Genomic DNA, 572982 nt, shown 5'->3' with positions numbered 1-572982 from the left:
TCTCAAATACAGCATTCTTCAACCTGTGTGGTAACTGGGTTATTGATGAGATGCTTTTGAGATGGTGAGTTTGGTCAGAATTGAAGTTTTCTATCCTGAACAGTAGGTAAAATGTTTAGTACATTTTGTTACTATTTAGGAGACTCCCATTGTACTGATTCCAAGTAAGTAAAGGCAAAGTGTGGCCTGGGATTGTATGTTACGTTCAGAGGCACTAAGTAGATATGTTTGATTTCAGGTGTGAAACTGTACCTAGAAATACATTTTTATAATGTCAGATAACCTGTTCTTCATTTTGTAGACACATGTTCATTTTCACAAGGGTGTTAGGTTTTAATCTGCTCATTTTTCAGTGACGGGCTCAGAAAAATAGTGTATATCAAAGGAAAACAATTACCTGCTAGTTTAACCGTAGGGACACTTTGAGAGACAGGGAATGTGGCTGAAAACCTTGTAAAACTGGAGCAGGAGAATGAATTTTAAAAGACTGTGTAGGTGTTTGCGATAACGGTAACTTTGTCTTAAGACAGCAGTTTAGTAAATTATTAAGATGCTTATTGTAGAAGCAATGAAATGAAGATAGGCAATGTTGAAATGGGCTAAACTTTCCACTGTGTCCCACAGTTTTGACATTGGAATTCCTAATTGGGTGTCATGGATCCTAGGGAAATCTTTGCAAATGTATATAAGAAGATTTTTTGTTTAATATGCATTTTACTTGGGCAGGGGGGAGTTCATAGATTTCATCTTCTCAAAGTGGTTCATGACTAAAAAAGGGGGCAGGAAGGTAGGAACCACAGCTTTCCAAAATTGAATAATCCCGGATTCTTGGGAATTTTTTCCATAAGATTTTTCTGTGGTATATTTCTGAAAATGTACTGTGGCTCTTAACAAGTGGCTGTTGGAGGACACTGGAACACCAAATTTCTCTCCAAGTTTCTTTATATTTTTTCAGATGAAATTTCATCAGTCTTTAGAAAAATGCTTACTCTTGGGTTTATAAATGTTCTCATGTTAATTTAGATTCATCAGCAGAGTCAAAGTTCAGTTCAACAAATTTCAACCTAAGATTGATCAGAATAGAATAACTTAGAATGACCATTAGAAATAGTAAAAAGTAGAATTAATCATTAAAGATCCTAATCCTTTGATTTCAGCAGCATTGAAGTTCTCTTGTTGCTCCACGTTTGTGGTTCAGACCAGAACAGACTGAACAGACCAATAAATAAAACTTTGGTTTAAAAAATATATTTTATAAATAAAATTGTGTGTATGTTTAAATAACTACCTATTAAGTCTTCCAAGACTTAGAATTTAGCTCATGATGATAGTGATAAATAAGTGCAGATGATGGAAGAATACCAGTTTCAATTATGGTAACTGTATTTCCTTAGGATTTTTTAAAAGAATTGTAAGATCCTTCCCAGATTCCCTATTTTTTCTGAAATAATTTTCCTGATATAATTTTGTATTTGAAGTTAGTTGAACATAAGATTATCGTCAAACTTGACATAATTTTTAAGCTACTGCTACATTTTAGCAAAGACCCATGTAATTACCTTATGAAGTAGTTAGGATATCTTTGAAGAAAATGGTGCTACATCACTCCACAGTGTTATGTAAAATGAATGCAGCTGCTTTTCCTTTCTAGATAGCTGTTTGTGTAGTTCATATTAATTTTTCCTGCCTTTTATTTGGATTGTCTTATTTCTTAGTTGTACACATGAGCCTCATTATTTGTCTGGAATAAGTAATGAAATAAACTTGCTTTGATAAATAGATGTTGATGATTGATGTTATTTGGGAGTAGCTTGAATGAGCCAGACGTCTTTACTTACTTATTTTTCAAACAGCCAGTTTGGTCATTTACCACTCAGACTGTTTTTTTGGCATATGATGGTATCCACTACCTGAGTATGAAAGCAAAACTCATACTCAGTTTGCCTCACAAGAATGATGTATTAAACATTAGCAAGCAATAGCACAATAGCATCTGCCTCAAGTATTCAGGGCAAAATTCTGTCACCCTTGTGGTCAACATCAGGTGACCAGAGACCTTCTGATGGCTAGACAGAGGTCCCTTTAAGCAGTCATGCCTGTGGTACATACCATCTACAGAAGTACAAGTACAGAGCTTGTTCCATTCTTGTTAGTGAACAGTGACTTCTCAGCCAGTCCACATATCTTGAATACTAGTATTGAACTAGTGAATAAGAGCCTGTGTCTACATCAAGATTATTAGCAAGCCACTCATAGCACCAATGAGACACATTTGACATGTATTAAGCTAATTAGCAAAGCTGCCTACATTGATGGAGCTATGGATAAAAGAAGGGACCTAGTACGCAATTATGAAGCATGGTCTTCCTGATTGGATTGCCCAGGGACCATCTCAAGTGTGGCTTTCTGATTGGGGCAACTCACCACTACTATGATATAACAATTATCACACTGTGCTGAAATATTTTAAAGTAAATTAACATCATAACAGGTTCTTTGTGGATCCGAATGCATTAAATTATTAAAGGCAAAATAGAATTCATAGCTTTCAAAGCACATGTTCTAAAACTATCTTGCAGACCATGTGATCCAACCAAAAGTCCTTAAAAAGACATACTTTCAAGCCCTTCCTTAACAATCTGATTATTGGCATTTTGAGCCTAGTGGCTGCATAAAGCCTTCCATGATAACTTGGCCAGAGTGAATCATTTTACCTTTCTAACATGTTACTTGTACCTTTTAACATTTCAGTTCTAATTTTTGTAATGTTCAGTTTACCTATTTACCCCTGACGAGGTTGTAAGTTTATCCTAGAATCTATGAGTGGGTGCCCAGAAAATGCTGAAGAGGGAAATGCATGAGTCTTGTTTGGTTGGTTGGTTGATTTTTTTTTTTTGTAATTTGAATAAGATTACCTAGAAGAGAGGCCTGACGAAAAAACTAAGACACAGAGGCGTACAAAACTTAGTGAAAATCATTACATGTTTTTCAAGCTTTTTCAACTCCTAGTGGAATACATTTAAATTGCAAATCAGCACATTTATACACACAAACGTGTATAATTTATATATGTATATACACATAATTAAAACAAGTGTCACAAAACAGTGTTTTCCCTTACTGTAATACAGGTTAATACTTTTTATTTCTTTTTAAATGTTAGTTGTGATTTCACTAAGGTGATTTCACAGCCTCCTGAGTCATAACCTACAGTTTGAAAATACACTACATTAGTTGTGTCCCCAAAAGTTCATCTCAAACTTGGATCATCTTTCTTTATTCAGTCTGTCTGTTCTAGAATGTAAACGGGTACAGTAAGTACTACTGGAAAGGACAGTAGTATGAAGCACGTGGGAGTAGATGAAATTTAGATACTCCTTTCTCCTAAGGAAAAATGTTACCCAGAAAACTTAATATCTTTGCATTAACCAATAATTTTTTAAAATGTAAAAACCAAAAATCAACAAAGAGCAGGAACTGGGACATTTGGGTGGTATTTATTTTAGTATGGGTCAGTTGACCTCAGCTGGCCAAGGGATGTTATCAATCCCTGGAGGGTGAACTGGGGGTGAATGACAGACATATCTTATTAACCAAGAGTCACTCATGTGAGACCATAAAGTAGTCAGTCAGAAAATTCTGTTGTACACAACTCTCATGTAATACCCCAGCATGGTCGAGGAACTCAGGGATATTAGAAAACTGAGGTCTAATAATAAAAGTATTACTATCTCCTGAGAAATTCTAGACCATAATTATAAAACACTTACTAAGCATTTCAATGTACCTTTTAAAACATTATGGCACTTAATCCTTACACTGATCCTATGAGGTAGCACATAGTTTTACAAATGAGGAAATTAAGGCTTAGAGAGATTTTGTGACCAGCTTAAAATTGCATAACTTAACTGGCAGACGCAGGAAGTATGACTCAAAGCCTAGAGCTCAGTCACGTCTCCCATTTATGAAAGAAGTTAGATGGAGGTGTGGATCAAATCCCTGCCACCCTGCATTCTTCTGTGCGGTCTGGAACTTTGGAGGTGAACCTGGCCAGCAGCAACAATGGTCATTTGTGCCAGGCTGCAGGGGGCACTGTGGCTTCCTGCAGAGAGCCCAAGGCTAAGAGTCAGGAAAGCCCAGTTAGAGCCCTGCTCAGCCACTTAACATTGGTGGAATTTTGACTCTCACCGCCCCCCCACCCAGCTGTGCTTTGTTTTCTTCCATCTGAAACACTTGGTCTTCAAATCTTACAAGAAAGCAGTGATGTGAAAGTACGCATATTCCAAAAGATTAGCAGGGTTCTACAGCTAAGATGGATAGAAAGTTAACAGCTATATAACATTCCTTAGCCCTCAGTCTAGGTTGGAGCAGGAAGAAAAGTCATTCAAGAAAAATAGTGCAAGAAAAGAAAAAGAAAAAAATGAAGGTTTACCTGATAAGCTTGATCATAATGAAAGAATATTAACATTTCTTTCAGAGTTTGAGAATAGCCAAGTAAATGTTTTAAAATAACACATTAATTTCAGGGAAATCAAAAAGCTAAATAAAAAAGGAAATATAGCTACAGTGGGTCAGCTGTGAATATTCACATAGTCGTAATAATGTAAGTAGAGAATACTGAACTAGCCCCAAATTGTAACTATACTGAGAAGGTGGGAATGGAGAGAGGGAGGACAGGGTAAAATGAAATCCTCATCTTCAGGGGAGGTAAATAGAAAAATCTCTAAAACAGAAAAGTCTAGAATAGTGTAAACATGTTATTTAGAAATAATAGGAGAAAAGTAAATTGTAACTAAGAGTAAATAATAGAAAAGTCTTAAAATGAAAATAATTGCCTCTAGGGAGCAGAAATCGGGAATGGGGGAAGGAAAGGAGGAGAGGACATTTTTCTTTTTTAAAGGAAGACTTGTAGAACATTTCGACTTTTAAACTAGTGTATCCACTATCTATACAGAAAGAGTGTTGTAGACTTTCGAACAGATAGCCCTCAGGTACATCTCTTAATGCTTGTAGGACTTTTGGAAAGTCGCTTAACCTCTTTGGGTTCCAGGTAACTAATCTGTAAAATGGGAATAGCAGTACCTATGTCATAGGAGAAATACAGAAAAGTGGTTAAGAGGCTTCATAGTCAGACTGCCTAGGTTCAGATTCCAACTCTTACTATGAGAAATTGTAGAAAGTACTTCATTTTTCTGCTAAAAAAAAAAAGTGATTATAGTAACAGAACCTATCTCAAAGAGCTGCTAAATGGATTAAAAGAGATAATCCAGAAATTCCTGGCACATAATGGAGTTCAATAAATAACTCTGAGGCATTAGGAGGTTTACACAAAGTACATGGCACTTGATCCATACTGGGCAGCCCCTTCTCCTAAAAACATGGGAAGAATCAAGGAAGAAGGCCAAAGTCTGTCTCCCCAGTCCGACTGAAGTAATAGATCGCCACCTTCCTTGTAATGATGTGGAGATAGTGTTTCTTGCCCTGCCACCAAGTCCCTCTCCAAACATACTTCTCAGAACAGTTGTTTTATTTGGAGAGACTCACTTAATTCTTAAAAAGGGTTTCACGGGCCGGCCCAGTGGCTCAGGAGGTTAGAGCTCCACGCTCCTAACTCCGAAGGCTGCCGGTTCGATTCCACATGGGCCAGTGGGCTCTCAGCCACAAGGTTGCCAGTTCAATTCCTCGAATCCCGCAAGGGATGGTGGGCTGTGCCCCCTGCAACTAGCAACGGCAACTGGACTTGGAGCTGAGCTGCGCCCTCCACAACTAAGATTGAAAGGACAACAACTTGACTTGGAAAAAAGGCCTGGAAGTACACACTGTTCCCCAATAAAGTCCTGTTCCCCTTCCCCAATAAAATTTTTTTTGGGGGGGAAAAAAAGGGTTTCACTGGCTTGTTCTTCAGCCTACTTAAAGGTTACAAGGTTAGGCTGAGATAAGGAAGCCTTTTGAGGCTGTCCCATCCCGCCCAGGACTCCCAGAATGCCTAGCAGAGCAAGTGCACCACCAGTATGCATCCTCTGTAAAACTCCACACATGGAGGAACAGCCACAGGAATGATCTAAAGCCACACCCATTCCCAGATCACCTATACCTCATTACTCCCACTTCTCCCGGGAGTGAGACAAGACTGTCTAACCCAGATCCCAAGTCACTTCCTGCCAGGGCTTCACAACAATTCAAAGAACTTCTAAGTGCAGGTTCTTTCCAAATAGATTGGTTTCTTGAAACTCACAAGAAGTCAAACACCAGAAAAGAGGGGATTTCTGAAAGCCACCCACTAGGATGGCAACTGGTACTTGGTAGTTTCAAATATTAAGAAAAAAAAAATCAGCGTTGATTAGGCAGTATCTAATCTCCCTGAGCACAGGAAATGAAGGCGATTGAGCCTGATTTGCAGGAGGCCCTGAGGTTGCACAAAGCAGCCACTCCTCCAACAAGGCCCACTCACAGCCTGCAGAGACAGCCGCTTTGCCTGCCTCCAGCTGAGCACACCAGAGGGAAAGCACCATTAAATTCCCTGTGAGCTCTGAGCCAGTTAGCTGCACCAAGGTCACCAGGTAAAGGGGATGGCGGGGAAGGAAGGGAAGGATGGAAAAAAGGATGAGATCAGTCTGACAAGTCTAAGTTGATGGGGCCAGTGGGAGACAGTATCCATGAGGTCATTCGTTCCATAAATGTTTATCAAGGCCCTAACATTCACCAGGCATTGAGGTAGGTACCCAGGACACAAACAAGAATTAGGTTTGTCTCTACACTGAGGACCCCTCAGACTGGTGGGAAGTTGGCTGACATCTTGGTTACCCCTGCCTTGGTCAGGGATGGTGTTGGGGAAGAATAACCTCAGGGTTGAATGTTGTAGGGAAATTAGGATGTTTCCCGACAGACAAACGGTTGGGAGATGCAGGCGGGTGGAGAGCAATGCACAGGAAAATGCATATGCAAAGGATAGAGGTTCTGAAAATTAGAAGTAGGGGCGTGTGGAAGGGATATTGGCAGCATTTAGGGAAAAGGTGTAAGAAGCTGGAATTGTAGGCAGAGTCACACTACCTGTGGATGGGAAAGGAAGGGGCAGAGGCAGGAAGACAGGTTCTTGTTAGGGTACAGCTAAGAAACGGGGAGAGAGAAAAACAAGGTGGAAGAGAGGGGACATGTTTCGACAGGTTTCTGAGGTAGAATGGATGGAATCTGCTGACAAACTGGGTTAAGGAAAGAGTAGAGGATATTTCGCACTTTCCTTGGGTTGGAAGACACAGTGTATTGTCAACAATCACCTCTATAAATCTAGGGGGATGGTTGGGTCAGAGGGTTATGAATTCAGGTTTGGTAGTGTTCAATTTGGATTGCCTCAAGTTCATCCACGTGCAGATGTGCAGTAAACAGTGGGAAATAATGTCCTGGAGCTCAGGAGAGAGGCCTTGGCTGGAAATCCAGATGTCACGGTGTGGCAGTGTTGTCTATATAGATATTTGTTAGCGGGGGAGTGGGGAGGAGATTAGCCTCATGAGACAGGTTCTCCTACTAGAGAAGCAGGGAGGAGTCAGCTAGAAGAAGGAAGTGAGCATGCACAGCCCTGTCCCTGGGGGCGTATCCCCTCTCGGTCTGTCCCGCCCTGGGCTGAGGGGCTCCTCTGGGACCGAAGTGGGTTGGTCTGTAGAGTGAGCCACTTGCAGCAGTCGCAAAGCTATGGTCTCCGACCAACTTTATCAGTAATAAAGCAAATGTTTTGATCTCCACCTGTCTCCTCCAAACTCACAAGGGAGAAAGTGTTAGTTACTGAAACCACTGCCAAACTCCCAACAATATTCATGTATGTTTGGTTTGCTGTACTGTTCCCTCCTTTGTCTTCCAAGCAGGTAGTCTTCCAAGCAGGCCTGTAGTAATTCCTTTCCTAAGATGATTTTGCAGGTGAGAAAGCAATCGCTGATTGTGCTTGGTGCTCGTGGGGTGGGGCTTTGAGAGCTGCAAAAGGAGAGAGAAGAGATTTGACCCTGGGACTGGATAAAGGGGAAATATCAGCAGGTCCCCCAAGGACTGGGGTCTGGATGCCACTCTGTGTCAACTCTCAGGGGAGGTGATAAGTCCTCAAAGAGGATGATGGATCAGGGTAGTTAGAAAGGCTGGACCCCAGGCCCAGGAGCACTCACTTTGCCAAAGAGTCCTTTGCTCCAAGAAACAAGGCCATTGGACCTGAAGGGACCATGTGGCCAGACCAGGGAGTGTCTCGGTAATTATCAGCCAGAACCAAAGACCAATGGTTTTGCCTAGAGGGGCCTCCCAGGAGGAGCTGATGTTGGCACAGCCCTGAATAGAAGGCGGGACATTCAACAATTCCTGAGATTAATTTCTTGTCAGCTCAGTAGAATGGGGACTCCATGTCAGATTAAAGTTGATGTAAACAAAGTTAAGAAGTGTGTTATTTCCTTCACTTGAGAGGTGGAAGACTAAGTAATTCATGGCTCCAACGATAGTTATCAGAACATTAGAGGTGCTGGGAGTGAATGTGGGAATTCAGAGGGAGTGAAGCTGAAGAGTATGGGCAAAGTCTACACAATCTCAGATTTAGGGGTAGGTTAAAAAAGAAGGGGCTGAAAAAGTGAAATCAGCAAGGCGAGAGACGCTAAAGAGGAGAATTAACAACATCAAATACAGCAGAGGTCAATTAAGACAAGGATTGAAAGGTAGCCATGCAAGTTGGCATTTAGGATGACCTTAGCAGAGCAGTGCTGTGGAGGTGGAAGTGAATGCAAGGAATAAAGGTCACATTCTCAAGAAGAGCAGCAGGGGAAGGAGGGAGAGATCAGGGCTCATAGATCAAGGTGGAAGGAAGGTTTATTTTTAACTTGGGAGATTTCTGAACGTACCTCAAGGTTGCGGGGAAGAAGTCAATGGAACAATGGTAGATACTTTCTAGCGCTAGATCCAGAGGACAGGAACATTTGCACATGTTGAAGAGCTAGCCTCGACAGGGAGCAGGAATATAGGAAGGAGAGAAGTGCTGGGAGGCAGCTTCTAAGTTGGCCCCCAATGATCTCTGCCTCTGGTATTCATGCCTTGTGTAATCCCCTTCCCATAAGTGGGGGCTGGACGTATTGACTCACTTCTAATGAGTAGAATGCCGTAGAAGTAATGGTATGCCACTCTGACATTTGGTTATAAAAAGACTGTGGCTTCCATCCTGGACACTCTTGTCTTTGCTCTCTCTTGGCTCAGTCCCTCTGGGGGAAGTCGCTGCCATGTTGTAATGCAGCCTTATCCAAAGGGCCACAAGAGTGACCTTAGGAGTGCACCCTTCAGCCTCAGTCCAGCCTTGGGACAACTGCTGCCCCAGCCAAAAGCTTGATTGCAATCTTATGAGAGACTTTAAAGGAGATGCACCCAACTAAACCACAGCCAGAGTCCACAAACTGTAAGATAATAAATGTGTGTTATTTTAAGCCACTAAAATTTGAATGCAGATAACTAATAAGAAGGAGATAAGTTTGCATGCATGGAGGGTAAACATTGAGGGAGAATGTACCCCAAAGCTTTCCATGTTTTGTACTGAGAATAAGCTGAAAAGAGAAACAAAGGTTTGGCATGGCCATAGCGGAAGACCGGAAATTTATGGACCGGTACTCTTAAAGGCCCAACCGAGATTGGTGACAACGAAGTCGAAGCTACTGCAATACGCAGTTAAGGAATTGTTGTCCAGCCAGCTCAACATCCTGAAATAGAAGAGAAAGAGTTTGTGGAAGTGACCAGGATTGGGAGTTTGTAAGACGATGCAGTAGAAAGCCAAGGAGGCAAATCAGTTGAAGATGCTTGTAAGACATAGGCTATAGTGATGGAACCACAGGAAGGGGACACGAGGTGGTTAGAAGCTCACGGTTGCATGGGCAGAAAAATGGCAGTCTTAATGAAACTATGAGCTGATGTGATGGGTTTAAGAGTGAGAGGAACCGAAAGGCCCCAGGCCTATGTTCAGAGGGGAGCTGTTCTGGGTAACCAAACAACTCACGGGGTGTGCCTATGGGTGTGGTTTTCTAAAATGGCATGCCCTCTGCCAACTCCTCCAGTCTGACTCAAGCCAGTCTGAGCTCCCTCTATCCCATCACCACTAATACCATGCTTCAGCCACAGAGGACTCCAATGGTTCTATTTTTGTCACGTCTGCCTGGGTTACCCTCCTTTCCATCCCCATCTTTCCCTAACATATTCCTTTCATCTTTCCCAAACACATTCCTTTTCAACTCTCCAGCTCCAGCTCATGTTCTGCTTCCTTAGTGAGGTCCTCACAAATGTCTCCAGCCTGAATTAATGTCTCCCCACGCCCAGCCAGGTACTGCACCTGTTACAGTCCTGTTGTTTAACATATGTTATCATTAGGTTGACGGGGTTTTCTGTTTTCTCCATTGGAAGGTACACCCGTGGAGGATAGAAAGTGTGAGCTGGGTTAGGGCGGCCGGTTAGCTCAGTTGGTTAGAGCGCAGTGCTCTTAACACCAGGGTCACCAGTTCAATTTCCACTTAGGCCACTGTGAACTGCACCCTCCACAACTAGATTGAAACAACTACTTGACTTGGAGCTGATGGGTCCTGGAAAAACTCACTTAAGATAGTTAAAAAAAAAAAAATGTATGAGCCAGGATCTTTAGGTAGTTGATGTTCCCAGGAGTCAGTGCTCTGTACTGAACTGGATAAAATAGTTAAATAGTAAGACTGAAGAAGTGAAGCGGACAGTAAGTCTGCCTGAGGAACTCTGAGACGGAAAGGCAGTGGGAGAGCTAGAATCCACTGAGCACTTTGCCCACAGTACATCTGCCAACATTCACTACAATTGCGCAAGGTAGATCTTGCAGAGTTTGGAAAACTAAGTCTCTAAGGTTTAGACACTTGGCCATGGCTTGTGTCTTTACTCCTCCCCAGGGTCTCAACCAGTCTCAAGACTAAATTCCATGAATATGCTCATCACTCCCAGATTTCATCTCCAGCCCAGACTGTTCTCTTGCTGAATCTAGACAGAACTCCCACCTGCCTACGTGGCACCTCTAATACACCTCCCAAGCTTCATGTAGGCAAAAACAAAACCCAAATTGTGCTGCTCCCACAGTTGTCTTCATCCTAGCAAATGGCAACTCCACTCTACAGTTAGGACTAAAAACCTTTGACTCTTCTCTTTCAAACACCCACACCGGGTCATTCTACTGGCACCTCCTGCTGGCTCTGCATGAAAGGGTGTCTACATTCAACCACCTGCACCCCTGCTTCCAGCACCTGCTGGGAGCCACCAGCACCCCTCACCTGGATTATCACAGGAAGCTCTTTATCATCTCCCCGCTTCCACAGCTGCCCCCCCACCCCCCCCACCCCCGCCAATTCTCCTCACTGCAGCAGAGAGGGTCTCTTCAAACGTAAATCTAATCCTTTCCTTCTTCTGCTTAAAACCTCCTAGGAGTGCTCCACCCCAGAATAAAAGCACAAATCCTGATGATGACATACCGGGCCCAGCATAATTCAGTCTCCTGTCAGTCACTGCTCTGATTTTTAAAATAGCTTTTTCAGATGTAATTCATAGAGCCTACACTTTACCTACTTAGAGTGTACAATTGCGTGGCTTTCAGCATCTCCCCGGAGTTGTGCAGTCATCACCTCAACGAACGTCAGAACACGGTCATCATTTCAAACGGAGATCCTGCACTGCCCAGCCACCGCCTTCTCCACCCCTCCTCCCGCTTCCTCCCCCACCCACAGCCACATGTCACACCTTGGCCTCCTGGTGCCCCCTGAACACTCCCAGCACTCCCCCTTCTCAGGGCCTATGCACGGCAGTTCCCTCCACCTAACACCCACTCTCCCCAGATCTCTGCACAGCCACACCTTCCCTCTTCATATGTCTGCTCAGATGCCACCTTCCCAGGGAAGCCTTCCCTGACCTCCTCCCAAAATAGCTCTCCCACCATTTCCTTACCCCTGCAGCCTGCGTGATCTTTTCCATGTCATTAGTCATTACATATTATCTATATCATATATATCATAATTATATATGATATATATTAAATATGTCTATTTATTTTTTGTCAGTGATCCCCTGCCCCCCATAGACTATAAGCTCCAAAGGCCGGCATGTTATCATTTTTGTACCCTCAATGCCTTGAACAGCACCTGAGATATATGCTATAAATATTGTCAAGTGAATGGCAGAAATAGGTTTGAACGTGAGTCTGTCAGACTCCAAAACCTATACCCTTAGCCATTACACTCTCAGATCTTAGAGAACAGGAAGAATTTGAACAGGTGGTAAAAGGCAGAAAGGTCTAAAGCGCGTGCTCAGTGTGGTAGATGCTCAGGAATGCTGCCCCGATCTCCCCTCAGGACGGGGTGCTCATTACCCAGCTGCTGGGAGTGTTAGCCAGTGGCGCACAGCTGCCTCTGCAGGGCTTGCCCTGCCCTAAGGAGAGCCGCCTCACCCAAGGACACTGGCCCTTTGTGGAACAGCCTGTGTCCAGTGGTCAGGGGGTATAAAGCCTGCTCGGGCTCCCATTTTAAAGGGTCATCCTAGCTCCAGAGTCCCTCGAAGCCTTTGTTGTGACAGCATCTGAAGTCCAAGTTTCCCCTCTGTCCAACCTGCTTCCTTCCCACCCCCCACAGGTGTTGTTCTTGAGAGCGCACCCCAATTTACCTTGTCCACACAAATCTCTCCTGCAGAGCCACGTACCTGGGGAGCTCAACCTGATGCTCAGAATAAATCATCCAACGGCTTTCCAGAAATGTCGAAGGATCTTTGGGAAATTGGGCACAGAATAAGCTGGGCCTCTGAAAGCCATGCCAACAACCTGATGAACCAACCCAGCCTGTGCTGGAATGAGCCTGTCTCATCATATCCCTTTTAACTAAATGGGAAGGAGGAGAACGTGGTGTGTATGGCCCGTGATCACCTCCATGGCTCTGCAGCATCCTTCACGGGAAAGCAGCTCCATTTCTTGACCAAGCAGACCTGAGCTTGGGCTCCCTGTCTGTGCTGTGACCTCACCAGCTGAGCGAAATGTACAGTGACTCATGAGTCATCAGCTCAATCAGAATTTCCTCTTAGCTATGTACCACGCCCCCACCCCAAGGACAGTGGTTATCACCACCTCCCCCTTCTGGAGCATGGCTGCTGAGTGGGAGGGACGAGGGAGGGCGAAAGCAAGTCAATCACGAAATGACAACCCCAAGGGGGCAGCAATATCCCTGCCTGAAGTCTAGAGAGGAACAGACAAGAATTATTCAAATTACACTTGCCTGTCAGCCTTTTAGTTAAATAGGAAAATAGTATGGGAACAGCTTGAGGGCAGGTATCACTGATAAGTAATATTAAAGGCCAAGCTCAGAAGAGACTGTGTGCCAAGCTCTGTTTTGAGCACTTTACGTGTATTCACTAGTTTATGAGGTAGGTACCATTATTATCACCCCACTCCACCCCCTACCCCCGTTTTGCAGACGAGGAGACTGAGGCACAGAAAGCTTAAGAAAGGGTGTAAAACTTATGACAAGCACACAGGAGAAGTGGTTTTGGCTCCTGTACTATACCGTCAGTGTGTGTAACTCAGGATTGAAGTCAGTGCCTTGGGCTTAGTGGGGTACGCCGCCCCGGTGACGCTTCTCACACTGACCACAATCCTCTGAGGTGCAAGTGTAGGTGAACTGCCCACCAGAAACCTGGGTTACAGAGAACACGGGTTAAGAAGATCTCCAGAGGTTTCTCTCAAAGCCCCCCCGCTTCTTCCTGCCTGGTGTCCAGGGGCTGCGTGCAGCTCCCCCTGGCTTGGTTCGTGGTGTCTGCTTTCTCCTTGATGCATTCATTCTTTCCAGATTTTTTACTTTCTTTCCATTTGCTCACAAGGGAAGGTCTGCTGGGGCGGAAACATCACGCATGAGTTAAAGGGTGCTGAGGCGCCGAGGAAGCCATGAGTGTGGTGGCTGTATTGTGGTTCCTGAGCTTCCTCCACGCAAGATCTGATCTTACACGAGGCCCAGCATGGCCAGTGGAGACATTCATCACTTCCTCCCTCAACAAAAGGTGCTAATAAAAGAAACTTTTCCTCTCATGGGCCAGTCAGCTGCTGTGTTGATTAGAGGAAGAGCTCTATAGACTCAGGTGATTTCTTGTTCTTTCAGAGTATGATTATATCCTTGTACCTACAAGCCGCAGCACCTCCCAACACACGCACACAGGCACTTAGCTGTGTTTTCCTCTGGGTATCTCTGGGTAGTGTTTACTCTCAAGTTACCCTTCTTGACCAAAAGACAAGGTGATCCTTAGGTTCCAGATTTTGGAGATATGAGAACATCTAAGTTTAGCTCGACCAATATTCTTAAGCTGTTTTCATTATCACCCCACTAAGGAGACATGTCAGATATTTTTTCCTAATTGCCCTTCTCCCCATGACATTACTGTATGTCAGCATATGTCAGGCTAAAGTATTAAACAAGCTATTAAACAATGTAATAGCTAAACTATTTTTCATACACCTAATATTACCTGTTGAGAACACACGGGCTAAAATCAGCAACTGAGCTCCTTGGCCTGGCACTTCCTTCCTTTTGGGTGGTGATTGTTGCTACCCTGCATTTCTTGCTCATGGATGTATATAAACTCCTATCTACCTCATGCAGTCAGCATGAAACAATTTCATACCTAAGTAATTACCCAACAGAAATGAGTACCTATATCGACCAAAACACGTAGAACAAGGATGCTTATAGTAGCTTCATTCATAATAGCCCCAAACTGGAAACAATCTAAGTGATTTTCAATAAGAGAATAGATCAATAGATTAGAATGAATTCATACAATGGAATATCACCAGCAACAAAAAGGAACGAACTACTGCTACACATGACAACATGGATAAATTGCAAAACCATAATGTGAGTGAAAGAAAACAGACACAAAACAGCATATACTGAATGATTCCATATCTATGAAGTTCAAGAACAGGCAAAACTAGTCCATGGTGATAGAATAATAGTTACCTCTGGGAAGACTTAGGGAACTTTTCTTCTCTATCCCGACCTGAGTGATTGTTATACAGGTGTACTCAGGTTAAAAATGTGTGTAGTTGGGGCCGGCCCGGTGGCTCAGGCGGTTAGAGCTCCATGCTCCTAACTCCGAAGGCTGCCGGTTCGATTCCCACATGGGCCTCCCACATGGGCTCTCAACCACAAGGTTGCCGGTTCAATTCCTTGAGTCCCGCAAGGGATGGTGGGCAGTGCCCCCTGCAACTAAGATTGAACACGACACCTTGAGCTGAGCTGCCGCTGAGCTCCCGGATGGCTCAGTTGGTTGGAATGCATCCTCTCAACCATAAGGTTGCCGGTTCGACTCCCACAAGGGATGGTGGGCTGTGCCCCTGCAACTAGCAACAGCAACGGGACCTGGAGCCGAGCTGCGCTGCGCCCTCCACAACTAAGACTGAAAGGATAACAACTTGACTTGGAAAAAAGGCCTGGAAGTACACACTGTTCCCCAATAAAGTCCTGTACCCCTTCCCCAATAAAAAAAAAAAATGTGTGTACTTACATAAAAATTCTAACTCTACCCTTAAAATTTGTACACTTACATTACATCTTAAATTTTAAACAGGTCCTTGAAAACTATTTTAAAAAATTCAGCCAGGGGTGCCTGGTTAAGATGCAGATTTGAGGGTTGCATCCAGAGACCTACTCCAGGTAATTCTGATGCAGGTTGTCCTGGAACTACACTCTAAAACACATTGGTCAGGAGTTTCAGCAGAAGGTATTTACTGGCTCCACTAGCTTCTTGATACATATTCTCATTCCTTAAACCTAAAGAATTTGGAGTGAAGGGAACAAATGTAGCAAAAGTTTCCTGAAAAGCTGTGAGGAATGCAAGAGAAATAGACCTGGGTGTCCTATCAGCTTAAATTGAATCAATGTGCAGACAAACTGGACCCGGGAATGATGTAGGCTGTGATGTAGGAGGCCAGGAAAAACAGGCAAAGAAAGGGACCCTTAGGCTGAACAGTTTTTCATTGCTGCATTGAGTAGTCTGGTTCCAGCACAGCCTAAGTCCCTGGGTAGTGGAAGGCAGAGAATCATATTTGGACCCCAATTCTATCTTCTCCTGTTGTGAGCTGTGTGACTTTGGGTAAATTACTTAGCTCTGATCTTCTGTTCCTTCTCTGTAAAATGGGACTAATAGAATTTACTTCATGTGGTTGTGTAAGGATGAAAAGAGAGCGAATGTAAGGACATTGTACCAAATGTAGAGGAGAAAGAAATATTTTTCCTCCTATCCTCTTAGGTTCTCTAAATGGGACGCTGTAAATTAGACTAACAAAAGACAGATTAACAAGAGAAAAACAGAAGTTTATTAACATGTGCATTGTGCAAACACACGGGAGCACCCAGTGATGATAACTCAAAGGCGTGGGTAGAACTTGGGCTTCTACAGCATCTTAACAAAAGAACAATACACTTTTAGAGAAGTGAAAAGGAAAAGGACTTCGAGTTTCTGGGGCAGCGAATTGTGGGAAGGCAAATATATGGAAGAACTGATGGAAGACAAAGGCTTATTAGTAAAGTTTGTCATGTAGGTACCATCTCTGGGCACATAAGGGTCCAGAGTTGTCTCCAGTGACTAACTTCTGACCTTCCTGGTAGAAAGGGGGTGGAGAAATTCCTTTAGGAATTTCTCTACTGCTTTTAGGCAAACAGGTAGAAACAGAGAGCTTTTCTTGTATCTGCTTCTTCTCAATTTCTCTCAGCTCAAAATAATCCTTATTCCAGAGTGGCATATTTTGGGGTGACGTATTCTGCTACCATTCATTCATACGTCTGGCATGCAGAAGGAGCTTGTTACATGTGGCTTTCTCCAATCTTTCCTGAAATTTAAGTTCCCGTTTGCAGTAACTCCCACCGCTTATTCACATTAAATATTTATTGGGCACCTGTTTTGTGCCACATATTGTGCCAGGGGCCGGGCTGGAGGGATAAATGAGATGTAGACACTCCCAGTAGATGGGGTGGGTAAAAGAACTTGGGAAGACAGGTACTGGGGATACCCTTCACAGTGCAGGCATTCCCCCAGTCTCCGGGACCTGGCGACAGCTTCTCAGAGTTCCCCCAAACTGAGTTTAGCAGAATAAACAGAAGTTGCCAGAAAGGCAAGTCATAAGGGACGAACAGAGACCTGGGGCGAGGAGGGGATCTAGCTGTGTATACTTTCTGGGTTCTCCTTCATGGGGCACATTAATTCAAAAGTCGCATCTAGTGAGAGATTGTGTGTGTCAGGCCCCGGGTCAGAGACCGTGAGAAATACGAGGGTGACTAAGACAGCCCATGTTCTCAGGAGACCTGTCATCTGAATCAAATCTTCCCCAACCACTAGGGTGGTAGAAAGCAGGGGACTGGAATTCCACACATAATTTCTATCTGTCCTATGGTGCTAACCAAGTGCTAGTTCTCAGAAGGGAGGCACAAGGTCTTGGGTGCCTTCACTATTTGGGTAACTTCTCTAGGGCTATGAGAGTTGGTTCATGCCCACAGCAGTTGGTAATAATAGTCTCTGACCACAGCAGTGTCAGCAAACTGCTGACCAGCCAAGTCCAACCCCCTCTTATCACCCTCAATTACATCATTTATGAGGTTCTGCTTCTTGAAAGTCAACTGTCAGGAAACATTCATGAGTGACAGAAATCACATTCCATCTCAGGTGAATCAGCAGGCATCTTTTTCCAGTTACCTCAGGCAGGATCTAAAGGCCACCATGTCAATTATGTATTATGTTGGGGATAATGCACTCCTGTGTATAATGTGCACCCACGTTTTTAATTCAAATTTTTATTTGTTTATATTTGGGTATTTGTTTTTTGTAGTATAGAGGAATTTTAGCATTTATGTTTTTAACATTATGGTACAAGAAATTTTATGTAACAAATAATTACAAAACACAAGAACAGATACAAGGTACCAGAAATTTTAAGTACCGGTGACAAATTTGCAATATTTACATATCATAGAAGACCAAGAACTGTTCGTCATTGCAAGTTTGCAGTTAAGTTCAACAAAACCAATTATCTTATTTTGCATATGGATATCGTTGTTGATTTCTAGAGTTACACTTTTAACTCATAAGCATAAATAAAATAATTAAAAACATTTATATAGATACAGAATTAGTGCTACCCACATATAATGCGCATCCTTATTTTTCCCGCACAAATTTGGGCAAAAATGTGAGCAATTATACACGGCAAAATACGGTACCTTTTAAGAAAATTTGGGATTCTCTGTAAAAGTGGGTAACTTCTCTAGGGCTATGAGAGTTGGTTCATGCTCAGTGGCATGCTAGTAAGTGTTTAAAATTGGTGCTCCAATTTAAAAAAAAAAAAAAGCCCTGATCTGTTTGCCAATTTCTCTGGCGTAAATACTCCCACCACAACCAGTTTCCAGCTGCCAGTGTGATGCACTGACTGTAGAGCTGGGAGACATGTGCATAGTCAGCTCTTGCAAATGGAAAGGTACCTGCTCAAACACCGCACTGAGTCAGGCTCTACTCCGGAGCCCGAAAGATGACTTATCCGAATGATCTCTGTTACCTCAGCATTGAATAACCGCATACTCTTAAAAGCCCAAAAGCATTGTTGGAAACAGCTTGGGTACTCGAGTGAGCTGTACTCAGCGAGGGATTCAGGCCTCAGGAACAGGGACTCTATTCTTCTCTGGACCAGGATACCTTCCACATCAGGTCCCATCCTTTCTCTGCCTGGTCACCTCCTACCCATCCTTTTATTCTCAGCTTGAGTCACTGCTTCAAGGAAGTCTTCCCAACACCCCTCTGGCCAGATGCAGCCCCAAGGACCCTTGGGTTTGCTGCAGGATGCTCTTTGGTGAAGAAAAATGCATGTCTTCCTCAGAGCACACAGTTTGGTCGGCAGCACTGGGAGTGAATCTCAGCGCTTAGTTTGGCATCTTGTGCAGTGCACAAACTGCAGAACTGTTCTTAGCAGCCCTTTTGGCTCAGCTTTCTCAGGAACGGAGAAAGAACTAGGAACAGAGAGTCCCAGGCAGAGGAAACAGCAGTGCAAAATCTCTGAGGTAGGACTGAGCTCAGACATTGAGAAATAGGAGGTCAGGGTGGCTGGAATTCATTGAAGGCAGGAAGGAATGGAAGGGGTGGCAGGAGAGAAGGAAGTCTGAGAGGGCAGCAGGGACCAGAAATGGAAGGGTTTTGAGTTAAGTGAAGAGCTTATATTTTAAGTATTTGTTGAATTGAATGGAAGTCATAAAATTGGATAAAACAAGGTCTTTCATTCTTATTGTCGTTATTTATTGACAATGAATAGAGAACAGACCCTGAGAGAATGTATCAAGTTCATCCCCTTATATACAAGTTTGGGAACCAGGTCCACTCCCAGGGCCGGCAGTACTTGAGCCAAATTAAACTGTGAACCCTTCTTCCTCCACCTTTCCCCTCCAGGTAAAATCAAGTTATAATAAGCATCAAGGATGGCCTTAAAGGGATGGACATTTGTTACGTTTATCTATCCCCTTTCCCTTCTTTTGGGATTGTGCCTTTCCCTACTCCAATCACGCGACTTGAATGGCGGCTGCTATGTTCTTATAGACCTTGCTCTCGGCCACAGTCCTGAGGTAGAAACTTGACCCTAAGTTGTGCGGATGAAAAAAAAGAGGTTCTATGGAAAGTAACCTCACAGGATGATCTGGTCATAAATTCCTAACGGGGCAGGTCATGGTGGGTAGTCACACCCCAGACATATAACTTCTTTAGTAAAAAGGTCTATCTTTGCCTTAAGCAAGCCCTGTCCATTGTTTCTGTGCATCTAGTTAACACACCTTTGAAAATGCCTGTTTCCTTCTAAGAGGTAACTACCCTCAAGAGAGAACATAATCTTGTTCCAGTCTTTCTTCTGTCCCCTTCTTAAATTCAAATGCCTAAAAAGAAACTGCAAAACCATTATTCTCCAGAGCATTTGAGATCTTACTCCCCAGTATATGTTGTCAGTTTGGCTCAAGTAAATTTATAAAAATTCTCTACAGGTTTGGACTTTTTTTACACTGACAGTTGAAGCTAAGCCAGTCAGACATCCCTAGGATTTTAAAAACATGAACTAGAGAGGCCTGAGTAACTTCTTCTGGTTCATTCATTTAGTCAACATTATTCTTTTCAGGGATGAAGACTTGTTACAAAATTGCTTAGGTATAAAAGACACAATAGTAATAAAAGGACAGGACATAGTCATCCATGGAGCTTACAACCTTGTAGGAGGGACAGATACGAGTCCCTCCCACTAGACCGTAAAATTCCAATGGGGATGTTACTACAATGGAGAGGCTGGTGGTGCTTTGAGAACCTGTGATGGGGGAATTGAGGGGATAGCTTCCCTGAGGAGATGATGACTGAGCTGAGAGCCAGGCATTGGAAATGGCATATGAGACAAATAAGTGGCCGAAGAAGCATTGTGAGTATAGGGAGACAGGGCAGTGTGAGAGAGAAGAGAAGGGTAGTGTGGGGTCTGGTACCAGATGAGGAAAGAGGTGTAGGAAGAGGTCATTATATCTGTTAGGAATTGTGTTTGGTTCTAGTTATAGAGATATGAAATAGGAGTTATTCTATCTTAATTTATCTATCTTAATTTCAATAAGATTGAAATGGATCATTTCTCACCTAAAAGTTATCTATAGATAAAAAGTAGGCATCTTTATCCCAGGCTCCTTCCATCATTTCTCTGCCATTTTTGTGCTATTTTCCATCCTCAAAATGACCACTGTAGCACTATCACATCCGTATTCCAGGGAGAAGAAAGAGGAAGGCATAATGGTAAAAACAGCAAAATTTCCAGCTGACTCAGCCTTTTGTAAAGGACTTTTCCCTAGAAGCTCCACTTAATTCTGCATAAATCTCATTGACCATCCCTGTCTATAAGGAAAGCTGGAAAATGTAGTCTTTTCATCTGGGTACACATTGTCACTTCCAACAACATGGGGATTCAGTTAGCAAGAAAAAAGGGGCAAGTTTCAGATGCCTTTGACACACCCAAGAGTAGATGCTAGCTAGGCATTTGGATATACAGGCTTAGAGCTTGGAGAAAGGTCTGTGTTGGAGAATAAATTTGTGGATCCTCTAAGTAGAGATGGTAACTGAAGCTTGGGCATGAATGAGATCTCTGAGGGAAGGAGTAAGAGGACCTACTATAGAACCTTGAGGAACTCCGACATTTTATGAACAGTAGGGGGCTTAGCCTACCAAAGAGACAAAGAGAGGGATGGAAACAGAAACATAAGGCAGTGCCACCACTATTGTGGGGAGACCCCCTAACTGCAGGGAGAGAGAAGAAAGCTCCTTGCAGAGAGAAGGAATGTGGGATAGGGAGGAGAGATTAGGGAGAAATGATTTCACTGGTTCCCTCATAGCTGATATCCTGCCCTTCCTGCGATTGAGCTGTTGAGATTTCCAATAAACCCTCTCTTTTGTCTAAGTCATTTTGAGTCTGTCCCTTGATAGTTTATTAATATAGGCAAATTGAAGCCTACGGGGTGTGAAAAATAACTCCATCTACTGCATCATATGAAAAGAGGGAGGAGCTGCTGATTGTAAATGAGCCTCAGGTGTTTTCAGCAGCTTTGCTGGGCCCACTTTGGGGTGAGTCCTAAATGTGAGTTTTCAACGTCAGATCTTGCATCTCCCTAATGTGTGGCTCATAAAAGGCTCCATTAGTCTGAATGAATAAATATTTATGAGATGAGAACTACAGTGTTATGCTTATTCTACTAGTCTTGAAACCATTGGCTAGGTCAGAGTTGAGTTCATTATTCAGAGTTCATTATATCAGAGTTGAGTTATTCACTTGGTCAGATTTGGATTTGTTACTCACTTCTCTTCTTCTCCTCCACTCAGTTACTTTCTTAATGGCCCCAAGGCAGAAGCACCACATCATACATCATCTTCTAATTATTGTGACAAATAGACCTGGTGGCAACAGAGAATCAAACAACGATAAAAGCTCATTGCTAATGGTTGTGTTTCTGACCACAATATGTACCTAAGGGTAGAGACAGTCTATGTTCCAATAAAAAAAAGTGTAAATCATTATATAAATGACATTCCTGAATTTTCAAGGTGATGAATCAATTAAATATCTATATAATAATTCAATAGACAGAAGTTGTTAACCAAGCTCTCTATCCACATGCATGACAAGAGCAAAATCAGATCTGGCCAAATGAAAGAAGGAGTTTAAAGCAGCAGGGAAAGGGCAAATAAATCTATTGTCCTTTTTTTTTGGTGGGGGTTGGGGAATGGTTTGCGTAGAGAGGACTAATTGATAAACCATATCCAATTTCCACACAACTTTGAATTCCCTACATACTGGTATAAACAACGATATGTAACACACATCCTTTGAACTTTGGCAACTAACTAAACCAACAAGTTCACATTCACATTGGCCATCACTGAGCCAAACATGTTTCTCCAAAGTTCCTTCTACAATCCAATCTAATTATATACACAGAAACCATCGACTTTACCAGTGTTGGAAATAAACATGGAAAATAACTTTTCACCTCCATTTCACCATAGGAGGTCATAGAGATGGGCATTTTAACTCAAACCAGTCTCAGCAGCTAAAAATATTAATATTGGGGGGGATGGCTGAAAAAAAATTAAAAAATAAAATAAATAAAATAAAATAAAAAAATAAAAATATTAATATTACCTATCTCTGTCTGCTCTCTTAAGAAGAAACTAGGCAAATGGGATGAAACAGGAAAAGTGAGCATTTGATTCAGGAAGGGTGATGTACAGTACTTTTCAAACTGAAATATTTTTATTCTAGGAAGAATTAGTTATGAGCAAATGCTAGATTTCTCATTGGTTCAAGGTTTAATCTTACTATGGGTAATTGTCCATGAGAGCTTCTCTGGTCTTGAGAAGTCTTATCACCATGCACCATGCTTGGGTGAAATGTCCACATATTTCTCCTTTTTGAAGTCTTCGATTACAAAATATTGGCATTAAATCCTTTTTGACTTCCTTCTTAAGGGATATGAAGGTGTTGTTTGTTCTAGATTGGGTCACTGCATTAAACAAAACTCATCTACCTCTGAATAACCCAACTTACTCCTTGAGTCAACTTGAGTAATTTTCATTTATGTCATTAGTAATTGGAGGGGGGAATAACCTTCTAATATGCAACTTTCAAGAACCTAAGTCATTCCCTGATAGAAAATTAAGTTTAGTGATTCATACCAACTCTTCTCTGCCACAAAGATGCCTCTGATTATATGACTGGGTTGTCCCTACACACTACCTCCTTGTTCCCCTGGGGGGCACAGTTGGGCCTCTACCCCAGAATGTCTCCCTCCATCCCACTCTACCAGTTCGGGTGCTCAGAACTGGTTGTTGCTTCCCCTGTTTAAATAAAAATTCTCCTCAGAAGAGCAGTACACTGACCTTAATCTGATTTACAACGGGAGCATATGGGGGAAGGCAGGCTTTCTTTGGTTAATCTTTCCACTCAGACTTCCCACTAAATATAAAATCACTGCCTCAATCAACTCTTTTCTCCTGGCACCTCCAAACCTTTGCTTGGAACGAGCTTGGGAAATTATCTCAGATGCAGGATGGGAGACAGTATTATGTCAGTTAAGGGCACACTTACTAGCTGGGTGACCCTGGGCAAGTGAAGCTCTCAGTGCTCAGATCTCATATCGGCAAGATGGGGATAATAATGGCTCCCAATTTATGTACCTAAGGTATTAGCTACGACAATGATGATGATCTGTCTCTATTCTTGTCCTCTTCACTGATCCAGTGAAAATGAACTTTCAGTTCCCTAAAACTCTCTCCTCTCTGCCCCTTGACACGAGCCTTTTAGCATGCTCTTCTCTCTTGTTGGGACAACCCTTCCCTCCAACTTCACCTCTCCACCCCCACCTAACAGGTTTTGCCTTAGATATTCCTTTCTCCTGAAACTGTCTTTGACCAGCCACCACCAAGTCTGGGGTGAGTGTCTGAATAAATATTCCAACCACACCCACATTTCTGTTATCCAGAACCCATCACGTTGAATTTTAAAGTGCCAGGTTAGACTGTATTCCCTCAGGATAGACATTGTTGTCTGTCTTGTCCAAAGTCCTAGCACAAAGGTTTGATAAATATTTTTGTGTGTGTTTTTTTTAATACACACACACACACACACACACGCAGAGGTATCTCAGTTTTTGAACATCTCGGTTGACAAACATTTCGGTTTACAAACGCAGTAAATTTTATGGATCTATGGTATCATTAGATAGTAAAATTCATGCTAAATTTGCAGTTTTAGGGGTTGATTTTAAAGGTCTGGAATGGATTAATCCATTTTGCATTACTTTCTATGGGGAAACCATGCCTTGGTTTTCGAAAGTTGCATAACTCGAACAGTCTTCCAGAACAGATTTAATTTTTTTTTCAAATAAATTGTATTGGGGAATATTGGGAAACAATATGTTTCTCCAGGGCCCATCAGCTCCAAGTCATTGTCCTTCAACCTAATTGTGGAGGGAGCAGCTCAACTTGAAGTCCAGTCGCCGTGTTCAATCTTAGTTGTAGGGGGCGCAGCCCATCATCCCATGCGGGAATCGAACTGGCAACCCTGTTGTTCAGAGCTCACGCTCTAGCCAACTGGGCCATCTGGCCGTCCCTTGATAAATATCTGTTGAATGACAGGGAAACAAAATATGCCACTCTTCCAAAATGTGTCTCTGTGGCAAGAGGATTATTTTATTTTTAAGAAACAGAAGACTCAGGAAGAACCTTCAACTGTCCTCCTTACTGACTAAAATAATTTAGATAAAGGACCTGCTCCAGGAAGGGAGCTATCACCATAGACAACTATAGTATAAGATGAACTACATATGATGGGGAAAACTTGGCAGGGCCTAGAGATCAGTGTCCACTCTGTGTCCCATTGTCCCTGCATGCCCCAGCAAACATTTGTTTACCAAACATTTGCTTTTCCATCTTCATGTGAATTGCTTTCTTCCCCTTTGAAGTCTCAAACCACTATCCCCTCCTCCTTAGCTTAAGATGGCATATAAGCCTCAACTGCCCACCTTGCCCTTGGGCCCGTATTCTTAGGGAAGCCCCATATGTACATACATAATTAAATGTGGTTATTTTCTCCTGTTAATCTGTCTCACGTCAATTTAATTCTTATATCGATCATCGCAATCTAGAAGGATAGAGGAAAATTTTTTTCCTCCCCAATGAGTGGCCCCAATGTGGGGCAAATTTAACTGGCTGCATGCTGCTCACTCGGGCAGCTGTAACGGAGAGATCCTGGGACATCTGACAAACACTGGCAGGAAGTCAGGTTCTTACCATGTCAGTGTCCTGGATCTCTACCTGCAGAGTCTGTTGGAAGTGAGAGTGGTAATTCTTAGACCAGCCAGAAGAACTGAGAAGGGTAAAGGGAAATTTCTTCTGCCCTAAAAGAATTAAGGAATGAACCAATAGATAAATAGATGGATGAATGTTAGACAAAAGCTTACTAATACCAACTTGTGGAAATTCCTACAGTCCTGTCAGTGGAGAAGGTATGAAAATGGAATTACCCAGAGAAGGGATCCTTGCCTCAAATACAGATTTAGTGCTCAGATGTACTTGCCTTTTAAAGATTGATGGCATTTGATGACAACAGCTCAAAAATTAAGTTATTGTTTCATTTAACTTTATCTCTACATAAGTAATAGTAAAATACTATCAGGATAGCAATACCAAGAAGTTGCTATTAGGTATATACTTTTTTAATTTTAGCAGAGGACAAACAGGAAGGAAAAACAGGAATCGAATCCCCTAGCATGTAGTCATGTGTTTCTGTTTCTCAGAGCCTTAATTACAGTGAAGAGGTAAGTGACATTTAGATATGAAGCTAGTGACTTTGAATCTCAGTCTCTGGTGAAACAGGGTATTTCCATTTGGTAATCACTGCTCTAAAAACGGCAATTGTCTGTCGTCATTCTGCTGAACAGAACTCCAGCCCAAAGGAATTTCCCTGGGAGCCCTGCTTCAGCCATCCTCCTCGCCCCTAGGAAGTGTTTGTTTTTGCCCAGTTCTGAATGTGAGGTCACCCCAACACCCTTGCTCTTCAGGGGACTGTTCCAGGCACTGAGAAACAAAAGGGTAACAGGCGGACATGGTGCTTATCCAGGAGGGAGCAGAGGGGACTCAAGAACACAGCCAGGGAAGGGAGCAAGGCTTTGCTCTTGGAATGGGTGACTGGAGAGGTCTTACTTTAGGGGAGGCCAATGAGTACATGAGGGAGAAGACCAAACTGAGACCCTCTTTCTTTTAACCAGTTGACAGTGAAGCAAAGGAGGCAGGTGAACCAGGAGTGTGTTGGTGAAGCCAGGTGGACCACCTGCATTTGTAGGGGAAGAAGGCAGTAAGGAGAGGAGTGGAGCTAACTATATGAGAGGGAGGGAATAGTTAATGAAGTGCAATGGGAGACAGGAGGAAACCAAGCTCAAGATGAAGAAAACAGGGTTGAAAGAACTTTTCTTCCTCCAACACCTGGGGATCAAGACCAAGACAGATTTTCAGAGAAGAGAGAAGTATCGGGGATTCATACTGGAAATGGGCAATCCTGGGACCCAATGCCTGCTTTGTGACTTGGTTATTGATACTCGTTTTGTGGATGAAGCGTACATACTCCACCAGCCCACTGCCTGTGGCTGCTGCATAAGATAGCTATGATTATTCTGTTACTCATCTCAGGAAAGCAAGAGTCATGGACATCTGCAGAAGGGAAATAGGGAGAGAATGGTTTGGGGCCTTGAGGGAAGTGAGCCACCATGTGTATCTGTCCAGTGACAGATACACAATCAGAAGGTGACTAGAAGGAAAGCCAAGAAGTAGTGAAGGACAAGCTGAGGTCAGAGAGCAGGAATTTGGGGCAATCTATTGGTAACTCTGGGACTTGAACTACTGTTTCCCCTAAAGTAAGACCCAGGTAGACAATCAGCTCTAATGCTTCTTTTGGAGCAAAAATTAATGTAAGACCCGGTCTTATTTTACTATAAGATCGGCTCTTATATAATATAATATCCGGTCTTATATAACATAAGAACGAGTCTTATATTAATTTTTGCTCCAAAAGATGCATTAGAGCTGATTGTCCAGCTAGGTCTTAAATTCAGGGAAACACTGTACTAGGGCAAAGCAGGCTGGGAGTGGATCAACATTTTCAAAGTGTGGACATTTTCATCAACATTGCATTGATATTCCCGTTGTTGACGGAAGTGGCTGATTATTTTAGTTTTAGGGAAGCTGGTCTTTTGATCAGGATTTGTACAACAGAGTATCACTCTGTGCCTGGATTCTCCTGTAGTGTTTTAAGTGACCTGAAATAAAAAGAGTATCCAAGAACTGGGTTTCTCAGCATTATTAACACTTGGGGCCAGATAATTCTTTGATGAGGAAAAGGGTGGTGTTACCTGAGAGCGGGCCCTTCTTGGAGCCATCCGGGGGTCAAATCCCAGCGGTGTCTGGGATTGGCTCTCACACCAGGGGTCGAACCTGGTGGAGTCTTGGCTAGGTTCCCACACTGGGGGTCGAACCGGGCCTCCTGGAGGAAAACTGGGAAACCCAGCCACTACATTGCCAGACGGTAGGCCTTCCTTGATGCGGTGTCCAGGTTCTTGGCCACTCGAGCAACGAATTGAACGAGACACAGAAATAAAGCGGTGAAAGAGAAATTTATTAGAAGAGATAGTATACTCCCAAAGAATTAGGAATGGGCCAGAGCACAAAGAAAAGCAGCTTGAGAGGCTGTGGCTCAAAGGCTCAAAGGCCCTGACTGGCCAGGACTTGGGAGTTTTTATCATTTTTAATCTCTAGAATGGACTGTTCTTCTCCGGGTGTGGGACCACTTGATTGACATCTGTGATTGACAAGAGGCTATTACCTCATCTTTTTAGACTATGCATGTTCCTTCCCAGAATTCAGTCTGTTACAATGATATCAATAAACTTCCGGGCGTATGTATGATATTATAATGATGGTATGAGGCCCAAGTCAAATGAAGGTCGTTGTGGCCTTTACTGCGCAGGTGTGATTGGTCTAATCTAGTTGGGTATTTTGTACCCATTTGTTTCCTCATAATGGTAGATAATTACAATGAAAAGGAAGTTTTGGGCAGAGAGGGGAGGTCTTTTGGGCAGTAATGCAGAGACCCAATGTCTATCTCTAACTGCCTGCCTTGTTTTCCCCTTGAGAGACAAGATCCCCATAAAATCTCTATGGGAAGTTGAGGGGCAGAAGGTTTTTTCTTCTGTATCTGCTTCCTGCTGGGCAGGGGCTTAGAGCTGTCCCTACCTATTGGGGGGATTCACGGAACTCTCGCCCTATCTCGTCTTAGATGAGAGAAGAAGGGGTCTTGAGATCCTCCTGGAAGACCCCGTTGGCTTCTTTGGTTGGGACTGGTAATCTTGCTGGGATATCATCTGTATCCCCAAGGTCGCTGAATGAGGAAAAATAGATTTTAATTAAAAATTTAAAAGTGTTGGCTTAAAGAGCAGCTTCAATGATTACAATCAACAAGTATAAATTACAAATTTTAGGGTAATTATCTAAAGCAAGGGGTAGGAGACTTCTATAATTCAGGTTAAAAACAATCTATTGTTTATGATTAAGAAACTGATTTGTAAAATAACTAAGAAGCAGGGATGGTAGGAGCTAAGAAACTGGGGGAAAGGAAACTTAAGGAAAAGGAAACTTAAAATCCCTATAGGAAAAAAAACTTAAAAGTTTTTCAGTGCGGGGGGGCTACTCGCTTGGCCCATATCAGTGGGACTCTCCAGTACATTGTAGTATATTTAGCAACATCCCTGGCCTCTACTAACTAGATTCCAGTGGCTGCCCTCCCCACCCTAACCCACCTATGACAACCGAAAATGTCTGCAGACATTGCCAAATGTCTCTTGCGGGTGGGGGGAATTGCCTGTCATTGAGAATCACTATCCTAGGACAATAATAATCCTTGAAGTAAAACATCCTGGTACTTACACCTGGTACTAGGTGATCTAGTTCCCCTCCTAGTTCTCCAGGGACCTTCTTCCTCATTATCAAATCCTCTAGTTGTTGCATCCCCTTACCTGGCAAGGCAGAGCTAAATGATTGCAAAAAAAGGAAATCTGAAAAGCAAGAGCTACAGAAGGAGCGAGGAATTTCATCAGAAGTTCCAGTTTTATAGAACCTGAAACTTCTACATTTGGGAAGCCCATTTATGAACATTAATGCAAAATTGCTAGGGTCCCTCATGGGGTTTTGGAAGAGGCTGGAGCTAAGTGAAGTGCCCTGAATCTCAGACTTCATTAGTTTCACCATGAACCTGCTTCTGCACATTATACAAACCTGATTCTTTGCTCAATTTTTTTCTCTTCCCTGAACATTTTCCCCCCCAGAATACCATGTCAGATAACTCCATATATGACATCCAATGTGTTTTTCTCTTGTAAACAAATACTTAAGACACTGTCCCTTTAGCTTCTTTAGTTTCTTAAGTGATTGAAGATGAAACCATATTGCTTTCTCTCAAAGAAGTGTAAAGTTGATCTGAGAATATGTAAAAGAAGCCATCTAGATCTTAATTTCCTAGGCTGTATGGAAAATGAAATTGTTGTACTTATTAAAATAGCCTTTCTTCAAATTCTTGTGACTTACTAAAAATGACCATTACCATTTCCAGTTGGTTCCATTTTGGTTTTGGTCAGAGTTTCTTCTGAACTGAGTTTCACTCACAACTTTGGTGACATTTATCCTCCACTTCCTTTTTTTTTCTGATGCCCTCTGGGACTGAGGCTAAGGGATGTGCTACCCTTGTTGGCACAAGTTTCTCTCTTTGGCTAGAACTGGCTGAGACCCCCGATAATGTCAATAAGTCACCTTTTCCTTTTCAAAGCACTCTCATATTTACTCTCATTAATGTTACGTGTAAGAATCTCTTACGAGGGCAACACAGACCAAGCTTACTTGGGAATCCAACAATAAATAAGGCCTTCTCCTCACTCCAAAGAGGCTTACTCCCTAGTAGGAAGGACACACATAAATCTGTATAAATAATGATAATAATAATAATAATTGGAGTATATGCTATGTTCCTATACTGTTCAAGCACTTTACAAACGTTAATTCACAAAATATTGGGCAATTCCTGATATATGTTATAATGACAAATAGCAAATCATGTGATCTGAGGCCACATTAATTACAGCTGTGGTGGAGAGCTGCCAAGAACGCTTCATGGCGCAGGAGAGATTTGCATCAAGCCTTTGAAATCAATATGCTTTCTACAGGCAGAGATGGTCCGAGGCATCAGATGCTTATTTCTTATTAACCCCTTATCTTCTCACGCAACACTTAAGGCTGCTTACAATAAAAAACACAGCCTCCAGATAATTGGTAGCCACAAAGTTCACCTTGAGGAGGAGAAGGGATTGCTATATGAGAGAATCTAGACTAGTTCTTAGAATTGAGGTAAAATCTAAGCGTCCTGGCAATTTAGGTATAATGAGTTTCGTAACTTCAACTTCTCTTTAAAACAGACACACATTCTAAACTCTAAGAAAAGTGCATCTTTAACCGAGGGGGTGGTGAACAGCAGTAGAAATTGTTTTCCAGATACAGAAAGGTCTTTCATGCACCCGTTTCTTATGCTTAAATTACTGCCTTGTGATGGCATTTCTGTGGGGAGCTGAGAAGCTGCGGACTAAGAAGGCACCTTTGTGGTGTTCTAAATCAAAAGGGGTCCATGGGAGAGAGTCTAGAGCAGTGTTTTCCAAACTTTCCTGTGCATCCCAATGACCTGGGAATTCTCATTCATTTGGCCCGGGTTGAGGCCTGAGGGTCTGCATTTCTAACAATCCTGAAGCAAGGGCTTCAGCAGCAGTTCTCAAAAGTGAGCAGGCATGAGAAGCACACACGGATGCCTGATACAGAAGTTCTGATACAGAAGTTCTGGGCTGGGGCCCAACAGTTTGCATTTCTTTCTTTTTAAAACTACTTTATGGAGGTATGACTGACATAAAAAAATAGTTGTAGATATTTAATATATACAGCTTGATGAGTTTGAAGATAAGTATCTGTGGACCCATCACCACAATCTATGTCATAAACATACCCACCACCTCCAAAAGTTTCCTCCTGCCCTCTTTATTATAATTTTTTTTTTTTTTGTAAGAGGAGTTTGCATTTCTAACAAGTTCCCAGGTGATACTCACACCACTGACACACCCACCCCCCACTACATTTTAAGAACCACTAGCTAAGAACATTTCTCATAAGAGTGAGTGGACCCTCCTGGACTTTGCAGGAAAGTAGGGAGGAGGGGTTAGAGAATTCAAATGAAACCACCAAGATGGGTCTTCCAAGCAGGTGTATTTGTGAGCTTAAACGAAAAGGGATCCAAAGGCTTTAGATAATGAAGATAAGGACAGCTACTAGTTTTGTTGATATGGTAGTTTCTCTGTGCACCGAATACACTGTCTCCCTCAGCATCCGGCATGGGCAGCAGACTTGGTATTTGATGTTTAGCAGAGGAGCTGGCCCTCGGGCTTTGTTCGTGCCAGGAGGTAGTGTCCCATCTTCTGTGCATTGCTGTGGTCTGCGGAGGTACCTGCATGCAAGGCCACGCCGGCCCTCAGGAAACACCTTTAGATCTGGACAAGTGAGGAGAGGCCTGAGTTCTGCTTCACAGGGCTTGCAGGAAACAACCAAAAGAATTTGGGGGCAGGTGTTAACAATTGTCGGTCTCAACCACAAAAGTACCTGAATATAGAACAGAGTTTATCAACGCTGGCACACATCAGAAGCACCTGGATGCCCGGGACCCATCTGGAGAGGGACGTTTTTAAAAGTTCCCCAGCCAGGGTTGAGAACTACTGGTATAGGTTAGATGGGAGGTGGAGTGGGGCAAAAACCAAAGTTATCAAACAAAACACCTATTCCCAGAATGGATCTCCTGTGGGTTTGCCAAACTGGCCAAACTGGTTTCTGTACTATTCTTTAGAGCAGTGGTTCTCCAATTTCAGGACATCAAAATCACCTGGAGGGTTTGTAAAAACAGACTGCTGGCCCCACCCGTTTCTAATTTAGCAAGTCTGGGGTGGGCCTGAGAATTTGCATTTTTAACTAGGTCCCCTGTGACGATGATTCTACTAGTTCCAGGACTTCAGTTGTTTCACTACTAAGACCTTAACTACATATCGAGAAGGATGCCTGTATTTCATATTTTCTACTTTGTCTCAGCCGTTTTTTGTTGTTGTTGTTGTTGTTGTTCTTTTTACTGGAGAAAAAAAAATTCAAACAAAAATGGAAGCATTGAAATCACCCTTAATCTGTAAAGAGAAACCACTATAAGCAGCAGCTTTTCATGTACACAGTCGATATGTATGTATACAGATTTTTTCAGAAATTATGACGGTCATATGAAGAACATTTCGCATCTAGAAAAATATTTATGCATTCTATGTATCAATGTCCCTTATATCAAAATATACACTAAATTTTGTTTTGAGTTTAGAGCTACAATAGTTTATTTCTTTTGATAATACCTTGAATCTTTTTAATAAAAATAGGTTTAGAAAAGTACTGAAATAAAAGTTAAAGACGTGATAGCCTGGTTAAAATGCTATTTACGTTGAATTCTAGAGGTATTTTGGTAAAGCCTCTGAAGCAACGTTATAAGGGTAGGATTTCTATCAACCTACAAAGCTTGAACCATAAATGTTTTCTGTTTACAAACTCAGAGTAATGATCAAGAGATACTCAAGGTTTGTGTTGTTTATAACCCTTTTCTCAATTGAGTCAAGTGGAGAAAAGCAAAGATTAAGAGTGGAGTGCACTTAGAATTTGCTCGTCCCTCACATGTGGGACAAGAGTTAGATAACCTCCTGGCAGGTGATGACACAGCCATTGAATGTGGTTGTATCGCTTCTGGGATAAAATATTATATATCAAAAAGACAGAAAAGAATTAAAATAACAACTTAGGACACCATAGTAAAATGGAAAAATACAAATGAACAGGCAAAATCTCTACAATGGGACAAATAAAAATCATGAAAAGCTGCAGCAACTGCTAAGAATAGTGAACTTGAAATTAAATTCAGGAATCACTTCTTAAGGGTGAGTGGCCACAGGCAGTCCCTGAAGGCTGATGTTCTCTTGGTGGGTCTAACGTCACTGCCTCGGGCAAGGAGCCCAAACCTCACCCTCAAAGGTGAGTCCTCCTAGGCCCTTCTTGCTGTCGGCCACCTGCACACAGGATCCTCCAGCTGTCTTTCCCCCGACAGTCCCGTCCTCCCCACCACTCAGGCACACCGGTCAGCACCCAGACATACAGCCACAGGTCTTCACTCTGGCAGGGACCGTACTAACAAAGGTGGAGAGTGGTGTCCTCCTCCCTGATGCACTCCTGAAAATGCCCCTGCCAGGCTCCCCCCCCTCACTCACTGGGAATCTGATGTAATTGGTCTGAGATGGGAACTGGCAGCAGTTTGGGTTTTGAAGTGAAGTAAAATAGACAAAAAAGTGCACAGGTCATAAGGGTGCAGCTCAGTAAAGTATCCAAATTGTGTGTATTTTTTATTTGTATAACCATCATTGCAGTAAACGCACGCACACAGGGTACACACACATGAACAGTACCAGCAACCCAGAAGCCTTCTTGCTCTCCCTGTATCTACCCATTCCCTTCTCCCCAAAGGTAACTCCCGTCTGGGCTTCTAACACCATAGAGATTTAAGATTTTCATGATTTCCTGATTTCTCATGTTTCGAGGAAAACCTTTTATGTCGGGTTCCTTTTGTTGAACATTATATTTGTGAGATTCATCCATGTGATTGGAGCCATAGTTTGCAAACTTTCAATACTGTTCAGTACCCCATTATATGGGTACACCACAATTCATTAATCTATTCTCCTGTTGATGGGCATTTGAGTTGTTTATGGTTTGAACCATTGCAAATAATACTGCCACAAACATTCTTGTATACGCCTTGGTGCACGTGTGCACACATTTCTCTTGAGTATAAACCTAGGAGTGGTATTGCTGGATCACAGGGAGGTGTTGATTCAACTTCAACAGATGCTACCAAACTGCTTTCCAAAGTGGTCGCACCAATTTACACTCCCGTTAGCAACAGTGGTGAATTTTAGTTGCTGGACATGCTAGCAGGAGAGCAGTATTTGAAAAGCGCCCTTTTGGGCATCAGGTTGAGAACGACTGGTGCTATCACATTGATACAGGCCAATGAGTATTCCCCCCTTTCACTAAAAACTTTAAGTTTTCTTTCCTATAGAGATTTTAAGTTTCGTTTTCCTTAAAATTTCCTTTTTCCCAATTTTTTAGCTCCTATCCCCGTTTCTTAATTATTTTATAAATCAGTTTCTTAATCATAATTACCCTAAAACTTGTGATTTAGACTTGTTGATTGTAATCATTGAAGCCTAATGTTCTTTCCAACCTGTTATGGGCCCAGCGCCTGGACAATTAATACCACCTGAATGACCGGATGAATGGCCAGGGGCTCCATAAGAGCTAATGGATTTTCCATCACGTAGCCACCCAGCATCAATAGCTTTGAGCTCTGCTCTTTAAGACAACACTTTTAAATTTACTGATTAAAATTTATTTTTCTTCATTCAGGGGCCTTGGCAATACAGATGATACCCCAGCAAGATTACCAGTCCCAACCAAAGAAGCCAACGGGGTCTTCCAGGAGGATCTCAAGACCCCTTCCTCTCATCTAAGATCAGATAGGGCGAAAGTTCCGTGAATCCCCCCAATAGGTAGGGACAGCTCTAAGCCCCTGCCCAGCAGGAAGCAGATACAGAAGAAAAGACCTCCTGTCCCTCAACTTCCCATAGAGATTTTATGGGGATCTTGTCTCTCAAGGGGAAAACAAGGCAGGCAGTTAGAGATAGACATTGGGTCTCTGCATTACTGCCCAAAAGACCTCCCCTCTCTGCCCAAAACTTCCTTTTCATTGTAATTATCTACCCCTATGAGGAAACAAATGAGTACAAAATAACCAACTAGATTAGATCAGTCACTCACACTTGTGCAGTAAAGTCCACAATGACCTTCATTTCATCTGGGCCTCATTATATCATTATTATAATATCATACATACGCCCGGAAGTTCATTAATATCATTATAACAGACTGAATTCTGGGAAGGAACGTGCGCAGTCTAAAAAGATGAGGTAATAACCTCTTGTCAATCACAGGTGTCAACTAAGTGGTCCCACGCCCAGAAAGGAACAGCCCATTCTAGAGAAAAAAAGGGGATTAAAAACTCCAAGTCCTTGCCAGTCAGGGCCTTTTGAGCCCCTTCTTTGGCTCGGCCTGCTCCAAAGTCTTTGGAGTGTACTTTTTCTCCTAATAATGACGCCCTGGCCCGTGCCCTTGGCCCTTTGGGCCTTTGAGTAGCAGCCCGCTCCTAACCCTTTGGAGTGCACTTTCTCTTCTAATAATGGCCCTTGAGCCACTGCCTTCTGCTTGGGCCTGCTTCTACCTCTTTAAAGTGTACTTTTTCTTCTAATAAACTGCTCTTTCACCACTTTATTTTTGTGTCTCGTTCAAGTCTTTGCTTGAGGGGCCAAGAACCTGGACACCGCGCCCAGGGGGGCCCACCCTCCGGCAACTGAGCGGCTAGGATTTCCAGGTTTGCACGAGGCCCAGGTTTGACTCCGGGTCTGGGAATCGAGCCTGGACACCGCTGGGGTTGACCCCCGGTGTGGAAACCAAGCCTGGCCGTCGCTCCGAGAAGGGCTCGCTCTCCAGTAACAGTATGTTTTACACTTTGGAAATGGCATATGATCTCACATATGGCTGGAATACCAGTGGCCTGGGGGATACAGTGTGATATTTTCATAACCCCACAAGAAACAGACAGGACAGATATTTTTATTCCCATTTTGCTAATGAGGACACTAAGACTCAAATTTCATTGACTTACCAGAAGTAACAGAGCCATACAGTGACAGTCGGACTAAACCCCAGGACTTGATTTCCATCCCATGTCTGTCCCAACATACAACACAACATTATTCATCAGACGTACAATGTATAGAGATTTGGGGCAACCAGATGCCAAGGCCACTTTATTGCTCCTGTCCCAAGGTATAAGAAAGAAAAGACAGCAGAAAGAAAAGACTCTGGCTTTGCCCATGACCGAAGTCTCTGGTCATGGTTGTGAGAAGCACTCTTCCTTCAGGCAGGGGTGGAAGAATTGCCGGTGCCTCCTAGAGGAATATTGGCCTGAGCTTCCTTCAGACAGAAGGCTCTGACTCAGCTTTTCTCTATCCTTGCTGGGTGATCTTGGACCAAGGACTCAATCTGTCTGAGTCTCAATTTCCTCATTGGTAAAATAGGAACAATACAGGTTTCCCCCACTATTCGAAAGTAGAGCCTTCCTATTAACCGTTTCCTAAGCCAAAAGGGTGTAAAAGGAAGAAACAATTACCATTAATTTACATGGAAACATTTTTGAGCACTTCCAGACCCCAAATTCAACGCACGCCCAATGTCTTTATTTAGTTCAGCACAATCAAAACGCTTAATTACATCCAGTTTTACACTAAGTGTAACACCCTTACGAGCTCTCTTCAACTTTCCTGTCACCTTAGGACACATCTTGCTAATGATGCACAAAATAAATCAAGATAAAGCACAGATGCTCACAGACGCAGGTTAAAGATGTAGCAGCTTGATGCTGAGATGCTGCGTGTGGTTCTCGGGGAAGGAACTTGGCAGTGCCAGTCTTGCTCTCGGGGTGAGCCTTTTTTCGTAAAAGTGAAAATCCTCTTTGGATTTCTTTTGGCTAGTGAAAACCAGTACAGTACTACTGTAGACCTTTCGTAAAAGCGAAATGGCAGAACACGAACTTTAGAAAAGCAGAGGATATTTATAAGATAGATCTCCATATGTATTAAAGAGTGAACAGCGTATATTAAAAACCTAACATATATAAGCATTCAATCCAATGTAGATATTCTTAATATTATGAGATAGAGCCCATTAGCCTTAAATCTTCAGTTTTTCCCTCTCTGCTGAATCTTTTCCATCAATATACAAATGTGGTTATTTCTCCTATCTTTAAAAAAACTCCCTCAACCCTACTTCTACCTCTAGCTTGAGCCCCATTTTTCTCTTCCATTTGAAATTAATGGCCTTCAAAGCATTGTTTGTACTCACTGACTGCAATTCTTCTTCATTTTTTCTTGAACCTTTCCAACAAGACTTTCATCCCCACCACTCCACTGACACAACTCTTTTCAAAGTCACCAATGACTTTGGTTTTGGAGGATTCTCAGTCTCACTTCACTTGCTCTATCAGCAGCAAGGAGCAGGGTTAATGCCTCCCTCCTCCCTGATGTTTCCTCACTTGCCTTCCAGGACAGGCACCACACTCCTATTCTCCTCCCGTCTCATTGGCTGGCCCTTCTGTCTGTTGGCTTGTTTTCCCTACTCCCCCCAGTTATAAACACAAGACTGCTCCAGGACTCATGTCTTGGAGGTCTCTTTTCCATGTACTGTAATTTCCTCAAAAATCTCAGCATCTCTTGGCTTTAAATGTCACCTATTCATTGATAACTCCCAAAAGTTTATCTTCAGCCCCACCCCTGCCCTGAATTCCAAATTCATAGATCTGATTGCCTGCCTGGCCTCTCCACTTGGATGTCCAATAGGAATCTAGAACGTAAACTGCCACAACTGAATTCCTGATCTTCTCCCCAACCTGCCCCCCTGAACGCTTCCCTTTCAGTTCATAGCAACTCCCTTTTTCTAGTTGCTCAAGTCAAAAACCTTGATGTTGTATGTGACAGCTTTCTTTCTCACACCCCACAACGAATCCATTAGCAAATCTTTTCGACTCTCCAGAATCTCACCATCTCTACTACTACTGCCCTAGTCTAAGATATCTTCTTCTTTTCCTTGGATTATTTCAGTAGCCTCCTAACTGGTTCCACCCTTGTCCTTTAGAGCTTATTTTCAATACAGCAAATCAGATCATGTCACTCCCTGGCTTAAAGCATACAGTGACTTCCCATCTTGTTCAGAGTCAACCAAAGTGCTTCGAAAGGCCCTCCGCGATTCCCCCACCCATGCACCCACAGCTCTGTGACCTCATCTTCTACCCTTTCCCGTGCCAATCCTGTTCTTGATTCACACTGGCCTACTTGTTGATCCCTAAACTTGCCTGGCATGGTTCTGCCTCCTGCCTTTGCACTTGCTCTTGTCCATGCCAAGAATGCTTTTACCTCAGACACCCTCTTGTCCATGCCAAGGATGCTTTTACCTCAGACACCCTGTGCCTCTTCCCCACCTCCTTCAGGTCTTTAAATGTCACCTTCTCAGTGAGGGCTTCCCTGACCATCTACTTTATATTTTTTCTCCCTAGCACTTTTCACCACCAAACACAACACATACACACACACACACACACACACACACACACACACACACACACACACACTACTATTGTTATTTCTCTTGTTTATTGCTTGTTTTCTCCAGTAGAATATATAGCGCACAAGGGCAGAGTTTTTGTCATTTCAGTTCACTCTAATTTCCCAGTACCTGGAATGGTGCTTCCTTATAATACAAGCTCAGTACATATTGGTTTAATGAATGAATTAGTCCCTACTCACAAATGAAAAAAACAAACAGCATTGGTAAAAAAGATCCTGGGTGCGGGGCAGCCAGATGGCTCAGCTAGTTAGAGCGTGAGTTCTCAACAACAAGGCTGCGCCCCCTGCAACTAAAGATTGAAAACAGCGACTGGACTTGGAGCTGAGCTGCGCCCTCCACAACTAGACTGAAGGACAACAACTAGGAACTGATGGGCCCTGGGAGAAACACACTGTTCCCCAATATTCTCTAATAACATTTAAGAAAGAAAGAAGAGAGAGAGAGAGAGAGAGAGAGAGAGAGAGAGAGAGAGAGAGAGAGAGAAAGAAAGAAAAAAAAATCCTGGGGGAAATCCCCACATGTTCTTTGGCATGAGAGAAATACAACTTATTTGAAGGGTGAAATGTTTGGGCTTTCTCTTTTATTTCGAAAGGTTCTATTTAACAAATGCCTGCCCCAGTAATCCCCTTGTAATCTTTAATATGGCTTGATGAGAACGAGAACACAAAAAAGAATGCAGAGTGGGAGCCTGGGGAGTGGTGAGAAAAGGGGGAGGAGAGGAAAAGAAATGAAGGGTACAGGGCTTCATGAAATGCACGACCCACAGGAACTGGACTTGCCTTGGGTCTTTTCTGCCTCAACTAGGTCCTGAAGCAGGTTTCCCACCTGCATTTCTGCTCTCTGGCCCCTCCCAAGTTCATCACTCCTCCTAACCAAAGAATCCTTCTGGCTGGTTGCATTACTAATGAAGCTTCTTTTAGGTTGTATCACAGCCTCCCATTTAAAATTTCCAACATACAATTGTGTGTGTTAAGAAAGAATACAGAACTATTTAGAGCCAGTATAAACTTCTCCCATTAGAGGTGAGAGAGGATAGAAGGGATGCTGACCGCCCAATGCCTGACAGGGAGGGGTCCATTTGCTTCCCTTAATTGCACACCTCAGTGCAACTGAGAAGGGCCAACCACAGTTCTCCAGCAGTAGCAGCAGGCAAAGGCAGATGAGGCGAACCACTCACCTGGCATGATTTAAGGGGCACCCAACACTGTGGCACTACTCACGGGCCACAGCATCTGCCCTGCTCTGATTAGAACAGCTCTTCCTGGGGTTAAGGTGCTGTGTCTCCAAGGTTGCCTATCAAAGCCCAGATGTCTTGTGGAAGGCAATGGCCAATCCAAGACAGTCACACTTGCCAGGGCAAGAGTACAAATGGAAGCCTACAAAATACATGTTTAAATGTTTAAAAGGTATAAATCAAGCCGACAAACTGATAAAGTTGTTCTATTCTCCTATGCTGAAAACAACCTGGAAGGCTGGATTCAAATTTAGAATTCTCAGACTCTGGGCTTCTCTACCAGATGCGGTGCCATTGAGGGTCAGCCCCTGGCTCCCAGCCCATGTCCAGCCTCTGTTCCCCTCCCACCACACCCTATGGGCCTCTGCACATGCATGTGTCACCCCAATCTGCATTTCCAATCTCTGTTCACCTCCCCAAACAGCTACCCTTTGGCCACCTTTGGCTTTGGGTACACACACTAGGACCCATCGTGGGAATAGGCCTGAAGATCAGCTGGGGCTCTTTGGGGTCCCGGGTTCCCAGAATGTGAAGGAGAGCTGGGGCTCTGGGATGGGACAAGAGGACACATCCCCTTGGCCTTAAAGACTCCTCACTCCACAAAGAGAGGCATGGCAGGTGCAGCCTTCTAATGTGCAGGTCTAAGGGCAGTGCTCCCCAGTTCTAGGGAGTGAAGCAGAGGATAGAAAAGTACTGAGAGAGGGAGAAAGGAGGAATATGCGGGCAGCATGAGATGCTGCCTGGGCAGAGCGGCTCAGTGAAGAGTCCCTGGGTAGCCAGGGGGCCAGCCCAAGGACCCGGGTGGGAGGGTGGGTAGGGGGAGGACAGTCAGGAAAGAAGACATGCAAAAGCAGGTGAGTGGAAAGTGAAAAGGCCCCCAAAACAAACCTACTTTATAATTAACCTTGGGTTTATTTCTGTAAGTATGATGTACTTTTTATTGAACTATTAATGTTACTCCCAGTTCATGGCACATTATCATTATTATTGTATCATTGGGTGGTAAAATAAATACATATTCATGTATTTATTTCCTTTCCTTCCCATTCCTCCTCCCCAATCCCCACTGGCAACCATTCTAATACATTAAAGAGTATTTTGTATGTGGTTCCTCTCTCTTCGTTTCTGGGTGTAATAGCCCCGTATCTCCACCAAGCCGGAATCAGGCAATCATTCTTCTGCATCGCCCTGTTCTGTGTCTTTGAAGTGACCATGTGTCCCCGATATCCAGTATAAGACCTAGTTATCTCCCTCCTAAGCCCCAGAAGAGGAACAGAAACACATTAAAACTGGCACAAGACTCTGTACCCCTAGAAAGGACTTTTGTAAAGATCACTTTACCTTGGACCCCGTACAAAGGCAAAGCTAAAATCTCATTAGAACAGTTATTTTCATCTAGAAGTTAAGTCCTTGTTATCTTATTTCGAAACTTATGACATCTCAGTGTAATATTTTGTCTCCTACAGAAGAGTTTGGCATAAATGTTATATGCTAGATAGAATAATGTTTCCATACTAATTTATTCTCAGGAAACAGTCTGTTTTAAGTTTCTGGCTACCACATGTATAGTAATTTTGATTACCATACTTTCTCTTGCATATTTCAGTTATCTCCTCTATCTAATCATTTCCTAATAAATCTTTATATTGTCATTTCACTTACCTTTGAACACCAAAAATGGGTAGATTTTCATTAACTTAAAATTTTTGATTAATCGATTCCTAATTTTAGCATCCAAAGTTTAGACTTTTAAAATCTGTTTGAAAGGATTGGTGCATGTGTGTGCGTGTGTCTGTGAGTTTTTTTTAAAAAAATATGTATCTAAATTGTCCAGAGCCCAATTTAAACTTTTAGCATCAATCCTAATACTTTTCCGTCAATAGCAGATTTAATTCTTAATATAAACTAAGTGTAACTCTGTAGTAATGTTTTTATTTATGGAATTGATTCATATTACAGGAAAACACAGTAAGAAGAAAAACAAATATTGAGAGTCCTATGAGATCCTTAGAAAAATTGCCAAACACTGTCTTCCAAGTCCACTTATTTTGGTTTTCCAGATACAAAGGCATATGATAAATGGTTTAGAAAACTGAAAGAAAGAGTGTGGTACTGGCAGGGGGAAGTTTATCATTAATGGTGGTAATAGTTCTATGGTATCAGAGTTGGAAATTATTTCATTAAAAAAGTAAGATACTGTAAATTAAGGGTTAAGTCCATGGTTATAAAAACTGTATGAAGACCAGCTCTCAGAGAATTTGAGCTCTGAGACTAGTGATGGACAGTAAGGAGAGACCAACTGGTCCAGGGAGACACTTTCCTATCCTGAGAATCAGAGGCTGGTCTGTTACCTTTGTAGGTCCCCTCACCATTACAGCATGGGTCTCTAGGGAACTCGGGTTGTCACTAGGGGAGGGTTAGGACCATCCTGGTGATCTTACTGTATCAGGATTTAAGTACATGGTCAATTGGTGCTAAAATAATTTTTGACAGGGACTGTCAGAAATACAGGCAAACTCAGTGAGGAAGAGCTTTTGTTGTTTCTTTTTTAAAAAATTAAATTTAATGGGGTGACAATGGTTAATAAAATTACATAGGTTTCAAGTGTACAATTCTGTAATACATCATCTATATCTCACATTGTGTGCTCACCACCCAGAGTCAGTTCTCCTTCCATCGCCATATATTTGACCCCCTTTACTCTCTTATACCATCCCCCCTACCCCTCCCCTTCTGGTAACCACTAAACTGTTGTGTCTATGAATTTTTGTTTCTTTATTTGTTTGTCTTGTTCCTTTGTTGCTTTCAGTTTTATATCCCATATGAGTGAAGTCATATAGTTCTCGACTTTTTCTATCTGACTTATTTCGCTTAGCATAATAATCTCAAGATCCATCCATGTTGTTGCAAATGGCAGTATTTCACCTTTTCTTATGGCTGAGTAGTATTCCATTGTGTATACTTGTATATATCTTCTTTATCCAATCATTTATCAAAGGACAGTTTGGTTGTTTCCACGTCTTGGCCACTGTAAATAAAGCTGCAACATTGGAGTACATGTATCTTTACAGATTAATGTTTTCAGATTTTGGGGGTATATACCCAGGAAAGGGATTGCTGGGTCATATGATAATTCTATTCTTAATGTTTTTTTTTTTAAGATTTTTTTTTTTGCTCTTAAAAGCTTTTTTTTAAATTTATTTTAAGATTATTATTATTTTTTTTTATTATTGGGGAAGGAGAACAGGACTTTATTGGGGAACAGTGTGTACTTCCAGGACTTTTTTTCAAGTCAAATTGTTGTCCTTTCTATCTGAGTTGTGGAGGGTGCCATTCAGCTTCAAGTTGTTGTCCTTTCAGTCTTAGTGGTGGAGGGCGCAGCTCAGCTCCAGGTCCAGTTGCCATTTCTAGTTGCAGGCGACACAGCCAACCATCCCTTGCGGGAGTCGAACTGGCAACCTTGTGGTTGAGAGGATGTGCTCCAACCAACTGAGCCATCCGGGAGGCAGCTCAACTCAAGGTGCCATGTTCAATCTTAGTTGCAGGGGGCGCTGCCCACCATCCCTTGTGGGGGTCCAGGAATCGAACTGGCAACCTTGTGGTTGAGAGCCCACTGGCCCATGTGGGAATCGAACCAGCAGCCTTCGGAGTTAGGAGCTCGGAGCTCTAACCACCTGAGCCACTGGACCAGCCCATCTATACTTAATTTTTTAAGGAACCTCCACACTGCCTTCCATAGCAGCTGCACCAATGTACATTCCCACCAACAGTGTATGAAGGTTCTTTTTCTCCACAGCCTCTCCAACACTTTTTATTATTTGTCTTGCTGATGATAGCCTTCGTTGTTTCTGCCCTTAGTGGGGTTTGGAGCTATCTCTGAACTTGAAGCCAGAGACTTTAGCTTCTAGTCCCGGCTTTGCAGGTGAATATATGACCTACAATCCTTCACCCCCTCTTGGGTACCAGCATCCTCCTGTCCAGGGCTGCTGTTAGCTCACATTGCATCTTTCTGCAAATTAGGAAAAGTTCTCCAGACAGACAGACAGAGCCCTGCATCCAAGGCACCGTCCGGGCTTAGAGAATGGCACCCAGGCTACTGGCCCCTGCCACCTCTACAATCACATGCAGCTGTTCTTGCCCATCAATTTTCAAACAAACTTTGTCCCCCTTAAAACATTCTTCTCTGGACACCCTCCAGGGATTACCCCAAAGCTTCGTTGCCCTTTTTACCTTTCAGTAAGGTCACCAGTGGGTTCCAAGTGCTAAATCTAATAAACAGTTTTTGTTCCTCATTTTACTGTTACCTCAAGAAACGGACCCTGTTGATCACTCCTTACAATGCTATTCCCCTGGCCCCTGTGGCACGGCCCGTGGCAGGGCCGCCTCCTCCTCCCTTTGGCCTCTCAGTTTCTTCAACTGGGGCTTCCTCCTTGAAACCACATTTAAATGTGAGTCCTCCTCAAGCCTCAGTCCTGAGCTTCCCCTCTTCCCATTTTAGACTCTTTCATTGGTGCCAATCACCTCAAATCCTATTCCCACAGTCAGGGAAAACCTTACTCCATCCTCACATACACCCCAGTTAGAAGTGGTACTGGATGGAGCACCTCTCCTGGCTGTCTCTCCACAATTTACCACTCTTCTCCAAAGACCTATAAATAAGCTAATTGGGAAGGTTGGGAAAAGACTGCACCAGCTCTAGTGACAACACAGCTGGGTCTGCAATCTCCCCAGCAGACCAGGAAGCCTGGCAGCTGGGGTTGGGGAGGTTCAACTAAGGGAGAACGTGTGAGGAAGCCCAATAATAGATGCAGATTCCAAGTTGCATTTTCCAATTCAACTTTATCAGCAATAAAGTTGACATATTGACCCCCAGCACTGGCCTAATCCTACTTCTCAGTTGGTTCTGAATTCAGAGGGAGGTTTGATTTGTTTTCTCCACACCCCCAAACTCCGTACATGGCCCACAAACCAGGAAAGCTTAAGGAACAGGCACAAAGATAGGGCTTTGGAGATTTAATATCTATCCTGAGAGAAGGATGCTTCAGGTGTGGCTTGGATAGGAGGGGTCAGTACTTTAGTAAACAGGGCTTCCAGGTCCTTGATTGCTTGAAGACACAGCACTTTAATAAGATGGGTGTCACAGGGCATCGAAAAAACCCAGACCTTTGCAATCTCTGTGTACGCAGACGGTGCAGGCTGTTGCAACTTACAGATCTAAGCAGGTGTGCCTGACATAGGGATTAGCTGAGTCTTTCGGTCACTGAAAAACATGTAGAGCTTCAGTGAACAAATTCTCTAGGTGTTAGTGGTTGGGAACATTTCTTGCTGCTCCTACCATGTTTCTCAGGCAGGACCAACCCAAAGGAAGCTAAGTTTCACATGAAACTTCTTGCAAAGGGAGCTAAGCTCCACCTGGGTGAGAGCTGTGGTTCTCAAACTCAAACATTCAGAAGAGTCACCTAGTGAGCTTGCTCTAATGGTTTCCTGGGCTCCCACCGCCAGGTTTAGTAGGTATGGGCTAAGGCCTAGGAATGTGCGTTTCTCACAAGTTCTCCGGTGCTGCTGCTGCTGCTGCTGCTGCTGGTCTGAGGACCACGTGAGAAGCACTGGGTTAGAAGATGTTAGTTGTGCGGTTCTAGCGTTAAGCGCATTAAATCAACTGCCTCACACTCTCTTCCTCTTTATATTATGTTGAACTAAATCCAGTTTCAGAGCCAAGGAGAGAGCTGTGGTGGAATTTTAACCTCCTGACTCCTATGACTTACCTACAGACTCCTAGAATCACCCTCAAATCCCACCACATGGATCAAAGTCCTCTCTAGATTTGTTATTTACGCCTGGCCATGGCTTTGATCAGAGACTCATATCTGGAGGTTGTGGGGACAGAGCCCCAGAAAGAGCAGTTTCCAGGCTCTCAGCCTCACATAGAAAGGTGCTGGCTCGGGTAGTAGATGGTCATCAGCTGTGACTAGTTGGCCATCGGCTGTTACCGGTTAGCCATTAGCCATTGCTATAACTTCTGCGGCTGAGGTAGCAAGGTGGTGGTGTAGTGGCGTGGCGTGGCGTGGTGGAGTGTGGATTACGGATTGCAGAGAGGCGGATTGCACCTAGCAAGTGAGGTTGGTTGGCAGAGACAAGTGAAAGGCGGGTTGCAGATCGTGTGGCTCCTGCCTCCTGTGTCTCCAACGCAGCTGCCAGTGAGACTATAGTGGTATGACTCCCGTATCTATGGCTCTGTGGGTGTTCCTTTTTGGCCTCACCATATCCTGCGTTCCTATGTGGGGAGTGGGACTAGAGACCCCGCATGCCACCCCCGCATGACAGAGGTTCAGCCACAGAGGGTGGTGGATTTTCATCAATGAACAACTAGAGGAAAGGGGACCCTTATTTTATAGGTGGCAGGCCATCTTTTGGGGCATTAATGAAAATATTGTAAACCGAAGGCTAGAAAGGAATAGTAAAAGGCCTGTGCCAGGAACATACTATGTAGGAGGAGGAGCTGGATTGGTTTAGAAACTCACAAAGGTTTTTTTGTCCTTGGTCAAACTCTTGTCAGGCTCTTCTGAACTCTCTTCTCAACTACGCCCTGACGTTTGTGCTTCCATGTTCATCTCTGTGTTTGTCAGTTTTGGCAAGAACCCTGCTAAGTTAGTATAGCCAGAATCCCCGTCCTCGATATCTGATCACCCTTGCCATCTGATCGGGTTCCTCATCCCCCATCACGTCCCCCCCCCCCCCCCCCCAGTAATGACTGCGTACAACTGGCCTGCCTTTCCCAAGAACCCTGTTAGGGTGGTTTAGCCAGAATCCCCCCTCACCCCTGATGCTTCAGTAATTTTCCATCCACTGACTCCCGGCCTGCTCCTTGGTTACAAGTTCCCATTTCTCCTGGATGTATTCGGAGTAGAGCCCAATCTCTTGCCTCTACTGCAAAACCCCATTGCAATAGTCCCTATGCTTACCACAGTGGTCCTGAATAAAGTCTGCCTTACTGTTCTTTAACAAGAGCCATGAATAATTTTTCTTTAACAAAACTTTGATCTTGAAGTCAGAATGAGAGCAGTTGGAGAGAGACAAAGATAAGTAAAAGAGTCAGGCTGATATTGAAAGGGGGTGGTCAGCAGGAGAAGCCTGGGGTTCAGTCTGAGACGCACCTTGGTGGTTTGTAGCCAGTGTCCAGCCTGATTAGCCAGCACTGGGCCTGACCACTACTGCCAGGTAGAGAGAAGGAGTCCATTAAGAGACAGATTTTGAGTGTAGGGCCAGGTTAGTCCAATATGACAGGCAAAAGGAGAATATGCTTGGGCCTGACTGCCCTCAAGGAAGAAACCCTCTTTGTTTGTTTTGGTTATTACTAGACCAGAAAGGGTAACTGGGATCCAAAGAACTCTCATGGAGATGAGATTTCAGAGAACAGACTGGAATAATCTGCACCCTGCCACCGCCAACCAGGGAGTACAGTTCCAGGAAGCTCTTGAGTGCCCTCTTCAAAGGTCAGATAAGGAGTCAACAATAAGTTTAATTGGGGAATCACCCTAAAGACTGTGACAGTTATACCAGGTAATCACGCAACTGTGGCCAGATTTGAGGGAGGAGGTCTGGGAAGATGAACATCGAATGTGAGTTTCAAGGTGGCTCGATGATTATAGGAGAGAATGCAGGCATAGCATGTGCTTTGAGGGAACATACCCAGGAAACTTTTGGGGGAGGACTTTCAAGGAAGGCACAGAAAAATATAATTAGCTACAGGCAATCTAGGCAGGACAGTGGTAGACAGAGTCCAGGCCTGGGTTAGATATTGGTCTAGTAGGACAACAGCATCCATGAAGAATCACCCACCCAGGAAGACAGATAAAGGAGGACAAGATCTGTCAACAGTAATGTTTCTGGCAGACTCAAAATTTCCTAACTTCATATTGCTCACTGTGGTGAACCCTCCAAGACAGAATCTAAGGAGAGAAAACAAATATCTTGACTCGAAAGCAAAGGGAAACAAAGAATAAAACACTAATCGGTATAGCAAATGGTGCTGGCTGATGTGATAAGGAAATAAGAAGCAAGTTGCAGTGTTAAAAACGTGGTGGAGTCTTCCTGAAAAGAGGAGTGGCACAACAGAGGCAAACAGATGATCAGAGACACGTCCCATTTTAACGAGAAAGACAGGACATGAGGAAAGTCTCTGTTGCCTTTGACACAGCTTGAATACCCAAGAGAAAGCAGTGCTCTGTGGACTAGCACACGGCAGAGGTGGTTGTCCTTACCCACCCCAGGGAAGAGCCTCAGAAACAGCACCTCAAATATGTACTGAGGACCTTCCACGTGCCAGGTACTCTTGTAGGGCGTACAGCAGTGAACAAAGGCCTTTGCCCTCATGGAACGTATATTCAATAGCAGCTTCAACTGAGGAATCCACTATGAGAGATGCTCTAGATTAAACAAGTGAGAAAACTGCTTTAGGAGGCCGGCATTACAGGCTGAAGAAATTCCAGGCAAGAAGCAATGGTTCTTATGGGGACTCAGAAAAGCTTATAAATATTCAGGGATTTTCAGCCACAACTTCGGTTGCTTGGAATCTTCCACAGTGGGAATATTTCCACCAAGAAAATTGGCAAATTCTATGTCAGGGAGCTACTTTTCCCTCAGAAAGCCAGCACACCATTGCAATGACTGCTCACGAGAGGAAATGTGGGTATGTCCTTGTTTTGAGAGGGGAAATAGAAAAGAAGGGGTCTTAAATATACAGAATGGGGAAGAAAGGAGCCTCCAGTAAATCCTGGAGCACCACTAAAACTTTCTAAATTTTGCAAGAGGCTCAGAAGTTTTCAATTTCCAGATATGATATGGTAAACCTAGGCCATCATTAACATCTTGAAAGACTTTTCCCAACACCGTGTAAGGTTCACATGTGAATAACTAAGAAAACTGACATATAGACTGAGAGGTATTCAGACAAGGCTGATATCGACAAGATTTTCTCTTTCATGTTTTCTCAGTCTTCCTTCCTTCCCTCAGATACTGCCAGGCCTCTACCAGGGTCTTTAGCTGGTGCCAATACTACGGTATGTGTATGTCTCGGATTCCAAGAACTTTATTTTGATTGAAGTAGACATTCGTCATGAATTTTGGCTGCTCGTCACCTGAACCTCTTCTCCCTTCTTAAATGTCTTGGTGGGAGACAGAGTCTATCTCCTTTTATAGAAGCAGAAAATGCACTTACTTTCCCAGCTTCCCTCACAGCCATATAACAAGGGTGCAGCCATGCGACCAAGGCTCAGTGAGACACACTCACCCTGGACTGTGAATTGGGAGTCAGAGATGCACAAATGCAGGCCCAGCAGAGAATTCCTCATGACAATGGATCCACAGCTAAGCTGCTGACCACACTGCCTTCAGGGGACCAGGATATAAGTCATATTTACTCAAAGCCATGTTTTCCAATCTTCCCTGCAATTCCCCAACTGCCCAAAGAATTATCAATAAATTCCTTCTCTGCTTAAATCAGGCCAAGTTGGTTTCTATAGCTCATAACCTAGAATCAGGACTGACACAACTGGTCTAAATGCCCTAGGGGCCAGCAGATTTGCTCACGTTTTCTAAGTTTCTTGGGGTGGAGCTGGTGCTGGGTAATCTTCTCGGTCCTGTTAACGCTTTGGACTCTAAAAGCGGAACATACAAGACATTGTGATAACCGCTGAGGTCCCAACTCTTCCCAGGTACTGAGCGAGGTCCCTGGGCTGAGGCTGAACAAGACGAGAATTTGTGTCGGAAACTGTGGGCTTTAATGTCTGTGGTCTTTACCTTACCAGAGCAAGGAGATTTAGTTTGGGAGCTTTTATTCCTCCTTGGGAATGCAATACTGTATTTAGTAACATCTAATGTATACCAAGAAAATAGGAGAAACTGCCAACTTTGATACGCTTGTCACTTAAAATGTTTATCTTATACTTAACAAGCTCTTTTAGACTTAGAGATAGATTTTTATCATACGTTGTTCTTGTGCACACATAAAAAGGAAAATATGAGCAAAATAGTGAGCAAATATGATTCATATTATTTGGATTCTGTACATAAAGAGCTTCTAAGAATAAGTTCTTTATGTTCAGAATCCAAATATATGAATCATGTTTGTTTTCAAAGTTAGAAAAGAGCTTTTATTGAATATCACTTTACTTTTTTCCTTTAAGGGATACTTCACACAAGTCTATAACATATTCTGAATACAGATTTTTTTAATACAAGAACTCCATTTTGGACAGTATTCTAAAAGGTGTTTTTTTTTAAAGCTTTTTATTTTGAAATAATTTTGGACTCACAGTAAGTTAGAAAAATAGTACAGAATTCCCACATATCCATTATCCAACTTCCCTCAGTGTTCTGAATCATTTTTTTAAAAAAAAAATTGACGTATCACTCACATACCATAAAACTCATCCTTTTAAAATATACAGTATATTCATCAAGTTGTGCAACCATCACAACTACCTATTCCAGAACATTTTCATTACCCCAAAAAGAAACCCTGTATCCACTAGCAATCACTCCCCATTCCACTTCTGTCACTCTCCCAGCCGCTGCAATCATGAATCTACCTTCTGTTTCTATGGCTGAAACCACTAAACTCAGAGTGGCCGTGTGATCCCAGGTGGTGTTACCCTCCGTGTTTTCTTCCAAAGTGCTGACACCCATTCGGCTACTTTTGATGCACCTGGCAGGCAATGACACCTCCATTCTAACGGAAGCCTGGCTGATGAGACTGTAATACGATTTCCAGTTTTAAAGAGGTTGAAGTATGAAAAAAATATTCACATCTTAAAACCAACGAAATACTGTAGTGGAAGGTTATTTGAGACATTTCCATTTTATTAGCGTTGCATCATTGTCAAACATCATATTGTCACATGTTTACACTGTCATTTGATCCCTTGCATATCCTCTCGTGAACCAGCTGGACAATACAGATGAGCCAACATGAGATGGGAAAGAGGACAGTGATGAGTTGTCACCCTAGGTGCTGTGGACATGGATACTTTAAAGAACTGTTCTCCCATTTTAGAGCCTTCTTGGAGTAAAGGCTGAACTACTCATCAGTGGTTACAGGAGGGACTCCAGGCAGAAGCAGGGGGTTGTCGGGAATGGGGTGCAGAGGTTAGCCTCATAGAGGTGGGACAGCAGGCTTCTAATCCTCACCTCAGGGAAGTTCACTGCCGGACAGTAGAGTGGCCTCTTTTCCTCTCTCGGGTCCTTAACAACCGTGTGCTGGTCATTATCTGATTGTTCCTTCCCTACCCTTTTCTGCCCTGCTCTGTGCCTGGGGAAGGCAGACTGCTACAGACTGCGTTCTCTGGCCATTATAGTCCCCTGGCTTCCTGTGGATTTGGTCCACGGGGGTAGGGACTTCAGAAGGTGAGAAGAGCAAGTAGGCAGGATATTTATCTTCCTCCCCCCAACAAACTACCCCCACCTCTGGGGCAGTGAGGCCCTCAGTTTTGGCACTGGCTCCTTCCCACTGCCACATTTCTACTGGGCAACCTCTGCCTGGGCTATAGCTCTCACTGAGTTCTGGTAAGAGCTGCCCCCATCCCTATTAGAATTTCCCTGTATGTAATTCCTGGATGCTTGTACACTCCTTGTTGGTACCCTTAACCTTGAGCACATCTCTGCAAATAATCCCTTTGCCATACTCCCTTTCCATTACTTCTTTGAGTACACTATTTGTTTCCTGCTGAAACACTCAGTCCTTCCCGCAGGAGGAGTGACTTAGGGATACCGTGAGGGCCTCTCTCAGCTCTCTTTCTTTCTGGATCTGGACCCCCTGAGGCAGCTACCCAGTCCTCTCTCCTGCATGAGATAATCTTATTGGGCCAGGCTCAGTTTTTGCAATAGGGAGGTCTGCAGTTGGGGGCCAACAGGTCAAATTCAGGGGGAAGGTATTAAAAAGTCCAGTTTTGTCTACAGGTCAAAGCTGTATTCTACAATCCAGTTTAACCAGTAACAAAGTTGAGATTTGGATCTCTAAGATTTATTTGTGAGTTGGTTCTGAACCCAGAAGGTAAGGGGCATTACTCATTGGTTTCCTTAAATCCCAACAACCACTCTCAAATTCACATCTTTAGTTTCAGAACCACGTAGACAGCGGTCTTATCATTCTTCAAGCTGCTCAGATAGAACATTAGCCATCTCAAACCTCTTCCAATGTGTTCTATTTCACTCCACTGTACCATTCTACCCAGTTGCTCATGTCAGAAACCGGAAAGTCATTCTGGATACCCTCTTCACCCTTATATACCAAGGGTGCCCAAAAAATGTATACACATTTTAAGAAAGGAAAAAACTGTCTTACGCTGATTGTAACCACTAAATTATTCTGATGGTAAGCACTTTGAACACCTCTTGTAATTGCAGAAGCCGAATGTGACCTGTATTCGTCTTTTGTTATTGGTATATACTGAGTATTACAATTTTAATATAGTAATAGCCTACTGCTGACCAGAAGCCTTAATAACATCAAGTCGATTAACACATATTTTGTATCTTATGTGTATTATATACTGTATTCTTACGATAAAGGAAGCTAGAGAAAATGTTTAGAAAATCATCAGGAAGAGAAAATACAATTACAGTATTTATTGGGAAAAAATCCACGTGTCAGTGGACCGTGCCGTTCCAACCCGCGTTGCTCAAGGGTCAACTGTACATTTCTACATTTGCTACTTTTCTACATTTGCTTTGGTTGATCTTTTTATTCGCTCTTTCCATATTTTACAACAAGCACAAAAGCATTAATACCAGAAGTGTGCACCGCAGAAAGTTTAGATTTCTCTGACATCCCTTTCCCATCATGAAATTTACCCCACTGGCTACATGTCCTGTGGAGATGAAAAATGTCCTGGACTTTGTCTCCCAGAAAAGTTACATCACTGAATGTCCTGGGGTCAGGAAACTGTTATCCAGTGCACAGGGATACTAACTCTCCCAGCGTGTAGCTTTCTGAATTGTGACATGTCAGGAATCAACCCAAATATCTGTCATAGATTGTTGGTAATATAAATCTCTGAGATAGGAAGAAAAAGTTGTAAAACGAAAATTACTTATACAAATTGCCCTGGAGAAATACGGCATCATCTTTAAATATTTTATATTAACTACAGTGAAGTTCTTTCAGAATTACGATTTTTAAAATATCTTACTTGGCCGCACCAACTAATGGTTTGCTTCTACTGTTGGTAATAGGTCCTCTGGAAACCACCGCTCCGCCGTGCTCCTCATAGTAATTAGCTATAATGACTTCTAATGGGCTCTTGGGTTCTTTCCTTACTAATTAAAGAGCCATAGCATTTAAATCACCTCATCTATTGTTCTAGTTGTCTATTGCTGCATAACAAACTATCCCAAAGCTCCCTGGCTTAAGGCAACAATCCATTTATTATTATCTCTTGGAGTTTCTGTGGGTCAGGAATTCAGGAAGAGTTCCACTGGGTGGTTCTGCCTTAGGAGCTCTCAGTCAGCTGCAGTTGCAGTCAGTCTGTGGCAGGAGCTGGGAGAGTGGGCATTGGGACAGCTTGGGGTGGCTGCACATCTCTCCTTCTCCATGTCAGGCGGCCTCTCCATGTGGTCTGTTTCCATGGGTTAGCTTGTGCTTCCTTACAGCATGGTGGTCTCAGGGTGGTAATCCTTCTTACACAGTGGCTCATGGCTCTAACGCAGCATCCAGCAAACCAGGTACAATACGACCACCTTTTAAGACCAGGCCTGGAAAGTCATAATGTCACTTCTGCCATACTTGACTGGTCCACCAGTCACTAAGGTTTGGCCCAGATTCAAAGAGAGGGGCCACAGAAGTCACCTCTTCATGGGAGGAGGGTCAAAGAATTTGCAGAAAAGTTTTAAAACCGCTGTTATCTATGCAGAAGACATTCTTTGGTTGACGTAATTATTACTTTGGTGAGAGACATTATTTCTCTCTTCCTTTTACTTCCTTGCATTTTATTCCCTTTCCTGATCCCCTTAAACTGTTTACAAATTAAAGATTTCAGCTCTAAATATTTTGCTCAGTACTTATGTGTTCTGTAGATAGATTAATTCTTGCGCCAGGCCCAAATATTTCCGGCTGTTCTGTTCTACTCTGCCTACTTCCTGTTTGGTTGACTTATTTCCTGTATTCTTGTTAAAGGGCTTCTTGAAAGTTGTATACTTCCATTTTGGCCTAGGTACTGTGTTCTATTTCTGAATCTGCCAGTGGTCTTGAGCAACTGTAGAGTAACTGTAAGTATAATACAGGAAGTGAAAATTAAAATACTATGTCTTAATATTAATAGAATTAAATGCCCACTTTATGGAAATGCATATTTTAGTGGAGACCACTTTTCAGGAGCTCAGACCTCAGAGAGTTAGTTCACCTTCTCAGTGGTGAACTAGTCTGGGCCATTGGTTGGACAATTGAGGAGCCAGCCCCAAAGATCTTATTTCCAAGTGATTACAAGCCTAATTAGAATTCTCTCTTTTAGGGACAGTTCTGTATCTCTTAAATTGTTTTGGGCTGCTAGCAACAGGAACCTCAACTCAACTGGCTTAAACTGTAAGGGAATATTTATTATTGCATATAACAAGGAGTCTGAGATGGGATGGTTCCAACTCAGCAACTAACCCAAAAACTCAGATTCCTTCTAAATCTTTCTGCTCTAATATTTTCATCATGTTGACTTTATTTTTAACTCATGGTCCTAAAATGGTTTTTATAGTTCTATTGTCACGTGCAGATACAGCAAAGTCCGATGAATTCCTCAGTGTCTCTTTTTAAGAATGAAAAAAAAAAAAATGTATTCCAGAATCTCCCCAGCAAATTTCCCCTCCTGTTACATTGGTCGGAGTTGTATCATTTGCCCATTCCTAAACCACTCTCTGGCTCAAAAATGGGATTGCTATGATTGACTTAAAGATACAACTGGCATTTGTAGCAGGAGAACTACCTTAACAAAATCAACATTCTATCAAAAAGGGGAAAGGAGAGAAAGAATAATAGACAGGGGGACTTTTAATATCTGGATTTACTGTGATACAAAGGGAGAAATTCCCTTCCCCTGGAGTTCCTAGATCATTAAATGGCATCACAATTAATATTGTTGCTCAAAGCAGAAACCTGGCAGTATTCTTTACTCGATTCCCCAAAGACACTGCTTTAATTTAAGTACTTATCCTCTCCCTCCCATTATTACAATTATTTTCCCTACCAGTTGCCTGCCTCCAGTCTTGTGCTTCCCCCAATCCATTTTCCACATTGTTGAAAGGGTAAGATTTCTCTCATGGATTGATTATCAGGGGTTCTCAATGGAGCTCAACTGCTAAAAATGGAGTTAGATGCCACTTTCACTGTCCACTTCCTCCAACATGTGAAACCGGCTTTGTGGCTGCCAAAGTATGAAAGAGTTCTGGTGGAAGGGGGTTCAAGAGACAGATGTGAAAGTAAGGACAGTAGAAGAGACAGGATGGCATCTGTTGCTACCATCAGCGTGAGGATGGTTTGGAGTCACAGTAGAAAAAGGGGTTAGATCCAAAAGATAAAGGAACTGTATTCATGATAGATTCTGTGAAATGTTGGGCAGAGCAGTCCTTTTTGAAGCCTAGGTGACAAAGCGTGGTATACTGTTTGACAAAGGGGAGGTCTTCCAGGCTCAGGAGAGCAGGAGAGAAGATTCCATGATCTATTATATTCTGTCCTTCCTATTTCAATACTAACTATATGCTTACACTGGGATGGCAGATCTATGTCCCCACTAGACTGTATAGTCCTTGATGCTGGGACATAATTTCTCCTGTTTGTCTAGTGCCTAGCACAGTGCTTGCATGTGGTAAGTACTTAATCACCAACTAATTTCAACATTTATTAAGCTTAACTTTCTATTTTGTATACAGAGGGTGCCAAACATATATATATATATACATATATATATATATATATATATATATATATGTATATATATATATATATATATGCATTTTAATAAAGGAAAAAACTGTATTAAAATTGAAATACTCAATATATACTGATAACAGAAGATGAATAACAGAAGTCATGTGTATACATTTTTTTGGCATCCCCAGTATATAGCACCCAACAACCACTTAGAGAAGTGATGTGACTAAGATCATATCAAAAGTCTAAGGCAAAAAATGTATTAAACATATATCCAGTAATATGGAAGTATAATTTTATGATTTATAACATTGACCTATCACTTTTAATTAGCACTAAATAAAAATGAATGTGCATATGTTTACTATGAAAATGAGAAAGTTCCTCTGGATATTCAAAATTAGGTTTAACATATTTTGAACTTCATTAGAGTTTTTGATAGTTTGCTGTAAATGTTAGATGAAATACTTAGATTATTAAATAAAAGTTAGCCTGTCCTCAATCTCAGTTGTTAGTTAACAAAACAGGCTTTCCTTTCTTACGCAGTAATATTGAAAGCCCAATCTTTTGCTCATAATTTCCTATTTTCCCAACTTTCTCCCTCCATGGTCACACAAAATCTGTTTTTAACCTCATTAAGGTTACTACTAAACCTTGGAACTATTCCCAGTGTCCTAGGACATTCATTCACTAGCTAACTTCCTTCCTTAAAGAACTTAGTATAAAAACTATGTAGCAACACAGGAAAATGTGAATAGTATAGTACCAAGTGAAAAAAAAAACAGGCTACCAAATTTTATGTATGTATTCATGCTTATAGCTATATAAAATATGCAGTTCAAATTATGTGAGGATATACTCCAAACCATCATTGTTGGATATTTTTTGCACTGCGTTGGGAGTGATGTCATTTAATTGACTCTCATTTTCTCTGCTTTAATTTTTTTACCATGATCAAGTAATAGCAGAAGAAACAAATCAAAGCCTGCATATGAAAAAGCTCTGGAAGGGAATACATACCCATACACACTCACACATGCACATAGGTGACATCTGTATTAGTGAGGTAGAATTATAGGGCACTTTTCTTCTTTTCTCCAATCTTCTGTAATGTTTTATATGTATATTTTTGATGTGATTTTAAAATAAAAATTTTAGTAAAAAATTAAGGACTTTGAATATTGTTAAAGAACTTGTTAACTGTTTGACTTAGCTTGCTTTTGATATGAAATTCATGATTTTGGTATTTGTTTGAACATAATTATATTATCTCTCTCTGCAAGCATAGTTACTTACCTCTTTGGGGGGGAGGGTGTTACACCTTGTGCCTTTTTTTTTTTTTTTGTAGTAGTATTGTTTAATGCCCAATGGTGATATATTGTCACTCATATCAATACTGGAGTGCTTCAGTGAATAACAATTTCTATTTCATTAGATACTTAGTGAGCATGTACAATACTCAGGACAGTGTACTAACCACCATAGGGAATAAACAATGAACATGAACAAGACAGTCAATGTCTTTAAAAAAGTTCAAAGACTGGTCTTTACTTTTTCCATAGAGATGTTGAATTGAGGAGTTTTCAGAAATGAGCCTAAAAGATACAGAGCCTGTGAATACTAAGCACTCTAGATGTTAGCATTTTTATTTGTAAGATTTTGGCTGCTAGTTAGCTAACAAGTTTTTTTATATTGCTTTATGTCTTAGATCAAATTTAGAAATGCAGTGTGGTATAGGGAAAAAATATCCAAACTAAGAATTCAGAGGTCTAGTTTTAAGTCTGAGCTCAGAAACTACTTGTATGAATGGAGGCAAAGTACTTCAATTTTCTGTGCCTCCATTTTTCATGTGCAAAATGAGAATGAACTAAATTATCTATAGGGTACCTTCTGATCTTTATTACCAGTTCTGAAAAATCCTAATTCTAAATCTGTACTAGTAATTATTGGATCTCATGATTGTGAAACATCAGCTATTACTATTACAGAAACCAAGTTAGTATACTGTCATGCTTCCAAACTATACTTGCAAAACTAGCATATATGTATGTATATAATGTAGGATCTATACAATATAAACAAAAAGATTAAAAAGAGGCATTTTAAAAATGAGTGTTTGATGACTGCTTTGAGTTTTCAGGTACTAAGATTTCATTTATCTTGGTGTTCACAAACCTAATGTTTCAGTTCCTTGAATGAAAACAGGTGAGTGGGGCAGGTTTCTTCACAGCTACAGTTCTTACATTAGGGACTGCCCCTTTCCCCTCAAGTTTGCTTTAAAAACCGTGATATATGGACGGGTGTTGGATAGGAGAGAGAATAGAAAAAACTGATGCTGGCAGGATCTTGGTCTGTTGCCACACTCCAAACTATTTATGAATTTTTGAAGTTAATCTATATATTTCCATTTTCCTGACAGCAATTCCTGTTGTATCAGCAGTTTTGCAGATTGGAAAACTGGGACTTTTCTTTGCCTCGTCATTCTCCTTAATTCCCAATATCCAGTTGGTCACCAAGGCCTATTGTAATCTCTCTTGAATTGCTTTCCTTCTTCTTCATTTTTACTTCATTTCCATGTTCAATGTCCTGGTCTGTTTCAGGCTCACATCTGTTTCACTGCAGTAACCTCTTAAATGGAGGTTTTCTATGCTCCCAGTTGCCTGAAACATTTGCCTCCATCACCGCACTCTCTAGTTTAAAATTTGCAATATAAAACTAAACTACGTACTCTTCCCAGTATTCTAACCCCTCCATTACCAGATTTTAACCTTATTTCTCTATATTTCCTAATATATACTCCAATTAGTTAATATAATGTTAGCTGCTGTTAACGAAGAGACCCAAACGCAGTAGTTCAAAAAAGAGAGAAATTCATTTTTTTATTAGGTTTGTGCAAAAGTAATTGCAGTGTTTGCAATTATTTTTAACCTTTTAGACCACAATTACTTTTGCACCAACCTAATAATTCACTGTCTGAGTTCCAAGCTGCTCCATGCAATCATGTCTTTTTTCTCAATCATAACCTCTAGGACACTGCCCTCAATAATTGAGTTGAATGTGTCTCACAGCACATCTTTTTAGCCCGAGGTAAGGCAAAAAAGGAGCAGGCTCACAATCTGAAAGTCTCTGCCTAGGAATGGTAGGCACATATCTTTACTCAAGGGAAGCTGGGAGATACAGTGCAGCTAAGCAACTATTTATCAAACTACAACTACATAGGAAAAGAAGGGAAGTCAGCTAGTACTGTCTGCCCACCGCACATCCTCTGCTTCAATTGTCCAGGTCTCTCCAACACTCAGTTTTTCTTTCTTTCTCTCCACTTAACCAAATGACCACCCCCCCCCACCCCCACCCCCCGCCACCTGCCAAGTATTACCTCCTTCTGTGAGTCATGCAGCCATTTTCAAAGAATGCTTCAGTGTGCTGCAGAAAGTGGAAATGGTTCCAGGACTCTTTGAAACTGATTTAGAGATCCTAATCCTTCTTTATGAGTTGTCTTCCTCATTACTTTTGTCTATTATAACCTCTTAAATTCATGGAAGTAGATTTTAGAGGTCTCAAACGACAGTCATATAGTAGGTAAGTACAGGCATACCTCATTTTAGTGTGGTTCGACTTTTTGCACTTCGCAGATATTGCATTTTTTTACAAATTGAAGGCGAGACACTCTACCCTCTACCAGCAAAACTATTACAACTCACTAAAGGTCCAGATAATCATTAGCATTTTTCAGCAATAAAATATTTTTTACCTAAGATATGTACATGGTTTTTGGGTTTTTGTTTAAGACATAATGCCATTTTACTCTTAACAGACCACAGTACAGGGTAAACACGACTTTAATGTGTACTGGGAAACCAAAAAATTGGTGTTACTCTCTTTATTGCAATATTGGCTTTATTGCAGTGGTCTGGAACCAAACCTGTAAACAGGAGAGTGGCAGTGGGGGGCAGGGGGCGGGGTTGCAGACAAAATCCACTCCTGATGGTTGAGTCCAGCTACATATTGTAACTATTTATCCTGACTTGCAGATGCAGTACTAGGCTGGTATCTCAGTAAAGCTTAATTTCCTATAAAATAACCTGTGACCTAATCTGATGTAAAATATCAGCATTAACTCTGTAAGGGAGGGAAGGGGACATAGATAAAAGATGAATCAAAGAGAAGCAATTTGGCAGTGCTCATCTAGAATTCTCTGAGGGAGAGACACAGAGAATGTAATGAACAGGATGATTCTGGCTATTAGAGAAGCATAAAAATAACTGCTTATGCATGCTGAAGTATTTAGGGAGAAATGTACCAATGTCTGCAATTTATTTTGAAATACATTTAAAAAATAAGATAAATGGATGGATAGAGGGATAAAAAAATGGCTAGACAGGTGATAAGGCAAGTGTACTAAATTATTAATGGTAGAATCTAGTTTATGGGTATATAGATGTTCCCTGCAAAATTCTTTCAACTTTGTTGCATGATAGAAAAGTTTTGTAATAAAAAAAGGGGGCGGAATACCTGCTAACATTTTTTAATGCTTTCCATGTATCAGACACTTTACATTAATGATCCCATTTAGTCCTCACGACAAGCCTGTGAGGTATGTACTGTTATTATCCCCATTTTACAGATGAGCAAACAAGCACAGAGAGGTTAAATGACTTGTCCAATATCTCATGTTTAAAAGGTGGCTGAGCTAAGATTCAAATCCAGGTCTGTGTTGTTTGCAAAGCCAGATCCCTTTGTTAAGGCACAGAGAAAATTCAATAGACTTTCACAGACTCCATTAAGTATTATTCGAGATTCTCTCACTTGCTTTGCCTGACTCCTTATCACAAAGAAGTCTTCCTAGTTCTTCCAAAACAACCTGCACCTGGGAAAGGAGTGCCCTAGGTCTAATGGATGAACTACATACTTTACTCCCAAGAAAAACTTCTGATCAGACTCCAGAAATGTGCTTGCTTTTCAACTGGGAGTGAAAACAGATCTCAACTAAGTGTCGTGTCAGGTTTTCATATTAATCACTACGTTAAGCCTCCCTCAGTTCTGATGTTCACCTAGAAGGGTAGGATGCCATTTCCTGTCTGATCTGTTGTTCATTTGGACCCCTCGGCAGGCTACCATTAACCTGGGGCTCCCCCTGTTCCCTTCAGGTATTTTCCCTAACCTTACCTAACAATAATCATTGTTTTTCTGGCTCTCCTCTATTACCACTGGGGTTTTAAAATCTACTTCTGTGTTAAACAGTTATTAGAGTAACAAGAATATACTCAACAGTATTACAATTTTTAACTACTAATGGAATTTTTACTTTTTTTGGTGTCAAAAAGTAACAGCAATAAAATTTATTGCCAATTTGTATGACCTTAAAATATAAATATACCAAATAAATATCTCTAAATATAAAAGTTCTAATGGGGTAAATTGGTCCCCTGCTGTGGATTCTTTAGTGGAACATGGTTGAGTATCACCACTCTAATCTAGAGCAAAGCTTGTCAAAGTGAGTTCTGAGGGACAGAACTCTTGGGGTAGTCAATAAAAAATGTGGATTCCAGGGCCCCTCCCCACCTACTGAATCAGAATTTCTGGGAGTGTGACCAAGTAGTGTGCATTCCAAACAAGCTCCCCAAGTGATTCTTCACCAAAATTTAAGAACCACTGTTCCAAATCATTGGGGTTATTTTGGCAGTCTGTGATGAAATAGTTGGTGGTCACAATGATTTGGGGGCATCACTGGCATTTACTGCAGGGGTAGTTAGGGATGCTAGGTGTCCTGCAAGGGATAGGTCAGCATAGCCAAGAGTTGTCCCCCATACTCATGACTTTCCAATGTCTCACTAGATATTCACCTTCATGTAGATGAAAAGTCTATTATAACAATATAAGCCTAAAACACTACTCTATTTTACATATAAACACAAAATATTTTTGGATGGTTTTAATGTACATCAAATTGCCCAGGAATGGAACTGCTATGTTAATCAAGGGCAGGCTGTTTTACTAGAAAACTTTAAAAGTTGGAAAATCACAACTCTCACAGCTCACCAATATACCACATCAGTAGCAGGCTGCACTTGGAGCACTTACATCCAGTGATTCTGAGTATAGGGGCAAACACTGGAAAACATTGTCTTTTCATATAGTCATGTCCAAGTGTGTAAGGAAAAACTCAGCTCTCGTCCTGTTTCTCCCTCACTCCTACACTACTACCAAAGTCACAACACTTCCGATACCAGATATGTCGGTTTTTTTCCCATACCAAGCAATTCTCAGTGACACCAGCTGGGTGTCTTACAATTTAACTCAGTTCTGACACCATCTACCTGGAGATAGCATCATTTCCCACAAGTGAAGGGCTCAGTCCCACGAGACTGCCTCCCCCCACTTCAGATGCCAGTCACAAGTGGCAGATGCCAGATTACTGACAACTTCTGTCCAACTTAGCGACAGAGACTCCTATGACCTCCCTCCCCTTGGATTTGAATATTTGCTAGAACAGCTCCCAGAACTCAGGGAAACACTTATGTGGACCAGTTTATTATATAATAAAGGATACAAAAGGACAGCCAGATGAAGACATACATAGGCCAAGGTATGTGGGGAGGGGTGTGGGGCTTCCATACCCTCTCCAGGGATTACACTCTGTCCTCATCTCTGTGTTCACCAACCTGGAAGCTCTTCAAACCCCCTAAAATTGGATTTTTATGGAGGCTGCATCACATAGGCACGATGAATTATCTACTCCATTTTCAGCCTCTCTCCCCTCTCTGGAGATGGGAATGGGGATGAAAATTCCAAGTTTCCAATCATGGTTTTGTCTTTCTGGTGACCAACCCCCATCCAGGAACCATTCAGAAGCCCACCCAGAGTTGCCACATTAGAACAAAAGACACTGCTATCACCCAGGAAATTCCAAGGGATTTAGAAGCTCTGTGCCAGAAACCAGGGGCAGAGACCAATATATATATATTTTCTATTATTCACACCAAGCATTTACATACCGTATTCCCCGAAAATAAGACCTAGATCGACAATCAGCTCTAACGCGTCTTTTGAAGCAAAAATTAATTTTTCTAAAGATGCATTAGACCTGATTGTCGGTCTGGGTCTTATTTTCGGGGGAACAGGGTATTGAAGTCAGTATTTTTTATAGATGGTTTCTTCTTATTTCTCTGTGATATTGCTATTAGTACATTATTTTTATCTGTTTGAAAATATACATGTAAGGTAGATTATGTCTATGAATTTCACTTCAGGATTGTAAAGGGGATGTTAGAAATGTAAGTTATAAAACAGTGGACACTGATCTGATAAGGCAGAGAACCACTGCTCTTGATACTATAGAACATGGCTTAAACATATGAAATCTTTTTTTTTAAATAATGCAGTGATGAAGTTACATCCTTCAAAAAACAAACAAATCTGCTTAGTAAATGGATGTGTTCAGTGTCTATGACACTAGAAGAATAAGAAAGAGTGTGAGATAAAAAGAGAAATCGCTAAGAGATTTTTTGTCGTTGTTGAAAGAATTTAAAAGACATCTGTCATCAAAATGAATAGATGTAGTTATAACAAAGTTTCAGAATAAAATCAATCATTGTGGTCGCCTATAGGCCCCGAAAAGCTATCCAAATGCAAGGTGTATAATACCCCACACACTAAAGACCAGACATGGTGGTACGACATTCAATAAGTCAACCAGACCCAAGGAACCAAGTTACTTATCTCTAGTCAGGATAATTCATTCAGCAAATATTGAACATCTTGCTATGGGCCAGCCACTAGAAAGAGTCCGTTTTCTAGGATTTTATAGTTTAGTAAGGGAGTCAGACACATGACCAGTGGAATTCAGTGGTAAACTGGGTAATAGATAATACGCTGGCTTTTATGTTGCACAGATATTGGAGGTCACTGAGAGGATGTGACCACTGGTTGACCCTTGAGCCAGGTAATCAGAAGCTCCTTACCCATTCCCCTGTCCTTGGAATGTATAACTGGCCCACCATTTCCACAGCAGGAGCCATTTCAAGGACACGGCCTTGAGAAAGTAAGGTGTTGTTGAGACCATCTGGACTGTGGATGTGACTAAACCCTGTTAAGGCCTCTATATTGACTTTTAAGATTCTGACAGGCGGGTGCAGAGATCTACTTGTCTTATAGCTGCCAAGACAAGCCTTGTAAGTTCTCTTGCTTATTAAACCTGCCACCTACCAATCTGGAGTGGTCTGCCTTTCTTCAGTCTCTCTTTGTCCTAGGTGTACAGGGGACAGTTTTGAATTTCACCCAGGGAACTCTGAAGTTGCTAACCAGCAATAGTGAAGGAACAGTCGATCTGGCCAGGGGCATCCATAAAGCCTTCCTGTAAGCTGAGTCTTAAAGGATGAGTAGGAATGAACCAAGTGAAGTGTGTTAGGCAGTGGGGAGGAGGGAGGTGGTGAGTAGGGTCTCAAGGTAAGGCTGTGGAGATTGTGTGGCCCTCATGGAGAAAGTTATTCATAAATCTTTTAAAGTATTTTTTTTTAAATTGAGGTCTGACAAGTTTGTGAACTTGTTGCAACGACGTTGCTATCCTTTTTTGATATCAGAGGGATTATTCATTATGAATTTGCACCAACTGTACAAACAGTTAACCAAGTTTACTATTTGGAAGTGCTGAAAAGGCTGCGTGAAAGTTCGACGACCTGAACTTTTTGCCAACAATTCATGGCTCTTGCATCACGACAATGCACCAGCTCACACGGCACTGTCTGTGAGGAAGTTTTTAGCCAGTAAACAAATACCTGTATTGGAAAACCCTCCCTACTCACCTGATCTGGCCCCCAATGACTTCTTTCTTTACCCAAAGATAAAGGAAATATTGAAAGGAAGACATTTTGATGATATTCAGGACATCAAGGGTAATGACGACAGCTCTGATGGCCATTCCAGAAAAAGAGTTCCAAGATTGCTTTTAAGGGTGCACTTAGGTGCTAGTGTGGGTGCAGAGCTTCCCAAGGGGAGTACTTCGAAGGTGACATAGTGATATTCAGCAATGAGGCATGTAGCACTTTTTCTAGGATGAGTTCGTGAACTTAATCACCCAACCTCATATGAAGTGAAGACGTGGAGTGCAGAAGATAAGGCTGAAGAAACAGGCAGAGGCCAGATTATGGAGGAACTTGTCAGCCACGTCCAAGAGTTTGGATCTAAGGCTAATGGATGGTTTTAAAGCACAAGAATGGTATAGTCATTCATACAGAGAACTCAATCAGCAAAGGGTTTAAATAGGTTTGAATGGCTTTCGAAGGGGACAAAAGTGTAGACAGGCATAATAAGAGACCATTCCCGTAGTTAAGGTGAAAGATGATGAAGATTTGAACAAGGACAGTGGCAATCAAGATGGAAAAGAAATGGATTCATATTTGATTATAAAATCAGTAGGACTTGGTGGCTGGATGTTGTGGGGTTGGTGGGAGTTGGTGAGAGAGAGAGTCAACGATGGCTCCCGATTTTCTAACCTGTATATCAGTGGATGGTGGCATAAGGAATATGGGAGTAAGAGTAAACTTGGAAAGAGATGTTGAGTAGGTTGAGTTTGGGATGCCTATGAGTCTCCCCTTGGAGGTGTTCAGCAGACAATTAGATATGTAGGTCTAAAGCCCAGGGAAAGATTCAGGCTGGATATATGGTCCTGGGACCATGGGTAAAATCATGAGAATGGATGAGATTATCCAACGAGTGTGTGTGGGTTGAGAGGTATTATGCATCTCTCCCTCATCCCATGTTTCCCCGAAAATAAGACCTAACCAGAAAATAAGCCCTAGCATGATTTTTCAGGATGACATCCGCTGAACATAAGCCCTAATGCATCTCTTGGAGCAAAAATTAATATAAGACTCGGTCTTATTTTCGGGGAAACACAGCATTCCCATTCAGACTTCAATTTTCCTAGTTCTTTGTCTTCTTTTTCATACTATTACGCATCGATAACCCTTGGGTTAAAAACCATATAAGAAATACTGTTTACTGGTCTGAATTACATTTATGACCACAAATTTCAAATGGACATTCAGTACAGCCAGATATACCTTATAAAATTCCACTCTCAAGACCACATTTTCAGCTTCTCCTCTTCCTCGAATCTCCTATTCCCTCGTTGCCTTTCACTCTCGGTTGAACTTGACCTCATACTTCACTATAAAAAAAAAAAAGGCAGTTTGACTACCTCATTTTCATACCATCAAGTACCATGTTCTCTGCATCTGCTCTGTCTTCCTTCTTGTTACCACAGAAGTGTCTCCATTCCAATCTACTGCCAACCCTATACCTGTGCTCTAGATTTCATCCTTTCTTCCTTACTCATCAACCCCTTCCTTTCTTTTATCATCCATTTCTCCTTCACTACTGAGTCAGTCTCACTGTTATACAAATATGCCTTAATATCACCCTCTACAAACAAAATAAACTTCAGTTCCAGAGCTTGCTAGTGCTGATAATCATTTTCTTCTCTTCTCCAGAGCACACAGCTAAATTACGTTTCTCAAATTATATTTCTCAGTCCCCTTGGGGAGGCCACATGGAAAGTAGACTGCAACCAGAAGTAACGTATTTCACTTTCAGGCCTGGCCCATAAAAATCTCTCATTCTCTCTTTCCTTTTCTAACGTGACTTTGAAGGCCACATTTTGGTGCTACAAGATTGAAGTCACCTCGGTCCCTGGGTTACTCCTGGAAGAGAAAGTCACTCAACTCACACTGGACTGTGACTCAAATGATAAACTTTAATTATGTTAACTGGTTGAGACTGTAGTTGTCAGTGATAGCCCTTAGCCTAAAATAACGCCACATCGCCTTCCAGCTAATGCCCCATTTCTATTTCCTTTAACACTCTTTGAAGAGTTGTCTATACTCATCGTTTCCATCATTCTCTTCTCAACTTCCTCCCATTCAGCCCTCATCCCCACCATTCCACTGACATGGCTCTTATCAAGGTCATTAACGACCTTCATCTTGCCAAAGCCAAGGTCATTTCTTTTTTTCCTTTTTTTAATTTTTATTGGGGAATATTGGGGAACTGTGTTTTTCTAGGACCCATCAGCTCCAAGTCATGCTGCTGTTTTCACTCTAGTTGTGGAGGGCACAGCTCACTGGCCCATGTGGGAACTGAACCAGTGACTTGAAGTTATGAGCACTGCGCTCTAACCCAGAGCCAACCTACCGCCCCAAGGTCATTTCTTTATTGTCATCTTTTTCATTCTCTCAGCATCATTTAACACAGCTGACTTCCATTCCTTTTGAACCTTCTGGGACACTAGTCTATTGGTTTTTCTACTTCACTGGCAGCTCTTTCTTTTCTACTAGTTCTCGACTTGGAGGGTCAAGGGCTCTTTTTAATTTTTTCTCTATCTGCACCATTTCTTTAGGTAGTACTATCGTAAATGAAATGCTACTGACTCCCCAATCTTTATTTCTAGCCCTGATTCCCCTTAGCTTGAGTTCTGCATATTCAACTGTCTACTTCAGGATGTCTAATAAGCATCTGTAATGTAAGGTATCCAAAACACAACTCCTGATTTTCCTTCTCAAATGTTTTTCTTCACCAGCCTTCCTTTTTACCTGGTTGCTCAGACCAAAAATGTGAGTTTCCCTGATTCCTTTTCTCCCCTCCCATCTACCAAGGCCATCTGGTTCTGTTACCAAAATATCTTACTAAATCTAACCTCGTTTCACCATCTCCTCCGCAAAAACACTAGTTGAAACCACTTTTACTTCTCAGACTACTGCAACAACCTCTTAACTGCTTTGCCTTCATTCACCCTTGCCCCTAGTTAGTGTATACTAACAGTTTAACACATCACTCAGAGTAAACATCTCAAAATGTAATGTCAATCACACACTTAAAACTCTTCATAGCTTTCTGTGTGCAACTGGAATAAAATCTATCCTCCTTACCAAGTGAGATTTCTTTTTTGTCTTTGCAATCTCTTCAGTGCATCACAGTATGGTTTAATGCTTATTCAATCCTTTCATTCTTTTCTACTTTTCTGCATTTTGTGGAAAGGATATTTTGGGGTTCGTAGGAAATTTTTGTGTTTTTTTCTTTCCTCTCCCCACTGTGTCCTCCAACTTCAGCACTTGTATAGCAGGCTCACGTTCCCCACTCTTCGTCATTTCATACTGCAAGGGGTAGTGGGAAGAGCGTGGAGCTTTGGAGTGAGACTCTGGGTTTAAACTGTGCTTTTCTTTTTACCAGTATTCTGAAGTATGAACTTAATTTCTCTGAAGTACTACTTCTCTGAACCACGATTACCTCATCTATAAAATGAGGGTACTATGTCATAAATGAGGTAAATCAACTGATACATACAAGGTTCTTAGCACATAAAGGAAACACAGTAATACTCGATTCCTTTAACATACTAAACAGTTCGTTCCTTCCCCCGCCTCATGGGTATTTCTATCAAATCCCACGATAGAGTCGACCCCACTAATCTTGAGCAGTGCATTAAATGAGACAACGAACTCGCAGTGCGGACCTTAGGAGTTTAAAAAGTTAGTAGGTAAAATCCGTAAAGTTAACTGAGTCCTCGCAATTTAGATGTAAAGAGGGAAAATCAGACTGCGGGGGTCCCCGTATGCAAATGCATGCATTACACACGAATACTGGCGACAGCCACTTCCGCACTTCCCCTCTAGGGCACTCCGCGACAGTAGCGCTGCATCGCCCGCCTGTGCGGAGGCGGAGATTTGCATGTGCGAAATAGGGAAGAGGGGGAACCACCCATCGAAAATCCCGGGCCTTAGTACCGCCCCGCCCCCCTGCTCCAGCCAGGGAGGGCTGGCCCCACTTCGCCGGCCGGCCCGCCCCAAGTACTCCCCGGCAGCCGGCCCTCTCGACGTCACCGCACCCTCCTACCCGCTTCTGAACTTTAAACCACGCGCCGAAGAACAGCCCGGAGGAGGGGGATTTCTAAGGAGCTGGCGGCTTTCGCACGCTCGGGGCCGTCACTTCTCGGCTCCCCGTGTTCCCTGCATACCCGAAGATCCCGCGCCCCAGCTCCCCCGACGGGGTCCCGAGCCCACTGCTGCACCCGGGGTGGTAGCGGGGGCGGGGTACGGGCGGGGCGGAGCGCGGGCCGTCGTGTGCGGTTGCGCGCTAGCCGCCCCGCCCCTCCGCCCTCCCGCCCCCAGAGAGGGCGGCGGTGAGGAGCCTACGTCAGCTGCGGGAAATCCCCCTCCCGCTAAGGCGCGGGTCTCTCTGGCCCTGAGGTGCTGGGCTCTCGCTGCGCTCCGCCCCCCTACCCTTGGCTCCAGCACCCTGGACGGGCGAGGCCGGGGACAGCAGGGGCGCGAGAATTAAGGGGGTGGGAAGGTGTGAGCCGCAAACCAAAGCAGGGCGGAAAGGAGGAGGAGGCCCCGACGGTGGTCAGTGGGACAGGGGGTCCCGCCGGCAGAGGACTGACTGGCGGGCTGACTGACAGCGGCGGCCTCCGGTCCAGAGGCTCGGAGTGGAGCGGAGCGGCGCGGTGAACGGAGTCATGGCTTCGGGTGAGTGTCCTGGGCGCCACCGGCGGTGCCCGAGCTGGGGGGAACCTGGGGCTCGTCCCGGGGCTTTGCCGCTCAGTTTTGATTGTGGCGCGTTCTCTCTAAAATTGCCCGGTCTGGCAAATTGTCAACCTTGTAACAAGTAAGGTGGTTCGGGGGTTTGCCTGCGAAATCAAAGTCACGCTCTGTAATTTGATGCCATTATAGTAGCCGGAACCTTAGAAATTCCCAACGACTCTGTTTTAGGACTAGGGAAGTAATGAGAATCTAAATGGAGGACTAGGAGTTCGCGTATTTAAAAATTGGTTTACATCGAAATGGTGGTTTTATGTTTTACAACAGGAATGAGGAACCTTCAGACCTCTGAAAAGCTCTGAGTTTTTTAGTTTAATTTCATCAAGTACCAAGAGGTGATCGCTGTTGTGCTGACAGTTGTACAAAACGTGTGGCTTTAAAAGTCACCGGTGGTGTTTTAACAGGTCTTAAGTGGAAATGTTGCTTCAACACGGTGGATAGATTTTACTGCACAGTGCGCACGTTCTAACTTACGGAGCAGAAGTCATGTTGCTTTGGTTTTGTTTTTTTCCTCCTTTGTTGGAAAGAAGGGGGAAAGAGGAATTTTAGAATACTTGTGCTTCAAAATATGGGTAGGGAGTAAAAGAATTTCCTATCACTTGTGTAAATGTTTATTTTCAGTTAATAAATGCGTGAATCTCTTGCTTTGAGGGGAAACGAATTTACCAAGAAAGAGTTCAGAGGAAAGGGGGTGAGTCTCATACCGGTCCGGAATATACAACTATGGTTTAGGTCAGCCTGTGACCGAAGGGAAGTAAGTGAAGAATCCTTTACAGGATTCTGGCCGGGTTCCGAGGGCGCTTTCCCGGCAGAGGGAGCAGCGTGAGCGGTCACGGAGGCTTACAAGTTACTCCTGAACGCTGTACTGACAAGTTGAAGAGGGGGGGCCTTGTTTATGCTTGACCCGCATCCTCCCAACTCCCTGGTACAGTGACCCTCAGCAGAAGGTTGATGTCTAGCAGAGAAGAGGAAGTAGAAAGCTTAGAGGACTTTTTAAAGGGGTTGAACAGAAAAATGTCATAGCTACTGCTGTAGGCTAAAAAGGAAATTGGGGTAGTTCACACGACATTTGATTTCAGTTTGTCTGTGGTTTTCATGTGAGCATACAAGTGGAGTTTAAAATATTTCAACTTTCTCTTAACCCACTTCAGTGACCCCCAAACTTTCAGATAATTCAAAGGCCGTTTAGATTAAAACTGCAAAGATGACTTAAAATATTTGATTAATTTATTGGTTATCAGAAAGAAATTTTGTATAAAAATAGTAAAGAATAGCGAGTATTATAAATAAAAGAAAAAGGTCAGCCTGCTGGCAATTTAAGCGAACTTTGTTAATACATGGCATGAATGTAATACTCCCAATTCTTTCAAAAGAGAGAAAAGAAGTAACCATGTTTACATAGGTATTGTAAGACCTACATCATTTAAAACTGTGATACAATTGAAAATTATTTAATGACACTATATTTTTGTGATGTTATGAGGACCCTCAATTGAACGGGGGGGGGGGAATAAGGAATGGAAAGTTGTAATCATAACATGTTATTTAAATTATAATTCAATTGTTTGAAAACTGCTAAGCAAATTTTTAAAAAGAAGTCGGGGTGTACTTTCCTTAATTAATTTTAAAGACCTTAGAGGAAGAGTGACTAAATTATCAATTCCTATCCTGTTTTGAAACAGTAATTTAACCAAAAGAATCACAGGGGAAAAAAGTGCTAAATTAGTTTATCATTATCTAGTTTAGATTCTGTTTGTAGTAAGGTAGTATTAAAACTCAAAAAGTATTTTTATTGATTACAAAGATTTTAAGACCATTTCTACATTTCTCCCCGGATGTCATATGTAAATATGTGTGTGTAGTTGAATATATGATCTGCATAACGTAAAAAGTAACATCATAATCTCATAAGCAAATTTATAAGAACCATGAGTAACTGGTACTTTGATACATATTTCTAAATTTTGTTCAGGTAAGCTGTCAGATTATTCAGGATTTCCCAGTTTAGGTTCTATTAAGCTGTCTTTATTGCTTTTTTAAAATTACACCTTGGTTTCAGTCTTTTGACATGATGAATTAAAATAGGCATTGTGAAGAAAAATGTACCCAGACCCATCTAGGGTATGCATAGCATAGTTAGGCAATCATTACTCTTGTACATTTTAAGTAAAATTAGCTCTTTTATATCAGAATTTAAAGCTTCTCATTGTTCCAGTAGAAAGTGTAAAATGTTCTTGTGTGCCCCTGGCTCTATTTACTAATAAATAGTACTGTCTTTGGTAAAATACGTTTTAACATTTAGATAATTTTTATTCCTAGTTTTCTTTAGTATAGTTCTGCTTTGTCACGGAGTAGGAAGTACACTAAGAAATTGTTTTTGTAAACCGCACACTACTTACCAACTCTTTGTCTGCTGTATGAATTTCAAGAGAACTGTTTCCCTTGAGTAAGGGGGGAAAATATGAATGTAAGTATGTTGCAACTTCAATCTTTAATGATAGAGCTGGAAGCTGGAATTGATAACTAAAGCAAATGACTTCTTTTTTTTTTAATGTAGAAGACTACACATGTAAACATAAAGGCTGTTTTGGAAATGCAGTACATGAAAATATAGAGATAACAGTGGTATAAAGGAATGGTGATACATGATAGAGTGAAGGGAGTGAGTGAATGAAATGACTAGTGAGGAATCAGATGATTCATAGTTGGGAACACCTGGGGTGTGTGTAGGCTCTCAAATACAATTTAAGGGACTCAGCATTTCCTTTTGTTCCATCTTTCTCTCATCTGTGCTCTCTGCAAGTGATTGTGTTTATAGGCACATGACCCAAATAGTTGCATGAGATGTACTAAAAGAAATTGTTTAATTCATATTTAAATGGGCGTCCTGTAATATTTATTTTTAAATCTGGCAATCTTAATTAAAACATGATTTCGCCCTGCCATCTATTTTTAATTTAGTTAAATACCTGAAAAATCTAGGACAGATTTTAAATATTTCTCTACTTTTTCACCCTGGAAGTTAAAATTTTTCAGCACTTTTTTATACCCCACAGCAATGGAATCTTTAGCAGTAGAATTTCTATTGCCAAAATCTTCTACGTCTTTTATTTACTACCTTGTGATGTATGTATGTGACTATATACATGAGTCAAATACTCATCTGAAAATTCCCTTATTTGATTCTTAAGACCCAATTGAGAGTCAGTCTGATATATTGGAATAAACCTGGACTTTAGCCCATGATGGACCTGGGTTGGCTTTTATTCTAGTTCTGCCATTCGGTGATATAAAAATGGGACTAACTACTGCAGTGTCTTTTGAGGAACAAATGATATAATGCATGCCTGTAAATGTTAGTTTTCTCTTGTAGTGGAACACTTTTGGGACTCAAACATCTAGGAAACAGGAACTACTAGAGACACATACTATTTAAGTATCCTGATGATTCTAGAACTTTATGAAACCTTAAAACCTATATTAATAGACTAGATCAGATGCTAGATAGAAAATATGTCTTTCAAGGATACATAAGAAAAGAATGCCCATTACTTTTAAACAATGTGAAATGGTTTTGTGTAGATTTCAAATAGTGGAATAGAATTTGAAGGTGATACTTAGACACTGTATTTTTTCTCCTTTGTCCATTTAAATGATAGTAAGCATTCTGAAAAAAAAAGTAAATCAAAAAATAGTTTAGTAGATAAACCATGTGTCCTTTTGCTAACTTGATTGATGTAAATTATCCTCCATTTGATTTCTTTTGCACCTTCTATGTTAGTCTTTTTCTGTCCTTGTGGGAATAAGCTTAAATTTTCTTTGTCCCTTCGTTAATTACATGCAATTCTAGCTATGTACAAAGTGATAACTAAATTTTTATCATAATTAAGAAAAAATGGAAAACCTCATCTGTGTCTTAAGGTAAAGAAGACATCACCATGATTCAGTTGGGTTCCTAGGTTTAAGGAAAGGAGAATAGATTTTATTTTCTTTTTTTCTCCAAAGTGAGTTGAGGTGATATTTGGAAAAGTATATATTAGCTGCATTTGCTCCTTTGGGTCTTAGGCAGTCTGTTATCTAGTTCTGTGAGGGAGATGCAGTCTCTAGTCAGTTATTCTCAACTGTGGTATTGACACATTGGCCTGTTAAAATCATTTGTGTGCTGTATTTTAAGAATTGTTTTTTATAATATTAAAAATATTAATTTTGCAAGCAATTTACTTTTTAAATAAATCAGGGTGGTTGAACGTTAGCCCTATAATAATTGTTTTCCCCCCTTGCTTGCATTTGGATAAGCTCTTTACAGTGGGAGAGAAAAAGGAGTTACAAGTAGTCAATTTCTCTGCCTAACTCTAACTCTATTCATACTTACATGTGAATTTTTGGATTGCTTCTCTAGATATGTGCGTCATTGTTTCCACTTTTTTATGTTTTAGGACAATGGTTCTTAATCAGGAGTGTATTAGAATGCATGGAAGGCTTTTTCAGAAACATGTCTGGGCTTTAGATAAAAGATCTCTGTTTCTATGCAGTAGATCGCAGGTGGCATCAGGCAGTGTATGTTTTGAAAAAGCTACCTAGGTGATTTTGATAGACAACCGCAGAATGAACTGTGTTCCAGGAATTTCATTGGATCTAAGTATTTACTTGCCTATACCAAGATGCATATCTTCTTAAACTAAGTTGCATTTATTTTAGGTTATTTGCTGTATCCGTTATTGTGACCGATACAGCAAATTACCCCCAGCTGCTTTTACACTTGTTCTTTGAATTTGACACTGTGGGATCCCAGCTGTCATATTTGCTAATGTCATTCATAATTTTTTTACTTACAATTTCATGTAATTTTGAACTTTAGTATTATCATCTGTAAAGTGGGATAATAATTCCTGTTCTGTTTTTTTTTTTAAGATTAAAGTTCAGAGGATCAAATGAGAAATGATAAAATGCTTTAAAACAGTGTTATACTCTAACATTTTTTTTTACTGTATAATTAATACTGGTTCCCAATTCTAGCTAGAAGATTTTAGTTTATAATGTGTGTATTTCTGACAATTGATCCATTTTTAACTTTTATTACCATGTAATTTCTTATTTTATCTTAAAAACTCATACTTTATTAGATAGGCTCTGTTTTAAAATAGCACCTTTTTCGTGTAAATGCAAATAAAAACAAGTATATCTTGCAAACATTAGCTATATTTCAAATGTTGTTCTGGTCTGTATTGGCTTTTTACAGTACTGTTCAAAAGGTAGGGGTCAATCCAGCTTTGCGTAGTATTAAAAGTATAGTAATTAAGTTGTTCAGAACCAGTTTTGAAGACTTTGCAATGCTTTTCAACACTGTAGTGATTTAAGACAGTCTTAGTTAAGATTACTCATTTTCCCTACAAGTCCCTGATTTATATTTTACCTTCTTCCACTCCATAGATGACTATATTTCAGCACTTTTTATCTTCAGGAAGAATTGTACTTCAAAACAGAGCACTAAGGAAGGAAGTAACTGTACATTGTACTGATACCTGATATAAATGATTTATTGCTGGGAAGTTTTTGAGAAACATAAATACAGATAAAGGAATCAGAATATGAATGGGTATGAGGAATATGAAGATGTAGCAATTCTAGTACCTACAATGCATTATTTTTTTCCATAGTGGAATCTGATTAATCATGAATGTAGTTCTTCATTGTTTGCATCTTAAACAAGTAAAACAATCTTTAGATTTTTAGTCATTTGTTCAGTAGATATTTACTGAATATGTGTGTGCAAGGCACTGATGAGTAAGACACAATTTCTGTCTTCAAGTTGCTTGAAGAAATAAAACAGGTAGCTTTTTTTTAAGAATATTGAATTTTCCCTAAATTATAGTGCCATAAACAAAATAAGTGCCATAAACAAAATACGATAGTAGTTTAGAGGAGGGGGAGATTATTTCCAGCTGGGGGAATGTAGAATATTACAATAAACTCTGTTACTTGGTTGTTAGTAAGATTTTTTACCAATAAAGAGCTCCTACAATAGAAAGAATAGATTTCAAAAGTTTTAAAAGTACTTGATGTTATATGACAATTATTTACATTTTTATAATTTAAAAATCTTTTAAAATGTTTTATTTAATCTTTCAACAACTGTTTTTCTGTTCTTTTGTCTAAAGACTTTCTTCATAGACACACTTTCTAGTTTAAGGAAGTGTTGTGTAACCAATGAAATTATTTGAATTCTCACTATGAGCCTAGCACTTTTATTCACACTCACTCCTCCCTCAAAAGTTAGCCACTTACCATTAATGATGTCATTCTATATCAACTTCCCACCAAGACACCTTTAAATAAGTAGTGCACAGGGATCTATTTGACCTTTAGTTCAACCACATAAATGATTTAAGATATCACTAAAAAAATACTGTGGAGTGTTTTGAACTACTAAGAAGAAAATGTACTTTCTTTTAAATATTCCTACAAGGATAGATAAGCATGTGACATATTTGAAACTGAAATGTGAATTTGAATTATTTGAAATATACAAGGATATATAAGGATGTGAATTTGTGAAATACTCATCTGTATGCCTTAGGTTTTTCAGTAAAATTGAAATGAGTTTTATGAACTTGATTAAAGTCATTTTTTTCTGGTCTTTGTCTTTTGAATAAATAAGTAGTAGATTGAATCACAAGGAGTCTGAACAAAACAGAATAAAATTAAAGGTAACAGTAATTCTTTACTCTTTCCTCAGTAACCCAAAATAGAAACTATGGAGCCATCAATGATTCTTTCTCTTAACCCTAACATTCAGTCATTCACCAAGTACTGTCAATTTTATCTTTTAAGTAGTTATTCATACCATATTTCAAAATAACCCTCATCATTACTCACATTATTGTAACAGCATCTAAAACTGATCACCTTACTTCCTCTTTTCAATCTGTCCATTGCCACCAGAATTCTTACTCTAAAATTCCAATCTGGTCTTGTGATTGATTCTTCTGCATATGGCCATTCCTTGATTCTCTGTCACTCATAGAATATCCAAATTCTCAAATGTTCTCTGGCTCTTGGCTCTCTTTCTAAGGGTGGAAATGTACGATTCTTAAACTCTTCTCTTCCACTGGGGCTATAGCTTCTGTATTGCCACACCTTTGAACACTGTTCCCTTTCCCTAGAATGCCTACTGTCTTCCTTCTCCTTCTTCCCTCCCCACCCTTTTGCTTCATTAACTCTTTTTTTCTTTGATTTATATTTAGGCATTCCTGATTCTTTTGCTTTTATTATCATTTTATGCAGAATTTTGTTGGCATAAACAAAACTTTGTTCGTCTCTTTTATACTCTAATAATTTGTATTGTTTGCCTCACTGTTCTGTAGAATTCTTGACAGTAGCAGTTGTGATACCATCATGGTATCACTATAAATCATTGTTTTCCAGAAAGCTTCTGAAATAATAGATACCATTTATTATTTGTCACATGCGTGATACTTGGTAAGAATACATTACTTATAATCCATTGTACAGCCCAATGAGGTAGTACTGTTATTATTATCCCCGTTTTACAGAATGACAGATTTAGTAACATTTCAAAGGTTTTCATCGTTAAGATTTGGCTGCATAGGATTCAAAAGCCCTCTTCCCTATACTGTACTAAGACCCACTGTGTTACCCATTCTGAAGATTTGCTTGCATTCATTCTATCAGAGGATAAGCCTATAGTCAAAAAAATGGATATCTGATTGTGGCAGTTTAGAAATCACTAAACTGATTGAGGGAGCTTTTTTTTTTCTCTCAAAGAAAGTTCTCTTCATATCCCTAAAATAAAGACAGATTCCTGAGTACCCTATTTGTAAACACACTTGCGTGTCTTTATTGAACTTTTGTTTCCATGATTTGGATAAGAGGGAGTAAAGGTGTGTATGTTTTAGACAGCTTTATTGACATATAATAATGTACAGCAAATTGCATGTGTTAAAGTATGCAATTTGATAAGTTTTGACATATATACAACCTTGAAATCATCACCACAATCAAGATAATTAACATATCCCTCATCCCCTAGAGTTTCCCCATCCATTTCACATTTTCTTAGGCAACCAGTGACCTGCTTTCTTTCATTATAGATTAGTGTTCACATTCTAGAGTTTTATATATATGGAATCATACAGTATGTGCTCTTTCGGTCTGGCTTTTTTCACCCAGCATAATTATTTTGAGATTCATTCATGCTGTGTGTATCAGTAGTTCATTCTAAAGGTGCATATTTTGAATTGTATTTGTTATAGAAAGTAAATAATTATTTTCTTTCCCTCTGGTGTGTCTTCTACTTTAGAAAAGGCTTAGATGGGACTGACTGAAAAGTTTGTTGAGCCGAAAGTCCCTTCTGGAACTTATTTTGATATAAATCCGTTAACATTCCAATGGAGATACAAACATTTTACATACCCTTCTGTAAGGATTTAAATGCACTTCCATTTTCAATGAGTAGTCTTTCAGTAAACTTTTAAGAGTCTAATGTAAAATCAGCAGTTAAACTCACTTTTGGAGAATAATATTGTACTTCTGAAGATTTTCTTCTAGACCCTCCTGGGGGAGTCTTGGGGAGACCTTTCCCTTGGTCTCTCCCATAAGTGGGTATCTCTAAAGTGGCTCTCAGAACTTCACATTGGCATTAGCTATAGATATTGAGTGATACAGTGCTAACCAATAAATATGATTTGAATGACTTGTGTTAACATGGTATAAGAGCTCAGTATAGGGAAAAAAACATGTCTTTACCACCCAATCTTGGGTAATTACATTTCAACCTTGCCATTTAATATTGGGAGGGGAAATCTTTTAGTCTGTTTTGAAAAAATAATAAAATGCTTAAAATCCATTATTATTGCTATCCAAATCTCACTTGCCCCTTTTTTATAATTTCAGGTGGGTATAACCCCTACATAGAGATAATTGAGCAACCCAGGCAGAGGGGAATGCGTTTTAGATACAAATGTGAAGGGCGCTCCGCAGGCAGCATTCCCGGAGAGCACAGCACAGACAACAACCGCACGTACCCATCTATCCAGGTAACACACCTTTCTCCTCTGTGTCTCACTCTAATTTGCTTCATATTTTAGGTGCAGCAATCACATTAAAGGCCAAGTTTTTTTCACAGTCATCTCCATGGGCTTTTCTTCTTAACCGATCTGTACTAGATAGATGTCTAGGGACATTTCTTAAAGATAGTGTGGATTCTTCATCCCTGAACATAGTTATACATGAATTGTATGTTAATCTAAGTAGCGATTCACAGGGCTTCGTGTCCATTGGCAGCCTTGCGTGGTGATTCCTCTTATGGAACACAGAGCTAATGAAGAAAAAGACTTTCTCTCCTTAAAGAAGTGAGCAAAATTGTTCTGTAGATTAAAAACGTGGATCTGAGAACTCAATTAGAATTCTTCTACTTACAATCACTTGGCTAATCTCGGGGCTACGGGAAAGGAGAAGGAACATTTTTGCCTCCTTTTCTCTTTACTTTTATTGCCTATCCCTGATACCCTCGATTGCATTGGCTGATTTGAAATATAGTTACTTTTTAAAAATAGTTTTTTCATATTAGTGTAAGTTTTGAAAGTAGTTTTTCATCCAAAATGACGTTGGTAATATACTACATATTTATAAAATGTACTATATGGATATTTTATATTTACATAATATATTTCATTTGATTTTTAATGATTTTTTTATCCTCTAAATGCCAATTAAAAACCTTCGTGGCAGAATGGATTTTGAAAAGTGTTATTTAATCTTTCATCAACAGATCTTAATTCATGGGTTTATAACTAGATTATTTACAAAGTTTATTGAACTAAAGGGAGTTGAAACAAAATGCTAAATTACAGAATAAGGCAATAAATTATAGAATAAGGTAATGGCAAATTATTGAATCCCAGGTTCCTAATTTTTATCACATTTTAGGGTAGAATATGGAATTGAGTTATCTAAGTCCTGTTATTTAAATGTTAAAATGAGAGACATGCTAATAAAAGGTAAATGAGAAAACACTACTCTTCTAATCTTTTAAGAGCAATGTTTAACTCTTCTCCGTAATTCAGCTTATTCTGTCCGTTCTCAAATATTTCTAAGATCTGTAGCCTTACTATTCCAGTAGGTCCTCAGCACTATACAGCTTGAGTTCTACATCAGCCTATCTTACAGTTTTAAGTGCTTACCCTCTCTTTCATTCAGAAAGGCAATAAATACTTCCTGGTTACTGTTCAAATTAAGTTTAAATTCAAAATTACAGATTCTAGTGCCCTCTTACCTGTAAAGCTACCCCGTCTTACTTAACTACCTTGCTCCCTTGTCCTACGCTGGTTTTTATATTCCCTACTTTGTGCTTGCAAATTAGCTTCCAAACTAAACCTTAGTTCCTCTTTGTGCTCAGAATGTCCTTCCTTTCCCATGCTTAAACTCTTCTCTTTGTTCTCAGTGTTGTAGATATACTTACTGCGGGAAAACCTAATATTGTGAAAGTCAACTTGATTTATTGCCTATTATACAGTGAACTCTAGGGATATGCTTACTGATTAACAAGTATTTTTGTGAAATGAAATGTCACATATTAAGTAAAATAAGTGTATGTATTGGTGTCTTGTCATTTCCAGTGTAGCTTAAATATACACTTTGAAAGGATGTTTATGGTATGACAGTGAATCTAAGAGCATGGCATTCAGTGACTTAACATCTAAGTATTTCCTCATGCTCTGTGATAACTTTTTGGTATAATTCTTCTTGTTTTTAAAAGGAAAATAAGCAGAATCAGATGATATGACCAATTGTAATTGGGGCAGAAAATAACATGCCAAGGAACTGAGAGGTAAATTCTTTCCTACTGGTATTCTTTGGAAAGTTTCATCCAAACTCCAGTTGCCAGACAATTAGAATTTATTTACCCAGTGCTTGCTAACTAATTATATAAATTGAACTCTCACTTAGTAGATCAGTTCTTAATAAACAATATTTATGCATCATCTATTTAATTCCCTCCTTTTTCAGATTATGAACTATTATGGAAAAGGAAAAGTGAGAATTACATTAGTAACAAAGAACGACCCATATAAACCTCATCCTCATGATTTGGTAGGAAAAGACTGCAGAGACGGCTTCTATGAAGCAGAATTTGGACAAGAACGCAGGCCTTTATTGTAAGTATACAGTCACAGACATCTTCAGGAATAGGATAAACATAGGATGTTCTGTTTCCTAACTGTGTACATCTGTTATTTTTTAGAATAAACTTAATTTCTCATTCTACTTCTCTTTACTGTAAGTGTACATTTAAATTTTCTTACCATTTGCATTAGAAGTACCCTTTTCTTCTGTACTAGTAGACATAGCTTATGGTATCAGGAATGCTTTTTTATGTTACCTAAAGTAAACATAAATTATTTTATGCTGTGATTTTCTTTTGAACAATTTATGAAAGTTGTTTTTAATGATGTTTACTCTATCTTTTCATTAATAGTTAACTTCAAAATTGCCAGAGTTGTAAGAAAATAAACTGGAAAACTGGAATTATTATTTAGAAAAAGGCAGGTTATAAAATAACATACAATAGTTATAAAATTTTAAAAAGTATGTAACATTTGCTGTTGGTGAGACTTCCAGCGGATGAGTCCATTCATCAAGTTGGTGAGAGAGTAGATTAATAAAATCTTTCTGGTAGGCATTTTACAACTACATAGCAAAAGTCTGAAAAATATGAATGTCTCTTGAACCAGCAATTTTACTTCTAGGAATTTATCCTCAGAAAACAATTGTTTAAGCATGTTAAGATGCTTAGCTATGACGATATTCATTGCAGCTCTGTTTGTAATGGCAAAAAGTTAGAAGCAATCCAAACAACAAACAAAGGGGATTAATTAAATGGACTGGTACATCCATGCAGTGTATTCCTATGCAGCCTTAAATATAACATTGCAGATATGTCTTTATAGAAAGATATTTGTAATATATTCAATAAATAAAATGTATTTAAAACAAAAACAAAAAGTAATCTTTTTGTTTCAAATAAAATATGTACAGACACATGGTAGTACATACACTAAGGTCTTAATAGTAGTTGTCTCTAGGTGGGTGGAATTGTGGGGTTTCATGTTTTTCTTTTAACTTGGGTTTATAATTATTTTTTTTTTGTAATGAACGTACTGCATTTGGGGGAAAATGAAATAAATTACAACAAGAAAAAATAGTATCCTCCTTAGATATTAGTAGTAACCATTTAGAAAATATACTTTAAAATATTCCTCTTACAATAAGAACATAAAACATAAAATATCTAGTAATAAAAGCCCATCAAGAAGTATTTCTATTTCCTCTTTGCATTACTTGACCTCCCAACAGCATTTTACACTGTAGACCACTCCTTTCTTGAAGCATTCTGATTCCTTGATTTCTATAAGAACAAACTCTCCTGTTTTCCTACTTTCTGGCTGTTCCTTCTCAATCTTAGTTGCAGGCAGTTAAATTTTTGGACTACCTTAATCATGTTCCACAATGTCCCAATAGTGCCCTGTGTGGCTGTCCTGCCTCTCCCTGCAATCCAGGATTCCATTAAAGATAGCACATGCTTATTTAATCTTCTTTAATTTAGAATAGTTTCACAGCCTTTTTTGGTCTTTCATAACATTAACATTTTTGAAGAGTCTAGGCTATTTGTTTTCAATATGGATTAGTCTGGGTGACTGCTCTTGATTATATCCATGTTACCATGAATAGCATGATGATATTTTCATGTTAACATGAAACATTTTGGACAAGAAATCTGCGAGGACAATACTGTATTGTTCTCAGAGTATCCCTCTAGGAGCCATGTGATACTAGTTTTTTCCATTGGTGATACTAATTGGCATTCTTTATAAAGAAAAATTTTCCCTCTTTACCCTCCCCTATTAACAAAAATACCACTATAGATCCATTCTTATATTCAGTATTCACATTATTATTTTGATTTTCGAATTGACCCAAATTTGACCAGTGCTGGCAGGCCTCTTCAGACTGTTTCCTGTGTCCTTTTGACATGCCCCCATTTTTCTTTGAGCACTTATTTACTTTCTGACACAACAAAGTGTTCAAGACTTGTACTTTTCTTGCTCTAGCACTGAAATCAAAAATCTTTTCTAAGGATACCTATTTTCTTTCAGTGGGGATTATACTTAGTCTGATTGCCTTTTTGACCTATTCTTTGAAATATTTCAGAAAAACCTCAAATAGAATATGCCCTAAACCATGATCATGGTCATACCTCTTTCTTCTCATACTTCGTCTTCCAATATTCGTATCTTAGTGGTTGCTATAAAAGCCCCAAACACAGGTGTCATCCTTGACACCCCTCTTTTTGTACCTCTTTCTCCCCAGTATGTCTTCCACTTTAGCCAAAGTGCTCTTTTTAAAAATGTAATTATTTATTCATTGATCTTTTCAAATACAAATCTGATTGTCACATCCCCACTTAATACATTTTAATGGCTTCATGTGACTCTTGGAATAAGGACAACAATTCCTTATAAAGCCCACATGATCCACTTGTATTTTTAGCCATCTGTTATTCTGTGTTCTCCTTGAACTCTATACTCTAGTCACAAAAGCCTTCCTTTAGTTTCCTATGCTCACTGTGCTCTTCTGTAGGGACCTTTCTTCTGCCTGAAGTCTCTTTACTCTCCTCTTCCCATAGTTCATTTTCGTTCATAGTAAGTATCACTTCCTACAAGAAGCCTGTCTGCCCTCCCTGAATTGATCAACTCTCTCCCATCATAGGGCTCCCATGACATCATGAATATCTCCTTTATAAAAATTGTCATGGCTTCAGTTTAGCATTTGTGTGTGTGTGTGTGTGTGTGTGTGTGTGATTACTTAATGTGTCTATTTGCTTCATTAGACAAAAAGTTAGCAAATTCTTTCTGTAAAGGGCCAGATAGTAAATATTTTTGGCCTTTCAGACCATATGGTCTCTGTTGCAACGTTTCAGCTCTGCTGTTACAGCCTGAAAGCACCCGTAGAGAGACATAAAAAAATCAGTTTATTGTGTTCCAATAAAAGTTTACTTAAAAAAACAGATGATGGGCCAGATTTGGTCCATGGACTATAGTTGGCCAATCCCTGCACTAGACTGTGAGCTCCATGAGAGGAAGGATTATATATCCCCATTATTTTCCAGAATTTTTGGTATATGGTAGGAACACCAAAACTTATTATGACAATGAATGAATGAATAATTTGATTTAGGTAATCTTTTGATCCATGGTTTCTTCAAGTCAGAATTTCAAAAATCCCTACTACAGCTAATATTCTATGAATAGCAGTCAAAGATGATATCACAGATGAAACAAAATCAGGTATTGTATAAATATATTAAAATGGAGGATTCTTTAAAATCTTTTGTCAAAGGAAACATGAGAACCAAGCTAATAATCTTTCAAAGAAGTGGAATACTTTTAAGGAAGAGGATTGTGGTTTCAGAGTTTCAAGAAAGGATCTTAAATTCAAGATTTTATTTTTTAATTATTGGGGGTAGAGGAAGGAAATGTCAAAGATATTTTAGGTGCTAATAAAATCACCAGTGTGGCGAATGTGAAGAGTGAGAACATATGACAGCATGAGCATGGAGAGGGGCACACAAGGCAGGCAGCCTGCTGTTACAAAGTGCCATGTGAAATTTGAACAAATAGTAATGTTATTATAATCAGTTTTGCTTCCTTATTCACACCCACCCAACTTTATGATGTCATGGTTTTTCCATGTGGGAACAAGTATGACTAGTGGTGGTAGGGGAGTTCCCCCAACCCTCATCTGTACTACACATGCAAATTAGTAATATTTGTAGCTATTGAGAAGTTTTCCATAAATGACATTTTGAAACTTTTGTTAAATATTATTGTTAGTATCAACCATCTTTCTAATTAAAAAAACACATTTCAGTGCTTTATTATGATGAATGATTATTATGACTTCATATTATAGGGCATAAAACATATTCCACTGCTACTAGCAGTGAGGTCAGGGCTCAGAAATTAGATGTCTGTGGAATGGAGTGGGTCAAGTATAAGAGGCCTAGCAGGCACTGTACAAAACTGGAGAGCCTTGCGTAAATGGGGCCACAGGTTCTCAGCTCCAACCAGATGTTTCTGTGCCAGCCTACTGTTGCCAGACCTTTAAATGTTCAAGAAGCCAGAAATCCAGACGTTTATATGCTAATAATTACCTGATTTTTAAATGTTGGTAGTCTATGGTCATTTTTTAAAAATGTAGACAAACCTGTGGGCTTCAGTTCAGCCTGTGGGCATCTTTTTACAACTTTAGCTTTACATTATCAAATATACATATTTTATTGATTTGATAATGAATTTGCTTGGGAGGTGAATTTTAGCTTTTTGGTGTCACTTTCCTATTACTCTTCGTCTACTTTGGTATATTTGACATAGGCATATTAGTAGGGTGTAGTTATAAAATACTCTATGTAAAAATTATATAGTATATATTATTTTTCTTATAACAGTTTTCTTAGAAATATAAACACACTTTTTTTTTTTTTACCCTCACATCTCTATCACAGCAATTGGAAATGTATTTCACGCTTTACTATTTCCATCTGACAGTATGGTGGCTTTTCAATGTTGGATATACAAGTATACTTGATACTTGTAGTATTCTTTAATAAAATCTCATTTATGTGCCCTTGTGTTTAACTATAACGCGGTTTGAAAGTTCTGTATTTTCTTTCTAGTTTTCAAAACTTGGGTATTCGCTGTGTAAAGAAAAAAGAAGTAAAAGAAGCTATTATTTCAAGAATAAGGGCAGGAATCAATCCTTTCAAAGGTAAATATGTTTGATATAATCATTTCTATTATTTGGATATTGACTTATTTGTGTGTTTTCTATTTGTATTTTAAACCTATGTTTTAAAAGCTACCGTAAGTTCTATGTTCACTTTTCTACTTGTTGACTTACACCTGTATCTGAGGAATGAAGTACCTGTATATTTAAAATATGAAAAAAACGAATATGAAAAAAAATTCTCATGCAGACAAGGCTTTCCTGTATCAGTGGAGAATGTTATTCTTTTCAATAAGGAAAGCTCCTCAGAAACGTTGTGATTGTCTTTGAATGTGGCCTTCCTTTTGCCACTCCAGCATACAGTGTATACTCACTCCCCTTTCTGAATGTTGAAAAGGCACTGTGGATGTAAGGTATTGGACTTCATTTAACTCAAGGGCATATTCAACAGAAAAACTTGAATTAATCCGTGGAAAAACTATAGAAATAGTAGAAGCTGTATAAAATATTTTCATGTCGTATTTGTGTATATGAATAGATATTTACTGGTTAGTGGATTTCGTTGGGGATGGCACTATCTCGTGTGGTACCTGGCAGTTACAAGCACTGTATATAGTTTTAACAGATAAATGCTAGCATCCTACACTCCTTGTAAAGTCTTCCACAACTACTGAAATACGCATAATACAGGAATTGAACAACAATAAAATTTTTGAAGAATAGATTTCTTTGTCGTATTTAAGATATTCTTATTTTGGAGGTTTGTATTTTTCCTGGGTGTATACAAATAACTTAAGGGATATGATGATAATTTAAGGAATATGCTTATAGACAATACTGTATTTTTATGAACTGTAAAGTCTATATCTCTTTTCTCTAGGTCTCTGTTTTTCATATTTTTTAGTTTAATGAGAAAAGTAAAAGTTCCCTTCTTCCCCTTAAGTGTTTTTTTAAAAATTATTATTAGTTTCAAGTGTACAAAAAAACATAGTGATTAGACATTTATATACCTCACAAAGAAGACTATTACCCATCTGACACTGTACATAGTTATTAGAATATTATTGACTGTGTTCCCTGTGCTGTACATTATATCCCCGTGACTATTTTTTTAAATTATAGTTGACATTCAACTTCCCTTTCAGTCTTATCTCGCCAGAGAAGACTACTGTAAAGTTTGATGTATATTTTCCTAGAATTTTCTTAATACATGTGTAACCATTTATACACATATTTTTTGTACAAATGGAATCATGCTAATTTCCTATTCAACTGCTGCTTTTTTTTTTTCACTCAGGACTATATCTTAAACATCTTTCCATGTTAATACTTAGTATTCTATTGTTTGGGCAGACCATAATCTGTTTATCTAGTTATCTATTAATGAACAATTAGGGTATTTTCATTTTATTTAAAAAAAGCTCCATTGAATATATACTTTGAACTCTTGTGTGATTATTTCCTTAGGATACATTTTCAGGAATTTCTAGGTCAAGAGTATGCTCATTTAAAATTTTGATTCACTGCTAAAGTAAAAGACCAAACATTTAAATTAAAAAGGCCATCTAAATCTAGATGCAGTGTAAAATGGGGATAATGTAGTATGAAACAAGGGGATTATAAATAATAGCTATCATTAAGTACTTTTTGTATGTCAAGGAGTAAATGTTAAGTGTTTCGTGTACACTATTTTATTTATCATTAACAACACTGCTTCACAGAAGAGCAAACCAAAGCTTTGGTTTACATGCATTTCCCAAGTTGTGTAGCAAGTGCAGCGGCAGAGCTAGAACTCCAATCCAGATCTCCTGACTCTAGTAGAAGAGGCATTAAAAAAGGAATATGCAGAAATCAAGAGGAAAATGTCTTTGTGGGGGGGGAGTGTTTATTTTACCACTCCAGGACCAGGCATGATGTTAATAACAATCACTCATATAGCACTTAGAATATTTCTTAGAACATACTACGTGCTTTACATATTTTACTCCATTTAATTTTTATAGCAACCTATTAGGTAGGTACTATTATTATCTCCATTTTATAAATAAGGAAATAAAAACATAGAAGAAAATTTAAGTAGTTTGCTGAAGGTCTTACAGCTGGTAAGTGGTGGCGCTAGGATGTGAACACTGCCTGGGTCCCAGGCTCATGGTCTTATCTCTCCTACGCTGTTAGATGAATACAGATTTGGGGAAGGAACAATCCTGCCAATTGATCCCTCACAGTATTTGTGTTTTTTGTTGTTGTTTAGTTGTTTGTTTATTTAACACCCATTCCTTCCCCTAGCCTTTTTGCGATCTCTCTAGTTTAGGAACTTATCTTATAATTTGAGTTGTAGTTTTTCCACCCACTAGAATAATCTTGGAACAGTGCTTTCACATATTGTGCTTAAAAAGTTGCAATGACTCTTTAAGTAGTTGAAAGACTACTTATGGCCCTGAATTCAAAGTCGTCCACATGTACCGTGTTTCCCTGAAAATAAGACCTGGCTGGACCATCAGCTCTAATGCATTTTTTGGAGCAAAAATTAACATAAGACCCAGACTTGTAAGACAGGGTCCTGTCTTATGTTATAGTAAAATAAGTCCGGGTCTCATCTATTGGGTCATTTAATTATATATTATGTAATGTAATACCCAGTCTTATATTAATTTTTGCTTCAAAAGACACATTAGAGCTGATGGTCTGGCTAGGTCTCTTATTTTCAGGGAAACACGGTAGCTCCAGCAGATTTTTCATACCTTGTTTTCCACTACTCCTCTTCATGAACCCTTCACTATTCCAGAAAAACTGTTTTGTTCACCTCCCTGACCATTTCTCAGTCCAACTTCTTCAGTTTTCTCAGTATCACTGTAGGACTGTAAGCTTGCATCATTTTCAGCCTGGACCATTATTGATAGCGTCTACACTTGTGTCCCTGCTTCTGTTCTTGATCTCCCTCCAAGCAGCTTATACACGCTGCATCCAAAAAGATCCTTCTAAAACCAGTATGAATCATTGCAGAACTCTGCTTATCACTCTTCAGTGGCTCCAAACAATCTTCAGCAATGGTTCTCAGTTCGAATGTGCATAGGAATCCCATATTACTTGTTTAAAAAGTGGATTCCAGGCTACAATCCCACCAATCTGATAGGTCTGGGGGCCTGCAACTCTACATTTTAACAAGCACCTAAGTCCGTGTTTCTTATTTTACTGTGACTCAGAGAGGGAAATAAATTTATATCTCTGCCCAATACATAACATGTGCACACAAAGATAAAAACCAATACTCTTACTATGTGTAGTATATCCTCTATTCCATTCCTTTCCATTTCATTTCTTTTTTTCCCTCAAGAAAATGCTTATCCAACCTACTAAATTAATTTTATGACCAATGGTCCCAAATTACAATTTGAAGATTTCTGCCATACATGATTCTAATGCAGGTGATCCGTGGATTATACTTTAAGATACTCTGATCTACTTTCTAAATTCAATTTCTCAAGCATGGCATTCAAAGCCCTTCATAATCTGATCCTTTTTTTCCATTCCAGCTTCATCTCCATCTTTCATCCTCTGCCTCAACTTCTTATCCCTCCTTCCCCGAACACTGAGTGCACACATGCACGCTCTATTTTTGCCATTCTGAACTATTTGCCATGTTAGAAGAGCCATATTCTTTCTTGCCACTGTGTCTTTATACATGCATTTCCCTTGCATGAAGTGCCCTGATCTACTTGGTGAATTCTTCTGCTCAAGCTTCAACTTTAAGTTTAAGGGTCACTTCTTGCAAGCTTTCCTTGACCTTCCCAAACAGAGTGAAATATTCTCTGTTTTCCAAAGATATTGTACACATTTCTAATATGGTTTGTTCTAACTTTGTTTACATGTTTCTCCTTCACTAAATCATGAGACTCTGGAGGGCGGGAACTGTCTTATATGCATCTCTGGCACCTAGCCTGTGTCTGGCACATGGTAGACGCTTAATTAAAATTTTTTGAAAGAATAAATGAACACGTGAATGAACATACCTTGTTTGTACTTGTCTACCAAAAATAGTCAAGTTGTTTTCCTTACCTGACATGTCCTGAAAGCCTTTTTAGTTCTCTCAGCCCAGGGTAATATCTTCCTCATTGTACCATCACTCAGCAATTAATCATGAAAAGCTTTGTGACGTCTGTTGGATCATTTAATTCTTCAGCAGTTGTCTTCTAAGATGAGTTTCACGCTCATTGTGGACAGGGTCTATGTGGAACTTGCTTACATTGCACGTTGGCACCTAAACAATGTATTTGTATTACTGTTACATTAAATAGCTGTCTTCACAGTTAAGTGCCTTGAGGTAATGAGTTTCCTACTTATATGTAGTAGGTTACTCATTTTAACTACTTCTGCATTCCTTCATTCAACAGATTTTTACCTTGTTAGTCCTAGTTTGTTCTAGGTACTTGGGATAAGTCAGTGAACAAAACAGAAAGAAATTCCTGCCTTTGAAGAGCTTATATTCCAGTGGAGAGAGACCAACAATTAACACATTTACTAAATAAATATATTATGTGATTTATTAATTAAAATGCTAAGGAAGGGAACAAAACAGCAATGTAAGGAGCTGGGAAATCTATACCTAGGGAGACAAATTACACATTTAAATAGGATGGTTGGAGTAGGCCTCATTCTCTATTCTGGTGCAGTTTTCATAATATAAATATTAAGTATTTTATTGTTTTATTCTAGAATATTGGAATAAAACCTAAAATGTGCTTTTTTAATACTAAACAATACAGTCAAATTTCACCCCCCTGAAAAAACTCAAGACACTAAAATCTAATTAAAATGACCTGAACTCAACTGTAGAATTATCCTTTCTTTGGTAGTTTATATTATTTTCAGGAGATACTAGTTCAAATTATACCACTTATATCGGAATTTGTCAAAGCTGAACTGATATTTTTTGTAGACGTATAACTTAACATAGGAAAATTCTACTGGTCAAGAATCACAAGAAAATAACTGACTTTGTTTTTGTGTTACACATTTATGGTATACAGAAACAGTGGAATTGGAAATGTTTAGCAGAATAGGATCTACAAATTCTAGTCTATAGACTGATGCTATCTCATTGTGACAGTATGTTCTCTAAAGATCAAATATCATGTGAGAATACAATACTATTAAAAATTATTCTTACTCTGCATAGGATTATTTTGAGTACTGCATTATCTAGTATGTTTTAAGGCCTGTCCTTATCTTTTTGCCATTAGTTCTTTAAAACAGGAGTTATCTATTGCAAATGGGATATATAGCAATCAAGTAGTGTTAAACTTGAGGCTTCATGTGAAATATTGTTCAAATTTTCTAATATGTGCTAAAGTCTAAATTGGGTGAGGACTTTAAAGCCTCCATTACCAAATTTTATCAGTGTCCATTTCACTGGAACAAAAATATGCCAGTTAGATTTCACAGAGGACTCTTACTGCAAAATTTAATTTAATTCTCATTTTCTAGCTATGTAATTAATGACATACAAGGAATTCTAGTATTCCGTGATTAAAATCCATAGGATTTTGACCAAAAATTTGCAATTCCATTTTCTTAGGCATTTTACGATTTTTCCATGTACAGAGGACATTGAGTTGTTACGAGAGCACAAAGACTGTTTTGCAGTTGAGTTTGGAGGAATTATTTTTTAATGGTAGTCTAAAAGGGAATACCGTTTAAAAAGACACATAGTATCTGGCATAGATTCTTATCTCTGAAGTCTGGTTTAATACAAGAAAGTAAGATATAAGAGCCTTTGTCACAACGTAAAACCTAAAGTTTAACAAGCAAGAAGGAAAAAAAGGTTTTTGTGCTTCATTATCCTTTCTTCATTGCAGTCATGTTAGTTTTCCATGTCTTCTTTGATTACCCTAGGCAGAACTTGGGGCATTCTTTTTATGTCTTCATACTCCTTGACCATTATCCCATTATAAGACTTTTCATGTTACATTATATAATTTTAATTTATGTCCCTGTTTCTCACCCAGACACTAATCTCACTAAGGGCAAACACTGTATCTGTATCTGTATCTGTATCTGTATCTGGCATTTATTTTAGTTTGTATCCCAGAATAGAAGCTCAATAAATATGTTGAAAGAAATAACTTAATGATAGACTGCTGTGACCATTTACCTTTGCCTGGCACATGGACACTTAAATGTTAGCTTGTATTATATATATGTATATATGGGATAATCTATATCTTTTAAGTAACAAATTAAATAAATTATAACTAAACTATATATTTTTTTCTTAAATGAGGCATAGCTCTTAAAATGGTTACTCTGTATACTGTGTATTTTTGTCCTGTTGCTTACTTTTATTTCAGTAATATTTAACTAAATTTTAGAATTGTCACAGCATTAGAATTTTAGAAATGTCACATTTCTAGAGCTAGTAGATGTTATAATTGATTTTAAAAATTCAATCCCTACTTTCAAAAGAAAATACATTGTGATAATACCTTTTTGATAAAAATGAAGTTCTTATTACACATACACACTGCTCTGAGGACTAAGGAGTAATATTTATTTCTAAAGATATATTAAGGAGAACAATTTTTACCTTGAGTCCTTTTGATCAAGTATAAAAGGAAATTGAGTCCTTTTGATCAAGTCTAAAGGGAAATTTTAAACTAGTTTCAGAGGAATTTGATTGGTCTTATTCTTCCTCTTGCTAGATTTTCGCATATGTTAAAACTGAGTGCCATTTTTCACACTGCAGAATAAAATACCACATTTTGCATTATAAAATGATATGTATATATTAAAAAGCCTACAGTGGGCATTATCCTCAGTGGAGGAAACATCAGAAGCATTCGCTTTGAAATTTGGAGTGAGAAAAGGACGTGCACTCTCGCCACTTGTACTCAGGCGTTGTAGTGGAGATTGTAGCTAGTGCAGTGTGATCTGATTGAAGATGAAACAAAGCTGTGATTATGGGCAGCTGGTATTTACAGTGAACACTCAAAAGGATATACAAATAGATTATTTAAATAATAAACTTAAAATGGTGAACAATGTAAAATTAATATACAAAAATCAGTTTTGTTTCTATACATCGGCAGGAAAGGAAATATTGTTAGAAAATATGAACTACATAGCAACACATGAAAGAAACAATTATCAAGATTTCTTTAGGGAAAATTATAGAATTGTATTATGAGGTATAGAGAACACCTAACTTGATGAAGAGGTATATCATGTTCTCTAATGTCAATATTATAAAGATGGCATTTCCCCCACCCCCAATTGATAAAGCGATTCAATGCAATTCCAGACAAACTCCCAACAAGATTTTTCATTAAATATATGATAAGATGATTCCCAACAGGAAAAGGAAGACACTTTATAGAGGAGGAATAGTGATGAGAAACTAACCTTGTTAAATATTGGGGTTTATTATGAAGAAACTATTAATTAAGGCAGAGTGGTACTGGGGTAACAATAGACAGATTGACTGGTGGAGTAGAATTAAGAACCCAAGACAGATCTAAGAAAATATGACACATTAGTATATGATAGAGGCAGCATGTCAGATCAAGAGAAAGGGAGGAAATACTTGATATATGAAACTGAAAAAAAATGGTTATTTATTTATGTTGGGTTTCCTACCTCTCACCATATACAAAAATCAGCTGATAATGGATTAAAGACTTTAAATCAACACTTGAAAAACTCTTGGTAGAAAATATTAGTAAATAGATTTTATTCCTTGGAGTATAGAGAGAGAAGACACAAAAAGTTTTTTATAAAACAGTTGATAAATTTGATGATGTTCTTTTTTTATTAAATTTATTGGGGTGGCATTGGTTAGTAAAATTATACAGGTTTCAAGTGAATATTCTTAATTTCAGTTTATTGTATTTTTCAGTTCTAGAATTTGATTCCTTTTCAATGGTTTCAGTTTCTTTAATAACCTTGCAATCTTGTCTTTTAACTCCTTGAATACATTAAGTATAATGATTTTAAGTCAAGTTTCTGAAAACTTCAGTATTTGGATACTTTGTGGTCTATTTCTATAGTCTGTTTTTTCTTTTCTTTCCTTTTTTCTTTTCAATTCACCTCATTTTGTCTCTTCGTATGCCTGTTTATTTAAAATAGACCAGTCATGTATAATACCAGTCATCATATTTGAAAAATTGTAAAGATTTTTGGCTTAGGGTGTTATCTCCCTTCAGAAATTTTCCTTGCTGTAGGTGGCTATTCATACTAGCACTCCCAGATTATTTAAAATCAGTGAATGATTTAGGTTATTTGAAACTAGCCTTTCATCCCTGTGAGGTCTAGTATCTTTCCAGTTCACCCTTACTCCTAGGGTACAGCTCTGAGGCCCCAGCGAAAGTATTGGGCATTTATTAGGTTCTCCATCCTTGGCAGACCCATCTATTTTTCCCCTACAGTCTTATTGAGAGTTCATCTCAACTTCTCATCCTCTTAGCCACACCTCTTACAAAATGGTAGACTATATCTGGAAAAAAGAGGCTGCTTTTTTTGAATTTACCTCTCTGGATTTTTGTGATACTGTGATTTATAATAAGAAATACTGTGTATTTGATCTTCATCCCCATTCCTGGCACAGAGCTCCTGCAATCCTTGGAATTTGCTAAGTGATAGGAGTAAAAAAAGGTGAAAAGAGTGTCCTTTGTTTTCATAACAAGTCCCTTTCAACCCCATAGGTAAGTTTATGTTAATGAGATGACTTTTGGAAAACGCCTAAGAATGAGGGGGTAGGGAGCTCTGGTTGCCAGAGGAGCTAACCACTTATTAGAGTTGGAACTTTCAACCGCATCCACTTAACTCTGGAAAGGGAGGGACTAGAGGTTGAGTTAATCACCAGTAGTCGATAATTTAATCAATCATGCCTACGAAATGAAGCCTCCATAAAAATCCTCACTGAAGGGGTTCAAGAGCTTCTGGGTTGGTGAACCTGCAGAGGTGCTGGGAGGGTGGCATTCCCAAAGAGGGCATGAAAGCTCATTGCCACTTCTACATACCTTCCTTTTTCATCTTTTCTATCTGGCTGTTCCTGCGGTGTTTCCTTTTATAATAAACTGATAATCCAGTATGTAAATTGTTTTCCTGAGTTCTTTAAGCCATTCTAGCAAATTATCAAACCCAAGGAGTGGGTCACGGAACCCCCAATTTGTAGCCAGTCAGAAGCACAGGTGATAACCTGGACTTGTGATTGGTGTCTTAAGGGTGTGGGGGGAAGAGCAGTTTTGTGGGCTTGAGCCCTTACTTGTGGGGACAGCTAACTCCAGGTGGTTAGTGTCAGAATTGAGTTAAATTGTAGGACATACAGTTGGTGTCCTGAGAATTTGGAGAATTGCTATGTATGAAAAAACACATATACATCAGAAGTGTTGATGACTAGTGAGTAGAGAGAAACAGGAATGTTTTTCTTACAGTTTCTTTCTTCCATATCTTGGCCCCATGATTCTTCATCATCTTCTTAGCTCTCTGATGCCTTTACAGGATTTTTGTTTTATATTTTGTGCACCTGTTTTAGTTCTCATGGTAGAGTTGGTCCCAATTACATATGTCACCTGCCATTACCAAAAGTAGAACCTCCCTTTGTTGATTTTTACTTTACTATTTTCTACAGCAACTTATGGAAATGTCTAAATGATTGGTTGTTCAATAGGCCTTTAATTCTTCAGTCACTCACTAACTAAGGAACTACAGAGGGTACCAAAAAAAATCTATCCACATTTTAAGAAAGGAGAAAACTGTATTAACATTGAAATAACATATGCTAATAACAAAAGATGAATACAAGTCATGTGTATACATTTTTTTGTCCACCTGGTATTTAATAAATGTTTATTATATGTAAACCACTATGTTCCATGCTTAGTTGAGAGGCAACATGCATCACACACTCAGTCTGCCTTCATGGAACTTAACCATAATAGATTAGAAGAGGCACACAGAGAGGATAATCATGTAAGATTTTTTAAAAACTTTAAATGTCAATATATCAATTTAACAAACTCATTGTATTATTTCTTAAAGAATGGGGTTTTATATATTTTTTTAGAACTGTAAAATTTTCCTGCTGTAGGGTTTGTCTTTGCATGTAAAATTTCTTACGGAAACTAGCTACATTATATCATGTAGTATCCTCTTGGTATTTTATCTCTAAATATTGATCTAAATTTGAGTAGATATTCCTTTTGTCATTTTTATACAAAACATATGTAAAATTTTCTAATAACGTTCAATTTTTAAGAGTATAGACTCTAGATTCCATGACTTGAGTTTGAATTCCTACTCTACTAATTCTTAGCTGTGAAACTTTGGAAAAGTAATTTCATCTCTTTAAAATCAGTTCCTCATGTGTAAAATGGGGATGATAGTCATACTTGTACAGGTTTAGGAGATAGTTCTTAACACAATAACTAGATTAATACATGCTTGTTGCATTAATGAATGAATGCCTATTCTCTATTGTATATAACCTGCAACCGTCTTTGTAAAAATTTAGTATTAATGTCAATTTGGGATTGTTCTCTAAATTCTAGATGACTGGGGTAGTTACATCCTGACCATGGCCATAACTTAGTGAATACTGTTAGATAACGACTACATGACATACTAATGATAACAGGTATTTTTGAGATTGTGTACCATTCTATTTTTGTCAGTGCAGATTTGGGTGCTACTCAGGGTTATTGGACAAATTGGGCAGGGAGGAGGACCTAGCAGGATTTTAGTTCTATGTGACTATTCTACATTCTTTTTTTTTTTTTAAATGTACCATTCAGTCCCTGAAGCACAACTGCTTGATACTGAAGATTGCGACCTTAATGTGGTAAGATTATGTTTCCAAGTTTTCCTCCATGATGAACATGGTAATTTGACAACTACTCTACCTCCTGTGGTTTCTAACCCGATTTATGACAACCGTAAGTACTTTATTTTCTTGTATTTGTAGACTTAGCTTTTTTTTACATAGTTTAATTTTTAAAAGTATTTTGGTAATTAGAAAAACAGTATGTTTATTATAGGTAAAAGTCAACATTCCTGAAATAAATAACAAGGGTTATTTTCCTATAGTAAATCTCCTCAAACCTCATTCTCCAAAGATAATCACTGTCCTAGGGTACATATTTCACCAGTTTCTTCTTCATGTATATACAAATAAATCATCATCATACACACATATTTTTTTGGCAACTTTAAAAAAAATCATCACTGACCTTCTTTTAAACTTACTTTTTTTCCTTTTAGCAATATATCTTGAATCTCTTTCCCTTTCAGGCACCTTATTCTTTTTCAGTAGCTGCATATTTCCTTATATGGCTATATCATAATTTTATTAAATCATTCCCCTATTACAAGACATTTGGTTTGTTTCCTTCTCAATTTTTTGCTTTTTGCTCTAACAAATTATACTGTAATAATGTATGTACATGTAGATCTCTAGCATAAATTTGCAGAAGTAGAAACGTTGGCAAGTACTAGATCAAAGGATACAGATATTTATAGTTTTAAAAGAGTATGAAATTGCCCTCAGTGTGTATTTGTGTGTATTCTTATATATGGTCACCAGTGGTATATGACTATACCTGTTTTGCATGTAGAAGGATAGTGGGACATAGGGCTATAAAGGTAGATCAGAGTATTCTTATCATGGAGAGCTTTGAATGCCAGGGAGAGTTATTGGAATAATATTGGCCAGATAATAGGAAACATAAAAATTGCATTGCCATAGTGGTCATAATTTAAGAAGATAATCTGTGGGTGTCTGATTAGCTCAGTTGGTTAGAGCGTGGTGCTGATAACACCAAGGTTGCCAGTTCTATCCCCACATAGACCACTGTGGTCTGCGCTCTCCCCACCGCCAAAAAAAAACACATTAATCTGATCATAGTGTGTAGGATCGGTTGGAAGAATCAGAATTTAGAAGCACAAAGATTTCACTAGAGGACATGTCATTGCCTAGAAAAGAAGTCACAAGGCTCTATACCAGGTTGGGCAATGCAGTTAGAAAGGAAAGGGACAGATGTGGATGATTAATGTATTAGGTTGGTGCAAACATAATTGTGGTTTTTGTAATAATTGTAATTGTTTTTAACCTTTTAAACTGCAATTTATTTTGCACCAACCTAATACTTAGTGTCCTTAATTTACTTATACAGTAAAGCTTTTATTTAGTCTATAAATTGTTTTCCTAAAATTCTTTCCATCAAAAATGAATAAAATATATTATTAAGGTAGCAACCCATTTAAAAAAATCCTTCATATTTAGGTGCTCCTAATACTGCAGAGTTAAGGATTTGTCGTGTAAACAAGAACTGTGGAAGTGTTAGAGGAGGAGATGAAATATTTCTACTCTGTGACAAAGTTCAGAAAGGTATTTATTTATTTTTGTTTGTTTCATTGAATTCAGAATATATTTTAGATTAATAGATACATTTTACTTTGTTTTTCCATTGATATTTCTTTGCTTTCATATTCACTAGATGACATAGAAGTTCGGTTTGTGTTGAATGATTGGGAAGCAAAAGGTATCTTTTCACAAGCTGATGTACACCGTCAAGTAGCCATTGTTTTCAAGACTCCACCATATTGCAAAGCTATAACGGAACCAGTAACAGTAAAAATGCAGTTGCGGAGACCTTCTGACCAGGAAGTTAGTGAATCTATGGATTTTAGATACCTGCCAGATGAAAAAGGTGCGACTTCTTTGTGGTTGTGTTTTATATATTTCTTAAAGTTAGTCCTGCTAATAATGTTTTCTTGTAAGATAGGTGGGAATATAATTATGTTTTCTTCATAATTTACGTTTCTTTGCCTGAAAGTTTTCATTTGATTTTTGAATGACCTTTATGCTCTGCATCTCTTTCTTAGGTAAGAAATCTGGAATAATTTCAAAGTGTCTATTTATCAAAATCTGTTTTATATTTGAGGGGTTTTTTAGTCCTTACTGTGTCCTATTTATAGATGGCAAACTTGCCAGTTAAAGAGTGGTCTCCATTTTGGTCCTTTTCTGCCCTAATGCATTAGTTGACATTGTTGATTTATAGGTGTTATAAGAAAACAAGATGAATATGAAACTATTGTTAACTAAGACAAATATCCTTTCGTACGGACCTAAGTTATACTCTGCAACACTTAATTAAATCCATATTATATATTTATTGAAAGCATTTTATATATAGGAATAAAACGCCTATTTATTTATTGAAGGAGATAAAGCATGATGATTCACATGCTTTCCTGGTTTCTTTCTAACCAGATACTTATGGCAATAAAGCAAAGAAACAAAAAACAACTCTACTTTTCCAGAAACTGTGGCAGGATTGTGGTAAGAATATTTTGAATTGATTTGTATTCAAATATATTTTGGGTTTTTTGCTTTATTCAGTTTTTCAAATTTTAACTGATAATGTTATTATTCAAATTACATTTAATAATGGAAAAACTTTATCACAGCAGTTAATTTTCCTGAAAGACCTAGACCCCTAGGATCAACTGGAGAAGGAAGATATATCAAAAAAGGTATTTTATTCCCCATAGACTATTCCTTGTGACCAGAAAGACCAGTGCTTTGCACGATATATTGGAATTCCATTCTTAGGAATAAAACTATTACTTTGATATTTTACATTCTTACAAATGTTTTCATGCTTTGAATGTTGAATGAATTTATCTTGGTTCCTGAAGTTCCTGTTAGAAACTGTGTTTTGGGAATTTATTGTTTGAGAAATTACATTTGTTTATATGGTGATAATTTTACTAATTATTGTATGTCGTTGAAGAAATGGTTTAGATCTGGCCAGTATGTCTTTATAAATACCGTTTTACTGGAACACAGTCATGCTCATTTGATTACATATTGCCTATGGCTGCTTTTTTTGCACCACAGCGGCAGAGTTGAATAGTTCCAGCTAGGGCTGGATGGCCCACAGAGCCTAAAATATTTACTATCTGGCCCGATATATTAAAAAAAAAGTTGCCAACTTCTGGTTTAGATCCATCAACCAGGGTTAATTAAAAGTCTTTTTCCTCTTACATTCTTATGCCAGTTCTTTTTGCTGGTAGTGTACAGCAGTCACGTAATGTGTAAATAAACATAGAATCTTTAATTTCTTTCCAACTGGAAATTTGTAGTACCCTAGTGTCATATCTTAATATATCTTAGAAAGTTATGTGGATTTTACAATCATCCCTAATGAAGTGTTTCCTCCATCCCTCCAGTTTTTCGTAAAGTGGGGAATATGAAATGATTTGGGGCCATTTAGAGCCCCATTAACTGAAATTCTGGTATCTGTCTTTCACTCTCCAAAAATACCTTTATAGACCTCAGAAGCTAGATTTTCATATTTAACTGGAGTGAAATTATTTGTGCCAAAATAATTTACTGAAATTATTTTATAGGTATTTGTAAAACAGGTATCACAGAATTCAGTTTGGGCTCATGTAAACATCTCAGTGCTATTTAACATTTTAATTTGAAATGTCACATCAGTTTCCTTGAAAATGTTCTTTATTAGTGTGTTTATGCAATTTTTTAAAATAGTACTTTCAATAATTTTGTTCATTTCAGTTTTGTGAAAATACATTTTCTCCTCCACAGAGTCAAACTTGTTTTCTCATGGTGCAGTTTTGACAGAAATGCCCAGGCCTTCAGGAGTTTCAACTCAAGCAGAATCCTACTATTCCTCATCTGTGTCCATCTCAAGTACATTGTCTCCTCATGCTTCAGCCGTACCCTCCATGGTGCCTCAGCCTTCTTCAAGCTGGTCCTCAGTGGCCCACCCCACCTCATGCTCAGTCAACACAAATCCACTGAGTAGTTTCTCAACAGGGACACTTTCCTCTAATTCACAGGGTATCCCACCATTCCTGGAAATGCCTGTTGTGAGTGATTTAAATGCTTCTAATGCTTGCATTTATAACAGTACTAATGACATAAGCAGAATGGAAGCATCATCCATGTCATCAGCTGACTTATATGGTATTTCTGATGCCAACATGCTGCCTAATTGCCCTGTGAATATGATAACGCCCAGTAATGATGGCATGAGGGAGACTGATAATCCGAGACTTGTGAGCATGACTCTTGAAAACCCCTCATGTAATTCAGTGTTAGACCCAAGGGACTTGAGGCAGCTCCATCAGATGTCCTCTTCCAGTTTGTCAGCAGGCGCCAGTTCCGGTACTACTGCTTTCGTTTCACAATCAGATGCATTTGAGGGATCTGACTTCAATTGTGCAGATAACAGCATGATAAATGAGTCAGGACCCTCAAACGGTACTAATCCAAACACTCACGGTTTTGTACAAAGTAGTCAGTATACAGGTATTGGCACTATGCAGAATGAGCAATTGAATGACTCATTTGCATATGAATTTTTTCAGGTTAACATGTAAGATTTCAGTGGTGGTTCAAAATTTAAATCCGTTTAAATATTTGGAGCTATTTTGATATTACCTATATGGATGCAACATTTTATATTTCTTCATCCAAGGCTGTACAAAACACGTGTTTTTTTTATTTTTGTTTTTGAGAAACGATTGTCTGAAAACTTTGAGTATGTAGGGGATTTCTCTCACAGACAGTCATAGTCTTGGCTGTGGAGCTTCTCATTTAGTTGGCAGAGAATTTGTCAAGACATAATAAAAGATAAATGCTTAGTGCTGAAGCTGCCACTGAAAGAGAGTAATGAACTCATTTCCCAACTTTAGGAAGAGTTGGAAAAAGTTTAGTATTCACAGAAGCCTTTTTGCTTCAAGTGTAGATAAATCCACACAAACTGACTTTGTAGGCCATGATGCCCTGTGGAATGCTATGTGTACTGCGGTTTATTTAAACTAGTACATATTTCAGTGTAGGTTAAATCATTATTTGAGTCTAATCTGTGACATATTAAATATTGAAAAAAAATTATTTTTCCCATTTAAAAAAAACGCACACAATTTTGGGTATGTAGAATACAAAATTGGAAACTCAGAAAAGGAAAATTCTGAAATAGAAATTTAAAAGGGCTTTACTGTTTCTTCTTTTGAAACGTGTGACCTGATACTGGATATGGTGTGAATTCCATCTTTAGAGTCGCACCACATTTTCCCAGAACAGAGTGATGAGAACATTACAGCAAAGCTCTAGTTTTTCCAAAAATGCTTTTTTATATTTCTTTTGTAATGCATTCTTAGTTAATGAATTAAGAGATATTTGCTTTTAAGCAAATTTAAGGTAAACCCTGTAATGGCTATGCCATTGGAAAAATTAATTCCTTATTATTTTTGAGGCGCATGGGCCAAGGTGACCCCTAAGGGGCTTTCTGAGGCTTCTTGGAGTTTCTTAGATTTATATGTAAATCAAAATTTCATTAAAATGATAAGTTAGGTAGAAGTATGCTTTCAAGGTATGGGAGGTTCTCTACATTTCGAACTATTTAAATCCATATCTTTAAAATTGCTTATGATTTTAGGTTTGTATTCATGTTTTTAAGAGGAAAAAGTTTGTTTGGACCGCTCCTCTTTCTTATGTGTCCTCATTCACTGTGATCTCATCCAATTTCATGCTGTCCGCTCTGAAGTTTTACCCCTATTTTAGACCTGTCCCCTGCACTCCAGATTTGGAGTTTACACACGTGTATAAAACTGCTGATTTGACATCTCTACCTAAAAACCTAATTAAAGGTCAGACTCGGTATATATCATTGATTTTTCCCTAACATACTTATTTCTCTTTCATTCTTTCCCCAACTCAGTAAATGGCAATGCCATGCCTCTAGTTGCTCAGGTCTAAAACTGTGGAGTCATCCTTGATTCTTTTCTTTCTTTTATGTCCCATATCCAAATCTATCAGCAAACGTGGTAGGCCCTACCTTCAGAATATAATGGCCACCTCTTTTGACCTCTGCTGTTAATATACTATTCCAAGCCACCATCATCTCTTGGCTGGATTGAAGCTATAGGCTCCAAAACGCGCTTTATATCGTGCTGTTCTCCCTGAAGTAGCCAGAGTGATTTTTAAGACAAGTCAAATCCTATCATTCATCTGCTCAAAACAATCCAGTGGCTCCCCATCTCACTCAGAGTAAAGACCAAAGTCTTTGGTGGATGAGGAGAGGTCCTCATCTACTGCCATTTTCCCCTCTCCATTCACTCTGGACTCAGTGCTCCTCTTCAAAAACACCAAGTACACTTCTGCCTAAGAGTCTTTGTACTTGGTATTCTCTCTGCCTGGAATGTGTTTCTCTGATATAAGCATAGCTCACTCCTTCCATCCTTCCATCCCTCGGTCTCGATCAGCTGTTACCTGATCAACGCCTTCCTTGACTATATATACATTTATATATATCAGCACTTCGTGTCCCCCTCCTTAATATTTGTCCATAGTACTTATCTAAGCATTCCTTTGTTTACTATTTGTTTTCCTATACTGGAATATAAGCTTCATGAGGGCAGAAATACTTGTGTTTCATTCATTGAATCCCCAATTTGTAGAAAAGTGTCTGCCTCATATTAGGCACTTAGTAAGTATTTACCGAACATTCAAAGTACTATGGATACAACTTTTTTTTTTGAAAGAAACAATAGCTTTAATTATTGGATGTTTATGATTTTTATAGTTCTGTTTAATGTAACATTGGGTTTATATCAGAGTCATATACATTCAAGTCCCAAGGATTAATAATGGTAATCCAAAATATTTGAGAGCAAAGTAATCCCAGTGGCAAAATGATGGTAGAATTTGGGTAAAATCTTACTTGTTATGGGATACTCATGATGCTGACTAGCTTATTAAAGACCTAGTTTACTTTTAACTATAGAACCTAACATAAATGTTGAACATATTCCTAGCTAGAAACATGTCATTTCAATTATATAGCATCCAACCAAACCATACATTTACTGGAACAATTAAAACTAGTCAACTTGGTCAAAATAGGGAATGAGTGAAGGTTACATAAATAAAAATTCTGAGTTGAATGATACTGGGAAATGGGAAGGAGATCAAGATAAGACTTGGGGTCAGGATATTTAGGAAACAAAAGAAAAAGATTGAAGATACCTAACAAAGTACCATTAATATGTCAGAAATTATTATTTCAAAAGGACACATTTCTGTTACACAATTTTAAAAATCATAAGCACATAACGTAGTGTAGTAGCACTTACCAGGGAGAAAGAAAAACCTGAAGGCGTCATTTCTTGTTCAAAATAGGAACCCAACGTATTTCCAGATAGCAGTTGATAGGTGGTCCATTTTTTTAAAAATGCAAAATCCTATAATTTTGTATAAATTAGCATTGATCAGCTTAAACACTGTTAGAAAATCTAAATGGGTATTTTTAAATAAGCAGTTGACTTGCAATTTTTTTCTGTGTAAGCCAAATGAAGTTACTGCTACATCTGTGTCAAGAGTATTTCTAATGGATTTTTTGTTTTTCAGGTGCTATTTACTGATCATAGAATATATTTTATAATTAAAAAAATATTGACAACCTGCTTCTCCTCTATCTCTAAGTGTGTTTACACTTTCACTTGTTCTTATAACACCGCACCCTTAGTTTTTGAGGAAAAGGTGACACTATGCCTTTCTAAACTCTACTTATTCACTGGATCCTTCCCCTCCTTTCTCTCCCATCCTGGTTCTGTATCAGCTTTTAGTGTCTTTTTTTTTTTTTTTTTTTATAAACGTGGTAAATGTATTCTTTAGCTTAAAAAGAAAGGGAAAAAAACCTCTTCTTTTACCCTAGTACTCCATCCCTTCACATCCAGACTTACAAAATGCTTTCAGTCTCCATTTCCTCACTTCCCAGTCGTCTACCCTCTCTCTCTTTACCTCCCACTATTTTCTTATGATACTCTGGGAAAAGTGACCAGAGACACCCTCTCTTGTCCAATCTAGTATCTTTTTAATCAGTCCTCACCCTGCTTAACCTATCTGTAACCTTCTGTCCCATTGACCACTCCCTCCTTAGATGCTCCTCCAAGGTTTCTGTGGTAGAGAAGGTTCCTCTCTGAAGTTGCCTACCCGTCCCCCCAACCCCAGCGCTCAGTTGGTGCTATTTTTCCCCTGGGTAAGTGCCCACAGCGTCAGTGTTTTGTCACGCTGTCTGAATGCCCTTATAAGTAGATTCTCCTTTTGTATACTCTTTCTGTATACTCTGATGGCATTACCATTTACCCTGCCACGCAGTATTTAAAAGAAACCTCACATTCACTTAGTCGTCAAGTCCTTTTGAGTCTGCCTCCTAAAAATCTCTTGCATTAGTCCCTCCTTTTCTCCTGCTGCACTCTTAGTATAGGCCTTCATTCTTTTTTCCCCCAGTAAGAATCTCTTTTCCTTATGCTTCAGTTAAAAAGAACATCCCATCCGCTCATATAGCCTTTTGTGTAGTTAGTATTCCTTGGAAACACTTTCTCAGGCCCCTGTGCCTCCATGCCTTCAGCCTGCTATCCACTCTGCCTCTGCTCTTCTACAACCACACACATAGCTTTTCAGACTGGGCTTCTCCTCCATGAAACTTGGTCCTGCCTCCCTAGTTCAGATGTAGCACTGTACATGTCCCTATTGCAGAATTCTACTTACTAAATTATAGTCATTTGTTTGTCTCATTTATCTTTGGGACTCCATCACTTAGCGCAATCCCTGACATAGTTGGTGCTGATTAAATGGTAGCTATTATTAGAGACTCAAGGGTGAAATTGACATAGAAATGGTTATTAAAATGTGGACAGGGATTTGGTTCTTAAAGGGAAAGATACTTAACCTGGCAGGAAAAGGAGTGATGCTTAGATTTTCAAGCTCATGAAATACTTTACCCTCTGCCTCCTGTAGTGTCAACTGTATTAGGTAGAAATTTTACAGTTATTGGGATTGTTTCGTATGCCTGACCTTGTTTCTTCTCTCTACTGTATGTAGCAGGTTTAATCTCAATTCTCTCTCTGTGTATTTCCTTGGCACCTTACCCTTGCACAGACACTGAAGTATTCATGGAATCAAATCACGTATCGCATTTTTTAAACGTCTAGTGTGCAAAGTACCAAGTTAGGTGCTAGAAATGATATAGAGGAGAATAAGACAAAACTCTTTTTCTCAAAGATGTCAGTCTTTTTCTTTTGATAGATACCATATACAGTAATGTGCATAAAGTGGACTAATTTTAACTGGACAGCTTGATGAATTTTTACAAACATAAACAATCATTTCTAGCACCCCAGGAATTTCCTTCATGCCCATTGCCAATCTACCTGATTCTCAAAAACCCCTGTTCTGATTTCTGTCATCAGAATTCGCTATTTTAATAGTCTTTTAAATTGGTGACTAGGCTTCTCTCCTGAAAACTTTAATGAACAGAAACAGCTGGGTTCTCTTTCTAACCTATTACTTCAGAAAAATACCATTATCACCCCAGTAAACTTTAATTAAAAAAAGAAATGAAAGACTTGGAATTGGTGATCGAGGCTGCCTAATAGCACCAAATAAATTGTTATATCATAAATTGATTTGTAGAGGGATTAAAGAAATTACCATGGGATATTAAATAGTATGAAGAAATGGTAAGGATAGGGAATTTTCAGTCAGAACATTTGGATTTGAATCTTTAGCTCGGCCACTTAGAAGTTGTGTGATATTTAACAACTCACACCGTCTGTGGGCCTATCTCTTCAGATATAAAATGCAGATGATACCTAGCCTACCTACCTCACAAGGTATGTTGTATTAAATAAATCATGCATAAGAAGAAACACTGTAAATTGTATAGTGCTAATCAAATATGGTTAATAAACCAACATCTGTATATGTCCTGCAGCCCCGATTAATCTCTAAAACATCCCTTCCAGTTGTCTAATATATAACAGAGTGAAAAAAAAAATCACTATGGATTATATTCTTTAGTAAGAACCCTAAGATGGGTTTCTCTGTAGAGTGGCCAGCTATTGCCCACATCTGGAGGACCTTCATTTGGCCTTATTCTATCCAGAACCATTTCTAATTGTATAGCAAAGATAGGTCAACTAATGACTCCCAGTTCTGAAATTCTATGACTCTTACTTTCCTAGCCAAAGTTGATTATGAATCAGGAGTAACATGACTGTCTTCTTAAAAGGGGGTCACATCATAGCTAGTGAAGTGGCCGCTGTAAGAATTCTTATCTGTTTTGTTTTCAAAGGTTGAGTATGAAAGGGGTGTGATTAGGATATTTTTTATCACATATACTAGAAAATGTCATGCTATTTAATGTTATAAGCCCAGGGGTGGGTAGCTCACCACATCAGAGATAAATGTATGGGTTGTCTGTATCCAGTTTTAGGCCTTTGTTTATATAAGACTTAGTCAAATTAATATTTTAACTAATGCATCTTAGCAGAATTTACTTAAGTCACAAACTTAACATTAGTGGATAAGATTGAATCTCAAAAGTAATTAGGTCTGTAATTTTTTTCGTGCAAACCAAAGCATAGATCCCAGCCAAAAAAAGACCCATCATGGGGTGGCTGGTTAGCTCAGTTGGTTAGAGCGCGATGCTCATAACACCAGGGTTGCCGGTTCGATCCCCGCATGGGCCAGTGTCAGCTGTACCCTCCACAACTAGATTGAAACAACTACTTGACTTGGAGCTGATGGGTCCTGGAAAAACACAGTTAAATAAAAGTTAAAAAAAATAAAAGACCCATGTCTCCACTACCCTCATTAATAAACAAAATGTAGATATAATTTATAAACAATTACCTTTTTCGAAAGACTTCAGGAAAAAAATACCACCTGTTAGTAGTTACCTATATAAAGGGAGTAGAATTTATCATATTCTAATATTCTTATCACCTGCTTCCACAACTTCAATTTACTATTGGACTTTCAAAAATTTAAAGAATTACAAAAAAATCAATTAAACCCCTCTGTGTGAACAGTAATACACAGTAGTACAAAGCGTTGGTGCTTCAACAAAGTGAGTCTTCAGTGTCTGTGCAAGTGGACTGAGTTTAAGTGTATAGTTTGATGAATTTTTACATACATAAACAGGTAAATAAAAATATAAATTTTGGTAAAAATACCAAACACTCCTCTTGCCTATTTTTCTCCTTAAACTTTATTATCTAATCAAAACATGATAGCTTTGCATAAAATATAGTAAGAATTAGATAAGGTTGGAGTATTTTGGGATCCATTTGTGGAATTCAGTCTCAGGAGACTTCACTGATGACACACTCGATTGTATTGGATAATTAGCCGAAAATGTTGGTCACTGGTGCATAGTTCAGGGAGCTTTAAGATGAGATGGGAAAGGAAAACAAAAAGTTTTTGGGTAATGGACATAACTTAAATGCATGGTTCAGACTAGATGAACACTTTAGAAATGATTTAAAAGAATGTACTTAAAAATGCTGTTAACTGATGAATCCCGATCCCCACAGAATGGCACGATTGTATTTTTTTGAGTCTTCTAAGTATATTATGCGCTTCTTAGTGACTAACGAATTTGGAAGCACTGAATAGATTTTTAAAGTTCTCAGGTACTGTTCAATTATTTAAGAGCTAAGTGTGACATAAGGATGCAATAATTTTTAAAATGTAAAAATTCCCTTCATTGTACAAACTATTGCCTTTGTAATGTCTTTGTATACAATGATTTTTTTTCTTGTTAATAAATGGAGAAAATTCTAAAACCCTTACTAAAATTTTGGTGCTATTTGATTTTAAAAATATCAACCAGATTTTCTGTGTATTTATAGCATCTACCTTACAGGGAAAAATAGTTTTGTTTGTTAGAAAGATTAGGCATTTTAATGGAACGCTATAGCTGAATATACTTGCATATGTAACTGTCCTTTGAAATGATAGCTAATTTTGTAGAATATTGAAATTCCTTTTTAAAAGATTTTAATTTTCTGCCTCCGTGGCTCATTTACTGCCTGTTTCTCTCCCTTTGTGAATAACTGAGGACAAAAGTCATTTGCTTATTCTGAGCAAGGTACAGGTAGGTCTTGCCCCGGGGGTTGAAGGTGGTGGCCCAGTGTAGGACTACAGTGTGTGGAGCCTAAGGAGAACATTGAGGGTGGTGGGGAAGGAAGTCTCGGTGATCTGGAATAAAGATGTGAGGATGGGAGATGTATGAGGAGGTCTGATCTGTTAATAAATATGTTAAGCCTAATGAGAGCCAGATTTCTGTGTCAGAGGAAGAAATTACACATGTGGAAAGGGAGAGAAAACTAGAAGAAGGTTGGAATTGGAAGTACTGGTATAACTCAGAGTTTTCAATATATGTGAAGAAATATATAGAGGTAAGCCTGTGCGTACACGCATGCCATGGGAGGGCTTGGGAGCAGCAGTGCCACAATAGCAGTGAGCATACTTCATGCTCAGATCTTGGTTTCTAAATCTCATTTTCCACCTAAAGGAACTAGTTCCTTAGAGAAATAGCCCAGTCCAGGGCTGGTGCAGATGAAATACAAGATGAGCCTGGAGTGTCTTTTTGTATTAGAAAGTAAGAACAATCTCCCAGAATGATGGGGACATATTCTGGGAGGGGGACAAGAGGATACAGGAGTCAGCTTGAAGGGGCACCCACTGGCAAATCAACATTTAGAAATCAAACATCAGTAACCAAGTATAACCCATTGAATAAAATAGGAAGCCATGAATCCACAAGAAGGAAAGTTCTACCTAATATAGAACCTAGTTCTACCTAATGCCAACCAATAAATGTAAAAGAATGACGGAATTAGAAAATTCGTAGTTGAGAATCATTGTGGTAATAATTGATTCCGGTGAAAATCTTCCATGAATGCTAATACTAGTAAGTGAAAGTTGGATGGTCTTGCTACAATATACTTATTAATCAAAGGGAAAAAAGAATAAGTATTAAAGTGGAGAAGCTTGGCAGGTACTACTTTCATTAACCAATCAAAGCCAATCATCGGTAATAGCACAAATCAAAATTGTGTGACACTTATAAGATGCAAGAAGATAGTATCTCTTCTGTTGTGTTCAAACTGAATCTAATAATGAAACATGAGGCAAACTCAAATTGAGGAACAATCTACAAAATAACTGGCCTGAAATCTTCAAAGTAATGAAAATCAAGGAAAGACGAATTGTTTCAGATTGGTGGAGACTAAAGAGACAACTAAATGCAAAATGGGATCCCTTGACTCTGAAGGACATTGTTGGGACAACTGGTGAAACTTGGGTCTGTGGATTAGATAATAGTAATATCAGTGTTAATTTCCTGATTTTGATAGTTATGCGGTAGTGAATGAAGTAGAACGATATTCTTGTTTGTAGGAATTACACACTAATGTATTCGGGTGATGGGGCATCATTGGCTCAGTGATTCAGGGAAACGGTTCTTCGTACTTCTCTTGCAACTTTCCTGTGACTTTGAAATTATTTCAAAGTGAAAAAAATTAAAAAATATAAAAGTAATACTTTTTCATAATAAAAAAGGGTACCATTTTTAAAAATCAGAAAAGCTTACATCAAAGTTCATTCTCTTATGTGGACTTAAAAATCAAACAATAAAGCTCCAAAAGAAAATATCTTCCTAAGTAAGATATTTTTCTCTTTGGAAATGGAAATTTAACTTCGAAATTTACTTCACATAATTTACAAATGTAGCTAGTTATCATCTTACTTTGGAAATTTTTCACTTTACCAACTTTATTTTTTTTTTTTTTTACTTTTCCAGGTATTCAGAGTTGATGTTTTTCCTAAACTAAACCACAGACAAAGAGATGCTATGAAGTACAAAAGGCCCTTTCTCTAAGTGTTATTTAAAAGACTTAATTTAAACAAAGCTATTAGAGGAGATCTCAAAACTAATTGTAAAATATTTTTATATAAGTAAAAGTGCAACTATAGTACTCATATTACTTAATTCCAGTTCTGTATAAACAAAAACCTACATTAACTTTTTTTTTTTTGAACAGGACTTTATTGGGGAACAGTGTGTACTTCCAGAACTTTTTGTCCAAGTCAAGTTGTTGTCCTTTCAGTCTTAGTTGTGGAGGGCACAGCTCAGCTCCAGGTCCAGTTGCCGTTGCTAGTTGCAGGGGGCGCAGCCCACCATCCCTTGTGGGAGTCGAGGAATCGAACAGGCAACCTTTGTGGTTGAGAGGATGCGCTCCAACCAACTGAGCCATTCGGGAGCTCAGCTCAAGGTGCTGTGTTCAATCTTAGTTGCAGGGGGCGCTGCCCACCATCCCTTGCGGGACTTGAGGAATTGAACCAGCAACCTTGTGGTTGAGAGCCCACTGGCCCATGTGGGAATTGAACCGGCAGCCTTCGGAGTTAGGAGCATGGAGCTCTAACCACCTGAGCCACCGGGCCGGCCCCTACATTAATTTTTAACAACCTGTGTCTCATAATTATATGAACATTTGGAGTAAGTATTTACAGCTAATGTTTATTCTTTGTTTTAAATTTTGCATAATCTCAGGAATAGAAATTTAATAGAAGTCATCTAATTTAAGTTGGCTAAGGTGGTTCTAGTTCTCCCATTTTGCAGATCCACTGAATTCAAAGCTGAGCCCAAAAGAAACATGCAAAAGACTATCTTCCCAAATTATTTAAATCTCTTTTGTAGCAAAATTGCCACAGAAACTGAGAAACATTCACACAAAAAAAAGTTCTTATATTTTTATCAAGTTTATTTCTATTATCCCTTCCTCATTTTCTGGCATTGAAAAAAATATTTCAATGAAAAATTATTATTCACATAATGAAATTTCATGTCAAACCATTTTCCTGATTTCTGAAGTGAATAATACATCTTAGTACCTCTGAGCTATGTCTAATGTAGAGATGGGAGACTGAGTAATCCAATTGTATCCAAGTCATATGTGTTTTAAACTGAGCTCACATAGTTCAATCAGGGTGATGGAAATTACACTGAAGCCTGAAATTTTAATGAGACTCCTTTCTGAAAGTTTTTTTTTTTAATGACTTCATAGTACCAACTAATGATTAACGTATTGACAAGTGAGATCATATGAAATAGAGTTGGGCTATTCTTTTTGGTAAGCTCTTTGATTTGGCATCTAAATTCCAAAAATCAATTCTCAGGGTTATGTACGTTTAAACGAGCCTCCTTCACACAATAGGTGCTCAATAATAAGGTTTATTAGGAAGGACCCTAAAGACCAGGAAACTTCAGTTCTAGTCTTAGATATGGAAGTAACTATTTTAGATAAAACATTTAGCTTCTATTCTTTGGTTTTAATATTTATAAAATGGAGATGACAAATCTCCTATCTCCCTGATGAGGATGTTGGAAGTTATATAATTTTATTGAAGCACGCTGGAATAACGTCAGCTTACCTTTGTTTGGCAATCTCAATTTTTCAAAATCTTATCCCTGGCATTGAAGGTATTGAAGGCACTTGTGTCTCCTTATTTAAAAGATTTATGAAAGTCTCTTACCATGTTATCCTCAATTCCTAAGGTTTTACTTTCCTTCCCCAGGAAATTTATTGACAATTTTAGATTGTCAAAATAGTGACTTGAAGTCATTAATATTTGTAACAAATCACACCAAAAAGTACTTCTATTGGTAATAGCTTGCTAGAAGCTTACAGGGAAAAAATATTAATGGTGTCAGATTTGCATTTGATATCTTATTATAAGATACTACACTGCATAAATATAGGTATAACTTTTATCAAGATCATTTAAAAATTGTAGAACATGATTTTAAAGGTGGTATTTCTTTTGTGGAGGGAAATTTTGCTGAAAGAAATTATAGCTTCTCAGATTAGCAGAGAATATATCCTGTTTGTTCACCTCTCTAAATGAAAGAATTAAGAGAGAATGGTTTCATTATTCATAGTTTGGCTTGTGGGGGTTGGAGAGGGAATAAGAAAAATCATAAGACATCCTTAGAACAATTTAACAAAATATACATAGACTGTATACAGAGCCTGAGATAGTACAAAAAAATTTAAAAATAAATAGATCAACATGATCCAAATAGTTTCCAAGACACTCTTATGGTGAGTCAACAGCCATATTACAGTGTATGCAAAATGGACGTCCACATCGTGCCATGAAAACCCTCGTCTCTGTTTCCAAATTTGAAAGCTAGTCATCCAGAGCAGGGGGCCAGTCGACATCTACAGACTAGAAGGAAGAAAACAAGTCATTAATACATTACTGTTCTAGGAAGCATTGCTGGTAACGCTGTATAAATTTAATAGTTTCAATATACAATAACAGAAGAAACTGCATTAAAAAAGAGCCATTAAACACAACAATTTAATACTAAAACCAAATCTAGGACTTCAGATTCTTGGGCCTGAGGTCTGTGGCTGAACTCACTGAGTATTTGGTTAGTCAACTGGTTATTAATTGTGCCTTTTGATTGATAAAAACCTAGAGAACATTTAAAATTTTTTTGTTATTTATGCGTAAAGTAGCAAACATTCGGGTGGCAACACCAACTTGCCCTCAGATGTCTAAGCAACTTTTATTCTAATCATTTTCATCTTTCCATATATCTACATTTTTACCCTGGCTTTTCTAAAACAAAACCTTGACCTTCAAATCATAATGAAATTATAATACTACACTATTTTGTGCCACATTCCAGTCCTTAGAAGTATGAAATTGTACTTCATCTTAACTACCCTAAAGGGCCTAATTTAAGAGAAAGTTTAAGAAAAAACAATCCACAATACCTGTGCGTTTTTTGAGACTTAAAATTTAAAACCTGAACTGATTTGCTAAAAATTATTTTTAAATTAATCTGTCATTTCACATACCAGATTCAGAAAAAATTTATTAGAAAAGCCCAAATAACTATTGCATATGTACATGTATGTGTATCTTTCATAGATTCCAAAAAAATATTTTGGTTCTGTTTCAGAATGTAGCCATCCACCAAACACCCACACATAAGTTAGGTGGTTTCTCAAGCCTGAAAACTAATCATTACTGACCACAGTCTTGTATGCATTGAGGGCAGGGGAGGATAAGCATATCGTAGTGTGAAAAAGCTCCACAGCTGTTTCCGTTGGACAATCAGGGCTGAGAAACACTAGCCTGTGACACTCCTAAGCTGTTCTAAGAATTAAGGTGAAGAAGATGAATGCAATTAGGATTTCAACAGAAGGCTGTTTTCATCAAAATGATAGTCTCACTGAGGAGGCTCCCTGCAGCCTTGAAGGTGCTATAGTATCCTTGGCTGAGCTGTATAAAATCTAATCTGAAAGCACTTGGAACTGAGTAAGGTAATAACTCTCCAGTGATCATCAGATTACCATAGCAGTTTTCACAGTAGGCAACTACACCCACTTCTTTTTATAACGGATACTATTCCCTAGTGCACAATGCTAGCCTCCAAAATTTTGGTGGTTTTTTGGGGGCTGGGGAAGGACTCTATTCCTAATCGGATATTTGTCAAGAAGCACAATTTGTGATTCAATACCTACTGATGCTCAAATGAGGAAAATATTTATGGAGAATTGCCTGAAAGTTCCATTCTATCCATCCTTACTTAAGATTTTAACCTTGTTTCAGTTCAGATTATAAGAGTGGAAAATTTGGACCACATCATAGGGGTTCCTTATAGAACTGTTTTTATTAATAACCATTGGCTCATCCCATTTTCAACCCCTGTCCTGAATATATATTTTGGACTAGACTACCTTAAATTCTTTGTAAGACAAAATTGGTATGGGAATGAACTATAGAGTCCAAAGGACATATGAAGGGCATTTACAACTTCAGTTCCTTGCTTGGTTTAAGAGTTTAGATCTCATGCCATATGTAAGGAACAATTAATAAATTAGCTGTATATTTGCAAAGATGATAAATGAGACCTGCATTTTTTTTTTGAAGAAAAATTCCAAGATAGTCCCTCCCTGCAATATTAATGCTACTATGAGATTTTAACCATTTTCAAATACCTCTTAAGGTGAGTAATACTGCTTGACTTACAGCCCAAAGAGCATAACTTTGAATTCACAGTGCAGATGGGCATTTCCACAATAAAATGGTTTACCTCAACATCCAGCTCCAGAATGTCTGCAGTCACATTCATCAGAGAGCCAATGTTCGGCTTGGTTCTCCCAAAGTCTCCATGTACAAACTCTTTAATGTAGCTGGAGTTTGTTTAAGGAAAAAATGAGATAGCCATGCAGTACCAACTGTTTGGTCAGATTTGATAGGTGAAAGAGGAATACGAAAGCAGAAATGTTACAAAAGAGAGGTTATTTCTGAGCTGTGACTTGTGATGTGTGTCTTAGAAAATAAGCTACAGCAAACGTTCCTATCAGCCTGGCAGCCAACATGACGACCTAGGACCTGTGTTTACATCAAACTTCCCAAGAGTCATGACTTTCTTTTTTTCCTTGGCTCATCTCCAAGTTTGGGGATGGATTTTCAAAATTAGCTGTACTTCAATGCTATATGTATTAAACAAACAAACAAAAAAACCAACCCAGCTATTTCTTCTTTGCACAACTTCCATTTTGACATCTTTCTGGTCCCATTTTTCAATAATGGCAGCCAGCATCTGCCAGATGGTAGGTTTCCACAGGCTTACACAGAGTGACCTCAGTGATAGCTTTCCTTGTAATACGACCTGGTGACACAATGGCAATAGGATGGGAGGGATAGTGAGACTATTAATTTAGTCTTGATAAAAGCACTTCAGAAAGATTATCAAAGGACCTAAGTTCTAGTTGTTTTGCAAAAGAATTGTTAATTGTCTCTCTTTTTAAAGGGACAACTTTGTGTTTCCCTCATAGGGCTTCAAATTTTGAAACCAATGACTAATCCTAATATTCATTATTAATAAGATTACATTAACATTCTTTATACAGAACTCTACTACAACCTTGACAATATTTATCTGAAAGATATGTTTTCACCAGCATTCAGTAAAAACTCATTCAGCATTATGTTGTGGTCTATAAACCAGCACTTAATATAAAAATTTAAAGTAATTTGAATAGGAAAAATAAATTTGTTCTCAGATACATAAAAATTAATACCATATTATGCTGATATTGTATCCCCACTTTCTGAAAGTTTATTCATACTACTTTCACTAAATGTGTTGATTCAAGCATAAAACATGTAATTATCTAGTAACTGTCCTCTTTGCTAAATTCATAATTATTCAACAATTGTCATTATTTTTCTCTCAATTTCTTTAGAGATGCTACTTCTGAGTAGCAATGATAAGGGGAAATGACCAAAAAGTCCCAGAATAACCAGTGAAAAGGTCCAGAATGGTTCTTATTCATAGCCAGAGGGATGAGGTATAAGTCAAATGAATTAGTTCAGTGTACTGAGCAATATATGTGAAAAGTTTACATACTTCTGTGTATTACTACATGGTATCTAAAGCTTTACCAGTCTGTCTTGGCTGACGCCTTAAGTTACATGTACATGGCTTGTTCTAAAGATATTTTAATGATTGAAATGACATTAGCTTTGCCAAAAGACCATTACATTTCTCTGATCGCATTTCTCCCTAGCATACCAAAACTAAAGCTGAGATTAGGTAAAAAGGATTGGAAAAAAAAAAATTTGTGCTTTCTTTGAAATCCCATCCACATTTCATCATAATAGGCAGATATGCTCCAAACAGGAAAGATACAAAGATCTGTCCACTGCAGTTTAAATAGACCATCTCTTGTTCTACATGGTAAAAATTTAGGAGATTTTGAGAGTCGGTAACCTATACGTATTTTCAGGGGTGGGGGTGGAGGGGAAGAAAGGAAAGGAGGTTGATGGAGAAGAAGAGGCAGACTAATTACAGCAATATAATGAGAATGCTACTTGGTGATTAAAACGACATTTTTTTCCCCTTATAGCCATAAATACATCATTAGTTTTATACTGGTTAGAAGGCATTTTGTCACTTCATGCTTTTGGATCACAAAATAATATAAAACCAAGAAACAAACAAAAACTAGGAACACCTTTGAAAAGTAAATTAAAGCTAAGGCAGACCCTGTTATATTTTCACCAGCAATTCAGATCTGATAAAACAACCATGCAAGGCAGGGTAGGTTATGAACAAGTGATCAGCCTTGGACTATTCTCTTGTTCTGGGCCAGTGATCAAATAAAGTGAAGATCAATATGTAAAGTAGGGCCACTCCCATCTACTATCAGTGTTTAATCATCTGAGGCAAATACTCAGAAATGCTGAAAGGACCCAGAGGTGGTCATGAACATGTGACTGGCAAAATGTGTAAAGACAGCAATGAATCAGTCAAAAGTGCTTCCTGAGTACTTACTACCATGTTTCTCCGAAAATAAGACCTAGCTGGACGATCAGCTCTAATGCGTCTTTTGGAGCAAAAATTAATATAAGACCCGGTATTATGTTATATAGTATAGTATAGTATAGCATAGCATAGTATAGTATAGTATAGCATAGCATAGTACATAAGACCGGGTCTTATATTATAGTAAAATAGACTGGGTCTTATATTAATTTTTGCTCCAAAAGATGCATTAGAGCTGATTGTTGGGCTAGGTCCTATTTTCAGGGAAACACGGTATGTGCTCAGCATGGTGTGAGCACACACTAAATATTTCAAAGTTCTCATCGAACTGGCTGCTGCTTCATAGTTTCAAATGTCATTTTGAAAAATGCAAATTTAATGGGAAAAAAAAAACGCAAACCATAAAAAACAAAAAACACCAACCTTCTCCAACTTAATCTTTTCCCTACCCTCCCAGATCAAGCTGAACCTATTTTCTAGGGCAGCATTCAGTCTTCCAATAGGGTGCAGGTCAGCTTATGACCGTGCAGAAGGGGAAAGGATACGTTCCGGCTTGAGTCTTCAGATCGAGGCGGAAATGATGCTCATCCACATAGCATGTTTCCATGGAGTGAATGATACGCGTTCTCATAGCCAGCGGCCTCCGGTGAAGGACCCGGAGAGGTGTTTTCTGGTTGATTTGTAAGTCCTAGCGGAGGATATGATACACACCATGAATCAGCTGTGTGGCCCACTGAAGTTTGTCTCAGAACCTCCTTTGTCACCCATGGCTCACCACAGATGTCTTCAGAGGACCCCAGCTATCACCTTCAGGGAAGAAACTAATACTATAACGAATTGTATCCACTAAGGTTTGCACTCTGTGGGACTTCTCATAACCTGGTCCATGATTACTCATTTTCTGGGCCCCAGAACTACAAAAATAGGCTTTGAAGTAAATGATCCCCAAGGTCTCTTTTGCTTTAATAGTTAACAAATTGATTAGGACGCTGGAGTTCTATCCTGCCCTTTAACAGCTCATCTAGAAGACATGTTCTTACCTTCCTCCCTCTCTCCCAACCCAACAGAGTGACCTAATAGTGGGGATTTCAGGCAGAGGTGAGAAATGGCTGTTTGTAGAAGGTGGGACCTCGGCTCCACTTGGGTGTATGGGCAGTGTGCGTGTGTTAGGGAGAACCATATACCTACTCATTTGTTTTGTTGTTGTTGTTGTCGTCGTTGTTATACTAAAGGATACTCTGGGAAATTAACAGTTGCATCACAGTTTTAGGGTGGTGTTCCAACATAATATTTACAAGTAAGTGCGTACAATAAACCGGGACCTCTCTGTTAGCTCAATTCAAGTTACTTGAGAATACTACAGCATGTCTTTTTCCAGTGCAGATTTATAGGGACACAGGCTTATTTTTCTCACAATTAGAGATCTCCTTTTATGTCACAAGATATAAATTAAGAAATAGAAGTTAGTATTATAAAAGGCCAACTAATACCAAGTTTTAAAAATAGATGTTGGGTATAACCAGAAATGTAGGCATAAGAACTGTGAATCCTCTGCAGTTTCTTGTTGGAACAGCTCCTTCCTAATTTACCTGATCAGTGAATGCCTGAAGCCATACTAAGAACAAAGATTTCTGTCTAGTCTCCCCTCTATCAAGTTCTCCACCAAGAGAGAAAGAACAAGTTCCGACAAAGACTACCCTTGAAATAGTGTGACTGCTTTTATCAAAGCAGTGAGTCAATGGCCCCTCCTAACTCGTGGGTTTTATGATTCTATAATTGTTTGATTTTACAGGCACTTTGTTCTGATGAGATAAGCTGTCTCCCTAAAGTTTGACATTTCTCTGGCCAAAAAGACCAAAAGAAGGACAAGGCTGAACTATTAAGGAATCTCTAAAGATGTGGCCTCCATTTTAGAATACAGAAACAGCGGGCCTTTGAATGGGGGACTATGTAGGAGTGTGTGTCTCCCGTTTTACCTCCAGTCACTCCCAGGACTTTGACCCGCGAGCCTGTCCATGGAAGTACTAACTAAGCTGGTAGACCCACCACTACCAATATAATGCTCAGATCAACACATGCTCATGTGTGGTTTTCTGTCTGCTTGTTTTCAGCAGACAGAAGGAAACCACTTCATCTACTTGAACATTTCATTTTGCTGTCCCATACTGCTGAATTTCCAGAAATACATACAAACACATACAAATGATTGTTTTTTTCCTTAGAAGTTTTTTCCTTACAAAAGAGGAGACTTTTCAGAATGGGGCAGTAACTCAGTTTTTATATTTTTTATACCAGTAGTAATATCTGAAAACTGTTTTATCCTTAACACTTAATAAAATATTAGAAGTCAAGTAGTCTCAGTAGTCCACTTGGGCTATGGATCATTAAAATAGACCCTTTCACAACTTAGGCTGTACCTATAAAAATCATCTTTCAGCATTATTTCTGAATTAGTTCTACAGCTATCCCCAAACTTGAATATATTTTTTAAATGAATTTACTTTCCCCACAGCATTCTGAATGACTTGTACACATGGATGGAATAGAGGTTTAGAAATTTCTTTTGTAATCTTAGAGATAGCTACAGTATAATTATAGTATAACTATCTATAGTACAACTGTCATAGTCTATAGTATAACTACCGTGTTTCCCTGAAAATAAGACCTAGCCGGACAATCAGCTTTAATGCGTCTTTTGGAGCAAAAATTAATATAAGACCCAGTATTTATTATTTATATTTTATGTTATATTATAAGACCCTGTCTTACATTACAGTATAATAAGACTGGGTATTATATTATATTACATTATATTATATTATAAGACCGGGTCTCATATTATTGTAAAATAAGCCCAGGTCTTATATTAATTTTTGCTCCAAAAGATGCATTAGAGCTGATTGTTCAGCTAGGTCTTATTTGCGGGGAAACACAGTATACCATACAGTATAACTATACTATGACTATCATCCTAAGGGCCCTATATAATAGGCCCAAAGACAAGCAGCCTTAGATACAGAATCACAGAATCTGAGAATTGGTGGGCCCCTGGGAATGATGTAGTTCATCCCTCATTTTACAAATGAACTTTGATAAGCAGGTAAATTACTTGTATGTTTTCACCAAAACACTCACAATACTATGAACATTATTCTGCACTTCACTATTTTTCTCATAATGTCATAGGTGTTCCTACAAGTCACACATGTAGACCGACCTCTGTCTTTTTTCCTAACAAATTTAGGCGTATATACACACCACAACATAAATTAAATGGGATCACATGTTGTTTTCATTTTTTTAAATAGATGTACATTCCAATTTGTTCTATCATTTTCTTATTAAAGGATATTCACTTTGATTCCAGTTTTGTTTTGTTGATTTTTCCACTTTGAACAAAGTCAATAAACATTCTTGTGCACTGGAGTTTTATCTCTTCAGGAAAGATGGCCAGTAGTGGAAGTGCTGGGTAGAAGATGAGTATATTTAAAATTTTTACAGTCATTGCCACATTGGTTTCCAAAAAGGCTGAAACACTTTACACTTCTACTGAATGGATGCAACTGGCCTTCTCCTCTATTCCAACCAATAGGTGTTATTAGTGTCAGAGGAATAAAGTGATGGTCTTACTGTTACTTCAGTCTGGAGGTGGAACATCTTTTCAAATGATTCTTGTCCATCTGAAGTTGCTGTTTTTTCAGCTGCTTGTTCATATCTTTTGTCCATTTTTCTCTATTGGGTGTTTATATTTTTCATAAGTATAAATCCTGTTTATGGTATCTTTTGCCATACAATTTGTTTTCTACAGTCATATATATGTGTACACACAAACACACGCTTATATATGCGTTTAAATCACAATGTATCATCCTGTATGTACGCTTATAGCTTGTTCTTTTCCCCTTAGTATTTATCAGGAACATTTTCCTTTCTCGATAAATATTCATCTACTACATAATTTATAACAGCTGGCTAGTAATAGTCCATCATATAGATAAGCCATAAGATTAAACCTATCCCCTCTAGTAGGTCATTTAGATTATTACAAAATATTGCCCATTTAAACAATGTTGTAATAACTGTATATGAACATCTTTGTGCCCATTTATGCTCATTCCTTGCATTTGAAAGTAAATTATCTTTACAGGAAGAGGTCGGGAGTAGATGGGAAGAAATATGCAAATGAACAGGCAGACCCTCTACAGCGACACGCTCATGTGAAGGAAAACCTAGCATGTGCCAAAGTACTTCTCCACACGTATTATTTTTATTTATTTATAACATGTTTTATTTATGGACTTAATCTTAGCATCAAATCTATTAGATAAGTCCTATTTTATATTTCTTTTGTACAGATGGTCAAATACAATAGTAGTATTTCTGAGTGTATTCTATGTGCTAGATACTGTTCCAAGTACTTTATATAACTCAATGCATTTAATACTTCTAATTTTATAGATGAAGAAATTGAAGCATAAAGAGGCTACATAACTTGTCCAAAGTCACACAGTTAAGAAACACAGATCCAGGATTTACACCCAGGCAATCTGTCCTCAGAGGCAGGCCCTTTAACCACTAGCACACTGTCCTCCCAGACGGGTTAGATGAATTGCCCACTCATTCAACTAGTAAATGGCAGAGCCAGGATTTCAAACCAGGTCTCACTGTCCCCTGTACCCATGTTCTCTGACTTGCTGGTAATAAACTAGAAGACAAAGGAATATTTTATAGGTGGTAGAAAAATAAAATAAAAAGAATTAGGGCACTTAACTACCTTTATGTCATTTAGGAATTCAATGTCTTTCTTCTGTATTGTTTTATTTGTCCATATTAGGGCACTATAGGTCTTGGTCTTTTCTTCTTCACCTTCTTTCATATGTCCTATTGCCTCTCTAAACAAAAACAATAAAAGAAAGTTTGTCTGAATACATAAAACATACACAAGAGTTGCCCTACACTTCCCTTTCTTTAAAAATAGCTTTATGTAATTTACATACAATTCCCCTGTTCTAACTGTACAATTCAGTGATTTTTAGTATGTTTATGAAGTGGTACAGCTATCACCACTATCTAATTTTAGAATACTTTCATCACACCAAAAAAAAGAAACTACGTACATCTTTGCAGTCACTTCCCAGCCTCCATTCCCCCCAGCCCTTGGCAACCACTAATAGACTTTCTATCTCTACAGATTTCCCTACTCTGAACACTTCATATAAAATGGAATCATACAATATGTGGTGTTTGGTGTCTTGGCTTCTTTCATGTCATAATGGTTTCAAGATTTATTGATGTTGTAGCATGTATCACTGCTTCATTCCTTTTTATTACTAAATAATATTCCACTGTGGATATAACACAATTTGTTTATCCATGGACATTTGGGTTGTTTCTACTATTTTTGCTACTATGAATAACACTACCATGAACATTCATGTAGATTTTTTGTGTGGATGTAAATTTTCATTTCTCTTGGGTATATATCTAGAAGTAGAATCACTGGGTCAAATGTTAACCTTTTGAGAAACTGCCAAACTTTTTTCCAAAGTGGCCACACTTACAATCCCACAGTAATGTATGAGGGTTCCAATTTCTCCACATCCTTGCCAACACTTGTTATTTTCCATCGTTTTTTATTATAGCCATCCTAGTGAATGTGAAGAGGGATCTTGTGGTTTTGATTTGCATTTCCCTAATGACTAATGACATTAAGCATTTTTTAAGGTATTCATTGGTGAGTGGGGAGAAATGCCCACTCAATCATCTCCCTATTATTAATTGGGTTGTTTACTTATTACTGAGTTGTAAGAGTTCTTTATATATTATGGACACAATTCCCTTATCAGATATATGATCTACAATCAAAACTTCACTCTTGAAATTATCTCCAGTGAGCTACCCTTACCTTGTGACAAGCTGTAAGTCGCGGACTCGGATTTTGTTAGATGAGTTATTAATTTTCTGTAGTAGCAGAAAAAGAAAAACAATTAGCAACTCTAGTTCAGTTACAGAGTTGCAGAAACATGACGATTTCCATGTCATGAAGTGGTTTACCTGCTGAAGTTCCTTAATTTCTTGTGAAGTGAAATGTACTCTATGAGGATTCACCAGCTCAATTGCAAAGGGCCTTCCTGGCAGCACACACCCCGTCATGAAACAGAAACGTGTTGATGGAGTTAACATTTGGGCTAATGCAAGAGGGTTAGGAGGTGTGAAAAAACGAGTTGAGCTCTAGAGGACTGAAAGTTTAGTGACATGACTACATCTGGGGGAGGGAAGAATGTGTGAAAAGAATCAAGGGGCTTTTGGGGGGCTGCTAAACCCCAGTACAGGCAATATGTGAAAATGACTGCTTTCCCAAAGGCTCATAAACAAGTCTGTGTTAATTAAAAAATAAAATCCAAACAACTGCTAATTAACTTGGTTACACTAGTGTAACATTGCCACATGCAGCGATGCCCAGGAATACCAAGTTGAAATCCATCCTCCTAGCCTAATCCACTCGTGAAAGAGAAAAGCTGTGATTCAATGAGAGGAAATATAAATCTCAAACAGCTCAGGATTAACTCTCATTTTCCTTGTAACGCAACGATGTAAAATGAGAGACGTGAAGGCTAAAAGAGCAGAATCACTTTCTAAATGAGGATGTGCATTTTAAAAACTGTAGTGGCCCTGCTGAAATGTTATTAAATGGAACAATTAATATTCAAGCTTTTGGAAAAAATGAGGCACCTCCTTGTTAATACACATAAAATTCCCTTATAGTCTACAGGTATGCAAAAAAGATAGCCTCTGAAGAATGATTCCTGTTAAAACATAATCATATAATTTATAGAGGTAGCTCCATAATCCACGAAGCTTCCTCACTTGGAAAAGCTCTGGGCTCTGCCCATTTTGGTTTTGACTAAGGTACTACAGTAAATCTGATGTCTGAAAGTTAGTTCTAGTCAAGTGATGCTGTTGCAATCTTACCATTTCCTAATGTTCTCACATCTACATCTTCTCTTCCAGAAGATGAAAAATTAAAACCTTAGAAAAGCAGACAAAGAAAAAACAAATCAGAGACATAATAGTCCTAAGACTTTTGTTCCCACCCTTTGGTAGAAACCAGTTTGTCTTAACAATTTATAGGAGTATCCCAAAGGATAGTCATCATCCCACCTCTAATTCCCATCTCTCCTGAAAATAGCAACGATAATAATAAACACCACGTATTGAGCACTTATTTTATACTTGGCACTGAGCTAAAAATTTTTGCATACATTATTTCATTTAATTCTCATTATAACCTTATAAGGTAGGTGTTAAATAAAAGAACACCAAGCTTCTGAAAGGTTAACTACTTTCCCCAAGGTCACATGACTAAATGGCAGAGCTAGGTGCTTCTGATGTCAAAGCCAGATCTTAACGACCATCCCATGCCACCATCCCACGGGACAGCAAAAGACAGAGCACTGTTTGGAGGAAGGCCCCATCACCACCCTGGCTATAAGCTCATGGTGAAAAACCTATCATCTACTTTCTTCTTGTCCCTTAAAACAAAACAAAAACATTTATTTGAGAATTCAACGCTATGATATGAAAGGAAGAGGAGAGGGTAAAAGGTTTGACTCTAAAAGCAAATTCATTATATAAGCAAACCTAAGCTGGAACTATGACAAAACTAGTGTTCATTCTAGGACAGATATGTCATCACAGACTAAAAGCTGCAAATATTGGAATGGGAAATGGTTAAAAAAAAAAAAAGTGGGAGTGGGTGGAGGCATTTCGTGACAATTTTCTTAGATACAGAACTGACTGATGATTTCACCATCATCACCATAGCAACATTGCCATGAGCAGACATTATTCCAAATGCTTCACATATGTTAACACTATAAGGTTGTTGTAGGTACCATCATTACCTCCATTTTACTTATAAGGAAGGAGAGACAGAGACAGGGTAAGTAACTCGTCTAAGATCACATCATGGGTAAGTGGTATGGTCAGGATCTGAGCCAGGCAGTCTGGCTCCATCCAGAGTTCCCTAACCACTGGTCTAGACTACCCCACAAAGACAGCCCTAAATGCTCAGACTCACCGACAGAGAAAGTAAGACCAGTTGCCGTGGACCAAGGATTGGCAAAGGCTGGGATGTTTGGTGAAGTCTGGTCAGTCATTAGAGTGGTAAAGTTTAAGGTCTCTGAATACAGAGGTATAGAAGGCTAGAACTCAGGCTCACACCCTGACTTATTCATTCAGGAACAAATGTCTACAGGATGTGTGTGCAAGGCCCTGTGCTACTTGATACTGGGAAGACAAAGGCAAATACGATGCACACTGTCCTTATCACAGAGCTTACTGTTTATGGAGGGATATGGACCATTAATATAGTGACAGGGCTAGGACAGGAAGAGCACAGAAACATTCCTACACTTAGAGCACGACTGCAATATGAGCTGTGAGGTTTGTAATTCCTCAATCGTCCAGCCACTTTGGAAAACACAAGACGAGGAAGAACAAGACTGCTGGGAAGAACAGATGGGAAAGGTGGAAGGAGGGTGAATACCATTTTGACAGCCATTTTTCTCCCAGGAAAGATTCTATATGCAAAGTTTCCATGCAAAGTTTCCTTTAGAAAAAGGAAGGCTAAACAGCTTTAAAAGTCCTATGAAAACTATACTGAAGATTAGCCCTCCTTTTTAGGATGTTTAGCTGTGGAGCCAGTAGGATTTCATCCTTCCTTCACGTTTAAGAAATCCCATCAGCAAGTCAAGGCCAACACTTGTTGGAAACACAGGCTCTGAGCTATTGTGTGTCACACACTGCCATGGTGATGTGGGCTCCTCTCTGCCCTCCAGGGCCCAAATCTGTGGGTCTCACAGAAAGAAGCAATGCTAGGTAAGGCCTAGATATCCATGGTAGGTCTAGAATTCGAGTTGCTGGTTAGGCTCATAAGTCTGGGGAACCTGTGCTGTGTTATATCTGAGGACGGGTCAAGTGGGCAGCCATGAGAGGCTCAAGGTCAGGCTCTTTTCCAGCTGGAAAATCTAGGCCAGGCAAGAACTCCATTGCCAAGCTGCTAACAAATCCACACAATATTAGTAGCTTCCAGGCAGAGTCAACAGACTTAAGAGTAGCACTAACAAGGGATGGAGAGTTCAAAATGGCATCTGGGAAGCTGAAAAAGTCTGAGTCCGTAGGGCTATGGCTTGTCTTATATTTGCCTACCTCCATCTCTAAACCAGCTATAATTCCAGGAAACCAGGGTGTTCACAATGACTGAACCATAACCTGCGAGACGTGGGACACAGAGGGCCTCAGTGGGACTCAGCGAGACGTGGGACTCAGCAGGACACAGAGAAGCTGTACCAGTGACTGCTCAGTCAGATTAGAAACCTCACATTCATTAGTGAGCCCATAGAACTTCCCACAAATACCAGCCCATCAACGAGAAAGAGGTGCAGAAAGCTAGGCTCTTGAGAAGTCCAGAGAAATATTACAGTCAATCCAGACAAAGGGAAAAGGGTGTTTACTCTACCTTTTAGAAAAATGTTTCACATTTGGACCCGACATTGAGAAATACTTTGGGGGACAAACTTTAAAATTTTATTTGTATGCAATTATTAATAATACCTGACAAAAACAGGAAAAGGAGCCACTGCCTTAACTATTAGGAAAGACATGTTTAAAACTTAGGTGAGTTTTCTAAATCCTGTGAATTCTTTGAGTCTTCTGATCAAAGGAACAGGTATTTCAAAAACAAATACAAAGCCAAGGGTAAGACTGATCAGGAACTATATAAGTGGTTCAGCTAGTCTGCAGTGGCCCTCACACCCAGGGGCAGACAGACAATGGGACTGAAAGATGGACAGAGAGCAGATGATGAAGACCGTAGAATATCCAGTTAAGTAGCTTGGACTTGATCCTGTAACTAGTCATTGCCAATTTTCAGCAGGGAGCTGACATGACAAATACTTATTTAACGAGTGAAGTAATAAATGTATCAGGGGAAAATTTCTTAGACACATTGACTTTGAGAGTGTTTCAAAGTTTATTACTCATTAACTAGGGAATTAGCAAGTACATAATATGATGTGCCAGTTTGAAGTGACTGAGAAACAAATTTGCATTTCCCATCTAGGGGAAGGAACCTTTATATAAGTAGCTAAGCTGCTTCATGCAATACTGGTTTATTTTCATAGAGCTGTAAACCTTGGAGGCATAATAGTCAGAACCATCTTCCCAGAGTTGTCAGATGTGAACCACAGAAATAACAAGTAATGTATCTGAGAAGCACAAGTTTACCCAATTAATGCTATTAATCAGACATTTCAAACAGCGAGGGTTTATCCCCTGAAAAGGAGCATAAGAGCACAGGGACCCAGAGCAGCTCTCAGGAAATTTCCTCAACATATCACTATAGATGCTAAACACAGTTTTATTTACTTTCAGTGTGGAGACAAATTTTCCCCCTCAAATGGAAAATGACAACAACCTACCTTTAGGAAAATTACAAGGAGAAAACATACAGCTGTTTCAGAGCCCCCAGCAGCCCTACTCATAATGGGGTCTTCCTTGGGACCCAAATAATCAGAACTGAAAGTTTCTTGAATCCTCTTAAAGAAAGGGAGTACGGTGGCCCCAAAGAGAGTTTGAAAGAGACTTTCCGGTGCCAAAGCTTTACTTTGACTTCTTCGTAACTTAGATAAGTCTCATAAGATAACCAGTGTGTAAATATTACACTAAGTAGGTAAAAGGTCATGGCAATAACCCAGAGTCTTTACTGCTAAGATTTTGGAAAATATTAGGTTGCTAGGTGTGGGGACAGAGTCCCAGAGAGCAGTTTCCAGGCTCTCGGCCTACGTGGAAATGTGCTGGCTCGGGAAGTGGATGGCCATCTGCTGTCACCGGTTAGCCATTAGCCACCTAATATCACTGCAGTGGCTACGCTAGGGGGTGGGTTGGTTGGCAGAGAAGCGGACGGCAGATTGCAGACTGTGTGACTCCTGCTTCCTGTGTCTCCAACCCACCCACCAGCGAGAATATAGTGGTATGAACCCCCTATCCACAGCTCAGTCGTTGTTCCCTTTTGGCCTCACCATATCCTGCGTTCTTATGCGGGAGTGGAGGGAGCAGAGACCCTGCATGATACTAGGTAACTTTCTTCTTCATTCAGTAAGCAATTCTTAAAGACCCTTGAAAAGAGGGCCAACCTACCCGCGAGGCAACAAACTACAGGAGGGATGTGGTTTGAAGTGCTTCTCTTTCTTCTTGACAAGCCAGAAAGCTGGAAGGACCAGCCATAGCTCATCTCAGTCATCTGCTTCCTATTCCTAAAGCTGGCTTGTCTTCAGGCTTTGCAGAGAGAAAGATGGATGTCTAGTTGGTCCCTCGAAAAAGGTGTTCTAATTATGCTGGTAGACCCACTTTAAGAGTGATTTACTTACTGCCTACAGTTTTTCCTGACGTTCAACATGATTTCCTGAGATTGAAATCTTAGCCCCTTTCCTCTAGTAGAATCCTAAATCGTTATGCTGCCTTTGACCTGACAGGCCTATGGAGACAAAGAAAACATCCACCTGACAGGCTGTGGCTCATCCCACAAACCTGGGCTCATTCGTATTAAGTCGGTGCAAAAGTAATTGCGGTTTAAAATGTTAAAAACTGCAAACACCGCAATTACTTTTGCCTAGGAAAGGGTATTAAAAACACAACACTACTTCCATTAAGTCTTGGTAAATGGTAGCTGTTGGTCTATTTTCTCTACGCTTCAATTTTATCCCAGGATAATTTAGTGGTTATGATGGAAGCCAGGCATTTGCCAATGATTATTCTTGAACCAGTACTAAATGTGGAAGTTGTACTTTAATTTTCTCATATTCCCCAAAAGAGTGGAGGCTGAAGTGTCCCAAGGTCAGAGGTTAAGTTCATTCATTTAAAGTGGTTTCAACTGTTTTGAAGTTGCCCAGGAAAGATCAATCACCTTGAAAGAGGAAAGAAATCCTTGGGCAACTTGGTTCAAATCCAGCCCAGTCAGAGATGCTCAAGACATGGTAATTCCTATTCATGGAGAGCTGCCAGGCAAGGGGCCCAGACTTGGTGGTGATTTACAAAATACAGAAATCTTTCCCGCCACCTCTAAGAAATCTATTCATGAATGACAATATATTTAAAATACGAATATTGTAACACTTACTCTCTGCTTTGAATTCTGTCAAAAGATGATCAGAAATTAATTCTCCCACTGAAGATTCCAGCTTCCTTTCTCCATCAATTATCCAAGGAGTTTGTGGTAGATTCCTGGAGTATTTATTATATCTCCCTGTAAAAGAAATACAAGGTAGTCTGGATGGCATGATGTGATTAGCACAGTGGGGTAAAAAGAAAAACAACGACTATTTATTGAATGCTAATATCCTAGGTCCTATGATATGAAACAAGGCTTAGGCTTCAAATAACTTACAATCTAATTTGGGGAGCCAGCACATACACATAGGTAACTAAATGAAAATATTTAAGGTAACAATAGAAGAGATGGCTAAAGAAATGATATGAATCATTAAATGAATTCTAAGGGAATGCTCAATGTATTAATCTGATTGGCTGACTGAACAAGTTATAATATTACAGAACACACCACAGATCGTTTAGAAAAAACCAGCAACGACTGCTTTTACACCTGATTAATAATACTTTCAATATAATTGTCATTGGTGATAGTAGATGTCAAAGAATTCAAATACAGAAAATTTTGAAGTCTTTGTAATAATAATAAAAAAAAACCCTAACAGAATATGAACTCATTGCTTTATGAATAAAGCTACCCTAGGCACGTGGCTTTTACTCATTACCTCAGGGCAGGGTATTATAGTCAAGACTTAAGATCAATTTCATTTCAGCTATCACTATAAAATAGCTGTAGCTTTCAAAACAGACTGTCTGCTAGATTACCTCTTGGAAAAGTCAATGTAACAATTTTTTTTTCAGGCAGAAGCCAAGTGTTTAGTCATTTTGCAGATAATAAAACTATTTTTTCAAGTTGGCTTTCCTATTATTAAAAAAAAAAAAAATCCTCTCCACAGCTATGTTTCTCCTGACCAATTTTGGGTCTCTACATCTACCCATATTTCCACTTGGCCATTTCTGATGAAAACTTTTGAAACCTGGGAAGTGTTATTTCCCTTCGGCACGGCATTTCAAATAACAGATCTCCTGAACAACCCTAAGAACGCTTATAGAACCTAAAATGAACGTGGCTATCGGTTCTAGTTCTCAAAAGAGTTAAGTAATCAGAACCTAATAACAACAGTAAGAAGGAAACTAAGGAGGAATCAGGTGAGTTTTTCAGAAAGGAGAATAAGTTGACAGTGTAAGTATATTCTAGACTAAATATTTTACCAGCCACAAAAACAGCACCATGAGCACATTCAATTTCAAGAACAGTGCATACAGCCTTTGGTGAGTTTGGAGGACAAGGAAACTGCCTGCAAAACAAAATAAATTTTACAGCTACCATTTTCCAGACATAATATTGAACCGCATAACTACAATGATCAGCATTATCCAAGACACACACACAGCCTGAGTCTCTTAAGGACTAAGTCCCTCCCTAACTTGGAAGTTTCGGAACCATAGGGATTTTTAGGCCTCTAGAGTACCACTTTTAAGACATGAGAATGCACTAAGTAAATCAGTGCTCTGCTACTACCTTCCATATTCAGGAGACCTCAGGTTCCCAGATGTTAATTTCCAACAGCCTTGAGGTTTGGGAGAAAAACCCATGTATACAAAGTGGAAGCCTCTCAAGGTTTTTTGGCCATTTTGCTATCCTTAAACACCTGCTGCTAGCTTACAAAACTCCTCAATCATTTGGGTAAAGCTGGTGTGTAGTGAGATTAGTCACATAAGTCCCACCTGTAGGGAGGTTACGCTCCCTTTTTCTCATTCTTTTTCTTCTCGTTCCAACTATTATCTTGGGAATCAAACCTCACAGCCAGAAAAAGTGGAATGTGGCAGACTCTGCCCTTTCAGTTAAGAAACTTCAATGGAGGACAGACAGGAAAGATCAATGTATGGCTTTATTTTCTGTCCACCATCTGGAAACTTCCAGAGGCATGGACCGGAGTCTTCCTGTAAGTGACTAGATGTGGACTCAATCCAAAATGGTTGGCTTGAAAATTTCACAAAGTTTCCCAAGATGTCTCAACAAAGAAATCATTTAGGAACTCAGGAACTATTGCTTGTAGAGCGTAACTGTTTTTACTTTCTAAAATTTAATAAAAATATTTCCATCCTGAGACTTATTTTTAGTCAGTAAAATATATGAAACCTTCCTCATAACTTCATTGTTTGAAATTTATTCAAGGACATTCTAGAAGGATAACTATGATAATATTTTATTAAATAAAACAAACACATTGAGAATTAAAATGTAAAGCTTATTGTATTTCAGCCTATTATAACAAGTGAGGAAACTCCTGAGCTTTTTTCTCCCTTTTTTTTTTTTGAGGTAGATAGTACTATGAAATGCAAGATTAGGGACATAATGGGACTAGCACTGGACTGGAGAGTCACGAAAACTGGCTCTAACTTCACTACTTTCTGTTACCCAGTAGAAATCTTAAGCAAGTCAACTCCCTATTTGAACCTCAATATCCTCTTCTAAAAGATAAAGAAACTGGACTTGATTCATAAATTCAAATATTAATTTGACAAACATTTGTTGAACACCACTGCATGCCAGGTACTGAGCCAGGGATTGGGGGTATAACGATGACTAAGCACAGTCCTGGGCCCTGAAATACATCCAGTTTTGTCTTAGAGATAATCCAGATTATTGCTAACATTTCCTGTATTCTAAAATTTCATGATTCTTCCTTGTTTTTATATTTCTACTTACTTGCGGAAATCCTCTTCTTTTATCTTATTCAAAGCTTTCATAACTGCCATTCTAGTGAATACTGACTACATAGGGTAAAATGAAAAGAAAAGACATTTTATCATCTAGACAAGAAAACATCCGAGGTGAAACACAGAACATGGTTGGAGAAATTATATCATCTTAAACTACACTTAAAAGGGAAAAATATTTAATGCTTCAAAAAATAAATAAAACGTAAGAATTCACACTGTCAGTTCTGCAGTTGGTACACCCCTACAACCTTTCTCTTCAGTCTGGTCTATGTCCATAATACCAGGTAGACCTAGCAGAACATGTCTTCTTCATTTCACTGTCCCACTATCCTCAAAATGTGGCAATCTTCAAATACAAAAATGATGATATTGCAGGAAATATGCTTTGAATATTTTTTCCCAGACCACAAAAGGAATTTACATTTATCCATCTAGCTTTTTTTCCCTATACCCCATCACGGGCCACAATATATAATTTAGGAGTTGGCTGCCAGGGTAAGGGGTAAAACAGAGCCAACCCGCCTGCCCTGGCATGTAGTAGTAACTCAGCACCACTCACCAGCCACAGAGAAAATAAATCCACTATACTGCATAGAAGGGCATCTACAACAAATGTCCCACCTTGGGGTTTTTAAAATAAGTTAAACCGCATGGTAGACATACTAGAACTAATTGGTGCACATATACATGGCTTACTATGATAAATCACAATTATTTCTTCTGTTATAAAAAATTATACTTGACTGAAAAGGGGCACAATGCAGGCATTTCAACAGTTCATCAAGGTATCACAGGGTTAGAACTGAAAATTAAGGGCCTATTTGTTAAGATATGAAATATAAGGCCTGAAAGAATCTGGAAAGGTCATTCAATTTACTCCCAGCTATAAGGCAGGAAAACTACAATTAAGACTATACAATAGTTACTGGTCAAATGATGTAGTCTCTATGATACTTTGACAAAAATTCCCTTATCCTATTATTTAATGCTGATACTTGTATATTTCTCAAAGATAACAAAAATGAAACTAGATCATCAATACTTGTATAAATATGGCTTACAGGTCGTTAGGGCAGAACTTCCCAGCTGGTATGACAAAGCAGTGAGCTATATACAGTTGTGCCAAGATCCCTTTATTTCACAAGGGCCGAGGGGCAGGGCCTGGGACAGTGGGAAGCCCCAGGCCTATTCTTCCAACTTAGGGCAACTTCAACTGTTAGCCTCAGGGTGCTGAACAAATGTGATAATGTTCTAGGTGTACCATGATGTGAGAAAAGGAGGGAAGCACAGCTTTAGGCTTGGTCTTCAATTCTAATTATTTCTGCACAGGACATTCAGCAAATGTCACAACCTCCCACCCTCACCCATTCTAAAAGGCCCAGCAATTAGCCAAAGCAAGAGGAGAGACCAAATGAAGTATCTTTGACAATAAACTTACATTCTTTTTAACAAGCAGAACAGCAAAATGGATGTCAGGAAAAGTAGGAATGCCTGAGTCTCTGTACAAAACCAACTAAGCAACTGGGGTGTGAAAGTTTGCTAATATTGTGCCATCCCATTTTATCCCAGCATAATAGAAACTAAAAGTACATGCCAACTAACTTGTTCATTAACATAAAGACTAGCTCACATCAGTAAAGGGGAGTTTGAATAAAACACCCTTTCGCAAATGTAGTTTGAAATAGGCTTTATGAATTCAGGACTGTCCTACATAACTTAATTTACTTTGGATTATATTTTAAAACACCAATTGCTAGAAAATGGATATTAGACAAAAGTTTGGAATACTGCTGATACTTACCATTTGGATCTTCCCAGATGATGTAATTTTGGGAATTAAAATCTAAAAGTTTAATTTCTACAAAGGGTAACAGAAATATCATTGATGAACTGGTTCTAAATTCAACAATATCAGAACAACCCAGACAGTGACACAAACACACACACAAGAATGTTTGTATGTTACTGTGACTTTCTAGCCAGAGGCAAAGGTGTTGATAGTTGGAAAAAAACAAAAAAAATGTAGCAAATGGAAAGATTTAAAGACTGACTGCTAGTACAATAGATTGCCACATTTCTAATGCATATACCTTCTTTTGTTGTTGTTAATGTGAATATTCAGCTCAGACAAAACTCACTAAAAAATAAGAAGCAGGAATCCTTACCTGTTTGTTTTTGGCTGGCTTGAAACAATCTGGACATACTGCACGTCTAAGTAAAATTTAAGTTAATATAAAAGGTTAATAAGTTTATTTTGGGGTGGATATAATTCAAATATATTTTATACAACATCGCTGCCGAACTCAGGAGGATAGCAGGATCAGACAAAATAAATCACTATATGAGCTGCATTGGGTTGTCTAGACCCTTATGTTAGAGAGCACATTTTAAACCTACTAAGACATGACAAGTTCTGATATACTCATTAGAAAGAGGAGCAATACTATTTTCATGAAAACCAAAAAGCATTAACAATGTTACACAATTGACACTGTTGTTTATGGGGCAACTTACAGGAAGTGGCAATCCTCAACTGTTTCTGGGTGAGCAAAGACCACACTCACTTCAAACAAGCTCTAAAAATTATAAAGACAGTTTAAAAATGAGCAAAAGGAAACCAACATCTAACAACTTATGAATGGAAATAGAAATTAACTCTCAAAGATTGGCTCAGAAAGAGTGACAACGAAAACTAGAAATACTATATTTTCAAATCAACTTGTTCACAGAGCAGCTGTAAAGGAAAATAGTCTTTTTTTTTTTAATTTCAAAAGTTCAATCACTAGTGAGGCTACCAAAAAACAAGTTTAAAAGAAATTTTAAAATACATTTGTATGATTTTTGATTTTAGGCGTAAAGATGAATGAGAATTCATGGAATTGGAGATAGATAACTGAAAGAAATAAAGAACTACTCTATTCAATACTATGACTAGAATTATCAGTAAAGCAAAAAACATTTATTCCACTTGCTTAAAAACTCTGTATGAGGCTTTTTTTTTAACTTTTATTTATTTAAGTGTGTTTTTCCAGGACCCATCAGCTCCAAGTCAAGTAGCTGTTTCAATCTAGTTGTGGAGGGCGCAGTTCACAGTGGCCCATGTGGGGATCGAACGGACAACCTTGTTTTTAAGAGCAATGCGCTCTAACCAACTGAGCTAACCGGCTACCCTAAGGCTTTTCCTTAAGTGCTCAAACTTCTTAATGGATTTGAGTTTTAAAAGAGAGCTCTTAATTTTTGTTTTATTATAAAAGTGATACATACAAACTATAAAATAATCAAATACAGGATGGGTTTTCAATTCCACTCTACTGAAGTACAATTAGTAACAGTTTGGCATGTTTCTTTCAAGTCATTTTTATGAATATAAACATAAATGTACAGTACATGCTTCTTAGGATATTAAACATACTTTTGGATAATTGCTTTATTCAATTAGTTTTATGTCATGGACATCTTTTCGAAGACTGTTGGACATGTAAGTTATAGTAAGTTTTTCTCTTATTAAAAAATGTTATAATGAACATCCTGTATACAAAAAAGCAAAATTTCATACTCTGTGTACATTAACTTCCACAGAGAATATACAAAATTCTACATTGAGAAAAAATAGAAATGTCATACCAGACAACAATTTCATCTTTTTTATTGAGTTCTGTATTTATGGATTGCATTGGATCATCAGCAAGCCTACTAGCTACTCTAGAATCATAATAGTGAATAGTTATTTTTTTTCTCTATTCTAATCTACAAAGTAAAATTAAAATTACAACATATTCTTTTTACTCAAGAAAACTTCACTCCTCCTGAATCATCTTTTGTTTTCTATTTTCTGTTCTGTTTAAACATGTGAAAAATCATTTGTGCTTCAAAACTAAAATTTGAGGTAAAAATATTTTGCATCAATGACTTCTCTAATTTCCAAAGTACTTTCATTACCTCATTTCCTCTTCATACTATCTGTGGTGGTTTTATTTTCTATTCTCTCAGTATTCAGTTTAAAGGGCAGAGTATATTCTTACTAACTGAGAGAAACAGAGCTGTATAATTCAAAATAGTGACAATTTTGTTTAACTATTTAGCTTCGAAAGATGGTTTTGTGATTTTTACTTGAATAGGGATGTGTCTGATATTCAGATAATTTCCTTCAAGAAAAATGATGAGATGAGCTAGGAATAGGTCCTGTTTCCACATCCAGAAACTTGTTGAGCTCTTCCCTACAAATTCAATCCATTCTAGAGACTGAGGCAAGGTCTGCTCAAGAATAGGTAAGTGTTCTGGCTTCAAAGGCAATCGCTGCCTAAAACTAAACAGAGGGACTGGAGAGACTCTCAACAGAGGTGTCAGAGACTGAGTCCCTGATCACTATAGTTGAGTAGCTTCTGTCTGCATATTTGAAAACAAGATAAGCCACAGATAACCAAATTTAAATAGTCTAGAGTTGACTCTACAGTTGCTCAGTTATTTATGTATTGCTCTGTATCAGTAAATCTCTCTCTCCAATTAAAATATATATTTAAGGCATAGTTCATTTCTAACCTTTTAAGGTCAATTAGGGTACACTGCACCTGTTACACTTTAACCTCAACTTAAGACTAGAAATTAATATTTTAAAAGCTTAAAAATCCTTCATTGGATTATTTAAAGAGAAGATTCTTTTGGCTAACCAAAACTCTGCCATATAATGAAGTAAAACCAGAGAACAAAATTAACAGTGTTGATGACCCAATACCTTTCCATCAATGGGAACACCCAGTTCTTCTGAAAACAGGGGGTGAGTTATCCACTTGTAGGCTTCTTTTAGCTGAATTATATCATTTCTTCCCAGTGACAGACTCTGCTTTCTGAATAACATAAAAATTAATTCACTGACATGAAAAACTTCACTTTTTCTACCAAAGGCAAGAGCTTATGCAATTATTAAAAAATACTTAATGAGTGCCTACTATTTTATACATTAGATAGAAAGCAGAGAACAAGGCAGACAAAAATTCAACAGCTCATGGACCTTACATTCTAATAGAATCAAGAAACTGCTTTTTTAAATGGCATATAAGACAGTTTTTAAAGCTTCAAAGACAGAAGCATACTAATGAGTTTTTCTGAGCTAGAATTGCCAGATTCCAGAACTAGAATTGCCAGATTCCAGAGCTAGAATTTTCTGAGCTAGAATTGCCAGAACTCATACATCAGAAAACAGAAAGGTAGAATAGAGAGGATTGTTTATTACTCAGAAACTACAAAACTGCATATTACAATAATCTCATCCAAACTAAAAATGTTTGCATCTACTTTCTTCCGGATAATGGGGCTTACTTTGGGGGAATTGATGTAAAAGCTCTACTTTACTGCTGAAGAAGAAATATTAAATCCTAAAGTATCAATGTTCTGAAATGCTCAACTTAATATAAATATATGAATAAAAATCTGACATTCCCCCCAAATTTACTCATGAGCCAATAAATAGGTTTGGGGAAGTCCCAATTATGATTTCTAGTTTTTAGTTTGTAACCTAAAATTGTGATAGAAAGGAACTGAGATAAGAGGAAAGAAAAACATGGTATGATATTATGAAAACTGCTCTACTCTACTGAGAACACTGCAATATCACTAATAAACTAACAAGCCCACATCATTCAAATAATTAAAACTTCAAATCATCTTACGGCTGGCTATTCACAGGGCTACTTTTAACTAAAAAGATATAAAGGGCCAGCTTGTGAATCATTTCTTTAAATGTCTAATTTTCACTGATAGAAATGACTTATAGTCAATATCCATTATAATTTAATTCTTCAAGACTAAAAGACACGACTAATTGCAGGTAGACAACAAAAAAATAATTTAGCTAATGGCTAAATTTAATTGAACTTAAAAAAAAGATATATCAAAACCACCGTTCCTCTAAAACTGCAAATTAAAAAAGAGTTGATCTAATGCATTCTGTATCCAGCTGAGAATATAATTGGTTACACGGAATGCTTTCATATGCTTTGGGATTGTGGTTTAATAATGAAATACCCTATATCTGACAAATAATGAGATAAGCCCTATATCTGACAAATAATCAAATTATTTCTCTACATTCAAGAATTTATTCAAACACTAAGTGTCTGAGCTTCATAAACTGTTCCTAATTCTATAAATACCAGAAACATTTTAGGTATTTTAAAAGACTATCTTGATATTGCATCAATAGTTTAATGATATATGTATAAAATAGCATCATAGTTGAAAAGCAAATAATTACTGAGTAAGAATACACTTTAAAGGATAAAACGTTGAAACAGAAAACATAAGAATGAAACACTGTTTAAAAATTGTTTAGACTCTAGATAACAGAGGATTGCAGCAAAAGTGAATCCTAAAAATGGGTTAAAACATTATTGATCGCATATTTAAAGAAACAGGTATTTTAAATCCTTCATAGTCTTAGAAGTATATTTAGAGCTTTTCAGTCCAGTTAAAAAACAACTACAGGTATTTTTTCTTTGCAGATTGAAGAGCTAGAGGAAAGGGTTAACAGACATCTTGGAAACCTTAACCTTAACCTTATATATAAGGTAAAAATACAATATTTAAAATGCCAGATTTTCAATCCTACAAGTACAATGTGGCTAATAAGTTTCCTAATATAATTTAGGGTAAGTGTTTTCACAGAGATCCTTAGCATATATGCCTGATGGTCCTTTAGAAGAATTAGCAGCCATTGAGGTAAATGCAGTTCCAATTTAGTACTTAGTAACTGCATTTCCCTCTTTCCTCTGTCAGGTAACTACTGCTGAGGATGTCAATTACAATCACTTTTGCTATAGATACAAGGTGACAACCATCTAGGACAAAGATGAACCAAAATATCCAACACAATTAATTTTTTCTAAATACCTTGAATCAATTCTTTAATGGCAATTCTTCCACAATCTTTTAAACATAGAATGAACCAGGGACACTAAGGAAGAAGGTTAGTGTTCTATATTTTTTTCTGTGCCAGTAGCTCTATATTGAATAGGATACCTTTGGGGAAAACTAGGCTTATTTTAAAATCCTTTAGTAACGAATAACAACAACTCACAAGCAAGGTGGATGGAAACTGAAAACATTTAGAAAATAGCATGTCCTGACTACACTAAAAAATTTCTCAAACATAGGATAACATTTTATTATGACAGAATCACAAGCATTTGAGACTAATTTAACATAACCTAGGACCCAAACCCTTTGATAAATATGTGATAATACCCTTTTAAAAATAAAGATGTGAATATAAAAAATAAAAAAAGCCAAACCAATTACTGTTTTTCATAAATCACTTAACCACGCATGAGATTCTAATACAGAAATCTACATTTCTCTCTGGAGTTTTCTCTCTAGAGTGCACAGGAACGTCCAATAGTCACATGGCACTTTTTATATTGGTATAAAACTTTTAGTTTCAAAATCCAAAAAGCTCCAGAAAATTGAAGATATTTTTCTTAACACAGTTGGCAATGAAACCCTGACTTAAATGTGTGAGGCTGTTTAGAGACTTTATCAAACTTCGTGTGAATATTCACATGTTTCACTGTGGAAATATTAATGTGTTTGATTATATTGTTCCACTCCAGGTCCTGGAGGGGAAAGGTATGTTATATATGGTATTTAACACCATTTTACATTTCCAAAATCTAAAAGATTCTAAATTCCAAAACAAACACGTTTGGCCCTGAAGGGTTTCAGATTAAGGACTGTGGACCTATGTTTTCTATGTCTTATCTATGTATAAACTCACTGCTGTTCTGCTTTCACTATTTTATTTTGTATCTTTTATAGCATAACGAATTTCAAAATTTGGTTTCTAAGATCAGTATAAAATTTCTTCTTTTAAAATAACTTGCCAAACTACATTATATAAGTGACTAATAAATATAAAGTATGCATTTATATTCAGGTTAAATCCACAAAAAAAGTGAATCCACTTTTATAGACTACTAATATGCTATGTAAATAAAACAAATAAGGTTGACATCTAAATTTATACAATAAAAATTTTTTTGTGCCAAGTTCTCTAGTAGCTAGTGAACTCACTCTAAAAAAAAGAGATAGTAGCAGTCAAAGTACTTTAAGAATCAGGTAGCTTATATTTAAATGGTAGTAAAAATTCCCTACCTAAATTACTTACCCCATTTCCTGTTTTACCAGCAACCATGCAGCATGCTGTAGGTAATTTAGTCACACCCAGAAAGAAAAGGGAAAAAATGTTTATTGAAATTAAGTTCCAATATCATTACTAAAGTGCTTAACTAATTTGCTAATCAAACTCCCTTTTTGGGAGAAAAGTTAGTGTTCAGAAATGTGGCAGTGACCTCAACCTCATTTAAAATCAGAAATGAGGTAAGATGCCACTTTCAATGCTGGCTTGCTGTGGCTTAGGAATTCAGCAGGGGTATCCCCCACCTCCCTACAGATTTCTATTTCTCATTAATGAGGTACAAGTTTTTTTTTTTTTTTAACATGGGTAGCTTACATTTATTCTTAAAATATCCTACTATTTCATAGGGAAAGGCCCAAAGTGACTGAGTACATAGAACTGAAGTCTCAATTTTTCTTTTTGTTTTTTGTTTTGTTTTTGTTTTTAATTTTATTGGGGAATATTGAGGGACAATGTGTGTTTCTCTAGGGCCCATCAGCTCCAAGTCGTCCTTCAATCTAGTTGTGGAGGGCACAGCTCACTGGCCCACATGGGAATCAAACCGGCAACCCTATTGTTCAGAGCTTGCGCTGTAACCAACTGAGCCATTTGATCGCTCCATCTTTGTTTTTGTTCTTTGAATAGGGCTAACGCGTTTTTACTCTATCTAATTAATGATATACACAATGTGTTTAGGAGTAAAATGTACTAATGTCTTCAACTCACTTTGGAATACAACAAAAACTAAGATGGGTGGGTAGATAAATTGATGGCTAGATATATAATAAAGCAAATACAGAAAAAAGTAAATTGTAGAATCTAGGTGGGTATATGGGTGTTAACTGTACCATTCTTTCAACTTTACTATATGTTTGAAAATTCTCACAATAAAATGTTAGGGAGAATGTTCTGGGAAGGATTAATAGAAAATTGAAAAAAATGCTAAAATGAAAAAATATCATTCACAATCACAGTCGTTATGAGGATTAAATGAAATTCACATAAAATGCATTGACTAATAAGTGTGTGACACTAAGATGTCTCAGTTTGTCGTTAGACCCCCACAGCTTTCACTTTAAAGAAAGGTAATGACATGTCCTGCCTCAGTAATGGCATTTTTTGAAGATGACAGAAGCATCCATGTGTAAGTCAATAAAATACATGTAGTCTCTGCTTCTACATGTCACAAAAATGGCCAGTTATCACTCACATCCATCTCAAGACTCATCTCAAGTAGCTCTATCTACTTATCTATCTATCTATCTATCTATCTATCTATCTATCTATCTATCTATCTATCATCTACACACACACAGGGCATAGTGGTTCATAGGTGGACCCTGTCCTTTTAAACTTCAAATGACCAGTAGTGCACTAGATACTTCTGTAGACTTAGGAGGTCTGACAATTAAGTTCGCGAACTCATTCTAGAAAAAGTGCTACATACCTCATTGCTGAATATCACTACGGTCACCTTCGAAGTACTCCCCTTGGAAAGCTATGCACCCACGTCAGTGCCTAGTCCACCCTTTAAAGCAATTTTGGAACTCTTTTCTGGAATGGCCATCAGAGCTGTCATCATATTACCCTTGATGCCCTGAATGTCATCAAAATGTCTTCCTTTCAATATTTCCTTTATCTTCGGGTAAAGAAAGAAATCATTGGGGGCCAGATCAGGTGAGTAGGGAGGGTGTTCCAATACAGTTATCTGTTTACTGGCTAAAAACTCCCTTACAGACAGTGCCATGTGAGCTGGTGCGTTGTCGTGATGCAAGACTCATGAATTGTTGGCAAAAAGTTCAGTTCGTTTTCATCTAACTTTTTCACGCAGCCTTTTCAGCACTTCCAAATAGTAAACCTGGTTAACTGTTTGTCCAGTTGGTACAAATTCATAATGAATAATCCCTCTGATGTCAAAAAAGGTTAGCAACATCGTTTTGACTCTTGATTTGGACTGACGGAACTTTTTTGGTCCTGGAGAACTGGCTGACTTCCATTGTGCACTTTGACGCTTTGTTTCAGGGTCGTATTGGTACACCCATGTTTCATCACCAGTGATAACATGGCCCAAAACATCATCTTGCCTCTCCGAAAGGTTTTGGCAAACTTGGACTCTCCTTTGCTTTTGTTCATCGATGAGCTCCTTCAGGACCAGTTTTGCACACACCTTTCTCAAGATTTTCAGTTAAGATTTTCCTAACTGTTTCTCTATCGATGTTTACTTGGTCTGCTATGCTTCTCACAGTTAGCCGACGATTTTGACGCACAATTCAATGAATTTTTGCAATGTTTTCATCAGTTCTGCTCATTACTGGCTGCCCTAACCTCTCTTCTTCAGTGACACGTTCTCTCCCATCAGAAAAATGTTTAATCCATTTGTACACTGCCGTTTTCTTCATGGCATTATCCCCATAAACTTTGACTAACATGCCCCTGATTTCACTTCCACTCTTTCCAAGTTTAACAAGACATTTACTGTTTGTTCGTTGCTCTAATTCAAGCTCAGACATTCTTGTGTCGGCACACAAAAACATGCAACAACAATAATGAACGCCACTCAGAAAGACACTGCTACACATCGACACGAACACAGCTGTGAGACCAAGGTTATGAAACCTTACTGAGCTGTTTGTACAATGCTGCCAATGTAGGCGCATGGTGGCAAGTTCGCGAACTTAATTGTCAGACCTCATTTGATCATTCAGAAACATGAGGTGCACTACTTCCTTCAGACATGAGCCAAACAGAATAAATTAATCACTAGCTAGGTAAGAACTAGAACTGTTCCCAATGCCTAAATGTCTCCTCAGTACCTTCTGATTTTTTAGTTTGTTTCCTTTGTTAGTTCAACTTAGTACCATTGATAGTACTACAGACCCCTTCCATCTTTCCTTCCATTTACTCAAGCCTTCTTTGAAAGTGTATGAGCTTGGTATAATATTAGGTTGTACAAAAGTAATTGCGGTTTTTGCAATTATTTTTAAACTTTTAAACTGCAATTACTTTTGCACCAACCTAATACACAATCTACTAGCAGTCAGAAGACCTAGCTTTGGGCTTTACTAAATTTCTGGCACTCAATTTCCTAATGTGTAAAATGAGAGTTAGAACAGAGGACGGTAGTTCAAGCTTTTCTGGATGGCTAAAGGCCATTTTTTAATGGACATAGTTAGCATACTATTTTGTAATAGAGGCTATTCAGATTTATAGGACTTGGAGATCACAGAAAAAATGAATAATGATCTCCTCAAGCTGAAACCTTGTAGTCAAAGTTTCCATACTTTTGGCTTCCATACTTTAAGAGATCAATAAATACTTGTTTTGTCATCTACAAGAGGATATTAATACTCCTCTTGCAGGAACATTGTAAAGATTTAATGAAATTGTGTATGTAAGGAACCAAGTAAGACTCCTGGCATGTACTTAATAAATGCTCCTATTGTTGTTTAAAAATTAAACCTTATCTCAAGGCAACTCATAAATAATAAAATTATTATCCCTTAAAATATATACAAGACTTGATCCTTTTCCCTTAAATGCCAAACTCCTCTATTATAGGTAGTTCTGGAACTTTCCTCATCAATGAAATCCTCTTAGGTATCTGAGCTATAGAGAACTATCTGTCCCTTCTTTAAGGGAACTCAGACTCTGCTGTCCTTTTTTAGTGACCTTTTCCTCTCCTCTTTTGAGGCAAACTCTCTTCTCAACATTCATTTCCAGGTAATGCCATGAAGTCTGCAATGTTTCCTGTCATCCTCTTATTATAAAGTAGGGCAGAACTGGAGGTTGCCAAGGGAAACCAGATTACTATGTGTAACATGTAAAATTAAATTAAATGTCTTCCGTACCTGAGATCTACTAAAGGGTTGTTCCTTCCTAACTCTCTGCAGGCTCCCTGCTCAAGCATGCCAGCAGGTTAGACAGAACTAATCACACAGCAGGGGCTGGAAGCTGAACCCCAAAGATATCAGTGTTGCTCAATTATTCCATTTTTACCACATGCTAAAAATGCCTTCAACCTGCTTCTGCTGAGGAAAAAGAAGTACATTTTTTCCTTTCAGGTCACCACGATAATTTTAATAAATGTCTATTCCTTAGTCAGTGGGAAAAAAATCATTCTCTAGCGTAAGCAATTTAATTCTTTCTCCCCAACAGATCCAAATGGCATTAAAGTTATCAAGTTGAATCAAATTTGATAGCAAAGGCAGTATGTTACCTCCTGAAAATTCAGGAACCACACAATTTAATCCTGGGCTCTCCTTTAATAGACTTCTAAGCAAGTCCTAAATGGGGCAGTTGAATAACATACTTGCTTAAGTGCCTGTATACTCTGGACACACACACACACACACACACACACACACCATGGAAAACCTATGACTGGGAATGGCTTCTGAGCTTAGAGTTCTTAGGGTGGGTGCTCAGCTAGCATCAAACAATGAGAGTAGGTGATGTAGGGCCAGGGCTTGAGATGGCAGGAAGGAAGGACAGAGAGAGGAAGAGAGGCACTACAAATGGCATTCTGGGGAACTACGATTCAGGAAAGTTGGAGCTTAGGGCATGTCGTATGTGTGCACAGATGTGAGCAGACATTCACCAGCTAGAAATGAAACCGGAAAGATCAGCAGGTTTTGTGTGTCAAGCTAGGCCATGAATCCAATGATTGAAACCCTAACATGAGAAATGCCTCATTTACGTATCCACAGAGTCCGTCCCATGGCAGCACAGAGAAGGGAAACATTGATCCTCTGTAATTCACTAAGTCCCAGTATAACCATCATCTTCACACTATCAGTTTTCTCATGTGGTAGCTTAAAAGGAAAATAAAATACTTCTTGTATTTCTTTATTTCCCTTCAAAATATTTCTTTATCATACTTGGGAAAATAGTGTGAAAAAAAGCACATGTTCCAGAAGAATGACTGAATGATTGTGAAAAAGACAGTCTACTTTTCTCATATCTGCTGCCTAGCTGGCCCTTATACACACCTACGTCTGTAATTTCTGATAAAGGGAAACAAACACTAGACTAAAAGGCAGGCACTGCCTCTAAATATCGTGCGATCACTTGCAAGGTGCTGTCTTATCTTTGTGCACCTTGGTTTATCAACTTATAACATGAAGGGGCTCAACCCTTCATTATTTGGGAGTACCTGCCTGTGGGGAGATCTTCACTGAGAATCAGAGATGAAAGACCAGTCTCTGCCCATAAGGGAACCTACGAACTAAGAGAAAATAAAGGGGAGTAAAAGGATAATAAACTTCAATAATAAAAATTAATAATATTGATAAAAATAAAAATACTGAAAGATGGTAGCTATGACAGATATATTTAGAGGGAACATGTAAGACATCCTCAGCTCAGTCTTATAGGAGAAGTGACACATAATCTGAGTTCTGAAGGATTAGTAACTTAGAATTAACTGGGTAGAATGGGGAACGTATGTTCCGAATAAAGAAAACCCTACGGTGCAAACACCAGAGAGCATCAGGAAGGTTCTGGGAACTGTGAGTCAGTGGTCCCTAAGGAGCTGAGGACACGTGGCTGGGAGTGGAAAGGAGGAAGCAGGACTTAGATCACAGAACTACTCTATCCATGCTAAGGGGTTTAGATTTTTCACTGAAAGCAATACAGTGCCACAGAAGGATTTTAAGCAATGGAGGGGCATAATCGTATTTGTCTTCAGGAATGCCTACTCTGGTTGCAGTGTGAATTAGAGGAGGAAAATGGGAACTAAGGGAAATGAAGACATGTGGTAAACTAAAGCAATAATTCAACCAAGAAATAGCTTATTATGGCAGTGCTGATGGGGATGGAGAAGAGTAGGCAGCTTTAAGAGATAATGAGCTCACAGCCAACAAAACTTGGTGATTAGCAGTGAATTTGGGGTTGCTAAATTACCAATAATGCCCTTAAAACACTAAAGTCCTTTGAATCCTATACATCTCTTGGACTCACTTGTAATAAAGACAATACAAATAAAGTGGTACCTCAGTTTTCTAACGTAGTCTGTTCCGGAAGACTGTTCGAGTTCTGAAACATTCAAAAACCGAGGCACGGTTTCCCCATAGAAAGTAATGCAAAATGGATTAATCCAGACCTTCAAAATCAACCCCTAAAACTGCAAATTTAGCATAAATTTTACTATCTAATGATACCATAGATCCATAAAATTTACGGCGTTTGTAAACTGAAATGTTCAACGGAGATGTTCAAAAACTGAGGTACCACTGTATAGACTTGTACCAACAGGGAAATGACGACATGGAAATGGTAGTTAGGGTTATTACCCCAGCTCCCTCTTCTCCCAACATACACACATGCATACATATACACATTTATGTATTTTTCTTGCACACAAATAGCCAATGGTGAACTAGGTTCAATAATGAAATTAGTAACAATAAAAACTCTTCTCTCTTCTTTCTTACCCAGCACAACTGCTTAAGATTTCCTTCTCCTCCTCCTCCTCGCCACTCCCCAGTCTGCTAACTTTGAGCATCTACCCCTCCAGGGCCCGCTCCTTGCCTTGTGTCAGGTTTGATATCAAGTGTGGTAGCAGAAAGAGAAAGGTAAGAGAGGATGGGACAGTACACTCCTATGACCACTGCTGGACCACCCTCCGTGTTTCCCTGAAAATAAGACCTAGCAGGACAATCAGCTCTAATGTGTCTTTTGGAGCAAAAATTAATATAAGACCCAGTCTTAAGACTGGGTATAATATAATATAATGTAATATAAGATAATATAACATAATATAATATAACTGGATCTTATATTAATTTTTGCTCCGAAAGACGCATTAGAGCTGATTGTCCTGCTAGGTCTTATTTTCGGGGAACCAGGGTAGCTGAGTTAAAGACTCCTCCCCCACCTCTTCTCACCCCCAGTCTCCTTACCTCCACATCTCACCTCCACCACCTCCCTGCCTCAATCCCATTCTTCTTTTCCTGGAGTCTCTGATGTCAGACCTGTGATGAAATGACTAACAGACTGAGTCTGGGTGTCTCTTATGATGAATAAAACTTATGTCAGCTCTGTATAAAAACCTCTACAAAATCTCTACATTATCTTTCCCTACAAGGTTGAGAAAAAAGAAAAGGAAGTGAGACATAAGACCTTTTAACTCCAGCTCTTCTTACTACTGTTGGACAGCATTAAAAAGGTTGAACGTTTCATTTTTGACAAGGCAAGGGGAAAAGCAAAGACAAATCAGCAAATATAGACCGAATCTGCAGGTGAAAGTTAGGTTGCACAGCTGCTCTATTGTCCCACTTCTTAGGAGAATTGCTATTTCTGTGTTGCGAGTTTTAAGAAGGAGAATTTCTATTGCATTTTGCAATACTCTAGGTGCTGATGTTTGCCTAGCTCTGAAGGATTTGATTGGAAATAATCACGAGAGGAAGTTCTATTGGGGTGGGAAGGTGGGGTAGGAGTGATGGTGGGGAGGCAGATCAGAAGACAGAGCAGGTGCAATGAATGAATGGCTCTGGGATAGACATAAGGACAGATATGGCTCAGTCTTGTCCTTTAGTGTCACATGCTAATAAGGAGATAACTTGGCAACTGAATTTCAGGTAACTCTAGAGTTAGTAACATCAGTGAAGCAAAGGCATCTCAACAAATATCTGTTAACAACTGGGTTTGGCTGAGAAGGCGCAAATGTATTTCCTCCTAGAATTTGATTTTAGGGAACTGGCATCCTCACTGAAATACCAGTTAACATAAAGTGAACTTGCAGGTTCAAGAGACTTCAATGTATCAACTGGCTCAATTTCAAAAATTACAAATACAAGTTCACTTCAAAACTACTACCAAGAAAAACAGCTTTTAAAAGTAAATTTTAAGTTTTGAAATTCCAAGGAGACATATTAATAGTTAATTGCTGAGAATCTAATAATGTTGAAAAAAATCACTTCAATAAATAACTCAAAAACTATAAAGAGAACTAGTTTAAAATTAGTCCAAGTTATCACAGGAAAATTACAAGACTGGAATCATTTTGTGTGTCGAACTTCATTTGCACTAAATATATTCTTAGGGATAAGAAATTATTTGACTATTTTTAAATTAATTGTTTAGATATTTCTTTTTAAATATACTAAAGGAATTTGTTATTATAAAAGCCCTTTCTGCTCACCTGTCCTCTGAAAAATCATCTTAAAATAAGATAGAGAATGAGAAACAGAAAAAAAGGAACTCCACCTATAATGAAACAAGAAAACAATTCATCACCCCAACTCTCGATATATGAAGACAGAAAAGGGATACAGGAGTAGAAAGTAGTAGAGCCCAGGAAGCTGATCCCTAAGTGTGAGCAAAAGGAGATTCCAGCACTGCCCTCCGAATCAGCAAAGCTGAGGACTGGAGGCATAAAACAACAGAGGGTACAACATGGGGCTACAGAGGGGGAGTGGTCGAAAGCTTGTAGAAGGAACACATTGACTCCCAGGTGCCCTCTCTGACACGAAGCAAGAGCAGATTTATACTCTGGTAAACTGAACTCATGGTACCTACCCTCAGGAGCCCCTCGCAAGAGGATGGCTGGAGTGAAGGCTTACAAGGAAAAACAGAAGGGTTCAGTCTGAATAGAGACCTGCAGTCCCTTCCCTACCCTGCTCTGGGTACTCAGGCAGCTAAGCTTATACCTTTCTCTGGAGGATTAGAGGATTCTTCTTTGGAGAAACTGGATAGTTTCTGAGGAAAAACTTTCAGATAATTATATGTGGTCCTTCCACATAGAAAGTCAGTTTACTACCTGTTCCCTCCATTTCTGATTTAAAAACTTACTAAACTTGGAATAAAACCAAACTTCCTTAAATACATAAAAAATACCTACTAGAAAAGAGTTAACAGTACACTTAATATTAAAACTGTAGAAATATTTCTGTCACTGAGGGTCAACACAAAGCTCACCAGGATCACCACAAAACATGTCACATGCTTTGGAGAGCCTAGTCAATTCTATGAGATAAGATACACACGTACATACATATGTATACACCCACATACATGCACATACATATAATAATTATCATTATTTGTAAATAAGGTAATTGCATACCTAGATGAATCAACTACAAAACCAACTAGCATTAGTAATAGAGACTAGTAAGTTAGGAAGTTACAAGATAAATATCAACACACAATCATACACATTACTTTCCTAATAACCAAATAGAAAATGTTATGAAAAAAAATCCCACTCAAATTGCAATTAAAATGAAAACATGTTAAAACAAAAAAAAACCCGAAACACATAGGAATAAATTTATAAAACGTAAGATAAAAACTACAACCAATCGAAAGGCCTAAACAAAGAATTTTTTTTAAATGTAGAGAAATTGGTTCCTAGAAAAAAAGTTCCATAAAAATTAGAAATTTAAGAACACAGGCATTGTTGGGGAGCTCTGCTTCCAAGGGCATGGAGCCTTGTGCTGGGGCATTCAAACAGGCTCTCCTTCTTCCACCTTGTCTCGGGCAGCCTGGACAATATGACCTGCACCCTGGTCTGCTTCCCGGGAGGCCTTGAGAGGAGGCAATCAGGAAGGAGCTAGCACTGGACGCAGCTCTGGGCCGCAGGGTCGTCAGTCAGCAAGCTCTAGAAGCTCAGCAGGAAGGGTGGTTGGCAAACAGGGCACCCAAATAACCCTTGCCTCCTTCTCAAAGCTGTGTTCCTCTGCCCATGGAGCACACCAGCTTGAACACGGTTGTCAAGAATCTGGCCTTAGGAGACATCCCGGATTTACCTCCTGGGGGAGTGCAAGTGAGTCAGGGTGGGATGGGGTAGAATGGGGAGAGGGGTGACAGAAAGAGGGTGCCCTCCTGAGTGTCTCCCTCTGCTCTCCAGGGCCTCTGTCATCGCTGAAGTTTGTTCTCAGCTCTGCCGGGCCTCAGGGGAGCACTGGGAGATAAGGACCCTGTGTTCTTGAATGTTTCTCTTAGGAACATGTAATCCAGCACCCCCTACCTCCTTTAGTGATGGGGAAACTGGAGGCCAGAGGGAACAAGGGACTTGGCTAGTATATTAAAATAAATTCTCACTCCTGGCCTGAAGCATTGTTGGTGGGGAAGCAGAAGCAGAGACTGTGCTTCCCCTTTAAGAAATGTGCCTCCAGCAATGCTCTGTAAAGCCCATCACTCCAAGCACCACCCCTCCATCCAGGAATAAGGCAGAAAAATTCAAGGAATGTTGCTAACCAATCCCCAGGCCCGGATACCCTGTAGAGACTAGGTCCTCTCTGACAATAGTCTGGGTCTTGGAGAGAGGTTGTGAATTGGGCCCAGATAGTTTGGGGCATTTGGAGGTGTCCAAAGACATGGACATGGGGCATAAGGCAGGTGTGGGAGGAAAAAAATTAGAAATTTAAGTTTGTTGAATGACCATAAACAAAGGTAAATGACATATGACAGGCTGGAAGAAATAAAATAAAGATTAATAACCATTATTTCCAAAGAGCTCTTAATTAATTAATTTTGAAAAGCCAAATAACCAGATAAGAAGAAACTCTTACGGTTAGTAAACAAATACAAAGATGTAAAACTATACTTGAAAATTAAATAAGTGCAAATTAAAACTAGACAATTTTTGCACACAGGCTAGAAAATACAAAAGAGTATAATAATTCCCAGTTGGGCAAGGGTATGAAGTTGCAATACACTGTTGTAAACTGGTACCATTTTTTAGGAGGGCAATTTGGAAATGCTTATCAAAATTTTCATAAATTCAAAGAGAAAAGTTGCCCATTTCTTTTCATGTAAACCTCATTCTCCATCAATACAATAGCTACCTTTAGAGATGTTGTGATGATAGAATGAATGGATGCTCTGCAAACTGTAAAACACACACACACACACACACACACACACACACACACACACACCCCATATATCATCATCTTGTTTTAAAGAAAAATCTTTCTCCAAATTAATGAATTTTATTATAATTTGAAAAATAAGTTATATGTCAAGCTATTGATATTTGTCTTTCTAAATTTATAAAAGCAATGCACTAAAAACTTCAAAAAAATTCTTTCCAAGTAAAGGATAAACTGATCTGTTTTATCCTCTGTTCTGTTAAGGGTTAGTGTGCCTGTCATCTGCTTTTCTTTTCAGGGACTTGCCTAAGTAGTCAGAACCAAGATGGAAAGGAGATCATAAAGTATCCTAGAAAAAATATGGAATTCCAAGATAGAAAGAATTGGGTTCAAGTTCTCTTCCTACTTAGCAGCTAGTGCTATGGAGCAATTAAGTGTCCTTTTGGTGCCGTTTCCTCATCTGTAAAACAGGGAGAATGCTGTTTCTTGTATAATTGGAAGTTTAAATGAGATATTCCACCCCAAAAAAATGTTAACTGTTGTTTTTGTAATATGGGTCTCCTGACTGTTTAGTAATTTAAAAAAAAATCTATTAAGCTACTTCTTGAAGCACATTGAACATAAAAGGGGATTTCCTTAACCCTTGTCCCTTCCAAACTTTCAGTTCTAGTTTTAGTCTAAAAGTTTAAAGAAGGTGATATTTTTAAAATTTTGTTGTGAATCTGAGACTGGAACAGCATCTGCACTGAGCCAGTTTCTAGCCATGAATGCTGGTTAACAGGTGAGCAAGACATAAAGGTAAGTGATCAAGACAGATCAGACCATACACCCAACAACAAAATGCAGTACGACACTGACGAAAGGAGAAAGGCAGTGGCCCTTGGACCTTAAACCCTGTCCAGTGTAAATCCTGCTAATATCTTTATTAAGACACCTGATGTAGTATTAGGAAGGAAGGGAATGCGAAAGGGAGGGAGAGGGTAGTAGAGAGTGGGGAAAGACAGAGATCGAGACGGTGAGAGAGAAAGAAGAAAAAGGGAACCACAGATTCCTAAGAATAATTTGGTGAAGATCTGTCTAAAAGCAAAATCAAATGACAGCTTTGGTGTGTGGGAAATTTCAAGTACATTTCTAGAGAATGGCAGTGTGATGAGTTATTCATACATGACCACTAATTTGTACAATATGACATAAAAATAGAGGCTAAAATAACTAAACAAATAAAAAAGACCTAAAGTACATGACATGTCAAAAATGATTACTGGGGCTGGCCCTGTGGCTCAGGCGGTTGGAGCTCCATGCTCCTAATGCCGAAGACTGCAGGTTCGATTCCCACATGGGCCAGTGGGCTTTCAACCACAAGGTTGCTGGTTTGACTCCTCGAGTCCCGCAAGGGATGGTGGGCTCTGCCCCCTGCAACTAAGGTGCTGAGCTGCCGCTGAGCCCCCAAATGGCTCAGTTGGTTGGAGAGCTCAACCACAAGGTTGCAGGTTCGACTCCCACAAGGGATGGTGGGCTGCGCCCAGCCCCCTGCAATTAACAACGGCAACTGGACCTGGAGCTGAACGGCGCCCTCCACAACTAAGATTGAAAGGACAACAACTTGACTTGGAAAAAAGTCCTGGAAGTACACACTGTTCCCCAATAAAGTCCTGTTCCCCTTCCCCGATAATCTTAAATCTTAAAAAAAAAAAATTATTAAATACACTCATGAATCTAATTGGTAACGAATTTTTTGTACCCACTCTGTTACATAACCTTAAAATCTGCAGACATTCTAAGGGTCACCATTGGGTGTGAATCCTACTACTAACTGCTGAAAATATTTTTTCATATGTTTTCGCTTCATATTCTTCTGTATAATTAATTTGTAAAATATTAACTAAATTGATAGATTTCCACTACGATTGTTATAGTGCAAAAAAGTATTTCTAACCTCACAGATGAAAGAAACAAGTCAGTATACTTTGGTTTTGGTGATTTGTTTAATGTAGTAAATAAAAGTAATGTAATTATAATAAAAATTAAAATGAGAAATGCAAAAAATTATATCTTAAAAATAAATAAATATATTTGGACTTGTAGGTAAAGAGAGAAGATTAAATTCAGGGATGAACTTTTGTTAACCCTCTAAAACAACAGTAAAGAGATTTGCATAAAATCCAGTAAAAGTGCATAAAATCCACCAGGATGGGAACAGTGAGAGTGTAGGGAATAGCAACTATTTGGAAGCTGGAAAGCTGACAGAGGAGTGGTAAAGGACTTAGCAGACCCCCCAAAAAGCTGGGGTTCCTAAACTGGAAGCAGGGCAAGCTGATACTCCACAATCAGCAAAAGTTTGAGAATGAACAGCATCGAGGAATTCTGGAAGTAGGGGTAGGAGGAGCAAAATAAGATTGACTGAAATCTGTTTGAAAAATAGAAAAGAGGTAGATCCTGAAATCCTCACTGCACTCCCTGCAGTCAGATGACATACATATATATATATATATATATATATATATATCAGTCCTTCTTTATCCATTCATCTATTGATGGACATTTAGGTTGTTTCCATATCTTGGCTATTATAAATAATGCTGCAGTGAACATATGGATGCACATGTCTTTTCAAGTTAGTGTTTTGGGTTTCTTCGGATAAATGCCCAGAAGTGGAATTGCTGGGTCCATCTTTGTCTCTTTTTATAGCCTTTGTTTTAAAGTCTATTTTGTCTGATATAAGTATTGCTACCCCATGTTTTTTTGTTTGTTTCCATTTTCATGAAATATCTTTTTTCATCCCTTTACTTTCAATTTGTATGTGTCTTTTGAGCTAAAGTGAGTCCCTTGTAGGCAGCATATGTAAGAGTCTTATTTTCTTATTTATTCAGCCACCCATCTTTTGATTGGAGCATTTAATCCATTTACATTTAAAGTAAATGTTGATAGATATGTGGTTATAACTCCTTTAGCTTTTTCTTATCTGGGAAAAACTTTAAAATTTAAGTAATATTGGCTTGCGCACAGCACCGAAATGTCGAGGTTGGACTCAGAAATGGCAGCCTCCATATTCTACAGTCAGCTGCTGGCCGCTGCCACCATCCTTAGGAGCCACACATCCTAGGCAACGCTAGGGGCTGCCACACAGATTCTGGGAAATTGTGGATTGTTTAATAACCATGGATTCCAAGTACAGCAGCAATAACAAAGAAATCTCTTACTACACGAACACATGAGTATGGAATTGTTGCAAGATGCTGGAGTCACCATTCCCAAAGGACACGTGGGTAAGTCACCAGATGAAGCTAATGCAATGCAATTGCCAAAAAATTATGTTCAAAAGATGTAATAAAGGCACAGGTTTTAGCTGGTAGCAGAGGAAAAGGAACATTGGAAAGTGGCATCAAAGGAGGAGTGAAGATAGTTCTCTCTCCAGAAGAAGCAAAACCTGTTTCCTCACTAATGATTGGGGAAAAGTTGTTTACCAAGCAAACAGAAGAAAAGGGCAGAATTTGCAATCAAGTATTGGTTTGTGAGGGAAGATATTCCAGGAGAGAATACTACTACTTTGCAATAACAAGGGAAAAGTCATTTCAAGGTCCTGTGTTAATAGGAAGTTCTCAAAGTGGTGCCAACATTGAAGATGTTGCTGCAGAATCTCCTGAGACCATAGTTAAAGAACCTATTGCTATTGTAGAAGGCATCAAAAAGGAACAAGCTGTCCATCTTGCAAAGACGGAATTTCCACCTAATGTTGTGATTCTGCAGCAGAAAACACAGTCCAATGTTACAACCTTTTTCTGAAATGGATGCAACCATGGTAGAAATAAATCCAATGGTAGAGGATTCAGAGCTGTGCGGTGTGTGGATGCAAAGATCAATTTTGATTCAATTCAGTGTATCATCAGAAGAAAATCTTTGACCTTTAGGACTGGACCCAGGAAGATGAAAGGGGCAAAGATTCAACTAAGGCAGATCTCAACTACATTGGCTTCGATGAGAATATAGGCTATCTAGTAAATGGTTCTGGCTTGGCTATGGCCATAAGGAATATAAAAATCTTCATGGAGGGACTCCATCCAACCTTCTTGATATTGTTGCTGGTGCCACAGTCCATCAAGTAACAGAAGCATTTAAGTGTATCACTTCAGATAAAAAGGTACTGGCTATTCTGCTCAACATTTTTGGAGGAATCATGCGGTGTGATTTTACTGCACAGGGTATAGTCATGGCAGTAAAGGATTTGGAAATTAAAACATGTTTTGTGGGACAGTTACAAAGTACATGAGTTGATGATGCTAAGGCACTAACAATAGACAATGGACTTAAAATTATTGCTTGTGAAGACTTGGATGAAGCTGCTAAAATTGTTGTAAAACTCTATGAAATAGTGACCTTAGCCAAGCCCAGGTGGATGTGAAATTTCAGTTGCCAATCTGACCTGAGAATCCAGTGGATGGCTGAAGGTGTTAAAAGTGCTATAATCATTAAAAAAAAATACTGTGTTCTGTATTATTGTTGTTCATTTTCTCTTTAGTGTATGAAGATTATAATTTCCATCTAGGCACAAAAACTTTTCAAAGCATTTGGTCTGCATTTAATTCTACTGGTGAGAATGGGCTATTTATATAAAGAACGTGTAATGCAGTTATATAGTTTCTTTTGTTGCAGCCTTCTTTTTCACTTCTAGAGAATGCCACTTGCACTATGACAGTTTATTATTGTTGGATGCAACATTCATCATCAATATGAGTCCTATTTTATGAATAAAATAAATATGAAGATGAAGCTTTATTCTTCAGTGTTAGAAATATACTATTATCTAATAACTAGCTTCTTAGTAGAGCAATGTATTAAAAATGTTTTATATAAGAAGTGTTTATCTTCAACACCAAATACCTAACTAAATATATCAATCACTATTGTATAAACAGAGCTTTCAAACACTCCCCAGAATATTCTTTTAAGTATTTCAGTGAAGTAACATGTTAATTATTTGAACATTGTTATAATCATTACAAAATACCAATAACTGCAAGTTTTCATGATCATGTGGTATTGAGAAGAACCTGTAGATTTGTATCAAATAAAGGTTTATTTCTTAAGCACGTGGCAGACAAAATTAACAATGTCAATTAAAGTTAATAAAAATCTCCCAATGTGAAAAAAAATTAAGTAATGTTGAATACATCCAGGAAAATAAAAGAGAATGTTGTTGTATGTCAATTATGTCTCAACAAAACTGGAAATAAATAAATGAGACTATTGAACACTTTGGCAGAAAACTATTAACAGAAAATTACATAAACTAAACAAATGGGAGTTCTAGAAATGAAAAACTCAATAACAACAATTAAAAACTCAGTAGAGATGTTTAACAAAATATTAGACATAGCTGAAAAGAGAATAAGTGAACTGGAAAACAGGTTAGAGGACAATACCCAAAATCACACAAGAGAATCAAAAGGATTTAACATTACTAAAACCAAACAAACAAAGAAGGAAGGAAGGGGAATGTAAGAGTCATAGTAGATTCAGTGAATATGTCTAACATATAGGCAATTGGAACCTCAGGAGAAGAGGAAAGGCAGAATAGAGCTGAAACATTTAAAGAGATAATAAATGAGAATTCTCCAAAACTCATAAAGATTTGTTAGATAGGGCACAAATAACATGAATCATTAAAAAAAAAAAAAAGCTGATGATTTGGACTTTATCAAAAATAAAAACTCTTGTCTTTGACAATTGCCATTAAGAAAATTAAAGAGCAAGCTACAGTATGGGAGAAAATATTTGCAATACATGTATATAATAAGGATTTGTATCTGGAATGCAAAAGAACTCTTATAACTCAATGAAAAGAAGACAAACCACCCAATTTTTAAAAAATATTCAGAAGATTTGACAAAGTCAAATATGAAGAGACTTCACAAAGCTAAATGAATGGCAAGTAAGCACATGAAAAGATTTCAACATCATTAGTCATCAGGAAAATAAATACACAACCTCTATACACCCACTAGAATGGCTCAAATGAAACAGAATGACAAACCAAGGGTTGGCAAGGATGTGAAGCAACTGGAACACTCATATACTACGGTGGAATATAAACTTAAACTGGTTAATCCAGTTTAAATTGTTTGGCAATTTCTCAGAAAGTTAAACATATTATCTATCCTAGGACCCAGATATTCTACTCCAAGGTATTTACCCAAGAAAAAGAAAAACATATACCCACACAAAGAATTGTACATAAAAGTTGATACTAGCTTTATTCATAATAACCAAAAATTGGGACAACCCATGTCTATCAACTGGTGAATGGATAAACAAATTGTGATGTGTTCATACAATGGAACTCTGTTAAAAGGTATAAAATGGAACTCTATTAAAAGCAATAAAAAGGAATTAATTACTGATATATACAACAACATGGATGGATCTCAAAATCACGCTGTGTCAAAGAAACCAGATTAAAAAAAATAACATAATGTATGTTTCCATTTACATGAAATTCTAAAAAAATGCAAACTAATCTATAATATCTGACAGTAGAGCAGTAGTTGGCAAGAACTGGGAGTGAAAGTACTCAACTGGCACAAGAAAACTTTGGACGTGATGGGAATGTTCTAAATCTTGATTGTGGCGATGGTTACTTAGGTGTATGCATCTGTCAAAACTCAAAAAACTGTATCCTTTAAATGGGTTCAGTTTATTATTTATAACTCATAAAGCAAAAACAAACACATACAATGAGATGACAATACCCACTGAAATACTAAAATTAAAAATATTCTCAAAACTAAGAGTCAGTGAGGATGCAAAATAACTGTAACTCTCATACACTGTTGATGGGAATGTAAACTGGTACAACCACTTTGGCATAATGTGGTAAAGTCAAAGAAATGTATTCCTTATGACTCAGCAATTCCACTCAGAGGCAGACATATAACCTAGATAAACTCCTGCAGATGTGCATTAGAATACAGCTACAAGAACGTTTATGGTTTCACTGTTGAAAGTAGCCAAAAATTAGAAATGACCTTAATATTCATTAATAGTAGTATGAATAAACTACAGTACATTCATGCAACTGAATACTGTACAGCAATGAAAACAAATTACAGTTCCACATAACAATATGGATGAACCTCTTAAAAATAATATCAAATGAAAAAAGCCAAGATACAAAAGATAAATTGTGTTATGATTCCATTTTTCAAAATCAGACCCATTTAAACTCTAGTTTTAGGAGTAAAGACAGTGATTACCTGTGAGGAAAAGGAAAGGGTTAACCACTGGTGAACACAAAAACAAAAACTTATTAAAAAGAAAATGAAAATACTTCAAGTCTAGGATTGATTTCAACTTTAAGAACTCACATCATGTAACCTGTGCTTTTTTTTTTATCACGCAATTACTTAAAATGTGAAAAATATGAAAGACTAAACAAACTGAAATAAGACTTTCCCCAGATGTACAACAAGCTAACCAATTGACAAACTATATCACAGGCTCAGGGAAAAAAGTGTCCCTTGTGCTAATGGAATATTGTTTATCTGAATATTCACCTGTATCAAGTGTGATTAAAATCTCTTCAGAACACACATGTGGGACATCTTAATTTTATTTGTAAAATAAGATTCTTTGTAAGCTTTTTGTAACTCAGGTTACATCATGACTAAAAATGTTACTCCACAGAAGTGCCCTGAATACATGTCTACATTAAAAACGTTTTTTGGAATACCAATTTAGCATTATGCATGGTTACCAATTTACTCAATAGGGCATGAGTGTAATTCCTTGAAAGGTAGAGGATTTCAGAAATATGATCCAAATTCTTACGAAAATCACTGTCTCATGGTTTCTAACATCAACTTATAGTGATACTATCAAATGACTACCACATGGTCAATACATATCATAACACCCTAGCTTCACAGAAAATTTAAATCCTAGCTATGAATTGAATTCTAAATGGAAACCATTTTATATTATGATTCTTAATATAAGAATAAAAGGGCTACCTGTATTGATACCTTTCTATCAATTTCATTTCCTTTTGTATGCTTCAAGATCACATTTAAATAAAATCTATTTTTTAAAATTGTAAATAAAATCTATTTCATTTTTTCCCACCCAAGTTAGTTCCTCTCACATTATCTTTGCCCAGATACTCACAGTAACATTTTCAGACCAAAAGCAGATTTTACCAGAAAAAAGAATCAAGATTTTCAATCATATCAATACTTTAAAGTTACTTATATGAATAACTTTTAAATTATGATGTAATAAAAACAATATGACTCTTTAGGTGGTGTGGTTTAAAAAAAGAAAAAGAAGCATGAAGTGGTGGAGGAGGTAAACCCAAATTCCAATAAATGTGACACACTGGGCAAGCTTCAGTTTTCTCCTCTGTAAATGAGGGTGAGTGAATGATATGATCAGTGAAGTGGTGTTGATCTAAAAAAAATCATCCAAGTATGTCTTCCATCCAATTCACAGATACTGGGGATCCATTAAATTTTCAAAGATTAAAAGGGGATAACCTCATATATAAAGGTTGGGAACTCATGGACCCTTTACCAGAGATTCTCAATAGATATGAACAGATTTATACCTGGGGTAGTGGTATGACCAGAGCACTGACAAGTCAGAATCATATACCTATCATCATTTTTCAATGAGTGCCCTAAAAAACTTGGATCCCTGTTTTAGGTAATCACCAAGATCTATGATTCTGTGATTCTAATAATGTAGGCTTTCATAGACTGGTTTGTACTCACAGGGTCATGCTACTAGAGTTATCTTTCATTAGGAAGATGAGTTTGAGTTGCTGCATATCCTCTGAAGGGCTTTAAAAGTTACAGCCTGTATATCCAAAACATTAGCAAGGTTACTATCCCCCCAACACATTCATGAAGAGTCTATTGAAAGATCCTGAAAGGGCAGAGACAGTGATCTCTATAATTTTGCGTGTTTTTCAGTGTCTTATTCAACAACTTTGTAAAAATGTGCTTTGCATGCACAAATGGACGACAGAAGGACTGAAGCCGATTCTAACAAACCCAACCAAAAAGTAGGGCAAATTCTGAAAATTCCTTAGTAAGCTCAGAAAAAGTTTGTTGATTAAAGTGAACCTTGAGTTGGTCTTAAATGGAGGGTGACAGAGAACAAAAACTGATTTAGACACAGTGCTTGTCATACAAAATAAAAATTGAGAAGTCACGGAAAATAAACAAAAAGCAGAAAATACACATTCTAAATCAGAGAGTCGGTTTAATAAATGAAAAAAGCCAACTCAGGTCTGTATGCCCAATGTGAAGTTTAAAGTGTAGCTCTCTGTACTTGAAGTCAAAGCAATTTCGTCATATTCTGCCCTATGAGCTAAACACAGTTAGAAAACCACTGCTCTTTAGAAAATGTAAGCACATCAATCAATTACACAGGGGGAAAATTACTGGAGTATCCAATTAAGAAAGATCCTAGATTAATGGCTGACAGTTTAAGAGGCCCCTATAAATACACGCAAAACTTTTGAATATGTGCATTTTTACATTTTCTTTAGATTCTTACTGAGATGATGATCCCAAACTGATTAAGAATACACAGATTTAAGTAAAAATCCGAAGTCTTTTGAATATCCATTTGTCAGATTTTAAGAAGAAAATAATTTTGTAAATATAAACTGCTACCATCGAAATGGTACTGCTTTTATTTTTTGGCTACTTTTTAGGGCTGTGTATAATTTATAGTGCTTAGTATAAACCATGGAGATATCACAAAGTATAACAAATGAAAGGAACAAAGGTTTGATTTGACAAATAAGACGCCAACCATATCAATTTGCATATCAAGAAGCAGGTGTTTCATACAACCAAAGTCACATTTAAGAGACTGTTTTTAAAGTCGGCAGAGTGAGCAAGCTCTTTCCCACACGTTACCTCCGAGGCAGAACCAATAAGCCACGCTGATAGAACAATACTGCCCTCTACTGGACTTCACTAGTAAAGATAAACCTAAAAGAATTAATAGGACTTCAAAATGTTCACTTTTAAAAGGACTTCATGGAATGCTGTTCCCATAAATGCAAGTTTAGCCTAATATTAGCATAAGTCTGAGTCATTCATTCTATGGTAATTTTAGTGTAGCACTAATTTAATGTGGTATAGAAGTTTAGAGGAATCAATCATGAATATAAGGTAACATAAAGAAGTAACTATTACACTAAATGTTTTCCTTCAAACTATATAGGATCTTGGAGTTGACAAGGCTGAACAAAATCTTTAGTCTAACCAACTGTATGGTGCCCATCTTCCTTCTATATGTATGCCAAGCAGTTGCCCAGCCTTGGGTTAAACATTCTGGTGACAGGGAACTCACCATCTCTGAAAATAGTCTATTCTATTCTGCATAATTCCTTACAGCTGAAAACTATTTCCCTCCTGATTCTACCTCTGCAGCAGAAAACCCCTTAAATATTTGAGGAGAGCAAATTTATCCAAATAAATCATCTATTCTTCAAATTAAATAACCCAAGTTCCTCCCAGTGGCTCCTGTGACCATGGTTCAGGTGTCTTCAGCATTCTGAATGCGCTTCCCTAAGTGTGTATTCATTTTCTATTGTTGCTGCCACAAATTACCACAAACTTAGTGGTTTTAAATAACAAAAATGTATTCCCTTACAGTTCTTTAGGTCAGAAGTCCAACATGGGTTTACATATTCAAATTTCGGTAAATTAGGATTCGGACTACCACAAAATGCCTTCCCATTTGTCCTTGTTCCTCCTAAAGTAGAATGTTCCATCTGAATATGGCACTCCAAGAATGGCCAGCACTGTCAAAATAGGATTGTCACTTTCCAGATACTATACTTTTAATATCTGGACTAAAATCCAAAGAGGTTATCTACATCACACTCCTAATTCTTATTGGGCTATTAACAAAAACCTCTAAGCCTTGTCTATAAACACAGCTTTTAAGCCACTCCTGCCTCATTCTTTTCTTGGCAGTTGTTTTTCTAAACCAAAGTATAAGAATTTATGTTTATTCCTGTTAAATTTCATCTCATTAGATTTTCCCTATTCTTGAGATCTTTTTGGATCTCAATTCTAACACTCAACCTACCTGCTATACTGTCTCAACTCTTGTCACGTACACCTGTAGTGAGCGTTACCATGATATCATCACTGACAGAAATCATGAACAGGACAAGGTATGAAAAGAGTCCTGCAGCACTTCAGAAATCTCCCTGACATTCGTGATTCTTAAATTTCAATGTGTACATGAATTGTCAAGGGGCATCTATGCCCCATCTCTAAAGAGTCCGATTTAGGAGGTCTGACACGAGGCCCAGCAATCAAAACCTTTCCCCAAGTACGTTTCAGGTGTTTGACTGGCAGAGCACATTTAGAGCAACACTGTCCAGTTCGATACCAATTGTTAAGCAGCTCCTTTTGGGGGCTGGTCGGTCAGGTACAATCCACCCAACTGTCTTCACATCCTGCTCATGCTTCTTACCCCTTCCAGGAAGTTATCATGAGGAAGAAACCTGGTCAATGACAAGCTGCCTTCCGATCACACTGGTGCTACTGTATTTCCCTGCTCTACCAGGACTGCTCCCTGTAGAAGGAAGAAATGAGGCACACATGATTTATTCTTAGTGAACCTGTTTGGTGTGTTGAGAACCAAGTTTTCCTTATTCTCAGTGCCCATAATTTATTCTTTAGTTGCTGATCTAGAATCTTGCCAGGGTTTTAGGGTCACCAGTTGGTAGTTAACAGAACAAACTTTCTTCGCCTTTGGAAAACTGGAACATCTCTTATCTGTTTCCAGTCATTTGGAAAATCTGCTATCTTTTAAAAGCTCTCAAAAGTCATGGACAGCTGGAAGTTCTTTCTAAATCTATCCTGGAATGTAATTCATCCAGGCCCGAACACCTGAACCCATGTAGAGAAGCTTCGCCATGTGGAGCTTTCATTCTTCCTTACCAATGATCATTCTACCCTTTTTAGTTGAAGACCATTTTCCTTGACAGAAAGGACAGAAACAAAACAGGATTTTCAAAGTTCTGCTTTCTCTGTATCATCCATCAGCAGTATACCATCAGTTCCAAGTAGCAGATCCATCCCCCTTTCCATATCTTTCTTGCTCTAAACATAAATTTAAGTACTCCAAGTCTTCCTTAGCAATTATTGCAAGACTCTACCCATCAGAGATTTTATTTTCTAATTGCTTTTCTTACAAATCTAAGCCTCCTTCTTATATTTGTATTAATTGACTTCACCTTTCATCTATCTCTTTTTTGAAATTGATCTCAGGTTGTCAAAAAAAATCTAACTGTTGGAGTCAGATAATATATACATAGGGGTTCACTAGGCTAGTTTGACTACTTTTGAAATTTTCCAAAATAAAAAGTCAAATAAATATATCTATATAAATACAAATTAAATACAAATGTTTGTAAATAGAGAAAGGGGGAGGGGAAGTGGGGGGTATTCCCCATTTCTTCTTCATTGGGATATATTTTTTTCCTTAAACTTTCTTTTATTTGTTGGGATAATTTGGTTTTACTTAAAGTCTGAATTGCATTTTCTCTGCACTTCCCAATCCTTTTATCTTCCAGTGCAGATTCCTATGCCATTTTTCTTTTACAGCCTTTTCTTTGGACTGCTCAAAATCCACTTATCAAAAGTCTAGGATGTATTAATTATGCCTGTTTCTCCCTTCTTATCAGGAATACACCGTTTGACAGGTTGTCCATCTCTATTTAGGACTACATTCGCGCCCCCATTATTCTTTAGGACAGCGGTTTGGTCCTCGTACCAGGAGGACCAACATCACTTGTGAACTTGTTAGAAACACAAATTCATGGGTCTACTGACCTACTGTAACAGAACCTCTGGGGATGAGACCTGGAAAGCTCTCCAAATGAGTCCTATGCATATTAAAGTTTGAGAACCACTGCTTTAGGAGAAGAAACTCTTCCCATTCAAAAGCTGTCAGACAATGTGCTTTTAACCAAATGTGATTTCCATCAAGTGCCAGAATACTGGGAGTCCTTCCTGCTACTGTATATATTAACCTTTGTGACGACTTTATGTCTGCAACTCATTACCTCTTCCCTTGGCCAAGGAGCAGACAGCACACTTCCACTCCTATATGTATCCCGTTTCTCTCTTTTTAAAATTCTACTCTAGATGGTGTCTAGTATCCTTCCACTCGCAGTATCTCAGATCTCAATGCAGGTATATAATTTCTTGCTATATCACACTATTATATCCTTCCCTTTAACAAAGCTGAGTTTCTTCCCAGATAAGAAAAAGCTGGAGGAGTTCATCACCACCAAACCAGTATTACAAGAAAGGTCAAAGGGACTTCTTTAAGAAGAAGAAAAAAATTATAAATATGAATAACAAAATGGCAATAACTACATACCTATCAACAATCACTTTAATTGTAAATGGATTAAGTACTCCAATAAATTACATGAGTCAAAGACTACAGCTAAGAATGCTGTGGTTGACACACAAGGTAAGATGTTGAAATCAGAAGTGATAGATTTGTTGCCAGCACAAACAAGTTAAACAGCTTTTTAAAGAATGGCCATTATTTTGAAACATTTTGTTAGAAAAGAAATCCTGATCAGTCATATCAGTTTGGGTGATTATGTCTCTGATTAGTCTAGAAGAAAATATACATATTAAACTGGTTTTATTTTTAATTATAGAAAATAGGCTTGTTTTTCTTTGTTATAATAAAGAAAAATTAAAATGATGTAGCCTTAAAATGGTGCCTGAAATTCAAATACTAGGACTAAATACACAGACTAAAATATGAAATAAAAAAAAAAGGAAAAGAAAGAAATCAGAGAAAGACAAATACCATATAATTTCACTTATATGTAGAATCTAAAAAACAAAATAAATGAACAAACAAAACAGAAATAAACTCATAGATACAGAGAACATTTTGATGGTTTCCACGTGGGAGGGGGTTTGGGGGAAAGAGTAAAAAAGGGAAGGGATAAAGATGTGCAAATTGTCAGTTATAAAAATAGTCACAGGGATATACTTTAGTACAGCAAAGGGAATATAGTCAATAATATTGTAAAATAATGATAATGGTTTGCTAACTGCAAGCTTTTCTTCACAAGCTTTTATTATTTTTTTTACTGTTATTTTATTTTATTTATTAGTTTCAGGTGTACAAAACAATGTAATAGTGCTTTTATAATGATGATAAATAAAAACTATAAATAAAAACTGCAGCTATAGCCAAAAAGGAATTTGCAGGGCCAGGAATATGGAGAGATTAATACAAATTTCATCATTTGATTAAAAAAAAATCCCTTCCTTGGTTCTTTTGTAAGCAGGAATATAATAAATACCAACATGTTGATAAAAAATTATTTTCTTTCTGTGATCATATTTTTCTTCTTCAGAAGTGGAAAAAAGTTGACTCAATTATATATTACACTCTGAATTATGAGATAACAAGCACCAATCAATTCCATGTATATTAATATGTTTGTTCTACACACAGACAAATAAGTTCTAAGTTTTACAAGATGTAAGTTGAAAAAAAACTACAATGTAGAAGAAACATGTCACTAAAGAAATTACAGAATTTATATTCAAAATGCAAGAAGATTCTGAAGATGTATAATTAATTTAAATTGGGATGTGCAACAAATAAATTAACTGGTTTGAAGAGCAATTTATATCCAGCCTGGCCAATAACATATATCTCAACTTCAAAGAAGTACTAAAAGACAGCAATAAAAGAAAGTAACAAAGCACAATAATAAAAGAAAATCACAAAGTGAAACATAAGCACAACTTGCTGAAGAAATACAGGTTGTGAAAAATAGTATACTGCATATAAAACTGCATATTTTAAAAATAATTATTATTCTTAAGAAATGAATGGATGAAAATATACTACTCACTAACAAAAAGGAAAACAATGAGTCACTTAACACACTAAATTATGGAAAGTATTAATTCCCCAATAATTGGAATAGTCACATATTTCTGCTAAATAATTTAGTGGTTAAAATCAGTTACAAAAAGTAAGTGGAGTTTAAGCAGAATAATTCTATTTTTAAAAGCAGCATCTTCTATTTCTGGTATGGAATATAAATACTTCATAAGTATTCAATATAATTTTAACAATATTAATGTTAATATTGTTAAAATCCTGACATAAGTGATAAATATGGACAATGCAAATTTTAATATAAAAATATAAACTTTGAGAGGAGGAGTTTGGTGGTAAGATATATAACCACACTTAGAAAACATACAACTGACACTTGAACAATGTAGGGGTAAGGGGTGCACCCTCTCCCCACTGTACAGCCAAAAATTAATGTATAACTTTTGACTGCCCAAAAAACAACTACTAATAGCCTATTGTTGACTATTAGCCTACAGAAGCCTTAACAATAACAGTTGATTAAAACATATTTTATGTTATGTATGCTATATACTGTATTCTTACAATGAAGTAAGCTAAAGAAAACGTTAAGAAAATCATAAAGAGGAAATACATTTACAGTTATTTATTGGGAAAAAAAATCTGTGTATAAGTGAACCCATGCAGTTCAAACCTGTGTTGTTCAAGGTCGACTGTATTTCTTATTCTTATTTTTGGTACTCAAACACTGCAACATTTTGTGAGTCACTTAGCTTTTGGAAGTCTGTTTCTCTCTTCCAAAACTGGACACTGAAGATGACTTATCAGTGGGAAATACTTTGATGATGACTGACTAGAAAATGACTTTAAGTGTTTATAAACCTCAGTATATCATGATCGTCCCCTTTATTCTTCCATTTGCTTAATTATCTTGTCATCAACAGAGGTACTACTTAAAATCATTCTACTCTTTTTCATTTCTCAGCTCTTATCTATCATTCAACACATTTTAAATCAATTTTCAGCATTTCAGGGGCTAATAAACATGCTCACCCAAGGAAAGTGACAATATAAGACGCAATGTGTTGATGATGCTTTGGGATTCTTAAGGAAAAGTCACCTTATACATACAAATAAATGGATATGTTTAGAACTCACTCTTGTAATTTGAGATTTCAGAGGTCATTCTCCCTATACTTCTTTTAACAGTATTAACAAAGATAGTTTTATGTTTTCACGTAAGTTTTGACACACAAGAATATTACAGTAATGACTACTATTATTTTTTTCACTAGTAAAGGAAAAATATTAAAATAAACATAAGGCTATTGCCCTTTTTCCCACTGACTAAAAGAAGTGCCAACTTTTTATATTTTACTCCAGAAAATCAGAAGGTTCATCATAATTGAAATGACCCTATCCTAGGACCATTATAAATATGCCCCAAAAGATCACTGGAGTCCTGGTCAAATCTCTTTCTCTGACCAACATGCCTCACACAGAGCTAATCCTCAATGAATATCCGCTATTGAATGCGCACCTTTAAAAGATATGACACAGGCCGGCCCAGTGGCTCAGGCGGTTAGAGCTCCGTGCTCCTAACCCCGAAGGCTGCCGGTTCAATTCCCACATGGGCCAGTGGGCTCTCAACCACAAGGTTACTGGTTCAACTCCTCGACTCCCACAAGGGATGGTGGGCTGCGCCCCCTGCAACTAGCAACGGCAACTGGACCTGGACCTGGAGCTGAGCTGCGCCCTCCACAACTAAGACTGAAAGGACAACAATTTGAAGCTGAACGGCACCCTCCACAACTAAGATTGAAAGGACAACAACTTGACTTGGAAAAAAGTCCTGGAAGTACACACTGTTCCCCAATAAAGTCCTGTTCCCCTTCCCCAATGAAAAAATCTTTAAAAAAAGGGGAAAAAAAGATATGACAGTCCTGTGATGAATAAACTAACTTGAACCAAGAATTCCTTTTTTCATCCATTCACTCAACATTGTTAAGCAGCTATAATAACATCATGTTTTCAATTACTCAATAAGTACACAAAATGTGAAAAACATAATATGGTGAGGAATATTTCTACATTCCTATTTTTTGAGAAACTAATCTTGTACTTCACATGTAGTTTTATGGGGTAAATGACCTTACCTCTCTTACAGATAGCTGTGGTGGAAAGGAGACTGAAAATACCAAGTTGGTGAATTCAAATCCAGAGGCCTCAACCTTTTGGCACACCTAAAATAGTGTTACATAAAAATTATTTTTATTACACAAAAAGTATTATATAAATTCCAGGAAATGGCTAAAAATTTTATTAATTTTCATAACATAAATTTTTGGTTCAGATGACACTGCAAAACTTCCAAACTTTCACCTTTGAATAGGGAATTCTCACTAACATCTTGAATTATTTGCTAACTATGACCCTGAAGACTGACATCAAAACATCCAGGATTCACCTGCAGAACAATCTGTTGAATGTCAAAATAGTTTTCTATTAGGTTATCCCATGATTTAAAAAAGATTTTCAACAAAATAAAGCCAAATATGGCACTCTTGACACCTGGAAATAAAAGGCATCCCATATTCAATCATATACCTTCCACAGGCTGTAACACTTATATTTTCTAGACACTAATAGGTACGATTAAGAAAGAACTTTAACTCCTTACTGTGTAAAATAGCAACGGGAAAACTGCTATATTTTTCTTCAATTGAGTAGCACTAATGACAGAAATAGTCATGATGGATGGATACATATATCATTAATTTTCAGATATCATGTTGACAAAAAAGGTAATCTGAGATAAAGAGGCTTTTTTTAAATTAAGAAAATGTTTTAATGATCCATTAGCATGAAAAAGTTGAAATAAATGGCATTGTTCCTTTAGATACAAGAATTCTAGGCCTTGAGACTGAAAATCTCTACATAATTGCACATAAAATAACAAAAACAGATTATTTACCTTTTTAATGAACTCTTTTTCACAGAATTCTTGAAGAATTCCTAGGCATACATTGCACACATTTAAATTTGAGTTCTTGGAAGCAGTGCTTCCATCTTCAATAACAGAGACCCTTCCCTCTCCATTTTGACTCAGATTATCAATCCCATCAATCCCAACTTCTAGTTCTTGGAGTCGAATTTTCTTGGAAGGTGGGTTTGGAACTTCCAAAATTAATTCATCTTTTTCAGTTTCCAGAAATTTCTGTAGTTCACCGAGCAACTCCTGGAAAGTTAATTTTAAAAAAAAGTAATAACCCTTAGGGTAACATGAAGCAAGAAAACAGGAGTCAAAATTATGATAGATCACAGATTTACACAATGTTGATTTGTATCATCTGGAGCAATGAATTAATTTTATTAGCTAGCATTGGTTTTCCAGGGAATTTAAAAGAGAATTATCTAACTCCTATAATAAATGTGTGAATGTTTTTTCAAAAGAGTTTCATATGTCAGTGAAGCTACCATCCTAAATCTGAGGCAGAGAGACTCCATTAAGAAATTCATTAATTAGGTTTGTGGTTCTGTTGTGGGGTCATTCACTTGCTAATTTCAGTTAAAAACAACAACAACAAAAAACTTCCATTCTAGTTATTAACAAATAGAAATACAAACTTAATTTACATTATTGCTAGGTTATTAATCTCACAATCACTAAAACCTCATATGCACAATATTTAATGTGAAATGTGAAAAATTAGACAAAGATTAGAAGGTCTATCAAGTAAAAATAATTTCAAGACAAATTTACTAAACAAAGGTAAACAGATGCTGCAACTCTGAAATTTGGCACCATAATTATAAGCCATTTATATGCATTAATTGAAAGAAACCTTCTATTACATTCTCCTTTGCTTGATTTCTGTCAAAATGTTACAAGTGGCATTCCTTTGAAACCATTCTTATATTGCAGACATTCCACTCATCCAAATATTCAGAGGACTTTTCCTCTACTTTGTCTAAATTAAACAGGCTTTATTATTCAGTTGTTGAATAAATATCCTTTTGAAATTCACTGAGATTACAATTTACTGACTCTAAAAGGAAAAATCTTTCACTCAAATTTAATTCATTTCAGCTCTCCTTTTTTATGTTTAACAGAGAAATATTCAGATATACATACACAAACAGGTATATTATGACCTACACAAATACGCGTATGTTTAGATCTATAATGCCAGTATAACAGTACATATACATATATGTATGTGTACACATATAGTTATATGAATAGAACAGATCAAAATTCAAGTACATTTACCAAAAAAATTGTCTTCAAATATTTTCAGGTTTATTTATATAAAATGACACAAACAAAAATTGGTAACACTAAGTCTCTTTATATAATATACATTTTAAATATTACAACATGTATAGAATAATAGATTATGTGTCTGAAAAAAATGTGTAAGGAGAGTTACATGAAACCAGTCTTATTACTTTATGGTCATAGTGTGTATAAATGAATATACACATATATACTAATCATCATAGCATATGTACTATTTCCAGTTTTCAAAATGTTTTCACATACGTTATTAGATATTGTCCCTTAAAATCCTGTGAGGTGGATGTTATCATCATTCCCATTTACAGAGGAGAAAACTGAAGGTGGAAATTGATGAGACTGGGATTCAAATCCGTGTCTTCTAGCTCCAAATTCTAGGCTTTGGATTCAGACAGACAGTTCATATCCTAGCTTGCTCACTTAATAGCTGTGTAACTTTGGGCAGGTTGCTTAACCTCTCTGTGCCTCAGTTTCTTCATCTGAAAATAGAGACAATCATAGTATGTACTTACCTAATAGATCACTATGAGGATTATATGAGAGGTTGACATATAATAATGCTATATGAATATTAGATATAATTATTTCCAAAATAATAGAAACAACTAATACATAGGAAAAATGACTACTGTTGCTAACTCCTGGGCATATTTTAAAAATTATAAGAAACTGTGTGTTCATGTTTATACAGCTATATGTGTGTGTGTGTATATACGTATATATACACATATATAATTACTATCTGTCTCTGAAAAAAAATCACTACTAGGATCAAATATATTTCATAAAATGTTACATATTTTATATGGAAGTATTCTATTAAATGTCAAAGCTCTCTGTATTTTACCATAAATGTTAAAGATCTCTGTATATTACTTTTGTTGTTATTAATAGCAGTAAATAATGATTTTGATAGCATTTACTTCTAGAGGATTGCAAATGCCTCTGTAAGTAAAATGATAATATAGAAAACAGAAAAAGAAAAAAAGGCAACCAAATCCACAATGCTTCCACTTAATAGAAGATCTCAGGACTATCACCCCCCTCTGTTACATCTCACTAATATCTGGTGAGAAGCACTATTTTGTGATATTCTGTCTAGATACTCTTTAGGAAAGGTCTGTACAAACAGTAAACGCACCAGAGAATTGCTCCACAAAGATATGACTATATTAAACGCTACATATAATCACTTAAAAAAGAACTTACATTTTATGGTAATGGAAATTCCAAAATCAACATTATCAGTAATTATTATAGTTTTTTAAATTTAATGAAGTTATGGATAGATATTTGCCTTCTAATGTACAGGCATTCATTTAAAAACTTTCTTAACTTAAAAAAAATGAAAATACCTCATAGGAAAGTTTGTAAGGTGCATGAAAATCCACACCACAGAATCTGAAGATACATCTTGGACAAGTCCCAGTACTGAGCAACAACTGGGCCACATGCTTGTTTTCCTCAGTCAGCGGGAACATATTGAATAATTATAACTAGAAAGAAATAAAAAGTAAAGCTAATGATCATCTTTCGTGTTTTACTTCACAGACAAATATGTTATCACCTTTAGGGATAAAAACTAGCTATTATTTGAAAAACGCTATTTCATACTTTCCAATAATGTCCCTTTCATTATGTGCATATTGAAACATAAACGTGAAGGAAATTAGATGAATCAGGTAAAAGTTTCTAACTGTCAAGGAATTTAGTTTAGCATTCTGGATTATGATAAAGTACATCAATATAACTAAATCAATCAAAAGAAATAAAAATAAAATTATTAATAAAGAATGGTTTTCTCTGACATGGGTAATGAAAACAAGAGTACAGAGTAAAAATTTGCTTTTTATTTCGTACCATTTAGTATTTTTGAGAACACAGAGTAGTAAATTCAATAAACTTTTCCTATTATAAATGAAAAATGAGTTTGCTAGAAAAAAAATCACATAAATCTATATTGTATAATTCTTGACTAACCGTCATGATAGCTAAGCAGTCAAGTATTTAAAACAAATTGATCAGTAGATCCAAAAATGTCAATTTTACTTTGATGAAATAACTAAATGACAACCACCAGCAAAAGGAGAAAAATCTTTTCACACACAAGTAAAACCTCCAACAAAAACAAATTAAACACAAAATATTTAAGAGTAATTGTTATCTGAAACAAGTTGCTACTTTTTGCAACTTTTTTTTTTTATAAACTCGCTTAGAAACAAATACTACATAGAGAAGAGGGGATCCAATGTAACTCTCTTGTTGCCAGGAAGGAGGGGTATTAAAAATTAAATTACCTAATCAGTCTGTTTGGCAAAAATAGATGTTCTTCTGATTAATGAAGCAGTCCACATTACTTTACAATGAGGAACTAGCAATGTTTTGTAAAACAATGATTGTATGGTAATGTGGTATGGTTTACTGTGGTCACACTGATACAAGACTGTAGTAACTTTTAATTTGTGCAGTTTCATTAATTCAAATGAACTTGCTTAAAATTTGTGGGAGGCTGAAGCTCTTATTAACTGCTTACTATGAAAATGTAATTTTCAGAATTTGTGTTTTTTCAGCCCTTTAAAACCCACTACTTACTTGCAAGTTTCTAAATGTTTGTGGCCACTTATCAAGAGTAGATCCTTGACACAAAATAATGAGGAAGACAGGTATATAATTCTACAAAACTCTTCACCATAAAAAACAGTTCAGCAGCCAGGACTACAAAAAAACAAACAAACAACCACAAACAGATTGCCTCTAGCTGGGTTCTAGCTAGAATATGTGAGTTGGCAGGGAGAGGAAGAGAAGAAAATTAGGACACACCAGACTGGGAAACACCAATTTAAGGTTGTGTAAGTAAATCTGGGCTCCGGGAAATTTTCATGAAAGTACACAATATTCGGAGAACACTCTCTACATGATGAACTCTGTGTGGTCATTATTTTTGACAAGTGATCTGAATCCTTTCCCAGTCCTTTTAACCTGCTAGTTTGATGCTGAGAAAGGGTTGAGATTCTGTGAGGGGCTGATTATCAGCCTTTAAAGTGTATCCCTCACTGCACTCCCCTCACAGAGGAACTGTTTCTGTTTCACCCTTTATTTTATCTTTACTCCTTTCCATTGGTTAAGGTCGAGGATTTCATTTAATTCAGAATTAACCTTTAACTCAGAAAGAGAAACAAATAACCCCTCCTCCCCAGTAAATAAAGAGATGAGTAAGTGCTTAAAAAGACAGTTTGTATCAATGATTTCCCTGGAGACTGAAGTTAAATAGTTTTATTAAAATGTATACTTTCTTTCCTTCTGCTTAAAGACAATGTTTATTTCTCCAATAGGTTCACTAGAATAAAGTTATCACGCAAGGTATGATACATTACCTCTTTGCTCTGAGAAGTTCCCAAACCTTTTGAGAATTAGGAAACCTCCTGTCCTGAGTAATTTGAAGAGGTCTTAAACAAAACAAAACAACAACAAAAACACTATTGAGTGTGTATGTGTTATTAATTGAATGGACTTAACAAAGCTCTCAAGAACACTTTCACTTAGCAACAATCTAGCGGCTTCACAAGAACGTTAACACTGAAAGGAGGAAATACGCCATGCCTTAAATTTGGTTGTTTCATTTTATATACAGCACTGAAATGATAGGATTTCATAAAGACATCAGAAATCGGTTGTTCCATATGAGGTTTATTATCTTTGAAAGCAAGCCCTGAGAAATGCATCTCATTGTTGGTTGCCTTTAAGATTTTTGCTTTTCGTTTACGTGTTTGTTTTACAGAAAGAAATGGAACCAGTCATTGCAACAAAACTTTCTCCCATGTGTCAGGATCCCCAAGGGGACAGAGTCCCTTCTCCAAAACCAATAATAACTAGCCCAGACTCTGGTTTACTGGAGGAAAGGAAGAACTTTTTTTTCACCTCTCGGAATATTACAGAAACAATTCATTGCAAATAGAGAAGGAGCAAGGCATGTGAAAAACCACCAAAACAACCAGGCTGTCTCACTTCCCGTGATATTTTAAAACTCATTCCATACTGCAGGGTGTCATTCGTCTCGTGGGGGTGGGGTGGGGTGTGGATTTCCAAAGAAGGAGGCGCTGACAACTCCATTTCGCTACGGATGCACTCAGCTGTGGAATCCACTCTAAACCCCCGGAAATTCATCCAAGATCTAACCTCGACTCTCTTTTTTAGCCAGACAAGACCTTTCCCCCGCTTCTGTCAAGTTCAAAAAACTTCCCACTCAGTCATCCTTGCTAACAAAGATCCTCCACGCAGGAAGAAAACGACCCCCTCCATCCACACCTCTCCTGCACCCAGTCCGCACCCCTTGACCTCAGATCTCCCTGCCTCACCTTCTCCCACGACGCCGGAGCCTGAGATTTAACCCTTTACGGTCCTCACAGGGAACGGGGAAGACTAAAGACAACGCACCTATTGCGCTAGAAATTGTGTTCCCCGAGGAAACGAGAGCTTTAGAAATGAAAGTACCAGCCCCTCTCGGGAGGACTGAGTGAACTGTCCCCTGCTTGTTAGCAGAAATACCAGTAAAACCGCCTGGCCTGCTGCCACACACCCCGCCTCTCCCGCGGGTGTAGGGGTGCCTGGAACGCAATTCCGGGCCTAAACCGGACAAGTCCCCGAGAAGCCTCCGAGAGACTCCGATGTCTAAGACATTGTAGCAGCTGCCCGAAATATCGATGAACCCTTACCTTATCGGTGAAGTTTAGAATAGAAATTCTTTCTAGGGCAAATGAGAGCCTTCCCTCCGCCCTACCCCCCACGATAGTGACATCCTCCTATCCTCTGGTCCTAGCTGGCAAAACACCACAGCCAAGTATTGACTGCTGGTGTGGGCCGGGTAGAAGGCTCGGTGTTCTGCCCATTGTGCCTGGTGCGCGAGGTGCGGGTGCACTCAGGCCTGGAGAGTCCAAACTCCCAGCGGCAGCCGAGAGGAGGCGGAGGAGATGGCGTCCCAGCCGCCGCCTCCCCCGAAGCCCTGGGAGATCCGCCGAATTCCGGGGGCCGGGCCGGGACCAGGACCCGGCCCCAATTTCCAGTAAGTGTGGGATACTTTAGGCCGCGAATTTGGTGGGCCGGAGCGGGGAATTGGCTGGAGGCGGTTGAGGCCGTTGTTGGGGCCAGGTTTCCCCTCCCCCTCTCTACCAGCCCCCTAACCTTGCGGGGTAGAGATGGGGCCCAGGGCGGCCTAAGGGGAGAATTTCGGTGTCTGACAGCAGTTTCTGACCCGACTTCTCTCGGTAGCGACGTTCTTCTGGGAGCTCCTGGGTGTCTCTCTGGATCCCAGTGCTTGGAAGAAAGGGAGCGGCTTCCTACCCCTTTCTGTTTGCGGGACACCTTGACGGTACCGCTGGACCCCCTTTTAAAGCGTTAGACTCTTGATCTGTAACAGGAGAGTGGCGTTTGCCTAGTCCCAGCTCGATGGGGAGAACAGTCTCTCTAAAGCTTTTACTCTCTCGAGCTGTTGAAAGCCGAAAAGGTCACTTTTACGCAGCTGAAACCTAAGCCACTACACTTTCCGTTCTTTTCCAGCATAACTCTGCAACGTTTCGGGCAGAGATTTTGAGAAGCAACTTTAAAGCGGGAGTTCTAAATCTGAGGCTTTTGGATGGCCTCTGTGTGTAAAATAGTGTGTGATTTTTCCAAGGCCTGTGTTTTTTTGTTTGCTTTTAGTCAGTATTAAATAGATCTACAACTCAAGAATTGGAATAGCATAAAGAAAAGAGTTTCACAGCCTTATGTGTTTTGCGTTGGGTGGATCTGGACATCTTAATTCAGATAATTAGACTCGAATGTCACAACACCTAACACACACAAATCCCTGACATAATGGAATGTATTTCTGCTCTATTCCAAAATGTTGTAGTCTTTTATTTAAACGCTAAGATGCTTGAACACAACAGCTACTTAATTTAATAATAATAAATACTTAGCAATTAATAAGCTTTAATTATGCGGTTAAGCCGTGGTGACAGTTTGTACTACCCTTTTTATAAGTGATTTGACTTATTAAAAAAATCTAGACAGCTCTTTGGAAGAGAGGGGTTTTATTTTTGCATTTGTTAAATTTCTGTTTATCTAAAATGAACCATTTCCCCCCTTTTTTTCATTGTGAATTATTTTAAATGCATAGAGACCGATAGAGAGTAAGATGATGAATACATGTGTATTCACTCCAACCTTTAAGAAATAATGTTTTGCCAGATTTGCCTCAGATTAAAAAAAAAAAATTAAAGAAACAGATAAACTCTCTCATTCCTCTTTCCTGCAGTAACTACTGCACCTATTTGGTGTTTAGGATACCCAACAGTTTTTATACTTTATTTTATATTTTAGTACTTAGGTTTGTATGTACATTTTACGTACCATGTTTCCCCGAAAGTAATACCTAGCCGGTCTTATTTTCGGGGAAACATGGTATATATGACTATATTAAAAGTATATACGAAGTCTGACAATTAAGTTCACGAATTTGTTGCAACGAAGTTGCTAACCTTTTTTGATATCAGAGGGATTATTCACTATGAATTTGTACCAACTGGACAAACAGTTAACCAAGTTTGCTATTTGGAAGTGCTGAAAAGGCTGCATGAAAAAGTTACATGACCTGAACTTTTCGCCAACAATTCATGGTTCTTGCATCATGACAGTGCACCAGCTCACACGGCACTGTCTGTGAGGGACTTTTTAGCCAGTAAACAAATAACTATATTGGAACACCCTCCCTACTCACCTGATCTGGCCCCCAGTGACTTCTTTCTTTACCCGAAGATAAAGCAAATATTGGAAGGAAGACATTTTGATGACATTCAGGACATCAAGGGTAATACGACGACAGCTCTGATGGCCATTCCAGAAAAGAGTTCCAAAGTTGCTTTGAAGGGTGGACTAGGTGCTGGCATCAGTGCATAGCTTCCCAAGGGGAGTACTTCAAAGGTGACCATAGTGATATTCAGCAGTGAGGTATGTAGCACTTTTTCTAGGATGAGTTCGTTAGCGTAAATTGTCAGCCTCGTATACACATTTATATTTTTTCCTCCTGCTGAGTAGCTACAGTATTCATGCTCAGTACCCCAGTGTTCAGCCCAAGGATACATACCTTTCTTTAATTCAGGAAAATTCTTACCATTTATATCTCTAAGTATTGTTTGAGCACTATTCTTTCACATCTCTTCTTCTGAAACTGCTATTAAACATTAGATCAAGAATAGTTTCTTCTACAAGTAACAATTTATGATTTGCTATGCTGTGGACTATTAAGACATTTATTGTTTAATTAGCAAGAAGTGAAGAGATCTGTTAATTCAACATTGTCATCAAGGGACCTACATTTTTCATGGCTTCCTTTTTTTTTTTTTTTTTCTTTCCCTGTCAGCTTTCTAACAGTTTTGGTCATCTCAGTCTTATTCTTACTCCTTCAAAAGGAATCTTTTTTCTTCTGGGTGCTTTCAAGATTTTCTCTTTGTTTTTGGTTTTCAGGAGTTACACTTTGTTAAACCTCACTGGTTTTCTTTGTGTTCTTTTTTTTGGGGGGGGGAGTTTCAAGAATCATAGAGATTCTTGAATCTGACTTGATGTCTTTCATTAGTTTCAGAAAAGTCTCTGAGACATGATCTCTTTAAATATTGCTTCTGCCCATCATTTCACTCCTTCGAATACAATCACATATATTCACTGTACATCTGTATCTGGCACTTTTTTGTTTGTATGCTTTTGTTACTCATGCTCCATTCTGGGTATATTTTTCTGAAGAACTCTCTTCTAGTTCACTGATATTTTTCCTTCAGTCTGTCTAATCTGGTGTTAACCATTCATTGACTTCATGGTTTCAGGTATTTTTTTAGTTTTAGAATTTCCATTTGGTTCTGCTTTATAATTTCTATTCTCTGCTGAAAACTCTCAATCTTGTCTTTTTTCCTTGAATATATTGATCAGAGTTGTTTAAAGTTTCTGCATAATAACTCCATTATCTATATACTTTCTGGATGTCTTTGTATTATCTGATGTTGCTCTTTTTTTTAACATGTAGTTTTGTCATCATATAGGCCCAATTATTTTTTAATAAGAGCTGGACATTGTATATAGACAATTTAAGACAATTTGAGACTGAGGAGGGTATCTTCCTCCAGAGAGTTTTAGTACTTTTGATAGGCACCTTGGGCCACTACCCTGTTTCCCCGAAAATAAGACCTAGCTGGACCATCAGCTCTAATGCACCTTTTGGAGCAAAAATTACTATAAGACCAGGTCTTATAGTAAAATAAGTAAAATTAATTTTTGCTCCAAAAGGTGCATTAGAGCTGAAGGTCCAGCTAGGTCTTATTTTCGGGGAAACAGGGTAGCAATCTAGGATCATTTGAATGCAATCAAGAATTGAGCTGACTTGAAACTGTGGGTTTGGTTCCTACCCAGGCTCGTCTATTTCCTGTAAACCTTCTCATGCTTAACTCCTCGCATGTAGCCCTTTAAGGTCCCAGTCTGAAGTGTGGGGGTTACCTTGACCCTCCTCATTGGTGGTTCTGAACTCTGGTTTTTGTCTCCTTAGCCCAAGGAGTCTATTAAAAGTTCTGGTCAGCCTCTTATCTTGTCAGCCATCTCTTCCAGAATTGTCCCTTGTCCCTTGAGAAACATCTCAAAATGGGCTCTCTGTGTTACCTCTTTTTCCTGGTTCTTGGCCCATAATTCCTCAGTGCCTTGTTCTCTCATGCTTTAAATAGATAATTTTATATTTTTTCTAGCTTTTCTAGCTGTTTTCAGTGTGAGGGTTAGTTGATTACCTAAAATGCCATTACTTGAACTGGAATTCCCCAAGTTCTATGTTTCCACTCTGTTCCTTAGTGTGTGTAACAAACAGCTAGTTTTCTTCTTGTCTCATAGTTGCAAAATAACCCCTGTGGCTGTGGGCATCATGTCTGATTAGTAATGAAGTTCTTTTCATATTCACATGTTTTTATTTCATTTCAATTTTTATTTCAAAGATGCTATTGCTTCTTTACCTCTTTGTCCATTTTAAGCTTATTTAGAATCTTTGTTGAGCTGTTATGTTTTTCCTTGAATTGAGTCTTCATGCTCATTGTTGATTTTTGTTAGCTTTGTTAGTGTTTTTCTTTCATGTGTGCGGCATTTTTGATATGTTCATTTTGAGTAGGAATTTTTGAGTTCTGTTTTCTCTCCTTTTCCTTCTACATTCACCTCTATTTGGTAGGTTTCCTGTTACCGCTACCAGCACTTACCCCCCCCAAGTAAGAATAGGTATAAAAATGGTGTCTTAGATTAAGGATATCAAAGATTTAAGTCACGAGTCACTAGTTAAGTTGTTTCATTTCCTGGGCTTGCAGCTTTATCAGAGTCTTCCCCCATTCATAGTTTTGTAACTTTTCTAAAAATCCTAAACTATTTTAAGCACATTTTATAATCTCTTTTTCCAAGCCAAAGTAGCATTTCCCAGCCCCCAGCCTCAAGCAGTGAACTAGTTTCATTAAGTGGACCGCTTTGTTTTTGTTATTTCCTGAAATCCTAAGTAAGCTCTGTCTGTCACTGCCTGATTCTACACCCAGAATTGAGTAGGTCCATAGGTTTCCCGTCCACCCCCCATCATTTTTTATTTCTGTTTCGTTTCTGTTCTATAAATCTAGATATGCCTGTTTGTTCTCTTTGTTTTATCTATCATTACTCCTACTTTAAAGCTAGTTGCTTTATCAAAACCTGAATATACTACACTATTTGGTAGTACACTGACTCTTTTTAAAATTTTGTTCTATATTTTTATATGATACAATATAAAGAAAACAACATCACCCATAAATTATTCTTGCCAAAAATGTTCACCTGATTCTAATCAAACCTTTAGATGCAGTCTTTAATTTAACTGGAAATACAGAGGGTAGAGAAACATTTAAACAACATTCTTGGGAAACACAGATCCAGAATGTGGGGCATTCTAGAGGAAAATCAGCTAGACTCTTCAAAAAGTCAAGGACATTTCAAAAAACGGGATTGTTCTAGTTTGAAAGAGAAAAGGAGACAAACAACCAAATGCAATGTGTGAGCCTTAATTGAATTTTTGTTACGAAAACAAAAACAAAACCTAAAAGACATTTTGACTCTTATAATTCAGTGATAAAAAGGCAAGTCACCTAATATTGTAAATGGGCAAAGTATCTGAATAGACATTTCTCCAGAAAAGATCTGAAACTGGCCAATAAGCCCATGAAAAGATAATCCAACATTGTCAACCATCCAGAAAATGCAAATCAAAACTACAGTGAGGTACCACTTCACATCCACTAGAATGGATATAATTTTAAAAAAAGCATATAATCAATAACAGTGTTGGCAAAGATGTGGAGAAATTGGAACTTTATGCAGTGCTAATAGGAATGTAAAATGGTACACTTGTTTTGGAAAACAATCTGGCAGTTCCACAGTTAAACATAGAGTTACCGTATGACCCAGCAATTCCACTCATGGATATATATACTTAGGAGATATGAAAGCATATATCTACACAAAAACTTGTACATAAGTGTTCATAACAGCTTTAGTCATAATAGCCAAAAAGTGGAAACAACCCAAATGTCCATGGACTCAGGTATGGATAAATATAATTCGGCAATAAAAAGGAATGAAGTGCTGACACATGCTATAATATGGATCAACCTTCAAAACATTATGCTGAGTGTAAGAAGCCAGTCACAAAATGCTACATATTGTATGACTCCATTTACAGTAGAGCTTCAGTATTTATGAATTCTGTATTTGCAAATTTTCCTACTCATTAAAATTTATGTGTAACCCCAAAACCATTACTCGTTGCACTTTCATGATCATTTGCAGATGTGTGTAGAGTCGCAAAAGATCTGAATCATCTCTCAGCTGAGGTTGACAAAGCAGTACTCTGGCTTTTTATCTCATAATGTAAACAGGTACTTTTTGCAATCTGTTTAGTGCCACATTTTTTTGGATTTTTGTTGGTGATTTTCTGTTTTAAAATAGCCCCTAAACAGTGCTGAAGTGCTGTCTACTATTTCCAAGGAGCATTGTTTCCTCCAGGAGCAATGATTCCATGTTTGCTAATTCAATGTTTGCAGCAACTTTATAGAATATAACTATAGCAAATAACAAGAATTGACTACATATGAAATGTCCAGAATAGACAAACCTATACAGACAAAGTAGATAGTAGTTGCCTAGGACTGAGGATAGAGCAAGAAATGGGGGGTGACTGCTAATGGATATGGGATTTCTTTTTGGGGTGATGAAAATGTTCTGGAATTACATATGGCAATAGTTGTACACCTCTGAAATATACAAAACCATTTAATTTTAAACTTTAAATTAGTACATTTTATGGTATGTAAATTTTATCTCAATAAAACTATTTAAATAAAGACATTTGAGAGTAATGGATATGTTTTGACTATCAATTGAATAAGAAGTGATATGAAATTGTTAATGTTCAAAAATGGAAAAATGATATGGTTTTGTATGAAATATCTCTGTTCTTAGGAAATGCACACTGAGGTATTTAGGATTAATGTATGAGGTCTGACAATTAAGTTCATGAACTTGCCACCCTGCGCTTACATTGGCAGCACTGTACAAACAGCTCGGTAGGGTTTCATAACCTTGGTATGTCAATGTCTCACAGCTGTGTTCGTGTCGACGTGTGGCGGTATCTTGCTGAGTAGCATTCTTTATTGTTGCATGTTTTTGTGTGCCATTGTGAGAATGTCTGAGTTTGAATTAGAACAATAAACAAACATTAAATGTCTTGTTAAACTTGGCAAGAGTGGAAGTGAAATGAAGGACATGTTAGTCCAAGTTTATAGGGATCATGCCATGAAGAAAATGGCAGTGTACAAATGGATTAAACGTTTTTCTGACGGGAGAGAACACGTCACTGATGAAGACGGTGGCCAGTAACGATCAGAACTGATAAAAAATTGCAAAAATTCATTGAATTGTGTGTCAAAATTGTCGGCTGACTGAGAAGCATAGCAAACCAAGTAAACATCAATAGAGAAACATGAAAATCTTAACAGAAAATCTTGGCATGAGAAAAGTGTGTGCAAAAATGGTCCCAAAGCAGCTCACCGATGAACAGAAGCAAAGGAGAGTTGAAGTTTGCCAAGACCTTCTGGAGAGGCAAGACAATGTTTTAGGCCATGTTATCACTGGTGATGAAACATGGGTGTACCAATATGACCCTGAAACAAAGCATCGAAGCGCACAATGGAAGTCAGCCAATTCACCACAACCAAAAAAGTTCCATCAGGCAAATCAAGAGTCAAAACAATGTTGCTAACCTTTTTGATATACCAAGGGGACAGACAACCAAGTTTACTATTTGGAAGTGCTGAAAAGGCTGCTTGAAAAGTTAGACGAAAACGAGAACTTTTCACCAATTCATGGCTCTTGCATCACGACAATGCACCAGTTCACACAGCCCTGTCTGTGAGGGAGTTTTTAGCCAGTAAACAAATAACTGTATTGGAACACCCTCTCTATTCAACTTGATCTGGCCCCCAATGACTTCTTTCTTTACCTGAAGGTAAAGGATATATTGGAAGGAAGACATTTTGATGACATTCAGGACATCAAGGGTAATACAACGACAGCTCTGATGGCCATTCTAGAAAAAGAGTTCCAAAATTGCTCTGACTGGTGAACTAGGCACTGGCATTGGTATATAGCTTCCGAAGGGGAGTAACTTCGAAGGTGACTGTAGTGATATTCAGCAATAAGGTATGTAGCACTTTTTTTAAGACAAATTCTCACACTTAATTGTCAGACCTCATAGCAAATCTACAGGTTAATTTCAAATGGTTCAAGAATTTTTTAAAAAAAGGAAATGTGGCAAAACAATAGCAGTTGTTGACTCTAGATGGAAAATATATGGATATTCATTGTGTCCTTTCTTTCAAGGTTTTTTTTTTTTCTGCTTGAAATTTTTCAAAATTAAAAAGTTGGTGGGGGATACTTTTTGTACATTCAGCACTCAGAATACATCTTTTGTTCTTCTTAGTCATAGGCCTGTTTAGTATTTTGCTGGCTGTAACAGAGAACAGGACTGTACATGCACACCAAATATACTTGTGTATGCCAGAAATAGCATTAAAACCAGTGAAGAGTAAGGAAAACTCTTATTTTTTTCTTATTAAATGTGTACTTTTAAACCCCTATCATTTTAAAAATAATATATTCATTGTAATTTATGAAATAATATAAAGATATATAAAGAGAATAATCTCTATTAGTAGTCTGTGTGAAATATGTGTATTAAGTGTTCACTAATGGGAGACTCCAGCACAGTCTTTATATCGGTACCTATTATATGCTAAGCACTATAGTAGGTAGTGGAAAAACAAGGACAACTCCTGTACTTTTGAAGGAGAAGAGGCAGACGTGTAAACAAATGTAAGGTACTATACAAAATATGGACAAAGAATTGTGAGAAGGACTTTTGATGATGGCAAAATAAGTAATTTAGGAAAAAATACCCTACTGAGGACAAGTAGAAAAGCTAAGCAGAATGTGAAAACATCTGCTTGAAGACGTGATAGAGCAAATATGAAGGTTAAGATTTATGGAGCCCAGATCCAGGAAAGATGGAAATCCACGATGGTGAACATGGTATTTGAAAACACTTTTCCCATAGAAGCTTCTGCTGGTTCCAGAAGAAGCAGCTTAGATGATGAGAAGCTAGTTGAATAGCACTTTTAACAGACTCTTGGAGCCTGGTTGGAGTTCAGAGTTCCTCCAAGAGGAGGTGCTGATAAATTACCCAAACTCTTGTGTTAGGATTCTGAAAAGATAAATCTGGATATGAGAGTATAAAAGAAGTAGGCCTTTACAGGAACAGAAGCCCAGCTTCATATCATCTCAATTCCTGAAATTAGATTAAGGACATCATAGATTGATAGTAGCCTTAGCAGCTTGCATGTCCTAGGTACAAAACCTTAATAATCAAATGTGTGAATATTGAAAAAGAAGAAATAAACCTATCAATATTTGCATACGATATGACTACAAATCCTTAGATTCTAGGAAATCCAAAACAAAGTTGCTGGGTACAAGGACCACATTTTTAAAAAATCAATTATTTCTACGTAACAGCAACAAAGTGAAATTTTAGGAAGACACCACTTATTAAAAAATCAAAAATCGAAAAAAATACAAATATGTAGGAATAAATCTAAAGACCACCATATAATAAACTATAAAACATTACTGAGACTCAATTAAGTTATTTTTAAAAACCATTTTTGAGAAAAATCTTTAAAAGACTACTAACTGGAGCATATATTGTATTTGTGGGTTGAAACTGTCAATATTATAAAGATATCAATTATCTCAGATTAACCTTCAGCTTCAGTGTAATCCCAAACAGAATCTCAATAGGATTTTTGAGGGGGTTATAGAACTTCAAGCTCTGATTCTAAAATGAATATGGAAATTCAACAGTTCAAATAGCCAAGACACTCTTAAAGATGAAGAACATTGTGAGAGGACTTGACTTATTGGATATTAAGATCTGTTAGAAAAACGATAGTAATTACGATAGTGTCATTTAGGTGCAAGGATGGACAAATATCTAGCAACCAACCCTGAGAACACGCACACATATCTTAAAAAGAAACCACAGGTTGAAGATTGTACTAATAATGTCATCATAAGTAAGAAAATAACAGAGCTCATTCAGCTGTTTTATCTTATACATTTTGTCTTAACACTGAGATTTTAAGCAACTGTATCTTAGAGACTATTCTTTACTCTTAATCCATCTTCAGGAGTATCTGTCATAACACTAGATATAGGAGGTGTTTAATAGTTAATTTGAATTGAATCTATTGTGTATTTAAGTTACTGTTTTGAATCTTTTTTGGTTTTAGATCTGCTGATTTGGGTCCTACGTTATTGACAAGACCTGGACAACCAACACTTACCAGAGTGCCCCCTCCTATTCTTCCAAGGCCATCACAGCAGACAGGAAGTAGCAATCTGAACACTTTCAGACCTGCTTACAGCTCATTTTCTTCAGGATATGGTGCCTATGGAAATTCGTTTTATGGAAGCTATAGTCCTTATAGTTATGGATATAATGGGTTAAGCTATAACCGCCTCCGTGTAGATGATCTTCCACCTAGTAGATTTGTTCAGCAAGCTGAAGAAAGCAGCAGAGGTGCATTTCAGTCCATTGAAAGTATTGTGCACGCATTTGCCTCTGTCAGTATGATGATGGATGCTACCTTTTCGGCTGTCTATAACAGTTTTAGGGCTGTATTGGATGTAGTGAATCATTTTTCCCGATTAAAAATACACTTCACAAAGGTTTTTTCAGTTTTTGCGTTAGTGAGGACTATACGGTATCTTTATAGACGGTTACAGTGGTTGATAGGTTTAAGAAGAGGCTCTGAGAATGAGGACCTGTGGGCGGAAAGTGAAGGAACTGTGGCTTGCCTTGGTGCCGAGGACAGAGCAGCTAACTCAGCAAAATCTTGGCCAATATTCTTGTTCTTTGCTGTTATTCTTGGTGGTCCTTATTACCTCATCTGGAAACTTCTGTCTACTCACAGTGATGAAATAACAGGTAAGAATAACAGAATGGGTTCAGAAACCACATAACAATCTCAAATTTAAGAACAGATTTGTTAAATTAGCATTCTTTATATTGTATTTAATATTTTGATCCAGTTATATTGTCAGTTAAGAACTTCAAAACTGGAAGACCAATATATAGCTAAAACAGGCTTGTTGATTTATTCATTATTCATTCAATATAACACTACATGTTACCTGACTACTGTTTACAGGGTTCTGAACTTGATGCTGTGGAGGATATAAAGACACATAGGACATAATCTTTCTAAAACTTACTGGTGGGGAGATGGGTAAGACACATATACAGGTAATTGTAATGAGGCGGAAAGAGGGGTAAGGAGTAAGACAGTTGGGGAGGACATAAGGTTTATTGAACCTTTTTTATATGCAAGACACTGCCATGTATTTTGTGTATTTTATCTCATTTAATTCTTACAAAAACCCTAAGAGATAGGGATTATCTTCATTTTACAAATGACAAAACTGAGGTTCAGGGAATTCACTTGCCGAAGGTCACATCTTTAATAAGGTAGAACCAGAAACAAAACCAGGCTTGTTTCACTGTTAAGCCCCTTTTCTGTCAGCTGGAACAGAGTGCTGTCTTGGTTTAAAACTGAAGCTCAGTTGTTTGTTTTGTTTTGTTTTTTGTTTTTTTTGTCCATTGGTATCCAGGAATAAGTGGTGTTTAAGTTAGATTTTTGAAGGATAGGTAACATTTCATCAGTTAGGTAGGAGAAAAAAAGACCATCAAGCAGATGGAACAGCTTGAACAAAAGTTCATAGGCAGGAAGGATGAGATTTGTTCAGCAGCTGTCCTGTAGTATAGAATAAAAGGATACTAAATAAGGCTGAAAAATTAGGTTGAGACTAATAATGGGAGATCTTAATCTTCATTTAGTAAGGAAAGAATTTTTTTGTTTGTTTTGTGGTTGGTTGGTTTTGTGGTTCAGGTGTTTAAGATAGGTCAACATAAGTTAAAACAGGTTGAAATAGGTTGGTAAGATTCATAAAGAATTTTGGGGTATGTTTACCTTTGTATTCCTGAAAGCTAACAACCTGCTTGGCACATAGAAGTTACTTAGTAAATATTTATTTATTTATTTATTTGGGGACATCAGTTATGATGCTTTTGCATTTGACTGGGTGAGAAATGATGAAGTCCTAAACTAGGGTGTGTGAAAAGCAGGGTAAATACAACAGATTCAACAGATTTAGTTACTGGCTAGATGTGGTGCATAAAAGGGAAAAAGGAATCAAAATGTCCTAGACCTTTAAATTTCGATTAATAGAGAAATAATATTTCATTCATTAATTCAATAAATATTTTGGGGGCCTGCTATGTGCCAGATACAATTCTAAGAGCTAGGGATATAGTAATGAATAAAACAGATTTAAAAATCCCCATTTTTGTGACTGTCTAGTCGGAGAAGATAGCAAAAAGCAAGTAAGTAAAATATATACAGTTGACCCTTGAACAACATGGGTTTGAACTTTGGAGTCCACTTATGTGCAGATTTTTTCAATAAATATAGTTGGCCCTTCGTATCTGGAGGTTTTGCATCCACAAATTCACCTAACCTCAGATCAAATACAGTATTTTCGAATTCCCAACCACAGATGGAAAATACTGTTTTCCATTCACAGTTGATCAAATCTGCAGACACAAAGGACCGACTATAGAATGAAAAGCTATATGTGGATTTTAGACTGCGTGGGGTTCTAACTGCGCCTAACCCTTGCGGTGTGCAAGGGTCACCTGTAGTAAGTCAGAAGGTAATAATAAATGCCATAGAAAAAACAAAATAGGGAAGAGTGTTGCAGAGCCATGGGTAGGAAGTGGGGTTGCAGTGCTACACCAGTCTAGGGAAAGCCTCCCTGAAGGAGATAAAGAGTAAAACCTGTATCTATTGAAGGGAATCATTTGAGGCATAGGGAACAGCAAAAGTGGAAAGATATTTAAGTGGTTGTGTGCCTGGCATGTCAGGTGAACTGCAAGAAGGCCTGTGAAAGGAGCAAGGTGAGAGTAGCAGGAGATGAAGGAGGGAAGAGTACAGTGTTTTGGGGACCTCCATGCAAGTGTAGAGGAAATTTCCACGTTTCAAAGTTCATTGAACTGTGCAATTGAGAAACTTCCACTTAGTCTTCATTTGGAAGTGATCAATCTTGAATGTAATGACTTGGTTAAAGGTAAATTCGAAAGAACTTAGAATTCTACTTCATTTCTCTTCTTATGGTTGAACATGCTCAATAAGTGCAATGATATTAGTATTTGTCAGTACCTACCTGCATTGAGAAAACTTTCAAAGATAGAGGACTTCAGACCTCATTATGAATGAACATTAACAGATGAACATTGGCCATTGATAATGATCATCATAGGGAAACACTGTCTGAATCCCAGTTAGTGAAATATTGTCCTACCCCCTAAATGTGCTATTCATCACAGTAGTAGAGCTGTATTTAAAAATAAGTAGATAAATAAATAAAAGAACTCTTATTACATTTTGAGTTTTGTCAAAAAATTATGGAAATGTTTTTTTCACATTTATTGTATAAGTAACTATACAATATCTTCAATTTGCCTCATGACCTGCAAAGCCTAAAATATTTGTTATTTGACCCTTTAGAGAAAAACATTTGTTGACCTCTGGCTTAAAGCAAGGGGGCTAGAATTTTGAGCTTGTAGAAAAGGAAAAAGTTCATAATAGGTATCCTAGTGAACATATTGTTGATTTTATATACTATTAATTATAGAATTTACTTTGAGGGGTGACTTTCCTCTGCAAATAAATTTATGCGTCTTATAAACCATAGCCAGTGAAATATCTGCATTTTCTTTTTGTAAATTTTACTAACAATCTTAATTTGGTTTATAGATAACACCAACTGGGCAAGTGGTGAGGATGACCATGTAGTTGCTAGAGCAGAATATGATTTTGTTGCTGTATCTGAAGAAGAAATTTCTTTCCGTGCCGGTGATATGCTAAACTTAGCTCTCAAAGGTAACAAAACATACATAAATTGGAATTATCTGTGAATTTTTAGAATTTGTAAATGTAATATTAAAAACTGCAACAAAGGATGTTAGTGATTGTTAGTTAACTCAGAAGTACCGGTAGTTACTAGGATTTCTCTTTTGTGTCTATTTAGAACTTCCAAAATGGGGGGGGGGGGGGAGGGTTGCGGAGGAAATGCCCCAATAGAGTTGTTCCAATAATATTTCACTGAGATAAGGAAGGAGTTTGTTGACATAATCTTTTTTAAATGCAAAACACTTGAATTCCAAACTCTGTTAATCCCCACACAAAAACATGAGGTAAACACTAAATTTAATAAATCTAACAAACCAAAGAAATTATCTAGCATCTTCTAAGTATCCCCTGCAGACTAGCTGCTGGGACTGGTATTGGTTTCTTTTTTACTTCAATAGTGTTTACTTAGAAACTCCAATATAAATATTTTAGGAATTCCTGTCATGAAGTATTAAACAACCTCAGTATGAAATTTATACACATCTCAGGTTTATTTTTGGACGAGGTCACTAATAGTTTTTAACGGTTCCAGGCAAAATGGCCTTTTTCTTCCGCTTTCCCCAGTAACGATGATCAGAATTTTTGTGGATTTACAAAAAAAAAATCTTTTGTGTGTTCGTGAGGATTCAGGTTTGCTACTAAAAGTCACATTTTGTTAGTACAGATACCAATAACAATAAAAATCACTGTCATTTATAGAATACTTACTATGTACAAGGTACTATATATATTTCATTTAACCCTTATAATGCTGTGAAATGGATACTGTTCCTACCTTGTCCCTCTTTTAAACATGAGAAAACTAAGACTCAGAATTCCGAGTAAATTTTACAGTATCACAAAACTAAGATGTAGTGGAGCTGGACTATGAACCTAGGTTTATTTGACTTCAGAACGTGTACTTTTAACCACTTGGGCTGTTTTCCATATGATCTATTAATGGAAGCTTTAGCCTTTAATTGGTTTTAGTCACTCTTTACATAAGGAAAAAATACCTTTAATGTTCAGATCATTAATTTAATGTATAAATAATTGAAAATTTTGGATCAAATTTGCTAAATCTCTGCCCTTCATCCCCTCATACACAAAACCTAGGCTTCTAGGTACTATGTGTTTTTCTTCTAGTGAAAATAACACCTTACTATTTGGGATTTCGAAAGAATGATTCCTTTTTAAAATTTATTCTTCGAGAGAATACCGATACAAATAATTAGTTTTAATTAACCTAAATAAAGAAGATCAAGTGTGGTTTCTTTCAATTACATTATAATAATTCAGAAAAATGTTGTAGCTCAGATTATTCTACTTAATATTGCCTCTTAACACTTTGGCTTTGCTTGTTTGCTTTCTTCCATTACTCAAGTAAAGTATGTACATTTAGAACAAAATCAGTCACGTGGTTAATTTAAGTGTTTCTTTTTTAACAGCATATTAAACATTAAACTGTCATATTGTGCTTAAATTACAATGTTGAACTAAAACTCTTAACAGTTAAACGTCTTTTTAAAGACATGGATAAAATAGGTACGAGAATACCAAAATACAAAATTGAATATGTTAAGTAATTTTTCCTACTTTAAGCTTAAATTACTGCCTTTAACTTTTTGTCATATAGCTAGAGATAACAGAGGTCTTCATTTTTGGCCATCTTGGATTAAAATTAACATTCAATGTCTTCAGGATTGTTCATCACAATCACATAGAATGAAATTTATATTTTGACCAAAAGTACGTAAAGAAAGCTCGCTGATGTGAAGGCTATTTATGTCCTATACTTATCCCTAACTAATCTTATTGAGAATGAATGAGAAATTAATTTCCTAAATTCTAGTTTAAAATATGAAAGACATTGATGTTAGTTTTCAGCTTTTGGGAGAGCTGAATCTCCTTACCCTGTAAATGAGCCAATTGATGGTATAAACTTTATCTTCTTCAAGGTTGAAAAAAATATTCAGTAAGTATAAAATAAAAAGTATAAATTATAAGAAGGGACACCAGAATTGTTAAGCCTATCGTCATTTGATTTTTGAGTATAAATGTATATACTATTTGTTTATATATTTTATTGTTTAAGTGTAACACAGATTTGACTTAATATTTTACTATCAACATTCTGCTAGATCTCCAAAGTATGTTATAATTACAAGGCTGTCTTTTCTTTCATCAGAACAGCAACCTAAAGTGCGCGGTTGGCTTCTGGCTAGTCTTGATGGGCAAACAACAGGACTTATACCTGCTAATTATGTCAAAATTCTTGGTAAAAGAAGAGGTAAAAAAACAGTGGAATCCAGTAAAATCTCCACACAGCAACAAAATTTGACCAACACAACATTAATTAAAGGAGCCACAGCTGCTGATTCTTTGGATGAACAGGAAGCTGCCTTTGAATCTGTTTTTGTTGAAACTAGTAAGGTTCCAACTGTACCTGATTCCACTGGGAAAAGTGGAGATAAACAAGATCTTTGATATCTTTCATATTTGCCTGCAGTTGAACTGTACTTTAGAGTACTTTTTAAAAATTACTTCTTACAAAGAAATTATTCTGTAATCCAATGAACACATTTATTAATGGCTATTCCAAGTGTTTTGCCACTAACAATTCTTAAAGTTGTACGCTAGTATGTTGGTCTAGTGACCTGGTTATGTTTTACAAGGTATTGGACCACGAGGATGTTTGTTTCACCTAGATTTTAAGATTATGGGAACTGCTATCATTTTCATCTTATTTAAAACCTTATGTTTATTGAAGGAGTAAGATTGATGAAATATATAGAATATACTATTGCTACAGCAGGGATCATTAATGCTTTTTAAAATTCTAGATTGTCTTGGAATTCTCAGAAATCGAGTAATACCATAAGAATAGGCAAAAAGGCTAATTTTTTTTATGACTAATTAAATTGAATAATAAAACTTCTGATCTGTATTACATCCAGTCTTGGGTTTGCTTTAGGCAATAATATGTTTTTACCTACTAACAATTGATACTGTTATCTTTTATTGTTTTTTTTTTAAAGTTTATCTTGAAAAGATCACTAGAAGTGTTGTGAAGGAGATGGTTCTAGTGTGATATTTAACCCTAATAGTTTTCCCTGCTAGTAAAAAAATAATCTTTCTTACAGATTCTTTCCATTTCTTGTGAGAGTCAAAGAACTTTTTATCCCTTTACAGTATGACTAGTTTTCATCCTGGAGAATCAGGATATATGAAAGATTTACTTTCTTTTTCTCCAACCGAGACTCAAGTCCTTTGAGTTTATGCTTAATGACATAATCGGTTCTGGCAGTAATGATTTAAAATCTTTTCATAGATTCTCTGTTTCTAGTATAATTACTTTTTAAAGTCCATATGCAGGCTGTTCATTAAAAATACACATTTATTTTAGTTTTTACTACTTGAGACTATAAATAAAATGCTGAATTGCCATTTAGCATATGATAATACGATTTGACTTGCTTTGCGTTTAATAATGACTTTAAATGCAGTTAAATTTCAGTCCACTGAATATTTCCCCACAAATTGGAAAATTTGTATAGTTGCTTTGATCATACTACAAAATAACACTATCAGGTGTACAAGAAAATATTTACAGATATTGTTGAAAACATCGTTATTTGATAAAGAATTTGATTTACTATTTTTCTTTTTATAAACTTTATGTTCACCAAATAAGTGATTCTAGAACAGTTCAGACTAAAATATATAGGAACCAAATATATACTCAGAATAGAACTTTACTAAAGGCTTCTTGAAACCTCTCTTTTGAAATGACAGACTAATAATTGACATATTTAAAATACAAATATTGATCCTGTGCAGAAAAAAGTAATAAGATAGTAAAATTTATTTCTCTTCAGCCTATTTTTAATATGCAGGCATTACTTAGTCTTCAAGTTGAGATAAAGTTTCTTGTATATTATTTTCCATTTTTGTTCTAAAATTAGAAGTTCTGCTTTGTTTTTTTATCAAGTAATTTATGGAAATTTTGTTCTTGAAACAAATTTTTGATAAAACACATTATTAAAGTTGGTGTTGAGATATCTGAATTGAATACTATAGGTGAAGTAGAGGTGAAATGTTGAGTCAGCGCTATCTAGATTAGAAAAGGTAAATCTTTGATAGAATTTGTGGCTGCTGTTAAAGATGTGTAGGGAGAAGAGTATAGCACAGAATGAATAACAAAACAATTTCACTTTCTTAGGGTGTTTAGTTTTTGGTTAAGTATGCTAAATTGCAGTATACATTATCTGAGTATACATTATTTGTGTCTGAAAATTCCTTTTTTTATTAAAACTCTACAAAAGGAATTTAGGACTGGAATAAGAAATTTTGTAACCTTTTTTATTATGCCAGTTTTAGTATAATTTTTTAGATGAGGTTAAATGTAATGTTCAAGGCTCCAGTATTGTTATTTTTAGGAACTTATTTAAGGAGTACTACTTTACAGAAATTACTAACTAAAACCACAACATTTTCAATTTAATAATAAGTCACAAGTTACAATAAGAAAACAGGTTTCATTTACAAATATTTTCTGATTGCATTTTATCAGTTTAGAAAGAAAGAGGACTATAAATTTTCATGTTTTAACATTTTATTTAGGTACTTGATTTAGTGTCAGTGTGTCATAATTATACGTTTACTTGAATATGGTTGTCCTTTATTTTGTGCTTTCGTTAATGGAAAAAAGAACAGAAGTTGAATGCAGTTAAAATTTTATTTTTAATAGATCGTGAAGTTACTTTTACTGGACAAATAAAAATACATTAAACTCAGTTGACTTTTTTTTTTAAGATAAACTGTTAACTCTTTGCAGGATTGGAATTGATATATGTAAAAAGTCTGTTTTTCTTCATATCGTCATGTATATTTACTGCAAACAAATGTGTCTGTTCTATTTCCTTGTGATTTAAAGAAAATTGTTAGACCTACATTTATATAAAAATTATCTAGAAGGTAAGTTAAATAAAAATAAGACTACAAACCTAGATTTTGGGAGACCTAGAATCTAATCTGGATACCACTACTACTTACTGTAAGATTTAACTCACATTATTTTTTAGTTTCCTCATTGTAACGGGGATAGCTGCTACATCTGCCTCACATAAGCGTGCTTTTAAAAAATACAAAGTACAGTCAAAGGTAAGATGTTGTGGCAGTTATGTTTGAATTTTTCCATGTATATTTAAACTTCTTAAATCCTGTAAAAATGTCACAAAGTGTTTATATCATCTAGAATTTCAGATTCATACATAATTAAAAATTGTACTTATGACTTTGCCAAAAATGTAATTTTAAATGATTTTACTGGATACCAGAATAGTCTAACTTAGAAAAACACGGTGGAATATTTATTTATTCAGCACAAGAAATTTGTTTTTTCAGCATTGTTTTGAAGTGTCCTTTCATATTTTATAGTTTTTTTATATTTAGCTTATTTGGCAGAATGAACTATTTCTTTTAAAGTCAGCTAACTCACAAATCCTGTGGGGTATTTAATATATTATGCCCCATGAATGGTTTTCCCCATTTAAATACTGTTTAAGTAATCTAACTTAAGTCTTAATGGTGTTTTCTGCTCATGGAAAATAGGTGTTTTATTTTGATTTTTAAGGATGTCAGGTGCTCAGAATTGAGTCAGTCATTGATCATACTTTTTATTAATGACAACAATGTCATTGGTCGGGAAAAGCTACATTTTTGTTCTGTTTTATTTTACCCTAATAGTGTTTCTTCATCTCCTGCCTGCAATTCCTTACTCCTCATTTCTTACATATTTAATGTTTATCTCTTCAAGCCATCTTCCAAATTTTTGATTTATTTCCTTGAAAAACTACATAGTATTTCTTTTGTATAAGTTTTCAATCTTATAAAACTGATACAATGGTATAAATCTCATTTTACTTCTGACTTTCATAAAATATTACGTTTTTAATACCTATTCATGTTACTTTACATAACCTGCTTCTGACTGATGCATATTATTTTATTGCATTCACATATCATAGCTTATCTTTTCCTTTAGTCATACTTGTTTCCAGATGTTCCCATTTCTACAAGCTTGTACGTATCTTCCTATGAATCCTGCCCTGTAGTTTCTATTGTCATATATACTTATATGAATATATCTATCTATCTATCTAATCTATCTAATCTATCTAATCTGTCTGTCTAATCTCCTGGAGTAGAATGGCTGAGGTTTGGGGTATGTGCATATTTAATTTCAGTTAAATAATGCTGGATTGTTCTTAGGAATGATTGTACCAGTTTATACTTGCACCAGCAAGATATGAAGGTTTTGTTTTGTCTACATCTTTAGCAGCACTTGATATTTTCTGATTTTTGTTAATGTGATATGTGAAATTGTATTTTATCTTAATATGTGTTATCTGATTACTGATGAGGCTAAGTATATGCTTTTTAGTCATTCTGGTTTTCCAAAGCTATACTACTTATAATTTGACCATTTTTCTGTTAGGTTTTTCTCTTTCTTCCTGATTATAGCACAAGAAATTCTTTATAGATTCTAGATGTTATTTCCTTGTCAAGTTTAGGCTTTGGAAATAACTCAGTCTTGTCATTTGTTAATTCTTATCTTGGTGTCCTTTATGGAATGGAAATGTTTAATTTTCTTCCCAATTATTTGTGTTTTTTAGGTCTTGTTCTTCTGTCAGTTTTATAGTTTTATCATCTACATTTAGCTCTTTCATTTTAGTTGGAACTTTTTGGGTATAGTATGAGGTATGAATCCAGCTTTTTCTCCAGGTAGTCATTAAGGGGAAAGAGTTAACAAAACACCTTTCTCAAAAAAAAAAACAACATCTCTCTCTCTCTCTATATATATATAGATAGATAGATAGATATAGATATATAGATATATCTATATCTATCTATCTATCTATATATATATATATATATATATCCATCCCTGTCTCTGTCTCTGAAAATTATCTTAGGTTTATCTTTTTCTTAGCATGATTTTTTTTTGGGGGGGTGGGAATTTACTAGGTTAAGATAAATACGGAAAGCCAGCTATTTACCCAGCAACATTTTTTTATTGCAAAAAGAAAAGGCACAGGCTTTAAGACTTCCGAGTAAAGTAGTAAGACTGGTAACGTAGCTTGTTCCTTATTGCAGAGACCTGAAACGGGAGACCTTCAGGGATTTTTACAAAATCGTAGGACCTGTGGCACATGAGGCTTCCCTAAGGAGGATGCTCTTCCTGCATGCCATGTTACTGTGCTGTACTACCCTTCTACCAAACTAAATGATCTTGGTGCCCAATTACATCCTTATGGGTCTTATGAGTGTGAATATCTGTCTGCTGGGCATGCAGATTAGGATTGTAGTCAGTTTTTCTGACACCATCTGCTAAATAATCCATATTTTCCCCATTGCATTACATACCAAGTTCCCCAAACATGAAACTGTTCAGGACTCTCTGTTCTTCTTTATTGATATATGTCAGTTCCCTTCCTATACAACATAATGTAACTGCAATATGTCTAAATATCTGATAGGTGAATCTGTTTTGTCTTCCTTTGTTAAAGTTATCTATTTGTGAATTTTTATTCTGTATAAATTTTAATATCAGTTTATCAAGTTCCCTAAAACAAGCTGGTGAGATTTCGTTTGGAATTGCATTGAATTTATAGGTTAATTTAGAATTGATATATTCACAAGGTCAAATCATCCCATTCATGAATATAATTTCTCCATTTAATCAGGACATCATGTTTTTTGGCTAATTCCTGGATACTTTATGATTTTTGTTGCCATTGAAAATGGTATCCTTTTACTTCTGACACAGAGAAATATATTGAACTTGGTATGTTGATCTTGTATTAATATTTTCAGCTTTGAAGAATGCTTATTCTAATATATTTTTTTAATTTTACAGGGGAATATTGGGGGACAGTGTGTTTCTCCAGGGAGTTGTCCTTCAATCTAGTTGTGGGGGGCGCAGCTCAGCTCCAAGTCCAGTTGCTGTTTTCAGTCTTTAGTTACAGGGGGCGCAGCCCACCATCCCATGTGGGAACAGGCAACCTTGTTGAGAGCTCGTGCTCTTAACTAACTGAGCCATCTGGCCTCCCCAGTTCTAATATTATTGATTCTCTTGGATTGTCCATGTGAATGCAAATGCAAATAATGACAGTTTTATCTCTTCCTTTTCAGTTTTTATACTTTTCATTCTCTTTCTTTTGGCCAGGTTGCCAGTCTATATTTGACAGTAGCCGTGATAACAGGCATTTTTATCTTATTTATACTTTAGAGTCTAAAGTTGCTCTATTAGATATGATATTTGCTGTGAGTTTTATGCTAGTTGTCTTTATCAAAAGAATTCTTTTTTATTGCTAAGTTAAATCTGCATTTGTTTAGATGATCTTTTGATTTTTCTCCTTTAGAAATAGTAATATGATGACTAACATTGATTTTTCTGAGATCGAACCATTCTTGCCTTCCTACTTGATATTAGTTTTTTTAATAAAATAATTTGTTTTATCAAATATATATATATAAATGAGTATGGAAGGTGATTAATAGAAAACTGAGGTACCATGCAGAAACCAACTGTATATAGAAGGCAGTATTGCCACTGTTTGGTGAGGTGTACCAGAAGAAACTAAGCTGAAAAGAGACACTGGGTCATAGTCTGGCTTCAGTTTCTCTGAGAATTTGTCAGAGCCTTTTCTGGAGAAGTCACTGAGCAAATCTCGGGAAGCCTAGGGTTATTCACAGTTAGTGTATTTTGAAAGTGTGCCAGTTACTAGAACTGGATATCTGCCAGTAACACCTTCAGAGAGAGTGAGCTGCTGAGGCTTTCCCACTTTTAAGCTTCCCTTGGCTAACCTTCAGCTCTCAGGAGCAGATCAAAGCAGAACACTTGGTGTGTTCTCAATGATCCAGGAAACAGAGCTTGAAGAAAAAGAGCAAGGACTTCATCAGCACATGGTCTAATAAACCAAATACAGCTGTAGTCTACATCAGGCTCCCCCAAGACATTATCAGATTCAACATATGGTGTAACAAGAAGGCATCAATATGTCTCTTGTGTCGTCCTCACAAGTCTGAACTGGTTGGTCTCTCTTATGAAGTTTCCATTTTCCTACACTTTTTCTCCCCGTGTGTGTGTGGGGGTGAGGGGGCAGGGCGTCTGTCTTTCATGATAAAGATTTTCTTCAGGTTCCTGCTGAACTCTGGTTGGATGTTTAAGAGACTGAACAGCTAATTGAAGACCTTGAGCAGGTAGGTAGGGCTGTTATCTGTGAACTTTAAAGCTACTTTGGAGGGCATGGCATAGGTTTTGCTACTATTTCCCTGAATTAAACTATCCATCCAGTCTCAAGAGTGACATACAAAACTTACAGTATGGTCAGGAAAATAAACCCAAAGGCACCTTCACTGTAGGTAGGCAGATCCAGTGAGAGAGTGAAGAGGGGATGGAAAACTGCATGTGTAAGTTTCTTCTTTCAAACTTACCAATTAGCCACCTCACTCTTCCCCTGAAAAGCAGTTAGTAAATGAGGGAGAAAGAAGCACCAGAGTATTATTCTAGAGGACAACTTCAATGTGGAAACATGGAATAGGAATTATGTTAGATTGAATAGCATGTTAGATTTAATTTATATTTTACATTTGTCTTTATATTTGCTAATATTTTTGGTCTCTGCTGCTTAAAAAAGGAATATATTTAAAATCTCTAATTGTTGATAGCTTCTCTTGGTTTTATCAGTTATTTCGTGTATTTATGCCATGTTATTACAAGTATTGTACTTATGCTTTCTGTTTTTTTTATGGATCAAATATTCTTCTGCGGGTTTGAAAGCTATACATGCTATATTTATTCTTGCTGTGGTTACTTCTAACCCCTAGTTAGATTTATTTTTCTCTACCAATGTTTGCAGTTACCATTACCGGAGTCTTGTAAGAACACAAGAAAGTTGGCATGCTATCCTCCCTACTCTCTCCTCCAGATATTTCTCGCAATTGTCCTCTTGCCCCTATTCATTCAGCAAGGTTGCTATCACTTGAAGTTTTTATTCAAGATTGTTACGGATAATTTTTTATTGTGAATATTTGATTAGTTGAAAAAAATAACTTTCCTGAAGTTATTTGTCCTTCCTATATATGTTTTATCTATTCATGTTTAACTGTCAAACTAGTACAATCAGATGGTTTTTAAAAAAATCAAATTGTGATTTAAAAAACATAAGGAAATAAAGTAGTCCTCTGCCTCCCTCCAAAGTCTTGATCCCCAGAGTAATCACATCTAATTCTTGCTATTCCATTTTTACCTTCTTATTTCTGTTAGGTTGGTGCAAAAGGAATTGAGGTTTAAAAGGTTAAAAAAATTGCAAAAACCGCCAATTCCTTTTGCACCAACCTAATAAATGATGTGCTTATGCTACTATTTCATGACTTACCATTTTTAGAAGTTATCTATTAACCTCTCTCCTTTACCCCATCCCCATGGAGTATTTGTCTGCCTTACACTACTGTCCCATATTTCCTCTTACACCATCTTCCCAATGTAATATTATAACTCGCAGTCAAGTTAATGGAAATGTTTGCATTATTGTGACAGTGTAAATATTGTTTCTTTTCTCCCTATTGTTCATTTCTTATATAACATTTTTGTTTTCTTGGCATTGACATTGTCTTTTTTATTTGCCTAGTTTCTGTGTACTATATCTGGCTGCTGCAGAGTGGTGTCTGATGCTTTCACGTGCTGGGCCTTTCAAGGGTTCTACAATGTTCTACAGTCTTAGTTGTCAGAATCCCTGTTTTTGGCATTTCATCCCCTCTGCTGAGTCCATTTTGCATTCAGACTTATGAAAGTCTCATTCACTGTTGTCTTCTCTTTGTCCTTGTTGTTTAATACTTATTCTTTTAATCTCATTTTGGGGGAGATTGTGAGGGAAAAGGAGATAAAGGTGAATAATCAATCTGTTGTATTTAATGAGAAGCCAAACTGGCTGTCTGCAAACATGTGCTATATATGCATATTAATTGTTACGGGCTTATTACTTGTCGTTCTACTTCTGCCTGTACCTCACCAGACCTATAGTTTGGAAGAATATTCCTTTTTTTTAATCATATTACAGCACTCCTCTCCAGTGGCTTCCCATTAGACTCAGTCAGTAAACATTCCAAGTCCTTACAGTGGTCTACAAGTGGTTATACCATCTGACCCCCTTCTGCTTGTCATCCTCCACTTTCCTCACAGGAGTCACAGTGGCCTCCTGGCAGTCACTTGACTATTCTGGGCATGCCTCCACTTAAGACCTTTGTACATAGTTTTTCTTGTGTCTGGACACTCTCTCCACAGACCTCCTCCTGGCTCTCTACTGCACCTTTCTGGTCACTGCCCAAGAGACATCTCAGTGAGCCCATCCATGTCACCCTGTTTTAAACTACAACCCTCACTACTCCCTCTGCAGTCCCTTATTTCTCTCTCTTTTTTTCCTTTGTAGCATATATTGCTTTATGTGTTCCGGCCTTCCCCAAAATGGAATAATAGTGCCTGGCATATTTTAGGCACTCATACATTGAAAGAGTGAGCGGATAAATCATAGTACTTATCTTTTCCTAATACTCTTAGTGTCAAAAAGTTTCACTCTAAAAGCATATGGCTGGCATGAAATTAACACTAACATTAATAAATGATAATAGTAAAAGGTAAATTAATGGCTTAAGTTCATAACTGCTAGGTACAGCATGCAATAGTTCCCTAGATATTTATAACACATCAATGTTTTGTTGCTTGCACTGTTAGTAGACTTAATAATACATTAACATTACAATAGCGTAAAGTAAGCCCAAGAGAAAAGACTACAAGTCATTTAGATAGCATACCTCTTAAATATGGCAAATTAGAACTGATACGTATTTTGTTGCCCCCAGTAATACATTACAAATGTATTCGTAATACATTAGTTTCCAGGATCTGTGGATCTTTAGATTCATCTTTTTAATCAGTTCTGGAAATTTCACAACAATTATCTCCATTCTGTCTTTTGTCTTTGGAATTCAAATTAGACGTATGTTAAAACTTATTCTGTCCTCCTTATCTTTGTTTTTCATATTTTCTCTTTTGTATACTGCCATCTGGGTAATTTTTTCATGTAAATTTGCTTGTTCAATCTTCAGCTATTTCCAATTTACTATTTAACTCATTCACTGAGGTTTCTTTCAATTTACATAATTATATTTTAAATTTAAAGGACTAATTATATTTCAGTAACTTATTGTGCCCTATATTTAAGAGTGCCACATTAATATCTACAAGAACTCCAGTATCTGCACTCCTTAGAAGTTAAAATCTTTGTTGTTTGTGCTGACTCACACATAGTGTCTGGTTTCTTCCCATTTATGGTGACCTTCAGGAGCTTATTGCTTGTTGATCTGTGAGTTCTGCAGGCCAACACTGGGGAAGGCTTGACACCGCAAAGGATTCATTTCCACCTCCACTGGTAGGATGGAGGCATCATCATTCTGGGACCACTGAAGTACTCCCTTGAAGCTCTTGAGTAGGAAACCAGGGTCAGCTTCCCGACACCCTCACTTTACTTACTGGCCCAAAGCTCACACTCCTGACAGTTTTGGGCATCCACCATTAGGATACCCCTCCCTTCTGCCTGCAGTTTCCCAGCTCACTGATTTTGATTGATTTTGCCTGCCCCTGCCCGCCTCCCCCTCACACACACACACACTTCCTATGAGACCAGCAGTGCTGTAATGTGTGTATCCCAGGCAGGGTCTTGCTTGTTTAGCAGGACAGCCTCACATGTAGCCCACCACAATGCCAAAAGTAGAACTTCCCTCCAATTTCCACACACTCATAGCCCATTAGAACAAATTTTAAATTGTGAAAAATCAATAAGTGTGTGTTTTTCTTTGAGATATTTTGTTCTTTTAACTAATACATACTTTGTAAAAACTAATCCTTAGTTGGAAATTAGCTGGGAAACTCAATATCCTCAATGGAATATGGGGAGAAACCAGGAATGAAGAAAAGATTAACACCAGAAAGGAGAAAAGGCATCATTTCTATTAAGTCAGCAAACTTACATTTCTTGTGTTTCTCATTTGCCATAGATCCTCACAGTTAAACTAAGACATTTGAGAACTTCTGCTTTAAGATTTAGGGAGATTCCTAAGTGCCTTCTGTCTCATCAGAGAAAAAAGTGGAGTTTTATGTACTTTTTGTAGTCTGTGGCAATATTCTTTGAAAATTGTCCATCGATACATGGTACATGGCAAATAAATTAATTGGAAAAACCGACCTCCCAACTGTTGTATTAATGACTAAACATATAATACTTTACTGTTTTCCTATTTGTAGGCGAAAACACAAATTTTTAAAAGCCAACCAAAATGAATTTCTTAATGTTAATACATTTTCCACTTGAGACTTGTTAATATTCATTAAGTTCAAAATAATATCTGCTTCATTGAGTTGTTGGGAGTACTGTGTATCAAGCACTTAGCAGAGCACCTGGCATATAGTAAGGGTGCTTATTAAAAGTGATAAGCATTTGTTAATAGCCAGGTTCTCAAGATGCAGTTTTGATTCAGGAGCTGTCTTTAAGGACTAAAGACCTGCTAAGGGGATCAGGTGGAACAGTGCCCTTTAGGAACAGGGATATTCTCTAGTAGAAGAGTAAGAAATTATCTCTACCTATTATAAGAGTGACAAATTATCTCAACCTGTTGCAAGCATAGGTACTGAGGGACAAAGGGAAGAGTTATTGGAGTAAGCAGTTGAGATTCTGCAATGTTGGTAGTAACACACGTGATGACACCATGTAGGACTTGTAGTCTAAACATGGGGCATATCAATTTAAGTGGGTATTGTGAACAGGGGCTTACACTGTTTGGTAGTAAAAAAAAGTTCCACACTGGGATTTAGTAACCATCAGAGTTTTTTGGAAAGTGAACATGGCCTCCGGTATACACCTTGATTTCTTCCAGACCTTGAAGCAAATATGCTTATTGAAGGAAATGTGCTTATTGATATCATTTATTTTTCCACATTAATTTTGTTTTTGTTGTTTTATACAACCCTTTGCCTTGTCACGAAGAAAGTTTTGTTTAGCTTTAAATCTTGTTCTCTAGTAATGTTTGGTAGTAGCTGGAGTCCAAAAGGCCTTGCATTTATTTTTATTGCCTTTTATCCATAAACATTTTTCTGTGTATGTATATATTTTTTGTAGTACTAATGGAGTTCCTTTTTAGTTTCCCATCTCATTTATAGTTAAAAATGTTCAAATATAATTTATTCTAATGAAGTCAATAATAGAGATCTGGGTAGCATAGACTCCTTTAAACTAGACTGTTGTGTAGTCTGCTTATTGACCACCAATATTCACTCTCCCATAACTTGAAAGTGAAATTCCCATTACCTCTTATTTCGGTATACAGCTGTTCAAATGGAGTCTACATTATCTAGCCTCCTTTATGGTTAAGTTGTAGCCAATGGGATGTAAGTGGAAGTGATACATGTAACTTCTGGATCATGCCTTTAAAAGTCCTGGGGCACGCGTTTCTTGCCCTCTTGCCCATTTGTTCTGTTGGGTGTGGAAGAGAGCATTCAGCGTCCATTTCAGATGCCACAATTAAAGTTGTGTGACAAGGATGGCAAAGCAGCTGTGCCTTTAATTTGAGAAAAACTTTTATTGTGCTTAAGCCACTGTATTTTGGGTCTCTGTTAAAGCAACTTAGTTTGTGCTAAACCAAATAGCTTACAAACACGAAAGGGTTAGACTTGTTGAAGAGGGGGAAGTGAATGGAAGTCTTAGGTAAAACAATGCCAAAGAAAGATTCTTCCTTGGGCAATGGTTATTGAACCTAATGAATTGGCTATTTGACCTTGGACAAGTCACTTAATCTGTTTGACCTTAAAATGAAAAGATTGAAGAGGTTGGTCTTTCAAGGATTCTTTCCAGCTCTGTCATTCTGTAACTGCATGTGGTTCTAGAAAAGACTAGAGAGATGAAATCTTCAAACATTAAGTACCTGAATTGATCCCTCAGAGATGCATAGTAGTACGTAGATCTACAGCCGGAGGACATATTATGGATGGGGTCCAGTAATAGAGCTCTAGTCTCTTCTATTGCAAACTGGTTAATTCTTAACTGAATTTCTTTTTGTTGAACCTTGCTAAAAGCAAGGAGTGGCAACCAACACAAACTTACGTTCTGACCTTTTCTCAACCACTTCTGTCAGAGCTATAGGCTGGATCGTATGCCTTCCAAGGAACACAAGTGACACTTTTCCCAATACATTTGGGAAGCATCACCATGCTTCCAGTCTGCAATGTTTCTACCTGCCAATCCCATATAGATCTTACATCGTTGTTATTGTAGCATACCACTTTCAGGGACCTCCTTTCCTTTTTAGGGACTTCACTAAGCTTCTGTAACAAATCAGCCCAAAAATACATATCTAGCTAAAGCAAGATAAACACTTCTCTCATATAATAATCCAGACATACACAGGTGGTCTAGGACCTGTTAGGTAGCTTTGCTTCACAAGGTAACTCAGGGCCCAAGTTCTGTGATAGTGCTCTGCAATCCCTGAGGGGTCTTTGTGCTGGCTCGCCACCATCACAACTTGGTTCTAGCCTATGAAAGAAGAAAGAGGAAGTAGAGAGGAAGTAGCCTCTCTAAGAGTTTACCTAACTGATATCTTTGTGGTACAAAACTTGACTAACGTTAATGTCTTTCTGGGACAAAAATAGTTAAAAGATTTGCAGAAGGTGCTGGCCAGGTGGCTCAGGCGGTTGGAGCTCTGTACTCCTAACTCCGAAGGCTGCCGGTTCGATTCCCATATGGGCCAGTGGGCTCTCAACCACAAGGTTGCCGACAACTTCTCGAGTCCCGCAAGGGATGGTGGGCAGCGCCCCCTGCAACTAAGATTGAACACAGCACCTTGAGCTGAGCTGCCTCCAGGATGGCTCAGTTGGTTGGAGCCCGGGCTCTTAACCACAAGGTTGCCAGTTCGATTCCTTGAGTCCCGCAAGGGATGGTGGGCTGTGCCCCCTGAACCTAGCAATGGCAACTGGACCTGGAGCTGAGCTGCACTGTCCACAACTAAGATTGAAAAGGACAACAACTTGACTTGGAAAAAAGTCCTGGAAGTACACACTGTTCCCCAATAAAGTCCTGTTCCCCTTCCCCAATTAAAAAAAAAAAAAGATTTGCAGAAAGTCACTTGTGATACAATTGGAAAAAAACTGATTCTGTACAGTTAGCCATTTAATCATCAGATCTCATTATAGTAATTATTCATTTGGATAGAGCTTTATTTTTTCTGACCTTTCTAACATTTAGTTTTGGTTCTTAGAATAGACACATTCCAAGTGCAAATTGAAAATATTCACATGTAGCATTTACCCTACAAGACTGAACCTTATACATTTTACTAGGTCCCCAGTGGTAATATTCACAATAACACACACATGCTGAACCAATTATTGTGAATTTTTCATTCAGTTTTCCTGAATTTGTAACCCAGAGCTATTTACATTTTTCAAGAGATGCCTTCTGATAAAGACTATTTAACCCAAGATACTTTTGATGTCCCTCAGAGCATACAATTTTCCCATTCTACCTAACCTAAGCAGCTATACCAAAGTGTCCTGCATTGCCAACCATTTCATCCATTCCTTATCGGAGTCCTTTTATCTCTTATATTCCCCTTTCTTCCGGACTCAAGAGTTGGTCACCTAAGATCAGGCTTGGAGGATCTGGTTGCTAAGAGACAGGACGCTGGGAGGGTGGGGACGCTGCACTGCGACAAGCCTTGGAGTGAATGCGAAAGGGGGTAAGGGAGAGAGGCAAAGGCAAGGCGGCCGCTTACCGCAGCCGCCTGTTCGGCTCCCTCCCGCCCGGCAGGAGCTCGTCGCTCATTGGCTCTGCCGCTGGGACACTGGCCTGTGATTGGCTGGGCGGCATTGGGGCCGGCGCTCTTCTCAGCCTCCTACTAGCGGGTGGGGTGGCGTGTGAGGGCCGCGGTTGGGGTTGCGGGCCGGGTGGTGGGAGCTCGGTGCTCCAGGACGGGCGGAGCCGGCCGCTGCAGGTGACGGAGGCGCAGCGAGGGCCGCCGCGGCCCTGTGGAGGTGAGCGAGATGCCGAGAAGACGTGGGTTCGGGCTAGGGGGCGGGAAGTGTGGCAAGGGACGGTACCGCTAACACCCAGCGCGTTCCCGCCGCGGCCTCCTCGTCCCGCTCGCCCAAACGCCCGCGAACACCTCCACGTGTAGCCTGCAGCCCGCCGGCCCTGCCTGCTCCAAATCCGCGCAGCCGGCCCGGCCGCGCCCCACTGTCTGCCCCGCCCGTTTCCCCCAGCCTCGCCCCTCTGCCCGACGCCTTTGTTCGCTTCCCATCCGCTGCGTGCGGGAGAATTTCTGCCCCAAAGGGGGATGGAAGCGGGGCAGGAGAACGCGAAGGTCTGAGGTGCCCCGAGGACGCCCGGCGCAGTGAGCCTCTGGGCCGAAGGTTTGCAGGGCTCTGGTCTATTCATCCTGGTTTTGGGTGTGATTTTACTTTTTCCTTCACGATGAAAGCCACCTGGCTTCGTTCTCTTTTGGGGTCTGGAAGCCTGGTCACTGGTGTCAGGTGCGGGATGACTCAGTGTTAACTCCTACGCCCCGTTATGCCAAAGGCCTTTGACCTGCACTACCGGCTCCCTTCTCATCTTACCACTGCCTAGGAAAAAAGGTCTCTGTCTCCAAGAGCCTTTTTCTATTTCAAAAAAGGGGGGGGGGACCCAAAAACACAACAGATGCCAGTCGTAGACTTCTATTTGGTCTTAATTAATTGAGATTGGTCTTATTAATACATTTAAATAAACCAAGGTTGTAGGAACAGGGGAGAGGACATGAGGTCTGGTCGTCAAAAGTGTTCTGTATTAAACAAATAGAATTTTTATTTCTGGTAAATAACATGTTTCACTTTAAACATTAACTTTTAAAATATGTTTTATTATGAATGGGAGTAGATTTAATAGTGGCGTTATTTAAGCTTCAAACTTACTGTCACAGTTTTTGATAAGTCTACACATTTTCTCCAGAATGGGTGCACTGTGACAGCTATTCCGAGAGAATTTATGTGTTATTAAGGATTATCCATCAGTGCTATGCCTTTCATACTTCAGACTCTAAGGGATGCTTTCTTGATCATTCATTTAACTGGAATTAATACTGGATAGTCTTCCCTTGCATGGGATGCTTCAGTGGTATGAAAAAAATGTCAACAACAAAAAATTTTCACATCTAGATGATTTAAATTATTCTCAAACATATATATTATAAATGAGTATCATATTTGAAATACATATACAAGTTTTTAAGAATTAAATCTGGACAGTATTTTTGATTAGCTAATGGTACAGGCTCGTTGTAGGCCACAATAAATATTTTAGAAATTTTAAGTAAATTTTTTTGGAAATGAACAGCACCCAGGTTCTTACCCTGGATTCTGTTTTAGACCAAACAAATGATAATAAAATATCCCATGCTAACATACATCTCAAATTGTATGGTATGAAAAGTGATGATGTGTTAGGAACACAAGTGGAGAATAATGAAATTCTGTAAAATCTATTATCTACTGGGCTCAAAGCAGTATTTTAAAGTTATTAAACTAATTCTTGGAAATTTTTAATGCCAATGATGGCCAAAATAGGAAGAAAATAATATAAGTGGTACTAAATTATTTGTTGAGTACCTTTTTTATGCCAAGTGGTGTGCTGGGTGCTTTATATACTTATATATTACTATTTAATCCTTATTATAACCCCAAAGGTAGGTACTATTTTCTTATAGCTGAGACAATTGAAAGTGGTAAAGCTGGAAAAGGATCTAGATCTGACTTTTTATTCATTTTGTTGGAGCATACTTCATTGAAAAGCTGATGTCTTTCCTTTTATCGATCACATTTATCTTTATTAATTTAATTTGAAGATCTCTAGAATGTAAATGTTACTATTACAGACATTATGTAGTCCTTACATTGTGTCAAGTAGTGCTGTCCATATATCCTCAAAATATGTGGGCTAGCTACTATTCCTTGTGCTATAGAAAGGAAATTGAGGCATAGAGATAAGTCATCTGAACCAGACAAGACCTTAGGTGGTAGAACGGGGACAAAAATTTGGGCATTCTGGCTCCAGAATCTATACTCTTATCCACAACAGGATTCTGGTCTATCTACAGGGTACCTCTCTGGTTGCTAGGAAGCTGTGATTTTAGAGTGCTTAGTGTTTTCCTGTTTCTTTTTAATGTTCATGCAGATACATAACTTTGTGATGTATGCCACCTGATGTCCTATACCAGTGTTTTATGTAAACAATTGTATAGTACTAATCATGGTTAGCACGTACTGAGAGCTTTCACATTCCAAATCCCCATTCCAACATTTAAACATCTCACGTAATCCTCAACACAATTCTGCAAGGTGGCAAGTGTTATTTTATGTTGCATCATATTTGTGAGGCACTTTTGCTGTCTTCAGAGTGCTTTCACAAAATAATCGTTTTGATTCTACGATGTCAGTCAAAGAAAGGTATTATTATCACTTAATTTTTTTTTTAGGTGGATTTTTTTGTTGTTGTTTATCTTATTGGGGAATATTGGGAAACAGTGTGTTTCTCCAGGGCCCATCAGCTCCACGACGTTGTCCTTCAATCCAATTGCAGGGGGCGTAGCACACCATCCCATGTGGGAATTGAACGGGCAACCCTATTATTCAGAGCTCAGTGCTCTAACCAACTGAGCCATCCAACCACCCCCACATCACTTAATTTTTATTGCTAAAGTTCAGATGACGATCGTGTGTGGAGTTAAAACTCAAACCAGAGCTGCAGATTCCTGTGTATACTGCTTTTTGCACTATACTGGTCTGTCAGTGGACCTTTGCTTTGTACTTGTCCTAAGGAGGTAGGTAATATTTTCCATAGCAACAGCTTCTATTTAGAAATTATATTCCCAACCCACAATTCATCATCAATTAAATCATAGCTATGAAGAGCCATAAACCTTTGTCATTATTTTCATCTGTAAATTTACGTTCTGACTTCAGATACAATGCCTGGCACATAGTGGAGGCTCAGTAAATGTTTGAATAAAATAAGAAATGTCTCATAGACAGTGACATAAAAAGGTTCTTAAAATTATTTTTTTTTTAATTTTAGCTTTGTTGAAGTATAATTGACATAAATTCTTAAAATCGTTTTAAGTTTCAGTGGTGTTATCTTCTTTTTCTCTTTGATACCACAACCTTCACCCTCCCCTGCTCACAAACAGAAGCTTTCAAAATTGTTTAATTGAGTCATAACTAACTTCAACATATGTTAGACTCTATCTTTCTCTAGCCTAAGCCATTTTCCCCAACTTGCTGTCTCCCCTGTACTGTACCTGTTGTATATAATGGAAACAGCATGGATGTGAGAGTCAGTTTTACCTTGCTCTGCCTCTTACTAGCTCTGTAGCTTTGTACAAATTACTTAACTTCTCTTAACCTGTTTCTTCATCTTGTAAAATTGGGGAGAGCACCTATCTTATAGGGGTGAAATAACTTATGTAAAATACTTAGCACAGTTCCATGCTCCTAGTAAATACTCAGTAAGTAACAGCTATTATGTGTCCTTCCTCCTTCCCTCGATGGCTCCCCTTTGCTTTGGCTTTCAGCAAATGATATTAAAATGATCTGTGTGTCCTCTAGTGTCCCTCACCCGACCATAAATTCCTTGAGGACAGGAACCATGCCATATTTATTTTTGTATCCCTGATGCTTGGCACATAGTTGGGACTCACTAAATGTTTATTGAACCATGTTCATTTGCAAAGTCATTAGAGCCTTTCTTCTTGGTGATCCTATTGTCTGAAGATTCTGGACAAGCTTCCTCACTGGGTATGTCATTCAAGAGCTCCTGGATTGCGTTAGAGGATGTGATGTGAGGAGAGATGGGTGGAGAGCCAGGTGAAGGTGGAGGGAAGCCCTCTCCCTGCAGGGGTGAGTGGATATGTGCATGTGTGTGGAGGCATCTTGGCTTTTTACATATGTGTCAGGGTGTGTGTTTGAGTATAAGGATTAAACCTTATCGGGCCAATTGTCACATTGCTTTTTGACAAAGAAGAGAACTTTCCCCAAAAAAGTTATTTCAAACATATAAAAATAATAGTAATTACAGTTGATCTCCCTGTTATTTATAACTCATAATTACATGGCACAATAACAGTGATTATGCTATCCTAAAATGTCAGATGAACTTGGTTTTAAGTTTCAGTTGATTACATCAGTAAAAAATGAAATGTGCTCAGCCTTCCTTGTTGGACATTCACTCACAGAAAAATAAACAGTGCTTAGGACTATAAGGAAATTATAATTCTTTTTAATTAGTTGGGTTTTTTTTTGTTTTTTTTTTACAGTTTAATTCTATCATCCATGAATTGCTAATCAAAGTATAAATAAGGCACACTTAAGGATTTTTTTAAGGAAGATATGTTGTATTCAACTTTTTCCCCTAATGTTTTATTATGAAAAAGTTTGAACATATAGCAAAGTCAAAAGAATTTTATAGTGCACACCTGTATACCTATCTCTTATATTCTACCGTTAATATTTTATTTTACTTTTTAAATCACATATTTATCTATCCGTCCATCCTTCTATCCATCCAGCCACCAATCCATAATATTGAAATGCTATTATATTTAAAGAGTTTGAGCTTGTATATTCTGTGTTTATTTTAGGTCAGTTATTTTTTTTCTTTAAATAGTAGCAGATAATTCTTAGAAATGAATTTTAACTGATTAATACTGTTCCGAAAACATTTGAGTATCAGATGTAAATAAATCTGCTTGTTTCCTCTATCTCTAGTTCCAAAAGATGAGTCGTGGATATTCAGAAAACAACAATTTCCTGAATAATAACAACCAAATGGTGTTGGACATGCTTCTTTATCCATTAATCGGAATCCATCAGTCCATCAACTGGGAAACTGTGGCAAGGCTTGTGCCTGGACTAACACCCAAAGAGGTAAATAATAGTCCACAGATATCTCCTGGAAAAATCAGAAGAAGTAATCAATTTCAAGGAATGACTAGTAAGAGAGAAACATATTTGAGTTTTGCATATTTATATGCAGGTATAAATACTGAATGTTCATATGATATAATTTGACTAGATACAAACTATAAATTATATAATATATTAACCCACCTGGCATGTTTAAATTCAACCTTATCCACATGTTTACACAACTGAAAATTTACTAACAATATCTTAATTTAAGCAATATAGGTGTTCCTGTAAAAGTATGGGTAGGTAAAATTTTTGTAAATAGGATTTTATGTTATTAAGTCCTTAATGCTGTGAGTAATATACAGAAAAAACTCCCAGTGTTGACTTAAATTATTTTTATCATAATGCAAATTAAATGAGCACTAACAATACTAGGTATAAACACACCTATACCACCATAAACTTAATTTACACATAGACACAAGTGAAAACGAAAACCAACACAATTCAAATGAATAATGCTTCCTTAATGTGGTAAGTAATAGTGTTTTGCTGAAATGAAATTGCTGATTATAACACAAATATTGTGCAGTCTGTTGTGGCATAGAAATTTATGCATTCAGCCAGGACTGCCACGTGCCTTTCAGAGCCTTCATTCTCTCCGCTTTTCAAGAGAAGCCTTACGTTGAAGCCTTACTATGAAGCCTTACATTGCGCCATGACATTACTTGCCTTCCCTTGGCACTACTGCATCTCTACCAAGTCCCTTCCCTACCTTTGTCCTTTTTTAAAATTAGCTGTGGACAGTTTAAATATCTCTTGGTATGGAAATTGCAACTTTATTGTAAACAGACAAGCAAATAGGCACTGAAATATCCTGTCATCTGGTCTAGATGATTTTATTAATGTTATTATACTCAGAATCAAACCTTAAAAATCTAAAAATTCTTCTAGGGAACTTTTAGATTTCTGGTAATTCATCCATGAAACATAGTTTGAGAAACATTGACCTGAGAATTTTTGCTGTTAAAAGGAATCCTGAAGTGGGTGAATCATCTCAGATTTCTAGAAGTAGAAATGACATTAGTGATTTTTCCCGGTAGGTTTTAAACATTTTCACCTCTTCCCATCATATACATTCAATAAATACTTGTGGAATCAGTGAATGAATCAAGTTCCAGCCTCTTCTTTTACAATTGAGAAAACCAGTATCCACAGAGATTACTTGCCCTCAGTTATGTTACAGATCTTTGTGAAATGGTGAGAGAACTTATATTTTAATGTATATTATCATTCCTTAATTTATGTTTTCACCATTTGATTTTTACGTTAGGCTTTAAAGCAGGGCAAACCTTGAATTCAGCTATTTTTCCAACTTTTTGTGAGTATTTTCAAACATATAGAAAAGTTGAAAGAATAGTATGGCACCCCTATATCTTTTATATAGATTCAGCAATTCTAGGTATTTGCTTGATCTCTTTATGTAATATTTTCTGCAATATTCAAAAGTAAGTTTCAGACATCATAACACTTCACCTCCTAGACTGCAGCATACATCTCCTTAAAATAAGAACAGTATTACATAACCACAATATCATGATCAAACCTAATAAAATTAACAATAATTCCATCATATCTAATATCTGCTGCATATTCAAATTCACCCAATTGAGGAAATTTTTTTAACCAAAATACAGCTAAATGGTGAATCAGACTATTTTTAAATAGTGTTAATTTTTAAATAATTTATTACTCAGTAAAACATGACCTTAAAGAACACAAACAGCAAAAAATCAGAATTATAAATCTCACCCTACCTAAAGTAAGATACACACCTTATATGTATCCTTCCAGATTCTTTTCTATACATATATGAATTTTTAAAGTGGACATATAACAAATGTACTGTTTGGCTGCTTGCTTTTTTGCTTAGCATATTGTAAGAATCTTTATGTGTCAGTTAATAGACTTCTGTAATATTGGATGGCAGTAGACTATTCTTTTATTTGACCTATATCATAATTTACTGAACCAGACCCTTTTGTTGGATATTTAGGCTATTGTTTTCAACTTTTGATGAATACAAATACCACTGTAATAAATATCTTATTCTCTTTTCCTTAGGGGATAATCTCAAAAGCAGAATTGCTTGATCAGAGGTCTTGTGCATTTATGAGGCTTTTGTTACATATTGCCCAATGTAAGGGTCATCCATGATATACTCCAGTCAGCATAGCATAGCTGAGTGCTTGATCCTTACACTTATCAAGTATTTATGTGTATATGTTTTTTCAAAATTCTTATTTATATATATTGTTAATAAATGTTATCTCATTGCAGTTTTAATTTACCTTTCTTTAAACCCTGAAGAGATTAAAGGTTTTATAGTATTTTGTTGTGTCATGTCCTTTTTCTATTTGTGCATTCGTTGTTATGTTGGTAGTGTAATAACAGTTTTTTATGTGTTAAATATATTAACACTTGATCTAGCTTATTTCTCTGTTTATTGTCAGCCTATTAAGTTATTAGTAATAGTCACTTGTATAACAAATGTTTAAAAGTTTGTTAAAATCTATGAATCTTATACTCTGATGTCTGCCTTTTTTATCATGTTTATAAAATTCTTCCACCTGAAAGTTATGTATAATACATAGTCACATGTATTTTCCTGATTACTTTTATTTTTTACATGTAAATCTTGACTCTACCTGGAGTTTATTTTAGTATTAACTTTGTTCCTAGTGACTAGGTAATTGTCTCAACATTTATTGAATATTTAATTCTTTATTACAGGTTTAAAATTCCACCTTCAGATCTATTTCTGGATTTACTATTCTAATCCATTGACCTCTTCATCTAATCCTATTGATAGTTTCATATTGACTTATTTTCAATATTGTTTTAATATGTGATGGACAAAGCATGTTATTTTTTTAAAGTTTCTTGAATGTTCTTTCATTTAATCTTCTGGATTATAATTTTTTATCTATTTTGAAAATTACCTATTGGCATTTTGAAAATGGAGAAAGGAATTAAGATTTTTTTAAATAAGTATTTAACTTAGCTGAAATAATATAACTAATTTTTACAAAGTGACTACACCATTTTACATTTCCAGCAGCAGTGTATGAGGGTTCCAATTTCTCCATATCCTTGCCAACACTTTTATTATCTGTCTCTTTTATTATAGCCATCGTAGTGGGTGTGAATTTGTAACTCATTATGATTTTGATTTCATTTTTCTGAAATGATGGCTAATGATGTTGAGCATCTTTTTATGTGGTTATTGGCTCTTTATAAATCTTCTTTGCCCATTTTTAATTGGGTTACTTGTCTTTTTGTTATTGACTAGGACGGGTTCTTTATATACTCTACATACAAGTCCCTTGTCGGATACATAATTTGCAAATATTTTCTCCTGTTTTGTGGTTTGTCTTTTCATATGCTTGATGATGTCCTTTGAGGTACCAAGTTTTAGATTTTGATAAAGTCTAGTTTATCTAATTTTTCTTTGTTTTTTGTTTGTGTGTGTGTGTGTGTGTATGTGTATGTGTGCACTGGTAGTGTCATATCTAAGAAACCATCACCTAATCCAGGGTCATGAAGATTTATACCTGGTGTTTGGTTTTTTTTTGAGATTCTTATAGTTTTAGCTCTTATATTTAGTTTTTGATCTATTTGAGCTAATTTTTATAATGGTGTGAGGTAGGATGTCCAGCTTCATTCTTTTACATATGAATAATCATGTAATTGTTTGTTTAAACAAAATGTGAGGTATATATTTTTCTCCTTTTGCACCTCCCAGATTACTTGGTCTGCTATGGAGTTTGCCATCCACATTGTTGATGGAGATTTAAAAATAGATGCTATAGCAATGTTGTTTGATCAAGATCCATAGTAAGGAAAGCATTTTATGTTGTAATGTAGTACACACATAGGAAGAACATTTTCATGAAGAAATACTAAGTCTTACTATGCTTAGTGCATTCTTGATATTTTCTAATCTACTTATTTTCTTTCAGTTGCTAATCTGGGTCTTCTAAATTGATTTCATGACTGACTAACAGGATAGGGGAAAACATCGTGCAAGGATAACTATGCCCAAATATGTGCCATGAAGTGTTACTACAGTATTTTGTGCAAGGTGAACCTCACTGTTAGTAGGGACAAAGTCTTCATTATATTAATAAAGAAAATCTAGTGTCACAAATCAGATACTTTTTGGTTTACTATCCATTGAAGGTCAGAATTTGGTCTTATTCCTGGTGGAAACTCAGTTAATGTAAAAATATAAGCCAAGTTTTTAAATAAATTATTAAAGTTTTCAAATGATAATAGATGCAGACCACAGGGCAATATGGTTGATAAAGGCATTCTTCATTTTTCTACAAGAACATCAACATGCCTTTGAGTTAAAGTGTATTAAAAACAATTCTACCCTGAATTTTGAAAAAGAAAAAAATTAGAGGCTTTGTTTATTGAAATGTGTGCAAATTTTCTAGATGTTACCCAATAGATTACTGTTCACTTACAAAAAATAATTACAGAAAAGTATCTCCAAATAGTAGGCAAGAAAATAGCTTCTCATTTTTTAATTAAAAAAATATCCAGACCTGCATTTTCTTCCTTGTATATCATTACAGTGTGCAAAAAGGTTTGATGAACTGAAGAGCAGTGGAAGCTCACCTGTTGACAACCAGTATAGTTCCCTAATGGCTGGAGAGAGTCCTGTTGAAACTTTAGCTACTTATATCAAATCCTCGCTTCTTGACATACAGGGAGAATTTCAGGAGACTCCAGTTGGTCAGGATGCAGTTTCCAAAACAGGTAAAGTTTTAAACAAAATGCACTGCTTATTATTATGATAATTCTGCAAATTATTATGTATTCTAATCACTTTTTTAAAGGCTAATATAAAGATTGGTAGAAAAATCTGTAAGTATTTCTGAAAAATCTGTTAGTATTTCTGTTGCGTCTTCCTGAATTTTAGAAATCTGTCTTTTTTTGTCTATATTTGAGAAAAGTTTTTTAATGTTAATATACAGGTCAAACACTATTACCAAAAAAAACCTCTTTACTATATCAAAATTTACTACTCTATTCTGTTAGCCTCATTATGTCATAAATTTACTGAGGGAATCTGCTTCTCTCGTGTTATCTTTTTTTACAGCTATCCTTTATTGCAGTCAACAATAGCTTCAGATGACACAGTGGCAGGGTAAAGAAGATGTTTTCCACAGTTACTTTGGAGATAATATCTAGTTTTAGAAACCCTCAGAGTGTAATGAATTATTTTAATCTCAGTAGCAGCAGAGTATTGATGTAAAAATTTACTTCAGGAGGAGAAACCTGTATTGTTGACTTTTGAACAGTTGACTCCTGTCCATACACACCATATCAGTATTTTTTAAATCATCAGCATAACTTTAGCAATTTGTGGTCCTTTTTTTGGACTCTTTCTTCCATATACCTTTAGAAATATTAATGGAAATTCCACATGACAAAATACCACCTTTAACTAGCCTTGGAAACCATACATTTACAGTGTAACTATTCAATAAGTAAAAACCGTTTCTGAGCTAGAAATGCTAACCTGCCCCCCTTTGTTTTTGTATGTGTTTGTTTCTGTATTTAAGGAAGACATAGTATAGCTTCCACAAGGAATTGTTCTTCAGAAAGTGAAAATTGTACTACTCGTAATGGTGGAGAAAAGACTGAAGAATCTGAAGGGTAGGAAGCTGGTTCTTTGCTAGATAAGACTTAATATAAATATCAACTTTAAATTATAAAATATATGATTGGTGTTGTATACATCAGTTACCATCATTTAGGACATTTCACATTGCACAGTTGCTGAAACAGTTGAAATCAGGTTAGTTCATATGTTGAACTATAAATAATTGCTTGATAACTAAACATAAGGCTTATTTGTGTTATTTATAAATTGTACTAGTTTTCCATTTTAAAAATTCATTTTCATTTTTTAAATATTAGAAATAACATCTACATAAAACTTTGAAAAGTAAATTTTAAAACCCAAGAAAACTCTGCCGTTAGATCTCCAACTTCATTAAAGCAACTGGATATATATTTTAGAACTATGTATTTAAATATACTTACTCATTATAGAAACATTTAAAAATTAGAATATACGTTTCAGTATATTGCAAGTTTTGAGAGTTTTGTATTGCTTTTTATATTTTACATACAATAAACTGCACGTATTTTAAGTATTCACTTTGATGAGTTTTAACAAATGGGTTCACCATGTAAACATCACCCAAATGCAGATTTAGAACATTTTCATTGTCTTTAATGGTCCCTTTGTGTATTTTCAGTTTTGATAGTTTTTATAATAGTCTTATTACTGTATAATTCACATACCATAAAATTTACCCTTTTGAAAAAGTTCTGGCAATAGATGATGGTGATGATTTCCTAACAATGTAAATAAAATTAATGCCACTGAACTGTACATTTAAAAATGGCTAGCATGGCAAATTTTATGTTATGTATATTTTACCACAATAAAAAATTCACCCTTTTAAAGTGTATAGTTCAGTGATTTTTAGTTTATTCACATAGATTTTTAAATGATGGGTTTGTTTGTGTGGCACAAAAATTTTATCACATAATTTTTTTACTGGAATTATCTAGTATTTCATATTGTGGTTCAAAAGCCTCAGAAACTTTATGCTTCTTTATACCAGCCATTACCTGTTTATATTTTATTTAAATTTCTATGGAAGGACAATTTGTGAAGAGTTATTAAATTCCTTTGACAGAGCATTGATTAATAATCCTTGTTTTGGTAACCCAATTTTATTTCAAATGTAATTTTTTTGTGTTAGAAATTGATGAAGTTCAATTAAACACACATTAGATTCATATTGTAGGACAGCGTATCTCTTCCTATTTAATCTCTTCCTTTTGTAACTAAATGAAGGCAGGTGTGGATCACACTGATGTTTCTTTTGGAGGTATTCTTTTCAAAGGAAAATACATTCAAAGAGTATATAATTTTTGAAGCAATCTTTCTGATGTATTATGTAAGCTTATTCTTAAATTATTTTAAAAACATATAAATAAGCACATTGTAGTCTTAAGAATTCTTTTAACTATATTTACTAATTTATATTTAATCAATGCCTAGAGACAAGATTTCTTGCTGTCAAAAATAACTAAGTAGCCATGCTAACTTTTTGATTCTTTAATGAATAATTTTAACTGTTTTTCCTATTCATTACTAGTAAAAAAAATTTTAGTATTTAATCTTTATCTCCTTTTCATATCCATAGCCATGTAAAAGTGCTGTTTTATGTTCATCACAAGAAATAGAATGTATTATTTAATTTTTCCTTGTGAATTGGTATTATGTTTTTAAACTTTATAATTTACTTATAACTTCAAAATAATAAATTTAAACCTGTAAATTATGAGTCTCATAGTAAAAGTATTTTTATTTATTTTCCTAATTGCTTAACTAAAATTAGTCGTAATTTAAGATATAGTAATAGATAGGATTAGCAAATGAAGAATTCTGAATGTAAAATCCTATAAAAATGATTTGTGATTAAAACCTTCAAAAACATCTTGTTCTCATACTTCCAATAGATGTCAATATTCTTGGCTCCTCTTCTAAAATTCTAATAATTTCATTTCTGTGTAACATTTTTTATAAAGGCCAAACATGGTGATCCATGTATGTGATGAAGCAAAAAACTTGAAAGAAGATTTTATTTGTCCACGAGATCTTTTGGTATCAGAAATGAAGTACTTTGCTGAATATTTATCTATGGATGCCCAGCGCTGGGAAGAGGTGGACATTTCAGTTCATTGTGACGTTCACATTTTCAACTGGTTAATAAAATATGTTAAAAGGAACACTAAGGAGAATAAAGATTGTGAGATGCCCACTTTAGGTAAAAGACAATCTATTGCTTATTTTATGGTGAAATTTGTGTGTCACCTGGTAGTTGTTTCAGGTCAAACATGAAATGTGGGAAATTGAATATTAATATTTATGCTCAGATTAGTAACCACCCTTTAGGAAAGTGATACCTTATCCTTTTTTCGTGAATTATAGTGAATTAATGGCAAGTGGACAGGTTTCTAGATCAGTTCTCATTGTATGGTACACAAGCCACTGGAATCCTGGAGATCTTTTTAGAGGATCCATCAGGTCAAGACAATTTACATAATTGTACCAAGATGTTATTTGTCTTTCTCTCTGTGTTGACATTTGTTCAGGTGGTGAAGAAGTAAAGGACGGTAAAACTACTGGTGCTTTTAGCACACATCAGGCTGGGGCTAGTGGTCTCTGTGTTCTTCACCATGTGCTCATAGTAAAAAGAAAATAATCCAGTTTCACTTAAGAATGTCCTTGATGCAGCAGTAAAAATTACTAATTTTATTTACTCTTGATGCTTGAGTATACGTCTTTTTAATATTTTGTGAGATGACATGAGAAGTACACTTCTGCTGCACACCAAAGTACAATTATGATGGTTGTCTTGAGGAAGAGCGCTTGTGCAGTTGTTTGAGTTGCAAGCTAAACTATTAGGTTGGTTCCAAAGTAATTGCAGTCTAAAATAATAGCAGAAACCGCAGTTACTTTGGCACCAACCTAATAGCAGGTTTTTAAAAAATTGGAGCAGTCAGTTAGTTCAGTTAGTTAGAGCGTGATGCTCATAACACCAGGGTTGCCAGTTCAATTTCCGCATGTGCCAGTGTGAGGTGTGCCCTCCACAACTAGATTGAAACAACTACTAGACTTGGAGCTGATGGGTCCTGGAAAAACACACTTAAGATAAATAAAAGTTTAAAAAAAAAAAAAAGAAAGCCATTTTTACTTGGAAGAATGACTGACAGACAAGTTATGGTTATTCAGACTTAGACATATGGCACATATTTTGTTAAAAATGAATTACGTTAGCTTGTCAATTAAAGGGAAACAACTGAAAGTATTTGTTGCCAATAATAAAATTCAAGCTTTCAAGGGAGATTTAGAGTTTTGGAAAATTTATGTCTGCTTTCATGTGCTTGACAGCTCGATATTTGAAGACTTTTCCGATGAGGCTGTGGTCATATTAACAAATGTGATTTTTTTTTTTAAATATATATCGTACAATGAAATGTTTCAACATTTGGAAGATCTATATAACTCTGAACCAATATTTTCCAAATGACCATTGTATTATATTAAAAAAAAAAAAAAAAAAAATCATGCCTGGGTTAAAGATCCATTCAAAGCACAAGATAAATAAGTAGATTTTGAGATAGCAGAATAGGTAAAGTTGATTAATATGATTTCAGATCCCATTGCAACTAACCTATAAGAAACTATGATTTATCAAGTTTTGATGTAACATCAAAGAAGACTACCCACAAATTGAATGTAGAAACAGATATGAGAATCCAGCTCTCTTCTAATAAGTTAGACATTGAAGAAATTTGCAAAAATGTCAGTGTGACTCTTCTCACTAATTTTTTTTTCATTTTGGAAAATAGTTACTTTTCACAAAAATATAGTAACATGTAATGAGTTTCTTACTGAACTTTTTAAATGAATTAATAAATTTTTAAATTTTTTTCTGTTTTAATTTCTAATGTGGTGAATACTGGCAGATATAACCCATATAAACAAAAGCTCTTATGGGGGGCCCTCAGTGCTGGTTCTTCACTAGAGACTGCATAGGTAGCTTTTAAAATATATTTATATCACCCCCTGGGGGAGTGTGAAATAGCGTTTTTTTTTTAATAGCTCTTTAGGTGTCTCGGTTTTTAAGATTAAAAAGAGGTCTTTGAAATCTTAAAAGTTTGAGAACTAGTATTGTAGATGATAGGAAGAATAATTACTGAGTAATCTTTCATTGGGCATAGACTTGTACAGGAAATCACACTTGTGATTTAATAAAGTCTTTCTGTGTACTAGAATTGCTATTTATAGCAGTACCAAAATATTTCTAAACTCCTACAAGTAAATAAATCTATACTGACAATATAAAAGTTTTTTGAGGAAGTTTATAATTTATTACATTTTAGTGATCAAATTAATGGAAAAGGTTTTTAGTGGTCCTTAAATAAAAATTACAAGAGTACTAAGTCAAAAGTTTCAGCCAATCAGAGTCCAGAGATTTCAGATCACCCAGATATGATATGTATGTGTGAAATAAAAATCAAAATATGTAGAGAGAAAAAAACCTATTGTTTGATTCAGCATATTTATGTGTATAATAAAAGTAAAAGAAGTAGAGCAAAAAGTAATCTTTGACTTTAAATCAGTGACTAGAAATGTAAACTTCATAAAAGCAATCTTTATTCTAACCAGGAAAACTACCAAAATATTTAATTGAATCTCTGATAATCCAGACATTGGGTCTTAACTAGATGGGTCATATTACAGTTTCCTGAGGAACTTTTTTTTTACCATTTCCTTCCTCCTTTCACCATCTCTGTTTGAGAATCTTTAATCTAGAATTTCTGTTTAAGGAAAGATTGGGATTGCATATTTTAATCATCGTCTGTATAGTTCTTTATTTAGAAGAATTATTTTAGTATTATAATGGTAAAAATCAATTTTTTCTTTTTCTTTTTTTTTCTTAAATATACCTCAGAGGAGATGACAGCATTACTAAAACAATTGTGTCCGCTAGCATTCCACTTTCCCTGAATAAGCTTCTGAAGGCTCACTCAGTCTGCCTTTAGGAAGTAAATTTAGCATTTTTACAGTGGTAAATCTTATGTTATCGTTCAGAATCTTTTTCATTAAGTATTTTTTTCTAACAAGCATTGAACTCCTTTTGAAATAACTTCACTAATAACAAGTGCTCTCATTAATCATTTAAAATTTTTCTCACTTCTTTTTTAATTATATCCTCAATTTTAATTATCTTTTTCCATGGTTTAGTTAAGGAGAAGTTTGCATTTGTCATATCTTTAGCTGGAGTCTTTTTACTTGATATGAATCTAGTTCCAGGGCAAACTTAGTGTGCGTTTTCTCTATACCCTAAGTTTTAAATTGTATTTTCTTTATTTCATATATATAAGCCATAGTAGGTTATATTAAATTGTTCTTATTAAAGTAACATCCTTTTTTAAGATGAGATGGAGCCTGTTCTGAGGAGGTTGTGGTACAAAGCAAAAGGAGAATTTAATTTTTTGCTCTTTTTTTTTTTTTAGAGCCAGGAAATGTCATTTCAATTCTTATTTCTTCAGAGTTTTTGAAAATGGATTCATTAGTAAGTATTAATAAAAGCTCTTCTGTTCACCCATGCTTGATTTAACATATAACTTGATTTTTCCTTCAAGTGTCTAGAAAATTCTAAGACATCTTTCTGAAGTACTTCTTAAGGCAAGTGTGTGATTCCGTTAGAATGAATTGCTCATATTTGGAGGTAGTTTGTTCTGTTGGGTAAGGTTATTAAGGCTACCATGTATCATTTGTATTTGATGCCTATAAAGCAAGCAACTTATCCTGAAGGAGTAGCTCTCTGTTGTGTTAGAGGAAACTAAACAGAATTAACTTTACCCTAAAAGGGAATTTGCTCTAAAACCAAATTAAATGAAAATTAATTGGGATATATTTGTTTTGCTATTTAAGTAATTTCTATATACGTATCAATAGACTTGTTTTTCTTCTTTTTCTTTTTATTTAATGAATTTCTTTATCATTCAAATATTTTATATGTTTTCGTGGTTTTTAAATAAATATTTACTTTTAGCCCCTGGTAAAACTACATAGGACAGAATACTCCTTTGCTATATTAACGGATGTGAAGTTTGATAATTCCCTGTGTTCTTTCTACTTCTTAGTCCTTCCCCCATTCAGTTGCTAGTATTAATTGCTTCAGAGAAAGGTTACAGAAAAAAAGCAGAAACTAAGAGTGCTTAATCTTTGAGTTTTGAAATCTAAGCTCTGAATGATCATTTTTATGCCATAAGCAAAATATTTGGAACAATACATGATTAGCCAGGCTAGTTTTCCTCAGTACCCAAATCCACCTCAAAACATAAATAAATATGCCTCTGGTTGGAGAAAGAGAAAGAAAGTCAGAGAGCAAATACAACACAACCGAGAAAACCTGAAGTGACGGAAATTATGTTTCTGCTACTCAGAGAAATGGAGACATAAAATTGCCCCTAAGTTTAGTTATAGGAAGTCACATATCCTGTATACTTGAGTTTGTGGACTAAGATTTATACCTGCCACAACCATAAAAGATGCTGAACGCATTATTGTTTGAAATATTTTAAGAAGGTTGAAAATGATTTTTCTTGCTATGCACATATGATTGTCAAAATTTGACCTGCTGGAGCACTTTGGAACAGTGTAGATTAACCCAAATAGGCAAAACCCAGTTAGTTCCTAACAATACATGGATAAGGCTTTTACTGTGTTTTTGTCTTTGAAAAGTATTGATATGATATTATCCTTCATGCTACTATTTTCAACATGTATTTCTACTCTGTTTTTTCTTTAGGTTGAACAATGTATTCAGTATTGCCACAAAAATATGGATGCCATAGTAGCTACCCCATGCAACATGAACTGTATTAATGCAAATCTTCTTACATGTATAGCTGATCTGTTCACACACAGTGAGGTTGATGATTTAAAGGACAAGAAAGATAAGTTTAGGAGGTAATTCTTAATTTTTAATCTAGTGTTTCTATTAGAAGAAATAAATTATTTCTATTTCATTTTAGTAAGATATTTTATTTTTAGAATATATTTACAAATATATTTCCATTTTATTTTAAATAAAGTAAAATTTATCCAGAGCTGATAGCTCAAGATAAAAATTAATAATTAAATTACCTATTTTGTATAATGTACATATGAGCTTATTGTGGTAGTGAATTATGTGAAAAATTATTAAGATAGGCTTTTGTATAAAGGGGAAGAGTGGTATGAGATGAGGTCAGCAGTGGTCATATTACTTAGGGGCTTTTTAGGTCACAGCAAAGAGTGTACTCTTTATTCTAAGTGTAAATGGAAGCAGGGGAGTGGCATGACCTGATTCATTTTTAAGAGATCATTTTGGTTGCTATATGGAAAATACTCATAGACTAAGGATATAAGAAGTAAGGAGACTTATTAGGAAGCTAATGCAGTAGTCTGTTGAGAGACAAAAAGATTTGGACTAGAGTGGAAGCAGTGGAACTGGAAAGAAGTAGATGGATTCAGAGTAGGTTATTAGAAAGATTTGGCAGATTTTCAAATGGAATGATGTAAGAAGAGAGAGTATTCTAGAGTAATGACTAGGTTTTAAGGTTGAGCAACTAAGTGGATGGTAGTATATCATTCACAGAAAATGGAAAGATTGGGGTAAGGGGTATCAAGAAATGGGATTGAATCTTAAAATTATTTGATATATTTAATATATTTTTAGACATCCGTGTAGGATAGCAGGAAGATGGATATACAAGTTGGAAGTTTGGGTCAGAGTTCAGGTCTTAAAATATAAGAGTAGATGAGATTTGAAACCATGGAACTGGATGAGATTTCCTAGCAAGACTATCCTTTCTCCACTTTATTGCAGTGTTACTTTTATTTTAAATCAGGTAAATATATGTGTGAGGTTTGTTTCTGAATTCTCCATTTTGTTCTGTTGATTTCTTTGTCTATACTTGTATCAGTAGCACACTGTCTTTCTACTATTTTTTGGTATCTATTAACCTAAATTCTCCAGCTTTGCCTTTCTGCAAGATTGCTGTCTTAGTCATTTTAGGTCATTTTGCATTTCTATATAAATCTTATAATCAGCCTACCTATTTTCTCTTTCTCTCTTTCTTTCATACACAGACACACACACACACACACACACACACACACCTGCTGGAATTAATAGATTTGTGAAGATTTGACATCTTATTAATACTGAGTCTTTCAGTCCATGAACATGGTATAACCCTCCATTTATTATAGCAATGTTTTCAGTAGAGAGATATTTTTTCCTTTTTTTTAAAATTTAATTTATCCTTAGGTATTTAATTTTTTTAGTGCTGTTGTAAATGCTGTTTGTATTTATTTCATTTTCTAACTGTTAGCAAGAGAGTAATGAGAAAGACTATCCAAAATTTAGAAGTTCAACAGAGGGAGTGAAGAGCTTGAGAAGAGCCTGAGAAGGAGGAGCTAGTGGGTTGAAGGAAAGGGTTTCAAACAGGAGGAAGTGATCAAATGTATTGAATGCTGCTACCATGTAGAGTTAGATGAGGACAGAAATGTGACCAGTTGGATTTAGATAACTTTTTTTCCGATGTTATGCTCTGAACAATTGCTGAAATATTTAGCAGTAGCTATTAAGGGTAGATAAGCTCAAGAAAGGATTTTTTTTTTTTTAAGAAAAAGGGAATATTAGATTATGTTTATTTGCTGACCAGATGATTCATTAGAGTAGGAGAAATAGATAGTACAGGGGATTATCCAAGAGTTTGGTCCTTCAGGGGAATGAGACAAAGGGGAATTATTCAAGAGCTAAATACTTGAAAATGGGATCAGGACACTAATTCTGGATCTGCCCTTTAGTGGCACATATTACATGAGGGAAAATGGAAACGGTGTATACTTGGAATCAACGACAATTAGTTTAATTAGAATTAATTAATTTGAAGATTTAAAGTTCAATCATATTATGCATAATAATAAAGTATTAACATTTATTGAATGCTTAATGCTGTGTCTGACACTCTTTAAAAGCACTATCTCATTTAACCCTCCTAAAGACTTATGAGTTGCAATTATTAACCCCATTTTATAGATGAGAAAGCAAAGTTCAGAGAGATTAAGTTGTCAAAGATCACATACTGAGTTTTTGGTAGACCCAGGATTGTTAAATTTCCAAAATCTTCAATCTTGAATATTCCAGGAACAAAGGACTAAAATAGAGGTAGATATTCATCAGACTTATTTTGCTTGTGAAAATAGATTCTTGATCAAGCAGTTCCCATTAGGAGGTTTATTTATTAGAACACTAAAACTGTATTAAAATTCCCAAAGAGAGGCTTTTCTAAAGATTTATTAATCTTATTTTCTACTTGTGAAGATAGGTCAGTGTTTGTTTTTTAATCACTACTAAGTATTTCATCACTATTAAGTTTGTTTCCATCCCTATTTAGTAAAGTAGATATAGAAAATTAATTTGTTGGTCATTTGTTGTTAATAGTAAACTTTTTTGTAAGAAGATTGAGAGGCTGTTTGATCCTGAGTACTTGAATCCAGATTCTCGGAATAATGCAGCAACCTTATACAGGTATGGTGATGTGTTGTTCTTTGCTATGCCATACAATGCAACTAAATTCTTTAATTTTACTACATTTAAATTTTCTTTTCATATTTCTTTGTACCTTTTTTTGTGTTATAGATGCTGTTTGTGTAAGAAACTTTTAACAAAAGACACAGACAGAAGAATTCCATGTATTCCTGGAAAAATTAATGTGGATCGACATGGAAATATTGTCTATGTTCACTTAAGGTATAGTGAAAATAAAATACTGCTTTTAAAATGTGAATTCCTAGCGTATTTATAAAAGCATAACTATTTCTCTAAGGAATAAGACAATATCTTTTGTCATGTTATCCAAATTTGGTTTAATATTTGCCACTTTGGTTAAAGATGCCACTTCCAAAACAAAGTTATTTTAAAAGCTATATTTTATTAATTGGATAAATGTCATTATGTTTTTAAACTTTAAAAATAGTAAAAATTTGTATACATTTATCTTAAAAGATATCTGCTCGGTGCCATTAAAATGCTTTATTTTCACTAACAGATTTTAGCTATCTAAATAAATATTATGTTGAATTTGACAAGAGAACCAAATTTACTTTCAGGTGAATTTTGGTGAATGAGGAAAATTGTTTTCAAAATTGGATTTTCCACGATCTATTTGTTCTTCATACTTTGTCAGTATTCTATTACCACATAGTCTTTTTTTATTCTTACCCTTTAAGTTCAAAACCAGTTCTCTTTCAGAGTTGGAAGTAGAGTGTTATAAAATGGTATAATGTCTTATGAAAGCAAAAACTTTAAAACATTCATGTTCTGACAATATCCTACTGCTAGGAATTTTTCCAAAGAGATAATGTTGAATTTGTGAAAGCACTTAATAAGGATATTTATTGCTATATTGTTTAAATAAAAAAAAAGGAAACACCCAAATGACTAAACGAGCTAAATATATCCATACAATAGTGTATCTATATAAAACACATCTAATCAATTCTTAATGTGCAGCTTTTGAGAATAATGTAAAAGAATATATACTTAGAAAGTTGTTAGTGGTAAATTTAGTGGAAAAACAGGTTATAAAACAAAACTGAAACCATGTTCACTCAAATGTTATGTGTTGTGTTACTTTTGAGTGATAGTATTATGGATGGTTTTAATTTTATTTGTGCTTGTCCTTTTTACAATATTAAAAATGTACAACACTTTTATTAAAGAAAGAAACCTACAATTAATGTTAGATTTCATATTTTAAACATCAAAACAAAAGTACAGAGAAATGCATTTGACCCTACTGGGAATAACACAGTCAACTTTAAAATGTTTCATTTTTTTTCTCTCGGTACAATAATCAAGGAATCTTCCTTGGTTATTGTAATAACTAACCTTCATTAGTTATTATAAAGTATTATATTGTATTTTATACTTTTTTGTCTTGAGACTTGATTTACATTTTGAAAGTTATATCCATTCTGACAACAATAATTATTATATACTATATATATTCTGACAGTGATAACTATGTGAAAAAAATGGATGCTAACTTCATCTATTTCTGTTGTCCTATTCAAAGTATTTTCCGGCAAGTCAGCTGTTGATGACATTTTTTAAATTGTCTTTAAATATCTCAAAAGAGATATGCCTGTGTAATTTGTAATAACATGATAGCATTTTGTTATTTGTTGAATTAAGGACAAAAATAGCAAATCTTAGAAAAGATTAAGGGAAGAGCTTGGAAAAAAATAAGAACTTGAGTTACATATGACCATAGCAAATATGGTTTTAAGCCTTTGCTATTTTTTAAGTTTATATTACTTAACTTAAAAATGTTTATCCAACAATACCTGAGTGTATATAACTGTATTACTCAATTACCAGAAAACATAAAGAACTAATACATTAATGAAATGTTTAGAGGCACCAATAATTAATAACAACTTATTTTACAGTATGTAAAATTAGAATAAAAGTTTCATTAAGCAACATATGCCTAAATCCCAACTGTTAGCCTACTCAAACTATATTTAATTTATAACCCTATATCTAGCTTAGCAAAATAATTTGACATTAAACCTTTCATACCTTTTTCTGTTATCCCAGAAAAAGAAAATAAACTTCCAAATGAAATTTTATCTACTGTTAGGTGTAGTCCATCCCACAGCCATCAGTTGGGGAATGTTCCTGAAAATAAACCACAAACTTAAAAACAGTCATGTAAACAATTGTATATATAGCTTGCTTGTAAAATAGTGTAACAATTGAAGCTCTTTTCCCCAGAGATAAGACTTGGGATGTTCATGAGTATTTGAATAGTCTTTTTGAAGAATTAAAATCTTGGAGAGATGTATATTGGCGCTTGTGGGGAACAGTCAACTGGCTAACTTGTTCAAGATGTTATCAGGTAAGTTTTTTTGTTTTTTTAATATCCTACCCTGCAAACACGGAGAGCAGGCTCTTTTGATATACTCGTATTGCTGTTTAATTAATATGGTCAGATGTGTTTCGACAATATCTGACATCTTTTTAAGAAACTAGTGGCAAAAACAATGGTGCTATTAAACGTTGCTTACATTAGACTTAATTTTTCTTATGTTTCTTTTTTTTAATTTTTATTACTGAAACAATCAACAACTTGTTGAATTTTTAGGAAACCAACATGTTGTAAGTGACCAAATACATTATTTCAATGGGAAAAAAAAATGGAGTCCTTATTTGCCTTTAATTACTTTCAGCGAAACTATTTCTCTGTTAGCACATAAATTTCTTTAGAAATCCAGAAATACCTTTGCAGATAGGGTGCTATTGATATGTGCCCTTCTTGTTATAACAGTTGTATTCCCAAAAAGGTTTTGTTCATTTTTTAATAAATGAAGCCTATAATAAAAGCACAAGAAAGCTTGCTATTTGAAGGTACCTATAATAAATAATAGGATAAATAAATAATAAGTTATAATAATATAATAAGTAATAGGATAAATAAAAGATACATAATATCCTTTTATAGAATAAATAGATCTTTATAGGTCACAATAATTCCTAATTATAAATCCACAGTGTTCCACATAAAATTTTTTATAAATCCCTGCTCCCAGGAAGGGAAGGAAGCGCTGCTTATTAAAACCTTCAGAGTAAGATTTTCCAAACCATGTACGTTTACACCCGGTGGACTCCCTATGTCCCCACAATTTTTAACAATTGGATTTATTAAACTTAAATTTATATACAGTAAAATTTAACATTATACAGTAAAATTCATTCCTTGTATGAGATTTGACAAACACATATAGTTATATAACTACTACCACAAAGCATAGACGACTTCCATCACCCTAAAAATTTCCCTTATGCTCCTTTTTCAGTCAATTCCTTTTCCTACCCCAGACTCTGGCAACCACAGACCTGTTTACGTGTCTTTATCAGTTAGATTTTTTTCCAAATGTCATACAAGTAAAATTATACCATACTTCATTTTTTGAGTCCAGCTTTTTTTTCTTAGCAAATGGACTTGAAATTTATCCACATTGTATCTATTAGTTTGTTCCTTTTTAGTGTTTGGCACTACTCCATTGTATGAATGTATCACATTATGTTTATCTGCTCACCAGCAAAGTAATTTGTAGATGTTTTTAGTTTGGGGCCATTATGAAGAAAGCCACTATAAACATTACTTAGAGGCTTTCATGTGAATATAGGTTTTTATTTCTCTTGCATAATAATCTAAAAATAGGATTGCTAGATTGTATGGTAAATGTTAGCCAAACAGTTTTCCAAAGTCCCTGAACTTTCAGTCCTCCCAGCTGTGCATGAGAGTTCTAGTTGCTCCACATTTCACTAGCACTTGATATTGTCAAGTTTGGTTTTTGTTTTTTTTTAAACTTAATATGTATGTAGTGGTCTTTCCCACAATAGAGTATCACTTATAATCAAGGGTTTAAGGTTTCTAAAACCTGACTTGGTTAGCATGTCAGAATACAGAAAACTTAAGGGATCTTTTTCCTCTTCTTTATAGCAAATTAAATATTGATTTGATTTGTAACATTTAATATTTATTATGGAGAATTCATAAACTCATAAAATATTTGTATGCAAAATATTTTGTGTATGAGAGTACACCTTATAGCTTTTATCAGACTCAAAAAATTTTAATTAAAAACTGTTTGAAAATCATAATTGGAAGCAACAACTAAGAATTCTGAATTATAAACTATACTTTTTTGCTTTTGTGTTCAAGATCAGTGCTTAAACTTATTAATTTTATTTTCTTTATTTTACCGACTTATAAACATATCTGAAACCTTACTGTTAATTTTATAATTATTATTTATTTTTTAAATGTGTTTATTTGCATCTTTATTAATGAGCAATGCATCACTATGTTACACAATTCCAAAGAGTTTACAGTTAAAAGTAGGTTCAGCTCCAGGTCTGGTTTCCAAGTTCAGCTCCACATAGGAAGCCACTGTCTCCAGATAAATATTTATGTGAAAATAACAGTAATTTTTTCCCCCAGAAAATGGGTCCAGAGTGTGAGCTCACATTGCTCTGGAACCCACGACAAAGGCAAGCTGAATGGATCCAAAGTGCTGGGGGCTGGGTGGGGGTCTTCACCTGGGAAGGAACCCAAGATCGTGCAGCCCACACTGTCTTCCTGCTGTTGTTTTTTTTCTCCTTTCCCCTGTATAAACAAGTGATTAATCTATAATTAAATCTTGATAAATTTTTTCACCAATGATTCAGTTACTCCATAGTTTTCATTAACAGTGATGCTAAATATTACCCTAAAAATATGTTACAGAATAATCAAGTGAGGCACAATTTTATTTCATTTTTTCATTGGAAAACTTTTTATGTGATTGGCCAATTGTAAAATTAGATGTATATCAAGATCAATTTAATTCATCTGAATTTTGAGTAAAGTGTTTTTATTTTTGCTTTTTAATAGCTTTATTGAGATATAATTACAGGCCATAAAATTCATTCATTTTAGGTGTACAATTCACTGATTTTTAGTAAATTTACAGAGCTACTTAACCATCACCACCATCCAATTTTAGTGCATTCCCATGATCCCAAAAATACCCCTTGTGTCTATTTGCTGCCACCCCCCAATCTCACCTCCAAGACCAGGCAACCACACATCTACCTTGTATCTCTAGAGATTTGCCTCTTCTGTACATCTTATGTAAATAGAACATATAATATGTAAAGTATTTTTGAGACGTGTAATTGCATTATGGGAATAGTAATTGATTTTATGTATTTCTTTTATTCAGGCTTTTCTCTGTATAGAATTTTCACATTGTCAGTACCACCCAGAAGCAGTGGTTTATCCTCCAGCAACAAGTTCACTGAGTACTGTGGGCACTGGAATTTATCCCTGCTGTAACCAAAAGGTTCTTCGGTTTGATCCTACTCAGCTTACAAAGGTAAGTGTTGAATGTTGCCCTTTTGTAGTTACAGTTCTCACTAAAACTTTTATTTAAATATTTTCCCCTTTTATTGTTTTTAAAGTATAAAATCAATACATTCATGTAGGATTGATATTACAGTGTTGCAGTGAACGTCCTTGTACATATATCTTGGTGTAATATGTGAGTATTGCTATCGGTTAAAGTCCTTGACACTAACACTTTTGAAAATGTTATGAAATTAAATTTCATGAGTGATGAAAGGAACTTAAAGCTCTTCCTCCTCATCATCCATACAACAAATATTTATAAAGCACCAAAATTGTATCACACACTGTGCAAGGCAGAGAGTCGTGCGTAAAATGAGATAGTTTCTCCCTTCGTGGAGCTGACAATTGAGGCAATAATATCAAAAGAGAAAAAAGTACACAAAGAATGTTCAAAGAAGTATGCAGGGCCATAAATGTCTGTAATAGGCTGGTCTGACCTTGGTGTTAAATCAAGAAAAGCTTCCTTAAGGAGTTGGCATTCAGTAGGAGTATGTGAGTTGTTTCAATCTAAAGATAACATTATTCTACACCTCAAATTATTTCTGCAAACAATTTTTCAAATAAAATATTCAGCATACATAGATAACCTAGCATAGATGAAAAGAAGTTACTAAGAATGGGAACAACAGAACTTAGACAATAAAAACAAACCACAGAATTATTGACACAGACTATAAAATAAATAAGATTACTGGTTTAAGTTGATAGAACACAAGCTTGGCAGGGAATTATAAACTATAAAAAGTGACAAAGGGGTTAAATAAAAACAAATAGAAATGCTAGAATGGAAAAACATAACAATACAGAAATTTAAGCTCAGTGACAAATTTAACAGCAGATTACATACAGCTGAAGAATTAGTGAATTGAAAGATAAAAGTCAGAAGAAACTATCCAGAATGAAGCACAGAGAGACAAAATGATGAGAAATACGAAAGAAAGTAAGAGACCTAGAGAATGTATGTCTGGCTTTTTAAAACTTTTTGTAAAATAAACATAAAGTAAAATTTGCCATCTTAACCATTTTTTAAGTGTACAGTTCCATAATGTTAAATATATTCACATTGTTGTGAAACCAGTCTCCAGAACCATTTCCTCTTACAAAACTGAAACTGTAGCCAATCAATAATTCCCTGTTCCCCCGTCTTCAGTCCCTGTGAAATGCTGTTCTACTTCCCATCTCAAAGTATTTGACTACTTTAAGTACTTCATATAGTGCAGTCATACAGTTTTTGTCTTTTCCTGTGAGGTCTAACTTTCTAATGAGGTTCCCAACAGAAGAGAAAGAGAATGGACCAGCAGCAAAATTTGAAGAGATAATGGCTGAAATATTTCAGAATTATTGAGAGATATTAATTTATAGATTCAAGAATTCCAGTGACTCCCAACAAGGTAATAAGAAATCCATACCTGCACATATCATAGTGAAACTGAAAGAAACAAGAAAAGAGAACATTTTAAAAACAGCCAGAGGGTAAAAGTATAGAATCCTTTCAAAACATCAATAATTAGTGTTCACATCTCAGAAGTAGCCATGGAAGCCAGAATATAGCCCACTAGGTCTTCAGTTTGCCAAAAGAAATAGTTAACAATCTAGAAATCTATGCTTTACTTAAATATCCTTTAAGAATGAAGGCAAAATAAAGATATTTGTAGGCAAAGAAAAATGGAAGGAATTGACAACCAGTAAACTGATTGCCAAAGGAATCAGTAACAGATGTTCTTGAGATACAGGGAGGAATGACAACTAAGGAAAGAAATTAATATATTGGTAAATCTAAGTGAACATTCACTGTATAAAACAATGATGATAATGCTTTGTGTGTGCGTGTGTGTTTGTATCGGTGTGTGTGTGTGCACGTGTGTGCATGCATGTGTGTATGTGTTTGTAATAGATATATCATTATATTAATATAGACAATTTTAAAATATGTTATTAATATATATTATACATTTTAAAGTATAATTTTAAAACTCACAACAATAGTCTATAAGTTGGGAAAGCAGTGGAATGGAATTTAAAAGGTCTTTGGGAGGGAGGGTACTAACAAATTAGACCTTGATAAGTCAAGGATACATCTTACAAGTTCTGGATAACCACTAAAAAGTATAGAAGAATGCATAACTTCTAAATTAATGTGTGTGAAGGGAATGAGTGGAATGATAAAAAAAAAACAAAACAATAAATTCTTAACAAATTTAGAAAAAAATGATACAATTCAGTAAAGGATAGATAATATAAAACTTGCAGCAAATATCACACTTAATGATGAAATGTGGAAAGCTTTTCTTTTGAAATTGGGAGCACAGTAGCGATGCCCGTTGTCACCACACTTCTGTTCAAATTGTAATAGAGGTGCTGGACAGTATATTAATGCAAGAAAAAGAAACAAAAAGGTGTAAGAATTGAAAAGGAACTGTCATAATTTGCAGGTGATATCATGAACATAGAAAACCCTGAAGAATCTACAGATAAATCATTAGAATTAATAAGAATGTAAGATTAATCTATTGAAATCATTTACAAAAATCAATTGCATTTCTATAAACCAACAAGGTTAGAAAATGAAATTAATAAAAGAAACCACTAACACTAACCTTAAAACTATCAGATGCCTATGAATAGATCTGACAAAATATGTACAAGAACTCTGTATAGAAAACATAAAACTTTATTCAGAGAAAATAAAGAAAACTAAAATATGGATTATTGTTCCATGTTCATAGATGGGAAGACTCCATGTATATATAGATGTAAGTGTTCCCCAAACTGATCGATGCAGTCTCAATAAAAATCCTAATGGGTTTTTATGGGGAACTTTGCTAAGCTGATTCTAAAATGTATATGGAACTGCAGAGGGCCAAGAATAGCTAAGATACTCTCAAAGAACACAAAGGTAGAAGTACTTGCTCTGCCCAATATCAAGATTTATTATAAAGCTTTGGTTATTAAGACAGGGTGATACTGGCAAAGAGTAGGTGGATGAACCAATAGAAAAGTATAGAGTACTCAGCCATTTGGATACTTGGCTGTGACATAGGTGGCATTACAGAACAGGGGGAAAAGGATGGACTTTCCAGTAAGAGGTACTATGGCAGTGGAATATCCATAGCGGGGGAAAAAATGGATTTAGACTCTAGCCCAAACTATTCACAAAAAAGACCTATATATGAAAGGAAAACTAATAAAACTATTAAAAGGTCATGAGATAAAGGAAGAAATTTTAAATTCAAGTACATCAACTATATTAAATAAACCGAAACTGAAGAAACAAACTCATGGGTGGGACCAGATACTAGCAACACATATCCATAAAGGGTTCATATTAAGATTTTTTAAAAGTCTTACAAATCACTAAGAAAAAGACAATAGGCAGTTTACACAACAGAGTTCCTTGTTCTTGTCCAGGAAACATAAAAAGGAATTCAACCTAATTGGTAACTAGGGAAATGCAAATTAAAACCAAAATGAGATACTACTGCACGCTTGTTAGAATGATTAAAATTGAAATGTCTTACAGAGTGTTACTGAGAATATAGAATAATGAGAACTGTCATACACTGCTGATAGTACTATATTTTGGTACACAGGGGCACTTGTGCACCAGGAAGCATGTAAAAGAATATTCATAATGGTATTATTTCGAATAGCTCCAAACTGGGAACAACCAATCCATCAACTGTATAATAAATTGTGTATATTCACAAAGTAGAATACTATACATTAAAGCAAATGTTAGTTACATGCAACAATGTGGTTGACTCATAGAAACATGTTGAACAAAACAAGTGAGGCAATACTAAACTATAGTATTTAGAAATGCATACTTAAGTGACGAAAGGATAAAAGCAAGGAAGTAAGTCAGTATAGAGGTTATCTTTTGGGAGACAGTTATGGGCCCGTGGGGACACCTGGAATATTGGAAATTTTTTTTTTTTTTTTTTTTTTTTTTTTTTTTTTTTTTTTTTTTTTTTAAGGAGGGTGCAACCCACAATGGCCCACACGGGCATCGAACTGGCAATCTTGGTGTTATCAGCACCACGCTCTAAAAAACTGAGCTAACAGACCACCCCGGAAATATTCTATTTTTTATTGTAGATGGTGGTTACATGGATGTTCTTGGATATTTTTTAAATATACATTTTTTTCATGCTCTTTTCTGTATGAGTTTTTTTTCCTTTGAGAAAAAGTAGTAAAATGATTGCTATATGACGATATGACCAGTCAAAGAAGAACAAAAACATATAGTCATCTTTAAAGGTATGTTTCCATAATGAACCAACCTCTCTAATTTAGTGTCTCTGATACAACAGGGTTGTGAACTGAGGGACCACGTGGTTGCTTTTCCTGATCTTGGTGAAGGTGGAGATTTGCTGTCCTGTCCAACTGCTAGAATACTGGAAGATCTGCACAAACACAAAGATGTCATTGTTGTGCCTTTTTCTAAAGATACTGTTAGGTGAGGCGGGGGCCGGGCGGGGGCAGGGGAAATGCCGTATTGCAGCTGGATTCCGTGATTCCTGTCTCAGAATCTTCTGTCCCCTAGTGTTTCCCCAATCACTAATGTCAGTCTTCAAACAGATTACATTATTTCAGAAAGCTTAACTGAAATTATGTATTAGCTTACAATAAGAGCAAGCAGGCGTTTATTTGATAGGAAAAACACTTCAAAAATAGGAGGTCCTAGGGAAGAAAAACTAATAAAAGAAGTCATTGGTGATTAAAAGGTTGGGACCTGCAATCCAATTTTTGAAGTGTGCGTGTGTTTTTTTTTCTTTTCCCAAGTTACTTAAGCCCATCTTAAATGCTTAATGGACACAACTAGGAAAATAGTTGATGGTTGAAGTCATCTTTGCATAAATTTGAACTTCTTGAATTCAGCAGTCACTGAAGTCACTTCCATCATCTTGCGACTGCAGCAGGCATACAGGTTGAGGGTAGGAGGACTCTTTAATAAAGGCGGTTCTCAAAATAGTACCCATTATAGGAATCCAGTTCACCCCCGGCAAGTGTGATGCCAGGAATGCAATGATGCTCCCCCTACAGAGTGACTTCTGCTAAGGGAATCACTAGGTGAATTGAGAAATGTCAGTGTTGAAGTGGCATACCTTATACTCAACAACTGTATTTCTAAAGAACAATTTATAAAACATTTGCAATCAAAAAGATAATGTTTGCATTGAAGTTCTTAAAAAATTAAACACTTCTCCATAAAATGTATTTTTTCTTTCAAGTGATTCTGGGGTTGGTCCCTGTGATGAGAAGGGTCTAGACTGTGATGTTTTACTGGAGCCAAATACACCATGGGGCCCCAAAACTGGGGAGCTCAATGCCGTGAGTAGCTTGTTTCATGTATTCCTTATATGTATAAACAATGACAACAACAAAAAATTAATGACATTTAATCTTTGACCGAAACCTGACTGGTTTAAATTGAAATTAAAATTTCTAGTTAATAAGTGTTTACTGACTACCCGATCATAAGGTATTATGCTGAGTACAGGTAATAGGACACATTCCTTGCCCTCAAAGAATTAATAACTAATTGACTTAAACTTGGGGTGGGGGAATATAACATGGTCTTAAGGGTTTTTGTTATGAGCAAATAATGATTTGAGGGATAAAGATAGTATGCATGGGATATTTTGTCCCCTCCTAGTACTATAAACTTTTTTCAGTATAAATTTTTTTTAATTGTGATCAGGAATGCATTTAGTTTTTTCCCTAGGTTTCAAATTTGAAATATTTTTAAGGTGACCAGAAAGTTTTGATTCCTTTGAGTCTTGTTGCTAACAACCAGGGAGTCTGCATGTGAACTTCCTGCCTTTGTGTTGGTTAATATAACATGTACTTGAAAAAGTGAAATATTCCATGTAAAATGCATTATAAACTCCAAATAGCTGTAAGTGTTCAATCATTAACATTTATGAATTATATACAAAATAGCTAATTAGATTTCTTCACTATCTGTATATAATCTGGTTCCTTAACTTATCATAAAATATAAACATCAAAAAGTGATTGAAATAGTTCAAAAAATAACTAAAATTATATTATCTCTACATGGAATTTACTCGTCCTTTAGAAATGACACTGGGGAAATTTTTTTTTCTTTTTAGGTAAACATATACATCTCCAGATAGGAGATCTAAAAGATTACAATACATCATTTTCAGCCTGAGTTTAAACTAATGTTTCAACCTAGAAGGGAACTATATTTGTAACTTTTTTCAGCTCATCTACAATATTCATATGAAAATAAGGAATTGCAATCTGGGTAGATGCAGATTTATTAATCTCTTATTCTTTTGTCTTTTTTATAGTTTTTGTCACTGAAAAACTGGACTCTGCAATTGGTAAGTGAGCAACTGTATTCCACTTCCATGGATCACTTTCTTCCTAAATTAAAGTTTAGTTTAATAGAATCTTATCAGCATCTTATTTTGTAGATTTTAGTTTAATGTATAGCATCCTTTTCAGTGTCTACAACTTTATGCTTGCTAAAAATGTCATTATTTAAAACAGGCACATATTCCATTATCTGGTTGCATAATCCATCAGTCTCTTTTAAGTCACATTTAGGACATTGAGCAAAGCTACAAATCCATTAAGTTCCAAGTATTTGGTTGGTTGGTTGAATTTTTTTTTTTAACTGTTTGCCATTACTATGCCACCTGCCATTACCATTCACACAAATGGAGTAGGAATTTGGATCAGTGATGACAAACAGTAGGGTGGGATAGATGCAGGAAACTGCTGCAGATATGTTTAAGTAGTCCAGGGCCACATTGACCCAGAAAATGTGTGTGTGCTTGTTTATGAGACTCTTTTAATATTGGGGGTTATTATATTTTAATTTAATCTTAATAGAAAGGAGCATACTTTCAGTTGAGTGATAAAGGTGTGAAGGAACAAATACCGAGTGCCTGTAGGTGCCCATTGGTCTGCTAGAATCTGTGGAGGAAATAAATAAAAAATCTTTGATGTAATGTGACCTTGTCCTTATGTTGTCTAGGCAGTGGTCATTTTATCAGCTCTTGTTTGACTCATTCATCCAAAATAAATTTATATAAATGTGTTTGATGTGATAATACTACATTTGTAATAGGATGTGTTTTTATTTTGTTTTCTTTTTTAATTCAGAAACAACAGTCATTATTTTCAGAAGAAGAAGAATATACTACCGGATCTGAGGTCACTGAAGATGAAGTTGGAGATGAAGAAGAAGTATCCAAGAAACAAAGTACATTGATTTCTAAGTTAAAATCATCTCTTTTTATGAAGGGGTTGCATTCTGAGTGCTTTAATGCAAGAGATGAGGAATTGGCTTTTTAAGTCAACATTGTAGGATACAACATGGCAAAAAATAAATCAATAAAGGAAGCTCCATCAAGATCCCCTAACCCTGGCACTAACACAGAATACTTATAAAGTTATAAAGAAAGTGCAGTATACTGAGAAATAATCCCTCCAAGTTTTCATTTCAGGTGTAACCTAATGGGTTTCTCCAAATGTATGACTCACGTCAATGTACGTGAGATGATTTAAAGTGACGCTCAAATGACACATTGAATAATAGTCATCAAAGAGTGACTTTAAAAAAATTAAGAACATGATTTTATAGGACTAGAGAATGAACTTGTATCAAAAAATTTCAATTCATTAGTGAGAGAAATAGGGAAAATTGATTCAGAGAGCGTTTGAAGATTCAGGTATTTATAGGCATTTGATAAAAAAGGAAGTTAAAAGATTGCAAACGAGATACAAAATTGATTAATGGCCTACAAGGCAATAAACCCATAACCTTTGGGGTTATCTTTGCTACTAGACAAATCATTTGCATTTTTGTTAGACACAAAAATCTGCAAGTTTACATGAAACTTCATAGCATCTGGGCCTTCAGTAATTGTAGATATAGATAGGAAAGTCAAACACAAGGACATTCTCTTAGAGAATTAAATAATTCTTGGGTTGCGCCCCAAGTATGACACTGAAAGGACATGCAGTCCTCCCTTGTCTTATTTCCAGGTTTTGTATAATTTTTCTTTACATGTTGAATCTCTTAATGAAAAAAATCAGTCCTTTATCAATTATTTTTCAATCCTAATTAGTCAAGGAGAGAAATGCTACTATATTGTATTTTTTTCACAGTTAATTGAGGTATAATTTACATGTAATAAAATTCATCCATTGTTATGTGTACACATTGATGAGTTTGGGCATACAGTTGTGTAACGACCACCAAAATCAAGACCTAGAACATCACTCCAAAAAGTTACCTCTTGCCCTTTTACACTCAATTCCCTTTCTTCACTCCCAACCCCAGACAACCACTTATCTGCTTTTTGTCACTTTTTCTAACATCTCATATAGATGGAATCATGAGTAGTCTTTTTGTATCTGGCTTCTTTCACTTAGCATGATGTTTTTGAGAGTCATCCATATTGTGTATATCAGTAGTTTGTTTCTTTTTATAGAAGACTAGTATTCCATTTTATGAATATACCGTAATTTGCTTATCCGTTCACCATTTCATGGGACATTTGGGTTGTTTCCAATTCTTGGCTATTTTGAAAAATGCTGCTGTGAACATTTGTGTACAAGTCTGTGTGGACACATGTTTTCATTTTTCTTGGGTAGATAGATATCTAAGAGTGGAATTGCTGGTTTATATGGTATGTGTATGTTTAACTTTATAAGAAACTTCCAAATGATTTTGCAAAGTGACTGTACCAATGTATGAGAAAGTTCCAGTTGCTATATATTTGTCACAATACTTGATATTATTGTTGATTTTTTTTTAACTTTAGCTATTCTAGTTGGTGTAATAGTTCTAAGCATTTTTTCATGTGCTTATTGACCATTTGATTATCTTTTTCGTGAAGTGTCTTTAAACCTTTTGCCTATTTTTTTTCACTTTTGCCTATTTTAATTGAATTTGTAGCCTTACTAAGTTGTAAGAGTTCTATATATTTTTTGTATGCAAGTCCATGTTTTGCAGCTATTTTCCTCTGATCTTCGACTTGCCTTTGAATTTTATTAATGGTGTCTTTTGAAGAGCAAAAGTTTTTAATTTTGAAAACTCTAATTTTTTAGTTTTCCTTTTGTTTTATGCTTTTTGTCACTTTTTCTAACATCTCATATAAACAGAATCATGAATAGTCTTTTAATAGCTAAGAAATCTTTGCCCACTCCAAGGTCACAAAGATTTTCTGTTTTCTTCTAGAAGTTGTATGATTTTAGCTTTTATATTTAAGTCTATGATCACTTCCATGCTAATTCTTACATGTGGTATGAGTTAAGAATCAAGCTTGCTTCCTTTTTTTACCATAGGCATAGCCAGTTGTTCCAGAACCATTTGTTGAAAAGACGATTCTTTCCCCATTGAGTTACTTTGACACTTTTGTTTAAAAAAAAAAAAAAAAAAATCACCTGACCATTACATATGAATCTAGTTCTGAACTCTTTACTCTCTTCCATTGAATTTTATGTCTATCTACACATCAGTATCTCAGTACCACACTGTCTTAATTTTTGTAGTTTTTAGCGAGACTTGATATCTAGTGCTGTGAGTCCCTACAAAAATGTTCTTTTGTTTTAGATTATGAATATCTTGGTATTTTTAGGTGATTTGCATTTCTTACACATTTTAGAATGAGTGTGGGTGTTTCTACAAAAATACTGCTGGGATTTTTATTAGGCTTGTGTTGAACCCATATATCATCAATTTGTGAAGAATTGTTTTTTTCACAATGGCAAGTCTTCCAATCCATGAACATGGAATATCTCTCCATTTAAGTCTTCTTCAGTGTTTCTCAACAATGTTTTGTGGTTTCAGGATGCAGCTGTTCAACATTAATTCTTAAGTATTTTTTTTGCTGTTATAAATAGAAATATGTTTTAAAAATTTTTTTCCAATTGTTCATTGATGGAAATATTGAAATACAACTGATCTTTGTATATTGATCTTGTGTCCTATAACCTTGCTAATAAATTCACTTCGGTTTTTTTCATTTATTAGATTTCTTTCCTGTATGTATGCCTTTTATTTCTTTATATTGCCTTGTTGCACTGGTTAGGAACCTGATGTTAAATAGAAGTGGTGAGAACAGACATCCTTGCCTTGTTCCCTATCTTAGGGAGAAAGCATTCAATCTTTAACCATTAAGTATATAATGTTAGCTGTTGGTTTTTCATGAATACTGTTTCTCGGTATTGAGGAAGTTCCTTTATATTTCTAGTTTGCTGAGTTATTATAGTGAATGGTTGTTGAATTTTGTCAAATTTTTTTTCTCCATTTATTGATCTATAGGTTTTCGTCTTTATTATATCAATACGATAAATGAATCACATTAATGTTTTTTCAAGTGTTATACCAATCTTCTGGGGGTAAACTCCACTTGGTCATAAGGTATTTTTCTTTTTATATGTTACAGTATTTGACTTGCTCATATTTTGTTAAGGATTTTTTGTTTGTAGCTTTTTTGTGATGTCTTCTTCAAGTTTTGATATCAGGGTGATAATGACCACAAAATGAGCTGGAAAGTGTTCCCTTCACTTCTCTTTTCTCAATGAATCTGTGTAGTATTTGTATTATTTCTTCCTTAAATATATGTTAAAAATCAGCAGTGAAGTTATCTGGGCCTGGAGGGTTTTTTTGTATGTTTGTTTTTATAGGAAGGTTTTTAATTATGAATTCTGTCTTTAATTAATATAGTGCTACTCAAGTTTTCTGTTTCTTCTTGAATCTGTTTTGATAATTTCTCTTTCAAAGGAATTTGTCTGTTTTATCCAGGTTGTCAAATTTACTGGCATGAAGTTGTTCATGGTATTTTTTTATTATCCTTTTTCATCTGAAGAATCTGTAGTGATGTCCCTATTTTATTCCTAATATTGGTAATGTGTTTTATCTTTTTTTCTTGATCAGTTTGGCTAAACGTTTATTAGTTTTATTGATCTTTTCAAAGAACCAGCATCTTTTATATCATTGATTTTCGTTATAGCTTGTTTATTTATTTCATTGATTTCTCACTCTTATATTTAGTATTTCCTTCCTTGTAATTAAATTGGACTTAATTTCCTCTTCTATTTTTTAGGTTCTTAAGATAGAAACTTAAATAATTGTGTTTTTTTTTTTACTTCTTTTCTAATACAAGCATTTAAAGCTATAAGATTCACACTAAGCAGTGCTTTAACTATTTGCCACAGGCTTTGATATATTGTTTCGTATAAAATATTTTCTAATTCTCTAATGATTTTATCTTTGACTTATGTGTTTAATTTCCGAATATTTTCTTTGAAGTCTATCAGTTTTTGTTTTGTATATGTTAGAGCCTTGTGATTATGCTCATATACTTTTATAGTATATTGACTCCTTTATCAGTATGATGTATCTATTCCTCTTAGTCTATAGGAAAACTGCTTCTTTGAAGTCTGTTTTGTTTAATATTAATATGATCACTCTAGGTTTCTTTCATTGACTGTTTGAGTGGCATATTTTTTTTCTATCCTTTTATTTTCAACCTCTTTGTATTTCTTAATTTAAAATCCCTATCTTACAGACAGCATATTGTTGGACATTGCTTTTTTATCCAATTTGACAGTCTCTGCCTTTTGATTGGAGCATTTATTTCATTTATATTTAATATGTTTATTCATATGGTTGTATAAGGTCTGCCATTTTGCTATTCATTTCCTAATTGTCTCAGGTGTTTTGTTTCTGTTTCTCCTTTCCTGCTTTTTTTGTGCTAAGAAAATAATTTTAGTATATCATTTAATTATTTTATTGGCGTTTTAGTTATATTTATTTGCATTGGTTGTCCTAGACATTACAACATGTATGTTTAGTCTATCATAACGCACCTAAAGCTAATATGAATTAATTCAGCTAAAATATAAGAACCTTAAAATAATATAGTTCCATTTGCCTCTCCTTCTTTGTGCTATTGTTTGTTGTCATGTATATCTACATACATTATAAATCCAACAGGAGTTATGATTTTTGCTTTGAATACTTTTATATAATTTAAAGAATATAAGGGAACAAAAGAAAAATATATATATTTAGTCTTTTTTATTTACCCATATAATTACCATTTTTCATTACCATCTGATGTTGTTTTTTATTCTGAAGGATTTCTTTCATTATTTCCTGTAGTGCAGGTATACTAACAGTAAATTCTCTCTTTTTTTTTTTTTTTTTTTTTGCTTTTCTCAGGGAAGGTTTCTTAAATGTAATTTTATTCTTTTTTTTTTTTAATTTTAATTTTTAATTTATTGGGGTGACAATTGTTAGTAAAATTACATATATTTTCAGGTGTGCAATTCTGTATCACATCATCCATAAATCACACTGTGTGTTCACCACCCAGAGTCAGCTCCCCTTCCATCACCATACATTTGATCCCCCTCACCCTCATCCCCCACCCCCCAACCCCCTTACCCTCTGGTAACCACCAAATTACGTTCCCCAGATTAATTTTTAAACCCGTGGCCATCCTGTGGTCACCGACTAATTCTCTCATTTTTATTTATCTGAAAATTTCCAAAAATTTTCCAGTGAAAATTTCTTTATTTCACTTTTATTTTTGAAGTACAGTTTTCTCAATATAGAATTCTTCATTAACAATTAATTTTTTTCTTTCAGCACTTTGAATATGTCATTCCATTGTTTTCTGGTCTCCATTGTTTCTGATGAAAAGTCAGTCATTGATATAATTGTTCCCCTGAATGTAAAGTACCCTTTTAATCTTGTTGCTTTAAAGAGTTTCTTTTTATCTTTGACTTTGAGAAGCTTGACTATGATATGCCTAGATGTGGTTTACCTTGTGTTTTTATTACTTGGGATTTGCTGAGCTTCTTGGATCTGTAAATTAATGTTTTTCATGAAATTTGGGGAGCTTACGATCATTATTTCTTTAGGTATTTTTTTCTGCCCCTTTCACTCACCTTCTAGAACTCCAGCACACATATGTTAGACCTTTGATATTGTCCCAAAGGTCTCTGAGGTTTTGCTTCTTTTATTTCAATCTTTTCTTTGTTTTCTGATTGTATAATTTATAGTGCTTAACTTCACATTCACTGATTCATTCTTCTGATGTTTCAGATTTTCTCTTGAGCCCATCTAGTACATTTTTTTTAAATAAGTATAGGCCATTCTTTTCTTTCTTTTTTTCTTCCTTCCTTCCTTCTTTCCTTCCTTCTTTCTTTCTTTCTTTTTTAATTGGGGGATATTGGGGAACAGTGTGTTTCTCCAGGGCCTATCAAGCTCCAAGTCGTTGTCCTTCAGTCTAGTTGTGGAGGGCGCAGCTCAGCTCCAAGTCCAGTTGCCATTTTAAATTTTCAGTTGCAGGGGGTGCAGCCCACCATCCCATGCGGGAATTGAACCGGCAACCTTGTTGTTGAGAGCTCGTGCTCTAACCAACTGAGCCATCCGGCCGCCCCTCTGGAAGCTCAGCGGCAGCTTGCTGTCTTCAATCTAGTTGTGGAGGGTGTAGCTCACTGACCCAAGTGGGAATCAAACCGGCAACCCTGTTGTTCAGAGCTTGTGCTCTAACCAACTGAGCCATCTGGCCACCCACATCTAGTAACATTTTTTTACTTCAGTTATTGTGCTTTTCAGCTGTTGAATTTCCACTTGGTTTTATAGTTTCCATTTCTTGGTTGAGATTCCCTATGTATTTACTCAATAATATCATTATTCCTTTGACCATGTTTATGATAGTTGCTTTGAAGTCATTGTCTATTAAATCCAACATGCAGGGCCTCCCAGAATCCGTTTCTATTGAATGTTTTTTTCTCTGAATGGGTCATAGTTTTCAGTTTCTTTACCTCGTAACTTTTTGGTGAAAAATGTACATTGTAGATTATCTCTGCAACTCTGAAAACTGAATTTTCCTTCTGAGGGTTATTGGGTTTTTTGGGGGTTTTTTTGGTCTAGTAGGCAGTGAGCTTGCCTGACCCAAACTGCAAAATCTGTCTTCCCCATAGTATTTAGTACATGATATTTCTGCACAGGGTTTTGTTGGCTGTTGACTGATGCTGCTATAGCATGCACCCCAGGGATTATACCCGCCTATGTATTTTAGTGGTCAGCCAAGGATTTGGAGAATTTATATTCAGAATTGGGGGCTTACTTGCTTAGTGGTTCCTTTGTTTTATGGGTTTCCTTTAGATTTCTAGTTGTTTTTCCAGTCCCATGTCTGGCCTCTGACAATTCAAGCCAGTAAGGCTTTTGCTGTCAGAAGCTTGAGCTCTATGCAGGTTGGGGAAAGTGTTCAAAGGCACAAGAAACTCCCAAATCTCACCAAGAGCAGTTCTGTTTTGCAAAGATCAAAATCCCACTCTGTTTCTGCTTGCCTTTTTTAGATGGACTTCCTAGGGTCTCCCATACACTTTCATAGTTTAGCATAGTTTAGCATAGTTTACTTAGCTAGGAATTTGGGCAGAGTTCATACTCTAGATCTCACATCTAATGTGACTTTTTGTTTTTAATTTTATTGGGGAGTATTGGGGAACAGTGTGTTTCTCTAGGGCCCATCAGCTCCAAGTCATTGTCCTTCAATCTAGTTGTGGAGGGCGCAGCTCAGCTCCAAGTCCATTCACCATTTCCAATCTTTAGTTGCAGGGGGCGCAGCCCACCATCCCATGTGGGAATTGAACTGGCAACCTTGTTGTTGAGAGCTCGCTCTCTAACCATCTGAGCCATCCGGCTCCCCCTCTGGAAGTTCAGCAGCAGCTCGTTGTCTTCAATCTAGTTGTGGAGGGCACAGCTCACTGGTCCATGTGGGAATCAAACCGGCAACCCTGTTGTTCAGAGCTCATGCTCTGACCGACTGAGCCATCCGGCCTCCCCTAATGTGATTTTCTTACTTCTAAAATTTCCCGTTTAAATTTCCAGCTTCTCTGTTTCTTTGAACTCTATCATCTTCTCTTCTTCCTGGTGCTCAAAAGGCTGTAATTTTCCTCCCGGAGCTGGGAGAGTTGGGAAGTGACCTCAGGCAAGAAGGCCACAAACTCCCAGTTCTTACCTCTTGCATCTTTCAAATGTAAACATTCAATTTCTACCTACCTTTGATTATTTGCCATGCCTATAGATGGTTGTTTATAATATTTTTGTTTTGTTCTTCTCCTTGTTTTCTTTGGAAGGAGTGTGCAACCTTTCTACACTGCCATAATGGATGTTTGGGAAACAGTAATCCAATGTACTGTATTATCCTTACCTCCAAACATTGTTTTTAGAGTAATACTTCTTTCCGCTCCTTCTTTTCTGCCTCTCTCCTTTCTCCACTAAACTATCTGCCAGAATAAATTCAGAATACTGACTGCAGGAACCCTCCAGTTCGGAATACAATTAGTTCCAAATCTGCTTCTTCCCAAGATCGTTTCTGTCCTACCTCCATTTTTACCTTCATAGCCCCAACTCCTTCCTGAGCAAAAGACATTTTAAAGATCTTATGTGAGTTCTTCTCTTCTCCCATTTTCAAATTGTGTTTTTCTGAATTAAAGTTATTTTTTATATAAGAAATTTGGAATTAGGCGATGACTTCATTTGCAAATTAGATTGGGAGAAATATGTATAGTTTTCCCCAACATTTTTCTATATTTGATTTCATTGGAACGTCTAATTCATTGCCCTCATTTTTTTTCCCCAGAGGTTTTCACCAAGTAGAAAGCAGCAAAGTAGTAAAATGAACCCGTTAAGCTCTTTCAGTTTAGCTTCTCCACATATTTACTTTTTATCCAGAGGTAATTTGTTAGTTTTAAAAAACAATCTTTTTAAACACTTTCATTGTTTGGAAATCACTAGGACATTGGAGAAATATATGGGACTTATGCTCATAACATTGATTTTCTGTTACCAGGGAAAAAGGAGAAGCCAAAGAAGTTCACCAAACAACCAAAAAAGCAGATGTCTTCACCCTGTGGTCAGAAGAAAGAAAAGGCATTGGAGAAGGTAACTCTAAATTATCTATTACTATTCTATCTTGAGAAATAAGCAAGCAAGTGTAGCCAGGAATAATCTGAAAAAAGAGTAATGAATGCCACAGTGGAATACTAGCAATTTAAAATGAATGAAGTTCTATAAAGACTGATACTAAAGATCTCTAAGATGTACTGACTGGTGAAAAAAGGAAAATGCATAACAGTATATATAGTACCTTATTATGCTACCATTTGTATAGAATAGAATATGTATGAGTTTCATTGTATATACATGGAAAGCTACATAAGAAAGTAGTAAGATTAGTTCCCTCTAAGGAAGGGAACTAAACATCTAGGGACAGAGGCTTTTTACTATATGTTCTGTTTGTACTTTTTGAATTTTGAACCAACATTACCTATTCAAAAAATAAGACACATAAATGGACTATAAAATAAGCAAGTAGACTTTTGAATAAGATAGACTTTAAAATTTTTAAATAAATTATATTTTATGATCTTTTAAAATAATTGCTATTTCCCCATGACTTCAAAGGAAGGGGTAAAAAGCCAGGTAGGAATAAGAGGACAGTAATAACCACAGTTGGCTAAGAGAGAAACCATGGATTCCAAAAAATGTATGAAAGGCTGGAGTTGAGACAAGTTCTACACAATTACATTGGAAGGGTTGTAAATTCATCTTCATGTTAAGTATTACACACACAAGTGGGTGAATTCTAAAAGATTGCATAAGCCGGGATTTCCAGATCAGACAAGTAAAGCTGGGTTAAAATTCTAGTTCTGTTTCTCTTGACAAGTTTCTTAACTTCTCGGGACCTGTTTTATTATACAAATAACAATAACACCTGTCTCACCTGGTTGTTTCAAGGCTTAAATGAAATAATACTTGTAATCTCTTGGTACAGTATCTTACACTCAATAAATGTAAACTCTTTCATTATTAACTATAACACTAATTAGTAAATATGTTCTAATGGGGTCTTAATGTTGTCTGCTTTTTTTTTAGTCAACTTCTAGAGATGTGTCTCCTTTCATGTGAGTATTGCTCCTGAGTCCAATCAAATATCTACTCTTAAATCATCAATGCTGATTTTTGTTTAATTTTTTCAATAGTGTGAGTATGCAGAAGAATAAGTGGGATGCCACAAGATCCTTGAGATTCAACCAGGATGCACAAAGAGAAGACGGTTAAGTTTTATTATTTGGGTATAAGTTAGGTATAAATAACAATGATAGGAATCTTTTTGAAGTATGCTGAAAGCTTTAAAGGTCCCAGCTGGAATAAGGCCCAGAATTAGCACATTCCCTTAGGCATCAACAAGTTTCATTACTAGGCAGTCCCAGTAGATATTGTATTGTTTTATGCATCTATGTTTTCGAGGGCTCTCAGACTAACTTCTGGCCACTCCTTTCACTCTAAAGATGACAGAATATGTTTCAGGCTGATTTACAGTAATCTTAAACACAGCATGAGTATCCATGTAGAGCCATTTTGCCACTTGCTGCCTAAAAGTCTTCAAAGATAAATAGGTGTATGTGTCTGTAAATTAATACCAAATGATAGTTTCATAAACTCTTGATGATTGCAATCATTTTTAAGAAATAAAAGTTATAAATCATCCCCATAAAAAGTAAGGTTTATTACTTTTTACCTTCAGATCAACGGCGGATGTCTGAAATTACAGGGCACCTAATAAAGATGAGATTGGGTGATTTGGACCGACTCAAGTCAAAGGAAGCAAAAGAAGTAAGAATTATGTAGTAGTGTACTGTGCTTAGATGTGGCTTCCTTCTTTATTTTCATGACAAAGAGTATAAAGATGTTTTAAGCATAATTTTAAAAGAATAAATTTCTATATATATTTTTATATTCTGTATCAGTTAACCAGTTAATTCACATAAAAGTTTTCAACCACCTCTTATTATCCATAGTTCAGAGGTCCTCTATAACCCACATAATAAAGTACATTGGCACTGAAAGTGTAATGTCATACCAAGAGTAGATTAACTGTGCAGCTGACCAATTGCTGACTATCCATCAGGTGACTTTCTGGAAGTTGCTGATTTTGATCAACTCTGCATGCAGTGCTTACATGTTAGCTCTAAAATAAATGTTATCATGCTGAAAATGATGACTAGAAATACCAGTAGAAATACCTATATACTTACTAGGATTACATGTTTGTAATAATATTGTGTATTATCATTTGTGTTGGTATTATGTAATTATAATAACTCTTGCCCCTAATAATAATTCTTTTATTTAAAATTTTACTTCCCTATAAAACTTCTAAAAGAAAGCATAGGAAATAATTTTTGTGACCTTAAGTTAGGCAAATATTTCGTAGCTACAACCCCAAAAGCATGATCCATAAAAGAGAAAAATTGACAAATTGGACTTCATCAAAATTTAAAAGTTGTTCTTTTTGAAAGACACTATTAAAAGAATGAAAAGACAAACCATAAAGGTAGGAGAAAATATGTGTAAAACACTTATCTGGTAAAGGATTTGTATCCAGAATATATCAAGAATTCTCAAAACTCAATAATAAAATAACCCAGTAAAAAAGAAGTGGGCAAAAGATTAACCACACACTTCTTGAAAGAAGGATACAGGTGGCAAATAAGCACACAAAAAGATGCAACATCATTAGTCATCAGGGAAATATAAATTAAAACCTCAATGATATATCACTATACACCAACTAGAATATGTAAAAGAATTTTTAAAACATGCTGGCAAAGATATGGAGCAATGAGAACTCTCATATAAAGCAAGGAGGGGTGCAAAAGGCACAGCCACTTGGGAAAACCGTTTGGCAATTTCTTATAACATTAAACATGTACTCACCATACAGATCAACTCATACATGTATGAAGTGGCTTTATTCAGAATCACCAAAAACTAGAAACAACCCAAATGTCCTTCACCTGGTAAACGATTAACTGTGGTATATGTAAAAAAGAATGAACTACTGATATATGCAACAACGTGAATTTCCTATATGTTATGCTAAGTGAAAAGAAGCTAGATTCAAAAAGCTACGGACTGTATGATTCTATTTATATAATGTTCTGGAAAATACAAAAAAATGAATTTCCTATATGTTATGCTAAGTGAAAGAAGCCAGATTCAAAAAGCTATAGACTGTGTGATTCTATTTATATAATGTTCTGGAAAATGCAAAATTTATGTTCTGGCCATAAAATAGATCAGTTGTTGCCAAGTATTGATAGTGTCAAATCGGTTGACTTACAAGGCACACAAGGAGATTTTTCTTGGGTTGATGGAACTATTCTATGTCTCCATTGTAACAGTGGTTACACAACTGTATGCATTTGTCAAAATTTAGAAATGTTAGCTAAAAACGGTGAATTTTAATGTATGTAAAATTATGCATGTAAATTATAAGTCAATTGCCTGAATTTTAAAAATCAAAATAAAATTACTTCTAAGTTAAAAAGTAATGCCATTTTAATAAAGCACAGCTTCACTGATTCTGGAAAGATAATAACTGAATTTTGCTCCCTTACTCTGCAGTTTGCAGGAGGTATTTATTCCAGGCTTGAAGCACAAATCAAGGCCTCAGTGCCAGTCAGTGCACGGCAAGGCAGCTCAGAGAAAAACACAAGGTAAATCAGCATAAACAAATTCAGGATGCTATTGACTTAAAGTGATTCTTTTTTTTTTTTTTTTTTTAGGGAAAGTTATGTGACACTAGAAGCACATAATTTGAGTTTGGTTTTGTTTTATTTCAAGAATAAGATGAAGACATTAGTAAGAACCAGATTTTAACTTAAAAGTTAAGACTTTAAAAGGTCATAAGCACAAAATTTAATGAAAGTATAGTTTTTTTGTTAAGATTTTGTTTATTGATTCGGCTCTATTCTGACCCAACTGCTGATAAAAATGTAAGCTATAGTGCTACTGTGAATTAGCAGAATTATTATACTAATTATAGGTTACATATAATTACTTTATATAAATCAATGAAATATTTCTTGTTCCTTGTTTTATTTCTCTTAATAAAATCTAAACTTGTGGGTCCTGTGTCATTTTATGTCACAAATTTTCTCTTAAAGATTAAGGGTTACTGAGATTTCATCATTAATACTACCGATCCAAATCCATATCTATAATTCTGAAATCCAGAAAACTCAGAAATCCACAGACTTTTTTTATACATCTGTGTCAATTCAAACCTAAACTGCATTACTATGATGCTATTCATAGTTTTTATTTATCACACTTAATGTAAAAGTTCATTGGTTTCAATAAAGAAACATTAATGAGTTTGATTATTGGGGCACTGATCTAGATCCATAAGATACAATATATGGACCATATTATCTACCCTAAATCAAAAAATATCTGAATTCCAAAATACATCTCACTCCACGTGTTTTTAAAAATGGATTGTGGAGCTTACATGTAGTTTCATTAAACTTTGATACTGTCAAGCAAGTATAACCTAAAGAAGCTGCAATTTCCTATCATTTTAGCAGCACCTCTAACCCTGTTTTCTGTTTAAAAAATCTAGGTCTAAAAGCCGTTTGGGCCCAGGGCGTCCTGCATAAAGCACCTGAGCATATAACTAAAAGGACAGAAGACACACTTCTGGACATCAGAAATTGCTCACTTGAAGATTTTCAGAACGATGACTTCTAAATGTTTTAAGTTATTTATTAATTATTATTGCAAGCCACATAAATTATAATGCTAAGGAAGTGAATAGTTAGGTCTTATGAAATCTAATGTAAATTTGAAATTTCTGAAATCTGATTTTTCTTTAGTGTAATGCTAGGCTATGTAGAAAGTCAGTATTTACCCATTGACATTAGTGAGACTCCTAATATTTGTTATCCTTAATTTATTTATTTGAAAAAAAAGGAAGCCTGAACTCTCAAGTAGCCAGGAATTTCTGTGCACTGATTATTGTATGTCTTTTGGGCTATAAATCTTGGGACAGCCTTGAGAACCACAATTTGTGTGATGAAATTCCCAGTGGATGCTAATTTTAAGTTTGCATGAATATTAAGGAGTGACACATCTCAAGACTGCATTAAATAAAGTTTCTTGGTGAGGTATTTCCTGTGTTGGGAAGAAGGGTTAAATTTTTTCAGTGTTATTCCGCGGAAAGCACAATGTTAATCCAACTTTTTTATCTTTTGGTTTTTAATGTTTATATATTGGTCATCTGAGCTGGAATTCCTGATTATTACCTTTTTTTTCTGTGAAACTAGTGCCATTCTGAATTTGTTAAAATAACCATTGATAGTTAGGATAGTAAATCATTTCAGTTGTATGAGACACCCACTGTACAGTTCTCAGGGCTCTAAAATCCACCTGTATTTCTATAGCCATTCAAACATCCCTTTAAAACAATTATAATTACTTACTACTTTAGAGGTGTCTAGGAGGAAGGAGTCCCAAATACATTAGATGGATAAAAAATTGCATATATTCAAGAGAAATCAAAATAAAATTCTAGTCTATAAATCATGTTTTAATTTTTCTAACCAAGCAGAAAGAGTTCTCAGGGAAAATTTGTCCCAAACCATAAGCATATAAAAAATTATGTGTTTGGAAATTATTTATATGTAGGTCTCTGAAAACTTTAAGATGCACTGTTTCTAATTTCAGTCTTTATTTGCCTTATAATCGAAATTTCTTCAAATTATTTAGGGAACAGACTTTGATAATGTGTGACAGAACAGCAATTTCTATTGAAATTTTGAAGTGTTACACTCAGTATACACATACAGAAATCATTATTTTTAGTGAGTGTTTTAGTTGATAAACTAAGCTAGTTGTTATTTCATGTTACATGTTTGGCTTAGCCAAGGTTTTAAACTTATGTTTGGAAACTTTGTTGCAGTTTATATATTTTTCAATTGATATTTTTGAAATAGATTATAAAATTTCTATTTTCTAAAGGAAACATTTTATAATGCTTTGATCTGCAAGCCCTGCTAAATACCAGAGTCTTCCTGAGTTTACTACCATGTTTCCCTGAAAATAAGACCTAGCTGGACAATCAGCTCTAATACGTCTTTTGGAGCAAAAATTATTTAAGACCCGGTCTTATTTTAATATAATATAAGACTGGGTCTTATTTTACTATAATATAAGACCGGATCTTATATAATATATAAGATATATAAGATCCAATCTTATATTAATTTTTGCTCCAAAAGACGCATTAGAGCTGATTGTCTGACTAGGTCTTATTTTCGGGGAAACACGGTATATTCTCTGATTAACAGGAGGTAGGTTTAATGCTGTGATGGTCACTACCAGATTTTTAACTGGTGGTAACAAGGCAAATTGCTTCTCCCCTGGGGGGACTGTACCACTGAAATGATTTTTTACAAACCAGAATTTATCAGAATTTGACTCTCTTCAGAATGTGCTTTTTATTTTATTAATGTCTGTAGTAATAACACAGGTACCACAAACTTAATCACACTTTTTTTTTTTCTAAAGATTTTATTGGAGAAGGGGAACAAGACTTTATTGGGGAACAGTGTTTACTTCCAGGACTTTTTTCCAAGTCAAGTTGTTGTCCTTTCAATCTTAGTTGTTAATCACACTCTTAATAGCATTTCTTTTGCCAAATGCTTTGAGGTTTTACCTTACATTAATTCTGAATTCACATTTCTTCAATAGAAATAAACATTAATGACAAAAGTAGTTTGAAAAGTCCCTTGATCTGAATCATTCCATTTTTTCAGAAAGGTCAGGGTGGGCTCCAGATCATAGGTTTTTTATGAAAAAAGTGAATTTTGTAAATTTTAAGATTGTTTTTATTTTATTTATTTACTTATTTTTATTGGGGAAGATTGGGGAACAGTGTGTTTTTCCAGGTCCCATCAGCTCCGAGACAAGTCGTTGTTTTCAATGACTAGTTGTGGAGGGGGCAGCTCACTGGCCTATGTGGAAATCATACCTGCGACCTTGGTGTTATGAGCACTGCACTCTAGCCAACCGGCCACCCCAAGATTGTTTTTAAAAATGAGATTATCCTAGTAAATATTGAGTAAAACATTTAAGGGATAAAATACTGCAAAAAAGATTAGCAGATAACAATGCTGATTCTACCCTGTTGCATCATTTTGTTTGTTTTCCTTCTTCTGAATGTATTGTGAGATATGCTAATTGTTTTGGAAGCTGAGGCTGAAGCCCAGTCATGCTAATCTGCTGAAGGTAAATTTTAGTGTAAAAACAAACAAACAAACAAAATACCTTTCATCTTCAATATGTGGAATTAATTCTTTAGCCAACCTTCAACTATTCATTGAAGAGCTGTTATGAATCTCACCTTCTCACACCTTTCAGTAAAAGGCACTGGGATACCTGGCAAGTCCAATTCTAGTCAGTTAACTTTCCCACTCTCATTTAAAGCTGATCTGTTGGAGAAGATGATATGAAGATATTATTCCCATCCTTATGGGATTGTTGAGGGATAAAATGACATAGATATAGGACAATTAGCACAATACTTTCTCGCTAATAGTAAGCCCTTCATAAATGTTAACTATTATTGTTGTTTCATTGTTGTTTTAATATTTTAATATATACAAAGTTGACTTAAATTCTTTAAGATGTTAGTTTGATATCCCTCTTCCTATAACTTGAGTTGCTAAGACTTATATATTTGTGTGTATTTAGTGCAAGAAAGAAAAGAGGCACCTAATACTTTGGTGGTTGTTACAGCATCATTTGTTACTTTATTGTACTAAATGTCTTGCCTTATTTAGGCAGAGACAACATTTGTAGAAAGAACTAGGTAGGAAAACAATTTTCTGACCTGTGCTGTTTCCAAAGAGGTTAACTGAAGAAGAGTAAAGACTACACCATAATCTTATAGCAGCTCTCCAGCCAAGGTATATCTTTCCTTGAGAAAATGCAGCTAGTTTGGCTCTTACTCCTTGTCTATGACAAGGCCAGTTCGATTAAACTAGAGATGGTGTAGAATAGTAGTTGTGAAATGTATATGCCGAGGATGGCACATGCTGTCTTATATGCCATATCTCCTTTAGTCTCACGATAAACCCCCCCAAAGCAGGTATTATCCCCATTTTATAGGTGGAGAAGAAAGTTCAAAGAAGTAAAAGAACCCACACACTGGGATTGGAATCTGGGCCTAGCAGCACATTCCAACACCTTCTTGAAACAATTTTGCCTTGGATTGCCTGAAACATTTCTCCTGGCTCACTGGCAGCTCCTTTAAGCTGAAAACAGGTGACCCAGCTTACTTCCTGTAGTTCCAGTCTTGTTTATCCAACTATCTACTTGACATTTGTACTGGGAATACCAGTAAGTGTCTCTAGTTTAACATTAACCAAAACAACTTGTGATGTATTTTCCCAACACCCCCACAACATCCTACTTGTTCAAGCCCAGTCTTACCCAGTTTAGTAAATGGTGCTACTGCCCACCTACATACCAAGCCAAATATCTAGAAATTATTCCTTATTCTTGTATTTTCTTCACTCCCCACATTCAGTTCATTAACAAGTCCCATCCATACTCCACATCCTTTTGCTTCTCTCCATCTCTGTTATCACCATTCCAATCATTGTCTTCTGCAAAAGTCTCCTAAGTGATTCCCTACTTCCACTCCAGCCTGTTATTCACAAAGCAACTGTAGTGATTTTGAAGTATGAATCAGATCACATCACTCCCCTGCTTAACACTCTAGTAGCACTCCATCAAACCTAGAATAAAATCCAACTTCCTTTGCTCAGTTTTACAGTCCTACGGGCCTAACCCCTCGCTACCTCGCAGACCTCCTTTCCCCTCTTGTTTATTACATTTCGGTCTCATTAGCCTACCTATTCCCCCAATAAGTAAACTTATTCCCACCTTTAAGTTCCTTCACATTAGCTGTTCACACTGTCTAGAAGATTCATAATTCAGATTTTTGTTTAGATGTCATTTCCTCACAGTAGGCATTTCCATGTACTCAATCTAAAGTAGCTACTTTCAGTCACTTTCATCATGTTTTATTTCTGTACAAATATGACATTATTACTACGATATTTTTCTTTCTTGTTGGTTTGCAATTTGTCTCCCATGCCAGAAATTTATTTAAAGCCATTTATTAATGCCCAACTAATTTTCAACAATATTGCCAAGATCATTCAATGGAGAAAGAACAGTCTTTTCTACAAATGGTGCTGGGACAACTGGATAGCCTGCCTCATGCAAAAGAATGAAGCTGGACCCTTAACCTCACACCATGTACAAAAAATTGGTTTAAAATGGATCAAAGACCTAAATGTAAGCACAAACTATAAAACTCTTAGAAGAAAACACAGGGCTAGCCCTTTGTGACCTCGGGTTTGGCAATGGATACTTAAATATGACACTAAAAGCACAAGCAACAAAAGAAAAAACTAAATTAGACTTCACCAAAATTAAAAACGTTTGTACTTCAATGGACACAAGAAAGTGAAAAGACAGCCTACAGAATGGGAGAAAATGTTTACAAATCATGTCTGACAAGGAACTTATATCCAGAACATAAGTCAACATTAAAAGACAACCCAGTTTTTAAAACGGTAGATGATTTGAATAAACTTTTCTCCAAAGATGCTACCTATACAAATAGCCAATAACACTTGAAAGGATGCTCAACGTCAGTAGCCATCAGGCAAATGCAAATTAAAACCACAGTGAGATACCACTTCACACCCATTAGAATGACTATAAACAAAAAGCCTAATGTATTGCTGAGAATGTGGTGAAAATGGAACCCTCACACACTGCTGGTGAGAATGTAAATGGCACAACCACTTTGGCAGTTCCTCAAAAAAATCAAGCAGTGTTAGCATTTATCCACCAATTTATCTTAACAGGTATATTATTTACTATTTAGTCTCTTCTTGTGTTTATCTATATGCATGTATCCATGTACAGAACAATATTATTACCTGCTTTTTTTAACAGATGGAGTAATTAAGACCCAGAGATGGCAGCTTGTCTAAGGGCAACAGAAAAGAATGATCAGAGCAGTGTGCTCCTGGTGACTGTTGCTGTGTTAAAAAAAGTAATACATACATGTAAAGCACTTAGAATAGTTCCTGATATATAGTTAAGTGCTCAAAAGATGTTAGGTATTATTATTAGACCACATGAAAGACTTTTAGAAATAATTGTATTGTGCTCATTCCCATTTTTGGCCTTGGCTCATGTTGTTTTCCCACCTAGATTGTTCTCCTTTTGTTTTGCTGCCTGTCAAAATTTTCCCCTGGCTTCAAGGCCTTGCTCGAATCTCACCTCCTTCATGAATCCGCTGGTGTCTCTCTCTGAATTATATTGCACTAATGACATTGCCACAGTTTAGTAGTCACATATTCTCAGTGATTTTTGTTGTTGATCTTGACTCCCCAACCAACTCTTATGCTCTACTAGTAGTATTTTATATACAGTTGACCCTCGAACAGTGTGGCTGTTAGGGGCGCCAAACCCCTTGCCGTCAGAAATCCGCATATAACTTTGGACTTCCCAAAAACAACTACTAATAGCCTAACTACTAAAAATATGTAGTCAATTAATACATATTTTTTATGTTACATGTGATGCATGCCATATTGTTACCGTAAAGCAAACTAGAGAAAAAAACATTAAGAAAATCTTAAGGAAGAGAAAATACATTTACTGGAAAAAAATTGCTTATAAGTGGACCTGCTCAGTTCAAACCTGTGTTGTTCAAGGGTCAACTGTATAACATACATATATATGTTATATATATTTACATAGGTATATATAAATATTTAAAACAAACATTTGTTAATTTTGAGTGGTAGGTTATTGTTTTAGATTCTATGCGTGTCTGTGGTTAATATATTTTCCCAAGTTAAAAAAAATAATAAGCCAAGTGGAAGCTATTGACCATTAAAATGAATATATATATATTTTTAATTAAGAGCAAGTAAAGCTATAGCAAGAAATGTAGGTAACTGTCAGAATTATTTTATATCAGGTACAAATACTTGAGGGGTTCTCTAAAATGAATTAATTTCTAACCGTAAGTAGTCATATGATAGTGAGTGTATGTAGTCATACAATCAGGGAAGAAAACTGACTTTTTTTCCCCAGTAAGTAATGGAACTGAGTAATTTGTTGAATGACGTCTAGTTTTGTCCAAAGAATCAGTATTAAAACCTCTCTGACAGTGGTTCTGGAGTGAGGCTTAGTGTTGGTATTTTTAAAAGGTCACCAGGTGACTCTCTTCTGCAGACAGGTTGAGAACCATACTGCTATGTGACATGATATCTTTAAGTGAACTAACACAGTAAAACAGCCAGAAATTCTCAGGAGCATTAAAAAAAAAAAAAAAAAAAAAAAAAAAAAAAGTCAGGCAAGCATAGATTCTGAACCAGAACATTTCCAGAAGGTGGCGCTAAAAATGCAAGGAAACCATAATTTAAATTACACAAAAGCTTTACATTTACACTTCCTCCCAACTCCCCACCCACCACAAACCAATATGTTTGTAGATCAATATAGACTCTTCTGAAATGCATGAGGCTGGTTGCAGACCACTTTTGCTGACGTGAAGAAATATTTTTTCTCATTCCTAACTCATGGAATTTCCTTAAATTTAGCCCAGAGGACTTTTTTATTTTAAAGCCCTGCTGGGAAACTATGTAGTAGTTTGTAAATGCATATATTGTCCCAAACTTGCAAACAAAGCTTTTTACAAAAGATGCTTGTCAAAGATCAGCTAACCAGCAAGCTATTTATAGACAATTTCTCCTTTTTAAAAAAATTTTTTATATTGCAAATGTTTTATATTGCAAAATCTTTTAACGTTCCACAAACTTGTGTAATATATAACACTGAAACCCACATTGTATATATAAAACTGTGCATTGTACAGACAGCAGTCATAGAGCCTTCTTTGACTATCTTCCGTGATACTTAATATTACAGCAATAAAACCTTTATAACAGATTAATCAGTAGTGTGGACTAATTGTTTCCTGTTAAACTACCATCTATTCTATCTTTGTTTTCTGTTTCATTAATATTTGCTTTTTATTTGAACATATATAAAAGTAACCTTTGTTTATGGTTAGGATAATTCAATACTATAAAGTTGTTAATTTCCCCCAAATATACGTATTTAATGTGATCCCAATAAAAATACCAGTTTTTTTCCTGGCTCTAGATGGTTGATTATAAAGTTCATATGGAAAAATAAATATGCAAGAAGAGCTAGGAAAATCTTGAGAAAGCAATGTAGTTTGGTGTGTAGGGATGGACAAGCTCTACCAAAGCCTCTCTAGTTAAAATTGTGTGTAGATCACTAGAATATAATAGAAAATCCAGATATAGACTCTAGAAAATGAAGACATTTAGTATATGGCAAAAGTGGGATCTCAAACCACTGGAGAGACAGACTTTTTAATAAATAGCATTGGGACAACTGAATTATTTTGAAAACGATAGATTTGGAATATACCTGACCCCATATACTTATAAGGATAAAATCCCAATGGCTCCGAGAGAGCTTCTTATAAAGAAATCATACAAGTACTATTAAAAAAAGGTGGATGACTTTTAAGATGATTTTGCATACCTGTAAGTACATTCATTTCTTATAGATGTTATAAATTAATAATTAAATGGAACTCTATTTCCAAGTTTAAAAAAAAAAAAAGGTGGATGAATTCCTCTATAATCTGGGATTGGGGGTTGTCCCCACAATCCCTGTGTTCACCTTATTACCCTTTTTTTCCCACTCCCTTAAAACTAGACCGTGGTCACTACTGGACCACGCAGTTGATCAGATGGAGGTGTAAATCCATCTCAGTGCGTGTTGAGGTTGGGAAGAGGGCTGATGACTAGATAAATGAATTATATGTCAGGGGAAGCCAGGCTGGGCTCCATGTGAATCAAAGAGGTGAGGGGTCTGGGGGTGGAAGCTTGACCTGCTTATACCTGATGGTTGTTAAGTAAATTCATAGACCCACTATACGTAATGTATGCATGTGCATTTCCTATCCACTTGAAAATAGAGATCTTGAAAGAAATCTTTAAGGATGACTCAATTAATTCAAGCCCACTGTGTGGCAAATCATGCTGACTGCTTATCCAACATTCATTGTCTTCCTTCTTTGCTGATAGAATTCCAGTTTTGTTCAGGCATTAAGTGGTCAGATGCTTTTAAGGGAACTGGCCCTTTACTACCCTTAGAAGATGAATTTTGATTAGTCCAAACTAGTAATGGTCATTCAAATTCCCTTGCCAGTGATTCACTTAAGAATGGACACGTGATTATGGATAATGAGAGGGGAGGGAAAGTCTGTTGTAGTGCTTCTGGGAAATTTTCCCTGATGTTTAAAAAACAGTCATGAGTAAGGGATATACTCGTCTTCCCTTTCAGGCCTTTGAACATTGTAATGTCAGAACATTCTGCCTGGAGCTGCTGAAACCATATTGCAATCATGAGGAGAAACAAGAGAAGAGGACAAAGCTGCTACACTGATAAATGGAAGAAAGAAACAATTTAATGAAAGTCTTGGTGATGAACCCTTTGACTAAACTACCATTCCTGATTTGAAGAAGGAATTCCAGTACATCACAACAGGGTACCTTCCCGTGGTCCTAAAACAGAGGACTGCGTTACATCTGTGGGATACCTCATGGGTATTTATCAGCACAGAAGATCACACACAGCCTAGAAGGGCTGGGTCAGGATGATTCAGTGTGTCCAGAACCACCATGTCTCACTTTCTCTCCAGTGAGCACCTCTCCCCTCAAAATGAGGCAGTTTGTTTATTTGTTTGTTTTGTTTGTTTGTTTATATCAAGACATGCATTTCTCCCAGGATATTCAGAACTCCTTAGTGTTTGCCTACTCTTCTAAGGCTTCTCTCTGTCATTCTCTATCCTCCCCTATGAAAGGAAAAACACAAAGTACAGTTTGAATCAGGATTTGAATGAGGTTCAACGTGTTGTACTTGTTTTACAGGTATCTTAAATCTCTTTAATCTGGTTTTTCTATCATTTAAATTTTTATTTCTTGTTGTTGATAAAACCAGATCATTTTCCTATACAATTTTCCCATAGTCTGCATTTAGATAATTGCATCCTATAATGTTGTCTCAAATATTCCTCTAGCCCTTATATTTCCTGGAAACTGGTAATTAGATCTAGAGGCTTGTTCAGATTGAGATTCAAATTTTTTCAAGGAGGTGTGGTAAGATTATTTTATGGTATGTAATTTTATTAGAAGATACTTGGTGTCTGGTTGGTCTCTTTTTTTGTGATGTTAACAGCAATGTCTAAATACATTGATGTATGAGGAACTGCAAAATGGTAATATTCAAGTTCTAATATAGTTCTCCTCTGTTTCCTGTCTGAAATTCCTTTCTAAAAAGAAATTTCTCATCTCTTGATTACCCTGAGATAGAGATCATATAAGAAAAACAAAAATGCTTGATTTTCCCTCCTTTTGTTTACTGGTTTAAACAACGAGCTGGCTCCCTAGCATCCTTCCCAGGTGAGTAATGAGGTTTCGTTTTATCTTGTTTAAAAAGACTGACAATACCAAAGAGTTGATGTAGGTAGGGAGCACCTGGGACTCCTGCATTACAGGGGGCGTAGAAACTGGTGTAACCACTTTGGAAATCTGTCCTGTGCTATCTTCTGAGGTTTGCCAATGACCTGTCTGACCCACTCTGTATAGCCAACAGACATTAGTGCTATATCCACCAAAAGATATAAATACATACATGTTTGCAGCACCACTATTCCTAATAGCCACAAACTAGAAACAACTCAAATGCTCATCAACAGTAGAATGGATAAATAAATAGAGGTATAATCATACAATGGAATAATGCATATCAAAGAAAAAAAGAACAAGGCATTGCAATATAAACAACGTGGATGAACCTCACATATGTAATGTTGAGCAAAAGAAGCCATACACAAAAAGTGCATATTCGATGATTCCACTTATGTGGAATTCAAGAATAGGCAAAACTAGTTTATAGTGATAGAAGTCAAAGTAGTGGTTATCTTTGGGAGATACTGACTAGAAGGGGGTATGAGAGTTTTGAGGGGCAGTATCGGAAAGGTTTGTGTCACTAGAAAGTACTATATGTAAGTTATATTTCAACAAAAAAAAATTTACAGGCATAATAAGAATATATATCTGTACTGCTTGTATGCATAAAGACATTCTGGAAGAAAACACAAGAAACTAATGATAATAGTTTCCTAGGATATGGATGCTGGTGTGGAAATTGGGCAGAATGGGTCAGGACAGGGTAGGAGATGTTTTTGCCATTAACCTTTTTTAAAAATTGAGATATAATTGACTTATAACATTATATTAATTTCAGGTGTACAACATGATATTTGTATATATTGCAAAATGACCACCACGATAACAGTAGTTAATATCCATCACCACACATAGTTACAAATATATTTTCTTGTGATGAGAAATAACTTTTCTATGTTTAAATTTGAGCTGTATGAATATATTATTATTTTTTTAAAATTGGTTACCTAGTAGAATCCTATTTCCAAATGGATCTATTCTCAGTTTTGTGCCACAGGCATCTGTTTGTTTCCTAGCCTTTTCCTCTTTTTTCTGACAATCAATAAAATATGACACATGGAACAATTAGTGGGAAAACCAACATTTTTGCTTTGAATGTTTACTAAAAGTCCTAAACTTTGAAAGTTCAAATAGTCTACAAGAGGCAATATATTCAAATATCAAATTATTATGGATTAGTAATTATAGGAAATATTCTGTGTCACACCGAGTTGGGCTTTGGATACCCTGCAAGTACTGATCGAGTTTGCCCATTTGTCCTTGATCATAAATAGAATTAGCTGGTCTAGAACAATATTGACTATAAAATCTTTTCATTCTTTGTGATGAATGACTCCTCCCCAGGCAGGACTTGTCTTGGTAAAGTGCCAATATCTAGTTGTAGACATCTTTACAGCGTGCATGTCCTAGAAAGCAAACAAGTCTCAGTGTTCTAAACAACCCTCTCCTCACTGACAGTGATACAATGAACTTGAAGGGCCCATAGCAGAAGGGGTACTGGGGAAGGAGCCATATTGAGGAGGTGTGCTTTCCTGGGACTGTGTGGGAGATACAGTCGGGTTGCACAATATGCAAGGTTTCCAGGACAGCACCTTGCCATCCTGGAAGAACACTCCATTAAGTCGTGAATACTCTCCTTAGGGCCAGGTGCTGAGGGTTGATGAAGTTGTCCTTTGGGGATAGTCATTGTTCTTCCTTAGGGGATGGCCATGAGTGAAAAAAAGAAAACTTAGCCATATTCCTTTGACCCAAGTTTTATGCCCTAGGAGATCCATGACTCTTGGGATGGAGGTATACCATCACATTCTTGAGGGTTCTTGGTTATCCAGTATGGCTCCTAACATATTAAGAGCACCTCCAAGAAGAGCATAGCTTACTTTATTATATAAACTCGCATTCATGAGAACCCTAGTTCTTAAAGGTGCCTTCTGGACCTTTACAATAAGGGGATCCATGGTGAGTCAGCTGGGATAGCTGAGGTAGGCTGAAGTGTCACATCATCTCTTTCCTGGGTTGGAATCACAAGGTCAGGAAGTCTCCCAATGACCGACGAACCACGGCAGCTTTAGTACGTTTCCCAGACAGCTCAGGAAGCTGTGGACTCAGACACTGATCTCCTTTTCAAAGTCCTTGGCATTTGATCCTCACTAACCATGTAGCATGGAGCAAGGCAGAGATGCTCAACTATGGGGCAAGAACGTTCTCCTCTTCCTGCAGCCCAGGTATGCCCTTCACAAACCAGAAGGGTGGAATGGGACCGCTGGCATGATGGCTCAGTCAGGGGTAGCAGAATCCTCAACTCCCTGTTCTCCCATCCTCATGCAGTCTGGAGTGTATGACCAGGGACTTTTAAATGTGTCCCTGGGATGGCTGAACTCGTGGGTGTTGTGGCTATTGGTGTTGAAGCCAGGAATGTATTTACCCATTTTGGGGTGGTTATAATGTAATATTAAAAGTACACTGCTCCTAACACTTTCTCAAAGACATTTCAGTTCCAGGTGAATAGGTTTTAGCTATAAAGACTTGCCAAATCTTTTGCAGTGAATTTGCAGGCTCTGCTGCTGAACTGGGGATTGGCGTAGAATGAGCAGATTTGATCCTGGCAATGGAAAGAGGCTTTCTCGTCCTACCGGGTTCTGTGGAAAATACAGCGCAGGACTGCATTACCAATCTCTGTTAGCTTAACACAATGAGAAGCTAGATTTCATTTTCTGTCCACTCTCCCCCAGGTCGCCTTCAGCATGTACTGCTTTCCAAATGTCTTTCTCCCGTTGAATTTCTGTGTTTCAGATGATTTATCCCTGGATGTGGCATTTGGGGATGGAGGCTGTTTCCTTCCTGAGACAAGTGCTATCTTGGTGTCATCACCCCTGCCAAGGGCAGTGTTTCCTGTTGTATAGCTCATTCCATGAGAAACAGTTGGGTGATGAATGGATTGCCTAAAAACCTTATCAAGCTGTAATGACTTTCTGAGGTTTTAAATGGCTTCTGCATGAAAAGGTTAACTGTGAATCATAAATAATGAACACTTTTCAACAGAGCAGCCTTTCTCTTGTGTGGCAATTACATGTATTGAAATATTGGGCATTTATCTCGGTGTTGAATGTCATTTTTTCTTTCTTCCTCTAATAAAAACCGACAGGTTTTGGCCATTAGCATAGAAGAAAAAAACTATTTCAATACAAGTGCCCTCTTAAACATCACAGCCTGATGTTGATGAGTTTTAGTGACTTACATTTAGCCATCGAAAATCTAAAAGAAGGCTTCCAAGTAGCCCCATTGGCTATGGTAGGGAAAGAAAAAGGCTGCACTAATTTGATGAAAGGGAAAAGGCACATTTGATTTCACTTGTCATTGGAGGCGAGAGGGAACCTAATAACCAACAAGGGAAGGACATGATCAGGCTCAGTGGCTCCCGTGGCAGAAACGGAGGAATCTTGTTTTAGGAATCAGGTCTCAGAAAGGAAAGTGGTATGATGTTGATTACATGTGCTGATCAGGAGTCTTGGATTGCAAGTGGCATAAACCCCACTCAAAGCAGCGTAAGCCAAAAAGGAGAGACATTTGATGACACAACTGAAAGTTTACGCTTCAGTCACAGATCAAGCAGAGGTGTTTGTAATTTGTCTCTCTCTGTATCTCCTGGCTCTGCTCTTTTCTGTGCCGGTAATTTCTGCGAATGTCTTAGCCTTGAGACAACCTGAGATGATTAAGATCGCACGTGGACCCTGACTGTGGACTGTTCTGATCATCCAGACCTGGGTCCTGTGCTCACTCGCCCTCATTTTCAAGTTGAGGTAGCTGCGCCTTGTGAGTCCTCCGAGTGTCCTGGTCTTGATCCTGCAGTTCAGGGGTCACACTTTCGTCACAGGATCTCACCAGATCAAACCCTTAGGGAGGTGGTTGGGGATTCATATGCGCCCTGGACCCACCCTAAGCACCAGTGCTGCAGCCCCTGTCACCATAAGTGCACACCCTCTGGCCACTCCCTGGAAGGAGCCTGAAGGCAGGAGCAGGGAGGGCAGGACAGAACTGCTCACCCGAGGAGGAATTCATGTCTGACTTCAAAGTGGCAGATGCCAGGAGTACCAGAAATCTCCTCTGGCTTGAAAGAGAACTTCCCATCTGCTGGCTGATGCCTGAAACTCTGACTCTAGCTTTCTCTTTAAGCCGTTGTTAAAATACAAATATCCTTGAAAGTGGAAACACTTTAAGTTTCTATCAGGGATTCTTGGGGTGAAGGATTAGAAGGCAGGTTTTGATAATAGGAGGGAATGAAATTTTCAGGACTCTGGGAGCCTGAGGTCAGGGAATAAGTGGAGTAGGTGAGAAATGAACCAAAAAAAAAAAAAAAAAATGTGAAAGACTGCCATTTCCCAGCACACCTGGAGCTGGAGCTGGACAGGCAAGCATTTGGGTTGCTGGCAGTTAACATGGTGTGTCACTGAGCTAAAGCAAGGAAGGAAGGAAACCCAGTGGATGGGGGTGGCATCATGGATGAATGGTCCAAGACCAAAGTTTGGAGGATTTACAGGTGGGAACAGGTAAAGGGCTGAAGTAGAGGATGGGACATTCACAGTAGGGAAACAAACTGAGCAAATGGATGGAGACTGAAACAAGATCTTGTGTGCTGGTTTTATCTTTCCAGTGCCTGCCACGTACCAGGCCACTCTATAGATGGCCTTTAGAGCCCTTTCCTTTTTTCTACAAACAATTTTTTTTAATTGCAATAAAACACAACACAAAATTTACCATTTTAACTATTTTTTAAGTATACAGTTTAGTGGCATTAAATATATTAACATTGTTGTGCAATCATCACCACCATCCATCTCCAGAACTTTTTCATTATCCCAAACTGAAACTCTGTATCCATTAAACAATAACTCACCATTTTCCCCCTGCCCCCAGCACCTGGTAACCACTATTCTATTTTCTGCATCTATGAATTTGACTGTTCCAGGTACCTGATATAACTGGAATCATACAATACGTGTCCTTTTGTGTCTGCCTTATTTCACCTAGCATAATGCCTTCAAGGTTCACCTATATTTTTTAAGGCTGAATAGCACACCTTTGTATGTACATACCACATTTTGTTTGTCCACTCACCTTTTGGTGGGCTGGTGGATTGTTTCACCTTTTGGCTATTGTGAATAATGCTGCTATGAACCTGGGTATACAACTGTCTGTGTGAGTCCCTGCTTTCACGTCTTTTGTGTACATACCCAGAAATGGAATTCCTAGATGATACGGAATTCTAGGTCTCATTTTTTTAGGAACTGCCATACTGTCTTCCACAGTGATTGCACCATTTTACATTCTCCCCAGCAGTGCACAAGGGTTCCAATTTCTCCACATCCTTACCGACACTTTTTTTTTTTTAATGCTAGCCTTTGTAATGGGTATGAGGTGGTAGCTCATTGTGGTTTTGATTTGCTCCTGATTGATTAGTAATGTTGAGCATCTTTTTATATGCTTATTGGCCATTTGTATATCTTCTTTGGAGAAATGTCTCTTCAAGTCCTTTGCCATTTTTTAATTGTTTTGTTGTTGTTATTGAGTTGTAAGTGTTCTTTATATATTCTGGATTTTAATGTTATCAGACATGTGATTTGCAAGTATTTTCTCACCATTGAGTATGATGTTAGCTGTGGGGTTTCTATATATGGCCTTTATTATTTTGGGGTAGTTCCCTTCTAGTCCTAGTTTGTTGAATTTTTCTTTTGATCACAAAAGGATGTTAAATTTTGTCAAATATCTTTCCTGCATTAATTGAAATGATCATGTATTTTTTTCCCCTTTATTCTGTTAATGTGGTGTATTACATTGATTTTTGTGTGTTGAACCATTCTTGTATTCCAGAAATAAATGCCACTTGGTCATGGTCATATAATCTTTTAAATATGCTGTTAAATTCAGCTTGCTAATATTTTATTGAGGATTTTTGCCTCAATATTCATAAAGGATATTGGTATTTAGTTTTCTTTTTTTGTAGTGTCTTTGGCTTTGTTACCAGGATTATGCTGGCCTCATAGAATGAGTTAGAAAGTGTTCCATTTTCTTCAACTTTTTGGAAGAGTTTGAGAAATTTGGTGTTAGTACTTTAAATGTTTGATAGAATTCCCCAGTGATTGTTCAGAGGTTTTTGACTATTGATTCAGTCTCTGTATTAAAGTTCTATTCATATTTTCTATTTCTTCATAATTCAGTCTTGGTTGGTGTTATGTTTCCAGAAATTTTTTTCATTCATCTAGGTTATCCAATATGTTAGCATGCAATTGTTCATAGTACACTCAGGATATTTTTTTATTTCTGCAGAGTTGGTAGCAATGTCCTGCCCCAAATAATTTTTGAGTCCCTACTTTCTGTACAAGGCACAGTGTTAAGCTCTGGGGACTTATCTATAAGTACGACCCCATGACATCACAGAGTTATAGTCCAGTGTATTTAAAATGTGATTTAGAGAACAAAGTCAGATAACTCTCCACTTTTCAGAATTATATTAACTATACATATAAATTTAAGATATTGATTCCCAAGCCACATTCAGTGAAAGAAAGACCTTAGATACAGTCTTATCAGCCCTTATTTGTTGCTACTACTGTATCCTTGCTAAAGATCTCTGGTCTCAGAATATGTGTAGCAATCAATATTGGAGACAGGACCAACTAGCAGCAGTGTACTCTAGTCCAGTACTACTCTTTGCACCACACACACTCAAATATGGTCATGGGGGTGGAGCCCTTTCTCCTTATTATCCACACAGTAGAGGGCAGGAAGTGCAATGATCTTAGGTACACAGTTTGATGGGTTTTTATATATGTCTAGACCACAGGTCAATGTAAAATATTCCCATCTCCCCAAAAATTCTATGTGTACATGAGACATGAAACAATTTGGGCGCTTAAAGTCTCAGTCTGACAGCAGTGTAGGGTAAAGAGGGTGAGATGGACTCTGGGCCTTGGCTGGAGGAAGCATCCAGGAATTCTGCTGACTGCCGCGAGTGGCTCAGACATTCACATATTCTGCGATATCGGCCTTGGCCCTAGCCCTCCAGCAAACTCTGATTGTGCTTACACACACACACACACACACACACGTATTTATTCAACATTTATGGAATTTGCAGGTCCTGACTTGGTGGAGTGTGCAAATAAAAGCCACAGTTTCTGCCCTTCAGGAGAAGAGCTAGTGTCGCCGCAGCCCAAAGACATCCAGGCTCACCTTCTAACTTTTGTAGACATGGTCAGCAGCAGCTGTCCTATTCCAATGAACCCTCCTTCTCAGGAAATCCTAGCTGAACACCCCCCGCCCCCGCCTTGTCATAAGCATCATTCACTCACGTGAAGTTAGGATGAGTGGGGAATCATCTTTACTCTGATCGTCTTGTTCTGCTCCAGCTTCCTCGGTCATGGCCTCTAGAGCTTCCAGTTTTCTTGTGTGTCCAGAAAGTAGGTCCAGGGATGTGGGCTTAAAAGGATACGGGCTATTTGGCCTGGAGAGAACACCCTTAGGAGGTAAGTTGATTACACGCCTCAGGGCTATAGAGAAGGATTTTATAAGAAGGAAGTAGACTGATTTTTCATGGTCAATGAAAGAAGCAGTAAGTTAATCAGGTTCAGGTTAAGAAAAAAAGGATATTTGGAGAGTAGGAAGAAAATCCTTATCCAAAGACTGGCCAAGATGGTGCCAAGTGACCTCTACGTCACCCTCTCAGAGGAGAGGACAGATAGAGGGCAGCCTAGAGGAGAATTTCATGGTTCTCCTGACTCCAGGTGATGGGCAGGGTTGGGCTGGTGCTCTACTACCTCTAACTCAGTGGTTCCATGGTTCTGTGATGTCACTGAAGAGAAAAGAATGGGGAGCTGGGCTCAGCTCCAACTGCTCCAATTCCTCTCTCCTTTGGATTCTGATAATTTTGGGGCTGAGGGGAGATGAGCTGAGTGATCACACGTGTCCCAGCTCAGTCTCCCCTCTAGACACCTCAGCCCCTACCACATTGATGGAGAGAAATTAGCCTGTGTGAGTCAACTCCACCGAAACAAGCAGAGCATCTTTTCTGAAACTGGTCAAAAGAATAACAATGAAAACAGCCTTTTATTCTTCTGTTTTTAGAAAACTTAAGGAATAAGAGATCCACATTCACACTGAGCTGGAAAAGAATATTTGGACAAACTGTGATTGTGAGAGTGGATGAATCTTCTAGCTAACCTTATGGTCTTTGAAACCAAAGCAATCACTTTCTCCATCATCCTTCTAATTTGCTTCATTTGCATCCTCCTTTTATTGGGGGTATTTTTATATAAAAGGTATAAATCCATGTTGATAAATTGGTATCAGATTTCAAGTCACACTAGCAAATGTATCTAGAAATAATATTTAAAAATTTTAAATGGAGCAAATAATAATTCTGTAGCTATCTACTTTTTTCTATTTCAGGGTTTTAGAAATGCTAATTTCCTGTTTAAAAGTGAAGTTTCTTGCTAACCCTTAAAATCAAGATCATTCTTCCTTTTTCTGATTTTTTTTTTTTTTGCTTCTTTCTTTTCAGTTTCCAAAGCAAAGATGATGAGACAGAAAAAGGTCCTTGTACAGATGCTAATAGAGATGAAGATTGTTTAGCTGCTAATGTGGAAAGGAACAATTCAGGATACCAAGAAAAGTAAATTTGTATCATAAAATGTTGTAGAAAGCCATTTTTGTGTGGGATAATGGTGGCTAATATGCATGAATTTTAAAATCTCTTGATTTTCTAGGACTATCGTAAGGGAAATTATGAGGCCTGGCATTCTTGTCCAGAGACAGAGTAAAGAAATGGTGGCCACCCACTTAGAAAATGGAAAGGACACAGAGAAGAAAGTAAAGGACAAAATAAAAGAGAAGCAGTATTCTAAGAATGCTGGAGAAAAGGGACAAGAGGTGATGGGCTTTTCAACTCTCAAGGGGAAGTTTAGAATTTGTTTGACTGAAAAGGAGGTGAATTCTTTGGTTAGGTAGAACAAGGGATGATCTTGCCTGTTATTTAGGTTTGTACCTGGAAGGAGTGTAATATCCATAGTCATTTAAGCCATTCTCCTTAGCTTATTGGTTCATGTTATTAAACTATTTAGTATGCCAAGCCTAGACACTTGATCATTCTTCATACCTGATCGTTTTTGTTTTTCGTAATAATTTTACTTCATTTTGCTGCTTTTCCCAGAATCTTAGGATCTTAGAGCTTGAGGAGGGCTTGGAGATCATCTAGATATCCAGCCCCCTGATGTTACAAATGAGAAAATGACATGAATTTTTTCAAGGTCATTCCTCCACTGTGGCCGAGCTCAGGACCAGACCCTGTGTCCTTGCTCTAGTTCCAGGCTCCTCCTGCAACCGCACCCACTGCCAGGGCCTTCTTGAGCTCTATGTTTGGGGCTCCCTAATAAGAGCAACTCACATGCCCTGCCAACATAAGACCTATGCCCAGTTGGAAGCAGAATCATGTCCAGGTGGCTCTTGGGTTTGACTGCTACTTAGAGAGAATAACACGTTACCAAATGCAATTTGAATATGTCAGTGTATGCTTTTATAACCATAGAAATGTGGTTATAAATGGTGGTGCTTTTCTGTGATAAATATCACTGCTTTTCTGTTATTTAGAAAACCTTTTTCTGTTTCTCACTAACAATATACATATAACCTATATTTGTATTTATTTTATTTTTTTAACCTAGATTTTTAAAAGCAGTGCTTGTTAACATTCATAAATTAATCATTTATACCATTTGTCCCATTCTCTTGCAGAATGATGAGTTGCAGACACAACACATACCTGTCACTGGAAGTCCTTCAGTTGTTGATAACCACAAAAGACCTTTAAAAGGAGTGACATTTTCTAAAGAGGTAATTGTTGTGGATCTTGGGAAGGAATACCCTATACCTCGAAGCTATACTCGAGCACATAAAGAGAGAAAATGAAACTCAAAAAGGCTGTGTGTGAAATAACTGTAACCTTAGACTAACAATGAAATGACTGGGGTACAAAATCATGTTGAAACAGCAAAATAATGGGGAATTAAGCAAATACAAATAGTATTTTACCTTTGAGCAGAAAGAAGTGGAATACATGTAAAATTCTGTAAGTAAAATACACAGAGGTTGAATATAATTTTTTTAAAACTCAAATCTGAGTTCAAGAAATTGATTGTATTACGTGTCCTTCAAACTCAGTTTACTCAAACACTGTCTAACATGAATAAAGTTATTTGTGTTTGCGCAGATGTCTGTTAGGTAAGTCATATTCAAGAGTGCTTTAGAAATAGCCTATATTTTTGGCGTTCATGACCAAGTAACATTACTGCTATCATCATCGAAACATCCAATAACTAGGACTAGTTCCCATAACTAGTCCTACTACATAATCCCCATTGAATTCAGTCCTGAAAACTCTTATGTTGACAACTGCTTTTTATGATTGATACAGAAACAAAAACAGACAAAAAAACAAAAACAAAAAAACCCTACCATTACCATCAAAACATCCTGTTATGTTAGGCGTATCCTGAGGTTATACTATTCTTGATTTCACTAGTTTAAAATTTACTGTCTCTATATGAGGAATATGACAGTGCAGACCAGTACACCACCATCCAAACCACTGCAGTAAACATCTGTGAAACGTGTAAGGGGCTCTGAGAGAGAGAAACAGCAGAAAACATAGCATTTGATTCAGGGGCCTAGCACATTGTCATGTATATGGCATACTCTCAGTACATATTTGTTGAGCGATTGAAAGAATAAATGATAAAATAGTTTAGAATATGTAACTAATGCTCACTGGGGAGTACTGACACCCTTTGATAGGAAGAAGACCCTGTGGTCTGGGACCATCCCAGTGTGAGGAGGAGGAGGGACCTAACCAATGAAAAAATTGGATACCAGCAGGGAGAAGAGTGTATTTCAGATGGGGAAAGGTACAAGCCGAGGCAAAGAGGTGAGAATGTGTGTTGAGTTTGGTGGACACCAGTTAGTTGGAGGTGCAGGTTGGCGATGAGGAGAGTTGATAGGTTACTGTGAAGGGTAGTGAGGAGTCAGAGTAAGATCAGTCTTAGGATTCCAGGCTGAAGTATAGGGTGGAGCACGGATTAAAGTGTGGACTACAGGGGACGTGGGTCTACAAAAATATTTCTTCAGAGCCCATGAGTTCTCTACAAGCACTTAAAATTTTTGGTCTTGCACCTGATGATAATATTTAAACATTTTTTTAATTGTGGTAAAATACACATAACATAAAATTTACCATTTTAGCAATTTTTAAGTGCACAATTGAGTAGTGTTAAGTACATTCACATTGTGCAACCATCACCACATCCATCCACAGAACTCTTTTCATATTGCAAGACTGTAACTCTGTATCCATTAAACACTAACTCCTCATCCCCCTAGCCTCTGGTAACCACCAAACTATTTTCTATGAATTTGACTGCTCTAAGTAACTCATATAAGTGGAGTCACAGTATTTGTCCTTTTGCGACTGTCTTACTTCACTTAGAAGAATGCTCTCAGGGTTCATCCATGTGTCAAGAATTTCCTTCCTTTCTAAGCCTGAATAATATTCCATTTGTATACGTATCTCAAATTTTCTTTATCCATTCATCTGCTGATAGACACTTGGGTTGCTTCTTACCTTTTTTCTATTGTGAATAATGCTGCAGTGAATATTTAAAATTTTAATCTAAGAAAGCTCAGACTTATCTGGATGCCCAGTTATAGCTGCGTACTCCCATATGATGTCATGGTTTCTTGCCCATATCTGCATCGGTATTTATGGAAGCAAGTCAAGTTCTTTGTCACAAGCTGAGGAGAAAAGAGTAGAGGAGGAATTCATATATACATGATGCATCTATGTCAAAGCCAACGTCAATTTCCTGGTTGACTGACTATCCTAACCAAGGATTTATAGAAGTTCCAAGAGAAGAAAACAGTGGAAAATTGGCCGTCAGTGCCCATGATACTGCAGGCACAAGGAATTCCAGAATGCTCTCAGTGCCACAGCTATGGGGGGAGAACAAGCAACAGAACAGCATCTGGTACTATATGGTAATGTGAATTTTATTGGTTTTACACTTTTGTTTGTATTTGATTTGTAAATTTGTTTTAGTTTTAGAGTTGAATGGGAGCTAGATGGATAAGAAGTTGACATCCAGTTTCGTATTTCTACATGTGTAGTATAGGCAGAAAAATAGTGGTGAAAATTTTTTTAAATGCTCATTCTAACTTCATAATTAAAGAAATTAAAATCAAAACAGTAATATGTAATTTTTTATCCATCAAATTGTCAAATATTAGAATGATGAATGATGCAGATAAAAAAGTAGAGGGCAGAGGAAAGCATAGATAGATATATAAGTTGGCAAATATTTCTGGAAGATAATTGGGAAGTTTTTGTCAAAATTAAAAGTGGATGTGCAGGCAAGAAATAAAAGACATCTGAATTGGGAATGAAGAAGTTAAATTGTTTTGCAGATGACATGATGCCATTTATAGAAAACCCTAAAGACTCCACCAAAAAGCTATTAGGAATAATAAATGATACAGTAAAGTTGCCAGCTACAAAATCAATGTACAAAAATCCATTGTATTCCTATATATTAACAATGAAATCTCAGAAAAAGAAATGTTAAAAAAGTCCTTTTGCAATTGTAACAAAAAGAATAAAATACCTAGGAATAAACTTAACCAAGGATATGAAGGACCTATATACACTGAAAACTATAAGGCCTTTTTAAAAGAGATTGAAGAAGACACAAAGAAATGGAAAGAACTTCTGTGTTCACAGATTGGAAGAATCAACATAGTTAAAGTGGCCATATTACCCAGAGCAATATACAGATTAAATGCAATCCCTATCAAAATCCCAGTGGCATTTTTTAAAGACATAGAACAGGGGGTTGGGGGGTAGGAGATGAGGGTAAGGGGGATCAAATATATGGTGATGGAAGGAGAACTGACTCTGGGTAGTGAACACACAACGGGATTTATAGATGATGTAATACAGAATTGTACACCTGAAATCTATGTAATTTTACTAACAATTGTCACCCCAATAAATTAAAAAAAAAAGACAGAACAAAAAATCATCAGATTTGTATGGAACCACAAAAGACCCCGAATAGCAAAAGCAATCCTAAGAAAAAGGAACAATGCTAGAGGTATCACACTCCCTGACTTTAGCTTGTACTACAGCGCAACAACAATAAAAACATCATGGTATTGGCAGAAAAACAGACATGCAGACAAATGGAATAGAATTGAAAACCCAGAAATAAACCCACATAAATATGGACAGATAATTTTTGACAAAGGAGCCAAAAACATACAACAGAGAAAAGAAAGCCTTTTCGATAAATAGTGCTGGGAGAATTGGAAAGCCACGTGCAAAAGAGTGAAACTAGATTGCTATCTGTCACTGTGTACCAAAATTAACTTAAAATGGATCAAAGACGTGAAACAATGAATCATAAGATCTGAAACAATAAACTGCATAGAAGAAAACATAGGTACTAAACTTATGAACCTTGAGTTCAAAGAGGATTTGATGAATTTGACCTCAAAGGCAAGGGAAGTAAAAGCTAAAATAAATGAATGGGACTGTATCAAACTAAAGAGCTTCTGCACAGCAAAAGAAACCAACAAAATAAAGAGGCCACCAATCGAATGGGAGAAGATATTTGCAAACAACTCCTCTGATAAGAGGTTACTATCTAAAATATATAAGAACTCCTACAACTCAACAACAAAAACAAACAATCCAATTAAAAAATGGGCAGAGGACCTGAATAGACATTTCTCCAAAGAGGACATACGGATAGCCAATAGACATATGAAAAGATGCTCAACATCACTAATCAGAGAAATGGAAATAAAAGCAATGAGATATCACCTCACACCCGATAGAATGGCTATCATCAACAAGACAAATAGTAACAAGTGTTGGAGAGGCTGTGGTAAAAAAGGAACCCTCAGACACTGTTGGTGTGAATGCAGACTGGTGCAGCCGCTATGGAAGGCAGTGTGGAGGTTCCTCAAAAAATTAAGAATAGAATTACCATGTGACCCAGCAATCCCTCTCGTGGGTACATATCCCCAAAAATATGAAAACATTTATCCGTTAAAGATATATGTGCTCCGATGTTCATGGCACATTTATTTACAGTGGCCAAGACATGAAAACAACCAAAGTATCGGTCAATAGATGACTGGATAAAGAAGATGAGGAATATATACACAATGAATACTACTCTGCCATAAGAAAAGATGAAATAGTGCCATTTCAGACAACATGGATGGATCTTGAGATGATTATGCTAAGCGAAGTAAGTCAGAAAAAGTCGAGAACCATATGACTTCACTAATATGTGGGATATAAAACTGAAAGCAACAAAGGAAGACGACAAACAAATAAAGACACAAAAACTCATAGACACAGACAACAGTACAGTGGTTAACAGAGGGAAAGAGGGGAGAAGGGGTGGTAGAAGAGGTTAAACGGGGTCAAATATATGGTGATGGAAGGAGAACTGACTCTGGGTAGTGAACACACAATGTGATAAATAGATGATTACAATTATTACAGAATTGTACACTTGAAACCTATGTAATTTTACTAACCATTGTCACCCCAATAAAAAAATTTTTTTTAAAGTGTATGTGCCTTTTGACCTAGCAATCCCACTGTCTGGAATTTACTCTATGTTTTCAAAACTTCACGAATGTATAAATTTGCTTGCTTCCATCTAGACTGAGTTCTGAGAGAGAGAGGGAGAAAGAGAATAAACAGGATGATGGGCAGACTTTTGGTAACCTAATCTTGGAAGTGACATCCTGTCATTTTTGCTATATGCTGTTCATCAGAAGTGAGTCACTAGTTCCAGTGCACACTCAAGGGGAGGGGATACACAGGGACATGAATACCAAGAGGCAGGGATCATTGAGGGTCATTTTAGAGGCTGCCCACCACGGTACTGCCTCAGCTGACTGGGGGAAGCAAAAATCAATCCTCTCTGAGGGGACTTGACTTCAATAGAGGTCAATAGCAGTTGTGAGTCACTGCCAATTGAGTACGCCCTCTGATTTCAAAGCTATTAAAATGTATGATATGATATAATGCTATGATATAATGTACTGGCAGAGAGGAGTATAACTGTCCAAGAAGTGAAGGAGACATCAAGGAAAGTTTTGCAGAGGAAAACATACTAGTGCAAAGTCTTGGTGAAGGAGACGAGACAGTGGAAAGAGTCCGCTAAGCAGAGTCCTGAAAGGGCAAAGAACACGGCAGTATGGCTGCTGTACAGGGTGCAGGTGATGGGAAAACTCAAGATGAAGGGCAGGAAAAGCAGGCCAGGCCAGGCCTTGAGTGAGCCTTGCTAACTGGGTGGATGTGTGGACTCACTGAAGAATGTAAAGCAGAGAGCATTTCTATAATGATTTTGTCAGAAGATTGCTACGGAGGCAGTGGAGGATGGATTGGAGGGAAAGAGATTAGCAGGGACAGGGAGACCATGAAGAAAGCCATTGTAAAGATCTGAGCAATAAAAGATGAAGACCCAGAGCAAAACAGGATGGGGTGGGAAGAAGAAAAATGACTCAAGAAATACATAGGCGATTGACTTGACAGGCTATCCAGTCACCCCTGAAGGTGGGCAAGGCTGCCTTACTGCACTACGTGAAGTGCAGACTCGGAGCCCTCTTAAGCTGTGCAATTTGGAGCTCTGGAGACGAAGGTGGGCAGAGTCACAGATAAGCAGCACTTCCTGGCCTTGGATGACTATAGATAGTGATGCCCACAGGCCTAGAGAGGGAAGCAGGAGGGAAATAGGAGGAGGAGCAAGTTCAGGGAAGTGGCAGTGAGCCAGAGCTTGTAAATTACTCCCCAAATATCCATTCCACCCTCTGCCTTTAGTAACAACTCCTGCCCCATATTTTGTGTGGGCACATGTGACTAAGTTCCTGCCATTGAGGTGAGTGTAGGACTTTTGAGTCCTCCCGTTATCCTTCCCTCTCCCTCCAGGTAAGAATATGGACGAGGTTGTGAGCCATCTTTCATAAATCAGATGAGGGTAGATCGCAGAAATGACAGATATAGTCTGGGAACGCAACACATCAGGCTTCTACACTGGTCTTGAACTACTTGTGAGATAGAACTAAGCTTCCAATTGATTTAAGCTACTTTGGGGGGACAGGGGTGGGATCCAGAGAGTCTTTTGTTACAGAAGCCTAATCTGTATCCTATTAGAGAAGCTATGTAATAGTGGGGGGAAATACGCCTCTCAGATCTCGGGAGCAGGATGCATACTGAGGGGCAGCCCCAGTTGCTGTACTCTGAATCATTGCTGCATTTGTGCCAAGGACACCCATGGGGTGCTCCTAACCATCGACTGAGTTGGCAAGGATAACATTCCTGCACGACGCAGGACTCCTTTGACAGGCAACAAACATTAGCTCTAGGAGTAGCCTTTGTCTTGGCTGGGAAATCAAGGCTAGATGTGTCAATTTAGGAGTGGAACCGTTCTAAAAGAGCTTTAGTTGTATTAATTCCTTTAACTGCTCATTACTGATGAGGCTGGGTGACAGACACTGGTAGTTGTTCCCCAATATCTATTCTCCCCTTCTTTCTTAGTAACAGAATTCCCAAATGTTGACTGGGCACATTGCTGACTAGAATAAGGACTACACTTCCCAGCCTTCCTTGCTGCATGGCCCATGAGGTCTAAGGAGAAGTGTTGGGATGTCTTACAGGTTGAGGATATACTCTTCTTTCGCCCCTTTTTCTTCCTGCTAGTTCGAATGAGCATGTGTTGGCTGGAACTGTTGTGGAGCATGTCTTGGCCCCTGATGTGGAAACCATCGGTTGAGGAATGTTGATATAAGCCTAGGTCCCTAAGGATTGTATATCTTTCATACTTGCCATGGGTTGCCCATTTTTACATGAGAGGAAAATAAAGGGCTACCTGGTGTAGCCTTTTGTTATTGCCACTTTGTTATTAGCAGTTGAATCTAGTCCTAATACAGGCAGGTGGTAACACTATCCCCATTTTACAGATGATGAAGTACAAAGAGGTTAGGGAATTTGCCTAACGTTACTAAATAAATGGCAGAGTCAAGACTTGGGTCCAAGCACTGGGCTTCAGAGCCTGCCAGCATGGTCTGACTCTGCTATGCGTGGCACAACAAAGCACACATTTCTCTTGCTGTTGGGGTAAAAAGACTCTTCACACTGGCTTTCCACCCTCCTCAAAATGTCCTCATTATAGTCTTATTGCCAGTTCTACTTTGTCCCGTCCTACACCCCTCCCTCCAACCTGAATTACTTCCCTGACTTTCACATCTTTGCTAATGGCTTTTCTTTGGTCCCATCTCTACCTGTTAAAATTCCATCCATCCTTCAAAGCCCGGTCCTCGCCTTTTATGTCCCTTCAACCAATGTCTTCTTTTATTCCTATAATCGGTTTATTTAACTGATATTTATTAAGATCTGCTGTGTGCAATGCCTGGGGATTCTACTATGTGCAAAACTGATCAACAGTTAGTTATAAGCGATTGTACTTCTCTTTGTGTTTACTACAGCAGTGGCTTTCAAACTTAGAAAACAAAAAAAACTTAATATAACCATAACATACCACACATACATACACAGTGATTTAAGAAACAATATTTACTTTTACCATATGTAAGCACTCCGATAATTTAAACTCTATTCTCTTTCATTAAGATAAAAATGATGGCAGATGCCTAATAAATTGATTTTACATCCTATTCATTGGTTGGAACATACAGGTTTCAGAAATACTCTGCTTTTTATTCAGTTATCCAAACAAACATTTCCTGGTGCCTACCGTGTGTCAGGTGCCGCTCTGGCATCAGGATAAAGAAGAGGAAGCGTCCATTCCCAAGGCCCGCAGGTCAATGAAGGTGACAGAGCTTGAGAGCACATGACTGCACATAGTGTGCTACAAGCTACAGTGTACTTGGAGCAGACGTGCATTTTGGTAGCTCAATAAATGTTAATGGAATTAAATCAAAGTGAGGCATCAGCATCATTATTATAAAAATAAATTAGAATAGTGACTTCCTCGAAAGCAGAATCTTAGCGGCTCTCAGATCTCTTGTGATGTGAAACTTGAATCAGAATCTTGATTGTCTAGTGCATTGCTAATAGTCCTGGATATACTTTTCCACGCCTTTCCCTAGACATAAAGTATGGTGGCGTTGTGTTTAGAAAAGGTGAAAATGGTTTGGGCTTACCCCAGTACAGATTGGTTATGGGAAAAAAGACATACTTAGAACAGCTTTCCCCAAAGCCTGTCAGTGTCATCACCCTCACTTTGCTGCAGGTAAGATGCCACCTAAAGTTGTCCAACTTGTCAGCTCACTTATCTCCTCTTCCCCCCCACCCAAATCAAACAAACCAAAACCAAGGTTGGTATAGAAACATCCGTTCTTATCCTTTCTGCTTGGGTCTTCCTCTCCCAGTGACCCTGTCTTTGGCCTCATCTCCTCCCATTGCTTCTGGGGTTTGCTCTACCACCCGTCCCTCTTTTCAGCAACCAGTCCCCATCAGCACATGAAAACATTTAAAGGGAAAAGGCACAATCTCCCTTCACCCCCTGCCACCATCTAGCTACAGTCCGTTTCTCTGACTCTTCCTGTCAAACATTTTAAAAGCACGGTTTCCACCTTCTCACCTCGCATTCATTCCTTTGTCTACTGTGACTTGACTTCTGCCCCCATTGGTCACTGAAACTGCTCTCTGCAAAGGGCCCTGTTGTCAAATCCAAAGAACAATTTCTCTATTATCCTGTTTTCACTTTTCCATATCTAACACTGCTGACTGACTGCTCCCTCCGTCATGGACCTTGGCTTCCATGATGAAATGCCTTCTTCATTTTCTTTCTCCTTCCTTGGTTGCTCCTTTTCAGTCTCCATCTTTTCTGCCCACCCCTTAAATGCTGATCTCCAGCCTCTTTTCATTCTAGTCTCTCCGGGTGATGTTGACTAACCAAGTTGAAAGTCCCAGTCTCTGAAAAACAATTCCTCTGCTACATCCCAGTTTCTGGTCCACTCACCGATTCCACTTTCATGTACCTCCTATCTGTCACCTCTTTCCACCTTGAAAAAAATCTGCTTTTTTCCAGTTTTTGTCCCACTCCTGTCCATTGTTCAAATGATCATAAGAATGATTTTGCTAAAACACAAGTCCAATGGTGTTTCTTCACTTAGTTCACCTCAGCGGTTTCCCGTTGTCTACAGAACAAAGCCCAAGCTCCTCAGCAGGCAAACGAGGGTTTTCACAGGGTGGGGGGGGGGCAAGTTGCCCCCTTGCAGCCCCACCTCCTGTTGTCCCTACCTCACTCCATTATAGCCACCTTAGTGTTGTGTACTTTTCCTTGCTTCTGTGCCTGAGCACGTGTTGCTCCTTCTGTCCGGTGTCCCCTTTCCTTTATTAAAGCAAAAAGTCCTACTCACTCTTCAAGTCTCTTGGAGAAAAGAACTACACAAGCACCACACTCCCCGAGGAAGAATTCGGCACCTCCATGTACCCAGGGCACACTGTATTTAACCGATGATGAATTCACACTGGTCTCCTGTACTAGTGTCTTACTCATTTTTGTAGTCACTCCAGTGTAAAAGTGGAGCAGATTTGGAACATAGTAGATGCTCAATAAATGTGTAATGTAATTTTACCTGCCTGTTAAAATCAAAAGCCAATGGAAACTAGCCTTGAAGTTTCCCTTAGCAGATAAAACCAGCTGATTCATTAATTTAGCTTAATTACCAATTACTGTGAAAAGAGGGCTACTTTCTCACTGTATAAGCTGCTTTGTAACAGTATACCTTAACCTCATTCCATACTTTGAGTGCTCCTGGTTTGCAAACTGTCTTTTTGGTGTGTGCACAATAATTTTTTTTTAAATCAATTACTACTTCAGTGATTCATTGGTTTTACTTTGGCTATTTTTGAGTCTTTGACAAACCCTAGTAATGGATGGTTACAAAGGACCGGAATCCACACTTTGAGGCTGAAAATGTTTTGACTCAATTTTTTCCCCCAAATTTTAATTTTGAAATAATTTCACACTTACAGAGGAGTTGCAATAGTACAAGGTGTCCTCAGATACTCTTCACCTAGAGTTACCAGTTGTCAACATTTTGCACCACTTGTTTTATCTGTATTTTTTCCTTTGAACTAATTGAGTTAATTGTAGACATCATGACACTACTTATAAATATTTCAGCATGTATCTCTGTGGGGACAGAGTCCCAGAGAGCAGTTTCCAGGCTCTCGGCCTCACGTGGAAAGGTGCTGGCTCGGGTAGTAGATGGCCATCAGCTGTGACTAGTTGGCCATCAGCTGTTACTGGTTAGCCATTAGCCACTAATATAACTGCTGTGGCTATGCTAGGGGTTGGTTGTTGGTTGATTGGCAGAGAAGCGGATGGCAGCTTGCAGTTAGTAAGGGGTTGGTTGGTTGGTTGGCAACGAAGTGGACGGCAGGTTGCGGATTCTGTGGCTCCTGCTTCCTGTGTCTCCAACCCACCCGCCAGCGAGGATATAGTGATATGACTCCCCTATCTTGGCTCGTTGGTGTTCCTTTTTGGCCTCACCATATCCTGAGTTCTTGTGCAGGGAGCGGGACCCGAGAACCCGCATGACAAGGTGCAGTGAGCAGGGTACGGGGTGCCGGCCAAAGATCTCCGAAGGGCGGTGGAGCAGTTGGTGCGTCTGAACACTCAGTCTCTGGAAGCCCGTGAGGAGCAGCGCCAGGAGCAGGAAGCGCTATCTGCTTGCGAGAAACGTGACCCCTCAGTGAATTGGTGGTCCTCTCAAGCCTCAGGATGGCATGCCACCCTGTTGGCCAAAGCAAGTATCGTCTTCCTTTGGGTGGTCTGCTGCTGCTGTGGGTTCCTAGAGTTGTGGACATTTTACACCGAGGCCTCCACCCAATCGGACACCTGGTGCAGCAAGCAGGATTCCGGCCAGGCAGGAATGGTGTCTGACTCTGGGCAGGAGGACAGGTGGCCCCCACACTGTGTGTGGTACCTGGTGGCCACTGTTCTCAGGAGTTGGACCCCCGTGGAGGGCTGGAAGGACGTGGATGGTTCTCTGGCCAGCATAGGAAAAGCCGTACAGCTGCTGGAGGGCTGGAGCCCGTGGAGGGGTGGGATGATATAGATGGTTCTCCAACCAGCATAGGCTGGAGAAAGTGAAGGTTACTGTGGCCATGTGGGCTGGGAAGTGCTTGCTGCGGCGGCCCGGATATGTGACTTGAAGTCCCAGGAGGAAATGCTTGCTGAATCCTCGATGGAGGATGCAGGTGAGGTCAAGATCATCCCTCACCCCCAGGTTGGGGAGGACTCGGAGCCCTTGCCCTGCAGAGAGGGCACACATTGTGAGGCCAACGCACAGCCCTGGTGAATGACTGTGGACTATGGGAACATACCACCATGTAGTGGAACTGGTGGATGTTTGCTTCCTGTGTCTCCACCGGCTGCTGTGGAGAATATGTAAGCATCTTGGTTGTGAGCCACTATTGTTCCAGCATGGTACCCTGAGAAACCCTGGCTATGCCCAGAAAGTAGGTGGACATTGAGGGACACTTCCTGGGACATTACTTGAACTTGATTGCAACTTTTTCTCGTGAGCTAGGTTCCTCACAAAGGGACCCTCGTGGAAGATGCTTGTTGGGTAGATTGTGAGGCGAGACCCCGTAGGGGTGGAGTGTGGGGACAGAGTCCCAGAGAGCAGTTTCCAGGCTCTCGGCCTCACGTGGAAAACTGGCTCGAGTAGTAGATGGCCATCAGCTGTGACTAGTTGGCCATCAGCTGTAACCAGTTAGCCATTAGCCACTAATATAACTGCCATGGCTATGCTAGGGGTTGGTTGTTGGTTGGCAGAGAAGCGGATGGCAGGTTGCGGATCGTGTGGCTCCTGCTTCCTGTGTCTCCACCCCAGCCTCCAGGGAGAATATAGTGGTATGAATCCCCTATCTATGGCTCTGTTGGTGTTCCTTTTTGGCTGCACCATATCCTGCGGGGAGCAGGAGCTGAGACCCTGCATGACACTCTCCAAAGAACAACAATGCTTTCCTTTGTAACCAAAATTCAATGCTCAGAAACTTTAACATTGACACAATATTATCCAATACATATGCAGTCTGAAATGCAATTTAAATTCCCCCAATTATTTCATTTTTAACTGTTTTGGATCCAGGAGCTAATTTAGGATCATGCATCACATGTATTTGTCTTTCTGTTACTGTCTTATTTCACTTAACATAGTGTTTATATGCTAAGTTCATAGTAATAGCATAATGTGAACCTCGAGGTCCATCTATATTTTAGCATGTCAGAATTTCCTTCCTTTTTAAGGCTGAATACTATTCCATTGTGTGTATATACCACATTTTACTTATTCATTCATCTGTTGATGGACATTTGGGATGCTTCCACTTTTTAGCTGTGAATTGCTCTTATGATCACGGGTGTACAAATATCTCTTTGAGATTTTTGACTCAGTTTTTCTAAGGCAAATATTTTCATAATAATTATATTAATTCTGAAGATTTTTCTTTGCAAAATTACTTTTTGAAGCAAATTCTTTTAGGCTAATTTTTGATCAATTATCTACATAGAATATATTTTCCACTTACGATTTAACAAAATTATTTCCATTGGGATAAGCTCTTTTTATATAAATATTACACATTTTTTTTGTCCACTTAAAATTTTAGTGATTATAGCTTCTGCCTTTGTAAGTTTTCTGCTAAGTCTTATTTCCCGCCAGGTTCCAATTATAGCTATCTAAATCTTACCACGTAACATTCCATCATTAATATTCTCTATGAATTGGATAACAGATGCACAGCTAGTCCACAAAAAACGGTGCCCAGAAGTATTGCCATTGAAATCCTTTCCTATTTGATACCATGTGTTAGCTGTCCATACATTTGGTGAAGTAAAAGGTGAAATTAAAATGTTATTTGGTTTTGGGGCCAAAACACTTTGAAGCAGTCTGTTTACATAACTGCTGTAGCTTTTTGGGAAATGATGGAATGTAGTAGCTCCAGTAAGTAAAGGAGAAAATGTTCTCCACTAGTTAGTTAATCTCCTTGATGAACAGACCACAGACAAAGGACAGGTCACCAGCATGGAACAGAACAGTCAGATACCCCCACCCTTCCATTGTCATACCCATTTTCTTTGCTAAATAAATATCCACAGACTCCTTGGTAACATCTTCCAAATAATTGATACAGAGTTCTTGCTGGAAGGTGAAGACTTGTTAAAGGAATCATTAATATCCACTTGAATGTAAAATTGCATCAAGCTGCAATAATATGCGCTGCAATCACGTTCTTTTGTCCTCTAAAAGAATTATTACATGAATAAAATGTAAACATTCTTGAAGTAACCGGGAACTTGGTAGGTCGTGCTACTTGGACAGTTGTTGGAAAGACATGAGACTTGACCTCTAGGAGAGAACCAAAGTACACCAATTCTGCAGAAACTTTCAAACAAAACATGAATGTGGTGTAAAGAGCGCGCGCACAGCGGAGGTCCCACGCACCGTGGGCGCTCTCGGACCTGAGAAGTCAGTCGTACAGCAAAGAGAGTGATCAAGTGCTTGGGTCGTATCCTCTACACAGGAACGAATAATGAGCGCGGCCAATGACAGCTTGGACAGCCGCTTCCGGTCTTCATCGCCAGTACCGCTCGCTCTCAGGCGCCCCTGACTCATTGGTAGCATTGAAACTAATCATTGCAGTAATAATGAATCCTCCAGTGGAGGTGTTTTGGTCTTTCGGAGGGGCCAAGGCTCCGTCTTCCTGGCTCCTGCACTTGCGATTCCGGCAGCGGGGCCCAGGGTCTGTCTACTCAACCCCTCGACCCGGCGGCCTTCAGGACTCCGCTCCCACCTGCCGGATCGCCCCTGCCCCCTTCCAACCTCAGCTCCCACTTTCCAGACCCCCTCCCTGCACCCCCAACCCTCGGCCTCGACCTCTCCCGGGACCCTGTCCTGGCTCCCTGGGCACCCCCTTGCCCACAGCCCGGCCCCGCGACCCGGCTCCCTGCAACGGAGCCCCCGCCCCAGCGGGGCGCGCTCCGCAGCGGGGCGCGCTGCGCGCGGCGGTGGGCGGAGCGGCGCAGGGGCGGGCATTTCTGACACTTTCTGGGCGGTGCCGACGCCCTGATCCTGGCCTGGGGGGACGGAAACGTGGGCGATGGAGCCGGAGCCGCAGCGCAACCGCTGCCACCCCCAACTCGGTTGCCCTTTTCTGTTCTCCGCGGAGGCCGCGCCGCCAGCACAGACATGGCCAAGTGGGGCCAGGGCGACCCGCGCTGGATCGTGGAGGAGCAGGAGGACGGTACCAACGTGAACAACTGGCACTGGTGCGGCCGGGCTGAGGCCAGGGCTGCACTTGGGCCTTCTCCCTCTGGAACTGTCGGGCGAGACCGTGGGGCCTCTCTGCGAGCACCCGGTGCCTTGTGCCCTCGGGGTGGAGCGAGGGGGTGGATGGCGGCCGGCTCTCGGGGCGCCTCCCGGGCCGCAGCAATCCCTCCGAGGGGCGGGGCTTGCACGGCTGCTGAGGATTCCCTTCCCCTCCCCCAGCTTCCTATAGAGCTGCTCGTCTAGCCTCAGGGCATGGGACGGCCCTCCGACTCTGGACACCTGTCATCTCTGCACTGCTTCTGGGACTTCAGTTTTATATTCTTGAAAGTTGGGTTGGGCCCTTCAAGAATGGCTTCTGATTTACCTCTTCAACTTGGACAATCTGTACCCGTAATTAAGCGCTTCCCTTCCCTTACCCCCTCCCACACCCAGTCCTCTTGGTGTTTCTGGAAGTTAAAATGAATCTAGAAAGTGTGTGTGGTTTGGTTTGTATGTAGTGGAAAGAGCAGGAGTTTGGATCTCAACTCTGCACCTAACTTGATGGGCCTCTGGTGAGCCCTGCCTTCTAGGAGTTTGAACAAGTTACACAACCTTTTTGTACCTCATTTGGAATACTGGCTTATTTCTGCCTCCTTCCCTCCCCCAGAGCTTCAGAAAGTGATGTGTGGGCCCCTCTCCTCTGAGGATTGTTGTACTAAGGCCATCAGGTGATGCTGAGACAGGTCCAGGGCAGAGCAAAGCCATCTCAACCTGTGAAGGGATCGTTTACAGCGGGAGCCCAGGCCGGAGGCTCGGAGCTGACCTCCCTCCCCTTTCTGCCACCAGGGATACATCATGGACTTCTCTCAGCTCATTTCTGCTCCCCAAAATGGGAACATTATTTGGGGAGGTTGCATGAAATAATATGTATGAACACGCTTGATAATTTGTCTTGTTATGATTAGAATTATTTCAGTTATTGTACTACCTTTTCATATGTTCCAGGCTTTGCCCATCCATTTCCAACTGGTCAGATTGCTGGACTCCCTTTCTCCAAAATAAGCTGGTGGTTTTAAGCCAAAATATTTTACCTAGTAGTAATAATATCTTAAGGAACCGAGTAGGAGGATTAAGAGAGATTTGGCAGAAAGTGGGTTTGAGAAGCATGTTTGTAAGTTTGAAGGTGGCAGGTCTCTCAAGGCCCCTTGGAAGGAATTAGGTTGATCTGGGCTGGGCCTGGGCATTACCCTGATAACTCATGCTGGACAAGTGATACCATCTGGGGCTTCCATTCATGGCTCTGCCCTTTTGATCCCTGGCCTGGACAGAGCGGGATGCCACCAGCTGGTCCAAGGGGAAGCTCCGTGAGTTCCTGGTGGGCGTCGTCATGGAGAATGAGGAGGCATCCTCGCTGCCAGATCAGTGAGCTGAAGCAGGTGGAAGGTGAGGCTTCCTGCAGCAGCTGTAAAGGGAAGCTGATTTTCTTCTATGAGTGGAACATCAAACTGGGCTGGAAAGGTAACGGAGGGGCCTCCGGGTACAGTCAGGGCTGGAGGCAGCCTTAGGGCAGACTCTGTTGATTCATTATTCATTCACTCAGCAGGTAGTTTTAGAACTGCTATGGAGCTGCACATACTGGCCCCTGAACTGGTGTTCATAGTTCCAGACACCCCCATACCATATGTGGAGTTCCTTGTCTGACAAGCTGGGGGCTTCCTTTTCTCCCAGCACTCAGAGCTGCTTAGAGCTCTTTGCTTTCAACGGAACTTTTGTCCTCCAGCACTTGTGAGCGCTAGAATTTCCCAGAGCTACTTCAGGGAGCCCTCTTCCCCCAGATAGCTGCCTGCTGGCTTCTTTGGGCCCTTCAGGCCTTCATCCTGAGTGAAACCATCTCTCTTCATCCTGTAAAAATTGCAGATGCCATCCTTGTACTGCTTCCGTTCCCCGTTTTATTCCCCCCCAAGCACGGACATTTGGTATACCATAATACATAATGGTTACTTAAATATTTTGTTTACATTATTCTGGTTCCTCCCTTTCCCCCAATTCATCACGGCAGGGATTTTTTAAAATCTCAGCTTTGTTGAGATAAAATTCACATAGTATACAACTCACCCACTTAAAGTGTATATAATTCAGTGGTTTTCAGTATATTCACAGAATTGTGCAGCCATCACTACAATCAATTTTAGAAAATTTTCATCCCTCCCCTAAAAACCTATACCCATTAGCAGTCCTCAGCAACCACTAGTCTGTTTCCTATCTCTATGGGTTTGCCTGTTCTGGACATTTCATATGAATGGAATCATATAGTGTGTGGTCTGTGTGATTGGCTTCTTTCACTTAGCATAATGTTTTCAGGGTTCATCCATGTTGTAGCATGTTCCATTCTTTTTTATGGTTGTATAATATTCTCTTGTACAGATACAACCCATTTTGTTTTATCTGTTCATCATTTGGTGGACATTTGATTGTTTTCACTCTTTGGGTCTTCTGGTCAGGGATCCATTGGTTTTGTTTCAGTCCCAGATCACTGGACATTGTGTATTCGTTGAATGAATAAATTTCTCCCGTGATGCCTGGCTCCTGGCTGAGTAGACAGTTGATGCTCAGTAAATATTTGTTGAAATAACCATGGATGTGAAGACAACGGGGAAAAGGAAGAGGAGGAGAGAGGGAGAGATCTTGTTCTAGAGGATTGTGCTGTGTTAGAGTTTGGGCCTCTGCCCTGTGGCCACCTTGCTAGCTCAGGGTGACATTCAGCCAGGATCAGAAGTAGTCCTCTTCCTGTCTTGGAACCTTTTGGCTGAGGGTTTGCTGTCACTTGCTCCTTCAGTGGCTCCTGCTGGCTCGATCACAACAGGATCTGGTTCCTTATACCTGCCTCGCCCCCCGCTGATCCCCCAAGACAGGAGTCTGAGGTGCCCAGGGGAAGCTTGTGTCCCTTCCATCTCCCTAAGCTCAAAGCAGCAACCAGCTTCTTTGCAAGATAAGACCCAGCCACTCCCAGGCAGCCGCCAGAAGGCAGGCTGAGCAGGGCTTGCCCTCGCCTTGTGCTTTCTCCTCTAGAATGAGTCCCAGAGGTGGCAAGTGGGACCTGCTGGGGAGGAGGCAGCACTCTGGTCTTGTTTTTTTGTGTTTTTTTAATTTAATTTTTTGCCAGCCTTATGAATTATAACTGACTTATAAGATTGTAGAAGTTTAAGGTATATAACATGATTTGATATATGTGTATATAGGGCAGTGATTTCCACAATAAGGTTAGTTAACACATCCATCACTTCACATAGTTACATTTTTTTGTGTGTGTATGTTGAGAACTTTTAAGATTTACTCTCATCAACTTTCAAATATATAGTATATTATTGTTAACTATAGCCACCATGCTGTACATTACTTCCTCAGAACTTATTCATCATGTATCTGGAATTTTGTACGCTTTGTATCCTTTGACCACTTTCATTCCCCACCCACCCTTGCAACCACCATTCTACTCTCTCTATTTCTGTGAGTTTGGCTTTTGTACATTACAAACCTAAATGAGATCATACAATGTTTGTGTTTCTCTGACTTATTTCACTTAGCACATGCCCTCAGGGTCCATCTATGTTGATGCAAATGGCAGGATTTCCTTTTTAATGATTGACTAATATTCCAATGTGTGTGTGTGTATCTCCTTTTCTTTATCCATTCATCCATTGATGAACACTTAGGTTGTTTTCATATCTTGGCTATTGTAAATAATGCTTCAATGAATATGGGGGTTCAGATAACTCTTTAAGACAGTGATTTCATTTCCTTTGGATATAAACCCAGATGTGGATTTGCTGAATCATATGGTAGTTCTATTTTTACATTTTTGAGGAACCTCCATACGGTATTCCATAGCAGCTGTACCAATTTACATACTACCCACAGTGCACAAGGGTTCCTTTTTCTTCACATTTTTGCCAACAGTCATTATTTCTTGTCTATTTGAAAATAGCCTTTCTAACAGGTGTGGGGTGATATCTCATTGTGCTTTTGATGTGCATTTCCCTGATGACTGGTAATTTTGAACACCTTTTCTTGTACATCAGTATGTTGTCTTTGGAAAAATGTCTATTTAGATCTTCTGATCATTTTTTAATCTCATTATTTGTTTTTTGGTTGCTGAGTTACATGAGTTCTTTAAGTGTTTTTGGATATTAACCTCTTATCAGATATGTGATTTGCAAATATTATCTCCCATTTGGTAGGCTGCCTTTTCATTTTGTTGATGGTTTCCTTTGCTGTGCAGAGGCTTTGTAGTTTCATATAATCCCTTTTGTTGCCTTCACTTTTAGTGTCTAATCCAAAAAATTGTCACAAAGATTGATGTCAAGGGGCTTAGTGCCTATATTTTCTTCTAGGAATTTTATGGTTTCAAGTCTTATGGTCAAATCTTCAATTCATTTTGAGTTAATTTTTGTGAGTGGTGTAAAATAGTGATCCAGTTTCAGTCTTTTGATCATGCTGCCCAGTTTTTCCAGCAACATTTATTGCAGAGACTGTCCTTTCCCCACTGTATAGTCTTGGTTCCTTTGTTTTAGATTAATTGATCATATGTACGTGGCTTTATTTCTGGTCTCTCTATTCTGTTTCATTGATCTTTGTGTCTTTTTGTTTTTTATGTCAATGACATACTGTTTTGATTCCTGTAGCTGTGTAATATAGTTTGATATCAGGAAGTGTGATGTCTCCAGCTTTGTTCATTCTCAAGATTGCTTTAGCTCTTTGGGGTCTTCCAGACGCATTTTAGGATTGTTCTATTTCTGTGAAAATTGCCACTGAAATTTTGATAGGGATTGCACTAGATCTGTAGATTGCTTTTTATTTCCTTTCTTCTGTTACCTTCTGTCTTAGTTTGTTCTTTTTCTAGTTCCTGGAGGTACAAAGTTAGGTTCTTTATTTGAGATCTTTCTTTTTTCTTGATGTATATGTTCATTGCTACAAACTTTCCTCTTAGAACTGCTTTTGCTGCATCCTATAAGTTTTGGTGTGTTGTGTGTTTCCATTTTCATTTGTCTCAAGATATTTTTTTAAATTTCCTTTGATTTCTTAGAGCCATTGGTTGTTCAAAACAGTTTTGTTTAATTTCTATATATTTGTGAATTTTCCAACTTTCTTCCTGTTATTTAGTTTCAAACCATTGTGGTTGGAAAAGATACTTATTATAATTTCCATTTTTTTGAATTTGTTGAGACTTGTTTTGTGACCTAACATATGATTTATCTTAGAAAATGTTCCATGAGTGCTTGAGAAGAATATGTGTTCTGTTGCTGTTTGTTGAAATATTCTTTGTATGTCTATTGGATCCGTTTGGTCCACAGTATTCAAATCTGCTATTTCATTATGGACTTTCTGCTTGGATAATCAGTTCATTGTTGAGAATTGGGTAGTAAAATTCCCAACTATTATTATATTGCTATTTATTTCTCTTTTTAGTTCTGTTATTATTTGTTCTTTAGGTGTTTTGATGTTGCGTGCATAAATATTTACAATTTTTATATCTTCATGGTGAATTGGCCCCTTTAGCATTATATAATGACCTTGTTTCTTTTGACCATTTTTTTAGTTTAAAGTCTATTTTGTCTAAAATAAGTACAGGTATTTCTGTTTTCTTTTGGTCACCATTTACTTGCAATATCTTTTTCCATCCCTTCACTCTTAGTTCATGTGTGTCCTTAAAGCAAATATGAGGCTCTTATAGGGAGCATATTGTTGGATCTTGTTTTTTGGTTTTTTTTAAAATCCGTTCAAGCCATTATGTCTTTTGATTAGAGAATGTAATCTGTTTATATTTAAAATAATTATTGATAGTTAAGGACTTACTATTGCCATTTTGTTCATTGTTTTCTGAGGGTTTTATAGCTCCTATGTTCCTTTGCTTCCTCTTCTGCCAACCTCCTTGGTGATTTGATGCCTTTTGGTGGTGGTATGCTTTGACTCCTTTTTATAATCTTTTTGTATGTACTACAGTTTTTTCTTTGTGATGCTTACATAAAATATATTTATAACAGTCTATTTAAACAGACAACTTAATTTTGATAGCATATAGAAATTTAAACTTCTTCATATTTTAGATTATTGATGTTACAATTTACTATAAGTGTTCTAACTTAACTGATTTTAACCGATTGATGTTATAATTAACTTTAAAAGTTAGAAAAACAAAAGTATTAAAAATAACTAAGTTACTGTGCATATCAGTTACATTTGTTTTTAAATTTTTAAAGTAGAATTGTCCATGAATTGTGCAGCACCATTGCAACGTTAGATAATCTGACTGTGTATTTACCATTACCAGTGTGTTTTACACATTCATATGTTTTCATAATGCAAATTAGCATCTTTTTATTTCAGCTTGAAGAATGCCCGTTAGCATTTCCCATAAACAGGCTCAGTGTTGATGAACACCCTGAGCTTTTTTTGTTTGAGAAAGTCTTTCTCTCTCCTTCATTTCTGAAGAACAGCTTTGCTGGGTATGGTTTCTTGGTTGACAGCCTTTTCTTTCAATATTTTGACTATGTCGTCCCACTCTTGACTTGTCAGATATCTGTTGAGAAATTCCCTGATATACAGGGGAAGCACTCTTGTATGTGATGAGTCACTTTTCTCTTGCTGCTTTCAAAACTCTGTCTTTGACTTTTGACAACTTAATTATAATGTGTGTTGGTATAGCCCTTTTTGGGTTCACCATATTTGGTGGGTCTTTGGGCCTCATAAATTTGGATGTCCATTTCTCTTAATGGGTTTGGGAGGTTTTTTTTGTGTTTTTTAACACCATTATTGTTTTAAATATACTTTCTATCTCTTACCCTTCTGGGATTCCCATAATGTATCTATTGTTTCTTTTGATGGTAACGCATAAGTCCTGTAGGTATCTTCACTCTTTTTGTTCCTCTGGCTGGATAATTGTAAATAATCTATCTTCTACTTCACTGATTCTTCTGCTTACTCGAGTTAGCTATTGAAGCTCTCTGTTTCATTTTTAGTCATTGTTTTCTATAGCTCTAGGATTTCTGGGTTTTTTTGTTTGTTTTTTTACTTCCTATTTTGTAACTTCTCATTTTATTTGTTTTTACTTCCTATTTTTTTACTTCTCATTTTGTTCATTCATTGTTTTCCTAATTTTGTTTAGTTGTCTCTGTGGTAGTTCACAAAACTTCTTTAAGAGGTTTATTCTGAATTCCTGGTCACATAGTTTATAGATCTCTATTTCTTTAGGGTCATTTATTGGAGCTTTATTAGTTTCCTTTGATGGTGTCACATTTACCTGATTTATAAGCCTTGATTCCTTGCATTGGTGTTTGAAAATATAAGTGGCCCCTTTGCCAGACTTTACAAATTTGTTTCAGCAAGGAAAAACCTTCACCATCTAGCTCAGTTTGGGTAACTGAATGAGCCAGCCAGTAGTGTCCATGGTCTGGTGGGGCTTGCTGTCAGGGTCTCTAGTTGGGTGGGGTCAGCTACCTGAGCTTTAGGTGGAGGGGTGGGTTGTCACTAGCTGGGTTCCATGTTCAAGCAGGGCCACTGGGTGGGCTTCTTGACCTGGCGGCACTGCTGGCTGTATTCCATGGTCACATCGGCCACTAGCTAGGATCTGCAATTACCTCTGGTCAGGTGGGGTCAGGCAGGGCACAGCCACTGGTTGAACTCTGTAATTGGGCAGGTCTGTGGGCTGGGCTCCCGTCGCGCCTAGTTGGGTGGGGTCTCGGACTATGCTCCCTGACCAGATGGTGGCGCTGGCTGGGTTGTCTGTGTAGGCGGGGCCACAGGCTGTGCTCTGTGATAGGCGGGCGGTCTGCAGTCCTGCCTCCGCGGTGACGTAGGCTGCTGGCTCTGCTCCACTGTTGAGCAAGGTGGCTGACAAGTCTCTCAGTCAGGAGGTGCCACCAGCAGGTGGGGGAGCTAGAGACTGTGCTCTGCAGTTGGGTGGGGTCCCTGGGCTCCCTGTCTAAATGGGGCTGCAAGCTGTGCTTAGCAGTCAGGCAGGGCTGTTGGCTGGGCTCAGGCTCCCTGGTTATGAGGGGCCAGAGATGATACTCAGCAGTTGAGCAGGGCTGCTGGTTTCGCTCCCTGCCCGATTGGGGCTGTAGAACGGGCTCCGTGGTTCCCCAGGTTCCCTGGATGGTTGGGACTAGAGGCTACACTCAGTAGTTGGGTCTTCAAATTTGCTTCCCTGCCTTGGTATGGTGGAAGAATGAGCTCCACAGCTGGCTGTGGCCCACTGACTGGCGACACCAATCAGGCAGAATTGCCAACCAAGCTCCCTAGCCAGACAGGGCTGCCGGCTCGGCTCTGCAGATGGGTGGTGAGTGGCTGGAATCTCTGCTCACGCACTGCTGCAAGTAGGAATGCAGTCCACCAAGATTGGAGTGCTGGCAACCGAAAGCTCTGGCCCCCTACTCTGTCTCTGATTCCCACTGGTCCCTGTGATGCAAGTCGGACGTGGGCCTTTCAGGAAGCATCCCACAATTCTGGGGGGACCTGGCTGTCCACCTCGTGCTTTTTATCCCACTTGAGAAACTATAGTGGGGCGTTTTCAGTGTCCCTGTGCTGGCCTGCGGGAGGGCGCTTTGGTCAGTGTTACACGCCTCTCACCCTTCTAATGCAGTCCTTCTCTGTCTCTGCTCCAGGAGGGTGCTTCAGCCTCCCCTCTGGGTTCTGGGATTTTCACAGTAGTGCCTTGCTTATGCGTAGCTGCTAGTTGGTCATCTTGTGAGGGGAACTGAAGTCATGAATAATAATCTATGTTGCCATGTTGATGTCATCTCTGAAATCAACACCCTGGTGTTGAAAGAAATGCCGCTGCGCGGAGTCCAAACGGAACCTGCCCCCCAATCCACTGTCTCCCTCCCCTCACTCTTTCCATGATCAGAACTCTTTTTGTTCTTCCTTCCCTTTTGTGACTTCTCATATCCTTTGATATGGTAAAGAATGTGGGGGGGTGAGAAAATAAACATTGGTTACAGACGCCTTACTCTAACCCCCTGCTTCCACCTGGCCCCTGATTTCGTGTGCTTTTTCATTGGCCAGGTTCTACCCCTGCCTTTCTCGGTTGGTTGCTTCTGCTGGGGGCCGGCAGAGCTGGGGCAGTTTGGGTACCCACGTGGTGGGTGGTAAAGCTGCGGTGGCACCTGTGGGAGGCTTGGCTGTTCAGTTATGCAGGGCAGTTTTGAATACACTACTTGTTACTTTGTAATTGAAAAACATGTTTTGTTCATTTTAGGTATAATTAAAGAATCTGGTGCAAAGCACAAGGGGTTGATTGAAATACCCAACCTTTCTGAAGAAAATGAAGTGGATGACACCGAGGTGAGGTATCTGATGATTTTTTATTTTTATTTTTAAATCAAGCTTCTGCTATAGGTGTTGAGTATTTGAAAAAACTTGTTTATCACACTGTGTGATTCCTGTGCTGTGGTTTTGGTTAATCTCGGGGCTCATTTGCCAAGGGTTGCTGTTCTGTGGGGGCATCATGGGGTGTGGAGCGAGCCGTGTAGGAAAGAGGAAGCTGAGGAAGCCTTAGCCGACCCTCAACGACCCAGGTGTGGGGCCTGGGCAGGTGAGTGCACCCTCTGTGGCCTCAGCCGTGAAACAGGGTGAATTCGTCTTCCAGGGCTGTTGCCAGATAACTGTGACAGTGCACCTCCTGTAAAGTGCAGGCAGCTCGCACAGCTTGGGGAATGGGCCTTGGTTCCTCCTCCCCTGGATCTTTGCTGTTTCCCTTTAATAGTGAGAATTCTCAGCTTTCAGCTGGTATCTCCCTTGGTTATATTGTATGTTTTTTTGGTAAACTAGTTAGTATGTGTTGCTTTTGACTGGCTCCCCTATTCTCTTGGGAGATAGAGCCTGTATAACTCCTAAGCCTGGTTTTCAATTGATGTCTTCGGTAAGCTGAAAGCTTCTGGGGAGAGACCATTTGTTCAGCAACTCTATTTTCCAAACCAAATAGTTTGACAAAGGGTCTTTTTGATCTGTGAATGTATTCATTCAATGTGAAGGTTTTCGAAGATACAAAATTTAAATCGTACTGAGCAACATGTCTATGACTTGTCTTTATTAAAGGTTATAAAATGCCAGAAAAATGGGGCTGTCTCAGACGTACCTTCAGGCACGTAGTTTCTGTACGCGGGCTGTGATTTTACTTTGTGATATTCAGACCCGTCAGCTGAGAAACTTTTCATCAGCATGTTAAACTGAATCTTTTAGATTCTATCCTTGGTAGCTTTATAGAACAAACCCTTTGCTTTGGGACTGGGGCCAGGCTCCGCTCAGCTGAATCATAGGGACACTCCATGCTTTCTAACCAACACCTTTTTTCACTCTGAGAATATCAGACGCCCCCAGACCAGTACTTTGATGCTCCCCTTTCCCTGCTTCTCCCCATCTCTCTCCCCTCCCCCCGTCTCTTTCCTCCCCTTTTTTCCCCTTCCTTCCTTATCTCCCTCTTTCCTTTTCTCCTTTTCCTCTCCCTTTGCCAAGGCTCCTCTCTGCCAAAACTGTGTGGCTCAGAGCCATGTTATGTGGGGACTTGTTGGTCCTAATGGCATGGGCTTTGGGGTTCTAGACCAGTGCTGTTCAATAGAAATACAATGCAAGCCACATACGGCCCTTAAAGTTTTCTAGTAGCCATGTTAAATAAGTTAAAAGAAACAGATGAAATTAATTTTAATGTTTCTATTTAACGCAATATATAAAAATACCCTTTTAACATGTAATTAATATCAAAATTACTGAGATTATTTTACATTCTTTTTTTGTACTGTCTTTCAAGTCTGGTAGTATGTCACACTTACAGCACATCTCAAAGGAGACCAGCCGCACTTGGAGCGCTCAGTAGCCTCCTGCGGCTGGTGGCGACCATACTGGACAGCGCCTTTCTAGACCCTGCCACAAGCCTGTCTCGTCAGTGTAATACATATACACAGAAAGGTTTGTATGCAGATCAAGGGGCTCACATTCTAAGAAGCCCATTCAAGATTTGGCCAGCCCGATCAATGGAGCCTTGGTTCAAAAACTCTTACATCTTCTCAAACTGTAGGAAGAAACCTGTCACATCTTACAGCCACTCTTCCCCTTCCCTCACGATCACTCCTTCATGTGTCCCAATATCGTAAGAATACATCAAATCTGATTTTTCTTAGGTTTGTATTTTTCTGGTTTGTAGGTGAACGTGAGTAAGAAGAAAGGCGATGGGGATGTACTGAAGGAGCTTATGAGAACGGTGGGCACCGCCCAGGTCAGGGAAGCCCTGGGAGATTACCTGACGGCGCTGAAGACGGGTAAAGAAGGCGTCTCTTGTGAACCAGAGGGTCCCTTTTCTGTTTAGCCAAGTTATGCTCTGCTCTCTAGTCTGGATTCCCAGGTGGGGCTCCAGGAACAGCCCTTTATGCTGCAGGATAAATTGTAGCCTGGAGGTTGAGAGCTAGTCATAAGTAAGACCATAATTAGTTATCATAAACACAGTGTGAACCATTTTGCCTACAGAATTGTTAATAGTTTTCTGGAATGATAATTACTTAATCAGTCGTTCGTATAATTACTTATTTAATGTCTGTCTTCCCTGCTAGACCATAAGCTCCCCGAGGGCATGGGAGGTGTCTGTCTTGTTCTCTGCTGTATCTCCAGCATCTAGCACAAAGCCTGGCACATAGAAGGTGCTTAATAAATCTTTGTTGAATGAATGAATGAATGAAAGTGACTGCAGGTATTACAGGTGTAGTTGAGATTTACCTAGAGAATTCCTACCGTGTGTGGAAGTGAGGATACTTGTGTTTACTTCCCCAAATTAGAGATGTTACTTGCTAGGCAAAATAGCCAACGGGGCCTGTATGTCTGCACGTCATCCTTGGGCGTGGCTTCGTGTCTAGGTGTTGGCATGGATGGGTTTGGGGTTGCCCCTTCCCCATCAGACCACACGTGGCTGGCCCATTGGCTTGAATATTGTGAGGCCAAGCTTTGTGAGGTGGTAAAGCAGTGAGTCTGGCTTGACAGTAGGTGAAGGCCATAAAGCTATTAGTTAGTTGTAGAAAACTGAGCTTTTTGCTAAAGAACATTAGAAATTTTCGCTATTTTATTAAGAACTAGATAGAAGTGAGGCATTTGGAAAAAAGATATTTGTTGCTGTGGCACTTGGGTTAATAGTTTTATATATAAAAACGTGGAGTAGTCTTGAAACTCTCAAAATGATTAGTTCTTTTTATAAGTATCAGTTATTTTCTTATATGCTGTTTTGGGTTTTCTGCCTATTTGTGCTGAAGCAGAGTAAGTTCTTTATTAAAACCATTTCCCATGTTTCTTTGTAGAATTTATAGTGGGGATGATTTTACCAACAAAAGCTACGGCAACTCAGGAATTGACTATTAAAAGGAAACTGAGTGAGAATACCTTGCAGGTATGATCTCTGATGGCCAATATGTAGGGAAGGGGAAAGGAAGTGCTTAATGAAAATGCTTCAAAGCTCTCAACAGCCTTTCAATGATGGAGAACTGAAAAGGATAGTGAGGGGGCCCAGTTAACCCACCCTTACATCCTCTGCCATTTTGGTGCACATGATGAAATGAGACTTCCATCCTTGATGGAAGGGAATGTATAAACAGGCCTTTCTGTGCAATAAATAATTGAATTTAGCTCAAGACAGTGTGCTGAAGGCACTGTTCTTTGGTGGGCAACAGATTACACACCAGAGTAACTACACACCAGGTTAGTTCACATGCTACAGTGGAAGAACCTTCTCTCCAGGCTTTGGATTAGGAGGTTTTAGATCCTATTCTTGGAATCCGGTGGTGAATGAATGACACCTTTGTCCTTAGGTTCTGTTGTCCTTCATCTGCTTATTATTATGCCCTTTGGGCTGTATTTACATGACCAAGTAGCACATAGACCAGGAGAACAGAGCTAAAGAGCTCATAGGAATAATGAGCTGTTTCCAAAATAAAGACCAGGATTGGTGATGCTGAAAAAAAAAAAAAAAAGGCTTTTGATGCTATTTCTGTGTGTCTGAATGGGTAGGGTGGAATTTGGAACATTTTGGTGTTTTATGAAGGCTGGGTGGAAGACTGAATTTTCACATCTAAGCAGCTTTCTCTCTGGTATGCTGATTATCTTTCTAACCTCTTCTCGATTCAGGCCTTGTCTCCAGTGCTATTGGGTGTAAGGATTCCCACTGTGGCGCTGCACATGACGGAAATGTTTGACACAGCTGTAGAGCAGCTGTACAGCATCTTCACTGTGAAGGATGTAAGCAACTCCTTAAACTAGGATCTTAAATGCTGACCCTGGGAGAAAATGCGCCACTAAGAACTGGAGCTGGTTTTCGTTTCCCTTATGGCCATGCTTTTCTGATGGAAGAGAGCTGGAATTGTGGTGATAGCAGTCGTGGAGGATAGCTTTTGAAAAATTTGAGGGGGGGAAAGAAAGTTGGGCATTTGGGGTAACGGCATTTAGGGGATCCATTAATTTACTGGGTTTACTCCCTCTGCAAGGGAAAGAGAAGACAAATCTATAAGTAATTCAGGATTAAAAAAAAAGAGGAAAAACCCCAAACCATAGTAATTGTTGTATTAGTACATTTAGGTTAAAAAGGTGAACACGTGCTGAAATAACATGTCTACTGTGTTTTGCTTCGTTAGTTGGTGCAAAAATTTTCTAAATCTCCTGCCATATTAGAAGCTGAAAAGGAAGGGAAATTCCAGATGTTTGATGGGAACATCACTGGTGAATATATAGAATTGGTAAGCAAGCTGATAAAAGTGAGCTTGGGGACTGACTCGTTTCCATTAATATTGCTTTTTAAATCAATGCTGTTTTTAACTTGTTTTGGGTTTTTATCTGAGTTCACAGAAACTTGAACTTTATAAAGTTGGTTACAGAGCAAATAAAAAATGTTATATATTCTAAGTAATGATAAAGATGTGCACCTTAGTTTCACAGTAATTGTGCAAATGCTTGATTTTAGAAGAAACAAGTATAATTCCTCCCAACTCTTGGTCTGGAATGTTCAGCTTTCTGCCACCTCCATCACTAGGTTCTGTGTTGCCAAGTGTCACTTGCTTCACCTCTGACATCAACTCTTTTCTCATTACCAGTAATTACTGTTCTTCTGTCCTTGATGTTCACTGTTGTTACATTTTGGCACTAGGTCAGTGGTGCTGGCATATAAACTGGAAGATGGGACTGTATGTTACTCATTACTTTCACTACATGGAGGTTTTAATGAACAATTTGGTGTTTTTCTCTGTCGGAAGTTTTAAAAGATGTTTTCAGTGGAATTTTCCCTTTGTTTTTAGTTAACAAATAAAAAGATCGTCATGAAATGGAGATGTAGGAACTGGCCAGAAGGTATGCTATTAGTACCCTTTGTTATGAGTCTGAACACACTCAAGTTGACCCCCTGCCCCCAAGAAAAGCAGGTAATAGTATTTATAGCTTTTCCTATTTTTCTTCCAGAACACTATGCGACAGTTGCACTGAATTTTGTGCCCACTCCAGGGACTTTACAGTTGGACTGTAAAGGCGTTCCTGCCTGTAAAGAAGAGAACATGAAGTTCTGTTGGAAGCAGCAGCATTTTGAAGAAATAAAAGGTTTACTGCAGTTGACCACTTTAAATGGTTGAATTACTTAAAAGATTTTGTAAGGACATTACTTTTTGTAAGCAGAAAGTATCAAGTTTATGTCTTCCCTATTCCTTTCAAAAAAGAAGACAAAAACTTTATAGTGGATGAAATCCATGAACTTTGCAGAATTGAAAGTGATGCCTGAGTCTTTACTACAACTAGACTTGGCATTGAGTTAGCAGCAGCAAGCAACCAGAATTGAAGTATTGACCTTAACTCTCATAGATGCTCCTTGGGAATAGACTGAATCTCTGAGTACAGATAGTTCATTTCCCAATCTAAAGCTTGTCCTTGTAGCAAGGTTACCTTCACCTGTAGTTTAGTTCAGGAAGATAAGAAATAAGTGGCATGTTGCTACCATTCCTTTATTTTACTTCAGAGTTAAGGTATGTAGCGCTTACCGTGTTTCCCCAAAAATAAGACCTAACTGGAAAATAAGCCCTAGCGTGATTTTTCAAGATGACAGCCCCTGAACAGAAGCCCTAAAGCGTCTTTTGGAGCAAAAAATTAATGGAAGACCTGGTCTTATTTTCGGGGAAACACAGTAGGTAGGTAAACAGTGGCAAGTTGCATTCGGAAGCATGTTGAAGGGAGGGTGTGTTGGCTGTAGTGTGTTACACTTTTCTCCGCAGCAGTTACGCACTTCAGGGAGGAGAGGACTGAAAAGTATGGGAATAAGTTACTATATGGACTGCCACTAACACTTCTACTATGGGTAAGTGCTTCCCCCCATTCAGTTTTCTTAATTACGTCCATCTGAGAAGACTGAAGCAACGTATGTAAACAAATGAAAAGTCATCACAATCAGTTTAATTAAGTGCACAGAATAGCAATCAGTCATGTCAATAAAAATAAAACAATTATTTTTACATCAAGTGTGCTTTATTTCCTCCACAGGTATTCTGTTAAATAAAGCACCATTTATATACTGCCAGGCCACAGCTAAAGAGGATTCTTTACAGAATCAAATTTCTTGTGGTTGTTCCGTATACAAGTAAACTTAATTTTGATAATAAGAACCACAGCGATTGGAGGCAATCTGCCTCTATTATAAGGTACAAAACTGGCACAGAGGACACCATATTATACACAGTAAAAATGCTGTAAGTTTAAATTACATTGTACAGGGCCAGGGAACCCTGTTCCTCCCAGACAGCCATATTAAATGAAAGCCACTACAGTGAACTCTTAATTACATAAAACATATCCATTATCTGATTGCCCTTTAGAAAGTATACTGAAGATGCAAATTTTTTTCATCTGGAGTTCTGCCTGACCAAGAATTAAGCCTATAAACCTATCTTGCCATTCAAGCAGAGAGCACTGGACAAACTGAAGCACAAAAACAGAAATAAGCAAAACTTATACAAACAGCATTGGGAGAGGGGGGCCCTTAAAAGTAGACATGCTACATCTAATGTCAAGAAGCAGCTTGGTTTCCTTTGCCAGATATCCTTGTGACCACATGGATCGTAGATTCAATGGTCCTACACAGGGTATCTAAAATGTCGTGTTGCTGCATGTGACTAAAGAGTCCTCTGGAATGGCCACAACTGAGTGATAAAGCAGCCTCAGGGTCCTGGGAGGGCAAAGTTTGACCATCACAGCTTCTCAAGTCAGCTAAGTCAGACAGAACTGCAGAGATAGAAGTAGAAGGGAACTCGGATTCTTCCTCTGCTAGGTTAGAATCCTTGGAACAGTGGAGCTCTTTAAATTCTTTACAATCTTCAAATCTACCATTGTTGGACTGTTCTTCTGCATGCTGTGACCTGGTATTTGACATGTCTTCTGAAAACGAAGAGGGAACTTCCATTCGGTATTCTTTAACAGAACTATTTTCAGGGGAAGGAAGATCTTGCTCAGTTCCCGGGTCGATAATTGAGGAGTCTCTGGTCTCATTGTCCGAAGTACTCGTCGGGGTCAGGACCTCCCTGCTTTCTGTTTTCGCATCGCTGATGCAGCCGTCCGCAGTGTGCTCCTCATCACTGCTGACACGCCGTCTTTTCACAGGAGTTGCCCCTTCATCATCTGAAAATCATCAAAACAAACTTCTTTGAAAGGAGGCATTAAGATCACACTGACGGGTGTTGGTGGGAAATTTCCTTTTTAGCATTTCTGCTTAGGAGGCCCAACTGAACATACAACCCCGTGTTTTCTTCCCTTCTCCCACCCGAAAGGCAATGCCGGGCCATGAGGCTAACCTTTAGTTTTTCTTTCTTTGGCTTCTTGCTCTTGGAGTGAGTTTCTCTGCTGTAGACAAGTCCTGCATTTGCTTAAAAGCTCTTGCAGAGTTGGAATGAGAGCTGGGTTTAATTGTTTGGGAGTGTGTACTGACAGGAGCAAAGCAAGTGCCCGCAGGTCCTACAAAAACCCAGATACGAACATTTCAAGTTCTAAAGCCAACATTTTAACATACTTTGTTTCCAGTCCAATGCCTACGCTTCCAGGATTCAGCCTGGTTTCTCTGGCATGTTTAGAAAAATGCTGAACCTAGAAAGCCAGCGTTATGATACTACTGTATCTCAGCAGTTTTAAGTCAGTAATACCATTACTTTATGTACCACACCATTAAGTCAGATTGAAGACTCAAATAATGTTTTCTAAAAATGGGAAAAATGATAGAATCAACAATTTACATAGGAATTTTAAAAAGAAACCCTAAATGATCCCTGAGAAATTTAAACCTTAATCTAGAAATCAGTTTTTCAAATATGCTAATATTGGATGGATGTCACAAATAGTTAAGGTCTTCTTCACTTATCTCTATAATCTGTTCTGGCATCCAAGCATTTGTTACTTGGGTGGCTGCTGATGGACATGTGCTAGCACACATTTCCAGGGTGCCCCACTATTCTATGACAGCTATCATGGGAGTCTATCCAGGGTAACTTATTGATTTCCTAGTTTTAACTGGCTTTAAACTAGCAGATCATTAATCGGTTTCAGTTACTCATGAGCTATATGCAATAAAATAAACATCGTAAGTAATGTTTAAAAAAATGCAAACAAGTAGAGATAAAGGGAGTGTCTCACCTCTTAGGGGTCTTACTGCCTCTAGCATTTAATGACAATAGCTCATGTCTTGTACAGTAATAGTGTGTACAACATAACAGGCATAGTGAGTATATAGTTTTAAAAATTTGGTGAGTTTATTTTCATATTTGACTTAAGCTAAAGTTGTGAAAATAAAATGATACAAGGCCACAGTGGGCTCTCAACCACAAGGTTGCCAGTTCGATTCCTTGAGTCCCGCAAGGGATGGTGGGCTCCGACCCCCACAACTAGCAACGGCAACTGGACCTGGAGCTGGGCTGTGCCCTCCACAACTAAGATTGAAAGGACAACTTGACTTGGAAAAAAAAGTCCTGGAAGTACACACTGTTCACCAATAAAGTCCTGTTCCCCTCCCCAATAAAATCTTAAAAAAAAAAATCATACAAGGCCTAATTTAGAGTTGATTTAAGGAAAGTTCTGAAGTACGCGACTATTCCCTTCCATAGTTCTTACCCCATTTAATGAAGCACTTGCTTTGGAAATTTCAATTCGGTTGGTGAAATCAGATTGCAGGTTCTGATACTGATTTATCAAGTTTGTAATAAGGGTGCTGATCAAATTGGCACAGTTTGCTTCAGAAAACACTTGACTTTGAACCTGAAAAAAAAGATTTAAAAAAATCTCCAAAAGACCAACATAATGAAAACACAACCAACCATTAAGTAACTGGAGGTTAATACGTTGAGTTTCCGAAGTACAACATACCTTCAGAAGAAAATGTGTCATGAATGTGTAGACAATGTTGTTGTTTAGAAAAGTTCTTTCATCCATTAAGATACATTTTATATATTCTGCAAAAACAGGATCTTCACACAAAAGCTTGATGCAATTTTTTGACATCGCAGACTAAAGTGGGGAGAAGAAGTACTGATGGTTGAGCACTGAAGTAACCGCAAACCTTAAACACACTGCTTATGATGTACACCAAACTCTTAAAATTGTATCAGAAAAGCCACTTTAACTCAGTCTACTAAACTTTCAGGTACAGAAACTGTCTGCCTAGTGAAATATTACTATCTTGGACTTTATGAGTGAGTGCTACAGGGAGAGACTTGTAAAAAGTCTGAATGGCAAAAATGGAATAGGTTTTAAAAAAAATGCAGCTTTATTACCTTGCATTAAGAGTGTTAACAAAGACTGGACAAATAAATAGGATTTGAGACTGTTGTCAGAGAGAATGAATAATTAACAGGTAACTAAAGCACACGTACAGAAAAGACAAATTTTAAGTATTCTCTAAAATGAGTTAAAACTTTAGTCTCATTAGCAGTAATTTGGTAAACACTCTTCCCCCCCATAAATATTGCAAAGGTAAACATCAAACCTCTTTTCCTAATTATTTCACACACATAATTTAGTGGGTCCCAATATATGGAAATTTTGCTAAAATTTGGTTTTCCTGTTTTTAAATAGTCATGGCTCTCTTAAACACAAGTAGTATGTCTTTAAGTAGATACATTCCCTAGATTATTTATATATGTGTTTTAATAATAAATCATTTATATGGAAGACAAAACAGACTTTTTAAAATAGGACAAAGTTTAGATAGTATGTACATTATATATTTATACGTTTTATTAAGCAAGTGTTGTAAGTAAAATGCTGGAGGTCACTCAAGAAATTAGGAGCTGAGTACGACCAGGACCGAGGGCTTCCGATCTTTGGTGTCAGGAAAATCTGCCTTATTTTACCAGTCATAGCCTCTGCCTGCTGCCTGTGTTTCTTGCATGGGATTGATGGCAGGGGCTTTAACAGCCTAAGTTGGCTGGCTTTGTTTTAAGGGAACTTTTGGGGGATGGTGAATTTTGTGGGGAAAAAAGCCAAGTAATAAAGGGAGTCGTACAGAACAATAGGGAAGCAGTAGGCAGTGGCAGAGTACAGAAACAAAAAAAGTAACTACCCAAATAAAAAGGAAAGATCAACAGCAGCAACAGAGGGAAAAAGCAGAGATCTGTTTCAATTTTGAGACAAAACTCAGCTCAAAAATCAATCTGCTAGTCATTTTATGAATGTCTACTATGTACCAAGCCGTATGATCAATGTATCCTAGCCTTTCAAAGATTCCCACAATAGAAAACAAAATGACATTTCTTCAAGGAGTAGAGATGATTCAGATAAAGTCTCTGCACTTGAAGGGCTTACACTTTGGGACAAGGAGAGAGAGAACTATTACAGTACCATGTGACACATCCATTAGGAGAATATACCGAGCACTACTGCCTGGGTAGGAGGTTGGACCAGAGTTACAGTATTTGAGATACTATAATGTGGGTAAAGGTTTATGCTAAAGAAAGGTTAATAAACTCATCTCTTCCTCTGGAAATGGGCAGATGCAACCAGGTAGGAAAACAATGTTTTCAGGGTCTAAAGAAAGTAGGGATTCTTTACACCTGATCTAAGGAATGAGCCAAACCTTAGGACCAATCTGGTGTCTCCCCCTCTCCCTGTGGAGAGATTCTTCCCCCACAATTTAACAAGCACTACTTTAGGTGCCCACTTTATTTTAAGAGGTTGGCTCTTAGACACTTAAGGTAAGAAGGGCACAGTGTTTCTTTTCCCCAGTGAGATTACTGATAAGAAAACAAGTGCATGAGACTTGAAAAACTACTCCGAGGTAACAGATAAAAAAGGAGTAAAGGACAGACTGCTGAAATGGTTTCTACTAGAGCTTTCGGAATGGTGAAGGGGAGGGAGAGCAAGAAGTGGCATCTGCCTTCTTCCCCTAGTATCTCCCCGTTTTGGACTTTCACAACTGTTTATATTGACCTATAAATGAGGAATTCAATTATAAACAGCTTATTTAAAATATCCTGTGATATAAATAAATCTGAAGGAAGAAACCCCAAAGGGCAACTAGATGCCCAATGCTTAACAGCTATTATTTCCATTAATCATATTCACCTACCAAGATTCTAAAACATGCCCAATGTCCAGCCAGTTTTGCACCCATTGTTCCTAAAATTACTGACCACATGGGTCAGATAAAACGAAAGACCAAATCATCTAAAACTCATTTTCTTTACCTGAGTCTGGCATAGCTCAGTCCAAAGTTTGGGGAACAGTGCAAGATGAAGTGGCAAACCTTCATAGGCAACTAGGATACCTGATATTTGAAAAGAAATCAGAATAGGTTATAAATTACACTACTAAGGTATTAAACTGCAGGTACAATATTATAGCTATTTCTAGTCATAATTGCGTATTTTCTATGTTTTAGAAATATGTAAAATACTCAATAGTTAAAGGGAAGAATTCATTGCAATGTTTTAACCAGTGACATAATTTAGAATGCAATGCACTTTGAATTTATTTATATCCCACACCTCATTCCTAGAAGGACCTGAGGCAATTTAAACCAATTCTGCTTTTTGAATACTGGAACTTTATTTGGGACAATCCAATAAAAGTTACTGCAAGTGGTTCCAAAACTTTCTTGGATTAAGGTACCACTCTGCCTATTAGATATTTTTCATGGAATAGCTAGACTGCAAGGTGAAGGGGGTGAGGGGGTTTGTGCAAGGTCTAAAAGAGGATGTGAAGAATTAGAAAACATCGTTCCTTCCTCTTTTACCTTATTTCTCCAAAGACAGGGAGAATTATCTTCATGGTAGATACAGGTAAACACTGCTCTGAGTCTAACAGCTCTAGCCTTGTCCCCAGGATCTTTTGGGTGGACTATACTTATCTGTATGTCAGCATCCTATTTGGAATCTCTGCTGTTTTAATCTTTCCTCCTCTTGACTATTCCAGGTGTCAATTATGCCTTTAAGAAATCGGTTCCCCTACCCTCTGCCCTCCCACCTCTTAAAGCACAGAAGTTGCAATACCACAGTAAATTTCCCATCTACTTATTTAAAATATCCTGTGATATAAATAAATCTGCTGAAGGAAAAAACCCCAAAGGGCAACTAGATGCCCAATGCTTAACAGCTATTATTTCCATTAATCATATTCACCAGGGAAAGTATAATCATGGAGAAGGAGAAATACAAAAGCTATCTCCCTCCATTTAAGAAAAAATTATGAATTAGATCTCAAGTCAGCAAATTTTTTCTGTAAAGGGCTGAACAGTAAATATATTAAGTCTTTGTGGCCACATGATCTCTGTTGCAATTACTCAGCTCTGCAGAGGTGGTGTGAAAATAGCCCCAATTATATTTAAGAACACTGAAATTTGAATCTCGTAATTTTCATGTGTCACGAAATATTCAGAATTTAATATAACCTAGTTTTTGTTTGTTTTTTTTTTAAACCGTCTAAAAACTCTTCTTAGCTTGCAGGTAGCTCACTGATTATACAAAAACAGGCAGCATGCAGGCTACTGTTGCCAACCTCTGGGTTACACCAAGGATTAGAAAGGGAAGTCAGATCACTCACCCAATTTAGTCATCCAAAGATGCCTAGACTCCCTTTTGTGGGTAAGCTCATTTATTTTCCTGTCAAGATGAATACCTTTGTAAAGACCCAGGGAAATTCTTATCTTTCTACTTCATCCAATATACATAAGCAAACAAGGACATGTCACCAAAACTGTTGTCTAGAGGGAAGAGAGTCTCTGTGTCCCCATGTTCCTGATCATTACCCCTAAAAAGCAGAGGGTGGCCCATACCCTGTTTTTGTATGGTCGTGTGAGCTAAAATGGGCTTTCATATCTTAAAGGACAGTAAAAAAAAAAAAAAGACAAACAGTATGTGACAGAGACCATATATGGGCTACAAATCTAAAATGTTTAGTGTCTGGCCCTTTGCAGAAAGTCTGCCAACCCCTGAACTAGTGGCTGCCCTGACATGAACCCTGTCATGTGAAAGCAGACTGTATACTACAATTTATGTTTCTCTGGTCTTATTCTTTTCCCCCCAAATATCCCTCAAAGTAAAACCATCTTTATTTCTATTTTCCACAACTACCAAAAAGCCAGCACTACCACAACAAACAAAATACACAGAGGCCTTCTTGATCTAAGATCACTTTTAAGTGATATTCTGATACAAGTATCTTTACAAGTGAAGAAGGAAATAAACACATACTAGCATCTATGGTACTAGGTATGTTAGATAATCACAATTTTCTCATCAACTTTGGGAGGCATTATTTTATCATTTTTGCCCTTTAGGGATGTGGAAATTAGGCTCATAGAGATTATATCATCTGCTCAGGTTCATCTCAAAAGCCTGTGTGTGATATCGTGTATCTACCCCAAATTTATCTGATTCTAAAGCCCACAATCTTTTCAATAATCAGTGTTTTCCCAAACTTCAGTTTTTCGTGAATCATTTTTATATCTCTCCATCACTTGTACTGTTTATAGTTAATACTGTTCTTTAGATTCACTTAAGCTAATGCTACATTAGCCTCATCTTAGGCAATAAACATCTAAGGAAATCATGGGTTTGGTGTACTAGTTACATTATTTTTGTAATACAGTAAGGTCCACACATACTGATTTACATAAAAAATATTTTCCTTGGGCCATCTTGTCCACCACACTCTGGAAAACACACCCGTGGAGACAGTCCTATCTATTCCCTCTCCGAGCTGCACCTCCTTTGGAAGGAAGGCCATTCCTTCAGAGCAACAGAGTTTCAGTTTCTAATATTTTCACAGAGACAGAGGATCGGGCGCATCTTGGCTCTGCGACTCAAGGTAGAGGCCAATGACATCCTACTCCACACACTCCTCCTTCAATGCTTTCTGAGGAGTCACATATTGGGTGCAAAGCACAGGGAGATGCAATCCCCAAAATTCTGAGACACACATCTACGCTTTGTCTTAGTAAATGGGACGGGCAGGCTTTTGTACCACTTATCTTTCCTATCTCCATCCACGAAGGAACTAATATACAATAATCATATTGTTGTATGCATATATTTTCTTAATTCATAATACCTTACACTGTAGCTGCTGGATATGTTATTAGAAGAAAAAACTTTTAAAAACTGCTTCTGTAGGTAATTTAGATGAGTGCTGTGAGGATAAAATATTTCATATGTATATTTATTAGGGTTTCTCTGATCTGAATTGTGTTATGATTCTTTGTCTATAGGAGTTTGTCTATAGTTGTCCATAGGAGTGTTTATCATATCCAAGCATCCACAGAAAGTGGTAGCTTTAGCCAATGGATGAAAGCCCATGACTAATGCTCCACTGCGAGATTGAATCAAGACATCTTAGCCTAAGAATATCACACAGTTGATTCTTCTAATTCCCCCGTTCTGACTTCATACTGACCAAGCAACCTACTTTGTTTTATTTGCCTTACCATGTAGGTTACTGGGAAAAAATCTGCTGACCCTACCACAGAAATGTTCAGATTCCTGTGCCAGTTCTTCCTCTTTGTAAATTAACAAATTGGTATGATAAGTAGAATTATAAATACCTATTAAATGTAATTACCATATATTAGCCTAGGATAAAGGGATTTGCCCTTGGTGGACTGGTAAAAGTTGGTTTTTGATCTGCACTAAATGATTGGCACTGGTCTGAAGTATATTCACCCAGTTGCCTTTTGGGAAACAGCTAAACAGTTGTTTCTCCAGTCAGTACCATGGACCAGACTGTGCTTTTTCTAATTTGAAATTTTAATCTGTTTACTTTTATTAACTAATTTTTTAATTCTAGAGATTTTGAAGGCTGCAGTGTTTCTAGGTACTTGAAAAGTACATCATAATGTTACTTGCAAAAAAAATCTATTTTTCACTTTCATTTACTAATACATTAAGAAAACTTTGAAAAACAATGTTAATAAAGGTGATAGAGATTCTTGTTTTTTCTGAAAATAAAATTTAATTCAATGATGAAATCTAGGGATTTGTTATTAAGATTAATTCTACTTGAGCATCTCATTGTTAATTCTGTATGAACTATGGCACCTAAAAAAATGGTATTAAGAGTTTTACAGTATCAGTTTTCTATGTTACTTTAAAAACATTTTTTCCCAAATATAAAAGCAAAGCATGATTGTTACAATAATTTAAATCTTACGGCTGTTTAACCTAGAAAATGAAAACACTCCCTTATTTTATCCTTATACAGCTAGAGTATAATCTTTTGTTTGTGTTTTTGCATACACCAAGTGATTTTTCCCTTTGTTTATTCTGCATAGTTTTCCAATTTGCTTTTTTCATGTAATCCAAGGTCAATTCTTATCTTTTTATTCTAAAGACTATATGATATCGATGAACTATGTTTTACTTAATAAGCTTCTATTGATGGACAATGGGTTGTTTCCGATTTGTATTTAATACAAACCAAGTGAAAACAAACATCTTATGTATGTTGTACACTCTTATAAGAGTAGGGTGGATTCCTAGATCTGGTATTGCTGGGTCAAAGGGCATGAACAATCTAAATTTATAATGCCAAATGGCCTCCCCAGACTGACTTCATTATAAAACTTCTTTCCCCAAACTATTTAAATATGCATATCATCTAAACTTTAACTCAGAGTTGAAAAAAAAGGAAGCGAAATCATTGTTGGCTTTATTAGTAACATGAGGCAACTTTTCATATAGTTACCAAGTGTGTGAGTGTGTGTGTGTATGTGTGTGTGTGTGTGTGTACTTCCTGTTCATGTCCTTTATGCTCTTTACCATCACACTGAATCCAAAAAATTCTTTGTAGTTTGGCAATACTAATTATTTATCTGTTAAGAGTGAAACATTTTTCCCATTAGCTGTTTGTATTTTAATTCAATTCGTGGCATTTTTAAACAGTATTTTCAATTTTTATGTAGACAACATTTTCAATTTCTTATTTTACTGTTTCTGGGTTTTGTGTCCTGCTTAATTAACATGATCTTTCAAATCTTAAGGTGGTATCCACATAATCATATCTTTTTCTTTAATATTTGTATGATTTTACTTTTCACAATTAATCCTCCTGGAATGTATTTGGTCTAAAGAGTGAAGTAGGTATTAAATACTCCCCTACCTCCCCATCCCCAGATAGCTAACCAATTATCTCAACACCACCATTCACCACTTAATGTGATACGTCATCTTTACCTATCAAATCCTCGTGTAGCCTTATGTTTGTTATGGGGCTGTTTTTCCACTGTCTGCCTATGTTACGTCCGTATCTGCATCACATGATTTTAATCATTGTAGTTTACTTTTACTTAAGAAAGGGGAGAAAATAAACTTGTATTTGCTGTTTTTATGCCTCCCAGAAAGGATAAACAAAAAACGAATAAAAGCGGTGAGAGGCAGGTCTGTGAATGATACAAAGATGTATGTATTTTTGATATTGTTTTGAATTGTGAACTATGTATATAGACTACATACTAAGAAATAAAAAATCACTATCTTTAGTATTTTAAAAATCAACAGTGCCAGTCCCTCTTACTATTATTCTTTTGCAGAATTTTTCTGGCTAAACTCTTATTTTTAAATATCCCAATACTGTGGTTTCAGACACACTAATTTCACACGGCAGTCAGCAGCTTTGTTCACTCTCCCTGCATTCTCTCCCCAGTTCTCTTACCTAAAACCCTATATGCCTATATTTACTATTTCGTACTTGCAAGTCTATCCCCTGCAATTCAGATCTATAATTATTACATAATTCGTTTTTATCCCCTAAGGAATCTTAAAATCTGCTCAGTTACCCATATAAGAATTACCACAAAGACTTATCTTCAAAACTGGAAATGACTTGCAATCTAATATCGATCTTGAGACAATCCATCCATGGTCACAATATCCTGGCCCTTGGACCATTTAACCTCAAGGCTCACATGATTAAGGACACAACCAATTTAAACTTATCCTTTCCTCTCCTTGTTGCCAAATATAATTTCCTAAAGACATTATACAAATTAAAACTCCCTATCAACTCTATTTCCCGTTACACTCATTAATGTGGGTTTCGCTGTTCTCAAGCCTTTTCCCAGGTGCCTCTTCCTGGAAATAATCATTTCTGCTAGAAGGACTTAACTTCAAACACTGGGACATAATCTCTCCATTTACGAGAGGCGGAAGGAAAGCACTGTTTGTAGGTCTTTGTCTTACCTTCATATCCAAAATAATGTCCAATTTTCTGCATTAACTAAGATATAACCATGAAAAATATCTTTCCTGCTCAATTTGTGATGGTTTTGGTTTATGTCTAGAGCTGTGCTATTGAATACAGTGGCCACCAGACACATCTGGCTATTTAAATTTATCTAAAACCAAATAAAAATTCAGTTCCTTAATTACATTTCAAATCCTCAACACTCACATATGACTATTGGCTATCATACCATGAATGGTGATGTAACTGGAGAATATTTCCATCCTTGCAGAAAGTTCCATAAAATAGTGCTTGTGCAGAGAACTAAACCCTACCAGGCAGCATCAACAGTGACTCATGATTATAAGCCAGGAGAGTATCAAATATTATGAAAGCTGATTCAGCTAATGTGGATGCTTAGTGTGTGTCCTGTCCTTCCCTCCTCCTCCTTCCTTCCATGTTTAACTTCCCTGAAACTGTATATTTGTGTCGAGGGGGCAGACAGTTCCAAACAGGGGAGAACATTCATTATTTGGTCAGAGCTGTTCGAAGTAGCTAAAATAACGCCTCACCTAATTTTTTATATAAATCATATGAATAAAATAAACAAGGACTTTTCTTAAGGTCAGTATCTTCTAAGTCTTATCCTTATCTGGGAGCAAGCCTGTGTTATTAGAACTCCTGGATATTCTCTCAGACCTGATCATTGCCACTACTAGGTTTTAGCTTTTTACCAAGTACCACAACCCAATCGTGTAATCATGAAATGGACAATCTGAGCAGATCCTCATCCCTCCCACCACTGCCCATGTTGGCACTTCAGCCACACACATATAAAACCAGCTAACGATAACAGGTGGAAGGAACAACCTTGCAATTCAAGATGCTCTAATCACTTACCAATAAGATGGTTTTTCTGAAGAGGAATTATCCCTGACAGCTGTTACCACTTTCTTCTTCTTGGATAATGAAACCTAAAGTAAGTTCACTTCTTTTGCCCTCCCTATCGTGGATGAAAACCTTTTCCACAGGAAGGAAGGGGAAGTGATTGCGAAGGAGCACAAGGGTACTCCCAGCGTGTGGTAATATTCTAGTTCTTGATATGGGTGGTGGTTCCATGAGTATTTTACTTCCCATGCTCTGAAACAAAACTACAGAACTGGACAAGATCCTGGGCCATCCCTAAAGAATTAAGAAACACAGATTCTGGAGGTTCTGAGATAGGGGAACATCTGAAGGAAGACTACATGTCTTCCAAAGACTTATCAGCTAGAAAAAGTTACCCAATGGCAGGGAGCATTCTCTAACAGCTCTTAGGCACATCCTTGGAGAGACAATTATCAAGAAATTTGAATTTTCTTCCCCCTTCATAATTCACTGATGGTTTTGTTTTCTATTTCTCACGTATTCCTTTTCAAATTTCCCTTCTTACTCACCTCTCTATTTTATGAGACTTACCTCCTAATTTACTCATATATGCACCTCTGCTTCACCCTGGCAAGCCCACTCAGCTTGCTCTCGGCCAGCTCCAAAGCACAGCTGGCACTACAGATCTCATCTCACCCTCAAGATTAGGGCTGGGGAAGCCCATCTAAGCCTGTCTCCCTAAGCAGAGCAGTTTTAGTTTTTGAAATTCTGCTGGGCAGGTGGAGGAGGACTTGGGCTTCTATGCACAAAAGTGATCAGCCCTACTCCACACTCCTTTATAGGCCAGCTGAAACTCTGGGCAAAACTATTCAATGGAAACCAGTAAGTTGGTGTTTTCTTAATAAAAATAAAAATGTTCCCAAGAATAATTAATTAATATTTTTAAACATTCATTTTAAAAAAGAAAAAAAAGGATTGATTGTCTCTTTTTTCTCTCTCCCCTTTCTGAATGGCTAGGGTCTTAAAATAATTCAGTGGAATTTACTGCTCATCTTTTATACTTACTCAGCTTAACTAATGTTTCAGTAAATTTTTCACAGTTGATTGCAACTCGGCATAAGAGATGGATGAATTGATGGTAAGAAAAGAAGTAGTCTAGCAGCATACGATCATAAACGTCATCTTTGCCCTGAAGGTTAAAGATGATAAAATGGTTGCACTTAAATTGTATAAGTTAAAGAGCATATTTTGTGCAAATGTAATACGTTTAACTAAAAAGCTGATTAAATATTTAAATTCTATAAGAACCTAGTTTTAAATTCCAAGTTTCTAGTAATATTAAGATCTTAATTGTCACAAGTTTATTTTCAGTGTGCAAATGCTGTCAATTAAAATTACCCATTATTTCTATATACTTTAATAAAGTAAAATTACTGTAAGATTTTTAAATGTGATACTGTAGTTCTATAGACATATCATCAAGAATGAATTAAATTTGATTTTTGAAATAGATTCCAAATTTTTCAGTAATGTTAATTATTTTTAATACTTTATCTTATAAGAACTTAAGTATATTTAAGATCCAAAGACAGTGGGCAAGGGAGAGTGTGAATGAAGTGGGGTGAAGAAGGATAAAGGGGGAAAATTGTTTTAAAAAATGTTGAAACTAAAATTATGCTGTGTCAATGTACCTTCTGTCTATAATTTAGAATTAGCATTAGTTTAGAATAAGCATTAGAGGAAAAAAATCAGACTACAATAATAATAAATCTATCAATTGTGATATAAGGCTTAGGTCAAAGGATTACAATTAAAGGGCAATAAAAGAAGTCATTGATAATATGGCCAAATTTAAACAACATTAAGTACCTAACTTGACTTTTCAGGTTTAGATATATGACCCAGATATAATTTAGCCTAGTGATAAATACTAAAAGGCTTCTATTAGGGTTATTTTTTGAGGGGAAAAAAACTTACTACTTGTGCTTATTGTTGATTTTGCAAATATTCAACCAACATTTCAGAGCACTAAAAGGAAAAAGTCCAAATGAGTCTAATCTTTTTAGGATCCACAGAATAGTTATTTACATCTAATATATTCATAACTGCCACTGGGGAAATTTCAAATTACTATGTACTACAGAAACATGGTTTTCCTGGCATCCCAACATACCTTACTGGTTTCCACCATTGTGGGCAAGAGGCACATATTGAGTTCAGGGCGCGGAGGCCGAATATTGCTTTTCCCTCCTATTAGCTTGATATTTTCTCGACAAGGGAAATAAGGTCCAAGAGACACTAAGACATTAAAAGTAAGTATACAATAAGAATAAATGGAAAAAATAAATCTCCATGCTTCAGTGTGCAGAAAGATTAAATGCCAACCATATTCAAGTATTGTGCTAGATGAATACATACTTGGTATATTACTGTGATGGTAAGTACAATGGTTGTGTTGTAGAAATGGAACCAGAGTATGAAGAAAGTCATGGGGACTCAAAAGCACAAGTTCCTTGAGGACATCTGAAAATAAAAACACAATTTGGGTATTAAAAAATTGAACTATGTCTACCTTTTACTTTCAAACTCACAAACCCTGCTGGGATGATTAGTTGCAGTGTGGCAGCTGAAAAGGTTTGTGTCTAAAACTGTTTTAGCTCCTGACACTGGGAGTAATTTTGTCTGATGCTCAATCAAATCTGGATCAGCAGAGTTACTAACCACAACAGGGTCATCATCATTTAGAAACCAAAGTTTAAAATTATCTGTATATTATTTATCCAAGAGAGGCATCATGGAGAAGTACACTGAGAGAAATATTTAATGCACATTATGTGTCTTCATAAAACCAACCAAAGGCAGCTTAGAAAGAAATCTAAGGTTCCAAGATCTTCGGATCTGAGGGGTAATCCTTAATCTACCTTTAATGTTTCATGATGCCAGCTGGACTGATACTCATCCTCTAATCCCACAGGAGTAAAGCTCAGATGACAGGGTACCAGCAGAGTTTCTGGTGATCGGAGATTACTGCGTCCCTCCCCTCTGGCTGGAGAAGTGTAGGCCAGTAATTCCATAGAACATCAGGTGAATGTCTGCCAAGACTGACTGTTTATACATGTTATTTTGAGAAACTGTAAATAGTTATAGTCTCTAAAGATGCCTTTTAAGGGGCTTCCATGGTAGTAAAAAAATCAATATAAATTTAAAATGGGGTATCCTTTAACATGCACAAATTATCGTTTTATTATAAATGTGTAATCAATAAAAAGGCTGAATACTCAGGAGTCTAAAAATAGCTACTGTGTTTCCCTGAAAATAAGACCTAGCCGGACCATCAGCTCTAATGCATCTTTTGGAGCAAAAATTAATGTAAGACACAGTCTTATCTTTACTATTTTACTGTAAGACCGGCTCTTATGTAATATAATATAATACCGGGTCTTATATTACTTTTGCGCCAAAAGATGCATTAGAGCTGATGGTCCGGCTAGGTCCTATTTTCGGGGGAACAGGGTCCTAAGAAGTATCTTTAGGCAAAACAACTCAGTGAAATAATATCACCACCTTTCACAATGTCAGTTTTACTTTGTAAACATATGCATGATTCTACTTTGCTTATATAGGATTAGAAGATTTCAGAGCTGCAAGAGAGCTAGAAATAACCTGAGCTCAAAGATCCCAGATATATGAAATGGCTTGCCCATGATCAGACAGGTAATTATTGGCATGTTAGGGAATAAAACTTGATTTTCTTAGGACCTGCTGGCCAGTGTGAGTTAAATGTAAAAAGTACAAGTGTCTTCCAAACCCTACAGAACACCATACATCACAAGAAAATAACCCCACAAAAGTGTTCTTCCAGTAAGTTTTTACAGAGGTATATTTTCTAAGTAACTTACCGATACAGGCATTTCTAAGTTCTGGAGGGCTATAGGAATTAAGAAGAGTTAACAGTTTATGGGCAAATTCAATTCGCTCTTGCCACTGGATTAATGCTTGTTTCACATCTGCAAATACAAAAGCATACAGAAATATGGCATTTGAGGTCAAACTTCCTCACAATTATTTTCTATTATAAACTACAGAATGCTAATACAAAGAAATTCAAATTAATTACATAAACATCTTGGGTGAAAGCTGTGACTATTTTCATGATGTGACTACTACTGTTAAACCTGCTCGATTCCTTAAAGCACATATTTTAGTGATGAATATATCCTATTTTCTAGGAATTTATATGAAGTTCCAAGTTTACACTATCTTACAGGGACACAAAAGAGATGTATTTTATAGTTATTTCTCTTGAAACCCAAAATAATCTAAGCCATGAAGTTTCCAGCTTGGAGAACCTTCACAAAATACTCATGTTGTTACTGTGCTTGGAAACGTTTTCAAATCTCCTAAATCTTGACACTTATAGCATACGTTCCTATTTTTCAAGTAGGTATTACAGCCTTTTATCGGGAGGTCATGATAAGCATTTCTTCACCATTACCTCGCATTAGCCCCATCTTCTGTATATAAATTAGAGATAAAGTCTCCAAAGCATGCAGTTTAAAACCTTTGTTTTGCTCTTTAACAGTTGAACAAAAACAAGAAATAGGAATGACCAAACCTTTTCTCTGAAGATATGGGCGTGTAGACTTCAACACTGAAAGGAATATTGACAGCAGTTCTACCAAGTCTCCAGTCACATGGCAAGCTGTGGCTTCATGATACATCATGTGCAGTGTGTTGAAAGACTACAAGTGATTTAAAAAAATGGAAACTTCATTTCATTTCTACTTTAATTGAGCCACAAATGGTAGTGATCACCCTCTATTTCAGACTCAGAAGACATATATATATATATGCATAGGAGCACAAAGCAAATGTATGAGGTCTTACAATTACGTTCACGAACTCATCCTAAAAAAAGTGCTACATATACTTCATTGCTGAATATCATTATGGTCAGTTCTCTCCTTGGGAAGCTATGCACCGATGTCAGTGCCTAGCCCACCCTTCAAAGCAATCTTGGAACTCTTTTTCTGGAATGGTCATCAGAGCCATTGTTATATTACCCTTGATGTCCTGAATGTGAATGTCATCAAAATGTCTTCCTTTTAATAGTTTCTTTATCTTTGGGTGAAGAAAGAAGCCATTGAGGGCCAGATCAGGTTAGTAGGGAGTGTGTGTTCCAATAGTTACGTATTTGTCTACTGGCTAAAAACTCCCTCACAGAGACTGCCATGTGAGCTGTCATTGTCGTGATCCAAGAGCCATGAATTGGCGAAAAGTTCAGGTCGTTTATGTCTAACTTTTTCACGCTGCCTTTTCAGCACTTCCAAATAGTAAACTTGGTTAACTGTCCAGTTGGTACAAATTCATAATGAATAATCCCTCTGATGTCAAAAAGGTCAGCAACATCATTATGATTCTTGATGTGAACTGACAGAACTTTTCTGGTTGTGAAAAACTGGCTGACTTCCACTGCCCACTGACTTCCAAAGTGCCCACTTCGACACTTTGTTTCAGGGTCGTATTGGTACACCCATGTTTCATCACCAGTAATAACATGCCCCAAAACATTGTCTTGCCTCTCCAAAAGGTCGTGGCAAACTTCGACTCTCCTTTGCTTTTGTTCACAGGTGAGCTCCTTTAGGACCATTTTTGCAAATACTTTTCTCATGCCAAGATTTTCAACTGTTTCTTTATTGATGTTTACTTGGTCTGCTATGCTTCTCACAGTCAGCCAACAATTTTGACATACAATTCGACAAATTTTTGCAACGTTTTCGTCAGTTCTGCTCATTACTGGCCACCCTGAACTCTCTCTTCATCAGTGACGCATTCTCTCCCTTCAGAAAAACGCTTAATCCATTTGTACACTGCCGTTTTCTTCATAGCATTATGCCCATAAACTTGGACTAACATGTCCCTGATTTCAGTTCCACTCTTGCCAAGTTTAATAAGAAATTCAATGTTTGTTTGTTGCTCTAATTCAAGCTGACATTCTCGCGATGGCACACAAAAACATGCAACAACAATAACTGCCACTCAGTAAGACACCACCACATGTTGATACAAACACAGCTATGAGACACTGATATACCAGCGTTATAAACCTTACCGACCTGTTTGCACAGTGCTGCCAATGTAAGGGCATGGTGGTAAGTTTGTGAACTTAATTTTGTCATACCTCGTATTTGCTTTCTATCCAAAAGTCAAATTCTCTCATTTAGCTCTTTTTAAATACAAAACAGTCCTCACTCTTCAGAGCTCTGATATTCTGTGTATACATTTTAGTTTGAAGGAATAATTTGTTTAATCAGCTTTTTATTTTTTTTTTGTTCTGTTTGCTCTAAGACTGCAAGCCTTAGAGATTGCAAAGGAGCAGGTAACAACAGGAAGATTGGGGAGAATAGGTAACTGCTTTAACTTTCCAGGGCTTGTGAAGAAAGACAATGGTGACATGGCTGTCAGCCATACTCAAAATAGTAGATCTGAAAGAGGTAAAAAGGGCTCAAAAAGCTAGGCATTCCTTTAATCAGATTGGCTTGTTAAATCTATTAACTCCTTTACCTACATTAGCTTAATTACACCCTTAGTTTTTTTTCCCTATTTCATTTTTCACCAAAGCATCTTTCATCTAATCCTTTCAGATCAGTTCCCCAAGTCTATATACTATTCAGAATTCAAAGATCGAACTTTGTAGCCTAGAATCTGTGTTGCTACATTAATCTAAACAATGTACTTGAGCGGCATTTAACCTGCAAGAAAGAGAGAAACCATGTCTGTCTTTTCACTGTTGATTCCCAGTACGTCACACAACGCCTGGCCTGTACAGAGTGGACATTCAAACATCTGTTGAATGAAAGAATGAAGTGCTCACTACTCTTCTACCTCACATACCTTTTGTTTTAGCCAAACAGAAATACTTGGCATTTCTCAAATAAAACAAATACTTTCTTGCTTCTGTGCAAGATTATTAAAGTCATTTATCTAAAAGCTCTCCCACTTATCACTGCAAGCCCAAATTCTTCAAAGTGTAGTTTCAAATGTTGTATTCCTATTCTATTATACCATTAACTGAAAAACCATCCTACCTCTTAATCACATGGTATTTTTAGCATGTACTCTTTCATCTTATCTCCATTAGTAGACTAAAGGGTACAATGCACCTCTGTAGCCTTAAAATCAGCTCACAGTTACAGATGTTCAAGAATTATGGGAAGAATGAATGGCTGATTTTAACCACCTCTAAGAGTCTCATTGGCTTCCTCTGATGATGCTAATCTCAGTTTCTGTAACTCTGTCAAGCAAGGGAGCTCTTGAGAAATTACATGTCCTTGATTAAATTGCATGAATTTCTTCTGTTTCTATCCTTCCAAATGAAATGAATAAACCTAGTCTATTTCAAATGGTTGTTCTCAATACAAAACGAGGGGACAATCATGGGAAAACAGTACCCTAAAAACTGTGACCTAATTATTCTTGGAATATAAATTAGCATTTAGTGATCTGTGTAATTAAAATCCAGATACCTTGTACAATAGTCTACAATAAACCAACTCCCCACAAAACAAGAAGTCTTGGTGAGAAAATTAAAATGGAATAAATCTACAGAGAAATACAACAAAATACAGTCAAACACCGACCTCAGTCATCAGGATGAGCCCTCGATTAAACACAACCAGAAGTCTGTCTTCATCAGATTCTAACAGGATTCTGAAGGCACTAGAAGAATACAGAAAGGCCAGTCTGAGAACTCTGAATCAGAACAAAACACTTAGATGATTTAAAAAAAAAAAAAAAGAAGTATACTGTCATTTAGGCTCTCCACTTTCCTACCTACAGAAGAGAGACCACTACATCTATTTCAATAAAAAAGCCTCTAAGTAACTTAGAGAAAAGTTGTATTTATTAGTATCTAGTTAACTCTTAATTATCCAAATGGTGGAAGAGAGGGGTGATGGGAATATTTTAAGTTTCAGTATAAACAATGTTTATTTTTATAATGGTTTTATCTTTTAAATTATGTAAGTTCTGGATAATAAAATACACTTGTATTACCGAAGCACTCATTAGCTGGTTATCGGGAAGAAAGAGTAACACGAGGAGAAAATACATTAAAAAACATGTTGGCCTTATAAATAATTTATATAATAATCATCAAAAGTCTTGTATCACTCTTGTTAACAGACCTTATTTCATTGTTAGGTACTGGAAACTGATGTCATATAGTATAACTGGAAATTCTTCCACTTTAATAAGATGTTTTCTTTCTTTTTTCAAAAAAGAATTAAGAAAGCTCCAAATCTTTTTTTGAAAATAAAGTAGTAAATCTTGTGAAAACAATGTATTCAAAATTGTCAAACTATTTTTAAAATTCCTTTAAAGAGTTCTGGCAAAATCATAGTTCATTTCATTTTGTGTACTAATAAAGATTCAAGTGGAATTTTTCTGAAGATAATAATCTGAAATAATCTTATCTTGGGTTGAATAGCTTAAGATACTAGTGTCCAACAAACAAAAAGGAAAACTAACTCAGAGAAGGACAACAGAATGGTGGTTACCAGAGAGTGAGGGAGGTAGGGGGAAAATAAAGAGGATAAAGCAAGTCAAATACATGGTGATGGAAGGAGACTAAGCTTCGGGTGGTAGTACTCAATAGACTAATTCATATGACTAATTCTAATGTCATATTAGAAAGTTGTACACCTGAAATTTATTTAATGTTATTAACGAATGTTACCCCAATAAATTAAAAATTTTTAGAGATATGCTAGTGTTCAAGAAAGTACTGCCAAAAAATATGTGACTAATAAAGGACATCATCTCCAAGTCTCACATGTAATATACAGAAGCATTTTAAGAAATTAACCTGGATTTTACTTCTACAATTAAGGGAATTATGTGTAATTTGTAGCAGTTCCTTTATAGCCATTCAAAAAACTTGTTGCTCTGAACAATTAATTGTATAGGTCACGTTTTGTTATTTTGCCTAATTCCTATAGTTGAAAAAAAAATTAGGTAGATCTGGGCTAAATAGAATGAAAATAATTTTAGCACTGAGACTCATCCATAGATGGAGAAAGCTATTTCTAGAGGCCTCTAGAATTGAACTGTTTAAGCATTAGTTTGGATGACTCCTATTGAAAAGAGGGGTCAAGTTTAAGTGGAAGATTTCACATTAAGGTTCCTTCCAATCCCAAGATTCTATGATTCTGATAAAACACAATCAAAAACCAAACAAAAACAAAACCTGTTCAAAAGTAGCTCATTAAATTTCAAAATATATATTCTTCCAATGTGACTAAATATATATTCTTCCAATTCTTCTCTGATAACCTTAAAGAATTGGTAAACTTTCAGTTATAATTTAAATTATTCCTCCTTAAGTGTCAAAAGTATGGTCCCCATCCCCTCATTTGGAAAAACAAAATAAGCAAAAAAACAACAGAACACATATTTTTACCTTATTAAAGTAGTCCAGCAGGAGCGGCCATCTAAGCAACGTAAATAACAACTTATGGTTGTTTTCTTAAACTGTTTGATATCTTCTAATTCTTCTTCTCTCATATCTGGTCTCTGAGCTATAAACAGCTGCATCAGGTTAAATAGTTCTTCCACTGCCTAAAAAGGGAAATAAGAATTACGGTGATCTTTTAACCCTGCAACATTTCAGAATGTCTGCTTCTCATTTCTGAATGTTATGCTCATTAGCCAGCTCTTAAAATTACACAAATAAGTTAGATTACACTGCCATTCAAGAATAGTTATAAAATTAGCAACAAATTCTACTTTAAAATTTTAATATGTAATTCACTAAAAAAATCTTAAAATAGAATTTCAGGAAGATTAAAAACTATAAATACAGTTCATTTTTAGTCTTAATACTGTTTAAAGTACTAAGTTTTGTAACTTCAAATGTGCAACCAGAGACATGCTGCAACAACCCTTTGCTCCATTTTAATAAATGAGAAATCATTAAAGATTATACACCCCTCGATTAAACTTGAATTAAGATGTTTCTGAGAAAACCCTTTGTGCCGACATTTGGAATGATCTTTCTCGACTGATGGACGGTCAGTTCAAGTTACCTGGCAAAAACTGATTTAAGCACCATTTTCATTAAAATCTCTAATAGATAAGTTCTACAATAAAAGATGTTACATTTCATTGATGTCAAGGGCAGGAAACAAAATTAAGTGGTAAATATTCTCACTCACCCAACACTCTTCAAAGGTATATTTAACTATGGACATGTTTAGTAACTAAATCAAGTATCATTTATGTGAATGTGATAGAAACTAATCCACTGAATCTTAATAAATACTGTCCCGAGAGTCAGGCAGACTCATTCTTTTTCTTCTGTATTCTTACAGTCATGGCTTTCAACCTTTTTTGGTGCTTAATACAATTATTTCCTTTATTACAGGCATTCTAACTTTTTCCACTGGAAATTAGGTTATATTCTTTCAGGGTGAGAAACTCTAAACACGTCACTACATTATGTCTAAAGGACAGTAAGGTCCTTTTTTTGACAAGAAAAGTAATACCAATACTTAAAATACCCTTATCGAACTCTTAAGTAAATGTTGAATGTGTTGAAAAAGTTCCCACTCCTCCAACTCCCACCATCTATTTAGCAACAATTTCTCATATTAGCAGTTTGTGGCCTCTGAGTTAACAGTAGCTTTAAAAAGAATTCTGCATTTCCCTTCCACATCCCCCTTCCCAGATTTATAACCTCTTGGTATAATCTTCTATTTACAACAGAGAGTAAGGGATGACAGTGAAAAGAAATATCCAGGAATGACAGCCTTATATAGAGGGGGGAAATTTTTAATATGAAACCTACAAATAGTCTGCAGAAAAAAAAGGATCTGATGTATACTGCATGTATTTGTATTCTGATAGACTCCTTAACCATTTTTTTCACTTGAATGTAGTGTGAGAAAAAAATACTAGGGAATACTACAGCAAAGATAAAGTATTGTCTAGCTCATAGCTTAGCATAACATATAGATCTTGATAACAAATACCTAAATAGTAAATACTTCCCTAAAACTTTACCACAAAGCTGACTTTTTTCATTAGGTACATATGAAAGACACATTTACAAAACCACAAATTAAAATTGTTAAGTTTCAGTAAAGAGAAAATTTGAACATCAACCTAAGAAAAACTATACATAAACTTACAAATTTTATAACCATAGAGCATTTTACATGTTTTCAAGAAAACAGATGCATTTAAGTCTTTAAGAAAGAATGGTTAGACTATACTCCCGTCTGTGTCACCACTTCCCCCAAGTGGAAAAACAGGTGTTTCCAATCAATTTGAGGATAAAGATGTAACAGTTATTAATTTTACTCACTCCAGGGTATTGGCTGGCATGTGGTGTAAGATTCTTAAAGGCCCACTGGATGTTCTGGTGAGAAGCCAGCTGTCGTGTGAATGCAGGAGACTGCTCACAGCAGAGCCTCAGAATGCCGTAGTAGGCAGGTAGCATCCCACGGTTAAAAAGCACCACATCCTGATCATCATGGTCAGCAAGGATGTAATTGAAGGCAATGTTCTTGGTTACCACTGGGTTCTGAACAATAAGGCGGATATTCTCTGGACAGTCAGCACACACATTGTACCAAAATGAAAGCAAAGCCTGTTTATTGTGATTTGTAGCTATTGCTGGCTCAGAAAGTTTAGGCTGGAAAAGGTTCCACAAATCCATGAAATATGTGGAAAACATCAGCTTCTCAGTTTTGGAAATTAAACAGTAAGTCATAAAGCTAAAATAGGGCACTAGCTTTGTAGTGCCATGAACAGCAGCATCAACATAAAGTTTGGCTCTTGAGAGCAAACCAAGGAGCACGTTGTAGACCTGATGCAGGACTACTGTTGTGTCTGGACTGAGTGGAAGGTCACGGGTTGGGATGTGCAAAGACCTTGTTGACCGGAACATCTGGCGGAATGAATTGCTTGGTATAAGGGACACCAGAAGATAAGCTGCAGCTATAAAATGTAAAACAAAACTGTCAGATAGATCCTTACAAGATATAAAATAGATTGAAGAGCAGTCATTAAACACAAAGCTACTCTTCCCTTTAAAAATTAAAATGAATAAAAATTAAGGGACATGAACATCTCTTTTAATATCTTTCTGATCTACCATTGGCCCCATAGAAATATACGAAGGAATGATGAAAACAGACATTTTTCTATTCTATGGAGACAATAATCACATTAGCAGAAACAGGTTTCACCTCTTTTTTCAGCTTTCTCAAGATGCAGCATTTTCTCACTTATTTTATCATTTCATTCTTCTCTGGAAACATGGTTTAACAGGAAGAACACAGCATTTGAAGCCAGAAAACCAACATAAGGCTGTCTAACATGGTCAAATCATTTAATGTTTTGGGGTCTTAGTTTCTAACATGGTCAAATCATTTAATGTTTTGGGGTCTTAGTTTTCTTTCTTCTTCTTTACAAAATAATGGTAAATTATTTTGTAATAATTTACAGATAATGGTAAAATACATTATGTTATAAAGATAGAATGAGATCTTCTATCTAAAAGTCCTTTGTAATATATAAAATTATATATATGCCAATTATAGAATATTAACTTTGGAAAATCTTTAAGTCTTCTAGGCTAACCTTGCATACAAAGAAAGAATCCCTCCTTAAACATACCTAAAAAATGTTACTAAACCTATGCTATAATTCTGTTCTTAGAATTAATGACTCATTAGTTGAGTCCATCTGTAAAAGCAGTTACTATGAGCAAGGCATTGAACTAAGTACTTTACAAACATTATCTCATTTAATCCTCATAATCATCCTGGAGGTAGGTGGAATCATATCAGAATATTCGAATCTTGGAGAAGCAAAGACCAAGGTCACATAAATAAGGTCAGATAAAGAGGTGGAGCCCAGATGACGATGACAATGACGATGATAATGGTAAAACAGTAACAATCACAACAAGAATTGCTAACATTTATCGAACATTTATTATCCCCTTTCACTCAGACTTAAAACAGTAAAACCACCCCTTATTACACAGCTAGTGGCACAACTGGAATTCAAACCCAGACTGTAAAGACTAGGAGCTAATGCTCATAATAACATTCACTACAGAGCTTCCTCAAGGCCTGTAATTCCTTACTTTAACTTTTTTCACTATCACTACTAATTCTCCCACTATTCTACCTATAATCTGGTAATTTCCATTGTACTTACAAGGCAAATTAAGTCAGTGTTTCTAAAATTAATCTATTTTACAGATTTCAAATTAAACTTTATTTCTGCACAATACTTCATTTGTACATTTTTTTTCACCTATATATTGCGCTAATAGTCTATTTTCAGTTGAGCTCAATTTAATATGTTTCAAATATAAAAAGTTGGCATGTAGGTATCATCCTGATCAGTTTTTGTGTAAAACTGCAATTAATAAAAATCATTTGTGATTAAAAATAAACTATTCAGTTGAATTCAGAACAAAATCTACTTCCATTTCTATATGGCAACTGCTAACTATTTTAAGACACCAATTATGTCTCAAGTTTTCTTCTTTATCTAGACTAAACATTCTCAGTCATGCCTTAAAATTATTGTGTAGGATTTAAAAGTATTTGTCTTTAGTTTTTCTTCTATACATGTTACTGTAATTCTTATTCTGTTACATTAATTCTAATTCATATATATATAGATATGTATATATATATATATATATTTTAATTCTTATTCTAAGTTATATTAATTTAAGTATTTGGGCCTTTTTTTCCAAGTTACATGATGTCAAAAACACTTGTTGATATCACTATAGTTTTCGCTATTATAATCTTAAAATGATGTATTATAACAATTTATTTCTTAATTGAATATCCTGCTTTTAATTTTTCACAACTATAAGTAAATGCTGTTGGATATCCATATTTTGGATGACTTACACTGGAATTCCTGAAATAGTACTACTGAGCTAAAACAGGCAGAAACTTGCAAGGATCTTGGTACATATTGTTAAAGTGCCTTTCATAATAGTAACATTAACTTACAATGTCCCTGCAATGTATGAGAATGCCATTTCTTGAGCACTGTCATGAATATTAGGTTTTAACTAGCTACAAAACTTTTTTTGGTTCAGGTTTTTAAATTCTTTTATGTTCAGAAGTCAGGACAGGAATGCCAACCAGCAAAATTAGAGTGCCCTTTGCATCACATCATATCTATGGTACATGCATCAACATGACTTTTCAGGTACGATGCTAACCTTAATCCCCTGGCAGAGTTAATGTTTGTCAAGTTTCTTCAGTTAAAGTTATTTCCCCAACCCCCCACACTCTACCTTTGAAAGTAAGACACTAAGCTCACACAAAAGGTGTGGGGAATTACATTCTACCTCCCTAGGGAGACAATGTACATCATTTTTTTGACCTTTTTCTGTATGGGAGATGTCTTCTCCATTTATTTATTCAATCATTTATTTATATTAGTATGGACTCGTGAATTATTTATATTATACTTTGGGTTGCAATCCAGTGCTTGTTAGTTATTTTTTTACTCAAACTGTTCCAGCTTTGGACATTGGGAACTCTTTCAGATTGGGTCTATGTCCCTTTGACATACTTGATAGCATTTTGGTTTTTGAGTACTTTACTTTCTGGTTTTACAAGATGCTCCAGACTCATCTTGTATATTAGCTGCCCCAAACCTAGAATCAGCCATTTCTCCAAGGAGCTGTGATTCTTTTTACTGGAGAATGATGTTTAGAAAGACATCTGGGTATGTTTGATATGCTTGTTGCTACTGGAATGTCACTGATTCTATGCCCTCTCAGTGGACAGCTACCAAATATGATTTTGTTGATTAAACTTTGATGATTAAAGAAACTTAAAGTATTAACTACTTTAATTTTTATTTCTTTGAATACTATCAAAAGAGAACATGTTCTATGTTTACAAGGCATTTTTCTATTCTGTGAAATATCTGTATTTTGTATTTGTCCATTTGTCTTCCAAGATCTTTGTTTATTTTCTTCTGGCCTGTGTAATAAAGATGTTTATAATTTAACTCCCATAATTTCAGTAAATATTTTCCCTCAGCTTGTTTTACTGCTATAGGTTTCCAAATATTAATACAACGTTGGCCTTTAAGACCAGTATCTCTAAGAGCCTTTGCATTATACAATAGTGGGCATATTGTTGTCACTGTAAGAACAAAACAAAAAACAAAACCTGGAACAACAACAAATGGTTTGTTGAGTATTTGACTTACAAGTCCTGACTCTAGGATAATTGTGAGCCAAAAGAAACCGCTCGACCCAGTTTTCCATATTCTGTAGGACCCAGCTGTGTGCCAGTTTATTTCGCGGTGTCTGCACTGCCAACCAATCCAGACACTGAGAAGGATTGTATTCAATTACCTACAAATAAAACGATAAGAACAGAATATAAAGCCAACTGAATGAGCAGTTACTTTTTTACTTACTTTTGGTATATACCATTAAACACTTAAAGTCAAAATAGTTTTTGGAAAACCAGAACCTAACAAAGTTTCAACTGTGTTTTTTCCCATTTTTAAAGGACTTACTTTTTTTACCAATCAACAGGAAATGTTTAGGATAATTTGTCATTAATTTACAAAATAAAATAAAAATAACTAAGGATTCTAACGTAAGACCAATAAGAGAAACCAAAGACTTTTAGGTCTTGTTAAGTTTGTAAATTTCTTCTTAAGTGCTTTTAATTCTCTCTAGTTTCTCATCTTTATGTTTCTTATTGTTTGTTCAATCTGTTACTACATAAACGAGAATGAAAACTAGCTCACCGCACTGCTGGGAGATTTTTTTTTCCCATGGGAAAATGGAATCTCAGGAATCTAAAGTAGAGCTTGGAAAACTATGGCTTGCAAGGTCAAATTCTGTGACTTGCCTGATTTTGCGAAGTTTTTATTGGAGTACAACTATACCCACTCATTTATGTATTGTCCATGGCTGGTTTTATGCTACAACAGCAGCTGAGTGGTTCCAACTGAGACAATATAACCCACAAAGCCTAAAATATTTACTACCTGGCTGGTTAAAGTTTGCTGACCGCTGGTCTGGAAAGCGGGCTTTTCCAACACTCACTAAGGAAAAATTTTGTGACTTCAGTAGTAACTCTGGAAGAAAGGAAGTGGTTGGTACTTCCTCCACCATTTTGTCAAATGGGCTTCCATAATTTTATCTTTTTTTGATGTTAGGGGAGTGAGAACCTCAGATTAGCTAAAGGCTATTTGTGATTCTAGGAGAAAAGTCTTAAACATCTGGGAGACTAGCTAAGAACTCTTTTTTCCCTCAGACCTTCTGACTAAAGTGTCCCTTCTTTCCTGTAACTTACTAAATCTATTTTGGGTTACCTAAGTTGGAAGAAACTGGCACTTAAAATGGTAGTGACTGTATTAGACAAATAAAATCCTCAGAAAAATAAATACTGAAACATCTGCTGCAAGACTTACCTCCCATATCCTCTGCAGAATGTAAGATGCAAAGGGAGGCATTCCTGGAGGTCCACCAGCAAACTCCATTAGCATAGTCAACAATTTAAAGAAAGGATTGGCTGCCTGTAAAAGACATGCAAGACTTTGCATTTAGACCTATTTGAACCCATCTCTTTCAGCAGAAAAGAAACACATGTAACTTTTGTTATGTATCACATTTAAATCTGCTGTATTAGGTTTACAGCGCTTGGTACTCCCGCATGTGAACTTGAACTATAATAAAGCAGCAGGATCAGATAGGAATACAAAGTCAATTGCATGGAAACCACATGTAACAGAAGACATGTATTTCTCTGGATGTCATGTCAATTTGGGGAAAAAGAAAAAATCAAAACTCTTGTTTATGAAACAACCATGTTTATAGAAAATTTTAGACTAAAAGTTTCCTGTAGCCACCTTTGATCTCGAAGATATAATTTGTATTAATATATATATACTTTTTTTCCAAGTCAAGTTGTTGTGCTTTCAATCTTAGTTGTGGAGGGGGCTGTTCAGCTTCAAGTTGTTGTCCTTTCAGCCATAGTTGTGGAGGGTGCAGCTCAGCTCCAGGTCCAGTTGCCGTTCCTAGATGCAGGGGGCACAGCCCACCAGCCCTTGCGGGAGTCGAACCTGGCAACCTTGTGGTTGAGAGGACGCACTCCAACCAACTGAGCCATCCCAAAGGCAGCTCAGCTCAAGGTACTGTGTTCAATCTTAGTTGCAGGGGCGTTGCCCACCATCCCTTGCGGGACTCGAGGAATTAAAATGGCAACCTTGTGGTTGAGAGCCTGTGCTCCAACCAACTGAGCCATCCTGGAGGCAGCTCAGCTCAAGGTGCCGTGTTCAATCTTAGCTGCAGGGGGCGGAGCCCACCATCCCTTGTGGGACTCGAGGAGTTGAATTCGCAACCTTGTGATTGAGAGCCCACTGGCCCATGTGGGAATCGAACCGGCAGCCTTCGGAGTTAGGAGCATGGAGCTCTAACTGCCTGAGCCACTGGGCCGGCCCTGTATTAATATTTGACATGTATTATCAAAGTAGCTGTAAATTTCCATTTTACAAAAATATTTTTGTACACTATTGTGTTCCATTTTCGTATACTTCCCATCTATGCAGTGTTTTGGTTAGTATACTTTTTCTTATGCACAATTATGATATAAACTTAAAACCAAACAACTTCAAAGCTTAGTTTCTAGGTTTCACTGACATGTTGAACCTACACGTAAATTTACATTTTATTGAAAAAATTACACTTGTGATAAAACATGAAGAGCTAACTCAGTTTATTCAAACTACATACTTAAAAACAGGCTATCATGTTACAGGGGCACCACAATAACATTTTTTTCAAGGACAATTACAAAGGTTCATTTGAAAGCACTGTCATCAATACTGCTGGTAGTTCTAAAAACATGAATTAACAAACGTCTACATACCTCAGGAGTCAATTTTGCTATTGATGTGAAAAGCATGGATACGATCTAAAACAGAAAGGAGAATTTCAGAATATTTTTTTCAAAATTAACAAAAAATTTTTTAAGACTGTTTCTCAGCACTTACATGTTCTGCAAGTCGATTATTGTATCGACATAGGCTGAAAATCAGATTACAAGTTTGTCTTATATTGATGCCATCACGAATATGTTGAAACAAGAAGGGAAATCCCTGTTAAAAGCAAAAGTTGCTTATTTAAGAACTGTCATTTTTTTGATTATCCAGTGATCTAATTCAGAGAAGGTATTACCTTTCCTCCTGTCAATGCTGCCATGTCAGTCTGAGATAATGTCAAATGCCTGAAAGAAAACATTAGTGGAAATAAGTTTTTCTTCCCTCTGTACTACTTTATAGCTATTTCTATCATGATACTCATCAAAATTGTCGATTCAATTACAACTATACCAACTCATCATCATAAAATGAACTCTGAACTTTCTGCTAGCTAGACTGCTTGCTAAACATATTTTCGACCATCTCCCAAGATTCCAGGATTGGCATATGGAAGCTCAAATCTACTTCAGTTCCATCTAATTAATTCAGTATTTTGTTATAACACTAGGATAGGTTTAATTTAGAAAGCTTTTTTGACATGTGAACCTTCAATGCAAAATGAAATTAACAAGAAATACTTGAAGAGTTTCGCTTCCCAGTTTAAAATCACTGTACATTTCTTTTTAAACTCATTACAGAAAATTTTAGTACAAAAATAGAAAGAATAGTGTTAGTATCCCATCATTCAGCTTCAAATTACCAATTTGTGGCCAGTCTTGTTTCAGTTGTACTTCCTACTCACTCAATATGGACTATTCTGAAGCAACTGCAGATATTTTATCATTTAATCCATAAATCTCTAACATATTTCAAAAACATAACCACACTACCATTATTCAAACCTGAAATAAATCAACCATTCCCTACTATCATACAAATCCAGTGTACAATTTCCTCAAGTTTCTAAAGCAATTTTTTTACTTAATTTGTTTAAATCAGGATTAAAATAAAGTCCTCTGTTGCAATTGGCTGAAATGTCTTTTAAAGCTCTTTTAGACTATTGGTTTCCCCTCCGATTTTGTTTTCATCTTGCAACTTATCTGTTGAAGAAAGCAGGTGGTTTGTCCTATAGAATTTCCCACATTTCCATTTTGCTGACTGTACCCTTGCAGTGCTGTTTTAACATGTTCCTCTAGCCCCGTATTTCCTACAAACTGGTATTTAGGTCTAAAGACTTGATCAAATCCAAGTTTGACTTTTTAATCAAGAATACTTTATAGGTGGTGGTATGGATTTCATTAGGAGGCACACAATGAAAATTTGTCTCTCTTTTTGTAATGTTTTCAGCCAATGATGATCACTTCCTAGATACATTATTTCATTTGGGGTGCAAAATATTGATATTCTAATTCCAGATTACGTGCTCGTTTATCAGCTCAAATACCTTTCATGATGAACTTCCTCTCACTTACCATTTGGTTGCCACGTGGTATAACTCTTGCAGGTAAAGATAAATGCTTAATATTGTTCCTCTATTAATAGGTTTCCAAAATTATGACTTGGTTATCTAATATACTCCAAAGGTTGTCAATAAGTTTTTAAAACTTGTTTTAAGGCATCATTATGAACTCATGGATTTAAACATCGGTCATGTGTTTTAGTCCACTTATAGTTATTACCATTATTATTAATGCTCAGGTTGCCCAATCTATGACCAGTAGAAACTTGTTCAAGTTGGTTCTTGAGGTCTTTTAACATGACCTCAGTAGGCTTTGATAACCTCTGCTTTACAGAATGACAAAACATTCCCAACTTCCCATTCATTTCTTGCCCTGGAATTGGCCATATTTCCTAAGACCCTTGATGTTTTTCACTGGGAAATGGTATCTAGAGACTATAAGCCAGATGCCAGAGGTACTCAATGATTCTGAGTTGGACAGGATTTCTAGGCCTTTTCAGAAAATGGAAGTTATGTAATGTATTTTTGTTTGCTCAAGATAAAAATACAACATGAATTCTACTGATATTTCCAAATTCATTCTTAAAGGTGCTATATAAAAACCCTATATTTGTATTTTGTCTTTTGCTGAAAATCTTGGTTTCTAATAACATTATCTTACTTGTTTTATTCTATAATATACAGAGTTTCGGGATAATAATTCCAATTATACTACCACCAATAATTAAGGATGATTTTACAATTATTTTTGTCTTCCAGGTACATCCTACTAGCAATTTACAGTTAAATTAATGTGCTCTAAAGTTACTTTAATTCCTCTCTAGTGGCTATGCCATCAGCTCAACATAAATAGGTTCATTTATTTCAGTCTGCTTTTGATTTTTACGGATTGCAATTTATTAATTTATTTATAATTATATGAAACATTTCCATGATGCCCAAGTTAAATCTAAAACAGAAAATAATGTATATTCTAAGAAGTCAAGCTTTCATTCCTTTCCCCTCCAGTCCATTTTCCCCTCCTCCAACCACAGGAAATTTTTTGTTTTTGATTTAGTCTTCAATTTTAAGAAATACAGTCAATGCTTGTTATTTGTAGTACTTGTGTTCTATAAAGTGCTGCAAACACCAAATAAGTGAATAATTCAATTACTGTTTGTGAAATACAGGGTTAATTTCCTATGAGCCTCTAGTCACAACATCTTTGTCAACCAATCGGTATTGATGTTACCTTGTTTTATGTGTTTCTGTTTAACGATATCTTATTTAATATATATTGATTCAACAGCATTGAACTCATAACAAACAGCACTATACAGCTCACAGCTGAATGAAGCCAACTTAACATGTTAATTTTCTCCCTAAGGCACACTATGGCTTTCTTGAGCTTTGGAGCACTTAACACTATGCACGGTGGCCATTTTAAACAGCCAAATCACCACCAAAAAGCATAAATGTGGAAATTGTAGCATATACCGCAAAAAGGACATTTGTTTACAATATGAGAACTGAAACAGGAAGGCAGAGTGTCACCATGTTTGACCTCAGCTACGGAAGTATATAATATGCAACTCCATTTTTTTTGCGACACTGCACATGTACATTCTGCAGTCCATGAATCACTATAAAAGCTTCTTAAGCACTGATTTTGGGATTACGAATAAATTTTAGCAAGCAGGCAAATTCACAAATAGGAGATCAATGAATAATGCAGGCGTAGGGACAGACACACACACACACACACAAGCCCGCTCTCACACTCTCTCTTGTTCTCATAGCCTCCCCTTTCTTAAAAAGTAGCATACTATATACACTTTTCCCTACCTTGCTTTTTTTTCACTTAGTAATATATTTATCTTAAAGATTTCTCCAAGATAGTACAGATATATTCCATACTACCTTTTTGCGGCTACAGAGTACTCTATTGAGTGGACGCCCTGTGTTTCAACTAGTCCACTCTTGGTGGACATTTCCAGTCTTCTGCTATTACAGACACTGCATCAATAAATAGCACTGCGCATACATCTTTCTATATATTGGGGATAGATTCTTAGAAATGAGATTGCTAAGTTAAAGGATGAATGCACATATAATTTTGCTAGATATTTTACTGTATAATTTCTCCAATGTATATTTCTAACATGACTCAGGCAAAGTTAAGAGTTTGATACAAAAAATTGAAATACTTATGCTACAAGGGTTGATGAATAGTGGTGTTATTATATAAAAAGAATTAAATAACAAAAGCTACTGCATTAACAGTGGTGAAACAATTATGTAAAAAGAATAAAAGCAAACATGCTTTAAGCATTTTGAATGTTGAAACATTTCACCTTTCTGAGCGAGACTGTTCAACCAAAAGAGCAACTAAAGCTATCATTTTTTCAAGGGCAGCTGGCCTGTATTTTTCCTCTGCCAGAGAGAGGATATCTTCTTCCTCCTCCTCTTCTTCCCCTTCTTCCTCTGACAACACTTCAACTTGAGGCTACAGAAGAACAAAATCCAATTTTAATGCAATATTAGTTTCAACAATATCTTGAGAGCACATAACATGATTGTTTTATATAACTATCCAGGGTAGATGGTGGCAGCAGTATCATGAAAAACAACCACTCAAAAGCTTAACCCTAACTTTTAAAAGTCTAAACCACATTCAAGACAATTTTAGACCTAATAGGCAGAACTGTAAAGAGCAATGATTCTCAACACTGGGACTATTTACTATACCTAAAGGGATAAATCCTTTAATAATTTTTTTTCGTATAGGCAAGTCTCTTCTTGGAAGATAAATCAGGATCAAAATATATCTGAGTATGATAAAACAGTATTTTCTATTTAGTAAAATTGCCAGTTACACAAATTAAGGAATCCTCATTTGCAGTTTTCAGGTAACCCAAATAGTAGGTATTTCAAAGAGATATTCACTTGGGCTTTAAAATGCAAGAGACTAAACAGATTTTATGACCTAACAAAAGCAAAAGAAAAGCCATCTAAAACAAGCAGCCATATAGGCTAGAATTAAATAGTAACCATTCATATTCTGAGAAGCATTACAACACAGTGGTTAACAGGTTAGGTCAGGAGTCCGACCAAGGATGAAAGCCCAACTCACTGTGATCTAAAACAAGTTTACGTCTTTGTGCCTCAAGTTCCTCATCTATAAAATGGAGATAACAAAAGTATTTACCTCTTAGGTTTGCAAAAAGGATTAAATAAGAAAGGGCAAATAGAGCATTTAATCCAATGTGGTCATTACAGACAACACAAATTCATGTAATATTGTAATATATGAATAGACCAGCTACTTCAATTTTCGGAAGATTCTGACAAACTTAATGGAAAAGGGCTTAAAAAAATCTGGCCTACAAAAATGGTCACCAAAACAATATGCTAATGATAGAATACCAAAGTAAGTGGTCATCGTTTTGCCTAAATTTATTTGCTTTGTTCCAGGGCCTTACCAGTGAAATGTATTACTGGACTGTTTCTGCTCTTGCTATATCCATTAAAAATATCAACCAAACATAGACCCTTAAAATTATCTAATGTCGGGGCCAGAAAGGACTTTACAGAGCTCAGATATCTAACGATTTTCCATGATACACTTGCAAACATGGCCTTTAAATTCCTGACATGAGACAGAATTGTACTTACATTTTCAGGCCCTTTGGTTCCCATGTAAAAATGTACCATTGTAGATATGGCTTGCAATGAAAGCAAAAACTGGCTCTAAAAATAAAAATATTGATTTAAAAATATAATATAAAAACAATTAAGTTTTAAATACTGAAAATAGGTACATAATCCCAGAAGTAAACAAGATATAGCCTCACCTCTTCTTCACCCATTTTGGCAAATTCGTAAAGGAAGGCAAAATACTCTGTAAGATGTTTACTGTGAGGTTTTACACCATGTTCCATAATTAATAACAGAGTTCTCACAAATCGAGTGACACATGAACGACCACCAATATCTTCTACTGAGGCATCCATATCATCGGACCTGAAAATATAATTTAATATATTTAGAGAAAGTATGAAGTCTGGAGACAGAAATTCTGGGAGGAGAAATATTTTTTGAAACCTGAATTTATCTCTTTCATCTTTGTAATAATAAATACCAATTACAATAATATAAGTAGTCGGATTCCAATTATTATGTCTGGCGAAATCAATCTAAACAAAAAAGATGAAGTCACAGTTATTTGTAGAGGACTTTTGAAGCTATACTTAATTAAAAATAAAACAAAGTTTTTCCTTCTTGATTTGTATTATTATAGATTATTTTTAAATAGAAGCACCTAGATATTTCAGTGTGGATATTTAAAAATACTTTGTAAGCAGATCATCAAAAAGTTTAAATATAAAATGTTCAAAAGGCACTTCTTACCCATCTTCCATTCCTGGTTGTAGATAGAGATGAGCGTGGACAGGTCTAAGTCTCTGAATCACGTGGATACACAAACGCTGAAACATCTATAAATGAAAAGATGTAACAACCCAAGGGCCAACTCACATCAGATAGCAAAGATATTGAAAAATTAACAAGATTCAAAATTCTCTGTCATCCATTTACATTTTTCCCAGATTATATTTTGACATTCTAAAGTTTTCCTGGAGTCTCAACTACAGACTGAAGATGTAAGGTGAAGTTCGCTTGAAAAACAGTATTCGGTTTTATAATAAGAGAAAACAACAACAGTAAGTTTCAGTAATAGAGAATACCAACAACAAAGCTTCACAAAACCCTCTTAACTAGAGAAGAGCCTCTAAATAAGATATAGAAATGCCCAATAAGCACATAAAAGTTGTTTGATATCATTAATTATTAGGGAAATGAAAACCAAAACCACCATGAGATACTAGTTCTTCACACCCATTAGGATGGCAAAAATAAAAAAGACAGTATAACAAATGTTGAAGAAGATGTAGGAAAACCAGAACCTTCATAGATTTCTAGTGGGAATATAAACTGGTACAGAAACTATGAAAAACAGTTTGGTAGTTCCTAAAAACTTTAAACATAAAGTGACCGTATGACCTAAGAATTCCACTCCTAGGTATGTATCAAAAAAAATTTGAAGACATATGTCTACACAAATATTTGTACATAAATCTTCATCATTTGATGAATGGATAAACAAAATTTGGAATATCCATTCAATGGAAAATGATTTGGGGGAAAAAAAGGAAATGAAGTACAAATACACGATACAACATTGATAAATCTTGAAAACACTGTTAGGACAAAGAAACCAGTCACAAAAGACCACATACTGCATGATTCCATTTATATGAAATGGTCAGAATAGGCAAATCCGTAGAAACAGAAGTAGATTAGTAGTTGCCAGGGGTTGGAGAGAAGACAGGATAAAATAAGAATGAGAAGTGACTGCTAACAGGTATGGGGCTTCTTTCTGGGGTGTTATAAAATTAGATAGATGATGGTTGCACAAATTTGAGAATATACTAAAAAAACACTAAATTTTACACTTTGAAAGGTTTTGGTGAATTTTATGATATAAGAATTCTATCTCAATAAGAACTGGAAAGTGGCATATTTCAGGTCAAATTTTTGGTTTTGTGTCATAAATGAAAACAAAGTAATACTTACATTTTCCTTGTCTAAATTTTCCAATTAGGAAAACAAATATTCATGTGACAGTTCAGAACCTATATGTACTATTCATTTCACTTTCAAGGCCATTTCAGAACCCTATCATGGTTAGAATATCTAAGGATCCGAAAAAGAATCAGTACAACTTATAAAGCAATCATAACAGAATCTAAGAGAATAGGTTTATATCTATCTTCCTACAACCATGAAATCTGAAGGATTTAAATCACTTGATTGGAATGATAATTGATTTGCTAAAAGAGATTCGTGAAAACAATAGTAAAATGACTTTTATAAGAGGTCCATCTTTTCAAGCTACTTTAAAAGCTGGGTGAAGACATATTCACAGGCAAATTTAGAATAATTAATTTGAAAGCCACTTTTTCAAATAAATTTTTTCTCACCTGTCTCACAATTTGGTTAGGGCACTTAATTAGTATCTGCATTGGCCACCAGTCATCATCAGCCATGCGGTCCAAAAACCACTGTAAAAAAAATAGTGCAATTTTAACATGCAACCAGTACTTGTTAAATGAGATAAAAATTACATAAGGATTTAACTTCTAGTCAATGTTTCAATTATTGTAAGTTCTTACCAAAGGAGATTCCTCAATTTTTAGAAATTTTTAGAGTCATAACCAGGATCGTCTTATTACATATTTCCATGGATGCCATTTAAACCACAGATGCCATTTACACTTGATGGCAACCTACAGTACTTATCACAATAAAATGGAATACTCTTTTCCTTTTAGTCCTCATAAATGTCATACTAGAGCTTCTTTTGTTCCCATTAATAATATGATCTGAGTATGATTTATTTTCTGTTTAAAAACAAGTTATGCTTTCTCAATAACCAAACACATGCTTCTTTATCTAAGAACAATTTCCCATTGATTTCAAGATATCTGTTAATTACATATTTAACTCCACTATTAAATTGTACTGCCTAGTTATGCTTATACACAATTACTAACAAGTGAAGAGAATTTTAACTCCTGATCGAGTTGCAGAGGCAAATCCTTAGTGAAAAAACTAAAATAAAAAATTTATAAAGAAAAATACAACAAAACAAATTATGACCTAATACACCCTTTGGATCTATGAAACAGCTTTTAAATGACATGGGAAGGGAATAGAAAAATGTTAAATAACACCAGGAGGATGCAATCAGCCAACACCGGCATGTGGAAAATCCTGCAGAACAAATGATGAAGTGGAAAAGAGAGAAAAAAAAAGAAAGTGTTATAGATGAAGGGAGGTTTAAGAGATAAGTACAAAATGCGGGCCTTGTTTGAATACTAATTTAAATACACCATCAAAAGAACTTTTTTTTTAGACAATTAGATAAAACTGAATAGATACTGGATGTTAAGGAATTGCTCCTAGGAATGAATGGAAGCATGTTATACTTATTTTTTAAATCCTCATCCATTAGAGATACCTACTGAGCATTTATGGATATGGATGGGTTTGCTTTAAGATACTTCAGCTCAAAAAGGCATAAATGAAAACAAAAGAATGTTACTATTTGTTGAAATTGGGTGATAGGTACATGAGTGCATCGTATCTTTCTACTTTTGTGCATGTTTTAAAATGTTCATTATAAAGTTTCAAAAAATTATGCCTTTGTATTTGAAATTTTCAATAATCAAATTCTATTTCACTGCTACGAGGCATGATTAGATGACCTTCTATAAAAAAATCTTCCAACTGTTTTTATCCATTGCATACTATGCTGCTATCTCCCACCTTTGAAATTTGTAAGACTTGAATTCCTAGGAAGATTAACACCCCTTTGAGAGCTAATTAAAAATGATAAATGATACTAAGATGGCAATATGGTTAAGTGATCATTATCTGTGAGCAGATTATCCCTTAGGAATATGTCTCTCTCATAATGAAACATGGGAGGAAATAAAATTAGACATAAATTAAACTAATATACTGGGATATATGCATTTTTTTCTCAGGGGAGAGGAGATATACATTTTTAAGTATTTTCTGATAACATTCAAAAGTGGTTAAGAAACATCTGGTAGTCTTTTGAAATTTCTATACTTTTTCCTTCAACTACATGGATGGAACCCAAGGATTTTTAAATAACTTAAAAATCAATTACTCAATCAGGGAAACAGATTTGATACATAAATTATAACTTTCAGCTATCAAGTAATTTTAGGAACAATTTACACTAGGCTCCCTATAATTTATAATGGATAAAACAATTTTGCTGTAGCATCTAAGAAAACAAAACAAAAAGGTGCATCTTAAGCATTGTTTGTTGAATTATTCACCTCACCTCACAAGCTGCTTGACTATTATTAAACTGTTTGGTCAACAATTCAATCCACTGAAGCATTGTGGGCTAAAAAAAGAAAAAGAAAGAAGTCACTGAAGGCATAAGGACTTCTGAGCTAAAAATAATGAAAACCAAAAGATATCTGATAAATGATGTAAAAATTCACAAAATAAAACACATACCTTTTCTTTTGAATGAATAAATGTCTCCAGGACAAAGGAAGTGCTTAACTGTAAGAAAAGATAAAATTAAGCAAAAACCTATTTAATTATTTTAAAGTAGTCAATTTTGAAAACATTATCTAAGGGTTAGATATTACCTTTGCTGTCATTAGGGACACAGCTTTGGGATCTGGTAAGGTACTGGGAATACAACTACACAACTGCCACATAAACCTAGAATTTAATAATAATAAGTTAAAATTCTTACAAGATAAAATTTTAAGTGTAACAAAAAAATGTATTACTAAATTTACCAAACTTACCCAAAATACGTGTGTTCAAAAATGTTTTTGTCTTGAAGAAACTGCATGTTATCATGCCAAATCCACTGAAGAAAAAAAAATGTAACATTAGGTATCAGAAAGCATGTGCTTCATAATTTTGCCAATATTTTTATTAGACAAAAAAGACTTGTTCTAAAAGAAACAAAACCCAAAATAAATGCATTTAAAATTCATGTTGATTTTTCCCCCAGGTATATGGAATATGAAAGTACTGTAAACTACTAAATCTGCTCTAATTTATCATTACGTATCTAGCTACCTCAAGTGATTGTTTTTTAAAAAAGATTTTGAAAGAACTCTGAAATCGCATCTGTCTAAAGACCAAATATATAAATAAATAAAACTACATTATATTCCATTTTGATAAGAACAGGTTATGAGAGAAAGGTTTATGTTTAAAAAGCAATAAAATATAGAACTTTAATTCAGGTTGGCAGACCTACATGAGAGGTGATTTCCCTGTTTACTCTATAAAAATCATCATATTATAGATTATTTTCTATGATTATAAAAATCATAGAAAAAAGATTATTTCTGACATTAGCCCCATAGAATTACTCTGCTGACGTTTTATGTTCCTTCATCTTTTTGTATACCCCAAACATGCTTTGTCATTGTCAATTAGTTCCATAAAATCATTTTTATCTGGAACAAATTTATGTTGTGATCATTGATATTACTGTGTTTATCCCTGTAAATATTTTCAACTACGTCTATTTGCCTCTCCCGCCCCCAGCCCACTACTCTAGTCCAGAATCAGGTCTTATAACTTTGTATTAGCGTTATAACCTTCTATTCCACATTGTATTTGGAAAATCACAGACCTAGTCATTGCGTGGCCTTGCTTCAGGGTTCTTTCTCCTCTAGCATTTCTAGGCATACAACTTCCTATAAAACTGTAGCCACAAGGAAGAGTTTTGACAGCATTCACCCATCCCAATTCAGAGCCTTTCCTAAGCTTCCTGCTTCTAGCCAGGGACTTGGCTCTAGACCCTGTGTCATAATTTTTGTCCTCTTTACCCCGTAAGAGCTGAACCGTTGACCACCATTAGATGCTTTCAACCAAAAGCCCCATGGTAAAGTCCCATGGTTTCCACCAGACTTAGTGCCTTTAATTGTTCCATGTCTGTTCTACAGAAATATTCATCTTGCTTTTTGATGGTCCTTTTTACCTTGTATCAATACAATGTATGTGGAGCCAATTGGGTGTGTCTAAGTGTGAAATTATTACACTACATTGATCAGAAAGAACTTTCCTAAGTGTTTTCTATATACCCATCTAACTTCATCTTGGGCCACTCTTCCTTTTACTTATTAGTCATCACAGCCACAGAGGTCACCTCTCAGCTCCTGAAACATGCCAAAAAGCTCTCCTTCCTCAGGGGACTGTATATGATGTTCTCTTTGCTTGAAGTACTCTTCACATGATTAACCTCTCACTAACTTTCAAGTCAAAGCTTAAGGTCACATTTCCTGTTCACCTTCCCCAGTACTATGGATTCAACTACCCTTTCTGAGAACTTATTTTATTCTTATCAGTCACTCTAATTTATGTTTGTTTACTTTATACTTAATATATTTTATGGTTCTAAAATTTTCTGTTTACCTTTTGAGAAAGTCTGCTATTAGCTATATTTTAACTGTACAAATCTACAGGACCAAATTTTAGTTTATATCTAATATCTGTATTACTGTTAAGTAACACAGCATTATATTTTTACTTATTTTTTTAGTAAAATGTATATGCAGGCAAACTTATTTTAAATTAACAAGCTGAAACAATGACAGGAACAAATGGCTGGTTTAGGTCTGCAATCCAGAATATTCTAACGTAGTTCAGTTTGTTTTTATTAGTACAACAAGCAAAGGTGTGGGATTCCTTTTAGTCAAAATGTAAATCAGTGTTTCTCAAAGAACGGTTCATAGCTGAGGATGTCTCTGCGGCATTTTTACGGTGTCTATAAGGTTAAAACAATTTTCTTAATAATACTATGATGTTACTGGACTTGTTTTTACTCTCATTCTATCCTAAGCATACAAAGGAGTTTTCCAGAGTGCTGAATGATGAACGCGATCACAACAGACCAAATACAGAATCTGTTATGAGACTCAAAGATACCTTCTATTAAATCAGATATTAAAGAGATTTGCAAAAAAGTAAAACAGGGCCATTTTTCTCACTGAATGGGGTTGTTATGAAAAATATTTTTTCATAAAAATTAGCTTACCCTAATTCCATCATTTTTAATTTTTTTAAATGAATACAAATTTAAGAAATTTGTTTTAAATTCTAATATGGTAAACATTGATGTAACCACGTTAAAACTAGTATTTTTTAAAAACTCTAAAGTTTTCAATAATTTTTAAGCATATAAAGACTTCTATGAACCACTGATGTAAATGAACAATATACGTCAATTGAAATTTATTAAAATTTCATTTTACTTCACAAGTGGGCTGGTTGTCATTAAATACTATTGAGTCCTCATTTAGAACAAGGTCTAGATTTGTCTGAATACTTTGGGTGCATAAAGTCTTATACATTAATTATGATTATAATACATTTAATTTTAATTATGATGGTTGAAATCAATATTTGTACACAAAGATGAGTCTAATGTCTTGAAATCTAGTGAAGAACTTAATTTTTTTGGTAAATCCAATTCAAGGATTTAAAGAAGACAATATTCTTGGCTTTTTATCCGTAATTTTATGGGTAGGCAAGATAGTAGTTAAGAGTGTTTGTTTGGGAAACAACATCCACTCAGTCTTAGAGGTTTGGCCACAACAATGCAAATACCAATCGATCAATTAAATAGTAAAAACGGAATTGTCTAAGTGGAAGAGTACATTTTTATTGGGTATACCTTTCTGGAGATTGACTTTTTATATGGCTAACTGAATTTATAACATTGCCACAACATACACTGAGTGGTGAATACGTTAATATAAATCTTAAAACATTAAAGTAACATTACCTATTACGACATTATGAAACAAAGAAAAGCTCAAGTACAAATGACACTTTTTAATATATAAAATACATATTTCAAATAAACATACACTGTACATTCATGTACAACATGAAGTGAAAGAGAGGGAACACTTGCAATCCCATCACCAATCCAATAAGAGCATTGCCAATCATACAAGTTACTTGTGAGGTTGCCCTAAAAAGGTAACTATTTTACTTTTCTTATTTTTCTTCAATGTTAGTAATAATTATTTTCCACTCCCTTTAATTTCATTCACCTATCATATACCAAGACTATTCGTATATAGGTCTACCCTGGATTACAGATCCTAATGTTGTCATAGCCTGTTCTTATAGTACTATTATTACTTACATAAATACTTAAATATGCTTTAAAATTGTTCTAAAGTTAAATTAACTTATACCTCTAGTAATTCTGATGAAACATCAAATTTGTATTCTTTCCCATTTTCTTCCTCTGGTTCCATGCGTTTGTAAAACAGCATATATGCACTGTGTGTCTTTAAGAGGGAAAAAAATATATATATTTTCATTTTGAGAAAATATGACTATAAAAGCAGACAACATGGAAGAAAGAAAACAATGTGAAATTATGTATGAAAGAAATGGTTACCTTTTCAAAGGAGAAATCCATAAATTTATCTGTAACAGAATCGTAGGTCTTGGTCTGTTTAAAAAAATAAGTTTTCCTTCTTTAGAAAAATGGGTATACTCAGCTATATTTATATATAAAGTATTTCAGTAAAAAGCTATTTAATACTTTGCAGTAACTTTGTAAATAGTTTTCAAATATGATTACATTTATAAAAATCCTGAATAGTTTTGGCTAAGAGTACTAGAAAACAGATTCAAAACACATTTTAAGGTACTTTACTAAAATATATCAAGCATAAGAAAATAAAATGGACTTGCAAGTCCATTTTATCTTTTAAAAGAAGAGCTTTGCAAAGTTTACTTTTTTCTCATTTTAGGAAATATCCTAGGAATAACATCTAGCAATACAATGGTTTAATGATGGCTTTCATCATTAATTCATTATTTACTTCCTTCTATTCCTTCTATTTCCTAAGTATTAGCAATTTTCCTCCTTTTCCTTTTCTATTCAGAATAGTACATAAGAGCACCAAAGAGCAATAAAAACGTCCTTCATTAAAATCTAGCATATGAACAGTTATTTCACAATAAACACAGGTATTAAAACGAAAAATCGGTTTATCTGGGCTTATCTGTGAAATGGAAATGACTAATACTTGACTTGTGAGAATCAACAGGATATTTTATTACAATACGACTCCAACCTCATTGTCTTTACTTTTTTTCCCATTGTTTTTTCTTATGTCTTACTGCTAATTATGTAACAGATACCTTTTTCTACAGTCACTAGTAATAACCAGGTTGCTGCTACTTTATAAAACGCACTAAATGAACAATTCTTTAAGTTCAGCACAAGCCAAATTTCTTGTCAAAAATTATGAAGGTAAGTCAATAAACAGTAATTTCTTTTGACTCTAATCTCAAAGCATTCAAGAAAACAACTTATTCAATCATAATGTCTCACAGCAAAGTAATTAATTCCTATACTATTATTTATTTTTTTAATTTTAAGTCTTAACCTTCATCAGTTGAAGGCAGAAATAGTAATTTTTAAAATATTTCTGTTTAATATATACTACAAACATACTGAACTTTTAATAAAAGCCACTTGAATAACTGTTAGATTTAATCATAGTGATTAAAGAAAGTTGAATGATCCTGCTATTGGATTTGATGATACTGCAAAGCATTTGGAAAGTCACAAACCATTTAAAATTTCTAAATAAAACTTACTGTCATCTCTCCACCAAAACATTCAGAGGCAAGTTGAGCAGAATCAAAAGGTTTTACCTCAGCATCATTAAAAAGATACCTAAAACAGAGGATATAGTGTTAATCAAGTATATACATACTAAGTATCTCTATATTATGCCTATTTGAAAAATATTTGGATTATATACTGATTTATTATAAATGTTGATCAAACGGAAATTCTAAATAAGCCTTTTGTTTTGACAACTCTAATCACTAGAAATTGGGACTTTAACAACATAGCCGTAAGTACCCTAAAATTTGAAAATCTATTTATAACCTAGGAGTAATACAAGTTCATTAAAAAAAATTTACATAAAGATTAACATGTGAAGTTATTGGACAGAAAAAGATTAAGAGATGAGAGAACTTCCAAAGGTAAAGATGCCATTTAAAAATTTATTATCAAAAAAGATTCAGAATACATTTACGGTATCATGGACATGATGGCTTCAAGAGTGAGAAACAGTTGAACAAAACTGCAGATCAATTTACCAATGTAAATGTTCAAAGCAATATCCCAAACACTCAGAACAATGCATAGTAGCACAGATATAGTCTCTATACATGAGAGTCTACCTAACATCTGTAGACCAAAATCAGTTATTAAGGATTGATTTAATGATTTCCAACCATTAACTTGATAAAAGATAATAAAAACAGAATGTGTGTGTCTAAGGGGAAAGGTAAAGTGAAGAGAGTAGAGCACGTTGGTAAACTTCAAACTATAATATGTAAGTGTTTTGTGGCCATCCTATAGAAGGCATTCAGTAAACAATAGTTCTAAAATGAGAACACATATAAGACTTGGAAGGTGCAATATTGTTTATGAATATAAAGTTGTGCACACAACTTTGTGTTCATTTTTCTCAGGGAAGCACTTATCAAATTCTCAAGAGCCTGGAGATCCATACAGTTTAAAAACAATTAATTTGTACTATCTTTTGAAAGTCACTTTCATTTAAAAATGTTGTCTAACCCCTTTCCCTAACTTTATAGAAAATTTTTAGAAAACTAAAATCAGAAAATATATCTGAAGAGAAATCGACATAAAAACAAATATTTGAAAAACAAAAAGATTTTTTAAAAATCCCAAGAATAAAACATTTAAAACTCACCATTTATTATTTTTGTAAGCATGTGGGTTGACTATATCTCTGATGAAACTATAATAGTGCCCACCATCTGCTGTTCCTGTGTGAACAGTCACTCCTATCAAGTCGTACTCATAGCTCTCTGTGTCGTTTGAATGATCACTGACTTCCTTAAAACCTGAAATGATTTACACAAAACAATGGCAGTAACTTTAAAAACTGAACACAGTGACATCTTAGAATCACTTCATATATTTAATGTACAGCAATAGGCACAGAGACTCTATATATTAAAATAAGTACAAAACAACTCTATTTGCTAGTCATTAACCGTCCGTAGCCTACAATTTTAAGGAATGGAACGTTTATACAAATCATTGGACAAACCACGTGTTAGTGCGTAACGACAGACAATCTCAACATAATATGTAAATAAAATATGTTATTTTTGTTTAATCTGGCTATTCCTTTTGAAATAAACCCAAATGAAGCATTTTGTACTATTTTTATTAGGAGCAGGAGAACAAGATCTGAAAGGGCATTAACATATTTATGTCTTTTAGCTTCATGTTAAGGAAAATGGAGCACTATTCTGGCGGCAGGCTTCTGTTTATCAGTTAACAGAAAACACTCTGTATTAGATTTATATAGACAAAAATAAAAGATATACTTCCCACTCATAAAGATTTAAATTTAAAGGGCATTAAAGATACTAAGGAAAAAACTACAGAATGGTGTAAGTTTTTTAAAAATGCATGATTTACAGTCTGTATTCCCAGCATCACCTAAAGGAAAGAGTACAGTTGGTCCTCTGTAACTGCAGGTTTCATACCTGCGGATTCAACTAAAGGTGGATGGAAAACAGTATTTGGGATCTATGGGTGGGACTCTGCGGTTTGGAATCTGTGGATATGAAGGGATGACTGTATTTATTGTTTTATGCCATTTTATATAAGGGACCTGAGCATCCAAAGATTCTGTTATCTGCGGGGTGCCCTGGACCCAAGTCCTTGATGATAGTTGAGGGATGACTATATAAACAGAAGCAAATAAGTGAGAGGAGATTTGGTTACCTTGAGTGCATAGTCTAAACTGGAAAGTGAAGTTACAATTCAGTGGAGAGGAAAAGAATGGTTGACAATGTCAAAGCAGTGGCTGAGGAGTTTGGATGTGCTAGGGTCTGACTCTGAATGCAACACTTGTGGACTAACAAATTCCTTTATATTGGCATAAATTTCTGCTACTTCCACCCATGGAAACATCATAAAAAATACAATAAAGCAGTTTCCTGGGCAGTCTTGCTATAATTTTATAAACGGTTTGAAAAACGTTCTAATAACTACGATGTATATATTCAACGCCCATTTCTTAGCTTCACTTGTTTTTTCAAACTTATCATCTCTGCTGGCTCATTTCCTACAACTTCTAAGCACACTTAAATTCTCACTTTAAAAATTTCCTCCCATAACTCCATATCGCTTCATAGCTACAGTCACCATCTTTTCTCCTCTCTTTAAAGAACAAGTATGTTGTTCTCTTGAAAGAACACCCTACACTCTGTTCACACCTCTCATCTCCCATTTATTGGGAGTAAAACATTAATTGAATGCTCATTAAGTGCCAGGCAATAGAGTATAAAGATCAAAACGTCGTTCTCTTTCCTAAATCTTATAATACAGTGGTTTCTTCAAAGCTTAAAAATTTAAATCAGCAGAACTTCTTATACAAAGAAAACATTATCAGGACCCTTATTATGTAAAATGGAATTTCTCTGGCTAAAGAAGAATGCAAAAGGCAAGAGCTGGACCTGTTCTTTCTACTTTATTCTCTCATCTATTTTCCATTCCTCCTCACCTTTGCAGTCCTTGAACTGCATAGAGAGAAGTCTAAAAATCACTGGTCTTGTGGAAATAATGACAATTTGGAGGTAACTACTTATAAACCAAGCACCCTCTTTAACTCATTGCAATCTGCCTTCCTGTTGCAAAAGCCAAATTAAAATACTCTGATAAAGATAACCAAAGATCTACGTTAGATTATTTTCCATCAGGTTCTTACTGGAACTACTCCTTTTCTTTAGCATTCAATACTTCTGACCACATTCCCTCTTTCTAGCAATCTTCTAGAAATATTGACTCCCCTATTTACCTAGCTGATTTAGCCAAAAACCTGAGTCATTCTTGACTTTTCCTCCTCCCTCTAGCAGCAGAGTTGACTGAAATGTAAGCCTCATAGGGGCAGAGGTCTTGCTCTTTGTTGTCAATATATTCCCATTACTATAATAGCAAATTACACAGTAAATAGATGTTGAATATTCTGTTGCATTCATTTATTCATTCAATCAAGTACTGTTAACCATATCTCCATACACTGCTCTCCAACCTTACTGGTACGTTTTCTCATATAAGCTACCATCTCTGAGGTTTACCAGAATGGCCTCCCCATACCCCTGTAATCTGTGTCTATTGCTATAGTTAACCTTTTCCATATTGCACCCCTCCCTTCCCTGCTTAAAATCTTCCAAAGGTTTCACACTGAATACAGATCAAAATTATTAACATGGCCTACAAACAAAATGATCTGGCCATTGCCTTTTGCCCATCTCATCACTGCCCCCACCCAGCAAAAGAAGTTATCCATTCCTCCCAATCTAGCTCTTACTCAAGGTCTGCTTCAATGTCCCCTCCTCATGAAAGCCGATTCCCCTAGATCTGTGGTATAGTCACTGTTTTATTTGACAACACATTATGTTCGTAATTTCTTGTTCAATAAATGAATCGCCCATTAGACTTTAAGTTCTACAAGGGCAGGAACCATGCTTATCTTGTTCACGAATGTGTCCCCAATGCCTAGAACACAGGCCTAGTAGATACTAAATACCTAGTAATTAAGTGAATGTGCCATACTGTCTTTAAAAACATTTTTCTAAGATTCAATTTAATTTTCTTAAATGTATAATCGATTACAACTTTATAATTATGACTATCCTGTTATGGAAATTTACAATAAACATAGGCAAGAGATAGAAAAGTACCTTCTTTCCTGTCACTCTTTCCCATAAGAAAATCTTCTGTATAGGGTGTCATATCCAAACGTAATGGGAAGGAAAAGTGTGTGTTCACTTTCTCTTTCATCATCGTGACCATATTAAATGTATACCTCATAGTATTGAAACTCAGAATGCGAGGCAATTTCTTAAAACATGCCCTGAAAGACAGAAAAAAAAAAAAAAGAGGAAAAAAGTAACTTAACAATTGTCTTCCAAAAGTACTTCAAGGCATGACTTTTTTCATTCTGAAAGGGCTTTACTAGATAAGAAAAATAAATAAAAAGAAAAATAAAAAAAATATTACAGTAGACTGGTAAATACCATAAATACATGCAAAGGTGCAATGGAAGCATAAAATGGAGTCACATACTTCAAAGCAAGGAATTCTTTAGTTCAGTTTTCTTTTCCACCTTAAATAACAGACTAAAGTATTTTTATGAACTATAACTGCAAAGTATGGCTGTATCATTTATTTAGATGAATGACCCTTAACAAGTTACTGAACCTCTTTGAGCTTAATTCCTGATTTGTAAAACGGAGATTAAAGTGCCTACTCCCTAAAACTTTTAGAATGCTGCATAGCAAGTATCATTTAATAAGTGCTGTCTTGAAAAGAGCCAAATTTGAGCATCAGAAGACCTTCCAGTCAGCTTGATGCATGATCTCTGTAGCTCTGAGAAACAGAAGTATAAAAGTAATTCAACACAATGAGGGTTTATATCTGAGAGGAGAGAGAGAGAGAGAGAGAGAGAGAGAGAGAGAGAGAGAGAGAGAGAGAGAGAGAGAGAGAGAGAGAGTTTATAAAGGTGACAATGGTAACTAAGGACTTGCTGACGGATAAACGAGATTGGGAGTGGGGTGAGGGATATGTGTGTATGAAAGGCTAATCAGTTCTGAGCAAAGGTTTTACTAATGACCTTTATTAATTAGGAAGATTTCTACATTTGATCTGATCTCAGAATTAAAAAAAAGAAGTGTTGCCTGATATTACAACAATAGCAGCAACAGGTCAACTAGTTAGTTACTTGCAGTTGACATAATGCTAGTTCAGTTGACATCTTGCAGTTGACATAATGCTAGTTCAAGTTTAAAAGAACCAAAATTTTGGTTTAAACAAAACTATAAAAGCTTGAATTTATGAAAAATATACATTTCGAGGAATAATACTTCACTACATAGGATTCAAAAGAGAATTTGTTTAAACTAAGAGGTTAGTTTGAAAAATAGCAATTTAGGGAGATAAGGAAGAGGAAGGATATCACAAACAAAGGAAATAAGTCTAAAAATTCATCCTTATTATTTGAGAGACTGGCAAATAAACGATGAGGTATAGAGTATAAAAGAGTCAAATGATGAAGGGCCTTGTGTGTAATGTTAAGACTATGAACTTTATCCTGAAAGCTAAAAGTCACTAGAAGACTTGTAGTGGGCAGTGGAACCATGCATTAAGTCAGAGGATGAAAGACATCAACACATCTGCAGAGATGAGAAATTAGGTTATAGACCTAGTAAATCTATGAGACACACAAGTAAGACAGATGGAAGAGCACAGCATTCTGAATCAGGTAAATTGATTTGGGAATCATTAGCAGCATGTCAGTGGAGATTAATGTTATGGTGGTAGATAAAATTATTCAGGAAAGAACAAACAAGCTGAGAAAAACCAGAGGTATGAAGACTGAGCAGTACATGATTCTCAGCCCATTTCTGTAGAACATTTACTATGTTATTACAAGCATCTAAAAGGATGGTAAGAGTATAAAAGACTGAATAACATTTAACCTGGGAGAGATGAGACAGTATTTCAAAAAAGCAGTAGAATCGGGTTAGCCAAAAGAAGGAAATGTTTCAAGACATAGCAGATTATTAAGAATGACAAATTTATTCAACAAGTTTATTTATCCCAACTGAAAAGAGATTCTCCAAAGAACATGACTCAGTCTCTCAATTATCTTTTATTGACTCCTCATTATATTCCTCTACAGTAACAAACCTTTGACTGACTCCATTCTGTGTGAGTCCTTAAACTCTTACCCTGACTCAATTCATGAGCTTGTCTTCTGCTTGTAACTGCCTGCACAGCTATGCTTTCATTTGAGTATGCCCACCCACAACCTTTCTCTTTTGCAAATGACTTCTGAAGATTGAGAAAAGGAATACATTCCTTTCAAATGCTTTTTTACCTGGAAATATCTTCTCTTAAGCAATGTGAAGCAAATGGCTTTTCATTCTCCCCCTTCAAACATGCTCTGATCTGATCTATTTCATCTAGAAAACTACTGTTTGATTCCAAAGCTCTTTCCAGATTCCATCTTCCTTGCTGTTATTTTGTCATGTCAAACTTCTAAAAGGAATGATCTATACTTGACGCCATGTATCCTGACAACCTTGCTTCTATTGCTGCAACGTGACAAAATACACAACTAAACTACCTTTTTGAAAAATCCAATGCTTTTACTCAGCTGTTATTTTTTTCCCTATCTCTGTGAACTATGTCAATGAAATACCTTCTTCTTGAGAGTCTCTTCCCCAATTTCTGGATTACCATCCTATTTTGATTTTCTTTCTTTCCTGGCTTTGATTCTGTTATTTTTCTCTCTGCACTTTTAGGTTGGCTTAAGCCTCAGTTCTTTACAATAGCTATGTTCTTTCTCAGTCAGATGTTCTAATGGTTTCAACCAATTATGCAGATAATCCCAAAATCTAAATGTCAATCACTTGATGTCACTGTATATTACCAATCTTGTTTTCTATTACTGGTCACTGCAAATCCTCTACCAAAATGACATAGGCTGACCTAATCCTGGACTTCCTGCACATACAAAGTCAACTGTATTTCACTGCCTTTGCTCTCCTGGTAACTAACTGCATATAGTACTCTTTCAATCTAATTTCTAATTAGTCATTCAATACTCACCTGCAGAATTGAAACATCTTTACCCAACTACCCTGTACTAAACCAGCTATCTGAGGGCTGGTTCATAAGAAAAAAAAAATCTCTCAATTTAGAGATTCAGAGGAGGACGTCTTCAGTTCATCAGTATACTATTATGCTCCACTGAGTGCAGAGCAGAGGGCTAAGCAATAGACAGATCTTAATAAATACCTGATTAATTAAAAAGCAAAAATTTTTTAAAAAAATTTAAGGGTGTTTGAAAGTATATTTCAATAACTGAATGAAAAGTTACTGTATAAAAATGAGCTCCAAGAAGCTGATCTTAAAGTTAATCAGATAATTTTCATAAAAACTTAACATTAATTTATACTAAGTTTGTGCTTTACTTCCATTTGATGATTTACCAAAATGATAAAAATTAGATTTGAAAAACATACCGTTTTTCAGCTCGTACTTTCTTCCCACAATGAGAACAAGTATACATGTTGTCGCCTTCTAAAGTATCTTTAATAGTAACTTCATCAAGAGATTCCTGTGTATAAAACAACATTTGAAAGTTTCATATTATTGTTTACAGTATGCAAAAATACAAAAATCAGTAGTTACAATTTGGAGAGAATGCACAGAGGAAATCAAATACTTTTTAAAAAATGAATTCTTAATTTCAGTAAATCGTTTTCCCCTTGTACTGACAAAATGCTCCATGAATCTTACTAAAAATTTCAAAAGCGAAGTATTTCAACTTTGGGAAATATCAGCTTAGTGGTCTACCTTTAGTTCTTATTTGAGTAGCAAAGAATAAAAAAAATAGATGAAAATATGAAAGTTATTTTCTCTCAAGATGACAAATATATCTGCCATATACAAACAGTTAAAAGCAGAAAAACGTCTAAAAATATATATACTTATATATATATTTTTTATATTTATATTACTCACATAAATATTCTTCATATCAGCCACTTGGCACCTCACGGTATAAAACTCTTCAGCAGTCTGACTAACATGTTCACAATCCTGTTCAATCAACAGTCAAAGATCAGTAATTTATCATAATAGGCTAAAATACACACTAAGATTTCCAAAAAAGCAAAGAACAGGTAGAAAACTTACCAAGGATACAACATTGTTTGTAATTACACCTCCAAATAAACTTTTGACTGTATTTTTCTTTAAAAAAAAAAAAAAAGTCAATAATTAAAGTTGGTAAAATCTGTAAAAAGTTCAAAGACACTTTAGTTTTCTGGTACTAACCAGTTCTGGAGACATTTCTTCAATTTTGGTAATCAAATCAGTAAAAAACTCTGTCATATCTTTCTGCTCGCCAGTATTCAAGGGCTGCTTATCCATGGTGTATGTTTTACAGAAGGGTCTAGGATTGTATGCTTTGCACTCACTCTCCTGTAAAGGAAAAGTGGGAGGTGGGAAAAGGATTATAAAACAATCAAATAAACAAATCTAAGTCTCAAATAAAAATAAGAAAATTTTCACAAGGTTCATGAATAAACATCAAAACAATAACAATAACAAGATGTAGATGACTGAAATATGGCTGTTAGAAATCATTACAACAAAGAATACCAGTAACTGACAAATTCAAATTGAATAATAAGAGTAAACACTCAGGATAGAGTCAATACAAATGAACTCCATTTAATGTTTTCAGCTTTGGTGAAAAGGTATATCTAATTAGTTTTCCATACACAATTCTCAAACATACCATTAAATATGTAAACATTTTTTGAAGCTCCAGAAGAGTGGTCTTGTGCTTCATATCTTCTGAATACTGGAAATGAAAAGAAAACTTTCCATTAAAAGATATTGATGGTAGTAAATTAGACATTCAAGCAAAGAGAGTATTACAACGTGCTTAACACTGTATTTATTTGCATTCTTTTAGCTATGAGTAGGAAAAAACACAGAGACAGTCTATTCTTTCTTCAGCAATCTTAGCCTTTTAAAAATTGGAGCATTTTGTTCATTATATAAATACAGGCATCACTATTATGTAAAAAAACTGAATAAAGAGATCTTTAAAAAATCGATTTCCAGATCAATGATCACTTGATGCAATGTTAATTTAAAAGTTGGCAATTTTGTAAAAACAGAAAACATCTTAGGTGTGCAATAAAGTTGTTTTCCACAAATAAACCCACACTAAAATACATTAATAAATGACATCTCACCTTCATCTAGTTATACCTTTGTTTTTTCTAGAAAAATTGATCTTTAAACACTGCAGAGCAATACTGGCCAAGATCTCTGAAAATCCTCTAAATATTCAATTATCATTAACTGAGATTCAGCAATCAGGCTACATTCATTCAATAGAGATTTAGTAACGAACACCATCCTTTCAGGAGACGCCCACATTCATGCCAGGCACTTTTTAGATCTACTCTATCTCATCCAAATATTAAAATAAATCTATGAATTATCATCATTACAAATTACTACCTGTCATAATTTTGAAGACTCTCTGATAGTTTCATGGAATAAGCCTCCCATAGTCCAAGAGTACACACTAATTATTTGTGTTGAGTGCAACTAATAAGTTATATTCAACTGTGGACACAAGATAAGGACACTGAAATTGGGATCTGTTTAACATGTAGTTACCACACAATTATACGATATTAAGGCAATAAGAATTGAATAAAAGGAACCAACAAACTTGGCAAAACAATTACATTTTATTCCTAGCATATGGGAGGGTTAATATTCCATGAGATTATGAAGAGTCACATAAAATGACATTTTTCAATATATATACATATCTAATACACGCAAATTGTTAATAATTCAAAATACAAAAATAGTCCAGAATAAATATCTGGATTGATATTTTCATTACTGGAGAATAAAGTATTAATTGACTGCATAACAGAAGTGACTGAATTCTTTAAACTCAAGTCAAACCGAGGATATTTCACTTAATGTGCAATTTCTAAATAAATATATACCCTACATCTGTATATATTTACCATATGAAAGAATACATGTTCACACCCATTAGGGTGACTATTATCAACAAAACAAAAAAATCACAAGTGTTGGCAAGAAAGTGAAGAAATTAGGGCCGGCCCGGTGCCTCAGGCGGTTGGAACTCCGTGCTCCTAACGCCGAAGGCTGCCAGTTCGATTCCCACATGGGACAGTGGGCTCTCAACCACAAGGTTGCCAGTTCAACTCCTCGAATCCTGCAAGGGATGGTGAGCTCGGCCCCCTGCAACTAAGATTGAACACGGCACCTTGAGCTGAGCTGCCTCCCAGATGGCTCAGTGGGTTGGAGCATGTCCTCTCAACCATAAGGTTGCCAGTTCGACTCCCGCAAGGGATGGTGGGCTGTGCCCCCCTGCAACTAGCAACGGCAACTGGACCTGGAGCTGAGCTGTGCCCTCCACAACTAAGACTGAAAGGACAACAACTTGACTTGGAAAAAAGTCCTGGAAGTACACACTGTTCCCCAATAAAGTCCTGTTCCCCTTCCCCAATAAAATCTTTATAAAAAATAAATAAAGTGAAGAAATTGGGATTTCTGTGCACAGCCAGTAGAAATGTAAAATGGTGCAGCAACTATGGAAAAACAGCACAGTGATTCCTCAAAAAACTAAATATAGAATTACATTATGATCCAGCAATTACACTGGGTATATATACAAAAGATGTGCAAGCAGGGGTTCAAATGTGTATGTGCACACACATGTTCATAGCAGCATTATTCATAATACTAAAGGTATAAGCAAACCAAAAATGTCCACTAACAGATGAACAAATAAAACAAAATGTGGTATATACACACAACGGAATATTATTCGGCCTTAAAAAAGAATGAAATTCTAATACATGCTTCAACATGAATGAACTTTAAAGACATTATGCTAAGTGAAATGAGCCAGTCACAAAAGGACTAAGTATTGTATGATTCCACTTATATGAGATACCTAGAAAAGTCAAATTCATAGAGACAGGAAACAATAGTGGTTGTAAGGGGTTTAGGGGAAAGGAGAATACGGAGTTAAGTATTTAATGGGTACAGAGTTTCAATTGGGGATGGGGAAAAAATTCTGGAGATTGACAGTGGTGATGGTTGTATTGTGAACGTACTTAATACCACAGAACTGTACACTTATTTACGGCTAACATGGTAAACTTTAAGTTTTGCCACAGTTAAAATACATGTAGCTTTCTGTGAACATCAGAAAATGGAATAAACTAACATTTTCATGTAAATAATCAAGTGCCCATTTGACTAGAATACTTTCCAAAGTCACATCAAATTCTTTTCTGTATGTACTTTTTATGTAGACACAAGTCTAAATTTAGTTCTTAGCCAAAAATATCACTTATGAGGCTCACAATTAGCACATCTAATTGTTCTTTCTGTTGCTACACACTAATTCCTGACAGTGTTAATGATTTAAAAGGTGATCATTATTATGAAGAAGAAAAAACAAGACCAGCTGAAAAAATTACTGAAAACATACTTCTTTGTTAATAACTGGTTCTACAAAATTATGCAGATGGGACCACCAAATTTAGTCACAAAAACTTCCATGCTAAATGAAATCAATTATTTAACTTTCTAATCATAATTTGTCTCAGATGATAAACTTCAAAAAATATCAATATAACTAAAGCCAAAAAACAAAACCCACTGAGTATACTATAAATTGGAGACATTAAAGCATCACTTACAAATACTATGGATTGATTGAAGATGTATAAAGAATGGCAATACATTGTTGGGGGGCAGAGCCAGGACATCAAGAGGACATGATGGAGGAAAAGAAAAACCCCAGTGCAAACATAAAGAAAGTTTTGCCAAGAAATGTTAAAAGCAGTGCAGACAGCAAACTAAAAATAGTCCATGGTAAAAAAAGAATGAAAACTAGAAAAAACAAGTTAACAAAAATAATTAAGCAGAGCTTACCTAAACAAATTAGGCCTGCAATCACTTTTACTTTGAGATAAACACTAAAGAAACCAGTTTAGATTTTGGTAGCAACTTCCCTACTTTGCTTTAGGCTTTATTGTCTATGCAATTAATGTTTGTATTTATTTTTTATTGAAAATACCACATTCGTTATATACACTGACTGTGTATATTCCATCACTGTTTTGAGAAATAAATTATACCATGATGTTAGTAGTAATCTATTGAAACGTAAAAATAATCAAAACATACAAGAGTTAGTTATGTAATCAAATTGTCATTTTAAAATTCATCGATTACTTTCTCAAATACTTTGGTAAATTGGGGGGAAAAATCAAGATTTATCAACAAAATTTTACTTTTGTTTTAATTTTCAAAGTGAGAAAACTGTACCTTAGCAGTGAAGACGGCCTGTCTTGCCTCAGGTATCATATAAAGCTGCTGAATAGTGGAAGCCAAATAACAAGTTGCTCCAAGGTTAGTCAAGCCAACAAATCTACACTCAGCACGGACATCCTCGTGAGGCCAGTAGTCCCATTTATAAGGTGCATGGGCTACTGAAAAAAGAGGGAGGAAAAGATGCCCCCCCCAAACAAACTATTAAACATAACGTATTCTGTTTCTGTTAACTACCTCCATTATGTGTTTAGTAAAATATACATAAAACATTATATATGGTCATTTTAAAAAAATTAGTAGGAACACATAGCAAAACTAATTCATTCCCTAAAAATTCAAAGGACTGTCACAACTTGATTTTACTTAGCACTAAATTATTTAACCAAAAAGTGCTTAAGTACTTTAGATATCTATAAAATATTCTTCTCATCTGTGTTTTTTCCTTTCTTTTTTTAAATTAGTTTCAGATGTACAAAACAATGTAATAGACATTTACCATTTATATCCCCCACAGTGATAACTCGCCTGCCCTCATCTGTGTTTTTTAAAAAAACAATTTTTACTTTTCAACTTCAGTAATATCCTAGCAACAAGTTTATAATGGTAAAGTGTGTGAATAGTTAATTCTTTCTTTAAACCATTCCCTCCTCAAATCTCATTTCTGCATACAAAATTTACAAAGATTAAAGAAAAAGAATGCTTACACTGCATATGTTGTGCCATAACCCAGTTATGTATTAGCCTGTAGTTCTCAACAGATCCCTTTACCATCTCTACTAACAAATCATAAGCAGCAGCTCTTGAAGAATGTGATTTGCACTTTGGCTGTTGTCTATCTTTTAGACTAGGTAACAAAAACAGGAGATTGAAGATATCTCTTAAGAATTCCTGGAAAAAAAGAGAAAGACCAAGTATAACATCTAAATGTGGATATTAATTATATTCCAAATATAATGAATAACTTACAAAGTAAACTAGGTCATATGACAATCTAAAATTTACTAAAAGACTTCTAAAAACTTAAAGCAGCATCATATACTATCATCTGAAAGTCTTCCCAATGTTCATTTCTCTTACAGAAAACAGAATGGGTAGATCAACTTCACTCTTACCTCCCTCTTGACACCTAATATAGCTTATTCTTACCGATTCTCATTGACAATGCTATTATTTTACACTCTATTAAGTGACCAAAAGTTTTTGTTAAGGACTCATTACTCCCTGTCTTGACTGCCTGTGCCTTTACTTAAGTTTCTCCTTATTTCACTCTAATAATAATGGTAGTGGCAACAGCAGCAAAAGCAGAAACTTAGTCAAAATGAAAACTTTTAAGTGCCAGATAATATTCAAAGGTCCCCAAATGAAAAACATTAAGAACCTTGCCTGGAGTCATCGAGTTGGCAGGTGCCAGAGTCAGGATTTAAGACACCAAGCCCTTAACTTCTACACCAGTGAAGTTCAAACTGAGGTGCAAGGTTTTACCATGTAAAGTACATTTCAAATGTACTTTTTCCTAAATTTGATCTGCCTGAGAAAGGGTCACTTTTCCCATTTGTTCCTTCTTAACTTTCTTTGATAAAGTAGCAAAGGACCAATTATTTTCCTCACCCATCTCAAATACTACGGTACATTGTTCTGGGGTTAAAATCTCCTGGGGTATTGCATGGAAAAAAAGTAATACACTTAAGACTGAGACTCTGCTATCCTTAGAAAGGTCGGATTGTAAGATTGGCCCTTGGCTGTCATCTGGAAACATGCATAGTAAACAGTTCCCTCCTCTGATATAAAACTTTCCCTAAGTGATAAAAGTGGCTCGCTGTGCCAGTTTGTATTTGGTTTATGCTGAATGACTGCTTTCTATCTGGAAGTCTGAAATTTCAGTGAATGGGGTAAGTTATGCAAATACTATGTGCCTACAAGACCCACCACGATAAAAACCCTGGACTCCTAGGCTCAAAAGAGCTTTCCTGGTAGACAACACCTCACATGTGTTTAACACTCATTGCTGGGGGAATTAACCATATCCTGTGCAACTCCACTGGGACAGGACTCTGAGAATCGTGTACCTGGTATCTACTAGACTTGGCCCCATACTTTTCTTTTGCTGATTTCATTTTGTATAGCCTTTTGTAAAGTGATGTATTCTGATTAAAATGAATCAAATTTACTTTTAATAGTATATATAAGTATAATGGGACAGGTGTGCAAAGATGTTCCCTGCAGTTCTTTTTTTACAAATAGTACCATGTCAATAAAGATTTCCCTCTTTTGTGTTTAATTTTTTAAAGTTTTCCTCTTCAATGTATTTGTTTTTAAAATGAAGAAAGCAGATCACATAATCTTACTTGCATAATATAAATTATATATTTGTGTATTTAACATATCCACAGTAAGTCCTGGAAGGCCATGACCAAAAAAGCATCATGGGAAATTGAACTATACCCAAGGTGTCAAAAAAAAATGCATTTAAGTGGATACTTTGGTCAACATTGCTCAAGCAGTAGTTCGCTGTAATCAGAAATGTCTGGACGTTGATGGTAACCACTATGAGCACCTCTTGTAATTGCAGAAGTCAAACGTGACTTGTATTCACCTTGTGTTATCGGTATATATTGAGTATTACAATTTTAATAGCTTTCCTTTCTTAAACTGTGTATACATTTTTTTTGAACCCTCTGTATATAGGTATCCTCTCTTTGTAATATCTAAATTTTTATTCTTTATTTACAATAGTTGTTGCTTTAGTGTTATCAGAAAAATAAACACATTTATATTTTAGAATAAAAGTTATAGATTGGTTTATATATAAGACTTCAATCAGCAAGACTATAATCCAATCAAATTAGTCCCAGTAATGGAAATTATCCCCGGTAATGGAAAACTAAAAAAAAAAAAAACTACAAGAAATAGCACAGGAAGGAGCTTTGTGGAACAGGGGAAGTGGCACAGATCTAAGATTGATAAGACTGTCACCCAAGCTTATCTCAAGAACCCTTAGTGTATGCCCATGGGGACAATATTCCATCCTTTTGGTTATTCCTGTTTCCTAACACAATCAGTGACCTCAAGAAAACAATCTTGCAAACCGTAACTAACTTACTCACTGCAGGCAATGGACAAAAGTACCAATGGAAGAGTGAATAATCTAATCTAAAGAGTAATTAGACATTTGTTGGTGTAGGGTCACTAAGTATACCAACTATTCAGTAACAGATTTTATGTCAATAGGTTTTTAAAATTTGAAGCCAGCAAGATACTCTAAAATGACTACTTACTAATTCCACTGTGTAAGTTATTAGTTCAAAATATTCAATCCTACAAAACTGTACCATTAAAGTAAAGCTGGTCTTTCTATCAACAGTCACAGGAAGTAAAATTTGTTTCTGCATTCTAAAAACAAGCCAAAAATTTATATTCTAGGGTTCACTTTATTCAAAGTTCACTTTTCCTGACAGCAATCAACTTCTAGCAAACTTAACGTTTGCATGCTTGAGAAAATTACACATATCCATATACAAATTGGATATATTTCATATAGACCTTTGGATGTCTTAATACCAACCTGTCCTTCCCTTGAAAATTTAAAGGGTGGTTTGTGTTTAATGACACTTGTTGCAAGCCTGAGGAGTCCCGTAAGCCCGTCATCTTCTATATTACCGTCCTGATGATCAAGGATCTCCCTGCTACAAAAAAGAATAAAAGCAAAACAAGACAGTTCACATAATTATGTCCTTTATCTTTCCTCAACAATGTAATTGTCAATTTCACAAGAAATTTTACCTTCGAATACAGTCAGCCAAATGTCGTGCCAAAGCATCTAAGTCAAGGAGTGTTGTCTTAATACAAAGAGAAAATATAAAATTCAAATATAAATTTTAATGTTTAGCAATTCAGAGATTATTAACACAACAACAAAAAATCTTTTCTTTGTAAGTAACAAGAATTAGGTTCAATCAAATTCATTAATCTACCTATTAAATAAGTAACTCTTTACTTATAATGTAAATTAATAAAATTATAATTGTGAACACATCATTGATAGTCTTTCAAAAAAAAGACACAATAGAATGTCAGTAATACACTGTGATAGTCACAGCAATTTATTGAAAAGATACTCAGGATTGTTGTTTTCTTTTTCTTTAACAATTTTATTGAGATGTAATTCACATAATATATAATATACCACTAAGGTTTGTTTTTAACACCGCCTTTAAACTAGGCTTTAAAAATAAACTTAAATGTACAGTTAAACATTTCAGAAAGCTTTAATTCTTATTGTAACTGAGCAAACAAAAGATTTTATAAAATAGAACTCAATATAGGAGGATTTTCAAAGAAACTCAGATCTCTATGAAGGAAAATAACTTTGGCAAGAAAGAAATAATAGATTCCTACTTTAAATGGGCAATCCCAGGTGTTAAAAAAAAATCAATGTTTATCTGGCATCAACATTTTATGAATAATAATGAAGTAAATTAAAACATGTTCAGTATTAATTTTTATAATTATTTCTCAAATGGAAAGTTAAAAAACTAAGAATTCAGATGTAAAACTTTTTCTTAAAAGTAGTAAGTGCAAACACTATAGGATATTTTAAATGTAAAGTGCATATATTGCACGTTGAAATGCATAAAAAATTGAGAGAAATGTATCTTCTTCAAGTGTTTTTGATTTTCTCTGAAATCATTTAGATGCATTTTAGCTTACTAAATTTATAAAGGAGAAAAAATAAGAGTTTATATGACAAGATTGTCTTTGAAATTAACTTGTTTTAAACATTTCTTTGGATGAAAATGTTTTAGTCTAGTCTGAGAAAAAGACATCAACAAACTGATACTGTTTCTTTAGCTTAAAATAACCTGTATTTTAATTACAATTTTATTTTACATTCAGAACTCTGAATCTATATTCTATTACAGATGTCTGTTAATAAAATTTAAAGTCTAAATTTCACATTCCAAGTAATATTTGTGGATGTAAAATCTTGTGTAAGATTTACAAATCTTACGCAGAAGAGACAAGAAACTACTTATAGGTACCATATGAAGACATTTCAACAAAGATCAAAGTAAAAGGAAGAAAGGAATCAGAGCAGAACAGAAAGATAAAATACAGAAGAAAACTGATGACATTTTCAACTCATTATAGATTGACAAAAATGCTTTTAATAAGAATATATAAAGTTAAGAACACACATGTATATAATTCATCTCTGTTAACAAGTTAATGTATAATTTCCTGAACATACCTGACTAGCGTCCTTTATATGTATGTTGTCAACTAATTTGCACAACAACCAAAAATACTCTTTACATCCAGGTTTTAACATTGGTTCTTCTTCATAATCATCTATCTATTAAAAAAAATTTAACTTTGTGAAAACATTTTAAAAAAGGAAATAAATTATAATATATTTAAGAAACTACAGGCTTTCTGAAAAAAATTAAATCCTAAGACAAACTAAACAGTATTCAAAATTTAACAAAAAAATGAACAGAACACTCCTAGTTTCTGTAAAATGGAATAATTAGGTACGTAAGTGAATAATATGAGAACTCTCAGAAAAACACCACTCTCACATTACTTATAACCTACTTGGAAAAGACATGAATAATGTATAATGCTAAATAATATGATAAGAATTAAGAATTCAACATAAATGTGGGAACAAAAGAAACCTGTAGAACATGAGAATCTACCCACATGCAATGGCCTATCATACCGTGTTTCCCTGAAAATAAGGCCTAGCCGAACAATCAGCTCTAATGTGTCTTTTGGAGCAAAAATTAATGTAAGACCCGGTATCATATCATATCATATCATATATCATATCACATCAGACTTGGTCTTATAGTGTAGTAAAATAAGACCAGGTCTTATATTAATTTTTGCTCCAAAAGATGCATTAGAGCTGATAGTCTGGCTAGGTCTCATTTTTGGGGAAACAGGATAGTTCTGAAATCTGAAAAACAGAAAGAACACATATTTCTTACATAGTCAATGATAGATTAATATGGAGGAAAAAAATGTAAATCCTATGATATATTTCTGGGACTAGTAAAACTTATTAATGGGCTCTGGATTTATTATATGATAGAAGTCTTTTACAAGGCTAGTATATACACTGAAGCAGGGAAGGAAATTGAAAATTCAAAATATCATCATAATTTAAAAAAAAACCAACCTGTGTAACAATGAGAAGAAAGCTACATTTATGATGTTTCTATCATTCAACTTATTAACACAAGGCCCAGACCCTAGTAAGAACAGATGCTATTTCCAAACAGAATATCCATGAGGGATCCCCCAGAGCTGAAATTAAAGCACACAGATTCCATTCCTAGCTGTAACATGGACACAATTATGTCACAACACTGTCACTTTAAGAACTATGTAACTATTATCCTCTTGGTAAAAACTATATACAGTAAACAAGTACTCAAAATTACTGTAAGGATATAATACAATGATAAACCTGAAGCAAAGAAAACTGCAGAAACAGAAACTGCTCCTGAACATTCACAGTAAAAAAATCTTACCCTGATAGGTTTGAGTGCTTGAGCATCAGGAAGAAATTTCAACAATGTTGAGGCAGCCAACAGCAGAAAAGAACGATTGATTGAGTCTCCTCCATCCAGCCCTGACAGAGATAACTTATAAAGACCATTGCAAGACTCATGACGGACTGCAGTCTAAATGAAAAACCAAGTTCCAAAGATAGTCTGAGTTAGTATTAAAAAGTTAATATTAAGGTTACTATCTTGCCAAAAATAACATGTTAGGTGGCTTCTTTAAGTAATAGCTCTTAAAATATTCTGATCACATACTCATGCATATAAACAACATATGATCAAATAAAGTATCCCAAAGTACACAGTGATATGTAAAAACGTATTTTAGAAATCCCAAATACAGGTATAAAATAAAACCAAATAAACACAACAAAAGACAAACACAAAAGACAAAAAAAAAAAAATTGAGGAGAGGATATTCGTAACAACTTATTTACAAGATTAAGTAACAGGATAAAAGTAACAGGATAAAACATTTTCAGAACTAGAAGCAATTTAGAAAGTACTTAAACTAGAACACTTTACAGATTCTAAGGGAACTTGCCCAAATGTCACAATGGTTATCTGGGACAGATCCAGAACAACAACCTAAGGATAAACTCTAATTAAACAGGAAAAGCAAAAGAAACTTCTCTAAAATATAAATTACTGAAATAAACACTCAAGTCCTCCACCGCCAGAAAAAAGCAATTAAAAAACAAAACAAAACAAAATAGGGGCCGGCCCGGTGGCTCAGGCGGTTAGAGCTCCATACTCCTAACTCCGAAGGCTGCCGGTTCGATTCCCACATGGGCCAGTGGGCTCTCAACCACAAGGTTGCCAGTTCAATTCCTCCAGTCCCGCAAGGGATGGTGGACTCTGCCCCCTGCAACTAAAGATTGAACATGGCACCTTGAGCTGAGCTGCCTTCTGGATGGCTCAGTTGTTGGTTGGAGCCCGGGCTCTCAACCACAAGGTTGCCAGTTCGACTCCCGCAAGGGACGGTGGGCTGCGCTCTCTGCAACTAGCAACAGCAACTGGACCTGGAGCTGGGCTGCACCCTCCACAACTAAGACTGAAAGGACAACAACTTGAAGCTGAACGGCACCCTCCACAACTAAGACTGAAAGGACAACAACTTGACTTGGAAAAAAGTCCTGGAACTACACACTGTTCCCCAATAAAGTCCTGTTCCCCTTTCGCAATAAAATCTTTAAAAACAAAAACAAAACAAAATAAAAAACCCAAAGTAAAATAATCACTATGTAAACAAGTATTTCAGAAAAAGACAAATATGAATGTTACAAAATATTTAATGTTCGCACTACACTTAAGTTACCTACTTCAAAACACTCTAGATTTTAAAAGGATTAAATAAGCAGATTCCAGATGTGATATATTTATGGAACTATGTCCATTTGTTTCCATTAGCTCTTTTTCATTATCAATGCTAATAATACTATGAAAAAATATGAAGAGCAACAGTAGTAATCTTAAATCTTTATCTTACCTCAGGAATAAGGAGGGTCAATTTCTTTAGCCAATCTTGTAAATGATCACTATCAGCAAGGCTAGACTTCACTAAAGAACAGCAATGAGCCCAACTCACCAAGAGCCACATTGAATAATGTGAAACTAAAGAAAAAGTAGAAAAAAATTATTATAAGGTCTTGTGCTATAAAGAAAACACAATGTTCATTATTTATTTTTTATAAGATTTATTAAAATATAGCTAACATACAATATTATATTAGTTTCAGGTATACATCATAGTTATTCAACATATACATACCTAAAGAAGTGATCACCACGATAAGTACAGCAATCATCTGACACCATAGTATGCTATCACAATATTATTGACTCTATTCCCCATGCTGTACACAATGTTCATTATTAAAGATATTATGTATAAATGTATCTAGCTATCCAAATCTTTACCTATTAAAAATTAATTTTTTGAACCCTTACCTTCATGTCTAGACCTGTGATCGGACTGAGCTTTCAAAACTCTGTAAAATAAAAACATACCACCACCACTAATTAAATTCAGCAATGAATTAAAAATAATTTATTACCATATATTCTTAAAGTAAATACCACTCTCCCTCCAAAAGATTAGACTTTTAAGAAAGCTACTGTTATTTTTTTCCTATGGTCTTTATCTTTTATTTTAAAAATCAATGGGAAAATCTTACGATAGCAAATACCAATTGAATGTTCACATTTAATAAACAAAATTTGAGTGAATCCAACATTGACTGAAATAAGTGAACCCTAAAAACTGCTCATGATTTAGTTACTAAAGATATGTGTATTACAAAAAGTAAGGCTATAACAGTTTCAAGTGAAAACAAAAATATTAACATGACACACCCTTCCTTTGACAGAAGAAAAATTCTGAGATGTCCTAAATTCAATTACAGTGGGCCAGAGGGAGACAGACAGAAAGGGACGAAAGTATTTAACCAGCTATTAGCCATGGGCCAACTAACAAGAGACTGGTCATATTCCTGAAAGTATACTGGAGCTTTGAATCAACTTCTGTAGCAACCACCAAAAGCCACCGATCCTGCTTATACATAAACTTTTGGGGGTGTTGCCTGAAAGCAATCAAAAGTAGCTAATATTTCTTGCTTAGGGACTATGTACAAATCCTAGAACAGCCACCACTTTACCTTTTATCACCCACCCCCTTATCTATAGCCAATGTAAATTGTTTTCAAAACAACTTATATCTTTCTTCCTCAAAATGTAATGTATAAAAGAGCCCATCAACTCCAGGAGGGTGGACATGTTGCTACTCCAACCAGCCCTGCTCCTGGTGGTTTAGACTTCTTGCCCCAGGACTTGGTCCTTTTCTGGCTAGTATTTGGCTAAATAAGCTGTTTCTTTCAGAAAAGCTTTCGGCCATGAAGTTTCTGTTTAACACTCTTGTATTGTTAACACCAATTTCTATCAGGAATGGTTAAAAGCAAATTGTTAAAAAGTAGAGAAAACTGAATAAATTCTGTATTATTTCACCTCCAGTTTTTTCCATGATACTTTTAGTAACTTCAATGGAAAAACGTATTACCTCAATTTAAAGAAAACTAAATATTAAAATTTTTATTTTTAACAAAATGATTAAATATGGATTATTTGCCTCACAAATAAGTTGTTTAAGAAAAAAAAGCACCATCTCTGATATCCCCACTTTGCTATAATTCATAAAGACACCTTTCAAAATCTCAAAAAGCAAGGTTCACCCAAATTATTATTTAAAGTAAAAGGTACTAAGAGGTTAAAACTTTACAAATCAAGTCTTTGGCCATATTACATGTTGAATTTTTATCATACCGGTACAATATATTTAACTTTACCAGAGCAACCACCCATCCACCTTTGAAATATGTACCATTAGAAAATTTTTGATAACACAGGCAGAAGTTCGTTGTAGCTGCCTTAATTGGTAAAATCTCCTAACGGTATAAACTGAAGGTGAGAGCCTATGAAAAGGTAATGGTGCAGAAACAGGAGCTGAGAAAACACAGGGATGGGGTGGGGGAGCTCACATTACAAAAATATAATGAGTTCTTTAAGAATGGAACTGTTGGAATGAAAATGAGAATTGCCACAGAGTGAACCAGCTTGAATAGCAGCAGCTGGTATCAAATCTGCACATTTATTTTTCATTGTGTGAAGTTAACAAAGTGAACAAAAAACAGACCACAGCAGTCAATGAATTGCCTTAACTCACTATATTGTAGTGTGTGGGATCCTGATGTAGTGTGTGTGTTAGAGGATGAGGAGGAAGACTTAAGAATTATTAAGCTGAAGAGTAATTGGTGGTTGGGATGTAAAATGTGTTTTATCATACAAATTAGGGCATGTTATAGCACTTTCTTCATTTCCCCAAGTTAATAAATGTGTTAAGTTTTACTAACAACGAGGTATGGTGCTTGGCACTGAAAATATAATGGTGAGCAAAATCAGATACAGTTTGTATAGAACTTAAGAGTCTAGTGGGATAAAGCAGATACTAATCAAGTAATGAATGTGAATTCAATTGAGACAGATACAAAAGAAAAGTACATTAAAGTAATCATGCTATTTATATGCAACCGTTGCCATGAAGGTGACTTTTAAAAGTATCTAAAAATAGCCAATTAGCTATTAGCCACAAACAAAGTTAAGCACTTTTAAAGGTGTTCACACTAGCTTTATAAATCATTTGCATACTATGGAAAACTTTAGCCCAACATAACACCTACAGAATACTTGGAAATTAATTTTACATACTTCAACATACTTTATGTGGTTACTTTAGGCATACAGTCAGGTCCTCATGTATTAGCCAGCAATTATCATATTTGAATTTCTGTGTTGAAATTTTGCACATTTAAAAAAATTTCCAACATAGACCAAATAAATGGAATTATATTGCATGCCTTAACTATATTCTTATAAACACTTTTCAGCTCTGTCCACCAAGGCCCAGAAGCAAAGAAATACTAGTAGCATTGAGTACATCAAGCACCTATATTTTGTAGGTTACCACCAACAGGAAACAAGGCTTCTTAAAGAAATGACTGATTGATTCTAGAACTAAGGGAATTACAAGCCTGGAAGATCTTGTAGTAACAGGAAAAAAACATTCCTCCCCTCTATGCCAAATAATAGGTTATGTCAAAAGGACACATGAACAAAGCTTGAAGAGACCATGGTACTCATGTACAGCTTCAGCAAAGTGAATAGTAATGAATTACAACTTGTAAATGAAACAAAAAAAATCCACAAATCCAAATTGATACTAAATAAAGTGAGGAAGAGAAAGCTCTTCCTCACAATAAGATGTCAACTAATAAGAATAAAATGGGAAGAGTTAGAAAATTACTAGTTTGTCAACATACTAATATTTAATTCAGGCAAGAATCATCACTGAATGCTAAAAATCAAGCAATGAAAATTTTATTAGGAAATTTAAGCAGCTGCAAAATATCTTCCCAGATGTTACTTTTAATTACAAAGGAAAAATCAGAAACCTTACTGTAGAGAAACATGCAGGAAACCAGATTAAATGATCAAAATTAATATCACTAATAATGGGACAAACTGACATCACCAGTATGTACTGGGAAAGACACATATTGCTGCTAAAATGTATAATCTGAATCTAATCATGAGGAACAATCAGGAAAACCTAAATCGAAAGGTGTTTTATAAAATAATTGGTTTGTACTACTAAGAAACATCAATATCATCAAAGAAGGACTAAGAAAATCCCCTGATTAAAGGAAACGGAACAAATATGACAACTAAAGCAGTACATGATCCTGGACCAGGAAAAGAATTGTCATAAAAAATATTAATGAGACAATTTGAGTATCAATTGTATATTAGATAACAGTATTATATCAATGTTAAATTCTGTAAATTTGAATATTTTACTCTAGCTGTTAAGAAAATGTGCTTGGTCTTTAGAGATACACATCAAAAGTTATTCATGAGTAAATGGTCATAATGTCTGAAACTTACTCTCAAAGATTCAGGACAATATGTAAATAAATGTGTTCGCACAGCCACACAAAGAAAATATGTGCTCATGATCATGCGATAAAAATAGGCAAAACGTTGATAATATGCAAATCTAGATAAGTGATATGAAATTCATTAAAACACCATAACAATTTTTCCATTAAGTATTACATTTTTTCAAAATGAAGTTTTAAAACATATTCTTACTACAAATACATAAATTATGATAAAAACTTCATACCTAGGAGCCAGATTATCGTATGTATAAGCAACAGACATAAGTCGCTGAATCAAACTGGTTCCTTGCACGAGTAGAAGAAATACCTTTAAAACATAAAACATTAAAAAAAATCCTTAAATATACTAAAACACAAAAATGCATTCTTCACCCATGAATCCAAATTATTTTAATTTTTATCTATGAGAAGGAATATCCCAAAAATGGCTATTTGAAAATGCTGTAAAAATATCAAATATTAGAAAACCAGCATTTTTTTTCTTTAAAAATATTTATTCCTTTAGAAATTTTTTTTATTAGCTTCAGGTGTACAAAACAATGTAATAGTCAGATATTTATACTCCTCACCAAGTGATAACCCTCCTCCCCCAATCTACTATCCCTCTGACATTGTATATAGCTGTTACAGTTCCACTGACTCTATTCCTTATGCTGTACTCCACATCCTGTGACTATATATATATATATATATATATATAGATATCTATATATATGTGACTGTTATATATCACATTGTTATATATATATAAATATAATTGACATTATTCAGCTTCAGGTGTATGCTGCACTGGTTAGGCACCTACACTGTCCATAAAGTGGTCTCCCTAATAAGACAAGTGTCCATAGGATAACCTACAAAATCTTTACATTATTATATTCCCCAAATTGTCTTTTGTATCCCCATGGCAGTCATGTAAAACCAGGATTTTTTTAACCAAACTTAAGAACAGCAAATTAAAATATATATATATATATGTATATTCAAAATTTAGAAATAAACAGGCAAAACTATTCTTTACCTGTGATCCAGAGTCTCTACATGTCACCCAATTGGGTGAGAAAAATATTATATATTACTTATTAATGGTTTTGGGGGGTGGTGGTTGAAGAATTAAATATTTTTTTATTTTTAAAATAAAAAAAAAAAATGTCAAGCAGTGGCCAATTCCTCAACCATCCTGAAATAAATACAGAAAAGCAATATACCAGAAATACAGAGCATGGATTCTAGAATAAAAATTCTGAGGTTCAGTGTTTAGTTTATTAACTTTCCAGCTGCATGATTCTAATAAACACTTAGTTTCTAAATCCTAGCTCTTCATCTATATAATAGGGGGAAATTTTGCTAATTTAATTTTAAAATGTTCAATCCGTTCTGTAGGTTGGAACCCACTTTGGACACTTATTCAGAAGGCACTATTCCTATCCTGGAAATATTAGTCCAGTGCAGCAGGTAACATGGAAAACACTGTAACACAAGTATATGCAACATGCCAAATGTCAAAACAAAGGAACAGCAACTAAACCTGTCCCTGGCAAATCAGAAAGCTTCAAGAAAAACTGCTTAGGCTGGACATGAAAGCTGAATTTGGAATTTGATCCTTCTAAAACGCTATTAAGGAGAACAAATGAAATAATGCATGACAGTAAATTATTAAAAGAATTACTTACTATCTATAATATAGCAAAATTGATGGCTCTGTCTCCAGAATTAGTGTAACAAAAATTTTGTTCCAAACAGCTTAAATTTACATACTAAGCTCTAATTATTATGATAAATAAACAAATGGTAAAATATATTATGCACCTTTTGTAAACTATAAAAAGCTAACACTGGTTTGTGTGTAGGAAAGAACTCCAAAAAGATAACACAACATTATTAAATGGTAGTCACCCATGACTGGGGAGAAGATTCACTTGTATATTCCCATTTTTAGTAAGCATGTAACTGCATACATTTTTTAAAAAACAAACATTCTTTTTAAAACTCCATATATATGTATTTTATATATGTACTTATATATGTATTTATATTATTATCTCAAGATGAAATCACTAATAAGGATCAAAAGTTTTGAAAGTATTTAGTGAGTTGATGGAAGGGAACACAATCAATTTGAGTTTTTTATATTATAACCTGGTAAGTTTATTCTGGGAAAAAATCAAACATTTAGTAAGGTTAAAGCAAATAGTTCACATATGCAACAGCGCAGATCACATTTAGGTCATATTGTAGTTCCCATGTCTCTTTTAATTGTATTAGCTGCAAATGATCTGGAATACCAGCACAGACCATTTTTCGCATTTAACTCCCAAAATTCCAAACGGAAAATATGCTTCGGGTTTCCATTTATATCAGCAGTTTCCAACCTATGATGACTACAATATTTCTGTATCAGTAATAACTCAATATCCTGGTGTTTCCTGGGCAGGTATAAGGTGAGGCATCATTCTCAAAAGGTTTCAAAATGAGGAAGAGATTTCACTAAAAACTCGTCTTCATCTCTCCCCACTTCCCAGTTCACTGATGGAAACATTGGAAGGGCAAATATTTGATTACAGGAAAAACAGACTCCACAGTCAAAAGTAATTCTAATTTTAATGCTGCATGTGCAGGTTATTGCACTGTTTCTTCAGCTGAAAATCTACCATCCTATATACACATTTGCTCTGCAATTCTAGGGCTGGTATGTCACAAACTAAAGTCCTCCTTTGCCTGCTGACTTCCTATTAGGTTCCATTAATCTAAGATAGTAGAGCGATTATTTCCTTGCTTTTTGTGTTATCACTGTTGCAGAAGTATTTTACCCAGAAAAGGCAGCAGAAGTCTCTTCTCTGAAGCCTAAGCCCCAATTCAATGGGATCCCTCCTGTAAGCATGCATATGTATATCTATAACTATCGATCGATTGATCGATCAATATAGATATAGATATATATAGATATATATATATATATATCAGCCCAAATAATGAACTCAAGCCTACAGATAACATTAAAATGCCACATAATTTATTCCGGAATTTTAGATGATGAGCTGAAAAGCATTCTTGCTTCATAATTACTGCTCCTTTAAAATGAAGGCATTACTTCAGCTGTTGGGTCCTACTGTAGTAATCTTGGATAGCATTTCTTAGGAATTTGTGTATTTCTTCACTTTGTAAAAATGAGAATGTACAAGCTCTCCTAAAACATAAATAGAATTCATTACTACAATTTAATGTTAACTTTTGTACTTTACCTCTGTTAATCTTGGTATATGAAGACCCTTGGCATGATCACCAGCGGCCTTTCTTGATTTGCCAGGCCAAGTTCTTTTCCTATGGCTTTCTGCTATACCAGACCAGGCGAAGACATCATGATAAGCTAAATCCAAATCGGATGGATCTACAGCAAACTGGCATATTAACTTCAGCAGGCAAGCAAGACAGTCTAGCTGCCACTGTGGAAAAGAAGAACATGTTATTTCCTGATTTCTATTAATTTAGTAAGGTTCCTGTACAACTTGAAATTAAAGGCCAGAAAATAAAAATAATTATAGCTAGTTAATTATCCATGTGCTACCGAGTTTTGCTGCTCATGTATTATGGTTAGTAACAATCCAATTTTATACAAATGAAGAAAAAAATCTATAGACATCAAGAGAGTATATTTAATGAAACAAATGACACTTGCATTTGTATCATGAAAAAAACATAAATGTATGTAATAGAGACACAAGGTTTCTAAAAAATATACTGTTCAAAATACATGATAATTTTTAAAAAATTATTAAAATGCTAACAAAGATATCATTTACCTACCAATAAAATGAATCGAAAAACAAAGTAATGCAAATAGTTTCTCCACAAAAGTGGCATATACTCTAATATTTTGGAGCCAAAGCAACAGTTCTAGAAAATAATTCAACTGATAATATTACACTTACATATGGACATTTAAAATAAAAATTTCTTTGGTAAAATATTAAGTGTTTGGTATTGATTTTAAAGCTCTACTTTAACATTTTCAAAGTAAAACTCTTCCTATAAATAAATCAATAACAATACCGAATGACGTCATTAAAATGGCAGCGTGAGGTGAGCCTCTGTAACTCTCCCCTGGAATTTACAACTAATCGAACAACCATAACTCCACAAAGGACTCCCTGCACTGCAGACAGGCAAGACAAAGAGGCCCACTACTGAATTTACCTAAAGGTGGGCAAATCACATGAGCGGGGTAGGAGGGAAGGGAGAAGTGTGGAGACCGAGCCGCACGGGCGGGCACAGGACGCAGACCTAGGTCAGTGCTCCGAGCTTGCTGCATCCTGGAACTACTGCAGCTACGGGAGAGGGAAGAACTTGGACTGCTAGGGCTCCGTTTATGGCCCACAGGGCTGAGGGGACAGCATATAACATGGCTGAACTCAACGCTCATGGCAGTGACCTTGGAGGAAAGACTAAGGCTGAAAACAAGGAGGGGGGAGAAAAGAAGGCTGAAAACGGTGGTTTAAGCCCTCACTGCTGAGCAGAGAATGGAAGCTCAGCAGAGAACGGAAGCCTTAGGCACTAAGCCAAGCCGCCCCCTCCTTACCCTCCCAGAGCTCGCCCCGCCCCCACCTGGCCGGTGCTAGAAGCAGAACAGTAGCAGTGTCAGATCAAAAGAACAGAGTATTTGCTGTTCTGAGAACTGTGGACCGCAGACACAGATTCGCAGCCCAACTAGTTCCGGCAAAGAGGAGGGAGCTATGGAAGCAGGACCGGCTGTGGTGGTGGTCACCGCCATTGCTCTGGGCCACCTCTCACAACTCACCCCGCCCCTGGCCTCACCTATCTGGGCAGATCCCTGCAGGAGTAAACAGAACTGCTGAAACATACGGGCTCTGAATCTGGTGCAGGAAGAGCTTTGGAACTTCAAAAGCTCTCCGCATACCCACATGGACAATGCGCCCTGTGACCCAGGCGAACTATTAACAGAGGAGAAGCCCGTCTCCCAGGGAATCCCCCCATTGTGAGAAGCTGGAATAGTGCAGAGAAAACAGCACTACCGTGTGAGACAGAAAAAAAGGCTGCAGTCAGAGAGAAAATAAAACATTCTACCAACAAGTATTAGAAAACAAAAGAAAGACCTCTTCCTATCAACCTGCTGCAGAAGCCACTCCTGTAGATGTCTAGGAAGAGAAATAATAAATCAGTAATTGCCATGAATAACCAAGGCAACAAGACAGCTCAGAAAGTGAAGTCTCCAGAAAAGGAACTTAAATATATGGAAATATGTGACTTAAACGACAGAGAATTCAAGATTGCAGTTCTGAAAAAACTCAACGAGATGCAAGAAAACACAGAAAAGCAGTTTAATGAACTCAGAAACACAATCAAAGAACAACATGAGCATTTTACGAAAGAGATTGAAATTTTAAAAAAGAACCAAATAGAATTTCTGGAGATTAAGAACTCAATAGAAGAAATTAAGAATGAAATAACCAGGTTAGATAGTAGAGTTGACCAGATGGAGGAAAGAATCAGTGACATCGAAGATAGAAACCTGGAAATTACACAGATGGAAGAAGAGACTTGAGACTTAAAAGAAATGAAAGAACTCTACAAGAACTTTCTGACTCCATCAGAAAGAATAATATAAGAATAATGAGCATACCAGAAAGAGAAGAAAGAGAGAAGGGAACAGAGAATATATTCAAACAAATTGTTGATGAGAACTTCCCAAACTTGTGGACAGAACTGGATCCTCAAATCCAAGAAGCAAATAGAACACCTAATTACCTCAATCCCAACAAGCCTTCTCCAAGGCACATTGTATTGAAGCTGTCTAAAATCTACAACAAAGAAAGAATCCTCAAGGCAGCCAGAGAAAAGAAGACGGTAACCTACAAAGGAAAGCCCATTAGATTATCATCAGATTTTTCAGCAGAAATTCTACAAGCCAGGAGGGAGTGGAACCAAATATTCAAACTATTGAAAGAGAGAAATTATGAGCCAAGAATAATGTATCCAGCAAAGATATCCTTTAGATATGAAGGAGGAATAAAGACCTTTCCAGACATACAAAAGCTGAGGAAATTTTCTAATACATGACCTGCACTACAAGCAATACTAAAGGAGGCTATTCGACCACCATCAACAGGGACAATTTGTGGCAACCAAAACATAAAAAGGGGGAGAGTAAAGGCCTGAACCAGAATATGGGAATGGAGAAAGTAAGCGTGCTAAAGAAAATGGAATACTCTAAATATCAAACTTTCTTTTACTTAAACTTAAGGGTAACCACTCAAGAAAACTCCAGAACTGAAATATATACTGTAATAAAAGAAGAAACAGAAGGAAACATCATAGAATATCACCATACAGAAATAATAGACAACAACAAAAAGGCAAAGAAACAATGGAGACACAGCCTTACCAGTAAACTAAAGGTAGAATGACAGGAAATCCTCACATATCAATAATCACCTTAAATGTAAAGGGACTGAACTCACCAATAAAAAGGCACAGAGTAGCAGATTGGATCAAAAAACTAAACCCAACCATATGCTATTTCCAAGAGACACATCTCAGCTACAAGGACAAGCATAGACTCAAAATGAAAGGGTGGAAATTGACACTCCAAGCAAATGGTACCCAGAGAAAATCAGGTGTAGCCATAATGATATCAGATGAAACAGACTTCAGGGTGAAAAAGATAAAAAGGGAAAAAATGGACATTTCATAATGGTAAAGGGGACTACACAACAACAAGACATAACTGTCATCAATATTTATGCCCCCAATCAGGGAGCACTGAAATATACCAAGCAACTACTAACAGAACTAAATGGAGAAATTGACCAAAACACAATTATACTAGGGGACTTAAATACATCACTGACAAGCTATGGATATATCATCCAAACAGAAAATAAATAACGAAATAGCAGCCCTACATGACACATTAGATTAAATGGACATAATTGACATATATAGAGCACTTCATCCTAAAACATCAGACTATACATTCTTTTCTAGTGTACATGGAACATTCTCAAGGATAGACCATATATTGGGACATAAAATCAGCCTCAGCAAATTTAAGATTGAAATCATACCAAGCATATTCTCTGATCACAGGGCTTTGAAATTGGATATCAACTGCAAAAATAAAGCAGGAAAAAACACAAATACATGGAGATTAAACAACATACTTTTAAAGAACGACCGGGTCAAAGAAGAAATTAGAGATCAAAAGATACATAGAAACAAATGACAATGAAAATACATCCTAACAAAATTTTGGGGATACAGCAAAAGTAGTTTTAAGAGGGAAATTTATATCATTACAGGCCTAACTCAAGAAACAAGAAAAATCCCAAATAAATGACCTCATGTCACACCTTAAAGAACTAGAAAAAGAAGAACAAATGAAACCCAAGGTCAGCAGAAGAAAGGAAATAACAAAAATCAGAGCAGAAATAAATGAAATACAGAACAAAAAGACAATAGAAAAAATTAATGTGACAATGAGCTGGTTCTTTGAAAAGATTAACAAAACTGACAAACCCTTGGGTAGACTAAGATAAAAAGAGAGAAGACACTAATTAACCAAATCAGAAATGAAAAAGGGGAAGTTATCACGGACACCACAGAAATACAAAGGATCATCCAAGAATACTATGAAGAACTATATGCCACCAAATTCAATAACCTAGAAGAAATGGACAAGTTCTTAGAAACATATAGCCTTCCTAGGCTGAACCATGAAAAACTGGAAAATCTAAACAGACCGATCACCAGTAACGAAATTGAATCAGTCATCCAAAACCTTCCCAAAAGCAAAAGTCCTGGACCAGGTGGCTTCACTAGTGAATTCTACCAAATCTTCAAAGAGGATCTAATACCAATCCTGCTCAAACTCTTCCAAAAAATTCAAGAAGAAACAGTATTCCCTAACTCATTTTATGAGGCCAACATTACCTTGATACCAAAACCTGGTAAGGACAACACACAAAAAAGAAAACTACAGACCAATATCTCTGATGAATACAGATGCAAAAATCTTAAATAAAATTCTAACTAATTGAATACAACAATGCATTAAAAAGATTATTCATCACGACCAAGTGGGGTTCATCCCCGGGGCACAAGGATGGTTCAACATCCGCAAATCCATCAATGTGATACATCACATAAACAAAATAAAGGACAAAAATCATATGATTATATCAATTGATGCAGAAAAAGCATTTGACAAGATACAACATCCATTTACGATTAAAACACTTAATAAAATAGGTATAGAAGAAAAATACCTTAACATAATAAAGGCCATATATAACAAACCCTCAGCTAATCTCATAATTAATGGTGAAAAACTGAAGCCCTTTGCTCTACATTCAGGAATGCGACAGGGCTGTCCCCTATCACCTCTGCTTTTCAACATAGTGTTGGAAGTCCTTGTCAGAGCAATTAGGCAAGAGAAAGAAATAAAAGGCATCCAAGTTGGGAATGAAGAAGTTAAATTGTCACTCTTTGCAGATGTCATGATGCTATATATAGAAAACCCTAAAGACTCCACCAAAAAGCTATTAGAAACAATCAACGAATACAGTAAAGTTGCCGGCTACAAAATCAACGTACAAAAGTCCATTGCATTCCTATATACTAACAATGAAATCTCAGAAGAAGAAATACAAAAAAACAATTCCTTTTGCAATTGCAGCAAAAAGAACAAAATACCTAGGAATAAATTTAACCAAGGATGTGAAAGACCTATATGCTGAAAACTATAAGACATTTTTAAAAGAAATTGAAGAAGACACAAAGAAATGGAAAGACATTCCATGCTCATGAATTGGAAGAATCAACACAGTTAAAATGGCCATATTACCCAAAGCAATATACAGATTTAATGCAATCCCCATCAAAATCCCAATGGCATTTTTTAAAGAAATAGAACGAAAAATCATCAGATTTGTTTGGAACCACAAAAGACCCCGAATACCCAAAGCAATCTCAAGAAAAAAGAACAATACTGGAGATATCACATTCCCTGACTTTACTGGTGGTATCACACTCCCTGACTTTAGCTTGTACTACAGGGCTACAATAATCAAAATAGCATGGTATTGGCAGAAAAACAGACACATAGACTAATGGAATAGAACTGAGAACCCAGAAATAAAACCACATAAATATGGACAGATAATTTTTGACAAAGAAGCAAAAAACATACAATGGAGAAAAGACAGCCTCTTCAATAAATGGTGCTGGGAGAACTGGAAAGCCACGTGCAAAAGAATGAAACTGGACTGCTATCTGTCACCATGTACCAAAATTAATTCAAAATGGATCAAAGATTTAAGCACAAGACCTGACACAATAAACTGCATAGAAGAAAACATAGGCACTAAACTTATGGACCTTGGGTTCAAAGAGCATTTTAAGAATTTGACTCCAAAGGCAAGGGAAGTAAAAGCTAAAATAAACGAATGGGACTATATGAAACTTAAGACCTTCTGCACAGCAAAAGAAACCATCGACAAAATAAAGAGGCAACCAAATGAATGGGAGAAGATTTTTGCAAACAGTGCCTCCGATAAGGGGCTAATATCTCAAATATACAAAGGAACTCATGCAACTCAACAACAAAAAAACAAACAACCCAACTGAAAAATGGGCAGACGACCTGAAGAGACATTTCTCCAAAGAGGACATACAAATGTCAAATAGACATATGAAAAAATCTCAACATCACTAAAGCATCAGAGAAATGCAAATAAAAACCACAATGAGGTATCACCTCACCCCAGTCAGAATGGCTATCATCAAAAAGACAAATAGTAACAAGTGTTGGAGAGGCTGTGGAGAAAAAGGAACCCTCATACACTGTTGGTGGGAATGCAGACTGGTGCAGCTGTTATGCAAGGCAGTGTGGAGCTTCCTCAAAAAATTACAAATAGAATTACTGTATGACCCAACAATCCCTCTCTCCTGGGTATCTACCCCAAAAATCTGAAAACATTTATACATAAAGACATGTGTTCCAATGTTCACTGCAGCTTTGTTTACGGTGGCCAAGACGTGGAAACAACCAAAATGTCCTTCGATAGATGAATGGATAAAGAAGTTGTGGTATATATACACAATGGAATACTATCCGGCGGTAAGAAAAGATGATATGGGAACACTTGTGACAACATGGATGGATCTTGAGAGTATAATGCTAAGCGAAATAAGTCAGAGAACCATGATTTCACTGATACGTGGTATATAAACCAAAAACAACAAAAGAACAAAACAAACAAATGAGAAAACTCATAGACACAGACAACAGTGGTTACCAGAGGGTAAGGGGGGCGGGGGGTGGGAGATGAGGGTAAGGGGGATCAAATATATGGTGATGGAAGGAGAACTGATTCTGGGTGGTGAACACACAATGGGATTTATAGATGATGTAATACAGAATTGTACACCTGAAATCTATGTAATTTTACTAACAATTGTCATCCCATTAAAAAAAAAAAAAGAATAAAAGAGACATGGAAATCAAAAAAAAAAAAAATCACCTATGTCGAGATGAGAATTTCACAGCTTGCTCTTCAATAGTCCTTTATCTCCTATTTTTCTAATCCCACTGCCAAATGGTACATCCATACCAATATACCAGGAAACCTAGCAATACTATATAACTAGTTTTCAGAAAGGTACCAGAAATTTCAGTGAGGAAAGAGTGTTTTCAACAAATGATGCTAGAAAAATTAGATAGCCATAAGAAAAATATAAATAAAACCTCAATCTCACTCCACATATACAAAAGTTAACTCAAAACGTATGATAGATCTAAATGTGAAAAATAACTAAAAAACTTACAGGAGAAAATCTTGTGACCTTGAAGCAGGGATTTCTTAGATAGGATTCAAATTTTGTTAAAATTAAAAACTTCTCTGCTTAAAAGACACTGTTAATATAATGAAAAAGCAAGCCATTGACTGAGTGCAAATATTCACACTATAATATAACAGTCCCTCCTTATACATAGTTCCGCTTTCAGCAATTTCAATTACCCAAGGTCAACAATGATCTGAAAATATGAAACAGAAAATTCCAGAAATAAACAATTCTTAAGTTTTAAATTATGTGCCGTTCTAATAGCATGATGAAACCTTGTATCCTCGTGCTCTGCCCACTTAGGACATTAATCATCCCTGTATCCAGTGTATCCACTACCCAACCATTAATCACTTAGTAGCCATCTTGGTATGGCGATGCTTGTGTTCAAGTAACTCTTATTTTACTTAATAATGGCCCCACCATTATTAAGTGTAAGTGTAGTGATGCTGCCAATTTGGATATGCCAAAGAGAAGCTGCAAAGTGTATATATGCATAGGAATAAATGTAGTATATATAGGGTTTCAGACGTCTGCAGGGGGTCTTGGAACATATCCTCATGGGTAAGGGGAGAGTACTATACATATATCTGGCAACAAAACAAAAACATGTCCAGATTCATTAAAGGGGGAAAAAAAAATCTTACAACTCTTTACTAAGACACAAAAAGCAAACAAAAAAAGTCCAAGATATGAACAGACACTTCACAAAAGAAGATAAAAAGCGTGGTCAAAACAAAACTTATGGGACAGTGAAAGTTCCCTATTTGAAGTGCTAATAGGAAAATTTATACCTACAAACCTATACCTATCATATTAAAAAAGCAAGAAACATCTCAAATCAACAATCTAATTTCACAACTTACGTCACTAGAAAAAGAACTGAACCCAAAAATAGCACGAAGAAAATAATAAAGATCAGAGTAAAGTAAGACAGAGAACAGAAAAACAACTGAGAAAATCAATGAAAATAATAGTTGGTTCTTCAAAAAAAACAAAACTGACAATCCTTTAGCTAGTAGGACTAAGAAACAGAAGAGTGAAACCACTAAACTCACAAATGAAAGTGGGAACATTTCTACCAATTCCATAAAAATAAAAAGGATTATAATAGTTTACTATGAACAACTGTATGCCAAGACTTCAGGTAACTTACATGAAATGGAGAAATTCCTATTCTTTCACTCACAAAGAGATAAAAAATCTGAATAGGCAGACCCACATAGTTGTGGGTAAGAAGATTAAATCAGTAATCAAAAGTCTCCCAACAAAGAAAAATCCTGAACCTGAACTAGTAAATTCTACCAAACATTTAAAGACTACCAATCCTTTCAAAGGCCTCCAAAAAGCAGATGAGGGAACACTTCCTAACTCCTCATAGGCCAGCATAATCCTGATATCAAAGAGAGATAAAGACACTACAAGAAAACTACAGATCAATATCCCTTGTGAACACTAATGCAAAAATCCCCAGCAAAATATTAGCAAACAGAATTCAGCAACATATTAAAAGGGTCATTACACCATGACCAAGTGGAATTTAATCTTGGAATGCAATAACGGTTCAACATACAAGAATGGATCAATGTTAATACACCTCATCAACAAAATGAAGGAAAAAAGACCACATAATCATCTCAATTGATACAGAAAGAGCATTTGACAAAATTCAACACTGTTTCATGATAAAAGCACTCTACAAAATAGGAATAGAAGGAAAGTACCTCAACATAATAAAGCCATATGTGAAAAACCATTAGCGAAAATCATACTCAATGGTAAAAGACTCAAAGCATTTCCTCTAAGATCAGGAACAAGGCAAGGATGACAGCTTTCACCACTTCTATTCAACATAGTAGTGGAAGTTTTGGTCTAAGCAACTAGGCAAGAAATAGAAATAAACAACATCCAATACTAAAATTATCTGTTTGTAGATGATATGACCTACATATCATCTAAATACCCTGAAGCGTCCATAAAAACGCCTTTAAAATAAATGAATTCAGCAAAGTACCAAGATATAAAGTCAACACACAGTTGCATTTCTATATACTAACAAACAATGTGAAAAGGAAATTATAAAAACAATTCCATTTACAATAGCATCAAATAGAATAAAATAGGATAGAAACCAAGGAGCTGAAAGACTCCTATACTGACTGAAAACTACAAAACACTGCTGAAAGAAATTAAAGACATAAATAAATGGAAATACATCCCATGTACATAGACTGAAACATGTATTAAAATATCAATACTATTAATACCTCAAGTGATCTACAGATTCAATGCTATCCTTAACAAAATCCTACTATGTTTTTTGCAGAAAGCAAAAAAAAAAACCAATCCTAAAATTCAAATAGAATCTCAAGGGGCCCCAAATAGCCAAAATAATCTTGAAAGAACAAAACTGAGGATTCACACTTCCTGATTTCAAAATTTACTACAAAGCTGCAGTAATTAACGCAGTGTAGTCCTGGCATAAAGACAGATAGATATACAACAATGGAATAAAAGAGAGCACAGAAATAAACCCCCACATATATCATGGTCAAATGATTTTTGACAAGAGAATGCCAAGGGAATTCAATGGGGAAAAAGACAGTCCATTTTAAGAAATGCTGGTAAACCTTGATATTGAGATGCAAAAGATTGAAACTGGACCCTTAACCTAACACACATATAAAAATTAACTCAAAATGAATCAAGGACCTAAATATGAGACATAAAACAATAAAACTCTTGGAGGAAAACGTAAGACAAAACCTTCATGACATTGGATTTGGCAATGATTTCTTGAATAGGACACCAAAGGCACTGGTAACGAAAAAAAAATATAGACAAACTAGACTTCAAGAAAATTAAAAAATTTTGTGCATCTGAAGACTATCCACAGAGTAAAAAGGCAATGGCACAAAACGGGAGAAAATATCTGCAAACTTTGTATCTGATAAAGGATTAGTATCAACCATATATAGAAAACTTCTAAAAACACAACAACGAAAAAAAACCAAACAGCCAGATTCAAAAAAAGGCAAAGGACTTCAAAAGACATTTTTTTCAAAGAAGATATATGAATGGCCAATGAGAACAAGAAGAGATGCTCAAGTTCACTAATCATTAGGGAAGTGCAAATTAAAACTACAATGAGATACCTTCTCACACTCGAAAGACAGAAAATAAAAAGTATTAGCAAAGATAGGGACAAATTGAAACCCTTGTGCACTATTCGTGGGAATGTAAAATTATACAGTTGCTGTGGAAAAGAGTATGGCAGGTTCTAAAAAAATTGAAAACAGAATTACCATATGACCTAGCAATTCCACTTCTGGAATTAAAAGAATTAAAAGCAGACTCTCAAAGATATTTGTACGCCCATGTTCACAACATGTGTATTTATTATTCACAACAACTAAACATGGAAGAAACCCACTGTCGATCATGGATGAACTGTTAAGCAAAATATTACACATTCATACAATGGAATACTATTCAGCCTTAAAATGACAGGAAATACTGCAAGGTGATACAAGGATATGCTTCAGGATACTTTGCTAAGCGAAATAAGCCAGTCACACAAAGATCATACTGCATGATTTCACTTATTTGAGGTACTTAGAGTAGTTAGAATCATAGACAGAAAGTATAATGGTGGTTACCACAGGCTGGAGAGGAGAGAGAATGGGAAGTTATTGTTTAATAGGTATAGAGCCTCAGTTTTACAAGATGAAAACAGTTATGGGGATGGATGGTAGTGATAATTGCACAACAATGTGAATGTATTTAATACTACTAAACTATATACACTCAAAAATGGTTAAGATGGTAATTTTATGTTATGTGCATTTTACCTGTATAAAAAAAGGCCACAAAACACCATGGTTAATAAGCAAGGGAAAAAGATGCTCAACATCACTAGTTACCAAGCAAGGGCAAAACAAAACCGTCAGATAACCTACATATATCAACTAGAATGTCTCAAATTTAAAAGACCAACCATTCCAACTGGTGGTGATGTTGTAAGGCAAATGGAACTCTCATATGTTGCATGGTATAACAAGTTTGGAAAACAGTTTGGCAGCTTCTTATAAGTAAATCTTATCGTATTACTCAGCAATTTCTTTACTTGGTATTTACCCCAAACAAAAACAAGTACCCAAAAAGAATGCTTATGTCAGCTTTATTCATAATAGTCCAAACCTGGAAACTCAAATGTCCATCAATAGGTGAAAGCATAAATAAGTAGTACTATACCTATACAACAGAATCTATTCAGCAAAAAAAAAAAAACTAATCCATGCAACATTTATCAATTTCAAAATACATGTTGAGTGAAAGAAGCCAGATACAAAGGAGTAAATACCATTATTATTACATTTACATGAAATCATATAAAATGTGAATCTAATCTATAGCAAAGCATATCAGTAGTTCCATGGCTGGTCGGTTGGGAGAGGGGGAGGAACTGCTTGTAAAAGGACAGGACAGAACTTTTGACTGTGTTGGAGAATTATACAAGCATACACATTTTTCAAAACGTGAACTACCCTTTCTAAATGAATACGTAATTTACTGCAAGAGAAGTACACCTTGACATGACATAACAAAAGTTAACTTAAAATGGATCAAAGACCTAAATGTAAGAGCTAAAACTGTAAAATCCTTAAAACAGTCATCAATCTTCATATAAATGGATAATATACTACTTTCCAGGATGAATAAATACATGTCACACACACACACAAACACACATGATGTCTGACAAGTTCGCGAGCTCATCCTAGAAAAAGTGCTGCATACCTCATTGCTGAATAGCACTACGGTCACCTTCGACCGTACTGAGAAGTACTCCCCCTGGGAAACTATACACTGATGCCAGCGCCTAGTCCACCCTTCAAAGCAATTCTGGGACTCTTTTTCTGGAATGGCCATCAGAGCTGTCATCATATTACCCTTGATGTCCTGAATGTCATCAAAATGTCTTCCTTTCAGTATTTCCTTTATCTTCACGTAAAAAAAGAAGTCATTGGGGGCCAGATCAGGTGAGTAGGGAGGGTATTCCAATACAGTTATTTGTTTACTGGCTAAAAACTTCCTCACAGACAGTGCCGTGTGAGCTGGTGCATTGTCGTGATGCAAGAGCCGGAATTGTTGGTAAAAAGTTCAGGTCGTCTAACTTTTCATGCAGCCTTTTCAGCACTTCCAAATAGTAAACTTGGTTAACTGTGTGTCTAATTGGTACAAATTCATAATGAATAACCCCTTTGATATCAAAAAAAGGTTAGCAACATTGCTTTGACTGACGGAACTTTTTTGGTTGTGGAAAATTGGCTGACTTCCACTGTGCACTTTGACGCTTTGTTTCAGGGTCATATTGGTACACCCATGTTTCACACCAGTGATAACATGGCCCAAAACATTATCTTGCGTCTCCAGAAGATCTAGGCAGACTTTTGACTCTCCTTTGCTTTTGTTCATCGGTGAGCTCCTTCGGGACCATTTTTTGCACACACCTTTCTCATGCCAAGATTTTCAGTTAAGATTTTCCTGTTTCTGTGTCAATGTTTACTTGGTCTGCTATGCTTCTCAGTCAGCTGACGAATTTTCACACTGTTCTCATCAGTCCTGCTTGTTACTGGCCGCCCTGACCTCTCTTCTTCAGTGACACGTTCTTCCCCCTCAGAAAAATGTTTCATCCATTTGTACACTGCCGTTTTCTTCATAGTATTAACTCCCTAAACTTGGACTGACATGTCCCTGATTTCACTTCCACTCTTGCCAAGTTTAACAAGAAATATGTTTGTTCGTGCTCTAATTCAAGCTCAGACATTCTCGCGATGGCACACAAAAAATGCAATAATGAACGCTACACAGTAAGACACTGGCACACATCAACATAAACACAGCTGTAAGACACTGATATACCAAGGTTATGAAACCTTACCGAGCTCTGTGTACAGTGCTGTCAGTGTAAGCGCACAGTGGCAAGTTCGTGAACTTAATTGTCAGACCGAGTACACGTGAGGGGTGTGTGTGTGTGTGTGTGTGTGTGTGTGTGTGAGAGAGAGAGAGAGAGAGAGAGAGAAAGAGAAAGAGAGAGAAAGGTTCCATTTATATAAAATGTCCACAACGAGCAAACCCATTGAGATAGAAGTAGATTAGATTAGTGGTGGCCTAGGGCTCAAGCATTTGTGGGGAAATGAGGAGTGATTGCTAATGAGTATGGGGTTTCCTTCTGGGGTAATGAAACTGTTCTGGGTAGTAATGCAAACTTTGTGAATATACTAAAAATCACTGATTTGTACATTTAAAAAGTGAGTTTTATTGTATGTGAATTACAGGTCAAAAATTTTTAACTTAAAAGTATACTTCAACTAAGTTCATTTTAAAAGGAAAAAGTAAAATTTGTTAAGAAACAAGAATGCCTCTGAATTTATAAGTATTCTATAATATACTAAGACAGATACATTATAAATAGGGTATACTTCAGTTGACACAAAAGTATACTTCAGTTGACACAAAAGCAATCTGTGTCTCAGGCATGCTTGGCATCTCAGGCATTGCCAGGCTATAATGCATAAGATATGGTAATAAATTTATATTAGTTATAGTTCATAAAAGTATCCAAATCTTCAAAGGAAACAGAGAAAATCTTTAGCATGATTCCCTGTAATTTTTATTCAAAACTAAACTTAGAGCTGTTTACAAACAAAATTCCTATAAATCACACATAAATACTCTTTAAAGATTTTAGTAAAATTCTCCCATTTTGCCAAAGAACTAAAAGTCACTTTATAATTCTGAGAAATTAATGGGATAACAAAGACATGATTAACAATAAAACATAAACAGACATTTGAATTATAAGACACAGAACTACAATAATTAATTATTGTAGCAGAGGTATCTAATAAGGAAATCTCTGTAGTAAAATAAAAATGTATATATTTTTTCATTTCCAAGTATTGAAACCAGTGGCAAGATGTTTTCTAAATGTATTTTTCCATTAACCTTTTGGGGGCAGCAGCATTTGGTATCAAATCAAGAACACTTGACTCCTGGGTACCAAGGTAATTTTAAACACCAAGAACTAAGAAAGAAGTATTTGAGTGGAATGTTTGATAACACTACACTGCTTTGTTTGAGGTCAAAAAAAGGAGCATCCTTTCCATTTAGTTCAACCCTGGATTGTGCTGTGTAGCATTATGAATTTTTTAATATTCCACAAGCAGTTTTATTTTCTTAATATAAGGGAACAGTGCTTTTTCAAGTTAATAGTAGTAAAGCACCATTTTGAAATTTTTCATTTTGTTGAAGACCAATGATTTTGAAAAATATAAAAAATACTGCAGCAATGTCCAATTGCTATAAAATTTTCTAAGTGTTAATCTCAATTTCTGTACCTATTTCATTGCAGACCAGTCAAAAATAGTCTGGAAACACATTTTTGAGTAGTACTGCTATACAGGAAATAATGGTCAAAACAAAACGAAAAAATGAAAAAGGATGTTTTTAAGAAAATTAGAGACATAAATCAAGTTTTTTTAAGGTACCCAAAGTTTGACTATGTAAATATTAATAAATTTATCAACCAAAAAGAAAAATGCTTATGAATTAGCCATTGAATTAGCCATAGTTCAGTCAATAATTTTGCCACTTAAAATTTTTAACAGAGTTGACATAGAGAACTCTGATTGTGTAACTACTTTATGACTCCTTATATTTAAAATAATTTACTTCTATTATAATCCATACTCTCCTTTGTTATAGTTATGTATAATAGCAAAAGTTATACTTACTAATGGGAAACAGAAGTGCTTAAAATGGAATAACTATTCTAACTCGTTGAAACAGTGAATTCTCACTTACCACAGTCCAGGATTCCTGCTCTTTAGGCTCCAGAATTCCAGAATTAAAAATTTCTAATAACTGTTGAAGCCCTCCAGCAGCAACAAACTGTAATAAATTGTGAAAGTAATGGTAAGAGAAAAGCAGCTATATATTATAATGAAGACATGCTTTTTGATTTAGTGTGTGTGTGTGTGTGTGCGCGCGCGCGCTTAGGATACTTCTCTTTGTTAAGTAACCAAAATAACTTCTATGCAAAGTAATAACATACAGCCGCCGACTTTTAAAAAGATTCTTGCAAAAATCTGTAATATATCTTTCTATTCCATTAATCATTTAATCCCAGACACTGGGATGTCCTAACACAGTATTCCAATGAAGGAAAAACGGTAGGACCAAGGTATTAAATAATCTCAGCTTATAACTGTGATTTAGAGTAAAACATATTTTTTAAATTATGCTTTATTTTAATAGTAAATTAGCTTAAAACCAACTAATAATTATGGTACCTACTATTGGAAAATTAGAGATAAATTATTTTTATCAATATACTGCAAAACACATGATCAAACCTTGCAACTCCAGGAATTTTTACTATTTTCCACTTGATCCTCACTTGAATCATCTGAATCCGGATAAAGATCACTGTAACTTCCCTGTGGGAAAGGCCAAACAACAAAAAAATAATAATTAGGGAACATGGCAGGAAAAAAATTATTCTAGACTAAAAGATAACACACTCTGGGATTCTGGTCTAGAGAGAATACAAATATGTAATGATAACAATGGAAATGCAATTACCGTCGATTCTCTCCTTATTCTTCTGTTAGGTTTTCCCAGTGCTTCAATAATTTCCAAGGCATATAATAGCTTGTGAGCACTTTTAATTTTGAGAAGTTCTTTCCAATTAAGTCCATCATTACTCTAAATTAATAAAAGAAAAACGTAACTTTCTCACACCAAATTACTACTCTTAAATTAATGAAAGAAAAACATAATTTTCTCACATCAAATTACTAAGGGAACACCCCTCCTAAAAAATTTAAAGAAACTGACACTAGATAAAAACTCATATATTACATGTACATTGAAATGGATTCAAACATGATTCCCTTGCCTATATAACTGGTACTAATGGTATGCTTAAAACACCAATTAGTCACTAAATTTTGTTAAAATAAATACACAAACAGAAGTACAGAAAAAAATTATATCTTCTTAGCCTTCACAATCGTTGAGGCAATTTACAATCTTCCCAATTAAAAAAAAAATTGCAGCCTAGTTGAATGTGTGAATCTTCAAGGATATAGAAGTAGAAAAGACTACTAGAAGTAGAAAAGTTTATACTTGTGGTACAGTCTATGTTTAACACTTGTTAAGTTATATCGATCCATTTAAGTCATATACAAATACATAAATTTTAAAATAGTTTTTTCTACTCTCAACTTATGAAACTGTTATTCACATTTACTGTGCATCTTTGACAACAGTATTATTAGAGCTACTCTGAGTCATGAACTACCATTTTCCAGGCCCACTTCCTTCAATTATAAATCATTTGAGGTATGAGATCTTCTGAAATCACATCACAAAGTCTCAAATCATAGATAACCATTAGCATAATTAGGACATTGTTTTTCCATTCATCCTATAGGTGTCTATTGGTATCTCCAGAAAGTAACCCCTTATTATATAGCTTTTAAAAAATAATCACTAATTTAAGCATATGTCTTTACAAAGATATCTAACATACATGTAAGATCATGCCCTATGAGAAATTAACAAATACATATTAAATTTATTTGCCTCATTTTTTTCTCTAATTCTATCAGTTGACTTGCATGAGCATCCAAAACAAGCACTGATGCATGTCATTAAACTGTAGTGTATTTCCTCTAAACATTTTTGTTGTTGAAAACAAAGCAATATTCAGAACATAGAGTTAACAGGCAAAAAACAAACACTAATATAAAGGCAAATTCATATTTTCTAAAGATCATTTTAGTAAACATCTTTGTCTTATATTGTTTAACCTCACTAATAATTAAACATTAAAACGAACTGTCACTTTTTACCTTTTAAATGGGCAAAATTTTAACAAGGATATTGGTCAGTAAGCAATCTCACACTACCAGCAGGAATGCAAACTGGTATCATCCTCTAGGAGAGTAAAAAGATTCCATGGGCTTACCTGTTCATCTGAGATATTCTGGAATGCCATCAACATGTTAGGACATGTAGGAAGAAGCATCAGTAGCTCCCATACACGCCTAGAGAGGTTTTCTGCATGAAGATGAAGTTCTTCACATTTTAAGCTCTACACAAACAAGAGTAACTGCTTATTGAGACGAATCAGTAATAAAAAATAAAAATCTAAACTTTTAAGTTCAACTTTTTTTCATAAAATCACTAATCAAATTTAATAGTATCCTATAGTCTTACTTTAAAAGTGAGAAGTAAACCATTTCTTACATTGAGAAATAAACCATTTCTTACATGGTAAATACATTTATTCAATAAATTCAGTTATGCCAAAGCTGTGATTTTTCAACTTGTTATTGAACACTTTCCTGGATAAAAAAGTGTGACCTGTAATTCTGGTCCCTGTCCTTAGGAAACTTTACAAATATAATAGAAGTGAAAACGTCTGTTTTATAAAGACATTCAAGTAAATTTCAAAGTATCATCTATTTCCTCTTTGCAGATCAATTATTCTAAGAACTACAAAGATTTGATGAATTAAATTCTTAACCTTACATTTGGGAAAAGAGTAAACCTGTTCCTCTTCTTTTGCTAATCCATTACCTTACTTTCTAGTCTCAGAAAAGCAGAAATTAAGAGGAAAGCAAATTATTTACAAAGAATCAACTTTTTTCCGTTATCATTTGTTAAATTTGAACTTTGTAAGGTGCTGAGATAACAAGTAAGCTAAAGAAGGTTTCAGAAATTATGTAAGAAATGGGCAAGTTTCTTTTTTTAATTAAAGCACAATCCCAAAAGATAAATAAACAGCAAAAGCTAATTAGCAGTTCTGGAATTTTTCCAGAGTATGAATTTGTACATTATAATTTTACTATTGATGCTGTCATAATTTTTTTTGGTATAGTATAGTGTGAAAGATGCCAAAGGAATCTTCTATACATCTGTAAAAAGTAATTTATTAGGTTGGTGCAAAAGTAATTGCAGTTTAAGGGTTAAAAGATAATTGCAAAAACCGCAATTACTTTTGCACCAACCTAATAATTCTTTGTTATAATGGTATAAAGCCAGTATGCTATGAAGGCAACGGAATCTTAGAGATGCAGTTTCAAGGTAAACTGCTTTTCACAACCCTAATGAAGAAAAGCAACCCAAGTATCACTTTTGCTTTAGTTGGGGAAATGACAGTGAAAAGTTCTTCAGTAAAACAGAAATCATTCTTTTGTAAATAACCTGTTTAAAAAAGAAAAATGATTTGCGAAAAATGATTTGAAGGAGGGAAAAAAATGTCCCAACTATACATGACTATTTTCTATGTTATGAAAGAAAGGCCCTAGAATATGGGTTATACACAGTGAAGATCCTTTATTTTTATTCTTTTTGTAACCCTTTTCAAGGCCAAAACAGTCTTGTACAACAAAGAAATCCCACGTCAACAATTACATACTCGCCACAAAGTTCAATATAGTATCCGCTAAAAAAAATAAATAAATGCTTTCCCTTCTGATTTAGGCCTCATGTGGACTATTACAATGGCCTATTATCTGGTCCTCCTACCTCTGGTCTTTGTTTTCTCTAACACATCCTCCACACTAACACCTAAACTTTGTTTCTAAAAGTCCAGAAATCGATCTCATTTAGTTGCTATGAAACCATCCATGATAATGGCAATCCATTTTACCACGAATAAAAATCTCATACCATCCTTTGTCGTATTGGTTACAACATCCCTTTCTGCCATTGTATTTGAATTACACTATACTCACACTCCCATATTTTTCAAATATGCCATTCAGTTTTCTGTGAATCTGTAATGTTTCTCTTCACTCTCATCCACAGCTGGATTCAATTTAAAAAACTACCCCTTTACAAAATACTTCCCCCATTTTTTTCCCTCCCTAATGTTCCCATAACACACTGCATAGTACATTAGCATCCTTCTGGAAAACTAGGGAATTCTAGTAATTGTCTTTATCTCTTTTAAACTGCTCACATAGTGCTGACATAATATAAAAGGTCATTAAGTATCTCTGGCATAAAATTAAAAGGGTGATAAAATGGGAGGTTCATAGGCATCTATTTTTAATTATTCTGCTCGAACAAAAGGGGGTTTTCTTGGAAATTTAAGAATGTGCCACCACAAGAGAAACCAGACTATGGGAAACAGGGGACTCAATAGCGGCTGCCACTGTATCCATGACCAAACACATTTTGGAGACATGGAAAGAAGTCACTTAACATTCTTGGGAAAGAAAGGACACAACAGCAGCCATCAGAGGAGAGCCATCAAAGTACTACTATTAACTATTTGCCATTCAACCGCAAAATGACGATTCACTGTATGAGGCACACCAATTAACAACATCTTAGGGTAAGTCCATTTAAAGGCATTAAAAAAAAATCAGCTAAAAATGATTCCTTCAAGTGATCTCATATACACTCTTGACTCTAAATACCATCTTTATAGTGATAACCCACAAACTTCTCCAGATCAAACCTCTTCTCTAAGCTCCAAACTCATATTCAATTGCTTACTTGACATCTACACTTGTCCCACAGATATCCACTGTTCTCAAACAGAATCCACTTCATTGCTCAAGCCAGAAACATGGACGTCATCTCTGTTTTCCCTCTTCCTGAACCCAAGACTGTCCCTACTCTTAAGCTGAAAGTTACTCTTAACACCACAAGTTATGTTGTTTGACCTGCCATCTGTTTTATTTTCACTCCTCTTCCTCCAGGGCACCGTCAACTCCTCCTTGGACTAGTGCATTAGGTTCCTTACAGCTTTTTATATTCTTGCCAAACAAACACATTACCTTTAAAACAAAAATCAGAACATGTCTATCCCTCTGCTTCCCTTTCCAATCTGATTCCTCTCATTCCACTGTCCCACCACCCTCTATATTCTACTCAATAGCTCTCTAACAATTTCTAGACCTGCTCATCTCTTCCTTATATCAAGGGCTTCAGGAATCAGATTACTCTTTCCAGATCATTCCTCATTTTCTTCATTTAGTTGGCTCCTTTTCATCCTTCCAGCTCAGATTATATATGATCTCTCTCAGAGAAACCCTCCCTGACCAAATAATATAAAAATGGGTCTTTGTCTATCACCACACCTAATAATGGCATGTCATGTTCAATCTTAGCACCTATCTCTATCTGCAACTATTTGTTAGTTTACTTGAAACTATTTATCTGTTAGGCATGTCAATTATTTGTCTTCCCCACTGGATACAATGAAGGCTGAAACTGTGCTTATTTTGATCCTTCTACAATACTTAAAACAGTATGCCTGTATCATATTATGTACTTAAATAGCTGAGAATAAAAAAATGGTTTCCTATGTTTTACTGCTCTTAAGAGATTACTGAGAAAATTATTTTCTACTCAAGAGAAAAACAAAACAAGACTTTGTGAAAATGAAACGATATTAGTCACCTCACTATCTTCCACTGCCACTTTTCCTGAGGGTGGTTTAAATGATGCAAGCATCTCTAATAAATCAAAAAGAGTAGTTAAATGAGGTTCTTGTAAAAGCAAAAGCATTGGAATGTTGTCCTTCTGAGGGGGTGGTAGGCAAGATGCTGGTAGCTGAACACCCTCCCCTTTCCGTTCTCTCCTCGGTGCACCCAAAGATACAAATACCATCTGTTAAAAACAGGAGCAATAGGAGAAAAAAGCAACACATAATTAGACATATCAAGTTTTTGGTGTAATACATCTCTTAAATATAACTTCATTTACAATTTTAATATAACAAAAGCAGTAAGAACTATTTTTGAACTATACCTGCGACGATTCCACTATTGACAATATGTCAACAGATGATTAAAACTCAAACCACATTTATGTGTACCTGCATATCCTTAAAACCAAGCTCATGAAGTGCTTTTTCGTCATAATCTGTTGTTAACTCATGTCCAGATGAAATCATCCTGACAGGTCCCATAAGGCCTCCTTTAAAAAGAGGGAAAAACACAAGTGAACATTTTATGAGTTAACTTATTTGCTGACACGAATACATAATTATAGCATAATTAATTAACATAATTAATTCCACTGGACATTAAGCTTAAATATAATTCTTGAGTAAAGTAGATACAATAATGGGGACGGCCGGATGGCTCAGTTTGTTAGAGCGCGAGCTCTGAACAACAGGGTTGCCGGTTTGATTCCCACATGGGCCAGTGAGCTGCGCCCTCCACAACTAGACTGAAGACAACGAGCTGCCACTGAGCCCCCAGAGGGGTGGCCTCTTAGCCTCCAGAGTGGCGACTGGATGGCTCAGTGGGTTAGACTGCAAGCTCTCAACAACAAGGTTGCCGGTTCAATTTCCACATGGGATGGTGGGCTGTGCCCCCTGCAACTAAAGATTGAAAACGGCAACTGTACTTGGAGATGTGCTGCGCCCTCCACAACTAGATTGAAGAGCAATGACTTGGAGCTGATGGGCCCTGGAGAAACACACTGTTTCCCTGCCACACAAAAAAAAAAAAAAAAAAAAAAAAACAATTAAAAGAGGAAAAAAGTAGATATAGTATGAAGCATGCTTCCTGCATTATTTTCTGTTGTCCGAGGTTAGGTTTAGGCAGTAAAAATTACAAGAAAATTCTCTTAGGAGCAGTCTAACTAGATCGATTTCTGCCTAACAATATAAAAAATTTTTACAAGTAAAAAACACTACGCAGCTTCCTGGGAATCCACAGCATTCCCCTAAGCAACACAATGCAGAAGAATCAGATTCATTAGTACTTTGGTTACACAAGTAACCCGCAAGTATTTATAATGATCAAGTTCTCTCTTCCCTGTTACGATCCACTAAAACACAACAAAAAAGATTATAAAACTGGGGGCGGAAAACCCAAAGCTCTGCCATGAAAAGGAAAAAGATCAGCTACAACATCCAAGATTATGCTAAATTCAATGAACTCAATAGATTGAGGCAATTTATTTCCAGAATGCATAAAGTCCTTTTTGCTGCCTACAACTTCATTTCCCACCATCATCCCTACCTATATATGCTTTAGCCACCCAGCCTCCTTGTCTTTTCTTGAAAACACCAAGTATGTTCCCATCTCAAGGCCTTAGATGCTCCCCCACAGGAATTCCCATGACTCATTCCCTCACTTCTATCAAGACTCTTATCAAATGTGAGCTGTAAAAGGCCTTTCTCCTAGCCACTCAAAGAGGCTCAATGCACTATTAATCCCTTACTCTCCTTTACCTTTCTTAAAGCACTTACTAGCATCTGACATTATATATTTATCTGTTATCTCCTCCATTAAAAAAAAAAAAAATCCCAGTTCCACAAAGGCAGAGATGGTATTAGGTTCACAGATGTATTCTCAGCACTAGAACATAGCAGATATTCAAACTGTTTAATCCATGATTTTTTTAAAAAAAGAAAATGCTTGATAGATTAAGCAAAATGATAAAACATCTGAATAATAAAATTTAATAACATTTATTTAAGTTTATTACCTTAATGTGGAAAAACTTCACTGGCTGGGCAGTAAACACTATTTTCTGAAATGAGTAAAGCAGGGCTACTGCTTTGCATAACGACACGTAACATCTTAAATGACCTTTTCCCTCCACATAAATAAGAAAACTCCATCAGATATTATTTCAAACACCAAGAGGGAAAATGGGTTCTTCCAGTAAGATTCATTTTGGCAATTTTCCATATGTACAAATGTTGTGCAGCAAAATTGCTATTTATTGCATAGCAAATCTATGATTCTTTCCCTTTTCATTATTTCTAAGCCTAGAAATCTTGGCCCTCCCAATGGTTTGATATTTAATCCTTTTTCTTCCACATAATCCTACATTGCAGTGGGGGAAAAGGGGATACTTTAAGCCCATCCTGAATGAGAGAAGTGAGGTTTTTCTTTTCTTTCTGCCCCCAAATTAAATATCATGTATTAATATGTGTTTTTTTATCAATCCTGTTATTCACTTAACAATTCTTCACCAAACTCATATTATTGTAGTTTTTAAATCTTGAATAGCTAGTATTGAAATTCATCTCTCTAAAATATATAATTACTAACCTTTTTCAAACTTGATAAACGTTATAAACATAGACCTAAGAAGCTGAACCCACCCCAGAGTGCATAAACACAAAGACATAAGGCACTTCAATAATCATCCCTTTTGGGTTTTCCTTTCGGAACTTCATATACTGCTTGGTTTAGTCACACTGTTTATTATTCAGAGTAATTTCATCAAATTTAAAGTAATTCCATTAAGATTTTAGGTAGAATATATTAAGAAATAAATTAACTTGGCATCTTTACAATATATTGTACCAACATGCTAGGTATATCCACTTATTTAAGTGTTCATTTATATATCTCAGAAAGTTTTATTCTCATATAATTCCACGAAGACCTCACGTTAAGATTAACCTAATATTTTTTCATTGCTAACCAGCACTTGATTTCTTTAGTTTCCTATTCATGATTATATTGCCCACAAATTATAACTGAGTTCCCTCTTCTGGTACTTATCCAAATCATTTTATATAATACAAAACTAAAAGAAATATGAATGTTTGTGAAGCATAATGTTTATTAAGAAAAGCATTGGCAATTAGATGAACAGAAACTCTACATTAAACTTTTAATACTTTGGTAGAGTTTTATTAACTGTCTTTTCTACCTTACTGAGATAACCTAATATAATCTGACTGTTGATCTTTTATAATATTGAGATAGAAATCCCCTGGTTGTGATAAATTGTAATATAACACAGAGCTGATTTTCTTCCTAGTTTGTTAGATATTCCAAGCACATATAACTTTGTACCAAAATAGAACTAAGATGGCTAAAAGTTTATTTAGGATTTTGGATTCAGATATGTGAGATAGGCCTACACATAGTATATATTACATGTTAATTTTGACTACAATGGTTAAATTGGCTTTTACAATTAACTGAGCAGTTTTATTTTACTACTTTTGAGAGGATTTTTTTTAACATAAGATTTGCTTATTCCTGAACAGTTCTGGAAAGAGTTAAAAATTTCTGAATCTTGATGCAATTAATGTTTCAAAACAAGAAAAGGAAACAAGAAGTCTTTACACTCTTAGGTTATGATGTTATATTAAACAAACACATTATCTAATTTTATCCTGTGAAACTCCAATTTAAAAAATTTACAAACATCTGACAGAGAAGAAAGGGAAAAGACAATACAAACCCAAGTCTGCAAGCTGGAAATCAAATGAACTTGTGGTAACTAGTACAACCCCCAAAAGATAAATCCCAAACCAGAAATAAATTAATAATCTATAATCTGATTTACATAGATTTGGCAAAGGAGCATGATCTGCACCTGGTAAAGGTGGAAGGAAGAAGGGGAAAGGGCAAAAAAGATAAAAAGAGAAGGAAAATAGAAAGAGGAGAAAAATAGTACCTCAGTGATCTGTGAGACATTAACAAATAGTCTAGTATACATTTAATTAGAGGCCCAGAAATTCAGGTGAGGGGAAAAGGAAACAAAAAATTTTTGAAAAAAATATATAACTGTTAACCTTTTTCAAATTCGATAAACATTATAAATACAGACCCAAGAAGCTGAACTAAACCCAGACTACAGAAAAAGACAAAAGGCTCATCAATAATCAAAGTGCTAAAAATAAATATCAAAGAAAAATCTTTAAAACCAACCACAGTTAAAAACATACATTGTACACAAAGGATGAAAATAAGAAAAAACAGACTTTAGGTCACAAACTTTGCAAGCCAAGTGATAATGGGAAAACATTTATAAAGTCTTGAAAGAAAGAAACTTCTTAACCTAGAAATCTATACCAGTGAAAATATTCTTCATAAATGAAGGAAAAAATGTATTTTTTTCCCAAACAAAAGCTTGAGAAAATTCATCATTACAAGTGGAAAGAAATGCAATGAAATGTAAATTTTCATCTACACATAGAAATAAAGAATGTCAGAAATGGTTAAAAAAAAATGGTAAAAGAGGGTAAAAGAAGAGATGAGACTAACAGAAAAACACTATGATAATTAGGTAAACATTCTAATTAAAATGCAGGTACCATCAGCTTGGATTTAAAAAGATCCACAATGAAGGGGGAAAAAATACCAGTATCCCCAAAACAGGAGCATTCAGAGAACAAAAATATAGATGTTAGATATTAAAAGCCTAACAGCATAAACGAAAAACTCAAAAGAAAGGTTGCAAAATAACGTTGAGAACATCTCTAAGGAGGGTGAGTTAAAACTCAAAGAAATGAAACATAAGAAAAATAAATTGGGAATTGCCCAAAAGATGAAACGTTAGATAATAAACAATTTCTAAAAAGAGAGAGAGGATAAAATAGAAAGCAAGAAATCAATCAATTTAAGAAAAATCCCCCAAACTTAAGTTGCCTGACTAAAAGAGCCCACTAAATACCTAAATACTAAAGTATCCATCATAATGGTTGAAAACAGACTCATTCTTAGGCCAAGTATTGTTAAATTTCAGAACACTACCAGCAAGAAGATTCAGTGCTACAAGCGAAAAAAAGTAGCATATGTAAAACATCAGAAATCAAAATGGCTTCATAATTCTAAACAGCAACAATAGAAAAACATAATACAGCAATACTTCTAAAATTCTGAAACAAAATTATTTCCAACCTACAATTCTATACCCAATTCAAATTACCACTAAGTATGAAAACAGGAGAAATACTTTTGATCACTCAAAGAATCAAAAACTTTACCCCATCAACCTTCTTTCAAGAAGCTACTGGACGACTGCCCTGTACTCCAGCAGAAAAATAAAAAACAAAAAAACAAACCAATAAAGAAGGTATGGGATACTGGAAACAAGATATCCAACATAGCAGGAAGAGAATTACCAGGAGAATAACAAAGGATATCCTACTGCTGTGCACCAAACTTGGAGGACAATCAGTAGGATCGGTGTGAGGAGAGAAATGCATGATTGAGGGCCAATCATGACTAAAATCCCTGCTATCTGTGTAATATTTTCTCTATCTGAGGAAAGAATGATGAATGAACCTGGCCGACATTCTTACCTGGACCTGAATTGTCTTTACCACATGCTAATGAAGTTTCTATTCTTATCTCCATGTCCAACTGCTTGAATCAGCAAAAGACATTCTCAAGGAAGAAATTCTACTTTGATCTACTCCTGAGAACTAAAGTAGGTCATGAAAAGATTAGAAAAACACACCAGACACACACACACACACACACACAGTGTTTTTGTTGGCCATTTCCTATAGTAGTCAACATTATAGCACTGAGATAAGTCTTGAATGTGCCAAGACCTATTTTTGAGAATTTTCTCACTGATATCCTCAGAGGAGGCTTTATAACCTTTGGAGAAGGTGAAAAGTATATTCTAGCTTGATTTCTTCTGTGATCCTTGGGGCCATACTCCCTCTTTTCCTTAATCCTTCAAGTCTGTGCTTGCTTATTTGTTTTACAAAACTAAATACACTGTTTAGGAATATGTATACAAGAGTTAAAACTCTGAGCAAAGAAATAATAAAACTCAAGAGCAAAAATAATAAACTGAAAAATCAAGAGTGTTAAGAGAAAGTAGAAAAGATAATATTAGGGAGGGATACACAAGTACCTTCTAATAATGTTCCTGTTCTTAATCTAGGTGGTAGGGTCATAGGTGGTTTTCTTCTTATTACTATTAATACTCATTTTACATTCTTCATGTACATTTCAATATAACAAAAGCAGGTCAATTTTGATCTGAAAATTCCTTAACTAGGTATTTAGCCAACATGTACTAGATATATGTATATGTATATGTATATTCTCTGTAGCATTACTTGCAATAGCAAAAGAGTGGAAACAACCTAAATGTCCATTAATAGAGAATAGGTAAAATAAATCACGGTGCCATCTTATTACAGATTATGTGGATCTTTAAAATGAATGAAGTAATTTTCTATATGCAATATGCACTAATATGGAATTTTCCCTACAAATGTTAAGCATTATAAGCAAAGGGTAGAAGAGTAAAAATCAAATGCTACCGTTTATGTTTTGTGTGTGTGTATGAATATTCTTACATTATATCTTGTTATCTCTTGATGTAACAAACCAATAACCAGGTTTGCCTCAAGAAAAGGAAAATGGGTGGTTTAAAGATGGGGGTAGGAGGGACTTTTCAGCATCTATTCTTCTGTACCAAGAATATTAATTACTCAAGAACAAAATGTAAGATTTGCTACTTTAGAAGATACATATGGCTTCACTTTAAGTACAGTGTAGTAAAATTGTTGGCTCCTTACAAAAAGATGCTAAAGAATTATCACTCTGCACATGGGCAGGTAAAAAGTCCTACAAAGAAGCTTTTAAAACTTGAAGATCTTTTTTCCCTAAATATACATTTAGCCAGTTATAATTTCAGACCTCTAAATTATAAGTAAAAAATAACAGCTTTTATGGTCATTCCTCTGGTTAACTTGTACTCTGTGTTATAGAAAGACACTAAAAATGCACCAGTCATTAACAGTAAGGGAGGAATCAAATATATCTTTCAAGCACACATGAAAATTTTCTTAATATGATACATTTTTGGATGGAAGGGAAGATACACAGGTTGAATTTAAGGGTGCACTACTTTCATATGCTCCAGAAAAAACAAAAACAAAATATATCAAAATGGCAAAAATAATTTAGGGGTAAAATTGGGTACTACCGTGTTTCCCCGAAAATAAGACCTAGCTGGACCATCAGCTCTAATGAGTCTTTTGGAGCAAAAATTAATATTAGACCCGGTCTTATTTTAATATAAGACCGGATATAATATAACATAACATAACATAATATAATAATACCGGGTCTTGTATTAATTTTTGCTCCAAAAGATGCACTAGAGTTGATTGTCCGGCTAGGTCTTATTTTCGGGAAAACACGGTAAGTAGTATATTAAACTTAAACTAATTAATATTTCCCACATTGTTTATCAAATAACGTCCAAAAGTAGAATTTTTTTAGAAAAATGAGGGAAAATGTTTGCAAGAAACATATGAAGCAACTATTTCACTCTTGTTTAAGAATCAATGGCACCACACCAATGGTAGGCTAAGGTAGGGGGAAACCAAGAACATGGGCATTCTTCAAAGAAATAAAGGTTCAAAGTTGATGTATACTACAACCTAGAAAATATGAAAATTTGAACTGTTGAACTTACCAGGAAATTCTCCCTTTCGGCTGCTTTGACCAAACTCCTGAAGCTGAGCTTGTTGATTTATTTGTTCTTTCTGTAAATTTTCATACCAATGAGTTACTTCAGCCCTAAGATCTGCTACCTGGTCACTAGGATACATTTCAATAGTCATCTGAAATATGAGATGCAACCAATTTAAAAATACAAAAAGAACAGATATTTGAACTGGGAAATGTTATCAATTTGGAAACAAACTAAGTAACTACCTTGTCAGGAAGTCCAGCTGGCTGGCATACAACCCTTAGCGGCAGGGATTGTTTGTCACTCAGTGCTTTCAAATGACTACTAATACCAGTGCCTTCAATTTGCCACTGTCTGAGATGATATGCAAACCTAAAACACACAAAAACCACACATGTCTGAGATGATATACAAACCTAAAATATACAAACACCACACATAGGAAGGACATCATTTTAAACCTTTTTAATGTTACTGAAGTTTTCACTATTTTACAAAATGAAAAAGCCCACAAAAGATTCTAACACATTTCAATTTACAGCACTAAAATTTAAGAGTAGATTCATTATACTGAATCAAACTTAAATGCATGAATAAATAGCTAAAAACTCTTTAAAAACAGTTTCCAAGAAAAATTACTGAGGAAAAAATAATCCCATTAAGAACATTATTTAAAGGGAAGGAGGGGTGGTAACAGACGAAGGAACAATTCAAACAAACTAATACGGTAAGAGAAAAGGGAAGCTGTCATTCCTGCATTCAGAAGAGGAAAAAAGGTATTAGAAGTATTTTTTAGCTATAGAAATTTTTCTAGTAAATATGTTAATCAGCCTAACAGAATGTGAGAGCCGATTCCATGACTGCTAAAATTATAAAATGAATTACAAAAACTTATATTTCAAAGGACACAGGCATGTAGCATGACACCTCACTAAATATCTGTCAGTTTTCTCTGTGATTTTTAGTTGTTGACGACAGGATCCAGGGTACCTGAATTCAGTTAAGAAAACAAATTATCAAAGTCTTAATCAGCAATTCTGGCATAGAAGGATGGAAGTAAAGGAATAAATGGACTTGATTTCCTAGAAGTGATCCAATGTCCAGCTTTTATTACCAAGCAAAAAAGTAATCTTAGACAATCTTTTTGGGCCCAATATTCTTTGTTGGAGAGAGGCTGTCCCATGTACTGCAGAATGTATATCAGCAATACCCGACTGTATACCCATAGCACCTCCTTCTTCTTTAAGCTGTGATAATCAAAAATGTCTCCAGACATTACCTAATGTCCCCTGGGAAACCTAACTGCTTCCGGTTGAAAACTATAAGATCAGAACCTTCCCTTTAAAAAACAAAAATCGCTTAAAAAAAAAAATTATTATTTACTCTCTTGTTATATAGCATATACAAACATGTAATCACCTTATATTTTCATTCTACAAATTTTAGGCAATTTTAAATTAGTAGTAGCACTCAGCACATCAACCACTTGAAATTGAATGATAATATTGCACAAGGATTTGCATAAAATTACCTAAATATATTAAACTAAGTTATTTGAATATTCCGTTGTTTCCTAGTTTCTCTACTTGCCACCCACAAAATATGTATACAAATTATTTAACACCAACATTAACGTTTAGCGTAAAACATAAAAAATTACGAAGATTTCTATCAATACAATTTTTTCATGAGCTAGAAAAAAATAGTACATCTGAGAAGGGATTGTTTTTTTATTAAATGAAATTCATAAAATTTATAAAAGTATCACTGAATCCGAAAAAAACAATTTATTTTGGAAATTTCTAAATATGTACGTATTTTAAAAACACTGGTAACATTGTATAAGGACTAAGGGTTTGAACCAACAGATGTTTTTTGGGTTTGTTGTTTGTAGACACTGCAGCATAGAGAAAAATTTGGAAGAATATATTATAGCATCATTGACAGTAATTATCTCCACTAGGAAGAGATAGATTACAGCAACTTTTATTTTCTGTAATATTATTTTAGTCTTAATATGAGTATGTATTAATTTTATATTCATTTCAATAAGATATCACATTTACTTATTTATTTTTATTTTTTAAAGAGGTGAAAGTTACCTGACAGTGTGAAGTTTCTTTCCAAATATAGAGTTCCCTTACACATTCTTAGAAACCACAAGGAATTATTTAAGTAGAATTTCCACAAATTGCAACCATAACCAAAATAAAGAATTTTGCAATATCCAAATGTTTTAAATTATGGAGCCATGTTACTTATAAGTAATGTGTAAATATCTTTATTATTCAATATTTCCTGATATTTTAAATCATATGTCAATAAATATCAATTGTATGACTTCTTCATTATCAAACTAAGCTCTGAAGTTGAAAGAAATTATTAATTTTAACAATTTTTTTCAACACAGTTCTTTGTATTTTTACATTTACTCATGAGTTTTAATTAACACAATTTCTTAATTAAAACTATCTACTCACCTTTCATTTCAGTCGATATATTCATAAATGTTAATTTGCTTTATTTCTGTATTACACAGGGTATGTCTAAATTAATTATACAGATATTCATTAACACAGAATTTTTTGATCATGTTTCCATGGTAAATGGAAATTCAAAATTAAAATACTGTCTCCTAGTCCAGGAAGAAAAAAAAAACAGGAAATGAAACAAACTCAACTTGGTTCAACTATGAGAAATTATTTGATGTTCTTGGCGAGGGTTGTCTTGGTAATGGTGTTCTGCCTTTTCAATCATAGTAACACTTTCTTAGAGATGGAATTCTGTCTAGAAATTCTTTTCATGCATATCTTCTTAGAGTCTAATATTTTTATAGCTCTGCAATATTTACCAAGAAGCTATATTGCCTATTATATAGCTAACTGGGACATACTATGAATAAAAATTACTTCTCATATTAGCCCTTCATTTCTGGTTAAGTTATGCTTTTTACCTGCCCCCCAAGAAACCTCTAGTTTAATTTTAAGAATACTTTTAGACATGTTGGCAATAAAACCTGAAATTCATTCTAATAAACTGGTATAAAAAAAATTACCTTCTCCTAAATGCCTCCAGGTGTGTCTTCAGCATAAGGAGTCCTCTTTCTATAACAGTGAGACTTGAGTGTGATTCCTGCTCAAGACTGCTAGAAGCTATCATAAGACTCTCCATGCATTTACTAATAAATTCTTGTTCCTTCTCCAAACCCGTTTTACCTGAAAATCAGATGTTTAGATATGTGTATCAATCTTATGTTATTGTTTTGCTATATTAAAGAAGTGAACTGCTAAACAAAATTTTTCACATAAAAAATCACCTATCAGACAATATTTCAAATCACTCACCATTAATGTAATAGGAGTTAATATACTGGATAGCTGCTCGACTGACATCACCAGACTGTGCTCTTAAAGCAATGCCCCAAAATTGGTCCATACCACAAAGCTATGAAAGAGAAGTATGATAACATCTATAAATTTTATTTGTCAAACAATGTAAATAAGACTGAAGTAACAAATTTAGAAGTCATACAATATCCAAGAGTTTTAATAACCTATAAAGGGTTTAAAAGGTAACTGCTGTTACTCAGTTATTAAATAACAACAAAGAAAATAAAATCCTTTGAAATTTCCTCAATTACTGAGATACACCTTTTCTGATTCTAAAAATACTTATTTATAAAACAGCTGACTATGCACACACACACACACACATACACAATGTCTACATAATGGCAAAAAGTCCCAAAAACATGCTACAAAGGAATAAATAAAAACAATGCACACATACTTATTAGCATAACAATGCTTCCACCCAACTTGTCAATGCTTTCAGGTATTCACAGAAAATGTTAAAAATATATTAACTCAAACAGTCGCTTAAATTTATGTTAACTATTAGACAACAAAGAGAATGTTTTCACTGAAAACTATAGAAAAACTGGAGAGTGAAAGTTCTCAAAAGTTGGGCAGGGTGAAGAAAGATATCCTTCTGACAAGTGACTGAACTTCCTTAGTGTTTGTATCATCTACTTAACAAGCAGTATTATTTCAAAATTAGAGTATGACTACTTCTTAGGCAAAATAAGATCTGTCTGGTTGTGTGAAATTACCAAATTGAAATTTATCATATAGCATTATCAAAGTAAGAGTTAGGACCAAAAAAAATAACAAAAAAAACCACTATTCAAACAAGAAAAGACGGTAAGAAGATACTATGAAAGTATTCCAGATATTATTAAAAGTATTCTTTACACATCAGTTTTCTCTACCTTTCTCCTTAAAATACAATACCAGCTTCTGGAGAAAATTAATGAAAAATGTTAAGTGAACACCACATAAATCAAAGATATTATTAATAAACTGGAATGCCCAATGAAGATGACTGTCAAAAAACAGTCTGCGTTATGAGAGTCTAGGAAAAATGCATTCAACAAAACCTACCAGCCACCCAACTAGGCAAATGGAACTCTAAGCCAGAAAGATTAGCAATTTCAGCTAATGAACTGATCGTATGCCTCATGATCAGAGATAATGTAGGTAGATTCTATTCCAGAATAGAAGTTACCAACAGAAACTCTGGACTTGCCTAAGAGCAACTAAAAACTTGGCCACAATGAATGGCATAAAAATCAGACTTTAGACCAATCAACCTTCTAGGTACTTGATAAAACTTGATTATATGATCTAGGGGCAGGTAGGGAACTAAAAGCACACTGAGATGGCCTCTTTTCTATTAATCAAGGAATATGTGTAAGTTTTCATTAAACACCAATCAAGGTTTTCTTTGGTAATGAAAAAAAAAAATCACAAAATTTGTTTTATACAATTTTTAAAAGCCAAAAAAATAAAGCTTTTCAAAACCTAAGAATAAAAGTCTTCATAGTTAGTAAATTCAATGCTTGATAAACTATGTAAGGTACTTCAGTAATCTAATTTGAGGAATAAAACAAAAATTCCATAAGCTGTCCTAATAAAATGACAAGTCTAAATCCATACCTCAGAGTTTGAACCACCATCATAGGCACTGGTTGCCAATCGAGCCAAGTTACATAGATGCTGAAATAGGTTTAAGCCAGTCATGCTAATCGTTTCAGGTTTTAGCTGGGGCATCTTAAAAAAAAAAAGTTTTTAAGCTAGTTTAGTATGGTAATTAAGTTAACAGATTTTATTTTATTAAATTTAACTTCACAGATTTAAATTAACAAACAATTTTACTGAAAACATTATAGAAAGAAGTATATTAGGTCAGATTTTCAGTAATAATTTTAAAAACTAAAATACATAATAATGTAATGAAAATTTTATTCAGGTCATAATTGAAACGTATCTGATATGTTTCAATTTTTTAGATGTACATAGACTCAAGTCAGAGAAAAGGAGTACAAATTTTTTTATCATTTTTATCATTTAACATGCACATTTATGAGATGTATAGCTACATGTACAGTTTGTATATAAGTCAGGGCTTGAAATTAAGATAACTCAAAGTCTGTCTATAGCTTTGTCTTGGATCTATTAAGTGATCTAAAACTCATTCATATACACTCAATTCTACCATGGAGACAATATTAAAGGAGCTTGAAAGCCTTTATACTCTCAAAAAAAAAAATTAAAAATAAGCTGACTGCTTTATCTTCGATGTGTCAAAATTCAGACAGAAAATTATCACCTGAACCAATTGCTACATCTGATAAAGGACAACAAAAATTGGAAAGAAGAATATCCTTAATATTATCATGACATCTTCCTAAGAATGCCTTCCCAGGGATCTATGAAAAAAATCTGAAGACTGGCTTCTATCTGTCAGAAGACTGACCGAAAAACCACATCATTTAATTAAGAAGAGTCACAGAACACTGCTTTACACTAGTGGGTGTGGGCACCACTCCTGAAAATGTAACTGCAATGTTATTAATGATTTAAAAAATAAACACCAAACTCCCCACATTTCTTATTAGTGTTTGCCTGAAGAGTTATTCTAATTACTGTCAGGTGAAGTACTTTAGCTAAGGAACAGAATATTTTTGTAAACATAACTAAGTATTCATTCTGATATAAACATTGTAGAGGACAAATTAAAACAGTAAGTGGCAAAAACTATGTAAGGAGAGCTGAAAAACTACATTTGTCTATTTTTTTAAAAAACTATGTCAGAAGAGGAACAATTGAACATCACAGAGTTTATATTTCAAGTGGTAAAATGGAAATATGGAAAAACAAATAAACAATAAAACTGTCAAGAAATAAAATTACCTTCTCCAAGAAAAGATGTTTGTAGGTTTCCATTCCCATAGCATGTTGATCTTTACTTCGAACTTGATTTAAAAACCAATGGAGTGCATCGTCATAACACTCAGAATCTTCGACTAAACAATGCCATAAAATGTCGACTTGCTCTAAACTTAACCCTAGATAAAAATTACAAATTTTAAATCATTCGTTTGGTACATACAACATTTTGATCCTAATTCAATGTACTAGAAGCACTACTATACCTAGAAATATAAAGGAGATATTTTGTAGCATTATATTAAAATTATTTTGTTAAGAGATTTCACAAAATTTATGCTTTTAAGATGTAGTTAAATATAATCCATGTATCAATTATCTAAAAACATACAACTGATATAGTATCCTAGAAGAGTCATTTGATCTGGAAAATCACTCTCCCTAAAATATGAACTTATCAGTGTGTTACAGTAAAAATGATTAAGGTAAAGTAATCCCAAATGTTGAGGAGCCGTTCTAAAGTTTAAGGGTTAAAAATAGATACCACATTCAAAGTTCATTCTATGCACATCGGAGATAAACAATACATGCTAATAAGCATTCTTTTTGTAAACTATGAAAGAAAGGATCCTTACAATGAATAAAGCAAAAGAGAACCAACTACCTAAAACAGAGAACAGCAACACATCAGGGGATACAATTAGCTGGGAAGCCAAATGTAATGAGATAAAATCTGTATGGTACTTTGAACCAAGTATTAAATAATTCCAAAATGTGGAGGAAGGAAGTCAGAGAGCTATTCAAAAACAAGAAAGGGCATTATAGGCAATCACAAGTCTCAATGTGGACAAATGGACAATCTAAAAGGGTAAAAATAAAAGCATCACGGGTTTCTAAAGTACATCATCAGGGGTTCCAAAGCCTGCAGTTGCTCCCCAGAATCAGAAGGGATATGACGATATGACAGATTCATAAGAAACCTCTGAAAAGTAGATGAGATCCAGAATATGGAAAAACATTGCAGAAAATACTTACTTAATGGCAATCCCAGTCTAAAGAGTCAGAGTGAAAAAATAGTATACTATCAGTTTCTCACAGAGATAGTTAATGAATAGATTATTTGCTCTAAGCAGAACTTGTGCCAACTTGTTGCTGCCCAACTTGGGAGCCAACATAAAAAAACTAGAAACAAATTTTAGTGTATATTATAACTTAAACACATTAAGTAATTAAGAAGAGAGGTAAGTGAAGAAAACAGGTAAGAGTCCAAAAAATATTATCTAGGTTAATTGTAATAAACTGCATGACAAAACAGAAGTGTATTCATAAATGGCTCAGTTACCAATACACATTCAATAGGCAACGCATACATTTTTGTTATTGTTTTAAGTTTATTAAAAAAACATATGTATTGGTATAATGAAAATCAATATTAACTTATTGAATATATCTTTGGAGTGACTACATTATACCTGACAAGGACTGTGTCAGTAAGAGAAGTATAATTATGATGTGGGAGAAGTGAAGTTTTCAATTTGATTTTATTTGGGCAAGAACTACTGTAAGCCTATAATACACAAGGAATCTATACTGTACTTACTGGGATGGGAGCAGCAAAATAAATGATTCATTATTCAAATACTGAGAAGAGTAGTAAACATTTTCTAATGAGAATCTATACTGAGCAAACATGTTGATTATTTTGGTTTGACTTTTCCATGAATAGGATGGTGTTTTTATATTTTATACTATTTATTTCCTGTATGGTATCCATAATAATGGGTATGATAAATGACCTAATAACACAAGACACCAGTTTTCTATAAAAAACAGGAGTCTTCATTTTGAAATCTGGTATGACAATGTTAGTGGCATTTGTTACAAATAGCTTGACTTGAAGAATAAATTACAGACTCCATCTCTAGCATAGATACGGACTTAAAGGAGTCACGATGATGCCTGTCAGACTAGTAAGACACTCATCAGTTTGACTATGTTAACATAGCTAAAGAAAGAGAAAGTCCTTACAAATGAAGTGTGTGGACATGCACATACTGAAAAAGAAGAGTGTGGAGAGTGAGAGCTAATACAATCAGTCTAGCAAGAGAAAAGGAGCTCTGGTCAAAAGAACCAATCTTGTTCCTCTCTTGTGAGAACATCTAGCATGTGGGTTTGGACACAGTCCACACTGAATATGCCAATCAAGCTCTTTTTCTTTCTTAAAGTTCATGGTTAATGAGATTGAGTTTCAGATTAATCTAAATAAAACTAGGGTCTTCTAAATATTTCTATCACCTATGAAACCAAGCAATTTTGGGTAAGATTAGTCCCAATAATAATATGTAGACAATGGCTGTTTCCAAAGGGGTGATAGGAAGATTCTATAATCAAAGGTAATAAAAGAAATGCAATCATACCAATGTGATATGGTCTCCTGTCTCAGATATTATGTTCTTGAAATGAGTCATTTATTCACTGAAGAATATGTCAGGGTCAGTGAGGAGACATCCATTATTGAGAATAATTTAATCACTACAGAAATCTAAAGGCATGAGTATATTTAACTGGACCCTTCTTCAAGAATCATACAGATCTAAGTACTGATTAAAATACCGATTAAAAAACTTACTGAAATGATCAGGTGATCCCAGAGTTGAAAACACACAAGTCAAGAACTGAAGTCGAACTTGAACTTCAGCACTATGGCTGTACCTATATTTAAAAAGTCATTTAAGTAATTAACTGAAAGATCTTATTTCTTAATTAATCTTAAAGATTTACTGGCTCTAATCTTAAATTATACCAAAGAAGTAAAATTCCATTTTCATAACTCATAATTATTAAACATTTTAATTAATTTTGATTACACAAAAAAATGGTCATAAAGCCAAATTTTATGTTTGAGATTTATGTTATTTAATAAATTATAAAAATCTGTAAACTACTAGAAAACATACTTTCAAATTAGATGAGAAAGTACCTAAGAACTCAACAGTGGAACAAAATATGTCATTAGAAATTATGTAACATGCCCATAAATTACAAGTTAACAGAAATCTACATCTCTATCTAGAAAGTGCATGTTTCATTATCACTGTCGCTCCAGTGATGTAACGATATCACTTAAACAAGAAACTGTAATAAAATATTTCCACAAACCTAGTCCATAAAGAATTCAGCTGAGGATACACAACTAACATTTTTTGAATGTTATTTCAAATCTAAATAATTATAATTCATGTGTACAAAATTCAATGGTTATGTAAAAGTTGCTTTGGAAGCTTAATAAGTAGGTGGTTTTACATGGTTGTCTGGGAATTCAGTTTGTAGGCATTTGCAAAGAAACAACATTTTAAAAAGCAAGCGTTGGTCTATGGGAGAGGAAGCGTAGGAGATGCGTCTGAAGCTGTGGACAGGGGCTGTATTGTGGCCAGCCTGAATGTCAGATAGAAAGTTTGGTACTGAACTGGATGGAAGTTAATGAAGGGTACTGGTGGAACAGGAGGCTAATGCTCAGGTTTCCATTTTAGGATTCTTTTAGCAACCCTGTGAACTGCATATTCAACTGTGATTATCACAACATTCTACTCTGTAAGCATCTGAGCACTCAGTCAATGAGACTAAGCCACTCATGAGTTCTTATCTCTGTTACAAATCAAAAGGCTACTGTGTTTCCCTGAAAATAAGACCTAGCTGGATAATCAGCTCTAATGCGTCTTTTGGAACAAAAATAAATTGTAAAAAATAAATTGGTTGTTGTATACCTTAAAGTTAAAATTTAATACTTAAATGGTATCTGGCACATAGTATCAGTGAACACTGGCTATTTTTATCATCATTATTCATGTTTGGAAATAGAAGAATACAAAATAGGTCCACGTTTTAGATGACTGGAGGATGGTGGTACTCTGAAGGACATAGTAAAATCTGGAGAAATAAGTGACCTGTGGTGAAAAAAATCAGTGAACTCATTTTTGGAGGTAAGTATGACTTTTCTGAACACTTCTGCCGTCTATTCAGTTTCCATCCATGTGGAAGTTTTCCATGTGGATATTTTCTCAATAAATACTGCACTACTTCTCTTTTTCACTCACTGATACTGATACTACACTGGTTTCCTCGATTTGGCCATCAGTTCCCACCAATTGACTTACAAGCAGAAACCTTCTGAATTTTACATGTTTATTCTGGGCAGGCATCTCCCTCAGCTATACTACCACTGACCAATTTCTACCATTTCTTATCCAAAGTCACTTAAATGTACCCAAAGTCATATTCAATATATATATGATGAAATATTAACCAGTTATACCATCACAGGTTAATGTTGGTATATTAATGATGAAATATTAAGCAGTTATACCCTCAGTTTTTAAATTTTCTACACATCCTAAACTTTTTAATACTAGTATCCAATTATAATAATAAAATGTTTTAAATTAACTGTGTTAAATGTATTTGTTTGGAAGTAAATACTTAAAAATTTTAGAATCAATGCTTAATATATTAAGACAAGAAAATATTGATAATTTCTAGGGGGGAGGGGGACAACTTTTGATTCCTAAAAACTTTGACTTTGAACAGAACTCAAAAGTGAAGGTTAACCAATCCCCAAGTTACATAACCTACATTTTCCTAAGATTGAGAATTATTTTTAAAAACCTTATAAAATTCTTCAACTTAAAAAAGATCCTTTCTTTCTCTTAAAATTTTTATAACTAAAAACTTCATTACATGTATTTACTATATAAAAGAGTAGGAACACTGGGAAATTATCTTTCAAAAAGGATAGACAATCAACACTTAAACATAACTAAACCAATTAAGGGATACTTACAGTGCATGTTTTTGTCTTCCTTCTCTTACAGCTTGAATATAGTATACCAAATTATCAAAGAAAAGCTTCATCATGTTCAGTTCTTTTTCTGCCCACCTGGACCAAATGAAAGAAAAAAAACTTTAAAGGCAGAGGGTAGGAGAATAAATCTACTCTAGAATGAAAAAAAATATATATCTACAGAATCTTTAAATTATCAAACCTGCAAGTTCTATTTATATTTGAATTGTGAAAAGATGTGAAGCAAAGTCTGTTTGCTGATTACCTGAAAATTTACTAAGAGGATCAGGGATAACAATTTTCCAATTTTAACATATGGGCCGTAAGATTTTAAGAAATAATATGTACCAAATGTTGTGTGCTGCTGCACGTAACAGATTCACAATAAGTGGAAGTTTTTATTATTTTGATGCCAACTAACCATAGGAGTTCAGAATTCTTTTAATGATGAGATTTAGGATACCAATCTCATGTTGGAAACCTTATGAACTGTCATTAACTGAGCTTATTTATTATTTAAAGAACAAGCTAAAAGGATTTTAACTCATTATACTTAGGTTCAGGCACTTGGTAAGTAACTGAATATTCAGAGTTTGTCACTTCTGTAAGAATGCTACCTTTTGTTACTCCTTAAAATGAACCTCTTCAAACGGCTACACTATATCACCAACTTGCCCAAGCGAATCCCTTTAATACTGTACAATTCTGTAATTCAGCCATTTAAACACTATGAGAAAGTCAATGAAATAGGACTCATGCTATTCTTGTACTTGAAGGATACTAAAAGTTTTCCTCCATCCCTCTGTTTAGCATCTCAAGGACTTTCCTTGCATTCACAAATAAAATGGTCACTAAAGTCATATTGTTATTACTGTGTTTCCCTGAAAAGAAGACCTAGCCGGACAATCAGCTCTAATGCATCTTTTGAAGCAAAAATTAATATAAGACCCAGTATAATATTATATTATATTCATTACAGTGTATTGTATTGACCCAGTCTTATTTTACTATAAGACCGGGTCGTATTATTAATTTTTGTTCCAAAAGACACATTAGAGCTCATTTTCCGGCTAGGTCTTATTTACAGGGAAACGGTATTAAACAAAGAGACTTTCTAAAATGCTTTTAAAAGAATAGAGGTTCAGGTTAAACAGATCCCTTTTAAAAGAGCAGTAAATAAGCAAGGGCTATAACTCAGAAGAACTAACTTCATCCTATTTAGAACTACAACGTAGCCTTCCAAGAATTTTTAATATGGTATTCATTTTGAAAGCAAGCAAGTGCTCTTACCATCTAATCTTAGATTTGAAAAGAAATTAGGTAGAAATCCATCTTACTTGACCAAACAAATGAATCCTTCAACAGGTATAATTTTTCCTAAACTTTAAATGTATCTGAAATCTCTCCAAGTCTATTTTGAATAAAACAACACATTCGTATGATGAAGTACTTGTGATAGCCAACCTTCTCTAGAATATTACCAAAAACTGGATCAATGCCACAAAGTACTATCCTTGAAAGAATTCTTTAATGTTCATTAAGCATAAGTTCTCTATAAAAGAGTAGTAGGCTGGTGTCAAGGTTAACACTAATGGGATACAATGTCTACAACCAATTCCGAGTACCAAGCAACATTAAAGGCATCCTAGAGTGTTTATTTTAGTGTGGATTATCTTCAGCAGTTCTTTGCTATAGCCAGATATACTAAAAATCTTCACCCTAAAATTAGAGCATTAATTGCTATTTTTCTCAAACTACGAAGAATACAAAGTCAGATTTTCCTATTGATGGGGATCTGATGGGGATATAATCTCCATGGGGCTAAGTGGAAGAGACCACTCTGAGAAATCTAAGAAAACATTTGAACCTCACGAAACTCAAATTTTCCTGGTACAGAATAAAAGCCATTAAGTAAGTTATTCAAAATCTTGTTTGACAACTATGATTCGAAAAAAATCTTTTAAATGTATTATTTCTTTTGTTTACTTACATTGTAATCCAATGTGTATCATAACTGCTCCCAAATTGCTGAAAAGTACCAAACAGCTTTGGGAGAAGCCGAAGTGAAATTACTACTGATCTGAAACAGCAAAAACAGGTATTTATAGAATCAAATAATTTGAACCACTACCAGTAATTTTAACTTTTTACAGGAATTCAGCTTTTAAAAACCTTGGACTTAATGAACTTTACATGTAAGTATCTTACACAAATATTAAATTTTTTTTCTAAAGTATAAACTTATTTTATATTGGGGCAAGAAATCAAGTTTTAAAATTCCAACCCAAGACTTTTAAAGTAAAATACACTATAATATCTGAATATAAAAGCAAGTGAAGAGCATTTAAAGGTAATTTTTTTTTTCATGAAAGTACATATGAACAAATCAGAATTTAATCCAGGAAAATAGGAAGCAGCAAATTAGGTACGTTATCTAGAGCAGGCTTTCTCAAAGATTAAAGTGCACTTGATTGAACTCAGGGAATTTTGTTAAAACACAAATAAATTCTCATTGAGTAGGTCTGAGGTAGATTCAGAAATTGTGCATTTTGAACAACGTCACCAGTGATAAGTGCTGGTTTGAGAACCACATTCTGAGCAGCAATAATACAGGAAATATTTTTTCAAACTATACAAATTTGTCATTTTCTCCCTAATTCTCATTTAACGATCTACATCCAAGCTGAAAAATCACTGCATTAGGAACCATGTTAATAATGAAAGCACACCACATATAAAGGATCAAAAAGGGACAGGAAATCACTCAAATTCAAGAAGATCCCAATATGCCTATTTTCTAAAAGGAATGGGGGATAGGGGAGATATTGACAAAAGTCTTAATAGGCAAGGATGTTGGTTGCATGAGCCTTTAAAAGACAAACTCTAATGAGACACTGAATTTTTTTGTTTTTAAGCTCAGGAGCCAGTATAGCTTCTTGAAAGAATTTTTTTTCAAGTTGGCATCCTATGCACAAGTATATTATACAAGTAAGTCCACCAAAATGCCTCCTCTTTGAGAGGGTATCAGGGATATCAGAATACTGGGTTGAGTGCGAAGGAAACAATGGTAAATACTGAGTAGCAGAAACTAAAGAGAAGAAAACTTACTATTTTTGAATGAAATCCAAAGTACTTAAAATGGACTACACTGCCCTGTGTGGTATGTCCCCATTCCTATCAGTTTAATTTAATCAACTTAATTTTCTTCCAATCTTTCTCTTTGATATCCCTTCAATATACAAGCACATTCCTGCCTCAGGGACTCTGCTATTGTCTCTTCTTGGAAATGCTCTTTTCCTAAGTATATCTATCTGTAGGATTCCTTCCCTCATTTTATTCATGTTTTCTCAACTGTCAACAGAAAGGATGACCATGACAACTCTGTATTAAGTAACACCCTTCCATTGCCCCAGAAATCTCTTTATTCCTTGATTCATTCCCAATTTTTCTTCATTCATGAAAGTACATGTTAACAAATAATGGTGCTTCTGAGAATATTCATTTATTTAATGTACCTATCATTAAAATATGCTCAACGAGAGCAAAAACTGTCTTATTAAAAATTCCAGCATATAGTGTACACTGAAAATTTACTTGCTTAAGTAATGAACCAGCAAAAACTTAAGCAAGGCAAGGTTTTCAAGGAAGAAGGATGAATTTTATAAAATGCTTTGTAACAGTCATGAAGAATGAGGACAGAAAAATAATACCACCAGATGACAATAGAAACAGCATGTTAGTACACAGAATGTTAGAGGATCAAAACTACATTGGTACAGGACCGGCCCAGTGGCTCAGGTGGTTAGAGCTCCATGCTCCTAACTCCGAAGGCTGCCGGTTCGACTCCCACATGGGCCAGTGGGCTCTCAACCACAAAGTTGCCAGTTCAATTCCTCGAATCCCTTGCGGGATGGTGGGCAGCGCCCCCTGCAACTAAGATTGAACACGGCACCTTGAGCTGAGCTGCCACTGAGCTCCTGGATGGCTCAGTTGGTTGGAGCGCATCCTCTCTACCACAAGGTTGCCGGTTCGACTCCCGCAAGGGATGATGGGCTGCGCCCCCTGCAACTAGCAATGGCAACTGGACCTGGAGCTGAGCTGCACCCTCCACAACTAAGACTGAAAAGGACAACTTGAAAATGAATGGCACCCTCCACAACTAAGATTGAAAGGACAACAAATTGACTTGGAAAAAAGTCCTGGAAGTACACACTATTCCCCAATAAATTCCTGTTCCCCTTCCCTATAAAAAAAAAATCTAAAAAAAAAAAATGAATCTATGAAATCCATCAAAAAAAAAAAAACTACATTGCGACGTATACATTAAGGACTGCATAGTGAAGCAATGAAGATAGTAAGTGCCTGATATCCAGTCAATGCAATGTAAATATTCTTTAAACATTTAAAAACATTAATATTTTAAAGAATATTTTAAAATATTTTTCAGCAAGGCACAGTAATGGTGTTTTGGAAAAACAGACCACAGAGGATCAGGGGGAATTATAGATTCTCTAAAATTCTTTTGTCAAAATTTCAGAAACATTAGTGGAGTTTTTCCTAAAAACCCAGACATAAAAAACTAGAACAGATATATGTAAATTTGACCTAAAGCTTTACAAGCATAAAATCAATAAGACATATCACAAAGAAAAAAGATATAGAAAAATTTCATCTAAAATCATAAAGGCATCTTCAAAACCGTTTGCCTAGTGTGATTTCAACAATCGTTTTAAAATACAAAGAAAAAAAAAGACTAGAAAAGTGCCATTTCTTATTTCCTTTAAGAAGAAACTATGGCAAGTCTTATAGTATGCAATAGTTGTATATTTTCTGAAAATCTCATTAATTTATCTTTTTTGCAATCAATGGTGTTAAGCATCTAGATTATTTAAATGCACTCTCCAAATTTCCTATAATAAACATGTTTTAATTTTGTAAAATATAATGTGGAAGCAAGCATATGATAATTGACATTAGAGAATAGGAAGTTAGGCGTTGAATAAATATTGGCTGAGTGGATAATGGTGCGGTTCATGTAAAAGAATAACCAAAAATAGTAATGTAGAAATGGGACTCATCTTCCCTCTACTCCTATCTTAAGAAGAATGCTTTACTCTACTATTTATAATACAAGCACTGAATTATCAAGGAATGATTACATATTAGATGACTGAAACATTTTTTTAAAGTTTTTCCTAAGATTAGAAAAATTCCAAATTTTCCCTTTAAAAAAATCTCAAACACAGAAGTCACATACTTTGAGTTATAAATTTAAGAATACGTTATGATAACCAAATCCAGATTCAAAGTGATCCCAAAACACTAGAATATTTTATTTAAACTGATCAACTTAAAAGTAAAAATGATATAAAGTACATACTGATTACAGACCAAAAATTAATAACATACAAAACGGAGAAGTTACTTCATTTGCTCGGTGACAATAATTTATATTTCACTGTTGAAGTTTCAACTGCTGATATGCTTACAAAACTCAATGTAAAAAAGAATTATTACATTCAAACTTACACTTTACAAATTCTTCCAAGAGTGAAATTTTCAAATACCAAAATACACAATTCTAGGCAACACTGTGTTTAGGACAAAAAGGTTCAATGATCCAAAGTAGCAAGATATTAATTTAAGACTCAAGAAAAATGCTATTACCCTAAATTGCCATAGTTCTTTGCTTCATTCTAAGAGTTTTTGTGGTAACCAGAAGCTTATTACTAGGCAATAGTGTGGTATTCCTATAAGAATTACGAATGCAACTTTATGTTGCCCTAGAAGAATAGGCGCGCTTGTTGATGGTCTTCCCAGTTACAGTCATGTTTGGATGATGTTTTCCTAATTCTGGACTCCATATTTTAAGAAGACAGATATCTTCTACAAAATGCTATTGTCATTATAAATTATAATATATATCAAAAGTTGACATGAAATCTTGAATATAATAGTCTTTATGGAGGGAAAACAAAAAAATGAATGGTACACCATTCATTTCTTAATAATCTGAACCTTTATCTATGTAAACAGGATCCTTGACTCATGCGATCATTTTATTCAAGAAATCTTTTGGACACAAAGGCAAAAAATTTGAATTCATGGGTTCAAGTACCTACAGTGGATCAATGGCCAAAAAACAGCATGATGGACAGATCCCCAGTCGGAGTGTCAACTCAATTCTTGGGAGGCCACAGAATTTCAGAGGTGCCTAGGCACCAGATGTGGACCTGCCTTCTAGTAAACATAAACACCAAAAGGACTGATTACAACCAAACTCCTACTCTTCTACTCTACACTGGACAGCAATCTTATCTCACTCATCCTTGATACCAAACATCAAGCTGAAAAGCAATGGACTTTTCATGTTGGGACCTACTTTCTGCCCTGTGTTCTTATTTTAGGATAACATTCTGCAGAAGAGTCTACTACGTGTGTCTGTGTGTAACTTTAAACTTCCAGCATTGCCGAAATGTTATTATGTGCCTTATAAAACAATCTGCCTACGGATAAATGTACTCAAGGCACCTGTTGCACATCATCAGAGAGAGAGATTACACAGGCGTTTTTAAAAGGTGTTTACAGTGGTTCCGTATAAATGGTAGACTTATGGGTGATTTATGGTAGACTATAATTTTCTTTTTCTGATCTCTATGCTTCCTGAGAAGTAAAATAGCCCGTATTACTGTTCAAAAAAAGCTAAGTTCATTTTATAAAATAAAGTGGAACATGACCACAGAAAAGCAAAAACAAAAATGCCAACAGGTCTATAAACCATGGCAAGTGAGAAACTGGAAAGAAAATAAAAAGGTTACCATAGAGAAATAAAAAGAAACATAAAACCTTCCTTACTTACATAAAAAATTGACATCATCAAGACATAGACCTCTGTGGTTTTCTTGTCAAATGTTAAGAAAGTGCTAAATTAGTTAAGATTGCACTGGTCCATTTGTTTCAAAAAAAAAAGGAAGAGTTTTCCTACTATTAGCACACTTTTGCAACTTTCTTACTATGATGGTAAACTAAGGGGGCAGGTTTGGAGAAAGGATTCTTGTTTAGAACAGGATTTTTCAAACTCTGACATTCTGGGCCAGATAATTCTTTGTTGGGGGGGGGGGCTGTCCTCTGCATTAAACGATGTTTAATAGCTTGTAACAACATTTAGATCCCAGTTGTTAGTGTAACAATCAGAAGCATTTCCAGACATTGACATTGTCTGGGGGGAGGGGGGGAACCACCCTCATTGAAAACCACTGGTTTATCAGGAGAACCAGACTAATGATGTTTAAAATATGTTCAAAACTAATTTTTTTTCAATTTGCAATGATAACTTCAGTAAGTTCAGCTGGTATACACTGAATATATTGCATATTTCATAGGCTGAAAAAAATGCCACTATGCTCTAAGTATTTTCACATATGACTAATGTCTTTTGTAGTAAGACTAGCATAATAATAGCAATCCTCCGAGGAGTAAAGTTTGAGAGCAAAATTAATATCAACATAATAGTTATATTTACTAGCTAGTCAGTAAATCACTTAGTAACTGATTAGGGTACAGGGATTACCTCAAACAAATGAAAAATGCTCCGTCTTTAAATAATTTGGGGGTCGACAAATTCAAGCTTAATAAAAAAAATTAAGACTGACAATTTTCACTCCTACTCAGATTTTTCAGTCACATACAGATTTTTCCTACTGTCCCTGTTAAGTTTACTTATAAGAGAAATATATGTTCATGGTGGAAAAACTGGAAAACAGAAAAAAACCAAAAGAAAAAAACAACAACTCAATCCTACCATAAATAACCATTTTACAGTCTCACATGTTACTTGCAATCTTTTGAATAGATGGACGTGTGAGTACATACCCATATCGTTATATAATCGTTGATAACACGGTATTTTATCTTTCACACGGTTTTTTTTAATGAAGTATACCATACATGCAAGGACATATATAAATCTAAGTGACAGTTCAAAATATTCAGAGCTAAACATACCTGTGCAACCAGCACTCCCGTCAAGAACTAAATCTTATTGGCACACCTAAGCCTTCCTCGTGCCCCTTTCCAATCATGAACAACCCAAGAGTAACCACTATCCCGAATACTAAACATAAGTTTTCCTGTTTTTAAACATTCTAAAACTGGAGTAATAAAGATAGATTCAGCTTCTCTCACTCAACATTATGTTTGTGAGATTCATCCATACTATTCTGTGCAGTTGCAGTTCACTTACTGTTATTGCTGTACATTATTTCACTCAACAGTCCGAAATTTGATTTTCCTTCCTACTCTTTTCTGACATTAGGATAACTATACAAAGAATATTTAGTTATTTTGAATAGTGCTATTATGAACATTCTTGAGTGTGTTTTCTGGTAACCATCTTGATATATTTCTTTACAGCCCATATTTAGCAGTGGAATTGTTTGGGCCAGGGATATGCAGATGCACATATGAGAAATACACATTGATACAACCACTTTAAAAAAATGTTCGGTGGTATCATGAAACTTTTTAAAAGACATTATTTTAAAATTAATTGCTATAATACCTATGTAAACGATGAAACATCATCCAGCATTAAAACCATTCCTTTTAAACAATATATGCCAGAGAGGCAACAGATCCACTAACAGAGGTCTATCAGTGATTTCCTATACCGGCATTAACAAGGAAATTTTTCATTGTGATTGTTCAAATTATAGCCCTTTAAAAACTAAAAATAGAAAATATTACACATATTTTTCTCATTCAATTAGGCAAATATATATATATATATATATATATATATATATTTTTGAAGCACTTAAATATTCAGTAAAATTAGACATTTATATCAGGCGTAAGCAGAGATAAACTGAAAACATTAATATAAATAACATATTCAACTAATACTTGAATTCACTATGCCAGAGAATGAAACATTACCAAAGCAGTATAAGACAAGGAAAACCTAAAATTGTATAATGAAACAGAAATGAAAAATCAAGAAACTTGTAACCATTTGAGACCCGATAAGACTATAAATACGACAGAATTCAAACTAGAGAAAAAACACTAGCCTAATTCTTTATACACTACAGAAGACACAAATGATCCATCCAGATGAAAGAACAATGAATGCCATTATCAAAATGTTTATATTTCAGCTTAAGTTTAACTGATCTTATTTATTTAGCTTCCTTTATAGATAATATGACACAGGTCAAGAACATTTAACTGCAATTTGAACAGAGAGTAATCACCACTATGTTCTCAGAATCAAAAAGAAAATATTATTATTATTATTATTGTAGTTCCTTCGTTTTCTTCTAAGTTATTATTATTCCTTCGTTTCTGTTGTAGGGATCTAATCAAGAGTGCCAAGGGGGCCAGCCCAGTGGTTCATGCGGTTAAAGCTCCATGCTCCTAACTCTGAAGGCTGCCGGTTCGATTCCCACATGGGCCAGTGGGCTCTCAACCACAAGGTTGCCGGTTCGACTCCCGCAAGGGATGGTGGGCTGTGCCCCCTGCAACTAGCAATGCAACTAGCAATGGCAACTGGACCTGGAGCTGAGCTGCGCCCTCCACAACTAAGACTGAAAAGGACAACTTGAAAATGAATGGCACCCTCCACAACTAAGATTGAAAGGACAACAAATTGACTTGGAAAAAAGTCCTGGAAGTATACACTGTTCCCCAATAAAAGTCCTATTCCCCTTCCCCAATAAAATCTTTAAAAGAAAAAAAGAGTGCCAAGAAAGTGCTGAAAATAACAAGACTACGTGATAAAATATGAACCCGGGGAGGGAAGTCTTTAAACCTAATATGAAAACCACAAGTATAATAAAAAAAGGATTGATAATAGTACATTAAATGCTATAAATTCATGACACCTAGGCAATACACAAAATGAACTTTATAAAAATTTTTTAAATTCCTATTTACCTGTTGTTTCCTAAATTTTCAAGGCAACCTTCAATGAATCTCATTCGAATCTGTCTATCCGTAAACCAACATACTAAGGAACAAAGAAGTTTCTCTGCTTCATTTATTAATCCTTCAGAAAGATTAACCTACAAAAAATACATAAAGTTACTGTTGATCCTGATTGCATTATACTGTAATTTTTTTAGTCTTTTGGCTCTAGTAAATAACTTACCGCATCATCATCTTGGACTATATCCCACAACAAAGTATTTCCTTTCTTGCAAACGTTATCCAAATTAATGTCTGTCACAGCATTACTGTTAAATTGGTGTTTATGAACTGCAGGTCCTGAGGGGGCAAAATATAACAGTTTTGTATTTTATATTTAGGGGGCAAAATACAGTTTTAGAACACTTTCACCACCCAAAATCATACCTAACTTATTAATCCCTGATTCTATTCCCTAACCCTAGTCTGTTTTTCCATCCCCATAAATTAGCCTTTTCTGGAAATTTCACGTTAAATGGAATCATACAGTGTGTAGAGTCTTATGTTTGACCTTTTTCACTTAGCAAAATGTTTTTTGAGGTTCATCCATGTTGAAGCACATATTGGTAGTGTGTTCCTTTTAATTACAGAATAATATTCCACATGTGGAAATACTGCATTTTGTTTACATTCACCAGTTAGTAGACATTTGGATAGTTTCCAATTTTTGGCTAATATGAATAATGTGTAACAACTGTGTAACAAGTCATTGTATGGACATACACTTTCTTTTCTCTTAGGTAAATTCTTAGGAGTGGAATTCCTGAGTCATAAGGTAAATGTACGTTTAACAGGAAGAACGTGCCAAATTTTTCTAACGTGGCTGTGCCATTTCATTCCCACCAGCAGTGTATTACAGTAAGAGTTCCTGCTCCTCCGCACCCTCCCCAACACATTGCTCTGTAATTTTAACCATGTTATAAGTATACAATGGAATCTCGTGGTTGTTATTTGCATTTTCCTAATAACTAATGATGTTGAGCTGCTTATTAGCCATTTATGTATCTTCATTGGTGAAATAAATCATTTCCCATTTTTTAATTAACATGTCTTAAAACTGAGTTGTAAAAGTTCTTATATATTCTAGATACAAGCCCTTTACTAGAAATAGAACTTGAAAATTATTTCTCCTAGTCGGTGGCTTGAAATTTTCGCTCTTTTATAGTTTTGGTTTGTATTTACTTTTTAAAATTAATTTTATTAAAATATAATTAAATACACAAGATACAGAACATTTCTATCACCCCAAAAAGTTTCTTGTGACCTTTTACAATCAATCCCCACCTCCAAATCTCAGGTAATCAATGACCAGATTTCAACCACTATAAATTACTTTTAAATATTCTAGAACTGCCCATAAATTATATACAGTATGTACTCCTTTCTAGCTTCATTTGCTTAAAATGATGTTTTCTGACATTCATCCATGGTGTTGCATTTTATCAACAGCTTTTTCCTTTTAATTGATAAGTAGTATTCCACTCTGGGAATACACCACAATTTGTTTATCTACCAGTTAATTCCAGTTGAGGCTCTTGTGAATGAAGCAAGTATGAACATTCGTGTACACATCTTTTTGTGAGCATGTTTTCATTTCTTTTGGATAAATAACTAGAACAGGAATTACTGGGTCATATGGTAGGTACACGTTTAACTTTATAAGCACCTGATGAAACAGTTCCCCAAGTTGGTTATACTATTTTATACACTTCAACAGCAATGTATGCGAGTTCTAGTTGCTCTACATCCTTGGCATCGTTCATTATCGTTAGGCCTTAATTTCACCCATTCCAGTAGCTGGGTAGTAGTATCACATTCTGGTTTTAATTTGCATGTTCCAGATGACTACAGATATTGAGCATTTTTTCATATATTTATTGACCATTTCGGTATCTTCTCTTATAATTAACTTTTCAAATCTTTTTCCCATTTCTAAATTGAATTGTTTGTCTTACCGTGTTGGAAGTTCTTTAGAGTATTAAATACATAGTTAATAACAGGTAGATTTGGAGAGCATTAATACATTTAATAATTTTGCTCAACTTCTAACTTCATATAGTATTAATAAAAAAACATGTACAATACTGAATAAAAGGAAAAAGGGTAAAAATAGAAGAATGGTCAAAATTTAATAATAATGGTGTCAAATTCAAATGACCTCAATCTTAACCTATTCATTTCTCAACAACCAAAATAACACAATTTAAAAAACTAGATAACCTTATCTAGATTATGTACAGGTATCAATAAGTTGTTGCCAAGGTCCACAAGTTGTGTCTCCAAGTCTTATCATGGATGACCTTTGAGAATAAATCTAATAGATCAGGTTTAGTTTGCAATATACGACATCCCAAAACCCACTTCTTAGACTGGCACGTGCTGATGATACCTAACCAAGCAAGAGGTGGGTACAGACTTTTAAGTTGCCAATTCTAAAAATGTTTTTTTCTCCCTTAATTTTTCTTTCTTCCTTTTTTTCCTACTCTTCTTTTACCTTCTCTAAGCTCCATTCTTCCAAATCTGCTCATATCCTATTACTTTGTTAAGATTTATTCAGTGCAATCAGAACCACCATTTTTTGAACAGCTCATCATCCCAGCTGAAAGAAACACCTTGCCCTTTAGCAGTCACCCTTCCTATTTCCCCCCAATTCTCCCTCGCCCAAGACAACCACTAATCTATGTTCTGTCTCTACAACGTGCCTATTCTAGCCATTTTATATAAATGGAATCATATAATATGTGGTCCTGTGTAATTTCCTACTTTTAGATCCTAAGATTTCTGAATATAAAATCTAAAAAAGCTGTGTATTTTCTAAAACACAAAGCTATAATATTTAGACATTTTTATATTTCCTCTACTGGCTAAATATCTCGATGGAACTGCAGCTTTGATGGAACTGCAGCTTTTATGTTCATGATGGAGTATTCATAATAATTGCATTCCCTCAGAAAGAAACACTACCATATGAAGGTTACTTGGCAAAAACATTTAAGTATCATAACATTACCGTTTGATTTGTTTTAACAATATAAATTATTCCTGTTTTAAAGAAAGTAATATATTTTACTTAATACAGAACCTTACCTTGACTAAGATGTTCATGGTAAATAGATGCTAAATTGGGAAGATGTTGTTGGAGATGAGATGTTAGCTCTGCATGTGAATTAATCTGAACTAGCTCCTCTTCACACCCAGATTCTTCACCATCAAAATCAGCCATATTTTTTTCTGATTTTGCACTGACCTGGGAGCTACTACAACTGACATCATCTGCACTAAGCATATCATCAACCATATGCCTGTAACACAGAAGAGCACCAAGTTACTAATTACATGTTTAAACAGTTTGTGAAGAACGGAAAAATATCTCTTGAAACATCTGGCACGTTACAACACACTTAAGAACAAAGTTACATTTGCTTTTACTAATACAGAATGTTGAAAGCTTTACAAAAATTAAAAAGCCCACAATATCAGAACTATATTATTAATTTTACAATATACTCACATTATCTGGCCCATCAACACACTTCACTAAAACAACTTCCGAGAGAATAATTTCAGAAAAGACCAGTAAACTTACTGTTACATAATTATTTTATAAACTCAAATCACAATGTGAACCTTAAAATTTGTTTACATTTATTCATATAACTACAAAATCAAATGAGGTAACTACCAGGAAGATATTTCAATTTAAAGCTACAATCTAAATGTGGTTAATATTAACTGGGGGACTTTGAATTCAATAAACACCTATTAAGCACTCACTTCTAAAACATACCATACTGGGTACCCTAAAGATTTAAAGACAAAAGAATGAAAAATACATGAAGAAGAAAAGTTCAGGACTGACTCAGAGATTTATTAGTAGTACCATATGCAAAAATTATGGAAAAGTGCCAACATAAAAAATTAAATCAGGGGCGACCAGATGGCTCAGTTGGTTAGAGTGCGAGCTCTGAACAACAAGGTTTCTGGTTCGATTCCCGCATAGGATGGTGGGCTGCGCCCCCTGCAACTAAAGATTGAAAACGGCGACTGGTCTTGGAGCTGAGCTGCGCCCTCCACAACTAGATTGAAGGACAACTACTTGGAGCTGATGGGCACTCGAGAAACACACTGGTCCCCAATATTCCCCAATAAAATTTTTTTTTAAAAAATTAAATCATTAGATCTTGTGGGGTAGGAGGTTGATGTGGGTTAGAAGACTAAAAGAGATTTGCAATGTGACAAACTGAATATATTTCTCCTCAGTTTTATAAACTAATTGCTTTGTCTTCAGTATAAGTTATCCTAGGGAAAATTCTGAACGTGCCTATCTATGTCAGAACCTAAATTACTGGTTCTCAAACAGAGGTGATTTTGGCCCCCGGGAGGGACAGCTGCAATGTCTAGTGCCATTTTTAGTTATCCAAACTTAAGAGATGCTATCATCTAGGGATGCTGCTAAACATTATGCAATACACAGGTCGTTCATATTGCTACAAATTAAAAACAAAATTATCTGGCCCAAAATGTCAATGCTGCCAAGGTTGAGAAACATTACCTTAAATTTGGTAAGAATAAAAAGACAAAAAAAATAAAGTAGTAATATATATATATATGAGTATGTAGTTCTCCCAAACAACCATATTGAATTCTGAAAAGCCTGGCAAATTGTCAAGTCTAAGAAAACTCATCCTGAAAAACCACATACTCATATTTCATGATCAACTCAAATATTACTACTTGTAATAAGAGCAACTACCATTTACTGAGCTCTTATTATATGCCAAGCACATTAGCCTATGAAATGCTCACAATAAACTGAGATAGGTACTACTGTTCCTACTTTATAGATGAGAAAATGATGAAAAGAAAAATTAAGTACATAACACTAATCACTTACTATTATATACTATAGGTATATTTGTGACAGAATCACTTACTGTTAAATACTACAGGCATATTTCAGATAATCAAAAAGCTTTCTGCTGAAGCCTTATCCTTATTAATATCCTAAAATGATGATGCATGTAAAATCTCCCCTTTATGATCACACTTGAATAAATCTCCAAAAGCAACCTTATACCTGCTTTTATTTATTCTTTTTTTTTTTTTAATTGGGGAATATTGGGGACCAGTGTGTTTCTCCAGGGCCCATCAGCTACAAGTCGTCATCCTTCAATCTAGTTGTGGAGGGCGCAGCTCAGCTCCAAGTCCAGTCCCCGTTTTCTATCTTTAGTTGCAGAGGGCGCAGCCCACCATCCTATGCGGGAATCGAACCAGAAACCTTGTTGTTCAGAGCTCGCACTCTAACCAACTGAGCCATCCTGCCACCTCTATACCTGCTTTTAAGCAATTATTATAAGGAGTTGAAGCTAGATCTGTGTTGATAGCCACTAGTCTCAAGTGGCCACTACACACGTAAAAAGTGGCTGGTCTAAACTGAGATGTGGTATAAGTATAAAACACACAGTGAATATTGAAGACTTAGTTAAAAAAAAAAAAATTTAATTTTTATACTAATTACATGTGGAGATATTTTAGATAATACTGCTTTAAATAAATTTTATAATTAAAATAAATCTCTCCAATTTCATTTTGCTTTTTAAAATGTGACCACTAGAAAATTAAAAGTTACATATTTGTGACATGCATTTGTAGTTTACATTATATGCCTATTGGACAGCACCAATGCAGAATAGACTGCAACTGAATAAATATGGGCTGTAATTACTTCCCTTAAGGAAATATAAGCTGTTTAGACTTACCCATCATGGTGATGATGATGGTGGTGATGGTGGTGGTGATGCTGTGGACCAATGAACTGCCGACAATTAAATAATTCATTCCCAATGGTCTCACCAAGAAAGTCCCCCGTGCGTGTAATACAAGATTCCTGAGATGCTTGTGCTATATGAGCAGCATTCATTTCCCCTGAAATATCATGTTCTGGATCTTCTGAGTGTGAACAGGCCTCTAGCATTCGTATTCGATTATCTACTGATGGCATTGACTCAGTGTTAAAAACCAGGTCCTTTCCTGTTCCATTGCTTGTTCCACTTCTTTCTGATGGGCCTTGGGATTCCCCTAAGCAAATGCCTCCTTGACTTTCTAACTTTCTGTTCCGAAGATCTGTACCACAACTGCTTTTAGGAGGATTATGACCATGATCGTCATCTTCATCTTCTTCTTTAAGAGCTTCAATATCTGCAATGTCTTCTGACTGTACCTCACTGCCAGGGCTCCCAGCTGACTGGCTTGCATGGCTAGAATTCACCTCATTGCTAGATCCATCACTATGCCCACTACTGCTACCAGGACCACTGCTTCCATCTTCACCACTGTTGGCAGTTTCGTCAGAACTTCCCTGCATGGATTCCTGTATTTAGAAACAAATAGATTTAAATAAATATTTAAACTAGTAAGAAAAATTAACTGACATTAACACGCTATTTTTTAAGAGGCTGCGAGTCTTTGAAATATTCCTTTGAACAATACAAAATAGAATTAAAAGCTCAAAGAAAAGGACCTCAATAATACTACTTTACTTAAAAGAGAGATTATACCTAAACATAGATCATATTTATATTCCCAGTTCATTTGAATAAACATGGCAGAAACTCAAAAATCAATTTGGGTCAGGGGTGGCTGGGGAGGACAACTATTTTCATACCTCTGTGTCTGAAAGTCGCTGTTGCACATGTTTGGTTCTATTAATAAGTTGCTCATCCATTTCAATGTCACTGCCTCCACTTTGATGGGTATCACTGTTATCACTGCTTTGAGGACTAGCTGCAGGTGACCCTATATTAAATAGATTTTTTTGTTTTATTTCTAATGTGTATTAACATGGATCTATCAGAATGATATAGTCCGTTGAATCTTCGATTTAAAAAAGCTTTATGCCAAGTAGCTAAAATATGATCGGTAAATATATTAACATTTGCCAATTAATTCTAAAGAGGACATACATGATTTCAATTAAGTCAAGATACTAATGGTTTCAACAAGAAGGCTAAGTAAGCTGGATAACTAGTTAAGGGTTTACATCTTCTGTTCAAAATGAACTTTATGACTCTGATATAAATATATAAAATTAATGAACGCTAATGATGATCAATACAAAAGTGTAAGTCATCTTGCCATGCATTTCTAAGACTCAACTTACAAGGTGATGGAGCTGCTCTTCTGAGCTCTTCTTCTTCTGAAGAAAAAGGAAAAACAGGAGGGAAATATTCTAAATGACTTAACTTCTTCGGGAAGCATATCAGTTGTTCTTATTACATAATCATTAAGATACAGGTAGGGAAATCTGCAATTATGCAAGTCCCACCACCTACAGTAGTAGTTGTGGGTGCCTGCACAAAAAAGCCTAAGAGAAGAGTAGTATATGATGTCAGGAGACAAAAACTGGGGTGAAGTTGATAAAGTTTTAGAAAATCCTGGAAAGCTATATACGTGTAAAAGCACATATAAAAACACATGAAATGATAGCCAAAACAGACGAGCTAACCCCAATTTATCAACCTTGTCATAAACACTATAGCACCCATCTCAAACTTATTTTGAAATTAAGGTTGACTTGAAATTACTTAGAAATTACTTCAAATTTGAGTTATAAACTTTGGGCAACTTACTTCAAAAAATACATTACACTTTACTAACCTTTCTTATTTCCAATGGGAAGATTTGTATTTAATAAAGATGCAAAAGAACTCTGTTTAGATAGCTGAGCCTTAGCTGCTAGTGCATTATTCCATAATGCTTTAATTAACATCGATGCCAAGTACAACGTCTTAAAAAAAAAAGAAAGAAAGGTTGAAATTACAGGTTTTAGGCAACATCATAACAAATTTAACATCCTTCTGCCTAACTGAAATGCTAACAGTAATGAACTACAAGTTAAATTATGTGAATCACAAATAAATTTTCGCATTATAAAAAAAATAACTAGCATTATGTTTTGAATGAATTACCTGTTCAGTATGAACACTTGGTTCAAGAGCCGAGACCAGATTAAGGAGATGTCTAAGTGGTACTGGATCCAAATTCTTGATGAGTGAAGGAAATAAGTCATGTATATACCGACTACAATGTTTCAACTACAAAATAAAGGTAGAGACAATAGTCAAAAATAATTACACTACATAAATAAATAAACTGGTAGCAAAAAAGTTGTGAAGTTTTTTTTTTTAATTAATTCATATAGTTTTAAAAGCCAAAAAAAAAGCCAATGTGGCTGGTTCACTAATATTTTTTAATGTCAGTAAAGTGCTAATTACCAAATATCATAAATGGCAGTATATAAAATTATGAAAATATTCCACTTAAGCAGAACTTTATCTTATCTAAACAAACGACAAGCTTAATTTTCTAACCATAAGAGGAAGGCTGCAATAAATAGTTTCTGGAATCTAAGTATAAAGAAGATTCCAATTAAATGTATGTACATATCATTAATATAAAAACAAATTAAATAAATTAAAATGTTGGCAATTACAATTAAAATAATAAATTACAATTAGGAGAAAAACCAATTAAGTACTGTTTCAGAAAAAGTATATTTATAAAAATGTGACTAAATATTACAATGTTATGTAAATTTATCTTTATAGCCATAAAGCTGCTAACTATTAAATCAAGATACAGCAACAAATATGACGAGGCCAGTAACTCTCAATTAGAGAGCTCCAAACAGTTAAAAGTTGAGATATCCTACTTATATTCAAATACATAGAAGTCTGTAAGGAGAGTAGATTATTCTAAAACTTTAAATTTTATATTTTCAGGTGTAAAAAATATGAACTCTTTTACTGCTTCCCTTATCAAGGTAAATATACATAACTTAATTTTGAAAGAGGTGAAATAAAAGGAATAAAATAACATTAAAGAAATCCCTCTATATTGGGGCAATTTCTTACAAACTGTATTATTTACTTCAACATTATTATTTAATTCAACACCACTAAAGAACTGCAGCATTTCCAAAAACATCTGATTTCAAGAAGAAATAAATCGATTATAAGTATATCATTGTAATAGGTCATAACCTAAGTACGTTAATTTTAATATAGTATTAACATTATAATTAGACTATACAGTTTATATTTGCTTTTTGCCAACAAGTAATCAATAGATTATACTTTTCCTAATTAAAATGTGATAAAAACATAGTACATGACAAATTTCTGACTTGCTGCCAATTTAATCATTAATAAAATAGAATTTCTGTAATAGGTTTAATTTTCATAATGAAATACCTTATTGGTTATCTTTGAAGTTAATTATGTATTCCTGTCACTGAGGCAAAAAAACATGATGCTATTTTAGAGGTGCACATTATGAAAGCAAATTCAAAAACTAGTACAGAAAAAAGTATTAAGATTGCACGGCTTGAGCTCCTGGTAAAGATGAAAATATAAAGCTAGTTCACAGATGATTCTTCACTGATCAAACAGAAAAGAGAGGAAAAGAATGTCAGGGAAAATGGCAGAGTAGGAACTGCCAGGAATCTGTATGTGCACCTATACAACAATTGTAATGGCAAAAACTATGTAATGTTACTCCAAAACTCTGGAGTCAATGCGAACTCTTACCAAATAGCATAAATTTTCAACTGATAATTCTGTAATTGGCAAAATGTCATTAAAAAAATGAGGGAGGACACATCCCCAGATAAACAGAAGCTGAAATAGTTCACTACAACTAGACCTGCCCTGCAAGAAATGCTAAAAGAAGTCCTTCAGAATGAAATAAAAGGTAGACCAGTGAAGAAATTAAGATCTCTAATAAAGGTAAATATATAAACAATTAAAAGTTAGTATTATTGTAGTTTTTATTTGTAACCCCACTTATTTCCTACATGAGTGAAAAGACAAATGCCAAATAATAAGTTATTATTAATCTAGGTAATTGGGCACAAAATGTACTAAGTTGCCACCTGTGATACCAAAAACAAAAACAAAGGGATGGAGCTGTATAGGAAGAGAGTTTCTGTATGGTATTTAAATTGGCATAAATTCAAATTAGACCATTAGAACTTCAAAATGTTAAATATAATTTCCATGTTAAACACCAAACAGCTATAGAATATACACGAAAGGATATAAGGAAATCAAAAATTTCATTACATAAAATAAGGCAGTAATGGGGAAAATGATAGACAAAAACACTGTAAAACATGTACAAAACAAATCCCTCTTTGAATAATTACTTTAAATATAAATGATTTAAAACTCTCCAATCAAAAGACAATAGCAAAATGGATTTTAAAAAAAGAACATGATACAACTATATGTTGTCTACAGAGATTCATGTTACATCCAAAGACACAAAAGTGTTAAAAGTGAAAGGATGGAAAAAGATATTTCATGCAAACAATAAGCAAAAGGGAGCTGGCTCTAGTATATGGATTTCGCAAAATTTATTGCATTAGTCCTACAGGAATGACAAACATTTCCGATCTGCTAGTATAGTCAATACTATAGCCAACATCTTCATGTACATGTATTTAAAGATAAATTACCAGAAATAGAATTTCTATTATTGTTCCCCAAGTTACACCACACTCTGGTCAATACAGTGTATTATTAAACATAATGAGCATTACCCAATACATGAAAATGTTATGTTATTTGAACCTATATTTAATTATAAACAAAGATAAGCATTTTTCAAATATTTATAAGCCATTTGCACTTCTTTTGCTATTAATTTCCCATTTGTCACCTTTGTCTATTTTCTCCTTGGATTCCATTATAAGAGTTGTGATACAAACATTGAAAAGAGCAATGGCCAATCCAATTACTACTGGGTGAATCATGTGCGCGTGTCTCTTTCTCTCTCTCCCTCACTTGCGTGCGCAGTAACCTCAAAAACTTATTCCAGGTCACAATCGAGTGTTGCCTTGGCCTGATACAGACATCCGTTATCCCCACTCTTCTCACACCATCTCTAGCTACTCTGTTCTGCCTACCTGCTAGCAGGATGGTCCACAAGCAGCAGATCTACTACTCTGACAAGTACTTCAACCAGCAGCACAAGTACCAGCTTGTGAGGTTACCCAGAAAACTTTTCAAACAAGTACCCAAAACCCATCTGATGTCTGAAGAGGAGGAGGAGACCTGATGTCCCATCGAGTTTAGGTTGCTTACATTACAGGATTCATGAGCCAGAACCACATATTCTTCTCTTTACACAACCTTTTCCAAAAGATCAACAGAAATGAAGTATATCTGGGGATCAAGTAAATCTTTTTCAAATTTAAGATATGTGTGTACATAAGGTAGTACTCAGTGAATACTAAAAAAATGTACAAATTGTTCATCTATACTTGTGCATGAGCTGTATTCTTCACAGCAACAGAGCTCAGTTAAATTCAACTGTAAGTGGCTTACTCTAAGGTGTTTAAGATTTCTTTTAGTCAGTTCTCTTAACATAAGTACTTATTTGACTTTACCTATTACTTCTGTTAAATATAGTTTGTATGTTGCATTTAAAAAAAAAAAAAACTTATTGCAAAAGGGAGGAAAAAAAGACTCAGGCAAGACTGTATGAAATCAACCAACCCTGGAAACTCTGAAAGCAGTTATATTTGGTGCTTGAATGAAAAGAACTCAAAATGTAAAATTTCCTGATCATTCTAAATCTATAATAGATTCAAAGTAAAGCAATAACAAACCACAGAAACGCCCAATTAAAGTAACCATTAAAATATACTTTATATTATTGAACAATATTTTAAAGATTTTTTAAGTTATTGCAAACTATATCACAGAATATGCCACATTTTTAAAAGTATTCCCTTAATTTACTTCAAATTTTTATGAGGATAAAATGCTAGAATTTTTAACAGACCATATTATCAATAATCAATTTGAACTCAGTTTCCTTAAAGAATAACGCTTCACTATTCCTGTTATTTACCCTATATTACTTAACACATTTTGCTGATCTTGCTGTGAACAAAATAAAAATGAAAAATCTACTACAAAAAACGTGCTCAGAATGTTCTGAAAGAAAATTTACCTTTACTCTGAAATATGAATTTCTTCTTCAATTTATTAAAATGACAGAGATGTATAGTATACAATATTAAACATAGAAAGTAAAAAATGTATTGAAAAATCACAACCAATCTAAGAATTAAGTATCAAGGCACACAATTATTAACAATCAAAAATTTGAAAAAGTTTATATATTATAAAGTTTATGTATATATGCAGTGATCATTAAATATAATGGAATAGAAATATAATGGGCAAAAGTATAATGGGGAAAACTGTTGTTATAATAGCAAAAATAAATAAAATTAAAATTCCTAAGAATAAGCTTAACATGAAATAAAATCTATATATAAATAACTTTGAAATACCAAATGATACAAAAGAAAACAAATGACATGTTATATTTCGTACTGGAAGACAGCACTTCAATTCTCCTCAAATTAAAAACAGTATTTTTAAAGAATAAGTCAATGCTAAAATTCATATGGAAAAATCAATGAGACAAAAATTCTTTTAAAAAACCAGCCAGCCCTACCATATCGCTTCTGGTATACGGCAATTTCTGTCAAAAAAAAAACATTACGATGTGTCCTCATCCACTTTATTCACTGGATCTGGCAACGGGCAACTTCTGGTTCTTCCCCAAAGTCAAAATGATTCAGGCAGCCACGACAGCACAACTAAAGACACTCATGAAAGAGGACTTCCAGAACTGCTTCAGAAAGTGGCAAGAATGATGGGGTAAGTGTGTTCGAAGCGAGGGGGAGTATTTTGAGGGAAATTAATGGCAATGTGTCTTTTACTGTAATACTTTTTTTTTTTTTTAAACATTCACCGTATTGTTTACCAATAGGTCCGTCTACAAAGTCAGAAATTGACCTAGTCAAGATACATTAGTATCTCAAATCAGTAAAGAAAAGCAGAGTTACTGAACAAAACAGATCAGGGACAACTACTCCACAAAAGGGGGGTGAGGGAGTTGGAAACATACGTGATATTTTGAACCAAGATAAATTCCAAATGAATCCAAGATTAAAATATAAAATTGCAACAACAGAAAAAATAAAACTGGGCTGGCCCGGTGGCTCAGGCGGTTGGAGCTCCACGCTCCTAACTCCAAAGGCTGCGGCTCGATTCCCACATAGGCCAGTGGGCTCTCAACCACAAGGTTGCCAGTTCAATTCCTCGGGTCCCGCAAGAGATGGTGGGCAGCGCCCCCTGCAACTAAAATTGAACATGGCACCTTGAGCTAAGCTGCCGCTGAGCTCCCAGATGGCTCAGTTGGTTGCAGCGCATCCTCTCAACCAGAAAGTTGCCGGTTCGACTCCCACAAGGGATAGTAGGCAGCACTCCCTGCAACTAGTAACGGCAACTGGACCTGGAGCTGAGCTGTGCCCCCCACAACTAAGACTGAAAGGACAACAACTTGAAGCTGAACGGCACCCTCCACAACTAAGATTGAAAGGACAACAACTTGACTTGGAAAAAAAGTCCTGGAAGTACACACTGTTCCCTAAGAAAGTCCTGTTCCCCTTCCCCAATTTAAAAAAAAAAGAGGAAGAAAAAAAAAGTTTCAGGACACACTATATTGAGGATGATAAGGGAAAAAAAGTACTTCTGCCATACCGTTATCAAACCACACATATGCTTTAACCTAACAATTCTACTTTTAAGTAAAAATTTATCCCATATAATAACTTTGCACATGGATGAAATGACTATGTTAGAAACTACTTACTTTATCATTGTGTATAACAGAAAAGCCTGAGAATGGGGATCCCTATAAATGGGGATTAAATAAATTATGGTACATGCATATAATGAAACACTATGTAGAATTTAAAAATAGTGTTTTACATATTGATATGGAATAATCTCCAGGATAAATTAAGTGAAAAACAGCAAAGTTCATTTAGTATGTGACATTTGTGGAAAACAGGAAGACAAAGGAAGAACAGTGTTTACAATTAGCTATTTGTATAGAAAATCTATGATGCACCTGAAAGATTAAGAACTGCATGTGTGGGAGACAGGGACATGGTCGGGGGAAGAACATAACATATTCTTCCATATTTACTTTTTGTATTTTGAACCACATGGACATATACCTATTCAAAAAATTTAATAAAAAAAATAGAAAAGAAATATACCAATACAACATTCAAGATAGAACTTTACTATATAAATAAAAATAGGAAAATGTCTCTTAATAAACCAAGATGGTATCGTTAAGAACCTCTAATTGACTAACTCATTCACTTCAATTTTACCAGTAATACAGTAGCAAGTCATGGACTCTGAAACCAAACTTCGTAAGTTCCATTCTGAACTTTTTGCATGTCTTGGTTACTTTAACTATAAAATGGGGGTGGATAACAGAACTTACCTCACAGGGGGAAAACACTTAGACCATATAATGAGGAAGCACTTAATGTGAGCTGTTAATATTACCTGTGCTGCAGCCCAAATGCAATCAATATGCTGAGTACTCAGTCGCCCTTCTGCTGCTAAAAAATTCAAAATCACTTGGCACTGCTTGATAATCTGGAAAAGAAAGTTATAGTTAATTTTTAAAAATATTCTCTCTTAATAGAGCAGAGAAGTTATATAATAGTCCACAAACCTCAATATGTAAATTTGGTCCAAATATATGCTCTACTACACTGTTGCTTATAAGCCAGTCTGCAAGTTCTTTTGCAATGGACCTAAAATCAAGTAACAAAAATAGTTAATACATGAAAAGAAATTAGTGTAATTCTTTCCCATGTCTACAAGGCAGGTAAAACTGAAAAACTGAATTCGTTCACATACAAATTATAAAGTAGTGGTTATATACAATTAACTGTTTAGACTACACAAAGAATAACAAATGAAGGAAATGGTAATTACCTAACTTTATAAACAAGCAAAAGACAACAACAACAAAAAAACCCCAGGAAAGTCAAAATAACAACTAACGTAAGATACAGAGGTGAGAACTCCAAGAGTTAACACCAAATAAACAATTATTTTCCTACTCAAGGACTTTGCTTTCCCACTTTTTAATTTCCACAGTAGGCACTAAAGCGTTCAAGGACGGTTTCCCAATAATGATCTCTACAGTAAGATAACATGAGGAAAGTAGGTTACCAAAAGGGTGAAAAAAGGAATTATCCTCAAGCCAAACTAGAAGTCTCCTGCCTGATATTAATGAATGAAAATTCCACTAATGTGGTCCAAAGATAGCAAGTGATCATTCAAAACAACTTAGATACATTTACCAACATCTCATCCTTCATTTCAAAAAAACAAACTTTTTATTTTATAACAGTTTTAGGTTATGCTTTTTTTAAGAACTATGCAAAAGCTATTCTCCTTTAGAGTAACAACTCACTGGCATACAAATTAACCTATTATGTTAATTCTACCAATAAAGTAGTGTGGGTTTCTCAGTTAATTGTCTTTTATAGCTCTGAGATACACATGACATATAACAAAACTGAACATATCTGAAGTGTACAGTTTTATGAATTAAAGCTTAAATATACATCTGTGAATCCATTACTACCATCAAGATGATAAACACATACATCAACTCAGAAAGTTTCTCTATGCCCCTTTGTAATCCATCCCTTTTCCAGCCCCCACAACCCGACTCCCCAACCAGTGACCTACTTTCTATTATTATAGATTAGTTTTCATTTTCTAGAATTTTATGTTAAAAAAAAAAGTATACCATGCATTCTTTTTTTATTCTGGCTTCTTTCATTCAATGTAAGATTTACACATTTGTTGCATTTATTAATAGCCATTGCTTCCTTCTGCTATAAACATCTGTGTGCAAGCTTTTGTGGGGACATAAGTTTTTAACTCCTTTGGGTAATTACCAAGGAGGTCATGCGGTAAGAGTATGTTGAGTTTTGTATGAAACTACCAAACTCTTCCGAAGTGGCTGTGACTTCTTGCAGTCCCACCAGCAATGAATGAGTTCCTGTTTCTCCGCATCCTTGTCAGCATATGGTGGGATCAGTGTTCTAGATTTTGACCATTCTAATAGGTGTGTAAGGGAATTTCACTGTAACGTTAATGTGCATTTCCCTGATGAAAGAGGATGTGAAACATCTTTTCATGTGCTTATTTGCCATCTGTATATCTTCTTTCATGAGGTGTCTGTAAAGTCCTTGGCATGTATTTTAATCAGGTTGTTGTTCCCTAACTGCTGAGTTTTAAGAGTTCTTTGTATATTTTGGATAACAGTCCTTTGTCAAAAAAGCCTTTTGCAAATATCTTTCCTCCCGTGTGTGGCTTGTTTTCATAGTCTCTTGACGTTGTCTTTAGCAGAGGAGAAGTTTTTTAATTTTAATGAAGTCCAGCATGTCAATTTTTTCTTTCATGAATCATGGCATTGGATCCAAAAGGTCACGCCTTCCCTAACTAAGGTCATCTAGGTTTTCTCCAATGTTATCTTCCAGGCGTTTTACAGTTTTGCATTTTATGTTTAGATATACTGTGTAAGCTATTTCAAATTAATTTTTGTGAAGGGTGTAAGGTCTGTGTCTAGATTCTTTTTTTTTCCATTGGTTGTCCAACCGTTCAGCACCATTTGTTGAAAAGACTATCCTTGATCCATTGTACTGCCTTCGCTCCTTTGTCAAAGATCAGTGACACTATATACGGGTCTTGACTGTATGTATTTATAGTAACTCTTGAAGGTGGGTAGTATCAGGACTCCAACTTTGTACTTTCCCTTTCAATACTGTGTTGGTTATTCTGGGTCTTTTGCCTCTCTGTATAAACTTTAGAATCAGTTTACTGATATCCTCAAAATAACTTGTTGGGATTTTGACTGAGATTACACTAATTCTATAGATCAAATTGGGAAGAACTGGTATCTTTACAATTTTAAGTCCTTCTACCCTTTGACGTGGAATATCCGTACATATAGTTCTTTGGTATCTTTGATCAGAGTTTTATAATTTTCCTTATATAGATCTTGTCCCCATTGTGTTAGATTTATACCTAAGTATTTCATTTCTGTAGTACTAACACAAATGGTATCATATTTCAAATTCCTTTTGTTGATTGCTGGAATATAGGAAAGTGATTCACTTTTGTATATTATGTCCTATAACCTTGCTATAATTGCTCATTAGCTACATGAGTTTGTCAGTTCTTTCAGATTTCCTACATAGGTGATCATGTCATTTGCAATCAAAAAATTTTATTTCTTCCTTCCTACTCTGTATACCTTTCATTTCCCTTTCTTGCTTTACCACATTAGGTAGGACTTCCAACAAAATATTGAAAAGCAGTGGTGAGAGGAACATCCTTTCCTAGTTCCTGATCTTAATGGAAAAGGTTTAAGTTTCTCATCATTAAGTAATATGTTAGCTGTAGGTTTTTTTGTAGATGTCCTTTACCAAACTGAGGAAGTTCCCCTCTAAGTTTACTGAGAGTTTTTATCACGAATGAGTGATTTTGTCAAATACTTTTCTGCATCTATCACAAAAATCACATGACCGTGTAGTTTTTCTTCTTTAGCTATTGATATGATATGATATATGATATGATAGATAGCCATTGATATAATTGATTCTGAAATGTTGAACCAGCTTTGCAAGATAAATCTCATTTGGTCAATGTGTACAATTCTTTTTTATACATTGTTAGATTTGATTTGCTAATATTTTGTGACTATTTTTGCATCCATGTTCATGAGAAATACTGGTAAGTAGTTTTCTTTTTTTGTAATGTCTTTGTCTGGTTTTGGTATTTAGGTAATGGCCTTCAAGAATAAATATGGCAGGATTCCCACTGTTTCTATCCTCTGAAAGAAATTGTAGAGAATTGGTATAATTTCTTTCCTATTGAACGTATCTGGACCTGGTGCTTTGTTTTGTAAGGTTAAATTGTTGATTCAATTTCTTTAACAGATGTAGACCAATTTAGATTCTCTATTTCTTCAAAAAAATTTAAGTGGCTATTATAGAAAAACATTTAATGAAAAAAGTAGTGATAGGTAGAAAATAGGTTTCAAAATAGAATGTGTGGTAAAATATCCCAAATTTTTTCATCTTTATATATTATACACTTAAAAAACTGGAAAGATTAAATAACTTTTTTGTTTATCCATAGAAGAATAAAAAAAAAAAAAACTTACTCTAAAGATTTTTTTTTTAGAAAGCTATGAATTAGATAATATGGGCCTCAAAAGGTAAAACATTAAAATAAAACTACTAATGATATATTTTACCTATTTCTGGGTAGCCCTACAGAAGCTAAAAATCCATGACTCAACTCTCTGATTTGCATAACATACAAAAAGATAATTCAACTAAAAATAATTCTAAAAAATAAACTACATCTCTTCAGTTTCTTGAAAGATATTAAAAGGACACCCAGTGTCTTTTATGATATCTGAGAACTGTAATTATAACTGAGCAAGCATAAAATTAGACAACATTACCAGTAACAACCATTCAGGGCTCTGGAAATATACATATAATGGGACTCCCAGAAAGAGTAGGGGGAGCATGAAAAAATTTTGAAGAAATCATGGCCAAATGTCCCAAATTTGAAAAATATTCATCTACACATTCAAAACTGACAACAAATGCCAACAGGATACTAAACGCAAGGAAATGCACACCTAGACACATCACAGTCAAACTGTTAAAAGCCAAAGACCAAGAGAAAAATTTTGAAAGCAACAAGAAAAAAAGAACTAAACACATATATACAAGGTAACCACAATTAGATTAAAAGCTGACTTCTGATCAGAAAAAAAGGAATAGCGCTATACTGGAGCAATGTTTCCGTATTTTACTAGAATTAAGTTACTATTAATCCGAAGTCGACAGTAATAAATTAAGATGCATATTGTAGCCCATTCAGCAACCACTAAGAAAAGAATTTTTGAAGCATTAAAAAAAGAAATCAATGGACTTAAAATGGTATACTGAAAAATAAGGCAAAAGAATAAAGACAGAATACAAAGAAAACCAATAGGAAATGAGACATAAATCTTACCATATATAAACATTAAGAGAAAGGATTAAATAATCCAATCAGAAGGCAGAGACTGTAACTTGATTTTTTTAATCCAACTATATGCTGCCTCCAAGAGACATACTTTAGATCCAAAAACACAAATAGGTCGAAAGTAAGAGGATGAGAAAAGATATGCTATGAAAATAAGTAAGCATAATAAAGTTACAGTGGTTATACCAACATCACACAAAACAGACTTTTAAGCTAAAAAACATTTTAAAGAAACAAAGAGGGACATTTCATAATGATAAAAGGATGAAATTATCAGGAACATTTACAAATATAAACATACATAAACCTAACAAAAAGTCCCAAAATACATGAACCAAACACCAACAGAATTGAAGGGAAAAAAGACAAACAATACAGCCAATTCTTGTTACTCACAGCAGTTATATTCTATGAAGTCGCTGCACTGAATTAGCTAATACTGAAACCTTGAATCTTTTTTTAATTATTATTACCAACTGCTTTAATGGGTAAAAAGAGCATGGCATTAGCATCAAGGGTATCCTAGAGTAGTTTCTCGTTAGAAGAAATGACTCAGTGCAACGTGACTTGCTGTTTACCTTTGACTAGAAGAAGTCAGAGGGTTTGACTAAATGCAAATCTTATATAACTTTAGGTAAACAATCTGTTCGACAATCCATTTGCAGAACTCCTTTAAAGACAGCTGCTTCACAGAACTAAGATTTGTTCTGAAGTTCCCAGCTCCACCAAAGCAATGCAAGGGAGGCTTTTCTCCTTACGGAAAATTGCCATCAGGCCATCCGCATCCTTTCCTCCCTACCCCCTGCCCCACTTCCTCTGAGAAAAAAAAAAAGAAACATGGCTCTCACTTGGGTATTAAAATTATCTCTTGGGGTTGCTTTCTTGTATTTGGTCCTCTTTTTCCAAAAACTCAGTTTTTTAATGAGGCATAATTGACATATAACATTATTCTGGTTTCAGGTATGCAACATACACGTAATGATTCAGTATTTGTATATATTGCAAAATGATCACCGAAGTCTAGTTAACATTAGTCACCATACACAGTTACAAAAATATTTTTTCCTTGTGATGAGAACTTTCAAGATCTACTCTCTTAGCAACTTTCAAATACGCAATACAGTATTGATTATAGTTACTGTGCTGTACATTACATCCCCATGACTTACTGATTTTACAACTGAAAGTTTGTACCTTTTGACCCTCTTCACCCATTTTGCTCCCTCTTCACCTCTGACAACACCAATCTGTTCTCTGCATCTATGAGATTGGGGGCTTTTTATGTTTTTGTTTTGTTTTTTAAAGTCCACATATAAGTGAGATCATAAAGTATTTGTCTTTATCTGCCTATTTCACTTAGCATAATGCCCTCAAGGTCCATCTGTTTTGTCGTAAAGGCAAGATTTCATTCTTTTCTATGGCTGAATATTATCCCATGGTGGGTGGGTGGGTGGGTGTGTGTGTATACACGACACAGAATTGAAGGGAGAAAAAGACAAATAATACAACCAATGCTTGTCACTCATAGTAGTTATATTCTATAAAGTAGCTGCACTGCATTAACTAATACTTCACAAACCCTTGAATCTTAAATCCTAAAGACAAATTATCTTAGCAGATTCTGTTTTCTCTATTTTACAAAAGAGAAAATGAGGTTCCGAAGTGTTGAGGTGACTTGCCTGAGACTGTCCCACTAACAGGTGCTAGAGTTGGGATTCATATCCCATCCAAGTGGCTCCAGAGCACAGCTTCTTGCACTACACTACACTGCCTCCTACTATTTCTGACTAGAGTTAGAGACTTCAACACCCTACTTTTAATAATGGAAGAACAACTACCGTAGGCAAAAAATCAACAAGAATGTAGAAGGCAAACAATACTACCAACTCATCAGACCTAACAGACATCTACAGAACACTTCAGACAATAGAATAAACAGTCTTCTTAAGCACACATGAACATTCTGTGGTACAGACCATATGCTAGTCCATGAAACAAGACAAATAATCCAATAAAAACTAAGCAAAAAAGTAAACAATTCACCAAAGAAGAAATAGAATGGATAATTACCATACAAAAAAGATGTTCTGTATCATTAGTTATTAGGGAAATGCAAATTAAAACCATAATGAAATATCACTTCACACTCACTAGCATGGCTATAATCAAAAAGGCAGATAATAACAAATGCTGGTGAGAATAGGGAGAAACTGGAACCCTCATATATTGTTAGTGAGAATGTAAAATAATGCAGATACATTGGAAAATATTTTGAGTTTCTTTAAAAGTTAAACAGAAAATGACCATACAAACAATTATATTTCTAGGTATCTACCAAGAGAAATGAAAACATATGTCCACAAAAAGACTTGTACACAAATGTTTAAAGCTGCATTATTCGTACTAACCAAAAAGTGAAAACAATCAAAATATCCATCACCTGGTAAATGGATAAACAAAATGTGTTATATCTACATAATGTAATACGTACTATTCGGCAATAAAAAGGTATCAATTACTGGTTTACAGCACAACATGAACGAACCTCATGAAAAACAGTATACTAACTCAAAGAAGCCGAATGAAAAAAATCACTATCATGATTCCATTTATATGAAATGCTCAAACTAAGCAAATCTATAGCAACAAAGTAGATTAGTGGAGCTGGGAATAAGAATGAGGACTGACTACAAATGGACAAAAAGGGAACTTTTTGAAGTGATGGCAATGTTCTAGAATGGAATTGTGATGATAGTTGCACAACTCTAAATTTACTAAAATTCCTTACAAAAACAGGTGAATTTTATGACATATACAGTATTTATATGTTAATAAAACTGCTTAAAAAGAGACCCAATTCACAGGCTTCAAGAATATTTATCATACTTTTTCTATTTGCTCTATTTGCTCCAATTGTCTCCCACTATACACACCCTTCTCTACCCAATTTAAACTGTCTCTACTCTGTTCCTCAAAACTTGTACTCTCTTTCCTCTTCTCTCAACCATATCTGTAGGATGTATATTCCTTATACTTTTTAAAATGGAGTTCCTTCTTACTCTCAATCCACTGTTTCATCAACATAAAGACCCACCTAGCCCAGATGTGTGCAGTTATTGTACTGTTTCCAGGATTATTTTTTCTTTTTTGGGGGGATTTGGAGGGCGCAATAGGGGGGATTGCTGCACTAGCAATTTTAAGATTCTATTAGGCAGTGTCAAGAGGGTGGGGGATGGGGGTCACTGAGAGGTCAAAAAAAGGAAATCCAGAGCTGTAGTTTTACTTACATTGGATATAGTCTACGTAATGTTCTGAAGATACGAAATAATACTCTTAGCATAACCCAGAATTTAAAAATCTATTACCAGTTCTGGACAATACACTTTAAGGGAACCACTGACAAAGAATGATGCCAGAGGTAAATGACTCCACCGCTCTGGTAATAAATCTAAAAACTGTACCATATGAAGAAAAATTGGAGGAATAAAAACTCTTTAGCCTGGAGAAGAAAAAGAGGCGTAGTCTCTGGTTTTCAAATTCATAATGGGCTAGTTTCAACTGAGATTAACTCCATAGGGCAGAACTAAGATTAATGCACAAAAATTACAGTAAAGCAAAAATACGACTCATTCGTATAAGGATGAATTTTCTAGCATCTTAATTTATAACTCTGTTCAGGCATAAGATATTACTACCCAACTAACATGAAAAAACTTGATTTCTATACTGGAAGGACAATTAAATGGAATAAATATTGGAATAAATATTTCTAAGAACTTGAAAAGCCCTAAACTATAAAAACTACTTCTTTTCACACATGAGCTTCATTAACTTGGTTTTACCCCACAAAATGCACTGAATGTGGTCTTTTCTTTGTCCGCATTAAGTGTGCTTTCTGAAACTATCAGTACCATATTCTTTATTACTAAATTCTCCTGTATAAATAGTATCCTTTGCATCTTGTGCAAATGTTGGTATGTGCATTTCAAAAACATGGAGAAATGTTTTGCTGTATTATTTTGAAAGCTTATCAAGACAACAAATGAATCCACAAGGCAAAGAATTTCTAGTAAACACTTCAAATCTAATAAAGTCACAATTATATTTAACATATAAAAAGTCACATATTAAAATGGTATTACTTATGTATAAATAATGCTCCTACTTACGTTTCTGTGTCTGATACCAATGATTCATTATTGCACACATCATTGAAGGTGTGAAGTTGATTCTAAAAAAAAAAAAAAAATTCAAAGTTTTTTCCCAAAATTACTCTTGTACATGTTAGCAATGGTCAAAAAACATGGTTTGATATTTGTAGATCATAATTAACAACCAAATCAAAATTACAAATTTTAAGATAGATAATCAGATACACACACACACACACACAACTCCCAAGTAGTCTGGCTAGATCCTTTATCATATTAAAAGATGAAATAGAAATAAATTCATCCCACAAGTAATACTTATGCTTTATTCCACTATTCACCCTACAGAAAACAAAGCTGAATAAGGGAAAAATACTAAAATCTAATACAAGGCAGCAGTAATATGTCATTACAGACATAGAATTTTGGGTTTGAAAGCCCTCTAGATAAACACATCTAAGATTTAATTTTGCAAAATGTCACCAATTACTTTCTGTATGTACAAAGTCCAATATATGGGTAAAATCAGAATAACTACACTACAAAAACAGGCAACAAATAGAAAGAAGTAAAGCTAATGGAGACCTTGATAAACCAGAGAAATCATATCCATTCTAAGGAAACCGGCTAAATACTTAGCTCTAGAAAATTACTTATGCAAGAATACAGGCTCTAGGATATCAGGCCTTCCTCTCCACCCCACTCCACTCCACAAGAGAAGTCAATAATACATATTTCTCCATACTTAAAACAGTATTTGCTACTGTGCAAACCAAGCAAAACATTTCTATTAGTCAAATCTGGCCTATGGCCAATTAATCTATGGCTTCTGCCTGGATAATGAATTGTTACTACTTATAATATTCAAATCTAACCCTCGTCTCCTCATATTCAAAATAGGGAAAACTATTTCTATGAGGACCTTATAAAGTCATGCATGTAAAAATATTTAACGCAATGACTGGCATAAGGTCAGTGCTCCAATAGTAGTACCATGTTTCTTGGAAAATAAGCCCTAGCCGGACCATCAGTTGTAATGTGTCTTTTGGAGCAAAAATTAATATAAGACCCTGTCTTATTTTAATATAAGACCCGGTATAATATCATATAAAATAATATAATAATATAATATAATATAATACTGGGTCTTAATGTAATATTATATAACATAAAATAATGTAATACAATATAACATATATAATATATATAATGTAATATAATATAATACAATACAATACAATATAATATAATACCAAGTCTTAATATAAGACCGAGTCTAATATAAAATAATATAATAAATATAATGGAATACCGGGTCTTATTTTAATATAAGACTGAGTCTAATATAATTCAACACAACACAACACAACAACACAACATAACATAACACCGGGTCTTATATAAGACCAAGTCTTATTTTAATATAAGACCAGGTATAATGTAATAGAATATAACATAATATATAATATAATAATATAATACCGAGTCTTATATTAAGTTTTGCTCCAAAAGACGCATTAAAACTGATGGTCCGACTAGGTGTTATTTTCGGAGAAACACAGTAGGTATTATTATGGTGATGATGATAGTCTGAAAGGTAAATAAAAAAAAGACCAACAATAAAATATAGCTTACCGTTATCTGACTTAGTCCAGCCAATCTCATAGTCAAAGTAGGTGACATAAAGTACTTAAATGCAAGATCTAGGCTTTCTTTATCAAAACATAACGTTGTGTCCAACGGTTCTTTCACTGTGCTCCACATTAAATCAGCCATGTTGCGAGCTGCACTCTGTCTTAACTCCTGATCAGAGAGCTTGCATAAATACCTGAAATGTTGCAGAAATAAAACATACACATAAACTTGAAAAATATTTCTAAACACCACTCAACAATTCAATAACATTCATTTGCACCGTACCTCCAAAATGTTTAGTACAGTAGAACCTAGCGTCCTGGGATTAACATTCCCAACTTAAACTATTTCTAAGTGATGCTTCAAGGATTATGACAGGTGGCAGTATGTTCTTTGCTGAGAGGCCAACTTAAATCAGAAACTGCGAAGAGCTGCGTCATTTACCATAGGATTCTGCACCTCCAGTACAGCTTTACTATTTTCTAGTACCCGTCAGCTCCGGTTTTAGCAAATTTCAGCTAACTTCATACAAACAGTGTATATATTCCCCACACAGCCAAAATTCTTCTAAATGTGTACATTTTAAAACATTTTTCTTTTTTGGCTTCCAAAAATCATAAGCCACTAGTTTTTATCTCAGGCCCTATGGATTCTATTTGGCTGGTTTCTCTTCTCTATCCAATCTTTCAACATCAGGGCTCCTATGGACTTGTAATGGGTTGCAAAAAGGCCCCATATTCTTCCCATCACTTTATACTGAAGTCTTTACAACATAACAGACTTTGCCACTCTTTCCATCAAGAGGTGTCATCTATTTCTCTACTTCCTTGAATCTAAGCTTTGCCATGAAACTTCCTTTGGCTAATGAGGCATTAAGAGATGACATAAGCAGAAGCTTGAGAAGTCTCTGAGCTTGCCCTCTTTCACTAGGAATTCTTCCACCACCAAGATAAGTGGCCCAGGTTAGCAGCTGGATGAAAGAGAGCTGGTCAATGCCCCAAATGACATCTAGCATCTGTGGGACATATGTAAGCCTCCTTCCTCCATCAAGACCATCACCCTGCCAAACACGGGACATGAAAGTGATGCTATCTTAGAGCATCAGTTCCAGCCAAGTCAGCCCAGATCAGAAGAACTCGCCAACCAGAGAACTGTGAGAAACAATAAATGGCTGTTATTTCAAGCCACTGTTTTGGGGGGCTGTTTTCTTACACAGCAAAAGCAAACTGACACAGGACTACGTCCTAGGCTCACTTCTGTTCTCTTTCTACAGTCTCTCCACAGACAACCCCATTCACTCCCATGGTTTTTAAGTGCTGCCTTTATGTGACAACTCCTAAATTAATAATGATGTTCTGAGGCTTATACTCTCAATTTACCAGTGCCGCTTCAACGACCCACAGGAATCTCAAATTAAGTCTCCCAGTCTTTCACATCTCAGTTAATGATATCCACAGCACAAAAGAGAAATTGGGGTAAGGGGTAACTGTCATCCATGATACTACCCATTTCCTTAAACTGTACAATTACCAATCTTGTTGATTTCATTTTCACTTATATCCATTCAACTTTCAAAAATCACCACAAACAATCCTTGCACAAGTAAGCATCATTTCTTTCCAGGACTACTACATTAACCTTTCAGTTGGTCTCCTACCTTCTACTCCAACCTGTTATAGTTTATGATACACTTAAAGGCCAAAGTGATCTTTTAAAAACCATCATGAATCATCTGTTTAAAACCCTTCAGTAGAGTTGCACTGCTAAAATTAACTCCAAACTCCTTCTAATGGCTTGAAGGTCCTAAATAATCTGCCCCTGCTTATCCAAACTCAAATCATAATTATACCCCCTTACACACTAAGCTCCACACCAGTCTGCTTCTAGTTTCTCCAATATGTCATACTCTTTCCAACTTCAAAGCCTATGCCTTTATGTCCCTTCTACCTGGAATATGCCCTTCTAATTACCATTTGATTAGCTGATTCATGTTCTTCAGATGTCACCTTTCAGAAAGGCCTCATATTTCCCCTATCACATCACTTTAGTTGCAGAGAGTTCCTTACTATCTGTTCCTTTTCCTGACACTTCCTCCAATAATTCCAACTATGGGAAATTAATAGGCATTCAAATGTTTCAAATGAATAAAAATAATATAAACTTTCAATTATATCGGGAAATACAATCTTAGAACTAAAACAGTTCATACTCTAAGTCTAATCAATACAATTTTTTCTCTATCCCCTTTACAGGTGTTCTTCCTAGGCTGAGATTTCCAAAACTCAACTGTCACCACCTCTATATTTAGATATTTAAAATTGTGACCTATCCTCTAGAACTCTCAATTCACCTTTGCTGCTGTTTTTCTCTGTAATACTCATCGTCTGATGAACTACATCATTTACTTATTTTGTACAGATGGCATGAAAGGAGAAATATTTTCTTCTCCACTAAATCCCCAGTGCTTAGACTATAATACATAGTATATAGGTACTTGTTGACTGAATATAGTGGAATACCACGTAACCATTATTAATCTTTGTTTTTCTATACTTATGCAAAAAAAAAAGTCTAAATCGCTTAAAAGTAAACATTAAACAGAAACCTACACACACATTCAACTACTATACACCAAACTGCCCAATAAAATTTTCTCTAGAGAATGTGAATGCAAGGGACTTTAATACAATATAATTCTTGGGGCGGCTGGATGGCTCAATTGGTTAGAGCGCGAGCTCTGACAACAGGGTTGCTGGTTCGATTCCCACATGGGCCAATGAGCTGTGCCCTCCACAACTAGATTGAAGACAACGAGCTGCCACTGAGCTGCCAGAGGGGCGGCCGGATGGCTCAGTTGGTTAGACCACCAGCTCTCAACACCAAGGCTGCCGGTTCAATTCCCACATGAGATCATGGGCAGCGCCCCCTGCAACTAAGATTGAAAACAGCGACTGGACTTGGAGCTGAGCTGTGCCCTCTACAACTAGACTGAAGGACAATCAATGACTTGGAGCTGATGGGCCCTGGAAAAACACACTTTTCCCAAATATTCCCCAATAAAAATTTTTTTAAAAAAAATTAAAAAAAAAAGCAAAACAATATAATTCTTTACTGTATTATAAATTGTTTAAATATATTACAATGATAATCAGACAGAAAAGATTTTATAAACTTACCTGATAACATAGGTCCTAAAAGGGATAATGTGCTGCATGACAGCAGGGATATGTAGCCATATTCTAATCTATAAAGAAACAAAGATGGCATTAATGTATAATGAATATGTGAAATACATGTGTCTTTAAAAACAAGATCACTTACTATTTTGCTTCCTCTAATAAAACTACACACACTTTATTCTGAAAAGCATAAACTAAGAAATACGATTACACACATAACAGGTTATAAGTAATTTAATCTACACACACACACACACACACACACACACACACACACACCAATCTGAAGAATTAGTATTAACTTCTTGCCGAAAAGGGAATCATCCATCCAAGTAATATCATCTTACTACACGCTACTCTATACCTTTCTATGGTAGCAACCCAAACACTATAGAGTGAATTAGGCAAATGTATTTTATACGCACACATTGATTAGTATCAACAACTCTTTACTGAATTAACCTCTAACTGTAAGTACTCCAATCTAAGATAAATCTGCTCCCTTACTTTTTTCTGCACAACATTCCAACCCATTTCTAAATCTAAAGTGCTTACATTATAGTTTTGTTCTCATAGTAGTTTAACTATAAGAATAAAACTCCTAAACAAATCATCTAACAACAAACTAAGATACTAAGCCTTGACAAAGGCAAGGGATACAAATTAAGAACAAATTTGCAAATAAAGGATATATGGCTTCATTCTAATCTAATCAAAGATATCTACATAAGTCCTATAGTGAATACTATTCTAACAGTGAAATGTAAAAACTTTTCCTTCTGAGACTAGGAACCAAATAAGAATGCCTTCAATTCAACTTGAACTGAAGACCCTAGACAGTGAAATAGGCAACAGAGTAATTAAAAGGCATGGGATTAGAAACGAAGAATTAAAATCAAGATTACTCTGAGATGATATGATTATGTAAGCAGAAAATCCAAAATAATGTCCAGATAAACTTTTTTGGAATTAACTACTTTAGCAAGATTTCTGCTTAGAAAGTTAATACAAATAAATAAATATACAAGGTGTGATCACAAAATACAGTGAATGTTTAAATTAAAAAAAAAAATTTATGGGCGGCCAATTGGCTCAGTTGGTTAGAGCGCAGTGCTCATAACACCATCACCGGTTTGATTCCCACATGAGCCAGCGAGCTGCGCCCTCTACAACTAGAGTGAAAATGACTTCACATGGAGCTGAGCTACGCCCTCTACAATTAGATTGAAAACGACTTGACTTGGAGCTAATGGGTCCTGGAAAAACACACTGTTCCCCAATATTCCACAATTAAAAAAAAATTATTACAGTAAAAGACACATTGCCATTAATCCCCCTCAAAATACTCCCCTTTGCTTCGAACACACTTATCCCATCATTCTTGCCACTTTCTGAACCAGTTCTGGAAGTCGTCTTTCATGAGTGTCTTACTTCATCCTCCATCATGACAACGCTCCGTGTTACACATCACCTCTGGTATATGGCAATTTCTGTCAAATAAAAACATTATGTCTTGTCCTCATCCACCTTATTCACCAGATCTGGCACCGTGCAACAAAGTCAAAATAACCATGACAGGTAAATGTTTTGAAGTGATTCAGGACATCGAGGCAGCCATGACAGCACAACTAAAGACCCTCATAAAAGAGGACTTCCAGAACTGCTTCAGAAAGTGGCAAGAACGATGGGATAAGTGTGTTCGAAGCAAGGAGGAGTATTTTGAGGGGGATCAATGGCAATTTGTCTTTTACTGTAATACATTTTTTTATTTAAACATTCACCATATTATCTGATCACACCTCATACATAAACTACATTATACATATACATATATATTTCTTATGTACCAGGAACAAACAGTAAAGTTTTCAAAACTATTCTCTTTACAAGAGCATCAAAAATTATGTCTAAAAATAACAGACATATGACACTTCTATACAGAACATAAAAAGTTATGAGAGAAATTAAAGAACATCTAAATAAAAACACATGTACTATATAGAAGACTCAATATTGCAGAGACGACAATTCTCCCCAAACTGATTTATGGATTCAATGAAACCCAAAAAAGTTTACATGCAGAAACTCAGGCTATGATTCCAAATGCAAACATCCAAGAGACAAAACACTCTAAGAACACAGGGAGGGCAGTGTCGGTGGAAGCTTCAGCGAAAGAGTCTAGCAGAATGTCTCACACCATTTTGCTGATACAGCCTACCAAGAGGCCAAAAGAACTTACACTATGAATGAATGCAAGGAAGGCGTTTGTAAAATGTATGAAGAACATCTGAAGAGAATGAATCCCAACAGCCCCTCTATCACATATGATATCAACTGCTTGATTTTATTGATGATCTGGCAGACCTCAGCTGCCTTGTTCACCGAGCTGATACCCAGAAGTACCAGCCTTATAACAAAGACTGTATTCAAGATCTACAAGGTGTGACAATTAACTTCATGAACTTGCCACCGTGCGCTTACATTGGTATATCAGTGTCTCACAGCTGTGTTCGTGTCAACGTGTGGCAGTGTCTTGCTGAGTGGCATTCATTATAGTTTTTGCGTGCAGTCATGAGGATGTCTGAGTTTAAATTAGAGTAACGAACAGACATTAAATTTCTTGTTAAACTTGGCAAAAGTGGAAGTGATATCAGGGACATGTTAGTCCAAGTGTATGAGGATAACACCAAGAAGAGAACTGCAGGGTACAAACAGATTAAATGTTTTTCTGATGGGAGAGAATGTGCCACAGATGAAGAGAGGTCAGAGCGGGCAGTAACAAGCACAACTGACAAAAACACTGGAAAAATTCATCGGATTGTGCATCATAATCATCCGCTGACTGTGAGAAACATAGCACAGTTAGGAAATCTTAACTGAAAATCTTGGCATGAGAAAGGTGTGCAAAAATGGTCCCGAAGGAGCTCTTGCATCGTAACAATGCACCAGCTCACACTGCATTGTTTGTGAGAAATTTTTTAGCCAGTAAACAAATAACTGTATTGGAACACCCTCCCTACTCACCTGATCTGGCCCCCAATGACTTCTTTCTTTACCCAAAGATAAAGGAAATACTGAAAGGAAGAACTTTTGATGACATTCAGGGCATCAAAGATAATATAACGACAGCTGTGATGGCCATTCCAGAAAGAGTTCCAAAATTGCTTTGAAGGATAGACTACGCACTGGCATTGGTGCATAGCTTCCCAAGGGGAGTACTTCAAAGATGACCATAGAAATACTCAGCAATGAGGTATATAGCACTTTTCCTAGGATGAGTTCGCGAGCTTAATTGTCAGACCTCGTACGTGCTCCTTTGTCAGCAGGCCCAACAGGCAGGGAAATAGTTGTGGTGGAAGCATGAAGGGGATGGAAGTACGTTTGGAACTCAGGTGTGTACAGCATGCTATAGTGCAAATTCTGTATTATAGTACTCCTGTTTCCATTTTTGTACACTCTAGCCAGGATTAAATGTGTTAGATGAATGTGAGGATCTTGGTCAATGTTGGTCACACCCTTTTTTTCTTTCTTTTTCTTACTTAAACATTTTTATGATTATTTAGATGGAAATTGTTCTTTGTCAATTAATGTTGGTTTCAGACCTTCAAAAACTGTTCATGCCTGCTTTATAACATTCACTGTACTAACCCTTCTTCAAGCTGGGGGGGGTTGGTGATGCAGTTATGTCCTCAAGATAAAGTCTTGGTGAAAAACAAATATATGTTCTTCAGTTTAAAAAAAAAAAGACAAGGAATGAGTACATAACGTACAGGAGGGCGACTACAGCTAGTAATATTGTATTCTATATTTGAAAGTGGCTAAGAGAATAGTTCTTAAAAGTTCTCATCACAAGAAAAAAAAACTTAACTATGAATGGGTGTCGGATGTTAACTAGACTTACTGTGATCATTTTGCAATATATATCAAAATCATTATGCTGTCACCTAAATATAATTTAGTATGTCAATTATACTTCAATTTTTAAAAAATAACAGAGGTAGAACTTTCTTTATCAGAAAGCAACCCTTCTTATAAAGCTCCAGAAATTAAGGTAGTGTGCCAATAATATAAGATGAAGCAAATAGACTAATGGAACAAGCTAGAGATCCCAGACCCATGCACTTAAAGACACTTGTTTTATGACAAAAATGATACTGCAAAAAAAAAAAAAGAGGAAAGGCTTGTCTTTGCTATAGTGTTAGGACCAATGGTTGTCTATATAGAAAAGAAATCTTTATTCCTCACCCAATATCATACACAAAAATCAATTTCAATTAAACTGTAGATCAAAATACGAAAGTAAAACAACAAAACTTCTAGAATGTCGAAAAATGTCTTCCTGACCTAAGGGTAAGAAAGACTTTTTCAACCATAAATAAAAACACTAACTTTAACAATTTTTTTAATGAATTATACATTAAGTCAGACAAAGGACTTATATCCAAAACATATAAAGAATCTCCATGTATCAGTAAGGAAAACACAGACAATTTGATTTTTAAAACTGGCAAAGGAATTAAACTTCTCAGAGGGACCGGCCCGGTGGCTCAGGCGGTTAGAGCTCCGTGCTTCTAACTCCGAAGGCTGCCGGTTCGATTCCCACATGGGCCAGTGGGCTCTCAACCACAAGGATGCCAGTTCAATTCCTCGAGTCCCGCAAGGGATGGTGGGCAGCGCCCCCTGCACCTAAGATTGAACACGGCACCTTGAGCTGAGCTGCTGCTGAGCTCCCGATGGCTCAGTTGGTTGGAGTGCATCCTCTCAACCACAAGGTTGCCAGTTCGACTCCCGCAAGGGATGGTGGGCTGTGCCCCCTGCAACTAGAAACGGCAACTGGACCTGGAGCTGAGCTGCACCCTCCACAGCTAAGACAACAACCTGAAGCTGAACGGCACCCTCCATAACTAAGATTGAAAGGACAACTTGACTTGGAAAAAAGGCCTGGAAGTACACACTGTTCCCCCATAAAGTCCTGTTCCCCTTCCCCAATAAAATCTTTAAAAAAACAAACAAACAAAAAAAACTTCTCAGAAAATATCCAAATGCCTAATATTCCTCTTAAACTGTGTTCAATCTCATTAGCCATTAAAAATACGAAATAAAACTACAACTACTATACCTCCATCAGAAATCTCTAAGAATTAGAACACTGGGTGTTTGCAAGGATGTAGCACAATGGGCACTTTCATATTCCCAGTGGGAGTATAAATCAATTCAATCACTTAAGACCTTACATTAATGTAAAAGCATATATGCATACTCTATAATCAAGAAATTCCACTTCTAGGTATATATCCAAATAAAATACATGCATGCACATGTGCACCAAAAGACATGTCAAAGAATGCTGATACCACATTAACTGTCATACTCTAAATGTCCACCACCAGTAAAATGAATTAATGTTGGTATATTTTAAAGTAATATTATACAACAATGCATTTGCACTTCTCCATGCATGTTAATAAAATAAATCCCATGACTCTATTGGATTCTTTATTAAAATTCCTTAGACTTTGTCACTTTGAAATTAATAAAAGGTATTATGTTTGAGATAACTACCTCAGACAAAGAGCTGAGGGTTGAGCAGGATATTGTAAGTTAAAATCAAACATAACTCACCTTGGGTCTCAATGGGTAATCTTCTATGAGGACTCTAAATCTACTTCGCTAACCTGTGCTAAATATTGTTTACTGCTTTTGCTTAAAACCCAAATGCCAGCACAAAGTAAGAAAGCTACATAAATAAAGAAATTTGCTGTCTTTCTCCTGTGACTCCAGCCATTACTACTAAGACTGGACCCATATAATAGTGGAGTAATAGTTGTTCAAAACTGAGAAATCTGCTCAACATTGTTAAGAACTGCTGAAGGAAGTTTTTGAGATTAAAATAAATGTATAGGCTGAGAATATTATCAGATTCAAACCTTAATTTCATAAAGTAAGTTTTGTTTCTTTGTTGATAATTCAGATCCAGCGCAAAGGGAGTTTTCCTGTTTTGTAAGGATTGTAGGTTCAGGTTCTAGGAGGTAACACTCACTACCTGATAAAGTCACCTGTCCTTATTAAGAATGAGGAAACGAAACAGAATGGTTTGGTTTCCAGGAAATTATATAAACATGTTCTCTCCTTAATGTGTGATTTACTATAATCAATTGTGAGAGAAACAGGTGCAAATTCTGTCCTAACCTCTTACCCTAAAAGTGGTTTGTTTATAATTAACACTTTTCCCCCCCAAGAAAAGGACTGCCCTAAAATCTAATCATACTTTTCATTATTTAAATATAAGAGTTTTTGTTCCTGTGTGAAAGCTGATGTGAAATGAGAGATTCCCTAATAGGGTCCTTCACCCTAGTTGAAGCTGAAACAGCATGGCTAAACAAGATGACTATTTCTGAAGAAAAAAAATAGACAAAGAAATGACCAGGGTTTACAATTTACAATGATCCATTAGAGGAAACTACTGTATTCTACATTAATTTGTATGCAGCTTGAAAATTCTGAAATTAAAAGGCCCTAAAATTTCTCAAAATGCAGACAGCTGTCTATTTTAACTGTTTGAAGTGACCACTAAGTGTTTATATAATAAATTTCAGGCAGAGGGACGAGACTCAAAAAAATAACATCAACAACAAAAATTCAGAACTCATGCCAAAACTCCAAATGCTTTAAATGTCACGAGCCCTTTAAGAAAAACTCTAGACTCTGAAAAAATTAAAGTACAGGCTCACAGAAATCTCGATTACAAAAATAACTGTAATTTAAGCTCTGAATTTGCACCAAAGTATTACATATATTTAAAAAATTAGGAAAAAGAGGTCCAAATCAAAAATAATTTTTATGAGGTAAAGATGACAATGAGAGTTACTCAATGGAGTTATAAAATCTTTGGTTAAAAAGTACCTGTTACACACTCAGGAAAAAAAAAACACAGAATATAATATCCAAACAATTACATTATTAATTTAAGCAGTATGACTAATTTTACTCTAACTTTGGTTTAATGTTCTCAGCTGAGTTACAAGATAAGGTTACGCAAATTGACAATAGCTCACAAATCAGCAGTCAATAAAAGGCTGAAAAGAAAAAGGAAACAATCAAAAATATTTTTTAGTAAAGGATAAATTTTCAATATATAGTAATAAATTAAAGGCTTCAATGAGTTTTCCATAATAGACTTTTAATCAAGAATTAGTAAAATAAATTAAAAAAATACATTTTAATTCAGGTAATAGTCCTGATTAAGGAAAACTGTTGATAAATTGTTCTGCGAATTTTGGATTTCAAACTCAGTTATATGCCTTATTCACATTTACCATAGTGTAAAATTAAAATGTCACAGAATTTAAATTGACTGAAAAGTTTATATTTTATTCTTTCTCCCAAAGAAAACAAACTGAATAGAACTTCTTATCAAACAAATATGGTCAATAAAAACAACAGAATCGGATAAGTATTTAACGATAACTACAATAAGTAACAGCTACCAGTCACTAAGTACTTACATTATCTATCAGGTGCTACAATAAGAGCTTAAAATCTCTCTTGAAACCTCACAACAATGTTCTACGGTAAATCATCACTTTTATCATTCCCATTCTACAGATTTAAAAAATTGAGGCTCAGATTCAGGATTCAAACGCAACTGTGAATCCAAAGCCTACATTCTTAACCTACATACAACACTACCAGTACATGTGCTGTGTTTCCCCAAAAATAAGACCTAGCTGGACCATCTGCTCTAATGCCAAATAAAATGTTAGGTTTTTACTTGCAATACAAAGGGAAGTCAAGCACACTGCAGTAGTACAACAGGCTAACTATCATTTAAGCAGCCAAAATCTCTGAGAAGCCGAAAATTTGCCAGTAAAAAAATCCCAGGCAAGGAAAGTTAAAATCAACTTTGCATAGCTACCTATCTTGTTTAAACAAGAGGTAAATGGCCAAATTTACATATTGAAATTAAATTCACTAATTTATACATATTCAGTTTTATTTTAATAAAGACTTTAAAAAGATTTCTGTACTCAATTTTCTTCAAAATATAATCCAGAAAAATAAATTATTGTACATGCAAATAATTCCAGACCTGGACATAAAATTCATGTTATTAAAATACTAGACATTGTTTCCAAGATTAAAACCAACTCCAGAGGGGTATATATGTCTAACTGTTACATTGTTCTGTACACCTGAAACTAAAAACAAAAAAAAAAAACAAAAAACTGCAAACAATACTTACATTAGATACAACTGTAATAAATGCATGTGCTATAAGAAATGGCAAAGTTTCAGGAGTTCCATATTCAAAGCAATCCTTCATAAGAGAAAGGCCATTTTTTCCACAAAACAAACACACATAACGAAGCAAATGCAATGGTACTTCTACATCCTGAGGAAAAAAAGAAAATTTACTATTTTAAAACATATCAGGAATAATTTTCATTTATTACCAATACTGGAAAGATACTGATCAGACGTAAAAAAACAAAATACTGAAGACATATATTAACAAAAAAACCACAAAATTTTCCATAATCCTGAGAATGAGAAAAGATAAACACTTACATTCATATCACAGAATGCCCCTAGTATGTTGCTTTCTTGGGTTGATATATCCTGATTTAAAAAAAAAAAAAAGTAAACATAATTAGATCATACTACTAAATGATAACCTTTAAAAAATTAAAATTTTCTAAAGAATGATTTCAAAAAAACTCAAAACAGATTTTGCAATTGCTTCTCATTATGAACAGTGGTATTCCTAACTGAAGCTACTATAATTCAGTTCTAAAGTATATGTTAACTCTTCTCGAAAGAAATCTTCCCATACTACCCGTTTCCCCGAAAATAAGACCTAGCCGGACAACCAGCTCTACTGTGTCTTTTGAAGCAAAAATTAATATAAGACCCGGTCTTATATTATAGTAAAATAAGACCGGGTCTTATATTATGGTAAAATATTTAAGCAAAAACATAAGACCGGGTCTTATAGTAAAATTAAGACCTGTTCTTGTATTAATTTTTGTTCCAAAAGACGCATTAGAGCTGATGGGCCGGCTAGGTCTTATTTTCGGGGAAACACAGTGTGTACTATATCCATTATTTTGCCTTCCTAAACAAAAACCTTTCCTTAAATTATTGGGGTAATTCTTACAAAAATATATAACTTAGTTAAGTGGTTTTGAAACTGTGCTCTGGAATGCTCTACGGATATACTCCCATGTTCTATATTATGCTTTCTTTACATAAAATTTAAACTACCTAAAAGCGCACTCATCCATTGTTGATGAGTATAAACTGGTATGACCTTGTTGGAGGGCAATTTGGTAATATCGATCAGCATTTAAAATGCACATTCCCTCTGACCCAGCAGTTTATTTATCCTAAACAACTAGTAAGAGAAAATGGAAAATGTATGTATAGATTCAGAATAAAGTATTTGCTTAAAAAAGTCACTGGTGATGGAATTAGATAGTAGTGATAGTTGTACAACTTAAAACTTACTAAATTTTCCACTTTAAGAGTGAATTAAAAATACTTTTTTTTATTTTAAAGAAAGGGTAAATAAAGTCAGTGGAAGTAGCAAGAAAAAAACCAGCCTACATCAGAAATTTGGAAATTAACAATATTTAATCTGCCTGATCACATTATATATACATTTAATAGAAATGCAGTGGTTTCTCTTCTTTCTACAATTTTTACATTCATTTTCACTCTTAGAAAAATACAACACTCGGGCAATATCTCATTTCACAGAATAACATATAGTTATTCAGAATTAATAGAAGAATGTAACTGCCCTTCTTCCCCAAATCTTTTAACCTCAATTAATATTATTTATTTCCAATTACTACATCTTTAAAAATATTACCAACTTCAACAGGAGGGAAAGAAAAGATGGAGAGAAGAAGGGAAGGGGGGAGAGAGGCTCCAAGTTCCCATCTTATTCACTAGTTACAATGGATACAATAGTTACAGTGATTAGTTTGAAATGATTGAGAGCCAGTGTAGAAGCATAAGACCTGAATTCTAGAACTAAGCAATATACTGTGCAAATCTAACCAAAATTAAGCTCTGAAAACCAGTTCTCTCTTATATAAAATAAGGATATTGACTAGGTTTCTAAAATCAGAGCTGTCAAAACATTAACACAGAAGTACAGAATCACCCTCTTCTGAAGAGTCTTAGCCAATTTGTGCCTCTTATAACAAAAAAAGAATCAAAGGCTTTATCAGGAAAGGATGGCACAGCAGTATGAAAGGAGACTACGTGGACTCTCTCCTTATAAAAAGGTGGGATTAAAAATCTCTATAGTAAGCCCTATTATTTCATTGCATAACAAGTACTGGTTTTCTTAAGATATCTATATTCATGTATAAAATAAAATACATATATTATACATATAAATATATATATAGTGTGTGTGTGTATATATATATATATATACACACATACATATATATACACACACACACATATATACGCTACCAAGGGTATGATTTGAAACTCTTTGAAAACAGCTAACCCTTAAATTATTTAATTACATGGCCACTAGGACAGAAACTAGAAATTTTAGAGTATGACAAATCGTTACTAAGACAACAGAAACTTGGGAAACAACTATTATGAACAGAATATTAAAGAAGCATATATAAATTCTGTATAAGGGGATCAGAATTCTGTGTAAGAATACAGAATTCTATGTTAAGAAAAAGTCCTCCTTTATTATGTCTAAGGATGTTATTTATTAAAATTTTACCACAAACACCTCATGAACTATTGCTTTTGACTAAGTAGTCACATGGAATGATCCTTAAGAACATTAATAATGAGACACTTTATTCCAAAGGGAAAATATAGGGGAGTATGACTATACCTACATTTGGCAATTACCATTTTTGAAAATCATTTAAAAAAAGAACTGATGAGCAAAATGTTAAGGAATCAAATAGCATTTTTAGTATTGCTACAGTTCTACTGTTAAGAGATGTTTAACTGCAGGAAAATTTCTAAGAAATTGTGTATGAAGTTCACAAATTTAGCCCTAACCAAATTATTTTTAGCCTCTTTCGATGATCAATTTAAGGCATTTAAACACTATTCTCATGGTGTTCTCAAGATTAAAATTAGGAGATTTGCACAAATGGATCCCCTTTTTGTTGAAAAATGACTGAAATGACATTTTTTAGAATGTTTAATAAATACCTTATGTCATATAAACAATTCATTAAAAAGTTTATGGGACAATAATAGACTAAGAATTCTAGAAGACAGCACAATCTGATTTAAAATATTCTCATGGAGAATTCATTCTAATAGGGAAAATACCCACCTCCTTGGCTATGTTTTATACATAATCTCAATTCTATATGAAAATATTTTCAGTAAAGGACAATTTTTTTCTAGGTGAAGAAATTTAAAGAAATCATTATGAAGGTTACAGAATAAGCTCGAGAAAATAGGCAGACTTTTTTTTAAAAAAAAGCATGTGGTAGATTTATTAATGGCCACAATTCTTTCCATGCCAAAATGCATAGGAAACAGAATATACTTTAAAGTTTAAAAGGAAACTTTATCTCTCCTTCCATCCAGAGATGAAGTCTACTTCACATCCCTTTTTATCTGGACTGCCCTTCTGAATTGCTTCAACCAACATTAATGTGGCAACATTGATAACAGGTGGTTTCAGAGACTGGGCCTTACAGCTTCCACTTTTGCTTCAAGGATCAATGCTAAGACTACCATGTAAAGAAGCTAGTATACCCTAGTGGAGAATGAGAGGTGATGTGGAGAAAATCCAAGAAGCCCCAGACAACAGCCAGCACCAACTATCAGATATGTGAATGAGGCCATCTGAGATCTTCAAACCCATCAGACACTAAAAGTATATGCACCTGCCTAAGTGAGGCCACACAAAACCAGCCAAGGAATTGCCTGGCCGACCCACAAAGTCATGAGAAATAATAAATCACTGTTGTTTTAAGCCACTAATAAAATACATTACCAAGTAACTGTCTCAATTCCCACTGTGTTTAGAAAGAGATGCCATTATCTAAATAAACCTAAGGTGGGTTACTAAATTCTTGGATAGGCTTGTAAAAGTATTACTAATGGAATGAGTCAAGCATCTTGACTTACAAAAGAAAATACTATTATTTAAACTAGCAGTTAAGCTTTTTGCTCTGAGGGAATTACGAATTGTTATCTGTCTCTAAAAATGAAATTCAAAATTCTATGTTCTTTTCCCTCAATCATTACTTTTTGAAAAAGTTACAGTAAGTAGAGTACACCACAGACCTACGTCAGCAAAAGGTTTACATCACCAACAAACAGTTCCATTTATAAATTTTTCCTTAATAGGACTATGCTGAGCAAATGTTCAACATAAGCTGCTACAGAAACTGTCTAGAGAAAATTGGCATTAGTCTTATAATACTGATTTTTATATATTTTTCCATCAATAACTGTCTTCATATGTATTCATAGGTGAGAAATTGCAAACATAATTATGACTTAGTAGTACTTAAAATTCACAATACCTATTTTTTACATACCTCTATAGTTGGATGAGTATTATGCTTATAAGCAGTATATAAGGGAAATTGAATTTGAAAAATTTTTGCCACACATAGTAAGAGTTTTTCCTTCTCATCTGTACTCCATAAACTAAAAGGATCAGAACTCTCCTCGGTCAGATTACAAGTTCTTGTAGAGTTCGATTTTTTTTCTATTGATTTTTGCCTTTCTGTACTTCCTTCATTACACTCTCTTTCTATATTCAGTGGTTCTTCCGCTTGATTACTCTCATCTTGCCACGTGGAATCTATGTTAATAGTAGTATAATGTTTACAAAGCTGGTCCCGGAGCACTTGAACTTGGGCAATCACTAAGTTAATAAGTGCACACACTACTTGGTTAAAAATCTCCAAATGCTTATATTCCTTAAAGCAGCATAGACATTGCCTATAAAAGAAAAAAAAATTCAATAAATTAATGCTTGCTAGAAAGTAACAATTATATCTTTCTAACGAGTAATATAAAAAGAAGCAAGTACTAAAATACTTTTTTTCAAACTGTTTTTATTTCCTCCTTCCTGATGAGGAAGCACCATAATAACTTATAAATATAGCATCACACCATAAACTGGTACGTTAGTAAAAAATCATATTAGATGACAGATATCATTTCAATTTTATGTATAGATTTATCTGTCCTTCTACACAAAGAACTATTTAAGAATAAGAATTGTGGCATATATCTTTGCTTCTCTAAATTCTAAGTACTCAATATATGTTTATAAATACCAGGAAACTGGTCATAATAAAATAACTTATTAGTAAAGCCGCTTATTTTACATAAGGGGTTTTGTTGTCAATTAATAAACAACCTATATTTTAAAATCATTAACTTGCTTCAAGTCTACTTGGGAGGGGCATTCCTACCCTATTTGGCAGATTAAAAGTGTTCAGGAACACCACACCCACACAATACCCTCCTCCCATAAACACACACACACACATACACACACACCCAGTTCCAGTATAAAAAATACATGAAAACAAGAATCAGTAATTATTACACACAAATCTAGTTTTCGTAGACATGTTCAGTTAGTAGCATAATGCATAGCATATTGTGGATAATCAACACAAGTACCAGATTATAATAATTGCATCCAATAATGGATGACAGCTAAGCAATTAACTACTTACAATTTCCACCTAATTATATTATCAAAATAAATCAAAACATCTATATTGTATTCCAAATAGATCACCAACTCCTTGTATGACCATGTAGAAATAACTGCATTTCTCCATGTGTGGCAATTTGAAGTATGGCCACAGAATCTTTAATACTCTTCCCTTCAAGAGGTGAAGCCCAATTTTCCTCCTGTTTAATGTGCACCAGACTTAATGATTGGCTTATAACGAACAGAATGTGGCAGAAATGACACTGTGTGACATCTGACACTAGGTCATAAAAGACACTGACACTTCTGCCTTGATTTCTTTCAGGTTACTCACTCGGGGGGAATCAGCTATCATGTTGTGCGACACTCAAGGAGTCCATGGAGAAGTCCACATGAGAAAAAAACTGAGGTCTCCCACTAACAAGCACCAACTTGGAATATCGTCCAGCCCCAAGGTTCAGATGACTAACCTGGCCAACATCTTGAGTGTAACCTTATGAGAAATCCAAGCTTGAACCCACCAGCTAAAACACTCCCAAATTCTTATCCACAGAAACTGAGGATAATAATATTTATTGTTGTCTTAAGACACTACTTTTGGAATAATTTGTTACACAGCAATAGATAAATGATACATCAGGCCTGTTTTCTCAGTGGCAAAATGAAAGGGATTTTACCTTTAAAGACTCCTCCAGTTTTAAAATTCTATAGTATCACAATTTATACAATAAAAATAAACACATTACCTATAAGTTTTTCTGATGAATAGCTTCTTCCTTTAGGTTTAGGAAAACCAAGTTCAAAGAGAAGGATCGTACCTTTAAATACCTTGCTTTAGTGAAAATGGAATCCGAGTTCCCCCCCAGAACCTTGAAGTCAGATTTGGATTAAGTAAGCCAAAGAGCCAGTCAAATTTACTTTAAAAATTGTCAGGAAATGGACGTTAAACTGCTTGATAACTGTCTAGGAAACTAATCTTAAAAGACAAAAATGACATACACGTCTGAACAAAATAACCGGGGAAACTGGATCTAGGTCCTTACAGACCCAAAATACATTGTACAAGTTCAAGGACAGCTGAGAGTCTAAGATACACACACACACACACACATCTCTAAAATTATCATACATTACATAAACTATACATTTCACTGTCCTACACTCAATTCTGAGAAGTCTAGGTATTTGAATTCTCAATACAGAATTTATATATCCATATCCACAATGCAAGATGGGAAAAGCATTTTTTTAAAAATAAAAACATCACTTTTAGTTAAGCCCATTTAATTACACACATAAATTTATTTCTTCTCTGTTCTAAATCACACTACAAACACAATAAGGAAAAAAAAAAGACATGAACTCCATAAGGGAAGAGATAATGGAAGAAAACACGACAGATAGCAACAAATTCTGGATGCTAGAAAAAGGTGGTATAGCAAATAACTTAAGAGTGAAAGAAATAAGGGGCTACAGATGGATATATCAGCAAAACAAAAAATCCAGCCCGAAGAACCCTGAAAAGTACTGAAGAGCATCACATACCTCTGAAGGCAGAGACAAAGCCTGGGGCAGAAAATAGGACTAAATGAAACACAGTTAAAAACCTATGGGTTCCCATCCCATACAGCCAGGATACTATTCCTTGACCCAGGGAAACAAGAAGTTTTTTCTGTACATAAAGTGAACAAAACAAACTCAGGAATACTAGATACTGAAGGTGACAGCAATAATACAAGAAACTGAAAACCAGAGAATTGAATAAATGAAATGACTGCATGGTGAACCTCCCCATGTACCCTTCCCTGCCAACAACCAGACTAATATATCTCAAGGCCAAAGACTTAAAAGACATTTCTTTTAAAGAATGCGAACAATCTAAGAGAAAAGTTCATTTATCCCTAATAATAAAGCCTGCTCATCATTTTACCATCATACACTATAGGCCCCATTCACACAGAACTTCCAAACCATTTTTCAGTGCCCTCATCTCTTAACCACGAAAGGACAAAGATAGTAAGACTTTCCAGAAAAAGCTGCATCATCAAAGGCAGATCAAAACAAACAGTAGGAGTTTCAGAGGAAGTAAATAAAATGAAGGAAGAAAAAAGGTGAAAAGAGGTTTTAATTAATGTATACCCTCAAAGACGTAAAAAACAATGAATTGCTGAAAAAAAAGAATATTAATAAATGCATTCAAGGCACAAAATAGAGCCCTTTTTTACAGAGCTATTATATATAGATTTTGTATATGTAACATTCACAATTTAAAAATGAATTAAAATTATAGCAATCTATAAAATTCAATACAAGGTCCACAAGGTAAAACTGAAGAAATCTTTCTGGAAGTAGACAAAGAAAGATAATGAGGAGAAAAACAAAAGTAAATCATCAATCAAGGAGATACAATATCTGACTAATATTATTTCCAAGAAAACAGCAGAAAATACGGAAGTGAGGAAATAATGAAATTTTTAAAAATTTCAGAACTGAAAAGCTCACTAAAACACATCATCATTAAATTTCTGAAATCAAGGAAGGACAAAGTTCCAAAAAGCTTTCAAGGGAGAATGAAGAACGCCAAGAGAAGTTCAGGAAAACAAATAGCTAATACTTCTCACAAAGCAATATTGGAAACAGAATACAAAGGAGCGATACTTTCAAAGTTCTGACAAAATTTTCCACCTGGAATTCTGTATCCAACAAGTTATCAGTAAGAGTAAGGGTAGAATAAACATTTTGAGGCCTTGGGAGGTCTAAAAAACATGTTTCCCATGCACACTTTCTTAGAAAAAAAGTCTTCCTAATAACACAAGTAAACCAATAAAGGTGACAACATGGAATACAGGAAACTGGAGATCAAATACAACAGAAAAACAAAAGAATTTTTTTTTAATTAGCTTCAGGTGCACAAGACAAAGTAATACTAAGACGTTTATCATTTATATCCCTCACACTGTGTGAACCGCCCCCATCCACTATCCCTCTGACATCGCACTGAGCCATTACATTTCCACTGTCTCTCTATTCCTAATGCTGCACTCCGCTTCTTGTAAGTAAAAGAATTTTTAAGGATCTGAAGAGAAGATAGCTGTTTAGTAATCCTAGCGAGAAATCAATACAGATTGGAATAGGACAGGACAAAGATGATTGGGGCGGGGGGAAGGGAGGAAAATAATAGATCACTGAATGATGTATAAAAATGTAAAACTTAGTACAAGGGTTGGAGAGTTTGGGAAGAATTAATGATACACACCTAGAAAAATTAATCAAATGAAAAACAAACCAGTAAACTCTAGAAAACAAAAAATGATAACAAAAGGTAAACAAGAACTTATATTTTGTGAGATGTAAAATGAATCACCGCACCTTTTTAGACTCATCATCGAGTAATATTTTTTACTTTTAGAACTACACTAAGAACTGATATAACTTTACTGAGAAGATGGGGAAGGGTAAAAGAGTGAAATCTTTATACATCAGAAAAAGAAGTTTATAGATCATACCTAAAATTGACAGATGAAGCAATGGCAATATGATAGCATGATTTTAGAATATATAGTTTAATATCAAAACCAGTAACTGGAAGAGGTGAAAATGAAAATAGGGCTGAGGAGACAGGACAATGGACTTTTTTTATCACAGGCTTTTTCCAACAATTTAAACTCTGTACATATTACTTGTATTTATACACCAATGTTGCCCATACCCTTCCACTATCTGAATTTATCCTATTTTCTTTTCAATCCCACCCCTATTATTACCAGCCTATTACCCAAACATTATATTCTGCCCACCTACCTAAATGGGAGTATGCTTACATTTAAGAACATGCAATGATAAAAATTTCTAAATGCCTAACATAAAATATAGTTTCAATTAATAAAATACAATAAAAATTAACTACACATTCATGAGGAACCTACATGTCAAAATTACTTTTAACCTGAATTCTATGATTCCATTTAACAACAAATATTCCAACGGGTCTAACATTTTCCCTGGTCTGCTACAGCCGAACACATGAAAGGACTTAATCCACAGTACCCAATCTCATCAAAAGTTTTATTTATGACCTAATTTCTGAAAAGCACTACTTTAAACAGTGGACAATATCAATACCCCTCTGATATAATTTCTTAATGCCAAAATAAAGCCTTAATGAGTACAGAACATACATTAACCTATTAAAAAACAATAGCTTCTAAAACTTTTTAAAGTTTATTAAAACAATGAAAACTAAAAGCAGTAGCTTCAAACATTTATTGATCACAAACGATAGATTTGAAAGGTACAATTTTTAGCCTGAAGATAGAAAGATCTGACAGAACCTCACCCTGGCTGGTACCCAGAATTCTTGTAGAGGAGAAATCTTGATATTAAGTTTCAAGAAGACGACAAAGAGCCTTGACTGTCTGCTCAAGAACGTGGAATTTACAAGACATAAGCCCAAGCCTGTTTTGTAATAAGCTCTGAACAACTGAAAAGAACTAGCCACACTTCCAACATGAAGGATTATGCAGGGGAAAGAGGCAAAATTTTTTACTACAAAGCACTGTGATCCAACTGGATATTCTATTGTCACTTCTTCTCTCTTCTATCAGCCTGAACGATTAAAAGTGTAACATTATATTTTTTGGTAGTTTTTACCACCAGCTAAAAACTGTTCATACTCAACATGTAAACAGAATTATAAATGTGTTCATTACAAACTGTGTTTCTACAGCGCTGATCAGGAGACTGAGGCCCGGCGCCTGGGGACCCAGCCAGAGGCTGTTTACCCTCCTAACCACCGCTGCCGCTCCCTTCTCCTCCCCTCCCCCAACATTTGCTGGGCAGCTTTTGCTGCCAAGTTCCGGTGAGTCAGGTGGCACTGCCCCGTAGTAATTACCAAACACACAAATAAAAAATTATTATTCCAGTCAAAAAAAAAAAAAACAAAAAAAAATTGTGTTTCTAGTTCAACTTTTCATGCTTTAGCTTATGTAGCCTTCAATACACATGTCATTTTTGAAAACAAATTTTAACAATTTTAATTAAAATAGGTACGCATTAAGTTCTTTCAGATACTATGCTAGTAGCAGTTTCTTCACAACCTCACTAAGGTACTAGTAGCTTTATTATTCTCACTTCACAAATCGGTAGGTAATAAGAGCTTACAGAAGTAATCTAATCTGTCATAATTATCTAGCACACAAGCAATAAAGCAGGACTGGAATCCACATCTATGTGGCTCCAAGGCCATACTCTTAACCACTACACTCGAAGCAAAATAAAATACAGGCAGAGCGTCTCTACACTTTGGAGGCAAACATATTTTGATATTCTGATGATACCTACAAATTATTGCCTAAAATTGTATGTATCAAACTTTCCTTAATAATTTCATTCTCATCCACAGACCTCAGGTTAAAAATTCCTCATACAGGGATTAAGAGTATACATCTAGGGGCCAGCCCACTGGCTCAGGCGGTTGGAGCTCCATGCTCCTAACTCCGAAGGCTGCCGGTTCGATTCCCACATGGGCCAGTGGGCTCTCAACCACAAGGTTGCCAGTTCAATTCCTCAAGTCCCACAAGGGATGGTGGTCTCCGACCCCTGTAATCAAGGGATGGTGGGCAGCGCCACATGCAACTAAAATTGAACATGGCACCTTGAGCTGAGCTGCCACAGAACTCCCGGATGGCTCAGTTGGTTGCAGCGCAGGCTCTCAACCACAAGGTTGCCAGTTCGATTCCTCGACTCTCGCAAGGGGTGGTGGACAGCGCCCCCTGCAACTAGCAACGGCAACTGGATCTGGAGTTGAGCTGCGCTCTCCACAACTAAGACTGAAAGGACAACTTGAAGCTGAACGGCACCCTCCACAACTAAGATTGAAAGGACAACAACTTGACTTGGAAAAAAGTCCTGGAAGTACACACTATTCCTCAATAAAAGTCCTGTTCCCCTTTAAAAAACAAAAACAAAAAAAAAACACAAAAAGAGTATATACATCTAGGATAAAAGTGGACTACAAATGAGAAAATGTAACTCTCACCCAGCTCCACCAATAACTAGTGGTGAGATGTTAGTAAAATATTATTTCTTTTGAATTTCATTTTATTAAATGGCACACTCATATCCTGAAATTAAAAGTATGGTTTCATCCTAGTATAACATGTTGCCACCTAACTGTAGTTACAATGAATTAATTCAAAATTATGACTCAAATGCGACATTTCTCAACAAATCCTTTAGGCTATTAATATTAATTTTAAATCATTAATATATTAGTATTACAAAATATCCAATCATCTATTTTACCTATAATGAAAAGAAATCTTGCTAAATTTAGTCAAAAGAAATTCAGCTGGTTGAGACTCAGAAAAGACATGTTAATAACAATGGCACATAAGTTTTAAATAACTAAAATCTGCAATATTTTCTGGAACAAATTTATATACCAATTTTATTGACAGAAGGAAAAAATATATGGAAAAGGGATGTTACTGGAGAGCAAATGCTTTTTGAAATTAAAACTATTCCGATAAACTCATCAGCTAGATTGTGCTTCAGAATGTTCATTTATGTTATCACTGCATTTAACGTGTTCATTAATCATTGCCCACAATGCTTCAAACTTTTTAATCAAGATTTTATTGTCTTCATGATAAAAATATGAAGCTTAGAGCTGGATCACTTGGCCCTTTCTCTTATCTCCTCCCAGTTCAAAATGCTTGCATCTCTAAATAGGCAGCATTCTCTTAGATCTGCAGTTGGTTATACTCACTTTATGGGGCTGGTGCTTGCCACACTTCTTACAGAAAGTCCAGCGCGTTTTAGGAACTAGTTAACCATGTTTGTGAGAACGCTACTGGCACAGAAAGCCAAACATTCTTTACCCATAAAAATTTTAGGGCCCGGTGGCTCAGGTGGTTGGAGCACCATGCTCCTAACGCTGAAAGCCACCGGTTCGATTCCCACATGGGCCAGTGAGCTGTACCCTCTACAGCTAAGATTGTGAACATCAGCTCTTCCTGCAGTTGGGCTGCCGTGAGCAGCTGGAGGTTGGCGAGCGCTGCCGTGGGCTACCATGTGCTGCCATAAATGGCCGGCTGTAGCATGAGTGGCCGGCAGCCGGCGAGAGCTGCCGTGAGCGGTCAACTGGCGACCGACTGCCTCAATGGCCGGGGGGAGCGCCAGGCTCATAACACCAGCATGTGCCAGGGAACTGTGTCCTACACAACTAGACTGAGAAACAACAGCTTGAACTGGAGGAAGGCGGTGAGGCAGAAGAAAGGAGAGGAAGGAAAAAAATTTGTAAAAATTTTTAGAAGGACTAAGAAGTTCAAAACGGAGGCACACAGAGAGAATTTTTTGCCATGACCAGTTAAAATTACATTGAGGAATAGGATTTGCAAATCCTTGTTACAAACTTTGGTTATATTAATGATTGTGTTCCCTAAAGTTTTATTCTCTATATTCTCAATATATGTATTATTTTTAAATGGGTCTAATATACATAATTGTTATGGAAAAATGCCTTCCAAAAGGGTCAAAGTGTCCTCTACCACAATAGTGACTTTTTTTTTTTAATTTTATTGGGGAATATTGGGGAACAGTGTTGTTTCTCCAGGGCCCATCAGCTCCAAGTTGTTGTCTTTCAATCTAGTTGTGGAGGGCACAGCTCAGTTCTAAGTCCAGTTGCCGTTTTTCAATCTTTAGTAGAAGGGGGCGCAGCCCACCATCCCATGCGGTAATTGAACCGGCAACCTTGTTGTTGAGAGCTCGCGCTCTAACCAACTGAGCCATCCGGTAACCCCTCCCAGAAGCTCAGCAGCAGCTCGTTGTCTTCAATCTAGTTGGAGGGCGAAGCTCACTGGCCCATGTGGGAATCGAACCGGTAACCCTGTTGTTGAGAGCTCAGCTCTAACCAACTGAGCCATTCAGCCGCCCCAATAGTGATTTTTTTAAAAGGATTAAGGTGGTTGTAGGTCTTTAGCTATATCATAACAATTCTTTAATGTCTCAAAATAATTATTTTTAGAATTTCGATCACTCCCATATTTCTCAATAATGGAGGGGTTAAAGAAAGAAATCAATTTTTATTCTCATGTTTTAAAAACAAAACCATGAATGGCCCCATGAGTAAAGAGAATGGAAGAAGATTTAATAAATATTGATAAACTGTCATTTAATGACTAAAGGTATATAATCCAACATCCTACAAGGAAAATCTGATGACAAACAAATGTAAAATACAACTCACAAGTTAGTCTTCAAAATAGTTAAAGATGCATACCTCTGTGTCCAGGAATTGATATAAGCAAATATTCTGAGAGTATGTTCCTTTCTGAGCTGCAGTCCATCACCACCTTCTATATCTGATACTGAAAGTAGAAAAAATAATTTTTAAAATTATGAATAACGCTGAACCAGTATTAAAGCCAATATTTCATCCCAAAAAAGCCTGAGTTTACAAATGCAAATTATTTCAGATGATTATTTTTGCTTTCACCAAAGAAAATAAATCTCAGTTTAATTAATTAATGACTAATTTGAGCGTAACGGATTTTTAACAGTTGTAATTCTGAGCAGAAAAAAAGAAAACACTTAGCAGTGATTCTCGTATTGTCTCTCAACTTCAAATCCCCCGTCTGTTCTTTATGCGTTGTGATGCTGGGGCTGGGTTGCTGCAAGCTACACTTTTCATTTCCAGCTGGCCTCCTGTTAAGACCTTCCTCCAGTGCCTACACAGCACTGGAAGATTAGAAGGCAGGAGGAGAACAAGGACTTGTTAGCTTGCTGTATCTGAAAGCATCATTCAGCGGCAGCACTGATTCCAGGCTCCAGCTTCTAATCACCTCTCTCATAGCACCCTTCTCTTAGAGGTACCAGCAGTAGCCAGGCAGCAGCCCTTCCTTGAAGTCCCAGCTTCCTTGACAGGGCCCACCTCTAAGTGGTTAGATTCTGACAACCCTCTTTCCTTTGTTTCCCCAGCCTTAGGGGAGAACAGGTGTTTCCTGCAGCTGTAATGGTCGCAGAAATCATCTTCATCATTCTCTGGGTGTCCTTCAGGTTCCCACTTTGCTCTTCAAACCTTTAACATGTGTGTAATTACTTCTCTTTATTAAGTTCCCTCTTTAATTCCCTGATTGGACCCTGACAAACATACTGGCATTTCTTATGTGATATGTACCACTATGAAAGGAATCTAAAGTTAAATCCAGAAGAGAAACTGTATAAAGAAATACAGTTGGTTAATGGTCCAAATAAGTTCTAATGTAAAATGTTTTATTGTACAAAATCAAGGATCAGCAAAATTTTTTATTAAGGGCCAGAAAGGGAATATTTTAGGCTTTGCAGGCCTCACAGTATCTTTCACAACTAGGCAGCTCTGATGTTGTATCCTGAAAGCAGTCACAGACAGACAATATGTAAAGAAACGAGCATCGCCATCTTACAAAACACAGCAGCTGGCCTGATTCGGCACAATGGGCCATAGTTGCCAACTCCATGTTAGACAAATAAAGTTCAACAAGATAACATAACCCATGGCATTTAAATCTTCACTGTGTCTAAGTCATCATATATGCACTCATTTAATACTTGTTAAGCACTCAATATGCTAAGTTGTAGACAGACATTGATGAATAAAATAGCAACAGTCCCCACCTCGTGGAACTTAGTCTAGTGATGAAAAGAAGGACAAAAAGAGGTAAATGAATAAATAAAAATACTCACACATATTGTGATAAATGCCAAGAAGAAACCAAGTAGGGTACTGTGTACCAAATAATAAGCATAATCCACCTTACAACAGGGAATCAGGAAGAGATTCACTTAAGAGGTAATTTTTAAAAAGAGACTGGAATGTTAAGAATTCAGACATTAAACAGAGAAAAAGAAAGAGATTAAAAGCATCCTAGGAAAAAAGTTTGTGTTTAAAGAGAATCCCTAGGATGATGTGAAGAAAGATCAAAAGATGATCACTATGCACAGACCCCAAGAACACTAGTCCAGATGGGAGTAAGAGAATAAAAGGGCTCTAGGTCAGATGGTTCTGAGGTGGGGCTACTAAACATAGTTTACATTTGAGTTAAATGAAAAAGAATTTTACTCTTTTATAGGAACTATAATAAATGGAGACAGATGCACACATGCATACACAACCTTGGCAACTACTAAGTATAGGAATGAAAGAAATTATGTTTAAGTTAAGAACTATAACTACAGTATACTACCTGGCTCAGCAGTGAGCAATACTTACATAGTACTAATAACAAATACACAATACTAATTAAAAAACAATTGGAAAGGTATGGCAAAGGTAAAAAAGCTGATCCTCTTCCTTCCAAAGAAGAAGGCAATAGAACAGAGCTTCCACAGGAGGAAGTCAACAGTTGAAAATATGTATCAAAAAATAATAACATGGTCATTTAGGCAAAGAAAGATAAAAGCTGGGAGTGGGAGGCAGAAATCAGATACAATACAAAATGAATACCTCTAGGAAAGAAAAAGTGGGGATACCCAAAAGATTGTTTTTTGTTATAAGCCTTACAAAACTATTTGACTTTTTAAACAAGGTTCGTATATGATTTAATAAAAGTTAAAACAAAACAAAAAAGGAATAGGGCCCATTATCCAGAAGTTATGTCTTATAAACATTCACACCATACCTATTTCAAAAATGGCATTAAGGAAAAGTTTAAACATCATCCATTTTTACCTCTTATTCCTGGGTAGTTTGCAAAAAAGTACTGTAAGTCAAAATTTTAATTGCAGGAAGAGGTCTTTTGTAGAAAACTAAGAAAAGACTACTTTTAGTAGAGTGATAGAGGAAGAAGCCAAACTGAGATGAGTGAAAAGTATTGGCCATTAGAATGTAAATATTGTCGATTAGAAAGTAAATAGGTAATGAAGTTAATAAACTGAATCTGTATCAAAATGTTTAATACTCAAATTCAAAATAAGTGAAAAGTTGCAAAAGGATAAAGACAGTATGATATCATGTTAACTTTTAATACAAAAAACTGTGTTGTTATGAACTTGTATACAATTATATTACAAATATATATACCATCATGATACACATCCACATCAAGACAATGGTTACATCTGGGGGAAAGGATAAAGAGATAGGAAGTACTTTTCAGCTGTTATCAGAAAATTTTCATTTCTTTTTTAAAAAAGCTAATACAAAATGTTAACATCTATTAAATTTGGCAGGTACACGTATATCTTATTTTTAGGGTTTTTTCTATAGGTCTGACCTATTTCATAATTCATTTTTCCAGTTAAATATGCCAGATTCAACACACCCCTTTATCTCCACTCCCTCCCAAAATTCCACTAAAAGAAGAAAAAATAAAACACACAAGCAAAAACAAATTGTGGAAGAAAATGATACCTGACTTAAAACCATAGCAAACAAAAAATCAGGCTGACAGTGGGAAACAGAAGCGGGCTAATTTTGTCCCATGAATTGGAAACACTGAGTACCTCTGAAAGCAAGAATACAGGCAGGGCTAAAAAATTAAAGTCTTACTAAGAAGCAGACACCTGCTCTATCCTGCCCCCTCACCCCTACCACCCCCCAAACACACAGGACTCCAAAATACTGTTTCCTCTCTGGAGATGTTGAAGTAGAGATAATCTGGTTTTCCGAAAACCAAGCAGCTGAAATCATGTAAATGTCTTTGCACAGGCATTTCTTACTATGTCCTATGAGCATTCTTGAGAAGCTTCATGTGATGAAAAATCTTGCACTAAAGAATAAAGAGGCTAAACAAAACTCAAAACCTATGAAACTTTATAATCAGACCACTGACAAAATGTGATTTTAAGGTCAGACTAGTCTGACAAAATAAAAAATACTAGCACAATTAAATCTCGATTGGCATTTGCACCTAAACTTCTCCAGCCTTAAACCATGAGGTCCATGCTGCATCTTGATATAAAAGTGCCTTAGGGCATTCAATTCTAATAAAAGTCATTTCCCAAAAAACTAAAGATTGAATATAACCATTCTCATGAATCCTTCATTTTAATGACTTTGCCTTTATATTATGCTAAAGTCACAAAAAGACAAATACTATATGATTCTATCTTGAATAGTCAAATTAATAGAAACCAAGAATGGTGGTTGTCAGGGTCTGGGTGGGGAGAGAAATGGAAAGTTGTTTAACGCGTATAGAATTTCAGTTTTCAAGATGAAAAAGTTACGGACATCTGTTGCACAGCAATATGAGTATTCTCACTACTGAACTGTTCACTTACAATGGTAAATTTTATACTTAAGATGGTAAATTGCTTTTTTAACTATTAAAAAAAATTTAATTAAAAAAGAAAGATAGGGAAGCCCAGACTGCAATTTAAAAGCCACTAATTTTTACAAATAATCAGAGATCCATTCAAGTCCACAGTATAATAAATAAATGAAGCAAAGCAGGAATGGAGGGAGGGAAGCAGGAAGGGCAACTTCACCCAGACATCCTTCCACCATTCCCAACAGAGAAGGAACTGTACTCCAACCCTAAAAGGTGAACCACCCCGAGAACTGTCACAGAGATCCAATACCAAAAATAGCCCAACCGAGGAGATCAAAGTAGAACTGGAAACATCAATACTGGGCAATACCCAGGAGTGCCAGAGATCTCATCCCCCAAAAGGAACAAAAGAAAATTCAGTAGCTAAAAGAAATGTACCCACCTGACAGAATGCATGAGGTAGAGAGGTGGAAATGGGGTGGAAAGAAAATGGTTCATCTTAAAGGTTAATAAAAGAAAATACTCACAAAAACTTCCAAATCAGAAATGGACAGCATGACAAGCACAACCCCAAGAAGAAACATGAGACAATTAAGAGTTATAACCCAGAGGTCTAGTGAGAAACGTAGCTATCCGTAGCTATGACCCAGATCTTACTTCAAGCAAGGAATAAGTATTCTCATATACAATCTTCTCATACACAATCTCACAATTTATCAGAAGAAAAATGCACGACCACTGATCAGGCCAAAGGTGCTGAACACAACCTCATACATTTCAGGTCCAGAAAATTCCTGCCCTCAAGCCCTCATAAGCCAGTTAAGAAAGGTAGTACTTTCAGCAAAGTCTCAAAAGAACAGGAACTACAAGAAGCTGGGTCCTATCCAGAACCTTGGCCAGCAGCAAGGTTAGCCATTGAGGCCAACCCAGGTGGGTGAATTGGCTAAAATAAATATATGCAGCTCCAGGTACTGGCCAGCACGCCTGGCCTGAGTTGTTCCTTGAGTATACTGAATTGTTCAACACTTGATTTCAAAACTTATTAATGTACATTCACCAACCTTTTGATATAGGGCCTTTCTTAGGCTTTCAGTATACTGACTAGAGTCCTGCATTTTATCTTACACTGGGGGGAAAAAAAAAGTCATTTCCATTCCAGCTTTCTATTAGTGGTTTGAATTTAGGAGCAATTTACGGAGTTTGAATTTACTTAATTTACGGAGCAATCTAAATACAGAACACTTTCTGAATTTTTTTAAAATTTCCCAATCTTTCTGTCATAACCACATCTAACTCGAGAGAACTTTTTTATACAATTCATCATCAATTCCTTCCAACTCTTTTTTTTAATCTAAAAGGAGGACATGGAAACAAAACCTTGGGAAGAGTTTAAGCAAGTTTCCTAAAAGATGTTAACAACTGAGCTGAAAGGAGTTACAAAAAAGGGAAGCAAGAAGAATGGTAGGAAAGGCAATGTCAAAGAAGCCTGCAGGGGATGGAACCTTAGTCAGAAGGATAATCACGTGCAAAGGTGCAGAGAATTAAGAGAGAAACATAAAATATTATGGATAATTGCTAAATAAGGGAATGGGGAGGTAAAAGAAAGCTGTTAAAGAAGCTAAAATACCTAAGGCTTCACTCACTAAATAATGCAACAAAATGCAGTCAGAAAATTCTATAAACAACCAAAAATTGCAACACTTTATGAACTACTACTAGACCTGGACTTAAAAACACTACTCAAAGGGCCAATTAAATGAACACAAGCTAATTAAGAAAGGTATTATTGTTACGAAGTTGAATGACCCACTGTCAGACAAAATTTAACTTTATTAAGTGCATTATTCTTTGTACATATTTGAAACTTGTCATAAAAAGTTCTAGTAAATGCTTCAGAGAAAAAGACTTATTACTTAGAATAGCAAAAACCAAGATTGAGACAGATTCCAGATCAAAAGAATAAAATAAAACCTTTAAGATATTAAAATAATAGCCAATCTAGAACTTGACACCCTGGCAAACCTCAAGAGGAAGGGTGAAAATAAAAGTTTGAACAAATACATACAGAGGGTTACAAAAGTGCCCCCCAAAACGTACATTTTACAAAAGGAAAAAACTATTAAAATTGTTATACTCAATATATACCGATAACAAAAGATGAATACAAGTCACGTTTGACTTCTGCAATTGCAAGAGGTGCTATAGTGGTTACCATCAGCGTCCAGACACTTCTGATTACGGCGAACTACTAGTTGAGCAACATTCACCGAAGTGTCCACTTGTATACATTTTTTTGACACCCCCGGTATCTGCTTACAATGACAGGCTATGAAAGGGGGGGAAAAAATTACCAGGTGCCTCTGAGAAGAATAAAAGAGGGGCAAGGGGTAAGGAAAGAAATCCAGGAGCAAGAAGCAAGGAAAAAAATGGTAAAGAAGGAAATAAACGTGGATAAATCTAAATATGCAAACTGATGAAAAGTTAAAACGAAATATGTATTAGTTTGGGAAACTTTAAAGTCTACTGAAATACAGTACTAGACAACAACATGAAAGATGGCAGAAATAAAGACCAGTTTTGTTAAACTGTTCTGAATTGATAGGTTTAATTACATGAAAAGTTTCAATTGTACACAAAAACAACAAGAAAAGCGAACTTCAAAGAAATTACAAACTAGGCCATTTTTGAAACAGGGTAGTCTCTCTCAGCTCAAAGAGATTGGGGGGACAAAAATACCCGAAGAGAAAAACAGGCCAAGAAAAAATGATATACATGGATATACATGTGGTTCCAACTTACCAACGAAATGCTATTTTTCTCTTACCAGGTTTGTAAAATATTTAACACCTCATGTTGGAAAAAACAGGTATTTTCATACATCACTGAAAACAATTTGACAATGTTTATCAAAATTAAAAATACACTGATCTTGAGTAAATTTCTCTTTTAAGCATCTTTTCCTTACATTTTCTCATCCAAAATAATATGGATATTCAACACAGCGTTGTTCAGAATAAAAGAAGATTGGCAATAACCTAAATAGGTATCAACAGAAGACAGGTTAAATCCTGACAAGGAAAACTATGCATTAGAAAAAGAAAAGAAAAAAAAAGATGGTCTTCATAAACTTGTATGAAATAATCCAAAAAAGTGAATAAAGGCAAAAATATTTTTAATTACATGATTTTATGATGATTCTCAAAATAAAAAAAATTGATCAGTGAAATATTAAAATTTTTGAGAACTCACTGTTTGAAAACTGGTAAATAAAAGGGAGAAATCACACATTTATCCTGCCTTCCTGTACTAATGGATTCAAAGTAACTAAACAGGTAATGAAAGGAAATTTCTCCTCCTACAGACAGTCCAACTAATAAAGAAAAAAACTGTAGGATTCGAATATCACCATTTTGCAACTGCTAACAAAATAAAAGATCTAGGCAATGGCTGCCAGCATTACCAAAGAAAGCAACAACATGATATTTTGTGCCCTCTGGAAGAATACAACACATCCTATAAAACAGAAATCTGATCAAGCTTCTAAATCTAGTAATCAAATTACAGAAATAGAAGAGACAGAAAAACATGTTAAGTAATTCCACAAAAATACAATAAGCAACATCTAGACTGAAAAACCTCTAAGGGCTAAATGATTCATAGAATCAGTACTTTCTTCAACAAACATATAGGGGGGGGGGGAAGGAAGAGAGAACCTACAGATTAAATCAGTCTTAAGAAACAAATCAGCAAGACCACCAAGCCATTCTAACTTAGGAACGACTCCTAAAAAGACATCTTTATAAAGGAAAAAATGTATATTTTCTTAAAAAAATAATGAACAGACACATCAGTAACTACAAACCGCAGGGCAGCCAGAATCTATAGAAATTAGTCCAGGCAGGTAACCAAACAAATACAACACAAAAAGCAAAATTAACAAAACAACAAATTATTCAAAGAGCCTCAAACTAGAAACAAACCAAGTATACAAAGAGTAGGCTAATTTAAAAAATATACTGTATCTACACATGGAGTTCTATTCAGTGATTTAAAAAAAAAGTCAGATTACTGATACACTAATTCAAAACATGGTAAATTTATAGCCATATGCTAAGTTAAAAAAAAACAGATACAAGTAGTACATAAAATTTATTTCCATTTTAATAAAATTATATAAAATGCAAATCTAACCTTGGGTGGCATAAAGCACATCAATAGGCAACATCATCAAAATAGCAAAATAGGGCTTTCTACCATTTTCCTCCCAAAGAACACTGATTCTGACAATCACCAAAGAACACTGATTTTGACAATCACCAATGGACAGACAACAGTATAACTGTGAAAGTCTGGGAGTCCAATGGAAAAGTTCTAGCACACCATTGGAGCAAAAAAAATAACTAAATAACAATCCGGGATTGGGCACACTACGAGAGGGTGAGAGGAAGAGCGGCACTTTTCCGGACACCCTGCCTTCCCAGACAGCAGCAGACGTAGTGCCAAGAGCGACCTTAGACTGACTTCTCCCCTGAGGGGAATGAGATGGTGTGAGCGAGCACCCAGCTTCCCAGCTGTGCAGAACGCTGCCCAAGAGACCCCTTGCGTATTCACCCCACCCAGAATATTGAGGTGTGCTACGTGACTGGGGGGTGGGGAGTGGAGGGGAGAACAGCAGTGCTCTCAGAGACGGAAAAAGATACATGGACCCTACTAACCGCAATGCAGACTTCATCAGGAAGCCTAATCACCAACAACCGTGTCTGAGGATGCCCACAGCTGGTAAACAGGTACCCCAAACTCTCCATACACCTCACCCACAAACACTCCCATCCCTTGCTGGCTCCGAATGCACCTCTAAGGGCAGCATGAGCAAGCCTTTACAGACAGCTACTTAGCACATGCAGAAAGGTGTCCCAAGTCTGCGGAATAGAGAGACAGCACACAAACTTGATAATTCAGCACCACCTTAGGGAAAGCAAACAAGAGGCTGTCGGCACTCGACCCAGCTTTGCACAAGATAGAGGGAAGATGTACAATCTTAAGAATTTCCCCCAAGGGAGAACAACAAATGAGGAGCAGGCATAACCATAAAAAAGTCTGAGAAAACCTCAATCCCTAACAGAGGTGACAGAAGGTATGTCTCTATCAAAGCAAGTAAGGTGACTGCTTCTTCAAATGCAAAAGAGCAAGACGTCAAACAACATGAAAAATCAAAGAAACTAAACCACTAAAGGAACATTAATTTTCCAGTAACCAACCACAAAGAGATGGAGATCTGAGATTTGTCTGATCAAGAATTCAAAATAGTCACCTAGGAGAAAACAGGAAAAATGTAGACGGCATCAACAGCAGACTGGATGGAGCAGAAGAATCTGTGAAGTACATGACAATCATTGGAAATGTAGTCAGAAGGACAAAGGAAAAAATTTAAAAGAATGAAGAATACTTATGGGAACTATGGAATAAACAATGAAACTATGAAGAGAAACAACCTATTCATTATTGGAGTCCCAGAATGAGAAGAGAGGAGAAAGGAAGCAACAGCTTACTTAAATTATAGCTGAGAACTTCCCAAATCTGGGGAGAGATATGGACAAACAACTTTATGAAACTTAATAGTTCCCAAAAAATTTCAACTCAAAATGATCTTCTCCAATACACATTATAATAAAACTATCTAACAGAGAAAAATAAAATTCCTCCCATACAAATAAATCCCCATAAGGCTATCAGTGGATTTTTCTCAGCAGAAATTTTATAAGCCCAGAGACTAGAAAAACAAATTGATGAAACTAAGAGCTGGTTTTTGAAATGATTTTTTTAAACTGACACATCTTAAACTAAACTAAGGAAAAAAGAACATTCAAATAAAATCAGAAATGAAAGAAGAGACAACTGAGGTATTACAATTGGCAACACAGATCATAAATGACTACTAGGAACAATTACAAGCCAACAAATTGGAAAACCAAAAAAAAAAAAATTTCTAGCAACATACAACCTACCAAGACTGAATCATGAAAATACAGAAAATCTGAACAGATCAATAAGGGGAATGAATCAGTAATCAAAACCTTCCAACAAAGAAAAGCCCAGGACCAGATGGTTACAGTGGTGAATTCTACCAAACATTTAAAGGCTTAATTAATACCAATCCTTTTCAAACTCTTCCAAAAAAAAGTGAAGAGGAAGGAACATTCCCAAACTCATTTATTCTGATACCAAAGCCAGATGAAAATACAAGGAAAGAAAACCATGGGCCAATATCCCTGATGAATACAGATGCGAAAATTCAACAAAATACTAGCAGACCAACTTCAACACCATATTAAAAGGACCATGCACCATGATCAAGTAGGATTCGTCCCTGGGATGCAAGGATGGCTCAACATATGCAAATCAATAAATGCGACACATCACATTGATAAAACGAAAGATAAAAATCTTAGGATCATCTCAATAAATGCAAAAAAAAGCATTTTACAAAACTCAGTATCATTATAAATACTCTCAACAACTAGGTAAAGAAGGAATGCACCTCCCTATAATTAAAGCCATTGCAATGTTGTGCTTGATAAGGAATATACTATATATTTGGTCATTCAGATAACTAGAATATATTTCTCATGTATATTTGGTCTTCATTCACAATTCCTGGCTTACAGCTCCCAAAACCCTTGGATTTCCTGAGTTATCCTAAAGCAAGGAAACATCTTTTGTTATGATATTTGGTTTGGTCCTCAGTTCCTAAAAACACTTCAGAGCCATAAAGGTGAAATGGATGTCTTGTTATTCACAATAAACCTCTTTCCTCCAAAATGGTTTATGGTGATGAAGGTAACTTTTAGAAAGCATCTAAGGAGGGGTGCTGTTTTCCAGGGAAATCAACCATGAACAAAAGGTAGAAAATTTCAGTCCCACCAATTTCCAGGGAGGGGAGAGGAATTAGAGGTTGAATCAACCGCCAATGGCCAAGGAGTTAATCAATCACGCTCATTTAATGAAGCCTCCATAAACACACAAAAGGAGGCAGTTCAGAGAGATTCCAGGCTGGGGAACCAGAACACTTCCACATGTCACTATGCTGGGCCTCAAGCTCCATGACAGACCTCCTTTGTTCAGAACCTCACCCTGTATATCTATCACGTAGCTATTGATTTGTATCCTTTAATATCATTTGTAATAAATCAGTAATCTAGTGAGTAAACAGGTTTCCTGACATCTTGTGAGCCACTCTAGGAAATTAACTGAACCCAAGGAAGGGGTCATCGAAACCTCTGATTGTAACCAGTCAGTCTGAAGTACAGGTAACAATCAGGGCTTGCGATTGGCATCTGAAGTGGAGGATAGTTTTGTGGGACTAAGCCCTTTTTTTACCTGTGGAATTTGATGCTATCTCTGGGTAGACAGTATTAGAACTGAGAATTGAATCAAATTCTCAAACACCCTACTGGAGCTTGAGAATTACTTGATATGGGAAGCCTCCAAACAAACACACATTGCAACTGGGTCCAGGAACCCAAAATCGCCCTATATGACAAGCCCACAACTAACATTATACTCGATGGTGAAAGGCTAAAAGCTTTTCCTCAAAGATAAGGAACAAGACGTGGGTGCCCACTCTCACTGCTCCTGCTCAACATAGTACTGGAGTCCTAGCCAGAACAATCAGGCAAGAAAAAGAAATACAAGGCATCCAGATTATAAAGAAAATTGTCTGTCTGTAGATGATGTTATCTTATATAGAGAAAATCCGAAAGACTCCACCAAAGAAACCGTTAGAACTAATAAAGGAATTCAGTAAAGTAGTAGGATACAAAATCAACATACAGAAGTCAGTTACATCTCTACACACTAACAAATTATCTAAAAAATAAATACAGAAAACAATCTCATTTACAACAGTATTAAAAACAACAAAATACCTAAGAAGAAATTTAACCAAGAAAGATCTATACAATGAAAACTATTAGACACTAATGAAGGAAACTGAAGAAGATACAAATAAATGGAAAGATATCATGTGTCCATGGATCAGAATTAATATTGTTAAAATACATACTATCCACAGCCATCTATACATTCAATGCAATCCCTCAAAATTCCAAAGGCATTTTTCACAGAACTAGAAGAAAAAAATCCTAAAATTTGTATGAAACCACAAAGACCCTAAATAGCCAAAGCAATCCTGAGAAAGAACAAAGATGGAGGCATTACATGTCCTGATTTCAAACTATGTTACAAAGCTATAATAATTAAAACAGTATGGTATTGTCATAAAAACTGACACATACCCCAATGGAACAGAGTGCAGAAGCCAGAACTAATCCCATGTATACTTGTACATGGTCAAGTAATACTGGACAAGAGAGTTAAGAACACTTAATGGTGAAAGGATAGTCTTTTCAATAGATGGTACTGGGAAAACTGGATATCCATGCTCAGAAAAATCGAATTGGACCCTTATCTTACACCATACACAAAAACAAACGCAAAACAGATTAAAGACTTGAATGTAAGACCTGCAACTAAAAACATAAGGCAAAACCTCCTTGACATTGGTCCTGGCAACAATTTTTTGGATATGACACCAAAAGCACAAGCAACAAAAGCAAAAATAAACCAGCAGGACTACATCAAACTAAAAAGCTTCTGCACAGCAAAATAAACAATCAACATATGGAATGGGAGAAAATATTTGCAATCAATTATCTTATAAAAGGTTAATATCCAAAACACAAGGAACTCATACAACTCAATAATAAAATAAATAAATACAATTAAAAAATGGGCAAAGGACTGGGGCCGGCCCGGTGGCTCAGGCGGTTGGAGCTCCATGCTCCCAATTCCGAAGGCTGCCGGTTCGATTCCCACATGGGCTAGTGGGCTCTCAACCACAAGGTTGCCAGTTCAACTCCTCGAGTCCCACAAGGGATGGTGGGCTCCGCCCCCTGCAACTAAGATTGAACACGGCACCTTGAGCTGAGCTGCCACTGAGCTCCCAGATGGCTCAGTTGGTTGGAGCGCATCCTCTCAACCACAAGGTTGCCCCGCAAGGGATAGTGGGCTGTGCCCCCTGCAACTAGCAAGGCAACTGGACCTGGAGCTGAGCTGCGCCCTCCACAACTAAGACTGAAAAAGGACAACAACTTGACTTGGAAAAAAGGCCTGGAAGTACACACTGTTCCCCAGTGAAGTCCTATTCCCCTTCCCCAATAAAGTCTTTTTTTTTTTTTTTAAATTATCAGCAGCTTTTTTTTTTAGATTTTATTGGGGAAGGGGAATAGGACTTCACTGGGGAACAGTGTGTACTTCCAGGCCTTTTTTCCAAGTCAAGTTGTTGTCCTTTTTCAGTCTTAGTTGTGGAGGGCGCAGCTCAGCTCCAGGTCCAGTTGCCTTGCTAGTTGCAGGGGGCACAGCCCACTATCCCTTGCGGGGCAACCTTGTGGTTGAGAGGATGCGCTCCAACCAACTGAGCCATCTGGGAGCTCAGTGGCAGCTCAGCTCAAGGTGCCGTGTTCAATCTTAGTTGCAGGGGGCGGAGCCCACCATCCCTTGTGGGACTCGAGGAGTTGAACTGGCAACCTTGTGGTTGAGAGCCCACTAGCCCATGTGGGAATCGAACCGGCAGCCTTCGGAGTTGGGAGCATGGAGCTCCAACCGCCTGAGCCACTGGGCCGGCCCCCACAATAAAATCTTTAATAAAAAAAATGGGCAAAGGACCTCGAAAGACATTCTTGCAAAGAAGACATACAAATGGCCAAAAGGTACATGAAAAGTGCTCAACATCACTAATCATCAGGGAAATGTAAATCAAAAGTACAAGGAGACATCACCTCCTGTCTGTTAGAATGGCTATCAAAAACACAAGTGATAGTAAGTGTTGGCAAGGATGTGGAGAAAAAGGAATCCTGGTATGCTGTAGGTAGGAAAGTAAATTGGTACAACCACAACACAAAACAGTATGGAGATTCTTCAAAAAATGCAAAAATAAAACTACCATATGACCCAGGAATCCCATTTGTGGGTATATATCGGAAGGAAATAAAATCACTATCTCAAAGAAATATCTGCATTAACCCCCCAGGCAAGTTCACTGCAGCAGTGCTCAATAGCCATGACATGGAAGCAACCTAAGTGTTCATGGATGGGTGGACGGAAAAGGAAGATGTGGTAAATATATAAAATGGGGTATTATTCAGTCATAAAGAAGAAAACCTTGCCATTTGGATGGACCTTGAGGGCATTATGCTAAGTGAAATAAGTCAGACACAGAAAAACAAATACTGTATGATCTTACATATGTAGGATCTAAAAAAGTTGAACTCATAGAAAAAAAGTAGAATGGTGATTTCCAAGAGCTGGGGGGTGGAAGAAATGGGAAAATGTTGGTCAAAGGGTACAAACTTCCAGTTATAAATTCTTGGGATCTAAAGTACAGCTGCTGGTGACCACAATTCATACTGTATTATATACTTGAAAGTTGCTAAGAGAATAGATCATAAATGTTCTCACCTCCAAAAAATACGGTAATTATGTGAGGTGATGGATCTTGTAACTAACCTTATTACAGTAATCATTTTACAATATATGTGTGTATCAAATCATGACATTTTACAGCTTCAACTTACACAATGTTATATGTCTATTATATCTCAAAGTTGAGAATAAAAAAGCACATCAGTAATTACAAGGATGGGGGGTTGGTGGAAATATTCAAATGTGGTGGTGCTTACAGGGAGTGTGTAAATTTGTCAAAATGAATGGAACCATACACTTAAAATAGATGCAGTTTATTGGATGTAAATTATACATCAATAAAGTAGATTCAGATTTTTTAAAAAAGAAATAAATCAGCAACTACAATAAGACCACATCTGAATGCTGATTCAAATTTTAAAGAAAAAAATTAAAATTTTAAATTTATAGAGTATGAGGGAACTTTGACCACTAAATGTTTTATATTAAGAAATTGCTCTGAATTTTTTAGCTATGATGATGATAATGTGGTTACGTATTTGTATTTGTCCTTTAGAGAACAGTACTGAAATACATACACATAACATATAATGCCTGAATTTGCTTCAAAATCATCCAATGAGTGGGGGAAAGGGAATGAGTAGGGTACAAAAAAAAACAAATTTGTCCTTGAGTTGGTAACTGTTGATTGGTGATGGGTACATAAATATCAATGCCTATGAACCTTCCCACTTAAGTTTTTCTATAATGAAGTTAAAAAAACTACCACACATACCAAAAAACAAGACCACAAACCACACAATCAAAAACAAAGGGGAAAAAGGAAACTCAGACCAAAAAAAAAAAAAATATATATTAGTTATCAGACCTGAACTTCACAATAGTGTTATGTTCAAGATATTAGATATTAAGAAAAATGTCAGCAAAGTTCTGAAAACTATTTAAAAAGAATCAAAAACTTTAGAATTAAAATATACCATAACTGGAATTAAGATCTCAATAGGTGGCTTTAATATTAGACTATATACAGTTTAAAAGAGAATTAGGGAAAGGAAGATAGCAATCTAGTTTCATTCTTTTTGACCTGTCACCGTGTACCAAAATTAACTTAAAATGGATCAAAGATCTAAATGTAAGACCTGAAACAATAAACTACATAGTAAAAAGCATAGGTACTCAACTTATGAACCTTGGATTCAAAGAGGATTTTATGAATTTGACCTCAAAGGCAAGGGAAATAAAAACAAAAATAAATGAATGGGACTATATCAAACTAAAAGGCTTCTGCACAGCAAAAGAAACCATCAGCAAAGCAAAGAGACAACCAAACCAATGGGAGAAGATATTTGCAAACAAGGCCTCCCATAAGGGGCTAATATCCAAAATATATAAGGAACTCATACAACTCAACAACAACAAAAAGACAATTAAAAAATGGGCAGAGAACCTGAACAGAAACTTCTCCCATAAAGACATACAAACAGCCAACAGATATATGAAAAACTTCACTAGCTATTAGAGAAATGCAAATCAAAACCACAATGAGATATCACCTCACACCAGACAGAATGGTTATCACCAACAAGACAAACAAGTGTTGGAGAGGCTGTGGAGAAAAAGGAACCCTCATAAACTGTTGGTGGGAATGTAAATTTGGTACAGCCGCTATGGAAAACAGTATGGAGGTTTCTCAAAAAATTAAGAATCGAATTATCATATGACCCAGCAATCTGTCTCCTGTGTTTATCGATCCAAAAAATCTGAAAACATTTATCCGTAAAGGTAGTCTGACAATTAAGTTCACAAACTTGTTGCAACAATGGAGTTTTAGCCAGTAAACAAATAACTGTATTGGAACAACCTCCCTATTCACCTGATCTGGCCCCCAATGACTTCTTTCTTTACCCAAAAATAAAAAATATTGGAAGACATGATGACATTCAGGACATCAAGGGAATACGACGACAGCTCTGATAGCCATTCCAGAAAAAGAGTTCCAAAATTGCTCTGAAGGGTGGACTAGGCGCTGGCATCAGTGCATAGCTTCCCAAGGGGAGTACTTCGAAGGTGACCGTAGTGATATTCAGCCATGAGGTATATAGCACTTTTTCTAGGATGAGTTTGCGAACTTAATTGTCAGACCTAGTATGTACTCCAATATTCATTGCATTATTACTTACAGTGGCCAAGACATGGAACCAACCAAAGTGTCCTTTGATAGATGATTGGATAAAGAAGATGTGGTACATACACACAATGGAATACCACTCTGCCGTAAGAAAAGATGAAATACTGCTATTTGTGACAACATGAATGGATCTTGAAATTATTATGCTACGCAAAATAAGTCAGAAAAAGTCGAGAACCATGACTTCACCGATACGTGGGATATAAAACTGAAAGCAACAAAAAAACAAGACAAAGAAACAAAAACTCATACACACAGACAATAGTTTAGTGGTTACCAGAGAGTAAGGGGGGAGGAGATGGTAAAGGAGGTTAAAGGGGCTCAAATATATGGTGATGGAAGGAGAACTGACTCTGGGTGGTGAGCACACATGATATACAGATGATATACTGTAGAATTGTACACTTGAAACCTATGTACTTTTACTAACCACTGTCACCCAAAAAAATTTAATTTAAAAGAAAAAAAGACAAAAGGATGAATATAGAAAACAACAAAAGAGACTAGGAAGATGATGTGAAAAAGCATAGTGTTTATGTACCTCGAATCCCAAAAGGTGATAAAAGCATGAGAGAGGAGCTACATTTGAAAAGATAATGGCTATACATTTTTTAAACTAATTTTTAAAAACTCAAACCAGATTCAAGAATGAATCCCAAGCAAATACTAAATACAAAACAAGCTGTAGGCACGTCACAGTAAAACTGCGGAAAACCTAAAACACAGAAAATCTTAAAATAAGACAAATGAAGAAAAATTACATTTAAAGAAACAATAGTAAAACCACCAATAGCTGACTTCTCAGTAGGAACAATTAAGCCAAAAAAAAAAAAAAAAATGAAATGACTTACTGAAAAAAGCAACAGTAACTTCCAATCTGTAACTCAATACCCTATTTCAGCGTTTGCTGGTCTGAAAATATATTTTATTTTCATTTTAGTCAGACAAGCAAATACTGGGAAAAAATCAACAGCAACTGAACAACACTAAAGGAAATGCTAAAAAAAAAAACGATCCCAGATGAAAGCCTAGAGATACAATAAAGAATGAAGAGCAACAGCAAGGGTAAATGTGGGTAAATCTAAATGAATATTCACTTTAAAAAACAATAATGTCTTCTGTTTTAAAAACAAAATACAAGTAATTAAAGACTATTACAACAACAGTATAAAAGATAGGAGAACAAACGGAATTAAAATATTCGAAGGCCTTGCTACTCAAAGTGTATTCCAATGACCACCAGCATCAGCATCATCTGGAAGCTTGTTAGAATGAACAATCTGTGCAAAACTCCAGACTGCTTGAGTTAGAATCTGTATTTTTAAGAAAATCTCCAGGTGATTCACATGTACGTGAAAGTTCCAGAGGCACTATTCTAAGGTCTGGAAACCAGTAAAAGTATTAAAATATATTCCAGTGTGAGAAGTTCACATAATTAAGATTCAGATAACGCAGCAAGAAAATAAATATTATAACAAGATGGAGGACTCACTTTCACTTTTGTTGCACTTGAGAAGGATACTTAAATAGAAATGTCTAGCACTAAGTTAGGACATTAAACTAATGATTGAAAAACTGGGTTAGAAATATATTCTGAAAGTTGTCTGAAAGATGAAGTCACGGAGTAGATTGACTACTTCAAATTCTTCATAAAATACAAAGCAAAAAACTAAACCTTAGGTAATCTCAACACTTCAGGAATTAGAGTAACAAAACCATGAGTAAGGAAGAAAATTTTAAGATTATGTAGCCCAGCAATTCTCAAACTTTTTGTTTTCAGGGATCCTTTACATACTTAAAAACTGAAGACATCAAGGAGCTTATGTTTAAGTGGTTTATATCAATATTTACTGCGTTCTAAATTAAAACTTAAAATGTTTACTCATTAGTTTATTAATAATAAATTCATTACTTATTTTTCATTTTAAAACATAAGTTACTTGATTAACACTTTAAAATTTTTGAAAATTTCTTTAGGGTTTGGATTAATAGAAAACAGATTCTTATTAACTGCTTCTGCATTCTGTGTGTTGCCACATATTGTTTTGGTAAAGCATATGCAGAAAATCCATCCTTAATCGGAATATGTACATAGGAGCATTTTTATTAAATAATTTATTGGATAATTTTGGATATTCTTTCGTATTATACCAAAACTCAACGTGTTAATTTCTTAAAGATAAGCTGAAATGTGAAATCTAAAACCGTATCAGTTACATTACTGTTACATTAAAATCCATCAATCTGTTTTGCTCTCTGAATAGATCTTTTGCCCATAAATGATTTGTAACATCATATATTGGTCATGTGGAAAATATCAGTTCACTAAGTTATACAGATCTTTCCAATGTTAACATTTCATTACACAATATCAGAAAAATACATCATGAGTATTTCTATCAATCTCATCAAAATTCTGTGTTAGGCAGCTGTCAAACTCAGTGACAGGTACAAGTTTTTAAAAAATCGTAATTTTTTTCTTGAAAACTCAGTTTTATCGCTGTCAACTAACACTATCAGTCTTCTTTAAAGTAACATGCTTCCTTCATTAATTCTAGAAAATACCTACAAAATACCCAAATCTGGATAACCTTTGAGTCAATCATTCTTTCAAATACAAATTGTTTCATGAAAAAAAACGCAGCTAGTTCAGCTTACAATTCAATTACATGAGTACAGTTCCTTAAAACAACCATCTCACTGCAAAGCATTCAGGAAAAATAATGTACTTCTCACTTCATCACAGAATATTAAAAAGACACATACACAAGCTTTGAGATTTAATAAAACTAATTTTCATTGTTTCATCAAGCACATCAAGTGAACTGTTTTAAAGTAGCAAGTGCTTGGCAATGAAAATTACATTAACTACTTAGTACCACTGCCCTATTTCTTGCAGTGTGGCCAGCGGTTTTATCCACCATGCCTTTGCATTATCCGTGAAAATATCAAACAAAAGGCAAATAGTGTCTTACCTCTCAAGACACCTAAAAAACAAGCTCTCTGGGACCTTCAGGGGGCCACAGATCACGTTTTAAAGACCACCGATGGAGCCAAATGAAGATACAGATTTAATAATAAACAGATACATAAAACGAAAGATATCCTAATAGAAAAAAAGTAAAACTGTTCTATTCACAGATGCCCTGCTCTTGTAAAAATCTTTAAAAAACCCTAAGGAATCCAATAAAATAAATTCAAGAAGGTTGCAAGATACAAGATCAATATACAACATCAGTTCTATTTCTATACACTAACAATGAACAAGTGAAACTTAGAAAACAATTCCATTTAAAACAGCATCAAAAATAAAATTCTTATCAAATATATGGTGATGGAAGGAGAACCGACTCTGGGTGGTGAACACACAATGGGATTTATAGATGATGTAATACAGAATTGTACACCTGAAATCTATGTAATTTTACTAACAATTGTCACCCCAATAAATTAAAAAAAACTAAAAAAAAATAATAAAATTCTTGAGTATATTTAATAGGAACAAAAATTACATTCTGAAAACAACAAAACATTTTGTTGCAAAAGTTAAAGGAGATCTAAATAAACGGAAAGATACCATGTTCATAGATCAAAAGACTTATTATTGTTAAAATAGTAGCTAGCTTCTTTGCAGTAATTGACAAGCTGATCCCAAAATTCATATGGAAACTCAGGGATCCAGAGTAGCCAAAATAATTTTCAAAAAAGATTCACACTTCCCAATTTCAAATCTTACTACAAAGCTTTAGTAATCAAGACAGTGTAGTACTGGCAGAAGGACAGACATATAGACCAATGGAACAGAATTGAGAGTCCAGAAATAAATCCATATATCTATGGTCAACTGATTTTCAACAAAGATGCCAAGGCCACTCAACGAAGAATGTCTTTTCTACAAAGGGTGCTAGAACAACTAGAAAGCATCATGCCAAAAAAATGAAGATGTACCTGTACTTCACACCATGTACAAAAAAATTGCCTCAAAATGGATTAAAGACTTAAATGTAAGAACAAAAATGATAAAACTCTTACAAGAAAACATAGGGTAAGTCTTTGTGCCTTTGGATTTGGCAATGGATTCCGGTAATGAATGTAACACCAAAAGCACAAGCAACAAAAGAAACAGATAAACTGAATTTCATCAATATTAAAAACTTTTGTGCTTCAAAGGACACTATTGAAAAACTAAAGACAACCCATAGTAGGGGAGAAAAAATTTGCAAACCATGTATCTGATAAGGAACTTGTATCTAGAATACATAAAGAACTCTTACAGCTCAATAATAAGACAACCCAATTAAAAAGTGAGCAAAGGATGTGAATGAATATTTCTCCAAAGGAGATATACAAATGACAAATAAGTACATGAGACGATATTCATCATCATCATTCATTGAGAAAATGCAAACCAAAACTATAATAAGATACCACTTTACACCCCACAGGATGACTAGAATAAAATAGATATACCTTGTTTTATTGCACTTCACAGATACTGTGTTTTCATCAACATCAAGGCAAGAGCCTCCACCAGCAAAAAAGATTGTGACCCACTCAAGGCTCAAATGATACTTAGCATTTTTTAGCAATAAGATATTTTTTTAATTAATGTATTATATTTTTAAAGACATAATGCTATTGCATACTTAAAGTACTACAGTATAGTATAAACATAACTTTTATATGCACTGAGAAACAAAAAAATTCGTGACTCATTTTATTGTGATATCTGCTTTACTGTGGTGGTCTGGAACCAAATCCACAATATATCAGAGCTATGCCTATAGTCAAAATAACAAGTGTTGGTAAGGATGTGAAGAAACTGGAACCCTCACACACTGCTGAAGGAAATATAAAATAGTGTAGCACTTTGGGAACAAGTCTGGCAGGTTTTGAAAAAGTTAAACCGAATTTCCATTTGACTTAGTAATTTTACCCCTAAATATATACTTGAGAGAAATAAGTCCACAGAAAACTTTTACACAAATGTTCACAAAAGCATGATTCATAATAGCCAAAAGGAAGAAGCAACCAAAATGTCCATCAATGGATAAACAAATGGATAAACAAAATGTAGTATATACCTACAATGAACTATTAAGCAATAAAAAGGAATGAAGTACTGATACATGCTCTGACATGGATGAATCTTAAAAACGTGCTAAGTGAAAGCAGTCACAAAAGACAATACATTATGATTCCATTTATATGGAAGTTTCATAATAGGCAAATATATAGAGATGGGGGATTTAAAGTGATAGTTAAGGGTGTATACTAGTTTCTTTCTGAGGGGATAAAAGTGTTCTAAAATTGATTGTGGTGATGGTTGCATAATTCTGTGAATATACTGAAAGCCACTGAGTTGTATAGTTTTAACGGGTGAATTTTAAGGTATGTATCTCAAAGCTGTTGCCAAAAATAAAGTAAAAGAAATAATAAAGGTGTGTGAAAATTCCATTTATAATAGAAATAAGAAATAAAAATACCTAGGAATAAATGTGAAGAAAATGTGCAGAACCTACTACACAAAGGGAAAAACTTCACAAAGAAACATAGACTACTTAAATTAAAAAATACATTATGCTTCCTGAACAGGCAGAATCAATACTGTAAGATGTTACAATATACTCACAGGGATGTAAAGCAAAGCACAGGAAATATAGTCAAAAATATGGTAATAATAGTCAATAATAAATATGGTAATAACTATGTATAGGGCCTGACAGCTACTAGACTAGTCAGGGAATCACTTCGTTAATTATATAAATGTCTAGCCACTATGCTGTACACCTGAAATTAATGTGAAACACTAAATATCAACTGTAATTGAAAATTTTTAAAAATGGGGAAAAGTGGTATAGGAGAATAAGAGGGTCGAATGTCCAGGTATAAAACAGTAAGTCATGGGGATACAAAATACAGCATAGGGAATATAGTCAATAATATGGTAATAACTATGTATGGTGTCAGATGGTCGCTGGACTTATGGTAATCATTTCTTTAGGTATATATATATATATACACACATACATACATACACATGTTGAAAAACTATGGTATACCCCTAAAATTAATATACTATTGTATGTTAGCTATATTTTAATAAAAAATCTTTTTAAAAACTGTAAGATGTCAACTGTTGTCCCTATTTATAAACATGTAATTTCAATAAAAATTCCAATAGAATGTGGGGCTGGGGAGAACAATGCAACAAAAGGATTCTTAAGTTTTATCTCAAGGAATAAGTTTTCACTAGCTATTTGGTTTAATACTACCAAGCACTGAAACATATCATAAAGTGACTAAATTAAAACCAATTAATTAATAAAAAGCTTAAAAATAGACCTCTAGGAATATACTCAAAAATTTAACAGTGGTGGCATTTCAAATCAGTGGGGGGAAAAATGGGTGCTAAGACCACTGAGAGTAACAGTTTGAAAAAATTAATGTTAGAACCCACTTCATAACTTATGCCAAAATAAATTCCAGATGAATTAAATATTAAACAAATCCATAAAAGCTAAAAAGTTTAATTAAATATCTGACCTCAGAATGAGAAAAGCCTTTCTAAATAAGAATAGACTATTTATTATTAAAACTCAGGAATTAAATATGTTGATACAAGTAATGCAAAAATCCTCAATATGTGAAGTTTTGCAGGAACCAAAAAGTTTAAGACAGTGACTGTATCTTCCCCCACTACTATATGGATTTTTTAAAATAGAATATCTAATACAAATAAACAAGCACTTTCCAATACTGCTGTTGGGGTATAAATTAGTATAAACTCTCTAGAAGATAATTTAGCAATTAGACGCCTTAAATATTTTTAACTTTTGCCCCAGGACATGTCCTAGGCTTCTATGCTCAAGGATATTGCCATAATTTTTTTTTTACAGGAAAACACTAAATATGTGCTATATTCAAAATAATAAAATGAAAGAAGACTGCCATTCAATTCTGTTCTCAGATACACATAAGGATATATGAAAATGCTCATTAAGCAAAGAATGTATGAACTCAATTTTTTACATTCACTGAAAATTAGCTGGAATGACATACAGTAGTCCCCCCAATCCGGGGGGATACATTCCAAGCCCCCCAGCGGACGCCTTAAACTGTGGATAGTGTGCCAAACCTTATATATATTATTTTTTCCCTGTACATACATACATATATACATACATACATATACACACGTATACTTCACAGCCTGCTATATGCATTCCAAATTGCCAGCATCACTACTCTAGCGCTTTGGGGCCATTATCAAATAAAATAAGGCTTACTTGAATACAAGCGCTGATCTGATAATCAAGATGGCTACTAAATGACTAAAAGGCAGGTTGTGTACATATAGGATAAGCTGAACAAAGGGAAGATTCACATCTTGGGCAGGACAGAGCGTGAAGGTGCAAGATTTCATCCTGTTACTCAGAATGGCTTGCAATTTAAAACTTACAACTTGTTTATTTTTGGAATTTTCTACTCAATTATTTTCGGTCCGCAGTTGACCAATGTAATTCAAATTGCAGAAAGCAAATCTGCAGATGAAGGGGACAACTGTAAAATTTTAACAATGTTATTACAAATGTTTATGTCAGTATTTTCAAAGCTCTCTACACTGATCATCTATATTACAATCATAAGCAGAAAAATAATTTTTTTAAGTGAAACAGAAAGGGAGAGTACTGGTCAATGTGAAAAGTTAGAGAGAAAACCTCTCCATTTGCTTTGGTAGACAGTAGGCCACTGGTGACCTTTTGCAATATAGTTTTTAGTAGAAAGCAGAAGCCTGATTTTAGAAACATGGGGAGAACTTAAGACGCTGGAGGAAAAAAAGAAGAGCGAGAGCTCAAGAACAAGGTCCTAGAGGAAATGAAAGGAAATAAAACCAGACAACTGTGTTAAGTTTCAAGAAAGACAAACTATATTTACTTTTTCTGAAAAATTATTTTTACGAAAATAACCACTTCTCCAATCATTTTTTTTCAATTTTTCAAAGATCAACTTAAATTTTATCAATTCCATGAAGCCTTCTCCAATCTCACCAAAAACTAAATTCCTCCCACTATGCTTCAGTGACACATGTTTTATGAAATTCACCATTTCTCTTCTGATACTATTGTTTTTTGTGTATTTCTTATGCTGGCACTGTGTTGATATGCATTATTGTATTTAATCTTTACTAAATCCTTGGAATTTGTTATCTAGGGTATTAATATCCTCATTTTCGAATACGGAAAAAGGCACTAAAAGGTTAGGGAACTTAATGAAAGCCAGAGGTTTAACAAATGACAGAAACAGGGTTTGAACTCAGGTCAGTCAGATTCCAGTGGTCACTGTCTCACCTACCATCCTTCTGCCCCATCTGCACTGGATTCAGCCTTCCTTAAGGGAACATAACCAGCTAAAATATTTCTACATCTACCATAGTGTCCTGCACAATAATTCACACGTTAAACATTCAGTATATTTGTTATAAATTGAAAATAAAGAATTAAGGTAACACAAACAAAATAATTCAGTAAACACAACGTTAATAAATGGTTTTCAACTTTCCAACCTGGGCGTGGCAGAATAGCTCCCATAAACAAGGGTGGGGAGAAGACCATTCTGCCATCAATGAGGTAGTGATCAGAAAATACACCATCGACATTCACAAGTGCATCCATGGGGTGGGCTTCGAAGAGCATGCCACTATGGCATTGAGAGAACCAGAAACCTGCTATAGAAATGGGAACTTCAGACGTGTGCAATTACCAGGCTCAACAAAGGTGTCCAGGCCAAAGGAGAAAGAAATGACCCATACCATATCCCTGTGCGGCTGTCCAGAAAACAGTGAGGATGAAGATTCACCAAACTCTCTGTTGGTTACATATGTACCTGTCACCACTTTAAAAACCTACATATAGTCAATGTGGATGAGAACTAACCGTTGATTATCAAATAGTTATAAAACTGGGGGTGGGGGGAAGGCTTTCAGTATAGCACAGTCTACTAGTTACCTATGTGCTTGCTACCCAGAAACAATTTCTCCTTCTTCCTGATCACAACATGCCAAATATTTTTTTGGAAAAGACCTACCTTTTTTTTTTTAAGGAGGGTGCAACTCACAGTGGAATATGCAGGGAGAGAACCGGCAACCCTGGTGTTAGTAGCACCCTGCTCTAACCAACTAACTGAACTAACCGGTCACTCCAACACTTACTTTTTTTAGCTATTATGTTTGGGTGAGCTCAGCTTCAGGAATAGGTCACGATCAGTTTAAACCAATCAAAAATCCATCCTCTTTGAATTCTTTCAAGAATAAGGCCAATGATATATGAAGTGCCATTTGCTAGCAAAGTTTTGGAAAAAGAAGCTTCCTTGTTCCTGGTACAGTATGTTTCAGAAGAGAGTCTCTCTCTCTTCCTGTGTAGTATAAATATGTGATTTCCAAACAGTGTGGTATAAAGATGGTAACAGTAGTCACTTCTGCTACCGTTGTTTCCCCGAAAACAAGTCCGGGTCTTACATTAATTTTTGCTCCAAAGAGGCAGTAGGGCTTATGTTCAGGGGATGTCATCCTGAAAAATCATGCGAGGGCTTATTTTCCAGTTAGGTATCATTTTCAAGGAAACACGGTACCATGAGAAAGACCAAACTGAGGTTAAAATCAAGGATGCATAGCAGAGCAAGACATAAAGAAATAAAGTCTTGATACTGTTATGAATCCATAGATTAAGAGCAAACCAGACCTGAAGCTAGTACACATCTAGAATGCTCAGTTTAAGCTTTCTAAGAAACATCATTTTTGTTTCTGCCATATGGGCTGTCTTTTCTTTCTGGTCCTTGTGACCGAGTCCTAACTGCTTCAAAAGTAATTCCCAATCTTAGATTGTTAACCTATGGATGTTAATATCAAGGGATATCCAAGAATACGTTTAAAAAAAAAAAACCTTGACAAAATCAGTTAAAAAAACAAACAATGAAGCACCTTTTTATGAAGGGGGTGGTAAGCAGTACATCACTAAAGCAAGGAAGGACAATATTTAAAATACACAAGAAAACTGAGAACACTTCCCACCATCACATTCAGCCTACCTTTGTCTTCTCTTCCATTACCCACCAACAGCAATCTTAAAAATTTTCAGGTATTTTAACAAATAATGGTCCTAGTACGTGTGGGTACTGTGAAAGTTAGTTAATAAAACAGATAACTGTAGTCAAAGAACTTAGTCTTATAAAATAAAGACATTAAAGAACAAAAACAAATACATAATTCTAAACTGTGGTGCTACGAAGAATAAGAATCAGAATTACTTTAGTTTGGATGCTCAAAAAGGTGTCCTGAAAAAATAACATTTAAGACTTGAAGGCATAGAAAGGTGGTAAGTTCCAGGCATATATAAAGGCTCAGTGACAGCAAAGAACATCAACTAAAAAAGACAAAACAAGCAGGGGAGTGAGGTTAACGTAGCTGTGTCACACAGCGTCTCACAAATCAAACCGTGTTTCCCGGAAAATAAGACCTAGCCGGACCATCAGCTCTAATGCGTCTTTTGGAGCAAAAATTAATATATAAGACCGGGTCTTATTTTACTATAAGTAAAAGTTTATATTATAGTAAAATAAGACCGGGTCTTATATTAATTTTTGCTCCAAAAGACGCATTAGAGCTGATGGTCCGGCTAGGTCTTATTTTCCGGGAAACACGGTAGTAAGCAGTTGGTTCCACTCTTCTCATTCCCAGCAACTATTCCAACCAGTTAAAGGCCCAGTTCCATCTTCCTTGAAACCTTGCCTAATCCAATTTAGCCAGAATAAATCTCTCCACAATTCCTTTAAGTTTTTCATGAGTTGCCCAACTCCCATAGACAAGCTTCTCTTAAAAAAAAAAAAAAAAAAAAAAAAAAAAAGGCAGCACGGTTAGTGAAAAGCACACTGAGTAGAAGTAAGAACAAAACTCTCCTCCTAGCTCTGCTACTTAATTAGCTGTGTAACTTTGGCCAAATCATATTTTTCATAATTTCTGTGAGGTTCAATGAAGACATGCAGAATTAGTGTTTAAATAGCTTCAGAAGTAGCTGATCATGATTGTGTTGTATACAATCCAACACAGTATTATTCTAATTGCACAAGCACTGCACTACTACCTCCTATAATCTGGGCACACTGCTTATAATACTTGAGGAGAGTTTTATGTTGTGTTGGCTTTCTGAGCACCCATATAATACTGTTAATGGTTTCCAAGCTTATTTATATTTTAAAGCAGCTACACCCTTTTCTCCCCAAATCTCACATAGAATCCCAATTTATAAAACATTATCAAAATGAGCTTTTCTTGTGAAACAAGGGAAGTTCCAAAGTCTCCCTTACTTTCTGAAATAGGGCCATTCCAAGAAAGAGTTTATAAACCAAGGATCATTACTGAAAACCTTGAAGAGGAAAGAATTAAGGACGAGATCCGGTGATTTGCCAGCGTGAGTCAAGTCCCTTCAGGTTGACAAAAAAAATACATCCCATCTTTTTCACAAGGATAGCATCAGCTCTGTCAAGTGCCTTGATATTGTCAGAATATGTCAAATCTATGGTAGCATTTCCATGTTTTACCATACTGGTTTCTAGATCAAAGAAAAAAATAAAACTGGCTTTACATAAGCTACTTATTAGTGCCATGCCAATTTTTTTTACCATCTTTTCACTCTATCTTTACTAAGCAATTAATTACTTAATAGTGGCAAGTTTCTCTTGTAGTTCCCAAAATGGGGGGCGGGGGGAATAACCTAAGACAGGACTTCCAATTTCTGCTCTTTTGCAAACTTAACAGCTAAAGCTTCACAATCACAAAACCATAACTCTATCATCTTCGCTAGATGGAATCTGCCCAGACCTGGCAATTTTAACTCTAAACACCATTAATAAAGCTCTCATTATTCCTCACCAATCTGGAGGTTAGATTCCCTCTTAATATATGATTTATCCTGCTGGCTTGGGGACTCCTCTTAGAAGGGAAATGGAACAAATTATTATTAGAGTAAAATAATATTCTGTTCACCACCGCATTCTATTATACCTCTCTACCAAGCAGTGGATCCATTATCCCCTTATTACTTATCTTCTTACTTTGAACACAAGTTCAAAAGCCCTATTACCTTAAGCATTTTAAGTCGAAATTTATTCTGAGCTAGTGCTCTTGCTACTGCTCATATACTTCTACATTCATCACTAGTTACTGATCCTTTCTCGATAATCAGAATATGGTTCATGAATCTGGCAACAAAGTTACCTAAAATAAAAAGTACTTCTTATTTGGTCTTATGGTGGTTTAGAACCAGTACACTGCTAAATCAGCCCGACAGACCTAGGAGTCAAAATACACACTTTAAGACTATGAAACCTATACACTGATGCTCTAATATTAGAAGATAAATTTATTTTTTATAGTTTTATCATATTGCCAGATTTCCTTCCAAATATGATGTTTGAGCTACTCAGCAATATGATTTAAAGACTATACTCAAGGTGATAAACTAGTTACACAAGTCATATAACAACCCAAATGCCTGTCAATAGAGGACAGGTTAAGTTCCAGTATGACCAAATAATGGAATACTACATTTAAGGCATTAAAAATTATAATGTAGGCAACATGGAAAGGTGCCTACATTTTATTAATAAAAATTTATATTAAAATATAAACATGTAATGTTTATTTACATAAAATAGTGTTTGAGGAAAGAGAAAAGAATGACTTAAGAGATGTTTCCCAAAACATAAACGATTTCTTTAGTAAGCAGAGTTCCAGATTCTCCCAATTTTATTATTTTCTGTACAATTTTATTTTTCTTCTAACAAAGCAGGTATCCTTTTTAGAATGAGAAACAACAAAGTCTTTTGAAAAAGACTAAACATCCCAGTTGAGATAAGTAACCAATGGTAGGCATTCTTAAGTTTTCTACTATCACCAAATGCTACAGATGACACTTGCTCAACATGTTCCAAAAACCTAAAACAGATTATAATGAAGTATTCACAGCTAAAGATAACTCCAACAGAAGAGAGCTCATTAGGGGCAATACTGGAATCAAATTCTTGGCTGCATACTAACTCAAAAGGTATGCACAGGGCAGACACCTCAAAAGGAGTTCTACCATCAATACTGGAAAGCCACCAGGGTATTATTTTCTGTCTATGGAGCTTCAATGTCAAATGTTTCCACAAATTTGCCCCAATTCTCTTCTGCAAACAGCCTCCCCCCACTTGTTTGATGTTTCTGTTCCCTCACATCAGTTTGCCAAAGCACTCACTCTAGTTCAGCTGCTCCAGTTACCTGGGTCTTTACTTCAAACATCTGACAGGAAAAATCTGACTGATTAACAGCAGCCCCACCAATTCATGAGATGAGGAGCACATCTGGAATCTAAGCAGCAATGGCTAGGGAGTAGTCTCCTCCAGGGGATGTAAGTAAGATTAAGTTCTCTAGTAGAGGTTATGGCCAGGGCAGGAAGAGAAATCTGTTTTCTACCACAGTAAGGAAAGCGCTAGAAGAGGCCAGGCGTATACTATTATCAATTCATAATCAACTGAGTAACCTACATTTGGAGACTGTTTTTAATTTCTATGGAATTTGAGAGAAAAATAACATTAACAGGTGTTAATCACATTAAAAGGTAAAAAGTCCAATTATTTTCCTGGTATATAAAGTCCTAAATAAAAATAATTTAGCTAAATTGCATCCCATAGACCCAAATCTCACCTCCTATGTAGAAACAGAACTAATTTTTTGCTTTTTTGCATTGCCTGTTTATTTAGAACATCGTTGGTTAGGGTGGGTATTTTTTATAAGTATACCTATTGGTTTATGAATAATAAAAAGCAGTATATATGACATAATCTACAGGTATAGCATACTTTATCCAAAAACTCTATCTAAATCACTACTGACTAGGCCCAGGAAGACTGCTTTACCTAAGCAATCACATTCTTCTTCAGGTAACTTTTCATTAACTAAAACGTTTACTAAGCACAGACTCTCTACAAGGCACTGTATTAGGACTGGGAAAAGAAGAAGAAATAAAACATGGCTCCTGACTTTAAGGAATTCACCACCCAGCAAGGAAGGCTGTTAATTTTTTTTAAAAAGAGGGAGTACGAGTGTAACAAAAGTATGTATTCTAACGGGTATAAGCCATTTTTTTTAAGACAGACTGAAAAAGATTTAAGAAGGCTTCACCAAAAAAAAGTGAAAAGTGAGGCTAGAAAGATGAATTTGGGCCAAACTATGCTATGATATATATATGCTAGGCTACAAAGTTAGGACTTTATTCTTCAAACAATGAAGAGCTATGACGGTTTAAGCAGGTAATATGATAGTCACATATTGTGTTTTAGACAGGCAACGATGTAGAAGCTGCACAATATAAAACATTTCTTAAAAACCAGTAATTAAAAATACCAAAATGAAAAAGCAAACAAAAAGCAGGAAAAAATGTACATGGTAAACAGCACCAAGGATTGATATATTTAGTAAGTGAATAGTTCTTACAAATAACACATTAAAACCGAAAAAGTGGGAAAAGAACACAAGCACTGTATTAAAGAAGAAATGCAAATAGCCAATAAAAAATATGTGTTTAAACTTACTAGTAATTGGTTATTAAGTTTTTCTGCCAAAATAACACTTTTTTAAGGATAATATTCAGCACAAATGAGATAAAAATGTAAGTGTTTAAACGTACTAATAATTGGCTATTAACCTTTTTGCCAAAATAACATTTTAAGGATAATATTCAGCACAAATGAGAGTGCCCAAGTTGCACACACACTGCTAAAAGAATGGAAATCAGTATATCCTTTCTGGAAAGCAACTGGTAATATAAACAAAACTGTGTTCACATATTGACACAGTAATCACTTCTAGGAATCTACCTTAAAGAACCAATGATGTAATTAAAGGATTTATATACTAGAATGCTCATTTGCAGCAGTATTTATAATATGGAAAAACTAGAAACAAATATGCAATAGGGAAATATTAAGTTATATACAACACAGAAATATTATACAGATAAAAAAATGTTTTCAAGAAGTTAATAAGGGAAATGATCAAACCTACTTGTAATGTTAGGTGAAACAACCAGACATTAAACTACATGTACCTCATTCTCAATTTTAAAAATATAAATGTGTACCAAAAACTAATATGGAAAAATATTCAACAGCAATCATCAGTGGATGGTAACATAATGGGTGCTTTAAACTTGAATAGTTTTCAGTATGTCTACAATGAGAATATGCAACCTTTATAATTAGGAAAAAATTGAAGTGAAAACGAGAAAGGTAGCCCAACTCATTTAGCTATGTAGGGTCTCTCACACCTTGGTCAAGCCACTGAAAAGTTTCTATCTTTCTGAAAATACAAAAATTCTTATTGATACACATAAGAAATACTGGTAGATATATATACACTATCATTACTAAACATATATGGAACATTAACGTATTTCATAAATAAAGGCTAAAGCTAGTTATCAATAGTTATTGACAATGAATGCAGATAGCCTTGCTATTAATAATCGTTTGTAGTGCTTTATGGTTTCTAAGTTACTTTATAAAGATATTTGAATTGAAATTATGAATACTGTTATCTCTGAAAAACAATATTTCAAATATTAATTGGTTTAAGAGGATATATACTTAGCAAGGTTAATTCACCAAATAAAAACCCTAACTAGGGACTTTGTATTGTAGTAAAAATCAGATTTCCAATTTTAAGAATCAGTTCAAATTTTAGAATTAAATGTCTACCGAAAAATATTATGTAACTAATGATTTAATTATTTAGTGCCTGTGTACTTATCTAAAACACCCCAGTAACGTGTCGTTTATTAAAGGGCTCACTGCTGACAAACATTAAGATAGATTCCCACTCACCTACATTTACCACTATAAATTCCTACTACAATTACTATGGAATTATGCCATAATTTGTAAAAATACATAAAAATATGTAATTTTTTTATTTTGACAATCAGTGTACTCAATGTCCTTCACTTGAATAGATCAGCATTAAGTTTACATAGCATAACATAACTGTTAAGAGCATGGGCTTTTAGCCTGATCCGGAATTAAGTCCTGTTCCAATCCTGGCTCCACTGAACAGTCATATGACTCTCCACAAATTAGATAAACTAAGCCTTGGTTCTTATCCAAAAAGGGTGTCAGAGTACCTACCTCAAAGAACTGATAAAGTACCCAACACAAACTGCTCGAGAAGTATTCTGCTTTAAAAATAAAATGAAAATAGAATTGTATTCTGTGAATACTAACACTAGAGTATCTTGAGTTCTGGCTTAGATATGACTACTAAGCAGGTGACAGGTGATCTTTAGCAAACCACTTAGCTTTTCTGAGGTTCAATTTCTTCACCTTTAAAATGGAGAAGCCATTATCTTTCTCCTGCCTATCTCAGAAAGTTAGGGAGGACAAATGAATTGTTCATTTTAATCAATTTGGTAAACTGTAATTCACCTAACACACAGAATAAAATCCCCAACATAACAAATGATTTAAAAGATTAATATATGTTTAAAGCCATTTTCACTCTACTCTGAGAAATTCACCTTACAAAGGCAAATAATGACCTCAATTTACTAGTGAGCTAGCTATGGTGATGGCCCAAAGAATAACTTCAGGCCTCCAACTTCTCTTCAACATCTAGAAATAGCTGGGACTTAGTAAACTGGTTCACAAAAGGAGCTATAAAAGAAGCAAACATACAAACTCAACAGAACAAGCACAGGAATATAAACTTAAAATATCGCCTAAACTGAATGCAACCCTACAAACTGATAGCAAAACTCACTCAATACATTTCAAGCTTTTAAAATGCTTATTAAAATCCTTCATTAAAAACAAAGCATTGAAAGTAAAATGGAAAGTCAAATTATGTTAATGTTGAGAATGCTTATTCTAATACTAAAGCTAAATGATATTTTGAAACGTAATTTGAAATTAAGATATCTGTCCAGACCACATTAAAAAAGGGGATGAGGGAGTCCTTATTTTGGGGTCCTTAGTCTGCTTGCACACAGTCTTCAATGGGCCTTTTACCTGCAGGCAAAACTGTATCTGTATAAGTGTGTGTTTCCATGGTGACAGTTTACAGCTTGATTCTCAGCAGGACTAGAAGTATAACTGGTAATACTAATTCATCAAAAACTGATGACAAAAGGAAGCTATTTACATCTTTTTGCTACCAATTTTTATCTTAACTACATTACATTCTGCCAGATTTTAAAATAAACAATTCATATTAAGTCCTTACCCTATCAAAACCTCTGTGCATGTCAAATATAAAGCTATACTGCCCATCTAATTACCCTTACATTTAAACACAAAGTTTTTAGATTACACATTTCCTGGTGTGTCCAGGCAGACTTCTTGAAGTTTGGTCAGTGATTGTAAATTTGAAAATAAATAGGTTTGGGGTATTTTTTAAAAATAATTCTTTCTCAACATCGACTTGAAACACACCACCAAAAATGTAATTTTATTTCTTCTCTTGGTTAAACAGTTATGCGGAATTATATTGAGAGATGAATTCTGAGCACATCATTTGGTACTTTAACTCTGAATTTCTAATTTAGGATGAACTGATGCTCATCTTTGCACAACCCATCAGGGGCAGGAATGAAAGACTTAATAGATCATTATTGTGAGCCAGATTACAAGACATACAGCCTATTTCAATTCAATAAGTTTTATCAAGTTCCAACCATCACACTGGTCATGGATAAGTGTTAGTATAATGAGATATACAGTAATACCCTCGCTCTGCTCTCAAAAAACTTAAGTGTCTTATGTATGGGATACAGGAATTACACAAAGGAATTGTGAAAACAATTTTTAAATAACTACAGAGGGAAAAAAGCAACTTGTAATAGCTTGGTATAATGTACAAATAAAATTGCTTAAGTAATTAAAAAAAAAGGAAGCATCATTGTGAGATTGTGTTTAGGAGGCAAATTTTTTAACAGTCTTAAAGGAAATATTAAGAATTAAAGTATTAAGTATTTTGAGAGATTATTGGCTTATACACAAGTAGAAAATCCTTTTTTGTTCACTAAAACAGGTTTCTCAGAGGGTCTGCAGTGCCAGATTTTGTGAACCTGGTTCAACTAACTATTTAGGTAAAGGTAATAAAATCTAAATTCTACTTCAGTTCTCCATATTTCTAACTCTCCATAACTCCATTGCATTTTTGAGTGCTTCTAAACAAAGTTCTAGGGGCTTCCCAAATAATCTTCAATAGAACCTTTCATTATTGTCTCTTTTCAAAACAGAACAAAGATTAACGAACTTTAGTTTCTTTAGATACTATTTTAAAATTAATTTTCCTCATTAAGTTTAAAATAATTTTAAAACACCAACAAAATTATTAAAAGCAGTTTTTCCTTATGTTAGATAGCAAAGCTATTAGTTTTCCAATTTCAGAAAAACAAAGCCATAAGCACACAACTTACACCTAAAATATAAAATACAGATTAGTGAAATAAATACTAAGGACTTATGTTTATGAGCATATCATAAACCACTTGCACCAAAAATAAAAGTTAACTCGAAACAAATGCAAATAACTTTAATATTCTAGAAAAATTTACACTGGCACAAATATTGTATAGTTTAAATATGTGCAAAACCCTGCTTCCACCTGTCACGAAGTAAACAGTTGAAAATCAACTGAGTACTGTTCCACTTTTATTATTGCCTTTGGTCATTAAAGTAAAATTCAAACACAATATGATGCATTTTCTAAATCAATTGTTTTAAAGAATCGTATTAGAAAATAGGTAGTTTGGAAGTCTTTCAAAATATCACAACAGAACAAATCCAAAACCCAGGCCGCTGTTTGTTGAGAAAATGCTCATTTACGATCAAGTTTTTGTATACTATCTAATTCACCTGGTCCAACTAGGCCTTTAGGCCCTAAAGTACTTAACTTGTAATATATCTTGTTTCTTTAAAATACTATCTTATACGGGTCGAGAATAAAATAAAAGAATTTGACCAGAAAAGATCAATGTACGCTCTTTAATAATCAAAAGTATAAGGAATAAGGCCTTTCATTCCAGGAGAAAGGCCATGACTATCCCGGGATGGTTATCTGCAGTACAGTAGTCTCCTTAACAGAATTTACCATTAAAACAACGAATGGTATACTATGAAACATCACTAACTAATTTTTAAAAATATGTATGAAAGGTCCAAATATCACTACCACAGTTCATTTTCAGCTATTTGAGGGCTGGCAGAAGGGTTTAATACACCCACACACCCCCAAGGGAGGGGAAAACCACCAACCTCCTCCCAGGAGTTTAATGAAAATTAGCAGGTAAGAGAGGCCTTGGGCAGCACGTTGGAAATCAGAGGGCGGTGGGAGGGTCGAAGGGTACGGATTGCGGAGGAAAGCCTGGTTCTCGGACCCCACACCTCCGCTCACCTTCCTGATAGGAAAAGGAGGCGAAGGTTCATTAGTGCCTTCGTTAATTGACACCTGTAATAAGGAAACTTTCCGAGCCCTGAGACCGCTCAGGCCCAGCCTCGCCGCAGCTCCGCGGCGGCCCCCTCTCGGGCGCTCAGGTAACCGGGCCGGGCTGGGCCCGAGGCGGCGAGGCGGCCGCAGCACCGCTCACCTTCCCAGGGCGCTAGGCCCGCACGCCGCCCGGCTCGGCCGTCGCCTCCCGCAGGCCGCGACAGCCCGGGGAGCGGCGCGGGGACCCCAAACCGTGCACCCCGATAGGCCGCCGCCACGGCTACTTACTTTCATTTAACACCTCCACCAGGTCTGCGCAGTTCTCGCACATCGTTCGGCCGCCGCCCCCCCCCTCCCCCGCTTCGGATCGCACTGACTGATCCCGACCGGCGGGGGGGAGGGGAGAGAGGCGGAGGAGGGGGCCGGCCGGCCGGCTGGGCGGGGAGGCGACGAGGGCGGGCGGCGGCGGGGACGGGGCGGGGAGCAGGAGAATGGGGGAGGGGGCCGGCGGTCCCCGGAGCGGGCGGGGGAGAGAAGGGGGGCGAGGGGAGGTGCGCAGGCCGGAGGGGCGCGGAGGCGCCGGCGGCTGGGAAGGGGGGGAAGGGCAGGGGGAGGGGAGAGGGAGGGAGGGGGCGGGTGGGGAGAGAAGCAGCAGAGTCACTTCACCGACCAGACGCTGCGGCCACCGCCGACGCCGCCGCCATTTTAATAGAGCGTTCGGGCTGCGCTCGGCTCTTTCCGTCCACGCGAAGGAGCGGACGAGAAGCGCCTCGCGCTCTCATTCCTCCGCCTCCCGCCCTCTCTTCGCCTCCCGCCCTCCCACCTCTCTCTCCGCTCACACGCCGCACTCTCCACACCCCGCTGCGGCCACCTCGCCGCCCTCCCTTTCCTCTTCCGTCCGGCCTCCCCGCCCTCGGTCCACCCCCTCCGCGCGCTCGCCCACCCCGCCCAGCCCGGATCTCTGTCAGCGGCCGGAAGGGAAACGCGAAGCCAGCGCGGCCGCGGGGGGAGTCCGGGTGAGTAGAAGATGGCGGAGGCAAGCAAGCGGGTCGCGATTGCGCGGCGTCGCCCATGGAGGCCCATTCCGCCGGCTCCAAAGCCCGGCAAACGCCGTGTCACTCGCGCCACCCTATCCCCCGCCCCTGCGCTCTGCCATTTTTCCTCCGGGCCCACGAAGCGGAATGGGTGCTGATTTCTCCCCTTACCCCCTCGCCTGTGCTCAGGCTTTTGGGGTGTGGGAGGCTGGGGTTTAATGGGGAGCTGGGCTGACGCCGCAACCCAGGTTCGGGCACACAGCCCTGCCCTCATCGGACTTTGTGAGAATGGAACAGCCCAGGGCCCTGCTTAACCTGCATCCGTGTTCCTCGCTACCTTCAATTCTGTAAGGCTCAGCCGTCCTCGAGCAGTAAACACCTTGATGTTAGTAGAAATGGCGGAGGCATCCCCTTTTTACGCAAGAAGGCTCCTCACGAATTGGCCATCTACACCTTTTCACCTGAAATACCATATTATGCTTTTCAGCGAAGAGCAATTTAAAAGGATATTAAGATGGGAAGTGGAGATTGAAGAGCAGGTGAAGGAAAGGGGATACAGCTGAAGTTTGGTATTAACAACTAGTTAGCTTTGGGAAGTTTTTCCTCACACCAGCACTTAATACCTTCCTCGATTTCTATATCCAATATGTTGAAATAGAGATGTGACTGAAAGTCCCAAAGGTAGTGTACATAATAGTTTTGGAACTCTAACCAGAGCAGCTGTTAAGTAGTAATTCTTCTATAGTAGTAATTCTTCTATAGGTTTTGTAGGAACTGTCACACCATCATCTCTCCCTTCCAGAACCATCGAGAGATGGTTATTCTTTGCCTTTCTGCCGCTTGAATTTATGCTATAAAGTTTCTGTCCAGCCTGTTTTAAGTGACTCCGTATGAGCAGGTTATCCTTACAAGTTGTAGAGCTATTCTGACATCTTCCCTTCCCATCTTTCCCACAAAACATGAGTTTCTGCAGACTTTGGATCCTGGTAGCAGACACGGTCCATCCAGCATACCATTCCCACCCACCCCTCTTACCAACCATCAGGAAAACTTGCCAAACCCGTGGTTTTTTGTTTGTTTTCCAAGTGGCAGCTGAGAGACCTTGGTCTCAGGAAGGAAAGCCCTAACGAATATATGTTATTGATTAAAAACCAATCATGGGTTGGCTATATGTAAGGAGAAACATGCCAAGTGGGTCTTTTGGAAAGAATTGCCCATTCCTGATAAAAAAGGACAAATTGAGCAGACGTGCCCCCTAACCCCTTTCTGCCTGAAACATGTTCTTGATACACACAAAGTAATACAGCATCCATTTTGTTTTTTAACAATGAAAGTACAAACAAGATAAAAAGCCAACCATAAAGTTGATAATACAGAATAAGGTGTGGGGTGGTGGGTCCCTGATGCATCCTTGAGCAGCTGTCTGTCCCCCGACTGCTTATGTGAGAAAAATTCCTTTTTCCTTAATCAACTCATAGATTTTCATTTTCAACCCAAACACATTTCTGATACAGTATTCTTTCGATAATTATTTGTAAGTATCTGTCGACTATGCTTTTAAGACCACAGAGGACCATAACAGTTCTTGGAAATAGAACAACTACTACTACATAGTCCGATTAAAGAAATATCTTTCTAACAGTTGCTTCCTAGTTTTTTGTGTTTTTATTCTTTAAAAAGTTACGTGAAAATGAAGCTTGGCTTAAAGTGCTTTGAGAATGTAGAGAATTATTGTCATAAATGATCACTGCTCTTCAGTCATCACTTGAGGGCTAAACAAACTTCTATAAAGAGCCAGATAATATTTTAGGTTTTATAAGTATTCCAAATCTATTATCACAATTATTTGACTCTGCCAGCAGGAAAAGCAGCTATAGAAAGTACATACTGAGTAAGTGTGGCTGTGTTCCGATAAAATTTTTATTTATAGACACTAGAATTTAAAATTTGTCTTCATGTATCACAAAATACTACTTTTCATTTTTTTCAACCATTTAGAAATGTAAAAATTATTCTTAGCCCCATAGGTTATACAAAAACGTATAACTAGCCAGATTTGGCCTATGGGCTATAGTTTACCAACCCTTTATCTACTTCACCTGCTTGTTAATAAAAGCAGAGAAGCCAATAAAAACAAGGTTGCTTGCCTTCTTATTCGACTTCACTATCCTGTGCCAAGCTGGTAAATGTCTCAACAGAGACCTCTTAATGAACTTGAAAGGTGTGCATTCTAAACGAATGGAGCAGAATCTGATAAAATATCTCCTAAATTCTTGTAAATCTGGTTTTAAAACCTGTAATCAGCATCACCATGCATAACATTGATAAGGATGACTTTTCAATATTTTGTATACATGTCACCATCTAGTGGTAGAAATATGCTTTGACAAATTATCCACTCTACTATGAAATTTCAAATTCTCAAGTTTAGTATATTTCTGGGTACTTGCCTAGAAACCAGCCCCACATAAACAACTTTGGAAAATTAATATTGCCATGGAAATCATTTGTCCTTAGCATTCTGGTTGCTGTTATTGAACCATAGGATTTTTGTCTGGATTTTGGGTTTATAGTTTGGTGTTAATATCAGAGGCCAGAGTTATTGCAGAATTTACTCCTCTCCATCATACCCACACTCATCAGTGTTTTGTGGATCTTATGGCCATGATAGAAAGGCAGGTATGCTATTTTATTCTCCACATCGCCCAGCAAGTTGTTTGGTTCTTAAATTGCCAGTGATTATTTTAAAAATATAAATTGGCTTCTATCACTTCCCTGCTTAAAACCCTTCAATATTTCCTGTTGCAACTAGAATAAACTCTACTTGGGTCTTCCTGCAACCTCTCTCCCCAGTTTTTAATACTATTTTTGTTACATTCCAACCACACAGGTCTAGTTTCTAAAAAACTTCCTGCTCTGAATCCTGGTGAATGTTGTTACTTCGTAGGACTTGCTCACTAGTTTTGAAATGGCTAACTTCTTATCCTAAAGGTTTCAACTTAAACATCTCAAAAAATAAGTCCCCTCCCCTCTAATAGTCTATCACAGTACTCTGTTTATTTTCTTCCTAGCGTTTAGTGCAGTCTCTAATTATTTCTATGTTTATTTGTATCAGGGACATGCTGGACTGCAGGTTAAAAAAATTTTTTTTTCAATTAATAATGGCTTAAACAAATAGGGCTTCTTTTTCTTCTGTAACAGACAGTAGACAGTCCAGGGCCGGTACAGTGGCTGAAGGATACTGACCCAAGTTGTTTTTTTTTTCCACTCCACCCTCCACATAGCTTGTCACGTCCTAGTTGTAAGTTAGCCTTAAAACACCAACTATCTGCTTTAAAGACAAGAAGAAGGAAAGGTGATGGGGCCTGTCTTGGTTTATATTTTCCCCAAAGCAGGTCGTGAAACAAGGACACATATGGAAATAGTTTATATCATCCCAAGAAACACTGGTAGGATACTGGAGAGGTGAGACAAGAAATGGGAGGGGGGTAGGTAGCCAATAAAGGATTCATTTTGAAGCCCTTTACTCAGGGTAACTGGAACCTAATCCCATTAGGAAACTAGAAACCTATTAAACGTGCCTTAAAATCATCCTACCTAAGGGACAAGGAATCTAGGCATTTACATCTACTCTTGAGTCATTGCGTATTGCTGGGGGAGGAGTTATGCGTAGCAAAGCAGGCTTCTCAAGCAGCCAGAGAAAACCCTCAGGCATAGGAAAAAAAAAAAAACAGGTGCTAGCAGTTGGAAGACTGGCCACTGCACGGAAGTGATAACTAGGGGCAGAGCATTGACTATATCTGGTATACTGCCCTTCCCTCTTCTATCTGCCTTGGATACAGATGTGATATCTGGAAAAGCAGTAGCCTGTCCTGAAATGATAAGCGTATAAGCAAAAGGTATTGAAGAAAGAAGGGAGAGAGAAAGGCTTAAGTCCCTGGTGGCATTGTTGAGCAGCTGGATCAATGCTAGCTGCCTACTTGTTGCTGTATTAGACGTTTGGTTATCTAACAAAAATAAAACCCTAGTCACTATTGGAGTTTTTATAGCCCAGTGCAGTTATTTAAAATAGTGTGGTAGGCAGAAGATTATACCTCCTACTCCCAAAGATGTCCATGTTCTAATCCACAGAATCTGAATATGGTTATCTTACATGGCAAAAGGGACTTCACCAGTAAGGACCTTCAAATGAGGAGATTTTAGATTATTCATGTGGGCTCAACTAATTAAATGCAGCTTTAAAATAGAGAACCCAATAAAAAAAAAACAATAAATAAATAAATAAAATAGAGAACCTTTCCCAATTTTGTACAGAGGGAGCTATGACTACACAAGAATGATCAGAGAGGTGCAACAATCCTGGCTTTGGCTTTGAAGACAGAGCCAAGTGCCAAGAAATGTAAGTGGCCTCCAGAAGCTGTAAAAGATTAAGGAAACAAATTCTCCCCTTCAACCTCCAGAAAGGCAGCACTGCTGACACCTTGATTTAACCCAGTCAGATCCATATTGAACTGCTGATTTACAGAACTGTAAAATAATGTTTAAATTTAGTTTTAAGCCACTAAATTTGTGGCAATTTGTTACAGCAGCAATAGAAAACTAAGTAGCATACAGATATAAGGGACAGCATATACAAAACCCCTGAGAGATAAAACTGCTTGGTTATTTCTAGGAACAGAAGTCTAACTAGAATGTGGTTTTGGGAGAAGGCCCATCTCAAACTTTGCAGAGCACTGCAAATCTTGCTAAGATTTTGGCCTAGATCCTAAAAGCAATTGAAATGTGGAAGCAACACAGATTTTAAGATAGTCTTAGCTAATCTGTAGAGAATGGATTGAAGATAGAGATAACTGATGGTTATTAATATTAATCCAGAGAGATGATGATAGCTTGGACTAGGGTAATAGGAAAGAAAGGGAGAAAAGAGTCCATTCTAAATATTTTAGAGGTGAAAAGACATTGATTGATGGATGTGGTTAGAAGAGAAAATGGCATCAGGACTGTCTCCAGATTTGTGGTTTGTACAACTGGTTAAATAGTGGTACCATTCACCAACATAGGTATCACTTAAAGGAGGGCCAGAGGGAGATGGAGTCAATAATGACATACTATTTTAGAAGTGCTCATCTTGAGGCGCCTGAGAGATAACCAAAGAGTTGTTGAGCTGGCAGCTGTTTGAATCTAAAGCTCAGAAGTAAGTTCTGGACTGGAAATGTAAATAATGAAAATAATCCTTAGTATGCTAGTTCTTTGCTTTGTGGGAGGAAAGATAATTGTGTTCAGCATTACAACAAGTTTCACACATGAAGAAAGAACCAATTCCCTCAGCTGTCCTCAGAATAGGAAAAACTTCCAGAAATCCCGACAGCTAACTACTTTTGGCCTCATTACCCAGAACTCTGTCACATGGCCACTTTTAAGCCTCAAGGAAAGCTTGGAAATCCAGTATTTTGCTGTATAGCCTCTATGGCAGTGCGTATTGAGTTGACTTAAAGTATCAGCCACAAACGGAAAATGAAGCTATGAAATTATACAGGGAGAGGGAATACTGTATAGTAAAAAGAACCAAAAACAGAATCTTGAGGGACTCAACATATAAAATTGGGGTAGTGGAAGAGAAGATGCCCTAAGTTTAAAGATAAGGTAGGAGAGTGGGGAGGGATTTTTGGTACCATTTAAGCCAAGGAAAAAGAAGTAAAAAATGGATGAAGATGACAATTGTTGAATGCTGAAAAGGCAACTAAAATGAGGTCTACAAATTATTAGATTTAGCACCTGGAGCTCATGGGATAATAGAATTCTGAACACTAAAACCTGATTACAGTAAGCTGAAGACCACTTATAGTAGGAAAGTTATTCAATTTGTGTCAGTGTCCGAAAATGTAAAATGGGGAAAATAACAGAATTCATGTCTTTGAGGATTTGTGAGAATTAAGTGAGATATTACATGTAAAAAAACTTATTTAGCATATTGAAAGTGCTCAATAAACGGTAGCTCTTCCAAGTAATCTCATATCTAAATTTGGCATATTATTATATTAATATAAAGGATTATGTTAATTAAAAACATAGCACAATTTGGCATATTTTTCAAACTTTATATAAATGGTATACTATACATATTTTGGAATTTTTTTTTTTTACTCAACATTTGTCTTTTTATAAGATTTTATTGGGGAAAGAGAACAGGACTTGATTGGGGAACAGTGTGTACTTCCGAGACTTTTCCAAGTCAAGTTGTTGTCCCTTCAATCTTAGTTGTGGAGGACGCAGCTCAGCTCCAGGTCCAGTTGCCGTTGTTAGTTGCAGGGGGCACAGCCCACCATCCCTTGCAGGAGTCGAGGAGTCCAACTGGCAACCTTGTGGTTGAGCCCCTGGCCCATGTGGGAATCAAACCAGCAGCCTTCGGTGTTTGGAGCACAGAGCTCCAACCCCCTGAGCCACCGGGCCGGCCCACTAAACATTTTTAAAATGTATCCTTATTGATTGATATAATTTAGTCCATTCATTTTAATTAATGCATGGTATCCCCATATACAACTATATCACAATTTGTCCATTCTCCTGTTGGGCATTTAGTTTATTTCCAGTTTTTGCTGCTAGAAACAATGGTGCAACAAACATTCTTGTAGTCTTCTTGGATATGTGTGTAAAAGAATCTCAGGAATATACCCCTAGAATTGGAATTGCTGAATTGAGGATGTAATACCTCTTCAACTTTATTCTAGATCTTGCTAAATTTCTCTCCAAAGTGGATACACTAATTTATACTCTCAGCAGGAAGCACGAGATTTCCTGTTTCTTCCTTTGGTCTTATCAGACCTTTTTAGTGTTTGTGTGAAATGCAAGCTCATTGTTTTAAATTGTACTTCTAAGGTTGAAGAACAGATCATTCTTACAAGCTTAATGCCATTACTTTCAGACAGGATTTTCCCTCTGACATAAAAGCACTACTGTAAGCCCGTGTTTGTATTCCTGCTAGATGTTCACACATTCCTGTCCTCCTCCATTCAACTGTATCATGCCTGCCTAACAATGCTGGAAAGTATGCGTGGGGCAAAAATGCCTGGATTTGCATCCTAGCTGCGCTGTCACTCCTTAATTCTGTCACCACAGGCAAATGAAAACCGGACCTGCCCAGATTCCGTCATCTGTAAAACAGAGATGACAGCATTTGACAGGGTTCTTGAGGATTAAATGTTATAGCAGGTTATTACTCATCATTGCAACTGCAGCAACTGACAGGACCCAATACACAACAAGCAGACTATAAGCATTTGTAGAATTGAAAACATTCACCCACCAAGCATTTTCCTGAACTTCGCCTCCTCAGGAATCTCAGGGATTCCTGTTACTATCATAGTGGTCTGCTACAACTACAAGACCACCATCCCACATGTTACATTTTACATTTTCGGACACTGACACAAATTGAATAACTTGAACTTGCCCCAACACACACAGATGGTATGTGGTTGAGCTATATGGAATTCCTATAGTATGCACCTGATTTTCACAATATTAACACAAAGAAATTTAAAATATATTTGCTGTAAAATACCATTTTAGAGTATAGTAGAGGGGAATTTCTAATGAGTGCTTGGAAATTATATTCCTTTGAAATATTATAAGGACAATGCTGTATAAATTACCCCCAAAGTGCCCATCTCCCTTAATGTGGGTTTCAGAGAATGACAGCAACTTGTAGGCAGTCCATTAGAGAAATTTAGGAAATAACATGACACTATGAGCTCACTTTTGATGTGTGTACACTATTAGATATCAATAGATTTAAAAGGTCCCACCCAAATTGAAATAATAGCAAAGAAGCATATGAAAGATGAAAACACACTATTTAAAAAATATGTTTTATTTGCAGCAGAATCAAATAAATAAAGCACTCAATGAAAGTAAGGTAATCTATATTCTTTATTAGACTCACTTCTGTCCTTGAAAAATTCTCAAATCATTCCAGCCAACAAAAAGCCAACACTTTTAAAAAGAGAAACAGGCATTCCCATAAATTGCTTGTAAAGGAAAAAGATACATCTTTATGGAAGTCAGGAATTATACTCAAAATTAATAAATAAAATATATTCCTTTTTATTCCCTAAATAAACTAAAAAAATAAATATTATAAACATTACTGGGGCCGACCCGGTGGCTCAGATGGTTGAAGCTCCGTGCTCCTAACTCCGAAGGCTGCTGGTTTGATTCCCACATGGGCCAGTGGGCTCTCAACCACAAGGCTGCCGGTTCGACTCCTCAACTCCTGCAAGGAATGGTGAGCTGTGCCCCCTTCAACTAACAACGGCAACTGGACCTGGAGCTGAGCTGCGCCCTCCACAACTAAGACTGAAAGGACAACTTGACTTAGAAAAAGTCCTGGAAATACACACTGTTCCCCAATAAAGTCCTGTTTCCCTTCCCCAATAAAATCTTTAAAAAAAAAAAGAATTTCTAACCTTCTTTTTGGCCATCGTGTGCAACTCGATTCAGTCCAGTTCAAGATGCTGGCACACTTCAGGGCTGTTGCTTGAAACAGAAATTATGGTTCTTAAAGAAGCTTTTCACATAGATAAGGTGTATTTGAACATATGACGACTGATATATACAAAGGAGTTTTTGCTTTCTTTGTCCCTTTCATGGTGGTAGGAATAAATTTTGAGAAGGGGTCAAATATCTGCAAGAACATGTATCTTCCCCATAGAGAATTTCCATAGAATTCAATTCTATTATTTAAAGTTTTTCTACCATCCAGCCCTTGCCTGCAGCTTGAAAGAGTAACTAAACCAGCTGTTCTACAACTATCTTAAAAGACAACTTTGTCAACTGTGCTTTAATTTACAAAGGTGATTTAAAATTTTTTAATTGGGGAATATTGGGGAACAGTGTGTTTTTCTGGAGCCCATCAACTCCAAGTTGCTGTCCTTCAATCTAGTCGTTGGAGGGCACAGCTCAGCTCCAAATCCAATCACTGTTTTCAATCTTTAGTTGCAGGGGGCATAGCCTAGCATCCCATGTGGGAATTGAACGGGCAACCTTGTTGCTGAGAGCTCATGCTCTAACCAACTGAGCCATCCAGCAGCCAGCCTCTCTGGAAGCTCAGTGGCAGCTTGTTGTCTTCAATCAGGGAGCAGCTCACTGGCCCATGTAGGAATCGAACCAGCAACCTTGTTGTTCAGAGCTCTAACCAACTGAGCCATCCAGCCGCTCAGAGGCACAAGGGAATTTTGAGAAACTGTTCTTCATCTTGATAATGGTGGTGATTGTGCATTGGTCAAATCTGGAGTGAGTTTTACTAATTTACATTTACTGAATGTAAATAATAGAAGTATAATTTACTGAATGTAAATTATACTTCAATAAACATGACTTTAAAAACTTTTTAAAAAAGAAAAATTTCTAACCTTTAAAACAATAAAATTTATATATGTTTCATACTTCTACTATCAATTAAGTCATAAAGTCATTATTTGGAATCCCATAGTTAATTACTTGGCATAATATTATTAATTTTTGTTCATCTTCATTACACAGAACATCATAATTATAATCTGGCCAAGATTTAGGATTCAATGTTGAAAGAACTTGAAAGTCCATTGTATTTTTCCTTTCACTTTAAAGATCAAACAACAAACATACGTTCATGTAATTTCTTGGATAATTTTTCTCTTAGAATTGAATCTTTGTTTTGTTTTATGTTATATTGCATATTTCTTCATTTTTATATTTTCCACTTACCTTTCATTGTTTCCTTTCTTTAGTTTTATATATTTAATCATTTTTATCAATTATTGGATTAATCTGTCAGCTTTAATAACTTGTATAGCCAAAAATTTTGACATCTGTTAGAATACTGTTTGTGACAGCCAAATCATAAGCAAATTTCATTTTTCAAAGGTTTACTCCAATTTTATAATTTCTATGAAACTAAATATACAAAGCTTGATTCAATTTCCAAACTACTTTTTCAGCTCTTGCACCACAGGCTGCCCATAAGGTCCAAATATTTTCCCAATTTTTATTCCCTGCTTTTCAACTATCAAGGATACCAAAAAAATGTCTACAAGTGGACACTTTGGTCAGTGTTGCTCAAGCAGTAGTTCACTGTAATCAGAAGTGTATGGACGCTGATGGTGACCACTTTGAGCAGCTCTTGTAATTGCAGAAGTCAAATGTGACTTGTAGTCATCTTTTGTTATCGGTATGGTATATGTTTAGTATTACAATTTTAATACAGTTTTTTCCTTTCTTAAAACGTGTATACATTTTTTGGCACCCTTTGTATATATATGGTATATGTAAAGTCAGAAGAGAAAGGAAAAATGTTTATAAATGTATCTCAGATTAAGAACTAATTTTTGTAAAGAGCTCCTACAAATCAGTAAGAAAAAGATCAACAGTAAAAAAAAAAATTAGTGAAAGATATATTCAACAGAAAAGTAAACACAAATTGCTTTGAAACATTTAAAACCATTCTCAACCTCACGCATACTAAGTAATCACACTAAGATACCATTTTTCACCTATCATATTGACAAAGCTATAAGTTTGAGAATACACCTTATCAGAGTGTAGGGAAATAAGCACTCTCACACTGGAGTGTAAACTGGTTCAACATTTAAGGAAAACAATGTCAATATCAAGATTACAAATGCATATATTCTTTGACCCAGCAATTCCACTCCTAGGGATTTATCCAATAGAATCATTCCAACATGTGTGAAGTGACATGTATACACATTTATTGTGGCACAGTTCATAAAAGCAAAAGACTGGAGACAACCTACATGGTCATCATTGAGGAACTAAATTAGGACACATTTATACAGTCGGAAACTATACAGCAATTACTTCCAAATAAACAGGAACTTCTATATACTAACGTGAAAACATCTCCAAGATATATTGTTCATTGAGTAAGTTGCAAAACAGTATGTACCATATACCACTATTTTATCAAATAAAAGGCAAAGGAAAACATATCTACATGTTTGCTGGTATGTGCACAGAGAATCTGTGGTAGTATTTACAAATAGTAACACTGGTTTTCTCCAAGGACAGGAAATATAGCAGAGGGATTGAGGTAGAAAGGAAAATTCCTTTCCACTATATCCTATCTGCCTTCTAAATTTTGCATCATGAATGTATTATCTATTCAGGACAGTACAATTGATTTTTTTTAATGTCAAGAATCTATACACTAATAATTCTCTGCATTCCCTCTCTTCTACTCTACTTCCTCACCTTTCCCACCAATCTTCCACATTCCTGTGGGATAATTCCATTCTTGGCTTTACTTACCAGCATTGAGGGTTTTCACTAGCCATCAGGACATGCCACTCTTATACTTTATTCTCGAGAATAACTGGAGACCCCTGAGGTCCTCCTGGTGCAGGGGTTCTTAATTGTTTTTATGCCATGAACCTCTTTAGCATCGGCTGAAGCCTTTGGACTCCTGAGAAAACATGTAAGATTATTAAAAAAAAAAAAATCAAACATATTGAAACAAAGTTATAAAAAGATTTTTAAGATATTTGTGATATAATAGTAATACATTGTTTATTAATGCATTAAATAAAATCACTGGAGAAGTTAATACGGTAATTTTGAAATAGTAATAAACGATGTCAAAAGATCTACAGCTGTAATATGGTAAATGATCTAAGAAAGTCTCTCCTAGATCTAGACAGACTGCCCTCTATACCTTGGTACTCAGCTGGTCATTTGGGGATTTCTCTTCACCATCATCCTGCAGGGGGATACCTTTGTGCCACTGTCTGGTGTTTTCTATACCATGTATCTCATTTATTCCCTTGTTTTGGTGGAGTATACCCTCCGGTTGTTTTTGAGAAAGTATGGGAGAAAAATTATTTAGATCTTGAATATCTGAGTATGTCAGTATTCTGTTATTCATATTGGATCAAATGTTGAGTAAAGAATTCTAGTGGAAATCATTTTCTTTCCAAATTTAGAAGACTTTCTAGTGTTAATTATTGAGAAGTCCATTCTAATTTTGGATTCTTTTATGTGATTTTTTTTTCTCCCTGGAAGTGTAGTTTTTTACTGTTTTGTCCCAGGGTTCTGAAATTGTACGACATACATTGTTGGGGTCTATTTTCGTAGAATGGGATGAGTATTAGGTAGGCCCTTTCAATTGGAAAACAGATGTCCTTCCACTCTAGGAAGTTTTCTTGAATTCTTTGATTTTTTTCCCCTTCCCTCCATGTTCTTTTGATGCTATTTGGAATTCATAAAACTTTATAAGTGTTCCTCTAATTTTTTTCTTGTTTCCTTCCTACTTTCCATCCTTTTGTCTTTTTACTCTATTTGGGGGATATTTCTTCAACTTATCCTTCATCTCTGAAGTTATTTATTTCTGCTATTCTTAAATTTGCAAAAGTTCTTTTTGACTGGGTGGTGAACACACAATGTAATTTATAGATGATGTGATACAGAATTGTACACCTGAAATCTATGTAATTTTACTAACAATTGTCACCCCAATAAATTAAAAAAATAAATTTAAAAAAAAAGTTTTTTGATTCTCTAAATTTACCTTTAATACAGTATTCTCTTATTTCTTGGTTGCAATAGCTTCTCTTAACTTCTCTGAGAGTATTGGTGATGTTTTCTTGCCTGTGCATGGTGTTTTCTTCAAGTTGCTTTCTGTTTCTTTCTGTTTTATCTTTCATATTGAGGCTGCCCTCAGAGGCCTGGTAATCCTTAGTTGGCCATTCATATTTAAAGTGCAAGAATAAAAAAAATTTGACTGGAAGGCTGTGCCCATGAGTGGGGTTTGTCTACTGTGATCTTCACAGTGGACAGTAGTGTGGTCTGACCAATTTAGTTGGAGAATTTCTGCCAGTACTTTTAATAGTTCCTTCCTCTTGAGCTAGTCAGATTCCCAAAGATTTTTGCAGTCTTCTGCCAGAAGCCTGAAGATCTAGCTTCTAGTTCTAGGAACCAAGAGGGGAAAGACAGGAGAATGACAGCACCTAGAATGCACAGGTATAATTTTCCTATTTTCGGTAGAGTAACCCCAATCCCAAAGTAACACTGGGACTACAGGAAAACAAGTAAAAACAAAATGGTGCAAGTCGGGGTGGATCCACATTCTGTGCTATCCAAAGCTTACACAATTAGGGGTGACCATTTTAAGAAAAAAGAATACAAAATAGCAAATATAAAATTATGTACAAAAGTGAATACTTACTTAGAATGAGAAATCATAACAATCACAAATTTTAAATATTGACAAAATACCACATATTCTACCGTGTTTTCCCGAAAATAAGACCTAGACGGACAATCAGCTCTGATGCGCCTTTTGGAGCAAAAATTAATTTAAGACCCAGTCTTATTTTACTATATCACACATAGCCAAATCCCTGAAGGACCTTGGAAAGAGCTTCATGAGCATCATGTTAAATTCTCTTCTAAGTGCAAGACAAACTTGAAAAGATAATAGACGTGACCTTAATCGTGATGGATGTTGAAGACTAACAGTCTTCACATTGGGCTAGTTGCCCCTTGTGGGTACACAAACTTTACAGTTAGAACTTACATTGCTAAGAATTAAAAATGAAGTCCCTGGTAAAAAAAAACAAAGTTTTTAAGAGAGCCCTTTTTTATTTACCTTAGCTGTTAGGAAGCACAAAAATTAACTTTAGGAGACAAAGCAGAGCTCAGTCCAGCACCACCAATGTAACTAGTTAGCTAAGGTTCTATGGGGTATAAAAATGTGTAAATATTATGAAGGGCAATTTACTACACAGCACACCAATGATCAAAGATTACTGACTAAAAATGAGTATCCTGAAGGAGCAATCTAGCTATACTAAAATGTACAGGTGGTTTTTTTTTGTAGCTATGCATGGATGAATCTTAGTTGTTTTATGGTCTATCATTAACGTTGTAGCCTCTTGAAAGCTCACTCATGGACTGGTTGCACTATCAGCAGAAAATTTTCTTTTTATAGGCTAATAACTGGCTATTTCTGCTCTGAGAGTCTTTAAAAATACAATTTGTGATGCTTAAGGCAACCTAAAGGGCAGGTAGGCCATCTTCAAAGCTCATGATGTTGGTTTCACTTGTTAAAAAGTGTCCTTGGAGATGAAGACCCAGACTTCAGGTGAACTCAAGATCCAAAGGATTTCTTGTGGGCCATTATAACAGTCTTGAAAACAAGATGGGGAAGTACACTTCTGTGTCTAAGAGCTGGATGAATCACAAATAGGTGAAACATATTTAAGAAGTTTACTCTGAACTGATTGTACATATTGAGTAAGTCTGACCTCATTTTGTATGTATGCTCTTAGTATATTGAGACCAAAGTATGGGAGGCCTAGAGTTTCTTTTCCTGTTGTTGGGAAAGGATCTGGGTCAGGGATTTCAGTTAGGGTAGCAAGTACAGAGAATTATGTTTAGGCTGGATCTCCTATGTCCTATTGGAGTACAAAACAAAACAAAAACACCAGTATATCCCTGCTTACATAAAACTTTGGTCTTATTCTAAAAGGGTAACAGAAGAGAAACTTAACTAAGTGCATGGTGACTCATTATTAGGCTCCAAAGAAACATTCTGAGTGAGAAGACAAAAAATCCTTGAAAGTAGAGCAAACACTACTGTTAGGAAAAGAAAATGCCTACTTTAGTAGCAAACTTTGGGGAAAAAGCATTTCCTTGGATGTCCTAACAGAGGTGAGAGCAGTGGTACTATTTGGGCATTAGGTCAATTAGAAGTGTCAACTTAAGGACTCTGGAAATTTCGACAACCACATTTTCCCAAGACCTTTCCACAATGGAAATAACTTTTCCATGTAAACTTTCCCCTTTTAGACATGGCTTTTTCCCCTTAACCTCTAATTTTTCCTCTATTTATGTTTTCAAGTTTCATTAGTGAAGTCTGGGTATTAGTTTCAGTATTTCATTTACTAATCTTGAAAATAAAACCGACAGAGCAATTAGTAATACAGAAAGTAAATGGTTTTACCTGCCTCCTTGTATAGATGGATTTTTTTTTTTTCCCAATTGTGGACAGTGAACGACAAAGGCAATTCAGAACTTGAATGCTTAGGGGAGACTTTCTACTTTTTCCATATAATCAACTGCCTTAGTCCTTTTCATTTTTGTTGAACTTGTAGTTAAGACCTCTAGTTTCAATTCACTCCCTCTTCCTCTAGTAGTGTTAATTTTATTCAGAGCAGAAATGCATCCAGCCTTCAGATTTTCTCTTGTTGGATGGAGCAATGGAAATGTACTTAGAAGTCTTCCGAGTTTCTGAGACTTTCAAGTCTTACGAAGGGAAGCTTTTCTCCACCCTTTCTAGAATGCAGATGTATAGCTTAAATTCCTACAGCCTTATTAGACCTTGGGATATAATTCAGGTGTTGGGAATAGAAAAAATTCCTAAATTGTCAGAATCCGAGTGAAATAAAGCTGCCCTTCACAAGTCCTATATCCATTAATACTCTGGACTTCACTGACATTCACATGAAATAAACTATGTCACTGTTACGTATTTTGTTACATGAAGCCAAAGAAAATTTTGAGACATTTGTTTATAAAAATGTTCTTAAAATTGTAACTACTTTTCAAGCTAGTAAGGGTTTATTTCCTAGGGCCCCCCAGAATGAAAAATGGTATGTGGAATCTGAAGCCAATGTTAATGAAGGGGGAGAGGGGCTTTTGTCAATCTGAGTAACTGATGGAATACAAACTGTACTTAAATGTGAAAAATGAAAAGACACTATTTTAAAAAACATTTGAAAAGTAACCAAATATAAATTTCAAAAAGTAAGAAATTATCACTGAAATTAAAAACTCAACGACTACAAATGCATCAAGTATGACTCTACGTTGGATTCCCCCTTGGAAAAACATAAGCCATGAGACTCATCTTTGGGAACTGTTGGGGAAACCTCCAACAGACTAGATACATTACAGAATTACTGTTTTCTAAATTTATTCAGAATGTATCAGAGATGGAAAGCACAAAATAGTAAGAAACTTTACCATAGTTCTTAATTACCTACTTACAAATAACTAAACATCTCTATATAACTTTATAGCCCAATCTTCCACCTATGAGCTAATCACAGCACCAAAATCACTTCATTGACATGTGACCATTTTTTATGAACTTTTTTCAGACTTCTGTCTTCACATTGTTACAGAACGAATTCTGCCAGTAACTTTTGGAGTAAAATCCCTACATAAACGACTAAATCAGATCAATTAGTTCTTCTCAATAGCCTAATATTGTATTTTTTAAAACCTCTATCCTTTCCTATCTCTGTTCGCATCAAACCATGAAATGCCTGCATCCTAGGTAAGCCTACCAAATTAGACTCAAATGGAGTAAGGACAACCTGTGAAGACTGAAATCACTTGGTTTACTAACTACTTTATTTCAAATCTAAGATGATACCACTTGCAAGATGTATACCATTGTTTTATGTATCATCAAGAATGAGAATGCTGGGCCGGCCAAGTGGCTCAGATGGTTGGAGCACTGTGCTCCCAAACGCTCAGTTCGCCAGTTGATTCCCACGTGGGCCAGTGAGCAGCACCCTCTACAGCTAAGATTGTGAACAGCTCTCCCTGGAGCAAGGCTGCCATGAGCAGACGGTCGGCGTGAGCTGCTAAGTGCTGTCATGAGTGGCCCCGGTGGCCAGCATTGAGTGGCTGGCAGCCGGCGAGAGCTGCCCACCGACGACTGGCGACCGACTGCCTCAGCCGGGCAGAGGGCCAGGCTCGTAACACCAGCATGGGCCAGGGAGCTGTGTCCTATACAATTACACTGAGAAACATGGCTTGAAGGGGGAGAAGGGGAAGGAGGTTGAAAAGTGGAAAAATTTAAAAAAAGAATGCTGCCAACCATGACAGTGTATTTGATAGTCCTGCAAACTGCATGACTTGGTTACCAGTCTTTTTGAAGAAATTTATTTGTTCCCATTTATCAATCTCATGAATAAATTGCATTTAGTAGTTAGTTCTTCGCACATTATACCTTGTAGGCATCTCCCTTACTCGATCCAAAGAAAAACGTGGTTGCTACTTTTCTAGAAAACAGAATTGTGGTTATCGTTCTTCCAACAATGAGTATTTCTTCCTAATCTTAAATTTATGTCCTGCTGCTTCTTTGTGCCTTTCTGCATATACAGTAACATTTTGATGCTGAACCATCCTTTGCAAGATAATTTTAAATAGCAATTATATAACTATCAAAAACACACCAACAGCTTTAACTGAGTTCACATGGACAGGTAAGGGCACACGTCTGCGGTATTGCCTGGCCACAAGAAATCTTAAGATGCCGAGTTTAAGATGTACCCCAATTCCAGAGAAGCTAAAATGTGAAAAAATGCATCGCAGAATTGGAGATACAGTATCAGGCAGCTTGGCAAAGGTTTTTTATGTAAATTCTGATAACCACCTGAGACTTAGCTTTGATCCTCGTTTTTATTCAAACAAGTTCAAATAACTTGCCCAAGATTCCCCATCTGAGTGCCTAGACCAAGATTTATACCCACTTACAATGAAAGACAACTTCAGTTCTCCCTCACAATTTTTAACAATGGAGACACTGCCTTATTCTGTTAGAGCACTATGCCAAAAAGCTGAAATGGCCAGTTATGAGTATGGTTGGCTATCAAATACCTTGAAGGTGTCTCAAATATGATTAACTTTCAATGAAGAAATTTCCCATCCTAAATTTAAGTAGAATGACTACTTTTTTTTTTAGTTTCAAATATTTTTGCTCAACACACCCACAAAATAATCTTCATGCAAGGAATTAAAACTATGGAACAGAATAACTGATGAGATCTACTTGAAATTTAAAAAACACTTAAATCTGATGTTTCTAGTTCACTTTATGAATTTTCCTTGAATGTGTCAAGTTTATACAGTTTAAAACTTCAAGAAATGATTCTTTTTGCTTGTAGCTATAATTACCCTTATTAATTTAAAGATGCAAATTTACTTTTGGCAGTGGTTGAATCCCCAGTTGCCAATCATTTCTAATTCAAAGTGGACTATCCTGGTTCCCAAGCCAAAGCTTGGTTTCTTGCAACATCCAGAGCATATCAAAGAGTCCAGTGGGGCTGTAGGAAGATAAGAAAATTATACATGACCATTCTTGGAAATGGTGCTATTATAAATTAACAATATGGACTTTATATACAGCTAATTGTAACAGAACAAACAATCTGGACCTAAACTCTTAGCTCATCCAACAAAGCCTCTTAAAACAGATTTTAAGGCAAATATCAATAACTAATAAGACTGAATCAAAGATTTTAACAAAGCTCAAGTTTTAAAACAAAATCTTCCAATGTTCCTCTTTGAATACACTCAAATTTTTACCATTTGCTACCCTAGAAAAGTTAATTTTATGTAAGATTATATCCTACTGAACTTATGGCAGTTTTGCCAGACCTATTACGTTACTACAGCAATTAAACAAAATTGCTGATTCCTCATAAACATGAGGAACTTCAAATGCTTAGGCTTTAAACTAGTTTACAGCAGGCTAGATTTATCCTCTGGAAACAGGTTCACCCAAGCTGGTTTCCTTTTTGTATTCCCTTAGTTTCATGTTTGATAGGCCTTCTATACATTTCTCCCCTTCTTCCCACTTTTAAGGGGATAAAACTATCAAGAGTTACATTTTACAAGAACACAGTATCTGCAATAGCTTCTTGAAACTGGATTCTCATTCTAAAGCTAACCTTTGTTACTCTTAGCTCCTAACTATAGACATAAAGATACTCTTCAACAAATAAAATGAGTCAAACAACACAGCTGTTTCTTGGGAACAGAAAAGTATCTAAGTAGCACAGGCATCTTACACAATTACTGCCTTTACTCCCAATAATTTCAGAGACAATATTTGTTAAGTCAACAGATGTCAAACGTCATTTTAAAATGTTAATACCGAAACAAATAACCACCTTCATTAATACAGGAATAATTTTGAGCCAACAGAGGGAAAATAAATGTAAACCAAGTTTATTTTGCCTTTTAAGTAGTGTTCTTAAAGCACTACAGCTTGGTAAACAATGTAAATTAGTATAAGTCATCTCAAAAGCCAGTTTTGTTTTGTTTGTTTTTTAATGAGTTGTTAAAAAGATGCAGCCTATTCTAACAGGATAAATATTTTTAACCATTTCACTTCGAGTTAATGAAGGCTCACAAATGAGCAACACTCCTCATTGAGGAAAACAAAAAGCTGTTGTCGACAAGCGACAGCACACACACACAAAAACAAAATAACTGTGTAAAAATAACTAACTGTTCCCATATTTTTTGAAGTCTTACAATGGGATGATATGCACATGATCTTGCTGCAAACTTGCCATACAGACTTGTAATACATGTAGTCTAGACAACGATTCAGTCCAAGAGGTGCTAACTTCAGACAATGCAGCACTATAATCCTTTTAACAATGCAATTTGTTTTACTCATTATCTTTTCTTCTAGACTGAAATATAGGCTAGAAAGAAAATGCTCCCTAATTAAAAATTGGTATTGTTTACAGGAAAAATCGTATAATTTTGTATTAGAATTTACAAGTATATGTTCAAATCGAATTTGCTTTTCCTCCCCCCTTCCCAGCCACAAAATGGGCATGAAGTAGAATTTTTAAAAATGCCTTAATTTTCAACTTCATGCAAACTAAATAAAGATGACCAAAACAAAACTTAAACAATGGAAGGTATTTCACAGAAAATTTCTTATACAAAAAACACATAAGAAAAAGGGCCACTAGGTGACATTTTAATTTACAAATTGGCATCATTTTGGTCGACAAATATCCAGATGCTGTTTTCTTCTGCTAACAAGAGTTGCAGAGAAAGAGAGAGAGAGAAAAAAAATAACAGCATGACTTCTGATTTTAATCACACATTTCTTCTGGAATTTCATGTGGATTAAGGATGCCAGGGACAGACATCTGAAGTTTATGTTTCTCTTCCTGAGCCTGTCGAAGGGCTGTTTCTCTTTCTTCCAAAAACAAATCAGATGTATCTTCCCCTGCAAACTCCTGTGAAAAAGACAGTTGAAAGATCAACATAATACACTTCGATTTTGGAAAATGACCGACTTTAGGGAAGTACAGGTAAGCACACCCCTTTACACAAGGCATGTAACTTTTTCCATCATTTGGTTGGGTTTATAGTATATAGATACAATCTGTGGAGCTGAATTCAAAACCAAAGGTGTTTGGGGAGAGGACATTTTTACTATAAAAAATGTATAGTATGATGCCATATATAAAATATACCACATAAGATATCAAGAAAGCTGTTTCTAAGGTTAATGATCATATTTAACTATAATCATTGTCTTCAAAGCTATATTTCAGACAATTTTCATTCTCTTTTGCATTCTCCCTCTATTTTATGAAATCATGTTTTTATATTCAGCTAATTTTTTAAAACTACTTATATTTGATGGGGAAAAAACCCTGAATATCTTGTGAACAAATTCTTAGCCACTGATAAAATAATCCATCAACTAGTTATGAATTTTATGACACTTTGCAACACTTAAATCATAGTCTTAATATCTTTCAACTGTAAATAAAACACATACCTTTATTTGTACAAGGAAATCCCTAAGGTGTTCCTTGAAAGCAGGAATATCCTGATTTAAGCTGAAAAGTCCTGTTACAAAGAGCTTTACTTGAGCACTGCAAATCAAAACATAGTAATTAGTTACCTGTGTTTTTAATTGAAAATTTTAAGTTTATTAAAAAGTATATATATTTACTCTTGTAGATGAGGGAATGCAGATTTAAGGAGATTAGCCACATATTCCTGAATAAACATTTGGTTGTTAACTGGATTCCCAGGATTTAACGGTGTACTTATTTTTCCTTCTTCAACCAAATTAAACATATATGCGAGTATTGATGCATGCATTGTCAAACCTGTTGATGAAAAGAACATTATTAACTCTTAAGATGTAATAACAATGGAACACTTAACATTTTTATGGCTTTAAATTCTTACCAGCAGTATGTGAGGTGTCTGTCACAACAGAAAAGATATGTTGAAGAATATCACAAAAGTAAGTTTGATAAAAACTCTGAGCTGCAGCTTCTTCTTGTGCAACATTTTGTAATAGTGTAAAAAGTATCTGTAAGCCTAAAATATACAGAACACCGAAAAATTACAGACTGGCAACATTCATGATAGTATTTCAGCTACTCAACTCAAAGTCCATTCTCCCTCTTTTTTGATAATGATTAGATTACTTGCCTAAATACCTTGAATCAGAAATGGAGTTCAACTAGAATCAATGCCTGCTTACTCATAGACTATAATCTAAACAACAACCATTACCTCCTTTCCACTATGTCTGAAGGATTGGCTGATTCTCTGCACATCCACTCCAAAAACAGCACAACTAAGCAGATCTTTCTATTACATGAACCAATTACTATTCAAAAACACAACAAATAATGGAGCTGCCGGATGGCTCAGTTTGTTAGAGCACGAAGCTCTGAACAACAGGGTTGCCAGTTCGATTCCCAACAGCTTGAACTTCGAGCTGAGCCACTGATGGGCGGCCGGTTGGCTCAGCGGTTAGAGTGCAGTGCTCATAACACTAAGGTCGCCCGTTCGGTTCGAGTCCCACATGGGCTAGTGAGCTGAGCCCTCCACAACTAGATTGAAAAACAATGACTTGACATCCTGGAAAAACACTGTTCCCCAATTAAAACAAACAAACATCAAATAAAAAATCCTCCCACTAGAAACGTAAAATATTATCCTCAGTAGACCCTTAGTGCCACAGAAAAAAAGCATATGGGAAAAAGGAAACACTGGTGAAAATATGGGTAAGTGATGTTCTCCCTACCTTGAATTTTACGCCCATTTCCCCATAACTCAATCCTGCCTATGGACTATGTCTGAAACAGATGATTAAACTGCTTTTAGGACTTAAGACTTACTCAGCTCTATATATGCAAATGATGCAAATGAAACTGAGAACAAGTGAAGTAACACCTACCTCTCCACAAGTATACGTCTATTAATGTCTGTATAGTTTGTGGATTGCTAGACAAATGAATAAAAAGATATCATTTCTATGCATTTACCTGTATCAGCAACATTTCTCATGGTATGTTTGAAAGCCCAAATAATGGAATCCAAAACAAGTTTAAACTGTGCAGGTGGAATAGCCAGGAATGCTGGGAAACAATGAGAATTGACAGCCTGAAGTAGTAAGAAAAAGTTTGTTCTGTGTTCAGGATATTCTTCAAAGTCCTTAAAAAAAAAAAAAAAAGAAAGAAAAAAAGGTGGGAAGGGAACAAAATAAAATTTAACTACCTTAATTATTAATTACATGCTAAATAGGAGTGGAAAAGCAAGACCTCATTCAGTATGTTTGGAGTTGCTAGTGGAACCCGTAACACAGATGTATGGCCCCGAGAGGCAAACCCAAAGACAACATAATTCACCTCTCATGGAAGATGAAATTACCATTTATTACTGTGTTTTCCCGAAAATAATACCTAGCCAATCAGCTCTAGCTCTAATGTGTCTTTTGGAGCAAAAGACCCAGCATCATATATCATCATATCACATATCAGACCCAGTCTTACAGTAAAATAGGACTGGGTCTTGTATTAATTTTTGCTCCAAAAGATGCATCAGAGCTGATTATCCGGCTAAGTCTTATTTTCAGGGAAACACGGCAAACAAATGAACTACTAAAATGAGGGAACACAAGGTCACCTTATTATGAAGAAACTCATCAAAATGCACATAAGGAACTCATTTTCTAACTCTTGAGATTATTACTATCACTAATGTGATTGCGATCATAATACAGATTAGAAAAATTGTTAGCTACTGTGTAAATTTGTATTACTTACATAGAAATTTGTTTAATATATTTCCAATTTCTCATAAGCATATACTATACTTTTATAACTGAAAGCATAAACCTGCCTTTTTATTTAAACAAATACAACTGATTTTTTTCTTTTAGTTTCAGGTGTACAAAACAATAGATATTGACACCCCTGACAACACGGTAACTCCCCTCCCCTAATCTACTACCCCCCTGACATCGTATAGAGCTGTTACAATTCCACTGACTATTCCCTATGCTGTACTTCACATCCGGTGACTATATATGTATATTTTACTACAGTTGACATTCAATAGTATTCAGCTTCCGCTTCAGGTGTCACACTACAGTGGTCACACTACAACTGATTTTTTAATGCCTAAAATGCAGCAAGTTGCTATTTGAATGTTACAATCTATCAAGCTTCCTTTTTGCTGCTAAGATATTTTTGTAGTAAATTAAAACAAGTAGTTCCTTGATCTAGAAGTTCCTTTAACACCAGAACATAAAGATTAAGCCACATTTGTAGATAACATTTATGGTTTCAAGCGAAATAAGGATATCCTGCATAATTTCCCATTTTATAACAGATATAAATCACATACCTTATTTATCATATTCAATGTGCATTCAAAAACAGCATCAAATATCTGAGGTATTTCAGCTGTTATATGTCCTCCTAACTTGTTGACAATAATAGCCATAGTACTAAGCACTTCTGGTTCTCTAGCAGCTGGGACATTTCTCTGATAATCAATGAGAACTGCATCCAACAGAGGAGGAACAAAATTTTCAGCTACCTGTTAAAAATAAAAAATACTTGTAAGTTTTAATATAGGCACTTGGTCACTATTAACAAAAGCTAGGTCACTGATGTCTCCAAGGTTTAAGTTGATCATCTACTGAAAACTGGGAAATCCTGTGCTTTGATTAGGTTTTTTTGTACACTAAAACATTTTACCAAAAGAAACCAAGAAATCACAATAGAAAAAAACATACATATATATAATTTGATCCCTGAAATAACCAAATTAGAGAAACAGGCAAAAAGGATGATGATGCTATGCTGAGAATCCAATGAAAACAAAGAAATCACAATAGGCTGAGAAGTGTCATGAATGTAGTATAGTTCAAATCTAAAATTACAAAAGAAACTGAGGCCCAAAACCAAGTGCCTGGCTCAAAGTTACTGTGGAAAGAGTAGGATTTGAGAGATACTGTCTATATGGGATGAATAAACCTAAAAGGAAAGAAGTCTTCCTAACCAAGATTGTATCCGTTTCTTCAATGGGTAATATCTATGGGGTAATATCTATGAACACCAAGGTACTCATATTTAACCAAAAGTACACTTTAATAAACAAAGTCACTTTAATAATCCTGTCACTTATTCTCATAAAAGGAATTGGAACTGCGCCAGAAAAACTGTGTGCATTTCCATAATTCTCAAGAAACAGTCATATTAGGGTGCAATGTCTATGTTTTAATAGGTTCTCATTTAAGGTGTGTACAATAAATACAACCAGTGTTTTCACTGAAGATTACTAGTGTTAATAGTGTCCTACTACACAAAACAGGTCTAGTAAGATTTGAAGGATGAGCACAAAATTATTTTTCCAATTACCCATTTGATGTTTCAAACTAGAAATGGTTCTCATTTCTACTATCAACACTGACTGAAATAATTCTTTCCCACCAAACTGGATCTGAAGTGTTTTTGAGTATCTTTGAATTCACTGCCCGAAACCTCAACATAAGTCTTTGTTGTAAAATATGACACCATTTGTTACTGTCACCACTGATACCCCTGAAATTTGCTCAAGCTACTGTAAATTATGAACTTTACAATTCCTTCAATTCATCCTATTTTCCACTTTCCAACTTTAAATAGTTCTGATCTCGTTAATATGTTCAAAACCTTTCAATATTTAAATCTGACACCTTGAGAATTCCACAATTGTTTTTCTGAACAAATTTCCAGAAAAATATTTATCAATACGAACAATAATAAATTAAAATGTCAAAATTATAGAAGTAACACATTTGTAAACCACACAGCAGTGTTAACAGGGCAGGACTTTTTGTAATGTTCCAAGGACCACGAGAATGAAAAGGTATGACAATTGAAAAAAATTTACATTTTTCCAAGTTGAAGCATATTTTTCCTTTCTGGACATGATTTATTAAGACTAAGAGGAATAAGAGTAAGAGACTTTCAAACCTTCAACTGGGAAAGCACTTTACTTTCTTTCACTGTAGAGGCAAACTAATGACAGCTTTGTAAATTGCTCTGAAAGTCATGAGTCATGAGGTACACAAACATTTGATGTGAACTACCCATGGAAAAGTAAAAATGACCTATCTTTTTCAGCTATTTTGTTACATATCACCACCATCCCCAACAGCAATTTCTTTGGAAGATGGCTTATAACTATTTTAAAGGACTCAAGGACTCCAAGAAATAGAATGCTATAAAATAACCCCAAATGTAGACATCTAAATTATCTTTAAATTAGCCAAATGCATACAGAGATAAAGCGTAATTCAGAGAATGCAGCATCAACTTAAAAAACATAAACTACATCTCACTCACTTACCATCTGTGGATCATTGGACCGGCTCACCCAACCAGATATTAACTTTAAAGTTTCCCTTTTTACTGTTCGCATACTTCTAATCAATGGCTGCTTTGTAACCATCTCACCTAAAAGATACAATCAAGTGGAATCCAACTTGACAACTAAAATTCTACATTGGTAATTACATATGCTTCAGATACTATTAGTTCCCATTTACCATTAGAAAAATCTAAAGACAAAAACACCTAAAGATCAATTTACTGGGAAAATAAGACTTATTTTATAAGGAAAGAGGCATGCAACTGGTTAAAAAAAATGGTCTAGGGTTACCTGGAGCAGGAGAGGGGGACTAATTTAAATCTCTAAGAAACACTGAATGCTTACACTAAGGCAGTGAACGTAGAACTGATGTTATACAATATTCCGTAAGAATTCAAAATCACTTACCATTAGCTTGGATAGCTGCAGAAATATTTTCACTGAGGCACTTGTATACATTAAGCATATCTAAATAAATTCTCCCAAGTTGAATTACAAAGGGGTGTCCAACAGCTTTGCAGGCTCTCACATTTGTTTTCAATATGCTACCTAGCTGCTTGACTGTTTCAGGATCTTTAAGTATATCCACATTCTATGAAGGATAAAAAAAAAATTAAATCCATTTATCACAAATAAATTATCCTTGTAATTACCGAAGCAAAAAATACACGCCTTATACCAAATTTATAGTCACATCTATAATCCCAAACGGTAAAACAAACAGAAGTCTTTCTTACCTATACCTACAACTAATAGAGTGAAATATTCCCAATTTACAAAAAAATAAAAATATACCGTTATTTCTTTTTAATATGTAAAAGCACTTATGGATCAGGCACACATGTGAAAGGTACCAAATTCACTGCTTTTGTAAATAACAGTCTTAAATTTCACTAGAACTTTTACAAAAAGTAATACAACTTACTTTGGTTGCCTGCTGGATTATGCTATCCCAAACTTGATTAGGGAGTAGCATGTATTTTTCTATCAAATGTTCTTGTACTGTTTGATCTGTTTGTGCACCAATCATGTACCCCACAGCTTCATAAAATGTATGGACCTATGTTAAAATGCAGACATTTTATTCTTATGCATCATAAATAAGGAAAACAACATATACACAATTCACATATGTACTGAAATGAATTTTGTTAAAGTGTCAAAAATAATTTATATTCGATAGGAAAACAGCCTAAAAACTTCTGGTTAAAATTTCTGCCTCGCTATGAAAATGTTACCAGAGATATTTGAACTGAAACCAAAAACAGCATTCTTTCTATCTCCCATTAATGAATTCTGATTAAAACAGGAGTCACTTTCTAAGAGAAATATGCTAAGTGCTCCCATACCTGTTGAGGTTGAAGATCACAAATTATAGTGTTAATGTTGTTCAAAATCTCATCAATAAATGGCATTACTTCTCCAACTTGAACCTGAACAAAATGCCTGCGGCATTTTTGAGCTATTTTAATGAAAGTATCACAAGCCATGTCCTGGACTCCATCATGGGTCTCTAAAAAACAAAAACATTTATCAAAAGTTTCCAGAAAAATTCTGTTTTTGTTCAACAAAGATAACTAAATGAAATATATTAAGTAAAGAGAATTTACCATGCATGAATTCAAACAGCTTGTTAACCACAGTCTTCAAAAATTTCCAGTGAGCTCTTAAAAATCTTGGATATTGACCTACAATGTACATGATATTTGATGCAATGATAGCTTTATTATCTTTGCCTCTTTTCTGTTCACATAATCCTAATAAATCCTGTAAAATAAGAGTTATTTCAGTAATTTATAATAATAGACTTATCTAATGGTTCCAGTTCATACATATCACTTGCATACCTTTATAACAGTAACAAGAAATCGTTTTTCATCCTCTTCATGCATTGCTCCACTAATGGAGCCTATTGCCCAACACAATGTATTTAAATTTTTCCATGACCACTCTGTACCATTCACTTGATTGTGAAGCTTTTCAGTCATTATTCTTTCTGTATCTACATAATCCAGATGAGTAAGATAAACTACAAAGGAAGGAAAAAGGTTCCAGATGTTTCAAATGAAAAACTGAGCAAAACCCCTTTCAACAAGAGAACAGCAGCACATTAACAAAGATGGCTATTAACAGATTCAAAAACTAAGCATACCACATTTCCAAAAATAATTCCACCCCAGAACAGAATTACAAAGATAAAAATCAAATTAATAGTATTTATTAACTTACCTAATGTTTCTCTCATATTCTTATACAAATTTATGGAATCTGTATCCTTCATGAATTCTCTTACAACTTCTCCCTGATCATTTTCTACAACCAATACTTCCTCTGGTTTAGCCATACGACTAACCATCAATAAACGGACCTTTTCAACAATAAGCCAGAAAAATGTGTTAGATCTCTGAAATCAGTCACATCAAATATAGCAAGAAAAAATTAAGAAATATGCACTTAACACCAATATAACAAAATTATTCCAGTATAAAAGAATAAACATTTACAATGTTTTTCTACAACAGTAGTTCTCAAACTTCATCACGAATAAAAACTGTTAAGTTTTCAGTGTTTCATCCACAGACTGACTCAGTAATTAGGGGGTGGTCTCTTAATTTGCATTTCTAATAAGCTCACAGATGGTATTGGTGCTGCTTGTAAAACGACTACACTTTTGAAAACCACAGCTCTTACATGAATCCTTTTGATAGCTCATTTATTTATTTATATAAATAAAAATAAAAATATATTTAGATAAATAAAAATAAAAGTACTTGTATTTAGCCCTCAAAAATCACAGGAAGTAACAGGAAGAGCCCTCAACCACCCACTTTACTGTTACCTTGGATAACACAGGCAGATACAGCTGTCTCCTGGGAGGAACATCAAAATGCTGACTTCCAGATAGTAACGGAGAGGCAGATGTAGAGAATGGGCTCTCTCTATACAGTTCAGCTGCCAAATGATTCCAGTATTCGAGACAAATCTTAAAGATTTCAGTTTCCTCCACTTCTGACACCAACAACATATAATGAAGGGCCTACAAAGAAGACCAACACTATTAAAATCCTTAGACATTATTAAACAAACTGCTTTCCACAAGTTACGTCAATTAGAAATAAAAATTCATCTTTTCATTTTGCACAACTCAGGTTTCATTATTCATGCAATACTGTAGAAATTCTATAGGAACAGATTCTGCATTCTTCTGACATGTCTTAAAACACTTCAAAACCGTATGTTAATGGTTGGTACCAATAGCAAAAAGGAGGCAACAATCCAAATGCCCATCAACTAATGAATGCACATACAAAATGGGATATATTCAGCCATGAAAAAAGATAACGTGCTAGTATATGCTATAACGTGTATGAACCTTGAAAATGGTAAATGAAAGAAGCCAATTACAAAATACCAGGTATTATAACTCCATCTATAGGAAAACTTCAAAATAGGTAATTCTAGAGTTAGAGCAAATTAGTGGCTGCTAGGGGCTGGGGGAAAGAATGAAGGAGTGCCTGTTCTAATGGATACATCGTCTTTATGAGTGATGGAAAATGTTTTAAAACATATAGATGATGGTTGATAATATACTGAATTGTATACTTTAAAATGGATAGTTTTATGTTAGGTGGATTACATTTCAAGACTTTTCATCCTAAAAATGACATGTCTGAATATCCTTTAACAATTTAATTTTGATTACAAATTATTGATCTGGCATTATGTAGAACATAAAATCAGTAAATTCTGCTTAACTGGATCTCAGAACTGACAACATTTATAATGCAGACAAGTAATAGGTAAGAACATAATGTTGAAAGGTACATACATTTTAGAACAAAGGCACACATTTTGCATTAAGAAGAATTTCAGAAGCCAAAGACTCCACAAAGCCTACCTCCATGAGGGTTTCCCTGAGATTTAGTCTTTTTTCTATAAGTTGACCATGTTCCTTAAGAAATGTGCAGAGAAACAAACTGAGATTTTGAATAAAGTTCTGTTCGTCATCTTTTCCATTTGAATATGCAAGTCGAATATTGGTATTTAAAGGAAGCATCTGCAAGTTTAAATATAGACAGTTAGTCTGCACTTTAAAACCAACCACAAAACACTACATTTAAGGCATAAGATTCCTTCCCCCTTTTACTAACACTAAAACAAATACTTAAACGGTTTATTCTTCACAAGAACTCCTTGGTCTGTTATACCTGTTTTTGTACCTTTTTGTCCTAACTTTTGATGAATTTTTTTCCTTTAATGTTGCAAATAGTTAAGATTTCCTCAAAGACTATCCTTTGATACTTTCCCTGTATCAAACTTTTCCCTCCCGTGTTATTAAAAACATAATATTCAATTCATTCACATCACAAGTACAGTAATGCAGTATTATGATTAACCTTCTAGATAATTTCATATATAACTAATCAAATAGGACTGGACAATCCTTCATTTTAGAGACATAAGGTCAGAGGCAGAGCTGATATTAAACCCCAGATTTGCAATCTTCTAAATTCTGTAGAAATAATACTTCATTTCAAAGACTTTAAAAAATATTAATGAAAACTTCTGGTTTACTCTTAATTTTATATAATAAATATGCAATCACATTATAGCTGATTATGGAAAGTTGTGCTGAAATGGTTCAACTCCAACCCAATATTTTCTTAGGCACTAAAATTCAGTTTCTGTGTGTTTTTTTAAATTGGGGAATACTGGGGAACAGTGTGTTTCTCCAGGGCCCATCCACTCCACGTCCAGTTGCCGTTTTCAATCTTTAGTTGCAGAGGGCACAGCCCACCATCCCATGCAAGAATTGGAACCGGTAACCCTGTTGTTCAGAACTTACGCTCTAACCAACTGAGCCATCCGGCCACCCCTAAAATTCAGTTAAGTGTTGTATTACCTGTTTTAGCTGCATCATTGTCAGTGTAAATAGAGTTACAAATTGTTCCTCATATTGGCTTACACTCACACCAGCAATCTCAGTGAGGCACTTCAGAGAGACATTTCGAAACATTGGAACATTCAGGAACTATTTTAATTAAAAAAAGGAAGCATAAAATTAAATAGCCTGAAACACCTTACTTAAAATTAACAATTAAAAAATAAAGGATTTGACATCAGAAACATAGAGAAAAAAAAAATCAAATAAATAGGTGATACATTTTGTTTTGCACATTTATTTTGAGGAAATGTTATTATCCATCCAATATACAGTAAATGTTTTAGGAGCAAAGCGTGCTTTCTTTTGATGTGTCTTCAAATATCTAAAAAACAAAGTTGTTTAGTAACTTACCCAAGACCTATTATGTGACTTTTAGACATCATGTTTTCTGTGTAGTCTAAGAAAGGCTCAAGGTTTATAAATACTTGCAATTTTAGGATATGGGCAATACACCTAAGATTAACAAAGGTGTGGGAAAACTAGATGTTTCATATTCTATTGTTGAGAAGTTATAAAAATGGCATACTATTTATTTGTAGATGGTAATTTGGTAAGCATCAAAAGCCTTAGAATTGGGCCTACTGACCTGATACTTACATGTATAAAATTTTATATAAAATAAATATTTGGACAAGTGCATAAATGTCCTATGTATTAAGAATGTTACCTGTAGTATTGTTAAGGATAGCAAACAATTTTATATAAATTGTCTATCAATAAAATGATGGCTGCAATATTGTAAATTCATATATCAGAATACAACATTACCTATCAAGCCCAGAACAACAAAGCCCCAAATGTAAAGTGTAATTGTCTGCTTTTATAGTCATGATTAAACACATTAATTTATTCATACTATCAGCCACGAAAACATCTGGAAAGATAATACAACCATTAACTGGTTACCTCTGGATGAATAATTATAAGACGTTATATAGGTATTACACATTACTTTTAAGTTATCGAGAAAAAAATAAAGGTTCCATTTTGTACATTCTTTAACTTACCTCACTGTGACATATATATTGAACTAAAATCAAATCAAATCCATTAACAGTTCTTTGTTCACATGGAATTGGTGAAACTACATGGCATAAGTTGATCATAAGATTTTGACACTATTTCAAAAAATTATTATACTAGCTGAAACTATGGAAAAGTTCTTCTGAGGTTCTTCATCTTAGGAACAAGGCTGGTTATGGCTATGAATGCAGAATATTTTTTTATATGAAAGAGCATTATAAATTAAGAGACTATATGCAACTATTCAGTGATAAGTAACTGAAATGTATTCACTATACCTTATAAATTAATGTGCTGATTAACTTGGTCTCAAAAATATATCCCAGTGGAATCCAGTTAAGAAATCTGAGCAACGTTTCCAAAGTTGCATGTACAAGTGGAGCATTTTGGGAATTTTCCTACAATAAAAACACACCTATAAATAACTATCTTCCTATAATTGTTATTTAAAAAAAAACAAAATTAAAAGCACTTACCATCACAAACTGGCACAGCTGAAAGATTTGTGAGAACTCATTGCACATGCTAAAAAAAAGATGATCAGTTTAGAAGACAAATAGAAATAAATACTATTTACATACTAACAACAAATAGTAAACATTTCAGCAATCTGGTCATTAAAAACTTGAGTTAATTCTATTTAACCACAAATATCAACAACTTCATCAAAAGCTACAAAGTTATTAAAATTACGTGCAATATGACTCTTATAACTCACCTATAAAGAAGTTATGTCTACAGAGGACATAACTTCGTTTCTTGGAGGTTGGTTTTTTTGCTCATCATTACTCTACTTTAATAACGTAAATCAATCTAGTCTTTTTAATGAAGATAGTTAAATCAAAACAGTCCAAAATAAGAATCGGTGTTAAATATATCCCAAACCCTAAAATGTGCTCATACACCAAATCAAAGGAAATAACTGTAAATTCTGAAGCTAGTTTGACTACATAAAGGTAGGTATACAGGGAATATACTGCTTTGCCCTAATAATAATAAAAAAATTTTTATTACTAAGTGGGAAAAAAAATCTGGCACGTAACAATAAGGAACCGATACAATGCAGGACAAGACTTCAGTTGACATTTAGACACAACTCATTTTCTTTGGAACCTATAATTAAGTACCATATAAAACAGAACCCCAAGAGTTTTTAGGGAACTCATAACCTATATTCCTTTCACATGTGATGTATGGTTTTATTTTGCTGTGACAACAGAAGTTTAACACCTAATCTTTAACACCACGTCCTTTTCAAGCCTCCAGATTTAGAATATTAGACCCACTGTAGGACTACTTAAATTTGTAGTCAAAAACAATTAAAAGTAATTTAACATATTAACGATCACAGTGCCTTCCACATTTAGTCTATCTCCAAATTCCTTGAAATGTGAGAAATTACTTAAAATTCCAAAACAAAATAATTACTTGCCTGTCTTTTAAATGCTTAGCTTTCACTTGGGTTATCTGTCCACTAGAGAAATCAAATACTTCTTCACTCAAGAGTTTAAGAATCACCATATTATTCTGACAGAGGCTTTCACTGGTCCTACTTGCTCCAACAATGTCACTGATAAAAGTTGGCCAGTGTTTTGGCCATTCTTGTTTCAGTATCTAAAATAAGACAGGAAACGTTAATTTTATTCCACTTGTCAATGGCAAAACAAAACAAAACAAAACTTCAAAGAAATTGTGTCATACTAAAAGAAGGAACAAGTACTAACCACTTTCCATTTTCTTCCCCTTGATTAAATTAGATGTGCCACGCTCTATAGGATACACTGGGTAGAAAGTATAACACTAAGTCCTCTGCCTCAAATGCCCCATGACTCCTCTCAATTATCCAATTGATCTAATCTGGCATTAATGCATATGCATATCAGTTTATGCCAGATAGATATACGCAAATTATCCTAGGAAACTCAGTGATCTAACTCTAACCAGTAAAACGGTGATGGGCAGGGAAACACATTTTCTTTGGCTGAAATCTGGCCCTTAAAATATATAGCAGGGTTTGGAAATACAAATGTGGAAGAAAGGAGGCATTATAATTGGGGATGAAATCATCTTTGACCTAATGGCCTAATGGACTATATTAGATTTTTAAGTCTGTACTGTGTATTTTGTACATTATGGAGTTCCCAGCCTGATATTCTGTAATAGCACCTGTTAGTAAGATGTAATTTCTTTGTACTCCTTCCACACCCCATTAAGATAGTCTACTAACAAAAAAGTCTTTAGTATAAAAGCCCGTATAACCAAGTGAAAACCCCAATGTTTTGGAAAACCAAATTTCCAAAACTTATTAAATAGAAAAGTATATTTTCTCTCACACACCAATCCTTCTCAGGAAAATTTTTTGAGAAATAAAAATAGGTAAATATAAAATTTGTAAAGTTAAAATATATAACCTTTGAAAAATCAACTAAGTACAGAGATCACGCAAAGGAATGCTAAATACAAAGGCAAAGATTTATGAATTAAGATTGACACAGATGACATGGAAAGGAAACTTGCACAGTACCAAGCAAATTAGAAAATTTTAAACAAGTTCAATCCATACTGGAGCCATAGAAGTGATGAGTTTATAGTATTTGATGTTTCCTACCACAGCAAATTTAACAATTTCAAATGTTAAGACAGTAGGTTAACTACAGTGGTACCTCAGTTTTTTAACGTAATCCATTCCTGAAGACCGAGATCTGAAATGTTCGAAAACAGCCAACAGCTAGACCTCAGGATCTTCCACTCAGTGGAAGCCACATGACATGTGCAACTTCCGAGGCGTGTTCGAAAACTGAAACATTTTCTTCCGGGTTTACAGCGTTCGTAAACCAAAATGTTCATCAACAGACATGTTCGAAAACCAAGGTACTACTGTATTATAGTTACTGTAAAGACTACTATCACTACTCTGGAAGATAATGGTCTAGTTATTCCATAAAGAAGGTTCAAATATTTTCTTCAAGTAATCAGCCTAACTGGAACATTGAATTCTTATGAGGACAACAGTGAATCAAGCTTACCTGAACAAGAATCATATTCAATTTCCCGATATACACCTTCTCCTTCTATGAAAAGAAAAAAGTTCAGATTAAATGAGGGCCTAAAACAGACCTAAGAATATAAGCATAGGCAACCCCCTAGAGAACAATTATTGTAGATCTATTGAAAATGATTATGAATATGTGTTTGTAGGTCTATGACAGAAGCAGGTGTAAGTTGAAGATTAAGTTTTTAAATGATTTTACATTCTCACAATGATCTCCATAAAGCTCTTACCTCTACACAAGTTGGATCAGATGACGTCTTGATAATGAGGCCAACAACATACTTTTTTATTCCTATGAAAAAAAAATTTCAACATTTTTATAGCATGCTAATAAATCTTCAGTAAGAAAGATTGGGGGAGGAAGAGAGCAAAGCACAGTCAGGTAATATGCCTCAATCTCATCACCAATGTTGGCATTTTTCGAAAATACCATGTTAATGTACTACTCCATTAAACTCTTAGGTTTTTTGGTTAACCTTTACAAAATACAGATTTAACAATTACAAATTATTATCTTCTCAGATATTCTTTAATTCTATATTAGTCAAGTATATCAAATCTGTGATTTTTAAATAAAAAGTATCACAACAGACTAATGTGTTATTCATTTAAATAAACATGCACGTCAACTTATTTATTTTTGTGGGTTAAAACTGCAAAAACCCTGAAGATGTAACTTTGTGGGCATTATAAAGACGTTTATATAAAATACTTAAGTCAAGGTCAGGTGTTATGCTTCTTTATTTTAACTATAACATTAAACTAATCCTGGAAATATAGTTTTAACTTGTTCCCCACTATAATGTAGAAAAGCATTAGGAGAAAGTTTCATTTGTAATATTTTTTACTTAAGGCCCCCTTAATAGTACGACCTATTCTTTAAATAGTTAAGACTTCATGCCTTTGATTTTCATTTGCGTCATTTAGAATTTACAGAGCATCTACTATACGTCCTCTTAAAGTAATGTGGAACACCTGTATTAACACACCCTAAGGGTCTGAAGCAGGATCCCTAATTAAACAATTATTTCCCATTACATAAAATAAAAACCAACCTCACATCTGTTTAAGACTTTGCCGCCAAAAGATTTATGGAGATTTTAAATTTTCAGAGCTATTTGAACTTTGGAAGTACAGATCAGTTTGTGAAACTGTGTGTTCCAAGCCTCATCTAACAAATAGGAACACTGAACTCAAATTTTCAACAAGGGATTTGCAGAGAAATTTATCTATAAGAATTAGCAGAAAATACAGCCAACTTGAAGGCAACAAAATACTTATTTGATTGTAAAACTACCTCAATAACCTTCATAAGCTAAAGTATTAAATTCACTCTTTTACCTACAGCTCCCCTTCACTGGTACTTGAAAATAGTTTTTTTACAATGTGGTGAAACCGGCCATTTCCTTTAATGTTCCAAATAAAAACATTTTAAAAAGCACTAGTTATGAAAATAACTTTCCTAATTGTGGAAAAAATTTATTAGTACAATAAAGCTAAATATGATGAACTATCAATGGAAAATGTTAAATATTCATCGTGTAGTAATAGATGTTTAAAAACATTTGACAGCCATTTTAAAATTTCTTAACTGATTGTTAATACACAGCACATACAATCTAATGAAAACTATGCCATTTAACATTTTTAAAAGTTGGTTCTCCATTAAGCAAAGACACAATACTAACTACTGTGTACAAGACCCACCAATGAATGTTACAACAAAAGGGCAAATCTTCAGGACAAATGGGATATCCGCATAGTCTTAAATTATTTCCCTGAGATTATTTACCACTTTCAAAGTGAAAAATAGTTAATTTTGTAAATAGAAAGCCAACAGGCACCACCATAACCAAATGGTAAAGGTTAACATGTGAACAACTAAACATACTGATATTATGTACCCGCTGGTTTGATGGACAGAGGACAAAATATCACCTGTCTGTATTCTTGCTAAAAAAATGTGGAGCCTCAAATTTAATCATGAGAAAATAACAGACAAACCTCAAATGGAAATACACGATGCAAAATAACTGAACAGAACTCAAGTGTCAAAGGTATATCAAACAGGAATTAAGAACTGTCACAGATTAAGAATGAAGAGACGCACTAAATGAACTGTAGAACAGAAAAGGGACATTAGAGAGAAAACTTGTGAAATTTGAATTAAGTCCATAGTTCAATTAATAGTACGGAACTAGTATTAATTTTCTTGTTTTGATCATTTTATTATGGTTGCATAATTTGTTAGTATTAGGATAAACTAAAAGGTGTGCGTGCATTCTGTACCTTTTTGGGCAACATTTGTATCGTATAAAATTATTTCAAAATATTAAGAGGCTTTGTGAACACACAAAATAAATGGGTTGAGTTTTAATGAGGTGATTTTAAATAATGGAACAATTAGGGGAACCAAATTTATTTTAAAATGAGAGCTAAATTATACCATTTCGGGTAACCCACAACAACCTCATGTGTTCGTAATATCCATTAGATCTAAAGGAAACATAAATCTGGTATCACTGAATTTTCTGTTCTTTACACATAAGTTACTATCATTAAGGCCCTAAAAAAATAAAGGACAATTCTAAAATAAATAAATAAGTAAGCATCCCTCTGAAACTCTTAATACAAGCAACACAAATTTTAAAACAAAAATAAAAATACAGCCTATTCTGATTAAATGACTGACAGTACCATGTAGTAGAGATTCAGTAGTTTTCTTCTAAATCTGTCATAAGGAACAGACAATGTCCAGATGCCTCTCTTTGGAATATGTATGATTTGGAGGCTTTCCTCAGCCTCAGGGAATACAAAACAGGATCAAACAGATCCTTCAATTTTTCTGTTACCAATGGAATCATTAATTATCTTCACCCTCCTTTCAGAGGCTTCTAAAATTCACTGTAGATGGAGCAAAGGGTAAAAGACGAAAAGAGGATAAAAGTAAAATAGTAAAAAAACCCGGAAGGTACCTGCAAACAGTCTCAATTTAATGTCACTCTACCAAGATCAGTATTTCTATCTCTTCAAAAGATTTGAACTATATATCAACACCACCTTTTGGATAAACTGCTGTCCTTTGAATGTTTGTCTAAAATCTCCTACTGTTAGGTACCAGAGCTTATCTGATCAAATACCCTAACTTCTTCCCCAAATTCCTTTCTGTGGTTTACCCAAAACTTAAAAAAAGCAATTAAGAATAGCTTTACAATTGTGAACTATATCTTAAAAAGAAAACAATACAGTGGTACCTCGGTTTTCGAACGTAATCTGTTCCGGAAGACTGTTCAAGTTCTGAAACGTTCGAAAACCGAGACACAGTTTCCCCATAGAAAGTAATGCAAAAAGGATTAATCTGTTCCAGACCTTTAAAATCAACCCCTAAAACTGAAAATTTAGCATGAATTTTACAATCTAATGATACCATAGATCCATAAAATTTACGACATTCATAAATGGAAATGTTCGTCAATGGAGACGTTCGAAAACCAAGGTACTACTATAAAAACAATGGTATCGTGCATATCAAGGTAGAAAAGTCATGTTTACAAGTAGCAGAAAAGGCTTGGCTTCTGAGATTTAAAAGAAATCATCTGAGATTTAACAGAAAATGACATATTCCCAGTATCTTATTCTTTGTGCCCAAGAAATCAGTGTCCATCAGTTGCATACGTGACATTTATGTAAAACAAATTTCTTAAGGTACCTCTTTAATGACCCCTTAGTCAGTAAAATCAGTATTAATCTAAAATTATCTGCTTCCAATTATGTGTATGTGAAATGTAAAGTGAAAGTGTATGTGAAGAATCTGGGATATTCATTCCTATATCTTTCTAAACTCCTCCTTGGGAAACAGGATAATCTGATGTTTATTAAATAAAAATAATCAAGAACATTTTACTAACGAGTTCTCATTAGTTTCGTCTTTGTGACCAGTACATTTTTTTTTAAACTTTTATTTAAATGTGTTTTTCCAGGACCCATCAGCTCCAAGTCAAGCAGGTGTTTCTCACAGTGGCCCACGTGGGGATCTAATCGGTAACCTTGTTAAGAGCACCATGGCCTAACCAACTGAGCTAACTGGCAGCCCCCCCTGCAATTATGTTTTAATATGTTTACTACATCATCAAGTTTTTCAAAGGATTCATAAAATAATTTAGCATATTTATATCCATAGGCCAGTCTATTCTCTCAATACACAAAAAATTCACCCCCAAAGTTTTGAAACTAAGCCCTCAAATTACTTACTGAAAAGTGTTACTTTATTAAAAAAGAACAGCCATGTATTTCTACAAAACAAGATACACTAGTATAAAAACGCCTTACTAATCAGAAGGCATCTTATGACATGTAAATTTTTCCAAATCCAAGAGTTTATGTATGCATGTTTTATAATCCAACCCTATTTTCTCAATGTCAAGAAAATGTCATTGACAGTCTCACTTTTAAAAATAGAGCAATGTCAAATACTGTGTTTCCCCGAAAATAAGACCTAGCCGGACAATCAGCTCTAATATGTCCTTTGGAGGAAAAATATAAGACCCAGTCTTATATAATGTTAAGACCATGTCTTATATTAATTTTTGCTCCAAAATACACATTAGAGCTGATTGTCCGGATAGGTCTTATTTTCAGGGAAACACGGTAATCAATATAAACTTAACAGTGGACAGTAATCAACTTCAGCTAGCTAAAACGGTGAGATTTAAGTAAATCCTACCCTGACCTAGAAGTTAACACATCATGTTGCAAGTTATTTACACAGCAATATTAATGATCTCACCCCAGCAACATCTTTCAAATATTGAATATTTAATAAGGTAAGACATGCATTACTGAACCCTATTTTCATAAAGAGAATTCATGAAAACCCTTTAAAATGAGAACTTACTAAGACTGACTACAACATACTAATGGTGACGTATTCCCATGGAAGCAAAAGTCCTACTTTCAAAATTTAAACTATAATAGTTGTACATTATCATTGTACCTAGTAATAGATTGCCGTGCAGTAAGTTTTCAACCACATATAGGAGTATTCCTAGTAAAAGAAAACTGCACTCCTGGTCAAGATGTAGGAGTAGGTAAACACTGTGCTTGTCTCCTTTCACGACACCACATCGAAATTACCACTGAACTACAGAATAACCATCACTGAGAACTGCCTTTAGTCTAGGTGAACAGAAGTCCTATAACTAAAGATATAAAAGAGCCACATCAAGACTGGTAGGAGGAGCAGAGACATTGAAAGGGCTGGTCCCACACCCGTTAACAATCTCAGCTGTAGAGGATCCCCTCTTCACGTGCCCTCCCAAAGAGCAAAGGGGTCCTTGCTCTTTGGGAGGGCAAGCCCAGGATTCCAGTGCTGGAGAGAGAAGTCCCCATAACTTCTGGCTGTGAAAACCAGCAGAGATTGTGGCTGAGTGAGACAAAGGGATGCTGGAGTCCTGGACACTCCTCTTAAAGGGCCCCAGCATGGAATTACTGACTGACTCTCTGAGCACCAGCGCTGGGGCAGCAGCTCAAAAGGCACCAGAGACATACAGGGAGGAATCGAGTTATCTGGCTTCAGGGTCAGGGCTGGAAGGGCAACTTCCAGACATAAGTGGAAGACGCCACTGTTCCTTTGTTCAGCCCTCCTCATTCCCAGTGTGCTCAGGCAGGCGGCCTCCCTGAGTCTCCATCAACCTGGCTAATATAGATTGCCTGCCTGGCCCTGGTGATTCCGAGACCCCACTCTCCCACCCAACCTGTGGACCCACCCAAGCTGTGCTTCCTTCCATTGGCTTTTCCATACAAATGGCCTCTCTTGGCTCATGCTGCGGACTTTCCTAAAATCTCTCAAAGGTTCACAAATTCAAACCAACAGCATATGGGTCTCAGTTCACAGTTTATCCTCTCCCAGGCACCTCCAAGCCCAGTATAGGTGAAATGTATCTGTGGAACGCTTTGTGTCTTATGACAAGTGGCCCCAGGCAGGGCACAGGCTGTGGCTGAACCTGGCCTGGGCAGGGCCCCTCCCAAACGACATGCCCAAAGGGGAAACTGGGCAGGCACCAGAGTCCTGACTAAAACAAATCCTGCTCTATGGGGTCAGCCCCTGCACAACAGCTCCTCCACTGTAGGCACAGCCAGTCCAGTCTGAAGGTCAATCCCTCCCACTGATGTGCAAACACCAACCAAGCCTCAACTACTTCAGGTGGGCATATGTAACCCACTCAAGGGACACACCTGGAGCACCTGGCTCAGGTAACCAGGAACATTGTGCCACTGGGCCCCACAGGATACCTACTACGTAAGGCCACTCTACTTATACCCGGAGACACAGCAGCCCTACCCAATACATAGAAAGAAACACAGGGAGGCAACCAACATGGGGGACAAAGAAACATGTTCCAAATGAAAGAACAGAGCAAAGCTCCAGAAAAAGAACTAAACAAAATGGAGACAAGCAATCTAACAAACGCAGAATTCAAAACACTAGTTATAAGGATGCTCAATGATCTCTGGGAGAACTTTAACAAAGAGCTAGGAAACATAAAAATGGAGATAGAAAATATAAAGAAGAACCAGTAGAAACGAATACAATATAACTGAAATAATAAACACTACATTAGAGGGAATCAAAAGATTAGATTAAGCAGAGGAAAAATCAGCGATTAGGAAGATAAGGTAACAGAAAACACCCAATCAGAATCCAAAAAAACAACAAGGATTGTGTAAGAAGTCTCTGGGATAACATCAAGCAAACCAACATTCACTGGGGTATCAGAAGGAGAAGAAAGCAAGGTATTAAAAACCTATCCGAAAAAATAATGACAGAAAACTTCCCTAACCTGACAAAGGAAACAGACATACAAGCCCAGGAAGTAGAGTTCCAAACAAGATGAACCCAAAGAGGCCCACACCAAGATACATAATTAAAACGCCCAAGTTTGTTAAAGATAGACTCTTAAAAGCAGCAAGAGAAAAGCAGTTAGTTACCTACCAGGGTTCTCCCATAGACTGCCAGCACATTTCTCAACAGAAACTTTGCAAGACTGAAAGGACTGGCAGGAAATATTCAAAGTACAAAAACCAAGGACCTACAACAGAGATTACTCTACCCAGCAAAGCTATCATTTAGAATGGAAGGACAGATAAAGAGCTTCCCAGACAAGAACAAGCTAAAGGAGTTCATCACCACCAAACCAGTACTACAAGAAATGTTAAAGGAACAAAGATAAAAAACGAGAGTAATAAAATGACAGTAACTACGTATCTATCAACAATTACTTTAAATGTAACTGTAAATGATCCGATCCAAAGATATAGAATGGTTGAGTGGATAAGAAAACAAGGCCCTTATATATGCTGCCTACAGGAGACTCTTCAGATTGAAAGACACACACAGACCGAAAGCAAAGGGATGGAAAAAGGTATTTCATGAAAATGGAAAACAAAAAAAAAAATCTGGAGTAGCAATAATTATAACAGACAAATAGACTTTAAAATGAAGGCTATAACAAGAGACAAAGAAGAACCCAGTAATCCTACCTCTAGGTCTTTATCCCAAGAAACCCAAAACACTACTTCAAAGGGACATGTGCATCCATATACTCTTTGCATCATTATTTACAATAGTCAAGATGTGAAGGCAACCTGGGTGTCCATCAATGGATGAATAAAGAGGTGGTACATGTATTCAATAGAACATTACGCAGCCATAAAAAAGAATGAAATCTTGTCATCTGCAACAAAATGAATAGACCAAGAGGGTACTGTGATAAGTTGAGTAAGTCAGACAGAGAAAGACAAATGCCATTTAATTTCACTTATGTGGAATCTAAAGAACAAAATAAACAAAACAGAAACAAACTCATAAATACAGAGAACATTTTGATCGTTGCCAGATGGGAGGGGGGGTGTTGCGGGGATGTGTGGAAAAGGTGAAGGGATTAAGAAGTACAAATGGGTAGTTACAAAATAGTCATGGGGATAAAGTATCGCATGAGGAATATATAATCAATAATATTACAACTATGCATGGTATCAGATGGGTCCTTAATTTATCAGGTTGATCACTTCGTTAAGTCACATGAATGTCTAATCACTATGTTGTACACCTGAAATATAATACTGAATGTCAACTCAAACTGAAAAATAAGTTATTAAAGAGAAAACTGTACTCATAAACAAATATGTGAATAAAACAGTTGCATATTTAGATTACTCTCGGCCACAGTGGCTAATTTTCATATACCTGAAAATGGGAAGCCTTAATACATTATTACAAAACTAAAACTACAAACAGGCAAATTGAGTTCAATCCAGTTTCAACTATTGTGCAATACTTCAAGTATCCAATCAATTTCACTTTATGTATTTATTAGCTGTAAAAATGCAAATTTGATATATCCCTCCATCAAAGCCATGTATAAATGAAAGTTAAGGCTCTTTTCCTGTGTCATACATTTATTACAAACGTGTGTCTATTTAAACCATCAACACTGATCATCAGAAAGACAGTCACCAAAATATAGTGCTCTATAATACCTGTCCTCTTTCCCTTACTGGCCAAAGAAATCCAGAATATTGTTCCTACTTATCACTCAATGAAATACTTGTGAGAACAAACAGCAAATAGCTAAAACCAATTCAAAAGCAGGAGTACTTAACCTAGGGCTCCCACAGATAGGCTAGAATCAGATTTTAACTTACTGCTTATATGTTTAGCAATTTCATGAGGAATGGACCTATAAGAACCTTCATCATTTTAAAAAGGTTTTATGGCCTCAGACAGACACTGAATAAGAACTCTAAAACACATGTATAAAATAAAATGTTATGTTTATAACATCTTCCTAATAGCCAAAAGGTGAAAACAGCCCGAATGTCCACCCATAAGTGAATGGAAAAATAAAATGTAGTGTACATGTGTATACATATATATAAAACATACATACATATACACACACATATATAAAATGGAATATGTATCCAGCTTTTAAAAGGAATACAATTCTGACATATGACAATATGGATGAACCTTGGAAACATATGCTAAGTAAAATAAACGAGACACAAAAACAAATACGGCATGACTGCTCGTGTGTTACCTAGAATAGGCAAATTCAGACACACAGAATGAGTAATAGTGGTTAACAAGGACCGGGGAGAATGTGTGACAGAGTGCTAATGTTAAGTGGGTAGTTTCAATTTGAGGTGATGAAAAATTCTGGAGATGCATAGTGATGATGGTTGCACAATGTTGTAAATGTACTTAACACTAAATTATATACTTCAAATGGTAAATATTGTTATGTATATTTTATCACAATTTTACTTTATTAAAGGTTTAATATTTCCTGTAACAAAACAACAAAAAAAATCAATTTTATTAAAATCCACCCTCCTTTAATAAAAGTCTGTCTTAAAGTGGTTCCTGTCTCCCACTGCTTTGTGGATGCAAGCAAATATTAGGCATTGTTAGGTCTCAAGTAAAGACCTCTTATGAAAGGTCCACATAATTGGGGAATTTGGAGGGACCAAAGTGTTACCTATACCAGAAGTGGTAGGAAATTACTTTCTATCAATTATGTATGATACTGAAATAGAACATTTGAAAAAACTGCCTTGTTTTGCAAGATATAAAATATATATTTAATCAGTATTAACTATCTTCCTTTTATTATCCCTTCATGGTGCAAAACTGGGAAAAAATACAAATAGGAGCACCCACCGGTCAAATCTGAGATTAGACTGATGTTTCATACAGTACATTCTATGGGAGAAAAAAGGGACTTTCTCGTGAATTTGCTTTAGATACAAGGGCTTGAGAGCCCAAAACCTTAAATTTTCTTTTCAAAATCACCAAAAAAGGAAACTACTACCATCTATGTTCAATAGCGAGTAACATTATCAACTTACAATAATACACATACAAATAGCTGATGTGAAAGAATGCTCAGCATCATTAGTCATTAGAGAAATGCAAATTAAAACCATAAGCCAGAAGTAACACTGACCATTCCAAGTTTCAGTGAGGATGTAAAGCATATTCATATACTGGTAGTGAGAAAATTATACAACCATTTGGAAAACATTGGAGAGCAGTTAAACATACAACTACCATATGATGCAGCCATTCTACTCCTAGCTAATCAAGTGGGTGACAGGAAGTGGGGGGGGACAGGTTGGGGAGGAGAGGGTATTCACATAAATGAAAATCCTGATTATAGTGGTGGGTATATGCGTAAGTCAAAACTTATCAAATTGTACACTTCAACATATGCAGTTTATTATGTATGTCAAATATACCTCAATAAAAATTTAAAAAAAAAAAGGAAATGCAATTTCTAAAAGCCAATATTGCTTAAAGGCAACATACTGAACATGTGATCTTCAATACAATGGGAGATTTTAAGCATGGGAGTGACCCAATTATTTGTTTCTAAAATATGCTAAATCCTTTCTAGTGACTGTAATACAAGGAATACACAACAGTTGGGCATTCAAGGAGCCCAGTTAGGAAGCTACTGCAGAACTTTTTTCAAGATAACTTGAAACTAGTATATGGTTATTTGGTGAAGTGGAGGTATTTTTGTGGGAGAAAAAATAACTGCCAACATACATGCTGTGTTTATTCATACTGAGCACCTAGAAGTACAGAGGGCCTTAGGTACATTACACAGCTTATATCATATCTCAATAACCTTGCAAGACAGTGAAGATTCAAAGAGGTAAAGTAACTTATGCAAGATCACGTAATAAACGCACCATTTGCCTCATTCCAAAAGAACTGTATAAAACCTTATGGGTAAAATCAGCTTTGGTCTTTCAACTTCCTAAATTATAACACAGAACTGCATAACTCAGAAACTTTAATTGTCCAACTACCTTTAAGCAACCAAATTCCAAAATGTCCAATTATGACTTGATCACTTTGGACTATTTTATCAATTCATCATTCCTCTTTCCAATGTCAGCAAATTCATTATCTCATGAAATCATCTATAAACCATATGTCCTCATAGAGTAAAACATGATCCTTTGGTTTAAATGTAAAAAAGATACCCTTATATAGATAATCTTGTTTTTCAGGGAGAAATAAAGGAGTCTTTTAGTGTCTTCCTTCCTCCTTCTTTACAGTTTGAACTCTCTAAATCATATACAGAAGTTATTTTTACAAAGGGAGGGGGATTACTTGGATAATGAAAGTTAATGTGCAGCCAAGATAGAGATTCAACACCATTGACAGTCGTTCTGTACATTTAATTAAAGTGACTAGCAAACACTCCCTATCTGGAAACTACTCTATTTCACATATTAAAATATCTCCATCTTTCTTAAGTCAAAAATATTTAGCCTTTGACCTATAACTCTCCTATGCAAATATTCACTTCAAAACTTAACCTCAGATATCAATTACATATACATACATAATTTATTAATGCAATATTGACAAAGTCATTAGGCCCTTAAAGTAATGAAGTAAATTGGGGAACACTAACTCAATAATAAGCAATTCATTAATAATAATATATACTGACAAATATATACCAAGCTATAAGGATCCAATAAAGACATTCTCTGATCCCTGACACCATTAAGCTAACATTTTGGAGGATAGGACAGTGAGAAAAACAATGACAGCCAAGTGTGATAAATGTTATAGTGGGGAGTGGGAAAAACTCCAAAGAAATATTTTTCTGGCCTAAAGCAAAAATGATAAAAACCAGAGCAATGTAGTAAATTTTGTGTATTATTATGAAGTTATATCTCCCTTGATAATTTTTTAATTAAAATCTGTTAATAAAATGTATTGAAAAATGTCCTTACATGGTTAATTAGTCTCTATGTCTTCTGCTCATTGAAATTGTATTCGTCAGTGATTCATTGGTACAGGATATACTATGGGAACACAAAGCAAGAGGCATCTAACCCAGTCTAGAACTGTCAAGCGTTTTTCCTGACAAAGTGCTACAGAAAAATGCTATTACCCTAAAAGGACATGTGAAAATTAACATATGCTTATAGACAAGAAACTGACATCAGGTAATAGAATTGTTACATTGGGAAAAAAATGTAGAAAACTCATTTTGGCTTGCTGTTTGTACAGCCAAACCTATATTCCTTTAAAAATACAACAAGCATTGCAATTTGTGTGAATGAGCTTATCTAACTAAAGCACCCAAACTGATCATCATGCCTTTCTTTTAGCACATGCAGCACTCATTACATATATACCCAATTTAATGCTCACATATTATTTTTACATACATGGTTTATCTTCCTACCCATAGAACTTTTGATGTAAGGATATATTTATATAGTCTTAATACCTAACAGTGCTTTGTATGAAGCATACACAGAATATATGCTCCAGATAAATAAATATATATGCTAAGGAAGTTGGACAAATAATAACAAACAAGTGGCAATGACGGCTCTAAAAGTCATGACAATCAGAGACACAATATTTTGGGGATTGTACTAATTCATTTCTAATACTAAAGTTACTTAAACATGTAGGAAAATTAATATTCAGAAACGTTAATTTCTTGAAATACAAAATCTTAAGATTGGAGATGTTTCCCAGTATTGACAATGTTAAAAAGAATAAGATTAATATAGTATTGAATTTATCTTCCAATGTTTTACAAATGAGATCAATTACCTTAAAAACAAGAGTCATTAAATCCATCATGCAAAGTTGCTGTTGCATATCTAAATCTAGGGTTCATTAATATTCTCTGCGAGCCATTGTGCATGCTTTTCCAACAAGCATCTAAAAGAGCCTAGAAGTTACGCCACACTTTTTCCCCTGTGCCAAGTCTTCACTGACAATGGCGACCACATGTGGGTGATAGAGTAATTTCAGGTACTTTTAGAAAGTTTACACCCCACTTAATCTGTGTTGTTTTTTTTTGAGGGCACAGCCCATGTGGGGATTGAACCAGCCACCTTGGTGTTTTCAGCATGATGCTCCAACCAACTGAGCTAACCGCCCCTATACCCCACTTAACCTTTAACACTTGTGTTGAAGGGAGAAAGGAGATTCTAGTAATGTTTTTTTTAATAAACACTACTTGCAGAGAAACAATGAAGTTATCTCACCAATACAGAATGAGAACACACAAATTAAACAATTCTCCTACGTCAGGCTGAATAATCACTACTCCTTTCCCCTCCACATTTTCAAACAAGATGACAGACTTTCAAAAGTAACCAGTCTTCGGCCCGGTGGCTCAGACAGTTGGAGCTCCATGCTCCTAACTCTGAAGGCTGTCGGTTCAATTCCCACATGGGCCAGTGGGCTCTCAACCACAAGGTTGCCGGTTCAACTCGACTCCTGCAAGGGATGGTGGGCTGTGCCCCCTGCAACTAGCAATGGCAACTGGACCTGGAGCTGAGCTGCACCCTCCACAACTAAGATTGAAAGAACAACAACTTGACTTGGAAAAAGTCATGGAAGTACACGCTATTCCCCAATAAAGTCCTGTTTCCCTGCCCCGATAAAATCTTAAAAAAAAAAAAAAAAGTAAACAGTCTGATGTCCCCGGAATATTGTATATTGGATACTTACATATTGATATATGGGAGTTCTTGTAACTGATAAAAACCAAAACACACCACTCCCATTTATGTAGAAAGCTAAAAATGTCAAACCTTAAGGGAAATCTTTAGCCTCTAATTTTTTTCAGTAACAAATACAACCATGACTTTGATAAACTAGCATAATTTTAAATCATTTAATTTTAAAGCTGGAAAAGGTCGTTCAAGATCATCTAGTACAATCCCTGTGTTACAAAGCAGAGAGGTCTAGGTATTTAGAAATAAAAGGACTTAAATTATGCTGAAGTATAAAAGCAAACAGCTTTTTTTTGGTATGGTAAGCCATGGCCGAAGATAAATTTGCCACTCAAACCACACGTATAAAACAACAGAAGTGAAGGAACAGGACTGCACTGAAGGTCCCTTAAGAGAGATGAAGTAGTACGAAGAAGGGTCTATTTGGGCCACACAAACCAAAACTTTAGTTTTTAGTTTCTGAGGTCACAGAACATGATCTAAATGGTTTCAACCCAAAATAAAACATCTAAAAAAATAGGAACCTCTTTAGGCTGCATTATTTCCTCCTGCACTATCATTCTTAATTTTTGGTTTATAGTATATTAAGAATATTGTTGGGGCAGCTGGTTAGCTCAGTTGAGTGTGGTGCTCACAACAAACACCAAGGTTGCCGGTTCGATCCCCCATTTGGGCCACTGTGAGCTGCACCCTCCACAACTAGATTGAAACAACTACTTGACTTGGAGCTGATGGGTCCTGGAAAAACGCTTAAAATAAATTAAAAAAAAAAAAAAGAATATTGTCATTAAAACTTCTTATTCACCTCTAAACATACTAGAAAAATGTAAATCCAGGTCAGTATCCACCATAAAGATAACATGAGGAAGCAGGTGAAAGACAACATCTTGAAGATCAAAAGTCAAAGAAAGGGGACATATTTTAATAGAAGAAAATGCCACATTGTGCGTGCTTTGGCAGCACATAACGAAAATGCCACCAAAAATAGAATACCCTACATTATAAAGTCCAGACTTCTATTTATGTATTTTTCAAAGACAAACAAGTGATATAAAGTAGGTAATAAAGGCAGTATGTGAAGAATGATAACTGCAAATAATTCCAAGAGGCTAACCTTGCCCCAGATTTCTTAAACCATGATATGACTACTTTTACTGGAATAGTACAAAGGGGAAAGTCAAATATTAATACCAGGCATCACCACATATTCATTTTCTCATCTTTCCTTATTTTAGATGTCAACCTCTTATAAGGCATACCCATAATGTCAAAAGGTAAAGTCCTGTGATTTTTAAAACTTGTTTTTTCCTTTCCTCTTTTAAATTTGTGTCTTTATTCCATGTGTTACAATATTCATTACTTGTCAGTTATTGTCTGGTGAACTTAAAACAATGTGCAAGAGCACATAGTCAAATTTCATTTTACTTCAGACATTGTCCAGAATAACTATGAATTGATACACATTTTTCACCACGGTATTTATTATAAAAAATTTGACCCATCTGGTCTCCTCTTTCGCCCAAAGGATAACCTTATAAACAACCTCCCTTGCCACATGATGAAATCGGTGATCTCCATCGGAGCAAAATAAACTACTAGATTCAATACACCCACCATGCAAATACTCAACTATAATAAAAATGCCAGGATAGTAACATTCTGAATTTACAATTCTTTAAAACATTTTCCTACCTTCACACTGGTTCCTTGGAAGAATCTTCCACCTTGTTTTTATCACATTTTCCAAAATTTGTAGTCCATAATACTGAAAATTGGAGAATAGAAGCATGTGAATATATCGTTATTAAGACTGACAACTCTCAGGATTCACAAATGGACAGACATTCACACATTTACATCTAAAGTTTCAAAAACATTATGCTACCAAGTTTAATTACATATATTAAACAAGGATCTATTCACCCATATACTGAGTTTTCATGCATTTTCCTCATTTTATTGTTTATTACTCTATTTAATGTCCTGCTGTTTATACATGCTCACACCAGGAGGAAGAACCAAATAAAAAGCCCTTTAGCAGCCAAATGGGCTTATCTGAAGAAGGAAAAGTAGCAGCCAGATATGAATTCACAGCATAAATGACTGCTCATAGGCTCACGTACTTTAACACGACCAGGCTCCTAAGAATTTAGCAGCTTGGATGCTCTTAAGCTTCCTACCATCCTCTAGGAGTTGTAAGCTCTTGGCCAAGCATTAAAATATTGTCACAGATACTTTATATAGAAAGTGTTTACAAACATCACTGGTGTGTTACTAAAGGAGCAGCAAGACACCCAATGGGTTTAATTTTAAATTTTAACCCCACCCTTATAGTTGCTATTTCTACTAATTTAAAGATAAACTTTTGTGCACAGTCAAAATAATACACAAATGCATGTTGCAATCTGTTATCTACCTTTCAGGTATTCCTTCCTGAATATAAAAGTTGTAACTAAAAATGTAAGCAAGTTAATAAATACAGATACCACTTTGACGGCATTTTGTCCCTCCTGCTGATTACTCACTCTAAATAGTCAACAGTGTTGAAAATAATTTATAATGCTACTGGAGTTGAAACCGAAAATTACTACCATGACCAATTAGTGTGGATAGACAGGAGGAAAAAAAGGGACAAAATTTGTGGTATGTCTCAACTGGGTTGAATTAGGGAAGAATAAGCTACAATACCCGAAAGGTAAACTCATTCACATATAGACATACAACCTCAGATTGCAAGTTTTGGCTGAGAATAAGAGTTCATCTTTAAAATGGTTAGTCATCACACAATAAAATAGGAGCATTAGTATTTCAACCAAAGGGATCATATGAATGCTCATTTTATCCAAAGCACAATATAGACTGTCCCAAACTACATTGTGCTCAAACAATAAATGTTTTTGCTGTTTTCTTTCATTTTAACATTTCATGCTTGTCAGGAAAATTTCGCCATTTCAACTCAAATCCTATATTTGCAGAACATTCTTTAAAAAGACTTCCACAATAAAAACAAAGCCAAAGCAAAATTCTGAAAATACAAATTTGATGCCATTAAAGGGTTTCATAACCAGCAGTAAATAGTGAAGCTTTCTATCCTATTCACGTACACCTCTCTAGATCTATGCCTCAGAAAAATGTAAATAAAAGAAAAAAGGAAGTTTCTGATTGACTGAAATTCTAAATTAACTTTAAAAAAGATACCACCCTAAAAACTTTAATTTTATAGGCATGAAATCAGACTGTCAAGAGTTTTAAGGAAGTCAAAACAACGTACTTTGGAATATACCCTCTTGCTAATTCTCAACTAATCAAAATCCACAGTATACCAGTAAGAATAGTTTTACTGATAGCATTACCATATTTAGCCAATTTTTTCAGTTTACACTTACTAATTGAATACCCTCCTTCCTTTGTCGTTACATTTATTTACTTCATGTGTAACACTTTGTTACCTAAATTACCTACTTATTAACCTCTAATCCTTTCTCCAACTGTAAAAAGGTAGCGTAAGTTTGCAGAAGATACAATTCATATTTGCCTCTTTCTGCCAAAGAGGCTGAAGCAGTAAGCCCAATAAAAGCTTTGCGCAAGTTAGGTTAAAGTAATACACAGATCACCATCATAATATCCTAAAACCCAATCTCTCCTAGACATTAAGACTACACATGAAGAGAAATCACATTTCTTTTAAAAAGAGTATTTTGATTCAAAACTCTGAAGCGAAAGCCAAATCTGAAGGCCAATCATAAATGACTACTTATAAATAATCCAAACATCATTCTAAAGAATTACTTTTCTGCTTTGTATCTCAGAAGTTAAGAAATCCACTGCTGAGTTATGAAGATGAGGGACAGATAACAGCAAAGACTAAATGAAAAAATAAATGCATGAAATGATCCCTATGGTAGAAATTTCTACTGAGCCCTTAGAAATACTTATTTTATGCATTGAATTCCCCTTTCCCCTCCCACCGCCCATGAAACAAAAACAATTGATGAACAGAATTCAGTTAAAGGGAATCAAAAGGGTAGACCTTGTGGAGGCCTGCCGTCAAAGCCTAGCTGTGTCAGTTGCACAGGAAGACACCCCTTTTCTTCCTATTACAAGCAATCAACATAATGGAACATTATGATTAATATCAGGTAGTGTTAACATCTTTAAAGAAAAAAAAATGATTGCATAAAAGCCAAATGTCATAGTGCATAAATTTAGCACCAAATCATTTGTAATTTATGTAAATGGAAGAATTCTTTACCTGTTGCTTTCTTTCTGTTCCTCTAATCATCTCATTTTTCACAAGACAAATTTGAGTTTTTAAAAATACTGTTGATAAATCAACTTAAACATTAGTAATGTCTGTCAGTATAAAAAGCAAAATTTACCAGGCAAGCAAACAGGCAAACACTGTTATGTTACTTAAGGTTAGCACTTTGAGGAAGTTCTGTATTTTTGCCCTAAAATTTACAAGATGTCAAAACTAATTAATATTTTAAAACTGTTAATTAACACAGTCTGATTTCAGAAACACGTGAACATGGCTATTTTCTGTTTTAACACAATATACACCAAGTGGAAACCTTGTATGTATTAAACAGAATGCCATGCATGATATTTTATTACTTTAAGGCAGTTTAAAGAGAAGTGTGAATCATCAAGCCTAAAACAGTCAAAACACATTTTGATCAACCCTTCTGTTCAAACTTAAGAAAAAAGGACCCAAATTATAACATTTTCAATTGCAAATAAAAACTGAGTGCCGTCCCATTAAAAGCATCGGTACCAGAGTAGGGTTTTACGCTGCCCATATAACTTGGTGTTGGAGGTGCCTAGCCTGTATTATATTGATTACTTGCCCAAAATAATTCCTCTGATGTTGTTGCATCTCTGAATAACATTCAGAATTTATGCTACTTAGATCTGTATACATATTCTAAAAACAAAACAAAACAAAACAAAAACAAAAAAAGCCTTGCATACTAGTCCCGATTACAAAACTTCATTCATAATTCTTAGGACTATTTGCAAGAATTAATTCTATGTTTAAGGCTAAATTTTGAAATAAGTTAACAATATTAAATGATTTGAGATAACAAATGCTAATACTAAAAATGAGATACCTTCCTCAAAGTTTATGTCTGGAAGAAAGGAAGAAATAATGGATTTTAAAACCACCACTTGCTTACTTTCGTGTTCATATTCTGTGAAAATTCCAAAATTGTGTCGACTCTTGTCCACGCATCAGGATGCTCCTTTAAATGAGTCAGTACTTCTTGAGCCATTCTTTGCTAAAATATTATACAAGAAGAATTTTAAGCTCACTTGTTCTTTTTAATCATTAAAATGGTATTGAGCAAGGCACAAATCCTAAAAGGACGGTGATTTCTAACTTTTAGAAATACTCAAGAAATAATTAGTCTTTATAGAAATAAAAATATTGTTGCTATCACTCTTAAACTTCAATTAAAGCCAGAAATATGTATTCCTTTGAAACAAAAGGTTTTTTTGGTACTCTCAAAACTGAACTCAAATTCAATCAATGCTAACAAAATAACAATGATCTACTCTGACATAAACGAATTCTCAGCACTTACAATCAACCAAAACTATAACAGAAAAACCCATCTCTTTAGAGATAAATTATGTAATGGTATACTCTGCTTTTCAAGAGTCACCAAGATTATCTCCAGCAAAATTTATCTATAAAAATGTATTTTATGGGAAGACAAAGATAAACTAGGTCTAAGTAAGACTCAAATACATATATATATATATATATATATATATAGAGAGAGAGAGAGAGAGAGAGAGAGAGAGAACATTAAGGCCTTCAACCTTTTTAAAATGGTCTCTTAACATTTTTCTGTTCTCTGAACGTCCTAATTTCATAAATTAAATCTTAGCTTATTTTCACAATGTTCCTTTTTTGCTTCTAAAAATGTAAACCCAGAAATAATATTACTTATGTAGTTATCTCCTAGAATTAACACATTAATGTTGTGTTGTACTGGTGTCTGTTTTTCTTTTAAATATAAAAGATTTAAAACTTAAGTCACCTTTTATCCCTTTCTCCAGTGTCATTTCTTTCCTTTCTTCCTTCTTTAGAGATACTCACTTTCATGAATTTGTTCTTTTCCTGTCCATATTTTCAGAGCATGTGTATGAATTTCATAAACAATACAGTTGTCTAGTCACTGAATTTTATATAAACAGTATACTATAGAAACCCTTCTGCCATTTGCTCTTTTCGTTTGAGTTTTCGCCCTCACCTTTACTCAGGTATGATCGAAAATGGAGTTTTAAAGACCTAGCCATGTTGGCATTTATCTGACACTTATAGTTTTTTTAACCATTAGTTTTTCATATGACATAAACATATTTTAACAAAAGCTGTTAATTCTCTTGATATATTTTTCAAGCAACAGCTTGATCTTTTTTTCACCTTCAAAAGCTACTTTGTTGCTCAACTGGATCCTCCCTAATTATCTTTTACCCTTTTCGATCACCTGTTGTAAGCAAAAAGTTTGGTTTTAAATTACCCTTCTACTAGACAATTTACTTGATCAAGGATTTAATCCTACGGTTATAAATAAGAAACATCAAAAAGGGGGAAGAGAAGCATTCTTATTTCAACCATCTCTGACACAGATACCTCATAATCTTTAATTGGGCTTTTATTCCAACTTACAAAAAAAAAATCATATTCCTACTTTGGCTTTGTTGAGAATTCTTTCCCTCGGGTAGTAGTTATAATATCACATTCATGATTTTCCCCATTAATCAACCATCAATAAATATATATGCTTATTGTTTTAAACACAACATTTGAGAAATACACACCCACTAAGTTAGATAGTGGTTCTGTACCCTGACAACACCACCAGAACCACCATGGAATTTGACAGAAAAATCAGCTGCCTTGGTTTCCCCTGAGGGTCTGGGGTTAGAGCTAGAGTGGTAAGCTCATAAAATACAATTTGTGAGTGTGTGTGTTTGATTTCATTTCATTAAGGGACTGATAGCTTAAGGGGCAATAATCATGTTACATAATAACTGACAAAAGGCAGAATAGTGTTGCAAGTTATTTAGGACCAAACCACATTTTAGCAGTGTTTTGATTCTCTCCTTGAGAATATAACTAGATATTCTTTTCTAACTAGACACAGACTTGCACATAAAATAGTAACAAATATCAAGATGGGTGTATCAAAAATCCATGCCTAATAAAATCATTAGGCAAGATATTACTCAGATCTTTTGAAGTGATGAGGATTCTACACATAAATGAGTACTTCCCACACTATCACCATTTGTTTCAATCTCTGCATAAATCATGTTCTTTCCTTTTAGTCGTCCTTATAGTTGTAATTTTACTCTAAAAGATACTTCTAGTATTTGCATTCTAGTGACTTGATTTCGCCCTAATCCCACTATCCTTACATAATATTCTTTTAACTTAAAACTCCAGGAGAGGTTTAAAAGACACAAAAGGAAACGTTAGAGGGAGAAGAAATATCTGGCATCTCCCTGTGTTACTAACTGAATGGTGGAAGTATTCTAGTTGCTAAGCAATAGATTAAAAGAGGTAAAGACACTTAATACAATACTGGAGAAAACACCCAACTCTTCCATATCTTTTTTCCCTGGCTGCCTATTTGGCTGGCTAAAAATAGAAAAAATGCTTATTAACAGAAGATAGTCCTAAAGGTTTAGTGCTAAACATCTTACTTTTACCACCTAGGTAAAAAGTTCTGCCTAGGTAAAAGTTCTAACACCTAGGTAAAAGTTTTGCCTATAGATTTTTAAAGCCACCATTTTAATAATTTCATCCCCTCTAAAATTATGCAGTCCTTTTTTAAAAGTTAATCTATATCTGAGTTTAAAAGTTTAATTAGCATAATTTCTCATTGCCATTTTTTGCACATATTTTATAAGATTAGGGAAAAAACACCATGTTTTAAAAGTTTCATCACAAATGCTAACTCTTCTTCATTATACTTCCAAAAGTACTCATTAAACAGAATCCTTCTAAGTATTAGGTACCATAACAGGTGCTTTACAAAATCCTCCAATCTCTTGCAAGATGAGTAACACTTTTTAGATGAGACTCTAGAACAATGACTAGAAAATTTACTGGAATAAAATTAAGCCATCTAACACTAAAAACGTGTTTTCCACTACAACTTTCTACTTCTTATTCAAAGTAAGACCCCCAAAGAGGTGGTTATGAAAAATAGACCAAACTAGAATTATAAAGCCATGAGTTTTAGAAAAGGGGTTCTTACCTGACTTTAAGCTCTAAGCCTGTTTCTTTATCTATACTATAACAAGTATCAGTTTACTGATTTTCTTTAAGCAATTAATTTGTCACATGAGAGATCTAGAAATAAAATCCTTACTTTTTTGGGAATGTAAATTTTGCCTTTATACTTTTCCAAATCCACTTTTACAAAAAGTCAAATTTAAAACAAATCATTAAATCTCAATACTGTGAAACATTACTTAAAGCAGTATTACTACAACATATTTTTCATTGTAAAAATTACTGCTACTTCTCAGTTATAAGCCTAGAACAACACTGGTCTCTTCATTTATTCATCATGCTTATTGATGTTGTGAATCAGTTAAAAAAAAAGCACGATTAAACAGCAGTAACTAAATGATGTGAAAAAATTAAATGCCCATCTTCCTAATTGGCTACAGATTTGTGCTTCTAATATATTCAAAGTTAAGCCCAACTTTATACTTCATGCATTTCAACCTTTCATACTTTCTTCCAAAGCTGCTGCTTTCCATACATCCATGTTAGAGTGAAAATGAAGCTTAAAACTTCAGTGCTGCATGCATAACACAAGGAAACTACATGGTATGTGTAATAAATACAAATGGAGTAACTTTTTCAGGAATGCCTTTGGAGAAAATATTGATTAACTGCCCTTAGGACTATAAAACTGGACTAACAAGCTTTATAAACATCACCACAGAGTGATTTTCTCCACTCATACAACTTTCATGGCCCCTTTTCATTTAAAATGCTCTTCATTAAAAAAGCTTTTTTATCCAACAGAAATGAAACTTTTACTCATTTAAAATTATTTATGCGATTAGCTCACACGGTGAAGATTCAAGATCGCCCAGTTTCTTCTTGTAACATACACATTTTTTAAATATACAAACATTCCTGTCTCATCTATCTTTCAATTGGGTGTTAAAAAAACTCAAAACCTTACAATGATGAAACATGGATCATGTGTAAGATAATTCCCTACATTAACAGCACCACTTTTACAAAGTGCAAAAAATCAAATGTAAAGACCTTTGGTATTGTTAGATTTCTAAAACAAGTTTACTTTTTTTAAATTACAAATTACTTTTGTAATTTATGTAATTTAAATGTTTCAAAGACATAAAATTATATTAACTCCAAACATTAACTATATATATGGTACATACAACCTTTAATATCTACAAAACAATACAATGGGCTCTTTTATTAAATGGGTAAACGTTTCTTAAGAAAACAAGTATACGAATAATATTCTGAAATATCCCATTCTAACTATGTCAAAGTATAACGAAATTTCTTTCTCCAGATCATTTCTCATTACAGTTAATATATAATTCCAATTTAACACAAACTATGGAATACTTTTTCAAAGGTGATAATTTAAAATTGTATTCAAAGTCCAACAACTCTGTTACACTGCAATGTTATAGTTTTGATCAGCTACTTTACCTGGGCTCCTTCTCCATGGTATAAGCAATTCACCACATTGTCTAAAAGGTTGATATCCAGTTTTTGGCTGAAATCAAGCAGCTGACGAGCTGCATGGTCTGCTAACATTGTCATAATTGCTGGCATAGATTACTGAAAATAAAGAAAAAAAATTTAAGGTGTCTATGAAGTTTTGATATTATCAGTCAAAAACATTCTTTATTTTACTTCCACCATATTCACATAAATATTTTAAAGATTATTTTAGAGACTTTACCTAAACACTGGGATAGTAAAAGTAAATAAAAGCTGAAGTTACTGAGCTACTCTACAACCACATTACGGTAGCTATTAGGGTCCACTCAACTTTTCTAGGCCCCATAAAAATCATACTGTTCTACTAAAATTTATATAAAGTTACCCCTAACCTGTTTTTCAAATGAATCTATTAGAAATTTATGGCCCTAAAAATTGACACAGTTCAGTCTTGATCTCAAACTTCTAAGCACAGATAAAGTTCAAGTGGACATGTGTGTTTTTTTTCCTTCATAAGTAAGGTATTCTAGTTCAGTAAAAAAAAAAAAGGTCACTTCCCCTCCTTTTGTGTTACCTTAATTTTTAATATATGCTAAAAACGCAGGAAGATGCTAAAAATTAAACACAGCACACAAGTATTGCTATTGTATATATCAATGATCAGCAGGAATCACAAATCTTAAATTTGGTACCCTTAACTTAACCTCTGCAGAACTTAAGTTTCTACACTCCATTTAATTAAACTATCTACAAGGTAAATTTGGTTCTTTCAAACCTCAATTTGGGGATTAAAATTAAAAGCGTACAAATTCCTTGAATACATGGAAGATATATGCTAATACCTCAAACAAGATTTTTATTTTTTAATTTCCAGATATTCATTGGCAAAGTAAAAACTGTAAAAGCTTGCCAACTATTTTTCCAAATAAAAAATTCTATCACAACAGAAAAATGAGCCTTTTCACTTCAAATAACGTACTGGCTAAAACCTACTAGTTCACATGCAATGTTAGCGTTTTAAGAGGATTCCACTCCAAGATTCTGGCACACATTCTCTTTTTTGTTGCCTAGGATTATCAAAAATTTCTTTGCCTTTTTCTTCAAATCCAGTGTCACTGAAGTCTGGCTAAATCAGTACTCTTTTACCCTTCTTCTGGTCAAAATGTCTTTAACGACTCACAATTTTGCATACAACTACAAAAGACTCAGGACACTCTGAAAGCCATGCGTGAAACCTCACGTTAAGAAACCTTGGTTTACTGTATTTAGACCCAACAAGGTCAGATGGTCATCGCCTGGTGTCCCCCTCTTAACAACCTTCCAAGATCAGGAAGTCGGTGTCTGATTTGATTCCATTATGTTTGGACAAACTAGCTTGATTGGAAGATGTTATTTCTTAGCTATTTTATAGCAGTTTAAAAATGTTAATAATGGCAGCAATTTCAATTTTAACCCACGTTTCATTTAACGATATCAGTTACAACAAATTATTAGTTGAAAAAACGAGTCAGTTAAGTTAGACATAAGTTAGACAATGTAAAAACACGAGAAATTAAGAGTTGAAGGATTTTTTATTCCTAAGTCTTTTGATCCATTGACAGTAAAACTGATGATTTCAAAAACTTTTATAGCAGTTATGAAACGTGTTTTAATACACAATATTAGCATACACAACAAAAATCTTTGATCTAAATACTAACCATATAAAAAAGGAAATATATTCCAAATAAATGTGTCCTCCCTTCAAGTGCCAATTTTAAAAGAGCAGAACAGCCTTAAAAGTTGAGGTTGAACAGCAATGTCCACAAAGCACCAAAATCTACATATCAAGTGTTTTTTTTAATTAAAAACTAGACGAACTTTTCTCCCATTTAACCCTATCATAATTTAGTAGCCAAAACAAAAAAGTAACGTGCTCTAAAAGTTTCATTTTCGAGTACACTGTCCTTGGAGTTCTTCCAGCTAAATTCTTGCTAAAAACTCAGATGTAGAATAGAAACTTGTGTTAAACACATTAGAGTTTGCCATCCTTAGAACTAGCGGCTATCTTCGAAATGACCTACCTATTCTTGAACTGTACGTAGTACAGAAATGGCGGCTTTCTGTTCAATGCCAAGCACACTTAGTCCCCCAAATCAGCTTCCCAACTATTTTTTCCACTAACTTCAGTATCCCACACGCTTAAGATATACAATCAGGCAGATAGCAAACAGGCATAGCGGGAGAGGGAAAAACCACAACACAGCTTTTTATTCTTTGCGACACTCAATCCTAAAATCCACTCACTGGATAGTATACGTTATCCAGCAACGTGGTGACTCTACAAGTGACTACCAAAATACCTTCACTGCCACTTCCAACAGAATAGGCAGACAGCTACACACTGCCAGCTCACATCCAAAAACAGTAAAATCATAACCGTCGCTTAATGATAACTACATAGTAAGTCAAAAAAACAAGTCGCTACAAGGACAGAGACTGCTACTTGGGTGTGTGGGCAATTGCTTGCTCCATTCAGTAGAAACACACCTCACTAAGGCCCGCCCTCCCCTCGCTCCCACCCGAAGCGATTTGCAGCACTTCTAACTATAGCATACCCGAGCACGCACTCACCCCGCCCATACTCGGAGGAGGCAAACACCAGGCGCACCAAGTTCACCGCCCCATTCTCTATGCAGCATGGCCTCTGCGTGATCAGAGGAGCTCGGGGCTGGACAAATCTTTAATGCTTCCTCTACTACACCACTTCCTCCCACCCACGCCAAACTCAGAGACATCGGAATGAAGGAGAATCAGGGCATCGTCCACTCTACAACACCAGCAGTAAATGATTCGATCACAACACACTCAAGCCCCCGAAAACAAACTGGGACACGGAACCCATTTACAGATCCCTAAAAAATCAACTAACCTTTCCTACTTTAATCCTACCCTGCAAAAAACTAGAAAGATTTTTGAGTTTCCTTGCAAGAGGAGCAGGGACTCGGCAGCCCCTCCCTCCCTCGATCCCAAGCTCTCCACCGAGCGGCCACGTGATGCAGGCGGACGTTTCAATGCTGCTGCACTAAATATTTCTGGAAACTTCCACTCCTAATAATTTACAGAGATGTTCCTGAAATCACCCCAACTTCTCCCTATCCCCTTGGGCTGGGGAAGCCCTTCCACCCCCGCGTGGGGGCCCTGCTTCACTATCACGCTCTTCGCCTTCCTCCACCGCCACCCTCACACACGAATGACCCAGCAAGCGCTCCCCTCCCGCGGCCGCCTCCATCCCCCAGTGGCAGAAGCGGCTCCATTCAATCGCAGGCTCCGCTGTGGGCCCGCCGCCGCCTCCTGGGCTCGCCTCCCGCGGCCGCCGCCGCGCCCCACGCCGGCCTCCTCCCGCCCCGCCGTGCCGCCGCCCGACCCTCGGCCCCGAAGACACAGTCGACTTACCCAGAGATTGAACCAACTGCTTCTTCCTTCCTTGTCGGGGGATTAGGGCGAGGGAAGGCAGGGAGAGGGGAGAGGGGAGGAAATCAAGGTGGGTTTCACAGTTTTCCCACCTTAAAAAAGGAAATTAAAAAAAAAGGATAAGGGCAAAAAAAGCTCAACAATATTTACTATTTCAGGGACACCTCCCCCCGAAACACACCCACCCGCCCCCCCAAAAAAGAAGGGAAATTAATCTGAGAAATAAATGCTCCCGCCTGGCTAGGGAGTAAGGAAAGGGGGAGGGGAACGGGGTCAAGTCCCAAAGATTCAGCCCCAGGGAGACCCTCCAGCCACAGGCGGCAGCAGAAGCGGCAGGAGTAGGGGGTGTAGAGTCCACACGGTCGGGGGACGCTCTGCTGCCAGTTGCAGTCCGACTCCCCCTACCAAAATACGGCTCCCTCTCTCACGCGGCTCCGGCGCTGGGCCCCCCCCACCCCGGCTCGCCTAAACTTTCCCCCCTTCTCCTGCTCCTCAGCGACTGGTGGTTCCCCCCTCCCCCTCTGGGTGGTTGCACGGACTGCAGCAGCAAAGACTGGAACAGGCACCGCCGCCGGGGCTGTAGCTACTGTTGCTCTTGCTGATGCTGTAGCTCCCGCTGCTCCTGCCGCGGCCGCTGCAGCCGCTTCTCCCCCTCCTCCTAGTGCCTCAAACTCGGAACCGGTTGAAACCGGTTCAGACTGGGAGATTCCATCTCGGTTGAGTTTTCAGCCCATGGCGCCGCGGAGCGTTTGGAACCTGGGCCTCCGCCCCCAGCCCGACCGCCCATTGGCCGGTTCCAGCCACAGCCGCGCCATCAGCCTACCTCTAACTGGCCAGATCCCCCGTCAATCCCACCTCAAGTCTCCACACGAGCCCGCCGCTTCGGCCCCCGCCTCTTTCCAGCAGCGATTTGCCCGCAGAGTGGGGGAGGGGAAGTGGGGCGGGTCGAAGAGGAGCAAGGAGAGGGGTGGAGGAGGAGGAGGTGGGACGAAGAGCTGAGCCCAGC

General features: G+C 36.2%; 9 protein-coding genes, 1 non-coding gene and 3 pseudogenes across 20 annotated transcripts; 10 read left to right on the top strand and 3 right to left on the bottom strand.

Annotated features, from left to right (window-relative positions):
• Positions 1–68857: 68857 nt before the first annotated feature.
• Positions 68858–101936, top strand: REL (REL proto-oncogene, NF-kB subunit). 3 transcript variants are annotated; one of them, XM_033125243.1, is made up of 10 exons: positions 68858–69190; positions 78176–78318; positions 80291–80439; positions 85017–85108; positions 95854–95994; positions 97341–97445; positions 97555–97767; positions 98331–98399; positions 98531–98593; positions 99672–101936. In XM_033125243.1, the coding sequence occupies exons 1-10, from the start codon at positions 69181–69183 to the stop codon at positions 100466–100468; spliced, it is 1782 nt and encodes a 593-aa protein (XP_032981134.1). In that variant the 5' UTR covers positions 68858–69180; the 3' UTR covers positions 100469–101936. The 3 variants fall into 3 exon arrangements, with proteins under 3 accessions (XP_032981134.1, XP_032981133.1, XP_032981135.1); XM_033125242.1 differs by having other exon boundaries at positions 98528–98593; XM_033125244.1 differs by lacking the exon at positions 98531–98593.
• Positions 101937–110682: 8746 nt separating this feature from the next.
• PUS10 (pseudouridine synthase 10) lies at positions 110683–174072 on the bottom strand. The gene is made up of 18 exons (XM_033124702.1): positions 173728–174072; positions 170728–170868; positions 168047–168310; positions 167229–167315; positions 139349–139383; positions 135923–136034; positions 133705–133766; positions 133356–133401; positions 131177–131241; positions 129676–129761; positions 128474–128599; positions 123268–123324; positions 122350–122426; positions 122201–122256; positions 121070–121187; positions 116841–116983; positions 114055–114154; positions 110683–112172 (listed from the first exon to the last, which is right to left on the bottom strand). Exons 2-18 carry the CDS (start codon positions 170851–170853, stop codon positions 112134–112136), a joined length of 1599 nt encoding a protein of 532 aa, XP_032980593.1. The 5' UTR covers positions 170854–170868; positions 173728–174072; the 3' UTR covers positions 110683–112133.
• On the top strand, positions 153209–154593 carry LOC117032946 (succinate--CoA ligase [ADP-forming] subunit beta, mitochondrial-like; annotated as a pseudogene).
• Positions 174073–174150: 78 nt separating the features above from the next.
• Positions 174151–190957, top strand: PEX13 (peroxisomal biogenesis factor 13). The gene is made up of 4 exons (XM_033124701.1): positions 174151–174431; positions 184288–184985; positions 187873–187998; positions 190196–190957. The coding sequence occupies exons 1-4, from the start codon at positions 174340–174342 to the stop codon at positions 190492–190494; spliced, it is 1215 nt and encodes a 404-aa protein (XP_032980592.1). The 5' UTR covers positions 174151–174339; the 3' UTR covers positions 190495–190957.
• A 14070-nt stretch (positions 190958–205027) lies between these two features.
• SANBR (SANT and BTB domain regulator of CSR) lies at positions 205028–252709 on the top strand. Its single transcript, XM_033125631.1, has 21 exons — positions 205028–205150; positions 209912–210070; positions 214699–214882; positions 215692–215785; positions 217739–217977; positions 221237–221295; positions 222538–222698; positions 225223–225309; positions 225421–225531; positions 227563–227686; positions 230559–230711; positions 235057–235202; positions 235978–236077; positions 237067–237099; positions 237887–237986; positions 246607–246698; positions 247692–247720; positions 247799–247872; positions 248344–248432; positions 250227–250318; positions 251227–252709. Exons 2-21 carry the CDS (start codon positions 209921–209923, stop codon positions 251261–251263), a joined length of 2154 nt encoding a protein of 717 aa, XP_032981522.1. The 5' UTR covers positions 205028–205150; positions 209912–209920; the 3' UTR covers positions 251264–252709.
• Positions 252710–269467: 16758 nt separating this feature from the next.
• On the top strand, positions 269468–271525 carry C13H2orf74 (chromosome 13 C2orf74 homolog). Of its 2 annotated transcripts, none has more exons than XM_033125624.1 (4): positions 269468–269583; positions 269826–269936; positions 270031–270193; positions 271055–271525. In XM_033125624.1, the coding sequence occupies exons 1-4, from the start codon at positions 269468–269470 to the stop codon at positions 271226–271228; spliced, it is 564 nt and encodes a 187-aa protein (XP_032981515.1). In that variant the 3' UTR covers positions 271229–271525. The 2 variants fall into 2 exon arrangements, with proteins under 2 accessions (XP_032981515.1, XP_032981514.1); XM_033125623.1 differs by having other exon boundaries at positions 269468–269595; positions 269835–269936.
• A 13438-nt stretch (positions 271526–284963) lies between these two features.
• LOC117032791 (serine/threonine-protein kinase Warts-like) lies at positions 284964–286443 on the top strand. The gene is given in 2 exon segments (XM_033124432.1): positions 284964–285014; positions 285116–286443. Coding segments are annotated over 2 exon segments (879 nt in total). The 3' UTR covers positions 285944–286443.
• A 37-nt stretch (positions 286444–286480) lies between these two features.
• On the top strand, positions 286481–300729 carry LOC117033161 (activator of 90 kDa heat shock protein ATPase homolog 2). Its single transcript, XM_033125156.1, has 8 exons — positions 286481–287122; positions 294933–295018; positions 296874–296988; positions 298012–298100; positions 298835–298945; positions 299338–299439; positions 299995–300046; positions 300155–300729. Exons 1-8 carry the CDS (start codon positions 287014–287016, stop codon positions 300319–300321), a joined length of 831 nt encoding a protein of 276 aa, XP_032981047.1. The 5' UTR covers positions 286481–287013; the 3' UTR covers positions 300322–300729.
• A 114-nt stretch (positions 300730–300843) lies between these two features.
• Positions 300844–510379, bottom strand: USP34 (ubiquitin specific peptidase 34). 7 transcript variants are annotated; one of them, XM_033125149.1, is made up of 80 exons: positions 509947–510379; positions 473506–473593; positions 464086–464494; positions 460097–460147; positions 459771–459920; positions 451526–451593; positions 448350–448542; positions 446733–446794; positions 438167–438248; positions 437995–438087; positions 431515–431640; positions 431204–431333; positions 430707–430742; positions 430212–430342; positions 429307–429917; positions 426635–426849; positions 423732–423847; positions 423518–423645; positions 415572–415661; positions 413582–413677; positions 411374–411456; positions 408769–408923; positions 407512–407625; positions 405859–405958; positions 405570–405729; positions 402760–402886; positions 402518–402665; positions 395181–395281; positions 394763–394972; positions 391311–391436; positions 389921–390043; positions 389692–389775; positions 389141–389227; positions 373654–373854; positions 370636–370718; positions 366849–366889; positions 366388–366512; positions 364866–365018; positions 363575–363679; positions 362107–362162; positions 361889–362009; positions 359031–359214; positions 358321–358481; positions 354713–354778; positions 354247–354393; positions 354106–354162; positions 353932–354009; positions 353430–353524; positions 350082–350254; positions 347072–347225; positions 345936–346014; positions 344722–344775; positions 344513–344608; positions 341093–341157; positions 340928–341003; positions 340791–340838; positions 340609–340674; positions 338711–338791; positions 337080–337165; positions 336524–336692; positions 336345–336419; positions 335024–335175; positions 331488–331536; positions 331304–331408; positions 331180–331224; positions 329723–329827; positions 328502–328649; positions 324600–325234; positions 322695–322852; positions 320875–320953; positions 317850–317976; positions 317134–317241; positions 315653–315757; positions 315408–315532; positions 314300–314423; positions 306400–306479; positions 304082–304222; positions 303830–303973; positions 302524–302683; positions 301186–302350 (listed from the first exon to the last, which is right to left on the bottom strand). In XM_033125149.1, exons 1-80 carry the CDS (start codon positions 509987–509989, stop codon positions 301743–301745), a joined length of 10629 nt encoding a protein of 3542 aa, XP_032981040.1. In that variant the 5' UTR covers positions 509990–510379; the 3' UTR covers positions 301186–301742. The 7 variants fall into 7 exon arrangements, with proteins under 7 accessions (XP_032981045.1, XP_032981046.1, XP_032981040.1 ...); XM_033125148.1 differs by having other exon boundaries at positions 358321–358484; positions 509947–510146; XM_033125153.1 differs by having other exon boundaries at positions 358321–358484; positions 402518–402587; positions 509947–510146.
• Positions 350696–350775, top strand: LOC117033518 (small nucleolar RNA U2-19). Its single transcript, XR_004424909.1, has one exon. It is a non-coding gene; the product is annotated as a small nucleolar RNA U2-19 (small nucleolar RNA).
• On the top strand, positions 434525–434765 carry LOC117033160 (cyclin-dependent kinases regulatory subunit 2-like; annotated as a pseudogene).
• LOC117033279 (60S ribosomal protein L31-like) lies at positions 478114–499054 on the top strand (annotated as a pseudogene).
• Positions 510380–529696: 19317 nt separating the features above from the next.
• On the bottom strand, positions 529697–572734 carry XPO1 (exportin 1). 2 transcript variants are annotated; one of them, XM_033124824.1, is made up of 25 exons: positions 571959–572734; positions 568509–568640; positions 563959–564060; positions 560471–560543; positions 545434–545495; positions 545178–545222; positions 543584–543765; positions 542628–542676; positions 542430–542549; positions 541087–541215; positions 540082–540240; positions 539023–539220; positions 538413–538551; positions 538031–538212; positions 537794–537950; positions 537533–537696; positions 537109–537243; positions 536592–536775; positions 536163–536269; positions 534171–534365; positions 532808–532976; positions 531717–531851; positions 531475–531634; positions 531298–531394; positions 529697–530746 (listed from the first exon to the last, which is right to left on the bottom strand). In XM_033124824.1, the coding sequence occupies exons 2-25, from the start codon at positions 568632–568634 to the stop codon at positions 530600–530602; spliced, it is 3216 nt and encodes a 1071-aa protein (XP_032980715.1). In that variant the 5' UTR covers positions 568635–568640; positions 571959–572734; the 3' UTR covers positions 529697–530599. The 2 variants fall into 2 exon arrangements, with proteins under 2 accessions (XP_032980715.1, XP_032980716.1); XM_033124825.1 differs by lacking the exons at positions 563959–564060; positions 568509–568640; positions 571959–572734 and adding an exon at positions 562809–563005.
• Between the last annotated feature and the right edge of the window lie 248 nt (positions 572735–572982).

The sequence above is a fragment of the Rhinolophus ferrumequinum genome, chromosome 13 (assembly GCF_004115265.2).
Source record: "Rhinolophus ferrumequinum isolate MPI-CBG mRhiFer1 chromosome 13, mRhiFer1_v1.p, whole genome shotgun sequence".
Taxonomy (NCBI): Eukaryota; Metazoa; Chordata; class Mammalia; order Chiroptera; family Rhinolophidae; genus Rhinolophus; species Rhinolophus ferrumequinum.
Note: the sequence above shows the minus strand (reverse complement) of the source record. Positions and strands in the feature narration are given on the sequence as shown.

Coding starts and splice junctions, on each gene's coding strand:
- PUS10 (XM_033124702.1), bottom strand. CDS start 170,853: ATGTTCCCGCTGACTGAGGAAAACAAGCATGTGGCCCAGTTGTTGCTC. Junction 129,762..131,176: donor AAAGAAGAGGATTTCCGCAA/GTAAGTAGAAAT, acceptor TTTGTTTTGCAG/GCAGTTTCCTTGTCCTCCAA. Junction 128,600..129,675: donor TGGTGCTGTTTTTGTGGCTG/GTAAAATATTTA, acceptor TTTCTTTTACAG/GGAGATATAATAAATACTCC.
- SANBR (XM_033125631.1), top strand. CDS start 209,921: ATGAGTCGTGGATATTCAGAAAACAACAATTTCCTGAATAATAACAAC. Junction 217,978..221,236: donor TTGTGAGATGCCCACTTTAG/GTAAAAGACAAT, acceptor TTTTTTTTTTAG/AGCCAGGAAATGTCATTTCA. Junction 237,987..246,606: donor AGAAGTATCCAAGAAACAAA/GTACATTGATTT, acceptor TTCTGTTACCAG/GGAAAAAGGAGAAGCCAAAG.
- USP34 (XM_033125148.1), bottom strand. CDS start 509,989: ATGTGCGAGAACTGCGCAGACCTGGTGGAGGTGTTAAATGAAA. Junction 405,959..407,511: donor ATGGTGGTTCAAACTCTGAG/GTATGGATTTAG, acceptor TCTCTTTCATAG/CTTTGTGGTATGGACCAATT. Junction 306,480..314,299: donor TGAAACATTAGTTAAGCTGA/GTAAGTATAAAA, acceptor TTCAAATATCAG/GTATCCTAGTTGCCTATGAA.
- LOC117033161 (XM_033125156.1), top strand. CDS start 287,014: ATGCCACCAGCTGGTCCAAGGGGAAGCTCCGTGAGTTCCTGGTGGGCG. Junction 299,440..299,994: donor CTGGTGAATATATAGAATTG/GTAAGCAAGCTG, acceptor CTTTGTTTTTAG/TTAACAAATAAAAAGATCGT. Junction 300,047..300,154: donor ATGTAGGAACTGGCCAGAAG/GTATGCTATTAG, acceptor TTTTTCTTCCAG/AACACTATGCGACAGTTGCA.
- PEX13 (XM_033124701.1), top strand. CDS start 174,340: ATGGCGTCCCAGCCGCCGCCTCCCCCGAAGCCCTGGGAGATCCGCCGA. Junction 184,986..187,872: donor TCACAGTGATGAAATAACAG/GTAAGAATAACA, acceptor TTTGGTTTATAG/ATAACACCAACTGGGCAAGT. Junction 187,999..190,195: donor GCTAAACTTAGCTCTCAAAG/GTAACAAAACAT, acceptor TTCTTTCATCAG/AACAGCAACCTAAAGTGCGC.
- REL (XM_033125242.1), top strand. Junction 97,768..98,330: donor ATACCTGCCAGATGAAAAAG/GTGCGACTTCTT, acceptor CTTTCTAACCAG/ATACTTATGGCAATAAAGCA. Junction 98,400..98,527: donor GAAACTGTGGCAGGATTGTG/GTAAGAATATTT, acceptor ACTTTATCACAG/CAGTTAATTTTCCTGAAAGA.
- C13H2orf74 (XM_033125623.1), top strand. CDS start 269,468: ATGAATCTTCTAGCTAACCTTATGGTCTTTGAAACCAAAGCAATCACT. Junction 269,596..269,834: donor TATAAAAGGTATAAATCCAT/GTTGATAAATTG, acceptor CAGTTTCCAAAG/CAAAGATGATGAGACAGAAA. Junction 269,937..270,030: donor AATTCAGGATACCAAGAAAA/GTAAATTTGTAT, acceptor TTGATTTTCTAG/GACTATCGTAAGGGAAATTA.
- XPO1 (XM_033124824.1), bottom strand. CDS start 568,634: ATGCCAGCAATTATGACAATGTTAGCAGACCATGCAGCTCGTCAGCTG. Junction 537,951..538,030: donor TTCTTGTTACTGTTATAAAG/GTATGCAAGTGA, acceptor CTTATTTTACAG/GATTTATTAGGATTATGTGA. Junction 536,270..536,591: donor TGCAGCTATCCAAGCTAATG/GTAAGTGATTTT, acceptor TGTATCTTTTAG/GTGAGATGGTTACAAAGCAG.